Consider the following 482,575-nt stretch of genomic DNA (forward strand, 5'->3'; position numbering starts at 1 on the left):
TTCAGAACTTTCTTTATAAACATTTTTTTCGGGTTTCTATATTATTTAGATTCATCGAAACTATCGATCTATAGACTTCCCAGATGAAACACACATGTCGCACGCTTCGGAAGGTTGTTTGTGCTATAGTGCAAAAACAAAATCGGGACTTCGATGAAAGGTGCCACGCGGTGTTATTCATTGCAAGAGGAAAAAGCGATAAATAAAATGAAGAGGCCCTGAGAAAACAGATCCTCGCGGAATGTGTAGCGCATTTTACTACGTATTTGCATCATCTCAAACAATAATCACGTTGTATTATAGGAATAACAACACGTCATCAACTTGCCACCTTGTAAGTACAATAGAGTTAAAAAGAATATTTCTCGCATGACATCAATCACCGACCCGTATGGCCCTTAAATTCCACGTTTCTCTCTCTCTCCCTCTCTCTACATGTACAATAATGTATAATAATAGTAATATAATAATAATATAGCCTTTTTCGTCAAGTGAAGTTATTCATTGTAAAGAGGCGGAACATGAGATTCTAATCTTCATCTTTACGCCCGACAAAGTTTTTTAATATTAAGCTCAATTAACAGCTGTATTTCAGATATATTTGATTCGGAAAACTCAATATATCTTCATCTTTATTTATGTAGAACGAGCACTCGTTTTACATCACGCGCGATTTCCATTCTCACAAATCCGATTATCTTTAGAACCTAAATTTTAGGAATTAGTTATCGAAATACAGACATGACGTCACTTCGCAGAAATTGCTTAAAAGATGAACATTCTTGTTTATCACTGAATGTTTTCGTCAAACCTAATTCGTATATTATCATTAATTTTACGAATGGATATCGCGCTCTTCATACGGACGTGGCTAACAAATTTGTACATTAATTAGTTTTTTATTATTGTCATGGTATATATAATATTTTGTTAATAAAAATACTAAAATATTATGTATATTATATAATATATATATAATAGATTATTGCATTATGCTTTTTTGGTACCGTTATATGCGTTTGGTTTATTTGTCAACGCCTTATCGCGAATAGTTTCTTTTCGTTTCTATTTTTTTTCACCGGTATCGTTTCTTTTTTTAAAATCTAAAACCGGTTGACATACACACACTACACAATACCACGCACGCACGCACGCACGCACGCACGCACACGCACACACGCACACGCACGCACGCACGCATGAACGCACACACACACACACACACACACACACACAAGAGAGACGTTACGAACGTCTTTCATATCTCAATCACAAATTCTAACATACTACATGTCGATCATTTTCGATCTCGCATCGCTTAAACCATTTTTCAGGTTTCTCTTTTTTTCGAAGTACGAACCGATCATCAATAAAATGCCATAGCTTTATAATGTGATGTCACGCGCAGCATTTTATATATATTATAGCTTTGTGAAACGCGATTTCGCGCGGCTCTCTTAAAGTTCATGCGAGAGGAAAGTATGAAGGCGTTCTAGCGTTTTCTTATAAGACTTGGAAATCTTGAAGGAAAAATTCACAGACCAAAGAGGGAAGTTCTAAACGTAAGAAAGAGAAAAAACTGCATATATTATATCTAGATAAGCGAGCAAACTTTGGATGAGCAGGAGGAATATTTCTATTCTCTGTAGGGCTTGCAATAAGAGTAACGATGATTCATGTGCTGGCTATAGGAGCCGGAGTGAGAGAAGCGCTTGAGGCACTTGGAGCACTGGAAAGGTTTTTCGCCGCTGTGCAGCCGCTTGTGTTCAGTCAGATGATGCTTGTGCTTGAACGCTCTTGGACACTCCACGCATTTGTACGGCCTTTGCCCTAATATTTGTCAATTTTGTTAATATTCGTCCGTAACAAGTTTAAAAATGCTATAAGAAAAATCAAAATTTCTTGCGATAAACTAAAAAAAAAAAAATCAATATAATTTCTACTTATAAACTTTCCATCTCAATAATATGTATTAATAGAATCTTATATTTCTCAACCATATATTAAATATTCTTAATTAAATATTGAAAAATTATCTGTTTTCGTTAAAAATAAATTGTTTTTAAATTGGATAACTTTCGTTAAGATCGCAATAATAATAAATATAGTATACACACCGGAATGTTCATATTTATGTCTCATAAGAGAACTGTGTTTGGAGAATATTTTGTCACACCGATCGCAGGAATAAAGACCCTGCTCGGTTTCTGTTGCTATAGGGGTTGTTTCCGATTGAGGTGCAGCTTCACTTTCACTTTTCGCATTTATTTGATTTTGACTCTAATAGAGATAATGCATCAATTATATTATTTATATAAAATTTTGAGATTGATATTTGATTTTTCATTATTACCTTTGTGATTATTTCTCCATTTGTAGGTGTCCGCTTTGGTTCAATTGGATCAATAGCAGTTTCTTCATCTATGACAAGAGGCGAATCCTCGAGATCGTCGTTGTCCATGTTCGAGACTGAATTATCGTCTTTTGGTTTGCAAGGAGACGATATATTTCTGCTCGATATATCGCTTTCTTTGGTCGTTGATACAACAAGTGCTTCTTTTTTAGACAAATCCAAAGGCTGCTCGATAACAGTTTGATTTCCCAGGGCTAAAGGTACCAAGGCCGGTGGCATTTTTGATTCTCTTCGATCTCTGGCCCGAGAATTTTGAAACCAAACCTACAAAATAAATATATAGTATATATATGTTTCAAACATATGACAATTACTGATTAATCGTTAGATTTATTAAACATTGATTGTTAATAGGAAAAAATATTAAAATAATTTTAATTTAATGTAATTAATCAATGTTTTTAATCTACATACCTGTACCACACGCGTAGGGAAATTAATACAATTAGCGATCATGATGATCTCCTCCTTTTTAGGTCGCGGATTGATGGAATAGTAACCTTTCAGAATGGCCAATTGTTCATCATCTATAAGCGACCTAGCTCTAACTCTTCTACCGTTGTCGTTGTGAGTGTGGTTGCCCTCATCCTCGTCTTCTGAATCCACCTCAGAACTGTCCTCCCTCTTTCTCTTAATGGCTGATCTCGATGTCGGATGATTGACATTTTCTAATTTCGCAGCCAGACCCTCGCTTTGTGAGTCATATTGGTCCAATGTGGCCCAATCTGGACAATGTGTCATTTCACTGGACATTTCGCTATCTTGATCCTATACACACAAGTAAGATTTTAATGTTCAAGTCAATTTCATTTCAAAAGCAAAAAGAAAACATATTTTATATAACATAGATTACATTAAAAAACATAGATTACATTAGAAAATTCTATACAGATTTGTAAATTAATTTATATAATTGTGTAACTATTAAATTTATCAAATTTATTAAGAATTGATTTTCTGTCTCTTATTTTTTCATTGTTTAATTTTTAAGAATTATAAATTATTGTTATTTCAGTATACAACATTTAAATTTGTCGCAAATGTGTAGCTGTATTAAAATAAGAAAGATTTCTGCTAAATCTAATTACTTGATAATCTTCCTCTAGTTCTCGCTTCATTGTAGCCGGAGATGTAGAGAGCTTGCGCACATTCGCTTCAAGTAGCTGTTTCGTCACAGAAGTATTTACGGTCTCCAGAATTCGGCGAACAGCATCGAGACTCTGCATTGGATCCGCTGGCGCGGGGGACTCTTTACCTTCAGTGCCCTCGGTTCCTTCGGAATCCGCTGTCGATGGACTCATCACTTCCCGATGCGTCTCAAACTGTTCGGCGATCTCATCGAGTCGCTTAGAGTGCAATTGGTTCAGCAACTTGCCTATCGATGACTGTAAGATATAATTTCCGTATCCCATCATTTGAGGCAGCAAAGTCGGCACGTCATAGATACCTAAGTATTAAAAAAACAGATTTAGGATAATAGAAAATGAAGTATGTTTTATTTAACTTTCGTTTATGAATTTCACAAAACTTTTTTTAGATAAAATATCAAGGGATGTTATCATTTATCATAATTACTCGATTTTTTTAACTTATCTTGACTAAGATATTCAAAACTAGAATAGGTAAAATTTATAATCTATAATGCGCGCTTTTTAAATATAAAGTCATATTTATAAAATAAAACTTTTAAATTATAGATTGATTTATCACATATTTGTTTAACTTTAAACACCTCAAATATTTTTATAAGAAAGATTTTTGCAAAAATGTAAAATCAATTAAAAGTCAACTAAAAAATATCATTTTACTACCTATTTTTTATTTAAAGTTTAATAAAATAAAAAAAGCTTTTTAATTTCTGATTTGAACTATTTATAAATAAAATGTTATTGTTATCTCAATATTTATTCATAAAAAAATTATATCTTCTAAATTCTATTAAATTGGCAAAAAGTAAAAAAATGAAAAATTCAACGAAAGAGTGTGTAAATGTAACACACACACATACACGCACACAAGTATAATAAGATATAAAATATAAATATAAAAAGATAAATATAAAAAAAAAACATTAATCATTGACAGAATTACCTGCCGCAGCTTCCCTTTGTATTTCTTGATAATCCGAAGGTGACAATTTCGGCAAAATCGGCAAGAACGTGTTATTATTAGCTGTCAGCAAATCAACCTCGCGTCGTCCCGATAATGGCTGATGCGTTTTTTTCGGTCCCCGATCGACATTACTTATAGTATTTTGTCTTGATTTTTTTAGATTCATTATCAAACACTTCTTTGCTGTCATATGGCTCGAATATGAACCAGAATGAGAAAAACGTTTGCCGCAATTGTTGCATTGGAATGGCTTCTCACCGCTGTGAATGCGCAGGTGTTCCTGCAAGAAAAAAGTCGAATTTTAAGTTAAAAGCAAACATTATTAAGATCGTATATCTTTTTTGCGCAATAATACACAAAAAATAAGATTTACGTAAACAATAAAAATAAATATTAAATTATAAAAAATAGTTATTTTATGATATAGTTATTTAATAATAAAATTATTTAATGATAAAAAATTAATAAAATATAAGAAATAATATAATATTGAAATAAAAAAATATTAAAATAATATGCATTATAATAGATCATTGTAATAACAAAGTACCTTAAGGTGATGCTTGAACTTGAAGGCTTTCTCGCAATGGGGACACTTGAACTTTCGTAAAACGGCACTTTCGTCATGACTAATCATGTGCCTCTGTAACCGGTAGACGTTGGCAAAGGTTTTGCTACACACTTTGCAGGACTGTTAAATTATGGAAAAAATTAATTGTAATATATACATATAATTGTATAAGAAGATATAGATTTCTTAGTGAATATAGCTTTCTTTTTATTAAGCGTCAATTATTTTTTGACGCGTTGTATTGATTTCGCACATGAAAATCTTTTCGCGATGTCCATTTGTTCATTTGGAAAATGAATTCAAACTTGCTTGATAAATTGCTTATTCTTTAAATAACTTGAACCGAAAGCCCGAATAGAAAGCCTGCCATGCTTGTTATTTGTTAAGAATTATTAGAAATCCTTGAAGATGGAATAAGTGCACGATTTATTTGGATATCGCGTATGTACTTTCTTACATTTAATCTTAGAGCTCGAACTGAATTCTATCGACACGTGTTATTTTGTAATTTTGACAGTTGTTAAAATTGATTTGAAAAGAGAATAAAATGTTCAGATACTTTATATAACTAACTTCTTTAAAAGCAATTTTTAGCTCCTCTTTTCTTATTGCTTCGTTATTGTGTGTATTTGTTTATATATTTATTTATCAATGTAAATTATTCTTATATTAAAAGAAAAAAACTTATTTATAATTTAGGTTTAAAATAACTTGTCTTGAGAAAATATCGACAAATTGGTATGTTGAAATTCAAAATTTATACACAATTCAGCTCGAAATAATTTTTCATTGCAATCACAAGAAAGCATGTGATATACATTGCTGTATAAAAAAGATATATCACATAGTAATTGAAAAAGAAGGCAGATAGATCTTTAATACAAACTTTCTATAGAAAAGTATCATGATGTTAAATATATATCGAATGATTTATATAATTTTGCATATTATCAGAGTTCTCATAGCATAAGTTGCATAAAATTTCTTATCTGATACTTATTTATTTATTTTGTAAATTGCATTTGATATACTCTTTATTTATGCTGAAACTTCAATTTTGCGCGTTATCTGTTTCGAGATCTTACAAAAAAAAAAAAATAATAGTAATCAACAGAATTGACATCTCCTATTACCCTACTTAAAGATATTCCTATTCTCTTTTCCGCGAAAATAGTGTGCGAAAAGCAGACAAGCGGCGCCTTTCAGTGAAAAGCTGCGGCTCCCGCTTTTGGAGGGGTATAATCGATAAGTTCCCGCGCAGGACGCGAACAACCACCAAGCCACCGAGCAGCGAGTGTGTCCTTGACGGGTCATCGCGATCACTCACCACTTGGGAGAACTGGGCGTTGAGATCGTGCTTGTCGATGGTATAGGACGTTTTGTGCGTGTCCTCGAGATGAAGCTGCAGGACACGGACGTCCCGACATAGGATGCCGCACTGAGGGCACCTTTCGCCACTCTGCTGCTGCTGCTGCTTCGCGGATGATCCGCCCTCGCTGTCGCCGCCACCATCTCCGCGCGTTCCAACGCTACCACCACCACCTCCATCACCGGCAACATCACCACCTCCTGCGGTTGGCGCTTCACCCGCGCAACCTCCGCCCACCTTTGTATCCACGATACCTGCGTCGTCCTCGCTGCAGCCTGTAACACGCGGACACGTAGTATGATTTTTATATTTCGTCTCGGTAGCGCGCGCCATTGTAAAAAATGCACAGATGAAATAATATGCGTTAAGACCGATATTGCGAGATCTTACAATATGTATTTAATATCTTTTAGTAATTTTTTTAATTTACTTATTTTTTTATTTCAAAAAATCAGTTCTTAAATAATTATTATAAATATTTTATAAAAGTTATATATCGGAGCTATTATAAAAAGTAAAAATTCCGACAGTGATATGATCAATTAATCTTATAAAATTAATGAAATTGATTTTTTTGTATTCCTTTCTTTTAGATTTATATTAATTTGCTCTCTTTCTCTCTTTATTAAGGTCTTAAGAAGTGTAAATTATGTTGTATGGTTATATAGTACTACTATTGCATTGAACTCGTATTGAAGCGTACGAAAGGAAGCGTATTTGATAACGCGAGTTTCATAACATATTGAAGATAAAAACTGACATAGTTTTGGTAAATTCGGATATCGATGTTATAAACACAGAATATCATAATAATAAACATAGAATAATCTTTATGTATATTCATACAACGAAAACATACACGAAACACAGTTGATGTAAAGTATATTTTCGTATCAAAAATTAAGAGATTTTATATTTCAATCTTATTAATTTTAGTTATCAGATAAAAATATGATTGATCTCGTAACCATAAGTTTATATTATATTATTTATATTTTTATATTATAATGCTCAATTACGTGTCTACTGAAAAGTCCAATGTCCAACAGTTTCGTAAAAAAAAAAAAGGATTTTTTTATTTTCTAAAATAATTTAAGGATTATTTTATTTTCTAAAATAATTTACTTTATTAAATATTTAATTCATGTTATATAGCTAAATTAAATATCTAAAAATTAAATATCTAAAAATATCTTATAATAAGTTATTAATTAATAATAATTTCAATAATAATCAATTGGAGAAAATCGCATACTAATGATATTCTTCTGTGTCATAGTACGAGATATTAATGTTTCAGCTCTGCAATGGAAAGCTGTACGTTCGAGGCGAGACAGTGAAGTCGACTATCCGGGATTCTCCGAGTTGGACCGCACGTGCAAGATTGGCCGCGATCAATCAACAACGCGTATCTGGCAACGGGTATCGGTTTACACGTGCGATGCGTGCAGCTAATCTCGACTACCTTCGTCAATTACCAATATGCATGGCGGGTCATCGCATCAGTCACATAATCCCCCGCGTGATGCACGCGATGTACACGTATCTACTGAACGTATCCACGTATCTACTGAAAGAATAAAAAAAAAAGAAAGAAAAAAGAGACGCGTGCGCGATAGACACAATCGAACTACATAGATAGATAGGGCGTAACGCCAGAGAACGCGGGAGGAAGAAATATCCATGAGCACTGCCAAATGTTTCGCGGAGTCGCTATTAAATACAAGTACATCCGCAAGCATCACAATATACATTCACCGACATACACGCCCACTTCGATGATCGAGATAATGATGATGCGTCGTTTTGAAGAAGTAAACGATCAAGAAAGAAATATTTGTAATACCGATTAAGTCGTATCATATGGTTTTTTCAAGAATAGAAACGAGTACGATATCGCGAAATCAGAAGTAAGCCAGCCGATTGGAAAATTTGAAGGACATTTTAACAAGCATCTTGTTTATTTTGGATATCACAAAAAGTAGCCTTCTATATATTTCATTAAATAGATAAATTATAATACAAAATTTATATAAATATTTTTATTTAAAAATCTATTTCTCCCTATTTTATTTATAATTTATAGAATCTTAAAAAACTAAGTATGTTTTATAAAATATATGTATATGTATATATATGTAAATCTTTTAATCAAATATTAATATTGGTAATATACTACAGATCACAAGTTTAATAAAAGTTTAATAAATTAATAAAATATATAGAATGCCGTTCTTCATGTGTATGTTTCGACAAAATAAATATATATTACTGTCTACGATATTATTTCAATTGATGCATTCATCGGGCTGATTATAACATGGAAAATCCATTTAAATTACACATTTCTTTTTTATATCGTTTATTATTAACAAATCATTCAAATTGCACATTGAATAAAAATGATGAGATAAATTAGGCGACATCAATGGAAAAATCGAAAATTTTCGTTTCTTGCTACCCGCAGCTCACTCGTTTGTGTCGTATGGTTGCTTCTACTATTGTATGTGCGCGACACATGTGTCATGCGTGTAAGGTGGAAAAAGATCGACGACAACGACGATGAACGGGAGAGAAGCGTGTCGGACGAGCAGCATTGTTCGTCGTTCTCGTATGTATTATAGGTGTGTTATATGTAGATGTAGGAAGGGACAGAAAAGCGGAACGGGGTGCACGTTCGCACAGAGTGATCTGTATGGAACCCGAGAAAAAGTGGCACATGTCGGTGCCGCTCGAGCCTGGGTAACTTTTCGGGTGCGTCCATTGTCAACGAGACCGGATTTAAATGCCCCCTGACGTACAATTTCCCACCGATAATCGCACACACTCGCGCTAATCCGATACCGACGCCGCCGACACATCGCGCTGATCGCGACGCATTTAACCACTTGGCAGCCACGTCCGAATTGAATTCAATCGCAACACATTAATTTATAATTATTTAATTCGTAATTAATTCTCTACTCGTTTAAAATGTCGTGTAATGATGCGCAAATGATTAATCATAAGAATATTTGTATATATTATATACAATGAAAAAAAATTGAATTTTTTATTCTTTTAATTTTAAAACTCATTAAAAAGAGCAAGAAAGAAATTTTGCGATATTAATAAACCAAATATTTTTCGAGTACAAAATGTTAATTGTACAGGCAGAAGTATAAACTCAAATTTAATTTAGTTTTAATATTATTATTTTCCAGTGTTTAAATAAGGTTTAATCCATTACGATTAGTAATAACAATTAGTATTACGTACTAACGCTGACGGTGTTCCAAAAATTATTTTAATAAATGGTAAAGTTTTATCTCTTCTATAGATTTCCGATATAAATTTAAATATGAATTTTATAATCTATGACTTATCTTTTAGCAAATAGATAACTCATGTATCGATAAGGAATTATTCGAAAAATTCTTTGGCATTATAGCTTATCGTTTCGTTTTACATTCCAGTAAAGATATGACGTCCGGATATGTCAGATGGTTAGGCATGCGAGATCCCATACAAACGTCTGCAAATGCGCAGAATTTCTCGTAGCTATGCTTGCGATCGTGGGCGATGTGAATCTCACACCAGGCACAGCATATTAATCTCGCGCAGATAGGTAGATACGTATAGGTTGCGAGCCGGTTGCTGCGAAAACGTCGGCCGTAATGAGTCGATGCGTGCAAGTTCGTGCCCTGTTGTAATTAACATGCTGTTACGCGGTAACTTCCCGCAGTCGGAAACGACATGGGGTAACATGAACTATACAGATACATTAAGAAAATCTTCCCTATCTTATAAGCGTGTATAAAATAAACCCATACATGTTTTTCAATTAAAAACCAGGCTGCATGCAATAAGAATGATCGAAAATAGTCATAAATCTCATACCCAGAAGTTCCAGATTTACCAAAAATAATAAGTACATTATTACAAATAATAAAATGAAAATATTCTAAACTTATTTTAATAATAATATATTTTTGAAATTTATATATCGTAAAATATACGAGAATAAGATGTTATTACACTCTTTTTCATTCATTTTCATCATATTTTAATTAATTATTGTTACAAGTTGAAATAATTAAATAAGTTGAACCTAGTTATTGATTAATGTCATTCATTAGATATTTGAAATATCGTGATAATTGCGTCAAATCGTGAGTTTTGAAAATTAAAACTTAACTGTGATACTCAAAAGATAAATATGCGATATAATATTCTGATTTAGAGACTAACGAAAATATTTGAATTTTAAAGTGGCACGAAAAAAATACGGTCACCAGTCACTTTGAAGTATTAATCAAGCTACGGGACAAACGGGAAGTCAGCTGTATCTCTCCGGATCACGTCTGCTCGCTCGCGTCTTCCACGAAGACGAACTTTGCTCGCCGTGAGGCCGATAAGACGTCGAAACGGGTCAGAGCCGTGACCTTTCTTGCCTTCCTATATACGCGATTCACGAAGCTCGCCATCGTCGCTGAAACTATACCTCTTACGCGCTGTAACATTTTTTTTAATTCAAATCGAAACTTTATATCAAGCGTATCGAAATGACAGTTTTGCAATCCATTTATCTGCTTTTTTTATACAAAAATGGTAAAAAGTGTTCTTTATCGTAAACATAGAAAGCTTTTGCGTGATAACGTGTGTTTCGAATATATGATAAATTTTAATTATATTGAATATATGATAAATTTAAGTGTCTATTTAATTTTTGTTGATAGATTTTAATGTTGTATCGGATTAACGCATGTATAATAAACAATAACGTGTTTAAAACAGAAATTTACATATGAAGAAAGGAATAGTTGAACAGCGGAAAAAATAATCCTATAAATTGCAGATAAAAAATAAAGGACGAATTGTGAAGAACTCGTAGAATGTCAAACTTCGAGAGTTAAAAGTGTAACATCGCAAAAGCATCTCGATACTTATAAAAAAAAACAATAAACACTTTCTCGAATCGCGTGACGTAATATTCGATGCAATTTCGCCATCATCGCGCGCTTCTCCTGCACAGGGCAAGGGTTAACTTTGCCGCGAGCGAACGAGCGAGCGAGCAAAGACGCATCTTCCCCGGCGCGACTCTCCTCGCGGGGAAGAGACGCGCATATATAAATGACGTCAGTGGAATGTGGAAACCGAGTATAGCAAATTGCGAGCAATACCGTGCAATCTCGGATAGCGCGCCGAGAGAGCACTTACGGCGACACGATGTTGGGCGTGTGTTGTGTTGAATTTGCGTGGCATAAGAAAAAGTACGATTAATAAAGCCACCTTATGTTTCGCGTCGCAATGCAGCATCGCGAACGTGCGAAACGTCAAAATATACTTTTCTAAATTAATGTTGAATAGTAGTTCAGTATGAGAACAGATTATTAAAACAGGAGCTCTAATAAATTCTATCCCAAGAAACAATTTTCTACTATTAATACTTTTCTAATATATATTTCTTTGTTGAAATTGTGCTCACAAAAATAACATTTCTTTCATTACTTAGAGTTAAGGCTCTCTCTGTCATTAGAATAATTATGAGAAAATCATACTATTTAAATATCTTTTATTATTTAATAACAAATATACATGTACCTTTTCATTAAATTATTTAATTCGAATTAGGCAACTTAATTATTAAATTTTTATTTACCGCAATTTTATAGAGAATTTTATATAAATTTTGATGAACAAGAAAATCAAATCTTTCAATATATTTATCAATAAATTTTTACATATATTTTACTTATATTACATAATTTTATATAAAAGATACATTATAAATATTTTAAAATCTTTTCAATCATTTTTAGTTATTTCTCAATGAAAAATATCACTGAATGATATTTGCGTCACGCTAATCTTGAATGATCGTACATTATTTTTTTTTTTCTTTATTGAAACGACGCGTAACCTAATTTCGTAAAGTCTCGCAAAGGCACGCGCGGATCTATTCGTGGATGAATTTGCAAGATGACATTTCCTGGGATTATCTCCGCAGACGACAGTATCAATTGTTCCTCGAGAGTGGGTAGCTCGCGACACGCGACTTCTCGCGGAAGTCTCGGAAATTTCGCGCAGAGATGATTAAAGAAAATGGCAAACTTTAAGATAAGAAAAGAAAATATATAAAAGTAATCTTTTACAAAAGTTTTATCATTATTTAAATAACAATTTTCGAGCTCGCTAATTTTTAATCATCTTCTCTTTTCTCTCTCTCTCTCTCTCTCTCTCTCTCTCTCTCTCTCTCTATCTATCTGTCGGTTTACATACGTTGGAACAAATGTTTCTTTTGAGGTAAAGATAGCATAATTAATGTCATCGTGGAATAAATCGTGAATTATCGCGTAACTATCATACGATTCTCGTGAATAATACGGTCGTTCACATTGTCATTATTTACACGCTTGGTATTCATATCGAGATTCTTGTGCAGTCTCGGATTATTATGGAAAACCGCAATTTCCATTTTTTCATATTAACACTAATACATTTGATACATGATTCAACGCCTTTGATTCCACGTAAGCTTCCAGTTATTCGTTTAAAAGCGCGTTCCAACGCGTGATATATACATCCATATATGACATCATTAGAATTATATATTAACCGCAATAAACAGATATTTTTAGATATTTCTTTATTCGTTTGTTTTATATGTATAAATGTCTCATTTATATACGTTTACATATTGTAAATTGTTTAAGCTTTCTGTATTGTGTAATTATTCTCATACTTTATTTTTATCAATACGCTTACAATATTATTTGCACAATTAATGTTATTTTGTTCAGTCAATCTTTGTATAATAATTATCTAAATGTAATTAGAATAATTAATTCAAATTTATATATATGGTAAAATAATAATCATAATTTTTATTCAACTTTTTGGAATATCGAAGAAAAATAATCATATTATTTTTTTATAACCGATTACTTGCTGACGAGTCCCCATACCATCGGTGCCGATAAAAAAGAAATGATCGGTAGGCAGGGCCTTAAAGAGCAGAGCGGGGGATAGGCGCACGCTTACGTCATCCGACAACGTGGATTAAGCGGTAAAGGCGCGTTCGCACGGCGCCGAAGATACGGACGGGCGGACGAGATCCCTGGGTCGCGTGTGCGTCGCTGCCACGGTGCGAAGTAAACGATTTCTCGGAGAGGTCATTGAGCTTGATAGGGCGCGGGCGGCCGCCATCTTCCAGAACGTTAAAACCACTTCGACGCGCTCTCATAAACGAGCGAGCGGCGCGGCGCGGTAATCCGCGCTGTCCTACCAATCAAAATTATTGAGCAACCGCACCACGTATAAGCTGGGTCCTACGTGCGAAGACCGGTGGAAATAAAACATGCCTCAACGATCTGGCACTATCGTAACATCAATGAAGGAGGAGGCAAGATGGCGGATTGCCGAAAGGAAACCATGTATAATAGTTACGATAAATTTATGGGGAATCTCGCAATCCGTAGTCTCATTTTTAATGATAGAGTCTCTCTGACTGAATGTAAAATTTTGATTTTCTTTTTTTTTTTTTTTAATGAAGATGTTGAGGAAGATGCTCATTTCACTTTAGGTACCGCAACTTTTAAATATGCAATTTTTATAACGAAGTTTCAAATAAAAATTCTATGATCACATTTGGTTCATATTTAATGTTCAATCGAGATTAAAGAAGAATATCATTTATTTGCTTATTTTACGAAAAAATTTTGTTTTTTTCCAACCGCTTAATAATTTGGAAAGTATTGATACTTCAACACGTTAATTACCTATAATGCAGTAACATAAATATTTTGTACGATGATAATGTAAAAATATATAAGTAAACAGATCAGCTGAATTCATTGCAAAACAAGATATATTCATTACGAAAATAGGTGAAGTTAAATGATTCGATTATCGCGTGCACGAAACACATCGTCTGCGAATCGATTATCTACGATCAAAATAATTATATGTTTCTCAATTATATGTAAGAAAGAGAAATGTACATATAATAATATTGAGCTGAATGATTTTATATGTTTGAAGTCGCGTGAATCGTTTTATGTCATATGTAGGACTTTTCTCAGAAGATTCACACTGTATCCGAAAAAGAATACTTATTACAATGTCTAAATATCGATAATTTCTGCATTTATAATGATTAAACAGGTTTTCAAGAAAAGAAGGAAAAAAAATGCGCAAGGGGAATTTGTGTTACATATGTTTCTTTTCATATCGTGAAAAAATTCTTGATTTTTTTGGTATCCAAATCGAGAGAAAAAGGATTTGAATCACGATATAATAACAGTACATTAAAAAAACAAGCTAAAAAAAAGTACAAAAGATCGTAAAACACAGGTATATCCAGATTTGATGCATTCATCTCGCGCTGAAACAGATGGTGAACGTCTTCTCGCGAGAACAATGCACCTTCTCGTCCACACACATATATACACATGCTACGTAAACAGTGTCAAACTCGAACCTTTTTGGAAAAATACATCGATAAAGTAACGTTAAAAAAAAATCTGCTCGCAATGAAATTTCTCGCAAAATGTGACAACTAGTTCTAACTGATCGTTTTTTTTTTGTAATCGCTTTTGTATTTTAATTCTCTTGAATACAATTTTCATAGATACATAAATATGTGTATAAAATAAAATCTCTTTCTGACCGTGATAATAAAGCACAAAAATATAAAATTTTACTTGTATTATCGGGAATTAAATTCTATAAATTTATAAATTTAAACTATTATTTTTAATTCATATATACCTTTATTTTTAAGTATAATATAAATAATAGAATTTATTGTTATAATTAATTTTTTATAAAAACTTACTTCATTTTTCTATATTTTTTTCTTTATATCTTTTTACATCGAATTTCATTCTCTCTGTTAATTTTTCTTTTTTTAAGAAATTCCAAAATTTTTATATAGACTACAATTGTTAATACATAGAGAGGATTTATGCATAGAAAATTGTTTAAACTTAACTGCATTGGCCACAAGCTATCGAAACAACGACGCTTTTCTATGCACACGCGTAACTTTTGTTTGGCGATTGTAGCCGTAGAGACGAAAATAAAAGCCGGCGCGTATTCGAGCCAATATTAGGAATAGTTAAATATTTTCGAACGGGGCACGACTTCGTTGCTACCTGACTCGATGTGTAATCACCGGTCACACATCCGCGTCCGCGCACCATATCACACGCGCGTTCTCCGCTGCGGCATTTGCTACACGAGAAACAGTTGTTGATTTTTGGTTTTCCGCGAGTTTCGAGTTACGTGCCTCGCTGTTCTCACGAGACCAAAGCGATCGCCGATTCCGGATCGTCGACATTTCTCATTTTTCACCTTTTTGTTATCCACAAAAGCAGAATTCTAATCCTTATTAGGATAATCTTTTTAAATCTAAACGTACACTCGTACTTCCATACGTAATTATATATTATTCTTTTTAGATACTGTAAATCACATTCTTTAGAAATATTAAATTATAAAATCTCGTATTTGAATATTATTGTAAAAGATAGTGACAATGATATTTAAAAAAAGTCTTTCTATTCTCGCCCTTCACGTGAATAAAATCTCTATTAGAAGAAAGAATTTTCTTATGAAATAAAAGACAACGATGGCATTTTTTAATCAAAGTACAGTATCTTCTATAAAGAAAACCAAGTTTCTCTTGGTTACAATCGAAAGATCGTTTCATAACATTTCGTAATTTTGTTATCACTAGAGGCGAAAATTAGAGGAGTTGCTCCTTCAAGGAAAAGAATAATCCTGATGTACGAAAAAAATTCTTTCAAAATGGAATCGTACTTTCTACTTCTATATACATTCTTTTCGAAAAATCAAGAAATCAAGAATTTTATTTATTTGTAAATATCTTTTTAATGAAAATAATGTATTAAAATATTTTGCTATCGCCGTATATTTGCACAAGCAAAATTAAAGATTAATTAATTTGATTTGTTAATAATGTTGATTTAGAGCGAAGTCAACACATCGAACTTTGGAGATTCCGATTAATTTCATCAAAGCAATAATTAAAGATGTTCAATATAAATAAAAATGTAATCGTTATTTGTATGCGAGTTTCTCTCTCTTTGATAATATACATAATTCTCTAGATTGACTAACAATAAGAAGTTAACATTTCTTGCATGTATTTGTATATCATGTGAGACAAAATATATCTATACTATAGTATCAATCTACAGTAATCGTTCAATGCCAATAAGAGAATAAGAGTATTTTCTTACAATCCACAATGTAGTGATATGCGACTAATCGCGCGTTTACGAATGGCGAGCAACGCGATGAGCCGACGACCAAGGTCCAGATAAACTGACGTGACGTATAGTGACAAGAATGGTAAGATTCATTACCGACTAAATCGGCCAAGGTGGATCTTGCGCCTTCCATCTATATACGTGCGAATGCGATTGTGTACAAGGTAAAATGAATAAAGCCAATAAGTTGAACGATGTTGTGCAAATATAAGTTATAAATTAGAAAAAATATATGTACAGTAGTTGGCAAGTTGAATTCTGATCTTAATTTGAAATGCTGAGTGTGATAATCACTCAACTCGCAAGAGCAAAAAAATCAAATCGCACAAAAATCTTTGTACCAAAATTTAATGCAATTGTCTCAAATCACTTTTCTTGATATGGTAATACGTTTTCATATTGAGTTGATTTAATTATTTCACAATTTAATTATTTTTATTTTCTATAAGTAAAAATATGGAAGACATTATCAAATTGCTTAAGTTTCATTTTAATTGGCTTAATATATATTAACATTACATAAAAAAATATTGAGTTGTACAAAAATTTGATTTTTCTCAAAACAAACTTGTATACGTCAATGTTATTGTTATTGTATATATGTCAATGTTATTGTCGGTTATTTAAAACTACAAAACTGATGTATTAACTCATGTTTGTATTTTTTTGCCTCTTACTAATTGAATGATTCTTATCCTGCATTTTTGTAATTTTGCGCGAACGAAATTCGTGAAACACAGAATGGCACAAAATACAGAGATTTTTCCGCAGATAAAATCCGGGGATAATGTTACGGTATTATCGATTTTCACGAAATGCTAGACAGCGGACAGTTGACAGCGGAGTCAATCGCAGATGCTGCCCCGTCCATTAAATGCCGCCTTATATCACGCAGGCGATATAGGTCGCGCACGTGCAGCGGCACGCGTTCTGCGAATTTTCCGAGGCTCATCGAGTCGAAAACCAGATGACGAAGTCGTCCGCGATGTTTCGCGTCGTCCGCCTACGCGAAGATACATCGAATTTCTCTACAAAGTCTCCCGCGGCGCGGCGCGCGTTTAATTTCACTCATAAACTTTCTGATTCATTTCAGATTGATTGATAAAATAAAATCGTGTCACACAATGTAATTTGAACGTTATCGTTAACATGTACAGAATGTGTCACATTTATTAAACCAGCTTTTAACTATAGAATCTTTGATTGAGCTACTTTTAAAGTTACGGTAGTTTTTTTTAAGTTGAAAATACTTAAATTAAAATTTAAACACTTTTTTGGGGAATCAAGTTTGAAGAGTATTAAAGTTTCTCATGTTCCTTATTTATTTTCAAATAAACTTTAATTTTCAAGAAAGAGAGAGAGAGAGATATGTGTAATATTAAAAATTAAAATATCGCTTGCTTATATACGCGATTAATATTTTTTCTCGACATATTTTGTTAAAGAAGATTTAGTTAAAAATTTATGTAGCTCGTTTATAATTTATGCTATATAGTAAACATCTGATATCTGTATATTTTTCTTCCTAAATAGATAGTCATGCACAGTCAGTTATTCTCGTCTAATTAGACGAAAGGCATTCACATGTATGTTTCAGTATTTCGATGTATATATATTTGTCACACAGTAAAATTAATATTCTATTTCCCTATAATTTTTTAATCACTGAATCCCAAAAAATTGTTGCCGATTCATCATGTTGTTGATTGCTTTCTCAATTTGCAGCTATTTCCGATGACTAAAAAACTACACTCACAAAGCAAGACCACTCACCCTTAAACGAATTTCGGACGAGAGTCATGCTCATATTCGTGCGAGCCGGTGCCTCGGGGGTTACGTCCGGCGGCTCTTCCTCCTCCTCCTCCTCCTCCTCCTCCTCCAGTTCCGGCCTCGGCTCGTCGACGTCGCGGCCAGGTTCCGTTCTCCGGCGTGACACGTCAGCTCGGTCTTCGCCTCACGACGACAAGTTCGTTGTCCATCGGCGTTCTAAGGCACAGCGGCGCATCATCATCGCTGCAACTTCTCTTTCTCCTTTTCGTTTCTCTCGGCGTACTTTGAACCGCTGCCCTCGCGATACTTGGACGCGGACAAGATCCACCGCGTTATCGCTCTTTTACTACACGCTCATCTATCCTCCCTTCGCCACTTCAACTCTGCGATCTGTCGTGGCTCGAAATACGGATGAGTCGCTCATCTCATCGTCGCGGATGCCGATTCGGAGATGACGTAGGGCGTCACGCAATCTGATCGACGGCTACGTCGGCCACGAGGAGGAGAACGATGCACTGCGAGGCGACGATATGCGACCAATACCGGCTACGTACATTGAAGACACGTGCGTCGCGAATCACAAACAATCGCTATCAGGGTCACGTTGATTCTCGCGGAGAATTTTAGAACGCGGCCGTCTTGTCACTGTCGGCGAGATCAAGCGTATTTCGCGCTTGTTACGATGTACGTTGTGGAGACACGAAACGTAAAGGTTGCGCGAGAGAAGAGAGAACGCGCGATCCTGGGGGACGGAGAATTCCACGAGAAGCGCTTTGTTTCGCTCCGTTCTTCTTATTCGAAGATGAGGATGCACGGCCGAGAAGACGCGAGAAGATCCGTGGTCGATGGTGAACGAGATGTAGTTTTGTGCGATGATGCTTTTCTCGGAGATTCCAGGTGAGTTTCGAAACGTCAGTCTCAATAGTATGTCATTCGGTTACTTGACTATCCCTCGGATATTCTTTCTCTCCTTCGCGTCTCGTTGTCGAGACGGTGGACGGTTGAAACGCGACGATCGCGGCCAACTACGCTTTGTAAATAATCATTGCACTCCCGCGCGCGTATATCTCGCAAGATCGGGCGGACGCGTGGAAACGCCGAAAAGAGAGGGCGAGAGGGGAGAGAGAGAGAGAGGGAATGAGACAAGGCGAGTATGCGAAAGAGAGCGAGGAACGCAACAAGATAAAGGAGGAAGAAAGAGAGAAAAGGGAGAGGCAGCTCGATGCGTGCACCGGGTATATATCCACGGGAATATATCGCGCACAAAAAAAAATGCTCCTTTTTCTTAATCTTCTTGTGTCGTTTCTTCCTTCTTCTCCTCTTCCATCTCCTTCTCTTTTACCTCTTTCTCCTACTACTTCTCCACCTTCTTCACCACCTTCTCGATCAAGACTCCCGTCTTCGCACTACGGATGCGAGAGAAGAAGAGAAAAGGAAGCACTCCCGACTGGCGATCTCTCGATACGCGACAGAAGACGGACAATGAGACGGCGGGCAATTACGCGCGCGAGACGGGGCAGAGAAAAAGGGGCGGGGATGGGAGGGGGGGGGGAGAAGGACACGACGCGGATATATGATACACGATAGGAACGAGAGATAGGAGAAGCGAAAGAGTGTGAGATGTAGAGGATGGCGGTGTCAAGACATAGCGAGGTAGCCGAGAGCACACGCAGGTAACGAGGCGAGAAACGGATTCGGTGCGTTACTAGCAACCTCGCGCCGCGTAGAGAAGCCAGAAGCACCGGTAAAACACGATTCCCTAACTAACACACACGAAGACAGATCGGGGACTGCTTTGGAGTTTACTATAGGATGGGACGGATGGTGATGGCGGCCGTGTAGCTTTAGCCAGCCACCGCCCCCATGCTTCCTCTCTCTCTCTCGCTTCATCTCTCTCGAGAGTGTGCGCGCGCGCCCGCGCGCGTCGTCAGCATCGCTGCGTGTTCGCCGTCCCCTCCACTTCGAGACAAACCTCCTCCCCGATATCGAGATCGGTCTCTTCCACCTTCCCCTTCCCCTCCTTGTCCGATATACGACGATGGACACGCTGGAATCCCTCTGCTTCTCTTTCTCCCTCTTGTTTCTCTCTCTCTCTCTCTCTCTCCCCTTTTCTCCCTTTCCTCTCCTGCACGCTGCTCTTAACCCTCGTGGCTACCGGCCGATGAGATCTCTCCCCTGCATCCTCCACCTACGGTGTGCCATCTCTCCCCTCACCCGCCCCCCCCTCCCCCCTTCTGTCGCTCTTCCCAACCGCGAGCGTTCCCCGCTCTCGCTGACGGCCGTTCCTGAGGCAGCCGGCAGCGAGATGTTATCCTCGAGCGATCTGTGCGTGTGCTCTATGTATCCGTCTGTCCGTTGTGCCATGCCGTCGCCGTCGCCGTCGCCACATCCCCTACCTGCGTCGCGTTCCCCTGCGTCGCGTCGGTCGCAATCAAAGTTAGGAGCGTAATAGTCGTCGGCGTGCGCCCCGCGCTCTTTATTCCGATCGAGCGATCTGTCATCACTCGATCGTACTTTTAATCTGGCCGGAATATACTGGCGGTACTCTACGTTCTACGTTATCTTCGCACATTTGACTGACCTTCCTAAAATGTTCTGATTGATGTATAATACACAAAAGAATGTATGATACATAAAAATATGTTTACTAATAGATAAAATTTGCTCGTTATCAGAGGCATTTATAATTATAATTAAATTATAATTATAATTAAAGAACCGATTTACATCTTTCAGAATTTTTGTATAAAAGTTTTTTGAAGGATACACTGATTAATAAAACACTAGAAGATAGGAGATATTTTGAATCTCCTCGCCTAAAAGAAAAGTCGTAAATTCAATATATCGTTAAAAAAATAAACTTATATTCTACAAATTCATTAAAATTACTCTGACAAAATATACAGGATGAAGAGAATTTTGGATAAAATAATTTGCGAAAATAAATTTACGATTCCTTAATGTTCTCGGTATCGAGAGTAAAATATCCATTCTTCATTATTATTTCAATTAATATTGAACTTATTGCTGGATGAATCTCTCGCAATGATCGCAGAATCATCGTCGCGAGCGCGGATTGAAGAGAAAGTAAATTTATGAGCAAATTCCCATAGCGGTAGCTCGTTCGTGGATATCGCCAAAGCAGCTTCTTATCGCGATGCGCTCATTAAGCGGAAACCACGGTATCTTTGGCTTCGACTGACACGCGGCCGTTGTTGCTCCGCTCTTTATCTGACAAGTGAAAGGATGCGCGCGTTGTGTGGAGATGCGCGTGCCGGTGTGGCCGCTTCCTACGAAGCGCGATATATGGTCCTCTCTCTCTCTCTCTCTCTCTCTCTCTCTCTTTCTTCCGAGGGTCGGTTCCATATTGGGAGAAAATGGTGCGCTGTGTGTTGAAAGAGAGGACTTTGATACGGGCTGACCTGCGAGCTATCATAATGCGGGAATTGAACAGAAGCTGCTTTCTTTAAACCTTTTGAGATCAAAGTACCGTGAATCGAGTTGTTCGGTATTTAAAAGATTTTTAACGTATATATACGCTTAAAATAATTTTGATAACGCAGTACTATATGTTTCATATTTTTTAACAGATGAGCTCGTAGTACTACATTCTTTCATAACACTAAAGCTAAAGTTGATAAGAACAATTACGAAGTGCATTCCTCTCCTCCTGCTACTATATACTAAATTTTAGTTATCAAAGTAATATTTTATAGCGGTAAAAACAACGAATATCTCTATACAGAAAAAAATGATAATGAATACGTTCGGTAGCTAATGTTTCTTAGAGATAATTGAAATGAGCTTTCTTTAAGAAGAAGGTCAACGAATAGAGAGTTCGTAGATTAAAATAGAAGAAGTTTCCTTCTCCTCTCTTCCCTCGAGTTTTTCGAATTCTCAAAACTAAAAAAAGCCGCGCTCACGCGAAATTAAAAGATTTAAATTCATTAATTAAAATATACAAATGCAAATAATAAAGTTAAATAAAATCATAGCTTCATAGATGAATCAGAATGCTTTAATTATTAAGAGTTTGTTAAATTTGTTAAATATAATAATCTAATTAATCAATATATAAATATTAATCGAATCTCTAATCTCATCTCAATAATTTGGTGTCTGTAGCATAAATCTATTCTACTGCGTACAGATGCGTCACAGAATTCAGAATCGATTTTTCCTAAATACATGTACGATGCGCATGGCACATTTAACGAGGTTAAACGCATAACGCTAATTATGCGGTGAGAAGTGGCGCGCGATAACGTTCGTGGTTATCTACGTTTAATTTCCTTGACTTTTCACCGCTGTGATGGTCCGCACAAAGAGAGGGATTGCTTATGTCATATAATTCATAATGCAGACGCAGAGTAAATCACAGTCGCTAATAAAATTTTTGTCATTTATTTTTTTTTTAATACGAATTAATAGTAGCTATTGATCAGATAACATCCCTTTTTTTCGTGCAAACACAGGCAATAGTTATATGTATATAAATTTTATTCGAAATATTTTATATTTTATGACACTTGTTATTATTTTATTTCCTCAAGTCTCTATAGATCATAAATGATATTTTGAAAATTTAATATTATTTGTTATAATTTTTAATATCAGTTTGTACTTCAACGTCATCGAAATCTAGACTTTATCATAAGGATTTAGCATATTATTATTTATTTTTTAAGATTTTTGATTATTTCAAACTTTAAATGGAGATCTTGAAAATAATGGAATAGTTGGCTTTTAACGGTAAACAATGCATCACTAAAATAAATTTATATAATATTATGTTTTTTCTTGAATTATTAACTTTCTGAGAAAGGAATGCAAACATACTTTGCTCTATAAAGAAACCATTCGTCTTGCAGATGAAACCGAGCGTAAATAAGATAACGACGCGCATTATCGCCTGTTGTCAATAGTTGAAGTCGCTATGCCTTATTAAGGCCTTATCTGTATTGCCATTAACGTGTACGATTATAAAAAAATATACGGTTGTAATATGCAACGCAAGAGATATCTTAAATAGCATTTGCATCTTTCGGATGTCGCACTTTTCGACATTGACAATAAAATAACATGCTGAAAAAAGCATAGTCTTTTTATTTTGCATCAAATATATTCTCTATAAAATGTACACATAGAATAAGATGTTTTTTCTCTCACGCGTAAACTTTAGATCGTCTCGAGCATTCGTGCTCTTACCTCGCTCAAATCGACGTAATTGATCAATCGGTGGACCGAGTGTTTCTTATTGTTAGTCACGGGTTCTTCCAAATTCAGCGATCGGAATCAGCGTAACGATCCCATTTTCCTCTTGACGTTTCTCTCTCCTCACATCTCGCAATCCTCCTCTCCTCATCTTCTCCGAACACGTTCGCTTGCTCCGCGTCGTTATGTCGAACGTGGTGAGAACGTGGTAGCGACGCACTGTCCGCTACTATTATTAGTGTGCAGCTGCCTGCGAATTACTGAATGAAAACGGAGGACCGCCTCGAAACAATGTCCGAGAGAAAGAGAAAGAGAGAAGTGGAGTCTCTCCGCGAGAGCGTATGGTATTGTTAAACAACAATAATCGTAATCGGAGCCGAATCGCTTTCGCGCGCGATAAATGTTACAGAGAGATTAATTGGTCCCCGCTGCGTAGCTTCTTCTTTTGACAGGCCCTTTTTGTATATCATCGAATTTAAAAAATTCATTTTTATCGTGAATATAAAAAGAAAAAAAAAAAATTTTTAATAAATTCCGATCATTATATATTATCCGATAGTTTTTATTCCAATATTTTTATATTTTGGGTCAAGTATCTCGAATGGTTTTTCATAAAATTAACATGACAAGTTTATTCGTTTCGGCATGGCCCCTTAATTTTTTCCAAAATTTTTCCAAAAAGTTTTCTAATATCTTTGAAAGATACATCTAAAGGCTTATGGAACATTTCAATGTTTACTCAAGCTTTCTTTAACTGCAAACTGCGATATGCAAAGAATTGTTATCAGTTTTTTTTCATATTGATCCAGACATCGGTTTCGAAAAAAAAAGATTATCTTTTTTACTTTTTTGCACCGAAGTATAACATATATTTTTTCAAGAAAATACATTTTTTTTCTCTGATTCCGAGATGCGATTCAGAGATTTTCTCTTTCGGGCGGAGATACTTTCTGAAAATCGAGAATATTCCGGATCAAAAGTGGATAAATGGCGCAACTTAGAAGATATAGATCTTTTCATCATCTATAATAGAGTTACAAATTTTTCACATTTTTATATATACTTTTATATTTCCAACTACTTTGTATCTTTCTTCTTAATATATGCAATATCGCGCAATTACGCTCATTCTCTGCGCGCGTATGTCGATCTATACTTGCGGGGGCATCGCTTCGGGGCCAAGAGATGGCCTGCGGAAGATCAACGAGGCGCGTTGGCCGCGCGGACAAGGCTCTGAGGCAACGGCCGAACGAAAATGTATGACACTTCCTCTTGCGTATATATTTTTTTGTGTCGGTATGTTAAACGAGAGGCGTCGATCGCACGCGGTACAGAGCGATGGCGAGGCAAGCCGAGCCGAGTCAAGCAGAGAGCATCGTCTTCTATTCGGTCAGTACTGGCAATTAGAGCCAATAGCGCCTCTCCCTCCCTCCCCCCCTTCTCATTCTCCCTCCTTCCTCTCTCTTTCTCCTCGATTCGTCTCGTCTTTAATCACGCTGCTCTCGAGGTGTTGAATTTCTTGGTACGATGTTAATCTTCCCCTTTCTGTTAACGATGCCCGTCATCGTCGAGAGACGTCTTGATGAATAACACTGACTAACTGCTCGGTCGACTAAATGCACGATTTAAGCGTGATGCGATCGATAATGCTGCCGAGAGAAAAGCGATCCTATATAAATTTCCTCGTGTAATGTATCAGATGTATCTCAAAGTTTAAAGAGAATAAGAGAGAGAGGGAGAGAGAAAGAGAGAGAGAGAGAGAGAGAGAGAGAGAGAGAGAGAGAGAGAGAGAGATCAATAATAGTAGAAATTATTCTCGGAGTTGAAATAATTTAATCCGTCGCGCTCTGGGATCTTATTGTTTAGTTTAAAGCTAATTAGTTTAAAGCTAATTAAATATTACATTACGACATGCAATCTGAGCATTTCTTGCACAGTATATTACAGAATATTCAAGTGCCATATTCTTGTTTACAAGAATCAGAGTTGTTGGAGGGAAGGAAGAGGGCATATAAACATAATACATATAATTAATATAGTTGTTATGGAACTTTACGAAACATCAGCAAAAATTCATTGAAATGTAACATTTATTCTTCGTTCTTTTATAAAATTAAAAGTAGAAACACTATTATATGTAAATTATGAGCTATATTATTATTAATTATGCAAATAAAGAAGAGCTAATTAAAATTAACGTCAACATATTATTGCAATAAAACTATTAAGCAGAGATTTGCAAGTCTGATTTTCTGATTGTGATGTTGATTAAGATAACGTTAGAATAATAGTTAATATTAATATTAATAGAACTCATAATATTTTTTCTAATATTTTCTCTCTTTTTATATATATATATATATATGTGTGTGTGTGTGTGTGTGTGTGTGTGTGTGTGTGTGTGTGTGTGTGTGTGTGTGTGTGTGTGTGTGTGTGTGTGTGTGTGTGTGTGTGTGCGTGCGTGCGTGCGTGCGCGCGCATATATATATTAACATTTTTTGTATTTATCTCATATTCACCTCCGGGATATTCGCGAACGCTACAGCACTGTCCCGATCTTTGGTACGTCGCGGTCCAGACGCGATGCGGAGATCACCGAGCACACTCGAAGCGAACCGAGCTTGGTAGGAGAAGTAGGTGCGGCATGGAGTGGGGGGGAGATCTCCCTCTTCGCCGGTACACCCCGGTGTCATGCGGCAGAGGGAAATCCCCGATCGGTGCCGCGGTGGCCACTCTGTGTCCCTTTTTGTTGCCGCCCATTAGACGCCACCGCAGCGTGATTCGCAACTGTGTTTCTTTATCTTCGCCGTGTAGAGAATCGAGGCTCCGAGACTATACGAACCATTGCACGCATTTCTCTGCGTATTTCTTTTCCCTTCTTTAGCCCATTCTCATCCGGTTCTCTCTCTCTCTCTCTCTCTCTCTCTCTCTCTCTCTCTCTCTCTCTTTCAATCTCTCTCTCTCTCAATCTCTCTCTCTCTTTCTCTTCTCTTGTTTCTTTCGGTTTTTCCTCTTTTTCACGAGAGACAACAGCCGCATGAATCAACAATTGTAGATATGACAATCCCCGTGTTTTCACACGGAGATGAATCGCTCCGTGATACGCACTTCGTGGTTGAAAGTTATTCAAAGATTGAAATATATTTCCCCCATCGTGTTTATATATATATATATATATATATATATATATAAAATTCTTTAAAGTTTCAAATACATTCCTCCAAGGATGCGCACTTTGTGCGTATGTACGTGTTTACAGAATATTGTCTCTGATAATGCGCGATGTCTTTGTTGTCGGCTTCATCTTTCCATGTCCCACTCCAGCTTTCTTCTTTCTTTACCTTGCTTCATATCTTGCTACACATGTCACGTGCCTGTGGAAGTCACTAACAACAAAGAAAGATCAATGATTCACGGAACTAAATCTGAAGATTCGTGATTTTTCTTGCTTAAAGCTTCGTGCGGGAAAATATTCGTCCAAAATATCATCTCAATGTGCAGGATTCTGTAGAATAGATACAAGACACTTGTTTTTTTTTCCTATATAGAATAATAGCTTAACCCGTTCACTATTATATGTGAAACGCATATGTGACTATTCTGTGTACACACTCATGAGGCATATGTGTCTCATGGGTAAATCATAGCGTTTGGATATTAACTATTAGAAAAACAGAAAGAAAGGGAAGGAGAGAGAATGGAGAGAGAGAGAATGATATCGAAATTATTTTATATAAAGTTTGAGTCTAGGTAAAAAAATCCGTGTAAATAAATAAGCCGTTCGGCTCCGTAAATCTGGGACATCTTGTATTATATATATATATAATTTTTGCATTGTTTCATACAATTTTTAATTAACCTGCATATTGAGATATTGTTATTAAGAGAAAAATCATCCATCTCCATCTTCTTCAACCTTCGATAGCAAGATATTCTTGCTGTTCTATCGTTCTCGCGCGTCTTCTCGAGAGCGGTTCAAATTTCACCATATCTTATGACCTTTAGCCTCCCTCAGTTCCGGTCACATACACGTGAACGTAAAATTTGACATTTGATAATTTGTCCGTGGCAAATAGGCAGCGCGTATGTGTGAGATAAAGCGATTGTATACGCGGCAGGTCATTATATAGAAAAGTCCTGGCCGGATCCAACAGTAAAACCGGAGAGCAACGTATGATGTGAATGAACAAAAACCTGACCTCTTGAACAACTGTGCACCATGTGTGCACCACTTGCGCTCTCCAATTCTTGTTCTCCTTTCCTTGCGTCATCATCATCTCCTCTTTTTCTCTTTTCTATTTCTCGCAGTTTCTTTCCTCCACAGTGTTTTCATAGTCTTTCGATGGTGTTTTTATCTCACGAGTTTTTATCTCTCAAGATCAACATCACGATTGTTTATTATTCGTCACATTTATTATCACTGGTCAAACATTATCTGTAAAATATGCACACAAGAAAAGCGAATTTCTTCAATTTTTGTTTTTCTCTAATATTTTGGGGGTACATTAAGTTATATGTGCAGCATTATTTTATATCTTACTATATCTAACAATAAAAATCAGTTTTATATAAAAAACATGTGAAAACTAGCATTGGAGTATACAAGCAAAATTGTATTTCTTATTCTTCAAGATTCATAATAGAGTTGATTACACGAAAATTAAAATTAAAAATTCAAATCTTTTTTATTTTAAAATTAAATTTTTGTATTTTAAAATTAATTTTGTTTGAAAATTAAATTAGGAATGTTAAACATTTTCGTATTTTTCCACGCATTAAGAATAGAGAATAAAGCTGTACACATGTATATATAATTCAATATTAGATAAATTAGAAACAGCAAAAGATTGAAATATTTTTGCATCCCGCATACTTCTTGTAACTGATATTTCATTCGAAAAGATTAAAGAGTTTTAAAAATTGAAGTTTTTGTTCCTCATAAATGATACTTTATTATACTAAACGATAAATATAATCTTCTCAAACTCCAACGGCCGACATTAAATCATGCATAAAAAAAATCACTGTTATTATTCACTGTTATAATTTTATCACGTGAGTAATCGCGCGACAGACGAACACGTGGATCGGTCACATAGGTTTCCTGCATTCTCTTATCTGTGCCAAAGGTTTAGATTACGCGCCATACATTACTCATTACGGCCAAGCGTGTGGCTATGAAAATAAGCGGTAGTCAAAGCCAATATCTCGCACTATATGACAACACTCGAAAGACAAATAGAAATCCGAACGCCGCGCCGCGCGCGCACGCGCTCTTTCTCGATTGCAACAAATATTTGCCTTCTGACTCCGAGGCAGAGAGAAAGGAAAAAAAAAAAGAGGAAAAAAGAAGGAGAAAGAGAAGAGTACATTGTATTTAATGTTTAACATGAAGCGTGTGTGGCCATAACTTGCGAAGCTTATCTAGCGAATATACGAGAAATATCCAAGAGATACTATCATCTCTTCTCGTAGCTCTATGTACATGTTATATATGTTTATTATATATTATATATCACGTAGAGTGGTCTACATATATAATCGGAAAATTCGAAATATTTCCTAGTATATATTTCTTTAAAGCAGAAGTTATATACATATTTCTTATTATGTATGATTCTGCGCTGACGCGAAATGTGGTATAGAAAATGTTTATGTTGAAATATATAGAGGTGTATATAATTTATTCTTTGAAAATATAATCTGAGGAATGTTTAAAATGTTTGAATTGAAAAAGTTTATCATGTAAAAGTTTTTAATTTCTGATTATTGATGTGCTAAGGGAATAGCTTAGATAGGAAATATCTCATTTTCTTATTAACAATGATTCTTCTACAAGTTTGCGATTTTATAATAATTTAATATCGATTATTATACTTAATATCAAAAATTAAAAGATTTTATTAAATTTTATTGAATTCAAGATGAACAGCAGGATTACAACTGTTACATTAATATAAATAATTAATATAGATACATTAACAAAACAAATAGTTATCAACAAAAAAGCAACAAGGCATTTTATAATTTTACTTATTTCTTTTTTCTCGAGATTATCAAAATTTAAGCTCGTTCTTCAATATATTTCTAATTTTGCAAACTGAGTAGAGGTCTAATAACGCACGTTCGAGTATAAAAAAAGGTGAACAGATTGAATATATGTAATCGAGAGAGGGAAAGGGAATATGTGGAAGATCAATCGGAGCAGTTTACCTACGGGGTCTGTATGTATCACGGATCGCCATATGGGTGACAGCCCGAAGGCTCACGTTCGTTTCTAGTACCTAGGTACTCTCCACATGCGAACTGCATTCGACAAGGTACGCCATGAATGAATACGCTACGCACCCGTAACCTTCCAATCATCATCCCCCACCTTCCTGCCTCCCCCCTCCCCCCGGGGGAAAACGATTCTGCAAAAACGAGATCGCGCACGTGAGTCATCGATATATTCGCCGCGTTCTGTGACTGTCGTTCCCACGATGTATTCTCTGCGAAAGAAATAGTATCCTTTCTCGTATATAAATCAGGATTAACTTTACGTCACTCGGACAAAAAGATTGCATCACGCTGGTGGTGTATATCAAAATGGACATCTTTATGCATATAAATGGGCAGTAATCAGAGTTAGCGATAATAGTCATAAGATAATTGTATGACTTTTTATAGTATTTGATATGATAAAATTATTATAATTACGTTATATTAGAATATTACTTTCTCAATAGAATTTAAAAGAGACTTTACGAAAAGAGGGAAGAGAAAATTTCAAATGTCTTGCGAAATTAAAGGATCGACATATGCTACTCTAAAATTTACTCTGAAATCATGTAACGCCAATTACAAAGGACGCTTGAAAAGTGTCGCACATATATATATATATATATATATATATATATATATATATATATATATATATGTGTGTGTGCGAACTTATAGCTATAAATTTGTTGTGAGACGTATACGAAATGTGGACATAGGGTGCTTTATCGCAAGCGACAGGCATCGCGATCAGATCTTCCATTAATACGTGACGAAGCGCGAGCACGTGTATCGTGATAAATTTCGATTTTCTCGGCATGCGGCATTTACAGTGACTACGGTGCATTATTTGAAAGACAATCACGATGAATTTGTTGCGTAAGTAAATAATTCATCGTATAAATAGTAATAATATAACTGCTGAATATTCCATGTTTTGCATCAAATTATCAACTGTCTTATCAGAGGACAATTTTTATGTTTTGTAAACTTTTCAAATGAATATTTTTTTAATTTTTATATTATATATTTTTTATCCATATATCTCTCAATCTAGTATGAAAAAGTAATATATACAGTTAAGTAATGTATACAGTTTTAAAAATATTAATGTTAAAATGTAGTGAAAGGATTACTATATGATAATTTCAATCATTTTTGTATTGTTAAATCAATTGAAATACACTTAAATAAATTTAATTATATGCCAGATCAGCATCGATAATTATAAGATATTTCGAAAAGATATTCGTTTGCTGTATTAATGTAATTATGAGATACCTTGAAAGATCTCGCTGTGCTAATGAGATCCCTATAATTATTCCTTGAATCAATTTGATTGCCATTTCTCTGAACATTCCGCAATTTCTGCGATGCACGTTGGTGTCTCATTTCTTCTGTTGTCAATCAACAACGATTTATCATAACAGCCACAGAGTACCTTTCGGTGAGCGGAGTCATTTGACATGTTCCAGATAACGAGACGCGGCAAACACTATTATATGTATTATTGTGTGCTTAGATGCGTCATAACTGTAACAGGAATGTGAATAAAGCTAAAATTTTTTAGATTTGCTTTAAATACAAAGTCGCGTCAGGACCTTATGATTTGCGAATGTACTCTTGTTTTGAATATTTAATAGATGTAATTTAAGAATAGATTAGCGTGTGTCATCAAAATATAATTACATATACGAGGGTTGTCCGTGAAGAAATCGAACTTTACAGAAAATGTTTGAATGCGATGATGAAAGGCTTTCTGACACTTGCGTAGTATTTTTTTTTTGCAACTATCAATACCACAAGGATGATGTTATTGCTTTTAATTTATGTTTTATAGTGACTTGAATGAGATAGTATTCGGCATTCGTAGTGATTTTCTGTTTTTGGAATAGTACGTGGGGAAATCCCGTAGCGAATTTTCCTCAATCTCTTCTATTGTTCGAAAACAGTGGCCTCTCAAGGTCGATTTTAGTTTTTTGAATAAGAAAAATTCACAGAAGAGTAAGAGGGCTGGGAAACAAGGGTTGGAATATGTTTTGCGAAAAACTTATTGATAAGAAACCATACGTGTGTGGGTGTTTTGTCATGGTGCATAAATTGCTGATCCACATCTCTGGCCGCTTCTTTCTCACTTTGAAACAAAATTGACCACACACACGTTCTTCAAGAACCTTTACCTTTTCCACCTAGAAAATCATCACGAACACAACCTCATTCAAGCCACCATAAAACTAAGAACAATAGCGTCATACTCGTTGAGTGAGAGAATTGCTAAATCCAGTATCAGAAGACGAATTACCCCTTGCCATTGGATTCGGGCGTTTTTTTAAGTTCAGTTTCTTTATGAATAGCCCTCGTATATATATTGATAAAAAAAGAAATATTTTCTTAATAATTTTTAAGATATGTATTTTTATATTATTATATAAGTGTGCGAAGTTTTAATTATTATATAAGTGTGCGAAGTAGATAAATATCTTTGTAGAGTGTGGAGTGAACAGATAATGATTATGATATAATTTTTTTTTTTCAAATTTATCTATTACAAATCTAATATAATAATTATTTGTCTTTAGATAAACGGATGGAATAGTCTTTAACCCTAAAACACTCACATAGACATACAAATACGCCGGCAGTATATAAGAGATGGAATTTAAAGGGATTCGGCGGTTATGCATTCTGGGAAGGTGTGCACTGCGAAATGCAGCCGCGATGGATATTGGATGTGGATGATGGGGTAGCCGCGTTGTTCCACGCACGGGGTGAGGGGGCGGCAGCCATGGGGTAGCAAAGCTAAGCCAGTAATGCAATAACTTGAATAGAGGGGCAGGCAGGCGGAAAGAACATAACGTACCCCTCCGAGCATCCCTTTCCCCCATCTCACCCTCTTTCTCTTTTGTTCTCAAATAGTCTAACTCTCTCTTTCTATCTTTATTTTCGGAGTACAGGGGGTACATACGAATCTGCGCACGTATAACCACTGGCACGGTGCACGACGAAACGTGGCTCGAGGGTGGTTGCGGGGTTCTTCCCCCCCCCCCCTGAATGGGAAGGTACCCCACGTACAGTCGGTCACGTTAAAAGGCTTTTAGTACTCACTCGTTCGCCGTTATTGAATCTCGAATCGCTCGCTTGGGGTTGAGTAGTAACTGAAGGAATCGCTTTGTACGTTCGCTAGGTGCATTTTTTTATATTATCGCTATCAAAGTTACTATCAAATTTTTTCTAAAAAATTTAATTCTTTCATAAAGGAATCGAAAATCGGTACCGATAGGACTGATTACATTTTAGATGTTGAACCGATACACAATTTTGATATTGAAAATAATAAAAAAATATATATATCAATTACATTTTTATAAATGATTATACAATATCAAAATCTGAATTTGTTGATATTAAATCGAATTCTTATTTTAATATTCGTGAGATATTTTATAAATATGAAATCGCTTTCATCTTATAAAATATAATAATTCTCAAGTTCTTTCTATATTATCTCATAACAGTTATTCAATATCAAATATTTTTATAATTCTTACAAATTAAAATTCCGTTAATGTAACCCATTGAAAATTATATGAAGATTAATGTTTTACTATTTACTTATCAAAAGATTATATTCGCGCATCTTTAACTAATTTATTATCGACTATATAAAATCTATTAAAATTATAATGCATTATACTGATTTGCTAATTATAACATTTTTTATTAAATTAATATATTTTAAGGAAACGGGAGATCAACGGTATGCTATAATGATGAAAATTACCACGAAGAAGTCATACAGTCGTCTCACACCCGATATGAGACTTCATCGTTTACTGTAATCGTCGCACGGTATTACAAAGACTCCCTAATGAAACTTAGAATTAGTGACGCAATTGACTGTACCTGTACCACAGGAGGGTGATCCCAAGAGTTAAACCCCGCGACTCAGGAACGAAAGCGGGGGTGAGGGGATTGAGACGGGGGATGGTCGGTGCTCCCAGTCAAATACGGGGGAAAAAGACAGAACGAGCGAGTGAATGAATGGCTACCAATCTGTTCCATCCCTTTGTTGGAGCGGCTCGTGCCGCGTGTGCAAATCTATCCCCGTTTCACCCCTCTGCCTCTTTTCTCCTGATCCCCTGGTCACCCCTGCGAATCCTGCCATTGCGCACACGCCTCACACCTGAGCACAATGGGCGGCCGATTTCGTTTCTCCCCCGATGTTACCTTCTCGTGTTTAAATACATGCCGAGTCCGTACGTATTTCGTGTCTTTATTCCTTGATTTTCGCCGTTTTCCGTTTCGCGAGAAAATCACGCACGCGAATATCTCGATACATGTACATTGTGACAGTAAAATTGTCAGTGAAAATAGAGGGAGCGAATTCACCGAAATATATGCAATCATTCTGACGATAAAATTCTTAAGGATACTATAATTTGTCCAATGCCAGATTATATAATTTTGCCTTCGATTCTATTGATTTTTCGTCTTTTTATATAAATAGCTTATAATTGGAATTTAAAATGTGATATGTAGTTTTTAAAATAATTTAAAATAGAAAATTTGTATCTGTATGTAACTAATGTCTTTTAAATATTTATCACTATATTTATCATTTAATATATTTATTAAATAAAAATTAGCAATATATACTTATGTCTATTAAATAAATTTATTATAAATATATATATATATATATATATATATATATATATATATATTTTTTTTTTTCTAGACATATCTCTCTATTTTTTAACTTTTTAAATTTCTTTCTTATGAAAGGTTTTAATCACAAAGAAATATGCTTATTGTTAATATAAAAGTAATTTTTTTAAATAATTAAACATATCAAGTAATATTTTATCATACTCTCTTTTCGTAAGAATTTTAAATGAATATTTAAATGAATTAAATGAATTTCTCATTATACAAGTTATGATTTCTATGGATTCGTGAAAATTATTGCAATCCTTCATGAATAATAATAATGTAATTTATGCTGTCAAGTCTATGTTACAGAGCGATTTGAATATAAAAGAATCGGTACAGAGGATGTTGCGGCTAACGAGGAAAATAAAACAGAGCGATTTATCGCTATCAACGTGTGCAGAAACGAGTAAAGATGAGAGCATGTAAGCTGTAAATAAATTTTATATACTGCGCATATTCATATAAAATAGATATTTAATCTTCTAATGAAAAGATGCGTGATATTAATTCATTCTTCTATAAAAAAGATCTTTTTTATTTGACCTGCAATTCTACATATTGCTTGAAAACAATATGTGCGAGAGAGAGAGAGAGAGAGAGAGAGATTGAATGAAATAGCATAAATTAATAAAAAAATCTATAAAATTTTGCGGAGTAGATTTCATCGGAGCGTAACTAAAGATTTTTCTATGCGATAATTTAATCTATTAGAAGAAGAAATAAATTTGAATTTAATTGTTAAATATGAATTTAACTGTTTTAACTCTAACAGATTAATCTTCTCAGGTTTTTGAAAAGCTGATTAAACTATTATTGCATTGAACTATTTTAATTATTCTCGATCGCATAAAATTTCAACTTATTCTCTTTATTTATCATTATATTTATTTTTTCTTCTCTCTCTTTGTGTTTTTTAAAGTAAGAAAAATATTTTATGCCATTCTTTCTCCCAAAGGATTAATATCAATATATCAACGCTTATCTCAACGTATGTTTCAAACGGTCGAAATATTTTCGTACGAAATACTACAGTGACGCTTTTTGCCCATACATTTCATCTACCATATAATCGTAAACTTATCGTCAATCTTAATTTCAGTAGTGTGCTCATCTTACGATTCATAAATTTCAATACATGTGGGTCCACGTGTACCTGATCAAAGGCTATTCAGTTCAGTGGTATATCTTAATAGTTCGTAGGTGCGTACGAATGATGATCGTTAACGAACATGCGGGCACCGTGGTGGGAATTCCACTCAATTTAAGTGTAATTGTTTAATTGAGGATCTGCTCGCCGAAGTGCTCGTCGCATAAATTGGTCGTTTACCGTTCCGTTTTCTCGTCGCATATTTTCGAGAACTTTACAGCATAGCACAAAAATAATGATAAAAATTCCATATCATTTCTTTTTCTCGCAATTTTTCACTTATTTTTCATTTTTATCATAGCAAGAAGCATATTAATGAAATACTAAATAATTAATCCATTTTCTCACTTCTTTTAGTATGTATATATGTATATATATATATATATATATATATATATATATATATATATATATCCTATTTTTACCGGAAAAAATATACGTATAAATATAATAAAATTATTGTAAAAAAATAAAAACGAAGACTTTTAATTCCACAATATATATACAATATTTTATTTTAGTTCTATTATTTTTTATTTAATTCTATTATTTTTGACTATTGAACAAGAGATCAATTTTATATTCTAATATATATTGACATGCATAAAAATTTAACAGAATACTGTTTACGTGTTTACTTATAATTACTGTGTACATGTTTAGTGTTTTATATTATAAAAAATCTAAAAATAATAAAATGCATTTTTAATATCTGTTGGTTTAAAAATAAGTTGTTATTCATAAATATATTGACATAATTAATAAAAAAAAGTTAGTTACAATATATTATTTCTAATATATGTCTCGTCTACTATTCTGACTGATATAATTTTATAAAATGACTCCTAGATATCATCTCTCTGTATCTGAATATAAGTATCATGCAGGAAAAGATACGGAAAAAAATAAATTGCGATAAGACAGAAACGGCAAGAGCGAAATCTTCGCGATCGTGGAAAAACGATATTATATATATTTTAGGAGAAGAGATTGTTTCCACGATCGCTACGGGAAGGATATAGCGACCGGGGATGAAAATCGTGCCACGTGGCCCGCGGGTACTCCAGGAAGAACAAGGGGAGAACTTGGACTAGCATTACCGGCCCCGGCCCTGGCGAACGTGAGTTACCTTTACTGCGTTTGCTATTCTCCATTGTGCATGACTACGATACGGGACCGCGTAGGGGAGGCTGTGAGAGAGATCGCATGAGTCATGCGAAGGCGAGCTTCGTTCGCATTGGCGTAGTATATCTTTTCGAAGAGTAAGTCCTGTATTCCGAAATATATGACATTTCATTCACAATTTGTTTTTTTCCCTTAATATTGTTTCGTTTGTTCTTAGCACGCATGTAATATATTTAATATGCAAAATGGTTAACTAAAATAATATTTTTTCTTACGTTAATATATGAATTGAAAATTGCCTTAATTAAATATGTTTAAGATATTTTTCGCGTACGATAAAAAAAGTATTTAAGAATAAAAGATTGAGAGAATAAAAATATTAAGACACTCTTAAGTTGCATAAAATATATGATAATAATAAGAATAATCATAAGAAATACCATATTTTAAAAATTAAATGAAATTTGATAACATAATTTTATTAATTATATATTATATAGATATTAAAAATTGTGAGATATTTTTATCGAAAGATGATATAAAAATTTCATCTTATTTACATCTTTTTTAAGTATAATCTTTTTAATAATTTTTTAATATAAATAATATTTTCTATCTTTATCTATTTTTTTCTTTTTTTTTTTCTTTCGGTATTTATATAGAAAGTAATTTTTTCATAAAAGAAAGAATAGCAAAATATCTTAATTAATTTGGAGACAATTATTCCCATATAATAATATAATCATGAATATATTTATGCAAATCAGAAAAATAATTAAATGGATTAATTAATTAACTTCAAATTAACCAAGGAGAAGTGGTCTGTCTACAAAAGAAAAAAGAGATCTAAAATTAATCTTGTTAAAGAAATTTCAGCAATGCAATACATCTATATGGACACATCTACATGGAAAATGTTTAATCTTATTTTCGTGATTTATAACACGTTCCTACAATTAATCGAAATGACAGCAAATCATGACTCGAAATCATCGATCCGCGAATAATCGTGGAGAAAAATTCGCCGTGACACGTCGCGACGAATACCTACGTCATTGCGCCGGTCAATGCATCAATCCGGTCTGCATCTGTATGTATTTACGCTTGGGTGGGGAAGAGGGGGCGGATGGGGGGAAGGAGGAGGGAAACCCCTATGTGACATCATCCCCCACGCGAACACGCGCCCGCTTCGTTTCGCTGGCTGACTTCTGTCGCCTAACTCCAAAACACCCCTGGACCCTGCCACCTCCCTTTACCTTTAATCTTTATCAATCCATCCAGCCGAGTCGACGAATCGAACGCACGAACATGCACGAGACGGGACGCACGAGATGCGGACGCCACCGCGTATTATTCACGGCCGATAGCGTCTTCACCCCCTCCTCCCCCCTCGCCGCTTGATCCGTCCATATCTTTCACCGAGTTTCACCCTCTCTTCATTCTCATTTTGTTTCGCCCGTATGTACCCTTCGTACCCTTCGTATCCTAAACAGTTCGACGAATGGGAATGCACGAATCTTTAATTGCGAGACGCATATCAATTTTTTTCTTATTCTCCTTCTGCCCCAATCAAAATTTCCGCCGCCCCGTATAAACATGTTTTGATTTATATCCTATCTATTTATTAATAATGTTAATATTAGCAATGCCAGATAGAATAAATATGGCAAAAGACATCTTAAAAATATCTAAAATTTGATAAGATGTTTTTATAATTCTTTTACTGATTGGGAAATTAATAATGACAATTAAGCGTTTTTATCCTTTCTAACAGTAAATTATAGATATTTCACATTGGTCTTGTAATTTAATAGTGTTTGATCAATTATACACTACATATATATTTAAAATATTTTACATGAATAATATATTTATTACACTCACCATCTAAGAGAGTAACAAAGAACTTTTGGTTATACTTTTGGAAGAAGTAGATATTTTCTTATGATAGCTAATCTCTCCGAATTACGTTCGAACATTTACAGAGAGTTATCTATAGATGGCAGTACCAGCAGTATCATCAGTTTCATGTTTCTAACCATACATCGAACTTTCCGCTCTTCTCATTTTTGTTCATTGTTAAAAGAAGACAGTTAAACAGTGATGTTTGCTTGTATTGGAAAATTTGTGGCGCCAATCACGCTACTTTCTAATTTTACGCAATTTGTTTAATTATTTTCGAAGATGCCGGCGTTTTTGAAGCATATCGAAGTTGAGAATTTTAAATCTTACAAAGGAAAGCTCATTATTGGCCCATTGAAATCTTTTACGGCAGTTGTTGGCCCCAATGGATCTGGTAGGTTATCAATCTGTGTGTCAACAATGGGCGCATTCAGCAAACGGAACAGTTACGGAATCACGATATTGTCGGACATCTATAGATCTATTGAATCAAATCAGCGTTTTCAGAAATTTCATAATGATTGTATTTGTTAAAATTATTATATGATGTTTTAACTTATATGTATGCGTGAAATTTGACAAGATCTGTATGTTTCTTATGCATCTTTGTCACGCATTCTTATTGTATGTTACATAGGAAAATCTAATTTTATGGATGCTATAAGTTTTGTTATGGGTGAGAAAACTAGCAGCTTACGAGTTAAGAGATTCAGTGAACTCATTCATGGTGCATCTATTGGGATGCCGGTAGCGCGAAGGTATAATTTATACAACACTAATATGTTATCTAAGAAACATGGACATACATTAATCTGAATATTTCTTTAAATTGTATATATATAAAAATCCATAAACTTTTCTTGTTGAATATAGCGCCTCAGTAACAGCTGTATTTGAATTGGAAGATGGAACTGAGAAAAGTTTTATGCGTTCTGTGCAAGGTTCTTCTTCTGAGCACAGAATAAATAATACTGTAAGTTTTGTACTTAGATATATTTACATACACATAATTAACGATCTTTAAAATATTTTTTATCACAGCTTGTCAGCAGCCAAGGATATCTTAGTGAATTGGAGCAGCTTGGTATTAATGTTAAAGCAAAGAATTTTTTAGTATTCCAAGGTGCAGTTGAATCTATAGCTATGAAAAATCCAAAAGAACGCACTGCTTTGTTTGAGGAGATTAGTAATTCTGGTGCATTAAAAGCAGAATACGAAAGGTAAATTCTTCCTCCTTTGAAATATCATTATATAATATATAATTATATAAAATTATGATAATATGATTGTAAATAATAAAAGTAAAATTTTAGATTAAGAACAGAAATGTTAAAAGCTGAAGAAGAAACTCAATTTTCATATCAAAAAAAGAAAGGAATTGCTGCTGAAAGAAAAGAGGCAAAATTAGAAAAAGAGGAGGCTGAAAAATATCAACGTCTTAAGGAAGAATATGTATGTTCTCTTTAATTTTAATATAATATTTAATATATCCTACAATATAAAGAGAGATTATAAAGGTATACATTCTCTTTATATATTTATATAATTATTAACAATAACAATTTCTAATTATATACTTTCTAATTATTAACAGTAACAATCTTTGTTTTTAGGTGGAAAAACAAGTAGAATTGCAACTATTTCGACTATTCCATAATGAAAAGGGCACCGAAAATTTTGAAGTTTCTCAGAAGAAGAAGCAACATGAGATTGAGAAAATCGAGAAAAAAAAAGAGAAAGCTGAGGAGTTACTAAAAGAGAAGAAAAAGGATGCTGGTAAACTTGGAAGAGATCTTGCTAAGATAGAACAGGATATACGAGAAGTGGAAGTGGAAATTACAAAAAAGAGGCCGACTTTTATCAAAGCCAAGGAACGGGTTGCACATATGCAAAAGAAGGTGGAATCTGCTCGTAAATCTTTGGCTCAAGCGCGTATCGCAGACGAGGCTCATAAGAAAGACATACACGAACTACAGGAAGAATTACGACAAGTAGAGGAAGCTAAAGCTGCTTACGAAGCGAGTATAGCAGGCCAATCACAATTGCAAGGAAGGGATGTACAATTGGAAGATGAACAGGTACACAATATGAACTGCACGACTCTTACTATAATATTTGAAGTTTTGAAATATATTATGTAGCTATATTATTAATAAAATATTTTTTTTTTCTAAATTTGTGTATATATAATTTAAGTTTATATGATAATAAATTTTTAATTAATAAATAACATAATTTAGGTGCAAGAATATAATCGCTTAAAAGAAGAAGCTGGTAAACAATCTGCAAGATATCTTCAACTTCTTGATTCAATTAATCGCGAACAAAAGTCGGATCAAGATAGACTCGATAATGAAGGCAGAAAAAAGACTGAGATTGAGAATAAGCATAAACAAAAGGGTCATATGCGGGACGAGGCTCTTAAACGAGTAGAGAAGTTGGAGGAGCACATAAGAACGTCGGAGGCTGCGTTAGAAGATCAGAAAAAACTTAGAGCTGATTTGCAATCTGATGTAGGCACATCAAAAGATAAGATCCAGAATTTACAGCGGGAATTGGAGAGCATTTCAGAGCAACTTGGTGATGCTAAAGTTGATAAACATGAAGTATCCAGAACCAAAAAAAAGACGGAAATTGTGGAAAATTTTAAACGTCTGTTCCCAGGAGTGGTGCGTTATCTCTCTTCTCGATATCTGTAAATAGAAAAAAAATTTACATTTTTCTTTCTTTTCCAGTATGATCGTATGTATAACATGTGCGAACCAATACACAAACGATACAATGTTGCAATTACAAAAGTACTTGGCAAATACATGGAGGCTATTGTAGTTGATACTGAGAAAACGGCCAGACAATGTATCCAATATTTAAAAGAGCAGTATCTTGAGCCAGAAACATTTCTTCCACTTGATTATATCCAAGCTAAGCCACTAAAAGAACGTCTTCGGTAAATAAATTAAATAAATCTTTATTACATAGAACTTTACAACAACAAAAATAAACAATGACGAAAACACTATTTTTATATTTAGTGTTAATTTATGAATCTTGCAATGACAATTTTACTATTTTGCAGTAACATACAAGAACCTAAAAATGTGAAATTACTGTATGATGTATTGCATTTTTCTCCAAAAGATATTGATAGAGCAGTTCTTTTTGCAACTAACAATGCTCTTGTATGTGAGACACCAGAAGATGCAAATAAAGTAGCCTATGAGATGGACAAGAAAACTAGATACGATGTAAATATATATTATACATTATATTGGCTTGCAAATAAAATAATAATAATGTGAAAAATATAACATAAATGTAAACTTTTATAGTGCGTTGCATTAGACGGTACGTTTTATCAAAAAGCGGGAATAATATCTGGTGGCAGTTTGGATCTTGCAAAGAAAGCGAAAAGATGGGATGAAAAACAAATGTCTCAATTGAAGGCACAAAAGGTAATGTATCTCTTTTTTTAGAGATTATAGAGATACAAATATTTCTGCTTTTAATTTACAGGAAAAATTAACGGAAGAACTCAGGGAATCTTTGAAAAAATCGCGCAAGGAATCTGAATTGAATACAGTTGAATCTCAAATACGTGGCTTAGAGACTCGTCTAAAATACAATAAAAGCGATTTATCTGCAACAGTAAGCATTATTATATATTATAGCGTTTATTAAAAGTATACTTTTTTAAAAATTTATTGATGAAAATTTAAAAAGACTATCATTGAAATTAAAAAATATATTGATCAAATTTTTATTGTAGCAAAAACAAATTTCGGATCTTGAGGTGGAATTAGATGGTTTACAAAACGAATTAAACATGTTTGGTGTAAGTTGTGATAAATTTTATACATACATATATATATATATATATATATATATATATATATATATATATATATATACACACACACACACACATATATATATATATATATATATATATTTAATTGCATATTTGAAATAAATATATTTCAATATTTTTTTAAATTTTTTATATATAGCCTGCAATAGCTGCTATTGAAAAAACCATGGCTGAAAGGGATCAAGAAATACAAAATATTAAAGAAAAAATGAACAATGTTGAAGATGATGTATTTGCTAGTTTTTGCGAACAGATAGGAGTTTCAAATATCCGTCAATATGAAGAAAGAGAATTGAGGTATAACAAAAGGGCTATATGTCATTGAAGAATTATATTATCTTACATTTATACACTAAAATTGAATATACAATTATATTATCTTACATTTATACGCTAAAATTGAATATACATATTATTACTCTAGATCACAACAAGAAAGAGCAAAGAAACGATTGGAGTTTGATAATCAATGCAATCGTATTTATAATCAATTAGATTTTGAGAAGCAACGCGATACAGAAAGTATGTATCATTTAAATATTTTATGTAAAATATTATATATCATAAATTTATCCATTTTCACACATTAAATACATTTTTTCATCTTGTATAATCTGTATATATTAACTATGTTATTAATTTTTGTATTATTTAACACTATTTATAATGTAGGCAATGTTTTGCGATGGGAACGGGCGGTTCAAGATGCAGAAGATAAGCTTGAATCTGCAAAGCAAACAGAGCTGAATCAAAAAGCGGAAATCGATCACGACGAGCAACAAATGGAACAGTTGAAATCATCTCGTAATGCTAAGAAGATGGAGGTCGATCAGAAGGAAGATGAAATCGGTAAAGCGAGACGTGAAGTAGGAGCAATCGCGAAGGATATTCAGGCAGCTCAGAAACAACTTAACGCGATTGAAACAAAAATTGAACAGAAAAAAGCCGAACGACATGCTATTCTCATGCAATGCAAGGTTTGTTGAGCGTACTTGATATGGAATAATTATATATTATGTAACAGTATATTATTTTAAATTATTCAATGTGTATTTTTAACAATGTATATTCATATACTCAATATATACATTAATATACTCAGATGGAAGATATTGCAATACCTATGTTGCATGGAAATATGGAAGATATATCAGGTGAAACAAGTACGACAAATGGTAATGAAACCAATACTGATTCATCAATTAACACACAGCAACAATATGAACGTGAAAGGAGGATTACTATAGATTATGCACTTTTGCCGGAAAATTTGAAGGATATTGAGGAAGAAGATATCAAAAAGACAACTGATAAGTTAACGAAAATAATCAATGATTTACAAAATACAATACAGCGCATACAAGCTCCAAATATGAAGGTTTGTAAAAACTTATATATTGAATTTAATATCAATAAATATAAAAAACTTTAGAATATAGAAATATACTTCTTTTCTCTCTTATAGGCAATTCAAAAATTATACTTGGCAAAGGAGAAGCTACAAGAAACTAATGAAGAGTTTGAACAGTCTCGCAAGAAGGCAAAAAAAGCAAAAACACAATTTGAGAAAATAAAAAAAGAACGACACGATAGATTCATGGCGTGTTTTGAACATGTAGCGAACGAGATTGATCCTATTTATAAAGTTTGTAAATTAATGAATTTGTATAAAAGTATTTATAAGTAACTTTTTTTATTTATTTATAATGGTTATTTCAGAGTCTAGCAAAGAATCAATCTGCACAGGCATTCCTTGGACCAGAAAATCCTGAAGAACCTTATTTGGATGGCATTAATTATAATTGCGTGGCTCCAGGCAAACGCTTTCAACCTATGTCCAATCTATCTGGTGGAGAAAAAACAGTCGCGGCATTAGCTCTGTTATTTGCGATTCATAGGTTATATATATATATATATATATATATATATATATATATATATACATATATATACATATATACATATACATACATATATATATATATATATATATTTTTTTTGAAAATACAAAAATAAATTAGTGGTACATAATGGAACAAATAATTAATATTTATTCTTATTTGTTTATATAGCTTCCAGCCTGCACCATTTTTTGTCTTGGATGAAATCGATGCGGCTCTTGATAATACTAACATAGGAAAAGTGGCAAGTTACATTCGTGACAAAACGACTTCACTCCAAACGATCGTTATATCGTTGAAAGAAGAATTTTATTCGCACGCAGATGCGCTTATTGGGATTTGTCCAGACGTACGTATATAAATTATGCGATTTATATTATCATATATATATTTTTTTTGTCTATTGTTGATTGTAAGAATTTTACTTGCATTTCAGGTAGGCGAATGTTTGGAAAGCAAAGTGTTAACGCTCGATTTAACTACATATCCTACACACATTAATTAACTCATAAACGGTTATTAATTTAAGAAAGATTGTTGTGTTTTTCTTATATCTTTGCGATGAATGACCTTTAATTGTATTGTGGGAGAAAAATGAATATTATTATGCAAAATGCTAATTATTATTTTTGCATTTTTAGATTTATTTTAGAATTTATTTTATTTTCTTGATATTATTTTGAGATCACTGCAAAACTTTGATATCATACTTTTAATAGATTAGATAATATCTGTTTTTCAATGTAAATCAGGATAGGAGTGAAAGTAATAGCAAATGTGAGAATTATAATTTATGTTGTGATTAATGTAAATAACTTTTAAAAAACTTGATTTTAATAAAATCTTCTGAACGAAGTTCTAAATTTGTAAATAGAAGATTTATTTCGACTAGAATTTGTTCTTAGCTGAACTGGCAGTGCTAGTTCAGAACTCATCTTTCTTTTTCCAATATGGAGAGAAAAAGATAAATTCTAGTCCAGCTATCAAGAACAGATCCTTAGACATGCAATCTTGAATCTATTAATCAATATTTTTTATAGTAAATAATATGAATATAATCAAATAGCATACAGGAAAATTCTGTATAGAAATCTAACCAGTCATAAAGGAAAGAAGTGTGTGTGTATGTGCGCGCGCTCATGTGTATACAATTTTATTATTATGATTGTTATGTTGAATCCAAACTAAGTTAGCGAATATAAATAAATTATAACAAACGAATATATATCAACAAGTGTAAAAAAAAGTTGTAAAAATTATTAATTTTTTAAAATGTTTCTTTTTTAGATAATTTTTATAAAATTTGGACTCGGTTTTAGACTGATCACCGTTTTATATTTAAATAATGGCGCGATAATTATCTCGGAATACAATTTGACTTCATTTATCAATTGATAACCAATCAGAATGGTAAGTATAGAGGCGTCTTTGTTGTTCAATTGTTCAATTAAATAATTCAAATTTAGAACCGTTAGAAGATTTGGATAGACTTTAACCACTTGCAATTGTCGTTCATTTTGACCCACTGTGCTTCTCATGATCGATAAAATGCCAATTTCTTTGAAAGTTATTACGCTTTTCAATTTTAAATCATTTAAAGGTAAAATAGTAATCGATAATATTCAGCCTTTTACGGCTATTATTGGTTCAATTGGATCCGGTAAGATCTTTTACGATATTTTACAACTTTCAATATATTTGATCGAGAAAAATATTATTTTCCTATCTTTTTAATTCTTTTTTCTTATTTTTTTTTAATTTTTGCAAAATAAATAATATAATCAATCACAAATAATTAATATCATCTAAATGAAATTAAAATCTTTCAAATATATTTAAATTTAAAATTTTTCTTTATTTAATACATATATATATATATATATATATATATATATATATATATATATATATATATATATATATATAAAATAAAAGAAGCAAAAGATTATATATGTATATATATATATATATATATATATATATATATATATATATATACACATATATAATCTTTTTGCTTCTTTTATTTTTGTTTTTATATATTTCGATCAAAATATGTAAATGCTTTATATTGTATTTTAGGAAAATCAAATATTATGGATGCTATAAGTTTTGTATTAGGAGGGAAGTTAAGTGCTTTGCGTGTTAAACATCTCAATGAACTTGTACATGGAGCTTTTAATCAAAAGCCAACAGTAGAAGGGTATTAAAGATATACTTTTTTTTATCCTTTAATTTATTTTTTATCATATTTAATGTTTGATATTTATACTACAGTGCTTATGTAACAATAATAATTTTAACGGAAGAAAATCAAGAAAAAAGTTATACAAGAATGATACAAAAGAAAGGTAGTCAGTATAAAATAGATAATAAGGTAAAATCGTACATGTGTTTTTGCATAATTTTTTTTAAATTATTCTTATCTTAATATATTAATTAATTTATGACTAATCTTTACTACATAGATTGTTACCAGAGACTTTTATATGATTGAATTGAAAGAAATTGGTTTGGACATAAAAGCAGGGAATTTTTTGATATCTCAGGGCTGTATACAATATTTTGCAACAATAAATATGCCAAAAGAACTGACTGTAATGTTTGAAGAAATTAGTGGTTCTATTGTATATAAAGCAGAATATGAAAGGTATACATTTTTATTTTGATCACTTATTTCACAAATTTATTTATAAGTTTGATAAATTTACTAGATAATAGAAATTTATTACTATGTTGTTACAGATTACAACTAGAACTCTTGAAAATAAATCAGGAGATACATTTTGCATATCAAACAAAAAAAGGACAATTGAGAAGAAAGAAATCTGCTATAATAGAAAAGACAGAAGCAGAAAAATATTTACAATTGCAAAAACAATATGTATATTTCATGTTTACTTCTAATCTATATAATGGTCTTTTTAGAAGTTATTGTATGTATCTTTTCTCATTTAGTTATAAAATAATTTTTAAACATTACAGATGGAAGAAAAATTAAAATTTCAATTAACTCAGTTAATTTTCATGAAAAAGAAAATTGAATCTTTACAAAATAAGCAAAAAAATATTAAACTAAGTATAGATGAGCAATTGCAATCTAAGGAAGCTGAAATGACTTCATTAAAACATATTAAATTCAAAGTTAAATCATTATCTGATTTATTGAATGAAATTGAAGAAAATATCATAAAACTTGAAGATTATATTCGGAAAAAGAAGCAAGAATATATTAATGTTGAGAATCAAATTGAATATTGGCAAAAAAAACGTAATTACGCTTGCACATCTTTGGATGGTGCAAATAATGCATGTAAAATTCATAAGAAAACTGTCAAAGAGTTAAAAGATGAATTAAAAATATTAGAAAAATTATTAGAAGAAACATCATCGGAGAATGATATTGTAGAGTTCCACAATTCTCAGGTATTATATTATTACAATATATAAAATATTTTAAAAGTACATAAATTTTTGAATTTTTTCTTTTTTCATATTGCTACATAATACATTTCTAACTGATATAAAAACAATTTATTTAAGGTTAATCGTTATATGATTTTAAATACTGAAGTTGAAAATCGGGCAAAAGATTTTATAAATCATATAAATGATTTGATGCATGATCGACAAATGGATCAATGTAAACTTGATAATGAAAATAGAGTTAAAGAGGAATTAGTAAGCAAAGTAAAATTTGAAACAATAAGAAAAGAACAACTCAAAAAGAAAATTGATGAATTACAAAAAAATAAATCAAATTTAATAAAAAAAGATGAGGAAAGACAAAAATTAGAAAAGGAAATTAGGGAAACACAGGAGAAATCTTTAAAATTAAAAAACGATATTGCAAAGATTTCAGAGAAACTTGCCGAAGCTGATATAAATAATGACATTATTTCACAACAGAACAAGAAAGCTGAAATAATCAAAAATTTAAAAGAATTTCTTCCTGGCGTGGTATTATTTGTACCAATCAGAATTTTGATATCAGTATTATTACAATAATTATTTTTTAAAAAAATCAGTCAATGTATATATTTTACTTTTTAGTATGATTGCTTAGCTAATCTTTGCAAGCCTATTCATTCTCGTTATAATGTTGCGGTAACTAAAATTTTTGGTCGGAATATGGATGCCATTGTTGTTGATACTGAACGTACAGCAAAGCAATGCATTAATTTTTTAAAACAACACAAAATAGGCGTTGAAAAATTTTTACCACTTGACTCAATAAAAGTGAAACCTATAAACGAAAGATTACGGTAAATTAATAAGAGATAAAAGAGACATTTTATTAATATATATGTAATGATAATGTAATATATTATTTTATAGCAATAAACTACAACAGACAAATAGTAAATTATTATATGATATATTGATGTTATCATTTATAGAAATAGATAAGGCAGTTTTATATGTCACTAAAAACACTATAGTTTGCGAAACTGCTGAAGATGCAAGAAAAATGGCATTTGAAAGTGGTGGCAATTATGATGTAATAATAATCATGCTTGAAATAATCTTTTTAATTCATTGTTATATTTTTATATATATCCATACAATATTATGTTTTAGTGTGTTTCATTAGATGGATGTTCTTTTCATAGAAATGGTATTATATCTGGAGGATTGACAGCTCTTACTGCAAGAGCAAAACAATGGGAAAATATACAATCTTTATCTGTACTGAAAGAACAGAAGGTTGCAGATTTTTTACAAAATTTATAAAAAAATAGTTATGTATGTCATATAAAATTTATAAAAAAATAGTTATGTATGTCATATATGTATGATTTTAGATACAATTAAAACAAGAATTAATAAGTCTGCCTAATATTTCTCATATGCAATCTGATTTTGACATAATTAATAAAAATATAAATCAATTTACTAGTGAAATGGAAGTTATTGAGAAAGATATAAAAGACATTGTAAGTAATTTTATATGTTTGTTTATTATACTTGTATATGTTTGTATGTGTGCATAAGATGTAGAAAAATAGTTTATATCATATAGTTTTTAAAGGACATTTTATTTAAATAATAAAGTTAGTTATTTTTATAGACAGAAGAAATTAAGATAAATGAAACAAAATTAAACGATCTCCATAAGGAACTAAGTTTACAAGATGTATGTACTTTAAGTATATTTATTTTTTGAAATTTTTTATTATAAATTATAAATTATATAACAGAAAAAGATATTTTTATTATTCACATATAATTTTTAGACGGCAATATCAAAAATTCAACAGGATATGCAAATAAAAGATGAAATGATTAAAAACATAGAGAAAAATATTGATGAAATTAAAAACCATATTTTTATTGATTTTTGTAAAGAAATTAATGTGCCGAATATTACTTATTATGAGCAGAATTTATGGTACATTTAATCTTTAAATTTTATATACATATATATATATATATATATATATATATATATATATATATATATAAATTTATCTTAATTTTTTAGCACATATAAAGAGCGATTAACTAAAAAAATGGAAAATATAAACAGAAAAAATTATATTAACAATCAATTGACTTTTGAAAAAGATAGAAGTGCTGAATTTGAAGGTAAATTTGTAAATTGTATTTGTTAATGTTTTTAATCATTTTTAATTGTTACTATTTTTATAATTTTATGTGAATAGAGAAAATTTCGAGCTGGGAACACAATTTAGAGAAAGCTAATAAAGAATATGAAAAGGCATGCAAGCAAGAACAAAATATAAGAACTGCTATTGAACAGGAAGAAAAGAAATTGTTAGAATTAAAGAATGATTATAAAATTAAAGAAAAGTATTTAGAGGATTTAAACAAAGAATTGATTCAATGCAGATCACGAATTGGCGCTATCTCAGAATTATACTTAGAGACTCAAAAGGCATATATGGCTACGCAAAGTACAATAGATCAGGAAAAAGCAAAATGTGAAACTATAGTTAAAGAATGCAAGGTTAGCGAGAATCTCTAAAAGAAATATCCTCTTTAAAAGATCTGTAAAGGTTAAATATCGAACTTTTGGTCAGTGCTTTTAACAATTGTTTTGCTTTATACAATTATTTTCACAGTTAGAAGGCATTACTATTCCAATATTATCAGAGACAATACATGAGAGCAGTTCAAACTCAAATTTAAGTACAGAATCATTAATAACGAATATTGATTTCTCACAAATTTCCGAACATGTCCGTGATAGTACAGATTTACAAAATATTATTGAACAATCTAAAATAAAACTTACGGAGATTCAAAATGAATTTAAAACTTTACAAAAACCTAATCTTAAGGTAAAAAAGCTTTATACGATATATATTTGTATTTGATATAATTTCATGAATTAATCTTATATAGGAATTTTGACAATGTTTAGGCTCATAAAAAGATCGATTTGATAATACAGCAAATAAAAGATATAAATAGGAAACATGAAGAGTTACGCATAAAATCTAATAATATAGGCAAACAATTTGAGAAGATTAAAGCAAAAAGACACAAACTGTTTTCAGATTGTTTAGAATGCATTACTGCAGAAATAGATTCTATATACAAAGTCAGTATTTATAATTACACTTCTTATGATTCTATTTAAATAAAGTGTGTTTTTATATACATATTATAAATATTGTATTATTTATTTTCTAAGCAGAATTTGACTAATGACATGTCAGCTCAAGCATTTATTATATCAGAAAATCCCGAGGAACCGTACACAAGCGGTATAAATTACAGCTGCATACCGTCGTCTAAACGCATTCAACCACTACAAAATCTATCTGATGGGGAAAAATCAATTGCTAACTTAGCGCTTTTATTTGCAATTCTGCGGTATATCTTAATTTTATATTAACGGAATACTTTATTTACATAATTTTAACGATAACACCTGATAATACCCGAAATTCTAGAGAACTATATTTTGAAAAAAATAATTGCAAATATTTTTTTATTTACAGTTATAAACCAGTACCATTTTTTATTATGGATGAAGGTGATGCGGCATTAGATAATGTAAATATTAACAAGCTTATTCGCTTCATTCGATCCAAAATAAATAATATGCAAATTATTGTGATAACTTTAAACAAACGTCTGGCTTCTCGTGCCGACATACTTATAGGAGTTACCACTCAAGTAAGTTGATAATCTATGTTATTTTAACTTTATTTGTCTATTTTATTGTTAATTTTAGCCTGGGCCGAAATGCACTGAGAGCATGATATTTGCCATGCCATTGAAAAACGTTAAAAATACAAGAAATTAGATAATTTTACTATCTGTAACAAAATAATTTAAAGAGTATCTTATTGGTACATATAATTATTGCAGATTACATTTTCTTTTAAATTATTATATATGTCTCTGTAAACATGTGTGTACACATGTGTGTACACACACAATTATTTTACTTATTATTTTTTGCTTTTCTTTGAAATGCTAATGCACATATCTGGTGTCACAAATCAATGTAATACTTTTATTTTAATTTATATATTATTTATTTTATAATTATTTTAATCTGGTTTTAATAATTATTAATTAGATATTAAAAAAAGAGAGAGGAATTTTAGTAATTAATAAAAATCTTAATTTCTCTCAACAATTTTATTTTTTAAATATAGAGATTTTATGAATAAAACAACGTCATCCAGTTTTAAATAAATCTCTGTATTTAAAAGGTGCAATATAATGTAAATATACAAGATCGTGAATCATTTAAAGTTAGGTTTAATTTATGTGTTATCTATCTTTGATCTGTGGAATCCATGTGCAATGTTAATTCGTTAAGTGCAGTTTTTTAAAATAATTTTAATATTAATTTGTATTTAATGAAAATTAAATAATACATATAATAAGCATAACACATTTGTGATATTGTAATAAGAAATAAAATATCGTTTAAAGTGTTATATGAAAGATACTTTTTGTTTATTCTATACTGTAAATAAATATAATATACTTTTGCATAAAAATATTTTTTATGACAACTTCGCACGCTCATATGAAGGATTATAAGGAATATTTAGAGTAATTACTGTTATGATGCTATGCTTGCATTAATACATACGTACTTGGATCTATAATACTCATCATTGCGCATATGACGCATTCATTTTAATTATAATGATCAAAGACGAAAATGGTAACATAGATGAACTAATCAAAGTATTACATTGACTGAAACACTCTGATGTACTTATTCAGTGAAATAAAAAATATATTGAGCGTACTAATTCTTTTAATAATTATTTTAATCAATATAATTAATAATGATTAATTTAAATATATGTGTATCTACAAATTTTGAGCGATGTAAAGCATTCGGTATATTTCCGAAATTGAAAAAGAAAAGTTTTGTTTATCAAAAGATGTAAAAAAATTCTTAGTTGAAAAATCAGTTCTTTGTACATAAATTTTATATTATTATTATATTTGATATTATGATATTATTATATTTGGCATATGTACATTATAGAACATATGGTCATTTATATAGTTGTTTACATTTTCACTTAAAGAATTCACTTAAAGAATTCAATGTGTATAGATGCCGAAATTTTATAATTTAAAAGTAATCGTGAACACACACGCACAACTGTACTATAATTACTTTCATTACTTCGTCTTTCTGGATCAAATTGTTCGATACAACAAAAGACAAGAAAAATTCAGATTTTTTTACTGTTAAAGAAAGTATAATGGAATTGAGTCAAGCTACAGAGATTCATTGAGTGTATACTCTCTCAAAATACATTATAAAATTAGTTTAATATATAAATCTCACTTTCAATTGGATGTCAATGCGAATTCTGTGTCAAAATGGTGCTGATTGCATTGTCCTGATTGTTTGCATTAAACATAGTAGCAATTCTGATTTATAACTGCTAGCAACGAAGGAAGGCGACGTGGGTCAATGCAGTCTATTGCGGCTAACGCTTTGTAAAGTAAGACACACGCTCGGAGAATGCGGCCAAAATGATATTTGTCGTCTAATAAACTTATTAAGAAAACGGCAGCGTATCGAGTACTTCTGACGCTAACTAATAAAAACTACACGGAACACTAATCGCAAAGTAGGTCGTTACAATTCGTATCTTGATGAATCGGATGCATATTTGACGTAAGGATGCGTATGAGACGATCGAAGCAAAATTAGCTAAAAATCATTTTGTGTCAAAAGTTTTATAAGACTGAGTGTTTAAAAATTTATTTTTTGACTTTCTGATTTAATAAAATTAAAAAAAAATCTTAATAAGAAATAAATTAAATATATTTTATCTCTTATAGATGAAAAACATTCAAACATGATTTTATTTTTAAATAAAATATAATTCTGCTTTGTAAATTTTTAAAAGTTTGTTTTATTTCCGCATTCTGTAACATTTAGCAATACGCTTAGAAAGATTCAATAATCAATGATCAATAATTAGTGATCCATCTAAAATAATTAATTATTTATTAGAAACAAATAAAAAAAATAACACTTGTAAAGTCAAATTTATTGTACAAAAATATAAATAACAAATAATCTGTTTGTATCATTTTCTGCATCAGAATGGATATAAATTAAAATGTTATGTAATTAAATATCAAGATGCTTCGATCCGATACTACGCAAAAAATATATATTTTAAAAAAAAAAAGTGAGTATAAAAATGATGACATCGTGATGCATGTCGCATACAATTCCTTAAGGTGATGACCCTTTAAGGTGATGATCTTCATTGTGACACGTTGACGAACGAACGAATACGCGGAACAGTAATTCTATGCTGACAATACCGATACACGATTTTTCATAGACTTCCATGAATTGCTTACTATGACACTATTTAGATAATTTCAAAGATATATAAGTGTCAAGAAACATTTCAATCTTATTGTTAGAATAATAATAATTATTTCAAATTAATCTTGAGTTTCAATTAATAGTTTATTAAATAGTTTATTAATTATATATCTTTTCTGCTTTTCTCTCTATTAACATCTGAAAAACGCTTAAAATTATCATAAATATCGATTTGTATCTCTCAATAAATTTTGCTGTTGAATTGTCAAAGTGATAGATTAATAAGATTAATAAAAACATAAATAAATTTAAACAAAATAAAATTTATTTCTGTAGAATTAAATATTTTTTAAGAAAAAAGGATTGCTTTGAAATGATTATTGAATCAGACTTAACGATATAATTAAGATAAAAATATATACTTCTTCGTATTTTATTTTTTAAAATTCTACTTTTATTAGATTTTTTATCAGATGATTAAATTTTCCTTTTGTTTTTCTTTTTTTCTCTATAAAATAAGAAATATCATTCGTTAACATGAGTAATCGAGGAAGGAAATGAATAAGTATGTCAGGCTCAGGAAAAGGGAACGAGGGGGTAGTTGCAGAATAAAGCGACGGCGCCTAGTAAAACAGAGGATGATGACCTCCCCTACATCATGCAGAGCATCTGCTAAATAGATGGTACGTCGGTTACCACGAGTCTAGTCGCCCTCAGCCTCTCGATAGAGGCGAATCGGGAGATTAGAATCTGTATTTACTTCGATCTTCAGTACAGAGTCTATATTCTACCCCTGCGAATAGAGAAACGCTCCTCGATGAGGCGGCAGACTCTAGATCTGGTCACGGGGCTCCTCGTGATCCAGCTGCTGTTGCTGTCAGATCAAGTAAATACTGTGAGAAATCGGCCCAGGAAACAACGGTCCAGGTCAGAACAACCGCAATCGCAGCAACCTGTTACTGATTACAATTACGATTATTATGAGAACTATGACGATTATGAAGAAAAGAACGGTGAGTTTAAAAAATTAGATCACGCGATAATTAAAAGAAAGAAAGATTATATTACTTGAATATTAATTTATCAATCAACGTGTAATATTAATGTACGATGTAATTGACTCACATTATATTATAAGATAAAAACGGTGATTGACGTAATAATTTTCTTACAATTATTGATTTTGCAGTATTTTTTATGTCGTAGAGCTTCTTATTAAGAGATATCATGAGAAATTACGAAATTTAATCTCTGTAAATCTCAAGAGCAAACTTTTTAAGTTTTCTCGTTATGCAATATATGATAAGTACCTAAATAAAATCATTATTTTATTTATTTATTACATAATAGCAATATAATTTTATCTATAAGTTCTATATAATAATAATAAATTGAATATAAAATTTTATTTAATAAATTATAAAAAAAAGAATTTTTATAACATGTGTTATAAATAGAAAACAGGACAGTTATTTCGAAATGCCGGAAGTCTTGTGCCAAAGATCAATCTCATTAAGACATATAAAACAATTAATTGCTCGTGTTTTAATCAGAGCAATGCAATTAATATCATTCATTTCAATTTAACTTACGGCTTAAGTATCTGGTTTAGCTTCCTTGTGGATAATAAAGACGCTAAAACATATTCCGTCATTACGAATGATATTCGCACGATTATTGTTACAATAATCGTGCGAATAAGACGTTAACATTAACAGTTTTATATTTTTCTTCATTGAATAATAATAACAATATTATTTAATTGATCAGAGACCACGACAATATTGCCACCTCCTGCGATACCATCATCAAATATACGAGTTTCGGGTGAGCATGCGATTACTATATCATTTTAATGCGAACAAAATTATTATGAAAATAAAAGAAATTGATAATTATTGTCATGTATGATTGAATGTAGGATTGTCCACATCGTCGATAGAAAGTACTGCGTCTTCATATAGACCTGAAAAACCTACAGATTTGCCAACTTCGACGACAACTTTATTTGGTAAGTGACAAATTAAGTATCTTTTATTATCATTGTGTTTAGAGAAACAGAGAAATACATATGTAATGACTGATGATATATGATTGATAAATAATTAATGTTAAAAGTAATTATTCCTGATATTAAAGAATGAAAATCTGTATTAATCAAATCTATTTTTTTGTCATACCTACATATTATTTTCATATATAATCAGATATTATCTTCATATATTTGTGTATATTTTTGTATATTATAAAATTATATTTTTGGCATTAGTTGTTTGCTTTTCTTCGTGCAAATAGAGCGACAAATAGAATTAATTAAATAATAACGCTTGGAATAATAATCGAAAAAATAAACACAGCAAGAGTAAATGGATAATTAAATAAGATATTTTAATCGCATGTTTTCTGAGATTGATCGTTCACATTCTAGAGTTAGAGCAGACTAATGCTACACCCGAACAGAATCATTCAGTAAGTACAAAGTCATTAATAATTAAAAAATTAAATTGAATTTTGTGAAAAATGGTCTTTTTTCTGGTGTGTAGGTTCCGTCCGCGGAAATTTTACCGGGTGAAAGTAACATATACAGTTCTGTGGCTATACCTGGCCCACGAGTAAGTGCTTGTTCGTGAAATTAGCTAATAAATAAACAATTCTTTGGAAAATATTCACAAAAAAAACGTTTACCATAAAATAAGGGTGAACCTGGTCGACCTGGAGATGCTGGTCGTCCGGGTGATGCAGGATATCCTGGACAACCCGGAAGTCCGGGAATTCCAGGACCACCTGGTCTTCCAGGAGCTGTACCTGATGTAAGAAATGTTTTTTATTTAATTTAAAATCTTTTTATATTTTTTCTTTTATGTAACAAGAGAATTAGCGTGAGTTATTAATCAATTATTCGATATATTCTATAATTTATACATCTCTTTTACGTAGTCATTTAGTAATTTATTAATATAAAATATCGATTACATAACAGGTATCTCTATATTATCAACAATTGGCTTTGTCTCAAGCGAATCAAGATAAAGGCCCAACAGGTGCAGCTGCATCATTGTATGGACCAGAAGCATATCCTTATATTCAAGCGCAAGTAGGCCCCATAGGTCCACGAGGTCCTCCAGGTAAGTTGTAATTATTTCAATTGTTTTATCTGAATAATTATTCAATAAATGATTGTTGATCTTGTATAAATAATAATTATTTTAATATATGATTCTGTCTTATCTAAAAATGTTTTATTACTTAAAATCTTATTTATTGTATAAAAATTATATTTTCTGTATGTACTTATTTGTAGGTCCAGCTGGTGCCCCGGGTCCTCAAGGTTTCCAAGGTGCACGCGGTGAAGCTGGTGAACCGGGACTTCCAGGTTCTCCTGGAACGCCAGGTCCTCGAGGCTTACCAGGACTACCCGGAAAAGACGTAAGAGATTATAACAAAAATTCTTTATATACAAAAAATATTAAAAATGCTGTAAAATATGTAACGACAGGGTACTAGTGGAGAAGACGGTGAAACCGGTCCGCCAGGATCACCTGGTGCCGTGGGGCCACGAGGTCTTCCAGGTATGCCCGGACTTCCAGGAATAAAAGGCCATCGTGGTTTTCCGGGTCTAGATGGAGCAAAAGGTGAGCAAGGAGTTACTGGCGAAAAAGGATCTATGGGAACACCAGGACCAATGGGGCCGATAGGTCCAATGGTATGTTAATAATATTCTCGGAATGTACAAGAGCAAAGAAATTTAAAACAGAAAAATATTTTTTATAGTCATGAAATAAGTTTTTATCTTTAGTACATATTTAATGTACATATTTAATACATATACTAATACATATACTAATACATATACTAATACATATACTAATACATGTACTAAATATTTAATATATATTTAATGTTGAAGAGAGAAAGAGGAGGTGAGAGAGAGAGAAAACATATTGTTTTGCACAAATGCTATTGTTAATACAGGGTCCAGCGGGGCCGCGTGGTGAGAGAGGTAGAGAGGGTTCACCTGGCTCTCCTGGATTGAGAGGTCTTGATGGAGTTATTGGACCGCCCGGGCCACCCGTAAGCTAATTATTCAATTCACACATGAATTCGTAATTTATATCTTGAAGAGATTTATTATAACATCTATTTAAAACAAAATTATAATACTTTTTGATTTACATTGTTATTATAAATAAAGTATACAATTTGCATAATTTATTGCTTAAAATACAACATTATTATCATTTGCTTATAGGGTGCTGCGGGTAAACTTGGCTCACCAGGTTTTCCAGGCATTCCTGGGCTTAAGGGTGATCAAGGATCACCAGGACCGAAAGGAAGTCAGGGTTTACAAGGCCCGCGAGGTAAGATATACTTTTATTGTTATTCATTAAAGACAAAGTTGCATCTTTTCTTATAAACATATTCATATTTACTTTGAAGGAAAGCGATATTTGTTTTCCTGATCTCTTAATTAATATTTCCAACAAAGGTGAAAGTGGTCGTCCAGGACAGCCTGGCGAGACGGGTCCGCAGGGTGTTAAGGGTAAAGATGGGGTTCCCGGCGAGAAAGGAGAAAGCGGAGCGATAGGACCAGTTGGTTTGCCTGGACTTCCGGGTGCTTTAGGTCAACCGGGAGCATCGGGCAATCCTGGTATTCCTGGAGCCAAAGGAGCAGTTGTATGCATAATTAGCATTCCGTTTATAAATTATATGTCTTTAAACTTTATATACAATCTTGACGATATTTTTACAGGGCTTTCCTGGTGAAAGGGGTTTTAAAGGTGATTCTGGCGTGAAAGGTGACGCAGGAATGCCCGGGCCGCGGGGACTTCCCGGACCTCCTGGAAACGAAGGCAAGAGAGGCAACAGAGGAATGCGTGGACCAATTGGTGCCGCGGGACCTCCTGGAGAACGCGGTGCACCTGGAATGCGTGGGCTTCCTGGGCCGGATGGTCCTATCGGACCTCATGGTATTCCTTGTTATGTTGATTGGAACATCATTAAATACATGAAAACATTTGCATACATAAATATTATTGTTATGTAAAAATTGTCAATTAATAGTATAAGCTGAGAATAATATTTTAATTATATTTTGTCATATATCATATTTTTTGAAAAAGAATATTATACTCAGAAAAAAATTAATTTCTTGAAAATAATATAAAAAAATAGAAATCTCAGATCAGATCAAATTTTTTAAAATTATAAAGAAGATTTCAATATTCTCTATATTCAATATTTCTCAAAAATTCTGTCTTGGATTGTTTTCACATTTTTTCTTTCTATACATATACATACAAAAAAACAATGTAATAAATATAATAATTTTAAGTAATTATGATTATAAATAATTATCAGGACAACCGGGTGATCGTGGTCCAGCAGGAGCTATTGGGCCGAAAGGAGCCACTGGGGATCCTGGACGACCTGGACCGCCAGGATTACAAGTTTGTAGAAATATTTGAATATTATGGTTTGAGTAAAATGTATATAATAAATATTAAAAATTATAAATATTAAAAATTTCAGGGTTTGCGCGGTTTGATGGGTAGACCAGGAGCTCCTGGAAAACCGGGCAATCCTGGCGAACGTGGAATTCAAGGTGCAGATGGCAAACTCGGAGAACAGGGTCCGCCTGGACCGCAAGGTCTATCAGGACCATTAGGAGCGCCAGGAGAGAGAGGATATCCCGTAATTGATATTATTGGTTTCTCGTAAATTAACGCACGCAAAACTTTCTACAGAAAATACATTTTGATAAATAAATACAAAAATATAAGATATTTTTGTGCACGTATTGAGCTTTGTACAATACACACAAGTATTGCGAGTATTAAAATATTAAAATATTAAATAATAAAATTAAAATGTACAGATATTAATATTGTGTTCTAATTATATTCAATATCAAATTTTTATGTTACATCAGGGAGAACCAGGAAAAGACGGTGAGCCTGGTAATCCGGGATTACCCGGTCCAAGAGGAGATACTGGTAAAGAAGGACCTCCGGGAGTACAGGGTCCACCAGGTCCATCAGGAAACGACGGCGCGCGTGGTTCTCCGGGATCAATCGGGCCCAGAGGATTTCAAGTACGCAGCTTAGAAGTGTATTTATATTCTCATGATGCGGAATATAAGCAAAATGCAAAAAATTTAACGTGCTAATAAAATTTATGCTTATGCATAGGGTCTTCCAGGCGCCACTGGTAATCCAGGCGTTCCAGGCAAAGACGGAGAACCGGGGATACAAGGACCTCCCGGGTCGCCAGGATTAGTCGGCAACAGAGGCGAGCGAGGAATTCCAGGCGAAAGAGGACTTATGGGACTTCCAGGACCTATGGGTCCAAGAGGAGAAACTGGAGCTCAAGGCGTTGATGGTCTTACTGTAGGTTATTATCTTGCTTATTTCAATTCAGAACTAGAATATTCCGTCATTTCCATTTCTATTCATTTAATGTGATAATATTTAAGATGATTTAAAAATAAGCTTTTTAATTTAGATGCAAAATTTTATATTTAAAATAAATTTCCAAATTATTGATTAATTAATGCAGTTTTGGCTTTAAAAGTCTCATATGTTAGCTGTTAGCATATGACAGACCCAAAAAGATTCTTATATATCGTATATAATATGAATGCAATATTTACATATATTTATATTATTTATTTTATTCAGGGCTTACCAGGATCTAAAGGAGAAAAAGGAAGTTTCGGTGCACCAGGATTGTTAGGACTTCCTGGCACAAGAGGATTACCTGGAGAATCTGGTCAAAAAGGAGAAAGGGGAGCGCTCGGACAGGTTGGCCCTGAAGGTCCACCAGGTAACTCCTACATTTTTATTTATGAAAAATATATAATATGTTTTAATTAATTTGCAAAATATTAATGTCAATGTGATAATAATTCAATCAATGACAACTTATGTATTAAAAGATCATCGATATTTTTTTACTTAAATATTGCAGGACACATTGGAGAACGTGGCTTGCAGGGAGAAGTTGGACCTCCCGGTCCTCCCGGGGAACCAGCGGAACGAGGTGATCCGGGTCCACCTGGTCTTATTGGCGAGCCCGGAGCGCCTGGCAATCCAGGGGAAAGAGGTCTTCAAGGATTGCAAGGCTCACCGGGTTTTCCAGGCCAACAAGGATTAATAGGACTTCCTGGTCTAAAGGGTGATCGTGGATATCCGGGCTTAAAGGGAGAGCAAGGAAATCCGGGACTATCTGGTAATGAACAAGTAGTTCTAAACTATTTTTTAACTAATAAATTGATAAGGTTGCTCGTAAAAAATTATTGTGTGCTTGCAATAATATTGTATATTAATATATTTATTATATATGTTTTTATATATTATATATATTTTATAATATATAGATTAGAATTTTTTTACACGTAAGTATATAAATTTACATTGGATAATAGGCAGTCCGGGCGAAGCTGGACCACCCGGATCTATTGGACTTACCGGTGCTAAGGGAATTAGAGGTGAACCGGGTACACGAGGTGAACCTGGCTTGATGGGACCACCTGGTATTGCGGGACATGTCGGTCCAGCGGTAAGTCGTTAATCTTCACAAATTTTAACGAGCAAATGTCAAAAATATATGCTATATAATAATATGTAATAAATAATAGAATATTGGAGATTAATATTATATATAGAGTTATACAACTGGAAATGTTATATAGGGCCCACCAGGAAATATAGGATCATCTGGTGCTCCAGGATTGCCTGGTGCCAAGGGCAACGCAGGCGATCCTGGGCGTCCTGGAAATCCAGGTCCGATCGGTAATCCTGGTTTACCCGGAATAGATGGAAGTAAAGGCGAAAGTGGGTCTCCAGGTCCTCAAGGGCCTACCGGTCCTCAAGGATCTCAAGGTCCACCCGGCGAGAGGCTTGCCAGGCTTACCCGGCTCTCCTGGTTCTATAGGAAACAGGGGATTACGCGGGACGCCCGTAAATATGTTATATTTAAATAATATTTTTATTCTTTAGTTCTTTATTTTATATTTATCTATTTACTTGAAAATATATAAATTTTAAATATATTTTTTGCTTATATTTTAATTACTATTATTTTTTTTTTAATTTGTAAGTAATTTAATATACAAAATATTTATTACTATTGCAGGGTGAAATAGGACAACCTGGAAAACCAGGTGCAGAAGGTCCACCCGGACCTTCCGGATTAATAGGCCCTCCTGGCCCGCCTGGTCATGTGGGAGAAGCAGGACCGGAAGGACCAGTTGGAAAACCTGGACCACCGGGAATAGGTGGTCGACCTGGTGATAAGGGACCACCCGGAGTACCTGGTGCAGCAGGCCAGCCTGGTTCACCCGGATTACCAGTGATTATGACTTCTATTTTTTAGTCTATTTTTTTTTAATTAATGTATTAACGCAATAATAAAATAAAAATATATTAATATGAAATTATATCAATAAAAATTTATTTGTTTTGTCTTTAAATAGGGGCCCCCTGGATCTACAGGATCTATCGGACCTGCTGGAGAACGTGGTCCAAAAGGCGAAGCGGGACCGCAAGGAGTAGAAGGTCCACAGGTAGTGTAATACACGTTTAATTAAATTCAATTAATTTAATAATAAAACTGGAGATATTAAACTCGTTTTAATTTATGATATTAAAAGTCTTAAAAAAGTCTTAAAAAAAGTATATAAAAAATATTTTGTATAAAATAATAATGTATATATAAATCAAATTCTGCGCACATGTATTATAACATTTGTAGGGTCCACGAGGAAAACCTGGTCCACCAGGCCTCGAAGGCGCAAAGGGCGATCGCGGAGAAGAGGGGCCGAAAGGGCTAAAAGGACATCGCGGATTCAATGGTTTGCAAGGATTGCCCGGATCTCCTGGTTTACCAGGAGAAAAAGGTATACCAGGTCTGCCAGGACTCCCTGGTAAAGATGGGGAGCCAGGAATTAGAGGTAGTCCTGGACGGGAAGGCAGCCCAGGACCTATTGGGCCTGCCGGGAGTTCTGGACCAAGAGGTCCACCTGGAGAAGAAGGTCGTCATGGCTCGCCGGGTCTTCCAGGACCTCCCGGACCACCCGGTCCTCCTGGTGAAGTTGGTTTTGGTTACGATACCGCTTCTCTAGCAGCATTTATAGGTATGATTTAATTAACTGAAAAATCATAAGATATATTTGTACAAATACACTAGATTATAATTTATTGTAATTGATTTTTATATTTTATAAAAACGTCTAAAACATTTTCTAAATTTTTAAAATATTGTTTAAACTTTCTTGACATTTATTTGAGTTTTTATTTCTTATTATTTGAATTTTTATTTCTTGAATTTTTTAAGGATATTATAAACGTATTAGCGTTAAAAAGAAAAATTTTTTGTTATATTTGTTATACAGCACAAGGTCAAACTAAAGGACCAGATCCACTTGGTGATGAACCACCGAGAATATTTAATAAAGATATTACTGAAGAAGAACGAAGAGAATTGCTTATGAAAGCATATGAAAATTTAAAGTCATCGTTTCAAAAATTGATAAAGCCAGATGGTGAAAAGAATTCACCGGCCAAAACCTGTCGAGATCTATTCATTGCCTACCCGGATAAATTATCTGGTGAGTTTTGAAGATCACTATATAGTTTATACATTATAATTACTGTACTTTTCTAGTAAGTTTGCTATTTTTCCAATTTTAATATAAATGGAATATAAATTTTTATTCCATTTTTATGACAGAAATATCAAATGTAATGGCAAAATTTCTCCTAAAAAAAATTATGCTAAATAATCTTTAATTCAAATATAGCATAAATTAAATAAAATTGTTCAAATATATTATCACGAGCCCCACTTTCTGTATATATATATAGAACTATTGTATACAAAGAATATAGATATGAATTAAAATATTTAAATTAATATAAATTTATATATATATGTATTGTATAATGTAACAATAGGCGAATATTGGATTGATCCAAACGAAGGAGATGTCCGAGACGCAATTTTGGTGCATTGTGATGCTGAGAAACGTGCAACTTGTATTTTACCGAGTCCCGCACGTTCACCAGAAATTACTCACATCACTGATCAACAGGAAACCTGGCTGAGTGAGATAGATGGTGGCATGAAGGTTGCTTTACATTGTATTCTATATATTTGCTGATTTCGGCTGTTTTAATTAACGTAATGAAAGATATAAAATGCATTTATTAAAAATAAATGCTTAAAATGTTCATACATTCACAGATTACATACAAAGCGGATAACAATCAGATCAATTTCTTGCAATTGCTCTCGAAACATGCGCAACAGAATATTACGTATCACTGTAAAAACAGCGTCGCTTACTTCGATTATGAGCGAAAAACGTATAGAAAGAGCTTAAAGCTACTAGCTTGGAATGACGTTGAATTGGTACCACGTGGCAATCAACGTCTTAGGTACGAGATGATAACTGACGAGTGTAGGGTAAGTTAAATTTCATTGTATAATACTTTTAATTCTATTCACAGGTCTACCCTATATTTTTATTTTTAATAAAAAATGAGATAACTTTATAGGCAAAATTTTAAATTGTTGCTAATATTTTTAAATTTAATGATTTTATTTAATTTTTTTATTTTTATATAAACAATTGTTTATGTAATATAAATAGAAAGGATATATTGATATGGCTTATATTAAAAAATCTCTTATATTAGAACACAAAGATGTCCGTTTGAATTTAAATGTACAAATAAAATATTATACTGTTTATTATATTTTTATAAAGGCAGTTTTACATTGTGTCCTATTATATAATTTATTTATATATTCATCAATTCGTAGCTTCATCAAAACCATTGGGGTAAAACTATAATCTCATATGAGACAGAAAAACCCATAAGACTTCCCATCTTAGATGTGGCTTTGCGAGATATCGGAAAACCCGAACAAAGCTTCTCCATTGAAATCGGCGCAGCTTGTTATCAATAATACAAAGTTCAATAATACGATACGATATTACGATTGTCATCTGACTATGCCTACGAACTATTCATCATTTTCCATTGTATAATGTTAAGAAAATGTCTTCCAATGTATCTTAAAGAGATGATATGATGATATATGTTAAAATTCCATTCTTTACAATAAAATTAATAATTAAATATATTTAACTACTGCGTAGTGGCTTGTATAACTTGTGATATTGCTATTTCTTACTCAAATCCTCAAATAGCGGAAGTAATTTACAAATACTTAACAAAATTATCTATAAATGAACTATATATTACCTCTCTTATATTTTAAGAAAAATGTGAAACTTAATTGGAAAAAATTGCGATAACTAAAGACCGATATCAAACAAATTTTATCAGAGTGCTTGAATATTATACACGATTATTATCCACGACGAGCAGCAGATATCTAAGTGTATAAAGATATTCGCGTAGTAACTTCGGATTTAGTATTATATCTGTAAAATATTTTAAGTCAAAATATTATATACGTAATAATAGATAGATTTTATATTTACGCGTCATATATTATTGCCACACGTTATTGTCGCGACATACATACACATACACATACATATATACAATATATCATGCGGATATTTAAGAAAAATAAAATTGTATGTGCATAATTAAAGTTATCGATTCAATATACATATTTCAGCATAATATTGGAATATTTTGTAGCGCGCAGTGTTTTTTTGCAAAAATTTACAATGCACATACATTTTACAAAATATTGCGTAACATTTCGCATTTATTTTTCTAGTTAAATCGTAATTAATAAAACGCGCGTACCGCAAGCCATATATATCCCTTAGCTATGTCTCTGCAATAACGATATTCTTTTTCTTTTTCTACCTTCGTTTTCTATTGTCTCTTTTTAAAGTATAAACGCATAAGCTTATTTTTTATTTTCGGTACAGAAAGTATAAAAAATATAAGAAATAAGAAAAAAGAATAGATGATAAAAAATATAAAAGTTAGACTAGATAAAAAAAGATCCGTTTTATCTATAAACGCAATTATCTATGTACTTTTATATGTATAAATTGTACTTCTCGCCAAATAAATTCATTTGATCGTTGATCTCGATGCGTCTATAGCTACTGTTGACGCATGCGTAAATGGAACTTTCCTTGGTCATCAATGTCAAATATGCCGACCAGTGCTGTATTAAAACAGTGGCACATGATATGCAAAAGAGAGTGATATGATACACTATCATATAAAATTCACATACTATGCCCATGCATTAATTATATTTATAATTAATTATATCTATAATAATCAACTTTTTTTTCTTACATTACATGTTATTAATATTTATTATAATTTCAAACTATTTATTATTAAATGCTGTAACACATATATAAAAAAAAATATATTATAAAGTTATGAGCATAATAATTATTATATGTATAATATAAATAGCATTATAACTGTATTTGAAAAGTATGTAAGAAATTTTTGCACACTATGCTGTCATCTGTTGCACCGCCCTTGCCGGACGGCATCTGTGTCGAGGTATCGCGTCACTGTCGTAGTACTCACGGCAAAAGGGAGCAGTTCGGGGTACTCGAGGAATCGCGTACTACTAAACTTCGGTCAGTCGTGTTCCAACCGTTCGTGTCGTCGGTCGTTTACGTACCGAAACTTTTCGCGATTCCTACAACGAGATAGACGCTCTCATGAGAATCCGAAGCACGTTTGCGATCCATTAAATCGAATACGTGCGGAGTACACGTGTCAGTGTTTGTTGTCCCGATCGCGCCAATTCTGTCAGCGAAGTTTTGCTCCCTTTCGGTTTATCGATCTCCGAACAAGCCATTTTCGCGCGCAATTTTTTCACGTGCAAGCACAGAGAGAGAACATCTTGCACTAAAAGATTGAGGTTAGTCTCACATTTACAGTGTTCGTGTTTGAATCATTATACTGACCCGGATGAAAGCCTTTTACCATGAATGATCTCAGCGTTAGTAGCATCATTATATATTATATAGTCTATTAGGTCTAATTCTTATTATTGCCCATTAAAGTAAAGTCCAAGAAACGATTCGAGAGTTTTGAAGCAGAACTACTTTGACGAAAATTTTATAGTTATAATTTTAAATTGTAAATTGTGTAAATAATTATATAACAACAAAATTATATTCAAGAAGTACAACAAATGAAAAATAAATATTTTTTTTTTTTGTAGTTAATTCTTTATTACTTATAATTATAAAAAATTGCGCGGTTAAATCAGAATAACACTGTATGTTTGTAAAAAAAATAACTATAAAAGAAGCTTGTACGCTAGTTGAAAAAAAGTTGATGTTTTTTCTCGACATTATCTTGAATAAGTCATTTGAAGAAGTATTATAAGTAATTATTATTGTCGCTTACATAAACAAAACTGGATTTTACACAGACATTCATAAATCACACTATGTCCCGAGACAAAATTAGACAGCAACTTTGCCAAGTTTAATGAATATGTACCTGTCAAAGAATAGACACGTTGACGTATTTCGTCAGATAATCCGTAAATATTATACCGAAAATATACACATACGTTAAAAAAAAGGCGATACGCGATACGTTATCACAATTATAATCATTTCGGGCGATACGTTGCCTTGAAACAACGAAGAACAGAGACATTTATATCATATGACTTATTGTCAGATCTGAATTTATTTATTACATAGCATGTTAATCACAAGTATAAAATTTTCACAGAAAGATAAATTTTTTTCTTTAAAAGAAGAAGAAAAGGAAAAAAAGAAAAATTGAAAATATTATTTCGTCAACGAAAAATAATAAGATCGAATAACGCTATTTTAAAACTTATTATTTTCAATGCGCATTCCATGCGTTCAATTCTTGTGTTCCTCCTTCATTATTCTATTTATAGTGATTATTGTTGCGTGTAATATATTCTAGCAATCAAATTATATTATCATTGTATGAATTACACGAGCTTCTAGTTTCCACACAAGCTCAGATAGCTACATTTCAAAATATTTAACGTAACTGTAATAAAAAATTAAAAAATAATTGCAAAATTACAGTTCGAAGAATCAAACAAAATTCTGACGAAAGTCGAGAAAATATTGCGTTCCCAGAATTATATAATACTGACAACTTCTCTTATATGATTGAGATAATTGTTTTCACGAAAATATTTCGGAATGTAGACAGCTGTGCGCGCAAAAGTGATAACGTGTCATCAGCGGATTACAATTCATTTTATCGGTCGTCTATAAATATATAATTCAAGTATTTTATATGTCACATATTGAATATTTACGAATAAAATCTCTATATTCCGGAAGCATGCTTTATTAATGATTTAAGATCAAATATTCTCTCATTATTAAAATAAAAAGACCAAAAACAGTGAATGATTAATGTCGAGAAATATTTGAAAGATTTAAAGACAAGATCAAATTGATGTTTAAGAAACTTATTATTTGGTATTACCATATGACATATATTTTCTTTTTCTAATAAAAAAAATAGAAAATCAGCTTAGTTTTGTATGCCTTTCTTATCTTACGGTCAATACAATTGGCATATAAAAGATTAAAACTGAAATGGAAAAATCCAACGAGAACGCAGTATTAATGACAAGCAAGCTCTGGATAAATATCTTGAGAAAATTAATCGATCATACAAATTAATTTAAATCAGTCGATGAATGAATATATTAAATATATCATATTTTTTGTGTCACTTTCGTCAATAATAGTTAATATTGACGCAATTGATAATTTATCAATATTAATTAATATTGACATGCAATTATTTACATTTGTTGTCTTTTTTTATTTTTTTCAAATTATTCACACAAATATCTTTCGAATTATTCACACTTTATTTCATATAGACGAAGTATAGTAACACTTTTTTTATCAAATCAATAAGTTTGTAGGCAATCAATAAATTCGTTAATAGGAAATTTAATCTCTACGACAGTTACATAAAAAACGTTCTATTTCGAAAAAAAAAAAAAACCGAGAATAAAAATTTCTGCGATAATCTTTTTTTAATTATACCTCGAGAGATACCTTTGTTAAAAAATATATTCAAAACACTAGTAATCACAAGTTTCCTGGATTCGTACTTATTCTATATTTGAAGTTGACATTGTTATACTATTTAGGTTTAGTGCGCCAAAATTATGACTTGTTGCGCAAGCCCAGTCATTCTAATATCGCGACGGTAATTTAAATATAGAATTTTCGTTGTGGCGTACGTGCTGCGAGCGTGACGTGCAAATGCGGTGTATTTTTCAGGTGCCCTCGTGATCATCCCGGAGGACGCCGTGTCGAGCACGTCACACGCGTGAAACGGCTCATTGTAAAAAATAGGAGCGCCGTCACTGAGCGTCCATTGACTTCAAACTCGGCGAGGCGGCATGACGCAACGCAATCGGTGAATCGATTAAACATCGTAAAAAAAAAACAAAAAAAAAACGAGCAGTCGCGAAGTCGACTATCATCGATTGACGAAGAATCCACGCTTAGTGGTGAAGATTGAGGGAAGTCTCCCGAGAGAATTTCTTTCTTCTTCACATCGTGCTCACATACGTGCATCTCGTTCTCACGCTAATAATACGATTGCGACGATCGTGCGTGACAAACAGTCAGAATGGCTCTCTTCCGGAAGTTCAATGGTAAGTACTTGTCAGTTAACGATTATTGATCGCACGATACTGTGTCTTTCTTGATTTTTTTATTTTTGTTATATATTTTCCATTTTCACTTTTTTTCAGATATTTATTATTTCTATTATTTTTATTGTTAAGTCTTTTTAAAACATTAATTGAAACTTGTTTATAATTATAACTTGTACGCAATGATTTTATATATAATGTACACGTATATATAGGTACAAAAACATTAATAATATTTCTTATTAATAGTCGTAGCCTTATTTTCGCATGGAGATTATTTTTGTACATATTTAATATCTATGATATTTGGAATATGAATCAAATGTATATTAGTTTGAGTGTTTGCTTTTGAAATATCGATAGTTCAATGTTCAATCTTCGCCAATATATATTGGCAAGTCTTCTTTAGACTTTGGTAAACAAATTCCAAAGTCTCTGATATATATCTGTTTCAGCACAGTTAAATATAAAATATGAATAATGACAAATGATTTAACAGTATAGATATTTGAGATTTTTTATAAACACAAAAAAAAATAATTTTTTTCTAAAATATTTTTTTGAAGGAAGCTCTGTGACATAATTTCCATGAATGTCACGTCAATGACACATATTTGTATAGTTCCTTTTATTCATAGCGATAAGCATCATCTCGAAAATGATAAGTCTGCAGTATAACTGCATTATATAAATGATAAATATTATGTGCTTACATACAGATTCGTGCAAAAATCTCAGGAAGACATAAACAGCGCACGCGATATCGGTTTCATACATGCGACCTTACGGCACGTCATTCTGCTTTTCGAAGGGAAATTTAAGTTAAGCAAACATTGCGCACGGTATTACGCAGCTGCATATTTGTCGCACGCAGCGTAATTTTTTTTCGAACGAGTGACGTACAACGTTGAGCGCGTCTCAACTTCGTACAAGGTGTCCGTAATACGAGCTTCTATTTTCTGCTGTTCATTTTGCAGAAATAGACCTACGGAACAGATATTGCACGTTCAATATTCTGGCACATTTTCCGTTCGTAACTTAAAAAAAGAAAACGCGAACTAATGAAGGATTTATCGATCGCGTACAAGGTCTGCGTCTATCAGAAGCATCGATCTTAATCTTGACGACGCATTCCGAACGAACACATTCTGATTTTAAATCAGATCTTTCAATGAAGACTCTTTTTATTATTAGAGATAATATTGTGAAAAGAAACTGCTTGCCTTGTGAAAACAATATTTTTTCTCTTTTTCAGTATTACATATCTTGAAAAATAAATATTCAATTGAAACTTTCTTAAAATTAAATTTATTGAAAATGTTAAGAAAAATTTAATTTCCTGTATAAAAGTTCCTTAAAATTTTGCCTGGTTATTATTAATAAAACGAAAGATTGTAGTGGAAACTCTTGAACAGCTATATACAACAAATTACAAATTATTTGTTAATGAGGTGAATATATTTAAACGTGTATATGAAATCACTTGAGAGACACTACATCATAAAAGTGTTTGTTGCTCAAAGATATTTTCCGATATATTATCGATATATTATCACGATTGATATTCTTGATCTGCCGACATGTAATTATCATACCCGAAAAAAAAAATATTATGCAACTCAAAGAGCTTTTGATCTTGAAATATTGTTTGCTTTGATATTTTGTATAATAGTTTTACACGTGTATTTATCTATTTTTGAATTATAATTTTTTTTTAGATTGCATTTGTCATTACATCGTTGTAGTGAATAACGCAATATCGTATTATTTTTATATCAATATCATATTTAAATATTTAAATATTTCATTATCTTTGTACACAGATAGTTATTAAAAATTAAGAACACGAAAAAAAGTTGAAAGAAAATAGGAAAAAAATTGTTTAGTCTAAAAAATACATAATACAAAAATAAGAAAATCGATATATCAAGAATTTTAAAAAATTATACAAAGATATAAAAAAGAAGTAGGAAATTGTAATTTTTTAATCTTATTTCTTTTATTTATTGCTCTTTTAGTTTCTTTGAATCTTATTTATTAAAAATAACTTATTTATTTATCTCTAAATAAGATTGCATTATCTCTCGATAATATAAAAGATGGTCTTTAATTAATTTTTAATGTGATTTTAATAAATAATAAAATAATATTTTATAACGAATTTTATTAAAAATTTGTTTGCCCACCAAACTATTTATATCTTGAAAATTAAAAAGTTGTGACAAAATTGTTTGTCTATAAAATTTTTAGAGAATAGTTCTATTTATTGATATAACTTATATAACCTATTTATAATTATTTTGCAACGATTCACATCAGTGATATATTGCTTACATCAGAATATGCAGCTGGATTTAATTTCATCTCTCAATAACAGTTAACTTAAAGATCAAAGTATATTGCTTCGTGCGATATGGAAAAGATGAAAAAGCTCTATTACAAAGCGCGAAGTAATGTTGTGAAGCTATCGATCCGATTTCTTTTATCATGTTCTGTAAATTATCAGCAATCCAATAACACTACGCATAATCGTTAATACAAGAGAGAATGATTGTTCAATCAGGCAGGTATAACTTTGTAACCTTGTAGAGAATTTATAACTTGCTCTAATATTTTTCCTTGAACGAGATTCACTTGAAACATAATCAGGATTGAGTGCAAGCATTAACAAATTCTTTATTTTAAATATAATTCTAATTAATCTTACAATTTCATAGACATAATATATATATCAATAATATATTAATAATAGATGATACATATTATTTATTATTTATTATTAATATCCTATTTGTATCCTATTAAGTATTGATATTAATAAATAAAAATTATAAATAATAGCTAATAAAAAGATAATATAAAGTGACATAATATCGCAAACCGGACAATCGCAGCTGTTTTTGTAGATATTATTACATGTAACAGGATGCGAGATGTTTACAGTAAGTCATGTGTTATTCATTCTTGATTTAAAATTATTAAGACTTATATGCTGAGAGATTCAAAGGTCAGATCTCGACTTTGTATTATAATAAAGCAAGCAAGAGCTATATTTATATTCATATTATAATATTTTGAAGTATATGCACGAGTATTTCAATAAATAAATAAATATTCATAGAAAGTTTGCAGAAAAGATTTAATAATAAATTATCGGGAAAATTTAATGCTAATAATAAAAATGTTATGATAGCAATACAATTTTAAATCGATTAATTGTAAAAAAGAGAAAAAATCTCTATAAATTATTAATTTGAATAAACATGATACCGTAATATTCTTCAATATACGTATTTTGATATTATATTTAAAAGTATCATTAAAAGTGAACACTTTATTTATTAGTTATAAAAATTATTAATATAGATTAGGACTATTATTGTATCATTAAAAAATATTATATCACATTTAGCAAATTATTGCCATTTATTCCGATTGATTCTTAGCAACAGATATTCGCATGTATTACAGAGAAGATTCCTCGAAGAGGGATTCTGGGGGCGATGATGTTTCTGGCTTGCATGTTCTCTTATGTCATTCGTACCAATCTATCCATAACTATTGTTGCTATGGTAAATGTTACAAGTAAAGACGGTGGCATAGGTCCAGCGTGCACTGTAGCAGATATAAAAACCAATAAGACAGTCGTGCTCAAAGATGTAAGTTGGCGATTGCGAAATTTATGTAGAAATTTTTACAAAATTACAAATATATCTTTGTTATATTTTTTTTTAGTTTGGAGAACGTTTCGAATGGAATCAACATATTCAAGGACTGTTATTATCAGGATATTTTTATGGTGTTCTACCGGCTAGTGTACCAGCTGGACTCTTAGCCGAAAAATATGGAGGTTCTAAAGTAGTGGCGTAAGTATAATTGAAAATATATTTTCTTAAATAACCATTAATTTATTTGCGGTTGATTATTCTTGGCCTTTTTGTGACATAGATTCGCCACATTAATACCCGCAGTATTAAATCTTTTGATGCCATGGGCTGCTTCTGTTCACTACGGTTTCGTCTTTGCACTTCGTTTTGTAATGGGATTTTTCGGGGTAAGTGGTTATATCATCTGTACATCTTTTAAATATATTATGAAATTGTGTGTTATTTTAATAAAACTACATTTTCCGCATTTATTTAATATACTTATTGTTAGTTTTGTTTTGTGATTTTTATATATCTAATTTTAATCATCATAGAGTATATCCTTAGCAAATTTGAAATAAATTTTTTCTCAATATATAATTTTATCTAATTTTTTGTAGATTTCTTAATAAAGAAATATATTGTTTATGCTTCTTTTTGTATAGTATATTTTCAATCAGATATGTAAATCCTTAGTAAGAGTAATATTAATTTTTAGGGCGCCGTTTATCCTGCTCTCCATGCGATGATTGCTAGATGGGTGCCTCCTGGTGAAAAGGGCATGTTTGTGTGGACTATGCAAGGTAATTATTTTTTCTTACTTATTTATTTACTTTAATGTAAAATATTTCTGATGTAATAATATGTAATATCCACACATATTGTTTTATTTTTTTAAAAGGTGGTCCATTCGGAACCGTTGTGACATTCGCTTTATGTGGCGCGGTGATTAGTGCTTATGGATGGAAAATTGCATTTTACGTTACAAGTGGACTTATGTTAGTTTTTTATGCTTTATGGGTATACCTAATATATGATACACCGGAGTTGCATCCCGGGATCACTGAAAAAGAGAAAAAATACATAAAAGAACAAATTGGCACTAGTGTCTCGAAGCAAAAGGTTTGAGATGTATTTTTCAAATAAAATACAAAATAATGAAAAATAAAAAAAGAGGTCATAAAATATACTAATATTAATATTTTACACAGGTTCAATTACCAGTAAAAGCAGTCGCTACATCTGCGCCATTCTTAGTATTACTATGGTCTCATTTTGCAAACATGTGGGGTATATATTTCATCGCTACAAACGGGCCCAAATACACATTAGAAGTCCTTGGTTTCAACATGAAATCGGTATTGTTTTTTCTGACGAATGTATTTCGCGAAAAAAATACGTTTTGATTATAACATTATATTTTTATCTTCTTGTTACTAAAGATTTTTTATTTTATTTATAGGGTGGCGCAATAACCGGATTGCCTTACATAGCTAGATTGGGCGCCGGAGTATTATTTGCAGCAGCGGGTGATTATGTGCGAAGGAAAAATTTTTTGACTCTAGGCTGGATAAGAAAGATATTTATGCTTTTCTGTAAGTAATTTGAAACAATCTGTATTAAGAGTTGCGATGTTGTAATGTATGTGCACATGTATATATAAATAATTGTTATGCAATCAATAATTATTGCATATTATACGAACAGCTCACATAGGACCTGCAGCTTGTTTACTAGTAATGACATATGCCGGTTGCGATGCCACAATTGCGATGATAATGTTAATACTGGCGTTGGCCTTCAATGGAGCCGCATGCCAGACCAACTTACAGAATCATCAAGATTTAGCACCGAACTATGCTGGTTCTTTATACGGAATTATGAATACATTCGGTAGTTTCCCCGGATTCATCATTCCACCCATTATTGGTGCTTTGACCAATGAGAGGGTATGTTATACCTTTAAAATTATATCAAATATATATAGATTTTAAAACTTTGTTTACATGGTTTCATATTACAGAACGGAATTGAAGAATGGCGTGTAATGTTCTGGATATCGGCGGTAGTATTTACATCAGCAACGGTACTCTTTTGGATATTTGGATCGGCGGAAATTCAACCGTGGAACGATACGACTCATACTAATGTGCCTACTATTGCCGAAGAAGAAAAGCGGATAAATGAAACAACGAAAGATACGGCGATCGATACGGAAACCGAAGAAAATGAACTGAAGAAAATGTCTGTAGTGACTTAGAAAATGAAGTGAAGGTAATGTGTATCCATGTCTGTACAAAATTTATAGTCTATTGCCGAAAAGAGAGTGCATTTGAAAAAAATACAAATTTTGACTCTGTCAGAAAATGTTACTATTATGTCAGATTTTATATACCAATTACAACCAATATTTATACAACTTCCAATTGTTAAACAATTTTGGGTACAAAGAGAATTATCTCCTTGTTATAATATATATTGAAAACTTGAAATGGAAGAATTAAAATGATGTACAGAATATTTAATATAGAATATTCAATCATGTTTTAATTTAGAATGAATAGAATTTGCGCTCCCCAATTACAGATACATTACATATTGCTAGAATATCACGGCAGATCTTTTATATTTAATCCGATTTATATTTTCTTAGATGTGCGCGAAAAATTATTTTTTCACGCTCTTTTTTTTATTGCCGCGTATAAGACTGTAGGATATTTCAGAAGATAAAACGCGTTTTAGATTTTATATATTTTTCATAATTCTCATGCATTTGTATTGTCTCGAATATTTAATTATAAGTATTTATATATTTGATATTACATTTTCGTGTCACGTGTACTACTTACATTTTATAACGTCACGGTCATCAGATAACTAAAAGAGTTATAAATATGGTATTCAAAGAATGTATCGAAACATAAGAATACTCTGTAGTGCATTTTTTTATTTTGTGCCAAAGTATATGTACGTTATTCTCATTGAAAAGTTAACGAAATGTATCATCGATGAATCTAGTAATAAAGACCTTGGCATTGTCTTTGAACCAATAATAAATGGCCAAGGTTAAGTTAGATATTATAAATATTTTATGCTAAGCACATTAAATCATCACATATATATCTCATTATACACAATGAAGCTTTCTCTGCGCGAAACGATTTTATATATAACTGTGATATATATAATCGCAGTAATTTAGATGTACACACCAATCTGGATTTTAATCGCGGCCAGTGATCTGCAATTTGTTTAATATATCACTTTATTTGAACATCTCGGATAAATTGAGACATTAAATGATTACAAAATCATCACTTCCGCCATTATGCGGATAAAAGTAGCTTATTCTCTAATTTTCATTTGTGAGAGCTTCCTAGTACTTCAGAGAATAATGATTCTGGAAATTGTAAAATTGAATCATTCATATCCAAAAAAAAATTGCACTTTTGAATATGCAAAGGAAAAATACATTACGTAGATCATGAAAAATATATCTATGCATATGCGTTTGCTATAGAAAATAAAAAATAATAAATATGTTGTTCCAATATGTTTTAAAGACGATTATTGTTCAAATTGAACTATTTCGTCGTAATATTTATTATTTTGTCAATAATAATGTTACTATGCATGTAGTTATTTTAAAATCTGTGTAAAGTGTTTAGCAATAATATTGCGCACGTAACAATCTTAAAGAAAACAAAATACATGAAGATAAAACTTGTTTTTTTAAACTAATTTTAAATGAATTATGCGCATGTATAGATGTGTCATAATGTTTTTAATTGCGGACTTGTATATGTTATTTATAGACACATTTTAATATATGTTTATTAATTAAATTATAACTCACGACAGCATTTGTTTTATGAAATTCACATACTGCGAATCGTAGTAGATCATACATGTATAACAAATGATCGAATATAATTTGTGATTTCTCATATGATAATAAAGAAATTCATGTGTGTCTCTATAAATATGATTACATTTATTATTATCTATTAGCTAGATAAAGAAGCTTTTTTCTAGATGGTTTCTATATTAATAAATGGAAAAAAATGAACAAATCTTTTTATTAATTTATAATGTAATTGCACGTACATATATACTTATATATCATCTGCATATTTAAAAATAATTATATATGATTTTTAGATACTAAAACTTTTTTTTGTTATTTTAAAACTAACAAGAAAGCGCTTGATATGTACATGTGACGTTTTAACACAAAAAATTTAATCAATTGATTTTCACTATTATGTCCATCCTCGAAATTCTGATAAGGGTCGGGTAGAAACTTTAACTTTATCTACTCGTGGCCTAGCGCAAATTTGATTACTATTAATAGACCGTTTACAATGTTGATCTAGGTTCAATAACGTGCAATCTACATTGCAAGATACATGTTCTTCATTTACGTCATCATCGGGCAAATCACGTTCCCGTGTAGCTAGAAAAGCGGGGCAGGTGTCTCGAGTGCAAAACGTGCTCTTCAATATTTGCAATGCTTTTGTTGCTTGCAAATTTGGAACGCTTTCAGATTGTGATGTTTTCTTACAGTAGGACATCGGAACCGATTTCGATCTTGTGGTGCAAACACTAATTGTATTACTAGTAGAATCTACTAATATTAAAATAACATATTTTTTTTAATAATATGTAGATTATAAGAATCAATTACAAAGATAAAAAAAGAAAAAATAAGAAAACATTTTTTTGAAAAAATTTTTGCGATCTTTAAAGCAAAATATACAGGTACCTTTGAGTGACCAAGACTTTGCTAGTGTACTATCGATGATACGGGCCCATCCACTGATAGAATCTATAAACATTAACATACGATAGCAAATTATAGAGAAATATGAAGAAGAGAAGTTTTACACAATAATCAAATATCGCGTAAGATAAATAATACTATAAAATACTATATATAATACTATATAATAATAATACTATAAAATATTTCTATATGCATATTTAAATATGTAAAACATATAATAATTTATTTATTGTAAAACATTATATACATATACAATATAAAATGCGATGACGAGTAACTATAAAACTATAACTATAAAATATACTATAATTATAATATATTTTACTTATAATTAATCATTCATGAAAAGTTACTTTCGATTTAATATGTTAATGTACCTCGATTCTGGATGTCTTTCTTCGAAGTCATGAGAATATTGATACACTTCTTATCAACAACATCGCCTGTTTCTTCAGGTGTTACATTACAATTACACGGTATGGATAACTGAGCAGAGGTCAGTTTTTCAACCTTTTTTTTCATGAAATCGATCGATTGCAAATGTGGATTCTTCGCTTTTTCCGAAGCTGTCGCGACGACGTAGCACGGATTATATGCCAGCAGTATATCCTGCGTACGCAGTAATTTCTTATTTTGGAGCGGCAAATTTTGATCATTTTCCTCTTGAGCCGCTACGCACCATTGGCATATCGATTGCCTGGCACAAACTGAGCACAGAATGTCTTTAGATTCCTTGATTTTTGCAACTGCGGGAACTCCAGCGAGTCCCGTCTGAGTAGCAGCAGTCTCCGTTTCTTTCTTTAGCATAGACTCGACGATCTTTCTTCTTCTTTCGTCGAGTATTTGTTGAAGAGAAGCTATAAAGAAAAAAAATATTTTATTAGTAAATTAGAAATAATTAGTTTATAAAAGTGGTTTACCCAATTATAATTAAAAAATTGATTTCTTTGTATGTGAAAAATATTTTGTATAAATTTGCTAACGTTTTAATTGTTTTCGAACTTCTGCTAATTTAGATCCATTCAAGACTGTCTGTTGTATCAATGAATTTAGAATATTCTTGGCAACGATTTGTGCACGACGAGATATCTTGTTGCAAGTAGAAAGCAGTAGGTCCTCTATCAGTGGCAGAACCACGATCGACGCTTCGAACGGATCGACCACCACGGGTATCTTTAATTTTCGTAGCACGTCTTCTTCCTTCATATCAGGAGACTTATAACTAGCCACAGTTTGGATCAATCGATCTTTCATTGGGTACTTGAGTCTATTCGCTCCTTTTATGATTATTTCGTCCATTAGATCGTCAATTATAATTCGAGGCTCAATTCCTCTAAGACATTCCTCAAGACAACTCTGCATAAAGCTTTTTATTTCTTCATATTCGGCCAATAGTTTGCTGTTTGAATGTTTCGGCTGGCAAGTCAGTTTAGTTTGAGTTTCATTCTCGACTTGCAAGTCAGTTATAGTTTGAGTTTCATTCTCGACTTGCAAGTCAGTTATAGTTTGAGTTTCAACGTCTAATACGATACTATCGGTATTACGATTATATCGTATTACGGTTTGTGTATCTTGACACTTCTCTTCGACGAAGATCCCATCTTGGACAGAATCAGATATCCAAAATGCACGTGACAGTAAGAAATTTAGAATTTCGAGGATTATTGTTTCTTCATCTACAATATCTTCCGTAAAATCTTCTCGATTTTCGTGTGAACGGCGTAATAAATCATCTACTGCTTCATCCAGTGATGTTTCAGGATCAATCGTAATCAAAGTCTGACTTGAGTGATTGATCTTGAATACAGGCATTGGACCGGCATTCATGGTAGCTGAAAAAAATCTCAATTCTGAGATCTATCTAATAATCTATTTTTTTAAATGTTTTAGATTTATCTCTCTCATTAATCGCACATGTTTTAACAAGATATAAATGTAATCGAATAAGGATTAAAAATATTAGTTTATATATTATTATAGCGCAAATCAAAAATTATTTCTAGTACCCAACATTACATACCAATTAATTTGACAGAGAGAAGAATAAAAAATATTTTTGTAAACTTTCCTATTATATTTCTTTCCTATTATATTGTAATAGCTAATAATTAGTACAAAGTATTGGTTGCAATCAAATCTAAATACAAATTTAAGTTATATTAAATTTAACTTTCTTTCTAGATTGCTCATTTAACTAATATTTAATTTCAATAATTAGAGTTTTTTAATTTAGATAAATTGTTTAATAAACATTAAGAAAAAAGAATTTAAAAATCTTATGGACATAGTTTTTCTTTTTAGGCGTTGCTTACTTATAATATGTTCAGAATATTTTGCAGGCGGACAAGGACTACTCATGTACATCGTTTGTGATGCTTCATGTTTATATTTGATCGGTATACCAACTATGGGGACACCTTGCAGAAACGTTTGATTTTCCGCATCTTTGGTGGCTATCTCTTCTAATTCTCTAGAATTCATCAAATACTTAAGAAGAGGTTCATGGGTAATAAAATCGTCTTCGCTAAAACCCTCCTCGAAAAAATCTTTGACATTTGCTGAAATCTTGCTTGTGCTTTTGATTTCTCGAAGTTCAACATTTTTGTGCTTAAGTATAACATCCTCGACAATTTCCTTCTTTGGCATAACCGTGAATAAAGTTTGTGCCCATGATGTTGGACGATAACATTTTTCTTTTTTATCTTCTTCCATCTATGAGATGCGAACATGTCTGTGAGAGTATATATATTTTTTTCTGTCTATCTTAAGTCTTCTGTACAATATATAAAAATATTAGTTTGAATAATATATATATATATATATATATATATATATATATATATATATATATATATATATATATGGAAGATATATATGTATGGAAGAACAGATATTTTAAGCTATTGTTTATCAACTCATTAATTTAAATTACATATTTTGTAACATGGTTACACAAAATAATATAAATATAAATTAAATTAAATATAAAGTAAAATAATTATTAAAAATCAATTACTTCTGTTGAATGTAATAATTATTCGATCATATGTTTTTTGTGTCTTATACGTCTTTTGTGACCCCGCATCGATGCAAAACGTGTTGCACCGTAGTGTGATGACATTGCAAATTTCGCAGAATTATTTCATATGTTACATTATATTTTACATTGAAAATTTTTTTTGTGAAAATTGAGACATTTTGGGGGTTACGGATCGATTAAACTGACTAAACGTCACGATTCGCGATCAGATTTCTTATTTTTAAGTTTTTATATTTTACATTTTTCGACAACTTCAGTCACTTATTACATGTTATGATTTATGGTATATATTCTAGGAAAAAATAATACAGTTCACCTTTTTATATTTTTTAATTATTTTTATAATGATATAATTGTATATATATATATATATATATATATATATATATATATATATATATATATATATAAAGGCATAAAACATTTTATTAGAACATTTTTTTTTATGAGAGAAAAGAAATTTTTATTGAAAAATTAAAGAGATTTTCGAACCACTTTAAGAATGAATGTTCTTATTTCCATCGGATTTAAGAGAACATGGATCATCATATCGCCATGAACCTCCACATGTTGTATGTTCTCTTCCTTATCTAGAATAATATCGTTTGTCTCTGGTTCCCATTTCATAGGATCATTTTCGCTCAGTAACTGATTAGCGCCTAATGTAGTTTCTTTAATTGACTGAATCGAAAATGTTGAGAATAGATCCTGTCGAGATATAAGAAAAGAATTACAAATTTTTTTATTAATTTATTTTTATATGAAAAAATCCTTCTTAAACTATATGAGTTTTTAAAATGTTATTGTAATTAATATATATATATAAAATTGGTTTATTATAATATATTATATTAACTGTAATAAAAACATGCAATTAAATATAAAATTAGAAACATACCTGGATATTAATTAACACCGGTTTAGACATTTGTTGCGCTTCATCAACTTCAAAGATATGCTCCAATCTCAGCAGGATTGTATCATCTTTCCATGGCTCTAAAGTAAGAATATGCACGTTTGGTGGTAATGCCTTATTAAGACCTGAGATCTGCAAAATATGTTAATTAATAAAAATCATATCAGAATCGCATTTTTGATTATAAAGTAATTTATAATAAATCTTGGCAAAGCTTTGTTTTGAGTGAAAGAATTGTTTATTAATCCTAAAAATTATTAGTCAAGCTTTGTTACGTAAGTTGTATTTTTCATAAAGATACAAATTAGGGAGTAAGAATATACATACCAAGAATTTGGCATCAGCAAATTTTTCGACATTGCTCGAATTAATGGAAGTACCCAAGATCCAGGGATGTAGAGCCAATTTGAGAGCCAGTTCCTTCTCTTTCAATACGAATTGATCCACATTTTTCATTTTACCTCCAAAGAGATAATGCGTGCCTCTTACTACTAAACCTTCACCAAATGCAGTTTCGTTCAACGCTTCGTCTACGCCAAATGCATCATCCTTGAGAAGTCTTCGATGAAGCTAGAAATAGGTGCACTCTTGTTTAATTTCAATTACATATTTTAAAATATTTAACATGTTATATAATATGGATCCATGTAAGTTTATATAATTTGTCTACTTTAAAAATAAAGTTTTATTTAGTTTCTATATAGAGTTTATAAAGTTTATATTTAAAATCCAAAATTACATTTATTAAATAATTATATATTTTTTACGCTAATTTAGATTTTATCAATCACAAAAATTGATCAATTAATTTTGGACAAATTTACCATCAATTCAATTTCGCCGTCCTGCAAGCTACTTCCGCCCTGGGCACGATCATTCAGAACGCTTAATTTTAATTGTTTCTCCTCATCCTTGATTGCAATTTTACTAGTCACCGGATAATAATTTCCAGATATTGGTTCCTTCAAATCCAAATCCCATGTTGGCCGATAATTTTTCAAACGCTTCAACATCTCTCTTCCATTACTATCTGTATAAAATACGTTGTCTGTTTTCAAGTTGCTTGAATACCTCGTGATAATTTCTTTGCCGATCTTATCCCTAAAATGATAAAATATACAGCATTATTTAATCAATCCTTTGATACTTATTCGGGCAAAATCTATTTCTCTTTTTTGAAGAACATTTGTATAAAAATGTAATAAAGTACATACATAAAAGCTATAATTATAATATTCATTTTTTTTTTAAATGTTAGCATTTAATATTATATACATAGTATATATAATATCAAAAATTGCATAGAGAAAAAATTATAAAACTTATATAGAAAAAAATTCAAATTAACTTTTATGAGAAATCCGAAAGAGTGATTCATATTACATGAATATAAATTAAGCATAATAATAGAAACTAATAATACTTGGTAGGTATCGGGCCAATGAGCCAATCGAATTCGATGTGCTCTTCTTTTGGGTAGATCCGAACTACTTGACTGACCCATTCGTTTATCGTGTGATGAAGTTCTTCCACGATAGGACCTGTGAAAAAAAGAAAAAAGTTTTAATAATACGAAATAATATATTTAGTGTGAAAAATGCATTTTTAACGAACTGAATAAATTCTGCATGTAATACCTTTGTGAATTTTGTACGATCCGGTATATGCAAAATTTTTGGCTGATGTTTCTTTAGGTCTGAAGATGTACGCGCCGGATGATCTATTAACAAAGACCTTGTTATTACCTTCCGCTCCTTCGTAGAAATGGAAAGATTGTATGAGATTCATATCTTTCTGTTTGTTCCAGCGTACCATTACGTTACCGTTGTTGTTGATAGATATATTATATAACTGAAAATGATACGAAAAATTCTAATTATTTTCGATGTAATTCTATTATTAGTCTTATATTTTATTTCCTTAAGATTAGCTTTGCATAATCAATCAAAAAAATGATTTGATTCTGGGACCAATTAATGATTATATTATCGAATTTTTTTTTAAACTTTTTTTAAACTATTTATTTATGGTAGACATATCTATTAATTGTGTATCTATTAATATCTAATTATGTGATTATATCTATTATGTGATTATATCAGAATAATTTTTATCAGTAATCTGATATGTTTTAAATATATTATTATCATATTAACAATTGAGTAATCATTTCATTTAGCAAAACAAGTTTCGAAAATAATTTTAATGATTTTTATAAATCATTTTTATTTATTTAAATTGACATTTTGATCTACAATGTACCTCGCTGCTTATGAATTCCGATTTGGGTTGTTCTGTTAGTTCTTCCTGCGGTTTTTTAGTAACGATATAGGATCGTAGACCGAGAGCAGGAATATCTGTTGCGCGGAAAACAATTTCATTTATCGCAGTGCTCAGTCTTCCTGGGATTTTCTGTACTCTTTCGGAAATCGGAACTATCTGCGTGACTGGATGCATTCCTGTTCAATCCCACAAATGTTATGTATCATTCAAAAGTCATTAATATAATTTTTGAAATTATGCAAATATGCAAATATATATAATTCATAATTAATTATATATATATTAATATTAATATTTTTTTGGTGCATCTCTCTTTCTTTCTTAATGTACGTACCATCATTCAACGATTCAATCTCATAAGAATTTCCTGTAACAGGAAGACGAACATAAGTAGAGACAGGTCTGCTCAGAGGATTGTACACTACAACCACAAACTTGTCATTTTTCTCAGAAAATGCACACGAGCTAATGTTCAGCTCCAAACACGTGAAAATCTTGAGGGATGGTTCCGATTTGTTCGCCTTTTCTGACCATTTCCTGTTTTACGAATATTAGCAAGATTGATACATTTCTGTATGATATAATATGACAGAGAGACTTAAATAATATATATATATATATATATATATATATATATATATATATATATATATATATAATGCATCTAAAAATCTCATTCGTAATTTTTGATATTAAGAATTAAAATTAAGACAAGAATATTTCCTTTACTTACCCTATGGCCTCCGAGATTATTTCTCCTGCATCAGACATACTCTTGTATAATAAACGCGCATAATCGTTCGCGACTAATTGCTTCTCAGTGCCAGTAACGGCATCGTGATGCTGCATCACTCCCATCGCTTCACGAAAGTGTTCCAAGTGTTCATCGTGATTCTTCAAGTTTGTCAGAGCGACGAGCTGTTTGCTTGTCTAAAAACAAATAATCTATTTGTCATATCTTGTGAACGCAACCCGTAGATAGATAGAATCTGAATATTGAATTAAATTACAATTTCTGAACTCTTTTACCTGCAATAAGTTATTTCCCATACGCTCAAAATACTTCGAGGTTGGTCTCGATGAGAAGTAGCCGGTCCAATAAGAGTGAGGATCACTCGCATACGGGAAGAAATCATCGCTTTTAGTAGGCCATTGAAGATTCTTGTCATTCAAAGCCTTTAAGTAGCATGAGGGTGTCGAATAAATCACGTTGACTCTGGAACCATTACGCTGGTTTGTGTATCTGAAAAAGTTATACAAGAAATTATATTAATATTAAAATAGCGGTATAAGTCTATCTTTAATTTTAATTCTTATAAATTTTATTAAGCATTCAGTATCATGGAATGTCTATAAAATAACATTAAAAAATTGATTAAAATTAAAAGATTAATAAAAAAATGGTTTTATTCATATAATACTTTATATGAATGCAAATAAAAATGTTTTTTATTTGTTATATTTTACCATTAATTTCACTAATAATTTTAATGCCAGAGTTTTTTCAAAAGATTCCATGATATTCTCTGAAAGTTAAAATTAATAAATATTTTGTTGAAGCTTTATACACATTGACAAAAAAGTATCACAAATATCTCACCTCTCTGTGTTAATTTGTTATACGATAAATTTTTTAATTTTAGGAAAACTTTTAGAATCTTTATCAATTCCATAGATTTCAAGATTATTTATAATTTTCTAATTATAAACTATTATATATATGTCTATTGTAAACAAAATTTTAATTAAATAACAAAATTTTAATTTTAATGTTTTATTCATAAATAGTATTATTTTTTCCAATAGATAATTGAATGAACAAATTTACTTTGTTGGAATGTAATAAAATCTATGCTCGATAAGGATGTGTCAGATGATTCTAAAAAGTCGATCCTTGCAGATTAATCGCGACTTACTTAATCAGCTTGTCCAAGTTAGCGAACCACATGTCAGCCTGTTGGTAGTTAAAATCATCCCCCATGGTAAGAATAACGTGATTAGTTCTGTAGGCACGTGCTTGATTATGCGCATATGTGAGGAATAGGTCCACCTGTCAATAGCGCACAAATTTTACTTACCGTAAATTAAAAGACGACGTTTCATCGTTTGCAGGATCATATAAAAACCACTTTCCATCCTTTCGTTTCCCCTTATTAGCGATATCGTTCTTGCGAAGCAATATTTTTGAGTTTGCAAATTTTACATTTCGAAGAGACGTGTACGAATTATGCACATATAAGATTTTAATTTTTTGGCGTTAATACCTTATCAGCTTATCCAGATTCGTGAAGTACATTTCCGCGTGCTGATAAGTGAAATCTCCTCCCATCGTCAAAATGATATGATTCGAGCGGTAATAATTAGCTTGCTCAACCGCGTATCTCAGAAAATCATCGATCTGGCACAGAAACACACCGCGTAGATTATGATTCTTATACTGAATGAATGTTTTAAGTTACTTATGACTTTTTTATAGTTAACAATTACAATTTTTTAAAGTCTTTATACTATACATTGTTTTTAACTTTTGCTACTAAAAAAATCTCGTCCCCTAAATCTCCTCTCCAATTTTTTCCAAGTAAAAAATATTTGTTACTAATTGTATCATTTTTTTCGTGAATAACATTACTTAAATATTATTAGAAATTATTATTAATTTGTCGAGAATCAATTAATTAAAGCCATAAAGCAAGCGTCAGCCTTATCATTAACGCGTTTAAAGCTATTCTTTTAGTTTATCGTTAGGGATGTCGACAACTATCATGCTGGCATTATTACGTACCTTTTTGTCGATGTTGTAGTCCGGGCTATCAGGGTCATCGATCATCGGGTCGTCGGCGCATAGAACATCGAAGCAAAATCCTGGTGGTGGACTGTAAGTGTTGTACATTGCGGCCGTGAATAAATTCGCTCGCTTGCCTGAAAACAGTAGTATTTTAATTATATATTACATATATATTTTAGCATGCAAAATTTAAAATCTATTTTTTTAGCGAAAATGTTAAGAAATCATCGTTTATCTCTTTTCCAATTTTTATGCATATATTTTTGTAAACTTCAAATTAAGATTCAATTAAATAAATTTTATGCAAAATTATTTAAACAATATTTTTAAGATAATACCATAGTTTTACGCTAATTACTAAGAAAAAATACTGATATTGACATCACTTATTTACCGAAAATTTTCTTTTCAAAATTTGAGTTTTAAAATAGAGTGTTTTTGTCTTACCTAAACTCGGACTGCTCTTCCAAATGAATTCCATCGATTGTTCGCGCAGTCTTTTGCTCTTATCCTGATAATCTATGCGACCGAATAACATCCCGTCGAATCCCATCTGCGCGAAGAGAGAGGCCTGTTCTCTGGAATGACCGAACGGATCTATCTGCCATCCTATACGCGGCCTGGCACAACTTCCAAACGTGTCATTGAGTCGTCTAGAAGTCAACAATTAACAGTTATTACATAGATAATAACATACATAAGTAATAACTCTATGTAAGATCTTACACTCGGGATCTTTCTCATTCATGTCTGAAATAATCGAAAACACACACCTAAATCCCCATGTGAATTGATCAATCAACGAATGATAGTGACTGCAGGCCTCGTCGTTCATGCTCCATGCTCCTCCGATGATTTCCAATCGTCCTTCATTGATCAACATCTTGACGTCGGCCCGGACTTGTTCGTTTTGTCGTAACCACCATTTCCAGAGGAAAGAAGTCTCCACGTAAATAAATCTGCAAAAGTAAATAATATAAAATTTCTGCTTTTTTTGAAATATTTTTTATTGTATGAAAAGAAATTTGTAAGAATATCGCAAATGTTATAAGAATCTTATCATAGAAATAACAGGCCTAATAATATGATTATCTGCGTAATACTTATCTATAATTAATATGTATCGAATATTATGTAAATTTTTATCGCATCAAAATTTATACTTGCTTTGTCTATTATCAAAGACGTTAATTAAAATAATTACCTTCGGTTAGGATCAGCCAGCAAAGCCTTAATAACGCTATCAAGAATATATTGTACGCCGGCCTTTTGAATCGTAGAGCGACCTTAGAGAGAATAAAAAATTATTAACTATATTCGAAAATCTAGATAAAGATTTATATTGTCTACATTTTCTTGTTATGAATTTTATCGTTTACTCACTTCCGAAATAATACTGATCCACAGTTTTCAGCCAACCGACATCGTCGTGAGTATGTGAGACCATATGAATGTTAAGTTTAGTCGGATCTACAGCATGGCACGCCTGAGATTGATAAAAAAAATGTAAGTTTAATACATATATGTATTTGTAGTTGCTAAAAATTTTAAATATAATTAAATGCAAACTTAAATACATAAATTTTAAATACAATTTTAAATACGCTATACAAATTATATATTTTTATATCACTCAACATAGTACAATTAATGTCCTTTATTCAAGAGAAAAATTTTAGTAATCCTTCTTTTTTAAAATTTCTTGTTTTTCCGATTTGCATTCCTCATTATTCTAATTATCAATTAATTTGCACGTGAAATGTTCAAAGCTACCATTTATCGATTCAAAATTTTATTATAGCAATAATTTAATTTAATTTTGCAAAATTTGAGATAATAGATCTAATTAATTTTTAATTAATTTTTCTAGTTTAAGATATTCACATTTTCAAATTTTGTTATGAAATGACTTGGATTATTTTTGCACTTTAATTTCAATATTCCATTTTACATTGGTACTATATCATAATCGACAGAAATATATTGATAATTACATCAAAAGTATAGATTTTTAAAGATAAAATTGCTTGGAATATATAATTTTCTTTCATTTTTGTCATAATATAAACAATTATAAATATTTGTACACATTAATTAGCGATATCTCATAGTCGCACAATAGCAGACGTATTCGTTAACGCGAAATTAGCACGAATCCTTGGAAACGAAATGGCGATTCGCATTCATTACTCCGATTAACATTGTTAATTTGCTCGTACCTTGTAACCACAGTTCTCGGTGGCCGGCGGTTCTTCCGTGGCTCTTGGTATTCGCGCCGCATCAACAAAGTATTGCGCGAACAAGAGCGACAGAGGTAAAAGAGTGTACCACAACATAGCTGAAGGCTGCCGCTTCCTCCGATACGCAACGCACGTATCTAACTAATGAGATGACTGATGCTGCCGCTTTATATCGTTGACCAAGCATGCGTCATTGTGATAGTACGCTGCGCAGTGACGGATAAAAGCAGACTGATACAGACAGATGATGAGAACGTATGCAAAGGCGTAAGCATCGACGACTTCAATTATCTATTCTATTTTTTTTAAGGCACGAAAAATATTCTATTTTTTTTTAGGAATATCGCAAAATATGTCGTGCATATCATTCCTTTCTCTGGCATTTGTGTTATCATTATGATTAAGATTTATGGAAACTATAATCTATCCGAACAGCATAAAAAAAATAAATAAATAAATAAATAAAATAAAATAAAAAAAAGAAACAGAAGACATCTTAAATAAAAATGCCTAAAAAATGATAAGACATTTTTAAGACGTTTTTAGACGTGTGTCTTTTGAGAACATGTTTTATTTTCTGAGATAATGATGGTGATGTTTTTTTTCTGAGAATGTGTATGGTCGATATTCATAGTTCGTTCTTACATTTAAAATCACTTTAAATATGATCTTGGATTGTCTTAAGATTCTATATAGTCAATAAAATGACCGTAAAACATTTCCTTACTTAAAACGATCTTAAGAACGGACTATGAATACTGGCCTATGTCCCACTAATTGTTTCTTTTTAATCTCACACTGAAAAATATCTAAAACAAAATGTAATTTATCAAAAATTAATGATATTTGATTGTGATATCTTATTTATGTTTGAGAAGATAATTATCGATAGATTGAATTGTTAGCGTATTATTGTTAGATGTTTATCGTTTTAATGGTCTAATCTTGAAAGTATTGACTTGTTTTGAAATTGTTACATAGCAACAGTACTGTTTTTTTGTAAGAATGCGCATCCAGAAATAATTCTGCAAATAATATTTATATCGATAAATACACATTAATATAAGTAAATATATCAAAAGCGGATGATAAAATCTTATTATTCTTAAAAAAAAAAAACTGTTAGATGTCTATATTAATAATTGATTAATATAAGAAATTTTATATAACGATAGAGACATATTTCTATAAATAAAAATTTAAAATAATTGAAAATTAAAATTGCAGGATTAAAAGACAATTAATTATAAAATATATTGCATTCACATCTGCAGTCTCTCTATAAACTTAATTATTATATAACATTTCTGAGTGCTTATCATCGCTATCAAGATTAGAGCGAATCCTATACATTTAAAATCTAAAGGTGTGTGCAAAAATAAGGTATATATAAAAGTCGCGCACTAATTACGATGGGAATTAGGAAAACAACATATATTTATTTGCATAATATAATAAAGTAAAATGCAATAAAATATAACACTGTCAAAACATAAACAACACTAAATATCTTTGTGAGGGGTAGAAGTGGTAGAGGTATACCAAACAAAACGAAATTCCAAACATGTCGTGCGTACGTCAGCACCATTAATCACATCATAACGGCGCATATGCTATTCGCAATATATTATTTGCGTATAATTGAGGCAGATCACTGGTTTAAATTTTGGCACTGGTGATGAATGAATGCAACAATGCGAAATACACATTCCGATATTTCTCGATGTCTCGGGGGAATTAAAATTGCGATCGATTTTTGAATTCCTAAAAAAAAAACAATTTGTTTAATATATTGTTTAATTTAATAAAATTTTATTTAATTAAATTATTTAAAATATGAGAAATCTTGCTTACTTTTTTCAACTTAGTTATTTAATTATTAATAATATCAAAATATGTAGTAGGCACGATAGTATGCAAAACAAGTTACTTCAATAATTTGAATCAATTATGTTTTAAAGAGATAAAGTTTATATATCAGTATTATATTTCTTTTTTTAAAATCTTTTAATTAATTTGTTGTTGCATAATACGCAAATACATAGATACATCGTTTATATATTATCCAGATGTAGATAAAATCTGATAACATATATGAAAAAATTAATTTGTCGTAAAAGATAAATTCGCGATACGTACGTGATGTGTATTACAAAATTTAAAACGGTACGCCTAAAAATCGGAATACATAATTTCCTGTGGTTTCTCGAATTTAATAGGCCGATAAAATGTGAGTGATTGATCCCATCCACGCGGTGCCGTATTATAATTCGTCAAATTGTGAAGACTGCTCAATTTTGGTCCAGTATAATTGTTATTCTCGTACAGTTTATTTCCTGGAAATTGAGAAACACCAGATATAAATTTGTGCGGATATAAATGCCATAAAAAAATCATAATAATAGTAATCGATATAATTTTGATGAGTACAATTTTTGATATACCAAGGACGGGAAAATTTTATATCAATGTATATCAAAGTATATTTTATATCATTGCGTTCTTATTGTTAAGAATAAATATCAAAATCCATATATCTAGCAATCGAGCTCACTCTTTGAATTGTAAGAAAAAAAGGCGTTTAAAAGGCGTCAAAAATAATTTTTATTATCTTATCGTAAAAAAGATTATTATATTTTAAAAATTATTTTTGTGTGTTTTTCTATTTTTCTGAGATAGTTTTGCATCTCTTTAATAAACAACAGGGAGGTTTCATATTTCTTTACATATTTTGGCAATATATATAACTAGTCTTAATTAAAATACATTTTCTACCGAGCATTATGTGAGGATGTATGTTAAAGATCGTTTTGCATGTTTAATAGCAGTGGCAATAACATTAGGATTACAAAAGCGCATGCATGTTAACTTGCCTAATTCCGAATTAACGTCACTGATTTTGCACTCTGGCGTAGCGGTGCCTAAGAGATTATCCAAGATTGGCGTGCTACGAAGGTGTTTTTTTGTCTCGAATATACTCTCCTGCGAAGCGACCATCGAGAGCATCAGCGACTTCGCTTCGGGCGGTATCTCAGCCTCGGTGTTAACGAATCTCGCGTCGGTGCCGCTGGCATAAAGGGCTTCCAATTCCTGCGAGGCAATCGAATGACGTCGAGTATCCGAATATTCGTCCTCGAACGCGAATGAATACTCGCTGCGAGAGCAGCGATTCAACAGGGCGGACGGTGCGGAATGGCCGCAATCTATAGAGGCAACTGCGTTTGGATAATTGTTGATTTCTTCCTCGGAATCGGTATCATCTGTCGTGTATTCGCTTTCATCAGTGGAAACGTAGCCGTTGTATCGGGACTGTAGTTTCGCTGATCCTTCTCTGTAGTTCTCGCGTGCACTGAATTGACCGTTGCATTGGGGCTGCAGCTTCCTCTCGTAATTTCCACGCGGGTCATATAATCGGCCATTATATCGCGATTGTAATTGGGCAGACCTTTCGTAATTTTCGCGTGCGCTGTGTAATTCATTATGAGATAGTTTCTCGGTTCGAGATTTCGCGCCTAATTCTCTTATCTTAAACATCATTTAAATGCTCGCAATATTAAGTGAATAATGTCTATTACATTTGAAAAAAAAAAAATACATAATGTTGTATATTGCTAGAAAAACGAGCAAATCAAGTTTCTTTGAAGTTTTTAAAATACATTACGAGCGAGTTATTTGAATAATTTTCTTGACTGCAAAAAGGTGGAATGTTATATATACATGTATACATACATCGCGATAATAGATAAAATAAAAAAATAAAATAAAATTTTATAAATAAAATAAAAAAATAAAAAATCACAAATTATTAAATTATCATTTAAATTACTCGAAGAATCCTTAAATTCTCACCGTGCATATTCTTCCTCTCCATTATTATACTTGGTAGGATTTCTCGTCTCGAAAAAACGCGCTATATTATTGTCTAATGGACATTGTTGTACAATTGGAATGATCTTCGGACTGATCTGCTTGTACTGCAGAATTGGTCTACAGGTCTTCTCAAATTCTTGTATCAATTGCTTTACTGGTACAGGCGTATACTCATTTTCTTCATTATCATTCTGCATATGGCTCTGTTGCTTATTTCCAATCTTATTGTCGATCACGTTATCGTCGTACTTGTTATCGAAACGTTGTTGAATTCCCGTGTCTTTGTTATTATAGCTCTGCACGTTGCAAAAATTGGATTTCCTCAATGATTGAGAATTGTTAATGTATCTATTATTGTTATTGGCGACAGAGCGATAATTAGCGATATTAGTACGTCGATCGTTAACAGATTCGTAAGCGTTACGATGGGACTTCTCAATGATAGATGAGCGAGATTGGTCCAGAGGAAAATCGGAGTCTGTACCGACCGCAATTTCTCGCAGATAAATCTTTTTTACCTCGCTCGAGTGATCGCATCGATTAGTATTGCAGCGCGATTGATGCCTGTCTGCAATTCGCAAATTGAAAATGAAGCAGCAAAACATAGAAATTAGAAAAAGCGTTATTGTGAGATCTTGTATAAGAAGCATTTTTTGGAAGAATTAAAAAAATATTAAGTATTCGAAAAGATCACACACAAAATAATAAAAATGAGAAACATATTAATTATCAAAAATATTGCATATTTCTTGGCTTATTTTTTATATAATAATATCTTTAAAGACATGCAAAATTTCAGATTTATACATCTGTCTTTTCTTAAAAGCACTGTGATATATCCTTTGTACAGTATGAATGTTCTAGAGTTATTTTATCAAAAGACATATATATCCTTAACATTTTATTTTATTTTTGACAATATGAGACTTCAATGTATCATTTTATCGCGAAATTGAAACTGTCTATTTAATCTTTAATGGATCAGTTACAAAAAAAAATAATTGGCAGCGGAAGATATAGAGTTCATTGTTTGTTTTAAATATGCTGTTATATATATAAGATATCAAGCGCGCGCGTTTCAGGCCGATTAAATAACATCGATAACGCTTGCCAATTAGATCATCAAAGATCGTTCAACTCGAGCTTCAACTGACTGGTTCAACATTGATCTCTATTTCGGAGACGTGTCAAGTATCTTCGACATTCTAGAACACTTCCCTGTTAACATACGTCTCATATAAAAAAAAGAGGACGAATCTCTTTAAAAAATTTTCATATTTGATTAATACAAAATTATAAATTTATTAATATAATTTTGTCTTTTTGTTTAGTTTTTTCATCTCTCTTTTTATAATATAATTATTATTATATATAAATTATATTATTTTATTTATAAATATTAATTATATTCTATATTAAATTTATTTTTATTTTATATTATATATGTTCTTTTTAAAAAACTTTTTAAAAAATCAAAAATTCTTTTTAAAAAATAAAAAAGTTCAAAATAAGAAGTAAAGTAGGTAGCATATAATAAAAAAAATATCGAGATTCTTATGAAAAATATCAGGATAATTGAAAATTTTTAAATACACAATTATACAGTCTCAGAACACCTCTATCATATTCTTAGCGAAAGATATATAACATAACGTCATTCGAGAAAATAAGTGCTGACTTTATGCAGATTAATGTCAAAACGTCATGGAGTTGTAATGCTACTAAATTCTGAGTTCGAATTTTAAAAGACTTTGGTGACATTGATAATTACTCGTAATTTTAAGACGTGCATATGATAGAGAAAATTGATTCTGGCATTTGCTAGCGTGATTAAATCTGGCCAAACGAAAAAAATTATCTTTCATTTTCGCTATCATTATTCTGTTGATCTGATTATATTTATGTAAGACGCACCTGTTATTGGCGTATTCACGCTTTCGACGGAAATGTCCATTGTAAAGGGATTATAAAATGGTTTATCAATGCTCGAGATTGGCGTGTGAGGTGTCAACAATGACGGCGTCACGAATTTCGCGTTACCGTTAACTTCCTGAAACATCACAAGTATTTTTATTTCAACGTCAAATATCATTAATTGTCTGAAATTACGATGCAAGTTTTTCAACCTTTTTTATAAAAAAAAAAAAAAAAACAATCAATTTATTCATTATGAGCTTTTTTCAGTGAAAAAACTATTATATAAGTTTGATTGACAAATACACTTAGCAATTTTTCTGGATACGTTGGCGTTTTTGGTGTGACAGGCGTATTGGGTGTCTGCGGCTGTTCTTGGTCCACCACCCACTTTTCCGATCTTTTCCTACGTTTCGCAAATATCTCGGCACCTGCGAATTGTTTTGGCAACGTTATATACATAGAAATAATGTGTCATATCAGTTAGAGTTGGAAATATATTACATCTCATCTAACAAAAGATTTCATCATACACATTGTTATATTATAAATATCTAAATTAAATAAAAACTTAAATAAAAAAATTAAATACATATATATGTATATAATGTATAATGTTTTGTATCGCGTAATGTTATTAATTTTAGCTTGGGTGTCATTTAAACTGCACTTACCGCGTCCTCTTTGATTATTCAAGTCGCGAACAATGTCGAAGAGCTTTTCAGGATTTTTTGGTACTGGCGCGATATTGACTTCTTCGCCTAATGCCTGAATACCCTGAATGTCCAATACTTTTCCGCATGGATTCATCACGCATTTGAGGGGTAGTTTGTCCTATATCGAGAAAAGTTTTATTCGGTCATATGTTGTGGCGTAATTTCATCGCAAAATATTTAAAGATATAAGATACATGATATACATTATTGTACTTTTTACCTTATGAACAGTTGTGACTGATTCTTCTTCGTCCTCGAGACCTGCGAAATGATATTTGTTATCGATATATTATATTAAATTACTTAAAATAAAGAAATGAAATGAAAAAATGACATTTAATGATATATATAATATATAATTGATCTTTTACACACACACTCGTTTTTTTTATAGAATAAAATTTACAGATTAATATCAATGTAAACGATTACATTGCCGGACCTTCCAATATGTTTAAATATGTCTTCACATTTCTTAAATGTTTATTAATGATAAGATATAAGATTGATAAGAATGTGAAGTAATAATAGATTTAACTTAAATATAATGTGTCTAAAAAGATTGATATATATACAGATATCAAAAGTAAATATATTATTTATTTATTCATTAATGTTAGAGTTCATAAAATTAATTAACTTAATTATTATAAAGCAAATTTTTCTTATGAATTATTATATCAGTATAGTTTGATAATTTCACATAATACAAACATTGTATTTTTCAAGTAATGAGAATATAATAAGCATCTGTTTAATTATAAAAATAAATTATAAAATAAGTATTTTACATTGCATACCGTTTCCATCGTGAATCCACTTAACAGATCGCTTTTTTCTATTCACATACATCGTTTGTCCTTTACTCTTGACGTTTTTCACGTCGCTGAGCGAATGCGAGATCCGACGTGCGAGTTCAACTTGATCCTCGACCGTAGGATGCGTCGGTGCGTAAAAGTACGACGACGCAAACATTTTCTCTAAAAATTAATTTTTTTACTTTGTTTTTAAAATCTCAACAAACGCATTCTTTTCCTCTGGAAGGGGAAATAATATTATAATCTATAAATTCTAAATAATCTAACAAATTATATTCTATATATTATATTCTAGCATATAAATCGACTGACACTTTTGTCATCCAGAAAAGATTCCTCTTAAAATATATTCAGTATCATATATATTATTTTTATTATTAATTATATTAATTAAAAAGAGAACCTACTATTTTTTGATTGCAATAGCTCATGAGAGTCCGATGCCGGTGTAAGTAGCTTTTGTAAATTAATCGGAGTAGTCTCGCCTCCTTCCTGCAGTTAAAAAATAATAATTATCGTTCAAATTTATATCAATCAAATAGAACTCATAACATTATATAAAATATCCTAAAAAAATTATATTGTTTTTCTTCCGCTATCTTTGAATTTTCTTGCAACAATTCCATTTAATTTCCTTTTTAATAATTTAATTTAAATTTTTTAATAAAATTGTCAAGGATCAAGACAACTTCTTTAATTATATTTGATTAACAATAAAAATATTTTTAAATAAAAATTTTTAATTATCCTCTTTAAAAATCAAAATTTTATATAAAATTTAACTTAACAAAAGTCTAAGTTTAAGATTCATCCAAATATTCAATATTAACAAAAAATTACGGAAGTATAAATATCTAATCAAGTTGATTAAAGAAGTATCGACTAAAAAAAAAAACTCTCACCCAATTCACATAAATGAAAGAGCTATTATCATAAATGATAATTCTAGGATTTTTATATATAAAAAATGATATAAAATTAAACTTCAAGATTCGTTAAAAATTTAATATGCTTTCTTTTTTATAAAGCTTCAAAACCGCTGAATATTTTACCGGTTAACTTACCATGTCGAAGTGCAATATTCTCGAAGTGAGATTCTCAAGGAAGTTTCTTTTGACTGGATCGTGTCTGTCAGATGGTTTGTAACCGCGCGAGCGAATTACAACATTGTCCGCGGATACGCTACGTTGCAGATAATTCTTCTCCGACAGAGAAGCACCGCTGTACTTTACGCCGCACTTGTAATCGGCATCCTTTGTGCAGACGAGCCCGTACGACGTGTTGCTCAGAACGTTGCGCTTGGCGTTAGCGTGCCTGCGGATATTCGAAACGTTCGCAACACGATACGGATCCTCCATTTACGCAAACTATACGAGATTTCGCGATGATCGCACGAACGTGGAGAGTTAAAGCCGAACAGATATAGAGCGTTTCGTAGTTGCTATAAAAAATAGCAATATTTTTTGAAAAGATTACTTTAGACAAAAATATTATAGACATATAACTCCTATTTTCTGATTAATTAAAACCGTTACTTCGATTGCATCAATTGTAAACATTTAAAATACGTTTGTTGGATATTTTTTTAATCTTTATATTTAAATAAAGGTGAAAGGAAAAACTAAGAATGATTTACATTAAAAGTTTCTCATTTAATGCGTATTAATTTGGTGAACAGATATTTGTCTGAATTATTGAAATTTATGAACAAACTCTCTAGATAAATTATTCCATCGTAATGAATAATATTAACGTTATTTCAACAATTTATGCCAGCAATATTGACAACGGTATTACTGACAAATGATCTGAAGAATCGTGATACACACAAAAATTATTTATAAAAACAAAGAGCTTTCTTAAAAAAAAGAAAAACTTAAAATTTATTAAAACAACATTGTATTTTCATATTTTGGTGCAAAGTATAATAAATTAATATTAATTAAGAATTTATGGCTTAATATTATTAATTAATTTAAGTAAGAAAGAATATTGTATATTGCTAGTAAAATGGTAAACACCAGAATTTTCTAAATGAAATTTAATGCAGCTGTATCAATGATGCATCCAGTACTATAATCCCTCGAAAATCCATTCTACATTCTTTTAATGCCTAATTACGAGAGACGGTAATTTAAATTCAGCAGCATAAAACATATTTAGCGTACGAAAACGCGATTGAAGTTCAATCCGACCTTGGGTTTTCAAGTTTTATCCGGATAACTGACTGATCGTGCGAGACGTACGAGAGAAAAACGCGAAATTCTGCCCCGGTCGACGTGCCGTGAAACCTGGCAGAGCTTTTTCGACGACGAGAATTGGTTGCCTTCCAAGCGGCCAATTAATTCCGCGTCGCGGTATTGGCAGTGGTACAACAAGCTCTGTGTAAAAGAAACGCTAAATTTATCTGTTGTAACGTAATACGCAGTAACAGTTCGAGCGGTTATCCTCGCGATCAGCAACTGTATTATTTATTCGATGTGTCGTGTAGAAAAAAAATCGGCGAAATGTAACGCTATATTCGATAAACGAAGAGCTGATCTTGTTCCTCGATCCGGAAGAGTGCAAATTATTACATAGACTAAGCATCTATGTAATAATTATATTTAATAAGCACACAATAAAATTCTTTGTTCAATTTGACAAATTGTTAACTGTTAAATATATATATAAATATATATATATATATATATATATATATATATATATATATTTATATATATATGTTAAACGCGGATAATATACATAAGTTTTTTAGCATTGATTTATAATATTAATGATATCGATGCAAATTTTTATATTTATATAAGTATGTATTATGTATTTGTTTTCTCTCTCCTTCTTTCAATTGTGTTAATTCGGTATTAGGAAAAGTAATATGACGCGGTTCAATTCTAGCTACGCAATGGTATCGATACTTTGCTTTAAATAGATTGTTTGGTGGAAGTTTGAGAGTTTCAAACTCGGTCAAGCTGTTCGCGGCACTATAGGTTCTTTGGCAGATCGAGATTTCGAAAAAGTTTTAACAGACCTCAGAGAAAAAATAAGACTGTCATTTTCAATCATTATATACTCTTATAATTTTAATGACAAAAAAAAAATAATCATTATTTTTCAATTAATTTTTTTTCGGAATAAACATTTTCTATTCATTTCTTTAGAAATTCGAAAAAATGCTCTTTCTCTCTCTCATATTTTCTGCAATGCATCATGATTAAATTTTTTTCCATATAGTATTATCGCGATTATGTTACATTCGATATATCTTTATCAATCATGAAATAATAGCCACGTTAGTAAACATGATTGACATTTCTTATTCCACACGCTCTTGAAAAAAAAAATACTCTCTCGTACACAAAACGATAAGGAGATTAAATATAAGAAAAAAAAAGAGGAAAAAATCACTTATGACTCGATAAGAGCTTGCATTTTCTCCCTCTTTCTCACGATCCTATTTTTTCTCATTTAAATAAAGACATTGCAAACAAAGATTTTACTTATCAAACGATGATCTCCTCATCGCGACGTGCACACATACACACAGAGAGAGGGTCAATCGAGTCCCTTCTTCGCCCACACTTTGTTTTCCTTCTTTCTTCGCGATTTATTTTTTCTGTAGTTTTACGTAATGCGCGACACCTCGGCCTACACACTTCGCCGAAGGTGGTCCGCTTAAATCCACGACTAGAGCTCCCTCGCTATGAGAAACGAATCTCGCATCTTGCAAAATACTCTCTGGCACACACTGACCGTTTAAACGCGAGAGGCAGTCGACCAGGAATCGTCATCACCACCGCCACCGCTACTCTCAAGAGCCAACAGACCGATTCATTGATAGAACAGAGAAGAAAAGCGAGAAAGAAAGAGATAGAGAGAGAGAAACAAAATTTATTTTTATATCGAGCAAACTGCAGCGCGAATTGTTGCGAATTTTCCACGGATATATCTCGCACCTTCAGTAGAGAGACTTCTGCCAAAGAAAATATATTGTCGGATACATGCGGTATTGATTCATTTATCGCTCGCTTCGCCTACATACGTGAATGGATATTTTCTGGAACGGATCGAGCGATTGGCGAGAGAAGTGTCACTTCCGTAGTGGCGGAGGCTCGTGTCTTTTTCTACGTGCCTCTTTACAACTTTACACCTTTACACTGATGTTACTATCGAGAGTATACGCCTCACGACTTCTCTTCGCCGCGAAGATCCGTCCGAGATAGTCGAGCCTGTTGGCCGGGTCCGCACTTGCATGCGATGATTTACAAACACACGACCGGCACACACGGTGCTTTATAATAGCGCCCAAACCGTCGCTATACAGCGCCTTCTTGTCGACTGACTTGGGACGCCTTTCGATAAAAATAGACTATCAGAAAGCGACACCTCAAGACTTGGATCGAGCCAACAACGGTTGTCTGTTACGATTCGAACAAAACCAGATGAACATGCATAGATTATTCCATAATTATTATAATTATTATTAAAAGTAAGATATAATAGCGAGAAATAAAAAAACATTTATTGCAATGCATTTGAGAATATAAAAACGTATCATGTATTATTGTATGTATGTTCATACATATAATTGTTAACTCAAAGTGATCTTACACCTACTTCTAATCCCAATCATTTATATCTTGGACAATATCTGTGTTTTCTTTCGGCAAATCATCGTCCTCGATATTGTTGACTATCTTCCTCTTCTTTTTCAGTTTTTTCGTTTTCTTAGCTAACACTTCCGTTTCCGTTTCAGTTTCTGTTCCTTTTACTCGAAATTCAAGTTCGCTCTCTTCTTCGCTTTCTTCATCTTCTGCATTCTGCTCATCAAGCGTCCGTTTCTTTAATTTTCTCACCACAGGTACATTAAATTCATCTTCGGTCTTATTGAGAAGTTTAAGTTGTTGTGATTCGTGAAGCTTAATCCAAGAGGCATAAAATTTAGCTATTGCTGTGCCATCAGTCTTTAACCTATTTTCCCAATTTGTTATTTCCATCGTGTTTTTTAAATCAATCGTTAGTTTAGTGCGCTCATTTTCAATGTATTTTCTATTTTCTTCAATCAAAGTTAAAAGCTGTTTCATTTTCTTGCAATAAGCTGCCACATGGCATTTCTTCAGGAATGCCTTTAACTAGAAAGCAAAAAATACATTTTGATAATCTCTTGAATATCCATAATAAAAATTATATTCTTCCAACTTTTTTATCTTCTTTACATACTTGTATTATGCAGGGTATACACATATCAGGGAAATATAATTTATAACTTTCACTTGCGGCATATTGCAGTATAAGTTGATAAATGGTTTCTATAATACTATCCTTGAATCCATTCTCTATCAGTTGTGATTTCGATACCCTCAATATGCAGATAAGTGACATAGGTTTCATAGAAACTGCCTTGTGCTTTTTATTAAAATCATAAGAATCTAGAATCTAAAAAAAAAAAATTAAATATATTTAAAATTTTTACACATTTTCATAGTCTAATAACTATTATTAAAACATAATAATAGATACCTCAAGAAGGAATGGCAAGATGGGTATAAAAGTTCCTGTTTCTTTGGAGATTGTTATTAACATATTTATACAATGGAATCGCAATGGATAGTACTGCACAGTTGGACAGACTTTAATTGTTCCAATAATAATCTGTTAATAAATAAATAAATATAATTTTTGTCTGATAAACTATTAGGCTATTTTTAATATAATAATATTATTCATCTTATTATTTATTTAAATACCTGCACTAATGGATACAATAAAGATCGTAATACTGAGTTGTCTTTTAATTTTGTTATTAATTCTGTCCAAAAGTGCAAGGAATTAATATATTGCCAGTTATATACAGCTTGAAAGTTTTCCTAAAAAAGAAATAAAATTTTAAGTGTCCATAATAAAAATTACAAAATATACAATTATCACTTTTAATGATTACCTTTTTCTTTAATGTTATGGCATTCCTTAAATGAATCGCCAATTGTCTGATATATAAAAAGGCATGGCTATATGAAAGATTATGGTCAAGTAGATAGATTTCAACCAAAGAATGCCGCATAAAATTTATTTCTGGTAATGTGTTGGGTGACACAAATTTTGTATTTTGAACATATTTTATATACATGGTCTGAAAGCAAAAAACATCAATGATAGAATAAACTGTAAATATTTTTTTATAAAGCACATTTTTTTATCATCTTTTTATAACATGATGATCTCACCTTTAATAGCTTCTCAAGTGTGGATTCTTTGTGACTGGTCGCGATACGCAAAATATTTATAAAAGCTACAACACGAACAATTTCTTCTCCAGTTGACCAGAGCTTCAACAAAATCCTTAACAATGGTTTAGTCAGGGATGAGAATGATTGCGTGTAAAGTAACATTTGGCGAAGATGCTTTAGCAACACTTGGAGAATACTGGATGATGCTACACTTTGCAGTAACTATGAAAAGTATATGCTTCTTAATATGTACATATATACATAATTATATAATGTATTTATTAAAGTTATGTAGTATATAACAAATAAAAAATTAATACGTACTGTAATTAAATCTGACAAGTACAATTTTAAGATTCCTCGTATTTTTCTAAATCTTTTAGATTTATGTGCTTCCTGTGATTTTGGATCCAACTTTAAATAGCGTTTGAATGCATCAGGTAAATACATTATACACAGTTGCATCACACCATTAAATACTAAACATAATTTTTAACAAAATTAAAATCAAAATTATTTACAAGATAATAAGTGGTTTAATATGAAAATTAAAACTCACTGGCGCTTCCTTCTACTTTATAGCGTGAATTTGTATCAGATGATACTGCAACACTATTCAAAGCTGCATGAAAGACATCTACAGCACGTTTAATACTAACTATTGATCTATAAATTAAGAAAAATGCCATTACACTCTTTATCACTGCCTCAATAAAAAAAAATTAATAAGTATTTACTTGTCCGTTTGTATTTCTTGTTGCCAAGTTTTTAGTAATTGTAAAGTGATCTTCCTAGAGTCACCTTTAGCTTCCTCTGGCTGGAAATCACTATCGTCGCTAGCAATCTAAAAATACAACCATATTGTTAATAAAAATTAAATATACAGATAATTAAAATTATATCTAGAAAAAACATTCACACCTCCAAGTTTTCATCAGGTATATGTCTATTATCATTGTCACTTATTGAAGAATTATCATCATCTTCATCATCCGATATTTTAAAGTCCAAAAGATTTTTGTCATTATCTTTCAAATATTTATAAAATTCTGGATCAGTATCTTTCAGTTTCATCAATGATTTTTTGTGTTCTATAGGATCCAAATTACTTTCATCACTATCAAGTGACATTTCAGCCTGCTCATAGTTTTCATCACCTGAATAAAAGAATAATAAAGATATAAAATTTAAAACAAAGAAATCCAAATCTTTTATAAATTGTACGGCGGACGGCGTTCGAAAATATCATCCATGTGCACAAAAGTATCGTTTTTCCTTTGTTCAATTTTTAATTCAACTTTAAATAACAAAGATAAAACGACGCAATAATGATGATTCCGGCTTGGAAGGCAAGCTGGTCTGGCCAGCAGCATGCTCGAACTGGAGCAGGGACTCGTGTTCCGGCCGTACAAGAGAATAGTCATTTTAATTCTTGTGCGCATTAAGTACTGACATGCAATAAAGTGATCCTACGTGATCCATTACACATTCGTTGTATACCTAAGGTATTCGCGTTCGCCCAATACAATTATTGTTACTTTCAAAAGTATTAATAAAGCAGTCAACTAAAGACAACCAAACAAAGAAATTTCCTTAACGCCTTCTATATTTCTAATCCAGTTTCGTTTAACCACTCAAACTCCTCGACTATCCTCTTACAAAATCATACCTGTATTTTTATTTGTCTCATCATTATCACTATCGCTATCTGTATCTTCAAAACTTTGTTTAAGAAACTCTTCTGTAGTTACTTTGCTTAAATCTTTTTTGTTTTTCTTGGCAACTGTTAATTTTCTTCCTTTAGAGGATTTAAGAGACTTTTGATTTATTTTCTTCACCTTCATTTTTATAATGAACTTTTATGATTAATTTAAATCACCTAAAAATTATATAAAGAAATTATTTATATATAAATTGTAAAAAATATAAAATGCAACTAAACATATATGAATAACGAGGTTAGGATATGTATAATCTTCTCATTCTTTATCTTTTTATTTTTAAATATTAACTAATAATTATATATATATATATATATATATATATATATATATATATATATATCATCGTCAATATGATAGAAATTTTTTACTTTAATCTTTATTTTACGAAATTATTAATACGTCAATACTAAATATACTTACAAATATATAATAGAGAGAAAGTATTTTACACTTCCACGTGCTCTCATGCTTCGCAGCTGATTTTCATTCATTCCACTACATCTGCAATGGAATGAACTAATGGACAAATCGTGCGCATGCGCAAATACTATAAAATATATATTGCGTATGAGTTTCCATCAATCGATATAAAAGATAATTACTATTATTATATTAATTAATTACGTTTGCATGGCAATTTATTATACACATATATATATATATATATATATATATATATATATATACATACATATATATCGATAAAAAGTGGTAATAAATTTTTCCGATCTCTGCAAAAAGTTAATAAATATTTTATTTTATAGATATATATATGTGTGTGTGTGTTTTATGAGTAATATATATAAATATAAGTATATTAAATATATATATTTAATATACTTATTTATATATATTATTCATAAAAATAGTAACAAAATTTTAAATAGTTAATAATAATTTTTATAAGCATAAAAGACATCTAATAAAAAAGTGTCGTATACAGTATCTAAAATAAAATTAATGAATATTATTATAAAGTATTTGACTCAATGTATGTCTTGAAAATTGAGAATTAATATTATATATATATATGCAAAATAATTTTGTCGACTTTCTTTTTAAATTGTTTCGTCTGACGTATATTTCTCAAATTAACGCACGCGTCCAAATTAGTTTAAAATAAATGTGTATGATGCATATATACATAAATATAATTTTGATATTTAAAAAATTTATTTTTTATTAATTAATTTATTAATTAAATTAATTTTTGCTCATTACATTTAAAAATATAATTAATTGCAAAAAAATTAGATTTGTATTTAATTAGCAACAGTTTTCATAAAACAAAATATTTCATGAAAAGTAATTACTGCTCTTCTTATTTCTGAAATATTTTCCCTCTTATTACACACATGACAGCAATAATTAAATTACTCGTGACAAACGTGTTTTGTAAATTTTAGGTCAGCATCCGCATTTTTGTATTTTTCTCTTTCTTTTCTGTATATTCGCCAATAAATAAGAAGAGAAAGATGATCGTCGGCCAGTTAGGAATAACGGGTCGACCGCGTTCTATGAGGAAGACGAGAACCGTGGCTAAAAGTTGCGTGGGTTTATGAAAGAAATCGAAGAAGTAGGAGCCGCAAACGATCTCATTTCTCTGAAAAATCTCAGCCGCGTCGAGAGCAAACGGAAGTTAGAATCTCATTCTTTTTTGATGGAAATATGTCGCTCCTCATAATTTGGCTCAGTGCTAGCATTCTTTTACATTGTTGCGTATTCGGTGTATCAGGTGAGTCAATTTATTCGATAATTATATTACTATATATATAGAGATAAATAAATATTTTCTCTCATGTAACACTGCATATAATAAAAAAAATCTATTAATTAAATTGCATGTAAATATATAGTAATGGAATTAACTTTACATCTCAACATAATTTTTACAATTTTAACTACAAATAATAACAGTTGTATTATAATAATATTGATATACATAAATATAATGGACATAATATTGTGCATGTCATTCGCAGGTGCAAAAACAAATATTTAACATTATCCATTTGTAGTATTAATATAAATTATTTGTAAAACTATTAAAATATGTTAATAGAATTATATAATAATAAAATAATATAATAATATAAGATATAATATAATATAACAATAATAAGATATTATGATATTTTAAAAAACAACTAGATATATTAGAGACAAAACTTAAAGAAGAACTCTACTAAACATTAACACAATAAAATATAATATTTTAAACACTTTCTTATATATATACAAAAATATGTTTAATAGATATTTAAAATAAAACTGTGTGCAATTTATAAAAATCAAAAATATATGAACTGTGAAAAAAAATTTTATTTTAACAATAATATATAATACATAAATCAAAAATTGTTTCTTTAGTTTTAATCACATTATATCAATAAAAAAAAATTATTTTATTATTTAACAAAAATTATTATCTTAAATGTCAATACTTCTACAAAAATTTATATGCAAATATCTTTTTCAGATGAACACGGAAATTTGATGGGCAATCATGCATCAGATGCAACAAATACAATGAACGAGTCATTAACTCCTTTGCCAAAAAATGAGATACGACAGTATCAAGGAAATTATCATATTCCTTCATTGACACCCGGATACAGACCGCAAAAGTAAATTTATTATAAATTTTTATATATATTTGTTATAGCAACACTTTTGCATCGTGATTTATCAACAATACTTGATAGACATTATTAAATATAAGATATTTAGCATTATCAAATAATTAATATTCTCTTTTATTTTTTTTTTGTATATTATAACAATAAAATATGAAGGCTATTCTGAGATTACATAGATATTGTCAACATTGCTCAGCATCATTATAAATTGCAAACAATTATTTAAAATGATATATACTATATATAATGATCAAAGATAATGTTTTTCAAGTTGTCAGACAAAAATTTGATTAAAAATTATTAATATATTTTATATTTTAGTTCAAGAAAAATCATCAATCAATTAAACTATAAATTTCAGCTTAAATAACTGTTTCTAAGTAACAGAAACATTTTAAGGAAACAGCTAAGTAAATTTCGAACTGAAGGATAAACGATCTTCGATATTATCATATGCAACACTTTAGATTAATGTTGATAATATAATGATGAATTTGTTGATAACAGACAAAAAATGTGTTAAAAATTTATAATACTGTTATTGATTTCGCCTACATTATGTATGAATGATATTATTAATCTATGCAGAATTTTATACACAATTTTTTCTCTTTTTCTTTCTTACACATTATCATTGACATAAAAATTAATAAAAAATCGAATTATTTAATTATTATCAGTAATTATCATCACATTATAATACAATAATAAATATATATAAAGTAGAAAAATAATTAAGCAATGCGCTCTTAACTATGAGTAATACTTACATACTTTATGCTTTCGTTACAGGTGTCCTTTGTGCGACAGTTCGATTTATCCTTATTGCGGCGAAAAACTGTTGCATGACGCCTGCTGTTGCACCGATTCTAACGATCTACCTTATCAATGTAGATTAGCGGACTGCCGATTTCTGCATGCCAATAGTTGTAGGGAGCACCGATTGATCGCCAACTGTTGCTGCAGCGACGATTATCGAACTATCCTGAAAAGTCTCGCACAAGAATGATCTATTTCTACATTAGTATATTTACGTATATATTTATTACCTGTGGCAGACATTATTATTAAGAGAATAATTGACTATAATAATATTTAAAATGTACAATATATATATATATATATATATATATATATATATATATATATATATATAATTTCATGTTCCATGTCTATACTAGAAATTAGATATTTAATTATTAATAAAAAATAAAAAAGTTATAGAGAAATTAATACAATAAATAGAAGATAAAAATATAAAAAAGAATGTGTTATAATATGAGAATAATATCTACAGTCATCATGATATGAAATAAAATTGATTAAAACACTTAGAATACATTTTTTTTTTAAGTAATAATAACATTGTTAAAGAATTTATATAATATTGTTAAAGAATATTTTTATATAAGAAAAAAAATTTATTAATTTTATAAATTATAATACTTTTTAATGTCTAAAAATAACAGCATATGAAAAATGATAAACATTTATAATTGTAATTTTATTGCGGATAAGTAAAATTTGTACTAGTTTTCAATAATTCTGAAATAAGATTATTTAGGTTTTAAATTTCTAAAACTCTAGAGTCGACAGAAAGTAAGCGTTTAATCATTTTAGGCATAGATGATCATATAGCATTGACAATTCTAAAAGCACATTAATGCACTTGGACCGCAAAATTATAATCTCGGTCACCGAGAGACCCTGGGCGAAAGTGATTCGTCTTCTCCGATAGAAGGACGATGAGAAATGCATGAAAGGATAAATCGCCGTGCTTGGCTGGAATCCGTTGACCCTTCACGGGGCGGGTGGTCGCCAGTTCGCGGAGGTCAATGCGTCAAGGTCGTACACGTGTCGGGGTCCGGACCCTTGTGCGTCCCCACTTCTCGCACTTGTGATGACTACGTGAGTAAACTCGATTGCGTGGCCGAAATGCTCTCATAGTTGGTGATTGCTGTGTCTAGACACTATTAAATTTCATAAATCGAATGAGGAAAGAGAGATCTCAGAGAACTTGTATTTGTAAGATGTATTTAGCGCAAAAAAAATCTTTTTTTGTTGTCACAAACAAAATTTAGTGTTATATTAAAATCTTATGTCATATAAAAATAATTGCGTCTTTGGGATCCGTATATTTGACGAAAAAAGTCAAATAACTTTTTTATTTTTATATTTTATACATTTATGAACGTATGTGTATGGGTATGTATACATTTAGCGCTAAATCTAATTGCACGATGAACACATGTAATTCATGATAACATTGAGTGCCTTTTTTTAAAATTAAAGATAACAAATCTAAAATCACTCTTTAATAAACCTGTTATAAAAGATAATAATTTCCTTCAACAATCTCTTCTCTTCTATTATATGATATCCTCATCCGATCAATGATCTCATTGCCAAATCGCGATTGATGAGGTCACATTGACGATATCGAATGATAGTAGCTTGATCGCTCACATTTCAGTAGCATTAAACGGACAATAAATGCGTATCGGATATGCGCATTTATATCAATAAATGAATTATTATATGAATAATATGATATAACGCGATAAAACGAGACTAATAATGGGGCCAAGTCAAGGTTATACACGTGTCAACGATTCGGGTGATCTCAATAAGACTGGCACGTGCATCATTTCCGACATTACTCGGCCCAAAATTACTAATATTTATTAGAAAATTTTCTCAAAAATCACCGGACAGGATCAGATGAAGATGTGCACGTGCTTTATGAAAAAGGTAAGTTTATTTTATCTTCTCTCTCTCTCTCTCTCACACACACACACACACACACACATTAATATAATTGACTGTCCCAATTGTCTCCGATTGTCTAACTTTGCAGAAGATTAAATATCAGATTGATACGGATTGGTGTTTGAATCGAAATTTTTATCTGCCAATAAGTTTTTCCTTTAAACTAAAAATAAAAATAGATAATAGTGATTTAATTCAGAGATTACATAAAATATTCAATTTATATTAAATATTGAATTTATGAATTATTCATTAATTCATTATCCATTGCGAGTGACCATTGTCCTCTATTTGCAATCCATCTGTTCGTTACAAAGTGCAAAGTTAATCGCAAATTTCGAATGAATTATTCTTGCATTGCAATGTTTCGTTCGCAGCTGAGTCTGTCTCCTATTTTTAGGATACGATTAATGAGACGCTATATTCTCATTGAAGCACGTCATTACCAACTTCACCAGCTTCAACTTCTTTTTGTTTACAAAGCATCGTCAACAATATGTGATTCATGGTGTTCGAGGAAATAGATAATAGATGATTAAAACATATATTATAGAATATTAGAACGTGTCTTTCGATCTCGACTTTGCGTGCAAGAAAAAAAGAAAAAAAACGCGAAAAAGACAGAACACAGAAGTGTTCTTCTTTTTGCGAATTTAACAATTGCTAACATTTATAGCGCATTAAAATTAATTTCTTTTCTTGAATCTAAAATTAATATTAAATTAATTACATTTATCATTGCAAATTATAACATCATTTAAAGAATTAAATACACTAAATTGCAACGATTTTTTGAAAGCCTAGTCAATCAGAATAATAGGTAATTTTCATGTAATTATATTGCAAATTATAAATTAATATAAGATTATTACAGGTGTAATATTTTTACATAGAAAGACTTGACGTTTTTTAGTATATTATTTGATACTGAACTTCACAAATATGAAATGGACTTTCTCCAAGTGCGCTGGTCTTCCAGTTCAGTTCATGCATGCGCGGATACGCAGGAATGCAGACCTACCTGAAAAATCGTGAAAACCTCAAGGACAGGGTTTTAAACTTCCTCTTTCAGATTTTCTACGGCTCAATTCTTTTTCACTCTTCTTTCTTTTGCACGAACTGCCTCTACAAAATCAACTTTTAGAATTCTTTTTGGAATTTTGTAAAAAAATATATATGTAGTATCTAAACACTAAATAAAAAGATTTATAATATCTTTATAACATTATAAAAACAAATATATATATATATATATATATATATATGTATATATAAAATATAAAAAAATAATCATTAAAAGAGATACATCAATATCCATTCCGCAATGAACAATTAAAATAAAACACAAATTTCAAGATCGCTTTAAACAAAACTTTCTTCCCCAGTAATACATTATATTATACTAAAATGAAATTTATATATTCGAGAAATATTCAAGCGAATTGTATATCATGTATAAAATCTTCTCATATGTAATTCTATTATAAACTGCGCTTTCCATGTGTCTCAAAGAAAACAGCTTAGCTAATTAAATAAGAAAGGAGATCTTTGGCCCCGATGCACTGAGATGCACCGGTGGCGACGCAACAACGACATGATGACATAATTTCGTCTCATGCACCGTTCGCATTCGTTCAGACGTGAAACTTACCTAAACTATCCGTCGCGTGCACTACCAGACAGGTCTGGGACGGTGAAGAGCGACTGGCTTGTCGCATGAGGCACGTGAGGATCGTGACCTAATGTCAAATGAATATGATAATATGCGCAGTAATTTTTTATCGCATACAACATGTTCGCTTTTTGCTAGGTAATGATCATGCGAAGAAGCAACATGATATATATTTATAGTGTCTGGATTAACCGGAACCAAAACGGACGCTGAAGAATTCGTCCTTGCACGTTCGCCACGTGTAAGGACTTAAGAAGTAGCCACATGCGTGCGTGCAAGGGATATGTGTCTTATTAATAAATGCATTTATATTTAGAACACGCACTTTGGACTTCGTAGTATTTATTTATACATGTTATTTTGTAATGTATCAAAATTAAATTTTAAACTCATATTTAACTATTTATCCGTATCAAATAAACATAACATGATTTTTCTGTATATACCTGTATATTTCTGTATACATAATATAATTTTTCGTCTTTCCTCCGTCTGATAATATAAGAACGTAACAGAATTAATAAGTTATTTAATAATATCAAATACGATTCTTTTTTGTACATTGTACGTGTATGTGTAAAAATATTTTACTATATTAATAAGTAGTAAATTAAAAAAATAGATATATTTATTAATATTAAATATATCTAATAAACATCAAAGAATCGCAGAATAAATGTAAAATTCAATGCTAATTATATTCTATTAAATCTTTTTGTAAATCTTACAATCCACTGATGTGTGTCATGACCTATGGCCTCCTATCAACATGAAAAAGTACTGAGCACTACATTGTGAGAAAGAATAAAAAAAGAAAACAACAATTTCTGTATCCATCTATAAAAAATGGGGTTACATGACGCGATATTGTTCACAGAGAAGCAATTTCTCAAACCAAAAGCCATGAGTAAAAAAAAACGCAGTCGTGTTGCGTCGCATTAAAAAGAGCACATATGTGCAAATCTTCACAGTTCATCACAAGGTAAACTAATTTACTCGCATTACTTAATTCAGAGTGAAAAAAACTTCTGTCGAGCTGCAGATTCTTCGGACTATTCAGAGTCTATCTTTCCTCTATAGAAATATTAAAGGCGTTTTTGAGCTATAAGCAGTTGAAACTCAAGTTTGTTAGAGAGATTAAACTTCAGAAGGGATTAACACAACGTGCTTGCCGTAGATAATTATAACAGCATTATTTTAGATATATACATATAACAGTATAATTGCGCGACGTGACGGTTAGGCACAAGATTTTTACTGACTTTTTACACGAGAGTCCGTCTGAGTTAGAAGATAATATTTTCCGCGCGTGGAGATTGAAAGGATCTTTGAAACATCAACATCATAAAACATCACAATCGCCACAAGTAAATCCATAATTTATGAGACTCTTATACATAATCTAATTTATGACTCTTATACAAAACTATGAAATAATTTTATTCCGTTATATTTATCCATCTTTTAAGATATTGTAATTTCAAAGATACGTGAAGTCACAACTGATTAAATATATTTTAAGAAGTAAAAAAGTAGATATTCTAATACTTTTCGATTACGTGTTTATGATTGTACATTTTTTCCCCAACTTCATTCATATCTGATTTATTTGTTTATGAAATACAGATAATTTTTGAAAGTCTGATTTCTTTTGTAATTTCGGGAAGTTGTCTAAGTACGATGACGTATTATTATCTGTACGCAGACATGAATTATATACTCTTCAATTATGCGAAGTATTTTGTAATCGCAATTATTTATCTAATGATTCTTTTTTCAAAAATAAATAAAGAATTTGATATAATGTAGTGAGATCAAATTTCGATAGAATTTAAATACAGAAAAATTAATATCTACATTTATACTCATCGCATAGCGTAAACTTCTTTTTTGTATATTATCGGAGAGTAATCACGACAAAAAGAAGTTCAAGCAACGTGTTTTATATACTCATGATAATTAATCGATGTCAGGGCACTCCCACGTTCTGCGAAGTATCGAAGGAACGAATAGAGGTCGTACACGTGGCTCGATTGAAACATGAAAGATCCGATATGTGCAATGGTTAGCGAGATATGATGAAAAAAAATGAGATCTCTCCCTTCAAAACAACAGTTAAAAAAAAAAATTAAACTAAAGCAATAAATAAATCAACCGATTAAAGTCGGCTGTACTTGAGGAACGAATTGTAAATCGAGAATACTGTCATTTTGACATTTAAAACTGCGATTAATCACTATTTAATTGCTTATACTTATCTTTCATACATTTTTTAATTGAGAACTCATTCATCGCAATTAATGTAATATTATTCTGATATAAGCGACACGTGTGTTTAAGTTTAAGATACGTGTTAAACTATACATTTTTGATTAAGTTATGAGTTGAGGCTAAATATTATTGTCTTATGTTATAAATATTATTGTTTTATGTTATTATTATCTTATGTTATAAAAAAAATGAGTTTAATAAAATTTTTTCTTATCTTAATTGTAACGGATTGATTTCATGGATATCTTGCAGCCTATGCTCTAAATTATCGAAAACTTGGAGCAAACTACAAATTTTCAAAAAAAAAAAAATTATTGCATATTTTAATGTTGAAAGCTTCAATTACGTCGACAAATATTTTAATTTTATTTACCACGCACAGTATGCTTTTTGGATAATATTTTTTAATCATCATGATATAATAGCATGGCATACGAATATAAACACACATATTTCTTAGAAATAATTTCTGACGTGTAGACAAAAGAAGTAAACTTTAAAAAAACTTGATCTTGTCGAACCCTATAGATAAAAGAATGTATAGACAAAAGAAATAAACATTAAAAAACTTGATCTTGTCGAACCGTGCGTGCACGATAAATATAAAAGAAACAAAGAGAAAATAAGGAAAAAGTTTAGCTTGAGTATATAATTATCTCATATATGATTCATAATTAGGACATTTGTATAATCGACGTGTTTGTGCTACATTATCGCTTCACACGCGCTTCATCGATATATTGCTCTAATTGCATTGCTAAAATTTTCCAAAAGATAAGAAGACATTGTGAATACTACACACAAAATATACATTTAAATATATATATTTCAGATTAAAATAAAAGTCATTTAACAAATTAAAATTATTCCATTGGTCATTTGTCATCCGTTATTTATTTTCTTTATCGATATCCGAAAGAGAAAGAAAGAATAAAAATGAAAAGAAAAAATAGTGAGCAAATTATATTAAAATTCAAAGCGATCAATATATCGGTTCACTTCATTTTACTTTTTTAATGTGATTTTGTATCGACATACAAATAATATCATGCGGAAATTTGTTCTCCTACAATCTTTTATTCCAGATCTTCTTAATTTTTATATCTTGAATCTTAGATTTTTCGCGAGCACACATTTTCATCTTTGAAATTATATACTTTATCCCCTTCTAATTGGTTTGGATACTCAATATATGCTTTTGTAACATCTTACTTAATGTATACTTTTGTAACATCTTAAGTTATACATACTAGTAGAATTTTTTCGTCTATCTTTACAGCTCGCGTAACAATGCTCCGAAATTCCATAGAAAAAAGAAGGTAGCACAGAAAAAGCGTCAGTCTCGCGCAGAAAAATCGGAACAATGAAGATAAACGAGATGCCGAAGATATGCGAGCACGTATCGACAACAATGTTTAGCAAAAAGATATTCAACAAATATTATATTCAAATGCTAATAAACGAGTAATGTATCTCGCTGCTAAATAAATCGTGTATGTTTATGTTATCGATGTGCGCGCACAATCAATTTTTGGCTCACATAACTCTTCGCCGACTTTTCTTTTTCCTACAAAAACATAAAATATCTCCATAACACGCAATTTTCCTTAACAGATTTTTTAATAAATTTAAAATCAATTTTTTTTAAATAAATATATCTATTACTTCCGCAATTTCATCTTCAAATTCTATTTATATTTACAAATATATATCCCACACACATCCAATAAAAAAAACTTTTTTTGTTATATAATATAAAATTTGGACATTAAACGGAACAAAATATTTATAATTACATTTATAATATTTATAAAGCGTGATTGATATTTATACAAATTTAATATTTATTCAAATTTATATAAAATTTAACTCTTTATTTCTCTTTCTTTTTTTCCTCCTTTTTGCAAGTCTTATCGAATCGATATTAATCAAGTAACGATTGTTAGATATTATCTTACTGTTACTGTGCAATGTATTCTTGTTATTATTCGCAAAAAAGATCGCAATATTGATTATTTTCTGACGATATAAGTGAGGCTCTTATAATCATGATATAATAGGAATAATTATGTTTGTGAAGTCACAATTCAATATTATTTCTTCCTAGATTTCAAAGTTTTTCTGTTATAAAGAAAAAAAAATGCCAATTATATTTTAATGTATTTAAATATAGTATAAATGCACATTTAGTTTTGACATGAAAATTAACCGGCAAACAACCGGTTAGTCTTTTTTTATTTATAACTTTCTTTTATTTTATTTATCAAGTTTTTTTTTAATTTTAATAAATAAAAGACGATTGCTGCATAGAAATTCTTTAATATAGTACAGTCCAGCAAATTATAATCGTAAAAAAATTCAAGGAAAAATGAAAAATTAATATAAACTTGATAAACGGGAATTTCTTATTAGTCCAAAAAAATTAATAAGATTCATAATATTAATTATCTTTGTATATTTCTTGAATAAAATTGTATAAAATTTCTCAAGTGCATATAATAAAAAATATAATTTTATTTTATAAAAATAAATCTTGTCTAATTTTTTGAAAATTTTATTGTGAATAAACCAGTGTTGTAATGTGACAATTAGTCACATTACAACAGGCAATTATATTAAAAATTCTTAATTCCTAAATTTGTAATTTTTAACAAATAACTAATTTATAACAAATACAAAATTTTGTAAGGCATAAACAATCAGGTTAAAATTAAATAATTAACTTCAATATAGTCATGATTTAATTATTTTTAAGCAAAGATAAGCTTTTGACACTTATTTAACATTGCGAATCTAAATCAAAAAATGCACGTAATCAATCAATGATCCTGCAGAAAATTAAATAAGTAATCTAAGAAAATCATGCATGTGGCTAGTATCGTGGCAATCGTAAGATAATAATTTGTATATAAATCGATTGTTATCAATTAATGGTCAAAATTTGTGGAGGGCAAGGACAAGGGCGGTCTTGAAACAGAAGGATAAGCGGAACTTGGACGAGAGAATTCTTATATCATGCTTCGATATTATGTATATCAATTTTATCTTCTGTTCATTTACACATGCTGGCAGAACCCTTGTCGCGTTCATGCAGCACGTGGCGTGGCATCGATGACTTATACAATATGATGCTTTCCAGTGTACTTCCCGAGCGAAACGGGATGTCATCGAGAATCTCGTGGTGGGATTGCCTATTTGTTGTCTGGTGAGTTGACCCAAATGAAAGTGAATAGAGGACAACAAAGACATACTCTAGATAATTGCACGTGTCGATAAGAAAATGTCTACCGATCAAAGATTTGATTAAATGAGAATCGTTCACAGAGATGCCGCACGATGTCGAAAAACTTTCGCAAAAAATTAAAGAAAGATTAAAAAAATGTAAGTATAAGCGGTGAATACATATGAAAAGATAACAAGCTCTATATATGTATACGAAAGGCGAAATGCAAACTTGAATCTAAATAAAAGACGGCCGCATTTAGCGATAAATTCAGTCGTAATACACATACTTTATCATTATATGTGCTCCAATGTGAATTTAAAAATCGTTGTAGAAACAATTATACGCTCTTGTATTTCAATCGAAATTGAACAGACAAATGTGAATACATCAAAACCATCGTTAGGTTTTAGTTACTTATAATGCAGAAGAATCAGTGTTAGTGACTTTATTAGTAATTACTTATAACCAGACAAAAATACTTATTTTTATATCAAGTAGATAATTGAGCAACAATCGATTGCGTGAGTATAATAAGAGAAAAAAAGATTATTGTTGTTCGAATAAAAAATGCATCAAAAAAGGTAAGAAATAACTTCGGGATACAAATCCTCTCATTTAGTCTTTTCATTAACATTTAACAATAACATTTCTAAGAATACTTATTTCAAAAAAAATTTTATTATAAATTCCAAATTAATATTAATTAAATTTTTAGTATCTTTATTTATTTCACAGATTAATATTTTATCGCATATTTTTAATAAACTGATAAAGTTTGAAATCATATTATTTATTCATGACAGCGCAAAACGATGTATCATCGTAATGTTCAGCAATGGTAATTTGAAATGACGTTTCACGATAATTTTTCTGACTAGATTTTTAAAATTCTAAACGTAATGACATAAGAAGAATATAAGATCAGTAATGTCAAATAACATTGACATAAGTCGCAGATAATTTTACCTTGTTCCTTTTTTTGTAATATATATTTTTTCCAAGTATGATAATCGCGATAATTTCGCCAATGAAAATAAATGGTAGAGTTATTTGGCTATATTTATCGTGCGTAGATTGTAACGGGATTAATAAAAAATGCAACAAAATGTGTTCATACTCTAAACTCTAAACTATAGTACGCGAGATATGCCGTCTCTATTTTGTAAGTTGATAATGGATGCGATATTTGTCGCAAAAAAGCAAAAAAAACATATTATGTATTCATGGATATCACGTATTAATTACCGTTTATATATTCGCGTTTTTCTGATAACAATACAGAGAAAAAAAGGCATGCGATATACAAAGTATATAATACAGCTTTCATTGACATGACAAAAATTTGTAAGTTCTATACAAAAATTTTTCCAGTAAATCGCGATTAATAAAATTCTATTATTTGATTAATAAAATAATTTTTTTAATGTATCATATATCTCTTGTTAAATTAACAAAAAAATGTTTTACATTATTTTTGTTTTGTATATATTTATCTGACAATAAACAATATATAATACTAAAATGAATACTAATTAAAAAATATGTGTGTGTGGGAATTCATGATATTAAGATAGTAATGAATAAGATAGTAATGAAATGATTTACTTAATTAATATAATGAAAAATATGTATGGTTCTCTTATAATTTATATTGCGATGAATACGCTTTTATCCGAAAACATTCGTGATTTCGCAGAATCAATAAAATAATCGATTCAAAAGTAAAAGACATTTGTCTTTCTATCTTTTTTTTTCTATTTATCGGTGTTTCCGTAAAACATCGCTTTCAAACATAAATTCTATCGAATTGTCATCAAAATTATTTTGTTTGTATAGCATGCATAATTAATCAATGCAAAAGTATCTTTTCGAAATCAGTATAAAACCAGTTCCTCAAAACTAATTGAATTTTTTTCTGCGTATATATGCTTGATCGTCTACAAGAATTAAATTTATAAAATCATTTATGAAATCACTTAATGCTCAAATGCTCAGCTGCTGAGCAATCATAACGAATCAGAAAGAAATTAATAAAATAATAATTGACGCGCGAGAACCTTAATATTTATGTAATTTACTAAAACAAACACGCCACATATGTATGTGTCGTTAAACAATAATTTACTGGTTTATCGCAGTGATAAAGCAATTAATATAAATTTACAATAAACACACAGATTCACGGTCTATCCATTCTCCGATGTCATAATGATATCACGCGATTATCTTGATATTCGAGGCACAATGATGTAATAGCATCGCACGTGGAGAACGGCTTCCGTCTCGAATTGTAATAGCAACTGTTATTTTACTTCTGATTATCTTGTCATAAATACAGAGGATAATTAGATATGATACGATACAAACACGAATTCATATCTTATTTTTTTCTTCCTACTAAAATTATAACGCATATAAAAATCTTTTTTTTTTCCATATAAAATAAAAAAATTATATTGACCTAAATTTTGTAAGATGTAAGTACCATGCGTACACAAGTATGCAGATTAACGCAATTGTGACATGGAAGCCGCATTCACTTTCGAGTTTCGCAATTATTACGTGTCTTCGTAACTCGATGAATATGCATGTGCTAAATATACCAAACGATTTCGGGCTCATTGATAACCTTCTTATTCTCATAAGAGAGATCTTTGGAAAAAGACAGGTGTTATTTCCAAAACATTATATAAGAGATACAAAGAGATGTACAGTGCGTGATAAATATCAAATCTAATAAGAGTTTAAATAATTTTATCAATATCAGTTTTCTAATTTACACTTTTTGTATAAATAATGTAAAACCTCAAAACAAATATCTATATGACTACGTTTACTTACGTTATCCTTAAATCGGGTTTAATAATATCCATAATTCTAAAATTACCGATCACAGTCACTCCATTTTTAAAGGAATAGTCGTAATTAATAAAACTACGGATATTTATTAAGGGTGATGTGTAAATGTATAATCTATATAAAAAGAAAATGACGTCTGCAAAACATTGCAAATAATGTGTACAAACCTTGCGTTACCTTTATGTCAAAAAATTTCATTTATCATTAACATCACGCATCTGATATAAATTTATCTTTTTCAAAATAAGGCAAAAGAGTAATCGCTTAATTCTTCTCGTCACGTGGCCCACCATCTTCGATGTTTACGGCACGAAAGACGGAACGTTCTCTCCGCTAAATTCGTGACAACGAGTTTCGCGTGATGCAAATTATTACGTCGCCATTGGCGATGATGTTGGCGGGAGTCGCTTCTCTTCTTCTCTTTCCACCACGTGAAAATTCTCGTCTTGAGGTGAACCTGACTGACATGCGGGCCGTGTAGCGATAGAGAGAAGGAATGGCGCCGAGCGACGATCTCGGAGGGGTATTCGCTTCACTGTATTTCTGCGAGCCTGCTTACACACTCGCGCATACATATATAAACGTATACTGTCGGAGAGACACATGTGTGAATATATGTCCCTCAATACATACACAAACAGACACACGTCCCACGTGTTCGCCATTCTATTGGTGAAGAAGCTAGCCACTGACCGTCTGGTGTAGTACACGGGGCATTCCAGTAGTGTATATAAGGGCAGATCTTTCGTACGATCATGCATTATAACCGGAGGGACATCTGTGTGACACGATGTTGTAACGCGCGATAATATTAATCTTAGTGCATCCATTCGATTTGTTTGTGATTGAAAAATCGTCGTTTATTTTCTTAAGCTTTTGTGACGCTTCTCTGTCTCTCTTTCTCTCTTTAATGGACTTTGAGTTAGATCATCTTTCGCTTCCTCTGAGGTGTGTTGACACCTAAGATTTCATGTTTCACGCAGAATACTAATGAGCGTGATTGCACTAGGATCAGGTCTCTCGACTCGATCTCAACCGTTCGCGGCAAGTTCTTACTGCAAAAGTTAAAAGTTCGGGATTGATCTCCTCAATATAATCCTAATCTTTTCTAAAGAGATCTCGGGAAGAACGAGTGTTTAGAGTTTTCTTAAGATCTGGCGCGAAGACTTAAAAAATTTTACATCGTCCTCTTACGGTGAACAATTGAAGCCAAAATATTATATCAAGAAAGCATTGTTAGAAGACAATCGAGTGTACTGATCATCACCAGGCAACATGACTACTGCGATCCTTTTGGAAGGAGGATCTTGGATGACTATCTTTTTCTCCTTCTGCCTCCTGTTGCTCCTGTTGAATCTACTGATAGAACGAGGAAAATTTCTTTACGCCTTGAGGAAGGTACCCTATCCCACTGCGCTGCCTATTATCGGTAACGCTTATCAGCTCTTCTGTTCGCAAGAAGGTAAGTCTTTGTGATTTCGGCATAAGTACAGGAATATCGCGATGATTATCACGTATACATACATATATTTTGTGTATGCATGATAACATAACATTATAATTTTGCTAATGCATGACTACCGATAAGCCGAACGGATCATATTAACAACTTCGCTAAAAAAAAAATGTAAATGCAATATTCATTGTTATCACTTTTTCTCTGGTCACGTACACGTACATAAAAAATATTGTTACAAAAGAGCTATATAACGGAAATAATATTATTCTTCATCTAATGAGAGAGAGAAAAGAGAAGAGAATCAAAAAATATTTTGTATAAAAATTTTATGTATATACATAAAATACATAGAATACTTCGATTAAATTGTTCAAATAACACAACTTTTACATATGAAACATTTTGATGTGTAAATGTTTACATTAACTTACACTGCATGGATTATTGTCCTTTTGATATTATTGACATTATTGTAGATAATGCATTTGTAAATAATACATGCTTTGAATCTTGTGGCTCTCTTTTGGTTTCTGAGATATGCAATTTCGAAATAATAAAAAATGACGTTTTTAGAAAAAAGAATTTAATCTCAATGATCTAAATCTTGATATATGTTTTCAAGATTATGAATAACTTTCAAAAGGTTTAAGAATGTGTACTCGATCTCTACAATATATATCAACAAGAAAATAATCCTATTCAATTTAATATAAATATTTATCAATATCTTTTTTGGTATGATATATAATTAAAAACATTTTATGTAAAATAATTGGCAAAATCTGTTTTAAAATACTAAATTCTTATTCTCTTCATCATTTTGATTCAAATCTTACTAGCATACATAGCATTCATTATAATAAATATTTGTGTAAAAAGATATAAAATTAAACTAAAAATAAAATATTTTACGTTGCTGACTTATTTGATCTTTGATAATTTACGGAAATATTCAGAATATCTAAATATTTCAACATCTATAGATTCTTTCTGTATGTATAGGACAAGCGTCATTTTTTTGAAAAGCAATGAATCTCTTTTGGATATCTATATTAGAGGCTCACAGATTTAATAGCTTTGATATATATTATTATTAAGGATAGGGCTCTGAATAAAAAAGTTTTAATCAAAAAGTTTTAATTGTCATCGTTTTATAAAAAGTTATTATGTTAATATATTGTGACATCTGTATATATCATATGTATTAGCATATTAATGGTAAGATATACGTATAAGATGAGATACGTAACTTAAATTATAATTATGTTTTATAAAAAATTGTTAGATATGAGCGGAATATCGTATAAATAATTTCAAGATTAATTTCATTATATAGTACAACTATAATGAATTTAATGAATAGAACGTAATTTTCTGGCATCATATATGGTACAATTAAGAAGATAATATATATCATTTTTTTAAAAAGATAATATATTAAGAATTGATTAAAATAATATATTAATATTTTATATAATTTTTATTATTTTATTATTATAAGATTAATATAAGATAATATATTAATATATATCATAATCATTGAAATCTGCGAGATTGTCCCTAATATGCATAATTATTCTTCATTAAAATATAACTTGGTACAATGCATGTTTGTTTTTTTTTTCTTGTAAAGAATTCTTTTATTATAAATATGATCGCAATATATTTTCAAAATATTGAAAGTGAGACTACCTAGGTAAATGCAAATATTATTTTAATGATCTAATTTCAATAAGTGATGTCAATATATTCTAGTCTTTTGGAATGAAATGTTCATAAAAAGATATGAAAAAGGTATGTAAATATAGTTTTCTATTCATTTTAAACTTTTATCAATCATAAAACTAATTTACTTCTCTTTCTTTCTCTCCTTCGTGCAGCAGAAATTTCTAATCAAATTAATCAAATAAAGAAATATTGTACAGAAACAAGTACTTGTTTCTCATTCGAAATAAAAAATATCAAAAGAACACTTGAACTATACATCTACGTATATTTCACATATAAAGCAAGGTACCTAACTTGCATATTTTAACTACTTGCAAAACACTTCAATTAGAAAAAAAATAGTTATATATGTGATCTTTTTGTAATATTGATAATATTTACTATTCTGTTCATATCTAACAATTTGTTATAAAATATAATTACAAGTTATTTAAGATGTGCGAGTTAGGTATGTCATCTTATATGTAAATATGCGTAAAAATACGTCAATATGCTAATACGTGTAACATATCGTGAAATGTAGAATGCTAGAATATATTAACACAATAATTGTACTATATTTTATGTGCAAGTAATGGTAAAGTAGATAAGATCCAGGACAAAAATTCATTTCATGATCTAATGCAATCAATAAGTGCAGCTAATTATGATTAAATATAAATCATATCTCTCTTGTCATTGCGTAAAATATCCACATCATCATTTGAATTATAATTTAAAGTTTTAGTTGTTATTTAACGTGCTGACTAATTGAATGCGATAACAGTCAAGGGTAACTTGATTAAATACGGAACGTCATCGTGTATAACATTGTATATGTCGATTCTAACTTAAAAATTCTAAATTCTAAAAGTCATTTTTAATCATTGCTCTTTTTCTTCCTCTTCCTCGTTAATGAAATAAACTCTTAAATTAATTAGTAGATTGGCGAAATGATATTCAGAAATCTATGGCGAATCTATATGGCCGTTCAAGATATATTAAATGATAATCTTGACGTTGAAAAAATTCATGCAGATAATTCTGCAATATAGTACATTGCATATGTACACAATAGTACACAACATTGAGAATAGACATATATATGCCGTTGTTCGGGTTTCATGCGATTGGCGTCATGATAGAATACCTATACGGCTTCTTCTGAATAATCGATAATAATTTTCATTGATTCACGTAAGAGAAATTTTACGAGAAAATTAAAAAGGCGAGATGTGATTTTGATTATATCAAAAGTCAAATAATATTTGATTAGAGTATGATGAGAACAAATCGAAACTTTTCACAGTGACTTGAGATTATTTGGCAGAAAGAGGTTTTCATATCATTTACATAAAGTTATAAAATAATTAAAACTATTAAATCAATCGTCAAATATATTTGGATTTTCTCGATTTGCATTTCTCAGATATGTATACATTCTTGGCAATAGAAGTACCAATGGAACTCCGATAATCTGTACAGAATTTTCGTTAGAAATTCATTAAGAAAAATGCAACATAGTTAAGAGATCTTATATACAGAATAATCCATCTATTTAGCTCTAAGATTAGAAAAAAATATTTTGTTGGGAATAAAATTCTCGCGTTTAATACAATAAACACACACTTATATTATTTATGATATCCGTCATTTACAGAATAATATGTACAAGATATAACAGTTTTTGCTCGCAATAAATATTTTATTATAGAGATTTTTTACATCGCATAATAAAAGATACGCGTACTTCTTGATTTTATTTCAATTTAGGATTGCTCATGTAAAATAAAATAAATTTTTTCCATAATTAATGAGGAAGACAATCAAATATACAAATAATATATAAGTGTGATATATATATATATATATATATATATATATATATATATATATTATATCTCACCTGAATGTTTCGTTTTATTCGAATCATTATAACGATTTGATTGAATTGTAAAATGGTATTCGTTCTTTCACAGTAGTATCTGTTCTCTGAACATTTGATCTTTAAAATTCAGGAATTTATAATACATGTACATATTTATTCTGTTAAGATATTCAAATTGATGATTATAATTAAAGATAAATAACTTCGTGTGATTTTCGAGAAAATTATAAAAAAAAAGAAAAAAATAATTCGCAATCTATTTCGTTTCACTAATGATAATCATCAGCCACCCCGCACGCGTAAAGAAACGAAGTCGTGAAGAAGAGGAACACTAAAAGGAATCGGGTCAAGGTTGTTCGGACGGTCTGAGTAACAGCACGCGATTTTATATGGGATAACGGTGTTATGTACTCTTCTCTCGTTTCGGGGAGGGAATAAAAAGAGAAAGCATCTACGTAGGCAGAACAAGGTATCACATAAAAAAGATTCCCGCATTTGAGATTTTTTGCGGGCGGAGAATGATTCCGTACCAGACCTCAGCCAGGCGTCATCGTCCGCAAAGATAGAATAGAATCTGAATTTGCTTTGATGCTTCACGTGCGCTATGGCAATTAATTGAACCGACCGGCACAAAAGGCGAGACGTGCAACTAACATGCTGTTGTAATTTTGTACAAATATATATTGCTAAGAAGCTATCATTGAGCCTTATTATTTCGCAACACGAGAATAGGATAATAATATCTGAGAAAATTAACCGGACAGTTTACATAAGATTAATGAAAACATTGTTATTGAGAATTGAACTTGTTGACCTTTAGTCTCTATATGCTAACGTCTAATATAGTTATATATATATATATATATATATATATATATATATATATATATATATACAAAATAAGATATAAGAGATAAGAGAGAAAAAAGAAAGAGAGAGAGAGGAAGACTAGAAAAAAACCTTCAATAAAATAAAATAATTAAGGAATAAAAGCGCAAATAATGAAAAGATTAAAAAATATTCCGCTATTTGTTTTCCGTTTGAAAAACTTACATACAAATTCAATTCTTTAACACGCAAAAAGTTATTTTTTTTTAAACAAAATCTCAGTTTGCGGTATATTTGGTTTATTAAAGTAAATAATAACAATAAACAAAGTATAAATAAATAAAGTAAAAGTTTTATATATTTTTTTGTGTCAAAAAGAATACTGTTTCGAAGAACATCGCGCAAAACCGGTTTCTCATCTTTATTTTATGCATAATACATTTTGTGCGTTATGTCATATTGTTAGAGAATAAAAGATATTTTTAATTTGTTTTGAATCGGGAAGAACATTTAATTATTCAAGTGTTACACTATGTATGCGGAAAGCACGAATAAAATGCTCTCTTTTGTCCCCGGCAATTAGATCGTGCATATGTGACTTTCTTCTCTTCGCAACACATTCCTCAAATATCTCGAATAATTCAACACATATTTTTATGCGTCGTTTAAATTTGCGACGTATTCTTTATAGGAAAGCGGGGAAGAAGCTGGCGTATTCAGCGCTAAAATAGTCGAAGGCCCACTACTGTCCGAAGGACGCCTAGCGTCTCGTGCACGCCTGCCAAGGTCTCCGACAGCGTCTTCCGTTCTTTCCAAAGTGATGTCTCTCTTATTCTTTCTCTCTTGCTCTCTACATTTGTCATCATCCATGTGCGGTGCAAATATATATGTTGTTTATGTTCGACCGGTCAACGTCCGGTCAGTCTCTCACCGCACGTGCAGTGCAATTTCTCTCTTTCTCTTCTGCACCGTTCTTGATACACTTTCTTAATTTCCTATCTCTCTTTCTTTTTTTCTGTTTGTTTCTACATCGGCCTGTTTCTTTCAACGTGCTATTCAAAATATATAAATATATAAATAATCTCATCTTATCATTCTTTATCTCGTTGAAACAAACTACACTTGTCAAATTATCATTTTAATTGAAAAAAAATTTATATATTATAATGTGTTTAAATATAAAGAGAGAGATATGTTTTGAAAAAAAGTTTTGTTAATTATATATAAAAAAAACATGTATGTGTTATGTTATACAATGCACTATAGATTTAATTATTTTCTTTTTTAAGTTTTCTAGCTTAACTTAAATTAATGCTGTTTTTCAAAGCAATATTTATTCTTCTTTCTTTCTATTTAATTTAGAAATAGTTTGAATCATGTTATTATAATTATATCAGCTCCATCATCGCATCATATCTCTATATTCATGCTTTGTAAATACACTATATTTTGTAATTCAACTTTTTTGTTTTTTAAAAAAAATATTTGCAAATTAAATTATATATAATTTTTGCTATTCTTCCGCAGCCTTCATATTACATTGCGTCCATGTTCTGTTCGTTTATCTGTAGCAGCGGTTTTTATTCTCGCATCAGCGAGACATAGAGTGAATCTAGAGCTAAGATAACGACTCGATAATTGATCAGTCGCAAAGTTGCAGAAGGTCTACTTCTGTACGCGGGTCAGTGACCGCGAAAGTAATTGATTGTGAATAACTGATTGTGAGATTGATCCTCGTAAAAAAATCATAGATATGTAGTAACAAAAGATACATATCAAAGGCTTACTCTCGCGAAATAGAACGTTGCAAAATTATTTTCGAAAACTTTAAACTCTCTCTTATGAGTATGCATTCTCAAGAATATGCGTCTTAACAAAAGTAATTAAAGGAATCGTATACGCGGTTTTTCTCTTGCATCGAGAATAAATTTAATTCATATTAATGAGAAATAATATAAAAGTCTCGCGATCGGTATATAACGCGCGATTGCGTATATAACATATATTTTATGTAGTATAAAAGAAAGAAATAATATTCATTTACACATACAGTTGGGGACAAAAGTATCGACATTCCGTTTTAATTCCCTGTCAGGATAAATAAATGGAAGTCTTATAAAGAAATTGATAAAATAAAAATCAACTTTTTGACCTCTACTTTTAACAGAATAGAATACGACTACTTCTTAAAACTTCTTAAAAGCGATTTTACGTTTAAATTTCAATTTGTCTCTTTGTTTTGCAGAGTTCTTTCAGAAATTGAAAAAATGGGCTCACGAGTTTGGCGACATTTATTTAATTTGGGTTGGCCTGCGGCCCTTTATCTTCCTCTACAGAGTGGAGACGGTGCAACCCTTACTCAGTAGCAGCGTGCACATCGACAAAAGTCTCGAATATGAATATTTAAAGCCATGGCTTGGTACCGGCCTAGTGACCAGCACTGGTAAATGATATAATTCATTAAGATCACATTGACGGCAATAAATATTAATAATTATCATTTTATCAAAAATACGATCGGATCTATACATTAATTAATAACCTAATTTATTTAATATCTTGATTCATATTTACAAATCAAATCTTGTATTCTCAATTATTATTATTAAGTTAAATAACATAAGTATAAATATTCAATAAATAAATATGAATAATCAATGAATTGCATAAAACATTTTTACAACAATAAAAAAACGTTGCTATCAATGATTAATAATTAGATGAATTAGATTCGAAGAAAAAGTTACTGTCGGCAATTTTAAAAATAATTCATAATAAATTATATAAAAATAATTCATAATAATTATATATACATATATATATATATATATATATATATATATATAATTTATTATAAATTATTTTTAAAGCTGCCGATAGTTTGTGATCAGGTTAATGACATAGATAAGCGCACGAATACAGTTATCTATATTAATTGAGGAATTTGGTAGTTTAAATACTAATTTTAAATTGAAATTTAATTTCTAAATTAATGTTTAAAACTTTATAAAATACCAAAGTATATATAACATCAAATCTTTATATTTTATAAATCCTCAACTAGAAACGTGCAATTTTTATTTATAAATCATGCTCGACGAATATTCTTGGACATCACGTAGAAAAAATATGTTTTATCACTGGTAAACTGATAACACTGTAAGTTTTATTTTAGCAGTGTTATCAAATTTCGTACTGTTCAATGTTGCAATGTTGAATAGAATTTGCGTTCGAATCAAGCTTGGGTCAAGGAGATAAGCGGGATCAGGATCTGCCTTTTAAAGCCAATCTTATACACGATTATCGATCGGGGTCAAGTCTTTTGTCACGTTACTATCCGGTGCTTTTTGAAGATATTTGAATATCTAGAAAGTTTTATGCGGATTAAAATCTGTTCGACCTTCTAAACTTGTCTAAATCTAGCTACACACACATAGTTTTTTGCATAAATAATCAATGCTACATTAGAAATTCTATTTTTTTTTTCTTTTTTCAGGTGATAAATGGCACTTTCGCAGGAAATTGTTGACGCCGAGCTTCCACAGCGGTCTTCTCGAAACATATTTTAAAATTACGAAAGAAGAGATAAATGTTTTAATTTCCTGTCTCGAGAAAGAAGTGAACAAATGGTTCGATGTGGTACCTTACGCAAAACGTGCTGCCCTCGATATTATATGCGGTGAGTTAATATAAATGCTGTTTTGATTCGATGATTTTATAAACCTAATTTTAAAGATATTTTAATTACATATATGCAACAATTTGCAATTTACGAATAAATAATTATTTCTAATAAAAAATATCGCTTTTTCTCATATTAAATCGATATATTTTTCGTAATTTTATTATCAGATTTGTTAAAAAAAAAATATATTTTTTTTAATGTTAAACGACGCCGAATGCAATACAAGTCTGTATTTGACAAACTTTGTATATCGCGAAACTAAAGCGTATGAAGTATTTTTTATTTTGTATAAGAATGAAAGTTTGATCATCTAATTGATCTATTGTTCGTCATTCTTGATGATTTATAACATCAAAATCTGCATGATTTACGTAAATTGCAAGTTCTTTTTCTAGTCCAAATTAATAATAACAATACTTCTGTCCGAATTCGTATTATTAAGATAATACGACAATTCTTGTTTTCTCGTTTTCCATAATTCAGATTTATTTCCTCGTTCTAATCTTTTTCGCATTCTTCTTGCATCTCGATTGCTGTCAAGTAGAAATAAATTGTGTGTTATTAATAATTCTCGTAATTATATTTTAAAATGAACAAAAAGAAGATTTCTATGCATCAACGAAGTACATTATTTTTTTTTCTTAAGAAGATTTCTAAGGAAAATTTTTCTGAAAATGTGTTAAAAAATTTCCGCAACGGTTTTCAGTAGTAAATGAATAATTCTAATATTAGAATATTTAAACATTGTTCGCGGCAATATACTCAAGATGATTCGCAAAAAATTCTTTTGCGTCTCTTTTTCATTGATTTTAACATCGTAAACAAGACTTTGTACATCTGTAATTTATGTTATATGTTACAGTATGGCAAAAAATAATACATTATCAAAAATATAGAAAATCGTAAGTAAAGTGTTGCACTACCATAAAAGTCCTTGAAATAATTTCGTCATTTCCGATTTGTCTTTCCCTGACGAAGCGAATCGTTTTGCTTTGGTATTTTGATTTACTTCTTTTGATGTAAATAAATCACGTATTCTCAAATTGCACGATTGATGTATCCGCGTCTTACGTGTCAATGACTTAAAATGTCGATCTTTGTTACGATTTTTTCGCGGCTGCGATAACTCGATTATCCGCTGCGTAGCTGCAACGTCCATAGTGCTCAATTAACATTTTGTTATCCAGATTTGTTTGATTAATAAATACTTGCCGTGCTTGGCACGAAACGTATTTGCTTCTACATAGATTCGCATTATTATATTTTTATATTCATAATTTTTTTTTTGATAAATATCTTTACAATAATTATTTTTATTAAAGAAGTTTATTAAGAATTATGACTACTTAAAAAATTGCTAAATTAGAAACATATAAATTACTAACCAATCGCTTTAAGCGCACTTGGTGAGACAAAATTAATGGATTTTGTTGATGAATCATGGATCACCTTTGGACATGCAAGTTCTAATGTGCGGGACGTCGGCTTTGAAATTCCGCATTTCAAGGGCTTTTGAAAACTCTCAGTTTCTATTACGCGAGATCGAGGTTGTGCTAATTGAGTTGTCCGTTCTGTTATCTCGTAAAGCAAGGCAGATATTTTTACCTAAACAAATTTATATATAAATATAATTCTAGATGTGTATATCGCAATTGTATACGTACTTCGTATTTCTGATATTTATCGGCCTATAAATAATAAAATCTTTCCAAAGGCAAAAATACATCGAAGACAGAAAAATAATGTTATTATTCAATTAAACAATTTTATTTGCATGTATTTTACAGTTTCTTTACAATTTTATTAAAAGAATGTGACTTCAAATACTATGTAATTCAACAAAACTGAAAATGTGCTAGTATTTTTTTCAGAATGTAAGTTTCAAAAGAGAGAGATTAGATTAGAAAGAGTCACATACTTTAGCCAAATCTGTTAGAGGAACGTTAGACTTGTGACTTTGCAGAGATAATTGTGAGATTGATGATACAGAGATAACCTTCTTTTGCTTGGACTTCGAAATAGAAGTTTTAAAAATTGACAGATCATCGCCTACATCATCATCGCGTGAAGTTGAGTCTTCGTTTTTTGAAGAGGCGCTTTCTTTGCTCGTTTGATCTATCCCAAATAGTGAATCTTCATCGGGCAGATTAAACCTTGTAAATTTTGCGAGCTTGTCCGAATCCTCATGAAATATTGTAATGAAATCCGCCATTTATTCACATTTGTAAGATAAAATTCATTTAGAAAAAAATAAATGTTCGTAACAAATACACTTTTATATAAGAATTTTTCTTAATCTTATCGTAATGTTTTTATTGAATTATCTTAATTAAAATACCCGGAATTTTGAATTGCCAATAGGAAAAAAATAAATAATCGATTATCACTCTCTTTGATTGTCTATTGCTCTAAAACGCTTTCGACGAAGCGGCCTTGAAATATACAATATAATTGTTTTATGCAATTTATAATATTATTATAGTTAACTATTATTAATTGTCAGCAAAAGTACATCATACTATTGCTTTAAACATTATTGCAAAAAATAATTCAAACTTTATAATATTTTTTTAAAGCTTATAATTATTAGCCTTATACTATGCTAGTAAAAATAAAATATTAAATATAATATTATTGTTGAAGATTGTTTATCACATCATATCGTATTAAAATCATGGATAACAAAATTTATATGTTTTTTATAACGTTTTATAATTTATAACGTTTGCAATTATTTTATTGCAGAATCTGCAATGGGTTATAAAATTAATGCTCAAAGAAATTCCAAAAACGAATATGTCGAGGCTGTGGACAAGTGAGTGTTTTTTCCTTCAAATGACTTTTATATAGGTTTCTTCTCGAGTTTCATAATATTCACAATGTCAAAATCATATAACGAAGTTATGTTACAAAAAGCCCGTTTTTGATTTTTAGAATGGCATCTATTGTACAGACGCGTTTCACGAACGTGTGGATATCGTCTGATTTGATCTTCAAGTTGACCAAAATGGGAAAGGAGCACGATCACGCGCTCTCTATTATGCACAGTTTTGTTGACGAGGTAATAAAAATGTTCCAAGTTAAATGAATCCGAATAATTAAAGAGCTTTAGCCATTTTCAATAACTATATCAATTTTGCGAGAGATCTCACGGAGCAAAGTTCGAATCAAAACTACGAATATGGATGATTTAGCATAATATATCGCGATTTCCAATTTAAAATTTTACCGGGGTAGCTATTGTTTAGTTGTCATTACAATTTTATTACAATTTTTAAATCAAAATCGGGCATTATATTTTGAATTAGATTACAATTACAATTTCAAATTCAAGTAGCACATTTGTACCTAGAAAAAAAGAAAAATCTCTTTCTTTTTTAACTCAATTTGATCTCAAAACATAACTTTCCGAGCATAAATAATATATATCAAACCGGTAATAAATCGATTTTTATATTTCCGTTTTCGACACATATACGGAATGCTTCATTCGCAGGTAATCGTGAAAAGAAAAGCCGAATGGAAATTGAAACACGATGGAAATTTCAATGAACCAATGAATAAGAAACAGGCTCTACTGGATTTGCTACTCGAAATGTCACAAAACGGAACCATTCTTTCAGATGAAGATATTCGTGAAGAGGTGCATACTTTTATGTACGCCGGACACGACACGTTGGCCACCAGCATAGCTTGGACGCTTTACGCATTGGGTCGAAATCCTGAGTATCAGGTATGTATTGAATTATTACCGTGACATTTAACTCGAACAATTGTTATTAGAATTTAATAAATCTTTGATATTTACAATATTTTATTTTTGAGAGAGAGAGAAAGAATTTTTTTAATTTTAGTATATAAACTTAAAAAAATTGATATGTAATATATTTTCAGAAGAATTTAAATTAATAAATGCATGTATTTTTTTTCTCACATTTTTAACATTAACTTAACAGCATCTTCTCTTGCCTTCTTTTTAGGAAAAGATCATAGACGAATTTAACGATGTCCTGGGCACGACGGAGATTACATTAAACAATATTCACAAATTAACATGGCTGGATGCCTGCATTAAGGAGCAATGGAGGCTATATCCAGTCGTTCCGCTCATAGCGAGGCAGATCTATGAGCCGATCGACCTAAGTAAATACCCCATATTTTTCGAGAAATCAATATATCTCTCTTCGGTTTCTAACAAGATATTATTTATCTGATAATATTGCATTATTATTTAATATTTCGCAATTAATGTTATGTTTCATAGACATATATCATCAGTTGATATAAATAATAAACATAGAATATTATTTCATTAAACAACTGTCGAACAACATATTTTAAGATATAACTATTAATACTGCAAACAAAATTGAAGATTGAGTGATAGGCTGCTCTTATCTATAAGAATTATGTTTTCTCTATTTTTAGTGGGCATCGAAATCTCACCAGGCTCGACGGTTCTCGTCAACTCCTATCTGCTACATCGTGACGATCGTTACTTTCCCGATCCTGATGTTTATCGTCCGGAGCGTTTCTTGCCGGACAGTCCCAAATTACCACCTTACGTTTTCATCCCTTTCAGCGCCGGCTCACGAAATTGCATCGGCTGGAGATTTGCCACGGTAGTCATTAAAATGGCTGTCTTATCTATACTAAGAACTTTTCACGTGGAAGCCTTCGACACGGAAGATCAACTGCGCCTCATATCCGAATTAGTACTTGTCAACGCAAACGGACTTCATCTCAAAATGACACCTCGCAAGCGATGAAAAGAAACATTCTTTTCCACTTTTAAAATATACTAGAATGTTACAAGTGCACGTGCACTTATACAACACACACACACACACACACACACACACACACACACACACGCCACGCACGCACGCACGTACGCACGCACACACACACGCATGCACGCACGCACGTACGCACGCACGCACACACACGCATACATAGAGCTTATACTAATCGGTTGACGCCAAAATATTTCCTTGCTGTGACTTTCGAAACTTGTTCAATATGTAATAAGAAATTTTTTTTTCGCAAGAACAATTATAGCTTTAATAATAGCAATATGAAAAGATAAAGTCTTAGCTTTAATTTAGGAGCGAAAGTCTTTCCATCTCTCTCTGCTTTACTTTAAAAAGATTAAGAAAAGAAAAAGAAGCAAGACAATCAAAAATTGAATCTGTCGCTTATTGAACAAATATCTTCTTAATCTGTCTTCAGTAAAAATTATATATATATATATATATATATATATATATATATATGTAAAAAAATTATGTATATGTGTATGTATATACATATGTATGCACATACATGTTCATAAATTCGTATTATATACATGTATTTATATACATTCATATATACATACATGCATACATATGTACATACATACATAAACTTAAAAATTTTATACATTATAATATTATAATATTATAATATTAATTAATATAATATGAATAATTTTAATGTATTTTTAAATAATTAACTATTAATTTGAAAAAAATTATTAAAATAATATTATTCATTTTTTATATCTTCATAGTGTTTTCTTGTTATATTTCCAGAAAATCCTATTTATATAAAATGATTGATTCATATATGATTTATATATAATTTATATAAAATCTAATATAATAATATATTTATTTCTTCAAATTTTTGTGCACATGTAAAAACAATTTTTTGCTAGCAAAAATTATTTTATTATTATTCATAATTTTATACTAATCATATTCAAGCTGCATTAAATATTTTTTATAAGTGATGATGATCAATAATTAAATGATCATAATTAAAGCAAAAATTAAAAAAATATCTAAATTATAAATTATATATATGCATGCATCTTTGTATGCACATTGACAGACAGTCATATATATTCGAAGAATAAATATTTGACCCAACTTGTCCTAATCTATACATTTTAAGACACAATAAATTTATTTTATCATTGTAAATTTAAATGCGAACTATTATATATTAATTATTGTCATAAAAATATTTTAAATTGTTTGATTTTTATTATTAATATTTACCATCTGATAGATACATTTTATACATATATTTGATAATTTTTTTCAAATCCATTATCTCATAATTAAAATGACTAACAGTTTAAACTCACATGTGATGTGCAGCCGCAAAATAACACAATAATATACAGCATTGAATCTGTAAGATATAGAAATATATTTTTTTAATCTAAATTAAAGCAAGTAATAATTGCGCGCATAAAAATTTTTGTTATTAAATTTTTTTAAATAATAATAATAAATAAACAGAAAGTTATTCACCTCCTTTGCCGATGCTCTCCCGAGCCTCTTTTTCCTCACTTATTCTAACATTATCGCTCCTTCTTGGTATTCACTAGCGAAATCATTAATTAATTATAATTAAACGCGCACTTGCAAAAACAATTTATTACGATCACGCGCATACTAATTACACCCGAATACAATTAATGATCGCACGACACTTTGCACGGCACTATCGTCTTTAATGGCAGGCAATGCGCATTTGGTTATAGCGGGAAAATAACGAGGGAAAAGCGCACAAAGTTCGATCGCTCGCGATATCTCTCGAGACTAACTTCGCGCATGCGCGCCGCGAACATTTATACGCTACGCGGTCAAAAATTAAAATATGATTTTAATGCATAACGATTATTGCAAAAATATGTATGTATGTATCATGAAATGTATATCAATGATTTATATAAATTTTTATAAATTCCTATAGCCTTCGATATCTACTTTTGAATTGTTGATATTTATTATACTATATTTTTATTTGTGGTGCTCCCATTGTGCTTCCTGAAAATCTATAGTTCACGTTACTTATATTATAGGTTGCGTTCACACATAGAGCGCTTGGAAATCTTTAATATATGTAACGTGAACTATAGATTTTCAGGCGATCTATGCGCTCAATGCGTGAAACGGAACGCTCCATAGATATCCAAACGATCTATGCGCTCTATGCATGAAACGGAACGCAACCAAGGACATGTGACATGTGTGTGGGGGTTATCCTAAACCGTAGCTTTTATCATAGTATGCTAAATCGCAATGTAATCGTGCGATACATTACATTATCTACTAGCAAGTGACAATCTCTGACAATTTGCATGAACCTCGATTAGCCTGCGCTCGGGCACAGTGCGCTGATGGATTGTGTCTACCGATATTCAGTCTTTAGGTTAGCTCGCAACTTTAGAATTGTCAGTGATTGAAGAACAAGCAAAAAATATATCTCGTGCGGCACGATGCGGGCGGCTATCGCGATTTTTTGCGTTTTCCTTGGGTGCTGCACCAATGTCGTGTTCCTGGAACTGCTTGTAAAGTTAGTATCAATGATTCGACTAACTTAATGTATTACATAATACACAGTGATTAGATGTATATGTATTATATAAACACATCTATATGTATATGTGTATGTATTATGTGTTATAAGTGTATATGTATATATGCAATACAATGCAATATACACATTTTACCTGCATTTAGTAGAATCACATTTATAATTTCTTTTACTTATCAGTTACGTCTTAACGCCTGATTTAAAAATTACACGCTTATATATCTGCTGTTTTCGAACTTTGTTTGATAATACCACTGTGTGTATAAATATAGCGATCATTATTATGACAAAATCATTAGTATAAAAATAAAAAATATATTAGAACTGATGATTAAATTAATAAGTGAATTATTCATTGATTTATATTCTTTTAAAAATCTAAATGAATATATTCAGTTCAATATATATGTATATATATTTATTATCATTCCTCTTAAAATTATAGGAATTGTACATTATTTTCCAACTTGCTCCCTCTTATGCAGATTTTATAAAACTATCTTATCTATTTTTTATCTATTTTATATTCTATCTTTTCATTTCACACTAACTTACTATTCTTTCCATACATAAACTTCCTATCTCCTATACATTTTGCATCTTCTATTTCTATTATATCATATTCTGTTTTTTCTATATATCCTTAAAAAAATCTTATTTTTGTTTAAATTTTTCCTACTTTCATCTCTTCTCTATTTTTTATACTCTATTCAGGCCAGTATAAGTCCTGGTAATTCAGTATTTAATGTCTACTGATTTTTGTAATCTTAAAATTTGTTTTTTTAATAGTTCAAACTTTTATTCATTAATTTTTAGCTGAAAAAGACTCGAGTAAAGGTCGAAACTAATTCCATAACTAAGAAAAAATTTTAAGATTACCAAGAAATGCAGTGTATTTTAAGTGCCGAATTGCAACAATACTTAAAAACTTTTATTAACTTGAATATGCTCATTCAAATGTTAATTGTTTGATTTTAGGGATGATCCTGGCAGTGGAAACCTTATTACGTTTTCACAATTTTTCTTTATAGCTCTTGAAGGATTTTTATTCACATCTAAATGTGGTACTGTCAAACCAAATATAAGCATAAAGAATTACTTTATTTTAGTCACAATGTTTTTTGTTGTCAATGTTTGCAACAATTATGCTTTTGACTTCAATATTCCCATGCCATTGCACATGATATTTAGAGCTGTAAGTACTAATAAATTCAATTTGATGATACAAACTATTAATTCGTACCATATATATATAATTTACATTGCCTGATTTCAGGGTTCTCTCATAGCCAATATGATCATGGGTATTATTATTTTAAACAAAAAGTATGCATTTAGCAAATATTTATCAGTATTCATGATTACAACGGGAATAGTACTCTGCACGATTGTTAGTGGTAAAGAGATCAAGTCTTTGCAACAAAAAAATGTGGACCAAGTGCCTACAACACCATGGGATGATTTCTTTTGGTGGATTCTGGGGATATCTCTACTTACAATCGCTTTGTTCATTTCTGCTAGAATGGGTATCTACCAAGAAGAATTGTACAAACGGTATGGTAAAAATGCGCGGGAAGCTTTGTTTTACACAGTAAGTTCTTCATAATTTCTTACCATATTAAATATCAATGATGTAATTATCAATATAATATATAAAATATCTTTACAGCATTTTTTACCTCTGCCATTCTTCTTAACACTAGCCCCTAATATTTATAATCATTGGAAATTCGCGCTCGCATCCGAGCCACTGAGTTTACCTCTGATTGATGTATATATGCCATCATTAATTATATATTTAATTGGAAACGTCTTGACACAGTATCCTTTTCTAATTGCAACTATATTATGTTATGTGCAATATCATATATATGATGAATATACTATTACATCTACGAAATATTCTCCTTAATCATATTTTCAGATATATGTGTATCAGCTCCGTATTTGTATTGACTACAGAATGTACTTCTCTCACAGTTACTTTGGTAATAACGCTGCGAAAATTTCTGTCTCTGTTATTTTCAATTATCTATTTTAAAAATCCGTTTACTATATATCACTGGATTGGTACGATACTAGTTTTCATAGGTACAGTTATATTTACAGAAGTGGTACCAAAGATTATGCAAAGCTTACAAAATATATCTAAGACGAAAAAAATGGAATAGGTACATTAATATCAAAGATGAAACAAGCAAGGCATTCATTTTTTATCTCTATTGGGTATATGATAAAACTCTGAATGAGTTTATTGAAATATTTTACATAATAGTTACATTATTTTGATATATGTAGAAGATTGCATGTTTTTCAAACAAATATAATATCGGGAAGATAAAAGAAAAGTGCCGCCCAGTGTTTTCTATAAATTTATATGCTTTTTTAAAATAGTTAATAACATTCGAAATGTAATTTCTCTACTACCTCAATATTTCCATATAATTCAATGAATAAAAAGCAATTTTTAATTTCTATTACTACAAATGTACCTGATCATTTAGTGATGTTAATATAAATCAAATTATTATTAGCGCGTATCATTAATAATTTCGCAAATTTGGTTTTAACGATGCAGTTATATTTTCTGTTTTTTGTAATATATATATTTTTTACAATAAATATATTTTTCCTCTTTATCTAGCAATTTAAATTCGATGCAAGGGCACAGTAAATTTGAATAAATTTATAGTAGAATAATTTATCGATCGTATATCACTTAATTAGGCTCGTTGTTCAGAAAGTTCTCTTGGAAAATAGCTGAAAAAATAGCGAGAAAGGCTACGTAACAATTAAGATAAAAGAAGACAGAGGTTTTTATACTTGCTTCTTGGCACATTACATAGATAGTTAGTAAAAAAAAAATATCTGTTACATCTGATTAAACTAAATTTTTATTTACACTATCTATTTGTGAAAAGGGGATGATATTATAGAGTATATACAATGGCACGAGTTAACTATCCATATACGAGTCAGCTGTCTAAATACTCGTCGAAACAATGTTATACGGTTTTACGATATAAATGTACAAAAATGTAAGAAAATAAAGCTAAAATCCAAGAAAGAGTACTGCTATTATCGAATACAGCTAAGATAAGAAAAATGGATTTAGTCCATTGCGGGATGCTTAAAATACTAATTGCAAGATAAACGAACATATAATATACTCAACTCTAACTTATTACAATACATATGATAATGTTATTAATGTTGCAAAAACAATAGAAGAAATATCATCTAACAACTATTATTAAATTGGTCAATGTATATATAATTTCTGATTAATTTTTATCCTTACGATTAAAGTTTCTATAAAAAAAAAAAAAATTATAAGACGTACAACAGTGATTCACGCACTATTTATCTCATTATCAATGTAAATTTTAGTTTCAAAACTTTACTAAATTTACAATTTATCACTGAATTGTAACAATTAGCTAGATCACAGTTACCTGCTAAATAATCACTAATTTTATATTCCTTTACATTATGTGGCATACATCACAATCTTAAGCATGCTTTCATATGAGAGATTTGTATGACCACAATAAAAGATACATTTAAAATTATTTGAGATTATACTTTGTTTATAAAGTACAAATTCGAATGATATTATTCATTTCATGGAAATAATATGATACACATCAAAAGAAAAGTTATATACCCTTAAAAAAATAATTCGTTGGAAAAACTTGCAAGATTATTCTCTGATCGATGTACAAGATTAAGAATTGCGAGGATAAATCGTTCGAATAATTCTTATAATTTGCATTCTATAAATTGAATGCCATCGTGCGATAATTAATCGATTCATTCTGACATACCTCAAATAATCTTATTAAAATGGAAGGGATTCGGGTTTTTCTACAACTTTGAAGATATTAGATAATTCATCGACCAACGTCTCATATCGATAAGCTACCCGTATATCCGGTACATTGGTTCGCGTGATATCATTACCAGCAACTCCTTCTTTCGTATAGTTAGGACCCAACCAGTACTGTTTACTCTATAAAATAAAAAATAATCGGATTGCATGATACTATTCGCGCATCAAATTGTGTCGACGCGTTACACAAATTTATGCAATACAAAATTAAGAGATGTAGAATGAACTACTTAGTATATAAGTTATTATAATAATATAAAATAGGAGATAATATTTATATATACATATATGTTTATATATATATATATATATATATATATATATATATATATATATATAGCAAATCATGTATATACGGGAAGACTAAAGAATTGATATAATAACTCACTTTATGTGGGAAACCGCTCATGAGAACAGAATTGCGTGCCAGCTCGCACATGTCGCACGAACTAAGTTTCCACACTTGTGCAGCAATACTATATTCTTCCATCAGAGGTTCCTATTAATATATTATATTATTATATATATATATATATATATATATATATATATATATATATATATATATATTGAAATTTCGTGAAATATACTAAATATATATAGAAATAATAATTTTCAAATATATAAATAAAACAAAGATATATTTTAAATAATATTCATGTTATATAATTGTATATTTTCTATTTACCTTGGTAAAATGAAACTGAAGAGGATCGTCTGTGGATAAGCTTACACATAGTCCTCTAGCAAGATATTCTGGAAGCGGATTACGATGATAGTTTAGGAAAAGTGAATTGTTACTGAGGGGTGACATCGCAATGCCGATTTGCGCTAGGTAATACAAATATTGGAGAACGGGAACTTTTCTAAGCAGCAGACCGTGTGAAATATTTTCCGCCATCATATAGCCGCACACTAAATGCTGAACGGGCCCGGCTTCACCACAATGAGGTCTCAGAACGAACGTATTCAAGCCTTGCTCTCTGTAAAAGATCTCAAATCGAGGATATTTCACAAGATAATTATTTTAAACAATATATATATATATAGAAGAGTTTTATAGCAACATACGCTCTAAAATGATTGAGGACTGTCATATTCGCGTAAGTGTAATATTGATAATATCCATATGGAGGATTTTCTACGTCATCCCATTCCACAGGTTGACAAACATCTTTGTCAAAAAGAGGATTTTCCGGCTTACTTTCATCGTCTACAGAATCAAAACCTATTACCTGTCACGATAAATAAAATAGCAAATATAAAATTTGTATTTAAAAAAACAGTATAAAAAGAAAGACATAATAAACGGATTAGAAAAAGAAGAATAATATAAATAAAACATACATATTGTAAAAATTTATGTAGCTCCGGATGAGAATGGGGATCGTTGGTCACTTCGAAGAGCGGCAGAAAAATGTTGTTGATGATCTCTTGAAAGTTCGTCATAAGCTTGTTTAACTTGAAGATATCGCTATAATGTACAAAAAGCAAACGGTGAAAATTTGTCGCATAAGTTTCGCGCCTCACGTATAGACTTACTATAATCTAGGAATCTGTATAAGCCAGCGCACGTTGTCCGAGTAGACATCACTTTGAATCGCCCATTTGGCTAGCTTGTCCCATTCCTCTGGACTCTTACCGTAGATCGAAAGGCGCAGTTCTGCATTCTGATACTTGGACTCTTCAAGATCGCTTGCGACTTCTTTGATTATTCTCGCAAAGTACGTACCGTTCAGATAATTGTCCGTTTTCAAGAAAACTTCACGCAGACGGCTCTCGCCGATTGGATTGTACTTTGCGTTAAACTTGTCGAATCTGTGAAATGTATTTCTGTCCTGCGAAAAGAAGGGAAAAAGTTATGTATTTTAATATTTCTTCTTTCGAAAACTATTTTTTGATATATTTTAATGTAAATGTTGCGCAGAAAAACACTTACTGCGTGTACATCCAACATGTCGACGCTTAGGTCGTAGGTCGTCAGGTTCATAGACTGAAAAACTTCACGAAGTGTCATGGTCTCCCCATTTTTGGAACAAGTGACCACTTCATCTGCATGGTTCTTCAATGTTTTCTTGATAAATCTAAGCAGGTGCTTTTGATTCATGCATGAGGCTGCATGTATGTGAGTATCAACCTGTGAAATCGATCTTACAATAGCGCAATTCGATAGCATATTAAAGTTAACGCATAGAAAGCGGAAATAATCAACTTAAAATAGAAATTTAATATCTTGGTTGATCTTTCTTATTCAAGATACCAGTAACTAAACTTTTTTCAAACTTTGTAAATTGTAAAGTTTTCATTATCGAATTGACGTGCAAGGTTCGTTGTTTCTCTATATTAAGTTTAAACATCAATATTGAAATCATATTTCGATTAAAAATTACTTTGAAACTGTGTAATTTCATTTCTTTCTAATTTCATGACAAGATGGCGTGTTAAATATGAAATTATATATATATATATATATATATATATATATATATATATATATATATTGCAATGTTTTATTTTTAAGAGGTTACATATCTTTGACAAGTTTAAAACTGAATTCAAATCAAAGAGATTTTTATTACAAGGAAAATTGTTTTATTAAAAAAGAAAATACATATATTTCAAATTTCAATAAAAAATATCAAAAATTAATATTTCTTGGCAGCTATTTTCCCGAATGGTATTTGTAAAACCACTGTTCGAGAAAATAGCTGCCAGGATATCAATTTTTGATATTTTTTATTGAAATTTTGGGGAGATATTTTCAAAAAATTACTCTACAAGGCATACATTTTCATTTTTTAATAAAATAATTTTACCCACAATAAAAATTCGTTAATTTTGATCTAGTTCTAGGTCTGTCAAAGATATGTAATTCCTTAAGAATAGGTCCTTATAAATTATTAAATTATGATTTCGGTGCACTCGCACTCCAAACTATTCGCGTACAGACCTTTCTAATATTGTAGAAGTCTCTATGTGGCACCGCCTTCTGACTCGCTAGCTCTCTGAGCTCGTTCAACAGTACGTGTAACTGATACTTGGAAGAAAGATAACTAAGTCTTCGGTAGCAGAAGGATTTTAGGGGTCCATCAGCTATCATGGCACACAGAAGATTCATTTCTTGGACGAAGGTCGCCAAATCCGGATACGAATACGGAAGTGGCTTGCCATTGGCCAGGTCCTCGTCGTTAGCAAACATATTGAACACGCCGTTGACCGGAAAAATCTTGTAATTCTTCGCTGGTGGAAACTCGCAATCCCATGGATCGCCCCGAGACGCGGGCGCGTGTACTGGATGATCTGATGATAATCAACCGAAGTGTGCATTAGCATTATTTAGCTAGCTATTTGTTGCCGCAGCGCTGTTTATTTTATAAAAAAATCACCTCGCACAATAAAAATAGATAGAGAAAGAGAGAGAAACTCTATTATAATTAAATAACATAGTTAACATAATTCAAAACAGCGTGCAACAGGATATTCAAGGCAAGGATAATAGGCATTAGGAAGACCTGTCTGAGAGATGTCTTTGATCAGCGCGTCGATGTCCGCGTCGGACCGAGTTTCGTAGATTTCGTTCACAATTTCCAGCAGCTCTTTCCCTTAAGAAATATAGAAAACTAATATCGTATACTTCTCATTAACTCATATGCTAAGAATTTGATAACGCTAAAGTAAAACTGTGTTTTATGATGTTCCGCATAAAGAGTTGCGTGATTGCATACGCACATCACATACCGTTGCGTTGCGACGAAAAAGAAAAGAAAAATATTACACAATACATAAATAATATCTTGACTCGACCGATTTTACTGTCGGCATTTAAAGTGCTAAACAGTAGTATTAATTGCATTATAATGTTTCATGAGACGACTATCAAATATTATTTCTTCTTTTTTAGTGTCACGACGGCATGAAAAAGGAATAGGGTACCTAGGACAAGGATACAGAACATTGATTTGAATTTATCACACACATCTTTGAGATTCGTTCCTCGATTAACAATAATTACCTTTAATGGCCATTCGATCATCATGGTGGACTTCATCATCCATGGTGACTGGTCTTTTGTCGACACTACGTAAGAATCTAGACGTAATGGAGGGGAAGGTCTGCTTGGAGTTGTTCATGTATTTCTCGCGTATCGCTAATGCCTGTACCAGCATTTTTGACGCCCTTTGAAGGTCTTCCAGAGGTACCTATGTACAATTTGTAAAAAAAAAATGTTATGATATATATATTTAATAAATCTATAATTAAAATAATTACATTTTTGAATACATAAAGAAAATGCAATAAGTTTTTAAGGCAAATTTCTTATCATAATCATTTCATATGCAACAAGATCCTATCAAACGTACATATATAAAAATTCGACTATAAAATTAACAATTATGGAGACTCAAAAATAATTTCGATATATTTGATATCAAGGTCACTGAGTGGAGAAACTTGATTCTTTAGAGATTAGAACGTCTCTTATATAGAATAATCTGAAGGATAAAGGGGCAAGAGAGACAGCTAGATGACCAAAGGTTTCTCGCGTAAGTCACAGCAGTCCCAAGGTTTCAACTTCACATAAAATCTCTAAAAAAACACGTCGTGGATAATAGCATCTGTGAAATATATAAAACTAAAGTTATGTTTCGACTAACAATAAATGCCTCGCTGTAAATAATATCTCGCCTAAAATCGTTATTTCTCAGAAAATATTCTACAGATAACTCTTTTTTTCTGTATTTCAATAATTAATAAATTTAATAACTTAAGTATTCACTAAGCATGATGCAATAATGTACATTTACAAATTATGTCAATCATAATTTCAATTCTCGTAGTTTAAATGATAATTAATACAGCAATCATATCATATTCTTGAAATAAATCAGTCATAAGAAAATCCTACGCATTTATTAAAAAAATAACACACAACTAAGATTGTCAATATTCTAAGACTCACTCCGGAAGTGTCCTCGCCGGATATGGAAACTCGTTGGAAGTGAGGCACAAAGTCATTTTCTTCGATTTTGAAACTATAATCGTTGTCATCGGGAACTCCTGGATGGAGCGATGGTTCGTAATGACTGCGACGTTCCTCAAGATCCTTCGCAGCTCTGTCAAGAAAGAAGAAAAACGTTTCAAGGAATCTATTTTTTTTTTTAGATGAAATAAAATCTTGCAAATAAATTTATCTTCATATTCAAGATTATTCGCAATTACAAAATGTTAAAGTCAAGTTTCTCATTTAAATTTAAAATTAATTTTTTAAATAAATATAAAAAAAATATTATTTATTATATTTTTTTTCTTCTGGATATTAAATAAATTTCAATGTATGTGTTTATATATATCTATATATGAATAAGTCTGACATTTATGTTTTTAAAGTTTATTTATATACAAAATTAAATAAATAATAAATATACAATCCTAAAGGCTAACATTCGCTCTTTAACATTCTCTATAAATATAATTTTCATTTCAGATTTAAGAATTTTATCTCATATTGACATATACTAACAGTGTGCTGGACAGAACAATATCTAAAATTATACAAACGTCGATATATGAGAGAATTTATAACACACAGAGTTAATTTACGTTGCAACGAAGACAAATAAAGTGCAATTTCATGATTGAGAAAGAAGGATTAAATTTGACGAGGTCGTGATAGTCGCGAACTCTTGACTCCAGGGTTATCGACGAATATCATGTCGAAGCTTCTCTTTCTCTTATACATATAGAAAATTAAAAACAACTCTGTGAAAGATAATCACTCTTTAATTAATGTATCATTCGTAGCGTTCTAATATTTCTGTTTATCCGTTTATATCGACTTATTTTGCTCATATCCATAATTTTATAATGTTAAAGCTTCTTGCAAAAGGCGTAAAGCATTAAATAAGGTATAATTATTTTTAAAGTAATTTAAAATATATTATAATGAGTATTCAAGAAAAAAGAATGTCAAATTAAATTGATAAAATGATATGACATCAACATTATAAAAATTAATAATTTAATTATCTACATGGCATTTAGATTAATCGACATTTTCATTGCTATTAAATATAATTATATTTATAATAATAATTTACAATGCGTATTGCGTGATAGTAATAGCCCCCCAAAAAATTGACATAATATAAATATAGTGACATACAAAACTGTATATATTTTATTCTCCAGAATTAAAAAAATAAAAATAATCTATCACATTCTTTCATAGTCCATGCATAGCAAAGCACGAATTACCTTAGGAGAATCCTATTATCTCTCGTCCATCGTTTTGATTCGTTCGCGTCTGCGAACATGTTACGTGATCGGTGCCACGTGTTGGATTGATCGCTCCTACGCGCGAAGTGGAAATTATGCGAATTGAATAATGTAAAGTAGTTTGTGCTGCGTTATATTCTGTTCTCATTTGATCCGTGATTTTTTATGAAAGTGCGAAAACAACATTACGAAAACTCCAAGGCACAAAATAGCTTTCGCTTATCGTTTCGTAAGAAGACGAGAACGCAACGAATCACCTTCATTTCAATCTAATAGCATTTCTCGATCTTGATCACGATCGCGAGTCTGCATTATTCGATCTCCAGTTTACATGATCAGCAAATTTCCTGTATCTATCATGAGTCAGCCGATAAGTTTCTTTTACAAATGTTAATAAGATGCAATGGGAGCCACGTGGTCCTTTCCCGGCTTTTTTCACAGCCTCACGCATATATTTCACTACATTGTGCACTGCTGCAAGTATCACTAAATAATTTAATACAATCGCTTATGTTTTTATAAATATTTGTCTCGATAATCATCTCGTTTCTTGGCTTAATATATATATTTAAAATATTATATAATATATTATTATATATTATGTTATAATGTTATCGTTAAATTAAAAAAATATAGAAAACAATAATATATTTATTATTCTTTTTAAATATTATTTATATAAATATGGAAAAATGCAAATATAAAGCAAAAAATGTCAATTGCATCATGATTACAGATAATTTTTGGTATATAAATAATCTTTCAATCTTTTAAGCATATTATTATTTTATACTCTTTGTCGATGTTTTACCATTTTATATTTCGTGATCTAACTTGGTTGGTAAATAGTTACAGGATATAGTGACAGAGCAACAAAATTCTGCAGTATAATAGTATTCTATATGACACTGCGGTAACGCGTTTTTATCACATCTTTGTTCCTGTCTTCAACGCGACAAATTTTTCTAAACCCACAACTAAAAAGTTTATAAAAAAATATTAAAATTGCAGAGAATTTTAAACAATAAATATTATTTAATTTCTTGTTAATCTCTGATTTTATAATTCCTAATTATATATATAAATAATTTGCTAACTTATAAATTATAAATATAAAGTATAAGTTACTATATATATAAAATCCAAGTAATTATATATATAATCCAAGATTTATGAGAAATACAAGATAAATAAATTGCATTAATTAAAAGCCACAAATTTGGATCAAATTCTCGAAGAATTCTTTCAATTAAACTTCAGAATGTGGGACATGTCGCGTGTTGCATATTTCTCTGTCACCTGATGCTGTTGACGCGATATTTAAACGCTAGTGAGCGTCCTTCTTCAATCAGTTAATATTGAACAATCTGGTTTGATCTTATCTAAGTGTTATTCGCATAAAGATTAATGCTGTTGTAGATGCATTAAAATTATAACAAGCGAAATTCTTTAATTCACTTTATTTACATAGTTTGAACCCGTGATAATGTTATTTCATTATGATACAAATGCGTTTTTTTTTTTGCAAACTCCAAGTTCCGGCATGACTGCATTGTAGCGAAAGAATTAAGGAATTAAAGTTCCAGATTTTAAATTTATTTTAAAATTTATGGATTAAATACAGAACTTTAGTCATATGTATATAAATAAAATATACGCATATGTGTCCGGCATGAAATTTTAATTTTTTATGCAAATGGCATAAAGCGCAGCTACCTAGAATACCACTAGAATAATCATTACACGTTGCGATCAGTGATAAAAATTAATATAAATTCGATAACGTAAGATTACGACGAGTTAAAATAATTTTTATAAATTATCGGAGCAATTTAGCGTATAAGTCCATTTTTCCATACTTATAATACGCTGGATATATATTATTGCTTTCGCAATACAACATACGGTGTCGGATTTATTATGCGAACGATATTTAACTCTCCACGCACTTGCGCAACTCTCGCCGGAAATCGCGTAATACGTCGCCGAGTATACGTCTTATGTCAACGATGGTCGCACGAGCACTGAACGGGCGACCGAGAAAGGGCTGAGCACGAGCAACCCCTTTATTCTCCTTTCCCTCTCTCTTTTCATCATCCTACCCGCGTTTCACGAACTCTCTGATTGCGATATAGAGACGACTGATACATGGTTTCTGCTTACAAAACTTCTTTTACATATATCATATTTTTATATATAATATTATATCTGTATATATAATAAATATATTGTTAATTATGCATATATATATTGCATATTCTCTAGCACATATTATTATAATAATGATAAAAAATCAGCTTTTGATAATTTATTGTTGCATCGTTATCTTGAATATTATCAACAATATTGCAGAATATTGACTTTTATGGAAGATATCAAATAACATCGATAAATGGGAAACGCTTCGATATCATTGAAATATGAACATTTTCCAGTAATGGCAAGGGACAGAAATATGAGCGGGAAACTGTCCTGAATAAGCTTATTCTTTGTTTTACGGTGAAAACCAGGTGCGATCGATTTTTTAGATGAAGGTCACCTTATACAAGCTGTTTCGCAACAAGGTTTGCACGTGTCCCTTCCAACAAGTTACGAAAAACGAGAATCTTCTTTCCTTGGTAAAAGAGTTTATTAACCATCTTTCAAATCCTTTAATCGATTTTACTTGTAATACGGAACTTTTTTCTTCAAGTAATCATTAATGATTATGACACACATTCCGAATTGAATTATCGTATTACATTAAGCGCTTCGAGGCCAGATCCTGCGTTGAATTATTGATCGCAGCTTTATCGGCTGCAGTGACAGAATTCCGTTCACGACAACGATGACTTTATCGATGATCCACGATCCCGTCCCAAGGTAATTCGTGATTGCTCTCCGATTATCATGTAATTAATAAACAAAAATTTCTCGTAATTCGTGATGCGCGAATAGCCGCCGATGCGTTCCTCTCTTCATATGCAAATTTGTAATTAAATATGCGCGATGTGTTTATGAATAAAATGTATATGCCTATCAAACAATATGTTCATCACGGTTATCTACCACTCTTTTATATTTTTTCTAATATTTTTGTTTTAAACAAGGTAATAAATTAAAAAAAGATCAATTATAAGATGAGTTTTTTTAAAATTATTTAGATTACATGAATGATAAATATAGCATCATTGTTATTATATTTATAGGTTGATAATTAAACTTGCACCATGTATAACCTTACCAATATTAATTAATTGTAATTATATTAGTTTAAAACTTTGTGTATACGTGATATCTCGTTAAAAATATATTTCAAACTAAATTAAATTGCATTAAATTCAAATCATTAAATATAGAACTATATGCCTGCATATCATATTTAGGAAATATCTCTTATACAATACAAAATAACGCTCACTTCGTTATTAAAAATAATTAATTATTTCAAGAAAGCAAAAAAACACGAATGTGACAAAAATTTGAAAGGAACACTTCATTGAATAACAAAATGGAATTGCTTACACAAAATTCTCAAAATGTACATCTCGATCGGTTCAATGGAAACAAAGAGCGACAAGACTTATCAGTTTCTATCCTATCCATTTATCCTTAGTTCATATACCTATATATGACGCATTACGGCATCGGAGAGATAAAATCTAAAAATAATTCCAAACTGCTTCGCGCGACGTAGACTCGACGAACAGTGCCGAGTTTGGCCTTCTATCTACATAAAAATGTACGTTGCATATAAAATATTTCTTATTGTTTCATCACATCGCAGGAAGTAGAATAACACTAATAATAAGTGCCCATATCGGCGCTCGATTGTCGTGTTGAAAAGTGTAGTGTCTCTTTTTCTCTTTCTCTTTTTGATATATAATCCATACTATCTTTAACTACAAAACATTATGTTAAGAATAGATTTGTTATACAGTTAGAATTTGAATATTTTTCGATTTTTTTACTGTCTGATTAATAAATTCTTTTCTCATATTTACAAAGTTTGAATTTTAATTAAAAAATTACGTGAGAGAAATTCTTTGAAAAATAAAACAATTCTGAGAAAAAGTATTCTTAAAAGAATACTTTTAATGAAAAACTAATGCAATTGTTCGAGATATTTTCATCGGACGTGTTTAAAAATGTTATATCTTGCAATACTATTAATAGTATATCGTGCAAAGAATAAGTGATTCTTTAGTCGTTACTTAATTTTCCTAAAAGTCCCCTAATGGATATACGATCACCCGAGATGTACGATACGCGGTTATCACGACATTTAAACATGCTATGTTCAATCATACATCTCGAAAACGTCAGAATGTTTAAATCAATATGGTACATCATTATATATATATATATATATATATATATATATATATATATATACATATACATACAGACAGAGAGAGGAAAAATAGCTTTCATTTAAAAAATATTTGAAGCACGTTATCTCTTTAAACGCGCCTTTTTCATCTTGAAAAAGCTTATTTTTTTAGATATTTTCGAAGAATTTATACATTTATCGATAGTAGATATAGTATTTTCTTCAATTCTTATAATCTGAATGCAACTATAATTATTTATTATGGGATTATATTTCAATCAAAATGTATTAAAATCTAAATTACATTTTAAATTAAACTACGATTAAAATCTTCCAAATATTTTATATGTGTAAAATACATATAAAATATACATATTTTTTATGTATTAAATATTGTTATACGTAATTAAATCCAAAGTCTTTATTATGTTTGAACTGACCTGAATCGAATGTGATTCAAAAAGATATATATTTTAGGATTAATTACACTTACTTGACGGTCAGTTGTCGTTGAATTAGAAGCTTCTTCTCGATCTGCTCGATTGGGAATTGCGGTACTTCGTAGGGCGCTGAAATTTCATTCGGTAGCTCAGATGCAAGTCTCAAGCTACTGCCACCCCCAGTGCCAGTTCCGCCACCTTCGATGCCGAAAACTGGGCTTTCGCTACCTGCAACGAGAAATAGAATAATTTTGTTAAAGTAGAATCGATAATTCGATTTTTTTTTTATTGTAATGTATCTTCTTTTTCTATTAATGTAAATACAATAACAGACTTGCGATAAATTGTTTGAAAAATCATAAAATTTTTATTTTATTTAGAGACAAACACATATATAGCACAGAATAGATTGACGATGAGATAAAAAAATTAAAGAAAGATCACAATTTGTATAATTCGAAGGATTTACCATTGTTTACATAATCTGCAGCTTGTCCGGTTTTCTGCAACCACTCAGTAACAGAATTGCGCTTGTATACGGCAAGGATTTCATTCTCATTTCCCATTTCAAGAATTTCGATCGTTTTTTATCAACACAAATCTCTAACGTTTCTGTAAACATTTTTCAGCATTACTTTGTACTTGCATTTACACGATATCTTTATTCGGAAAGCTCGAAATGATCGATCGCCTAACTCGCCCAAAAAGATCATCACACAAAAAAGTGCAATTAATTTAATAAATGAATCATTATACTAGACTAAAAAACACGTCTTAATAAATGTTTAATTTATAAAAAATAGCAATATGTTGTGTTATTTATGTCAAAAAATTACAAATGTCAAATAATAATTGACTGTCAACTAGTTACATATACGGTTCGCAATTCACACGTTTATTAAATTTTTTAATTTAGCGTATAATTTGTAATTTCAAAGTAATATATAATTGTTTCATAGATAATTATAAATTATTATTTGCAATAATCGTTTTTTAATCACTATTCGCAATTTTTCATATGTTGATTATTTTCCTGATTGTATACATTATTTTATCACAAAAACATTTCTAAAAATATAACGATGATATCTCTGCGAGAGAAACACATCGTCGTCCTACAATATGATCAATGAATCAACGAGCTCGTTGTGTGTGACTCTCGACTGTCGACAAATCTACAAAGGCCGTGTCAGGTTATAAATAGACGCGGCATTCGAGGACTGTTGTTTTCGTTCGACAAACCGACGAGCTTTGTCGTCTTCGAACCACGAGAGCAAAGAAGTTCAAACACATTGTTATAAATAAGACGAAAACATAAATAATAAGTTATTATGGCGAAGTCGCAGGCTTTACAATCTTGCGAGAGACTTATGCGTAGCAAACGGTTGTCTACGTCAGAGTACGTGAATTGGGGTTGCGTCAGGGATTATTAAATTACACCTATACACAAATTCTATGTGTAATTTGCATGAAATTGACACGAACGTATTTTAGTCAATTATGTAAACGAACTAGTAAACAAACTAATTATTCCTTTTCATTTTCCGTAATATGCGCAAACAAAATATAAATCAATGAGGAATAAATATTTTAAAAAAGAACAGAGAAAAAAGTAATTATTGTCTTGATTTTATGCAATTAAAATTTTTATGTGTTAAAGAACTTGTGACAAAAATAAAAGACAAAACAAATATATTAAAATAAGTAATAAAAATGTATAGAATAATTAATTTATATTTTATACAGATATAAACTACGACTATTCATCGGAATGCAATCTGTTCCCTTAACCATTTTTCATTCTAAAAAAACGTTTATAGCTCTCTACAAAAGAGCATGTAAAATAAAATGACAAGTTCAATCGTTTCAACATGAATTGATAGCAAATCAAATCCTACACCGATTGCTGGCGGCCAGAATTTGTGACACGATGTCGATAGACGACTTTAATTCACTTTTCTTCCTAGTGCCGGCAACTAAAAACATAAATTCACATGATAAATAGTTAATTCGAGAAAAACATCACTTTCCCGTCTTTCCTGCAAGGTATAACGTTTTCTGCCATTTTCAATGCCGATGCGATGATTCACGTGTTTACCGAGTCATCGAATTAACTGCAAATTATAAGATTCAAGACAAAGAACGAAAATTCTATGCGACACAAAACTTACAATGCACTTGTAGAAATTTGCATAAGTTTGTTTTAAATCACGTATACGAGTCGAACATTACTATATTTGCAAAACTTTCATTAACTATAAACAATCAAGTATATCAATTTGTTTAAAAATTTAAAAATTTCGCAAAATTAAATCTTCTTACATATTATTACGATTCAATAATTGCAAAATCAGTTTTCAAAACGTAAGATAATAATAATTAGATTAATTTTTTTATTGATCAACTTTAAATTTATTTCAAACCGTATACATATCATTAAACATCAAAAAATATTCTATAAAATTTTTATTGTTAAGGAAAAATAGAAGAAAAGTTCTCTGAATGTATTAAAAAATTTAAACCTATAAAAAATACGTCTTTACATAAATATACATATAAAAAAAAATGAGTCTATGAGAAAGTATATTACAGGAACAACTCTCATAATGGGTACAAGTGATTTAAGCGACAAGATTAAATATATATGATAAACGGGCCTGTGTTCCAGTTCATTTCAATCATCGATGAATTGTCTGGGACTTTAAATAGCCGGATATTCTAATAATAACTATATATCTAGATAATGATGTAGGATTTGATTCATACTGATAGTTCTAATCGGGCAACGCCCATAATTCAATTCTCTCACTCTATCTATCCATTTCCGCGTTATCAAAATCGATATCCCCGATATTTAAATATTTTACCCGCAAAAGAGAAACGAGATCTGAATTAAATCTCGCATAGAATATTGTAAATTTGTTATTCGCTTCAGCGATATGTATATATGCGTCACATATAAATTCGCACACTGCTATATCGATTAAAAATACCGTTCATTCGCAACAAACCAACGATATATTTTATCAAAGCGTTTTCGAAAAGGCAAAGAGCCGTGCGTTGATTATTGCGAATTAATGCTCTCGTCGAGATGTTATTTACTTGGCGAGCGACTTTCGCATCGGCGATCAACATTTCAAGAGCCGGTTATATTGCGTCAATTAATTATCACTAACTCTGGTCAACTTCGTCTTCTCGCGCGATTTATAATGATGTATAGGCTTCACAGCGATACCAAATAGAAATTGACTTTATGTTTTTGTACAAAATGTAGAGCCAGTTCCTTTGTAGTAAAATTTAAAGAAATTATTGTATGCTATGACTTTTTAAATTTAAACATTAACTACAAAATTGTGTAAAAAAAAAAATTTTTTCTGAGACTTATAATAGTCTGAGAAAGATGCTTTATTACATCGTTTTATTTCTTTTGTATTGGCCTGTATTAGTAAATATTAAAATAATCTAGATATTTTATTTAGTAATTTTTAATTTAATTTTTCTGCATAAATCAAAAGCAATATCAATAATTATTCAAACAAATTATAATATATTTGTTGCAAAACAAGAGTATTATAAATGTTTTGATAAAATTAATTAAAAGTTACTCTCGCAATTAAAAGTTACTCTCAAGAAACAAAAAGTATTTCGATCATTCTCACGCCGAACGATCCAATGATTTATTACTCGCGTAAATTCCGCGATACCAGAGTTAGACAAATCAATAAGCACTCGAATTTGACAATTCCTTAAATAACATACAAAGTTACAACACAAGGCGTTTTCCGTGAGATGCTCGACAATCGTTCAATGTGCGACGTCTGTTTTATTTCCCTTCGTCGTGTTATATAAATAACTTCAATAATTTTATTTTACGAGAAAACACGGAGCGCGACGCGAGCGAGATGAGAGTTCACTCTCAAGAGTCGCGAAAGAGAAATTGCATATGTTTAGTCGACGGCGCTTCGGAGGGCACTGACCATGCCAACTGGTCGTGAGTGTCGAATAAACTGTGGTAGGACAAGACAGAAGAGAGAGAGAGAGAGAGAGAGAGAGAGAAGGGGGGGGGTACTTGGCAGCATCTTGGCAGAGTACTATCGTGTGGAATCCGTGTGCGTGTATATACGCGAGGCTCGCGCCACGCGCAATGAAACACGCGTATGTACACGCGACGCAAATAGACCCTTCGATCTTTATCAAAGAATATAATTAACGAATATAATTAACGAATTTTTTAGTTAAACAATAAAAAGAATTATAACATTTTTTTCATTTTTTGTTTTCTGAAAAGATTCAGAGACTTCTCGATACTAAAGTCATTAGATATAATTAAGAATTTAATGAATTGAAAATATTAGTGTCATGACAAATTATTTTAGAAAGCTTAAGTGGGAGAAGATTAAATCGACAATAAAATCTTATTTGGCCGATAAAAATGACACTAATTTATTAATTACTTTCATAAGTAAATTTTAATATAATCTTAATATTTATCACATGATTTCTTTTAATATCACGTGGCATAAAAAATGAAAAAATTATAATAAGTGATGTATTCGTGTCGCATAAATCTCGTTGAGATTTTCGGAATCGCACTTAAGATGCTGTTCTTGCAAATCATCGCTGTATTAATATATCCAACTTTATTCATGACGTACACATGCGAGCGAAACGATACCGAAACTTTGGCACGTTATAATGCGCGATACAAAATCGCACTTATGTCGTTTTCGCATATCATCGATGTATTAATAATCCAATTTATTCATAACTTACGCATATACGCGAAACGATATATCAAAAATTTGGCACGTTACAACGCTGTTTCGCTATTTTTGATAATACAGACGAGATATATGTTTTGCGATTTTCAATAATATATTTGCATTTGCTATCGACGGTGCATGCTTATTCCTGGATGACCCACATATCGTGGTATGACAAATATGCCCACGTGCATGCGTAAATGCGTAGGTGTCTAGTCAGCTTTCGCGCAAACGATGGAATGTTCGATGGACATTCGTGTAAAAGGTTGAGCATTGTTAACAATTGTACAGTTCATAAAGAATATATTGACCTTTTAAACTTTCTTGTAAAACGTACAACAATTTATATATTTACATACAATGTATACATAAATATATTAACAATTTTGTGAATTTTGCTCACCTAATCTATTGCTATTACTCGATATTTCCTCAGATTTCCCCATTTGTTCTTGTTTATCTTTTGCTGCTTTTTCATGATATTTACTCAAGAAAACGCGTTTAATTATCTTCGCATGCTCACTAATGAGAATGCAAAATCGCGTCGCACTTTGCATAGCGCTTGATACGTATTTTATTTTCTATTGCGACAAAATAACGTGAAAATCTTTTTAATTATGCGAAGCTGTGATTCACTTGGCAGTAGAACTGCAATAATTAATTACTCGTGCTGTCTGGCAATTTATTTACAAGAAATAATTTTTCGTATCTTTTTTTTTGTTATTTAGTGATCTTAGTTTGAGATACAATACAAAACGACATTACCTTTTCGAACAAGGCTCTCCGCGCGAATGGTCGTAATACTACGTAAGCAACAGTATGCTGTGCGTCTCAAAATTCATAACAGATGTAACATTACGAAAGACAAGGTTAAAGAAGAAATTATATATTGTATTTATAATTAATAAACAATCCAATAATTAATAAAACTAATCAATAAAATTAATCAATAAATTAATAACAAAATAATTAATCAATAAAACTGCCAATCACTTTCATATTTTTCTATCATTAATTATATAATAATTAAACACTTGAATATTAATCGGTAAGTGCATTTGTTATTAAATTTGTATTTTAATATTTATCAATTGTGTATTATATGTAATTTTGACGCTTATACATTAACAATTTCTGAAACATTTTATATGATTTGTTCGATCAAAATCAAACCCGCGAATCAGCAAAGCCAGTAATGACATTCTTGGATATTTTGAATATCTTAAATTTTAATTTATTTACACGTATTTATGATGAAAGATAGTAAAATTTCCGTAAAACGCGAACATATATTACTCGTTAACAGCAAATACAACATGTGAATTTAATAGCAAATGTAACGTGTGAATTTATCGCGTAATTTATCGGTGCCGAATGAATTGTAGCTTTGTACGTACGATCATTTAATTTTCGTATTTTTTCATCATAAAATAAATTGCGCATCAAATGTAAAATGTTGTGCAATCACATTTTACAATTAGCATTCGATCGTAATTAATCATGTTTTCCCGAATGCCATAAAAGACCAAGAGATAAATAACAGAGGGAGAAAAGATAAAAGTAATCGCGATAAAGAAAAATAAGATAAAAAATAATTCATATAACAATACTCAGTAAACAATGTTCCAATTAAACGTACAATAAAAAATATCGATGTATCTCTTTGATACTATATATCGGTTTATATTATATTTATGAAAGATACATAAATAGAGAGAGATAGATAGATAGATAGAAAAAAGAGAAAGAAAGAATTATAAAAAAGATAATTAATCTTTATACTATTCAAGAGTAAAAATGATCTGTGTATTTCAAAGTATAAAAAGTCGAGAATATAAGAATGAACAATAACGCTTTCTCGTGTACTATTTTTGATCGTGATACATCATGATACATGCACACATTTTTTTTTTGTCAGACACGGCAGCTGCTTCAATGCGGTGTGTAATATACTTAGTGATTTAATTACGGAACACTGTTTTTGTCGTGACGAACAGTTTTCGCGTGCGCCGAACACAGCGGTCGCACTAATTGATGCTCACAACCTCGATCCGCGTGAACAATATCTTGCAATTGATGACACCAACATCATGCAAATTTATTATAAATCACGATGTTTCGATGAATGTAGGAATAATTTCACCGCACATATTTTATGATCGAATAAATTATGAGGGGGCTTCTTTACAAATTAAATTTGATGTACAAATTGCACAAAAAATTGACAGTTGTATAAATTCCCTTTATGTGTAAAACTCATTTTTTTATATATATATATCATACATACACAGATATTTTTGCTGTACTATATATATCATGAGAAATAATATAGGTAAAAAAAATGTGACTCATTTGTATAAAGTAAAGCAACGAAATTAAAAGTAAATAAAACTTATTCTATAAAAACCCACGATTCTCTCTCGCTATCGCACATAGCTAGATAATGATTATCGGTCGATTTTATCACGTAATAAGATACATTCCAACTCTATAACAAATGTATACGCTACGCACGGATTAATTATAGAAAGACTTTGAAAACTCAGCGTTAAAAAATTCAGAACGTTCCTACAGCGTCAAAATTGAAACCAACGTTGCAGCGCTAGTTGTATTAATAAGTTTACCGCAAATTTAACGCTAAAAACGTGCGCTCGTTTAGATTCATGTAAAAACAAATAAAAAAAAGTTTGATAAATATTATAATAGTTTAAAACAACAATTTACAATCTTTAAAATAACAATTTAAAATCTCTTAGAACACGCATATTTTCTTTTAATAGGTAATTCAATTGTTATGTAGATCTTCTTTTAATAAAAATTTACGTGAACATAGTTCTATTTTGTATACTTAATTCTTTTTTTCAATTTGCATTTTTTTATATCCTTGGAATTAATTTTCTTGAATTTTAAATTTCCTAAATTATTCAAATTAAAAATTTGTTGAAGAATCAAATTCACACTTAAAATTCAATAAAAAATACGATATAATTTATGACAAGAAAATCGAGAAAGTAATAAATAATTATGTAAGATATATTATTTATAGAAAGATATAAACGTATAATTTTTAAAAAAATTTGTCATTATAAGTATCATTAGAAGTAAAATTTATCATTATAAGTTATCAAGTAACGCACTGTATATAAAGACAAAATAAATAAATATTTTTAACATAATTTGTTAAATCATCAAAAAAAAACCGTAGAAATTCAATTAATATTTCAAAAAAACATCTTTGATAATTATCTACCGACTTTTAATTGAAATCAACCCCCAAACAATAACGACATTATGGCGCAATCGATTCTGACAATAAGTAGGCAGTGGAAATTTCCTCAAGGCGTCGAAGAACGCGATCGAATCCTACGGTTATGTCTATTTACAATCGCGTGAATTTGCGTGATTCAATTTCTGGCAGCAGTACGGGGTTTGCACGTGCCAAGAAAAGTGGCATAGTGGTTAGACGTAGTTACGGAAAGGATCAATACCACCTCTTGGCACAGTTACTGTGGATCTCTGCGAAACTCGTTTCAATTTTTTCCATCGAGAACGCCGGCACTCGTCTGATGGGAGGCTCGTATGTTATATAAATATATCGCGGAACAAAAATAAATCGGCGTCGGTATTTTCGATACCTATTGGCACGACGTTAATGCCCAGGCCAGGAAAGATTAATCCTTGCCAAAGTTTACCGCAGTAGACGCGCATATAACATCTCTGAGTTAAAGGGTTCAGTACATGATTCAGTCCATGATTTGTGAAATTCGCTTTCAACATACAATTTGATGATATACATTGATAAAAACGTATCGTGACTTTAGGCACATACATATATATTTTTAGATATGTAATTATTTTCCCCAACATTACACCTATAGTCTTTATATATATAAATATTTCTTATATAATATTATCATAACTTTCTATATAAGAAATTCTGATTAAAGTATTTCTATGATTTCACACATAAAAAGTTTCAAAAATAAAATTAATCTCTCTTAAAAAGTTTTATAGTACTTTTTTGATTGCTAATTTAAATAAGGACTAATATTTAAATAAAGATTGTAGACGAATTAATAGGTTTTTGCATGATAAAAATTATAAATAAAAATTAGTTTTATAGTTTGTTTATATTTTATAATCTGGACAAATAAAAATTTTTGAAATTCCTAAAATAATTAATTCGATTATTTTAAATGTTATTTTAAATTGTTCAAAGAATTGTACGGCCGCATTGAAGTTGCGCAACATCAGGTATATGTCTCAGCTCTAATTGTAAGCGATACATAGAAATTACTCGAAATTTCTGAAAGAATTATGTTATCTAGAAACTAACTCTTTGTAATAATTTGGGTAAAATAATTCCATCAATGTTAAACAATGTAAACAAAATTGCATAATAATAGAAATTAATAAAATAATATTTTATGTTCATAAATCGAGAATGAAATACTATTTTAATGTTTTTAGTGAGCAGTTTTGTTTACTGTTCACAAGAATGTGTGTCTCGAATAATTTACAGTTTTAATGAAGAGCTTTAGATACGCTTTAGGAAGATATGCGGAGTGGAGCATCCGTCGGAAAATTTCGAGAAAACACAGTTATGAGTCTATCTATCTACAGAAACGTGCACATCTCATATAAACACAACAATAATCTGATAATAAATTTTTTCACAATTAAGACAAGGTAGATACAGTGGACGTTAGTTGTGTTATTGACACGATAAGAAACGCTAACGATTCAACAATGGACATAAATTCGTCATCACTGTTATTCACATACGTTATACAAACTGTACGACGAAGACATGTCGCTATCTGGGACAGTTTCATAAGAAAATGGAATTGACATAAATGCGAATTTTGCTAATTCGATTCCAACATCAAGCAGTTAGTATTGCAACAGAATCCGAGCTCTCGTACTCGCTTTTACCTTCGTAAAATTCATCCGGATCGATCAGAAAATTTGGTAGGCGCAAGGAACCAAGAAACGCCTCGTTCTCCGAAGTGGTCACACCCCTGATTGACATTTCTCTTCCGAGGTCACTCTGAATCACGCGATGTAACGTAAGCTGCACTAGGGTCGAGATGATTTAGACAGAAGATTTATTCGACCAATGAGCTTGTTTCTCCTCCTAATAATCAAAAATCTTCGAGAGGCTCTCCAAAATGCTACAAATAAATTTTCTCCGATATTCTGACTTAAAAAAAAAATTTTATCTACAAACGACAAGGAATGCGAACTGGATGCGTATAAAGTAACTTTTAATATTGCAATGTCGTCGTGCGTTTTCAGGCGTCGCGTTAAACGCACTAATCATTGTGCTCGTTTTATGCCAACACGTGCGAAGGTCACAAAAGCGAACGGAAAATAAGGTAATGCTGGAGCAATTTCGAGACGCGTAAATTCAAAAGCGCATAACATGACTATAAATTATTTAACTGGGATAATCATAAAGCACGAATATGTTTACCAATATCTGGCGATAAATAAAATATAAACAGAGTAAATATTTAATATATTTACTCAGAAAGAGACTCAATTAAAATTTCGCATTTCAATATGTATAATGCAAAAATTTAATAAATTTAATAAATAAATATAAAAAAGATTTAGAAATAATTCGTTAAGAAATTATTAAATTGAATTAGAAATTATTTTTATTTGAATTTTTTAAATTTCGATTTATCTCAATAATAATTAATCTTTTAATCGTTTAGAAGAAATTATGTTGTTCAAATAAGTTATTAACTGACTGTTAAATCATTTGTTTAAAAAAAATAAATATTTGTTATCCGCATCGCGAAATTATTTATGTTCTTACCTAATCAAGAGAGATTAAATTCCAAATTTCACGAGATCTAACAAACGGAGTCTTTGTTAACTATTTGTTGCTAGTTTTCGAATTGACTGCGATCGAGTTCTTCTCATGGAATTTTTCAAATTTCACGTACAACACTCTTAAGAATCACGATTATCGCTGACCGTCGAATTGACTGAACAATCATTACAGTATCTGTATTTTCAGACTTTTCCAAATTTCACGTATAATTCCACTTTCAGGATTTACGACTAGACATAACGCAACTCAATGAGGGATATCGCGAAACTACCATCGAATAACGGACTATTTCTACGTAGTTAATCTGCACGTTGTGTTGCCTCTATTCTGAAAGTCTTGCTTCGTACTGACGAGACGAGAGACGATCACCGACGGCACCATTGTGACGGCGGCCAAAATATTATCGGCCGTCTGTAAAGAGAAACTCTTAGGCTACTTGCCAATTTCTGAAACCTTCACTCACGTCAATCGACAGAACGTAAATCTATATTAAAATTCAATTATGACTTTTCAATATTACAAATAGTTCAGAAACGAAAATAGAAAACAAGATCTACCATGCAAATAATTTATTATTTGAATAAATAAATAATAAATTTCATAATTGTAATATTAACGATAGTGGCACAATGATAGTAATGACAATATTGAAGTATATTAGAAAATACTATCTATTAAACTATTTTTCATAATTTCTCGTTTTTATCAACCTGCACAAAATTTTTCACAATTTTCGATATTTTATTAATGATATTTATTTATTTTTCAGACTTGTAAATCTTGTATACTTGGCACTATAAGTATCAATGAATTTTAGTCCGTATAAAAGATCGGCAAGACATTTGTTTTCACGGTTGCTATATTTATATATATATATATATATATATATATATATATATATATATGTATATGTATAATTCATATCGATCTTCATTGCTTTCAGGAACTTTAATTAACTTCACCTTTCGTGCTACTAGATAAAATGCTATAAACATGCGCGAATCGTGACTAGCACAATGCATCGTTTAACGAAATGTTTTGCGCTCATTTCTTGTTTTACGATATAAGTCTATCTAAGCTAGCAATAAGATAATTGATTATCACACCGCAAAACAAGATTTTGAAAAAAAAAAAAAAACAGTATCTATTTAAAATTTTTTGCAAAGAAAAAATTGACTTCGAAGTAATCAAAGAATATTTTTGTAATCTTTATGATCATAGAATCATCGCCATTAACAAAAACAAGTTGTACAATAAATTCTCTGTTCTACAGATAAATGTGATTGACTGATTTGCGACAATCTTATAATTTCAAAATCAATCTCCGAGAAGTCACAGAATAATTTTGACGTGAGTAAACACTTATCAAAGACTAACTTATTTTAAAATTCAAATATATAACTTTAACGAATACTTCAAATATATAACTTTAATGAATAAAGATCCGTCACAGAATTTTCTTATCTTGTATCATTCTTATATATGTCTCATATGATTACGTCATATGATTATGTAATGTCTCGTTCTTATCACACTGCTAATTGATTAGAATTAGCAAGTGAGAAAAAAAAAGATAAAAAGCAAAAAAGATAAAAATCGATTTGACACTCACGATCACGATGATCCACGTTGTGACTTGGAGTTGTCGAGCTATCGGCGTCGCCTTCGCCGTCCAATTCGTAGTAGATCCTGTCTGCAGCACCGTTCACCTCCTTCACTCCATTTACAGCCATCACGTCTTCCATAATTCTATAATACATTCGTCATTTATTTATTATGCGCAAAACAGATGATTGCATTATCAGCCATAGATTTCTCAATAAGCGCTCAAAAATATATAAAATAAATAAGATAAAATATATATATATATATATATATATATATATATATATATATATATTTGTAATCACATAAAAATAAGAAATTCTAAGAAATATAAATTTAATAATTATTACTTTTTTTAATAATTATTACTTTCTTTATAACTTATAAGCTATATACAAAAATTATTAATATATTATAATCATAATAATAAATAAAATATTAATGACGTTAAATATCATTTTTAATGTAAAATCAAATTTTAGATATGATTTACGTTTATGGCACTTTTTTAATGGCACGATTTTATCAAAAACATCCCACTGTACATGTACTCTGGTTTTTATATATACTCTTATTAACATATGTTTCCTTCTCGATAAGATTGCACCTTGCGATAAAGAAATGTTAATTACAAAATAAAACTGCATTGCATAAGCTTACTTATAGCAGTAAAGTATAAGTATCTGATTCGCCAATTAAGAGCTTAATTCGCGTTCATCCAAATAGAGATTAATCGTGTTGTTACTGTAATTGACGTGGATATATTTTCGAATCGGTTAAAAAATAGCAAACATGCGAAATTTGTCTGTATGTCGTTTAACAATAAACGCATATGCAGCAAATTCACAAATATGCATAATATACTCGATTATATAGTAATGTTTGAATTTCATCATACATACATTTAACAGCATCGTTCATAATTTACATTTCAATCAGTTTACAGTAGTATCAGCTGATCATATTGAATGCGTTAACCTGACTATATATATATATATATATATTTAAAGACAATGGGAAAAAATTTTTTATTTACCTATTTGTAATAAACAAGTTTCTATTGCATTATGTAATTTCTATATATAATTTATTAAAGTATTTTAATTGCGCATCGAGAACAATATATACTTGCAAAATCGATTATTATCTTAATATCTCGTTTGATAAAATAAATTATATCGTTAACTGAGGCACTGCATATGCTTATTATTTAGTTTTATAGAAAAAACCGAATTATTTTTTATTGTATATATTTATACATTATTGTTAACATGCACTCAGCTGACAGCTGTAGAGTACCGTCACGCGAGAAAAAGATAAACATTTTAGTCTCTTTAAAATCAATGAGAAAGAGAGAGAGAAAGAGAGAGAAAGAGAGAGAGAGAGAGAGAAACAAAGAAAAGCTTATCCGAATAAATAGCTATTTCATATTGAAACTTGAAACCTACCGGTATATATAATGTACGGCGATAAACAAATGTAGATTTAAATAGACTCGTGTATATATATATAGAATAAACACGCACTTTTCTCGCTCACATGAATGAAATGTCCATCATTACGCCATTAGCGACTTTTGCGAAAGAACGAGCACATGTGGGACGTGCCAACCGATCCGATCGATACGCTAATAATTCGCCGTACGCGTGTAAATTCGAAATTGACTCGCGTTCGTTATCGACCGTCGTTACTTGTCTCGGATTCGCGAGATTATTACGTCGTTTGAATGACGTCCGTCACACTTACGTTTCACTTATTTCTATCTGCGAACGAAGGAGGATGCGTCGCGCGCGCGACTCCGGATGAACAGCTGGCTGTAACGGACGCGATGGGAGGCGAGTGGGATCGCGAGAGGTAGCGCGCGCGCGCGACAGCATGGGCGATATAGCGTTACATTCACACTGATCGTCGTCGCGTCCCGATAAATTCGAATAATTCGATTAATCTGTCGAGACGAAGCAGATGTTTTATCGCGAGATAAATGTCGCGATAATTTGATTCCGAACGCGCGAGATCCCCTATACTCGATGTATTGGAGAACCGCCCGGACTCTGTCACCAGAAAACTGTCATAAACCGCTAGCCGCACCGCGCGTAAACACTGTGCGTCACCGTGATCGTGCGCTCTGACGCATGCTGTGAGTCGCGACCTTCGATATATCGAAGTGACGTAGTACACGCGGGACTATTAATATAAATCTCTCTCTTTTATTAACTGTTCTTTTGCCTGATTATATGAATGGGATTTGATGGATTTTTTTTCCATATTTATACTTTTTTAGATTCAATATGTACTATAATGCAGAGAAAAAATTTGATACATAGTAAAACTTGAATAGAAATAATTCTACTTTGCCGCAAGATTCCTCAATCATTCATTGTTGATACATCATGAAAATCTCGTATCAATTTTTTTCGTTCTATTTATCGATATCGAATATGTCATATCTTGTCAAAACAATTAATTTTATGCAATTCCATAATTTTCAGAGAAGCGAAAAGAAAGGGAAAGAGAATAACTATAGAGTTCTCCATATCCTATAGAAGAAAGTATAATTTTTCTACCTTTCTCAGGAGCTCGGGAATTTACGGTGGGACGGATGAAGGATCTCTTCATCAGCGGCTCTTATATATATACTGCGTCTGTGATGCGCATGATATCACAAGCGTGATTGGCCAAGAAGAGCGATACAGCTGCGAAAATCGCACGAGTGGCGCAGACTCGTTTCCGTCGATTCCATGAAAATCCATACTGTGCGACTGACCGTCGCCGTCGTGCTGTGCTAATTATACGGGACAGGAGGCCGCACATGTCTTTTATATGCAAAAACTGAAAAACACTTAATAGTCTAATTAATCAGGATTTTAATCAGTTGATTGATCGTAAACTTGCACCCTTTTAATTTGAATTAAATTTTACATATTATAAAATTATGTTCTTAAAAAGAGAACAAATTTGTATATCTGTTTGATTATAATGTATATTGTATATGTATATACATATATGCTAAAAAGTATAATGAGAAAGATATATATGAATTAATTATTATTATTATAATTATACAGATATATCATCAAAATCATATTTACTAATTTATTACACATCTGTTAGCTAATAATCTCTTTTAAAATTTCTTATAAAATTTTGAATTAATTATAATTTTTTCTTATTTATACAAAAAAATTTATTCCCATGTATTTTTTAAATTTAATAGGTATCTTTAATAATAACTGATCCTCTTACAATGTAAAGCTGTAGATGTTTACAATTAGGTCCGTATTATTTTTAGAATAAATCTTTTCACGATTGTACAGGTGTGCAGTTTTCTCAGCACATACGCGTATAATTAGTTATATTCAAATATTTTGTTTTGTAATAAAGCGTCGATAAAATAATATATTTGCGATAAAATAATATATTCTTGTTTTATCACTTCCTACATAGCATGCATATCCAAAAGACGCTCAAAGGACATCCTGAAGATATCTTATCGTCCAAATTAACTTCGGTATATTCTAGACGTCTTTTGGATATGCATGCTATGTGAGTTTATTCTGCACCTACATATGTAAATATGATATTTACAATAGGTTCTAAATAGAACTTCAAGGAGATTAATTATTTTTGCCATTTGCTACAATTCGTGGGTTGTTAATTAAAGCTCTAATTAAAATACAATTCGCTATCCATATTCCAGGCATTTCTTGCGAAATAAATCTGAAATTCATATTGAAATTCAGCAAAGATATTCAAAAGCATGCCTTTCTTGAATCAGACTTGTTTCATTAACAAGATTGCGGTACTTTTTTTACCTATTTTTTTTATCTCCTTAACTTAGCATTCTATTTTCAAAACATCGTATATTTCAATTAGAAGATCGCTGTTCATATCCGCTGTACATACTTATCGTGAAATCGATGTTGAAACTCGACATAAATTTAGTCACATTCTTCTTTAATGTATTTAATTTTATTAACAGAATCTTATCATTGTAGTTTTACCTTTATCTCTTTATACAAATTTAATGTCTTTTCAGTGCGTCCTGACGCATGTGGACATTTTAATTAAAATCAAAATCACTCTCCGTATTTGAAACATTTCTTTCGATCGTTGTATCTGTGTCAGAATCCAGCAAAGATTTAATCACGTCCTTCTTCTTTGTCCCGCTAACGGCATCTACTTGCTGCGGTTTATCTTCATCTTTGCTTGATTTGTGTTCCGACTCTGGGTCTACCTGTTTCTGCGAGGTTTCTTCCGTTTCCGGTTCTTTTTCGCGATTTTCGACAATGTTATTATCAGGATTGGGCTGTTCTTCCTGTTCATATGTATTATCGTACACCTGATTAGGATCGTAAGAAACTTGTTCGGCGTAATCGTATGCCTGATTATCAGAACTGTTTTCGTAACCTTGATTAGGATCATATTGCTGATTAGGATCGTCCCCGTATCCTTGATTAGGATCGTAATTATAATCGTATACTTGATTCGGATCCTGCTCGTATTGCGCGTTAGGATCATGTTGATATTGTGGATTATTGGGATCTTCAGGATATTGTTCGTACTGACCATCCACGTACTCGACATATTCCTGTCCCTCTTGAGTGTATCCTTGCGCGGCGTACCTCTCGTACTCCTCGTTATTAACTCCTTCGTATGGCATACCTTGATCATAATGATATTGCTCATTTGAATCTTGTTCATATTGTCGCTCTTGGCTCGAATCCTCGATGTATTCTTGTTCGATATTGTATTCATTATTTTTTATTACATTCTCAGATTGTTCATCGATTTGAGATACTGTCGTCTGATCGTTATCTTGCTTCTTATCGTTATTCTCTTTTGATTCGCCAATTTCCTCATTTATGTGAGATGCGATCTTGGACTCGTCGGCTTTATGTTGACTCAAAATTTGAGTCACATCTTCAGCATTCTCGACAGAAGAATGATGTGTTTCGTGGGATTCGCTCGCATTCAATTTTTTCGATTCCATCTCCTCGTCAGGAAGCGTATCTTGCAAGTGATGCGCGTTCTCCACTTCATCATTTGCGCTGCTTTTCTCGATGGACGGTAACGAAATATGCGATTCGCTCGCAATTTCATCGACGATTCGTTTCTCCGTCTCTTTGACGTCCTTTTTCATTGCTTTGACAGTATCGGTGAAATCTAATTCTCGAACTTCCTTTTGCACACTCGCAAGATTCCACGGCGTCAATTCTTCGGCGACATCAAATAGACCATCAATATTCGATTCTTCGCCAGTAACAACATCAAACTGTTTCTTCTCTGATACGTTATTCCGATCGTCGATCTGTGATTCGTTACTCGAGGATGCAGTTGTTTTTTCGCATGTGTCGTTTTTCTTCGCACCAGATATTTCCTGATCATGCTCTCGCAATTCGACTAAATTGTCAGCATTATTCCAGCTCTCTTTCGCAATATCCGTATTTCTACGCGTTTGCTCTAATTCCGTTGAGTATGTCGCAACGTCTTCTCTAATTTCGTTCTTTGCCGAAATTCCGCGTCCTTCAGCCTCGCATTTTCCTTCGAATTGCGATGTATCGTTCGTCGTCGCGTCGCGGTGTCTAATTTCGTCCCTGACCACTTCCGCGGGTAAATTGTTGTTATCACTTTGCCCGGTTGTATTTCGCGCATCTTCCTTCAGTTCAGTCGTCCTCGATGCAAAATCGCTTGCCAATGCCAGAATCCTGTCCATCTTCTCGGATACTCGCTCCTTCCTTGCCCGATCTTCGGCCGGAAGCTCCGCAGCATCCTCCGACAGAGTGACATTCAGCAGATCACCACTAGTGTTCTGTTCATGGTCCATTTCCTCCAGACTCGTTAAACCATGTTCCCGATGGAGTTTCCGGATTTTACCGATGTATCGGTCCAATTCATTTTCCAGGATGGCCGTCGTTTTGCCATTCTCGTCGAGATTAGCGTTATATAATCCCAAAACATCAATCGGCGATCGACATGGAGTCTTAACATCATCCGTGCTCCATAATAGATGCTCGTTGCGCCTTATCAGATCATCTACATCATCGCTAGTAAGGGAATGGATGGATTCTTCGTCCTCAGGACTTGCCGTGATATAGTCCATATATCCCGGCAACGGACCGACTTGATCAACGACACTTATATTGGGATCCACTCGATATGTACTCAATTTCGCGGTCATTAAAGTGGGTCCTGCAACATCGGACGGATCATATTCTCTTATCTGCGATTGCGGACTAGATAGCATTACATTGTCACGGTGAAGCGCGGTTAAGGGATTGAATCGTCGTGAAACAGGTGCGTTTTGTGATGTCTCTTCGTATCGCGCTTTTCCAACAGGAAATTGCGTCGAGAGACCAGAGATCGTGGTTTGCAACGATTCCACCTGCTCTTTGAGGAATCGATTAATGGGAACAGCATCGGGTCGAATCTGATCCAAGGATGACGTCGGCAAAACTGGTGTTTTCGTGTGCAAAGCGCGAAAATTGTCGACATCTTGAAGATTATGAGACGCGCTCTCTTTATAATCGGAAATCGTTCGTGGATACTGATGGGTATTTGGCGAGGAAATTACTGATACTTGAGTGAGCTGTTCATTCGATCGACCGACCGGTGAGACATAAACGTGCGGTTCACGTGGAACGCGCGTCTGATGATAATCGGCGCCGAGCGGTGCACTTAGTGGCGTAGTTGGTAAGATCGGAGAATTATTTAATAAAGTACTGTTTATAGCAGTTTGATCATGCAACTTGGATGTGGAGGTAGACCTTGGTTGATTCGATTGAGTAAACAGATGCACTCGCGGTGATGAAACGCTTCTCATTTCCGCGGATGCTATATCAGGCTGCGCTAACGTGACGATTTTCGGGTACTTATCCTCATTTTGACTGACGATACCGCTGTCGCCAGTGATACTACCAGGTTGTCCACGATTGGCATAAACACGAAGCAGATAAGCTTCATATTGTTTCTGGAAAAGAATTAAGATTTTCGCTCGTTAGAAGGACAATATCTATTTACTTGCAGCTATATCTCCGTGTAATTATAAAAGTATATAAAATGTGTATAAACAGTAATAAATGTGTATAAACAGTAATAAATGTGTATAAACAGTAATAAATGTGTATAAATAGTAATAAATGTATATAAACAGTATAATATGTAAAAAATTTAAAATATTGAAATATTTTTCTCAAGATAAATTTCCAAGAAATTTTTCAGTTCATTTTATTGAAATCTAAAAATAACTCTTAGATAATGAAGAAATTAATTTCTATTTCTCTAATCAATCACTGAATCACTTAAAAAAAAAAAATAAAAAGTGTAACTTTTTGGCTATAATTTCTGTTACTTTTTAACAATTGATAAAATCATTTCCAATACAATCCAATACAATAAATTTAATATGATATTTTGTTATAATAGAAACATACAATAGTATTATAAAGTAATTTTCCTAAAATAATAATAAATCTCTAATCAAAATAATAAACACTCACTCTGAGAACATTGAGTCTGTCTTTTTTCGCACTTATCAATGCGAGCTTGTTCGTGATCTTGTCCAATGCTGCGAGAAGCTTGTGATTTCTTTCATCTCTCGCATGTTGTTCCTCTAAATACTGTATGTATCTCATGCGTAACTGATTTATACAAGCATCGTGTCTGCAAACAAAAAATCATCGAGCTATGTTGAATGATAAATTTAGACTCTATAAGCATTCTCACTTAAGAAACATCTTTTATTCTTTCATTTGTGATCTTGTAACGTAATATTCATCATGTTTTATAAACATACAGTGCTGTAAAATTAGAATTAAAAATAAATCGAAATTAGATATTATTTGTTAGTCGATATCCTTCAATTATTTATCGGTCAATTAAGAATTTAATAGGACTTTCATAAAATCGAAGAGCATTTCGTGACACCTTGATGGTAGAAGGTCGCGTCTCCGCAACTATATACATAGCTAACACATCGTCTTAAACAGAGACGCGCACTATCATAGCATGAAGTATTTTCGTGTTCTTATCCTATCTCCGCGATCGATGAAGTGCTCGGATGTCTCGACCAGACACGAATCGGGACACGTAAACAACGAGAGAACGGAATTCGCGAATGAAGATATGTCGGACGACGATGAGAATGAGATTATATGCTCGTATTATTGATCGTGACATCCCGGGTAAAACCGGGTTGCCATTGGATCGATATCGAGTATTTTGGGTAATTTCTTTACACTTTTGCTGCGCTAGATGAAACGTAGACTGATTCACTCTAACTTCTGCATTTTAGAAGAATTTACTTAACGCTTCATAAAAAAAAAAAAATTTAATGGGTTGAGTTTATTAATTATGTACAATATATCATAAAAACAAAAATTAAAGAACAATATAAAAATAATCTTGTTCTTATTCTTCGAAGATAAGATTGGTTTAAAAAACTTTAAATTGAATTAGAAGAATTATTGCTATGAATTTTTATGATACACGACATTCCATAATAGTTTTATGTCACGTGTCATATTGTGAGTGTACAAACTTCATACAGCGACTCTATTACGTACTCAAATCTTTCAACAGCACCAAAAACTCAAATTCAAGGAATTCCGAATTTTTACTTAATTAAGACTTTTGCTCACCTATCATGAGATTCTCGCACGAGCTCGTTGAATCGCTCCTCCAATCGTATTCTCTCCTCCTCGCTGAAAAATTTCAATAATATCACCATAATTATTTTCTTGCGATGCACTCACGCAGTGTGCGATTATTTCACGAGAACTTGATGTACTTGCCTCTTTCGCAGTTTCTCCTGAAGTTCAAACATCCTCTTGCAATGATCGTGGCCATTATAAAGCGATGCCATGCTACGGGCCATTCAAAAGTCAAAAAGTTTAAAGTCGATTGAACGCATCGAGAAATGATATCGATCGATTCAATAATACAAATTCAATTGCGCATGGATCAAGTCAAAAGTGACGTGATTCAAAATACAAAATCGTTATAGTCTTATGTGTTTGCATAATTTAGCGAGCCCCAAGAAAATTAATGAATCCGAATAATGCAATTTACATTTGAAACAAATGTTTCTATTTTTCTCCACTTTCCATAATTTTTAAGCACCTTAAATCAGATAAAAAAATTATGTTGATTTTTTCAAAAAGATATAAATTTTATAAAATAAAGAAAAAGGAAAGATACAAAAACATACAAATTTTTTAATTGAATTAAAAAAAATTGTGAAAGAAAATATAAAATATTTAAAATAAAAAGAAACTTGTTAATAATATACCTTAATAATATATCTTAATAATATACTTTAATATACCTTAAGCATGCGTTTAAAAAAAAATAAAAGCAGTTTTTCAAAAGAAAAAATGGAAGAAATATAAAATTTCCTCGAAATCAAGAAGAATTGTATCAGAATTGTACAAAATTTAAAATTCTGCATGACAATTTAAATATGCAACGCGTATTCCTCTGAACTCAAAAATGATTTCAAAACAATCTAGAAAGAAATCAGGCACAAAAACGCATGTATTTTAAATGTCACAAAGATACTCCAATCGCCGCGAATTAATGGCGATAGGACGACGATGTAACGAACACTCGCGATACTGTAACGCGAAATATTCGAAGATTAATTCCGATATTCGTTTCCTCGTGATAAGGAACGATTCTTCGTCATGTCGACGCAGCGAGCTACTGTCACGGTCGACCGTCGACATCGGTTCTGCCGTGGCAGGTCGAGGCTGTTTCAGCGGATAAACACGCAGGTGTTACATTCCCTACCCCCTTTTGTGCCGAGTACTTTCGACTAAGCAGCAGCGGTTATTTAATTCAGGTTTCGCGATATTACGAAATACGTAAATACACATTCTCGATGCATTTAAATCCACACAATTATCATCCTAGATTTATATGAATCGCGCGTTTCCTTCTCCATTGTAAAAATGGAATTCAGGATATACAGTTTTAAATAAAAAATTATATAATATAATAAAATAATCAAATTCGAAATGTATGAGAAAAAATAAGAAGTAGATTTAATAATATTATGTTATATATTCTTTTTTTCATAAGAGAAAAATTTTGCAGCTAATGAACGTTTTCAGTTCATTTACTAATTTTTGACATAGAACTTTTATAAACAAAAATCAAAATTTAATCCTTCCACTTCTTTTTTGATATGTGCGTAATATATATTATATATATGATCTTAAATTGAATGAAATGCGCAGATAATCTTCGTCATCACATCATTCAATATGTAGAATAGTATAAAAATATTTATACTTTTATTTTTTATATTAAATTCTTTTTCACCAGTTTCTATAGTCTATATTCCATATAATTAAAAATGTAAAGGTCAAGTTGAAGTTTTTGATATCATAACGTATATAAGTCGTAATAATTTCGCAATCAATAAAAATCATATTACCTATTAATGTAATGAAATATATATAACTAAATTTCATCGATTGAATGAAAAAGGATACGCTTAAGAATATTATCTGTGGCGCATTTCTCTCTGTGCGGTCACGTCGCGTGCCAGCCGCGAATTTTTTCCTATATATTGTGTGCGCCGACCTCCGACCTTTTAGTTGATTTATCTTGGTAAAATAACAGATACAAAAACATGTATATAATTTTGTGTATATACATATCAATACATTACATTGTATTAAGTTAAATCTATTTTTTATTATTTACTAACTACATCGAAGAATGCGTTTACGTTCCGCATCTTTCCTAAATTTTATATTCACATCCTACTCAGATAATTTCAACACAAAATGAAAAATGTTAACAATATTTTATTCTATTCTCGTGTCTTTGTGTCCTATGCGACCTTCTTGTACTTCGCACGCAAATGTTCCGTCAGTTCTGGCGTTTTTGACGTTGCCATGTAGAAAATTAGTTCTAAACTGTCACCATCGACTTTATACACTCGACGCGTCTATCGAAAAAAGAACATATTAAACATTGTGCTGTCAAACATGATTATTAATGTGCAATATTTATACAAAAATTGTACCTCCGTTAAAGTTGGAAAATGCGGTATCGATGCATCTGTCGCCAATATATTGGTGCTTTTTATATCAATGGTTTTGGTATCATTCATCAGCTCACCCTGTTCGACTGTGAATAAACCTATATTATCAATCAAACTTAGAGCAATCTTGTTGGTTCCCGGTAAGATCTGCAGGAAGCCGGTCTCTCGATGCATCGGTATCCCCATTTCCGGATGCCAACTTTGCGCAACGTAATTGAAAATCGGTTGACCTATGGACGTAATATTTATCTCATCGTAATAATTGAACGACTTGATAGTCGGATACATTCCGATTGCGGGTTCCTCCGTTATCCATACACCCTCAAGCCAGGCTAGCACATGTAATAACTCGTTCAACGGTAATATTTTCTTATTCATTTTTTACAGCTGTTAAATAATACAAATCTAATGCAGACGATAAAAATCTCAAATGTATTTAATACGTATCTACACACGTCTACTCGAGGCACGCAATTGCAGCGCTGAACTGTATACTAAGAAATCAGCGCATGAAATTTCCAGAATTTATACCTTCCTAAAATCTTTCATCTATTATAATTATATGTTAGCATGCAATGTTTTTTAACATCAAAAACTATTCAATTCTTGTCTCGCAACAGAAATTACGATTGTCGATTATAGAAAAATACATACTTCGTGTATTATGAAGTTATTATGTAATAGCAGTAAACTATATTTTTTGTGATAATTTCGCGGGATCTGAATGATGGATAATGTTGAGACTTGCAAATACATAATAGATTTGTCATGTAACATGCGCACATAGATAATATCGCTGATGCGGAGAAAATAAATGCATAAATAACGGGTGGTTGATTCGACGCGCGTTTTACCTATTATTCTAAAATTTTATTTGTTCATAGTACTTATACAGAAAGTTGCAATAGTAAATAGCGAGAACTATACAATAACAATTTAAAAATTTATCTTTACTTTACATTCTCTTGGTTCACTTTTACATACTTTGCTCGCAAATGTTCAGTCAGCACTGGGGTATTCGACGTTGCCATATAAAACACATGCTCTAAATAATTACCATTGAGTTTGAATTCTCTGCGTATCTGTGAAAAAAAAACATAAAGTTAAAAAGTATAATTTGCATGTAATTAAGATAATATATTATATAAGTTTATAATATATAAATTTTATTATATTATATAAATTATGGTATATTAAATCAAGTAAAAGTTAAGAATATTTAAACACACCTGTGTTACTTGTGGTGGTTTTGCTCCATTCATTCTTGATATATATGTACTGTTTAAGTGAATGGTATCATTAATTACTTCACCCTCTTCAATAGTTGTTAAACCAAAATTGTGTGCCAAGATAAGAAATATTTTATTAGTCTCTGGATTCATTTTCAAGAAACCTGTTGATTGAGCCATTGGTCGTTTTGGTTTCGAAATGGAGTAGCTTCGAGCAGTATAATTAAACATGGGTTGTCCTATGTATGTAAAACTTATCTCCTCATAATATTTGAAATTTTCAATAGTCGGATATTTGCCACTACCATAGTTCTCTGTTCGCCATGTTCCTTCTAGCCACGCTAATGATTCTAATGCTTTGGGTAATGGTAAATGTTCCATGTTTCCAATCTGCTTTATTTAATTTCCAGCTATATCATATAAATGTATGTAGAACAAATGATGAGCAAATCTTTTAAGCAAATTTAAATTTAAATTTTAAGAATTTTAAATCTTAATATGTGTAAAATATCCTGTAAATATAAATTATAATTGTAAGATTAGATATAACATGTCTAAAATTAAGTTTTTGATGACTGATAAGCTATATAATTCTTACCTTAAGCAAATGCATATTACATTTTCTTTATATATTATGCAGTTGATATAAAAATTTTATTTAAAATAAATATTCTCTATTCGAGTTTATATTTAGTAAAAACATGCGTTTTATTTTTTATTAAATTATAACGTTACATATATATTTTAACAGCTTGATCTGAGAAATTTTCCTATTACGTATTACTTGGTATTACTTTCTATAACCTTTATTATCATTTAACGGCGAAAAGTTTGAAATCATTTAAAAATAAGTATTGTGATTCTTCTTTCGTCCAAATAATTTTTTAAAACATTTCACAGACGAACAGTAAAATTTAATAATTTATGTTGATTCTTCAGTAATTTTATATATAATATCTTATCTCGTTTTTAATAAGAGACAATATTATTGCTAATAAAAATCGAAGAACTATTGTAACTGTTGTTATCACACACACACGTGTGTGTGATAATCATTTCAATGTCTCAAATATATTATTTAATTTTTTTCGAACTTTCTAAATTTAAACAATTAAAATAATCACCTGCACGCATATACATGTCAAGTATCATTTCGAGAAGCGCATGCGCGTGTCATTTTATGACACATGTGACGCTGATGCATTGTTCATGCTCCAATATGTTCCAAGCTCCAACATGTGATAACATATAGTGTTTTTATAGTGCACTTATAAAGTGCTCATGCACATTATGTGCATGCTTCACTAAAAATTTATCAGATTATACATCAAATGTTTTTTGCACTTCCTTTGTTTTTCATATCTTTTTTAAATTATTGAAATGAAATCATGATTAACGTGAGCGTGAGTCAACTCGTGAATCAAGTGGACAAATGCAATTTTACTTTATATGCAGAATGGAAAGATACATATTTTAAAATAATATTGTTAAGACCATGCACAGTACCACTGAGTGGAGAGGTATCTAATCTGATTAATGTTTACTCATTCAACTGTATATTACTTGTATATATAACAAATTTTTGAAAAACAAACAAGTTTCTTATTATCAAAGCAAAAATGTCACTCTTGATAGTTATCATCATAATACATATTTTCTATTGCATTTAATATATATACCTAATAATATAATTATTTTTGTGTTATAGATGGACATAGAAAAAGCCAATTACTTTCTAGATCATTTAGATGAATCTTTTGAAATATACCTGGAAAAAACCAGACTTGCATTTTCTGGTAAGAATATTGACATACAGTTCTTTCTGTATGATGATACATTTACGTGGAAACAGCAAAATATTCTTACTCGTGGAGAAATTGCAATATTTCCTCTTTCAAATATATTAACTATTTCTGACATTTTGAAACAATTATTGGAGCTTTATCAAAAATGTCAAGAAGAGATATTAACATTGGAAAAAGAGAATAAATGCCTAAATGAAAGCAATATAAAGCTAACCAAAGATATAGAAGAAATGATAAATGTAAAAGATAAAATGGAAAAGGATCTTTATACAAGATTTCTTTTACTTCTTAATACAAAGAAAAAAAGGATCAAAGAGCTTCAGAAGACTTTAGATAGCAACAAAAAAATCACAAAATCGATATATGATGAAACTACTGATGATGAAAGTGAGAAATCAGATGTAGAAAGCAAGAAAGTACATAATATTGCATCATCTAATTCAAGGAAACGCAAAATGGATTACAAAAGCGAACAAAAAACTCCACCAAAGAATAATAAGATGAATTTTAAAATAAGTACAAATTTCTCATCCAATGAAGATACAAGTCCTGAGCCTTCTACTAGCAGAAATAAGTTAACATCACAAAATATAGACATGTCTCTTACAATAAAATCAAAACATGTTAATATTTCAGAAGAAGAATCTGAAGAGGACCTATTTTCCCAATAAAAAAAATTATAGATTACATTTACATTATTCTTTTTATAATTAATCTTAGACACATTTGTTTTTCTCACTTTTCATAGAGAAAATTGATTTGAGTGCCAGTCCAGATTTTCTTATTATTCTAGATTTTCAAAAAAATCTAATAAAATCAAAGTTTCAATGTGTCTACATTATATAGTTTTTTTAAATGAAATCTTAAAATCAAAATTTTTTAATAAAAATTGAAATTTGGCCAAAAAAGAGGGAAAATGGAAATTTTTTTTTAAATTTTGACTGCTTTCAAATCCAGTGTGTCTATGGAAAGATTATACCAAATTCAATTGTATTATTAATTATATATTCTAATTGAGTATATATGTGATTTTTGTAAATATTTCGGCTATTACTTCTTAATGTAATAAATTTATATTTATATATTGATTATATTTATATATTGATGATGAAAAACATTTTATAAAATATATAATCGAATGATAAGTAATAATTTTTTTATAAAAAATAATTATATGAGACATTTAGTTGATCTCTTTTACAGAATTGTTTTATATTTAATAAAACCAAAACCACAATTGTTCAAAATATTGTATTGTTCATCATTCTCTTTAACGTTTAAATCATATAATTAATAAAATTAAATGCGACATGTGTAGATATTTTGCAAGTGGTTGAATTCAAGGATCGGGAAAGAGATCGAGGATTTTTGCAAGATACGATTTCGTGGACAAAGGCGTTAAGAAATGTAACAACGATTCAATTGTCAAAGATTGCCTATGTGTTAATGTTATCCACAATATTTTACATAAAATATATATTACAATATTATCATTAATAAATAACGAATTCAATAATGGTAATATTACTTTAGTTTATCGCGTTTCGCGCTTTAATAATCAATATGCAAATGCCTTTACATTTACATATAATTAAGTACATCATTCCATAGTAGAAATTTAAAATGTGCAATAAAAGCATCAAGCGAATTTGATATATGCGATATCACTCGACGATTTCATTACAGATATCAATCTTCTCGTCAATCTAATTGATAATTGACTTACGATTAGTATATAGTTTTTATTTTGAATAGCGTTAAATATATATGTGTGTATTTTCTCTTCTCTATAACTTTATATTATGGAAATATTTACGATTGCTTGAAATTGTAATAGGTGAATATCATACAAAGTATCGTACGCGCAATATCTCGAATGTATATGGTTAATATTCAGGTCTGCTAAAAATAATCTCAAAAGAGTTTGCAGGTAAATTTAACATATAAGATAAAAACGTATAATATAATCTTTTCAACTGCTTAATTGCTCGCAATTATAATTGAAAATGTATATCCCTCCAACGAATCTTTCCTAATATATAATACATAAAACTTATATGTTAAAAACTGTAGACTAGAACATGGCCAAATATGTGTGAACTCTTAAATCTATTTAATTTAGAGACATAAAATGTTACTGTCTCCAGTGAGACAACCATTGAGCTAACAGAACAAACTTATATGCCGAAACGATAGTGCAACATTAAATTATAACGAAGTTCCTTTAAAGAATTTAATAACAATAATTCTTAATAGCGCTATAGAATCACAAAACAATGATGGTTCGGAATGTCAAAGTGCATTGCTCGATGCCGCAAGCGAATAGATGAATAACAGGAATTTCACGTACACACGTACGCATCTAATTATCCTTTTCAGACGCGGAAGAGCCAAGGTTGGATCAGAGGTTGGTCTGAACACAGGTTTGAAAGGTAGCAGAAGTACGTTTTGATTGTATGGGTCATTGAGAAACGTCCAATTCGCAACAGGTTCTCCGGAAGGTTTCCTCTCGCGTTTGCCCTTTCAAACTCGCATTCAGACCGATGTTACTCAGCCGGGCATCTTCCGATTTATCACTGCGCCCAAATCCGGTACGATTTGTTTCTGCTCGCGATTGAACAATAGAGTTCTTGCATTTAAGAACGACAGATCCGGTAATTGATTCAGAATCTTCGCGGTCTCGGCTTGCACGGTCATCGGTCGACCATATCGATCCATGACCACGTGTTCCGTACCTTGCGTATTTTCTTTCCTACCTGATGTCTTTCTATGATAATCATGTACTTTGGAAATATTATTGCTTACCGAAAACGGCTTATTGTTGATCGGCGGAACATTTCTCAAAGTTTTATATGACTGACTGCCTTTTTGTCTCGTCCCGAAATCTTGTTCGACTTTCTTCTTCCATTCTACTGCACATGGTCCTGGCAATGGTTCTATTATCTTAGATGTCTGAGACGATTTTTGTTGTTTTAGCGAACTATTAGTAAATTCGAGTAAATTTTGCGATTTTACAAGCTGATTGCTTGGTTCTTGTGCTTCCGATGGATCTGCATAATAATAAAAAATGATTAATTACATATAATAATTAATTATATAATCAACTATGAATATTACAATACTATAAACATTCAAAACCAAGCAAATAAGCAGAAACTATGAATATTTGATATATGTAAATATATAAAAAAAAATATTTTTTATTTGAAACAAAAATTATAAATATGTCTACATGTACACATATACACAACACACATATATAGCTTTAGCACTTACAGTAATACACGGAATTCGTTGAGCAAGCTGACTGATGATAGGATTCGGAATGTGTGGAGCAATGAGGTGTTAATAGAGGATCAAATGGACACAACAAATCCAGAGGCAGAAGAGCGGATAACCCACCACCACCTGTATTGTGTTATTTTTCGCAAGATTTAAAAAACAATTCAACACACATGTCTACATATTATATCACAACACCATGTAGAATAAAAACTTGTTCAAGAAAAAATATTCTTTTTTTCTTTCGTTATATACCGTAACTATACCAATGTAGCAAAATATGTAACAGATTTAGCATCTTTTTTTCTTTTTCAATATAATACTTTTTCAATGTAATACTACTACACAATGTAACTACCACACACATATACACACGATTACAATACTTACTAGCATCTAGGGGATTTACAAGACCAGAACTATTCCAATCAAATTGGGCGGCGGGTACTTCCTAATATAATGTTACAATTATTAATAACATGTAGATTGTACTCACATGTATATCTTATGGAAATAAAGCTTCAACTTACATCTGAACAAGCCGCGCCTTGCATCCTACTGGCGTTGGATGTTGAAGGTTGCTGAGACTCAGCGGTAGCTTTAATCGGCTCCAACGGAGTAAAGCCAAGATTTGCAGCAAATCTTGGTATATTCGGATTCCATCTCGGTCCGAATAACTTTAATTTCACAAATATTATTATTTTTTAAATGTATTAAAAAATGTATTAAATATTTCCAGTATTAAAACGTCCAACATATGTATACTTACAATATTCCGGGAATCGATACCAAGAGCATTTAAAAGAACATTGTTACTACCACTATTCGCCCATTGATAAGTGAGAGCATTAGTTTCTTCCACACTTTTCACATTTTGCCAAACTTTATCCATTTCATCTATCAAAGGTTTTAACTCGACTTCATGATATTCAGGGATTATTGGAAACATATTTGTTATTATATCTTCTATTTTATTCGCTGCCTGAAATTATTTTAATAAAAATATCATAAAATATATTAAATTATATTATTTATATATAATGCAAAAGTTGCACAAAATCTAAGCAAAAGCAAAAATACACTTATTTTTCTAAGAAACTACCAACTATCTTGTATTACAAACATTCCTAACTCACATTCTTGTTTTCTATCCGACATATAGATTCTTTCAAATTAAACTGCTGTGTCTCTACTACACCCATTGATGTTTCAAAATTGCTGAAATCTCCAAAATCGTCATTGTCCTCAGGTACCTTCATTTCTTTAATGTCATCATTTAATTTCGATTCTATTGTTGCACTTGAAAAATTAGTAAAATCACCAAAATCATCGTCTTCGTTACCCGCGCTTTCAAAATCAAAATAATTGTTTTCTTGTACTTCAGTGACTACTGGCTCCATATTTCGTAAGTGGAAATCATAAAATTCGCCATCGCTAAAGTATACTACAGAATTTTCGCTTTTATATGTGGCACATTCGCTCGCAGTATTTGTAAGATTAATTTTATCCTTTAAGCAGTCAAAAGATGTATTAGTAGATGGCAGTGAATCTTCTTCAATTGAAAATTGTTGTATACAAGATGTGTCAGAAGAAAATGCGTCATGAATTTGTACTGTTTCGCATTCACTATTAGTCGAATTGTAACTACTTGTCAATTTCGATACACTGTCAAAACCTTTATGTTCCATAAATTCCGTAAAGTTGGAATTATGTAGATTACGTACGTCGTAATCATCCTCCGAAATATGCTGTCTGTTTATTTTTTCGTTACTCGAGCTTTTTTCCTCATAAGCAGAAATTTCCTCAATTGCCCCATTCATACCTGTATTTTCAATAATTTGATTCTTTGTTTCTACAACTACATATTCATTTTCTTTTGATTGTATGATACTTTCTACATCAGCTCTATTGCAAATGTTATTAAGAAAACTCTCATCACTTTTCATATTAGATTTTTGAACATAGATGTCTTCCGTATATATGGATGTACAATCTAAATTTGATTTCTCTCTTAGAGCATCATCAAAAGTAAAATCAAAATTGAAAGAATCATTTAAGGTTTTACTCGACTTGCTCGTTTCACCATTAGATATTACATCATACATCTCTATATATTTTGGTTGAATACTGTATTCGCAGTCCAGCTGACTAAAAACATCAGTACTGTCTACATTAAGATCTTGCGAGGTAACAAAATTGGAAATTGTCCTTTTATCATGAATAAAAGTAGATTTATCATTAATATGATTGACATCATTTTCGCCATATGGTGTGTAAGTGTCTCCTATTTCATCTGTTACATTACATTCTGTATCTATGGAATTAGGCTTATTATCGTAATCCATCTCTAAAACTGTCATAGTCACATCTGTCTTTTTATCACAAACAGTATCATTCCACTCACTGGAATCTTTGAACTGTTCGTAATTGTAAAAATCGTCATCCAATTGTTGCAGAATGTCCGGTGTACTCGTAGGATCTTCCAAATCCAAGCTCGTAGGTTCTATCTCATCATTTGCCTCCAAACCATTAGATGATCCCTCTTGCTCACTGACTGTCTTTATACTATCAGCTAAACTACTATTGTTGCTACTTACATCCATATCAACAAAATTTTCCTTAGCTAAAACATTCTGAGTACAAACGTGATCAATGCTATTACTAGTCTCAACGTTATGCGACTCGCCATTTCTAGGTACATCTAATACATTGTGTTTTGTAATACTAATGTTTTCGAAATTGTTTTCCAATACACTACTATTATCTGTTCTATCTGTCAATTTTATATGGCTCACATTGTCCTCCCCCTTCTCGACAATCAATAGATCATCAATGACACCACATTTCAAGGCTTTGCTTATTTTAGAGCAACTGTCTAATACTGGTGACTCGTTAATACCATTTATCCTAGGAGATACATTCTGTGATATTATTGGTGTTTGTATCGGAGTGATCAGTTTCTGCGGGGACTCTGATGAAACAGATAAGCCTATAACAATAAGTCTATATATTAGAGGATAATTATGTGCGCGATAAGTGAAAGATAACGAGTGTTGAAATTGTTAGATATTAATGTGGGTCTATTAATTTACAGATAAATACCATCTATTCCGCCAGCTGTGAAGTCTCCGAATTCATCTTCATCGGACTCTCCGAAATTGTCTAAGGGCGGAGGTGTTGAGCTGACTAAAGGCGGGAAAGCCATGGTTCTCCTTTACTTCATGGAACATCGACAACAAAAATCTTACATAACCTTTTACAAACATCGACAAAATTAAAGAACGCAATAATAAGGAAATAGCAAATGATAAACTTTCAAATTTTCACTCTAAATAACGCGCAAAATTATTAAATTACTATTACGCAATAATTTATGTAAAATCGTTCGACCGTTGCCGCGTTACTTCCAGTCACATCTTACGGACGTTGTTTACAATTACATCGTCCCCTCCTTTCCACATGCGTACGCCCGTTACATACATATGTCAAAACGCATTAAGGTTAAGTTGTACTCGAGCATATAGGGATCTCTCTCGTAATTCGAAACAGACCCGCGGAAGATTACGCGACGAAGGTTGATCGACTTACTAGCGCGAAAGATTGACGATGACGTTCTTATTCTCGGTAGTCTCAGCCACTACGTACCAGTATCAGCTCCGCAATCTCGGGAATACGATTCTACCTCACCATCATTTTGTGGGCCATCACGGCACGTATTCCGCGAGCGCAATGGGCTCGATGATTATCACAGCCAAGTGTATCAGGTCGTCTGTCCAACAGATCGTGCGCGATGATCAGATGCACGATGACGGCAGTCATAAGACTATAGATATGTAACACACACATCACCTGTTCTACGATACGCAGTCTTATGCGCATGCGCGCGCACCTGTCATTCATTCGCACGTTTTCGCGGCTCTTTAAAATATTAACTCTATTTAAAATTATGTGTATGATGTTTTTAATTCTTTCACAATTCTCTAAATATATAATTCCTTTTACACATTTGTAATCACAATACAAAATTAAACCGGAATATAATATCCACACTAACATTAAATAATAAATAGGAAATAATTTGCAACAGTGTAAAGTTATTGTATATCTTTTATAATATATGTTTATATTACATAAATTGTTTTTTAATGTTATATATCATAATACATATATCATAATACATTATATCTGACTTATACATTCCCTTTTTTATTTTATGTTGTCTTATATATTTTAGTATTTTTTTATATATTTTTTATAATCTCTTCTGTCTCTCTTTCTCTTTTTCTCTGTGTGCGTGAAATATTTTATTTATTATAAAACAGATAAATTAATAATTTGTGTGATTTTGTATCCATTATATTATAGTATAGTATGATGTTGCACAAATAGATTATTATGTACATATTTGTTATTTATCATTATAATGATTAAAACACAAGCATAATGATGAAAGCAATAATTCACATTGCATTTGAAATGTGACAAAAGTTTCAAGATGTATCCTGCTTAGAATTATGTTGAGTGCGTCTATGTTTCCTCATATCTCCTTTCTGTCTGAAGCATCTGCCGCATACGTCGCACGCGTGAGGCTTTTCCCCGGTATGTATCTTAATGTGATTATTTAAAGCTTCCGTTCTGGTGAAAGCCTTTTCACAGTAATGGCACTTGTATCTACGATCACCACGATGTATTAATCTGTGCTGATAAAATACGGACCCGGTGAGAAAAGCTTTATTACAGACATCACATTTGAACGGCCTCTCCCTCGTATGTTTCTTCCTGGTGTGATCCGCCAAATCCGGTTTTATCGTGAAACGCTGATCGCAATATTCGCAAGCGTAAGGTTTGACGCCCATGTGGAATCTCTTATGAGTCCACATGTGACTGGACTGAGTGTAGCTCTTTCCACAGATATTACAGACATACGGTCGCAGTCCATTGTGCCGCCTTTTGTGAGCATTCAACGAATTCGCCGTGGGCAGTAGATTGCCGCAAATATCACAGGGAAATTTGGAACACTGATCTCGCCCATGATCCTGTATATCTTCGCTTCTGTCGAATATATTTCCGCAAAGTTCACATACGAACTTTGCATCGCCGGACTCGGATAATCTGGCTACATAGTCATGCCTCTTTTGCTTATGTTTATACAATAGAGATAATTCCTTCATGTCTTTGTTGCAGATATCGCATAGAAAGACAACGAAAACTTTAAACAATCTTTGGTGTTCTTTCCAATGTAAGATGGCCTCTGCGAATGATTTATATGTAGTTTTACACATGTTACACATGTACGGCTTCTCGACGACGTGTCTATTTTGATGAATTTTCAGGTTGTCCATTTCGGTAAAATGACTGTTGCAGAATTCGCAATGATACAATTTCGATATCGATAACTCTTCGATTAACGTGATCTTATCCTCGTGTACTTTGCAATGAGCATCGGCATCATCGCAAGAGATAAATACTTCGCCGCATTGAACACATTTCCAGACCGTCTGATTGTTTTCAATAACGATGCAGTGACTTGCAACATGCTTATTTAATCTCGATTTTTGTGTAAAGCTCTTCGAACATTGCGAACATTTGTAAGGCTTCTCGGGTAGATGTGTTACTATGTGACGCTTCAAAGTGTAACCGTCGGAAAAACCTTTGTTACACACCTCGCAAATGTGTGGCCGATTCTTACCGTCCATGCAAATGTGCATACGGAGCGTCTCTTGATTCTCGAATAATTTTCCACATTGCAAACACGAGATGTGAATATCCTTAGAATGGTATCTCTTATAGTGATAGAATAGCTTCAATTCTTTACCAAAAGTTATTTTACAGATTTCGCAATACAACGCTTTCGCACCTCTGTGAAATTGCGTATGGAAGTTTAAACGTTCCTCGAAACTAAACGTCGTGTCACACGTAAAACACTTATATGGCTTCGTTGTGCTTTGCATATTGGGCTTGCACTTGTGATTATCTAAAGTCTCCTTGGTGTGATAGAGATTCATGCACGCGCCGCATTTCAAGTATTTTTGCCTATTTCCTAGGCATTGTAACATAATAGAACAATTTCCACTTTCCTTATCGATATTTACATTATTAAATATATTTTCTTCGTCGCTGCTTTCTAAGATTATATCGTTTTCGTATAATTCTATATCTTTCACCTGCTGGGACATGTTTTCACATGTGTTCATATAACCCTTTATACATAAGGGACAGGATTGTCGGTCAGATAAAATTTGATTTTGATAATTAAAAGCATTGAAAGATTGTCTCTCCTTTAACATTGTCAAGAGGATTTCTTCTGCTTTAATACATTGTGTGTCAAACCTGTTGTAACAATTTACTTTCTCGATACAAGTCAAACAAAGCTGTTTTGGTAATGGATCTGTCTTTCTAATCTGCAATAAAAATCATAATATACAGTACATATATTTACAAGAATTTACATAGTACACATATTTACACAATAATAATAATATATATAGTACATATTTACAAAAATTTAATGTAAGATACATGTGTATATACCTTGACACTTAAACACGTATTTATTTTATGTGCCAATTTCATTGATTCCCCGAGTTCAGAATAGATATATATTGGATTATTTGTTTGACCAGCACACAATCGACAGAAAGTAATTAAACTATCTTCTTTTTCATCTTGGACCGATAATTCTAATATTTCATTGGAAGAAAGTGGTTCTTCTTGGGACCATACAATAGAGCCATCCAAATCATCAATATCATCTTCATGATCACTTAGTGTACTAATTGATTCTGCTTTGAACATATTTTATAGCTGCAAATCATTCATAACATTCTTTATAAATAATCAATTAAAAAACAATTTTATATATTAAACATGTGCAAAAACCATATAAAATATTGTTAAAAAATTCATCTAGAAACTATGAATAAGTTTTCTATATCTTACTTACAATAAATATTTAATATAATTTCATCATTTTTATAAGTATTTAATTGATGATAAAATATCTCAAATAAAATTATAATGCACATATATTACTGTACATATATTAAATTTATTTTACACATTGTACATAGATCAGCAAAAAATATTTGAAATGTTACAATGAAAAAATGGAGCAGATTACCTTTTCCTTGAAAAGAGCACAAATATTCTTTCATGGCAAACTCAATATTTTTGTGCTACCATGATTTAACTTCTTCAATGACAAACAAATTGGCTAGGTAACTAGAAACAATTGACTATCTCTTTTTCGTTTGTCTTTTGATATTCATGTACATAAAAGAGTAGATATAAGAAAAGAATGCATATGCATGTATATATATATATATATATATATATATATATATATATATATATATAAATGTAAAAATACATCAATTATTTACATAATTAGTCTTATTGTTAGTTTTCCATTGTGCATTTCGTTATAATCAATGTAATTTTAGCAAGCATCAATGTAAAAATAGCAAGCATTTTCTTTTATTTATGTTGACTTATATTTAATTTAGTGATTAATATAATTCTATAATTCTTTTCATCCTATAATCTTCCTAATTCTCTTCATTTTTTTTTTAACACCCTGCATATGATGATAACAATGCTATTAATAAATTATGACTTTTTTACAATCATAAAAAAATTATTTATTTCAAAAGTTATTAATTAACGATAGAAGAGATTAAGAATGTAAACAAAAAATGAAGATTATATTAATTAATTATAACATATCGCAATTCATTTTTTGTTCTGCATTCACGTAAACGCTTGCAATGGCGCAATGCAGTTATTAAGTTTAATTTAGTCTTATCAATCTTTTTTTTAGTTTGCATATAATAATCTTCGGCTGTGAAGAAGTATAAGTATCCTGAAAATCATATTAATATAAATTTTATATATATATACACATATATATATATATATATATATATATATATATATATATATATATATGTTTGTAACATATCATATATATATTAATATATGTATACAACAAAAATTGCTGAATTTACATTGAGAATTTACCTTTTTCTTCTTTAATATTATATTCTTGTTTTTTATACTGTAGATACAGATTAATTTCGCCCCTCTTTTGAGCACCAGCTTTTCCCAATGATAAGATTGTATATTTGGTGATTAGTGTATTATTTATGTCACTTATCAAATTATTAATTGTGTCCAAAGTTTGTCTCCCAATAATGTATTTAGGCACTTTATTAAATTCTTCTGGACTGATAAATGATATTGTTGGGCATATTTCTGGTTCATTGAAAAGTGTTCTTTTACAGTCTTTTATTATCTCTTGTTCAATAGTATCACTGTTATATACAGCAGATATTTCAATAGCAGATAGTTGTTGCCCTATCAATTTGTGTGTTGAATTTGTAGCACTTTTTGTAGAAGTGAGTTGAGTTTGAACGTATGTTTGCTTATCAGCATTTTGGTAGCCTTGTATAAGTTCTGGTGGAACATTCTCCTTTTGATATAAAATTCTTTTGTTCAAAGTTCCAATCAGCGACAATAATTCCTATATACAAACATAAAGTTCTAACTTTTTTTCAATTTTTTAATAAGAAAAAAATTAGAAAATAAATTTAACAAACTTACTCTAGAATGTGTATTCTGTTCTTTCATTTTTTCCAAAATTGCCCTCATGTTATTAATACCATATGAGACTTGCAATACTTTGTTATATATTTCTTGAAGTTCATCTTTTATATTGTTTTTACCTATAAGAGATAAAATATGATTTTAAATTATTACTATATTGTTGAAACTATATAATATAAAATAAGTAACAGTGCAATAAGTAATGCAAAACAACGTACTTTTTATCAATATTGTAGCAGCATTAAGTTGTTGTACTCTCTTGTATTGCTTATCAACTATTTCTCCAAAGAAATATCTTCTAAGATTAACTTTATTATCCTTATCCATATTATTAGTTCACTGCACGAATAACATGAGATAATGTACTTTGTATATATATTATATGTTTTTTACGATTTGTCTTCAATCTGTTTCAGATTATTTGAGACATAAAACTTTTTTATATATCACATCGAGGTTATATTTATTGATATATATCATATATTATATCATATATTATTTTTAATGAATATTTATAAGTTATTAATATTTAAGAAACAGAACACATTAATCTGAGAAAAATATTTTTGTTGCTTATAACAATTAATAATTTCTTAAATGTGACAAGCCCATAACAAACCGTTTTAAATTTGAATTCCTGTCAGACAAAGCGGTTGAATTTATTTCCCATATTCCCACTATAAAATATTATGTTCTGAAATAGACTAATTTCACTTATTTAAGGAATGCGTTCAAAAATCTTATCCATAAAATGGAGTATTTAATTGACCAATCAGGACAAAGAAAAGTGCTTTCTAGCAGGAAAACACAGGCTATCAAATAGAGATTTTCTAAAATCCCGTAAGTTTTTCTATATGATAGCCAATCATGTGACACTTGTATCTATGCGTTCCTTTTCTTGATGGAAAATACCCTAGGTGAGCAGATGATTTCTAACGAAGTTTCTATTCTAGTATGAATATTTTTGTATGTCCTTTAAAAAAATTTAAATTGTGTGGAATAACATTTGACAATTCAGGTATTACAATATTATATATTTCCGTATAATTATCGTATATAAGAAATATAAATAAAAAAATGTGTTATTTATTAAATAATTTTTTTTTCATATAGCTGAACATAAATATATTATTAAATATCTAAGATATTCCAAAAATTGATGTTTATTCATCTTTTTTACTCCATAGAATTATTATCCATAAAAAGTCTCCATAAAAAAAATATTCCATAATTTATGATAATAATTTATGATAATTAAATTAGCAATATAAATTATAAACATTATATTTTATATTAATTTTACTACCGAGTGATTTTTCAGAAAAAAGATCCTGCAATGTGTCACGATGATTAAATTAAAAACCAAGGTCAAGGGGTGGAGTTACTTATCATTATATATCTATTAAATATTAATTTATCGATCATTTAAATAAAATCACAAGTGCATTGGCAAATTTTGAATGTATTTATGCATCCTACTCGCGTTTTCAGCAATTATATTGATACATCTATAAACCTCTCAAAAGAAAGAGGAATAATGGAAACTGTCAGAATTATTTATCAGTTATATCGCGCAAAATTGTATTTTTGTATTGTAAAGTTATGACGATGATATACAAATACTATGAATAGTGATATAAAATTAAAAATACTAATCACTGCAGAAAGCATTCTAGAAACATTATATCATTATCATATCACTATCGTATCATATGTTATCTAAAAGTGGTATACAAATAAATCAGAGTTATACAAATCCACAAGGAAATTACATTAGCACACTGAAAGAACAGATTTTTTTGACAGATCCAAATTTCTAATATAAAAATATATCCAATAAATAAAAAGAGATGTTAATTTCCTTAAATTTAAAATTTAATTATTCCTTATTGCAAACGTTTTACGACAGAAATGTAGATATGCTTTTATTATTTCTTTTCGAGTTATATGGGATTTGCATTGATGCAATTCTTTTCAGTTTCTTTTTATTTTCATATCAATATTCAACGATACCGCAAAGCATGTGGTCCGAACATATAGCAACAGAAGACGTACGTCACATTTCAACGTCGCGGTTTATTTCTCTCAGAAATCCTAATGGGACAGAAATATCATAAAATAAAGTAGAAAAGGAAAATATTTGATTTTTTTATCAACTTGTTCTTTTTTTACACTGTTTTCATTACTATTAATATAAATTTGTTAATTTATATTAACATTATAGAAATTAAATTAAACGATAGACGCACCATTTAATTTTTAGGATAAATTTATTCAAGTGCAAATTCTGTGTAATATTTTAAATTGAAAATATGTCTCGGAAAACTCGATAAACTTTTTCTTAAGATCCTCGAAACTTTTTTATTTATTTTTTTTATGTTTTGTTTTACGAAATACGCGATCTAGACATTCTGTACCTTCAGTTTCCGTGATGCTCGGCTCGATCATCTAATTGCATCTTGCCGATGCGATAATTTTGCGCTATTACACGCAATTATTACATGTGAAGTGCAAGATAAAATCCGTTTCGCGAAAACATCAATCACGAACATCCGAACCGATTGTTCCGAACGTGCGCGAATGAGCAACAAAATTACGAAAAATTATTTCGCAAACGGGGAACCCATTTACACGACATTGACGCAAACAGCCACGTCGATTAAATCAAGATATATGTACATATCTTCGCGTTTCGACATAGTGCATACAGCTGATAAGAACTGAATTCTGCCGAGGCAATGATTAATGTTGCGGGCGTCCAGCGATCATTACATACTGACATACTACATCGTGCGCTATTGTGCACGCTACGATATCCGGTGACCAGTGTAAGGGTTCGGATTCTGTCTAATTTGTTTCCTGTGCACAGCAACGACGTCGACGAAAAAATATCTCCTACGGAGAAAAATCTCGGTGTGTAATCAGTTTCAATTTAATAGTCAGATAGATTAACGTTAGGTTGCGCGATAATAACAACGTAAACATCGCGCGAAATATTCTCGTTCATACATATCTGTTTCTTTTTTATTTTTGCACTCTCTTTATTTTCCTGTCGTCTCTTTTTTTTTAACGTGTATTTATTTTATTGCAAAAGTGTGAAAAATAGTGCAAGTGGAAAGAAACAGATACTTTCATACTTTTTGATCAGTCTCATATTCGTTAGGCATCATCGATATTCTTTATTGATGTTTTATTTTGCAAACTTGGAATATATGTCGCAAATTTGACCCTAACATATTTTGGTTGATATTTGTTTATGTGCATATCTTTTGTTAGATCTCTTTAAAGTTTAAAAATAAAAAATAAGAATAAAATAATATAGTAAAAAGCCGCAGGTTTCTCTCTTGTGGATTTTTCAAAAAACATGATGTTATTATAATATGAATGATAAAAAACTTTATCGCAAATAGCACGTAATAATATTTAACAGTAATAAGAACTATAATTACAATGTAATTTCATGCATATTTACGAAAGAAATATGCAGATTGAAATGAGTTTAGTGCACACTCTATCTTCGTCGTATTGCTCGAACTTTAAAATAAAATTTAAAATATAATGTTTATGCATTATCTATATACACGCTTATATAAATATTTTATTTCTTATTTTTTTTTTTATTTTGCCTTTTTTCTATTCTGCAAGCTCAACGCATAAGTGCTCGTGTCAATGTTTTTTTTGTGCGCCATTCTGAATGTTCATGAATCTTATCTCATTAAAAGTCGCAATATCGTATATAAATAAAGATGAATATATTCATATATGTTAAACTTTAATTTATACATTCATGTATGTTGTATGAATCTGACATTTTTGATTTATAATTCTTATTTCAAATAAATGGAATATATCAATGCATAAGAAATAGAACAATGATAATTAATATGTCTCTTGATAACAATATAAAAATATATAACGAATATATTATAACGAATATATTATATATTATAAATATATAACGAAGATAACGAAAAATATAGAACGACTTGATAACTATATGAAAATATATAACAGACTTAATAAATTTTCGGATTTTATAATTCAACGGATAATATTTACATGAGCAAGATTTCGTATTCGTATCAAATGCTTTCGATTTGAATGTTATCGCGGTCATGAAATATTCGAGATAAGGAGAAAATTAATCGATCGTTACCGGTCATCTAACCGTTATGTTTGTTTAATTACTTGTGATTTCGCCAGGCATTATTTCGATATGCAATTCTGCATTTTTCGCGTGACACAAGTTTCCGCCAGTGGCCGTTTCGACAGACGGAAAAACACAACAAAACAAAAATTATAGATGGGACCTAACATACATACATGTGTTGCCACTTACATAAGAAACCACATATTACATTGTTACATAAATCATCATATTTGCGCGATTGATGATCGAGCTTTAACATTGAAATATGGATGTACTGTTCAAACACGAGCGAAAGTGAAAGGTGTTATTTTTTTCTTAATTACCTTTGACGAGCTTTTAATGATTGCTGCGAATAATTAATATATTTTATCGCTAAAATGTAATTATTATCAATCATATTATAATGCAAAAGTTTTCAAAATGATAATCATATATTATAAATAAATTTGCCACGTATAAATTATTTTTGTTAAATGGCTGCTCTAACATTACTATTTTTCCATTTATTCATTGTCATTTCTATATATTTAATTATTGTTAGAGCCTTATATATCACTTATTCGTGGATTTATAAATGCCTGTATATAATTATTAATATAAAAACAAAATTTAAAAAAGTTACATATATATATTTCAATTATATAATATTTATAATTAAAACGCGTATTAAAACCTAATTTAGACTTAATATTTTTTCACAGCATTTAAAAAATCACATACACAAAATTATACATTTAAAAAATAGTATGTTAAAAAAAAATTAATATATTTATTGCGAACGATCTATCTCCTCATGTATGATTACAATTATGGATTTAGCAAGACAAGTGCACGATAACGAATACGCAGCTTAACAGATAAACTTTATAAAAATTTATTCGTAAGAAAATTAACCTTTAAATATTAAATTTCTCGGAAATCTTACACGTCAGTTTCTTGAGATTTATCATTTGGAATTAATGTAAAAAGATATAATATTTGTTTTTCTCAATTTTTTTATATTCTTGTCTGACATTTGGAAACTAGATAAATATTTTCATAAATATATGTGTGTGTGTGTGTGTGTGTGTGTGTGTGTGTGTGTGTGTGTGTGTGTGTAAGTGAAAATTTAAGCAAATAGGATACATGATAATCAAAACTTGATGATGTATAACAAGTTTCGATTATCATGCATCCTGTTTGCTTAAGCTTTTGAAGTGGTGGACGTGTTATCTATTATAATACAAATGGTTCAAAAGTCGAAAAATTGATTACAATATTTTAAAAATACAAACATAGATTTTTCATACAAATGTCTCATTGAAATATATATATGAAGAATATATTTTGAGCGAATATAAAAATTTGTTTTTTTTTACAATCAATATAACTATTGTAGAGATGAAGTGAGAAATAGTGGCAATAAAATTTGTTAATACTTCCTAGATTAACGTTTAATCTTATTGACATATTGAACTTGGCGGTCTGTCGACGTTATGCCGCATTGTCTATATTCTATTGATATTTCTACGATATATGACACAATAATACATGATATTATAAAAATTACGGATTATAATGATATATAATGTTCATATTTAATATATAATATTAATCATAATATTAATAATATCGTAATAAAAAATATTATAAATATTTATATTTTATAACATATATAATAATTATAAAATATACAAATATTTATGTTAGATTTTCTTACCTTAAAATAAATCTCGCAAAGATAGGACAAAATAATAGCGAAAGATTGTCTCATTCAAATCGAGGAGGCTCGATTTTTACGAAAATATTTATTTAATTTCCACAGATATCAGATAACAAGAATAAATACAGAGTCGAAAAAAACAAATACTCCCATCAATTTCATATCTTCACACAATAAATTTAAAAAGCATAGCATCGTAAGAAAATATTGACTTAGCACGTTTATCATGATAAAATAATAGGTAAACGAAAAATTCTATTATAATTTAGAATTAAATTTACATATAGATTTATTTTTTGTAGAGAAATAGATTGTTAGAAAATTATTTAAACTATATATATATATATATATATATATATATATATATATATATATATATATAAAGAGAACAAAAAATGTGTATATTTACATTTAAATTATAAAGTCACAATTTATATCACACACAAATCGGATGATATATTCAACTATAACATATCGATCGTATGATCGTTATTTAATGGCCTGTAGAATAATATTAGAAAGTTTAGAAAGAAAGTTTACAGAAATAAAAAAGAAATTTATATGGAATTTAATGAAGATTAATAGTGCTACATTGCAAAGGTGAAGGTTCACAATTCCAGATAACAAAATGATATATAAGCTATGCATAAAGAAATGACTAATATTCTACAGATTTGAAAGTAAAATTTCAATAAATCTTTATGTTATTAATAACACAACTTTTATTTAATTTCACTTTTATTTAATTTTTTGTAAAGACAAATTTTCTTTTAAAACTTTACTAATAAACTGATATTTATTCATATAAATTGCATGTACAAACAAATGCACAAACAAATAATATACACTAGAAACTATTGCATCATATACGATTTATATAATTCGCATTATTATCAGAAAGAACAGTATTACAAGAATTATATCTACGCCTTGTTCTTATCATTCGTTATATTTAAAATGCCATGTTTGCAGATATTAAAATTCTTTCGTGACAACTTCTGTATATGTAATCAAACAAGTTTTCATTCAATAGCATTTTTTCATCATTCCATACACTTTACAAAAAAAGAACACCAACTTTACAATATCATTATATTTATAAAAATACATGATGCAATAAAAAATTAGCATTTTATCAAAAATTAAAGCAAAACAAAAAAATTAAACTGCTATTGCTACGTAGTTGTTAATATTTTTTATCTAAATAATATTAATACAAAATAGTTATGAAATAAAAACGGTGTGCAATTTGCAGTGTTTTATAGCAGTGGAGTAGAAAGCGATTGTATACATAATCGTTTGCGCGTTTTACAATATCTCTATTATCTATATTTTTAATTTTTATCTAAACAATTTTTCTTCGAATCATCACGAGTAATGCAATCATTTTTAATATTTTAATATATTTACAGAGAGTAATCTTCTCTCTGGATTATACATCATAATTTTATGTATGCAATAAATATGAATTGCTAAAATTGTTTCTTTGATTTTTACGCGATTATATAATACATATGGCCGAAAAGCGCAAATACAAAAAAGCAATATATAATAAAAAAATAAATAAATTTATAACAAATAAATACATATTCGTAATAAATTTTTTAAATAAATAATACATAATAATAAGTATATATAATGTGTCAAAAATATGCTCTAAATGTTTGTCTATTTGTAAAAATCTTACATATATTAATGTATAAGGAAATAATCTAATATCGTAAATTATTTAAATTATTTATAGTGATTGTTAAATGCTACAACTCAAACACGCAAAAATACCAAGATTGGTAATGTTTCAAATGTTGTCTAACAATCAGTGATGTAAAATCATATAAATTAATGAGATAAGATGCGATACACGCGTACCTCGCGATATCTTTGATATAAAACTAAGATAACCATATATTTCTTAAAGTAAAAAAAATCACAATGATATGATTTGTGTTATATTGTATAGATATAACTCTGCGTATTATACGTACCTGAACCCAAGGAATTATATATTGATATATTTTATAAATTTTTTCCATATATGTGTATTAGCTATATAAGATATATTGAATATATTTTCTATATAAGAAAAAAGAATATTAAAAATTATATGAAATTTATATATACAATAGAAATCGCGACTTACACAAGAAATTTATCGAAAATATATTCAATAATGAAACTTGCCTCTTATTTTCAAAAACAAGTATTATTAAAAATTGAATTCATATGATAAACACATTATATGATAAACACAAATTTCAAATTTATCAATGCCAGCATAAAGCTAATTAAGACATAGAAATAATTTATATGCAGAATAAAAAATGTACTCCAGTATATTCAACTATACAAAATGCTATATTTAATATATATAAAAAAAAAAAAATTAAAAATATAATAAATTTCACAACAATATAAATGCGAGAAAACAGAAATAGATGTACGTTATCGATGATTCACGTTTTAAGTAAATGTATCTATTAAAAATAAATTATTTATATTTATCTATATATACAACTATTATATTTTTAAAGTATATTATCGCTTTCTAACATATATATGGAACAAAAAGTTTCACGGTTAGTATTTTCGGAAGCTTCTAGCTAGATAGCACAGGTACAATGCCATGCAATTAGTTATCAAATAGAGAATTTTTGAAATTTTTCTATTTGACAGCCAATCTTGTGACATTGTATTTTTATTAAAATCTTTCTCAGCTTGATATTTTTCTGCAGTGTAAAATTAATTTCTAGCTTTGGTCGTTAGATGGCAGGCGCGAGTATTTTTTCATGTCACGTTGTGTTTCTATGTTGTGTTTCGTCCAAGATGCCACACGCCTAACCTCAAACATCTGTATAGACAACAAAACAATAGATAATGGATGTGTGCCCTGTATACCTGTGTATATGGATGCGTTCCGTTTCACGCATTGAGCGCATAGATCGCCTGAAAATCTATAGTTCACGTAACATATATTATAGATTTCCAAGCGATCTATGCGTGAAACGGAACGCAACTTATATCAGCTGATTGTCAAAAAAGTCACGCGATATCGCGATACGCGATGTCAATTGAATTGTTGTTGAATTGAACTTTGCTACATTTCCCTTAAATTTATCGAAATAATAAAAAGGCTCCTAAAATGGCGACGAATTATATATGGGATGCCGAAAATGCGGCACCAACATGCAATGTACGTAAATCAATATTATGATATATTCTTTTAATATGATCATTTTTCAATGCTTTGTTTTATCCGATGAATATGTTCCCGACATGATAATAAATATAATAAAATTCTCTCGACAATAATAAATGTTTTAAATGACTCCTCTTTTACACATTATAATATTATATATATTTATCACAGTTTTAATTTTAAATCATAAATGAAGAAGATAAAAAATTATTAGTAAGAAATATGTATAGATTGATAAATATAAGAAAGTAGAAAAAAAGTTTTGATACATATATATATATGTATTATATATAAGATAGTTTTGAACAACACTCTTTGAACAATATTCTTTCAGATCATTTTTATATATAAATAAGGATTTGTCATTTTTTCAGATACAAATTATACTATTTGTGGTATACTATACTATGGTTTAAAGATAGAAATTTTTCATTCAAGATTCACAAGCAAAATATTTTTTGAAATAGTTGCATGTTCAAAATTATTAAAGAATTTATGCACATTATATTGACAAATAAATTTATAAGCAGAAATATAATATGTTATATGATTTTATTAATAAAATATAATTGAATTTATTTTTAAAAAATTATTAATGTTTTTCTCTAGATCAACGAAACAACACCACTTCTGTCAGAGAGTGGTCAAGCCAGCATGTCTCAGAAGATTGGTATCTCGCAACAAACTTTGGTCTCCACTAATGGCCAAAAAGCTGAGAAATTGCCACAATATCTGGCAGGCATAGCAGCGACACTTGGTGCTCTCGCCGCTGGTATGGTACTAGGTTGGACATCGCCTGCTGGAGAAAATGGCATAAATCTGGTGCAAAACTACAACATACCTATAAGTCCAGACCAATTCTCCTGGATAGGATCGCTCACCACTCTCGGAGCAGGCGCAATGTGTATTCCCATTGGTATACTGACAGATCTGATTGGCAGAAAAACTGCTATGTTACTCATGGTGGTCCCTTTCACCATTGGTTGGCTACTTATCATCTTATCGAATTCAGTGCTCATGTTCTACTTTGGTAGATTTATTACTGGTGTCAGTAGTGGGGCCTTCTGTGTGGCTGCTCCTCTATATACGTCAGAGATAGCCGAAAGTGAGATTCGTGGTACACTTGGTTCTTATTTTCAGTTGATGCTTACTATAGGTATTCTGATCTCGTATATTCTTGGAACTGTTCTGAAAAACATGATAACATTGTCAATCATCTCGGGAATTGTGCCACTAATCTTCTTCGCAGTATTCTTCTTCATGCCCGAGACTCCAGTATACTACTTAAAGAAAGGAAATGAAGAAGCTGCCAGGAAAAGCTTGACCAGACTTCGCGGTAATCAATATGACATCGAAGTCGAATTGCAGGCGCATCGCGAGGCACTTGAAGAGGCCAATCGAAGAAGCGTGTCATTTGCTGTCATGATTAAATCACGAGCTGTCAAGAAGGGCTTCGTAATCGCTTATGGATTAATGCTCTTCCAACAAATGAGTGGTGTAAACTCCATCATTTTTTATTCTTCGGACATCTTCACCAAAGCTGGAAGCTCTCTACCGCCCGGTGAGGCATCCATCATTGTGGGAGCGGTACAAGTAATATCGGTTTTCTTGAGCACTTTAGTCGTTGATAAATTGGGCAGAAGGATATTACTATTGGCATCGATCGTGGTTATGTTTTTAATGACTCTGATTCTTGGAATTTATTTTTATTGTATCAATCACACTACTGCCTTTGATAATCTCAAGTGGTTCGCGATTATTCCACTATGCGTTTTTCTTATAATGTTTTCCTTCGGTTTTGGCCCGATTCCATGGATGATGATGCCAGAAATTTTCGCGCCAGAAGTGAAGGGAATCGCTGGAAGCAGCGCTTGCCTATTTAACTGGCTCGCAGCTTTTGTAGTCACCAAGTTTTATACACAAATGGTTGATGCTGTAGAGCCTTACGGTACTTTCTGGATATTCTCTTTGTTCTCCATTGTTGGTATTGTATTCGTTTATTTCTTGGTCCCAGAAACTAAGGGCAAAACACTGGATCAAATTCAAAGGGAATTGAATAATTGAGTTAAAGTTCCTATTAAAAATATAAATTGTAAATATATACATATATATATATATATATATATATATATATATATATATATATATACATATACATATACATATATAAATTATGTACATATACATAAGTTACTTAAGCCAAGTATATATTTTAAATTGATAATATTGTACCAAGCATGTATTGTAATATGTATGTTATTCCAAATTCTCTAAATTGCAATGTTATAATGTATAATACTGTTCAATAGCCTCATTGTTATTTCATTATATTATAGTACCATCTTAATCCTCACCTAATGCATATCATCAAAAGTGATAAAAGAGAATAAATATATACATTTTATTTTCTCAAATTTTATTAAAATCATTAGTAAATCACATCTTGAAGAAACATATAAAATCTGATAAATTTCAGCTCTGGGAAATTTTAATATGACTTATAAATATATTCATAATATAAAATATTTTCATAATATTATTATTTTAATTGATGTCCCGTTCGAGGAGTAAAGATACTATCAGTGTACTAATGATACTTGATGATTTTTGTACAATAAGACTGATTCTTTTATAAACTTTTATTTTAATTATTGTCACTATCTTTTCATTATTATTATTTAATAGAAATAAAATTATCATTATATTTACTTATTATATATTTTATTTGCCCACTGCAAATAAATTTTGTTAAACATTAAAATATTAAATTTTTTTGCATTTTTTGTTGAATTGTAAATTAACATCAAAAGCATTTCCGTTATTTTATCCTTTCAAAATCCCGTCAAAAATGTAGGAATCTGCTGTTTTTATCTTATTTTTACTTCTCTTTATCCTATCTTTTATCATTAGGCTTTATGATTTGTTTCGCATTTTCTTCCATAGATGTCTACACTTTTAAATTTTGATTGTATGATTTACTTTTATTTTATAACAATAAGAAATATAAAATATATATCAAAACTGAAAAAGTTATTCAAAGTGTTTAATCCATCATATGCAAACCTAATAAGAAAAAAATATTAAATCAATTTTGAAATATTAATTTTATGTAAATTTTTGTATAATATTCTGAATAACTATAAAATCGTTCGCTTTAGAAATTATATAACTTTCATGCATATAAATAAAATCTTTGTTTTTACAAATTAAATTATTTAAATTTACCTATATATTATATTAATATATATATGATATTATATATTAATACTATAATTAATTTTATTTTTGCTGTTTAAACAAATGTCAGAAAATGATGTCTCATGGATATTGATACAGAGGTGTCTCATAATTCGCGGATCACCTCTCGTATACATACAAAACATATTAAATTGAGTAGGAAAGTCCTCTATCGTTTTGCGATGTTCGCAATAATTATAATGAGAAATTAATTTAAAAAGACTGGCCATTTCATGCGAATATTATCGCGCGGTAAGAAAAGATGACCTGATATAGGCGGCTTTGATAATATGCTTGCTAAGACGCAAGAATCCATACGTACTGCTCGTACATAACTATTGTCATTTATAAAACGCTCCTCCCAAAACTTTATCGCGTGCCTATTTTTGGATTGTCTTTTTCTTACTCCGCGCTTATATACTCGTGCGAATTGATTGCTTTTTTAATTAATTTCTCAATAATTATTACGAAAATCGCAAAATAGTAAAGGATTTTCCTGCTCGGTTTAGCCTGCACATTACGGATGGATCAATTATTACCACACACCCTGTATATGTATATTCAGGAAAATCAATTTTTTTTTTTTTTATAAATGATATGTCGATAAATCTCAATTCTAATATATATATATATATATACATATATACGAATATCTGTATAATGAAATATACTTTTTCGCGGAAATGATGCATGCATGATTGGATATTTAGAAAAAGTAGAATTCTCGGTATCAAGTATATATACGATTTCGATAATGAAATTTAAAACATAAATATTTATACACAGTCAATCAAAGTGCATATACATATATTTCGATTGTAATACTTTGATTAAAGACTTTAATCTAGAGATAAAAGGATGAGTCATATTGTTAGAAAATCATACATCGATATTTTTTTCAAAGATATATTTATTAGTAGAGTTTATATACACAATTCACTCTTGATTTAACGCGACCACCATCTTGATATATCTCAATTATACATATATCGTCTTGCCGGTCCAGTACAAAATTGCACATCTATTTTCCGATGGTGTGACCGTGCGAATAGTGTTCTGATGAATCAAACTATATACGCGGTATATAGGAAGAAGAAGGCCGCGTCGATGCCGACAGAGAGAAACGAGTGCTCGCGTGGTCCACGGCAGCCAATCGCGTCCTCGGATTGTGGTCCGACTCGGGCGAGTGGTGGGGGAAACGACCAGCTGGCAGCGCGGAGCGGCGCGGTACCGCCGCTTTCGTGCCGTTCTGCCGTTGTCATTGCCTAGCTGCGTGATCCGTCTCGCTCTCGACCGGTGTCCGTAGTGTGTTTTCTGTGTATCGCGATATCGCCCATCCCTCATTCCACTCGCCCGCGCTTATTAATGCGTTAATACACGTGGCGTGCGATAAGGTTCCGTGATCGCGACGGTCGGAGTTCGTCTGATGCAAGAGAGAAGGGAATAAGGAGCGACACCAGAGAAAGAGAGAGAGAGAGAGAGAGGGAGAGAGATACGCGCCGCTGCAATCCTTGCCAGTTTCCGCTCCGCGATGCTCTGTATAAGCGTGCTCCACCCCGCTCTTCTTAAATTTGTCGTCTTAATTTTGTCGTAACGCATCGTACGATATCGCATCGTTTATCAGTCTTGCATTTCGCAGCGTGCATCTCTCGCGCGAAGATATAAGGAGCGGCGAACCGAAGGAGCATCATCTCTCTTGGTCTTACGATCTATCGTCTCTTTTCTCAGCGTTTTCCTTTCTTCTCTCGGTGAGAGCATTCGCTAGGTGCGCGTGCACTCGTGAGTACATCGTCAACGATCAAGACAAAACTGTCAGAATGAATTACGGGGATATGTCGAACGTTGATCCTTCCAGGTATGTAGTTTCTCTAATTCATTACTTCAATATACACGCATGTACAACGGACATATTTTTCGCTTGAACGTCAAACATACCCGTTTGATTTGTCAAGTTTCATCTGTTTTTTTTTTTTCTCTCCCCATACGAAACATGACATCCGGCATCACGCATTCCATGTTTGCGTTGAAAATATTGCATACTATCTACAGAATAGTGCGGTAGCAGATATATCAGTCTTCAATATAATTTTTATTCCTTCGTACGAGCGATTGCCCGCGCGTGTGATTATTCAATTTTGGACGATATTCAATATGGACGAGCGAGCTAATGAAATCGTGTTTGATCGTTGCAAAATAATCCCGGCCGTGTATAGTGGGTTTAATGAGACTTACACATCAGAATTTATATATGAAAAGTCACTTTGTCATTCGGTAACTCACAGAATGTGAGATTCTTCATCAAGCGCTTCATTTTGAAACAAATATGCTGTTGCTATTGTATAAGAGTCACATTATGCTTTCTCGTTAAACGAAAAATGCGCTTCGTTATACAATGCTTTTCTAAATGTATCATTAAACTCGTGTCTTTTTTATAAAATAAAAAAATTTTTCGTAAGAAAAATTATCTTAATATTTTTCCATCAGTTCCATCTTCTTAAATCCCGATCGTTGTAATATAAATTTCGCTTTTTATTTTATAAAAAAAAGATAAAGAAAAATTATCAAGTTTCTAGAGAATAAACATTTTTATTTATATTCATGATATATATATATATATATATATATATATATATATATATATATATATAGAACTTATAAAACATTAAGATTCAAGTTTAAGTCAAAATATGTATACGTTCATGATATTTTTTCAAATAACTTTGCAATTTGTACAAATCATATTGCAAAATGCAATGATAAAAATATGCTATAGTTCGCGTAAATACACGCACCGAGAAACATTAGATACACACCTATGTAACTTTATAATTATACACTCAAAATAATTAATTTAGGTTCTATTTTAGATCTTTTTTAGGTTTTCTGTTTTATTTCCGGGTTGAATGTATCGTGCATAAATGTGCGATATACGAGTATATACAACACTCTTGCGAAAATTATAAATATATTAGTTTTTAATTTATAAATATATTGTTTTTTTCTAGCAAAAAATATTATTAACGAGGCCTAATGTATATACAAACAAATTAAATACATTCCTAAATTTATCTCTCTGGAAAAAAATAATATAAAATCAGATTAAACTTGAAGTATAAATGGTTTCGCTTAACATAGCGTGACCGTATTATCTGCACATATACAAATGAGTCATCGTATATTTTCGTACTAAAAATCGATATCTTTGTACTTATCTCTTAAAATTGTTATATTTGCAATAGTAAACAAATATTTTTTTTCTTCTTAAAAACTTTTTTTGAAATGAGTTAACAAAGATTTCACATATAAATTTATGATATAAATTTATCAGTTTAGATTTTTATTTATATCGTGCAAGAGACGTTTCATTTAAATTATGTTACATTTTTAGAATATATTATTCTTTAATAATAAGTATAAAAGAAATAATATAATAAAAACAAGCTGTAATTACGTGATTATAATATATTATTATAATATATATTATGTATTATTATATATATATATATATATATATATATATATATATAATATTAAGTTGCTATCTTTTTCAAATTTAATCAATTTTGTGCGATCAAAATTTATAATTCTTATTTATATGCGAAAACGTTATAAATTGCTATACCAGATGATTATAAGAGATATGTTGCTATCAGATTTTTTATTAATTATATTATTTACATTTCTCTATCGTGTTATTTTTCGATGAGTCAACTAATTTGTAGCAAATTTTTATTCAACAATTTATTGTCTGTAATTTTTGGCCTATATACTTATTAAAAATATCATATATTATAGTATTTAAAAATATATTTGTTATGTAAGAGCGAGAGAGTAAAATGATTAAAACAAGAAATAATAGAACAGGGAAAATGAGCATTGAGTGAAAATATCAAGACTAATATATTGATTGTGTATATATGTGTGTGTATGTATTTCGCAGCTTTACTATTTAAAATGATCTGGCGGATGCAATTACGATTGCATGCGCAGCGATGAGCAAAGTAGCACTTGGAGGAGTGAATTTGGAAAGATTCGCGGCGCAATTCTATGCGAAGCACGTTCCGCCTTTCGGTCTTGGCCATCTGTAGAAAGTCTGGCATTACGTCTATGACTTTACCCGTGACACCATTGCCACTATTTCAACGCTGCTGCGAAATATTCTTGCAATATTGAAACCATAATTGAGTCTACCCGGACAAATCCAAGTCGAATAGCCGGCAAGTTATATTCCTCAATTAGATCTGATCAAACATTTAATACATAATTAGTTATTAAAAATTCTAACTTTTCCTTGATTGTAATCGTGTCGAAATCGAAGATACATGTAATTCGAGATGCTCGAAGAAATTTCTTGATACTTCGCTGCATATTAGATTGTTGCATAGAGTTGCAATTGTGAAAATTCTACGTGACTCTTTAAAAGTGAAGTACGAGTTAAAATGACATTTTATTTTCGCAACTATATATTTATATACAAGTCGCGATTAGTTTGAAGTTTCATTAGAAATATCTAGATTAAAGTATATAAAACGCCTGAAAGCTACGAAAAAAATTCATTAATCAAATATTCATCAGATAGAAATAGATCTGAATTATTAATGCGAGTCTCATATTTCTATGTGCATTGTATATGTACATGTTTAAGTTTTAATGTTGAATTATTTATTGATCATATCAATTCAGAAAGACGTGCATAATTTTTTATCATATTTTTCATGAAGAAAATAATACTTTTTTTTGCGGTGCAACGAATATTTTCTTCCAGGGATACTTTTTTTTATTTGAATTTGTATCTCCAGACTTATGATTTAATTTACAAAAGAATGGTAACATAAAAAGATATGCTGACGTAGGAATTAATTAATCTTCCGTTTTTTAATATATTAATGATATATCGTTTTTATTTATTTCCGAAAAATAATATATATATATAGAAAGTATTTTTCTGTTAATTCATTACTAATTTGGAAATAAAAGAGATTTATTATACGATATTTTTGGGCCGCGGCAATCAGCTTCGGAAAGGTCAAGTAATCGATTTCAATTTGTTTCAACGAACTTGAAGTGCCAATGTCGTAATACTATAACTCCTCCATTTGGAATGTCATTCTTCTGCTCTTTTGTCATAACATCTACGTAACAGTCGTCGTTTAAATTCAATGATGTTAAAAATGTCCTGATAAAAATTTTAGCACTTTTTAATATAATTTCAACGCTTTTAAAATTTAATCAAATAAATAATATAATAATAACAAAAAAAAAGAAAACACAATATAATTTCGAATGTACGTTTATATATATAATTTTAAGAAATTACTTTTCAAAAGATCATTTTCAAGAATTGTTCTGAGAAAGTAGCATTCAATTCTTCGTTTTTATTCTATACTCTTCTCATGATTTTCCATGAGGATTTTCCTCAGCTAATTCTTTTGACAGTTTTTTTTTTAAGAACAAATACTGTATGGATAATGATCAAAAAAGCAGATTTTATACCTCGCGTGTATACAACTGATGATGAAAATTTATTGCCGAATTATGATCGAATCATTTGCCCATGATTACGATAGATGTAAATTACGATAGGGAAAAAAATAGCGTTCTTTTTTATGCATAATATGCATAATATAATAAATAAAATCCGCTGTTTTTCTTATATTTTGCGCCTTATTCTTTATAAAGTTTGCTTCTTACACACACATACGCATATATCCATATACACACACATTTTTGCATTTATAAAATATTTTTGATATATATTCTTAAAAATATAGATCGTAAATTATGAAATTACATGAGTGGTTTTTCTGCACTGTTACTATTTCACTTATATAATAGCACTTGCATAACATAATATTTTATTTTCTTCTTTCTCTCTTTAAGCAATACAAAAATTACATGTGACTTATATATAAAATATGAGTACATTTTTCGTTTTTGTGTTTTATCAAGAAAAGAAATTAAACATAAATAAAAATTAAGGTTATATGTAAATTTAAGCTAACATTTTTACTTACAGAATTTGTGTTTGTGTGTTCTTGTAAGATTATTCAGGAATAAAGTAGATAAAACCATGAGTATTCATACATTTAATTTGGCAAAATATTCATAAAGAGTCGCAAAGATGCAATTTGTTAAGATTTATATTTCATTTGCATTTATTTAATTTTGCAAGACAATAAAACCTACATCTTGTAATTGCATTTTATATAAATATTTATTAATATTTGCATGAACATAAATTACACTAAATTACACTTTGCTTCTCTTTGTCTCAGAAATAGATTCCTTATTATAAAAAAGAAGTCTTTCTTAACAAAAAGTAATTCTTTTTTATTTTCGTGATAATCATATCTATTAAATTGAAAAAAATAAATAACAGATTATGTAAAATATATGATAATCATTGACGCACGAGAGTATTGCGACTATTCAGTCATTTCATAATTATTGCGATACGTTTCTGTATCATCAACGAGTGAAATTCGAGCACAACAAAATTGCAAAACATAACAAGATCGCTTGAGAAATGTCTATCCTATCGAAAATCGAGAGTATGAGTTGCTCACAAAGATCGATGATATATTGCGGGGATCAATGGTAATTAAATGATACTTATCACCATTGATCTTCCATTGATCGTTAGCGTGACTGACTGTCATCATGGATTGAAAACCGTTTGCAAGCCGCTTGATCGACGCGTGCCTATCACGTGAATGTAGCATGTCTTTATCATAAAAATTGGTCATGATTAATTGTTTTTAAGTATGATTTAATATAAATGTGAAAAGGTTACCCTAAGTTCGTCGTCCTGATAAAAGCGCGATGGTTTGGAGTGCTTGCCAGCGAAGCGTGTAATTGTGCAAGACGCACATAGATAGAGTTTTTCTTTTCATCTTGTATCAATAGTTGGCTGGAAAAATCCAGCGAGTGGAAAAAAGCGTGGTAAATTTCAGTTTTTATTATCCCGGACTTTAGCCAATGGAATAAACTGACAAAATTATAAAAATAATTATTTATAATATGTAACATCAAAATATTTATATAAATATTTATTATTAAAATTACTAAAAATTTTCTACACTGACAAAGTTATAAGCTTCGAGAAATATATATCTACAGATATTATTATATACGTTATTAAATATTATATATTATTAAATATTTTTAAATTTATACTTAGATAAGTTTTTATTTATACTTAGATAACGCGATAAGATATTAAAATGATATATGAGATTGATGTCTAACGATGATATTTAATGATAAAATAAAAAAAATGCTAATAATTATATACATATTCATATTTTTCAGTGTAATTAAAATTTTTTGCATTAAAATTTATTTGCTTTAAAAGAATTACGCTTTGCTCTTACGAGAAGCAAGAAAAAAAATGTGCACGTTACTGAAAAATATTCATACTTATATATTATGCTTGCTTATATATTATTACAATAACCGCTAAGATATAGAATAATCATTTGAGAATGAGAACCGCTGTAAAATAATTAGTAAATAATAGATGTTTTATGAAATTTCTTATTCACACACGCAATATATATAATCTTCACTTTTAACGATAAGCATTTACTTTTCAAATTTGTAAACATTATTGCAAAAATTATATTTGTGCGAATACAATTTTTGATCCATAAAAATTGACTTGGTGAAAGATGTTTTAGCCGTTGATTTCGCTATACAACATTGCATAATCCAACTCACGTGTTACATGTTTGGAAGCGTCGCTAATATCATTACTATAGCTGTGTAGTTAGGATTTTTGACATTGAAATCCAAGGTTGATGCTAACTTTGTGTGTGTAAAAAAAAAATATATGAAAATGCAAATTAAAATTTGTGAAATGATTTAATAACCTTTTTCGAAACTATTGAAAAAATTTTCGTGTAGAATAAAAAAAAAAAATGTTTTTTAAATATCCGAATGATTTCGAATATGGCTGAATAAATGGACATTTCGTAAACTTCCAAAATCGAATGAAACTATCGAATCACGAATTTCACAAGATCCATCGACACGTGTAAATTTTTCTTTATATTATAATTAAATATAGGATGAGAAATGATAATGGCACGTAAATGCCTGATCGCCTGGAAAATCATTAGTATACTCTCTGCATTTATCCGGTCGATTATTCACAAAGCAATCATATGCTATAATCTATCTTTTATCGTGGAAAATTACATGCGATCTTGGCCATTGTGGATCGCACACACGCGAACTTTTTCATACGGAATATTTTCATACGATTATTCGTGCGAATATATACTTAGGAGCGATTAACATTCATTATACGAACTTTCGAGATACTCAGATGAAACGAAATTACAGATAATATATTAGAACTATATATTGAGATCAATGATTCACGCATCGTGTCGTATTTTCATCTCGATGCGGGATAGAAATGAATGCGGCCTTTTCATAAAATCACTATAATTCACATTTACTATCAAACTTTTCACGTACGATACTTACATATTTTTTTATTATAATAGTGAATCTTTATCGTAATATTGTAATAAGTTCTCACTAGTTCATACTAGAGTGTGACATATTGTACAGATTGTCGATAATTTCGCACTTGTATTAGGTCGATAATAAACGATAACAACATCGTCGCGTGAGATTTACTCATGCCTGTTCGTTTCGAAGGGCATTGTATTTTAAATTAAAAATGATTTTCTATTCTTTTTTAACGTTATACAAAATGTAATTTTGTAAATCCATTCTCGTTTATTTCTAATAATCCGTTAAAAATTTTAGTGTCTTAGTGGCTCATTTTATATTAAACTAATTGTAAGTATAAAATGATAAGTCATATATAAAAGATCAACAATTATTTATTGTAAAGCTAAGGCATGACAGGGAGAGAAATGTTTTCATGAATTTTACGCCATAATATTCTTATAAAAAAAAGAATAGAAGAAAATATGTTTCTTTAATTTTTAAACACGAAATTAAAAAATTAATGCAATCTCGAAATGTGAAAAAATATTTTTTATAAATATTTATGATGTCAAACCTTCTTAAAGAAAATTATATACATTTAAATTTTTCGCAAAAAAACAAAGTTCAAATTTTGTTGAATTATTACGTAAATTATACTTTGTATTTAATGTTCAATACGTCACAGTTGTGTGATAAATTATAACTACAGCAGATAAAAGTGTTTATAGCCGGAGTTAAAGATATACCTATTGAAATATTCTGTGTTTCTAATCGTCGAGTCGCATAAAATAACAAAAATATTTTTTACGCGATATTTTTGTATTTCAAGAAGACGTATTAAAAAGAATAAATCAGTAACATTAGAGAAACCGTGCGTCAATATCAGTATACGTAAGCACATTATTATGTAAATCAATAAGTCTTTTTATTCGTATATATATTTCTTTACAAATTTTGTTTATCTCCTGCTCTGCGCGAAATGATATTAAAATAAATATTATTGATTTATAGTTATCAGAGTGTGTAAAACGCATTCACATGAATATTTTCATTCATGTAAATGCGTTTTACACACTCTGATAACTATAAATCATGATTCGATAGTTTCATTCGATTTTGGAAGTTTACGAAATGTCCATTTATTCAGCCATTTATCGGCTCTGCGAGATCCAAGACAAAAATTCTTTCTCTCTTTTTCTTCCTTCATCAGTAGGCAATAATGTTTTATACTATGTTCTCCAAATGCGTCTCCGAATATGTCTCTGAGCAGCGAAATCTTAATTTGCATGAGCGCGCATCCGAGATAAATGCATCACGCATTAAAAGTCTATAAATTCAGGCACGTGCGGAGCGAAAGAAAGAATACTTATATTTTAATATATGGACACGCTGATTCTACACGTTTAATGTAAAACTTAAACGTTTTTATCAATGCACTTGTATCGAGTGGGCGCTTTGATGTATTTATTTATTCAAAGCATGATATGTTTTGCATAGTATTTTATCTTTTTATTCCATGCGTGAGAGTTCGCATGATTCACGCAGTGCGTCACACCATCTTTTTCTTTGTGTTAATCAAATTTGTGCGTCGTCTTAATGTCAAAAACTCTTGTGTGTAATTCCATCAAAGTCAGACAGCGTAGAAAAAAAACTGTATAAAATAATCGTATAAGATTTGAAAACTTCATGATTTGCGGAAGTAGAAAATGAAATGAAATATTTTTATAGGAAGCTCTTGTTACAGCCTTGGAATAAGGTAATCAAGAATTCTTAATATATCCGATTGGGATGAGGCATATATATATACAGTAATCAATTATCTGAGACTTTTAGTATGTATCTGTATTTTTTCTCTCGAATTCTCTGCCTATATTTTTTTTCTTTTTTTCTTTATTTAATATTCACTTTTAAGAATCAAATATATATACAATAATACACAGTATATTGTATTAATTTTTTTCTAAATATAATAACAGTATATATTTCTTTTTAGAAAAAGAAAGATTTATGATAAAATATATTGAGCCTAATCAAATTTTTTTTACATGTTTCTTGTCTTCTTTTTGATATTGGTTGAGTCTGATGGTATGCTTATTATGCATCGTAAACAATTGTCATCAGGGACATCGTATATTTTGATATGAAGGGGAAATTGTTAAAAATTTTAAAAGTACTAAAGATTGATAATTATATGAGTTATCTCATATTATTTAGAAACGAATATAATATTGGTTGGTTTGATGGTGAAATAATCGGCATGCGCACTATGAGAAATTTTATGCAAGGAAAATTAATGAGAATATATTTTAAATCTTGTTAGTCCACATTTCAATTGAACGTACCATACAAGGTGTCTCTAAAGTCTGACCCAGTTCCTTGGAAACGGCTTTAAATATGGAAAAACTGTTTCAGATAAACAACGGTAGCAATATTAAGGAGACAGATGATAAATAAATATATATATATATATATATATATATATATATATATGGGGTCTTTGAGACTTTGAGTCAAGTTTTGTCTGAAATGTTTTTCCACATTTAAAACTGTTTGCGAGATTTAGGAGGCTGGGTCAGATTTTAGAGACACTCTGTATATAATTTCTTTTTTTCAAGCAAGGACAAATCTATTGTGTAATGTTATTAGCTTAATTGTTTCAGTAATTGTAAATTTTTAATAAATTAAACACACGCGACGAATAAATATGGTTGGTGACGTATTGACAAAAAATTTGAAATATTCGAAATATATTCTGTATCTATTTCAACCGCGTCTATAACACGATCAAGTTTAATTTTTTCGTTGAAATGCATGTCAGAGAAAACTTCACTTTCTGGCTAGCGAAAGCGATCGACGATATTTCCGTATCTTTATTGCTCGTGTGTAATTTTCCAGTGAAATGGTAACAACGATAATTAGATTTTTGCAAAAACGGAAATCACATATCTATTACTGTGACAAAGTTACAAGGCTTGAATAAAATGTGTGTTATATGATTAAACTTGATATTCTGAACGTATATAATTTACATATGGATGAAAAATATATTTTTGTATACATATAAACTAATATCTGCGATAACATTTCTTTTTATATATTTTCTCATTACAATAACGCGATCCAATCAACATATAGATATGCGTTTTAGAGATATGATATCTTTCCTTTTTACAAAATTATTGATGCATTTTTGCACGGAATAACTTACACAGTACATGTGTTATCGACAGCATCAACAGATATTAAATGAGATATTTGCCACAGTATCCTGTGTATCTGGTTATTACGTGCGATTTCGGTAATCTTCTTCTCTCTCGATGCACTCATACGTGATTTCAAACGTGCAAATGTTAGATATCGTCTAATGATTTCGTATTACAAAAAACGCTGCGATTATACGTACGTAACATTGTGCCCGCGATTATTATTATTATTATTAATATTTTATTTAATATATAACAACTGCATATCGGTGGGATAAAAATAAATGTCAAAGCAAATGTGTAAGGAGGGAAAAAACATATATCGGAATAAATAAAAATATTAAACTTTTATGCACGTTGAGTCCTGAGTTTTTCGTACATAAGTGAGAACTCTGAAATAAATTCATTATTTTTTCCAAAATAATAAATATTAGATTGAATTAAGTAGACAATTTTTTAGACATAATAAATTTGAAAAAAACAATATATGTATAATATATATATATATATATATATATATATATATATATATATATATAGAATGTAGAAATTATATAAAAATATTGAAATATCAATGAAAAATTAGTGTACAAATTTTTAATGAGTGATTTATTAGAAATTTATTTTAGGAAGCAAAATATATCATAAAATTTTTCGAAATTATCATGGTTAATAATTTTACGATGTATTATTGCCCATCAAGAATTAATTAATTTTATATCCTTTAAAATAATCAACAACTAATCTGATCTAATATCTAACATTTTAAAATTAATTTGTTAGTTTAAAAATGTTTGATCAGTAGTTGCAGATAAAGTGAAATCGCATTTTGCCAAAGAAACTCAAAGCAATTTTTTTCTTCTCAGTATCCTTCAATTGTGATGTAATTCCTGTCATTTCAGTTACCATCCTAACCGAACTTGGTGAAATTGACCCTTAGAAAATTTACCGATACATATAGTAACGCAAAAAGCGGATTATGGTTTACAAAGAAATGATCACATTGCATATTCTGCCGATTCATGTTTATCTAAGATACACATGAAAATTCAAATTATTCCTTTGTAAAGGATCTCTTAAAAATCTTTTAAAATTTATCAATTCTGTACACATAGTAAAGACGCAATTTAATCGTAAGCTTTTAAGTAAAATATGCTTCTCTTGTAAAGTAGAATTTTTTCTACAAATATTTAGAAAACGGTGTCGTAGAAAAGAACATTCTCGAATGTCATTGAAGTTTCTTTACGCACACATAAAATTGAACAAACAAAATGACGATCGTGTGCTTCGGTACATACATATTCAATTTTACGATTTAAATTTTTATCGTAGATATTCAATGTATTAGCGAATAATCCGGTCGCTAAATTATTTACTTTTCATTGAATATCAATTTTATGTTGATATGAACTATTAATATCAAGTCCGAAGTCTGTAGAACAATTCCACTTGAAATTTTTTCTACCGTGCCATTAGCAAATTATCGTCAAAAATATATCGTGTTCGCGGCAATGACGTATATCCTACACATTATATATATTTAAGTTAAATAGTTAAAATGTTAAAATGCAGTTAAAATGACAAAGAAATTATCAGGAAATGAAATATGTACTTTCGTGGATGTCATATCCTTTATGTTTGACGTAATCCGCTTTTTTATCCACATTTTTGTTCTCTATATTTTCACCATTTAATAATATATTGCAGTATATGCGCTTTTTTTATTAGTTTTTCTCCCTCCCTTCCTCCCTCCTTCCCCCTCTCTCTCTCTCTTTTTCTCACACATACACATCGCACTAACATTCCTAACATTATTGCTATTAAACATTCAAATATTCGACGTGTACGTAATTTTTAAACGATTATTTTATTTACCTATAAAAAAAAACTAATGACGATAAGAAAAACGATCATTAAGACTGCACATATGTCAATTGACGTCAGAACCGACACGAGTTGTAGTTTTGTACCTTCGTTTGAAAAAAAGAAACTTTTGAAGTGGGGAATCGATCGGATCGCATATAATTTCTTACGTTACTTTCGACAATCGATCAAAGGTAGCAATGAGAAAGAAAGAAAGAGAGAGAGAGAGAGAGAGAGAGAGAGAGAGAGAGAGAGAGAGAGAGAGAGAGAGATGGCTAGAGATATCAGAATAATGGAGGATCAATCCCACCATTATCATATAATACGCATTCCCATCGCGAGGTCAGAGTGTAAGAGAGCTTTGCATGACGAATGTGCGCGAATATTCATCAGCGGCCATCGTCGGTCTTTACCTTAATAACGAACGATCGCGAAGTTCCGTCTCTCTGTCGGCATCGGTCAAACCAGTTCGGTGGACTTGAGAAAATAAAACGGGCTTGTAGATCATAGGCGACTTAGCGCTCGATTGTTCCGAAATACGAGATAGTCAGTACGGAGACATTGCATCGAGCCACACACAGGATGTTGTACTCTAAGCGGTATGTATAAAAGCCATCAGATATCTCATTATCATCGCGCAAAACGATTATCGCTACGGGATTGCTTTAACAACATTCCCTGTGTACACTATCTCTTTCTTCCGCTTCGTTCTCTTCGATGTATTAGTTAGTTATGCAATGCTCGTTGCGAAACCACTCTCAACTTCGTTCCCTAATTCGTTCCCAATTTTCTCGTAAATACATATGTAATGACATAGGATATATTACGTTATATGAAGTTTTTTGTGATAGGTGCATGTGTGTTTCGTAAAGACGATTATTTCGATTAAAACGAGCGCTTAGAAATATGAAAATTTCAATTTCTTGTAATGCGCGTATCTTTAGAGGGAAATTGTGTGACGAGAAACACTTCGAAGCCCCCGAGGCTGCGGTTAGAGCGTTTACGATTTCAGCCGCGGAATTTAACATCTTCGATGCCTTGGGCGATGGCTTACTTCGAGCATGTTCCTCTTATTTTCCTAAAGAAGAGTCGTCGCATAAAAAAGAACAGGTATCTCGAAACGGTATCTCTCCAGTAGAATCTTCTCAAAAAAAGTGGCACAGACTTTTTCGCGCGTTCCTCGGAACTCGCTATACGTAATCGAGACTTTTTAAGTAAAATAGTTCTGATGTTGGAACAATCTTTTTGAATTCATGCATTGCTTTTCAAACTAAATTATTGACTTGTACATAATTATAATTGATAATGTGCATTTCTTAGAAAATCTTGCACCACTTTCTCTACAGAAAAGATGATTCGAAGATAGTTTCTGTTTCATAGAAATTAAAAATCGATTTTAATTCAAAATAGAAAAATTAAAAAATGTTTAAATTGTTTGATAAAACAATTCATAATTGATTAGAAATATTGATATTTTTTTTTCTCAAGACAATAAATAATTTCTTATACAAATTATAATAAAGTTATAAAGTTTAATAAATTTTTTTGAATTAACGCGAGAAAAAAGTTCTATTCGAACAAGAAATTGAAATTAGAAACTAAACTAAATTTTTGGTTATATTTTGTGTTATCGTTGTTGCATTTTTAAATAATTGATAAATTTATAAAATTTACTCATTTAAATTTCAAATCATCACAATATTTATTACAGTAACAAGCATGCTTATCTTACATACATGATTTTATTATATAAGAAAAATTTCTTTTGAGAACTATATTATATAAATAAATAATTATTTATATATTAGTTTAATTATCAAAAAATATACAGAAACATAAAATATTTTTATTATAGAAATAAATAATATAAAAATTGTAAAATAAATAATTAAAAAAAAATAATTAAGCTTATGATATTGAAAAAAACTTTTCAAATAACGATTTCAAGATTTGTAATATATTTTATTTTATTTAATATAATTTATATATATTTAATATTATAATCTCTTAATTGAGATCTCAGTATAATAGACGAAAAGAATTCTTGTTTATTTGTGAATTACGTCAATTCTTGATCAATCTGTACGATGTCGTAAAATAGATTTTTCTGTAATATCGAAAATTGCAATGGTCGATATTTTACTGATCTCGCGATTCAAGAGTCAGAGCTAAAGATCAACAACAGCGTGTTCCGATTTCTGTGTTAATAAGAGGACGAAAAAGAATGTCGATTTAAAGGGTGCCGTTGAACCAGGTCTGCATATACAGAAGTAGGACAGAATAGGCCTATAGTTATATAAGTAGAACACTACTACACGGGGATTATTTTTAGCGCGTCGCCTGAGACACCTCGCTTGATTTCGTTGGGCACGCATCCTTAATTAATCTAGAATCGATTTAACGCTAGAACGACCGTTATTTTTTTCCGATGAGCTTTTCATTTAAAGACTGTTAAAGGCGCGCTTATACATACGTCGAGAGTCGTGAAGAGGATTAAAAAGAACTGTGTATCATCGTATTATAAATAAAACAATTCTGTGTAACGATAAATTTAACATTGGAGAATTTTCAAATAATGTTTATTTATATGTACTCGCAGTGTAAGAGAATTTGCAATTCGAGCGAATTTCAGGAAAGAGTTAAATGACGATAAAATTATTGAATAAAAATATATATGAAATTATTGCATTTGCAAATTGATAAAATAATGCATTCTGTTGTTTATTGTTAAAAGCGAAGACAGAATTAGTTGTCAACACACGCATCTATAATATTTTGTTCCTTAGAATCTTTACACAGCAGACAATTTTTTTTTTTATACTTTGTCAGTGAATTTATAGTGGATTTCCGTTTCGTGCACGTATTTACTATGCAGGTATGAGGATTAATATAACAAAGTGATTTGATTAATTCGGCTGAGAGTACGCGCGCATGCTTGAATTATTCATGCATGGACGAACATGGACTTCGACTTTATTGCGAATTCCAATGCTCGCTAATAATGCAAAATCGCTAGTTATAATGCAGAATCGCAGAATCGTTTATCGCTGGCAAGATAAGTTTTGTTTACTTAAATAATGAAAATAATCAATTATGTATACGAAATAATGTGAACTGATCCGATTCAATAATCATATTTAAACTGTAAATATATCGGTTTGTTCAATTGGCATTTATTATCAATTTGTCGTAATATATATCAATAAGATAAGTGCTAATTACAGGCAATATCTGCAGTATTACACAATTCTGAATATGTTTATATTATTGCGAGAAAACCTGAAGAAAATTATGAAATATTATTTTCTCAAATGAACATCAATTTCAATTTGCGATAAAATGAGCATCAACTGAAAATCAACTGAGAAATAGGTTTTGTTATTTATTCATATCTTTGTAATATTCCTAAAGCGTCAAATTTTTAATTTATATAATTTATATCTAGAAAATGAAACATGTAATATACTAATTAAATTTTGACATTAATAATGGATTGTTTACGTCCATATATTCACTTAATAGGCTGTGTAGTGAATTTAAAGTGTAACTGGATGAATAATTTAAAATACTATGTATAATTATTGACGAAAGAATATTAATATTTTCCGGTGATAGATTACTACGAAGTTATGGAAATGTATGGATATTGAAGACTGAATTTCTCTTAAAATATCACATGCTTCTGCGACACTACGTGCTTTAATGACATTACATCATACTCATTCATTACGCCACAATTGTGAAGTGCATACAAATCAATCATTTAGAAATCTTTGATTTTTCGCAACGAAACGTTGAAGCAAGATGCCGATGCATTCGTTCGAGTAATTTCTTGTAATATATCTTTCGTCTATTGAATGTATGATCTCCGATCGTCGAGCAAAGATCAGTCTATTACACTTACTACAGAGTATGGTATATATTATTAATCTCAACCAGACAATCTCAATGTCAGTCACGATAATTGAAGCACTTCGCGACTTTGTGGCGAAATTCCATCGAAATTTTATCCGTGATCTTTCGACCATAAAAATCAGAATTAAAATGAATTGATCTGATTAAAATGAATTATGATTTGAATGCAAATAATGAACTTTAACTGCGAAATAACATTTTATCTTCAAATCTATCATTGAATTTATTAGTTTAAAATTGCATTTTAATGAAATTAATTAATGAATTGATTAAAATTAAATAATAAACTTTTATTTCTTATATTATCTATTTCTAAATGGAAAATCTTAATAAAATGCCACACTGCTAACAAACGTATTTTTAAAATGGCATTTTGTGATTATTTTTGCTTGTATAAATCGCAATCAATTATATATACGTCCTTTTGTCAATTAATCTATTGTACAGAACATTAAAATATAATTTTTTGCATATGGTGTAAGATTAAGATACTACGCATCTCAAATACATCTTGTTAAAGAATGATGAATAATTTTTATTGCAGAAATCTTCGAAGGATTGCCCGGCACGACGAGCCGGAGTTTAGCAATGCCAGTATTTTGAATAGCATGGAGAAATTCGTGCGCACCGTCAGCGAGATGGAGGATACCATCTTGGTGCCCAGCCGTCTGCTGGATCTAGCGGTGGGCGATGCAGGTGACACGATTTGCATGAAAGGCAAGCGCGGTTACACGGTGAAGGACACTCTGGCCAACACTGATCTATATCGTCTCTACAATATCATCAATCAAATGAAGATCGAGCTACTGTGGTCGCAGGAGCCCACGCGGGGCATCGAGGCGGATGATCAGCTAATCAAAAGCCATCCGATCGGTAGCCCGTCCGCTGAACTAAATCATTATCCAGTGGCTGTGACCGGTACCAGACTGGGTCACGTACGTTGCCCCAGCACTACCTCGATGCAGAGCGTGCAGAGCGCGTCCTCGATCGCGTCCACCTCGGATTCAGATTCTGAGGTTGGCATTGAGATCGATAGCGGGCTGGAGGGCGAGGAATGTGCTGATCTAGCGAGCATTGCCGCTCAGGACTTTAAGCGTCATCTGCGCGGTCTTCATCGTAGCATTGCCCGTATGACAGAGGCGGCGGAATATTTGACGCTACGATATCAGGCCGACGTGGGCGGACAAGTCTGATTCGCCGTCATTTGTGCGTCAATCGTCATCGCGTCAATTGGTATTATGAGCAGATACCGTCTCATCTTCGCATTATCGTCGTCAACTTTGTGGAAACTTCCACAGATTTTGATTTTATAGAACCATGATTTTATAGAAATTGGCGAAGTCTAAAGAAGCCAATTATGCAACTCCCCCGAATTTTTCCCGCCATTGAGATATTGGAATATTGATTCATTATTTTATTATGTAACTCATTGCGGGTAAAGTATGCTGGTCATGTGCTGAGATGGAAATAAGTTATATGTTCCAATAATGTAAATTAAGACAATAAATCTTCACTCATTATGTAGAATTGAGCGCAAATAAGTTATCATTTTCCAAACAAAATTGATACCACGAGATAAGATATTTATCATTCTTATGGCGTTGTGAAGAGACAACGTTTAGTTCTGTTCTGCTTTTAATAACGATTTTCACGCGACAGAGAAACCAATTGAATAAAATTAGAATAACATAAAGATCTCAGGCGAATATAATTATGTATAGCTATATAAGCCATTCTTTCTTTATTCTGCCGCACATGGAGCATACTGCAATTTTAAACACAGGGTTAGATGTATACTAGAAGGTATACATTAGAAAAGGTAACAAAAGTGAATATAAAACAAAAATATCACATATAAAACACTAAAAAAGACGCGCAATTATTTAATTTAAATTAAAATCACACTTACTCTGCATCACATTTTAAATTGCATTTTTTCGTAGAATTTTCTTTCGGTGGAGCATAGATATTGAGAATAATTTTATATTTTATGCTTTCCTTTTTTTTGTATTAAAAAAAGTAATATTAATTTAACTCGATTGATTTATTTCTTTTACAAAATAAAAAAATAGTTTATAAAAAATATATCAATTTTCTATTGAATGAAAACAATTAATATCATACAAAATAGCTAGAATATGTTATATTAATTAATAGCACATTCTACACATTACAAATTTAAAAGATAATTTCTAAAATTGATATTGATAAAATTGATTATTGCTTTAATGGACAATTTAATGTTATATGTTTATCATAATTTTCTATTGATTTGGAAATTAGTGTACACAAACAAGCATTAAATAAGCTTTAAGGATATCTTGATACGCAATCGAAGATATATAAAATATAAAAATATCGTTATAAATTTGGACACTTTTAAGAGCTACTTGTAAATTGCCAAAAACGTTGAAACACCAAAAGGTGATATATATCATTATTAGGTGTTATTCTATGGAAAAAAGACCCGAAATTTATTGTAATATAAGTCATGATCAATGGTCTATACGCGAATTACCGAATTACCTCTCAATTACTGTAAATACTACTTCGAAAGAGAACAAATGCATTTTGAAAATTGCAGCTAAGATTGTACAAACTATGAATCTTATAATCTGCACGTAATTGGAAGTTGTTATATCAGAGACATCAGATATTCCTTTTTCCTTACCGTCTTTTGTTTAGATTTTCTTTCTTTTTCTTTTCTGAGTGAATTGTCGATATTATTGAATTGTCTGATATCGCGGCGATCGACATTAACTTGTAAATATATACGTAGTGAAATATAATTATTTATTTATACGATTGTAAAGTTAATAAAACTGTTTAATTTAAGTTGCAAATTGTGAAGGTAACTAAATAATTAAATATTCGATAAGAGTTGTAAGAAAAATACTGAGATCGACACATGTTTCGAAGCCGAAAAAATTCGGGCTCTTGGAAACACATAATTTTAAAATATATATAGAGCCGGTATATAAGTGCTTTCTTAACGCGTCGATATCCAAATATAATTTTCATCTGTACAATTTTAGATTGTGTGTGTGTGTGTGTGTGTATATAATCGGATTTATATACATAATATCTGTAAAACTAAAAGTTTCTTAATGAATATCATAGGAAACGGCAAAGAAAAAATGAAAAAATGTAGCAGAAAAATATTATAATAATATTCATTTTTCTATGAAAGAAAAATTATTTGTCGAACTCTATTACACAATGGCACATACACACATAATATATAATTCTGAATAAATTATATAATTCTTAAGGTACATTTTTCTATGTTTTGATATTACTATATTTTATTTCACATTCTTGATTTATATTGAAAATCTCTACTTAAACTAAAATGGCGCAAGGAGTATCACTTTTATTTGTTCTTTTTGTATATATTTTATGTACATATACATAAGAATATGTAGAAAAGGATATAAATTATAGTTATAATAGGTACGGTGCCATATCTAAAATTTACATTTTGTTGCATTTGTAATCCGTGCAACATTATGGAAATCTTAAACGTCCAATAGAAATAATCTTGGCTAGATGATTAACTTGAACCAGTGCACATTGCGCCATACATGATTTAAAATTTTCCGAGTCAATGAATTGCTTTGTCGAATAAAAGAGAACCATTTCAAGACAAGCTTTTGAAATTGAAATTGAAATTTTTCATGATTGTGCAATTGACTAGCTGCACATAAGTGATTTATTTATTATGATTTTATATTCATTCCATGTATTGCGATTTGTATACTTTTAAGATACTGTACCTAGATCAAGGATTCTCAAACAATCATACATATCGTTATTATATATATGCTATTTAAGTAAGCCTATATGCTTATATTAAAGAAATTAAAGAATAAAAAAACGATCCTATGTAGAATCTTCTTTTGCATTTAATAGCAAGAGAGTAATATATTGAATATGTATTAACTTGCATAAAATATTAATGCTTGAGAATCCTTGAACTTGTGTAAATTATGATTACTGATGTGATCGCAATATCAATACGTGTGTCGTAATAATGTAATCATTAGAATACAAATGCTATATTGTGGTAATGATCCACTTGCATGACGTAATTATTATTAAAAAATTGGCAACATTAATTAAATATTTCTAAATAAAGAATAGTTGATACTTGGTAAAATTACATAAAAATAATGTACATGAATTCGGAATATAATCAAATTGATTTTTACTATTGTACCGCTTTGCAAAATAAAGTGTAGTTACTACTACTCACTTACTACTCATTGATCCTAAGCAATGCATGTAGAAAACCACTTTTTGATTTATTTAATATTATTGCGGAATTTTATTTTTTTTTTTTTTGTAATTTCACTTATATTATAAGACATAATATGTAATATTCTAAAAGAAATTTTTTACATTATTAAATTTATTTAATATGAATGGATAATTTTTATAGGAGAATCAAATCTGCTTATTTTGAAATCGTTGAGATCGATTTTTCTCATCTATTCTAGATCTTCAATTTCCATTCATGAAAGTTGGAAAAGATAAAATATGTGTGTAAATTCGCATAGTCACGTACTAAACACAGGAAAGAATAGGAGAGAAAAAGAAGAAAAATTCAGTTTACAGAGGGAGAGCTTCTATTCCAGAATAGAGAGATTCGATTATATTAAAAATATCACATATACATATATATTTCGCGCTTTCTTCATGCACTGATGAAACGATTAGAAAAATTGATCAAATAAGGTATAATTTTATCAAATAACGTTTAATTATTTTTACTTATATTAAAATATATACATTTATCATTTAAATATCTTCTACTTTTATTCAATGTTCATATTTGTATTAGAATTAGATGGTACGAAATATACCTTAACTTTATATTATTATAGGTATAATAATGTTGCTAGAAATGCTCAATTTTAATGAAACATACATTATAATCTAAATAGAGAATACAGACTCTGAGATATATAGTATTAAACACCCCGGTTGTGTGTAATTTGAATCTTCGAGATACTTGCAAAACATATGCGCACTTATATAATCTTATATCTATAAAAAAATAAATTAATTATTTCCACGTCATTGTTTGTTTTCTTGTACCCAAATATATACCTCTCCAAAGGAATAAATTTGATGATGTTGCGGATTGTTAATCTCAAAACGAATAAGTAAAATTAATAATATTGATAATTTTTGATATATATATATATATATATATATATATATATATATATATATATATGTATATAATTATTTATATTTATTTGTATTATATATATTTTGTTTTATTTATTTATATTTATATTAAATTATTATTTTAACACTCCATAAGTTTATACATATATACCAATGTAATTTTCTTTTATAAGTCACTGTATTTGTATTATTATCAATTATGCTTATTATGCTTCTTACTTTGGACATTATATTTCCTGTGAGAGCGTTAATGTACAGCGTATTTTTCAAACTATACAAGTATTATTAAGCCCGCAAACGCTGGCTTAATAATAGGTTGTCGATGCTTGTATCAACGTCGCGGATTTTGTGCAATTTAAAAAATCCGCGGTTCGTTAGAAAACTTTGCGCCCTCTCGCGAAGGTTGCGAGAAAGAAAAACTGTCAGCTGTCATAGGTCGTACTTGGTCATACACTTCTGCAACATACATACATATTTATATATAAATATCAAGCGAAATGAATAATAACGAGAGAAATAAAATATAAATTTAATATGTTATTATTCTAATTATATATCGCTATTGTCTCGTTACGCATACTTGACATATTGTTATATTGTTACTACATTTTGTCAGACAATAAAAAGAATGCAATATGTATGAACAAGCTGCAAGTAATTGGGCCATTAGACTGTATTCTTTGCGCGATCCAACGAATTTTCTACCTTTCTTACCGAATTTATGGAATAAGCAAGCTATTGGCTCGCGTTATCCGAACGACACGAAGGTGCGGGACACCGATGTACTCGTGGGATATCTTATTCTATTCTGGGTGATGCTGTATCTATTATATGAGAAGTGTCTTAATGTGAGCTTTTTTTATCATATTAATATTATACCGTGTATCTTTTGTTAAAGCTATATATGTATTTGATATTTATATTTGTTTATACAGTCGCTATTCAGGCGTATGCGTTTTCCATTAGTACAACGAAGCAGAATAATCAAGGCTGCTTGGAACTGTGGATTCTGTTTTGGTAGTGTATGTTACATGAAGTCATCAGCTACCCAAATCCTGAATTTTACACCCCATGAGCTAGGAATGACATATCAGGAATTGGGGCTTGCATTGCACAAGAGCTTTTACTTTCATCAAGCGGGTATCGATATATTGTGCTATGGTGCTTGGATGAAGGGCTGTGCAAACTTACTCTTTGCATCTTTCATCTTGAATCCATATCAGCAAAAGTAAATCTTTCAGTTATAATCAGTCACCATCTTCTTGACATGATATTTTTCTGCTATTTATTTCTTTACATTTTTATTTCCTACATTTTTTTCCTGCTTACTAATTTTTGTAAATAAATTTTGAAGACTTTGTAAATAAATTTTGATACTTTGACTTTTAATGTAATACGATTACATTGAAACATAACACAATTGCCTTTTTTATTAACTGTATTATTAACATTATATATGTTTTATGTCATTCCATCAAACAAACAAAAAAAATATGTATATACATATATATACATATATATAAATATATATTACAGTTATAGGTGGTGTACAGTTACAAGTACTTTTCTAATGTATAAAACTATTGACATTGTGATAATTAATGTTTGTCGGATCTTGTTATGCATTTTTCAAACTATTGGAAGATCAATTTGCAAGCTGTTATTTTTATTTCACTGCCTAACTTGGTCAGTACACATTATAATTTCTATAATATCAATTTACTATATAATAATAAACCTTATTATATATTTGTTTATATTTATTTATTATAGGATATATTTGTACTTGTATTATGTGCCTACATATATGCTTTGGTCAGAAGAAGTTGAATATGCAAGAATAGAATCTGGTTTGTGGCTTTGGTTTACAGCAGAGTGCCTAGATTCGGTGAGAGTGTCTCATGTACATTTTAAATCTCTACATTTTAGATAATGAGATTAAGATTTATTATAAATTATAAACAGATATTTATAAAAGAGAACTACATTATTAATTTAAATATGTGATTAGGTATGGTTAAGACTTATTGGACATGCAAAAGCTATACATTGGCTCGAAATTTGCCTATTTCCACCACCAACGCAAGAAGCAATTGAATTAGCAGGCATTCATAAAAGGCATAAAGAGTCTTTGAGGAAATTTAATAACAAAAAAGCAAAAAAAATTGAATTATGGCAAACCTTAGTTTGTAAGTATGCTCATTATTTTTTCATTTGAAATCTGAATTGAACTGTAATTAGATAATGTGTTGTTGCGTACAGGCGCGATGGCGATTAAAAAGAAAATTAAAAGGATTCGCCAAGCTAAAAACAATATAGATGTGTCAACAGAAGATTCTAAAAAAACAGAACTGCATACAACAAATATATTAAATGACGAGTTAACAAAGAATTAGCGAATTTATACAATTCTAAAAAACAATATTTGTGGAACTTTCACTTACGACACGAGCTTCTTTCAGAATTTATTTATACAACGAAAGAATAGTTAATATTATGATGTCTGACAACAACTGAGTTGTACGAAATTTTTTTTAGAATTATATGTAAATTGTTTTGAAATATGCATATGCCATTTTCAACAATTATTACTTTTTATTGAAAACATCTATATGTAGTTACATATAAAATTAAATTAGTAGCAGAATACAAATAAAACAAGTGCATTTTCATTCTGAAATAATGAAAAAAAAAAGATCAAAAGTATGTATAAGACTGTATAATGTAATTTTTATGTAAAAAATTAAGTTTTTTGTGTAGAAAATTCTATTAATTTACACGTTTATAATTTTAATAAGACTTAATAACTTTAGCAACAAACTGAAATAACCCAATATAGAGTTAAAGGCATTTTCTAGGGATACTTGAAAATATTGTTATATATCTCATCAATTGCTTTGTTGGTACAACTCAAAAGACTTATGCTAGTCATTATATTTATAGATGTAATACGCGATATATCTATTATCGAATGACATTTTTATCCATGATATAAATACATCTTCTTGTGGGAGCTACGATTGTACGTAAATTTTCAAAAATTATGAAATTGTACATGTAGATATGTGAATCTATATTGTTAATACAAAATTGTTATTATGCAGTTTATGTATTTATAATTGGTTATATGTTGACCAAATTGAGGCATTGTCTCTAATTCATAGTAACACATTGATTTGATCACATCAAATTCGATTATGATTCACACAGTGAACTTGATATCCATTCAAATTATCATATATTTGTTTATAATAGTAAATACGGAATATGTAATGCAAGCAGCTTGAGCAACAAAACTATGACAGCAGTTTCAATGATAATGCTAGAAATATGTATACTTAATTTACATTCGAGTATGGACTTAAAATCAATGAACGAAATCTTGTTGTGCCTATTGTTGCCTTAAAAGCAGAATATTATTAGTACTACTCTTTTTTTATGTAAATATGATGTGTCTTTTAAATACATGTAAATGGTCTTTTAATCCCAAATAATACAAATATCGTAGTTTACCATCATCGTATTAGTTTCACGCGGTCGTGAAGAATAATCACTAAAATAATTATGGCACTTTCTCTGACTGTACTTGCTTTTTTCTTTTACATAAACACAATTTTGTAATGTAATAGTTACAATTTTGAATTTAACACGAATTTGAAAAAAAACTTTTGTATATGATGAAGAAAATTATATAGGTTTGTTATTTATCGACAAAATTATTATATTTCGATTCCAAAATGATACATCACATTGCAGGGTTAATAAAACTTACAAATTACATTCATCACGTAAATTATCTATCTATAATTAATTTATTTAATCGCGCCGATATACAATCTAAAGTCTTTTTTTTCGTACTAAATTATATCGAAACGTACAAAGTATCAAACACGGCGAACTACTGTCTCATGATCCGATTACATGTGTGTTTCGCTAATAATAAATTATCGGTCACAGTACTGTTTTTTTTTCTTTTTTGGCAAGAATAACGGCAGGCCGCCGTTGTTGATGAAACGAATTGGAATTTAATGCTACTGTAGGAAGACAATAAATCATGGAAACACTATCAAATAATTCTCGCTATCGTATGTATATATTACGTATTCCGTCAAATCCGTTTAATAAATTACCAACCATATCGGCCGGTACAATGTGGTGCTGGAACAAATATAATTACGAAAATTACTCTTATTACAAACATATACATTATGAGCAATAAAAGTTGAGTCCTCTAAACTTCCCTTCTTTTAGGCCCAACCTGTTTCTCTGCGCCGTGTAATCGATGCAGATATATTTAGAATTTCACTTTTTATATATATTTACTTTTTTTTTTAATATGAGAGAACACGCACTTTCGTTCTTTGTGAAAATATGGCCCCATTGTTACAGGCTCGATGTAGTGTGTTGGGAAATGTAGTATTCCTTTTTTTATTTTCTGTGTGTTCCTGAGTCTGCAACAGGCTTCGTACAATTTCGTGCCATTTGCATCCTTTGTCTCTCGATATTTATATTCGTAAACGTATCTTTTATACGAAAACAATCTAGTACTGTATTTGGTATATTTTTTTTATTGCTCAAATTTTTCGCATTCTCAAAGTATCTTATAATGTACTATATATACTGACAAAATAAAGTAATGTTAATTAATATTATTGGGTTTATCGAAAGCATTACAAAAACGCAATTGGCACGAAATACGTACTGTTAAGATCTTTCTGAATTAATTCTACAGTATATACGTGTTTATCCTCCTTTTACCTATAATATATATTCACTTCCTTTATTAAACTTCATTATAATTCCCTAGTTGCGAAACACAGGCCGCATCTGAATCCGATGACGTTAAGATAAATTCTTCTTGTTGCTCGAATTTTACTGTTATCTTATCGTATACGCAATAAATAAAGATTGTATTTAATCTCCTAAAAGATTCATGGCGATTAACTTGGCTGGCAATAATTTTGCGCAAACATATATTACGACATATATTTAAAAATGGATCCGATTAAGCCACGCAAAAAATAAATGTATCCTTTATCAATCTGCGCAACTTGTATTTCTTTTCTATTTAATTCGAGAAATAAGAAGGTATATCTTGTGTATACATCGGATTGTGTATTACCTACACGTTATGAACTTCTTACACTGTTCACGTGCTACACGGAATCAAACGCGATCAGCGTGCAAATAGTTGAGACATATTTGTTGTCGTGATACTCCTTTCTTTATCACCCTCTATACGTTTGCGCAAAAAGTTTATTCTCCGCTGTAGCTCGAGAATTCTTACTAAGACGACAAAATCAACGCACGGATATGACTAGAATAGATATATCACTTATATCACTTATTAAGTCCCTATAATTAATTAATATATCGGTACAAGTATATCTCGCTCATAAACTAGTAATACTATTAAATAATTGAAAAGAATGCAAAGAAAAATCAACGCAATATCACTAGAATCAATCTTCAATTTCGAAGATCAAAAACCTTGAGAATTTGAGAAAAATTCTGATTCTTTTAATTTATCTACTTATATATAAATCCTCTAATTAACGAATATTCTGAATTTATAGCGGAGTAGAGATGAGAGAGAGAGAGAGGAGTATAGAACACATATTGTGCCTTAATAATAAGAATTCTCCGTTCGGCAGCGACGCAACGATATACATTCACGCAAAGGTTGAAGACTTGGCGAGGCTTCAGTCTCTTTCGGACGTTAATACGTTTCGTTAGTCGTATTTGTCGTAATAGATTGTTATGTATGTGTTCGCATATGGCTTTACGCGCGCGGCATTAACGTAATTAGTAATTATCCCTCAGAGGCTCGTGACGATGTGTGGCTTGGCAGTGGTGGAGGCGATCTCGGAGAGTCGTACATCGATGGGGATGCGATCGTCGTACAATGTCGGCGCCTGTAATATAATCCCAGCCGTGCCGACGACAACGGCTAACGTAAAGATCCAGAGGAATAATCTGTCGAGCACCATCGCGACGTATTTCCAATCCTCTTTGACCTTAGCCAAATCATCGATGACAATTAATAAAATTAGTTTAAATCAATGCGTTTTTTTGAAAGCTAATCGCAAAGCGACAAATTATTGAAATAAAATATTTCCATGTATGTCATAATTTTAGATAATATATAGTATCTAACAAAAATGTAAAATTTAAGACATAAAACGTCTCTTATATAAAAAAGATATCCAAAAAATTTATTGATTTATAAATTTTTCAAATATTGTAATTTCTTGAAATATCTTATTTTTCGGACTTTTGTATTTTGTCCAAATCTCTGCATATATTATGTCATATGTTACGGTATATATGATATATATATTAGTCTGGATATATATATATATATATATATATATATATATATATATTTATTATATATTTATTTATTATACACAAAGTGTATTCTGGGTGCATCAAAATATTGCATACTAAATACTATATGCGAGATATGTGAAATTATATAATTACTCTAGTGGAATCCTCTTCTCTCTTTGTATGATCGGCGATGAAGCGAATACCTTCTATGGCCTTGTACAGTTCTGGGCAGTGATGCCAATGGTGAAGCGTGTTGCAGAGAGCGTCGACGCTCTCCTCTGTCGGGAGCTGCGGCGGTGGTGGTGCGGCCGTTGCCGCTGGCGAACCGTGGATACGACATGTACTTCCTAAATTTACTGCTTCCAACTCCCTGAATAGAAAATACATAAGTTGCAAAACAACAGTAAATCATTATCCTGGGAGGATTTAAGAGAAAGATGTAAAATAAAGAACTCCTAAAACCTTAATAATGTATTAAATATGTATTTAAATATGCTATTGTGCAAAAATGAATTAACAATCGTCACGAAAAATTTTAAATATATCAAGATATGTGAGAATATTTTTCATTCCAGCGCTAATTTCGACATATTCTTTGTCTCTGAATTTTTTGATATATATTTTTGCGCCTCATAGACACTTGACTTCACTAATGTGTAAAAATTATCTTGTAATGAAGAATTTTATATCGTCGACATAAATATTTGTATGACCTATTTTCTTTAAAGATTGATTCACGTTTCGCGTAACACCAATTTAAATTTTATTTAAAAAAGAGATATATCCCCTTATTAGAGTAGAATGAGAAATTACTATATTTTTTTTATTTCTTTTTTTATTTCTATTTCTAGATTATGAAGGACTTAATGAAGATACGTATCATATGTAAATGAAATTGTAATCATCAAATTAAAATTATTTTCATTTTACGTCATATATAAAATGTAAATATTATTTTGCACCGAGAGTATTCTCAACGGGACGCACCGAGGATGCAGCTCGTCCCGTGAATCGACACTAGGAAAAAGCACAGAGGACTCGACCAACTCCGAGGCCGAGGACTCGACGAACAGTGATGGGTCTCGCAACTCGAGACCGTTGCATGTTCTGACCATTACGCGATGTCCATGATGCCCACCCATGCTACGCTTGTCTATCTGGTACTGCGGCCTAAAGTAGAAAAACAATATATTGTTTACCTGATACGGAGATTCATTTTCGTCTTATCAGATCCGACTCCTAAACTATGAAAGTATTATAATTGCGTCGAGATTCAAATACAATGAGTCTGTACACATAACGCATCTCTCTTATGCGTAACTTAAGTTCTTGATAATTAAATTGATCAATTATTTTGATCGTATGTGAATTGATTTTCTGTATTCATAGTTCCGAAGTCGACATTATTTTGTGAACAATTAAATAGATCTTTCGCTTGCCTTTATTATAACAGTTTTAAGCCCAAAGCTTACAGCAATGAGTTATTGCTTTATAAAATCTAGCTCACGATATTTGTGGCTATACATGCTCTTAATTTCTAGTTTGACAGAGTAGCAAATGTTTCGAGATGAGTCATATATAATATTAAATCAAAAGAAATAAATCTATTTCATACTAATGTACGACAATGATACAGCCATATGATATAGCCATATAATGCCTAATTCGGCAATATCGATAAAGCATTATGTTCAATATTGCGTGTTGTATAAGTATGTAAGAGATAAGAGGCGCGAGATTACATGTCAAAAATGTGTTACACATCATAAAATAAATTTCCTGAAGAAAGACTAGATTATAAAATATAAAATTCAATTTCATTATCTGGTATCATTAAAGAGATTTAATTCATGAACTTACATTATTTTCAAATTAATAATATTATTTTAAAAGAAATATATATATATATATATATATATATACATTCTATTGAAAAAATTATTTGAATATACAATAATACCAATTTTTGCACTTTATAATAAAATGACATGAATGACACTTGTTTCCAGCAAAATTGATATGAAAAGGTTTCGCTAGAAGTCAGGAAATTTTATTTGTATGAGAAGAGAGCGAGGAGATGCGACTAAAGATCGGCATACACAATGCAACGCGATGCACCATGGTGTTAAATGCTTGCAGGTATGGCGTGACACTAACGTCACGTGCACGGGGGAACGCTAATGAAGTGCTTTAATGCCCATTCTGGCGTGATTCCAATGACCGGGCCACAAATGCCGGAAGAATATATCTTGCCTGGAATCGTAATCGGTTCTCTGCGTTGGCGTATTATACCTGCGCATTACTAGCAACCTTGGCAGAACGTGGATGAACACGCGTCGGACCCACGGCGCCATTACGTGGGTCTGCGGTGAACGGAAGTGAACGTTGAGAACCACCACTGTTACGCATATACTGTAAGTCAAGAAAGAATACAAAAATATTAAAATGCAAAAAACATTCCAGACGTCTTTATCTCTTTCTCTCTCCGTATATTATAATAATTGTATTAATTTTGTATATAATTCATATATAGTTATACTAATTTTAAATTTAAAGCACGAAAGAGAGAGAGAGAAAAAGTTATTTTCTTATAAGACAGACAGAACAATAAAATCGTAAATGCGATACAGTCAGTAAGAAGAGCACTGAATTCTTCGATATGTATTTTATATGATTAATGGAAATGGTTACGCTAATTTGACAAATGTGGCGTATTCGATGTATAGCTTTTTATTAAAATCGTCTCCTTTAATCGCAATGACTATTGTCTATCACATACCTGAAAGTGTCGAGGATCATAGTGAAGAGGACGAATTTACCGAGGAGTGGTACCACGAGTGATGTGGGCGGGATGATTTCAGCCAGCAAGAGGAAGAACACAGTCAGTGACAATAGAATCGAGATGGACAGGCTGACCTACAAGACGGAAACAGATTTTCTCGGCACGTCATAACATAATCATGTTATCTACGGAAAATGCTGAGATTTTCTTACAGATATCTAAGTCGTGCTCTTTTATGAATATGTTTTCTGAATATTAAAAATATTTCATCAAAAAATAGAGATTATGTAATATAATAATTTAAACCTAGATTTTTGTTTAAAATTTATATTCTTCGTCTCTTAAACGCATAGCATATTCCGAGCGCTTGTATACAATTGAACATATAATTCTTCTATTATTTCCATTATTTTATTTATAACAGGAGATTTTAATGGCGATCGGTTAGAGGAAGTATTATCTCTCCATCCTTTCGCATTGATCCTGCGCACCAAACATACGAGACACATTTAAAGCTGCGTTACTCTATCTTCCTCGTATTTTCATTGCGTATTCGCCGATTGTTAAACGACTAGCAACCCGATAACCCCTTTTCTCCCTTTTCCCTGCTTGTTCAACCCTCCTGTCGCGAAGAGGATCTCTCTATACTTTCCGTCCGACAAAATGGAACAATATGTCTGAATTATATAAGCCGTTAAGCGTGAATTTTTTTGATGCTTAAGGTCGAGTGTGTCTTACAGGAAATTTAAAGAAGCAACGTTGACGGCGATAAGATCGCGATTTATATTTTTTTTAATCGAGTCAAATTTTTGTTGCGTATATAAAATTAATTTTGAACTGCGACTTCGCCGAAGCAAAATCTCCGAAGGCGTATAAACAGAAATGACGCGATAAGATCGATCGCGAATTAAATTATGTAATGCAAACTATATCGTTCTATTCTGATCTAATCCAGATAAAATGTGTGCACTTCAATGCAAAATTGATTTTTTTTCTATAACATATATCTTTTAAAAATACAATATATCGTGGCGAGAAAGATGAGAACGTGCATTAAATTATATGAGTTTTTTATTATGTTCTAATTCGACAAAATGTTCGAGTCTCAACCAATTTTTAATTATGCTTCTAAATTGAAATATCTGGAAATATTTAAAGAAAAAAATGCTAATAAGAAAAAAATGCTTACGCTATATTCATTTTTCTTTTCGATTTAATTCGAATGTAAAATATTTGACTCTCCAAATTTATTTTTTTATTACGTTCCTAAAATAAATTATTTCATTCTTGTGCTATTCCAGGAATTTTTTAATATGAAGAAAAATAAATCACACGCCGGATAAATTGTATGAAGCATAAACACAGCGCATTGTATGAAATAAAATTGAAAAGGGAAGGATTTTAAGAGTCGACTGTGAATTAATTACCTTCTCTCCACTGTCGCTTGGCAAGTAGAACACCAACACCGTGAGAAATGATATCCCCATGCACGGTATTATGAGATTAACGGTGTAGAATAGAGTCTTCCGTCTCATGGTGATGTTGAAAGTGATGTCGAGATAAGGCTCGTCGCAACATGTGTAAAACTTTTCGTTTCTGCAATTCACATATTCGCGCACTTCGCTTTAACGATCGATATTATGCATATCTCATATATTTCTCACAACCTTCGATCCGGGACCAAAGTCCAGGTATTATTAATATTAATGTTAATTATTAATGAAGTTATTATTAAAACTCTAAATTAAAAAATGACACTTGAAACATGATATGAAAGTCCAAAATTTTCTATCATTACTTATAATCTGTTAATGGAACATTTGTATCCGTACATCTGTGTACTCGAGAGCCAAAAGAAATAATATAAGAAAAGATTTGAAAAAATTATTAAACTATATATATATATAAACGTACCTTACAGCAGGGACTTCTAGTATGTCCCATTCAACGGAAGTATAAAACTCCGACAGATCGACACCGATGTCGACGACATTGCTGCCTCGCATCTCGTCGATGTGTCTAAGATCGACCTTAACAATAAATTACTAAAATTTACAATGCATTGTTGATATCGCGCTGTTTAATGTCTAATCAACCGACATTAATTGCGCCCTTTTTCTCTCACGATAAAAATTGTGTCTACGTATACTATTAACGAGAATAATGAGACGTTTGAAGCTAATATAAATCAACAATCAAGCACGTATAAAGCGTTAATGTTAAGGTGAAATAATGTAATATCGCAGAGCCACTCCGTCGAGAGATCTCTTTAAATAACATTTAATATTTAGGTCAGACAATTCGTCTGGCGACCCCTTATCGGTTCTATCGCGACGACTCGTTTATATTGCGCGATGGTCGCCATTTATACTCGCGATTGTAAAGTCTTCACGTGAGTCTCTAACAAGCGACATTTTGCTCGATAAAAAAAAAAAGATAACAAGCAATGTGATCTCTCGCTACGCGACGAGTCTATAACCGACGACGCTAATATTCTCATCATAATGCGCTACAAAAGTCACAATCGTCATTTTCAGAATATTTATGATCGCCTCAACAAGATCTCCGCGAGGTCTTTCTATTGCATCGACAAAACGAGGTCTTTGAGTTCCCGAAATTAATTGGATCGATTGCCTAAAAAGGATACGTGTGTCATGTAATAGAAAATATTTCTGAAAAATGAGGAACAAATCATTTAATTGTTTAACGTCAGATTTCGCAAAAATAATCGCAAATATTTTTCTATGTTAAAGAATTTTCTACAGATTGGACGATTGAATAAATGATCGATTTGACAAATAAAAGAATGTTTTTTTTTTTCTTTTTTTTTTATCAACAAACACTCACGGAGGGTAATCAAATTGTTCTCACCTGGAAGCCGTCGTAAGTCCACGAGCCGAATTTCATTACGCACGTCTGCTCGTCGAAAGGAAAATATTCGACGTCAATCTCGCAGGAAGACTTATAAATCGCCGGCGGTTTCCACTCGACCCTACCCGTATAGTTGAGAGTCGCCTTCGTTGCCAGCGTCACCTCGAAATTACCGTCGGCGCTGTCAAACGCATATTACATGATTCCCTCTTTAATCCACAGTTCAGTGCTTAAATGTTAAATACGAGGGGGGAAAAAAACGGCGAATACAGTCGCCGTTGGAGATGGTCTTACTTGTTGTATAAAACTATATCGGGCCTCCATATATGATCTGACGGCACGTGCAGCATCTCCACCCCACCGTACTCTTTCGGATCCCATTTCAACTTGTAATCATACCATGACTGCAAACAGAGAATCGATATTATCGCGTTGTTCTTTTACCATGTTATTTATTACTTGTTGTCATACTTTTCCTTATATCGACAACGCGAGTTGGCACTACATTTCATCGTTCTTTGCTTTGCGTTTCGCGCAGTGAACAAAATGTTTCTTTTATATTACATACATCTCTATTTAGAGATCTATTACATATATCTCTATTTATCCTGACAGAATATTTTTAATCTCGCGCGCGCAATATCTTTATAATTGTGTAAGCAAAACATTTCGAATGTGTGTGTGACTATCGACAATTACATCATTACAGATAAATTCGATTGAAAATTCTCCTTATTTAAAAATGCAAAATTATCCTGCTACATTGAATAAATACCGTAAAACTATTTTATAGCTTCTATACGATTCTATATTACGCGTAAATGTGCAGAGTAAATGCTTTCCTTTTAACCTCATCGTGATTTATTCAACAGATTTAACTATCGCATTCTACTTCATGTATTTAAATGGAAACCGACAAAGGATTATAGTATCGGGAAAATCAGGTTAAAATTACTTTACGAACACTAGACTGTGACATCGAGGCAATATTTTGCAACTTTCCTCATTCAGAGTTAAGGCTGAAACGCGGAGATTTGCATACGGTGCACCAAACTTCTTCTCTTTTGCTCGTCCTGGTCGAAAATTGTATCCCGCGTGCTTTATTAAAAAAATTTCTACACCGTTAATCAATTTAATTTTGTATATGATTAAAAGCTCGTTTAATCATGATAAGATCGAAGAATGCGTAAGATAAAAATTTAATATTATACAGTAGCTCACTACGTATTGTGGAAATTTAAGAGAAGATTTTCGTTCGTGATATTTAACATTTATAAAGAAAGCCATAAGATGTATGGGTCAAATTTTCATGACGGATTCTTGGACGCAAATTCGAAGCCAATTCTTTCTCAATGAAAAGGACGGGAAAAATCATCGCAATATTTAAAATCGTGACATTTTATATCTGTGCGCAATTACGCTCCGAATTAATATCTCGTTAAAGTCAATTTGAAAGTAATTAAAGAATGCTCTACAATTTTTTTTTATTTCCGATTTTTTAAATAAAACACTTTACAATTAATATTTCTAAATTTAAAGATGACTGATAACAATAGTTCTAAAGCTTTTTGTCTTCAATCGATAATTGCCGACTCTCCTCGACGTTACTGTTGAAAAAAAAAAAAAAGAAATAGAACAATCTGTAATGAGTGCATCGCCTGTTTATTCCGGATACCTCATGAAACTTTGATTCGAGCACATTGTGCACACACAAAGACACGATTGCTTTTATTGGCACCTTTCCCATTTGACGGAATATCCGCCGATATTGGAGTCGTAACTGGAAATGCGCTTCCTTGGGGCGTAGACACAGGATTATGCGTGTGGCATGTTGAATATTAACCCGGAGCCGAACTCTCCGAATACAGTGTGTGTATATTTGCCGGATAGAATATTACTTATGCCGTTGCTATAGAGCTTGACGTGTGCGCGAAATTTGATGGTATGTTTGAAGGTAACGCTTAGTTAAATAGCGAATGCTGCTCCATTCCGCGAAGTAACTAATTTAATATTCGTCGCAAAATGTGGCGGAATTTTCGCGATCCTCCCCCAAATATTTGTAGCTCCGACTTTTCATAAAGTCGAAGATCGAATTTAACCGTAGAGTGGATTCGTGTTTGCGACGATATTCTGTATCGATCTCGGATCCTTCGGGCAAAGCAAATTTTTTTTTTCGATGATTGTAATCGCGATGACAGTTTCAATTTAAACGTGACGCAAATTATGACGATTATGCGACATTTGTTTTTAATTTATTATAGCGAATCAATAATGTTATTACGAGTCACACATTTACAAAAGGCTATGTAACAACTATTATAAAGTTGTAAAACGTAACTACGTTTCGAGACATCGGTTGTTGTACCAAAATCGGCGGACACGTTGTTCGCAATGCGGACATTTTCTAAGGCTAAGTTGCGCCAGCACGAACCGGTTAATCGCATCGATAAATCGCAGTGAAATTAACATTTTCGTCCGCAAACTTCGCGATAACATTAATGCATGACGGATCGTAGGAGATACTCTGAACTTTCTCTTCTCTCATGGTAGCACGGAGTAACTTGTTCGAATCCTCGAAATGTATGCATGGACATCAACGATGTGCATAGGTTTACCGCGTAACACTAATATTTAGTTTGCTTTTGCGTACCTATGAGGTTTCGTTGGACGACATGTATAATGAACTGATAGAAGTCGTCAGATGCCTGATAATGAGAATTCCCGTAACAATTTGTAAAATTTAATTTTGGTTTGAATTAAAAAATTAGTTCGTCAGCTTCATGGATATAATGAAAAACTGCGCAAGTAAAAGTACCGTGTTATTTTTTTTTCTTTTTTAATTTGGATTTATTTCTTCCAATGATTACCGAACAAAAATTCGATGAGGTGAACACGAGCCGTCGACGCTCGAAATAAAGTCAGGATAAATCGAAATTTATAATAAAATTGATATGTTTCAATTTCAGCATGAATTTCAATTTATTCGGATTTTATTTCTATTACCAATCCCATTATTCATCCTATTTTATTTTATTTTTTTTTTTTGATTGTTTTTCAACTGTAGAATATAATAATTAAAAAGTCTCGATATCTGACAAGTGAAATATGGCAAAGAAAATCTAGAACAAACATACTAAAAAAATTATGTAATACATACAAATAACAGAATTAAAATAATTCCCAATGTACACTGAAATTCCAAAATACAATCCCGTGCAGTTTCTCTACGAATATTGTAATTAGAAATTTATTTATATATTATAAATATATAAAATATTTCCATTTTGTTCTTCTCTCTTGGAACTTATATAATAAGATCTTCAAAGTTATCAGACGACACCTTGTTATCGCGTTACGAGGTACATATCCTATTTTTTAATGACCTGATTCTTCTGATTTCTTCGTTGCAAGTCGTGTATTTATTACATGAATCTATTTCGCTCGATATATATCTCAGGAAAAACGATCGCATGGCGAATCTATCTATCTTATGTAATCCAGCATTTGAAAGTGGGTTGCACGGTTCACCGAAGTTATTTTCTGGCTTTTCGAGCGAAAGCTACTGTCCGATCTTCGTTTCCATGTCCATACGCACATGAAAATCCGCGCGCGTTAAAACGTGTCATCGACATAGGCCGTTGCGGATATTTATTTTCCACCTCGACGATTGATCAATGGAGTTCGAAGTTATCGATATATATAAAAAAATATAGAGTTGTCGGTACATAATAGAAAATTGCTTCATTATTTCGAGAGTTTCATATATGATTCATATATAATTATAATCATTATTCATATATGATTGCTTTTGAGATTTTTACGGAAGATCGAATATATGTATATTGAAAGTAATCCATCAATATTCAGTAATTGCTCTTCTTAATGTGAAATTTGTTATTTAAGATTTTTATGTATTTATTTTATAATTTTCTATTTTCATTTCTCATAATTCTTACATGACAATAAAATATATTACCTGTTCGACCCAAAGGTTCGTCGTCATGATTTGATTCTTCAAATTCTGTAAGGAAATAATTTTGTGAAAATACACATCGCTGTTGCGCTGAAAATACATCACATTTCGTCACAAACCAATATATCTCATGCTTATCCGAAATAATTAAAAAAATATATTACGTATATGTATACGCGTCAATGACATATCTATCATACTATAATATAATGATATTAATCACATTGTAAAGTACAAAATATGCAGCTAAAATATCATTTCTGTCTGCAAATAATAATAATAGTACTTTAAAGTATATGATATTTTATATATTAATATGTAAATATCTATATTTTATATTTAAAATTTTCTCTCATAATCCTTGTAATTTCCACCTGTTTTTCTTTGTACTTTTATACAAATTAAACAACATTGCGAGAAAATATTATTGTTTACCACATCGATGAGCTGCGAAAGCTTGAGCTTTATTTTAACGGTGAGGGCGTCTGTGACGTTGACCACTGGACGAACCAGCTTGTTGTAATTCGACAAGAGGTCGTCGTATAATCGCTTCGCGTCTGGATTTCCTGAGCATCCTAAAAATACAGAAAAAAACATGTCCTAAACTTGATTCTCGCGCTTAAAAAAATTACATAATATCAAAATTGTCTATAAAAATACATGTATATATGTATATTATTGTATAAATATGATTATAGTAACTCAACAATAATTTATTTTTATTTCAAATGCACAATTAATTTTTAATTTCATTTCTAAAATATCATTTCTAAAATTTCTAAATATATTTAACAAAAAAGAAGATATCATCATATTTGTTAATTGTCATCTCAAAGTTTTTTTTTGTTGATTTTAGTAGCGCAAAGTTTAAGGTCTAATATTGCGACGGACAGTTGGATGCCGATAAACGAAGCGAAAACATGGCTCCAAGAAGGGACGCGGAGAGAGGAAAAGCGGGAAATATTTTATACCCGGGGGCAGATATCAAAGGAAGAGAGACAGCCGTGGATGGTTTATCCACGTAACAGGACAGCTCGGTAATTCCGCTTCGTAGTTTTCCCATTATCCGAGCCCATGTGAGCGTGCCGTGTGGATTTCGCTTTGCGCATATTTAACCCTTTGCTGTACGGCAGTACATAAAGTATTGCCGTCATTATAAACACCAACACGCTGACCAAAAGCTACGAACTGGATATACGCGCTATCGTCGGAACTGTTCTCCATTCATTTGCAATTTCAAGGTAAAATATTAAGCTTCTGGATTTGCGCACAAATTGTTCGCATTAATCTCAGGAGCACAAAAGTGCGATTTGAAAGCGTATTTTACTTTCGTTTAATTACCTTCTTGCTAATTTACCGTTTACTTTGCTTGCAGAGATACTTGAGGGATCATAAATAAATGAACATTTAAAAATGCGATATAAATATCCATCTTCGATTTGTATTCAATTATATCACAAACTCCGTGATAAGATTGATCGAAATAAAAACGCAAAAATAGCTTAATTTTCTCCATGGATTACTCCATTACCTTTTATTATTCATTTATTTATAATGGTAAACACAAAGTGTACAATAAATTATAATTTATTTATATCTGTCGAGTCTGAGGACGTTTTATTATTCAACGACGAATCGGAATCGATTATAGAAATGACAAAACCATTCGTCGTTCGTTCAAGGAGGCACGGATATCTGTCGATATCTCGTCATTATGATAAAGCCATCGATAGATTCGATTTATATTATTTATTATTGCTTGCGTGCCATTCTACTGCCATTTTACAAGCTCTCCCTCGCAACGCGTGCACAATGCAACGTCGGCAGTGATTTTAATTTTGAAACCGAGCCGGAAAGCGCCGGGGGCTCTTCCGGTTCGTACGTCGGACGGCAGTCGAGAAACTGGTTTCGAGACAAGCTGGGAAACATATAACCCCGAGGCGAAGAGTTCGAACTCGCGCCTTAGAATATCGATAGTGATGTCCCGAGGATATTCCGAGTTTATCCCGTGTCTTTAATACAAATAAAATACAAATAAATTCCCTGAGATAGTAATAATTTTCCAAACGTTAATACTAGCGATACGCTAAAACTGAAGTATATGTATTAACACTGCATCTGATCGAGATCTGGATCAGATTTTAAAATTATAATTTCGATAGACTTTTATACCGCAGCGTTATTCTTCGATTCTACTTTGATAGTATTACAATTTTGCGAGAGATCTTTGATAATAATGAAGGAAATATTTCTCATTTATATAATTATAGATAGATTTAAAGCTATTTGATTTTATACACTTTTGATTAAATACATTTTAATGATACATACATGTTTAGTTTTATTTTTGAGTATTTTATAATTAAATATTCTAATTGCAAAATAATTAAGTACCAACAAATCATCTATAATTTATACAATATTATATAATTAATAAGTAATATTTATTTAAGTAATAAGATAATTCAAATTACGCGTATAATTACACAAAATGCAAAAATTGTTAAAACAGGATTTTACTTAATGCTCTATTTTTGTAATCGCATCATTTGCTGTGTTCAATTGCGCATGTTTTCCCCGATAAAAGAAAAGATGTTACGGCCGTTTGGCAAATGCACTTTGGTACAGCGCAATCTCGCATAGATGCGGGAAAAAAGAATGCTCAGAAATGCGGACCGTAAACACAGCCTATCATGGTCGCTATATATACGTCCGTACTCACTAACCGATAATGTTACGCATCTCGTAGACCACAGGCACATACATGATAATGCGAACGCATGTAACGGCGCGCGCGTTCCTGCGTATTATATAGCGACATCGGGGTTGCAAATGCACATCCTCAGGAAAACGCTTTACGAGCCTCAAATAACGGATTTCATGGTCTTCACGCACATCCATCATTATTTGCACATGCGAGAGTAATATTCTCTCATGTCTATATGTACGCGTTTTACATGATATGTATATATATATATATATATATATATATATATATATATATATATATATTTGCCGCGAAATAAAGAGCAATGATAAAAGATATTTTTGTTTAAACACAAATAAGAGATGGAAAAATGGAATTGATAATTTAAATCGTAAATTATTCAATATCCTGTATCCATTTACTATGGATATGTTATATGCTATTATAAATATATTTATTTATTAATCAATTTGCTACGGATATGTGTGTATGTGCTTGCCATAGTCATTCGTTAAAAATTCTTTCAAACAAATAATTGAAAAAAAATATAATTGAAAAAACGCATTTTTCCTTATTCTAATAAATAATATTTATTATTATTAAATAAATCATATCTATCATTAAAACAATTAAATTAAATAGATCTATGTTATATAACTAATAATTTGAAAAGGAGATGACGCAATGATCATGTTATGCAAAAGATGAAGTTTTTTTCGTCACTATTAATATTGGGAAAGAAGAGATGAAATTTTTGAATGATTAATATCGGTGAATTAATATAGATCAAAGACAAGCGATTTCCAGATTGATTATACGTACCTGATATGAGCACCAACACTATCCACATGATCCCCACCAGGCTCTTCATCATGTCATTGTGTCACGTCCACCTCATTTCTTCTCGCCTTCGTGCGCTCCAGACCCCTCAGTTTTTGCACTGCAATAAAAAAAAGAAGATGATTGACCGATGATATAAAAACGCAGATGAGGTCTTTCGGTCTTTCGATCATTTCGTTCTAGTTTATAAATTTCATATTACATTATATTGCTAACTTGAAAAAAAGATATCATTCTAAAGTATGCGTAAATATATTTTAAAAATATTTATTAATATACACTATACAAACATATATCTGTGTTGAACATATTTATGGTTGTTAAAACAATTTCTCTTTGTTTCTAAAAGCAGCATTGGCTGACTCAAATGTCGCAAATTATTGTTATATTGCTACAAAAATGGGGAACCCGCAGTTTCGATTATCGCATTTCGACAGGAGCATTAAAATTTAACGAGTCTAATTATTCGTGGTCGCAAAATGGGGTTTCTCATTTATTGCTCTATCGTAACGCTGGTCGGAGATAGTGAATGTATATAAAGTATGCGCAAAGAGCATGAATGACGTTGATTTGGGAATGAGCAGATAATTGTAGGCCGTCGCAAAAACTTACAAACGTTTTCGCATTCGCGTGCAATGTATTCAATGTGAATTAAACACGTGAGAAACTACGATATATTCAGTATGGCCAAAAGTGTGCAATCTATCGAAAAGTTCGATGATAGTTCTGCAACAGAATTCGAATATTCTAAAATTTAGATGTTATTGCAAATGCGATCGATTTTCGAAATCGAATACTAGAACTTATTTCAGATAATTATTCGAATTCCTATATACAATATATACAACGTTAATGTTGCATTAATTTTTTTTGTATCGATCTCCAATTGACTGTCAAAATAAAATTAATGATTTTTAATAAACAGATCGATCTGTTATTTCGAAGTAATCATTGCCGATCTAAACTCTTTCAAAACTTTGCCCCGCCGCGATTGCAACAACGGCACATAATTTTCTGTGTTTGCTCTTTGTGCGAAATAGATATTTGATTCATGGTTTTTACGAACGGGACTGAGTTTTACGTGCCGTTATCGGTGCCAATTTTCGTGCCAGAAAATTTATGGCAGTCGTAAGAATCGCATTACGCGATGTCGAACTCCTTCTGCATTTTGATATTTTTGCAGGTGATACGCACCGACTGACGCCAATTATTATCGCAATTCTGACATTATTCAGCTTTCTGAATTTTAATAAATCTCCTCTCGCAAATATTTTAATCTTCTGATAAAATTGATTGTGCAAAAAAAAAATCATCTACAAATCCCTTAAATTTTCTTTGCTCTTATTTTTATATTATTTTGTTTACCTTTCTCACCGCTTTCTATACATCTCAATATAATATATACATATGTTACAATTAAATATATACATATAATATACGTATAATATATATTATATTTTATAAAATTTCTTTCAAACGTCAAGCACACAATCTTGTGTTACATGCAACTCAGTATCGCTAGAATAAGAATACAGTGTCATTATAGAACTGATTCATCAACTGACAATTTCTTCCCTTACTTGCGAAAAAGATTGTGACATAATGTCGCACTGAATCAGTATAAAAGAACAATGACGATGCAAGTGCCGCCGTTCTGTCGCGCACATGACACGAACCAGCTGATTTGCTGCCCGTTCCCGCCGCTCTGCAGGACTCTTTTTCATTTATCCGCTTATATAACACACGTGTTGCAGTAATGTCGCTCGTGTACACGCACATACATATTCCCTATTCAACACAAGAGGATCTGACCGAAGAAAAACCGACTCGCACTTTAAAATGCAAAAAAGCTGCGCGCGGACAACGTTGTTTATTGGCGAAAAGAGAATCTCTCTTCTCTCTTCCTTTATCTATTTTTTTCCCCTCTTATTTAACTATTTATCTATCTTCCATCCACCGTTTATTCTTACCAGCTCAACCATATACGTATTCTTCCTGTTCTTTGTTTTTCCTCTTTACGCTTATATTCTGTTCCACTTGTTATGTCGCGATATCTTTTTGTCACTCGTGAATGGTTGCATGAGTTGCATTTCGTGACCCGTTTGTCATGAATTCGATGGAAAACAAAATCCTTCGAAAAAACGGTGCATATCATAGAGATTACAAAATCATATGCAAATACATTTCGGAGTATTTTTTTATCGAACGTATTAACGTAATTAGCTATAAGAGCGATTTTCACGTTTATACATATATTTGCAAACATTACGATATACTTTATAATTTATTTTATTATTAAACATTTTTAATATATAATCGTGGGGCATAAAAATTAAAGATTTGGGATTATTAAAGATAAGAGTGCAATCTTTACAAAAATAATTTGGAAACCAATAACTTAAAAAAAAAACATTGTTATTGTATCTGCCGTAGGAGGGGGCAAGGGGCAAAGCAAGAGGATTTTGTGGAAATCAGGAAATCCATACGTTTGGCAATCGTTCGCAAATAGCGGCGAGCGGGCTTTTCTGGCACGAGATAGATGACGGCCGGGTGAACGGCGGTCGTGTGAGTGGCAGGCACTTATTATTATCGGTTATCCGGTTCCGCGAGTGCCAATATTCTGTTATGTTCAACCCCGCGCGTCAGTCTAGCGCGGCCGGACTGGCTGGCCGGCAACACATCTCGCCACCCGGTCGCCTCTTATCCGTTCCTGCATCCATTATTCGCACGGCAGTCAACTAGCCAACCGGGGCTGCATTTTTCCACCTCCGAAAACCCGATATCGTTCGATGATAAGCGCTGTAAAGCCGCGTGCAATAAAACTGCATATTGTATACAGAGTATTCGAGGCTTAGTGAAACTCGCACCATTCCTCTCATCTGAATTCTTTTGACGATTCTTCGAGTTATTATTTTTTCTTTTTTTAGTGAATATTTCTTTTTAGAAAATATCAAAGAGATAAATTACTATTTGTCATTAATTTTCAAAATTGATATATTAAAGGGTTTGTTGTTTCCCTCACATTTATTCGTATAAAATCTTTAACTAATCCTCAAATTTAAAATTTGTTGAAGAAATTATTTTATTAAAAAGTTTGTTATAAATTGTTTATTATTAATTCTTAGAATTTAATATTTTTGTTGAAACAAAATCGATTTTTGTTGAAACGAAACGGATTTAAAAAATTGATCAAAAAATTCGCGTGTAAAAAGTAAATCAATAGAACTATAACAACATTCTCGTGCATATGTACATACAGGTTTTACAAGAGATAACAGAAACTTCGGCTTGATGTACGACGAAATGAAAACTCGACAAGCTATTAATCGAACTCGATCTACGTGTAAAATCTGAAAAGCTTTCAATGAAAACAATCCAGCAGTCGAATCTTCATCAACGCTCGAATATTGCACAGCATGGTCGACAAAGCATGCTTTGTTTTATTTAAATTATTTTCTTTCTGTGTAAATAGCTTCATTTATTGATCGCAGACATATTTGATGTGATGAAAAATTCAAAACATAAAATATTATAAAATTCCCATTGAGAAATAATTTCTTTGAAATTTTATAAAAATACTACCTTGCATCGTAAGTCAATTTTTTTAGACACTCTATACAAAAGAATATAACAGTGAGAGATGTTGCAGTGTATATTTCTTCAAATTAAAATTCGGAATACATAAGACAAACGAAAGGATCGCACCGACATACGAGATAGACTCGATTAATGCATAAAATTTAACGACGAGCACGTATTCGGATTACTGACGCGTTTCGCTTCAGAATCGTTTAGAAAGGAAACTTCGCGTTCCCATCCGAAAGTTATTTCTACAACGTGGCCTGGGGGATCGATAAACCCCGAATCCGTCCGTCGCTCTGTCCATGCCTGGCACTTTCGCGAACTTAAGAAGTGGATAATTATCTCCACTACGTACGAGCAAGAAGCTCTTTTAAACGGCTTTTCCAGAATACGTTTCCTTTCGTCGACGCAGCATGTCATCAACAAAAACTAGCTAGAAAATGAGCTTTCTCATCAATCATCGTATAGTAAGAGTGAATGAAATATAAACATATACAATGTATCAAAAAATATTAAATTAGAAATATATATCAAAATAATTTCCAGTTTAATATTTGGATATTTTTTAAAAATATTTCATTATACGTTAAAATTTGACATATTAAAATTAAATTAACCGGAAATATATAATCAGAGATAGATCAGTTTTTCCAATTTTAAGTCAACGAAAATACAATAATATCTTTTCATATGTATATCGACTTATTGAATTACATTTGAATTATATTTATCACATGCTTGTGTTCTTAAATAAAAACTTATCGTTTTTCGACTCATCGTCAATTCTTACTTGACAATTCTTGATAAATCTATTTAACGGAAATTATAAATATACATATAACGCGCAATTGTTGTCGGTGACACGCGCCAACATTATTTTATTCATCAGTCTTATTAATACTTTATTATTAAGAAACAGTATCTTCAATCCCCGCAATTAACTTTCATGAATTAACGGCGCCCTATGACAAACTACCGACGCAACTTCATTAATAAAGGTTTTAATTATATTAATTATTTTATTAACGTTTATTAAACCGCGCATAATGTGCATATAAATGCGCTATTAATTATGATGGGTACCTTAAGATGCCTCTTAAGGTTTACATCAAATTTAAGGATACTTACAAATGTATTTTTGAGAAATTTGAAATCAAAATTTTCGCCTAGATAAACGATCATAAAATATATCTCAATAGATTGTATGTGTCCGTTGACATCGAGGAATCTCATCTTTTAACAAATAATATCATGCATATTAAATTAGTTTAAAAAAGTTATATATGTTATTAATGTACGTTATTAAAATATAATAAATATAATATATACATTTCGATCTCTGGCTTGGAATTTAGTCAACCAGATACAATTTCGATAAACCGAATATTCTCTCGCATTAATTAATCTAAGTATTATTAGAATGATAGCGCGCACTTATTCGATTCTCATGCATAAAAATCACGCTCGCGGGAATTATTGGACATTCGGCAGGCTGGAATTTTACGGACTGTCCTACGCGTCACGCGGGAATAACGTAAAACACGATGTTCTCTTTCTCCCCAATCCTGAGGGAGAGAGTATAAATTCGACATGTGAGATCGCGTATATGCGATTCTCGGATCGTTTTACAAATGGTCTAATAAAACGAGAGCGGACCAGTCGAGAGAATTGATAATTAATCTGTCTGTCGCAATCGCCGGCAAAATTCTCTCGCGGTGCGATCGATCGAAATTGCAAGAACCTATAATAATATAGACAATGTAGTGAGGTTTCGGATGCGCTATATGTCGCGCGTTTTTAATAAAAATGTAACGGTGTATCATAAAAGAATTACGATCCATGCGAGATGAGTACAAACGAGCGGCCCCTTTCACGAGACCCCGACCACTTCGCAAAAACTTTCTCCGCAACGAGCCCGCCTCTGGAATATCCTATATTTTTCTTGCCCGAACGTACGCGCATAGAGATATATTAATGACAAAGAATGAATGCTCGAATAACTTCGAATAACATACGCAAAGGTTTTTACAAATAACATAAAACATTATAATGATCGTCTGCAGGAAATATGCATTAATGTTTAACTTAATAACGTCAGAAGACTTTAACAAAGGAACTAATTAAATAAAATAATCCCTGAATGTATTTACTCAAATCAAAGTAAATAGATAATAATTTTGACACACAAGTTATCGTATTAATGATTAATATAAACGTCAATTCATTCACTCGATGTTAAGGTCGATGTCAGGAAGATTTCAGTTAACATTGATTTTTCCGAAATGATTCGTCACCTTATTATCCGCAATAGTGATTCATTTATTGAAGGACAGATGATTTATTATATGGCGCTTATTTATCAATGTCTCGCGATAAAAGAGGCAGTTGATCAAATCGATTAACGCGAATGGAGAATTCAAACTCTGTAAACAAACTGCCGTCGTGCTCGCCAAATGTATGAATATTCGCGTTAAATTATTCTCCTGCAAATGACTTCAATCGAATTTTCGATTTTACTTGATTGTCGTTGGGGCGATCGGCTGAACATTCGAATAATACGAAGTGCAATTTTTAGAACAACGCGCCCCAATACTTTTCAAGAGGATAACGATCGTTCCTCCAGGCGCGATGTAACTTCAAATGATCGATACTTCGCTGCATTAATTGAACCTGCTTCACGGAAATAATGAAAGAACTTGTTCTTTCTAGCGCAATTTATTCGCTGTGGATGTAAAATTCAACGCCGCGAATTATTGGCATGGATATGCATATTATAAATGCATCCTCGAAAAAAGGCGATTGACCTCACTTAACCGATATTGAATTTTCTAAAATCAAACAACGTGATTATTCAAATTGCAGAGTAATATTTTCCTTGGCAAGTTTTTGATTAAACTTTTAAAAAAGTTGTGATATTAGAGAAGAGAATATAATATCTTTAATATTAAAATATTATTATTTACTCAAACTTAGCATGCAATCAAAATAGCTGATGATAATTATGAATAATGAATAAATTATATAAAAATAATTAGGAAAAAAATAATTAAAAAGTAATTAAAAAATAATTAAAAATATAATCCTGTAAATAGTAATTAAAAAAATCATATTGAGATAATTATAAGTAATAAAATTCATGCTTATGATTCAACTTTCTATTTTTCTATGGAAACTTGATACATAGATTTATATTATCTATGGGACCTAATGTCTTTCGAGAGATAGGAGAACCAAAATATACATTAAACGATAAAATTTCGTATTTAGATCACGACAATATTGCGTATGTAGATAATTACTAAAATTCCAGCGGGAAAACGGATGTTGGTGAAATTCCTGGCATTCACCGTGTCTCATGGGACGTCTTTAATATTATATTGTGCCAGGAACTTCCGCCAACATGGTGAAAGATATTTTCCAAAGTTTCGATCTGATATTTCCCTCCAATAGCTAATGAACTATGTGTATATTAAATAATTTAATCCCGAATTTAATTACGATAAAAGATAGTAATTATCATAACCGAATTATTTTTAATTTAGAAATTATGAGTTGGATTGTTTATTAAAATTAAAAATCCATATTTGTAAGTTTCTTCTCACATTTAGTTTTTAGCATATTAACACTTAGGATATTTTACTCAGGAAGAGCGAATGCTTCAGAAAATTAAGCTGCATTAATTAAACGTGCCTTTGTGGGACTTTAATCTGCTCAATAGGGCACGTAATGTGTAACACATTAGATCAACGAACTTGTCGTGGTCGCCGGAAGGCGGAAATTCCTAAGCTATGCCGTCTACTAGATACGTCTTACTTCTCATCGAACAATCCCAGAAATGCTTCACGGCATTCCAGAAATTCCAAGAAGAGTGAGAGAAACGGAGAATGGTACTTGCGAATCTCGTTAAAGCTGGAAAAGCTACTAAAAGATATGTCACCAAAACAAATTTTACACGTTAAATTTTGTATAAAATAGGGATATTATCAGATCAGATTATAAATAAATATGATGAGGGAAATTTAATAAGAAAAAAAAAATCTTTATTAACATAATATAGTATCGAGCTCAGAAGCGTTTAAAATAAATTACTTTTACGTGACGAAAGGTTGAAATTCCATATTCATAATGCGTTATTAACCTAAAAGCTAAATATTTTATTACACCCGCGTCACGGGTGCAGTAATAGCATTTATGTTTAGACAAAAAATTTAATGCAACAAGTGATATATAATACTTTGTGAGTATATTTTATACCTTCAATAAATACAATACATATAATCCTCGTAATTTCTCTTCCAAACCATTTTTCCTTTTTTCCTTGCTCGATTTCGAGGAGGATTTTTATTTTCTTGTGCAAAGTCTCCATAGAAATTTATCAATCTAAAATACGATTCCATTTGAAATTTGGGATTGATTACGTTAATAGATTATTGCGAATCCCGTTATCAGCGAGAACGATTATTATGCAATCGTGCGATTTGACTAACAATTCTGACGCTGCATATACGAAACAGCTGACAAACGGATCTCGATATAGGCACATTGAGGGTCTCTTATTCTCGCGAATAATCGAATATCGGTCCAGAGATTCGGGACGCTCGCGCGCGCCAATGGACGCGATGGTAAAAGACGTTGGAGATTCTGTGGGAATCTTGGCATGCAGCGCAGCCCCTATCTCCGTGCAATCGGTATCACTCGGCAAAATCAATTCGGCTGCACCTCGGCTCATAGAAAATGAAATATCCCGAACCGTGCGCGACGCATATCTCTCGATTCGCTCGCTTCGCGTTGAAACTTTCATTGGCCTTTAGATAGCTGTATGTGGTGGATTCAATCCTGAATTCATCGTCCGCGTACAATGTAGACATATAGATATAAGAAATATGAAGGTGATAGATCGCCATTTTATGCGCTGGGGATGTAGAGGATACCGAGTGAAAAGAATAAAAAAATAATTATTCATAGATATAAGTAATGCGTTACAAAATAACTCTGGATATATATATATATATATATATATATATATATATATATATATATATATATATATTGAATTGAATTGAATTGTATAACAATAAATGTGATTTAGTACAAGATAAATATAATCCAGAAATTATTTATAATAATTCATAATTTATTTATTAATAATACATTCATCTATACTTCCTTTAAATTTTTCTTCTAAAATTTCACATTTCGCGCGCAAGAGTGAGAAGTAGCGATACTACTTTCTTATACAACTGCACGATGTGATACGGAAATTCTAGAGTATTGAAGTTTACGGAGTGTAATGCAACGATCGCTTTGTGTATTGCAGTACAGCTATAGTAACACGGGAACGTATTCAAAAGACGCCTAACACGCACAATGCGTCGGTCGATGATGCATGTCAATGCATCACAATATATATGTGTGCGTTCAACGATGTAGAAACTTACTCAACTGCAACGACAGCGATAAAACAATCGTGTATCGATAAAAGAAGTCGATGACGAAAATATGCGCGAAACGAACGAGAGAATTTCGACATTTCTATTATTATTTTTATTGGCCACAATGTATGTGCGCTTGTATTTGCAGTTCATAATATTGCATTTTGGAAAAAAAATAAATGTTACGATTTGAAGGAATCCTTGTGAGAGAACACGCTATAAAAAATAAAATAAATTATAAAAATAGATTTTAATTTATAGCTTCACACTCAATGAATTTAACAATGAAATAAAATCTTGTTTGTTAACTTTTAACTCATAAAGTTACAGTGACCACACCCACTTTGAATGCATTATGTATGAAGAAGACGTTGAGTATGATAGAGAATTCAAACATAAAATGTTCTTTTTTTTTTTAAATTAAATTTAATAAAGTAAAATATAACTTACTCCCGAAATAAAACCAGTATTTATATTTTATTTTAGCGATTTCAATATAATAAAAAAATATATAACAATGTCGTAATGACACACGTAAATTAATGCATAAATTGAACCCGCAACTAAGAATAAATCGTAATTTTATAAAAATTATTTTTTCTAAATTGACACATTGTAACTTTGCGTTCTAAAGCTTACACAGCAATAGAATTGGATGTTTCTACGACTTTATAGTAAAGCTTGTAGAAAGAGAGTGCACTGGAAGAGGAGACGAAAAAAGAGACGAACTCGTACCGACTTTTCTATTCCGGCGTGTTAAACGCTTTCTTTCGGAAAAACGTTTAGCTGGTTCGGCGACTAATGAAGACGGACTGCGGCGATTGAGAGTTAATAAAATCAAGATACGGTGCAAGAGAGAAAACGAAAGAAGCACATTGCCAAGGATATATAGAAAACAAAGCGCGGACGTTTGTAATCTCTCGATCGGAGCTGTAAAAGGGCCGAGAGGTGAAGGAACAAGGACAGTATAGGGTGGATAGGTAGGTAGAAGGGGGATGGGGTGGAGAAAAAGGGAGAGAGGTCGTCTCGCAAGTAGGTCGGCATCTCACGGCTCGATATCGCGTCGAACCGCTCTTTTGTGTCTTCCGTTAAATTGGGTTACGGGAGTGCTGTCTTCTCGGGGAAAAAAAGTGCCCTTCGTGTTCATGATTACAAAGGGGACATTCCTATAATCGTTGAGCGTATCCGCGCAGGATGACTGATGGCATCTCGGATTACCAATGGGATCTCTCTCTAACAATGTGACACGTTGGCAAATAGCATATCTCATTTTAATAAGACGAGTGTGACATTTCGAAAAGTCTATTATTTAGAAAAAGAAAGTTGCCGAACTAGATCTGTAATATTGCAATTAACAATTTTACATATTGTGTAGTTTTACAGTATAAATTTCACTCATCAAACTCTGTCGGAATGGAAAGTGAAATTGAATGAAAATACGTGAAAAGATTTCAATTTTCTAAAAACTATTTTTTTTTTTATTTATTTTATAGTTATAAAATGAGATTCCTGATAGATTAAAATTTCTTGAATTTCTATGCTTTTGAGCTTATTTTTTCATCAACGTTGAAAGCAATATTTTCTTAAAATTCCTGAAAAAATTTCTTAGATGTACGTGAATAAATACAAGAGACACTTTAAACACATATTTTTAATTTGTCTATTTAATTGCAAACAAAATTTCTTTCTGAGAGATCTTTATAAAAGTTTTGTGAACTGTTTACTGAGAAAATACTGCTACTATAGTGAATTCTTTTTGGCGTAATAGATACTTATCTCGATATTAATAAATAGATGTGTTTTAAAGTATGCGAAAGGTAGCGACCGTGAATCGTAATGCAAAGAGAGAGCAAATAGCTTTCCTCGAACTTCAGATTTGTCTGCGAGTGCAATCTTGGCAGACGCAGAGCAACAATGCCGGAGAATCTGTGGCACTCGAAACTGCCGGCTGCCACGTCGGAAGATTCGCTCTGCATTTGCGACGATCTGGCGATTCTCGACGACGCGTTGCGATATGCATTCATCTAGCAAGGGTATGCGGTTAGAAGGCTTGAATAAGGAAGAAGCGCAAATCTGATTCGCATATGCGTATGATATAACGTTTCAAATTCACGTCTCATCTTTCGATTATAATCATATGTGTCAAAGCACGTGTAAAATAAAAAATAAGAATAACTTAATGTATTTTCGAATCGTTATTACATGTTTCTTCTTTTTTTTAGCAGAGTATTTAAAAAAAGAACAGAAGTGTAAAGATTATCGCTATAACACATGACATATATGCTCATTTTATTGATAGAAAGATGTGAAGTGTCAAGAAAGTATTCTCTTTATTTTAAAAGAATCTTTCGAGGAAAAAGAGAGATGAAAGAAATTCTTTTTTGAATTGTTCTTAAAGGAACGTTACGTCAAGGGTGTTGAATGAATCAAATCACCAGATGAGAGAACCATATAAGAAAAAACGATAAAATGCCGGAAGCTGACAACTTGAAGTTTCTAAACCATGATGGTGCTTACGTCGCACGTCATTTGGAGTTGTAGTTCCTCTCACGCAAACAGAAGTTTGGTACTTTTACTAGAAGCTTTGTGATACTCGACAGCCGCACGGAATGAAAACGGGAAGAAAAGAGAAGAATAAGAAAAAGAATCTCGGATCTCAGCCGAGATCTCATACCTACAACGTGTTTTGATTCTTCGCTATCGCGCAACATTTTTAGTAAAAATGGATTTGAAACATTTCAAAATCTAATTTCTTATCGCTTATAAAAGGTGAATTATGTGTGTATGTGTGTGTAAACAAAATCTTTAATTTATCATATTCACTTATTATTAATCTTTAATTTATTTCACTATATGCATACACAATAAAATTACCCCAAAAATTTATACATTTTCAATATATGTATAATTATATTATATAATTTCTGAACTTACACATTTTTATGTTAATATTTAAAAGTCATGAGCGTTCCTGCGTATAATTTTATAAATTCTTTTCCTATATCTTGACTTTTTAATTAGTTAATAATTATAAATATTTTTACGTTCATGTATTTTTTGCTGTCAAGGCAAGCCGTAAAATGACCGCATAGATCTTTGGGCTTTCTTGTCAAAACTTTACTTGTAATCGCCAAACCATCGAATCGGCCAACAATCCTATATCGCGATAATAATAACATATATATGCATTATAAAATTCCTATCGAGAATTCGTGCCACGAAATTGGTCGCTTCACCTCTGGTCGTGGCCAACCGCGAGACTCGAAGCGACTCGCATTCGATCGATAGGTCGTTGCATTCCGTGTGCAGGCGTTCGTTTCGCGGCCGATGCAATTGCGCATATACAAGCGTCCTAATCGGCAGTTCGTGCAGCTCGATTCTCGGCCACGAATGATTGCACGAAATCAAGGCACGGGACTAATTTGCGACTTCAGTACGCGCGATAATCCGACAACTCAAAGCAGAACCCGACAATCCCCTTAATAATAATTAAATGCCATTTTCGTGGTCGATCGGATTATTTTCGATTGCCGGAGAAATACGTGAATACATGCCAGTCTGTTTTCGCTGAAATATCGGTATTGCGTGAACAGAAGCATTAAAGCAATGCTTAAAAAAGGGGAAAAAAAGACCCACTCCATAAAAGAAGCTGCTGCTAAAATACAGTGGATTCGAGGGATATGTATATATATATATATATTTTTTTTTTTCCTTTATATCTTTTATATAATATAGATATTATTTTATTATAATATATTAAAATAATTATTATAACTAAAATATAATAAAATAGATTATAATTAAAGTTTTTATTATATTGTGTAAGAATATAAAAGAAAAATATCACTTGAATCTCCTGAAACTACCTTAGATGTCTTAGACGTCCAGTTTCTTCGAGAAGAATGAAATTCTTTTTTCGTTGGCATTATTTTAACGCTTACTCTACACGCGATATCGATATTTTTGTAAAGCTGAAATGTATTACAGCAAATGTATTTTTTTTTCACAGTTGTTGAAATATAAAAAAATATAATATAAAAAATTAATATTCTTAATTATATTGTATACGCTGTATATGTTAATAAAAAGGAAATAGATACTCCCTTTTTTTCTTCCACAAATTTCTTTTCTCTCTATACTGATTAATAATTGATTATCTTTAATAGTAAAATAGACAATAAACTAAGCAATTTAATCTCTTTCTAAAATATAAGATAATTATTTACATTTATTGGAAAATAATATCATATAATTTACCTAACTCATTTACTTTAATATAATTAAAAATTAAAATATATTATAATATCTTAAATTATGTGCAAGTACGACAATCACTTATTTATGCCTGAGAAAAAAATTTCAAATAAATGCATTCGATGATTATTAGTTTTCATGTATAAGTCATGTACGAAACGTAAGGCCATCAATTCTATGAGGATCACTTCATTCCTCTACTTTCAAGCCGCATCGCATACCACGACGTCCAACTGTTCGATTGAAAATCCCAATATGTCGACCCTCATCGACACCACCGACATATTCTAAGGCTTTCCTTTGTCATTCCGATGTGTTCTAGAATTCGAAGGACCCCCTCGCCCATGCACACGCATACCTCAGTGACCCAATAAGATGAACGGATTAATGGAAAAGATTCAACGATTAACCATTTCAAATTAAAAAGACAAAAATTAAGAATTTTCTGTTGTATTTATAAATTCTAAAACATTTCGAATTTAATATAATGTCAAATTAATTTGTGGAATTTTGCCGAAAAAGAGCGGTATTGAAATAAGGTCAAAATTTGCCTGTTAAGACGAAATCTATAAAATTGATTTATCTCTATTTTTAGACTTACTGAACTCGAAGCTTTGTCGAAAAATTGTCCAAAGTCCTGGGAATTTTGTAAAAATGCAGTTTTTCTACAGAAAAGCCTCGTTTTGTAGCAAATATTTTTTAATGAATAAATGGTAATTGTGAACAGGCAATGTGTCACGGTCACAGTATTAATATTAGTTTGTCAGTTAGACACAATTTTTTTTGTTTAACACTTATATGGTTTCATTTCGATTAATCTATTCTCTCAAAGCACAGCTAGACTACATATATCATTTTATTCTCATTGCATGAGCGTAGAGCATTTTGCTTATTAAATCTTCTTATATTTGTATATGTATATTTAAATATACCTACTTATTTTGCCTTAACTATATCCTCGCAGTAAAAAAAAAAAAATATGTATGCAAGAATAAATAATGGAAAAAAAGCAGCGTGCAATAAAAATATGAAAGCGTAAAAATATAAAATTTCGGCAAAAATTAGCGATTGTAGCACCCCCATCTCATTTATCTCTTTTTCTCACAAAAATATCAATAAAAAAAGACTTCTATTGTTCACACAGTTACCATTTGTTCATTAAAAATATTTGTTGCAAAACAAGGTTTTCTTGTAAAAAAAAAAAAAAAAAGACTACATTTTCACAAAGTTCCCTGGATTTTGGACAATTTTAAGCTATATATTTCAGTTTAGCAGGCCGAAAAATATAAAGATAGACCGATTATATATATTTCTCTTACAGGCAAATTTTAATCCTATTTGAACGTTTTTTTCGATCTAAAAAGATCCTTTCTCATACTTTCTCATCGTGGATAATTTGTGTATAAAAAGTCATGAAAATTTATAATAAATTATAAATATTAAAAAATTTAGAAAACTATCACTTATCTCGGTGTCTCGAGTCCACTTTACACAACACTTAAATGTTACTCCGTTATTTGTAAAATTCGCAATGAATGGAGAATAAAAGCTTTAATTGTCTAGGAACATCCCTTGCGCATCCTGTGAATATCGCGCGATCCGCTTAGGAATATCCGACGGAAATTTATTTTAGCGCGTCAGCATTAACGGGCGCATCCTACATGCAACAGGTGATTACATGCGTTCGGCAAATATCGTCCAATTAAACGTCACCGTATACCAGCGGCTTTCGACACGATGACATAATTTTGATGACGCAGTGTGATTTCAAACGCTTCCGGTAAGCAAGGATAACACGTGTTAAGCGAGATAATCGAAAGCTTCTACTTGATGTGGAAACAATCGCGTGAAATATCGATATTAAAATTATTATTTTTTAAATTCTTTATTATTTATAATTTTATTATAAAAAAAAATATAATAATATAAAAAAAATAATATAAAAATAATAATAATATTCAAGTTAATATGCCAAAATATAACAATTATATTAAATAGATTAATAATCTATAATTTATATAAATCGTGTTAATTTGTTTTAATTATTACTCATATAGGTGCGAAAAGTTTATTAGCCTATTTAATTCGATGATTTAATTAAGGATGAAATTTTACGGAGGAAAATGAAATACGATTGTATAAATCTTATAATGGTTTCCAAAGCAATTTGGATTGTACATCGACGGTAATTTATTCCAATTTTCATATACTCGTATTCTCTTGAAAATAAATTTGAAGCGCATATATAGAGAGACCACTGTTCTGTAAATTTGATCTTCCATCTTACATTTAACTTTTAGATTTTAATTCAGAGTCCAACCTAGATTCAAATACGATTCAAATGACATTTATAAAAGTCGCGCAGAGCGTTTCAATCGAAAAATGCTGCATTAACAAAACGAAATCGAGATAACCCGCCTCATCGATGAAATTTTCATGATGCACATTGATTGGCAATCATATAACTTTCATATTATGATGATAGTAAAAAATTTTTAATATTATTAGCTCCACCAAAATTACAAACAGTTACAACCGTAGAATAAAAAATAATATAAATTCATTCTTTTTGATAACGTTATATTACTTTCAATGAAAATTATCAATATGCAAAAATAATATTATTCATATGGGAAAGTACAAATATTTTGTTAATATAATAGAAAGATCAAATATAAAATTAATTAATTAATTTTATCATTATAAAATTCTAGTTTTTAGCTAATAATACTATAAATCTCTTATAAAAAATTATATTTTTGTATTTTTTTTTTTTTTTATAAAACGAGCTAGCGCTCTTTTACAAGACATTAAAAACGTGAACTGTTTCGCGTCTAATTCTCTTCGAAGATAACTATAAGTAGATAAACACTACCACTAGGCAACCTTGCGCAGAATGCAGGAGTGTGAGTCGGAGTTACGCGTGCCCGAGCTGTTAAGGTAAGCATGAAGGGAAGTATTTCTTAATTAGTGACAGCGTCTCTCGAACGGGGCTATCTCGAGGTCTTGAGTTGAGCCGCTCCCTCGAAGCCGTGCCCCTCACGGCTCGCTCGTAGATCACGATTTGCCCTAAGTGCCCTAAGTTCTATGTCGACGTCGGTGCCGATAAATGATCGTAAACGGCTCGTGATATAAACTAGTGCCAACGGCGCAAATTGACGGGTAGCTCAAGAGCTTCTATTGTTCGTATTTATACTTAAACAACGCGCAGCCATGTTAATGATAGATTTATTATTAAAAAAGGTATATATATATTAAAAAGTATCTAAAATATTTTTCGTTATAATTATTCAAATCTGCATATATATATATATATATATATATATATATATATATAATTATATACAATTATTGCGTGATATTTACATTCTTTCTCATGTGCATGTTCCTAAAAAAGGCATAACTATTTTCTTAATTTTTATCAGTAAACTTTCGGCACATATAATGTAAGCAAAGATTAGCAGAGAAAATATATAACAAACATTCAGATAAAAATAATGTGTGCGCTATTGGAGCGATTACATTAGTGACGTGACTGAAATGTAAAATTCTTCTCGATATGAAAGTCTGTCTTTATTTTTATTAAAGTCAAAGCTTCCCATGCCAGTCTCTGCATTTCTAAATACTTTCATTATTTGGATCACGCAAAAATACGCGGACAAAAATATTTTCATGAATATTATTTCATCCGGTCTCTCACTCTCGACACAGCTTCTACCGCAAATGTTTGCATTCGTTGCATTTTAATGTCACCGTGAATCTCGATCTAAACGGCGAGATTGAGGCCGCTGATATCGACCGCAATTTTTGCTCGAATGTAAATACTGTATATTTAGATGTATGAGAAAGCGTGAAAATATTGGTCGATTACATATGCATTGTATAAAATATCTTGTTTTGACAAGCTTAAAGCAACAATTTTTCCTTGTTAGTAAAAGTTTGTATATGAAAGACTATTCTCTTTTTTTATTGAAGAAAAAAATGATATGATTCAACATGTTTAATCTGCGATAACATACAAATTATTTAATAATAGATACGATTAACAAACGTAGAGATATTTCTAGTCAAAAAAATTCTTTCTTTTGAAAAAAAAAAAAAAAGAATATAAGCACATGATTATTTCTTCGATATCCTACAGTGCAGAAAAAAAATGAATTTTGCGTAAATAATCGTGTTTCTATCGTCAGAATAAACACAGAAATTTGTTTCGTGTATTTAAATTATTTAAAATATCAAAATTGTAAAATTCATTGAAAGTACACTGATTTCAGCGCTCAATACAAATGCTCTTTGATAATGGTCAGAATAAATGTTATATGTGATTTTTCAATTTTGCGCTTTTCAACATCATTTCACCGCAGGTCAGCCTGTTTATTGGATTTATTTTCGCAGGATACGCTTGGACGATTACATGCCAATTTTGCATATTTCCATTGTCACAGACTGTAAGAAAAAAAGAAAAAGGACATTATGTGACAATGAGAAAGAGAAAAAAAACAATTTTGTTCTCATTGCGAACCGATGTACGATCAATAGCAAATAGTACTTTCTGAGACATATGATTTGTCTTACAAATAATTAAATTGATTCAGCGATATATTAACGATGCAATATAACAAGTACTCATTTAATTTCTACTTATTATTTTCTTTTTTTTTTACTTAGCACATTTATATATAATTCGTCATCAAATTACAAACGATAAATAAACAATTATGAAAATAAATAATAATTATTATTATTTTTTTATAATTTGAGAGATTAGTAAAATTTTTAATACAATATATACATCTGAGGAAAAAAATTACTTCATGCTTCTAATTCATATTTATTGAAAGAATTTATTTTTAAATATATTATTGTGATAAATATTTTTCCATTATATCCACTCAATCAATATATTCGATCGCACTACATATTAGAGATACGTACGAGACGAAGAGCCATCTGCCTCCGTGGCGCAATCGGCTAGCGCGTTCGGCTGTTAACCGAAAGGTTGGTGGTTCGAGCCCACCCGGGGGCGATATTCTTTTGTACCATAGCATTATAAATCGTGTAATAACAATGCTGTTCGTCAAGAAAATCAATTCATGTAACTGCAGGTATGTACAAGACAACATTATGCCCTCGAATAAGGTTAAAAGCGCCGATTTTTTTTTTTGTTAATAGCCGAACTATCAACGCTAATCGATGGCGACATGGAGGCTCATAAAAAAAAAAAAAATATTTTAATGTTGTTATTTCTAAAAGAAGAAATTTATTTTTAACAAAATATTTATATTTATTTTCGGTAAGTTTAGCAAGCGGAGAAAAAGTCGCGAAATGTTATACTATTACTGTTTGTAAAACATTTACAGTTGGAAGAGATCGATATATGTATGTATGATAGAGATATCATCCTTTCGTCGTTAGTACTTTGTCAAAATATTTCACTAAAAATGCAATGATTCAGCGTAGTCAACATATCGGAAGAGCTCATGAAATATTTACGCGAGCGGATCGAAACTTGCAAAACCTATCTAGTCGCGTCTTAATCGCGCGAGCACGTGCACACAAAATACACATCTTATTCACACACACACACACACACACACAACATTCACATATATACATTTCTCACAAGCATGTTTATAAGGAATGCGATATAGATTGTGCTGTATCAATATTTCATCTATTCATCGCTAGATGTCGCAAAGAGACTGAGTTAAACTCGTAAGAAAGAATCACTCAGCAATACTATATAAAGGAACTAAAGAGGTTCAAAAATCGGTCATCAGTAAGGATATTACTGATCAAAACAGCAAGTGATGAATAGCTGGAGATGATTCATGATTAAACTCCACCCTGGCACCGTGGAATCGCAACTGCGGTTGTCAGGAATTCTGATGCTGCCCTGATGACTCATTCTTTTTTCGATTAAAGTAACTTGCAAGGATAAAGTTGATAATACACTCTGATTTCATGATAAGAAAAAACAATATAATTTTGTTTTTTATCTTACAATAATTAATATATTTTATTTATTCTTCATTGTTATATTTGAAATGTATATTCAAAGAAGTAATTTGTCAAACTAAATATTTGTAAAAAAAAAAACTGAGAAAAAAATTACATAAAAATATTTTGTTAAATCTAAAAAAAAAAAGTTTAGACAATTTTTATATTCTTTTTCTATTTTTTTGGTTCTAATATATAATAATGTTTTAATATAAATATATCAAAATAAATAGAAAATTAATAACTAAATTAAATAAAAAGTATGTATGTCAAATATGTGTCAATAATTGTATTGCAATATTAAACGTACAATTATTAATTAAACCTTTTAAATCTTCAAACAATTAATTAATTAAACAATTAATTAAAATTGCGGCAAGTCAATGTATTAAAAATTTTTAGAAATATATTTAGCAAATTTATCAAACGACAGTCGTCATATTATATTCATTAAGTGTATTTATGTCAACTTTTATAAGGTATCTAATTTTTCTCGTCTCGAGAGAACTATGTCCGATAGTAAAATTACCGTAAACTAATGCAATGCACGCAGTTGCATGGCAGTCGGTTAACCAAAACTCATTAGAGGCCGGCATCGCGTGCGTCACGTGTCCGGAACACGCGACATGTTCGACGGTTTCACGGAGCGGAAAACGGGATAGAAACTAGAGACAATGCGGCAAAAGTTCACGTGTTCCTCGTTGACAAACAAAAGTTAGAGAACTCGAGCAAGAAGACTCCTTAATATCCGTAAAAAGAAATTTACATCGTACGGATAGTCGCCAGACTGTTGCATGTGAAACGCTGATAACATGATATCAAGTGCAGTCGAATTTTATATTCACCGAAAGTTACATATCCAAATATTGGAATTTTGAGCAGTCACGCTTTACGTGACATTCTTGTAAACACAACATCTGTATTTTAATACGGGATTTGCTTTTATTTTTCTATGCAATTCTATAATCCGATTGAAAAAGCTTGAGTTATAAATAAAAAAAAAAAAATAAAAACTTGAAATAAAAATGAAACATGACAATAAATTTAATTAATTTATAAATAATAATTTATACTTATAATGTTTCTTTTTTTTCCAGTTAGTTTGGCTTTTTTCAGTTTTTTACAAGCGGAATCATTTTCTTTTTGTGAATATATTTTTTGGACGAAAAGAATCTCTTTTATCGTGTTTCTGTCGAGTTGCAGCAAAAAGCCTAGCATTTTACAATCGAATCGACTGCCTATTAATGTGAACTTCCGATCGTTCGATAAACTTCATTTTGGGATTCGGCGCGTTTGATCTGACGCGAGTCAAAAGACTGGGGTGACAAAGAGAATAACGAGTCGGTAAAGAGACACAAAGGAAACGAACGAGGAAACTAATTACTTATGAAGTCGAATCCATATCAAGCAAATGCGAGCGATAAAAAAAACAAATATCAATGAATATCAATAAGAAGAATTATTTAATTAACAATTTTATAAACAGTAATTTTATTAAAAACACAAAAAAATTAATATAAGTTTTAATAAAGAAATGAATTGATAAGAACGATCGTGAAACACAAGTGCAAGCCTCGTAATGGAACGGAGATTAATGTGAAAAGAAAAACAAGAAAGAAAATAAGAGGTCGTATCAAATCTGAAAACTTATTATATGCGTAGACGAAAAATGGCGAAGTAGGAAGTATTAAAAAAAGAGAAAATACAGAGAGCTTGTAATTCTATACTCGTTTCTCCTGTTCCCTCGGGACTATAATTCTCCGCTTTCACGAAAATCTCACCTCGAAGCGTCGCTCGAGAGAAAGTTTAGTTAACTCCCAGCAATCTTCCCTTTGTTCACAATACTTGCGAACACCGTTTTCGTTTCATCTGTCTCTCTCATCCGGCTCCGAGAGGGTCGGTGTTGCGTTTATCGGATGTTTCGGAAAAAAAAAGGTACACAAGAGAGAAGAGAGAGCGGCATGCGAGCACTTCGAAAGTGTTCGATTTCAGAGATAAACCGTTTGGTTTATGTATTACCACGCAAATACTGCCAATGTTCTCTTTCTCTCTGCCGAATAGTCGGGCTTTCAGCCACTTTTCAACCCTTTTGCCGAACCGAATCCCTTCCTCTCTCTCTCTCTCTCGGATACCATACTTAAATCATCGGCACAGCTTCTTTAGCCGCGGCTGAAGCTTACTGATAGGCTTCTCGAACCAGGCTCGATTACTCCGGTCTTCTTTGTCACGGTAATGACTTTCTACCCTCTTCTTCTTTTCCTTCTTCGGCACTCACATACGTATGGCGTCTCCACCCATACTGATCTTTCTTCCTCCAGGAATTTTTTAGCATCAACTTTGTAAGTAACCCAATTCCTTCGTCATGGACGACGGATCTCCACTTCGCGACTTTGCGCGCCCTCATTTTATCGATCTCATGTTTCCCCTCGTTCATTGTTGTTATGTCAAGCGATTGCATGGATTCGATTAAAGATTGAGTAAATGATCGACGACGATTGAGCTTTTAAGAGAAAACAAATTTTTTCAAGAAATTTATCGTGAACTTCAATTTTATCAAAGACCAAACGAAATTATTTGCAACTATAGTTTAATAATTTTAATATATTTTCTACATTACAATGATTTACACAGCATCCAAAAATATTCTAATCAATAAATAAGTTCGCGTAAATCCGTGCTTACATGTTTATACATACGAAATTAATTTTTGATTAATAAATAAATAGAATGGGTATTTAATTAAAGATAAAAAAATAAGATTAGTGATATGTATTTCCAAGTATTCCCGGTTGCTCTAGACTCTCTCGATAACAAGAAATTTATTTAAGCTCGCCGGTAATATTATTTATACTTAAAATGGTTATATTTTATATTATTAAAACCGTTTTTATAGGTGCGAGTTTTCGCTGTATTTTTTTTTTTTTTTTAAACCCCTATAGAAGTATAACATGATTTGGAAGAGAGAAAGGGGGAGAGCGCTACATTACAGGAGTAAGCGTTACGTGAGATTCTAAAAGGGTAGGGCGGTATTCTTGAAAGAGAGACGCTACGAACGAAAGCTACGACGCGCTGACAAATTGAGTTTTAGACCCCGCCGACCCCCTGTGTCCTTCCATTCCGATGGATTTTTCCCACGGGTCAATGGAACGGCTTCCTCTATGGGATATCACGTACGCCCTTTTGCCTTTCGCAAGACGACCGATGGTCACTTTTCCCAGCATCGCTCAGTAAGTCATAGTGTTAAATGGAACATGATGAAACGTAATGACTACCTTCCATCTCTGACTCGTATAAGGTAATATCATAAAAATAGAATAAATGAATAGCCCGACTTGTTCAATAATTCATCCGCGACTTATCGTAAATTATGAAGATATGTAATGACGGCGATATTTAAAGAAAAATAGATTTTGCAAGCATAAAATTTTATATTCTTTTAATTAATTAGTTTCTGCAAAACATGTATGAAGGTGTAACTTGAAAATATGAGTTAAAGTTGGAAGCAGAAAGTAAAAATTAAAATTGTGATTAATATATTTTCTATTTAAACCTCATATAATTTTCTGCGAAAAAATATTAATAATACTAACAATAAATGGGGAAACTAAAATAAGAGCCATGGCGCGGTTACTGCCACTTACAATTACTATCGTTAGATCTCTGAGCCTTGCTGAGCACTGCTGTTATTATTAAAAATATTAAACTTGTATCATTTTTGTAAACTGATATTGTTAATAATTAATTATTTATATTTTCCACAATTTTTATTTTCGAATTTTTGATTAATATGCGTGCTCTACAAAAAAGAATCTGATAATTAAATCAATTCTATTGTCGCCATTAATTCGTTACGGCAAAAATATGTTCAATTTTTCTCGAGATAAGTCGAGGGGACTAATAAAATCTCCAGTGCGAGCATCATAAAACTGAGATCTATGGTCCCGATCTGAAAGAGTCACGCCCCGTTAGCGATTACGACCAAAGTCATTTTATCTTGTTCTATACAGCCGACTAGATGGCAGTCATCAAGACGTACAAGTTCATCCCCGTAGCGTGATAACAAGATCAACTTTCGGCCGCTATGCCAGATAGTTGGAGTGATACATGGATCATTAGAAGGTCGGGTCGCTCGTTATCGTCGTCGGTTATCATCGGCTCGCTCTGATAATCCAGCAGCTCTGTGCAACCTATGCGCTCGTCGCAATGGAGCGTACAGAAATTTCGCCAAGATGAGTTATCGAGAAGATGGGTTTGCCTAGTGGTATCATATATAGGATTCGCTCTTCGTCTGAAATATCCCCTTACAAGTGAACTCGTGCACAAGCTCTCATTTACAGATCCCGACTCTCCCAGCTATTGTTAAATGTTTCATATACCAGCATAAAATTTACCGAGATCTCTCATCCTATTCGAGGAAGTAAATATTAATTTCAAGCTTGCCCTACAAAGTATTGTCATCGTCATATTATAGTATATATTGCTAAAAAATTTGTAATTTTTTGTTTACAATTAAAGCAAGCTGTTTTATATATGTTTAAATTATTAACATAATTCTTTCATTTTTTACTTGTATGTGGCCAAAAATGTTAGGAGATGATTTCATCTCCCAGTAAAAAATAAACTGGAGAAAGGCGATAACAAGAGCAGGTTTGTGGTTTTTTAATAATTATTCTTTTAAAATTATAAAGAAAGTTTCTTTCATTTATCAATTGTGATCAAGTTTTACTGAATGTCGAAACTTTGGTGATGCTTCTGGTTCGTTGAAAAACTCTCCGAAACCTCATTATGACGAAGAAATGTTCTCGATACGGAGATTAATTACTCTCAAGACGTGCAAAAATTTCTTGAAAGTTTTTATATTGAGATCAGATCACAAGATCATCAACATTTTTTTTAAATATTTGTGAAATGCAATTACATCTTACTCATTTGATTTCAAATGGCCTTGTTTCCTTGCATCTCTAATTTAAATTTCCACTATAAATTATAATATTATATATTAACAAAATATATATATATATATATATATATATATATATATATAAATTAATATTAAAATTAATTAAGTGCATAAAGATTGCAACAGCTGGCAATCTTCGATACGTTCCTTAATGAAGAATTCCAAATCGATCGAAGAATCTCTCATTGAAATTAATAAGGCAGAATATTTTGGACACCCCATTCACTCCGTGTATAGCGGCAAACTGTTATTCGTGAAAAGTCAATTGCGATTTACATGCATAATTTATCGAACGGTACTTCGCAGCTGTGCTTTTTCAGCGGAAACAGCTCTCAAAACTCTCCGAGAAAAGTGAAAAGTGCCTCCCCCCCCCCTCCACCTCTCTCTGTCTGTCTCTCTCTCTCTCTCTCTCCCCATCTTCTCCTTTTCGTTATAAAAGATTTTTTTCTCCGTCAGGAGAGAAATGGAGAACGAGCCGGTCGAGTAGACAAAGTGTACGATGTTGCCAGCCGCTGCATTTTCGCGCAACTTTCGCAGCGCTATTTCGTTTGACTAAACTTCAACGGGATTTTCATAAAGCCCAGCGTAGGGCTGAGAACAACGATGATTCGCGAATGGCAAGGATAAAGCCGGAGCAGCGAAATGGAAGGGAAACTTTGCTATCCGCGTCGTGAAAACTCACGGTATGAGTTATCTCTTTCTTCTCTCGGCCTCGGTCGTGATTCTCTTCAAGAATCGCAAAAATCTTCGAAACTATGATCAATTTTATAAAGTTCGTGTATCGTTATGGTTAAAAAAGAAATAAAGTAAGTCTAACATTTCTTTTAAAATTGAAATATGCGATCGAACAATGACTTAAGCACACAAATCGCATTAAATATAAATTTAAAAGAAAAAAAGACTTTAATGTTTAAGAAGAGATCTAAATGACTCTGCATCGGCTCCCCGAAACGGGCAATATATATCTACATTTCATTCCCAAATGTCTTTTATAACACAGTCTAAAAGATGTAACTTAATATTGCGACCCGACAATACATTGCTTTTTATTCCTGCGAATAACATTGAATCAAGATGTAAGTAGAAGTGCTTTTGCAGACGTGCGAAAATTACAAGATTCAAGTGGATTATTCAAATTTACTTCCTTGAATAAGATAATTTTCCAGGAGCGGCGTAAGGGTGATAAGGGAAAGCGGGAAAACACGAATTTTTCAGTTCCGGTCTTCGATAGTTTTCTCAGTTTCCTCTCTTCAGTTATTTAGACGTTTTCTCGTTATTCGACGCAATAGTAGGATAAATAACGCGAATAGGAAAGAGATCGAGAGTAAAAAAGGAATTTCGGATAATAATGTGAATAGCACCTGCGATCCGTGGGATCTAGGCGTTATTCATCTACGTCGGGGACAACTCGTTCAGCATATCAATCGTCCCTTCGATCGTGACGAATGGCACAACGAGTCGAAAAATATGGCCTCTTTATCATTCACTCTCCTTACCTCTCTTTTTCTTTTCTTTCTCCTTTCCCTTCTTTTTCTCTCCTGCGATAGATAAATAGACAAACGATGCCATCATTGAACGCTGATTACTAAAACGAGCCATTTCGAAGTATCGTATCCCTAAACGCGAAAAGATGTTACGACTATGAAAAAAATTGAAAAAATAAACTGCGCGATCAAAAGGTCTTTTGAAATATCTGATAAAATTTAACAAAAAAAAAAAAAAAAAAAAAAAAAATAGTGTTTAAAAAAAATTTAATTTAACGATTTGATTTTGAAAAAAAAAAAAAAATGTTTAAGTAGATATCTAAATCACTAAAAAAATCTATTTTCTTTCTGGAGGATTAATTACAAAAATATCAAAGTTGATTCGAAATTTGTGATCAAAACTAGAAGAAAGGTATCCGATAAAATTATTATTTCTAAAAATAATCTTCAAATTTATATATCCAATTTACCAAAGAATATAAAAGTGAGGAGAAAGGAGAAAAAAAACTAGAAAAAGATAAGAATATCTTTCGCATATGCATCTACATGTATACAAGTTTCAACATCAATTAGCATTATGTACTCTGCGCATTGCACTGTTTTCATTACATTTCCTCAATTATCTCAAGTGGTTAATCGGTTGTCGTCAATACAGTTAGCGTCGTGTATAGAGATAATCGATTCGCTCGAAAAGCATACCATGTTCGAGTTATCGTTCTCGTGACGATTCTGTTTCGGTTTCCAATTTTCTTTCTGCCGTGTCGAATCTGGAGCACGCTCTTCTTTCGATCGTTCATAAAGTTTCAATAAAATTCATCCAGGAACGAATGGCTAAACGAACGAATGGCTCTTCCTCTTCCGCGCTCTCTACCTCTTCCTCATCATCCCGAAACAAATTACCTCTGTGTAGGCGTTCGAACTACCAAAAGCTATTACGCGGCGGTGGAAATTTCCGACGAAATGTAGATCTAAACTGCTCGATTTCGCAGATATGAGGGACACAGTCAGCCAACCAACCATCCATTAGATCGTCGCTTTAACTCGCACGTTTAACGAAGCGGTACGAGTCTCGTCTTTGCAATGAAAATATTTTGAATCACCACGAGCAATACAAAGTTTCGAAAAACCGGGACAATCAAGAAAATAAATAATTGTCATAAGAATGATTTTATAATATTGCTGTTTGTATGTTTCAGAGATAGAATATCAAATTTTTCTAGTAATTCTACACCGATATTGCATATATATATATATTATTAGAAACTCTACAATGCTGGATTTAATTATTAATTTTTAAAAGAAATTTAATTATCAATTACCTTTTGATAATAATTAAAATTAAATAATCAAATATTATTGAATGTCAAATATAGAAGAATCTTTAAAAAATAAAAGGTAATTTTAATTTTAAATATTATGTATTTGGAGCACTTAATAAAAAAAAAAAAACACATTATATTTCAAATTACCATAGCCATAAAATTAAAACAATTTTAATATTTTAAATATCAAATGTGATCATATTATCATATATACATTTTATTATTTAAAATTTAAATAACAGGAAAAAGGTTATCGAAAACTAGCACATTTAATTTTTTGCTGACTCATTATCTATTGTGGATGTAGCCAGGTTAGATCTTTTATCTTTTTGTAATCATACTTGAACGAGAAAGTCCTACTTATTGTAGTCAAACTAAAAGAAGATTAAAAACTTGATAAATCCTAGAGCTAATATTTCTTTTTTTCAATAATATAAAAGAAATCTGTGTATTACGTGTTGAATAAAATATTTTCTAAAAAATTAAAAAAATTTTTTTTTTTTTTTACTATTATGTTTACTGATACTTTACATGATACTTTGATAAATGTGATTTATAATCTTATTCATCTCTCTATCTTATCAAAAAAACCCGAGATAATGCGGTCTATCTTTTGATTCAGACCCCGATATTTTGTTTAAAAATCGGAAGCACGTATAATGGCAAGTGTTAGATCAGATGACATAAAAAGCTCTCACGTTCATGAGAATTCTCGAAGGAGCGAAAGCTTATATAAGCATTGTTCTTTCTGACGTCTCTCGCGTGTCCAGAGATTACGACACGATTTCGAACGTAACTAATTTGTCGCAGCTCCCCGGAATCTCCGCAGTAGCGGAGATGTCTTCGAGATCTTCAAAACTACCACGTGTCGCATCAGCATCAGTGACATAAACGCTCAAATACGCACATAAACAAATTGTAGCATCCTTTAGCTTTTTCTTTGATGACGTCGATCTCGATTACATCGATGAATTATTGATATTTTCTTTTTCTTCTTTTTTTCTATTTTTTGATCTTATTTCCTCTCTCTATCTCTCTCTCTCTCTCTCCCTTGTACAATATCTCCGAGATGACGTTAGTTGCGCCATTGCGCTGTAGAATGATAAGTAGAGGCGCAGGTGGACGACATTAAATATTAATAATCATCTGCCGCAGAGATATGAATCTTTAACGCGATTTATCCCGTTTTACGATTTATCTCCGAGACTCACCTGAGTTTAAATTAAAAACAAACTGTGCTTTGTTTTCCTAGGATTCATGTGAGATTTATAATATATGTATATTTATCTTTTATTCGAAACATTATTTTCTCCAATTGTTTATTCCTATCAAAATTAAAAAACTTATTTCCGGATTGTTTCAAATTTATAAAACTTGCATAAAACTTTTTATAAAGCTTTACAATACGTAATCCCCACAGAAAAATATGGAAATATTTATATACATTCTGTAATTTATATTTTTAAAGAATACGGATCTGATCTCCATGAAGAAAGAAATGATAAACTTATTTAAAATTAGAAGAAATAGCATTCTTCTGTAAATTTATACTTTTTATATCACGATGCAAGTATTTAAGTATATATATATATATATATATATATATATATATATATATATTTAATAACGAAGACTGTAACTGCAGTTCTCTGACGTCTGACACATGATCGGATATCGCGTGCTATGATCTATAGAGATACGAGACGTACGTATACGCACACATACATATAAAAAGTGGTTGCTGTAGCCTATTTTATGTATTATCACTCTCATGCCGTAGATCGCAGCTCTTTCGTCGTCCCCTTTTCATCGCGCCATCCGCAGATTCAGGTCAGCCCCGGTCATTGCTTTTGCAACAGTATACACATCTCATCCCCCGCGGCCTCTAACTCTTCCACTATTCGACTATCCCTTCGTGCAAACTCTTGCCCGTTAAACTATTTCCAATATTTGTATATATATATATATATATATATATATATATATATATATATATATATATCTACGCATGTATATAAATAAATATATTTTTTAAAGATTTACTAAAATATTTTTGAGAAGAATATTTTTATTATGATTTATATATATATGAAAATCATAATAAAAATATTCTTCTCAAAAATATTTGAATAAATCTTAAAAAAATATATTTATTTATATACATGCATAGATAATATTTTTTTATTATAAAATTGTTTCATAATGAAAAACTTCTATCTCAACTTTTAATCGTAATAGTTAACAAATCGAATAGTAGAAAGTTTAAAATTCTTAGGCGAACATTACATATAATTTTGAAAAATTTCAGTATTGACATCTTTAATCTTACTAGATTTATGAGAATTGTCAACAAAGAACGAGGCATGATTGACAGTTGGCTAGGCGGCATCCTCGTTATTCCGTAGTTATTATCAATTATTATTCTTCCGCCTGACGTGCACGACATTCAATTTTACGAGTCATTAGTCGCAGGGTTTTCCAAGCGGCCGCATATTCTGCTCTCGCAGTTTCCGATTTAGCGCTCCTTGGAATTCCGAAGAAACGCACATACAATCGACGATATGACGAGAAAAGATTGTACAGATTCAAACCGATCATTAGCTATTACGATCGCTTACAATATTTATGCTTTCTTTAATATATATAATTTCAAGTTGATTTTTTGTTAAAGAAAATATCGAGAGGTTCATCCCCCCGTTATTTTTAGTCCTCTCTCAAGTTTTTGTTCCTTGATATTTTTTTCAGTTTTAATATCTTTTCAACTAATCCCTAAATCTGCTAAAGTAAAATCTACCACTTGAAATTACATGAAAAGATTTTACCACCTGTTCACATATTTCTAAAATTTGATTCTTTCATTTGTAAAACTTCTCATTTTCAATCACTTATCCGAGTTAAAAATCCCTTTCTTGTGGAGAAGTATATTTTAAATTTGTTACGGAATTCGTAAGTAAAAAGTATAGCCAATCTTAATAATTTACATATTCTCTCTAAAACGACGACTTAATTTGAAAAACGGATCATTTCAAAAAGCTTATCTTAATTGCCCGTTAAACCTGTGTAAAACAACAATTTGAGAGTTTTTGAGAGACTTCTGATATTGGATCGCAATTTCACATTTCAATCAATGATGAATTAATTACGGCTCTCTGGAATTAATACACGCGTCACACTCATGCACAGTAACTAGACGGCCGTGTTCGCAAAACAAAACAGTTTCGCGTCGCGTCGCCGGTATTGTTTACCAACTGAAAGGTAGAATTGTTATGATATATTAATTGGTGCTGTTGATACCGATTATTGCTGCAACTTGGCTTATTACAGTCGTCGATGTAATGTTGTTATGCTCACGATTTCTAATCTTTATACCGTAAAATTCGTTGTTCTTACGTGCAAATTAGCGTACTTTTATCTACCGTAAACAAATTCTCTGTATTTAAATTTAAACTCGATAACCATAAATCTGATTCTAACGCATAAAAATAATCTTTTGAGTTTTGTTATTCGTTACTGTATATGATTATTACGTTTATATTCTTATTATTATTATTAATTGGATCTAATAAGAGATTAATTTTGCACGAATATTTTGTCTCTATTTATAAGTATAATGAATTTTTTAAGAAGATTCGTTCATAAAAGAATTTTCTTGCTTGCGTAAACGTGAAACGTAAAAGCTTGTCACTTTTATTGTTACTGGATAATCAGATTTATCAGTCAAACAGCACAAAAAAAATTAACCGCTGCAAGCTTACCGTAGATAGTTGCCTTGGGAGCGTCTGGATGAATCTCTATTAAACGGTTCCCTGTAAAAAGATGGATCATATTATTATTTATTATATATGTATATGTTATTATAATTATTGTATTATTCTATTTTTCATATCTTTTTTTCTCTATTTAATTAATTTAATTTAATTAATTCTCTATTAAATTATCTCATTATAATACCTCATAGGAGAGACAAAATAAGAACAAAAAAAAATGTATAATAAAATATTTAATGTTCTATTAGACGATTTAGAAACATATTTAATTTGTTTTAAATTTGTAAAAGTTTTGTAAAACATGCCGTACTTAAATTTAAGCGACACTTATGTAATAGTATATCTGCAATCTATAATGTTTAAAAAAAATACTCTTCAACTATCAGTTTCTTAGTCTTGCTACAGTTAAAATTCCCGAATGACAAATGCAAATTAAATGGAAAATAAGATCGTCACGCTAGTGGACTTTCAAAAAAATACAGACATCATTCGTATAAACTCTTTGGCGCGATAGTTGAAGTGTTAATAAAGTGATAAAATGTGAAGGAATGTATCACACATGAAACTAATGGTCGGTAAAATTGCGACGGTAACACCGTCACGAACATTGCCGAGTTATTCGTTGGCGTGTTTCCGACGAAGCATAAATCATAACAGGACGTTCATCCGCGAAGACGATTGCCAGGCGGTTTTGCGTCAATTATTCTTGCAGCAACTGCGACGCGCGTCGCGCTTAAGAACGGTTATTAAACTTTTCCTTCGTCGCTTCGTCGTTATCACCACGCGTTCCATATTTTTCGCCGTCAGCCACTATCAACAATGAGAGATGGCAGAAACGAACAAATATATATTTCACGGAAATCGATTCTTTTTATGTCAAGTATGTACAACATTTACGATGAGATATTATATAAAATTTTGATGCATATATCTAATAAGAAAATTTCCCTACATTTCTATAGAGATAAAAAAATGGAAGGTGTTATATTACAAGAGATTTCTATGGAAATTTTAAAACAGATTATGTATATATATTGCAGGTTTTTTATAAAATCAACCATTTTATAAAGTATCGAATCTTCTAAACTGGCTTTTTGTAAAAAGGCTAAAACTACAAAGAGTTTACAATATATATAAGTATATAAATATATATATGAAATATTAAATCACATTAGCAAACATTTAATGAGAGTCATAAATCGCACGCAACAAGATTGTCGGCGAAAAAGAAGAGAGAATAAGAGGAATATCAAATCAACAGCAAAATCTTGCAGCCATCCCATGTATATATATATATATATATATATATATATATATATATATATATATATATGTATACATGTATATAGCGTATAAAGCTACGTATAAGGTCAATATTTTTCATTTGCCTTTATATTACCATCAAAACTGTGTTCCAAGGGGAGAACGCCAATCTCCGTGAGCATACTTCACAAATGTAAAGTTGAGACGCAACTGGGTATAAAAACAAGAAACAAGAGATATACAAGATTTCAAGCTTCTTGAGTAACACGTTTTCAGTAACTTCTTCTAAAGGAAAAAAAAAAAAAACAAAAAAATCTCACCAATCATAAAAGAGATTTTGTAAGAAAGAAATAGGCGAGAAAACGTATCGCGTCAATTGCATGCGAACTAATTAAAGATAAAAATAATTTTCACAATATCCTTAGGCGATACAATACACGCAAATGTAGCGAGTCATAAAATATAGAGAGTTAAACGACGTTAAACCCGTATCTGTCACAATGACCGATATGAAACGATATCGAACGAGTTTACGGATATCTACAACCACGTGTCGTACGATACCGACGACAGTCACTGACATAAAAGCCACCGAAAAATCTCTCCGTCACGTATCCTGCTGCGGCTCGATATTGAAAGGCTAACGCGGACCATAAAAAATCCTCGATGCTCCTTTGACTCGTGGTGGGTTTATGGGGCTGCGTGGCAGCCGGGATCGGTTAAATATTAAATATCGACCGTCGGTTGCTCGTCGCGCACACATTAATAAATTTCAAATTATATATCGACGTACGCGAGGAAGTTCGCCAACTTCCGTAGGACGTTCATCATTGATAAGTGTTTTAGAATCTCGTTAATAATGAAGAGGCCGATAGAAATTGAGAACGATCTCATCTATCGCTACCGTAGCAATTTTGCGATCGCGAATATTTCTTAACTTTATATTATGTTACCTGAACAATCATAATAACAGCGGCCCTTTAAACGTTATACGTTAGAAATGAAAGCTCGAGGGTTAATATTAAATTCCTCTTGGTAGAATACATGTACCTACCTATTGTAGTTATATGTAGCTATTATATCTTATGCTTATATGATTATGTATATAATTATAGGATAACAATTTATTTTATTAAATTATATAATAATAATATTAAATTATGTAATAACAAAATATATAAAGAATATCAACTACAGAAGAATAGATGAATTTTATAATAATTTTTTATAATAATTTTTTTCTGATAATTTTTGAATTCACAAAAATGCGATATTTCTCTCACTTTATTTATATCTATCCGATTTATCTGTACTCTTTCATCATATTAATTTGTAGAAAAACAATATTAAATTTGTCACGAAAAATAAAATTATTCTCTCGTCCCATTTCGCGCGCAACCTTGTTATCATGCTTCTAGCGCTCGCTATGTTAGAACAATCGTTGTAGGTAAACTGTAGACGAAACTTGACAAGAGGAGACAAAAGGATGTCTATCGTACTTTTCTTCGAAAACTTCGAGCTCCTGGATACTTCTCTCCTGGGTCTTGAAGTATCTACGAGCTCCCTAACAATTTCAGACTCTCCATTAACCAAAACTGAATTACCTAAACAAAATTTTCGTTGAAATCTCTAGAGTATTCGCTCCAGGAGATGGTATTCAAAATACGTGAACTGTCTTTGTTGCGATATGTCTATGTATTCGATAGTTGTGTGCGTATCTTTTTAAAATAATATTATTAATTCAGCATATATGTATGTGTGTGTGTGTGTGTGTTTTTTTTATATATGCGTACTAATGTACTAAACAATTTTTTCTCCATGATTGAATAAACGGTTAAAATTACACTAATTAGCTATGTTTTTATTCCATTGTGCATGAATTTATACAATGTGTGCATGTCACATGCATATTTCATTTACTGGAAAAATATGTATTTTTTCGAAAAAAGTTAATTGTATTATTAAAATTTCTTAGAAAATAGAATAAAATAAATTGTGGATTTTTTTTTAATATGCAAATTCTCGTGTATATATATATACAAAAGAAGAGAGAAATTGAAATCAGCGTAAAGCCAAAGTAATTCCAGTTTTTAATATTAGCAGAATCGCAACATCTGACAACATTCGGAATATCCGCCAATGTATTGCATATGATTATCCGTTATTGTAATTCAAAATAACAAGAAAGATAAGAATTTATTGACACGAAAAAATCGCATTATGTTTTCGTTATCAGTATACATTTGATTGATTTGATTGACAAAATATTTCTTCTAGATTAAATAAGTTATTGCAAAAATATATACAATTGTCTATTATTCCGTAAAATTTTCTATTCTATCTTTTTCAAATTGCTTCGATATTTATGGCGTTTTCTCTATCGAATTTCTCACCAATTTCCCATCATCTCCAATTTATCTCCGTATTCGCGTAGTATCCGTGTAAATAGCGGTAATGTTAATCTCCGGTTAATGCTACGAGACTCCGGCGCTGGAAGATCGAACAGGAATTTATCGATTCCTCCGTTCAAGTCTACTCAAATAATAACAAAGCGGAAATTCGGCCTTTAAACTATCCCGTCGCAACGAGAGCGGAACATGTGAAACGGGAGCGAGGAAAATAGAAACGACGGCAAATAGACAGGGAGAGAGGAGAAGGTGGAGATAGAGATATGTGTATATATGCATGTGTATATATGTATAGAAAGAAAGGGAGAGAGAGCCGGTTATCACACAGGTAATTTATTGCGACCTTTCAGACAGTTCGCTAATGCACCTGAAGGTACAAAGTACTTGACCAGCTTTCTATACACGCGCTGTACATTGTTCAAATTCTAAGCGTACCGGAACGTAACAAAAGAGTCTATATTTTACAATCACATGTCATAGCTTAATATTTTATAAAATATATAATTTTTTATAGAGCATATACGTAATATGTTACCAAAAGAGATTCACTAATAAATAACAATATAATATTTTATAAATAAATTATAAAATAATGTTAATGAGATTAAATATTATGTATATATATATATATATATATATATATATTTTTTTTTTTTTTTTAAACTAATAAATGCATATCGCTTTACGAAATGTTTTAATAGTAGCGTATTATGTGGCTATAAATGGAAGTATTTGCTAATAATACTTTACTGGCTCCTTTAATTCCTCTCGATGTAACTCGATTGCAGAGATTGTTACTTTATTATTACGAGGCAATCTAATATGCTGTGTTTATTCCACTGTTTACGTTTATGAGCGGTATAGCTTCTACATATGATAAGGTGATTAAAAAATACAGTAATGTAAATCTGACAGATATTCTATACGGAATCAGAAGAATTTTAAGAACTGTGGATCACCGTTCTTTTTTTTTTGCAAATTTTACAAACATATTTGATCTTTTTAACATGCTATTGAATATAAAAATCAAATCTTGTAGATTTCTTTGGGCGATCAGAAGCTTTGTAAATTTTCAAAATAATTTTTATTCCTCTACTGGTCGCGTTCTAACAACTCAATTTAATATTCGCAAATGAGGCCACCGTGAATTTTTCGCAAATACTGATCGACTCTCGATGGAATGAAAAAGCTTCTTGATGAATATTATTATCGGATAACGGGATGTCACCTCTAATGGTGACACTTTGCTCCTCATCAGACGACCATCGCCACTTTCGGAGACTGCAAACCGATAAGCAGCACGTGAAAATTCTTGCTCGAGCTATTGGCTTTTATCGAGGAAGCTCGACTACATATTCAATGCTCTTATCGGTCGCCGGTGTGTCTGCTTGCCAAGGATGAACACAAGACTTTTGTACCGGTAAAGAAACATAAAATATACGCATAATATTCTCCATTCGTATCAAAAGAAAAATCGAAATATCTTCACGGTACAAAATAAAGATGAAAAAAACTGCAGCACAACTTGAGCTGATATTTCGAATCATTAGGTGCTAAACGAACATCTTTTAGTCTCGCTCAATGAAATTTTCTGATGCTGTATATAAAAGAATGGGAATGAGGTAAACTTCAACGATATCTTTCCGCCAGCCTTTGTGCCTCTGAAATTGCACAACATTCTTTGGCAGCTCACCGAATAATATTGTACACGCGCTTCTCACTATCCACGCTAGAAATGAAAAGAAGAAAAAAAAAAAAATACATTTTGTTCCGAACAAAAGCACTTTTTCATTGAAAAAAAAAAAAAAAAAAGATTTATTCAAAGCGAAAGCTGTAGAGCGAGGCAATTAACAATACACCTCGAGCGACATTAAAGAAGCAATGCTTTATTCGACAAGCTAATAAGAACGTAAAACAATGCTTTATCCGAAAGCGACGAAAAGAATTAACATAAAATTAAATAGGAAGAGAATACAATTTACATCAAAGAATTATATCCAAGAGTGGAAAATCTTCACCTAAGTGGATTTAATTTCATGTATAAAAGTTTAATTTTTGCTATGCGTACAAAATAGATAAACCAAAATAAATTTTAAATAATGTAATTCTGTGACATTATAAATTCTCAATTTTTGAAATTACAAAATTCCAGTTAATAAAAACTTTTACGGAATGAAATTCTTGCATTTCCGAATTTCGATTCTAATTTTCCAGTTTAATTATATTCCATATTAATATCGTTTTTGCGGTTTTGAGGTTAAATCGAACATATCTGCATATGACGGGATAAATAAGCGACGCAACGTTGATAAGAGGAGCGGTGATGGGAGTTTTAATTATTTTATGCGATATATTCAGTATTTTCCTGAAATGCTGCTACTAATTCTAAAGCTAACGATAAAACATTTTATGACCGACATCTCGCGCAAATGAAATCCCCACAAGACGGCATTAAACACGAGCCATATATGCATATAATGTTGCTGTGCTCGAGATGATAAGCATTGAGCAAGATTTTTTTTTTTTTAATTTCATTTTATTAATTTTAAAAAGAAAAAAACAATATTGAAAGTATTTCTGTTCTGTTCCTATTCCTTAGGTATATTAATGCTATTAACATGAAATATTAAAATGCAAGAAATAAAGAATCATTTACAAACAATGTAAATAATTGCAAGCATTTTTTTGAATAACGAGAGAGAGAGAGAGAGATAGAAAGATAAATATAAAATATAACATATCATAACGTATCATAGCCATAAGATACATAGATGCTTACACGTGTGTTTGCTTATAGATTTAAATGTACCACCATAAAAATTCGTGATTTACAGCCGAGATTTTATAGAAGATTAAATCACACAATTCTTTTGCGTTGGTAACTATTAAAGCTTTATGGAGATTAAAGATTTCTCTCTCTCTCTCTCTCTCTCTCTTTCCTTCTTTTTCGTGCGAAAACGATGAAATCCGTTCTTAGCGCATAAACTTCTTGCTTTACGCTCGGTAAATAATAGCCGCGTGTGATTGGTTTGCCGCTCACGTGCTGCAAATCGTAATCTCGAATTCCCACGACGACGATCGCAGACGAAATTATCTATGTCACGTTGTCAGGCCGATTTAATGCGCCAAATTAGTTGGCCATTAAATCGTCGTCAATTTACACTGTCCTCGCGTGATTGTTTCCCTCAATAATTACAATAAGTGTCATAATATGTATACTATTTTTTTTAAAATATATCAAAATTAGATATTATATACAATATATTTTAGACGACAGTATTTTTTACTGATAAGCTCTTGAACAAATGTGAGCGGATTTTGCCTCGTTATTATTTATTACGCGATATTAAATATTGTTTTTGTCTCATGTCAAAAAAAAAATATAATTCTGAAAGATTGAAAGAATTCATCATAAAAATTTAAATTGAGGATATCCTTTTAATTTACAATTTCAATCTCTCTAATTTCTTTGATTTAGAATGAGCCGAATGAGATGTGGATTTTAAAAAAATATTCACATTGCAAGTGCGAAACAAACATCCAATTTTTACAAATTTACCATGTGTGTGAAAAAAATGTATAATCTGTTTGCTATTTTTCTTCGCTTGGTATTGAGCATAAAAAAAGTGCTCTAATACCAGAAATGCCCATTCCGAGCGTATATGTAAATTGAGCACTCGACCGCGTGCGGGACGTTAATTGGAAGCGTGGCGGAAAAAAACGATCGTACCCGCGCGACAAACAAAACGAAAGAAGTCAAGTGCTCTTACAACGCGTCCCGCAAGGAAATTCGATTTAAATGGTGATTCGTTAATCGAGTCCCGGATTGAGATAAGCCAGTAATTCTCTTTGCAACATATTTTTATTATATATATATATATATATATATATTTCATATTCTATATGATATGAGTTCCACGACAAAACAGCAAATTCATGTTTCATTTAATAAATAATTACAAAAATAAGAAAGGATTAAAGATAAAATAAATCACGCTAACTTATAATAGCTTAATGTTGTCTTAACATAATTTAACGTAATCGATAAAAATAAAGAGAGAAAAGAGAAGAAATGAAAAGTGGAAGGCACTGAATCGCTGTTAATTTAATCATCATTCTGTAATATAATTAATTATATTGCGCAAGCAATATTTGTCACGATGTTTTTATTCATACGAGACGTATCGGTTAGTAACTGCATATATCATTCTATTACATTCATTTTAATATTGATTATTAACATCGGTGAGTGGGAGTAATATTGAATAAATATGAATTTGACTTCTGAGATATTTATAAGTTTTTATATACATAGATATCTATATAGGTATCAAGTAATACAGACTTAATAATGAGAGATAATTTTGTTATGCAAAAATGAATTAAAAGTGAAGCAGTTAATGATTTTAAATAAATTAGCGTTTCATGATACTAAATCATTTCATACACATATTGTATTTATCTTTTGAAAACTTTAGATTAATAGATAGATTAATTCGTGTGTTTGCGTAACAACAGTCTAATTAAAATTGTATTTTTTTCAATGATAAATATAATATTTTCGTGACATAAAATTATTTATGGTGATTATGATTATGATTTATGTATTATTGTGACGACACGAAACAAATAAAATTAAAAACCATGCACTCGTGATTGTTATCCTTTACTATATTAATAATATTTCAATTGTTGCAATTAAACGCGATATCATTCTTGTTCTTTGAACAATGCAATCAATATTAAAATTTATTAAGATTATATAATTCAATATCAATTTGTTAATAATAATTATTATTGTTAAAATAATGAAGTTTAATTCAACGCAAATCAAGTGCAATTTATCAAGATTATTTTCTACAAACGGGATTCTCGGCGTTTCATCGATGTTTTTACAGAACGCGTGTTTACCCCCCACCCGTGAAAAAAAAAGAGCGAAAAAGAAAGACGAGGAGTACAAGAGAAAAAGGGACAGACAGAGAATAAAGAGGAACGACGAAAACACGAGGGGTTGCGAAAACTGCCAACTAGGTTACTCGTGACAACCCTCGATAAGACACGAATCGAATTGAAGGGGTTAAGCCCTTAAAATTTTCCTCCCCGAAACACGCGCATTTTCCACACATCCTTTCCATCCGTTTCGCGTTTTCGCGGAATAACGAATGATCTATGACAGGAACACGACTGACCGAAGGAATATGATTAACTTACCCCCGGTGTAAGATACGTCAGACAATAACAACAATTGGACAATAGCAGACGAGACAATCACCAGCACCGGCACTAGCACCACCACCACCCACGCCGACGACGTCGATGATGACGATGCCGACGACGACGACGAAGACGATAACAGGGCGGGATTATAACTTTGCGCGAGCCGAGGACGTTTCCGTGGAGCAGCCGCGAGACGCCGCGACGACGCACACGCGTGAAAAGCGGGCGCGACGTATCGTGGACGAGATGCGCGCGTGCTCCTCCTTTCTCTCTCTCTCTCTCTCTCTCTCTCTCTCTTTCTTTCTCGTCGGTCCCGACGATTCGAGATCCGTAGGACACACCAGGATCGTGTATCAGAACGGAGTACCCGTACGATGACAGCGATTTTGCTTTCCACGGTTGGGTCTTTGCGTCTCGAGGGCCGAGCGCCGCGACGCGCACGTCGACGACGGCGACGACGACGACGGCGAGGAGCGCACGACGAGTAGATGAGAACGACTCTTTCTCGTTATCATCCCACCGACACCGCCCTCGCGCCTCCACGCCACACACGGGGTGCGACGGCAACGCGCCGTCGCGATGCCGCCTCGCGAATACGCAAGCGCGCCTCCGCATGTGGATGTATCTGTATCCTTTGCGCGGGTTAGGTCCACTTTTCGGACTATGATAACAAACGATAGGGTGCGTCCTCACCCTTGCCTTAGATAAAGGACAGTTACCTTATTTGAGTCGTTGGGCGGAATAACGCTGCGCGCGCGATTTTTTTTTTTAGAGTTTCTTTGAGTTTTTCTGAATTTTATTTACCACTATGAGTTTTATTTATCACTAATAAACATTGTTATTTAGGAAAAACATAACCCGAATTTTGAATAATTTGTTTTTGTAAAGAATGCAATTGCCTCTGATCTCTTTACAATTAGAGAAATCATATGTGAACTTGAAATTAATGACATGACTTGAAATTTATAATTAATAAAAATGTAATTATAATTGAATTAATAATAATAAAGTGTTTCCATAAAAACAGGGAGGTTAAAAAAATCGAGAGAAATTTATTTATTTATTTTTTTTTCATATTCTATTAAAGTGAATAATTGAAACAGGGAATTAGTTTAATAGCATTTGAATTCATTTCTCTTCTCTATGTACTAATATCTCTTACACTTTGTGCGATAATCTTTTTTTTAAATCCTTCAATAAAATAAAATGAAGCGATATCATTAAATTTCTATCTCCTTCCTCCACAATACGAGATAAAAGAGAATTTCCTGTAACATATCTTAATTATTAAAAAAATTTAAATTATTTAAATATTTTTAAAAAGAATTGTAATGAGTAAAAAAAACAAATAATATGTTAACTTACATCTTCTTTTTCTATATTTTTTTTTTACTTCAACAATTAGAAATTTTCTTTAATTCCACTTTTCAGTCCATATGTATTAACATCGAAAAATATATAAAAATTCTCTCAAAATTTTTCTCGTTTGTTACATAAATCTTGGATTAATTGTATCGTGAAAATGAAATTTTCACTTTCACTTTAAACGAGATGCTTTCGCAGAATATGAATGTCCGATAATCAAATCTTTAGAGAAAAATTGAAAAAAGAAAAAACTCGATGTTTATTTTACAGTCTTTCATATTAGCTATGTTTCCAGTATTAATTGATAAATAGACTTTATAAGAGATTTATCATAAATTGCAAACCAATCGTGTCGGGAAATTAGTGGTAAATATATTTGATTAGCAAAATTCCGAAAGTATCAATTATATGTTGCAACATATCGATTCTTGCGAGATTTTTACAATTATCGATGAAAGTATTACACAGAGAAATATATTTTTTTTAGTTCATAAAATTAAAAAAAAAAGTTTTTTTTATGTGTGCATATGTTAGACACCATGTATGAAATGAATTCGCGATTTAAAACTTAATTTATTTAAAACAATTATATTGGATAGGCAACTTTTTGTTTTTATATATCACCATATATGTATATTACACAACACACATATCACACATTTCACATATTTAATAAATTTGATTTAATCTTTTATTTGTATAATTTTTAAATTTCTCAAGAATTTATTTCTAATTTCAAAGTCTAATAGAAACGTGATTTGCCTAATTATTGAAACAATTCATTGAACAATTAATTAAAAAAATATCAAAAAAAGTAAAATGAAAATACATACAAATACAATATATACACGCACACATATAGATTCGAAATTCTTCAAGTTTTATTATAGGCCGCGACATCGTCACCTTGTTTTCACAAATTCACGATCCTTTACATTAAAAGAGGGGACAAGCTCAAGGGGTCACATAAGAACTCTCTTTCCAGACAATGCAGATTCAATTAATGCTCCCGACATGAGAAACTTTTCTAATCAAACTGGTAGCGCGCCCTTTTTTGCCCGTAGAATTTTTTTTTCGACGAATGCCGAGGCCAGGATCTTCATGTGATCGGATAGCAATTATGTCAGTATCAATTTTACAGTTTTCGACTTTCGTCCACTTTGCTTTACTCGTTGGAGTGGAATAATTGATGAAGGGTCAATAGCGTGACGTCTCTTCTCTTTAAACAGATCAGACAGAACGATCGAATTTCTCTCGCGTTTATCGAATTTCTCTAGTTTCCTTTTCCCAATGTGAATTTTGTCGCAAAAACACAGATAAGATTTAACATAAAATTCAATGTATTGAATCGTGTTTATTTATAAATCTTTCTTTGCAGTTATATGATGTATTTGACAATTTATGATCTTTTGCGTTTTATTTTTTACAGATTATATATTTGTACACTATGTATTATTTATTTTATTGTACATATTATTTTTATTATACTTGTAATCAAAAGATTAGAGCGTTAAATAGAAGAGAATCGTGTGAAATGTCTTTCGTATTATCAAGAAATAATATTTACGAATAAAAAAGATATGATACTTAAAATCGATAATTCTAGGCAAGCATCCTACGGCATGTTACAGCAAAACTGTACGACTATACGGTACATTTCCTTGGTTTCATGTAAGCCAAGATGTACTTGGTTTCCTTCGCGTTCGCATTAGATGTGTACACCTTTAAAAGCTGAGACTTCTTCAAAAGAGTTTCTCTTTAAACTTTTCCAGAAATGTGAAAAGCAAAATCGCGAATTTCGAAGAACGTGTCTGAGAATAACGAGTACACATGCGAATGCGTTAAATCGCAACTTTCCAGGCTTTTCCTCACGCGATTTTCCTTCTTCGACGATTTCATTTTTCGTTTAACAAAATTTTGAACATTTTAAACTCAACAAAGTTAATTTGAAAAAGTTATATTTCAAAAGCGTCGACGGAGCTCATTGAGTCAGAAATCGTCCTCTTTTGACAAGAGATATTTCCTCGGCAAATGCTACCTTTTCATTAGGGGTAAGCGCTGCTCTTTGCGTGAAGCTCTGTTCCTTTTTTTTTTTTTCTCTCACGCCAACTATCGCTTTAATGTCCATGGTCGCTGGGTTCGTTTCCACGGCAGCCCGCGGCGATGGATCAAACTGTTTAACTCGCTCGAAAGGTTTGTGGAGTTACAGAGTTTTGGTCGGTTCTTTTTTCGCAATACAGTCACATGTCGAGATCGATGTCGTCTGCGATGTGATGTGCTAATTAACTCGCGGAAAAATGTCTGCTTATTTGTCGAACGATCTGTCTATACATTACGGTAATATACGGTAATATTATCTATTTTCAATATTGTACTATATGCATATGTTCATCAACTATATGTATGTACAAAAGCAAATTGCTATAAAATATGTATTTCTTACTATCATATAAAGCGATATAATTGCATTGTTTCAAAAATGAGAACATAATATTAGCAATTCTTAATTATTATTAAATTAAATCAAAAGAGAAATACAGTATTATATCATTAAAAGCACATAACATATATTAATTTATTTTAATTTCCGATACTAAAGTTATTATGGAAAGTCACAATTTGAAAAGTCAAATAAAATCCTATTTAATATGTAAAATATTAATCGCGTCTTTAAACGTTCGTTCCAAGTGCTTCTGCTCTGCAGCTGTTTCTCCGAAAGAATGATTTATATTTCGATTCTGCGCTGTTGATATTGCTCAGAATTTACGGAAGTATTGGGTAAATGGAGAAAATGATATTGAAATCGTGGTAAATGCACATACGGAGACGTGATAAATTGATTCATTAGATAGATGCAGACTGACATGTGATATATTTACCAGTCGGATACGTTTAACGGTGAATATGCCGACGTTTGACATAAAACATATATACATGTGCATGTGTTATATATGCGCCACGTGAAAACGTATAAACTTTATTTCGCCATGCGGAACAACTTTACAACGTGAAATATTTGATCTTGTTGTTTTCATAGTTTTGGCAAAGCAATTTTAAAGTTATTCTTACATACTTTATAGTTTCATTTTCCATACGTGTGTGCAAGTTTATGCAAGTGTGTGCAAGAAAAATAGCAGCGCAACGTTTGTGACAACCAATAAATGACAAATTTAATTCGCAAAAATTAAAAAAAGAAAAAAAATGGAAGCGTCGATGGAAGTGGAAAGTTCCGTAAAATTTTCACCAGCGGAACGCGAGGCTGTTCTGGAGATCTTAGAGGAATGCGCGGACTCATTAGTCATTTATTATTATACTCTGAGACAACAACTGGAGATGAGAAGTGATACTTCTAATTTTTATCCCGATACTGAGTACGTCGAATGGATATAATACAAAAAAAAAAAACCAATATTATGACGGTCTCTCTTTGTATATCTATTTGCAGAATTTCGGAAATGTCAATTTTACAGGTCATTTATCGGAAACGTCGCGGAGATGACGAATTCACGGAGGGAAGTTGTGTGTGAAAAACTTCAACAAGAGAGGTTGTTCATTTAGCCTGTCGACACCGTCTAAAAGTATAAAACCGACAATGGCGGATAGCCACTGATGGTTTTATACTTGATAAGGATCACATATCTATCGTGTGTTCCACACAATAGATCATTCTCGAGCAAAAAGTGCTTCGAGATGAATTATATAATTAGCAAATTAATATGCGTAATAATTTGCGGAGAAATATAAATATAAATAAATCCGTTTCTTTTTTTATTTATATCATACCCAATTTCGCGTAACATTTTAATCGTATGAACATGATAGCGCAATTATTTGTCGTCTTGCATTTGCCGTCTCATATTTACAATATTTTTTTTTAATTTTGATAAAAATTTTGATTAATTATATTTATTTATGTTTAATTCGTTCTCTCTCTCTCTCTCTCTCTCTCTCTCTCTCTCTCTCTCTCTATAATAAGAGTATATAAAATATGTACAGATATTAGATCTCCAAAATATATTACGCTGTTTGAGAAAACTTTCAACTTATTATAATCCACTATTGCCAATAAATCATGTAAATGTAACTATGAGTAATATCCGTATATATCGGTATTAGGAGATATATATCAATGTTAAATTACAGTTTGTACGTGAGCGATATAATACAAAAATTGAAGCGAGAAATTAGCGAGCGCGGAACTATCGAGGTACTAAGCAAGGAAATAGAGAAAATCACATGGCAGGAGGAACAGGAGCGCTTTGTATCGGAAGAGAATGAAAGAAAGCAGACTATCTTAGCGGAGTTACGAAAAACGATTGTCGATAAGAAAACGTCGAACGAGAAGGAGGAAGAAAGTTTAACAAAGAAGCTCACTTTAACACGGGTATAAATACAATATTTCGCACAAGACAAGAAAAGTTTGTATACTAAAAAAACAATAACGATACCAAAATACAATAATGATAAATTATCAAGTTTTACTATTTAAGAAAGAAGAAGAAGCTACATATTAAAAAATCAGCTACGTCAAAAGAAAGAGAGAGAGAGAGAGAGGGATTAATAAATCCAATACATTTAGAGAATTCACGAATTTGACATTGCGCATACATATAAAATACTTTCAGCCTTTGAAAATAAAAAATTAATTTGTGAGTTGAAATAAAGATTTGCTCTATATTTTTTATTTTTGTGTCACTACAAAATTTTTAAAATACTCAGTAGTCACTATAAAAGGAATTAGTTTAATATAAAATAATATTTATAATTTTGAGATTAAATCATATTCTATAATTCTTTACTTTAACTAAAAAATTAATAATTAATAATAATATTATATTTTAAAAAACTAAAAGTGTTTTGCGCAATATCAAATTAATGAATCTTAAAATTTATTAGATTTATTAACTTTATTAACTTTTGACTTAGCTGATCCATTCAGTTTCTCCTTAACTGCTATTTATTATGTGTATAAGTGAGATCACGCTGAACAAAATTGTGGGCAAAATGTTTAGGACGAGAAGCTGAAACTAAAATTAATTAAGGATGTAGAGATGAGATATGTCCGAGCTTGGGAAACAGCACGTCGAGAGCAAAACGTACTGCGCTACAAGTTAAAGATAGACGAACTGGAGAAGACTTTAAATAATTATTACATACAAGAGAAAAACGAAAATTGCGTGAATAAAGAATTGACACGTTATCTGACATGGCGTATAGCGGTAAGCGCAAACTTTTTCCGATCTTTTCCTCTTAAAATACATATTAGAAAAGTTTTAGATAGATTGTATACTCAAATATTTAAGTCTTAAAAGGGTTCATCGTTAAAATTAAGGCAGATGTTTGAGCCAGTAAATTCTTTAGCAAGAAAGCTGAAAATGTTGCGGAAAAAGATTTTTCTGAAGATTCGAGCGTTTTACGATACCTTTTAGCGAGTATGTTAACAGAAATTTAGTGTTTTTGCTGAACGTTAAGCAATTTAATCGAAATAAGTTTCATCGAGAAAATTTCAACTGTCCTTACGTAGCATCCTTACGTAGATAACAAAAATATTTACTTTGAATTTATACAGTTCATCGAGAAACGAATCGAGCAATGGCAGGAGAGATATGATCGAGAGAAGAAAATATATGAGAAAGAGATTCATAAAGTACGCAATGAGATAGAAGACGCTAGGAAATACTTGGAGCAGCTCACAACGGAGGTAATGATTAGAAAACTACGACTACGGTACGAGAAATATTTTCATTTCATTCCCGGGCAGAAACGGTGCAGAAGTGTAATTCAATTTGTATTTCGTCGCTCGTTATTTTGGCCACCTTCGCCATAAATCTTAATTGCCGAATAAGAAGAATTTTTCGATCAGACAACAAGCACAATCACGATCTTATTTTGTATTCTCTGTATGACTGCTTAATTTACTGCATCACGTTTCTCGTTATAAGCCTATCGGCAATCGAGCTCAGATAACTTGGTTCGGCCGAGTTTAAAGGGCATGCTAAAGTTTTGTCGGGTGATCGATAATTCACGTCAGGTTGAGACTCAGAATGTCTCGATGATCATTATTAATAGCCGGTATTTGCTCAGAATCCTAAGCCCCTCAGAGCCTTTCATATATGATACATTTCGTATACATTTAAGCTAGGATTTACCCGTTGACCAAAAGTCTACATATATATATATATATATATACATATTAATTATTTAATTATCTCAGATTTTTTTTATATACAGCATGGAAGACAGAATATTTTTTTTTACTGCAACTGAGAGAGAAAGCTGAATTATGAAAAAAATTTTACTTCACATTTTTAACTTGCTTTTAAAAAGAGGAATTATATTTCAATACAAACTCTTTATAATTTTTAATAATATATTAATAAATTAATAATTCTTGTAATAGATTAAAAAGAATTTTTTTTAATCATGGATTGTATAAATTTCACAAATATTAATTATTAATAAAAAAAACTAACAGATATTATTCATACGCGGCAATTAATATATTATTTTACATTTTCTTCTTTTCGTTCTTCTTTTACATTTAAGTTCATTAAATCCAAGTAACATTTTATAATAATATTTGTTTCTATCAATAATGCATCAATAATATCCCATTTTCTAAAAAAATTTGCTATTTATTCCTTGCTTTTGATTACACATACATATATTGTACAACATTCATCCCCCTTATATTGTTTATGAGGGGATATAACCGTCGTATAGAAGAAAAGCTTCATATATTCTATGCTTACTTCTCCGAAGAAGGACACAAGGAGTTTAATAAAATATGTCAGTAAACTCGCACTGAAACACGGTGTTTGTTACAGTACTGCAGCAATCAGGAATTTATCGACACATATCTCGCGGAGCAGGAGGCACTCCGAAGGCAAAAGGAACACGAGGATCACGTGCAACGTTGCACAATCAGGATCCAAGCTTGGTGGCGGGGCGTCATGGTGCGCCGGAAGTTGGGGCCGTATCGACCCGAGGAGAAAAAGAAGAAGCGGCCTGTTAAGACGAAGAAAGTAACTTCCCTCCAGCTGAGTTAACTCTCAAACGTACCGCGTTGACTTTAATTTATTTAATCTGGGTATACTATCCTGAGTATACTAACCCAAACCGGGCATACTATTAATCGACGAAACTAAGCAAGGTCACGGATGATGAACCGATTTAACATATCGCGTATGTGCGTGCGTGTTGGGTAGTTTTTATCTTGAAATTTTAAGATAAATAATTTTTAGTATCGAACATTGATGGAACACATCGTAAGAAACTTATTAAGATTATTTTCATTTGTTCAGCAAACTCATCGAGTTTCCGGGAGGGAAAGTGCGATTTCTTGTAAGTTATTTTTGTTTTTTGTAGAGAAAAAAAAATATTGATTCTACTGATCGAAACTAGAATATAGCATAACAAAAAAGCAATATATTTTTAGCTTATTTTTTTCCCGATTCATATATTGCTATACGATCTCTTGTGCGAAATCGATGTAAGTACAAACAAACGTATCACCGTGTCTACTGCATAGTTATTGGAAAGCACGAAATTCAACATTTGTATCGGACATTGCTAAAAAAAAAAGAGAAAAAAAGAGAAAAAAAGAAAAATTGAGCGAATAGCGAAATACCGAGACGGCATTGCGTTACGATAGTGAAGCGCAAATCCGTGAATCATCAAATGCCAATTCGGTTTCGTGCCCTTCTCTTCTCGTGACGTAACACACACACGTACGTACGTACGTAGGCCTATATCTCGCCGCGCGGGGTCAAGTATTGTTCACGCAAGAATCTCATTTCCCGTGCAGCACTTCCTGAATCCCGCAGCGCGTTTCTGAAACGCCGCATGAAACGCAAGGCGTAATAATCGACTACTTATATACGGCACGAACGCGAACGCGGGGCATGCACGCATCTAATACGCGTAAGGCATACTTGACACTTGAAGGCATGCTTTCTTTTTCACTAGTATGTTTCAAAGGCTAAAAATCAACAGTTAGAGAGAAAAAATTGTGTATGTGTATGCTATCCTAATAATATTTTTATATTAAGTACACACACACTAATGTTATATTGAATTTGTTCACTGATGAAAAAAAGTTGATTTGACTAAATGTGTTCAACTGATTATTATTTCTTTAATTGAAATATTTAAGTATTTAAGTTAAATACGACATATTAAATTTAACATGACGTATTTGACTTAAATACTTAAATATTTCAATTAAAAAAAATAATAATCGGTTGAACACATTTAGTCAAATCAACAACTTTTTTTTCTCAATGTTTGTCCCTTTATTTTATTACAATTTAACTAATACGTTGACAAAATATGTTGGTTACTAAAGCGAGCTTTTAAATAATTCGTATTCGTATTTGTATCATAGCTTATCCGAAATCTGTCTGCTAGTTGTTAAAAACATGTTGATTACATGACTCTATAATATTTTTATGAGAAGATTAACAGATGATAAAACATAGTACTCTCTAGAGCTGTAAAGTTTGAGTATTTCAATTGGAACAGCGTGCTGATTGGCGACGAAAAAGGTAAACTGAAGTTTAGGAGTGTTCTAACATACATGATGCTTCTTCATTAATGCATACTATATTAGTAACCATAGTTACTATACTAATAAAATAGCGTGTAAAACATATTTAAAAATATGTCATTGCATCTCAATTCCCTACAGCCCTACAATATACATGAGCATGTTGAATTATTATAATAGCGTTTAATCCCGATGTAACATATTCATAATTTTGATTACTTTTCTTTTTTAATTATGCTTTCGATCGTTAGTAAATTTTAATTAACCGCTCGTAGTAAATCCATCACAATACTCGCGATCGATAATTTAGTGAAAAATAAAAAATGTACAATTGCAGGTTTTGAAATTGATAAGATATTTATATTGCAAGAATCTAATCAAAATATGTATAGATTTGAAAATCTTTATTCTCGAAGAAATTAAAAAATGTGTCGATTGAAAAGCATTCAAAATTATTTCACATCAAGTCAGTTATTTTCTTTTTTCACGAAGCGAAAAAAGAAAATAACTTTCTTTTAGCGAGGAGAATCATCGTTTTTCAACAATTCGATTTTCCGAACGATCTTAAATAAAACATAACACAAAAGCCGATCGATCTTTGCCCTTCGACATAGTTTTGCACCATATGCGCGGACAGTTTTATTTTTACGGCACGATTTACTCGGGAAGTCTCAGAGAAAGAAAGACAGAGGGGAATTTTAATCCGGAAAGTTTTTCAAAATTTAAGACGACAAGGTGTATGAAGCGAAAGCGGTAAGCGATCGTTGTTTCCCTCGTCGCCGGGAAAAGCTCGACATCGCGCGACACCGTCGTGCATTTTCCCTCGTGAGAAATTCACGAGGTCACCAATCTACACACACACACACACACACACACACACACATACACTCTCCCAACTACTCTCGTAAAACGAAAGCATGCAAGCTCGCTCAACGCGATCGTGCGGCCAGCCACCTCCTTAGATTACGATATAAGGAATGGTTAACGCGATATGGCGGTGCACGCACGTGATAGCGCGCCCCGTTATATATGTATATGCAATTGCTTCTCACTCTCTGACCCAGCTTTCGCTCGCACACATCGATAAGATGCGCTGAAAGCTGAGGCTGCTCGTGAATCCGGAGGCCTTTGCGAAATTCTGAGACTATACGATGCTTTATCTCCGAATTTCCGCGTATCAGAGAATTACGTACGGATTATCTCATTATATGTTAGCATTGTACGCTCGTAATACATAATATTCGCCTCAATTTGGCGGATATATACGTATGTATATGTTATGTGCACGAATTGAAAACGTAATTTCGCCGAATTCAATTTCCAATATTACAAAATACACGCAAGGGAATTAATTTTGTGTATTTATAACAACGCTATATGAAATCACTGAAATATTATAACAGTTTTAGTTTATATATTCAATTTATATAGAAAAGATAGGAAAAAAAGAATAAACAATTTAAATGTTATATATGCGCATACAAAACAATGCATCATTGTAATAAAGCAGCAAATTGTTGACAATGAGTTTTGAATATCCACTAAATCAGATACTACTCGTGTCAGATATTGAGACAATCACCTCGAATGGATGAGAGACTCCGCTTATCAGTGATTGGCAGAACACATCGAGTGAATCGGACTTTGATAATCAGGTGGAAATATTGAGCTCTGGATGTATTTGCTTGATTGGAGCATATCGAAGCATTGCATTAAGCAAATAGAGATCGGCTTAAGGTGAGACATTGACGGAACTTTGCTTTTAAATCGAAAGCTAAATCGAGTTGTTTATATTTGCATTATTGTCAAAAATTTCTAGGAATATTTAAATTAATTTTCACATATAATATATATATATATATATATATATATATATATATATATATAAAGTCTAAATATTTATCGCATAAAGAAAAGAAATTATATTGAAAAATATTTATTTATCGAAAACTTCATTTCTTTCTTATAATTTAGTAAAATAAAAATTGTATATACATATATTAACATTCTATAATTTGATAAAAATTTCAAATAAATCGATTAAAATCTATCGATTTCATAGACAATTTGTACCGATATCTCGATTTAAAAACTTGCTATTTTCTAATTATTTAATTCAAATTACGCGTTTTGCTATCGAATCGTTACCGATACAGCTCATTTGAGTGATAAATTTACTCACCAGAGATGAATTCATTGCTTCCGGCGTATTTAGTTGGCCTGGGCCTAGGTCTGGACATCTCCGACTGCTCTCTTTAACACGACGTTCGACATCGAACTACGCACTCACTCGCGTTAATTGCACAGACCAATTGCACATGCTAATTACCGCTATATGACAGCAATCGACCATCTTGTTACACGCGCGCGACTCCCTTTTATGTAAATAACGCGGAACACGGAGAGGGAGCAAGTCGCGCTTGACTCTTTGTAACCCCGATCCCCGACGTCACAATACGTCGTTACATGCACGTTTGACAATTTCCCAAGTTCCGAATTATGCAGCGAACTTCACACTTCACACGTCGAATCACTGCCGTTCCCCGATGCGAAATACAGCGACATCGCAGGAAAAACCGTTAATTATTACGACGTATCTTAGTACGAACGTCCATTCGTATCACGCACTCTGATTACGCGTACAGTGCTTTTCGAGTAGTCCGAAAAATGTTTATTAGCGTTTTCGAATGAACGGATTTTAATCCAATCCGGATCGCTCAATCACTATTTTACTATAAATTTAAGTCTTTTAGTGACAGAGACGGCGCAATGATGTCATTAATCGCTCTTAGAGAGATTGAAACCTGCTACATTCGAAAACGCTGATATTCGTCAACGGCATGTTGACGAATGTCGCCGATTCAAATAACGCAATTAATGTATCTACGTACAACGAATATCGAAGGACGCTATCAATTGCGATTGCCTTCGCTAATAGCACGTGCAGCGATCGTATTTCGTTTCGACACTCCGACACTTATATTAGTGGATGAAATACACTACCCGAAGGAGAAACGATACGGTGACCGACTGTAACGTAACTGACGCGATACGTCTTGAAGTACGCACGAAGCGACAACATGAGACAAAACAGACGAGAATCAAAACCATAAACATATAATAGTATATATAGATATAGATAGAGTATAGCACAGAGACGTAATATATATTGTTTCTCTCTCTCTCTCTCTCTCTGTTTCTTTTTTTCCTTTGTTTTTCTCTATTTAAAATATGTCAACAGAATTTTTTGTTGTAAATCATAAAAATAGTAAATCACCTCTAGAATGTTTCAAAATAAGAGGCACATACTTCTTAAAAGTATACATTTAAAAATATACTTCTAAAAAATATACATTATGTAAAATAGGAAAATATAATTTTGCAAAATGCAAAAATCTTAATTATATATTATTAGATATATTCTTTTTCGATTTTATTTATCTCGTTCGAAAAACTTTCAGGAAAAAAACATTTTTATTATTTTTCGATCCTTTCACGGCCGAATATGCGAACTAATGTCGAGGAAATAATTGAATTAACGCGTGGTACCGCGATAATGTCAATTACGGTAATGAGCCGCAGCCGCACACAATCGATATCTGTACACACTCATCGTGTATATGTGCGACTTACACCATGCTCACGACGAATATGTTCTCTTCTATAACAGTTGCATCGTTTCTCATCTCATCGTCCGAGTTTGTGTTGTAGTATTATATAAAGATTCATTATTGTTGCACCTTGCTACTCTGTTATCTTCACGATTCTGGGTCAGTTGCGAGACAGGAAAAGGCTAAATTGAATATCGAATCATGACGGATGAAAACAAAGAAAATAAGAAAAAGAAAAGAAAGACAGAGAGAGAGAGAGAGAGAGAGAAAGAATCACTAATGCTGCCAAATATTTCATCTCGATATGATTCTGCATTCAAGGATGATCATATTCTCTTTTCATGGTCCCTTTCTCTCGATTCTCTCGAATTATAAAATAATGTGTTCCATCTAGATGTACGCTTTATAAGACGAAGATATTTTAGTAATGAAACATTCGTCTAAAAAATGAATCGAGACAAGAATTCTTTTTTTCTATTGTTCCATATACAAACGCGTTGTGTGTCTTCATGCTTCTAAAATATATAAGTAAGTTTATGATTTCCTAGTTCTCTCTTTACAGAACCCAAGATAAATAATTTTCTGATTTTCTAATTTTCTGCACCGAAAGAAAAAAGCTATATCCGACATCGCTACATCTCTCTCGCGCATCGCATTAGAGCGCCTTCTAGTATATGTAGAGTTCAGTGTGGAAGAGGATATGTATATATATTTCGTGACATTGTCGTATACATGGGAAATGTTTTTACCGTCTGAGCCGGACGATGCTAGGAATGGCGCCAATGCGCCGCCATTTTCACGAAACTTTACCGTGACCATAAAGACTGTGTCGAGGAAGAATTCCAGCGGACATCGAGCCCTCGACTCGGAGGATCGTCGGAAAAATCGCGAAAAAGGCGAGAAATAATGCGCCGATCGTAAGTACGATCCCTTTTCGATCCATCGCGATCGGCTAGTTTTTTTTTGGGCACGAAATCGCAGGGCCTATGGCATGGGACTTCCGTTCGATGAAACAGGAACAGGAAGTTCCTCGCGACCCCGAGACGGCGAAATAAAAACATCCTGTAGCGATGCGAAGATTTCGAGAAATAAACATATCACGCGACGCACAACGTGACGCGAATCAAATGCGCCGTATCTTATGTGTTTTTCCTCGATCGAACTCGTTATTTTTATGGCCCATTTTCGGATTTCGGTGACCCAAGGTCGAATGGCAGTAACTAACATCCGAAAATGAGTCGCTCTCACAACTGCCTTCGATCATCCGGGAGAACTCACAGTGATCGTTATTATCATGGATAATTTTATTTCAGAATTCATTTGCACGAAGGGGACTGATCTTGACGCGCAAGAATGCAATCTATGCAAGAGAGCATATGTGCTAACGATATCGAAAGTCTGGATACGGATACTGTCATACCAGTAAGTGTCCCTCTTCAATATTTGTTAAAAGTGTATAAAGTGCATACTCTATTTTAATAATTTTATAAAGCTATTGTTAATATCTGATAATAATCTGCAATTGTCATTAGGTTGAACTATTTGATTGCAATGTTTCTTCTCATTCGAGAACTCAAGATGCTTCCACGATGGTGGAACTCGGAAAACAGCTTTTACATAACGCAAAAAATGGAGACACTGAGACTGTTCGTGAGCTCATGTGTAGGGGCGCACCATTTACTACAGATTGGGTACATGCAACATTTATGTAATATTTTTTAATTTGTAAATTTAATTTGTAAAAATATAAATATGATCTATATTCTTGTCTTTTAGCTTGGTACAAGTGCCCTTCACCTAGCTGCACAAAATAATCATATAGAGACTGCTGAAGTTTTGCTTAGAGCAGGAATATCGAGGGATGCTAGAACAAAGGTTGATAGAACTCCATTACATATGGCAGCATATGAAGGCCATCATCAGATGGTACAATTGTTGCTTAATTATGGAGCAGATGTTGATAGCAGAGACATGGTACACAATAATAAAATGTGGATTACAAATTTATTGATTTTTTGTTACATAATACGAGCATTTCTTTCAGCTGAAAATGACTCCACTACATTGGGCGGTAGAACATGAGCATGTAGATGTAATGCATATTTTATTAGATCATGGAGCTGATACGAATGCAACTAGTAAATTCCATAAAACTCCAATCAGTCTTGCATTAGAGCATGATAGATTAGACTTAGTGGATATACTGCAACAGCAAAGAGAAATAATAGGTATCCAAGCTCATCAACAGAGCCAAGCCAATTCTGCTGAATTAGAAGTAGCTACTCATAATTTAGTACAATTAGAGGCTGAAAACAATACACATAGCAGAAGTTCGATAATGCAGGAAGAGGAACAGTACAAGTTTGAAATAAAGCAACAACATAAACGCAAACATTCTCAAGGTAATGCTGTCTTAACACATTTTTCCACTAATTTTAGTAATTTTGGTTTTATTTTATGTATTAATTTGTAATTTTTATTGCAAATAGAGAAAAAGCAAAAAATGATCTTTCACCAAATTTCCATATCACCAAACAACACGGATGGCGAACAAGATAAAGAAACTGAGGATATTGAAATGATTGATACAAATACTGTTACGAATAGTAAAAAACATAAAGATATTATGTCAATAGGAAATATTGGTAAACATTTTAGATTATTAGAAGCACATGGAATCACAATGATACCTATGGATGATGAATCATCTATTGTAGAAAATGCAATGGAAAGTGGGAGAACAGTAGTGTTAACAGGTTTGTCTTTTATAAATATATTAAAAAGAAATTTGTCAGTGCGTACTATTTCTGTTAATAATACATGTTTACAGAAGCTGGAAAACTTGCTTTAAATTTGACGAAAGGTTTGCCAATTAAGCGCCTTCAAGTTGCTTCAAGAAAAGGGGCAGCGAGAAAAGTTATAGCAATTAGAACAGACCAAATCCAATCCAAAATCTTAAGTTCAAATTCTAATACAGCTCTTACACGGGGTCCAAACATTTTGAAAAGATCTGCTGTAGATAACAAAACAGCTAAGTTATTTGTTACAACAATTCCTAATACTACAACAGTACCTACTGTTACTGAAATCAAGAACTCACTTTCATTGAAAGAGGTAAAATTATTTATTTATTTTAAATATAAAATAATAATATGCAAATGCACACATAATGTTTTTACATTGCAGAAAATTGCGAGTTTACCAACTAAGATCACGGAACCAACAATTTTACAATTGAATAATGATATAGAAGAAATAATTGAAGAAGATCCAGAAAATAATGAGCCAATAACAGATATAGCGATATTAAGCAAGCAATTAGCAGAAGCGCGAAGACAAGCTGCTGAATATCGTAAACAATTGCAAGAGAAAGAGAAAGAAGCAGAAATATATAAACAACAACTCAAGAATATCACAGCGCAAATAGCATCTAAGTGATTTTGTACAGGTATAGATTTGACATTCAGTTTCATGATTCGCAAATCAGATTTGTTTCTTTATACCATAAAAATTTTGGAGCTTTGTTATTTATAATAAATTTTATCATGTTGTGAGAGTTCAGAAATAATTATAATACAAATTTTTTTTTTATGTATTTTGCTTCCTTAAATACAAAATAACAGTCTGCCATTTTCATTACTAACACAATCTTATAATGAATAGTTTTAGGAAACCGAATATTTCTCACATAAAATGTTAATGTCTGTTTTATATTTTATTAAATATGAGTCAGATACAATTAACTGTTTGATATATAAATGTATAATAATATATAACTAAATTATTTTGCTTTCCACATATGTTATCCAGTTTATCAATCTAATCAGTTCTGCAGACAGATTATATGCATTTTGGATTCAATCATATAAAAATTCTAAATAAAAAAATAAATGACTAAATATTAAATGATAATCCTGGATTACGGATTCAAAGTAAAATTTATAAAATGATTTTTTGATCAGATTTAGTCTTATCAGATTGAGTTACTTGGATCATTTATTTATTTTAAAAAAAGAAATATTTCTTATATTTTTCTGTGTTTATAACTCAACTTAATACATATCCTAAACTTATTTATAAAAAAAATATAGCTCTTCTTTCTTTTTTGTAATAAATGTATATATACATTTATTTTTATATGAAAAGAATGAGAGAAAATTAAAAATTGTTATTTTTTCTTAATGATTCATAACTCATTACTATATATAAAATGATATAATGTTGAACCATAAGCTCTACTTAAATAAGTATGTTGATTGTGTTTAGTCGCTGTCTAACATTCATCCTATATATAGTCATTTTTGTGTGTAATATCAGTTATTAAGTAATAATAAAGAATGTGCGCGCAATTCAGCACAAAGATTAGTGCTGTTAATAGTTATAAACCATTATCTATTTTATACATATTGTACTTTTATAAATACACAAATTATGCTTCTATGAACATTGTTACGAATTGATTATCACAAATATTGAGATTATTAAAATATAAAATGTTTTTGAAATTATTAAATATGAAGTCTATGTAAATTTTTTCTGGATAATTAATATTATTAAAGTTGTAGATATTGTTGAGACATCCACATCATAAAATTGCTTGTGCTTTTAAATAAAACGCATAGTGTGGAAAGCAAATCAATTCGGCAAATAGTTTCAAGGATATAACATAAAAAAACATGGTTAAAATCATTTTACATAGTCGATTACATAGTACATTGCTTCATATATATTTTTCAATAGGAGAAACGCTTGCATTCCAGATATTTTCTCAACAGCTGATTGGTTTTCAATTATAAATCAACAGCTATTGTGGAAAAAAAAAATATGAATAAAAAAATTTTTTTAATATTAACACTAGTTTAATGCCAATATTAAATTTTTAGATGCTAGAGTATTCGACCAATGTAATTTAATTTAAAGATATCTCGAACGAAATGTGAAACGATAAGATAGTGTACAGCAGGGGGATGTGCAGGAAAGTAGTTAACCTCAGGTACAAAAAAAAACGTATTGTATGAAGCACTAGGGCAGAAAGTTGTGGGATGCAACGGTCTATATTTAGGATATAATTTTTTTTTTTTTAAGTAAGATTTTTCTATAGCATACACAGTGTACATTGTATATACAATATAAATATAACTTTATATATAAAACTAATAAAAGTTGTTAATTATGAGCAAAGATTTCATTCAAGAATAAAGACTGTTTTCTATGTAATGAAGATATTTCATATCAGTACTGTGTGCGTCGAAATGTGTTGATAATAGAAAAAAAAACTAGTATAAATAATACATATAAATTATGTATAAAGAAACAAGGATCTATATATACCACTTGTTGAATATTCCTATATTTCCCGCGAATTAAATATTTTCGTCGCGATATCGTGTTTGACAAAAGTTTTGCATTTTTAAAATTATTTAATAATTGTTTTGATTCTTGCTTAATCTCTCGATCAAAAGTAGATTATACTGCATACTAATAGAGATTATACTAATAGTCTAAGAGATTTTATATTGTTGCACTTATGTAAATCTTTTTCTTTTATAAATTTTCGACCTCTTATCTATCTACATATTTCAATATAAAGATTTTTATTGAAAAAAAATTATTTATATATATTTATAAAAATTATTTATATACATATACATTTATTCATATCTGATGTACTGTACGTTAAAACAGAACACCGCTTATATATACATATGTGATATTTTCACAGTATCCGGGGCATAATTGGCATGGCAATAGATTCGTCGTATCCCAATACGACACTTTTCCTTTCTCCGTCTCCCTCTCTTTTGAAAGGGCTATGAAAGTTTCGCTATAATTGTAAGTGTATAGAAAGTACTGGGAGGTGGATAATATCTCTCAAGTTCAGATCCCAATGTCGTAGTTATGCGAAAATGATCTCTATGTTAATTCTTACTAAAATATAGGAGACGATTAATGCAAGGTCAATTTTTCCACGACTGCAATATACGGAAAGTTTCAATTCGATCAAACTGTTTTAATCCGACACGTTGCGAACTACGTATTTTCCGTGATCATTCTCTCGTCTCGACTTCGCGATCGATCGAATCGTCGCGCCCATGGGCGTTCTCGGATAATTCTCAGGGGTGGGCTACGCGCGCCAATCGATAAATAACTTAATCCGTTGACACACCTAGACATTCTCGCGTGTAGTTCCTTCTGGAAGCTGAGTCCCGAAAAAAAAGGGATGGCAAATTTTTTCATTATACTTTCGCGACATCGTCCGTGAATTCAATTCTTTTTCAAGCCCATTCGATTTCCGCGAGACGGATGTTCGGACGCCTCCTTTCGACGCCGATCGATCGCAAAACTCGACCCATTGGCAACGCCACTGCACGTTCTCGCTTCAAAATAGTGTCCCTTTAAGCGGAGTATATCCTGTCCTCGAAATGTACGAATCGAACGTGAGCGTATAAGAGAGCTTTTTTCATTGGGATTAAAAATCAATGTAATTTCGCCGAGATAGACTTTCTCGATAACTACAAATGCGCAGAAGAATGTATGCTGATTACGGTCTAAAAGTCTTATACTGGAGCTTGCCACAGCAAAAAAAATACATAGATATAATTTCCTATATCATAGCGAAATATCGAATAAAATCCATCGGATTACGTGATGCTCCGGTTTGTAACTAATTTACGTTCTCGGAGCATATCTTTGAAAGTTGATGTCACACGAGTACATGTAACATGAACGATGGAGAACAAATATATCGCAAGCAACTGTACATTATAGGAGGAGATCAGGCTTGGTTGCTTGTGGAAGTCGCGATCATCTCGGGAGTTAAATTTGAAAGAAGCGTGCGCTCTTACAAGAGCGATCAAGCCTCCTCCCGCGTCCTTCCCCTTTTTGTCGGCAGGCATGTTCGCGAAGTGGACCTTGAGTGCCCCGTGATCAATCCTAAATACGTTGCTTATATATGTATATTCACGTTTCAATGATTATCGTTTTCGATTTATATAGGAAGACATTTGTAAGAGAGCGTGTCTCGATCACTCAAAAAGCAACGATACAACTTAAGCATAACTCCATCATGTTGGATCATGCGCAAGGGCGCCTAGAGATCTTAATGTCGCCCTGTGTCACGGTGCTCATGCTCTTCATGCGACGCTCGTCGCGAACTGCGCAGATACGTCATCGAGCGAGAACGTCGTTCGGTGGAGCAAACGTGAGGGACTGATACATTTTACAATTACTTGATTTTAGTCTACGAGCCCTTTTTCCCGCTCTTTCCGAATAATTTTCCTTTTCGATAGCAGCATGTGAGCACGTGACGACAAAAACGATGCGCCAATACTCGTCGGCCTCGTGCGTGATTAGGAAGATAATAATCACAGAAAGAGAGAGAGAGAGAGAGAGAGAGAGGAGGAGGAGGAGGGGGAGAGGGGCAGAGAATGTATATGTGAGAGATATACGTCGTGGACGCGGCTTAAAGACCGTCAGGTACAATCACAGGACCGATCAAACCGATTGAGATCCCCTATGTCATATTTTACTAATATACTCTCCATCTAACAATAAACAATACACCCGTTATGTATATCCTCGAATTAATTGTTCGTGTCTACATTTTTTCACAATAAATTTAAATCTAAATGTATTTCTAAATTTTGATCTTATGATTATTGAAACACACAAATATATTCTTGAAAATACTCGAAAGTTTTCCGCACATCTCAATACAATAAAATAAAAATATTATTTGTTGTAGAAATATTTGATTTTTCTTTTTTTTTTAAATTCTATTAAATAGATTTTCCTACATTGCACATACTAGCGATATATGCAAACAATATTAATTTCAAAAGATTTATGTTGACAATGTGAAGAATGCACATCAGGAGATGTTATGCAATTAGGAGATGATTTTTCACGAGACTTTAGCAATAATAATAAACTATTTTTCACAAGCTTTGCTGCATAACAATTGATATAAACAATTATTCTCTGAATAAAATAATTCCATATAAGATGCAAAAAAAAAAAGATTGAATAATTTTAATCGAATGTCAAAGTTTAACAAGATAAAGTTGACATTATTTTATTGACACAACTGCGCCTGCGACACACGATCCTGTTCCCATATTGTACCACGCTCCGTCGTCTAAGTTGAGAACCCCTCTCCGAATGTTTCCAATCCCGAAGAGAGGCGATGTCCAGTGCTCCGTGTTGTGCGCGACAAGGAAGGGGGATGCGTTTCGCCGTCGTCGTGGTGGTCGTTACTGCGCCGCTCGTGTGCACCGGTGACTCGGCGATCGCGGCGTCACGCGCGTACGTCCATCTAGGACTCTAGGACGCGAGGTCTGCAAAAATCGGAGCGGAGATTCATTCCGTGCTTCCATTCAGTGCGCGACATCCGTTTCGAAGAGCGTGGATTATACGCTCTGTACTCTGTATTTTTCTGTCTAATAACGTCGCCGTAGTCGTCGCGACGTCGTACGTGCGTGCGTGCGTGCGTGCGCACGCCCGCGCGCGCTCTCGGCATCGACGGAGCGAAACGTCGTCGTGTGTGTGTGTGTGTATTGTGCGCGAGAGAAAGCGAGATAGTGTGAAACGGAAGGAGTTTCAGAGAAGAGAAGGGTGGAGGGGGAGAAGGAGAGAGAAGGAAGAAAACAACGCGCATTAGTTCTAACGCGCGATGTGTCTGCGTGCGTGATTCGTGAAAAAGTTGCGAGAGCAAAGCAGAGGAGAGACAAGAGCGACAGATACAAGTGCGATATTAAAGTGTACGAGGGTAAAAGTGTGTGAGAGAGTGAAAGAAAGAGAGGCGGCGACGCCGCTTCTTTTCACTTGTCTGCTTTTGAGAGGGCGGAGGAATAAGCACCTCCGTCTCTCTCTTCCTATTCCTCCTGTGAACGTGTGTGCGTGTGTTGTGCTCTTCCCCTCCCTCGTTGGCGCGCGAGTGGCAGGTAGAGGCGCGCGAAGACACCAAGGGCGCGCACAACGCACAACGACGAGATAGAGGAAGACGAAAGCGGCGAGGAAGTGGTAAGCGTCGGCGTCGAGACGCCCGGCGACTGATTACCTGGTGACAATTGAACGCGTGAAATATTTCACGTAGCACGCTGCTCGTTAACGTTATCGGCCACTGTTGATCGGTACCCGCTGAGTGTAGTGGAAAATGGGATGCGCGGCAAGCCATCGGCAAGCCGCTTAGCGTAGTAGTGTGTATCGCCTGTTTGACGGCGGTGGCGACGGCGGTGGTGGTGGAGGTGGTGGCGGTGGCGGTGGCGGCGACGGGGCCCAACGGCGAGAAGCGGTCGGAAAAATGGCGTCCGATAACGAAGCCTCTTGCGCGAGTGACCCAAATTTCGCGGTGATCTGCTCGTTCCTTGGATGCTTCGGCAAATCCTGCGGCATCATTTACCCGGACATCGCGCGACTCCAAGAGATGCTCGAGAACACGCAGGAAGGTGGGTCTTTACCGCGATCTTTCTCTTTACGCTTGTGTGTATGTGCTCTCGCGCGGGAGGGAGGGACGGTAGACACGGACGTGTATATACGCTCTAGACAGTGTGTGAGAGAGAGTGAGAAAGAAAGAGAGAGAGAGAGAGAGGAATAGAATATATGTGAGAAGGTGCGAGAGAGGGAACGACAGCGACCCGCCCCCGCAAAAGGCCAGTCGTCTAAGCGCCGTACCATTAGTTTCCTTCGTACGACTCCGCTCCGACTGCGAGCCTCGTTCTTTCTTTCGTTTGTCGATTCGTTCCGGCAAACGAGTCGCACCTCTCACCTCTCTCTCTCTCTCTCTCTCTCTCTCTCACTTCGAACGCGCGATGACGAACGAGGACGGTGGACACGGGACAGGGGACATGGGTCCGCTGCTTTTTGTTTTGGTGCGCGATATAGATGAAGGTGATCGTGAAACATTCTTTCCATTCGCGTTTAGCGCCGATGGCGTAACGACATGTTTCCTAGGATAAGCATTGGCAATGACAGATAAACGCTAGATAGATTTTACATTGTTGTTATTCTGCCGCGTGCTGCCACCTTCCTTGTTGTCAACTTGTCGGTTACACGTGATTACATACATGTTACAAGCGACGCCGGCTTACTCCAATTTCGGAGAAATGTCATTGATCGTGTAATATGAGTCTCGTATACGACGACCGTGAATCCGCAAATAAAAAACTTACTCTATGAAAACAAAACAGTTCTATTTTATGTTTTTGTCACACATTAACTTGTAGTTTCATTCATTCAAGTTTAGCATTAACCTTGAACTGCTTTTCTGTAATATTTGAAATTAAATTTATCAGATATTATTTTAATTTCTATGTAAGTGTCATTGTTACAATTATTTGCATTTGAAAAATAAAATGTTAAATAAATATTACACTTTCTGGGAAAGTTTTGACATAAATCATTTATTATTATACTAGGTCAATATAGAATTTCTCGATTAAAAATTTTCTAAAATTTTCTTTGTATTTATTTGATAGTGATTCTTACAAATTTATTATTATATACTTTTTTTAGTGTCAAGAGAGTTAATAGATCTGCACATCAAGTTGTTACGTAAAACACGTAAAACTGTATCGCCAGAAAAATGGGAACGGGCACTAGTCAAGTTTTGTCACACGTACTCTAATCAAGATGGATGGGAACTTGAACGCTTTGGTTACAAAAAGGCTCGCATTGCTGTTAAACTGCGTTTACTTAAAGTATAAGTCATATAATTATATTTTTTTATCTATAAGATTAAAAGAATAATCCATTTTTTTATGCGCAAGTCATTTTTATATTCTAGGTACTATTGGAAACGCAATTTGACTTAAATCAAAAATTTAAGAATGAAGTGAATAAATTGGCAGCTGATGAATTACGTGTGGAACCATTAGGAAGGGACAAAAGTGGATTAGCATATTGGTGTCAGCTGGACGAGGAATGCAACATAAGAGTTTATAGGGAAGATTTAGACGAGGAGAATTGGGAACTAGTAGCTAAGTAAGTTTTTCTCACACACTAAATTAGAGGCAATAATATAATTTTGTAATATTATTTTTTTTATTATTGAATCTATCAATAGTGCATATTATATATTCTTTGTACTAGGGATCGAGAGGGTGTTGTTAATCTCATAAACACCTTATCGAATGGCGAAGCTGGAGCTATACCAATTAACGAAGATAGCAACAGTTTAGAAATCTCTGAAAAACCTATAATAGACACTGGTCAAGTAACGACATCACCAAGTCTGGAAGACGAAGTTGTGCAAGAGAATGGTATTCACGCAAATGAGATGAATGATAAACAGCTACCGAACGGCAGACGTGACGAGTTTGAAGATGAACATGAACATGATCAGGATCAAGATCAAGATGATGATAATGAAGTTGAAAATGACGAGGAAGAAGATATTGATGCAGAAGAGGAGGATGTAACAAATGATGAAAGTTCCAAGCAGATTACAGAGGAAGACGATTCTCAAGAAATGGTACAAACTTCGAGCATAGAATCAAGATGTATGAACACTTCATCTATATTATCAGTGTCTAATTTGAAAACGCTAAATATGAAGATGGATGTAATATCAGAAGATGTAAGCCGCAGAGAGGCTACCGACGAAATGTCTGATTCTTTAGTATCGGAGAGCAAACCCGCGATTATACATAAACAGACTGTACTTTCACAGACAGTAACAGATATCGTGAAATCTGAAGTTGAAGAATCAGCACCGTTAAAATCGATTGAAACGCCTGTTATTACTTCATCTCCATTGAAACTGGTAAATATTTCGGAGTTGAAGCAAACACCGGAAGAAAAATTGCCATGTCCAACGACACCTGTCACTGCACTGTTAAACGCGACGAGAAAATACGGTGCCTCCGACGAGATGACAGATCCTGTTATGAAATCACTCGAGAAATTATCTGGCAAAAGTAGTGTACTTTTTTCTTCCACGGATTCTGTTTCCATGGCACACAGCAAACTATCTGTCAAGCCAATAGATCAATTGGCTGCTAATCTCGTGAGGATACAGTCAGAAAAACTAGAGAAGCCAAGCGGACCAAAATCGTTGGAAAAAATAGCGGAATCTTTAGCAAGATCTGGCGGTATATTGGGAAATACCATGAATGGAGAGGACGACAGATTGCCGCAAGATTTTTGCTCAAGAAATCAATCTGAAAAATCGGCAACTCTCAGGGGTCACAGAGGTATAGACTTGTCGACATCACCGCGTGGCTGGGAGAGCATAAGCGAGCAGAACAGACCCATGGATTTTTCCGGAATCGATCTTTCTAGTCGAAAATTGGGGAAGACGATGGAACTGCCTTCCCCGGGTTATCGGACACAGGACTTCCAGCATCGAGAAATGGACCTGAGCACAAAGAAGCTGAACAAACCGGAAGTATCGAATTTGCCATACGATGCACGTAGCGTGATGATGCGCAACCATGCGATGGTGGCTGATCTGAGCAAGCGGCAAATGCCGTTCACCGCGTACGAGATGTCATCGACGCCGTATCACAATACAGCTAGATTACCCGTCAAGGACGAGCATAGATTACCGAGCTATACGATACTTCCCGATCCTAGCAAGATTACTTCCTTAAGGATGAACACTGTACCACTGAAACGTCCCTTAGAAGGTGATGATGTGCAGCAAGACATGTTGAAAAGGATAAGAGCGGACGTAATTCCAATTAGAGGCTCCATAGATAAGAGACCGATGATGAGCGGCAATTGGAGGGATGAGGTGAGCGAGGCTATTGAGGAACCTATGATGATGGTTCAAGGCGAAGGATCTGGTAGTGATTGTGACGCGGTGAATCCTGTTGTCGGAGAGGCTGTGGAGGAACCGACAATTTTTTTTTATGGTGAGGGTTCCGGCGCGGAATGTGAGACAGGTAATCCCGGTGACGACACGTCCACTGACAATAAAGAAAGCAACGAATCAAAAACTGAACCTGATTCAGCTACCGCGACATTATCGCAGAATAAGGTTTTAACCGAGAACGAGGTGTCTACGGGCTCGATAGTGTCAAACAAAACCCCTGTAAAATTAAATAGAAATTATGCGCAATCTAATTTAAGTATAAATGATAATTGTCAAATAGTAGATTCTATGCAAGAGAAGCCAAAGTTGAAGCACATATTGGGCGTCCAAATAATACCTAAAAGTACAACCGGTCCCGTCAAAAGGTTATCTAGGTGGGACGTGGGAAAACCGGAGGAGAAAACAGAATGTGACAGTAGTATCATATCACACGTGGAAGAAGACATATCACTGAAGGAAAATACAAATGATTACAAACATGACAATGCAGAGCAAAAACTATCGAATATGGATACAGAATCGCCAATTAAAATCGAAGATTCTGTTGATGTAAATCAGGATATCAAAATAGATGACAACAATTTTATAAACACAAAAAGTGAAACTACCATCGAAGACAGTGTTAAATTGCAAGAGTCTGATATAAATTTAAAGAGTACGAGTACAATGGAACAGGAAGATGATTCTAAACTTCAAGAATCCGTGCAGTGTGATTCTTCTATATCGTCGTGTCAACTGGATATCTCACAGACACCCGAACAACGTACAAATTCTGAACTATCTATAATAGATTCAGTCAATGTACAAAACGATTCGAATAGCGTGGTTTCATGCGAGCCGGATACTCCCGAAATAACAGATAACGAATGCAAACCCATAATCGCAAATTCTCCACCGAGATTTTTTTTTGGTCCCAATTGTATCTCTTATACCTCGAAAACCGACAAATTAGAATCGGAGCAAAGCTTGATTACATCTGCGCACGATAAAACTGATACTGTGCAATATGAATGTGTGTCTTCATCGAAACCAGTGGATGATACCGTTTATCCATACAAAGATACGGAAGATTTTGAGTTGGCGCAAACAAACAACAATTTGCTAAAAACGGGTCTGTATACTTCGGATTCTGACAGTATTCCATGTGGAAACAATAATGAAGACATGAAAAAAATTGAAGCACCAAGCAATACGTGGGATCAACAAACAACTTCAACATTTAATAGCTCAATAGAACCAAGCGATGTATCCGAGTGTGATGCCCCTAATTCATCTGTTGTGCAAGTTTCAATAGAAGCGAATAAAGAACTGAGTATACAAGAATCTGTTTGTACCAGCAAAGAAATAGAAGAAGATAATTTTTCAAAAATTGATATAAGTGTATCAGAGGCAGTAACAGAAAATGAAAGTATTAATGATATAAGTATGACTAAAAAAGATCCAATTAAAATCAGTTTGATCAGTGAATCCAGCGTAGTTGAACCAGTAGAATGTGGAATTGTTGAGCCACCACAATGTGATCAATCTACTGATTCTGAAAAACTTGAAAACATAGAACAAACTCAAAAAAGTGTTCCTTTTGAAATATCGGACAATATTACATCACAATTGTCAAGTAATAGAGAGGATAAAAATGAAAAACCAATTGATGACTGTAAAATTGAAGAGAACAATCATCAGTCTGTTAATTCAAACAGCATCAAGGAAGATGAAGGGAAAACTGTAACCCCGCATTCATCGCTTCTTACTCAAGATTCACAAGAAAAATTGTTTGATTTTAAGGAATTAATTAACAATTCGAACATCTTATTGAATTCCACGAATACAGCCACATTATCCGAGGATTATCAGGAAACAGACAGTCTTCAAAAGAACGATCTTGATTCTGCTGGGGAGAATTGCGACAAACAGAGTGACAAGAATGACAATTTTTCTGAAATCGACGGTCAGGAAGATCATTCGACTGATACGGATAACGAGAAGATGAAAGGTCTGGTCGGTTCTGACGCTGATTCATTGTGCGTCAATTACGATAAGAACAGCGAAAGAACTGATGCATTGTCGGACATAGGAATGCAGGATGATGGATCCGGTGATTCCGAAGAAATTAAAGAGAAAGAACTGAACGATGTGCAAGTTAACAATACTGTGTTTGATATGGATTCTGTGATCGTTTCGGAGTCTACTCTTGAAGAGAATAATAAACACGCTTTAGTTCCTACCATAAGCAATTCGGATGATGTGTCTGCGCCGGATTCTTCATCTCAACAAAGTGAATCTGAGCAAATAGACAATAAAAAAGTTGAAAATACGTTATCTGTCACTGATAAACCTTCTACATTTAATTTATCAGAAATAATACCTGAAGCAAACATTTTTGAACTTCCCAGAGCGAATATTGTCGAAACTACAAAAGAAACAAACTTTTCTAACATAGTTCAGACTACAAGCGAATACGTCGACGATGTTTATGAGAACCCCAGTTCTTGCATCGATCAAGATTCTAACGAAGAGATGGTTATAGATGATCGTGTATCTGAATCTAATGAATCATTTAAAGAAACTGAGGAAGTTATAACAAATGATGAACAACCAGAGGATACAAAGCCAGAAGTAATAATGGATTCCAAAAAAGAAGCTTTTGCTATAGCAAACATTGAACGAGAATCTTTTCAGACTGCAACAGAAACTGAAATCTCAGAAAAAGAGAAATCTGAAGCCGATGTAGAAAGCAAAAATAATAAAGAATTTATCGAAGATGAGAGCAAAACTTATAATACTGATAAACGAGATACGACAGTAGTAGAAGATATTTACGATCTTAGTAAAAGTAAAGAAATTGTTGAAAGCACAGAAAAATCAGAGATAAATACGACAACTGAACTTGTAACTACTGAATTATCAGATGTACATTTAACAAAATCAGATGTTTCTCAAGAATCACAACAGGAGGTAATGAATGAGAATAAACAGTCGCTGGTTGCAAATTACGATAGTAATTCCAATGATGGTAGCGATAATGTTTTTGATCCGGATATGATGCAAAATGATTCTAAAGATGATATTACCATTTCGATAGAACAAAAAATTAGTGAAAACCTGCACGAAAAATCATCTGTCAAAAAAGATGACATCAACAACATAAATTTAGTCTTTGATGTACCTCAAGAGAAATTATCTGAGCAGCAAACAGAGGAATTTTCACAAACGAAAATTAATGAGGAATTAAATGAAGATGTTACGATCGTTAATAAGCAGACAAAAGTTATTTGCAACATTGATAATAATATTGAAAATTGTTTAAATGACGAATCGACAATGCCTTTAAATAAGGATGAATTTCAAGAAAAAACAGACATTCATGATATTTTTATTACTGAGAATTCCAAGAAATTGGAAGTGTCAGATCTGACGAAGATAGCAGCTCCAGTCATGGCTGAAGAAATAACTGAACCTATTCTAAACAAGAATTTTGAGATGCCTATTAGTCATAGTGAGAAAAGTAAAGAACATTTTAATAATTTGATCGATAATATGAAAATCGTGCAAGATTCTCAAAATGCTGTTGAAGTGGAAAAGGGAGATTGCATAACACTCGAAAATGTGTGTAACTTTAGCGAAAACGACGGGAATAAATGTGCAAAATCTTCATTTGTCCAAGAAAGTTTAGAAATTAACGTTGTGGATAATCAAGTAACCAGTATATTTGATGTAAAGGAACAACATGTGAGAGACATTGACGAAAAACTGAATATTAGTTTGGATACGGAAAATATTGTAAGATTGAAAAATGTAAATGAACACATTGCTGAAGAACTGCCTATTCCATGTAAAAGATTTAAAGAAGATCTAGCGGACTATGTTAAAGACAATAAATGGGATGTAAAATTACAAGAAGAATGTTTAACTAAACCATCCGTTGAAGAGGTGAGTTTACCACCGATTCAAACAGGATCGAATATTGTGCCAGCAAAATTGGATAATGCTTTAGCTGCGGATAAATCGTATCTTGAAGATGCGAAATTAGAAGGCAGCGTATCTTCGGACGCCTTATATTATCCAAATTCAATGTCTATGAAGATGGAAAATGTTAATAACTTGGATAGTAGTCAAAATGAGCCTTTTAGTATAAATTTGAATGTAAATAAAAGTACAGAGAATTTCAGTGCGCCTTTAAATACGAAAGATGAATCGATGATATTTTTTGCTCAAGAGACCATCTCGGAAGTTAGTGCTGTAAAATCTGATATCAAGAAAGAAGCCAGCAAGAGATTGATTGATACCTCAGACACGGAAGATGTTCCTCCGCTAAAATCTAAGCCACCATATTTAGAAATCGATGATAAGACTTTGGAAAATTTAGTAAATACCGAGGTACAAGCGCTTAAGAATTTAGATACATTGAACGAAGTTGAAAAATTAAGACCACAAATCAAAGATGAAGCGAAAACATCAGCGATTTCCACGACGCAATTGTTTCAAAACAATTTTGATATGATTAACGATCCCACGGCTGTTGCAGCGATAGAAGATTCTAAGATCGGTTTAGAAGTAGCAGAAAGAAAAGAATCATCTTTGGAAATCCAGAATGTTGAGATGAAAACTTTATCCGCAGCTTCTGACAGCGATGATTCGACAGGTATGGACAACGAGGGTATTTTTAACGTGCCCTCAGAGGAAGCTGATCCTTTAGCATGTACCAATGATGATGTTTTGAAGAATATTACCGAGGATAATGCTTTGAAGAATATTACTGAAGATGACACTTTGAAAAATATTACTGAGGATGATGATGTTTCTAAGATAAGTATCCGTATAAAACCGGCATCCGAAATGATTTACGAGGGATGGAAATTAGACAGCACTATGGAAACACCAAAGATTTCGCGAAAACGGCGAAACAGCGCTCACGAATCAAATTCCGAGGACGGGGCTACAAAACAAGAAGATGAAGAAATGATGGGGGGCAAAAGAATGAAGCTACGCGCAAAGCGTATGCCCGATAAAGAATTACGAAAATCCATTGAAGAAAGTCGCGAAGTAGTGGTGAGCTCCGAAGACGAGGCTGCAAAATGTGATCCCGATAACGTACCGGAACATGTGGCTAAAGATGGCAGTGATGATCCGACTATTATGCAATCGATGCCGATTGACAAAAAGATCAGGGGTCGTCCTAGAGGTAAACGGAGGCGTGGTTTTCGAGGAGGACGTTCCAATCGGCCGAAACTTGCGGAATTTCAGGGCGATCAGACGTCAGAAATATCATCCGGTGCTCATCCTGATGGGGCTTCTAATGATGCTTTGACTGCAACGCAAAAAAGACGAAAGAAACGTAAGTATATTCTTATATACATCTTAAAAACATATACTATATAACAATAACTCATTGAATATAATAAAATGTTAGTGTAAAGATTACTAAAATTAAAAAAATGTTTTTACAGGAAAAATGGTTCTCGGTTTAGAAATAGGTAGAGATATTTCACTAGAAACAGAAACACCAGGAGTGGAACAGGATGAGACGCCTGTCAGGCAATCAAGAAGAATAGCACAGTTGAAAATTAAAGAACAAGCAGATAGACGCAGAATCGAGGAGGAAACTATGCGCGAGTTGGAAGAGAAAAAAGAATCTGAAAAGAAAAAGAGAAAAAAGCAGAAAGTAAGTTATTAGATTAAATAAATGGAAATTATATAGCTATAGATTGCACAAATAATTGTTTATCTCATGTAGCCGGAAAGTGAAGAGGATTATATAAAAGAGGTTATCATAAAAGAAATTGAAAAGGAGAAGAAATCTAAAAAGAAACGTCGAAAGAGAAAAAAGAAAAAGATGTTAGCCAAATTCAACGAAGCAAATCCATGGCAGAGCTCATCCGGATCTAGTAGTGACGATGAAAATGAAAATGAAGACGAAGAAGAGGAAGATGAAGATATCGAGAGCGAGGGATCTTTACTATTTAAAAGTGATCACGAGTTTTCTCCGGAAAGTGATCTCGAAAAAGACCAAGAGTCTGAGCCGTTAAGACGTGCTAGAACTGCACAGAAGGGTAAGTTTATTGTTAAAAAATAATGTAATAATATTTATAGTTGATCAATTCCATTGCATTTATTTGTCATTAGCAGCCCAAAATGATGTTGAAGAAGCTGAGGATGAGTATGCCTGTCAGAAATGTGGCAAAGCTGATCATCCTGAATGGATTCTTTTGTGTGATTCTTGCGATAAAGGCTGGCATTGCTCATGTCTCAGGCCAGCTCTTATGCTTATACCTGAAGGCGACTGGTTTTGTCCACCATGTCAGCATGTAAGTTTGTTTTGAGAATTAATTTGTTAATTACTTTTAATTATTCTAAGAATTAATTATTTGCACATGAATAAAATACATAAATGTTGCATATGCATCAATATTTTTCCTAATTCCGCATACTTATTTTGCAAAAAATTATGTTTTAATTATTTTTAAGACTCTCCTGGTGACTAAGCTACAGGAAACATTGAAAACACTCGATCAGTTAACAAAGAGACATGAGAATGAAGTACTACGGAAGAAGCGATTGGCTTTTGTTGGCATAAGTCTAGATAATGTGCTTCATAAAGGCGAAACGCAACGCGTGTCGAAAGGATCGAAAGCATCCAGTCAGGAATCGGATAATGGTAAATTTTAATGTAGTGATTGATTTAAGTTATTTTAAGTGTAATTAAAGCTATATATATAATATATATTTGTTATTTAATAATTGTGTTATTATTATATAATATATGCCGATTTAATTTGTTTTTATAGAATCTTCGGACTCGTCCTCGTCGGCATCTAGTTCAGAAACATCGAGCAGTGAAGAAAGCGAACCAGTTTATCAATTACGTGAACGTCGATGCGCCAATACCTACAAATTTAACGAGTATGATGATATGATTAATGCCGCGATTCAGGATGAAGTTGAAGCAGTTCAAGGCGCTGGTAATCAGGGAAGAGGTAAAGATATTGCAACGATAGTCAATGCGGAGAAGGAAGAGGCTCAGGTAAATGATTAAACAACAAATATATATGTATAATATATGATGTACAAATGTGATAGTATTATTACATATATAATGTCTGTTTTTTGTAGGCCGAAGCATTAAAGATGACGCAATTAGAAGAGGATAAGGATGATATAGAATCAAAACCGGAAAAAGAAAGTGACGAGGAATATAAGATCGAAAATGAAGATATGATTGATGAAATAGAAGAAAAGCAAAATACGGTTGCTAGGAAATTGTTAGCACGTAAGAAACATCGAAAATTAAATAGCCTTGATATAAGTAGCGAAGATGATCCAGATAGTGATGAAGATTTCAAGGGTACGAGTTCCGAAGAAGAGGAAGACTTTGATGATCATATCACGTCATCTGATGACAGTAGTTTTGATGTAAAGCGACGTGGTAGAAAAGGCGACTCGCGACCTGTTAGAAGATCTACCAGAGCTCGTATGACTAGGGCTTATGATGAAGATTTTAGTGAGTTTTAACACACTATTTATATATTTTTTAATATCTTAATTCTCTACACATATTTTTTCAATATAGCATTTTTTAAGTATAAATTTTTTATTTATGATATATATATATATATATATATATATATATATATATATATATCTGATTCAATTGACAAAACTTTCGATTTATATTCAATTTAAATATTTATAGCATTCTCTGTAATAAAATATTCTAATTGTAAATAAAATTTAAAAATAAATTATTTAAATAAATGTGTTTTTTTAGTCAATGACGATAGCGAGGAGAGTGATCGGCCAAAAAGAAAGAAATCGCGATCGATATGGGGAGATTCGGATAGCGAGGATAGTGATAATTCGTGGAGGCAGAGAAAGAAAAAGTAAAAATAAAGATAAAAATTAAAAATATATAATATAATACATTACAGATTATGAATATTTAAAATTATTTTTTATTGCAGAAGCAGAACAATACCAACATCCAGGATTAGAACGATACCCAAGACAAAGGGCAAAAAAAGGAAAAAGAGAAAACGTATAATAGAATCCGATAATCAGAGCGAGAACGATGAAGAAGATGAGTCGAAAATTGAAGAACAATGTGAACCTAACTTGCAAGACGTAAATACTACTGGACTGACTGAGGTCATGGACATTAATAAAGAAGAGAATTTTGAAAATGACACTGGCGAAAATAATGTCGAGATGAAAGATATTAAATTACAAGAAATAGCCTCTGATGTTCCAATTCCCCAAATTTCACAGCCACCAGAGATAGTGCCGATTCAAAAAATCAAAAAGGTAAGTATTTTTAAATTACTAAACTTTTGACATGAAGAATATCATAATATATTCTGCTTTGATCATAATATGAAATTGTCTGCTGCTTTTTATGACAATATGTATCATAATATGGCTTTTTTTCTCTATCTTTCTCTCTTCTCTTTTTTTGCCGCATATACAGTTAATATATTTTCAATAAATGATATTTTATCTCATTTTTTATGTTACTATACTCTATAATATAATAATTTTTAGTATTGTACTTTTAAGTATTTAAATATTAAATATTTTTCTACTATTTAATGTACTGTTTTTTAGATTCTTACAAAAGGTATTAACTTATGAACTGTATATGCCATATCCTTCTTACTTATATCTAATATATAGGGTAGAAGAATTATATACTATTTATAATTTTTCATCATTTTAAGATGATTTTTCCTCAGTAAAAATATCGAGGTATCAATAATTTCCGTGTTATAAGGGATTCAAAAAGAAAGATTTTTTTGCAAATTAAACTTTATAGAGAATTAAAACTACATTCTTTAGTTAATTTTAAATAGAGTTTATTTTAATAGGGAGAAAAAATTTTAATTTAAAACTTAGGTACAAAAATATATAATGGGAAAAATTGGAAATTTGCAAATGAGCTCTGTTGACATTTTTGCTGAGGAGAAATCATCTCCAAAGCATCTTAAGAATCTGTTATTAGCAGATGGTGTGGTAACTCTGAGACATTCTGTATAATAAACTTTTTAAACATGATGCTATCAACCTATGTTTTTTTGTTTTTTTTATTTTTTTCTTATTTGTTTTGTCACTGCAATATACAAATTGATGCCGAATATATACATATAGATATATATTAATAGACGAGTGTTTATACGACCAAACTGGCAATTTATTGTTTGATTGTTCTATCACGACGTTTCGACCATATGGTTTTGGTCCATATCAAGTGAACTAAAATAACGGGTCAAGGAACATTTTAATAATATAAAAATGCACGCAAGTAATCTTTCCGTAATCAGCAAACACAAATTAGAATTTGATCATGACTTCGATTGGTCAGCGCCTGATATTCTGCATACTGAAAAACATGTAAGAAAGAGAGAAATAGCTGAAATGTGTTTTATTAAAAAATTTGACAACACTATTAACTCTCAAAAAGACACAAAAAATTTAAACAACATATACGATAGGTTAATAAAGATCATTTAGTCATTCTCAGTATCCCAAACATAGTGGTTGACACAATGTCAGTTTGACATTTCGATTTTTCTCTTTCTACTTTTTAACTATAATGGAGGTACATAATTCCGTTTATTTCATTTGTAACGTGATTATCATTATTTATAATATTGTTATTTTAGTTCATTTGATAAGAACCAAAACCATATGGTCGAAACGTCGTGATAGAACAATCAAACAATAAATTGCCAGTTTGGTCGTATAAACACTCGTCTATTAATTTATCTACTGGCGACATTTTAAAATTAAACATAAGAATATATATATATATATTTTTTAGGATATGCTATCTAAACCGAAAAAAGCCCCAACTATTCGACGAAAGGTATATATTTACTACGTATATGTTTACTTTGTACCTTAATTTAATGATAATTGTATGAGTTTTTACATACAAGTAAAGAAATAATAATATCAAATTTTATTTTTTACAGATTATTTATGGTGGACTTCCAGATGAAAATAGACGAGAAGAGGAAGAAATATTAAGTAGGAGGACTCGAGGACGGAAGATCAATTATCGAGAGGAAATAGCATCAGATAGTGAAGAGGTGAGACATTTTAATTTAACAAAGTTGTCATGTATATTAAAAAAGAGAAGAGACATTTTAATTTAACAAAGTTGTCACGTATATTAAAATTTTGATTATTTTACAGGAACTGAAGAAGGCGCTGATGATGAGGAAGACCGGCGAGAGTGAAGATGAATTTGTTGTAAACGAGGCTGACGATATAAATGATGATGGGGAGAAGGATTCAGATTCAGGTAATGTAACGTCTCTATGTCTCATTTATATATCAAAAGATATTCATAGTACAGCGGAAAGCGCTACACACAATTTCTCTACTTGAAGAAAATCGTGCATTTATTAATTACATTTATATAAATATATAAATAATGATCGTTAGGTTAGGTCAATCTTTTTGGTCAACTTTTCCAGGAGATGTTTATATTCCCAAGAAAGATGCTCTAAAATTCAAGAACAAATCGTTGAAGACGAAGAAATCGCGTAACGGCAAGAGTCTTGCAATGAAGCGAAAATCGTTGTCGGACGATATGCCGAAGCAAAGAAAGAAACCTGGACCAAAACCGGGAAGCAAAAACAGAGCGCGTAAACAAAAGTTAAAGGATGATGTAGATGGAGACATGATTGGCGCAGTCATGGACAACCCTATCGATATAGCGTCTAAAATGGATGAGAATCTTCCGGACAATATCGGACTGACGGGTACAACCATGTCAGTAGCGAGCTCTTTTACTGGGGATGTTCCCGAGGGTTCGTTGACGAGTCTTGGTGCTGGGGAGTTAGCTGACTTGGATGAGGAGCAGCTCGAGCAGATGATGTTGGATGAAGAATACGGACGACGGCAATTGGAGCTCGCGGCCATTGAAATAGCGAAAAAGAAGAAGAAAGAGGAACGAGAAGCTAAGAAGTTGGAGAAGGCGCGTTTGAAGGCTTTGGAGATACTGGCAGCAGAAAGACAGAGATCCCAACGCACCCGAGGGGATGGATGGCGAGGCTCCTAAGAAGAAAAAACGCGGACGTCGCAGCAAAGCTGAAATAATTGCTGAGCAAATGCGTAGGGACAGTGCGTCGAATCTAGGCATTGCACCGACGGCAGCTATTGGCAGTATTGGCACGCCGGATAGCGCGAGTAATATGCAATCTCACAACGTGAATCCTGCTACTTTATCTACAAGTTTGACTCCGGAAACCGACAGAAGCGTCGAAGGTCATATGTCTCTTATGACTGGGCCGGATGGACAGCTCTTTAATCCAGATGGTACGCCGATGAAGCCGAAACGACGCGGTCGTGGCAAAGGCAAGAAGACGCTTGCATTAGAGGCAGCCAGAGCTGCGGAGGCAGCGGCTAAAGCCGCAGCCGAAGTCGGCTTGATCGCTGGTATGGGCACCGACTCGAACCCGGAGATGAAACAGAGTGATATTCCGAATATTCTTCCTACACCAGGTAGCAGTACATCCGGTTCAGCGCCCTCCACACCGCCGGCGAGTGCCGTCCCGACACCAGGTCCACCGTCGACACAGTCGTCGAACTCGCAGTCGGTTTATCCAGCGCTACCTTCCGGTCAACAGTCTTCCGTCATTACAAGGATGCTTCAGTCTCAACCAGTATCTAACAGTCCGCAGTCCTTTACCGCAGCAGCGGCCGCAATGGGTCACAAATACTTTGGCGGGCCTAATGTCGGTGGACAAATCATGGGCGGTCCGCGAACGGGATATGAAATGCAGCCGCGCGCCAGGATTCCATCTCCGTATAGACAGGCAGGTCAATCATCTATGCCGCCGCATTTTGCCGCGGTTAGATCGGGTACTCCGCCGATGCGTATGCGAGTATCCGGACCGCAAATGTATCATACGTCTCATCATCCAATGGATCCATCGCCGTCGGGTGGTGGACCGATCTCGATCAATAATCGAGATCGTAGTTCACCTTTAACCGGCGGCCCGGCGATGATTCCACCATCGGCCAGCAGTCCATTGGCCAAGGGCGGCCCGACGCCACCGCCCCCGCCGTATGTACGGGGCGGACCACCGATGGCCAGGTTTGCCGAGAATCCCATGGGGCCCAGGCATCAAATGCCACCGTTTACTAACGCTTCGCCGGTTAATCACAATCTGCAACAACCTTCCCCACCCCCTAATCGGCCACCTGGTAACTTTTCACCGTATCATCCACCTCCGCCTCCCAATTACCATTACGGTGCCTATCCACCACCTCCACCGATGTCTACGGCGGATGATGCAGCCGCTTACCAGGGCTCGCCGTATCCCTCAGAGCACTTCTCCTCACCGGCAGACAACCAACCTCCGATCCAGGGGCCTCCACCACCTCAGGGACCGCCGCCACCGCAGCAGTCTCATCCAGGCGATCCCAATGCCGCTAACAAGCAGTATGATGAAGAGGGCACCGGCGAATTTGGCGGGCTGGTATCTTATTTCAGTAGCCAGAGAGAGGACGATCTTGATTCGTAGCATGAATGAGAGCTTGGCCAACCCTGAATTATTAGGTAGGGAGAGCGTGCCCAGATAAAACCGCAACGTTTGCCGCAGAGGAAAAAGCGATAAACGCAACGCAAACGCGAATATGATATCCTGGAAGATTCGACTTTTCGAGGATGCTAGCGCGAAACGCGGATGCTAGAGCTGGAGTCTTCCTCTTCGACTCCTCTAAAGCAAACAGTTGTCCTGTGTACTTTTTGTACTTCTTACGGAAAAATGTCGTCAATGGCAAATACGAGGTTGGCCAAGTATAGATTGAACGGAGAGATAAATCAGAGCGATGGGGCGGAGCCTATTTTCTAAGAGTTGTAAGTTTTTCTGTAATTAGCTTTTAGTTCGATTGGATTTATATACAATGATGTGCGATTGTGCGAGAGATCTAAGATAATGGAGATACAACGGTCGTCTTATCCAGGAGATGACGAAACAAAAGATCTGACCAGAACTATTTTTCATCATTATTTATTACTATAATCCGCCAGTAGAATTTTGCGAGTAAAGTTATTCCCGAAAAGTTTTAAAGCGAAAATAGAGAGTATCCGCGCTCCGCGTGATACTAGTATCCTTCCGCGAAGCGAAACGTGAAAAATTAATCTTTAATAATGATGAAAAAGGAAAATTAAAAAATTGAACTGGCTAAAACGACGTACTGTTGTTAACATGTACATATGTAAATAATATATAAGTCATTTAGATTATATATGTATTATATATATAAACATACACAGAGAGAGAGAGAAAGAGAGAGAGAGAGACAGAGAAACGCAGTCATGCAGAATATACTATAAAAATGAATTAGTGCGGAAAGGGCACAAATGTAATATTTAAATTTAATTCAAGAGAATGACATTTGAGTATAATAAATTAACAAAAGATTGTGAAGACTATTACTATAATTATTTATAAAGAAAAAGATTAAGAATTTATGATATAGACAGTATATTGTATTTTACAAATTTTACTTCATATAATTCTGAGAAACCATTAAATATAGTTATATTGGAGAGCAGGAGGCTGCTTTAAATATTTTCTTTGCGAAAAGCAAAGAAAAAGGGACTTTGACAAAAAAAAATTAGCGTAATTGGTATATCACTGCATATATGTGGAAGCAGTGCAATTATTTATATATCTGAAATGATTTATGTTTTTAATTTGTATATTTTTTCTATATATTTCTATATAATTTTTCGATTTATTCAGGCATGTGCAAGTTCTTTTAATTGAAAATTTGCGCAGAATATATCGCGCTGATATTCTCAAGAAGAAAAAGAAACAGATTTATATATATATATATATATATATATATATATATATATATATATATATATTTATTATATATAGCAAATTATATTATGATAAATTATATTATGATGTAAACAACATATACGCAGATTATATAGAAATGTATTATTATGTGATTATGCCTGAGATAATGATTCTGGCTTAAAATCCATCTGAGTATTTGCGCTTATAGTGCACGATATGTTGAAGGCACTATCTTGCGTAGGGTTTCTATCTAGAATTCCTTTCTGTACTTTCAAAATTGTCGGTATATCCATATTCTTTTTTAATATTTCAAATGTTTTAAAATGATCATGTTTTACTATAATCATCCAATTATATCGTTTAATATGATTATTTCGTTTAATGTGAAAATTACGAGTTCTTGCAAGAATAGGATTGTGTCAATTCGAAAAATTCGAATTAATCGAAATTTATTAAATATTTGTCTTTGATATGGATATTAACCAATGATAAGATTCTAAGTCCAGGAAGGAAATCATAATAGACGAGGACAAGAGTCGTTATTCGAACAGATATTGTTGAAAGCATTTCTTTCTTATGATCTTATGGTGATGATCGTGACAGCCTCCTGCTCTTTGAAGTTAAGACGAGGCCGCTAGTGGCCGTAACGTGTGTGATGCGATGGAAAAAAAGAAAATCATGTATCTGTTTAGTTATCACACGTACGTGCATACCTAATATAAATAGAAGCTATATGAATAAACAAGAAAAGGATATTACATTATCTTAGAATTAGCTTGCTTGGGAGAGTTTCCTTTATTATGTTGAACGTTTTATGACCGAATCAAACGGTTATATACACGTATGAAGGAGAATACATTCATCTACACAAATTACATGCCGCATGTGTAATAGAAGGGTTTACTATCACTAATTTTATTATTTTTACATCTATTACGATGTATATCGATTGTGCGCAATTGATGTACACAGTTACTTCGTCTTCTTCTTTAGACACAGTAAGTCTTAAGAGCCGCCAATTCTTAGATTACGCATCGAGGAACTAGATGTATCATGATAGCGATTATACTGCTTCCTTTTTCTTTAGCGTGCAATCGGCGGGACGATTGTCCCGCGATCTCATTTATATTGACATTGATTTGTATAAAAATAGGCTGTTTTATTGCCGCCGACATCGCATCGGAAGTAGCATATGAAATCCTTGTTTCGACGAATCTGTACGTCGATAGAATGATCAATGTCATTTATTAAATCAAAGTTATTTAGAAATATTTAAAGAAATTCAATGCAAAATTTAATGGCTGCTTTTCTGAAAAGATTGAGAGAAAATGAAATCTTTATTAAATTTGCGCAATTTTTTTTTTTTAATGAAAGAGTTTTATAAATCATGTACATTTTGAATTGTTCTTTGTATTTTGAAATGATATTTTTTAGTATTTTAAAATACCGGTGAATATCGCTAATATCGAGTTACTAAATATTTACAAATATTGGAACATTTGTCATTTCAATTCAGAGGTATTAAACACAATTTTTGCGTATGACATTGCATTTAGTGAAGTAATTTTTAATATCTTTGAATATATATATTTAAAAAATATATATATTTAAAAAAGAAAATGTAAATATATACACGCGCACACGTATTTGCGATACGATGGTTGTTAGAATTATGGGAAAGTTGAATAATTTTTGGACGCAATACGGGCATGGATTTTTTCAATTTGTACGTCTGGGATTTTTTCTAAGCATTTATGTGTGTTTTTCTTCTCATTGTCCCTATGAGTCCTTCCTCGAGGCGTATATATTTGCGGAGTGGCTCATTAAGACAATAGTAAACGTGGTGCAGTTTAGCTTTTCTTTTGATAAGGGTCTAGACTAAACGCAATTATTATATTACATGTTGTAGCCTAAATAAAAGATTTTGTAATAAAATTCAATATATTGAAATAATATATCATCGCGCGCGTGAATTTTTTTTACGTTTCTCCCTCTCTATGCCACTTTTTCTCTTTTTAATTAAAAAATTGAAAATATCCTCGGAAATGTAAAAGTTTAACAGAAGTAACTATAATATATGCAAAACATTCGCTTCCTTTTTTCTGATTTTGATAGTAAGTATTATATATTTATTTATTATTTAATAAATACAATATATATAAGTTTCTTGAAATCAATCTGCGCGCGATAGTATAGAAAGAAATTATAAACCTAGAAAAAAACAATACCATAAAAAAATGTAAACTTGAAAGTAACATTAAGATTAAAAAATATAACAAAAAGTTCAATTAGTTAATAACATTAACTAATCAAAACATAATTATTCTATACTCAGATAAAAAAATTAATATAAATCCACTACACTATACGAAATCCAGAAACTAACTTTGATTCTTCTTTAATAATATCCATACGCTTATGCGATTTAATTCAGCGCTAAAATTCTAATAAAAAAATTAAAAATAAATATATAAAATTATTATATATTAAAAGTACACTTGAAATTTTAAAAAATTACAAAATATCTTTCTCTTATTTTGTTACCATCATAAAATAAGTTCATTTTGTTATTATGTACATCATATTATAATAATGCAAAAATATGTATAGACTGTATAGATTATTTTATTATTAATAGAAATAATTAGTAATAGGATTTTAATATGTTATATTTCAAATTTTGCGCGCTTATCACTGTACTGTATATTCCGTTGATAAAACAGTATTCCTTTAATTTTTAAAAAAACGGCACTTTCTGATCAATTGCTCTTCTTCTATTGCAGATTGACAATTTTCTTTTTTTAAATCTTTGTTTTTACGCAATAAGATATTTTCGATTGAATGTATTATCATAATAATCTAAATGTGACTTTACCCTAGTGAGGACTGGTAAGGACTGAGGACGCTAGTGATAGTGCACAGAGCTGACAGAGCAACACAGAGTTTTTTACGTTGCACAAACCAGTGCAAATTTCCATAAACTCACGAAATTATCTTCAATAAGATTTTATTTATAAGTTGTCTATAATTCTTTATATACATCTCTTAATAGATTAAAATATATTTATATTGCCATAAAAGCAATTGTTCATGTATTAAATTAATAATCAAAAGAATGTTTATTGCTTTTTATTAACATGGAAGTTGCTAATAACATTGAAACCATCGATGAGAGGTAAATGTATACATTCTTTAATTCTCTAATTTCTCAGAAACAGAATTTATATCTGTTACAAGTTTGTTTCTTCTGTTATAAAAAAATCTCCCTTTTAATCTTGACAAGACAATATTTGTATTACAGTACGGATGAAAATACAATGAACGACGAAGCTATTGGTGTTGTTTTGGAAGAGGCAGAAATAGTGGATTGTGATGCTGAAGTAGAAGCTGACGATGACAACGTACAGTATCATCTGTATGCGATAAACAGAGGTGACAATACAGTGGCATATAAAGTTATGCAAGTCAGCAACAATCATAGAGAGAACAATGAGGTTTCGATAGCCACTCCTGTAAACAATACTGTACAGGTTTTGGCCTCTCCGTTAAATGGACAATTCTATGTACTCAGCAATGGCAATGATGTTGTAACGTCGGAGTCTGCAAGAGCAGTCACACCACGTGTAACCAAACTGCAGATAGAAGGGTCTCAGAATATTATCACAAATGTAAAAAAAGTAAATTGTTTTATATTATTGTATGACATTATAATATTATTACTTTTCTATTTTAAAAATTAAAGTTGCATTATATTTATAGAGGGATGAAAGACGAAGAGTAACACACAATGAAGTTGAAAGACGTAGAAGGGATAAAATTAACAATTGGATTTCTAAATTAGGGAAGCTCTTGGCAGATTGTGAGCAAAATGTCAATAAAGAAGGAGATGCAAAAGCGAATTTTGAACCACAAGTATGATATTTGCAAATTTTTAAATTAATGTGTCAATAATTTGATAAAAATAAGTTTTCTATTATTTTTTATAATGATGATTATAATTTATTTATAGAGCAAAGGAGGTATACTAGCTCGAGCTTGTGAGTACATTACAGAATTAAGAGAAACTCAAGAAAAACTATCGCAGAGTATGGATGAAAATGCACAATTGATAGAAGAAGCTAAGACTCTTCGACAAGTTGTAAGTCAATTGAGAGATGAAAATTCAAAATTAAAAATCCAAATTTCAAAGCAGGGCAATACATTTATACTTGGTACTTAGATTAGAATTAACATTGAACAGAGCAAAATCGTTTTATTAGTGTTATCTTTTGTCAGTATAAATATATCTTTTTTTTATCACATTATACAAAAAAATAATAAGAAAGAAAACATGAATAAAGTGTAATAGTTACAAAATGTTTATTTACATATATATGTGTAGCTCAGGATATATATATATATATATATATATATATATATATATATATACCTATGTGTATATATTATATATATACACACACACACACCCACACACACACACACATATTTATAATTCCAAAATAATGACAATCATCATATAACATTCTACTGTACATATCATAAACAATAATTATTTATAATATGAACAATTTATCTCGCAATGACAATTCATCAGCGAAATCATTAAATTAGAGAGATATACAAATATACAAAACGATATCAGTTGAATCAACAATTAACTATACGCGAACGTCAGATATATTGCTTAATGGTAGAGTTCACTTAATTGCTACAAAAAATGTGTTAAAGTTGTTTTTTCTAATGAATAGATCTATGTTATTTACATTTGCAAAATACATTTATATATATATATATATATATATATATATATATATATATATATATATACAGAAAACAGAGCAATACATATGATATCTCTGTGCCTTTTTTTCTTAAATCATTAGTGTAGATAGAGATCTCGCTACAAAAAACTGAACTTCGCTTTTCTTTTGTCGTCAGAGTATGTATGTTTTATGGTTATCGATATTAAATCTCAGGGAAAATATATACGTTTATATAAACGCGTTATGTGTACATAACAGCTTAAATTATCATAATAGTAACGCTTAGTACAATACTTATTGCTTCAAAGCGCATTTCCTTAAGTTTTGTGCAGATTCTGCTTGACGATTTTCAAAAGTAACAGTTTCTAACGGGGATAGATAGTACCCTCCAAAATATAAATTAATCAATCAGTGTAAGATATGTAATTCACTTGCCAATATATAGGAGTTTATGAGTGCGAGGTACGAATTTTCACGTATTTCGATTACTTGTCTGTCGTGAAATCGCAAGTATAATTCTCTATTGAATGTGAAAAGTTATGTTTAATCGTGCATTATTCGATATTGCGCCCGAAGACAACACAAACGTCATTGAAAAATGCTTGTAAAACAATTTAAAAGACGTTTCTTGAACATCCAAGAAATGTTTTTTATAGACTTTCATGTTGTTCGGGATATCCTGACTACATATCCTTTCTATAACGAGTTAATCTGTTTCTTATACTTACATTGGCCGTTATTAAAGCAGTCCAAGTGTATAATAGCAATACTTATAAGAAAATCACATTCAAGAACCAATAAGTAGTCTTTCCTATAAAAATAACTCTGAAATGAGTTGGGTCCAGCAACAAATTGCGTCTCTCCTAAATCTAAACATCAACAGGCTAATGATCTCTCTGTACAGTAGGAATCTTGATCCATTTTATCATTATATTGTCCTCGTCGTATATAGTAATTATGCGTTGTCTCGAAAAACAAATAAAAATATATCTTTCAGTATGTTATACAAAACGTAATATCTCTTCTCGCCCAGAACCGTGTCACACAGTCGCTCACACAAACGTCAAAAAGACAAAATATTGCGTTTTAGTCTTTCGAAATAGAGAAAATCTGGAATACTGATCTCCTTTTCTATTAAAGATCAGGCCAAATAATTCTAACGAACGAAGACGTATTTCTTTAAACTTATTGGCAGTGTTAGAAACTTTCAGGATCCGCGATTAAATTGTTGAAATTGGTAGATCGAACATTTTGCCAAGAGACTGCATACATATATGCATATCATTATAACACAGAAAGTCTTCTATTGGGCTAACTGATTCTCTTTTCTGTACAAATAGAAAAACTTGAAAGATCTTCTCTCGATCATCATTTTTTCCCTCTTTTCTTTTTTTTTTTTTTTAGAAGTTTGTCGCTTCGTGTCGCAGTCGAATAAGGAGGCGTGAATATTGTGAATATTTAATCTATCGCATTTTTTATATCTGTATAATACTGCTGCTATGTTATTTTGCGAAAACAAAATTTTTTCTCTTTTTTTTCGCTCTTGTTTCATCTTTTCATCTTTCTTTTCTATTTACTCGCTGATCATAACTTCGTACAAACTACTGATGAGTATTATAATTATAATGCGAAATAACGAACATTAGTTAGGCAGTAAGTTACCTTGTATAGCTCACTGGAGATTTCTTCTAAGAAATACATCTACGTTTTCGTTGAGAGAAAAGTGATGTGCGGAATCGGCCAATCAAAATTGCGAAATTAATCAATACGGATTTCCTGATTGAACTTGCTAACACATGCGCAAAATTGAACATGATATTACAAATGATGAGTTTTCTCGTTGCATCTCTCTTACATAAAATTAATCGACAACAATCTCTTGAAATAATCAAATGATTTTAACAAAGTTTATGTGACGAATTCAACTTAAAAATTTCTTAATCGATCCCGTCGCATTTCTCTCTCAAGATTACAACCGGTTTCCTTCTGAAGAAACATCTCGGTCGTCAGTCTTTCGATTATAATAAAAAATACAGCCATTTGATACGTACCATCCATAGCCGTTCGATCCAAAAAACGATTGCGCGTGTAACAATACATATCTATTATGGTTCATCGGCGTTTATCATCAATTCGCGATGTAAAGAGTGACTAGTACTTTCTCTTTAGTACCTTAAAAGCCCGCTATTGACTATATATTCACTATTTACTTCTCTAGTTCTCTAATCTATCCGCGTGTCTACTATTATTAACGATAGTTTCTAGTGTCAAGCATCTACAAAATCGATTAAACATTTCTCTCTTGGCTTATAACAAATTTCTTTCTTCAGGGAAACGTCTTTCTGGATAGTGGTTCTCGAACTGAAGATTGACAACGTCACATCGAGAACAAAATCATATCAAAGATGATCGAACATTAGTTTCAAACCTGACACAGTTAGGGAACCACTAATTCAAAGCGTCACAAAGACATTCCTGATTCAGATTATAGACATAATGCGAATCATTAATGAGCGATTTCATTAATTTATCGTATATGCATCTGCAAATATCTAATTTGAATAATGATACTATTTGTTTGATAGAGAAGCAGGATTGGGAAGTAACACAACAAGTTATTTGTAATGCCATTACCGTTATAGTTTTTCTATTTATTCTTTTTGGTAATGGTGTTACAAATTTTATTTATAATGGGAAAAGTAACTTCGTTATATTTTTTTGTAACAAGTAACGAATTTAACAGTTATTTTTATTGTTACTTTTTTCGAATTTATTTGGTACAATTTTCATATAAAAAAATATAAGAGTGTTGAAACGCAGCATTACATAAAAACTACTAGAAGTTCTTTTTTGGTATCTTGTTTCGTTCTACTTTTGTAAAGCATAAAAGTAGCATGTATAAAATAATGTTTGAAAATTTTTAGTGTTTAATTTGATCTTGTTTTTAAAAAGAATTGTATGTAAAACTTGTAATATATATATATATATATATATATATATATATATATATATATATAAAATAACTAATAAGAAAATTGTAAAGACTTGTTATTTTTTGAGTAACGGTAAGGAGTTATTTTATAGAATTACTTTTTAAAATTGGTAACGAGTAACGATAACGAATTACTTTATAGAAAAAAGAACGGCAACGGTAACGAGTTACTTTTATAAAATAACTTTCCCAATCCTTAGAAAAGTACCTGCTTTCGTGAGAGAGGCAGTGAATGAAAGGTCATTGAAGTTTTTCGTGCTTTTGGATCGTCATGCGCCTCTCTACAGGCTATGATCATGGAATCGATGGCTTTTCTTACTTGGGAAGAAAAGGTATATTTTGTAGGACAAAATTTTCACTTTTGAATTATCTAAATACCTTCGTACCGTACATTTGACGAGACGCTGTTCGTCCTCGGTACTACGAAATTCTAGCGATCAAAACATGGATCGTTCATCGATCCATGGAGAATAGTATGATTCAATCTATTGCGAAATGAACAATATTACTCTAATTAAAGTATAGATTGATAATGAAGATCTTTTTGAACGACTGCTCGAAAAAGCTTCTAAACAAATATTAAGAGATATTTCATGCCAGAATTCTGATAGGATGATACAGCGTCGTTAGTCGCAGTTTTACAAGTCAATATACGGTACGAAGGTAGGCCTGTCTCAAGATGGTTGAAGCCGCGTGCTTTTTTTGCTGCTACCGAACGTGAACCAGGTGCCGACCTTCCTTCCTAGCGAGTTGGTGGTGCCTTGTCCGATCATAGTTGGCATTTCATACGTTGATTCTCTCTTATACGTTTTATCTGCAATATTATCAATTTCATATCAAAAATCAAAATAAATTAAACAAATTAAAATTAAATTAGCTCTAATATAAAGCGACGCAATAGTTTAGGATCAGATTTTCTTTGAATTCTCTATGAATTAGCTGAGTAGACGCGATAAGTATACATATGCACTTAGCAAGCTTACTGCGAGGTTTGATCGGCGGCCTATTTTGTTGTCTATTAGCAGCTAGTCTGGCGAGCTGTCTGGCCGCCGCTGGAAATTCTAATCCGTCGTTTCTGTCCTGGGCTACTAATCTTCGTTCTTCAGCCATTGCTGTCAGCCACCGTCGTTTCTCTTCCGCTGTGCGGCAACAAAAAAGCAACCACTTGTCCCGGACACAACTATATATTTTCAAACAGTGTCTCACTGTTACTCCTGATTGAAGATCTACGAATAAAATTGATCGTTGATTTTTATTTTCATTATGAGTTGCAATATCATATTAACAATTCTTATATCTCTTAATTATTTGATAACATCATTTGCTATAATATAAAAAAGAATTTTCTAAAACTAATATTAATTAGCTTTCATTTTTATTATGTAAAAAACATTTTTCAATAGTTAAAGTTAAATGTCATTTTAATATTTCGTCACCTTTTCCATCGGGTACATCGATGACTTCACTGGTGTCGAGATAGATGCGACCTTTGTAGACATAAGTATTGCGCTTAAGAATGTCTTTCTTGCAATAAACCAATTGATGATCAAAGAGGAACAGCGTGATATTGTTCGTCCACATGCCGGTCTTCACTCTCATCACCTCACCTTGATAAATCAGTTGCGACGAAACTTCTATGAGATCCTCACCCTGCGATCGATTATCATCGATATTAAATGTATATTTTGATAATTGCTTTAACAAGAGATTCGCACTTATTAACGTTACCGAGATGATCCGAAACGCAGGCGAATTTCAAAGATAGTTTTATCTCTACAATCTCGAGGAGTAACGCACCTCCCAACCTTCTACGCGCATTTGCCATGCGGCCAATTTCTCCAAACTCTCCATCCGCCTTTTTCTCTCGTTGATGAGTACTGCAACGCCTCTCATCGCTTCCAAGGCCTCCTGAATCTTGTGATAATCTGGATGATCGGTTTTCGTATACTTCAGTAGCTCCGCCAATTGAAGAGGGTATTTGCATATTCGTTGGACGGGTGTCAATAGATAACCGTCCAAGGGGATCTCTATGAGGCCCCGCATCAGCCGACAGGCTTCGAAGAATTTGCTATAACGATTGTGCTGGTAGAGCTCCTGTAGCGTTGCTGTCGCCATCGGATGACTGTTGCAGTATTCGGAATACATGCGAAAACCCGCTCTCTAAAAGAATCATAACAACACGTTTGGTCTTATTTTTTAAATTTATCTAAATGCTCGAGAATTTGAAATGCAATTCAAACAGGCTTTTGTCAGTTTTCAAGAAAGTCAAAATGCACGAATTTAAAAATTAGTCACTTAAAAAATATTAGTCTCACCGTTAAGTACAGAATTATTAGTGAAGAAAAAGAAAAAAGTAAATTCAATAATGCTACTAACATGATTGAGAAAGCATTCGCCGACGCAGCTTTTGTGCGGCGCGTTCCAGTCGATACAAGCCTCGAGATCTTTCAGAAACTCAGACTGAAAGTCCAAGAGCTCCTCGAGGTTGATGAAGATCGTTTCAATCTGCTCTTCGGTAAACATGTCCGTGCGCCTGCGACATTCCGCGATATAGCCTTCGGCTACATCACGCAGGACCTTGACGAAGTCACGCTCGGTCTGGACGAGTTCGCGAACCACGCTGGTTCTCACTTGCTCGTTTGACAGTAAGGAAACGCTCGTACGTCTTCTCAGCTGAGTGCCTGAGGATCCCCCTGAGGCTATCGCAGCCAAACAATCTTCTACCGTATCCTCTTGACTCACTCGCAGCTGCGGACATATTTATTTTAGTTAAATTCTTAATTATTATACTATTTAATCAATCATAAATAAAATATTAAATTAATGTAAAAGGCAGAGAGATAAATAATATATATATATATATATATATATATATATATATATAATTAATTTAAAATCAAACAAATTCTCATTTAAATATATTCACCCTGACAAAAGCGGCCGGAAACCACCCATGTTCTCCTCTGCAACTGCCCCACCACCAATCTTTGTCTAACGTGTCAAGAACGTCGATAACATCTCCAGCGCGAAAAGCTAATTCTTCCGGCTCCATCGCCACGTGGTCCCAAACAGCTTCGGCCAAGATGACAATTTCCTCGTCCATTGTCTGCTCGAATGATTTCTTCTTATCCGTCAAGGAAGCGATCGAGGATTCGGAGTCGGACATCATCTCGTCGTCGGATGTGCCGGCTCTTCCATCCTGCTCGTCCTCGGATAGCACATTGCCACCGGGTAATCTCGCGCCTACTTTTTTAAAAGTAGAAAATTTCATTGTAGTATCCAAGATAAAAAATATATATATATATATATATATATATATATATATATATATATATATATAAATCTATTAATCTTATTGTTAATACGAAGTACACAAAATGTCTCAATTAAATGTTGATCCGATTTTCGAACTTAAATACAAGTAAAAAAAATAATAATTAATTGATACACGGCTATGCTACGTTTTTGAGAGACATACATATTCCAAAATTCTTTCCCTAAAATAACAGATGTCAAAGATTTGATTTTCAGAGAAATTTTCCTGCTTTTAATTATTTTACAAAAATTTTAACAGCAGCAATCGATGAATGATTGATATGCAGTGCAGAAAATATCCTGTAACATAAGCGATATTCTGCTGGACTTTTGCTTGTCAGCATCCCTCTGGAAGTTATTGCGACAACAAGCATGTGATCTCCGGCCAAAAACCGTCCACCGTGCAGGCGTGAGCGGGAAAAGAATGAAACAATTTTCATGAGATTTCTTGAGAAATGGTATAATCGAGTTCGCCAGAGTACCTTCTAAAAATTCAATTAATCGCGAATACGCGAATTGATCGCACCCATGAGAGACGACGCTTCTCTCGAAAGCGAGAATACAGAGTGGTTCTTACGAGGTTCTCTCCGGCAAACTCGTTCTTTATTATTCGTAAAACAGAAGCATTTCCACATGAAGCAAGGACACGGAAATCATTAGTATGATAATAGATAATACATGGATATTCCTATTTCTTACTCTCGCAATTCTTTCTTTTTTTTTTACGAGGGTGCATTCGACGGCAACACAGTGTGAATGTCTGAACAATGTCTTTACGGGGGAATGCATGCTCTGAATACTCTTCAAGGTGGTGTCTAGAGAGAAATCAGAGATTTCTGTAGTACACTGTGCACTAGACGTCATTATAAAAGGTTTTCTACTAGCGTATAAAATCTGTCTACCCAGCAAATGTGTTTTAACATTGATCTAATGATCATCGCACGAAATTGCTTTTTGCGAGACAAAAGAATATAAAAAATTAATAAAGATTATTTTGTATTTATTTTTTATAATTAATTAAAATTTTCGTTCTATTTTATTTTTTTACGTTACACACATTACATTATGTTGATTAAATTTATATGTGTGTATATATATATATATATATATATATATATATATATATATATATATGTGTGTGTGTGTGTGTGTGTGTGTGTGTGTATGTTGATGATCTAAAAATTTGCGGGATTAATTTACAAGTAGACAAATATTTTGCGAGTATATGACAACTGCTGATTCAAAACGCAAGAAACGTGCGACCTAGTGTTCTTCAGACGCGATAAGAGAACGGTTTACGCATGTGCTTGGTAGGCAAAACAAGAGGAACATGATCTACGTTAAATAGTTCAAAGTCTATCTTTGAATTAAGAGAATATTACAGTGATATGAATGCACACACTCACCTGCAGTTTTGGTGCGCATTAGCGGCGAGAGCTGATTGATTCCCAGTGGCTGGCTAAGCGAGCGTCTCAGATTTGTCCGAGAACTCCTCCCTTTCGCGTTACTGGAGCGTAGGAAAAAAAAAGAGAAAATATTAATTCGATATTAATTCGCTTCTATTACCGCGTTAACGTGCGGCGTCGTACGAAAGGGTCAACAAAAGCGTGTATTCAGGTATTAAGCATATCGGTACAACATTCAGCAATTACAGTAAATTACAGTAGGTAGGTATAATATGTATATAGATATATATGTATATATATATATAGTACAACATGACAGGGTATATATACGTATGTTACGCGTGGCAGATCAACTTTTTACTGGAGGAAAGATTAAGAGAGAAGGTGGTTTGTTATAATACCCATCTACCTACCACTAGTCTCCCTCGATTTACTGGAAAGGTTCGAGAACAAAGAGTTTCAGTTTTCCCAAGTTGTCAGTTACTTTTCAGGGGTTTGTTGGTTCGAGATGTGAATTACGATATAAGTGTCGCGTTTGTGAGAGGAAGTCAGAATTGTTATTGATTCAAAAATAAAAAAAGCAGCGAGCGCGTCAGGCTAGAGAAGGTTCGGCCGTGCGGCTAAAGAGAGCGAAGTTAATAAGCGTTTGATATGTCTCTATTATTTTTTTTTTCTCTTATTGCCTCTTTATTGCGACACTGCTAGCTTTTGCAGTGATAGCTCATGTTTGCCTCGATTCTGGAAACCCAAAGAAACGTTGTACAGATTTTTTATAGATAACACAAATTTGAAAAAAAATTAATATATATAGCTTTAAAAAATCATAAAAAAAATTCTTAAAGTTTTGTTAATAGGATTTGATTAATTGTTCAATCTTTCATTAGTGAAAATTGCCTCGAGAGTATTTCAAAGTATTTATATTTCCTTATTAAAAGTTTTTGAATGAAATACTAACAAAAATATATCTCCAAACGCAACGATTATCTGGGTTTCCCGCAGCCGTCATAAGTGGCCGTAACTAGTTCGCAGATGGCGATGGTTTAATGAGGCGTACGCGATAAGGATTGCTTGAACATTAAACGCATTTGTCGTAATTGAACGCACCTTCTGAGCGTAACGATATCATGGGAAGAGTGCCTCGGGCTGAGCCTGGGCGGCCTCGTCTTGATCGGTGACGGAGTCGACAGCATCCTACGATAATTGTGAACGTATCCCGATCTGGTGTCCCATTGAAGCAGCCTCTGACCTCCTAAATCGCTGTTCGTACGACGCACATGATTGTGTCGCGAAGCGCGACTTTGCAGATCCGCCTGGAACAATCACGCGGATTTTTAGAGATTGCGAGCCGCGCATTCAATGCGTCGGTTGATTAATTTTTGCGCCCCGAAAATGGAATGCGCGGATTAAGCAAGTTTCTTCTTCTTTCTGCAATATTTGACGAATATAACAGCATATTCATACATTATCAGCAAAGTACAAAATAATAAGAAATTGTTCTCCTAAAAGTTTCGTATAATTTCACGTGCCAATATATCAAGCGCATTTTTATTTAATTCTTATTCAATAGCATGAGCCTTTCTCTCTTTTTGTGTTGGATTAATAAAATTATTTTTTCTAAAATCAATTTTTAATTTTGTTAAAATAATTTATATTTTTAATTTACATTTAAATTTTATGTGATTCTTTAGTTGTATAATTAATTACAAATATTATTCTTCTCTCAAGTTCAATAATATTGTAAGAATGGATTTTTGTGCATAACGCGATTGATTAATAACACACAAAGCAATATTTAAATGTGCAAATAATGAAGTAAATTGCTCAGATCAAATACAACGACATCAGGAATTAAATCGACTGCGTGAGTTGCTCTATATCAACTAATGATGAGCGCGTTTCCTTCTCTGGTATCTTGGCGTTTGTGATATAAAAACGGCTATCGCAGAACACGGCGTGAGCGAATCTCTGTGCGAACGTGGTCAAACTATATACAAAGGTGACTAATGCTGTCGTACAGAGGAAACAGTTACAATCATAAATCCGATAAACGCCGCGTAATTATTATGTTTCTATTAATAACTAATGTAAATTGTATTCAAGAGAAACGAGACTCAAAATATAAAAAAAAAAAAATACTTTTCCATCACAATCGACGAGATTAATAAAAAAAAAAAAGAACTAATCGTGTCGAGCTAGAGCATTTTCTCGTGTGTGATTATTGCTGTTATAAACTTTTAAATCGTGTTAGCTTGAGATAAGGAAAAGAACAAATTTTACCTTGAACTTGTCAATCAGTATCTGGTTGATGAGCTCGGACTGGGGCCGCGATTTATCGGCGACTCGCCTGCGAAGGGCTGGTGGGCTGTCGGTGTCGTCGGGAACATCGTCCGTATCGTGAGATTCGGAGCTGTCACCACCCCCCATCATTCCACCGCCACTGCCACCAGTCAATGCTCCACCAGATACCATCTACATCATTTGCGAAACGTGTGCGAAACGTGTTATATTTATTCCCTTCGTAAGCATTTTCTTCGTTAAGTCAAACAGCACGAGAGATTAATCGTTTAAATTGTTGAAAAAATATTTAAAGGATATTTTAAAGGGAGAGATTAAGATATCTTTATAAATGTTTAAGATTTATTTTGCACGCCAAAAATCATTTAAAAATCACTCAAATGTTCTGATGTCATCGAATGTTTCTTTTCGAGCTTTTGCGTTATTTAAAGAAAGGGATGAAATTGTGTCTCTCTTCTCACCTCGATTTGTATACCGCTGTCTCCACTGTTGCATTTTGCATTTCGGGCGGCCTTGTTACCTTTTTTCCTCTCTTTGCTACTCCTCCAGACGAGTGGGCCGAATCTAAACATATTCAGTTAAATTTTAAGCTTCTTTCCTTAAGACGAATGTTATTAGAGTATAGAGAGTATATTTTTCGTATTGTTGCATCAAACATGAATAATTCAATTCGATAATTTATGCTCATATAATCAAAGTTAAATAAAATCAATTTAATTTTATTGAATACTCGGTTGATGTTTATGGAAAATAAAGAATTTTCTTTCCACAATATCGGATATCGCTTCACAAAAAATCGAGTTATTAATATTTCAATCTGTTATTTAATTAATCATTAAAATTAAGATTGGCAGAGATAATTTTATAGTACTTTTTTTTTTTTTAGATAAGAATTATACAAAAGTATGAAATGAACATTTCGCGAAAAAGTCTCACTAGAATTAATATGAATATGATTCTGTTGTTTTTCTTTATGATAATCTTGCATTAAACTGTATGAGACCAGCTCTTTCTATGCTTCAAGCACGAATGAAAAATTTCGTTCACCTGCCGGAAATTACGTGCGCTTGTCTAACAACGCGATATCCTTAGAATCTAAATTTAAAATCATGCCCCAGATATTAAAGAGAGCGAGGGACGCGATACGAACCGGAATTTCTGGTCATTGCTAGAGTCGTCTTTGTGCTGGTTGCTTTGCTCGGAGGAGGTTACAGTAGGTGTCTCCGTGCCCTCCTCCTCGTCCAAGGGCCCCGAGCCGTCATTGTCCTCCGCGGGGCATTCCTCGTTGCTCTCCTTACTGCCCTTCTTGTGAAACCTCAACGAGAAGCTCTTACGGAATTTCTGCAACACGCTCTCTTGCTGGCTCTGCGCACGATGCGCAGTATTCTGACTTGCGCCGGTGGGCACATTGGTGACATTCAGAACAGAAGACGGCTCTTGTAGTCTGGTATGGCTGACCAGAGGAATCGTAGCCTCGGCCAAGGGATGCTCGGTTGTCACGTGGCCTCTTCTCGTCCCATCGTCCTCTTCGTCGCCGGACCACTGTCGGCTGCAAGCAGAATTTTCGATATCTTCGTTTTATTCATTTTTCAACAAAGTAAGTGAAATGAGAAGAGAATCAGCGGGAGTTCAGTTTTCACAGCAAGAAATTTCCAATCTTTCATATCTGGAATTAATTGTGAAATTATCGAGTTTATTCCCGTTCTTGTCTAACTTTGTTGATTCGTTTTAATCCTCATGAGAGTCAGCGGGAATTAAAAAAGAAAACAAATTTCTTATATATAATGAATTATATATAATGAACTAGAGGAATGCTGAACGTTTGAAATTAAAGCGGATTTAAACTGTATCCGATAAATTATAGACTCGGTTCTGAAACGTGTCACGTAAAGTTGAAATATCTTTCACGTTCAGCGTACAGAAAAAGTATAAAAAGCGATCAAAGGACGCAAATTTTTACATTGTATGAGAAACATTCGATTTTGATTTAAATGTCCAATTTTGTAAAAATAAATTCCCTCGATCCATCTCATTTTATGTACTTTTTTGTAGAGCTTTATTTGAGACCGACCGATGGTCCCCGGGAAAAATTGATAGAAGACAGCTTCGCGAACCACCTCCCATGTTCTTGCGTCGCGAGATAAAGCGAGTCGCATAAAAATTCAACGTCGTTTCTCACTGCGCGCAAGACACGATGAAGATGCGGGATCGATAAATCACGAACGTGCACGGTCGAAAGTGCAACGAGAATGCGTGCGTTGTGACCGTGGTTGACAAAGTGACTATCCGAAACCGAGCAGCGGAAGCGCATCGTTGGCGTATGCGAAAGAGGAAACCAGCCAAAATATTTCGCAAACATTTTACGAATGAAGTTGCGTTAGCGTCTCTTTTTCGCGAAATTACCAGCGCGGCAATTTTATTTCCTGCGATGTCGGGACATTGTCTTCCGCGCCAACAAGTGTACAAATTACATCGCCCTAGCACTAAATGTATAAATATATTTTTCGTAATACGATCATCCTCCCGTGGTGCAGTATTTCGGTGCAATTAATATAGAATTATGCGCGAATATATTTGTTTATAATAGGCCGCGAAGAAATATTTAATGGTGTTAATTGCACACCTCGCGATTGTTACGAGGAAAGTTGTTGCATTTTCTACGAGGAAAGTATTTTCATTATATTAACTATTATTGTGTAGGTATTTTAATAATCTACGCTAGATGCGTAATTGCTATTAATATCGCAACGATAATGAAATACTGTGTTAATGAATTATTATATACAACATCTTATAAATTCTGCCTAATTACAATGATATCTAAAGAAAATTTAATTTGTTCTATTTAACGAAAAAAATCTGTTGTTGAAATGAAAATTAAAAATTCCAAGAAATTTCGTATATACAGTGTCCCAATTTTTTAAGAGATCCTTTTAAACTTTTTTTAGCGAAGATGTCAAGAAAAATTATATATTCACACATTTAATTTTTTCAACTTTTAAAATATATTATATATATTTTTTAATTTCTAAATTAAAATTTAAAATCTACTCTTAAAATTATCTAAAAAATGTAATTTTCCTGCTATAGTTTGTGATTGGCCGAAAATCTCTTACATATTTAATTTGTGAAGATGTAAATTATTTAAAAGTTACAAGTGCCTCGAAACTTTTATCGATAAATATTTAACATCTTAAATCTTTACAAAAATTTAAAGTGGCAGGTACATCATGTCTCATAATTCTGCGATGTGTTTAATAATAAGTTGAGATGATTGAATATTTCCAAATTATACAAACGAAAGTCTTGCGACGATCTAAATATAACTTTTTAGAGAAGCAATTGTGTGTGTCACAATGGACGGACGTGTAATCATCTGAGTCAGTTTAATCGGAATCACGCACCACATCATGAAGGATATTTGTCACAGACGAGTGCTTTCCTCTCGTGCCAATCCTTTATCCTTCCTTGTCTACGAGCGTAATCCCCCGCACGTAAAGCCGCATCCTGCACTCACCGTTGTCACTTTCTATTGCATCGCAGTCACGACTCGTGTCACATTATCGTGAAAGCCACTTTGATATAAACCAAATCTTAAAACATTCTTAAAATTTAATGAATTTCAATAACAAAGACGTACGTGTGATTGAATCTTTTGCGAAAACGGAGAATACAGCGGAGCAATCTCAACAATAATATAAATTTCAAAAAATCAACGTGATAATGTCTCGAAACAGAAAAAATATCTTTTCGTGCCAGAAATAATGACACTAAATAGAAATAAAAATCATCTGACAGTGTACGATTTTGCGCGAGATGTAGTCACTCAATGAAAACACTTTAGAAAAAAAAAAAAAAAAAAAACATCTGGCAACTGCTTGACAGCGAGACATATGCGGGAAGCAGTGCAGTGGCCAACGTTCCACCGGCAACTGACATGAGCTCTCGATGTACAAGGGATCCACGACCGTGTGTGTGCAGGCATACACGATTCGTGAGCTCTTCTAGGAACAGATTTTGGAGAGCCGATCGCATCGGGTCGCATCAGGTATAAAGCGAGGGATGCACGACCTCTTATATCCCACGCCTTCCACCCTCTCTCCTCTCTCTCTCTCTCTCTCTCTCTCTCTCTCTCCTCTCTTTCTCCTTTTTCTTTTTTTCTCTTCTTCTTTCTTTCAGCGGCGTTCACAAAAGGTACCATTTATCCATGTAGCGACAGAGGACCTACCTTTCGTCCTTTTCTTAATCGGCAGGACACCAACGGAGCGTTCGGAAAACGCAGCGTTTGATGTCTATACAGATATAAGAACCTTCAAATTGTGTGGGGTCTCTGAGAAAATTGGGAAAATTGATTCTGCACTAAATATACTGACATTTTGACACATAGTTCTAATTCTGATATAATCGACGTTGCCTAAAGAAACAATTTCACAATGGATGGGAAAATATATTGTTCATGAAATTGATTAAATGTGTCAACAGTTTATAATTTTTATAACAGTTTATATTCTTTGCCATTTCTATTTTCATTTATAATTTTTATTAAAAAAAATTAAAAACAAGTTATGTATATTTAAAAAATAATACGTTATTGAATAATTTCTTAAATTCTTCGGAATACTTGATCATTTTCTCGAGTCTGTAAAATGTACTGTTAAATTCGCTTAGAAATATTTGTTTAATCTTTTACACGTCATACCATTTCATTTCTCTGACACGAAAGAGAAACATTTAATATTAATATACTGAAATAAATTGAAGTAGTTGTACATGTCTCGAGTGTAGTTTATTACACAGAATTACAACGTCGGGAGTAACGCGGAATTAATCAATTTCGGCACGATGACGGAAAATTACGAGAATTGCGAGGAAGTATCTCTTGAATTTATTCCTCATCAAAGTGGGCAAACTCTTCTTAGCGGCGAAGTAAAAGAGGCGATTCTTCACCGAGAGGAAAGAAGTGGCTGGATAAAAAGCCAAGAAAGGGCATTTTTTAAGGGCAGTTTCATAATTAGAGTGTTCTATGGTTACGCATTTGTGCGGACCCGTATAAAGATGTCAATGCACCCCAGGTAGGTCATCCGAAATAACGTGCACTCTTCCCTCGGTAAACATCTCTCTTTCTGCGACAGGCACATATACATACACGACGAGAAGATCGGCAGATTGCGGTAAAAAACGCGAAAAACGCGGCACTCTTTCTGGATCACAGACAACCTTTGACGCGGTCTACCTTTGTCCCCTATCAGCAGGACGTTTTTTAATCATTTTTCGTTCTGAGGGGAATCTTTTTCCGACAGTCACTTCTGGGAGGTTTCGTTTTTTTCTCTAGGCAAATACACCTTCGTGGCGATAATAAAAGAAATGTAATCGCGCGAACAATCGACGTGATAAAATTGCAAAACGTTTTGTATTTTCAATTTACTCCGAAGAAACGCTTTCAATGTACATCTTTTAATTATCTTGCTGTGACGTCATCTCGTTTTAATTTATAGACCTTGCCATGCGCAACGTTTTTAATATTTTGATACATTTCTGGACTTCAACGTGTTTTGTTTCTTTTTTTTTTCCAATTTGCAGTTTCAGTTCGTTATTGCAATTTCGACACTTTTGTGGGTGAGATTGACATCCAATAAACGATTTTGGAGCATGTCCTTTTCACGACAAGCGAATAAAATGGTGTCATCGATTTTTTTGCTGCTTGGACGATCTTTAATAGACTTTCGCTACTTCTTCTCGTCAAATATTTGGCAAGATGTTTCTGAAGGTAGACTTCAAGTTTACTCGCCTGATCCTTTTTATGAAAATAAAGGCGTAAATCACGCAGGAAAGGTCAACTAAAATCATTCAAATTCCGTGTGATATAGTATAAATATTTGCATGAAATATAAATTATATTTGCAGGTTATTAAAATCTTCATATATAAGTAAAATAACTATTAACAAATAAAACGCCCAATTTACATATACTTAAGTCATTTAGCCAATTGAATTTTAATATATCATGATTAGTATAATTTGTTGTTGATTGTATTAAAATGTCGAAATTAATGATAATAAATTGTGCCGAATTAATGATAATAAATTGTTTGTTTTTTTTCTATATATGCAGCATAATACTTAAACAGAAAAAATAAATCATTACTGTACTGAATTCGCAAAGCAGATAAAATTATTAATTTATTTCACTAGATAATATAATATCAAGTATTTGATTTCTAGAAAGAAAGAGAGAAAAAAAAGTTTCAATGCATATTAAAAGCCTTAATGAGTACACAGATCGTTATCCCAACAACTTTGAAGAACTCCTCGATATTTCCAGTACGCTCTCTCCTACAATAAATTATTTCATTTCTTTCACGAACTTTTTCAATTTCTTATTCATATATAATTCAACTCGCGTATTTGCACATACACACACATACAGAGGAAATTTTTAGGGCGAATGCATTAACAGCTTTGGCAAGTATATCATTATCGTCATCGTCACGTATCCGGAATCCACAGTCAACTGTTCCTGTTCAATGCGAGGGTTGATTATTTATGATATTGCTTGTAGGTTTAATTTCAGCAGAATCGTACAATATGTTAAGCGCGAACAAAGTGGATAGATTTCATAAGCCGGCTACGAACACAGAAGTTTATTTATGGACAAGAGCAAAGGCGGAAACATATCGGCAGAATAACTGCAACATATCATCGTGTCAAGGAAGATTGGAATGAAAATTCTCACCGTTCTCACTTTTGTTGTGACCACCCTTCGTGTCGCTCTTTTTGAACTCTTTTTGAGAAAACACGGTTTCCCAAGAGGACACAAGGTGGAAGGTTACCACCCACGCAACACTTTTACGTGCATATTTTTCCGCGTCAAAAGGATTCTATGTATAATGTAGGCTGAGATGATTTTTTTTCTAATCGGTGTAGTGTTTGCGGTGAAATTATAATAAATATATTAAAAATTTACGATAATATGCAAACCGATATATTTTCAAAAATTGGACTCTTTAATGTGTGAATATTAATTTATATCAAAAATAAAGTATTTTGTTCTATCATTTAACTTACAAAAAAATGCATTCGAATTATAGATTTCATAGAATAATATTGCGATAAATAATTCATGAATATTAACGCTAAGTCAGTTTATAATAGGTACACACTTACCTATCATGGTTTCTATCTAGGAGTGCCGGGGTGCTGGACGCTTTGATCCGCCGTTGAGCTTTGTTGAGACCGGGGATTCGCCTCCTCTCTCTTCCGGCATGGCCACTCGTTCTGTAATCGTGCAAAGGCTGCAACAAGATATTAACAAATCGAATAGCAAATTGATGAAGTATTAGATGATCATTTAGATAATTTCCGAACAATATAATTCATTTGTCGATAAGATATTTGCCTGTTCCACCTTTCCCTTGTCTGTATCAATAGACTGACAAGGAAGTCATATTCATTTTCAGATGCAAAATGAGGTGCGCGCAAGAAGCATGCTTATAGGAATATACTGTGATGATAACTGATAATCCGAGAAAGCTGCGTGTATATCTTTCCCACGATTCGACTAGGCATGCACTAGAATGTGCTTGATCATTCATCCTTTTATATTAATATTGATATCGAGGATGCTTTGATCGGGTTACTCAATATTCAATATTGCTAAATTTCGCTACTTATGGCTTATCAGGTAATTGGTTTTATTTAAGATCGGCGATTCGTTTTATCATTATATCGATTTTTTTAACGCTGTTTAATCTTCAAGGTTAATAAATTGGAAATATAACAGAATTTTAATTTATTTGTAATTTTTTTATTAAGGAAATAAAGAATGATTATTTATAGAAATGCAAGCGATAGTAAATCATATAAAATAGTTAATAATAAATTTATTTGATAAATTGAATGTATGGTATTTTTGCCAAAAAAGCTCTCTAAAACAATTTCACCTTTATTTACATATTAAATGTGTAAGTGTATACGAATAGCAATTAATAACAGTTATAATAATTGTTCCAATAGTTCTTTTCGGGTCTTTTTGTAATTTATTGATCTATTCATATTATCGGCTCAATGCTCGTTGCAAATTATACTTTATTCACTCTATAATTAACGAAAAGCATTGGTTTCGTGTTGGTTTCTGTACAGCCTTTTATGTGTGCTCTCATTTTAGATGGAAAATAAAAGGGATGCAAACGCTATCATACCACCAAGCTTGATTATATCTCTGCAGCTGTCTTGCCATTCTGTGCGCGACGTTTTATTAATTAAGATTCCCATGTGGCGAGAAAGCGACGCATAATAATATATAAGATATATATATATATATTTTAATTATTGCAAGCCGCGGAAATACAAATTTATTCATTGAGAAAAAATGTTGTTGATTTAATTAAATGTGTTCAATTAATTATTATTTTTTTAATTGAAATATTTAAGTATTTAAGTCAAATACGTCATGTTAAATTTAATATGTCGTATTTAACTTAAATACTTAAATATTTCAATTAAAGAAATAATAATCAATTGAACATATTTAGTCAAATCAACAACTTTTTTTCTCAGTGTATATATATATATATATATATATGAATAAGATAATAAAGAGCTTTAACAATGCTCGATCCAAATTTCCATAATTCGGTTTAAATTAATAGAATGCATGTCAATATATATATATGCATATATATATATATATATATATATATATATATATATATATATATATATATATATATGAATAAATTTGTATTTCCGCAGCTTGCAATAATTGACATGCATTCTTTAATTTAAACCGAATTATGGAAATTTGGATCGAGCATTGTTAAAGCTCTTTATTTCAAATGGAAATTTCGTTTAATATTTACATACTCCCAAAAATTCAAAAATATGTCTTCAATTATGATTTTGGTCTGCTTCTTGCTATGTGAAAGTCCTGTTAATTTTATCAAGGAATCTGTTCATGAGAGAGAAATTATTTTCCAAGATTTTTCGCGAATTCTAGATAAATGTCGTAAGTTCGTTCAATAATCAAGGCTCGCGATCGCTTTTGTTCGTACGAATATTTCGCGCATGTCATTGGTAAAAGTGTGTAAAGCGCATAGCGAGACTTCTCGCTTCGAAACGTCCGTTTCCGTTCGGTTACGCTAACGCACACCGTAAACGGATAGCGTCAGTATGACACGACACATCGGACGTTAACGAATTGACGCACACTGTCGTCACTGTGGATGATACATGCAGGTTGTTGGCAGCCAGCCGCGATATACTACAGTCGCGTGCAGCGTGCAGCGCAGAGAATGCATCTCTACGCATGCATTCACAACCGAGACGTCATCCGCAACGCAACCCATTATTCATGATGTCGCCAATCGATGATCACTTCCGCGTAATTATCGATTGGGAGACCGTGATAAGCTCGAATATATTCGTCCCATATTTAAATTATAACTTCGTCGGATAATGTATCATAGCTTCCTGACGCGACGTCGGAAATATCGGATTTTAAGGAAAGCTAGCCGTAGTGCATGACGAATGAATCGCATTAGCGTAATATATATCAACCCGTAATTCCGGGAAAACAGGTAGATGGGTTCTCTGTAACGCCATAATCGAATATATCAAGTGCACCAAGTTGTTACCATCAAGAACAGTCTCTTTAAGAATATGTTACGAAAAGAAAAAAATTACAAATTCCGCCGATAAAGAACAGGTAGACGAGCTCTTACATAATCTCGTAATCGGATATATCAAATGCATCAAACTATTACTGTCAACAACAGTCTTTTTGAAAATATATCACGAAAAGGAAAAAAATTACAAATTCAGATTTAATCGGTGAAAAATGGAGATGTACGTTGAAGTTGAAGATTAATGGTTTCTTAATATATTATTATTGACAGAATTGAAAATTTTTGTATATGTCTTCGAAAATCTTTCTCTCGTCATTTTTTATAAGCGCATGTAAAAAAATTAAAATTAACAAAATTAGACATCACGTTACTTCGCGGTTTACGCATGTATCGTGAATGTCGCCGAAGCCCGGAAGATTAATGGCACCGCTTGTGGTCGGCTTAATTAAACCCAGGAATGTGTGTCTCACGCGTGACTAACTAAACCATCGTATGACAGTAAGTTTGCAGGTTTACGTGGATATGCTAGAAATAGTCATTCTATGATTTATCATATTGTTGTGCAAGCAGTTCTTATAGTATTTCATTGGACACAAAACATATATATCAATTTCATCCTAGGAATCAGTTACATTAATTTCTCGGAGAAGACAAAACATGAAAATTCGTTTTATTACCAATTACTTTCCAGGGACTTTCAAACAAGTAGAAAACAATATTATATAAAGTTTTTTAGATTGATCTCCTCAAGTTCTTAAAAAATAGATTAAATCTTTATTTTTTAATGTATGTTTAATAGTATTTGAGTACTGAAACTTTCAGCAATATTCTTGAAAGATAAGTATGAGAAGAAAATAATTCTTTCATTAAACGCAAATGAATAATTTATCAAATAATATCAGTTTTTATTGTCACAATCAATAATAATATTGTTATTGATTCAACTGATCTCTCTGATATAGATAGCGTGCAAAGTCATTGTTATTAGACGCAGAAAAAAATATCACCCTTGCGAGATTAAAGTACTTACAGAAACTGGAGCTGTGTGAGACGTGGCCGCTTCCTGCACGCGATGGAGTCTGCTGGGGCTGGGGCTGGATCGCTGGGAATCTTGCCCGCGATGCCAAGATCCCGATTTATTGCTGCTGCAATATATGAACAAAGAAATTCACTTCTTACACTGCAATTACAATTTATTTAAAAAAAAAATATTTATTAAAAATTAGCAGTAACGATGTTTAAATATAATCAAGATTCTTATATGAATGACATTCGAGAAATCCTTATTTTTGCGATTGTTGCAATCAGATCTACGACGAGCTTGCAAGAATTAACGGTTAAAATATCGCGAATCTTCATCTCTGCGTTGCTAATGTAATTAACGTTATTTGATATGTCCAGAGCTGATATGAGTAAGAGAAGTTCAAAGACTTATTCATCAGTATGCGAATTGCTTACGTTTGCAGTAAGATTGTATAGTGTCGTTATCTCAATTAATTCACAGACATACACGCATACTCGCATGGAAGTAGTATCGTGTGTTATCGATATCAAATTGCAGTATGTCTGATAGGCACGATGCGCCATACGGGTGATTAATCAATAATCACGCCAGCGTGATATGTCGCTTGAATCTTAATTAATGGGGACGGAGAAGCAAGGTAGAACTGAGCACAGATGTAACGTACGTACGTTTTCAGAGTTACATATCGTTATCTTAGTAGGTCACATCCGCGAGCAAGCGCTGTTGGACAGGTTTCGCGTAATAAAATTGCATTAAATTAATTCACGTACTTGTTTTAATTGCGCGGAAAAATGATTTTCCGCTTCGCAATTCGTGCATACGCGTGTCATAAAATTATATTTGTAATCCGATATTTTACAATATTATACGTGCATATGTCGCTGTGAAAATTTCAGTTTTATCGAACCAAAACATGATCATTATGTACATAATGTGTTCTGAAATCACATAGAATGGGAGTGTGTGCACATGTGATCTTTTAATTATGCAAAAATCATAATTGACGCGACATTTTTTTCGTCGAAAAGAAATCTGTTTTTAAATTATATCGAAATGATAATTTCGATCTGATATATTTAAAATATTTTTAAAAAATTCGGGCAGTTCTGAATATTTACATTACAAAGAAATTATTATTATATAACAAATTTATTTTATAATAGATTTTGCGTTATTTTTATTAAACATTATTATTTGAAAAAAAAAACGTTAATATGAACAATAGGTATTTCTTCTATCAAATTGTTTATTGTATTTATATGTGTATCATATTACATGTAATCTCTCATATCGCAACCTATTGATGAATAAACGCGCGGGAGTGAAACGAAAGTATTATATAATTAATAAATGCGTTTTCCTTCGTCGACGGGGACGATTTGATCGCCATTGATTGCGGCTTTCACGAATGGACGAGAAAAACATTTTCGTAATAAATTACGGTGAAGCACCATGGCTTATCGTTCTGACGCGATAATGGGTGTGATGTTGTAAATTATGGGGTCAAGGGTCGTCAGGTACGATTTGTACCAATGTTCGTTTCGTCGATAACCCCCTTTACAAAGATGGCGATTAATCGTCGCGATTGTCGAGCCGCGAGACAATAATCTAAGATTACGTATAACACGTGGTATATATATATACCACGACGTGGATTCGGCTTTCTATACAAATCTGGCGATGGGTACGTACGCAGAATGCGTAGGCAAATGCAATTTCTCTAATATTTTCTCCTACGATACTCATTCTCATTACGCACATATATCCAACTCTCTGTTTTTCTCCTAAAGGTCTAAACAAATCATAAGCTTTTGCGATCATTTTGATAAATAAAAAGCAAAAAGAAGCATTTGTGCTTGATCTTTTTGGCATGAGATCCTACTGACTATATCGAAGAGGAGAAAATCGATCCGTGAGAGAATCAACGATTTCAGATCGGAAAAAGCGTGAGAGATGGAACTTGAAATCGCTCGGGTTCGCATTCTCACGCAACGTTTCGTTATTCGTGTATAAACACATTCTCGTAAGTCATATTAGAAAATCTACAACGACAGGTATGACATACCGATCGTCAAAGTCTCGGTGAAAGGCGATAATAAACGCATAGCTCGAACGAACGAGTGCACTCGAGTCGTTCCCGTTGTCGAGAAGAAAAGAAGAAAAGCCCTCCCCTCGAGAAGAAGAAAGTCCCCGTGAGATGACGATGGCGGAATAGCGACCGCAAAAGCCGACTGTGCCGGCGGGTCACGATGTGCTTACACCTGAGAGTTCATCGATTTATTCTACTTTTTATATGTCTTCTATGTCGAGCAAATGCGCGAAACCAGCGCGAAATTGTCTTTCCTCGCGCGCGATGGGAGCGGTCGGCTATCTAAGGAACGGATGAAATTTATTTAACTCTTTCGTAGATGAGCGACATGTAATTCTTATCCTTTTGCGAGAGATTAATTTTCGATGTTGATTCTATTTGCTGTCATGTTAACTTTTTCTATTCTTGGCTGCTGTCAGAAAAGAGATGTACGAGAATTCTCGTTAAAGTCTCCAATATTCATAATTAATTTAGAATTTAATTTATAATTAATATATTGAATTTATAATTAAATATATTGAATTTTTAATTATTTATTATAAATTTTATAATTTCTATATTATATTAAATATATTATAATTATTTATAATTAATTTATTTTCAAATATAATATTTGAAATTTAAAAAAATGAAATATTTATCATAATTTTCTTAAGAGATTTATTTCTCTACAGATAAATATAAATTAATTGATTAGCTGTGTGCACTTTTATCTTGGAATTTGTCACACAAAAGTATATATAAAAATATACAATTTGAACAAGATATCTGTATTTGTATCATGAACCTTGATGTAGGTAGTTGGATAAGTGCAAGACTATTATGAAATGTAGAACATTAAAGTTTAATGGATGATTACAAAAACTGTCTCACGGGATCTAATATTTACCGTCTGTTCCATGGAAACTACGTCACCTGCTGCATGACACGTTCGAAGGATATTGGCACATCGTGCCTGGTATACGTAAGCGAATACTTGCCTCACGCGATACATAATCGCGACCAGGTGCACCGGATCCTTTCCGATCGTGGAAATTCGTTATTTTCATGTGAAAAGCGCAAACATCACTAGCAAGGTTAAGTAATTTTATATCTGAGTTGTATGCATTAGCATGTAGATATTATACAAAGATTGCATCTTTCGAAAATTGAGAAACAAAAATATACTATTTCATTGAAAACTTTTACCTGTTTTTCGTTGCATTTTCTTAAAAAAAAAAAAAAAACATTCAATAATTTAATTTGTTTAGATTAAATCTCTAAAATTATATATCTCTCTTTCTCTGTTCTTTTTATTTCAAGTTTTAAATTTAATATTTTATAAATGTTTTGTTATCTCTCTCTTGTGATTGTATTTATGATATTTAGCTTATCTGATAATTCTTTGAGATATTATATTAAATGAATTTATCTCTATGCTTTCTTATTCAAAGAGACAAACATAAAATTTTATGGACTTTACAAATCCAGAGGATCCTAAAATTATTAGATAATTCTATTAATCAGCTTGTTTGGTTAATTTCTTCTGAATGAGAGAATAACAATAAATAATTATTTTTAAATAACATTGTAAAAGAGAGGATAATTTTTTTACAAGTTTTCTGATAAATATGTATTTTAATTATTTTTCATATACATTATTTATCTTTTCCATATATTATATAATCTATATTTCAATAATATAAAATATATTTATTGAAAAAGAAATAATCTATATGTATTTTAATATAAATTAATATAAATTAATATAAATAAAACGTTTATTAATTTTCAGACGCTACGGCTATACAAATACTATTCAAAATCTGCTTTATTCCATTATATAATGCAGACGTTATATAATTTTATATACTTTTTATACATACTAGATTATATTAATTTTATGGAGATAGAGATAGATTCAATTCTCTTAATCTGTGTTTCTCTCTATCACTTAAATATGAAAGCGCAGACTCGCCGGTTCGCCCGAGGCGGCCAAAATACCTCTATCGGCCCTTGTGCGTGGGTGTGTTCGCTGGTGAGCAACAACCGGTCATAAAATCTTACAGCGGTTTCACGGTGCAGCTTCTCTCCTCGGCTCCAGCTGCGTCTTATGAATGTACCTGTGTGTGATTTTTTTGCCTCTCGCTTGGTGCGTACGCTTAAGAGGCGCGCAAGATGCGCGCTGCTGCTACACCGCGCCCTGTAGCGCACAGATTCACGGATGGATGCACGATTTTTTTTGCCCTTTCAGCAAGCACACAACCGCGTGCGCATTAAATTGATATAAGATCCGCGTAAGTCCTCCGAATGATCATCTTATCGCGCAATGATCGATAACGATCGTAACGCCCAGCGCGCGTCCATAATAATTCGCGTGACATATTGCTTCGTTTCATGCAACATGTTTCCGCCGGGGCTATACCGTTACATATCCATACACATAATGCAATTATATAGCTTAATAAAATAAAACTTAATAACGTAATCACGTATAATAAATTTAAATACTTAATAAATATTATATGCTTAACATTTCTCTTCAAGGTGATTTATCTGGAATGTATTATTCATAAAGCAGCAAATAATAATATTAATATATTAACAAAAAATATAAATTATACATTATAATTATATAATTATAAATTATAGAATGAAACGTCTCCGCGTAAGAATTTAAAAGATTTAATGGTAATTAAGTAGTTGAGAATTTAAGAATTTATTATATAATTATAAAAAGATGGTACCTACAATTAAAAAATTTTTACGATTATTTAATTAATCACTGGATATATATATATATATATATATATATATATATATATATGTTATTTGTTTTATTTGCCAGATGAATAAACAGTAATCGTAGAAATTGGTTGCATTACAAGATGGATTATCGAATCGCTAAGAGCGACATTCGGAATGCCGGTTTCTCTTTTTCTCGCATTTTCAAGGATTAAAGGACTTTCGCAACTCACGCGAACGTTAAAATAGGATTGCGGCATTTATCGATTCGTTGTTAATAGCATATGTGCCCGTACGTTACCGCGGCCGCTTGTCGACGCTCGCTAAATCTCTTTCAGGCTATTACGATTTATATATGTTAATGGCAATCTCAATACTGACGGCTTTTCTTTTTCATTGTGAGTTTTGCATTTGCGTATCGCGTCACCATCAATTACGTCTGTGTATAATCAGCAAAATTGCATAAAACTTGTAATGAGAGTTATCTCTCGACAAGCGTTATAAACATTTAGAATAATATGTAACGTTATAAATTTTACATACATTTCTATTTCAAAATGCGGTGTTTACGAAATGCGATGCTTACAAATTTATAATGCAACTCGTATAAAAAAAATAAAAGATACCAATAACTGCGTAATATCGTAATATAATATGTCCTATAAAGTATTTATATCTATTGAAATGATCTTTTTTTATTTGCATCATAAATCCTCGACACAGATCGCGACGCTCGTAAATCGAATGTTGTACCCTCGATTTATCCCGACGAACGCTCGACAATAAAAGGAGATTTTGTAGACTATAAAAAATCGATTCTAGAGTCCGCGCTTCGTTAAATGCTATGTATGTACGTTAAACATGCATCGCGGATTCGCGTGTTGCTGCGCGAGAAAATTTCTAGTTTCCATTTTCGTGTTCGCCGGGCTTATGTGAAAATACGAGCCAACCATTGTTACACACAATTTAATCAAATATAAAATAAGTACATGAATCATGAATTGTAGCAAATATTACAGCTAGTGAGATTATTCACTGGTAATTCTTCTATTTTGATATTATTTTATTTTCAGCATCCTTAACGTTAAAATTATTAATTTTAATAATTTCAATGACCTTTTCATGTAAATTCAATAGTATTTTAAATTGAAATTTTAATTAACAACTTATAAAATATGACAAAAATAATATTTTTATTTAACAAAAAAATCAAATTATCTGATAATAAAAGAATTCTGTTGTCAACATAGTTAAATAATTTATGATTATAGATTTTTTTTATATATAAATGCATCTTATCGATGTTTCCGCAATCTTCAAATTTTTCTAAAAGTCTCTAATATATATATATATATATATATATATATATGGGACCATAGTCAATGTGACCGTTCGTCGTAAAATATCTCGTCCCGAGAATCACCTGCAAGACGGGAAGAAGACCGCCCGAAGGGACAAAACGACGACGATGGTGGTCGGCAGAATATAAAGCTGGCTTTGCATTCGCAATACATTCGCGACGACTTTGTAGATAGATATATCTATTGATATACGATCCCGCCTTTTATCGATGGACTCTTCTTTATGTATCTTGTCTTCTTTTCTTTATCTTGTCCCCCGCTTAGCATCGCCGCTGAGATAAATCATAACTTTAAAGTGATGGATCGAGATTGCACATTGCATGGGAATGCACAATAATGCAGTTGACAAGAGACTATTTGAATTTTTGGACATTTGTAACACTGTGTTGTGATATTAACAATTCGTAAAAATTTGTGTATACAAAACTTGAAATTGTACAAAAAACGAGGAAAGAGAAAAGCTTTCGGTAAAATTAAGCTTCATCATTATAAACAAGTAACAAAAAATCTCTATTTTTCTCGGACAGATTAATTTAATCAGATATTAATTTGCGACTTAATTAATCCTGGGATTTAATTAAGAAATTCCGGGAGAAAAAAATAAAGCTTTGGCGGCAAGAATGCGTCAAAAAGAAACATTGTGCCGTACGTATTCATGAAATGTACAATTCAATTCACGTTTAAATTAATGCAGATTTTGATTTACGTCGCGGGGAAAGTATCGTCCGCGTAAATCGAGAATTAAGCGGACGCAGAATCTTCGTCGGCGGCGAGCTTTCAGCGTATTCTCGCGCGCATGGCGGATACCGTATTCCGGCCGTAGATAGGATGCGTGTCCTGTGAATGTGCGTCTCGCGTGAAAGCCGATACGGCCCCACGCGATGCGTGTGACCCTCGCTACACGCCTATTGAATTTCAATTTGCGATACCGCTGTCTAATTAATACGATCTTCTCTTATATATATATATATATATATATATATATATATATATATATATATATTTACGCTCTCTCGCACGTTTATCCCTCGCTTCTCGCCTTTTCGAACCAGTCGCGGCAAATCTATTAATTTGTTCCCACGGAACTGGCACATCGTTATTTGTGATACGTTCGACAAATGCATCCGCCTGCGCACGATGTGCATTTGCTGCGACCTAGATCCCCCAATGTGTCCAATATGATAAAGTATTAATAAAACAGATTTAAGTATCAGATTAATTCATATTTTAAAAGAATTTTGTAAGAAAGTAAAGAAAAAACATAGTTTATTATTTTAATTAATTATGTCAATTGATTAAGTTCATTTTCGATAATCTTTTCTGTCATCTTATGTATGACAATTTTTCTATTTTATCTGTCAATGTGAGATGTTTATCTCTCTCTGATAGGTAAAAATAAATTTTTAAAAATTTTGCGCGCTCTAATTTTCTATATATGAAAATCAATTTTTAGAAATCACTACAAGTTTGAAGTACTCGCGGAAAGATCGTCAGATCTAAGTTGATCCTTTGTCTTCTCTTTACTATCACATACTTCAGTGATTCTCGTTGAACGTTATCGAATAATCCTCTCGCAAAGTGACTTACGCATAGCAAATCCCAAGTTAATTCATATGTTAGAACAAGGGGAGCTTCAGTTAAACCGGCTTCACTGAAAATCTGTGAGACTTATCGAATTGCATGTATCCATCGAGTTTGGTGTATCTCATGTGTCCAGCTTCCCAGGGACCAACTTTCGCGGTTTCCTCAAACTTTATAATGGTTTTACCGAATGAAATCTCCGCGCTAAGCGGATTAATAGTACGGATTCGTGGGCCGGATCATGCTTGCTCGAAGTTGGTTATTCTATGGTACAATAAGAATCAGAAAATGTGTATGTGTGTGAGGGTGTGTTTCACATAAGATGTAATGATTTTGGGAGGCAAACTATATCTCTGAAACACCGGCAGATATTAGAGTAAGATTTCTCGAGAAACTGAGAGTAAACATTTCTCTCTCTTATAATTTTTAATGTTTAATTTTTAATGTTTAATGTTTAATATTTAATGTTTAATGTTTAATGTTTAATGTTTAATGTTTAATGACACATATTTTTTGAGAAATATTGTAGAATAAATTTTGTTCCTTACGTTTATTTTTTTATGAGTTGTATATCGAAAAGAAATATATCAAAGAGATAAGCATTCTGTGTGTAAAAAAAAGAAGGTTTATTTCCATACGACATGATTTAAGACTTTTTTATTATTCATATATTTTCACAAAATCAATAACGGGTTGTCCTTACGGAAAACAATCGAAGAGATATTCGGGTCATGCGCGTTACGTGAAATATATTGGTTTAAGCATTGGCGTAACTGGATCTACATAAAAATGATATGTTAGTAAAGTATACTGTGTTTGCGACAGACAGCGCGTGTATCAAAACGCATACCGAGACACGTGCAGTAATTATGCGAACGCGACGCTTTATTGTCGCGCAGAAGGTGAAAGCATAAAATTTCAAAGCCTTGCACAGAGGATTACCTTCTTTTTTTTTTAAATTCCCTCTCGGCATTTTATCATCAACTTATTTTTACTTGAGTATTCAAAGAGATATTCCTTCATAACTGTGTTCAGAAAACTGTGCATCGCACTTTTCAGTTTTTGTATTTTATTTTCTAGATATTTAATATTAAGAAGAATTTTCTTAATTCTATAGTGACGTCACGATATATTTACAAACACATTTCTTTTTCGGGAAAATTCATGGCGAGATCTTTGTTCCAGCATCGTGCAATGTTATTATATAAGAACGATTTTTCATTCAAGATTCCAAAGTTATATAAGAAATTTGAATTCCCGAAGAAAAGTTAATGCTTTATGGTTGACCGCAGATAGTAACGATGTCATTTCTTATGCGAGTTCATTGTCTTGAGAATGAAGAAGGAGAAGGCAACGAAGAAGGGAAGAAAGAAAGAAGGTGGAAAAGCGAGAGATCGAACGAATAATAAAGAGAATGTCGGAAAGGAAAAGAAGTGAATGACCGAGTGAATTCTAGTGTCACCGCTTGGAATGGCAATGTGCATAAAGCAAGGTGGTTCTTCTAAGATCGCGTTCACATGGGACAAGACCAACGAAGAATCGAAGAGTACAAAGAGAGCGTCTTAAGTGTTGTCGTGATCTCTCGGTATTCCTATTCTTTTTTACTTCCGTAGAGAATAACATTTGCGAGGTCAATTCGCGAATCAAGTAATTAATTTTAGATTGACAGTTCCTAAAGATTTGAAAGAATTAATTAAAAAGATTGCTTGTTAGAACGTTTTTTTAAGATTAAATATTGGATTTTAACTTGTCGAATAATCAGATTAACATCGATTATAATTAAATCCGCATATAATCTGCAATATAATATATATATATATATATATATATATATATATATATATATAGTATATATATATCGACAATTAATTTCTTTCTCTGTAAAACGAAATCTTAGAATTAAAATTTACTATCACATTCTCATCTTTTGGAAGCTGATAATCAGCATTGAAATGGCCCCCACAGAAATTCAATAAGAGAATAATATAAATGCTGTACAATGGCAACTCTCGTGAATGGAATAATGCTGGCGGTTACATGACAAAGAAATTCTTATTTAACAAGCTTCGTCTTGGAGCGGAAAGGAAATATGAAACGCCGGTTTAAATGCACGAGAGACGTGAGCTCGTCTACAATTTATCAGAACGACACGGCACTTTTCGCTGAATACAAACGAGTACGTAGCCGATGGTGGCACGCGCCACGCCGCCGGAAACCTGTCGCGACGTCAATGATCATCTCCGACACGGCTTATCTCTTGTCGATTCAGAATGCAGTATCCTGCGAGACACGACCCACCAGAAAATGTCTTTCAACCGATTCATCAAAAGAAAATTCATTTGTCGCATACAACTGATTTGCCAGTTCTCACACAAATTTCATTACTTCACAAAAAAATATTAACGGTAATTATTATTAATTTAAATATTTTAATGTATTAGAGAAAAAAGATCGTTAGAGTATTGTTAGAATATTAGAACATAATAAGTAATATACATATAATCATAATAAGTAATATATACGCTATTAAAAGTGAATATAACGCGTGATATGAATATGTTATGGAATTATATTTGCTAAAATTCATATTGCTAAAACTAATTGTGTGTGATAAGATATTTTTTAATTTATTGTTGTTTTCTAAAATGACTCTAAAGTGTGCGATCGTATCCTATAAAAACTATGGGAAGAATCACGCGAAGCGCAAGCGATTTAATTATACTCAATTTCGGAGCGACTTTTCTCTCTACCTACGGTGTTTATCCCAGGGATAATCGCATAATAACAATACCGCGCATAATAACAATACTCAGACTGCGATCGTCCATCTTCGTCATCATGGATCGGTTTTACCCACGTCCAAATCGCGAGAATCATCCTCTCAGAGCCCTTTTAGCGCAATTACCTTCATTTTCTGTAACAAGAGTCCGCACCTTTTCGTATACGCCAATATTACTTTATTATACGAATATATGCATAATTAACGCAACAGCCGCTAATATAAAAGCTCGCCTCTAATAGATGGGGATGATAATAGCAGCATCGACCGAATAAGCGAAAGTTCTCATGCGTATTCTCTCACAATCAGATGTGGGTGCGGCATGCATATGCACATCCGCATATACCTGGCCAGCAGCTGCCAATCGAACGTGCACGCGCGCGCATCACATCTGGACCGGTTCTTGCCGCGATTACATCCGGCGAGGATGTCGTATCCCCCTCGAGAGATACGAAGAGGGCTGGTGCCCTGGACGCACTATTTCTGTGCATCGGCGCGTCGCACGCTTCCGAGTCTCTAAGGCACGAGCGTGACAAAAATCAGTGGACAGACAATTTACAGAAGCCACTTTTCACGTTTTCTCTATCTTTCTTCTTAGAGTTTGAAAATTTTCGCATATTTCTGTTCTCAAATATGTATTTAAGAAAAAATTTCTAAGTTTTTTTTTTTATCATCTAAAATTATTACAATTTTGGTAGTAAAATTGTTACAGGTTTTGCTGTAATTTGATTGCTTTAAAAGATTAGCGAAGAAGGTATAACACGTCGTCATGACAAATATTTGAAAAATTCGATGGAAGGCAAATATGATTGACTTCTCTCACGCATGTCGGCATGACATTCTTCCCGCCTGTGGCAACTACCTCTGTTTTGCAAAACGACGGCAGCTGGTATGCAACAAAATGCAATCTGAACCGGTTTTGGCAATGCATCTGGACGAACATGGCCGCAGAAGAAGGACTTTTACGGTTTTCAAAAAGAAACCATGGCAACTATGATTAATTAAGGCATGTAGATAATAATGTAATAAAGTAATTAATAATTTAGTAAAATGTATAACATAATTTCTCTTAAATATATATATATATATATATATATATATATATATATATTTTTTTTTTTTCTACATAAATTTTAAACCATCACAAATGCGAACATTTTGCATTTCAATTACAAATAATTACAAATAATTAAAAATTCGAACAGAATTACAGCTTTTATATATATATATATATATATATATATATATATATATATATATATATATAGAAAAAATCTTTTACAAAACTTTTAAAGCGCGATAAAGTATATTGCACGTGAATTCTGCTTGCGTTTATTCTTTCTCTACTTTAGTTTTCTATCCCTTTTCTAGATCCATTCTGTAATATATTGAAACGGAAACACCAACATGTCCGGCAGCTGTCGCGTGGCCGCAGCAAAAGCACATCTGCCAGTCGGTGCTTACTCCTGCCAGTTCCTTCCCCTGGCTTGCCCTTAAGAATCTCCGTTCTTTTACCTTTTTCTTGTCATTATTTTGCAGAGCGCGGCACTCCGATCGATTCTCGTCCCTTAAACTCGTCTGATCTCTCGATGGCGACCATCTGCCGGCTCTCTGTAAAAGGGTTCCGTCCAATTCTCAGCAAATGAATAAGGACGTGTGTGAGTGCCCTTTCAGAGATTTATCTTTATCAAACTTCATATATTTTGAAAAAAATTTAAATGTCACCTTGGCGATATCAATCCTTTTGATCAGACTCGATATTCGTGCGTTTATCCAAATTGTAATTTTCAATAGTATCACGATGACCGTTTGAAAATGAATAATAGAAGGTCAACCGTCTAGCATTTCGCAGCGTTTATCATTACTGAAGCATAACTCCCTATTTTGATATCGCAATATGTATTCATTCAACTATTATATGTCAGGAAGTATTACAAACTTCGCTAAAAAATATTTAAAAAAAACTTTTTTCAAGATATTAATTTTTAATACAATAAAGATGCATATATATAGTGAGTCACTAAAGATGTTATACTTTTGAACGTGAATGAGATATGAAATCCTTATTTTAAAATTATTAATTTCATACGTTAATTGCAATGCAAAGTTCCATTTTTTCATTACATGCCCGCTCTGATAGCAAACAACAATCGCTGGAAAATAAAAATTTCATATCTCGTTGAGTTTCAGAAATATTAGCCTCTAACACCTTCAGTGATTCACCATATATATACATATATGTGTATATAAATCAAACTCGATATGCTTATCGTAAAAGTTATGCTAATCCGTATTTGCGATTATTGAGAGAAGCGTCATCACATGAGATACTCCTTAATAGAATATTCGATCTATATGGCTTACGACAACTTACATAATTCACGCAGCAAGTGGAGCAGCAATGGAAATCGATACTGAACGGCCGCCATAACGGTCAAGGAGGGTCGGCAACCTTGTCAGGAAGTAGCAGTCAATATTATCAATTCAATATCGATAATAAAGCAAACGATGTAATATAGAATTGTAAAAAGTGATATTTCATGGTATCATATTCTTGAAGGACATTTTCTATTTATAAATTCAAGTTAATATGGGCATATGTTTTTTTTTATGTTTGCCAATTTTCACATTTTCTGTATCCCGTTTTATTGAAATAACAAGATTGTTAAATATTTGATTTAATTTAAATTCGTAATTTTCTTCAACGTCCAAATTTTCTCGGTTTCTAAAATGTTGAAATTTTTTGTAGATTATTTTTGCATGATTATTTTAAATTTTAAATTTCTCTTTCCCTCTCCCTCTCTCTCTTTCTGTCTGTCTGTTTAAATCTTCGGTTATATCAAGATTTTCCGAATATTTCATGCTTCGGTGCTTATTCGATGATCAGCCGCATTAATCTTTACATATCATGCGAAACGTCCCACGCATGTTCGCGTGCGTTGAAATAACCATCAGCTTTAGTAGCGAGAGAGTGCGTTGACTGCCGCGGTACGAATCGCATTTGCATAGTTAATTCGTCGTAAGAGGGAAATGGCACCGTCCTCGTTATCAGAAAGCGCGATGCACGATACGTTACATGCGGATCTTGATTTGAGGCTTGCTTTGTTATATCTTGCCGTTATAGCGCTTATATCCGCATAAAATCATTACTTATCCTAACTCGCAACAATGATAATTCATTGAAGGAGAATTTTGCGCGGATACGAATAAATTTGTAATGGCAAATTAAATACGCTCGCATTGAATATCATCGCGTGGTTCTCGTAGTCGGCTGTTCAATATCCGTAGCGGAAACTTGGCGAGTCATACCAATTAACTGATAATGTTAGTGGCGGCTGTTCTCTCTACTATTGTACGCCCTCTCGAGGAAAATTCGGAGCTCGTAAACTACCTCGCCACTTTTCCAGATGCTTGCTTTCTTTGCGAATTCAAACGGCCAATTATTTGCGTAATGGCCTTTCGCAGTTAAGCTTAATTGAAAGCGACGCCATCGTATAATTCTCGCACAATATCTCGTGCTCCTTTCGACTACTAACATTTAAATCCATATACTAGAATTATAAGGGATTTTATTCAACACAAAAAAGGAAAATGAAATATCTATGTTGTCATAATTTTTTTTATCTTATATTTATAATTTTATTTTAATTGCTTCAAAAAAAATTTTCATTATATTGTAGCAATAAGATATCTGATAACAGCATAATAGGAAACATCTGCGAATTGAACAATTTTCTAGATGTATGCGAAAGGTGCAACGTGTGTCTGCCGCGTATTCATTATGTGCACTTTCCCGGGCGTGCGCGCGAAATTATAGGTCGTCATAATCTCGTAGGTACAATGATGCGTTGCCGCGGGTGATGCGATTATCCTGTCGATACAGCTGCAGCTGAATCCCATAGAATTACACGCTTGTTTTTGCGCGATTACCTCTCGATGCATTAATTACGCGGCGTTTCCACGTCCGCCTTATATAGTATTTGGATGTAACGTATGTAAATGCTCGTAAGCTCCTCTGTATTAATCCTCTAGTATTATAGTAAGACGACGAAAGATATCTAGCACTTGTTGCGTTTTTAAAATAAAAAATGTCGTTTTATCATGAAATAAATTATGGAAATTGCGAAATTTCTGTTTTCTAATAAATAACAAATTAGGTTAAATCGTGCACAAATGCTTCGCAGAAGGCTTAAATGATGAAAAATCTAGGTTTACAATTTAATTAAAATTATTGCTAAATAAAAATATCATAAAGTTAATTATAAATATTATAAATATATTGTAAATATATTATAAATATATTAATAAAAATATATTATAAATTGCGCTGGAGAAGAAATGATATAGATGAAATAGATATAAAATTTAAAATTAACGATACACAAGATTTTGTGCATATATTGATACAGCAGCATTGATGTATAGAATCGAATAAACAGAGTGAGCGAGTTAGCGAGTGCATCGAAATTTCGCGAGATGAAAGGAGATTCAAAAGGCGAGAGAAGATTGGGCGCAGCAATTCCAGAATTTCAACTGAGACAATTTGAATCAATTGGTCCGTAATTGCGGTTGGATTGTTCGATTTCGCTGTCGGCGATTCTATTTGAGTCAGAATTCTAACGATTACAACTCCGAAGAAATTGCAAAATTCTACAAGAATCGACGCTCAATGATCTATTAAGTCTCTATGTCAAGATATTATATTATATTTTTTTTCTCATACAAATACCCGTTAATCAGATTATTTTTTTAATGCGTTAAAAAAGTTAGAAAGTTAGAAAAAGAATGTGAAGAACGTAATGCGCACAATATCAGTCTCTCTTTATACTTAATTAGAGAACGTAAAAAAGTTTTAATATAATAATAATAATAATGAGTTAAGAGCAATTGTGCTTGTGCACAGAACAACGTGTAAACGTGTATTTAATGCGAGAACAATTTACAATCAGTGTAATTTGTTGAGACATTGTTTTTTGATATTATTTAGATATATGATGAAAGTAGTAGTAGCAAAATGTGAAGAGATATGATATTGTCAATTATACCGTTAACTAACGGTTTACATTGCACAAATATGATTTCAATTACAGAGTTTCTCTCGAATAGTTTAAGCATCTTAGTCATGTACGCGCCGCGAATGGACGACTATATCGATTTCACCGGATCTAATAAGGTCATCTTATCATCGCGTAAAAAAATGACGCCGTGGCAGCATATGAGTGAGATAATTTTCTATTTAATAAACAAAAGAAAGGCAGTATGTGAGTGAGATAAATTTCTATTTAATAAACAAAAGAAAGAGAGAGAGAGAGAGGGAGGGGGGATTTTTATGTATATTTTATGCTGAACTTATATAACTTGCATCACTTTATATTATCATTCCAATAAGTAATGATTATTTCTAAATGATAATTGATGTCGATTTTACTTTGACAAGAATTGTATCAAATAGCAAATAACATGCGGATGAAATTTATAAAACATACCAGTTTGAAATTCCGGAAAATCAATATTTGCAAGTTAGTTGCAGTCATGTAGACGCACGATAAGACTGGCACAAACTCATTAACTCTGTCGCCAAGCGGTATTAGACGCACGTTATTAAGTGCCCGCTACAATTAGTGTAATTACTTTCCGGCTGTTGCGTTATCGGAACGAGTACACACCCGCGTGTCCTGCAAGAAGCCTCTCTCGTGCTACTTCGGAAAATATCCTTACATAACGAAATGGAATCGACATCAAAATTGATTGAGTTGTTCTTTCTGGCAGAAATAATTGGCTACGCTTCTCAAGCGTATACCCGTTTGACAAACAAAAGATTGATTTACGGAGAGGCACAATATCGAGTACTGCTCATTTTCTCAGAATTATGACAGAATATTTATTGAAATATGACATCAGGCAAATAAAGGATTTCATTTATAATAATAAATATAAAAACGGTGAATCAAGTTTAAAGAAAAAATTATATTTGAAAAGAATTGATAAATTATTTTGAAACTTTTGTGATTGAAAATCAAAGAAAGCTCATTTCGCGTTTCAATTCGTCAATTATTCCGTGCAATGACACGTGCACGGGAGGAAGCGTGAAAAAGAGAGGCATAAGACAAAGGTACATACACACACACACAAACACACAATGCGTGTTAATCTATAAGACGAGGGGCGCCGCATTATCGCGTTAAAGTACAGTTAATATTTCGTAACGTCAGGTGGTTAACGAACGCCATTCACTCGTCGGGGCTCGGCTCTCCGACACGGGGGAGCATCGTTCATATCGCGTCGAATGCAGTCGAGCACATTGCAGCAATCGTGCAGTTTGTCGGAACTGTCCAACTCTGCCGGCCGGGAGAGCGAGCAACAGCAAGATTAATCTCTGTTCGGACCAAACGCGGGGATAATCGGGAGAGAGAGAGATGATATTAAAACCGCCAAGCGACAGAATAAGCTTATATCTCCATATAAGGGTACCCGGATTGTGAAAGGTATTATGCGAATATAATATTTTCCTGTCGCTCTTATATAAGCCCAAAACGTTTAAACGCCTTAATAAAAGCCCTGAAAATACGGACATCCACTGGATATTTCTACTCATTGTAAAGCTACTATTTATTCCTATATGCAAAAAGCATTTTATGTGAAAATTATTCTGAAACGTAAATGATGATTAAATTAAATGCTTTTAATATTTTAATTATATATTTTATTAATTAAACTGCAAAAATTTAATTTCGATTAATTATTGTGTAATATATGTATATTATAATCATTAATTAATATATTTTATAATCAGATGTAAAATATGATATATATCATAATCATATGAATTTATTAAATAAATTGTGTATTTAAAGCACTAAAATTATGTTCAGATCAATAAGAAATATTTAAAATTTTTAATTAAATTTTTTAGATTATTCTTATTAAAAAATTGTTGGAAAATTATCTGTGCATAAATTATATATGCTTCTTAAAAATTTCCTAAATTAGATTATATGTATATTAATTTTACGTACATTAATATTATATGGCAATATTATAATTATAATATATTATTTTAATATATTACAATACGTCTCTTTATATCATCTAATTAATTTAGTTTAATTTATAAATATATAACGTATAATTTTTTTATATTTTATATAAAGATTTTCTACATTTTTTCATACAGCTTTCTTGTCTGGTAAAGATTTATCTGTTAACCGTATTTGTCACTCACAACACACTTATTGAGAAATTTCGTAATCTGAAGAATCGTCAATGCGTGATTCTCGCGCTCAAACGGATGAAAGATCAGCTAGGAGGCAGAGAAAGGTACTTGCGTGGCGAATTGAATGTGACAAAAATTGTGGCGGGACATCGTCGACGAGACCTCGGCGGAATTTACTGACGCCCACACAGCTTTGTGTACCCACGTGTCGACAGAAACGTAAACGGACCGATCGGTTACAAAATGTAATATCTCTACACAAGGTATCACGGTGTAAATATTAGATCCGCATCCATGTAATCGTGCGGCTGCGATAGGTGCATTAATTAATGGAAGTAATTGCCACGAATGCTACCGGAAACTATGAAGATCCACAACTATACGCATACACGTTTAATTTACGCGAATCTGTATTAATTAGCTTACTTCGTTCGCACGGCGATTTCGTGTGAATGAACTGCTCACGAAGCGATAGAACGAGGTCGATTCAAAGGTTAGTAGCGCTACGATAATTACCTTCTTGTCAGTTACATTGTAGCTCACATTGCGATTGTCGAAACCTACTTCGATTAGTCGTAAGATTTCATGGACTTAAGAAAAGAAGACTTTAATCTATAGAAATCTAATAATTGTCTTTTCGTAGGCAGAAGAGTTTTTAGATATGAAAAGAAATTATGTTTTATTTCTTATAATTGCAAATTATATTGTTTCCATCAAGAGGGGAAAGTGTAACGGCTAAAAAAAGGCTATTTTGAAAATATTTTTTTTCTGCTAAATAATTGTTTTTTTCAAATGATGTTATTAATATCACAAAATACATAATTTGAACTACTTTTTGTGAAATTTTCGTTAAAAAATATTAATATTTATAGCTACAATAGCCAGTATTGCGAGACTCCTTAAAAAGAACAGGCGCATAGCGAGGCAACAAAAGCTCTAAAACAAGAAAGCAAGTATATTCTTAAAATATGAGACAATAGTTTCAGTTGCACGTATGAAATTTTCGATTAAAAAATTTGTTTTTTTATAATGTTAAAAAATAGAAGTCAATGTCTCACTGATTTTGAAACCTTTTTCTTCAAAAGTCTGCCGTTTTCTAACAAATAATTTTTTTTTTTAATTTATACCTGCAACTGAAGCTATTGTCTTATATTTTAAGAAAATATTTGTTTCTTTTTTTTTTGTTCAGAGTTTCCATTGACTCGCTATACGTTTGCTTTATTGGTTTCCCCCCTTGAGTAGCTACAATCATCTTTTTTAATTCAAAAATTAAATTTATTGAAAAAAATCCGATGACAGTGTGAGAGAAACGTTGGGCAAAAGTTGCAAGTAACTTGGACTACTCTTGCTGTCGCTAATGTTAGCGCGAGTATCCTGGGACACACCCTTTTACTATGTGGAAAAGATGCACGGCGATCGTAATTACGAACGTAAAACAATGCAATTACGCGTTCTAATTGCGGAACGGCGCGTTCTTCCGTTGCACGCCTCAAATGCGATTGCTAAGGAAGACTTATGGTGGTAATCTTAAGCATCAGAGAGAGGAATACCAGAGCATCGTTAATCTTAACGATATCGTTAAGGCCGATATCGTCCTTGGCGTTCACGAAGAAGAAGATGCGATCCTAAGTTCTATCTTCGTGAAATCGTTGTCGTGTTCGCGAAGCGTATAAACGCGATCGGTTTATACCGTTTGTTCCATTTGTGCGAAATGAGCGTGGCTGGATAGAGAGAAATGAATTGAATTTCGCAGAAAAGAGGCAACTGCGGATAAATGAAAATTCATTTCGCAAAATTAAAGTTAAGTGTCTTCTTTACCGAAATGCGATTTAGGGATTCGAAAATGTTAAATCACGTTTTTAGATTAATACTTCTTTCAAATTAAAAATAAGACGCATGAAATCGAAAGATTTTTTTAAAAGAGATTCTGTACATATGTGTGTGTTTTTTTTACTAATTAATTCAACAGCATTGAGGAATTTTAATCGATTTTTTATAGAATTGTCGATGCATGCAAAGAGAAGAGAATTGACGCGCGAATTTTTTTGATCACCCTTTATCTGAGGCATATTTCGTTCTCCCTCGGCAACATTCTGGAGCTCTCTGAAAGGGACGAACACGTAATATCGGATTTGTTAGCATGGCGTTAATTGCCAAACGAGGGACAATATAGAGAAAGAGAGAAGTCCGCTGTAACTGATGCCGATTGCAAACGGTCGAATTCACGAATCTGCAATCTACGCGGACGGAAATTTCCGTACGGTACAGTAAACTCGGTTGAATTCTCGTCATTGTGCTTCGTTAGTGAAGCAATCAACATGATTTTTATGCCTATTCTGCGAACAAATTCGTTCTCGTCTGATTTAAGAGACTGATCACTATCTCTTTTGATCCTTTATACATTTTTGCAAATTAATAAGTACAATCAATACTAACGATTAAATATTAATTTTTTGGGGGGAATTTTAGAAAATTTGATGTTATAATCTTGAGAAAAAAAGAGTTGGATTGTTGAAAATTCCGGCGGGAACTTTATCGAAAATTGGATCCACGCGGTAGTCGCGTTGGGACTCTTTTCATGGTAGAAAAGAAAGCAAAAAAAAAAAAAAAATGAAAAAAAGCACACCGAGATACGCACGCAATGTGCCAAAAATAAGAAATTTCACGTTATTTTTGCGGCTTCTAGTAACGATGTTATCCATAGCTTGGGATAATACAATGATTGAGTGATAATGTGTGGATGCTTTGACAATACGCCTTTGCGGATGAGCAATCACAAGTCCATGCGCACGTTGCGAAAGAAACTCGGTTAGCTTTTTACGAGTCGCATTAAAAATTCTTTTTTAAATAAAAGAGAACTTGCCATTCCCCCCTTCACGTCTCATTTGTCATTGCAGGGCTTGATCGTTATTTATAAATATTTTCCGATTAATGTAAACATTTCGTGTGCCTTGTACGTGAACATTCGTTTCTTCTAAATCAAAATTGAGATTGCAATAACAGTTTTTTGAGACAGCGTAAACGATTTTTAGAAGCAAAATATTAAGGATAAATGACAATATTACTATATGACCTATTTTATAAACGTGTCACTAATATCAATTACAACTTCATTAAAAGATATGAAATTTTTCGCGCCATATATATATATAACTGTGTAGAACTAGTCTCACAGTAATAAGTTCTTCGCTGCTAATAATAATTCTTCGTCGTATTGCGTACATGTCAATGACTATGAATACAGATAAGCGCAAGGTGCACATCGAGTATTTCTATATTTTGCATGTAAATTGCTGGCGCAAATATCGTCATGGTAGTACATAGTTGTTAGCGCAACGAGGTGCTTATTAAATTTCCGTCATAAATCTTTATTAAGTTTCCCGGAAACTTGCGCGACGATAATTTCCTTCTGTGTGTCAATGTTCGAGAAAGAGAAAGAGAGAGAGAGAGAGAGAGAGAGAGAGAGAGAGAGAGAGAGAGAAAGGAAGTGCGGAGAGCCAGCCGCGTCTCAGTAAAGTAGTTGAGGATGACAAAGTTCTTTAACAATTGCCCGATATATCGAGAGAGGAGTCCGGTAGAAAGAGAGAAGGGGTAACAAGAACCACCCGGACTTTGAGGGCTCTCACGAAATCTTGGCAAAGCTTCTATTGCGGATACACTCCATTATGCTGCGAGACGCGCATACAACTCGGTCACAATTCCTCCTGATTTAACTCTACTGTCTTCCCTTATTTACCCCTTTAATTACATTCGAATAACAATTACCAGCAGTAATTAGCGGAAGTGAAAGGAAATTGCCGTTCAGTTGATCTCCCTTTGCTTTTCTTCATTTTCCATCTTCCATACGAAAACATGTATAATAAAAAGATTATATAGATTTTAATTTAATCTTAGATTTTATCTAAAAAATTATTACTATTTTTAATAAGAAATTATACAATTAAATAAGAAATTAATAAGAAATTATACAAGTTGATTCTTGTACGATTGTTTTTAGTGTGTTCAGTTCAATGTTTCGAAATCTTGGATTGAAATTTTTTATAATTTACGATCTCATATATTTTTGTACTTAATATGTATAACTACTACTAAATATATAATAATATATATTTAAGATCTTTGTACTTAATCGGATAACAAAAGAATTAAACTTTATTCATAAAATTCCAATTGCTAATACTTCAATTTTATATATAAAAATTTTCCAAAAATTTATTTTGTATCTTCAGTATGATCTCACGACATTTTATCAAATCACGAGTTGTCTCTTGTGTTATCGGCATATCTGCGTTATATCAGGACGACCGGATATACATGTCTAGTAATCAGTGGTGTGCGTATGTCGTGCGTGACGATGGCAAGCGACAGTGAATGGTTGCCAACCACCATGGGAAGGATGTGGTGAGCCTCGCCAGTTTCGAGTTTCGTGCGAAGGTGAAACTTCGGGTCGCATACGCATACCCGCACACACACACATAGCCAGCATATATACACATATATACACGTGCATAAAATTAACGTGCGGAACAACAAGACGTACGCTTCTTCCGTTGCTTTTCTTTAGGTATACCTAGCGTCGCAGAACGCTATTTGAATCCAAATCGTTTATGAGAATTTTAAATCTTTACTATATCTAGAAAATTCAACTGTCGATAAATCAATTTTCGTTTATTAACAAAAAGAATCCGCCAAATGCATTATTCAGATATGAAAACGAATGCAGTGGGAGCGAATTACGTGTCGCGAATCCTACAGAATCGATATTGACGTACTTCCAATGGTAACATTGAATGCGCAGAAAAATTTCAGAGAGAAAATTTCCTGACATGTAGAACAAAATATATTTTGCTACAGATTTATAGCAAAATGAGAAGAAATATAAAAAAAGAATTATATTAAAAAAAAAGTGTTACTTATATCCATGATCTATCGAGCCATCAAATATTATGTCTTTAAATCCTTATTAGATTTTTTATAAGAAAAAATCCTTATTTTTTTATATAAGAAAATTATATATAAAGAAAATTTAGAAATGTTATTTTTTTCGGAAACATTATCCCTTGTATCATTTTTTTCGCTCGCAAAAAATCCAATTTGGTGCGTGGATTGAGGCTTGATATGAAGAGATTTGACAAATTCTGAAGCTTATCGAACGCGGCAATGCCGCGGAAGGTAAGTTGAAGTTTCGAGTTGACTATCTCGTAAATACTTGGGATTCGACATCTGGAAATAATGCGGCGGGAAAAATTGTCATATAATATCTGGTTCGGATCGAAAATGCTCGATATAATAAAATGTAGCTATCCAAAAGGCCGGCTTGTGTTGTCTGTTGTCTATGTCGCAACAAAAGCGAGAAGGAAGAAATGACTATCAGCGCCGAGAAAAACTGGTCCTGGAAGAACCTGCTTCAGACACATGAGAACCCGTGTATTCGAGAGAAGATCAAGGCGTCTCAGAGACGCGAAAAAGTCGATGGTGAGATCGATTTTGATCATACGCTGTAATCGCTATTCCATTAAACAAGATTAAATAATCTTCCTTGATAATGAAGATCAGCTGTTCGAATAAATAAATTTTTCATTCATTTAAATTTATTATTTCTTTTATAAGGATTGTTTTTTTTTGTCATGTTTGTATCATAAAATAACAATAACTATATATATATATATAATTTTAAAACATGCATATGTTATGCATTATATCTAGATTATTTCTTGTAGTAAAGTTTTTCTAAATTTTTTTCAGAAACGGATATATGTGAAATATGTTGTATAAATATTTGTATAAATATTTGTACATATTTATAACCTTGTTAAATATGTAAAATTAGTTTCGAATATCTCTTTAGATAAATATTTTAATAACAAAACTACTAGAAATAGTTTAAAGCGTACGTGGGCGTTCAAGTCGAGTGCTTGCGATCGCTGCGCAATTCGCGTGTATTTTTATCTCGATCGATACCACTTCGTTCGACGTTAGAAACACGAAATACTCGTCCGGTGCGATATTAAATCGCCGCCTTTTACCTCGCTCTGATTATGAAAAATTTTATTACAATTGATAAAGGTAGCTGAGGCTTGCTCGTGCATTATGTCCCGTATACGCTTCCATTTACAAAGTTATCTCATGACACACGAGGCACGATTTTTTTTCCTTGTCTACGAGAAGTAAGTATGTAAACCACGCGCGTGCATAATTATATAACACGATGTATTCGTTTTAAAAACAGTTATCTGGAAAAAAAAGCGTAACACGACGATAGCATTTATGGCGCCGAACTTACGTGACTTGGAATGGACGTATATTTGCAAAAACAACACGTCCGCAGCCCGCTGTAAAACTGCGCTGCAATTGCTATCAATTTATTAATTCGCAATCGAACTTCTACTACGCGTGTTGCGAGATTTTTTAATGGATCTCTTGTTAAATTAATATTGGACGCCCAGTAACTTTTGCACGTTTACTGCTCGATGAATTTCAACGCATGCGTATATATTAATAGGTGTTTAATCGGTAATCCAGCATACGGAAAATTGAAGTTCTATTTGTATTTTGTTGCTTCGATTTACTCGTGATATAGCACGAGAATTTGGTGATTATTATACGTATGTATGTATCAGGCACATATACATATATATATATATAATATCTCGTGAGTTTCGAGAACTCTGGTTAGTAAGCATAAATTCGATATAATTTCTGCAAACTGATAGAAACTTGCTTGTAAATGTTATAATTAATGCATAAATTAAATATATGTTTTCAAATTGGATATTAAATAGTTATAATAAATAATAGTCTTTTACAAATAATCTCTTACAATATTTATTCCGTGGGGAAAATTTAAATTTAGATTAGTCAAAATATTTATCATTAAAGTTAATGCGAAATGTTAAACAGCTGTGGCAAATAATGATCTGTCTAACAAAAACCGAATTCAAATTAATTATAATTTTATTATTAAAATGAACATTGTAAAGTTTGTGAAGATCATTCTAGATATTCATTTTCTCAATTTCATATCTCGAAATATTAAAATACGAATGCATCAACCATCTCAATATATCTAACGATAAAAAAGCAGAAGCATCTACTGATAACAAAAGAAAAAAATGTATATCGAAAAAAGAAAAATAGCAGAATATAATAACATGCGTATAATATTTCGACGGATATTAAATTAAAAATTTTTATCCGATCGAATAGAGATATTCTCGGTAAAATAGATATGAAAGAAAATGAGTAGAAGAAATACTTTGATTCATGTAATGGATATTGTTAACTACATGTAAATATTATATATATATATATATATATTGTTTTTTTTAAATCTTATAAAAATGCACATGTAACGTTTAAGAGATTATAATTTTATAAGCGTTATTTATAATTCTTCAATGTGGAAAATTCAACCGTTTCTTAATGAAAAATAACTATGAAAGGAAGAATACACAAAGTACCTTTTGTCTCCGACAAGTTCGTTATCAAAGACTTTGTTAAATTAAATTAAATATTTTTACTTGCACGTAATTAGAAAATAAACAACATCTTCTCTGTTATTAATCAAAATAAGTGGTATAGATGATCTTACTTGTCGATTTTAGCCCGCGCCATGTTTTCCCAACTGCGAACTGGGTTAGCGAGTCTTGTGAAAGAAGATTCGGTCGGCAAGTAGGCGGAACAGTGCCAGCTGTGTCTCCAAAACGTACTTCCGCTCACCCTTTCTCGATTCTTCAACGGCACTATACCTTTCTCACTCATTTCACTGTCCACGACGAGGCCTATTTCATACACTGTGTTCACACATTGATTTGTCCCATCGGCCTCGTGGAACACGTGGAGTACACAAGAATTTTACATTTTGTATGTGTATCTTATATAACACAATACTAATATTACTCCCCCGTGGCTTTACTTTGTCTTCAACAAGATTTCGCTTGTTTTACACAATCAAGGAGATAAAATGTCGTTTTATCTGGTAATAAAATAATTAGTTCAATAACGTGATCCAAAGGATTATATAAGCGATTTCAAGTGACACTCGTGTATATAATTTAAATTTCAAATAGTCAGCTGATAACAAAATAATACCCTTGAGAATCAGATAGAATCATAAAGAGTGGACAGAATGAATGAGTTTTCGTAACAGATAAAAATTTTGTGTGTGAGGGATTGGCGAAATTCTCGCGAATTGTAATCGATATAAATATTTCGCGATCGGAGGCACTCCAATAATAATTAAGGACAGTTAAATTGAGAGAGCTTTTGCTTTGAAGAAGAATCGACAACAAAGTAATCTGTGGAATTCTCAGCCGGCGCCCAATGGTGAATATTACTTCGCTTAAATGAATCTGAATGAAGCTATTATCTGAGTGTTTGTTTCATTTTTCCAATATTTTCGTTCGGCGATTTATATGTAAAAAAGCAAGGCTGTTAACAGAAAAGATAAATTCGAGAATATCTTGTAAATATTATCAAATAATGCGGATATACATATTTTTAAAGAAAAAAATCATTTATGATAAAAGAAAAACATGTTACTATATATATTCGAAAAATATTTTTCTCCAAATTTTTGAAAGATTTTATGCAGTCGATGTTAGTGCTCAAGTCAGAGTATTGAGGTAATTGCTGAGATAAGGGAAAAGTGCATGGTATCTAAATTACTTCCATCAGAGAAATCGCCGAGGTAACCTTGCAGGTAGGCAACAAGAAAGACTCTGCGGCCATGTCTCGCTTAATTAAGCCAATAATTTATCTCACGCGATAAATAACGGGAAGCACCAAGCGGTGTCGCGAGGATCCAGAATCCGCGTTTCCTCCCGCGCCGCATCTGACTAGCACGACCCGAGAGGAAGAAGAGGAACTCTTCGAGTTCGCGTGAGCGGAAGATCCAGCGGCGAGATCCGCGGATCTTGACGAAGGTGAGCAGGTTTCCTGCGAGAATTCTCCGTTGTATTCCCCCAGGGGATGATTAATCGCGGTCGTTTAGAAATTTTATTGGCTCGGTTACGTTACGAGTTATCGTTGTTTTCCACGAGTGACTTCCGGCCTGGCAGGACTTGCTTTTGTATTCATTTAATATGCCGTTTCATTATACCGCGAATGAATTACTAACGTTTTGCTCCAAAATTGCTTCTCTATTCTTGATTATATCGAGAAATAATTTAGGAATAAAACATTGATATTACTTTTCAATAAAATAATATTTCTCTATATAATCAAGAAATGTCAAAAATTTAATTGTCATCTTTTTTGTGTCATTCAAAAATTTTTTATTCTCCAGATTGTTTTAGAATAATACTTCATGATTGTTTGTTATAATAATTAAAAAAAATTATCATTTATTTATCTAAGCAATATTTTTCGAAGAATGCTAATAATTTACAATTAAATATAAATATAGATGATCTATATCATAATAATAAATAAATAAATACTATATAATAATAAATAAAATATCGATCGTATATAAATTTCTCTCTGAATTTCTCTACTTCAAAAATTTATTCTAGAAACAAAAGGAATTGTCTCGAGAAATAAAAATTTAATAAAACAACATTCTCACATATAAATTTTTCTCCGAATTTCTACTCCAAAAATTTATTCCAGAAAGAAGATACTCGAGAGTACAGGCGAACGAAGAATTGGGTAGTGTACCTGGCGGATTCTCGAATCGAACTGGACCGAAGGTGAGCGAGTCTTCTGCGAGAATCTCGCGTGGTGCCTGCCACCGATCGACCCACTCCACTCAATGGATCATACAAAAGTATTTTCGATTATTCAAGGTCGACGTGTGTACAGGCGCGTACGCGTCTATGATGGTGAACCCTTGCTCAATCTTTCCGTGATCATCGTTCACGAAAAAACTCAAATAATAAATTAAAAATATTTTTCGACTGATGAAAATGTCATTAGCAGAACGTGATATCGGTTCGGAGATAAATTTAAAATTTATCTCGGCTTTTCCTCTTTTTCTTTTATGCCGAAGCTACACGGGGCGCAGAATGTCTGTTCTAAATCCGGTGACCTCGCTGCAATTAACGAAGGTGGGTGCGATATAATTTTGCGTGGGTCTCAACGAGGCCGGAAATGTCGGTGGACGAGAGAAAAACTGGCGCGCGCACGCGCTAAATGACGCTCTCGGCCTTTATATATATCGTGCTACAAATTAAATTTGCATTACGCGGTGTAATTTGTGAAATGCTTTATTTGTAGCCAGATAGTTTTAATATATATCGCAACGCTCCTGTGCAATAATTTGACGAATCTCTCCCTTTTTTGTATGCCAAAAATATCTGCGATATTTTTATATTATTTAATACGTCGTGGCTGCATAGAAGAGAGAATGTGAGAAGAAATAATTAATACAGTTTGCATTAAAAATATCGAGAAATTATAAGAGTATCCTTTCGAGATAACACGATTTCGCGGGAGATTCATTCACCGTTAAAGATCGACGTAATGTTGTGGAAGTTATTTTTTAACAAGATATACCAGAAAATTCATCATCCGATTTCATAGACGATTGACCGCGTTTACGCACAAATCTGTCATCGACACTCAATCGATTTACGACCGCCGATCCGGATTTGCGCGCTGACACGCGGCGCTCGAAAATGCGCGGACGTGAACGGTAAACAAAATGCGCGAACGCGAATGCGCAGACGAATGTGTCAAAAGTATCGACGGCGAGATATACAACGATCTAACGACAACAACGATAACGACGGCGGCAATCTACCGACGACAATCTAACGACAACGACAACGACAATGACAACGACGACGACGAGGACAGCATGTGCTATCAGCACGGCGGCACGCGGCGTACTGCCTTCGTCGATTGCAGCGCTCTGCTAAGCCGGTGACGTGCCGCGCGTCCCGCGATGCGCCGCGCGTTGCACCTTCGGAATGATCGAGCCGGTTCGCCGACCGCCCGCTGCTGCTGCTGCTGCTGCTTGCTCCCTTCTTCCTCTTCGAGACGAAGGGGAGAAAAGAAAGGTACCCGAGGAGCGGTCAGACGGAGAGCATGCTCTTGGCTATCCCGCTCTTTTGATCGCGCGAGACGGAGTTTGCGCTGCCCGCGAATCGACTCGCGCCGCAAGATGTGCCCTTAAAGGGCGCCCGGGCTGGGTTCGACCCGGTGCCCTTTATTTTCAGCGCACCAAGCGGATCACGCCCGATACAATTTGATCAATTTAATACGCGAATGGCGACGCGCGGCTAGATAGAGTATAATTGTGGCTCTTCTACAGAGGCGACGGCCATCGATTAGTCACGTGGGATGCTCGATAATGGACCGACAGGTTTATGAATCACGACGCGCGAGATCAACACGAGAGAATTGCGTTCGCATTCCTTTGTCGCGCGATATATTATATATACGCTTGAGTCGCTCGAAACTATATTTTCTGCCAGATTTCGTTGTGTTGTATCAATGAAGAAAATCAGCATAAATATTGAAAACGATTCGATGATTATAAAAATTATAGAAGAAATAATAATAAAGATTAAATGTGCTCGAAAAAAGTATTTATTCTTTTTTATATCACGATGCCTGCGGCGTAAACAATCTGATAGTCGAGTTTCGAATGGAAATCTCATGACGACCGATACGCGTGATGAGATTAAACTGGAAAATTCAATTTGTTACGTTTCACACCTGTTTCAGCTCTCAGCTCGTCACAGTATAGAAATCGATCGTTAAAGTGACACATGGCTAAGGATTTTGAATGATCTTAAAATGTTACATTTTAATAAAATGTTATAAATTTTATACGATACAATTTTTATTTGTGTGCGCTCGTTACGCGCCATAGGATATCGATCTGTCAGTGAAATAATATACCGATTTCTAAATACCTGTACTTGGATACTCACTGAACTATATAAAAAATAGTTAACAAAAAATATACAGTTGACCTAAATGCAAATTATAAATATAAAGCGATCATATCACTCTCAAGCGAGCGGGTGAGAGAAATATTAAAAATAACTGTAAATAAGAATAATAAAATAAATGTAAATAAGAATAGAAAATATAAATCACGCGATTTAGCTTTGTGGAAAGATTCCATTTCACAAATGTATATTTATATTAGTTGCATATCGCAACGCAACGAGTGCAGATTTGAATGTCCGTGTCCGATGATCAAAGCCGCACAACGATCGCTTTATCGCTAATATTGGCTGGCTGGTATCCGCAGGTATGCATGCGTGGGCGTTGTCAAATGGATTTCACGCGCTGCCAGTGTTTCTCAATTTGCTACTCGATGACTATACTAATTGTAATTGTAGGGGAACTTTTAATTTCTAATAAAAAAATTTTATTTTGTTAATAGCATTTTTTAACTCTTTTTCTTTTCAGTTGCCCGGTAACAATACGAATCTGTCTAATTTAAACCTAATAAAGTGTAAATTTGTCGTAAAGATATCAAATAATTTTAGAAATTAAGCTCAATACAGAATTAACTATTAGAGTTAATTGAATAATTGTTGAAACTTAAACTCTTCTAGCATGAAATATATAATAAATAAATATAATATTTTATTTATTAAAATATTCACGAAGATATTTAAAGACCCAAAATGATAATATGCTTATCGTAAGAATTTTCATATTAAAAGTTCGAAATAAGAAGCAAATAAAAAATTGTAAAACGAACGATAAGTCTATTCACTTCCGGCGGTAGCGAATTTTCGATAAGAAAATTTTCCTCTTTTCCGTTATTGCGTTATAGTTTGACGGCGGTGGAGCGTTTGATACGATAACTTTCTCGTTTAATATTAATGATGGTGTAAAACTCTTACTCCGTTACTCCACTGCGGTTTAATTGCATTTTCCGCGAAGGCGCTCGAAGGCACATACGATTATCGAGATTGTATGACAGAAAGAATCCTTCTGTCCGAGCTGACGGATATTTTCTCGCGATTGCTTTCCAAAGAGATTATCTCCAGGCACATTTACCGGGTGCTTGAGCGAATTCGTCAAATCGCATTGTCAGACCCTTTTGTGCTCGATGAACCCGTCGAATAGCACCATAAAACCATTTCTGTTTTTCTCACATATAAATTCAATGTTCGAAAAAGCTTCCTCTCCTTGATTCTCCTCGAAAGGAATCTGTTTCGTTTCACCAAAGTTACATCGTACAAAATTGATCCTTCAAAAGCTACGAGAATAGAGAACGTTTCAAGTGAATTTGGATTTAAGATAAGAAGAGCTCGCTCTCCTACATTTCAATTTGCATCCCGTGAAGGAATCGTTTCACGCGTATTTACTCTCTATGTTTCATAGTCTGAAAACAATTTACGCGATTGCTCATACAGGAAACTAAGCAGGAATCTAAGCATATATAGTAAAGGTAAGCGAGTAGGATTAAAGATCCTCTTATCGAGCGAATTTATACTCTTTTATAAACTCGTGGCAAAAATAGCAATTTAATATAAGAGTAACCGCATGCTGCAACGATTAACAAAGTCAGTCGAAACAAGCGCAAGTATGTTAATGAACAAGCATTTAATTTAAAACGCGATTACACTGCGTAATCTCATTTACTCGCCATGCTATATACACAGTCTTACAATTATTTGTCTCTGTCTTTGTTTATCCTTGTTAAACAGAAGGCGTAACTTGTGGGACGATGTGCTAAACGTCCTGGGCGGCCTGTGTTTAACAATTCAGGGAATTCGGATAAGAGGGAACGTGGGTGTACGAGGGGGTGGAAAACGCTTCATCCCTTTCGATTCGGTTCGATCGTGTATTGGACTGGGTGAAACACCGGGGACGAGCAGTAGCTTTAACTAATTGATGACCACTGCGGAATTCAACGCACATCTACACGAATATACAAACTTTCGGCCGATGCATAATCCACGCGAGGCGTCACACTCACCGCTTTAATTCTGATAACATATTTGGCAGCCAGCATAGAATAACGCAAAAATTTTCCAAACTATAAAGATAAATTCGCGCGTGACGATCATCGGAATGTTGAGTATTTTATCTGTCACGAAATTTGTAATACACAAAATTTTAGTGCATTGTGCAATCAGAATATCTAAAAAAAAACAACGAATTCCAAGACGGCGTATATAACTCTTCATGAAATTGCAAAGAGAAACATGCAGAATAATTTATAAAATTTATATCATCTTTCGGAGATCTAAAATTTCTGAATTAATTCGAAATATGTTTTTTCTACTTCTTTTTTTTTATCAAAGTTTTAAAATGCCGACAGTTGTCAAAATATAGTGATTTCTGTTGCATTAATACACTTATTATTTCGTAATGAGTTTTCTAATCTTTAGTTTACAATTATTTAATGTTAGAGAGAAAATGTATAAAATCAAAATTCCTCACATGGCATTTTTCATAGTCTCAGTTTACGACGTCGAGAATGATAAGCTAATGGGTTAACGCGTTCAATGAAAAGTATAATTGCACTTATTGCCGCATAGCTTATGAATTCGCTCAAATGTCGCTGAGAATTCTTACTATTATTCCGTCTCATTATGCGTCGAGTTGACACATAAAAGTTTTACGGACATATTCGTGAAATGAGCATAAATCTAGTTTAGGGTTAGCTGTTATATATGAGCACCTCCCCTTGAAATCCGCTTAAAGTTCTGTCCAATGGAGAAAAATCCGCTTAAAAGAGAAAAAAATTGCCCTTACTTTGTAACACTGTGTCTAGTTTTTTGTTAAACCTGTGTCTTATTTAATATATTTAATCTTTGTTAAATTAAAAACATTATTCTATTAATATTGCAATAACTTATCGCATTTGAAATGAATCTATGCGTCACTTGATATATTCAATTTTTTTCTGATTTTTTACCGAAAATAAAAAATACGATCGCGATATGTAAGCAATTTTTTATTCAATGTGATTCTTAATTTTAACGGCTCTTATATGAGACGCAATGCAAATGAAGTTCTGCGAATGTTCTGCGAAATTAAAAGGAAAACATGTCTCGATTCGTTACAGGGAAATAAAGAACGGAAACGTCGCGATAAACATTGTGTACATTGTTCCGTTGCAACAAAAAATATCGACAAGCATCGCTCGAACACTTTTCTTGGACGTCATTCGCAGGAAGAGGGTAACAAAAAAAAGAAGCAGACTTCCGCAAGCGAAACATCGACAAATGGACGAGGACGTTCGGTAAAGTTCTCGGCGAGTGTAATACGTGCGAGCCGATGAATAATTGAGGCAACGGGACGCGAGCAGAAGCGAGAGCACGAGCCGAGACTCTCTCGCGACCGAAGATTGCCGCTCGTGCGCACATCCGTCATTTCGCCGTAACGAATGTGCCGCGCGAGCAGCGGAATTAATTGCGACGAATAATTCGTCCTATTTTTGTGCGCGCGTCGCTTTGAGCGATGAACTTTTTTATCTCGCCTCTTGGCAACAACGATAACAATAATGCTCCTCGCGAGCGCGTTCGAAATGCATCGAGCTACGCGCGATTCCCGCAATGTGTAATTTATCGGGAACGTGATTGCGAAAATAATGAGCTACGCGCGTCCACGCCATTTCTTCCGTCGTATTTCGCTTCGGAAATCACGCGATGATGAGAAACGAACGGTAAGAGATGCCCGAGCGTTCAAGGGAGAGCATTAATGATTTTCATCCTGGAGGCTGATAACTCCTAGCCCTCCGTTCCGGACTCCAATGACGGTGTCGGTGTTTTCGAAGCGCAATAATTACGCAGTTGCAATTAGTTCGACCGTTCTTCGCGGTTGAAACATCCGAGTGTTGGTTTCGCTCTATCGTATGTCAAGATACGAAAGAAACGTTGCTTGAGCCTAATTGCGCTCGCGGGGCAGATGATGGTGGAATAATGGCGTTTTGTCCGTGTTTTCGCACTTTCGAAATTCCTCACTCGTCGTTCGGACGATTCGCTGCGAGATAAAAGGTTTGACGAATCAAAATTTCGCACAGTTGTGCCGCATTCGTTCACCGTTACGAAAGTTGCACACACGCGATAATCTCTCTCCAGAATGTTAATTTGAACGAGCTATAAATGACGACAAAAAAATAGCCAAGACAAATTTCTATTCTATTTAGAATATTTATAATAATAATTCTGTTTGCTATGTAAAGAGATAGAGAATTCTGTGCGTGTGCATGTTTCGGATTCTATTGCAAATTTTAAATAAGCAAAAGTAAATTTTATTATGTGTTAAATTGAACGTTTGTCTCGTTACATTTTAACAATTGTCAGAACTAAAATCGTAAAATCTATTGTATATATACAAGATGTCTATATTCCTTATGTAAACATTTTTAATTAAATGATCTTATTATGGATACATTGCGTATGTGTGCGTGTTGTGTGTTGCGTATGTGTGATACATTTATTATTATTCGTAATAAAACGATTTAACAAATTTTAGATATTATAATTGCAGTTATATAAAAAGATAATTCTCTGTAAAAATAATTAAAATAAAAATATTACCTATTAAAATTATTTAAATAATCAAATTTTAATAATTTAAATAGATATTATTAAAAAAATATAATAATTAATTTTAATAGATTTTTCTGAGGCATATCGACACAAACAACAGTATCTGTCAGTATCTGTCAGTATTAAAGCAAAGTACGTTGACCACGCATAATTTAATGCTCTTTGCATATAGCGAAAACGTCAGAGGCTAAAGCGCGCTTATCCGATTCAACGGAGATGCAAAGGAAATTTATTAAAACTTGATTCACTTAATGACACTTATCGTCGCATCTTCTCGTGATACATAGTATCGTAAACAAAATCGATTGTTGTTATCGCAGATGTAATGCGATCAAATAATTCGTATTTGAAACACAACTCCCGATCTAACAGATTGTTTTCGTCGAAGTATCGTTACTATCGATTATCAATGCGCAGACCACAAAAGAGTTAAAAAATATCGCAAATATCATAATTTAAAAAACCTTTTGTTTTTCCCTTGAAGATAATATTTGCTGCATTCGAATAATAAAAGAAAAATAATTAATTTTAATTCCAAGTCATTTTAAATTTTGCAGTGACTTTTTTCTTAGAGAAATTAACGTATAATTATTGTGACAATTATGCAAAATATTTTCAATTAATATTATGAGATAAATATTAATAAAATGATAAGAAATATTTCTTTTCTCTCTCTCTCTTCTCTCTTTTGATATAAAAGATGATATTTACAAACTTAATGCTCGCCTTTGAAGTGATTAATGCAAAAATCGCACTACAAATATCAAACTGACGAGTTGAAATCGCCGTTTGACTTTGACACGAAACACGCGGTTTGCGCTTTCAAGTGTATCAAGTATAATGCCGTCCCAATTACGTGTGTGAATGGACACGTGCGATTGCGAAATCGATACTCGTTCAGATTCAGCGGTATGAACCAAAGAAAATTAGCGGCAATAGGAAGTAGGGATGCGGGCGATGAAGTTCCCAATATAACGTGAATGGCGATATTGAAGAGCGCGAGCGCCATCCATCATTTCAAGCGCTTTTAATACGACAGTTTGCAATTTGCGTTTCATATATAACATTTCGCGTAGATTGCACTACCTATATATTCAAAAAGTGGAACAATGAATTTTATAGCCGCACGAGTCCGGCTGTATTAGCTTTGAAAAAATCAATTAAAGTTGATCAATCGATTTCTTCTGTTTTTTTTTTTTTTTTTTTTTTTTTTTTTTTAACAATCATACTTCGGAGACCACTTTTTTCCAGTGATAAAATCTCGCTCAATATTTTATATATTCGTGTCCCCAAAAGTAATTTAACTTGAGTATCTCGTATGAAATAAATTTTGCTGAATTGATGGCTCTGTCGTCACTAAAATATTCGCAATTTCTTTCGACAAATTGCAAAGGAGCGATATGTTACCTTACGAAGACAAGATGCGATAATCGTAAATTTACAAAATACGCGGGCATTACGATTATCTAGAAGGCGTTAATTCCCGATGAACAATTAGACGGTAATTCTCGTCTCTAATCGGAATCGATCGATGCCTTGAGATTCGACCGACCACCTGTCGCGCAAATTATGACCCTTACAAGATTAATACTTCGAGCGTGGTGTGAACGACGTCAATATATGGCGCGAGCTTTGTAACCGAGGAGTCATCGTCTTCTTCGCCTACATACGAGATTTTCGTAGGTGTCGTTTTTGGAAGTCGCTAGAGCCGCAAATAAGCTTTACTCGACTGTAAGATGCTGCTGCCGTTTCATCGTGATTAATGGTGAATTTATCAAATAACGGGAGTGCAAAAAGACAATAAATACAGAAAATTCTTTCAAACTTCTATTATTGCCGAATTAAAAAGAATTCAACATTTTACTTATAATTGTAATGAAAGTAATTAAAAAGAAACCTCGAAATAAATATATAAAGTATCTCTGATGTATTTTTAATATATCTTATAAAATATAAAAAAAGGGAATACATTTTATTAAGAGTTTTAATTGCGCCTTTTGTGAAATTTTCATTATTTATGACTCGTGAAATCGTTGGTATTTGCTTTTTCGTCAAAAAAAATTCTCTTAAAGCGAATAAGAAAGGCGGAAAACGAGTGAAAACGACTAAGAGAAGTTCTCGAGGCGGAGCCGATAGACCCTAAAGAGAGAGATGCTACATCGAGTGATGACACTTTTATGGCGTAGCGAAATGTGTTATCTCTCACACGATAGATAATACTCCATAAATATTTAATAAATGTCAGTTATAGCGCGTATTGATGTGGAGATTTGATGGCATAGATAAAGATCGATATGTTTCCTTGCCGACAGTATAGTTTATACGATTTATAGTCGCTACTTTTATTAAGGGATATTTATCGTGAGTACTATGATTTATATCACGTACCGTAGCTACTCTAAAGTTAATAAATAAAAATAGTAATCTAAATATATTACTATTTATCAAAATGAACAATCTGTCGCGCGGATTGCGATATCGCGAACTATTAATATTTTTTAATATATTATGACATGTTAAATGTGCGAATAATATTAAATATATGTGTGTATGTATAAATATAATAAAATAAAATAATACAAAATAATATAAAATAGTAAAAAATGTTTTACAAATTTGGCTTAGATACGATGAAGAGTCTGAAGGTCTGTTATTTTTTCTAGAATTATTTAATCCTTCGATAAAGATTAAAAGTGAAGGCTTTAGCGATTTCAACTTACTTAATTTGAGAAATATTCCATTTCTGAGAAAATTATCGCGGAACTGACACACATCGTCTCGCGATCCTTTACGGATGTCCAACGTGACTTTTACATCAACGAACTCAAGGGCGTGCGATTTGCGCTACAACAAGAAGCTCCGCGGAGAAGCGGATCAAAAGTTTTCATCTTTCACGGTTAAAAATAAGAAGGGAGTTATGCGTCGCGAAACTTTGCGCTTACTGGATTAAGTATCGTGTTCAGAAACGTTCGGGAACTCGGCGCACATAATGTCGAGTTTGGAAGTTTGATGCTGGGCGAACCGACCGACCAGACAGGAGAGTTCTGCGAAAGACGATCAATGTTTACAACAATTTACGTTCCATCTCATATCAGAATTGAATGTTCGCGAATCTAAGTTTTAAATCACACAGAATTAAAAATTTTCAAGAAAATTATTAATTAATATATCTAATTCGTTGTATTAGTCTCAATTTTTTGCAACATCTTCGAAAGACTAAAAATAAATACATGCTCCGTGTTGCGCGTGATTTTTGACAGTTGATCGAGAATCGCGATCATTATTTCTGTCACCTTATGTTGCGGGCACACGTGGGCCGTGTGTGGGCGAGTTTACACGCATGCTTAACCGGTTCGTCGAACGATGCGATTACGTCGCATTACGCGTGCATTTCCAAAAGCAAATAAAGAAAGATCCTCGCGAGATTTATTATGAATGCGACATTTTTGTTACGACGATGAAGAAACTACAGTGTTGCACATATTCACTGCTGTCAGGCAGATGATTAGGTAAGATTTGAGAAATGACTCTGTCCTACAACGCAAAAAAAATCTTTCTTTAAAAAATCTTTTCAATATACAAAGAGAATTATGTCGTGGGAAAATTGCAAATAAATCAATTAGTCTTTCCGAGTCAACACGGCATTCGCATTCGTGATTGAAATCGAAAATTGACAGACAATGCCAGCTACGGCAAGTTTCAAGAGTGTACACCAGGATCTATCTATCATGCATTTGCACGAATGAACGAAGCTGGCTAACAGGATGATGCAAAACACGACGACGGTAATAGCGCGAGAATTAACGCGAATACGCGAATGCAATGCGTTCAGGAGAGAATCAAACATCTCAACTTCCGCCGGGTGCATGTATTTATGCTGTATATCACGGACATGCGATCGCGCTATTAGTAAAGCTGTTACGTTTCAATTCTTCGTCATTTGTGATCGAGTGATTAGCGAGTGGAAAATGATTCCTGTCAAGAAAAAAAATGCTTTCAGATTATCGCTAAAACTATACGTAGAAGAGATGTCAGGAACGCGTTGCGTTCAAGAATCTTCACATCTTGACAGTTTAATCGAAAAGTTTGCACGTATCGTTTATGAAAGCGCAGAGCTGATTTTACAACAAACGCAGCCTCGCGCAGAGCTGTCATCCCTGAATGTCTTTTAGCACGTAATTATGACGTCATAATATAATGTCAAATGTATATAGTGTCAGCTGCAATATTTTGCAACACTGCTTCTTTAGCTCTTTTTGAATAATCTCTCTCCTTCAATCGTTTTTATTTTAATTATATTTTGATAGGTTCGCGTAAAAATTTGTAAACAAATATATTTACGAATTCAATATTGAATATATCTATGTTATTTGCAAATGTTTGCCGATGAGAAATTCACTATTAAAAAAATATTATTCAACGCTAATACATATATATTTGATCATTTCTATTTCTTTATATCAAAATCTTATTTTATGAAAATCTTTTTATGACATATCAAGTCTAATATTTTATTTAATCTGATCTATCTATAATGTTCAACTTTTTATACTTTATTTTGAAATATTATTGAAAAAAAAATTAAATTTTAATATTTATAGAAATCAATACATTCAAAATAAATCTGTAGCTGCATTTTTATCAGTATCATATCGCATATCTAATAAATGTTATAACCTACAGTACGCTATAATATCGATTTCAAGTAGCTTGCTAATAAATGCGTGCGCAATTGCGCAACATTCGCATCTAAGGCTTAAATCTAATCCCAAGGCTGGCAAGGGTAAGCCGTCTTCTGGTACTCGCGTATGCAGAGCACGTATAATGGAATACCCGACAGGATTTCGATCCAGGAGAGCCAATTACCAGTGCAATCGACCTCGCGCGCGGCATGGTAGCCCGGCAACCCAATAAACTGCACCGCAAGATTTAAACGAACGCGGCCGCGTACTAATATTTAAGGCGAATCAATTCGCCGACCACTTGCCTCGAAATTGCCTCCGTCAGTTCGTTCGATCAGGCGAGACGTGGCTATCACGATTCACCATTTCTATCTTCTCTCTCGTTTCTCTATCCGCGAACAAGTTGATGAGAAATATGCGAGAGGTATACTCAGTCACAAATACTCACCCGTCCGCCGTGTTGTGCGCCAGGAAGGACTTTGGCAGCGACAAGGATCGTTGATGAGGGTCCAGGATGATGTCATCCGTGAGCGAATCCTCGCCCCGAGTCGGCGCGCTACCGGGTCTGGAGAGCGTACCGTCCTTCGGTGGCTCTATCAGCGTCTTCAGCGAACCGATCACGGCGTCCTCCATCGGTGTAGATGCGCCGGAGCTCTTCGCGTTCCGCGGACTCTTCGTCACCGTGCGATCCGACGTGGTGATCCAGATATCACTGCTCGAGGACGACGAGGTATTGGTCGATGACGAGACGATCGGGCCACTGCTCGGTGATCTGCTGACAACGTTCATTCCTTGGATAGGCGACACTCTCCTATCTTTATTCTCGGCGCCCTCGAAAGATCCTGGGAAATCGGGCTTTCGATACACTCGATGGTGCATTTGACTTCTCTTTTCTACTCCGGAACCTATTTTATTTACAAAAAATGTTATTAATATAATAAATTGTTCCTTCTTTATTAAGTTAAAATTTAAATAAACGCTGTTTTATTGAATAAAAAATAAAATGTTTATTGATTTATAAGAAAAATTATATTTTCGCAGGAATTATTTAATTCAGTGCAATCTCTCTTTTTTTTATAATTAGACATATTTGTTACAAACCATTGCCATTAATTCCCTCCAGTGGTGACCATCTATTAGTCTGCTTGAGCATACTCTTGGATCTCTCTTGATACTTGCCCTGCTGATTGCTTCTGCTTTTTCTCAAATTGTCTCTTTCGCGAAGCTCCCGATCATCCATCCGCTCCAGGGAAGCCGGCGACGAGCTGGCGCTACCTCGATGGCTACCGGTGTCAGTAGAGAGTCTTTGATGTGACGGATAGCTCTGCGATAGCTTCATGAAGACCGGCGGTGGTGCCTGATTTGGCGAATATAGAGTTTCTCTTTGAGAGCAATGAGGCCAGAAATCACACGTGCTGCTGTTGCAGCGTAATTTCGTATCTGGACTAAAGTCTTGATTGACAGACGGTGCGCTCGTATTCGGCGTTGTAGCGCCTCTCTGTAACGTTCGTGGTCGCCGGGATTGTTGTTGTTGTTGTTGCTGCTGCTGTTGTTGTTGCGACTGCTGTGGCTGCTGCTGTGGCTGCGGAGAATTGAATACTTTCGACGATTGATGTTGTTGCTGCTGCTGTTGCTTGGAAGATATGATGTAGACGTCGTAAGTGTTGGAAGTGCCTCGCCTTTGTTCTTGATTCTCGTCACGACGTTCGTAGCGGTTCGACAAGCTGCTTCTTGGCACGACGCGACTTCGGGTGCCGTATAGATATTCGGTTACTACTTCCGGTTCGCGAAGAAGATTTTCGTTTATGGTGTCATCGGTAGACTGAGCTTTTCCTAAAGAATTTGGAAAAAATGATCGAGTACGAGATTGAGATTAATGGATTTGATCCATTTTAGTTCGATATCGCGTTCTTAGCACAAATATTTCTTAGTTCAATTTTTTTATTCACATTAAGTTTTATATAACAAATATCTGATATGTTCTATTTTTAATTTTTATATTAGTTTTTATATTAGTCGTTAAAAAAAAAAAAAAGAAAAGATGTAATTTAATGTATATTTTACAAGACTTTTCTATATTAAAAATATGTATATAGATGAGAAAATATACATAAAATTGATATTACAAAAGACAGGAATAATTCATCATTGACATTTTCCGAACACGATTATTCTTTCATGAAAGCAGTTTTATAAAATATGCTTATGAACATTATGCATAGCATTATAAAATATTCGATACACGTGCGCAGTATCAAAAATTAATATGTAGAATATTTCAGAGGAAGTACTCACTATTCTGAAGAACGTGGCGTTTGGGCCTCTCGTTTACTCGATCATTCACGATTTTCACGACGACCCTGTGAGCCTCGTTTGATTCTCGAGAATGATCCCTCTGCGATCCAGCCGTTCCCGGTGACCTTTTCTCGGGCAACTGGAGACTTCTGGATCTTCTGACTCGGGACTGATGAGAATCAGGTGACATCTGATTGGTCCTGGCACTCTGATGCTGTCGCGAAGCATTATTGCGTCTGAAGGGATTAGGCGTGGGTGACCGTCCTTGTCGCTCTTCACTGCTGGAGGAGGAAGAAGACGACGAAGAGGATGAATTGAACATCTGTTTCCCTGACTCGGAGGATCCTGGTGATCTTCTCAGTCCCTGTTGACTTCTATGGATTCTCCTGGATATAACGCTGCTTTTTATTTTCGAATAATATCGCGAAAGATTTTCGATGTATAATATTAAACAACAAATTATAATATTAAATTAATATTTTTCTGCTGTTTTATAATATATATAATAATAATTTAAAAAAAAATCAATATTAAAAAATATGTGAAAATAATTGTTCATTGTGTGGATGAAAAAAATCTCGAAATAAGATTTTTACAATGTTTACTATTTTTTTTTTTTTTTGTTCAAATTCTACTTCTGAATTTTATCAATTTTCATATGCCTATCCTTGCCTGTTGGGCGAAATTCGTTCACCATTGGCGCGAATTGACTCTGTGGATGAATTCAGTGCAAGAACTGATGACGATACCAGACTGAGATTTAAGGATGAGCTGGGGTTTTCATCTTCGTCACCATCCTCATATCTAGTATAAAAAAAATCAATATTTTTCTGATAAACATTTAAAAATTTTTTTCAATTTTAATAAAAATTTCCTTATACGTAGATATGTCGATTTACAGATATGTATATATTCATAGATATATATATTATTGACTTATATAAAAATAAATGTTTTATGTGTTTTAATTCTGTAATACAAAATTACTCTATCAAACATTTTTAATCCACATAAAGCGCGGTCATTTTTAATCATTAATTTTTAATATTAAATTGGGTAATTAATGACAAAGACATTAATTACAATTAAAATTTTTACTCATACCCTTCGACGGAAGAATCCGTATTCTCTGCTAGGCTGGGCATGATGGATTTGGTGACGCAGCTGTCGAGACTCCTGAATCCCATCGATGACGACGACGAACTGGATGACTCGAGATATCTCTGCGCAAACTGCGACCTTCTGGAGGACGATTGATCTTCCAAAGATTTGGCTTGTGCCATACGATATTGTTGCTGCTGCTGTTGCTGTTGTTGATGGCTAGAGTTCTGTCTCTTCGACCTGGAAGCCGCCGAACCGGGATTTTTCCTAGATCCGGACGATAGGGAACTCCAGTTTACTTGGTGAGGTGGCGGGGACGGAGGCGGACTGATGATGTCGCTGTCGACGATGGCGTTCGATCGGGGCAAAAAGGGCGCCTTGCTGCCGTAATTGCTACGCCCGCCAGAGGAGTGCCTGGAGGAGGACGATTTTCTGCCGGTGACGGCATCTTGAAAAGCCGGTGGCGGCGAAATAATCGGCGTGATCGATGGTGGCGAGAATGATTCAGGGATGCTGTGCGGAGACGTGCAAGTGCTGGTTGTGATGGAGTCGAAATCCTGGCTGTGCAGTGCGAGGAAGTCTGGTCTTTGCGAATCTAATCCTCTGGTAAAGTCTTGCGGACACTTGCCCGGCTCGCTGTTACAGTGATAGTCCGCTAGCTTGACCGCGCGTCGTGATAATGATAGGGTGCCAGCGGTCACCAGGTTGCTTTCGTAGTTTGCACGACGATTCTCGTCGAGGGACCTCTGTTGCACCTGCACCCAGCCGGAACGACCCAGGTAAACGCCATCGACCTCGCGATCGCACCATCGCACGGGTGACAGCTCGCGGCTGCAGTCGCCACTGATAAACAACTCGCCGGACGTGCCACTATTACCCGAGAGAAAAGTGTTCGTGGCCTCACGTCGGCGAGAACTGGATGATATTACCTATATAGGTAAGCATTTTTGTCGCTAATGCATTTTCCAAATGTTATTTTAATTTCCATTTATTACGTTACATTTATTTATTTATCTATTTAATTACGTTATACATGTATATATTTATACGCAAGAATAACATAAGAACAGAATTTGAGTAAAAAGTAAAAAAGTAAAAAAATAGCATTCTGAATTATATTAGAAAATTCATCTGGAAAGATGATATTATTTATAATTTCTCTCATTATTTTTTTTATATATATTTCAACAATTAACAATTCTATATTTATTATAGCTATTATAGCGTTATATCACTTAAGTTTAAATAACGTGATAATTATGGTAGAGTCAGTTTAATCTAAAAAAAAACCATTTTTTAAAAATTCATATTAAAAGATTAAACAGAGAAAGCGAATGAGAATGTACGACACACTATTATTTTCCATTATCCTTTTTGTAACAATGAGAATACAAAATAATTATGGGATAAATCATATAAAGCCATTTTCGTAAATATTAATTATCGCTAATCGTGATTTAAGCGTTTTATTAATCTTTTTTTTTTAGGAGGACAGAATAAGGATAAAAAGAATCAGCTAAACTTTAAAGCTAACTTTTAATATTAATTATACGTCGCAACTGTAATTAATATTACGACGATCAGCTATGTTATTATCCTCTTGAATTTCCGCGGATAAGTTCGATCTTTATCTTAGATTACTCAAATAGACTGACAGAGACATCAATTTACGTCTAATATAGGATTCTGCTTACCTGACCATGACTGTCTTGTCGATGCTGCTTAAGGCTTGACGTCGACGTGGTCGACGTGGATGTATCGTGACGTTTCAAGGATGGTATCGAGCTACCACGGTTGTAGGATCCCCGTATGTTCCCGCCGGATTTGCCTCTGCTGCCTGCTGTCTGACTCTTGTTGCTGCCGACACTGTACGAGGAGCCTTGAGAGCCGACTTCCCAAGGGTCCGCTGACGCGTTGCGAAGATGGAGGATCGATACATTCGGGCCCCTGCAACCAAAGTTTTCCTCCCTTCGAATTCGGGGCTCAAGATATGCCAAGAATATAATATAATACAATTGTAATATAATTATTTTATCGACGCACAAAGCAACGCTTATCTTTGAAATAAAGTTTCTTTAATTTTAATTTAGTTTAATACATATTCAATTTTTTAATTAAATAAATTTTATAAAAATTTATAGTTCTTCGCATTCGTATAATGTATGACTCATTGTTAAGATCAATGGAGTTGTAATCATACAAGAGTACTTTTACACGGTTGCATGAACTCGTACCCTGTTTTTATACTTCTTTGATTTGCTATCATCAAATCTAGAATTTCGCTTTACTTCGTTGCAAAAGGAAATCGACTCGCGATGCACTTTTAGTATCTCCGGGGATTTTACGCGACAGTCGGTACAGGAAGTCTCTCGCCTCCGTCGACGTTTTGAAGTAAGATGGATGCGTTCGTTTTTGCTTATGTACACGCCTCCTCACTCACTTCTTCCCCACGCGGTATCTTCATTCGTTTCTCTCTTCCATTCGACAATATCTGTATCATACCTGACGGTCGATGAATATTTATAAAGCAAGATTGTATGTACATCAAGAAGTATACGAGAGAGAAAAAGAAAGACGCAGAAGGAGGAAAAGAGAGCAGAATTGCATTCAGATTGCATTGCATACATCTATGCATTGGCTAAAAATGCACGGTGAACGGTCAACGATATACAAACAGTTTTTCTCAGATGAGATCTTTTTGCAAACAAAAATGCATCCCGCGTAGGTATATCTTTTCCATTTTCCTATTCTTTTTTTTTTTTTTTGTTTCTGTCGCTCTTCTTATTCCGCATACTTCTTGTCGTATGGTAAAAGTTCCATCACGGACCACCATCATGTGAAAATATTACATTTCACGCTATGAGGGAACTAAATTTTTTTCCACAAAAATATTAAGATTAATAAGAAAGGCATTTGCGATTATGGAGGTCGCCGTATTTTCTCTATAAGATAAAGCCGGGGAATAATTGGCAGACTGAATATAATTGATCTTCTTGCCACACACTCTGACTAAAGTTCGCCGTTCAAAAGATTCACCGTCATTCGCGATTAATGCGCGATCAAAGAAATCTCACAGGAGACGAGAGGAAAATGTTCGCGAAATTGAAATTCTCCGAAGAAGAATTCGAGCCGCGTCTCAAAGTCTCATCAATGCTGTCATATTTAGATGCTATTTTGATCTGCCGGATAAATTGAAAATTAGCTGTTCGACAGTACTTTGAGACCTTTTACTCGACGAAATCATTGAAGAAGACGTGCAATTTTCCGAGAGTTTGAACTTACAATTTAACGGCGCATACTAAAAAAATTATTTATGAAAAATACAGAATTTTTCATTGAATTTATATAAGAAGTGCAAAGCTCGGCATAATTTATGAAACCGTTAATTAATTTAGCCTAAACGTCCATATGGTGAAACTAGGTGACAAAGCGTATTTCGGGTATATTACTCGCTGCGAATAACCTTTAGTCGATATCGTTCCATATATGACTGACGAAACGCGCCAAACAAGTCGGGCGGTCGCTATCGCGAATGAGACGAGAATATCTGTCCTCGATTAATCATATTTACCTCTTAATCGACATTGCTTCTTTATTCGTGATGTTTTAAATAGAATCGTTCTTTAAATAGAACGATCTATCAGTCCAAATAGGGGATAAGATGTCTGCCTCCGTCTTTGTTAATCCACAGGCTGCGGATTTATATCTCTCACTTTTATATCTATCTGTTATATTTTTCATCCGTTAAAACTAATTTGCACACAATCACAAATTCGTTAAATTTATGTGCAAGTAAATAATAAACGTAGACAAATATTTTGTGGATCAAATGAGCTTCTTTCAGCGTATGTTAAATTTTTTTTTTTTTTATTGTGTAAAAACGTTTTCGAGGATCTCTAGTTATCCTCGCAAATTAATGGGTAGGTCATCGACCTTGAGAATAATTTAGCGTTTGCCCAATGAATTTTAAATTCCTTCCAGATTCAAGCAGATTATGTTTGACAATGAGCAATCCGAGTGCATAAAGCGCGAGAAGAGAATGATCCTCGGTCCGTTGGGCCTCATGAAATTTACATCATATGTAAACACTAGCATCTAAACAGAATCTAGGAGGAAAACTCAAATACACAGAATGACGATTGTAGAGCGTTTGTTGTAATATGACACGGACGCTAATCCCGCGAAATCAGATTTCGTCCTGGATGTCTTTTTCAGCGACACAAGTGAAGACACTATATTGTTGTAACACACACATTTTACTAAACGACAATAATCATTTAACAAAATTTTCCCACATGCACATAAACGCACACTTCACGATTTTTCTAAGTTCTCTAATCTTATAATTTTTAATAACAAATTATTAAAAGCACTGCGCGATAGCCAGTAGTCGTGAAATTTGTACTCATAAAACAACAAGACAGCTCCAGTCGCAGTAAGCACGAAAAACAAATTAAAAACGCGCGACATTACCTGTCGATACGCGAGATGGAATTGGCGATCTCGCTTGTATCTGTGGCCGGATTGACTCTTCGCGGTGGCAGAGCGGGAGGCACGGTTTGACCGGGAGCCTGACTCGAGGACGAGGTCGAAACGGGCCCTCCAACGCCCACGTTACTCCCACGTATTCCATCCTCAGCCGAATGCTGCCTCGAGGACTGCGAGTTCTGTGACAACCAGCGGCGTCCAGTGGTTCGTGTCACCACCGTGGGTCCGCCAGGCCCCGGCTGATGACCTACCACGCTCCCACTGTCCAGCGACGTACTCTGTAACAAAAAAATCCAAGGCCATTCTTCGTGGGCACGCGAGAGAAAATCTGCGTGTGGGACGTAACTTAACAAATTATTCAGACAGGAGACTGGGAGGTATTATATTTCCTGTATACAGAATTCATTGAAATGATATTTTGAATTTCCGTAATTTTATTGATAACGCTGCGATTTCAATCATCAAGACATTTTCTGAAAAAATTATCAAAACGCAAATCTCTGAAATATAATCCTATTACCTCACGACGATAGCAAAGTTTCTCTTTTCTTCCCGTCTGTTTTTGGATTCCATTATTAATCGCGACTCGTTAGCCATTATCGCCAGCAACGATCGTTATGAAATTGTGTCAATCGAGGAAGACCGCGTTAAGGTACCATTATCGTTACATCGGATCGCGGACTAAACTCGCGTGTCCGTATAAATGCTTGAGCGACTGTTTCTACTTCCAAATACGGTCGAAGCATGTATGAGCGACTGGCAGACTGACGCAACTCCGCTGTCGATGAAAGTATTTTTATCCTCGTCCTGTGACCAAGAAGAGAACTCGTCCGTCGGTTAATCTGTCGATGAGCCGCAAGTCCCGTCTAACGTGCGTGTCATTTTATTGACTTTTATTACTCTGCGCGAGCCAACATTCTATTGACGCGCCGTCCGATTCTCGAACAGCTGTCTGTCAATTTATTTACAATGTCACAATCGATCGAATATTTCAGATAATAAAAAATTTACCTAAAAAAATATGTAAAATTTTTTTTTTTAAACTGGAAATTTTTATTATTCTCTTGCAACTGCGTTAGCATAAAATCAGGTTAAAAGATTAAAATAATTGCGAAATGCTGAATTGATTGTTGAGCCAATGTTTTTTGTTCGTGGCAATAACATGTTTGATCAGCAGATTCTATCATTTCTTTTCACATTCGTAAGAGTTATGCTACAGAAAAATACTGTGCCTCGAGAAGCTACGAAAGGCAGACATTCTATTTGGAAACGTGTCATTTATTGTCAACAAGTATACATAAAAGGTAATAAAATTCATAAACGGCCTAAGAATTTCTCTATTTATATGTATCTAGTCTATCTGCTTTTATCAACAATTTGTTCCCGATGTACTAAAAAGAAAAAGACGATTTTTATTTATAACACAATTAAATATCGACAATAAGCGCAACGTCGATTGATAAAAAAATTAATTAATTCATTTAATAAAAATTAATTAATTAATTTAATAAAAATTTAATCGGATTTTGCATACATTTACGTGATTTTTTCTGGACGTAACGGACGAATCCTGCGAAGATCCTCTTGCGTAGTGTCGAGCAAAGACCTCGGCGAGCCTGGATCTTCCCGAACTTGTAGCATTCGATTTGGCTTTATTTGGCGGCGAGCCATCGGCGACGCCCGCTAAATTCGGATTGCTGCTTTTGCGCTCCGGAAACACTAAATGCTCGATGTTCGGCGTGTATCCAGGATCGCTCCTGACGATATCCTGGAGTGTCACGCGGCTGGGTCCGCCATTACTGCAATAACCCATACATAGTGCCAAGTTTCATCAATTGATTGTGATAGTCAATGACGATGTACTGACTACTTAAAAGGAATATAAATATCTATTTATAGAGAATTGAATTTTCAACCAAAACTTTTTAATTAATTTCAACAAATTCTTCGGATGAATTTTAATCATTAATTAATAACATGTTATTTTTTCTTATAAAATTGTGCCGTCGCGCAGTCACTTAAATATAGCCATTAATTTCTTGTTCAGAAGATAAATCTTTAAAAAGAATTTCTGTTTTATTAAAATTGTTTTACTATTACTTTAATATTTATGTGAAAATTACATATCTAAATTATTTTTCCAATTACTGATTGATACGAATATTTTTTTGACAATTTTGCAAAATGTGAATTGACCTGGATCCGAAATGCGACTGTCTTTGTCCGCGTCTCTTCCCGCTGCCACGGCCAGGCTTGATGTTCGTCGCCTCGGCCAATTGTAGCAAACGATTGCGATGCTGCCGTAACAGCGGGTCTTCCCGACGATTCATTCTATCCTGTGCACTTGGAATCCTGCATTCTGGAATCATTCAGAAAAAGCAAAAAGTTAATTCTCATTAAAAGATTATTTGTTATTGCTCTCTCTGATATCTTTACGCAACTTATGCAGTTATACTTTTCACACAATTCATATAAACAATGATACTTTTACCATTGTTATTTTTAATACTTTCTAGAATAAAATAAAATATTGTTTTAAAGTTTAGTAACAGAAAAAGATATAATAAAGCATCGTAAAAATTTACTGAAAGATTTAAAAAGAAATTAATGTTTATTTGTAGAATTTTTATCGGTGTGGATAGAAATGCCTAACATTTGCAAAAAAATAAATTAACCTAAATATTTATAACAACTTTTAAAGTAATAATTTAGTGAAATATATCTTGCTTACAACCTATTATAAAATTCATGAGAGAGTAAAATTAGCGTTTTTAATAACTCTTTTCGCGAGAATCGTTTGAGAGCAGAGAAAAAATGTATGCTACGGACACACTATATTTGCGCCGCTTTTCTCACTCGTTTTCTCTTTTATCTCGTTTGATGTGACGAACGTAAAGAGAAAATTGATATATGGAAAAGGGATAAGAAAAATGATGTCCTTCTCTGGCGCAGGAACATCAGTTTGCTAGCTATTGTTTCAGCACATCCGGTCGCCTTTAAAAATGCTTTCCTCTCGCCTCTCGAATGAGATAGTCCCTTATCGTATATGTAAAACGTTATATTTTATATTTCTCTGCGAAAACAATAGTTTCCTCTTGTATTATTATTATTATTATTTCAGTCCATCGTATAAATATGTATAATATTAAACATGATTAAAATTTGTGTATCTATGCGTTCAACATTCCATAAAAAAATCTTTTAATTAAAGATGAAAAGAGCGGAAAATGTAGAAAAAACATCATTTCTAAAGCTTCATTAAAATTATGCGCTCTTTGCTTTTGACGTTTTGAAAAAGTAAAAACGCACACTCCAGTTTAGTTTAATCATAATCTTTAGGATTTTTTTTGAAGAGATTACACACATATATATTTGATTATACGCGATTATTCCATTTGACTTAATCTTCGCATTTAGTAGCTTTATTATGATAAATGGCAGTTCAGTGTAACAGATGCCGTAAATATTAATCATCAAAGATGATAAAACTGATGAGCATTCTTCTCTTTTCGCATGATAACCGGCAGTGATGTATTTTTTTTACAATATCGAGCCTGACAGTGGCACTATAATCATCGCTATTACAATATTAGCTATCGAGGAAAGTTCGGTGATACTGTTGCAAATAGTTGACACAATAGTCGCACAACCAATGTGTATAAAAAAATTTAACACATATTAAAAAATGATGAAATTAGCCAGTGAGAATATTTCATGTGAATATTCCGAACGTTTGTTAAATATTTTAATTCCCATTGCATCAATCAACGTTTCAAATAGATAAAAAAAGAGAAAAACAAGTAGACCAAGATTCTAAAAATAAAATTGTGATGAATATACAGGATGTTCCTAGATTTTCTTTCAATCAAAGATACTTGCAAGTAAGACAAGATCATAGAATCTTAAAATTCATCTACCTTCGCCGCAGTTTGCGTTCGAGCGAAAGTATCTGCAGCCGACAATTTTTTCACCGAATCGAGCCGACTTGATGCTGATGCGCTTTAAGCGACCATTTTACTTCCCATTACAAATCGTTTTCCGATTCCATTAAGAGTCACCGCTCTCTTTTGCAGCTTCTAGATACGTTGACACGTAATCTGTATTTCAGTTCAGTCGGGCTCAATGAAAACCTCGTTTCCCGCCTCTTCAGACAAGAACCTCTTCCATGAGCCCATTCGCGACAACTCCATTTACTGAAATTTCACAACGATTTTTCCTATCTAAGCTCCGTTGCATCGCAAAATGCCAGGATAAGAATAGAGTCGAAGATTTTAAAAACCGATCGAGCATTATGCGAAAAAGATTCAAGCATATATAACGTTTTCTCTTTTTTTTTTTTTAGATAGATTAAATGTTTTGGGAAACTATAATTATTTCTTTTCGCCTAATGTATTTTGAGAACGCGTTAAACGAAATATTTTCCTTTACAAAAGTACGACACAGGATACAAAGGAGAAAAAACGTAATTTTTGAAATCGGAGATCACGTTGGTGCGTCGTATTTTGTTCTGCAGATTCTGTTCGAGGAATCGCGGTGATACGAAATGTAATTTGTTGCCCATAAAAGTATCGTTCGCTTAGAGTTATCGTCGTCGGCGGCAGGTAGGGAGGAAAAAAGACGCAGAAAACGTGGAAGCAGCGCCAAATCAAAGAGTAAATCGCGCACAGTTGCTCGTCTACGAGGGATGATCGGATTTGCGTGCATTTGAACAACGAATTGCGAGACGTGCCATGGTAACCCGTTCCATAAATTGCGAGTTCTGATTGGGATTTACGAGTGGAGGGTGCAAGCACGCGGGTACGTTGCGGTCCTCTTTAATACGAGAACCACGAAGTGCAGCATGAGTTCTCCAATCGAAATTTATGGCTGGGTACCTCGCGAAAGAAAACAGGAAAAATGAGGAAATAAATCTCACTAGCAGAAAGGGATTCTATTGCGGATTTGTATGCTTTGGGATAATATGTGAATGTTTCGATATTTTTTTAATTTTTTTCTTTATATTAATATATTTTATATACGATTTACTAATATAAATTTTTTTTTATATTTATATAAATATTATATAAATTTTATATTATATTTATATTATATATAATACACATAGAGTCAATCTTAGAGCTGTATGATACTTTCTTATAAACATGTTGCAATTAAAAACTGTTATTGACATATGGATTAATCTTTGATAACAGATAATGAAATATATCCTTGCTTTTTGGAATAATTACAAACAGATATTACTTTGATGAAACTTTAACGAAATCCTAAATTTGCAAATCTATATTTGTAAATCAATTATTTGTAAATTCGACACAATTGCGCAGAAATTCATCCAAGCTGAAATGAAATAGAACGATAGAAATCGTTTTGAATATTCCGCGTAATATTAGCATTGAAAAGGCAGAAATTGCAACACGTAGAAAGAAAGATTAATATGTGATGAGATTTAGGGAAGGGAAGTTCCTGGTATAATATAGACAACACTCTACATAGCTTAAATTTTATCATCTTGTGTCCCACCATCGAATAGAGTCACGTACTGCGATAACATGAGTCCAGATTTGCCGGAAATATGTTCCAGGATCATTGCCAACTTGTACGAAATGATGTGAATCGTTGACAAAAAAATTGTAATAAAAAAAGGAGGAAAGGAAAATTTATGAACGATTTATCATATGAATGTTGTGTACCCATTATTAATTATTAGAATAAAATTACAAATTAAAATAAAATTAAAATAAAAAGTAGTAAAATAAATAAATAAAAAATAAAATACTATGGAAAAGCGATTATAACAAAATGTATAAAATATATATATATATATATATATATATATATATATATATATTATATGAAAACATAAATTTATATTTAAAATAAAAATATTAAATTTTTAAACTTAAGAGAATAAAGTTTTAATTTCCTGTTCCAATTTTTCTAAATGTGTAATTGATAAAATTGAATTCACCGAATAAAATCTTATATCCGTCGTAAAAACCGAGACTATTCATTGGTATAGCAGGATATCTGTCTGCAGGCGTTGCAAAGAGTCACGATGTATTAAAGAAGACCCGCCATATCTCCGCATGTGGAATTTTATAAAAAATATCATAAAATCTAAATTTTTTTATTCTAGACGACAACCAATGTTTATATTTATTATTTTGATATTATTTGACAATATTATATTATTGGATTTCTTCCTAATCTCCATATATATATATATATATATATATATATATATATATATATATAATTTCGGAACTTTAATTTATAATCCTAGCTGGTATAGAAAATCAACAAACCGAAAGCAGGACGCGTTAATTAAAAATAAACAATCAGCCACATCTAGTAAATGGATTAATATTGTCCAGTTATATAGTAAGAACTTAAATAAATCTTAATAGAAATCATAAATATAATAAACGACGCGTATTTAAATATTTTTTTTTGTATTCTGTTAAATATATAGATGATGATTAAAGATGATATAGATGATGATTATGATTTGTTTAAAAAAGATTTCTTTAAATAATACCTATTAATTAATAAACCATTGTATCATGCAAAAAAGCTCGTTGCTATATGAAAATTTATCACGTTTTCTTCACAAGTTCGATCAGATGAAATAAATCAATTCGACGCGTAACATAAAAATAATACACGCAATTTATGACGATCGATAAAATATCAATGAAATGGCGAATGCATATTCTTAGATTAACTTAAACTTAAACATTATGATAATTGCAGACGCATTCCACGGAATTGAACAAAGGAATAAATTATATTCCTTTGAATAAGTTTTATTTTGTATATAAATACTTATTTATATTTCTTTCAAAGAATTCTAAGAGATGTAGAATTCTAGCAATACACTTCCAAATAATTTCAATAAAACGGTTTCTATTTTGCAAGTTTTTTGTGACACCATCTATACAACAAATGAAAGTTTTTAGACGCATTCTCATAATATTTAAATGACAATTTACGAATATGCAATGCATACTATATACGATTACCCGCAAAATTTATCTCAGGAGTACCATATATATAAATGGATAAATACAATGACAGCGATGTTAAGTCAGACCGTAACTATGTATATTTAAAGAGAAAGAAAAAAAAAGAGAGAAAAAGAAAAAGAATGGCATGTTAATAAGAACATGATAAATCACTTAAAATCTCTTCAAGCTCGGCTAGCATCGGATTTTTAGAATTTTTGAAAAGCTTTTTTCAAGAACTGACGCTATTCCTTGGCGGCAAAAATTCGAAGCTACTCGTCGTATATAATACTTGACTTTTTGTCGACTAACATAAAACTGATTTAAAATACTAGTTTAAAATACTAGTTTGTTATTTTTGTAGAAGATTGATTCGCGCGCGTGTTATTGTTTTCTGCTTTTTATCTTTATTAATCCTTAAGTCTTTGTTATTCTTTATTTTAGTAGTTTTATTAATTATTGAAAAAAGTATTGATAACACTTATATGTGAAAAAAAGAAAAAGAGATAGATGAGACGAGAGATAGACAGACAGGCTATAATAAATTTGTGATTACATAATGAGACTATATTAATAAATCTATATATTACAGTAATTATTAATAATATTTCTTTTAATAACTTACATAATCAATAAATAGTAGTGAATATTTATAGTAGTTATACCAATTATATAAATATTAAAATAATTGTGTTATGGAGTAGCAAAATAATTGCTGATGCATTTATGGCAACAATTTAAAAAATATCAATCACAAGTTACACTAATTAAATTATGTTTGCGGTTACCATATTTCTGCAATCTGTAATCCTTTTTACGATTCAATCGGCAAAGACGTAGTATTTATCTATTTGCAAATATATGCGCATCGCGAATTCGCTAATATTAATCGCTATCATTGTGATCCTTTCTCGATAATCTTAATCAAGCGATTAATGGCGTAATGGAACTTGTCTCACTTGTTCGAACATGATAATAAATTAAAGTTGGTTACGCAATTTCACAAGTGATTTCCCCATGGAATATACGGATGTAAGACTAAGGGAATATATATATCTATTTTATATTTATTATATTTTATTTTTGAGATGCAAGAAAAAATGCAAATATTTTTGTGATAATGCCGGCTGCAACTTTTTGAGTTTAGATATATTTACAAACGCATAATAATCTACCTGCAAAAAATTGTGGGTGTCGTAATTTATTTTTTATTGATAATCGAAATGTATTTCAAAACGAAGTTAATTCAATAAAAAACCTTTTTTTACATAAGTATTATTTAACATAATAAAGTCTTTATTCAATCTTAATTTTAAATCTATCTTCTTTTTTAATTAGTTGTGAAGTCTCAGTTCTAATTCAGAAAGATGGCAGATGGAGAAAGTAATAAAGATTAGTCCTCCTTTTATTATAAAAATTATTCGATTTCATCACTGAAGCTAAGCACACATTTTACGGATTTCTTACTACTCTTGAAAATAGAAAAGATTGGAAGAGAAAAAGATCACCTTCTCTTTACAGAATAACAAAGTAAAGCGTAAAGTAACACGTCGATCGCAATGAGAGTAGGAAGTGACAACTTCGATTTGAATGCGTCAGAGGTGTGTATACGAACTCGTGAAACAAATCCGCAGTTTCTGGAGAGCTCGACGGTTTAGTTAAAATGATATGGAGAATTGCTGTGCGCAATTCTAGACTAGTTTCGAGAACAAGCTCGATAAGGATGGCTGCGTCTCGTCACTTTTAATTCAAACTCATGTATTTAACGAACCATGACGTTTACTGTTAATGCATCCAAAATGATAATATATTAACAGACATAATAGCAAGTGAACACTTGACTTATGAAACGATATTACTCCCCCGTTAATGCAATGATAATATATTGCGATATTGTTAATCGTAAACCGCGTTGATATAAGCTTATACAGGATTTATCGAATAAATGCAGATAACAGACGCAGTTGAATATGGCCATAATTGAAGAGATTATTTACTTAAATCTATTTTTACAATAATGGAATTATAATTTACAGAACTGTGAAAACAATATTGATTTATTGATTTATTGATTTATAAAGACACAATTTTTATCAGATATTGAAAAAGCGGCTTAAAAATAATTTCTTAAATTCTTTAACAAACACTGTATCAGAATATTAATTATAAGAATATTAGTTATAAAGACATTGTAATATTACTTATCAGTTTGTCGAAAATTAAGGAGGTTCATTATCAGAAGGTTGTAATAAATTAATTATTTAATTATGTATATATATTTCCAGAAAATACAAGCCTTCTTTTTACGCGACGCAAATATATATATCTCACGTAAATATACATCATTTTATTTGCATAATTTATGATAAATAATAAAAGTGTGAGCGTGCAAAACGCACGTCTGAAGATCGCAGATATCTCTTATTGTTAGTCGTGCGTCTTCCTAAAAGTACGCGTAAGTCTACCGTGCAGTCTTCGCATAAGATATCAGTTTCTCGCAGGTGTTGTCGAAAACTCCTTTCTCGGCAAACTAACTCGCGGTATTTCCCAAAGTTCGTCCGAGCAAGATAGCGTGTCCCCTATTACAAGAGAGTGTTTAATAGTATTCGTCTCGCGCTCGGTTATAAATTGCTGTCTCTCTCTCTCTCTCTCTCTCTCTCTCTCTCTCTCCCTCTTAATCTCTCTTTTGTATTGATCGTGACCGCATCGCGCAAACATGTCTCAATTCGTACGTATTGATTGCTCGAAACCATTTCTCTAAAGAACATCAATTTGATTACAAGTTATTAGTACTGATTTAAACAATTGTATGATTATTTATCCAATTTTTCCATTTGATCGAATAAATCCGATAAATCCAGATTCTAATTCTTGTCATAATATTAATTAATATCTAAGAGCAGAAAGAATATTGCATACTTTATTGCAAGCGCCGTTTGATAAGCTCGCGTGACAACTAGAGTTCTGCAATAAGGAAGCAATAATTGAAACTATGCTTCTTCTGAGTTAAATGCTTTTGAGCACGCTAAGAATATTTCTGGAAGATAATCACAAGCTATTAATTATTTTTATCCACAATTTTGCGATTTTTATCTCAAGATCAAACGATGTACGAAGATTTTGTTTCACATAAAATCTTATCATATATTATAAAAAGAGATTTCACACTTATTACAATTATAATTATAAATGGATACAATAAATTCTAAATTTTATTATAAATATTTATATGTATATCACATAATTATTTAATCCTTTCTAAAAATAATTTGCTCATATTACTTAAATTTTTAATTAATGGCGCACACGCAATGCAAAGAAAGTTGTAAGTTGATTCCGCAAATGAAATACGAACGGTTTCTTTTTGGATGAAAAAAAGGTAACGCACTTGAACATGACTTTCTGTGAAGATTTTTAATGGAAATTTTTGACTAACGATATCCCTTCTACTCTTTTTCTACAAACTCTTTTTTTAAAAACACAATTACACACTAATGAACCGTAACATTATTTGCAATCATAAATTATAGAAAAAAATATTAATATTATATTTAAACTTTCATTTCTTTAAGTACGTAAAACTTGATAAAATGAGCGAAATTTACGATTAAACGATTTATGCGAGCTGCAATGCCTTTATCTATTGCGTGGAAAGGCAAATTCGATTCGCATGAGCAAACTGGCGTATATACGCAAAATACCAGGCGTTATATAACAGCAACATTATTTCGATATAAACGAGCATGCATGAGAAACGCAAACAAAAAGAAATGACGCGCTCGAATTTATCGGCGCGACGCATAAACGACTGTTGCAGTGCATGGGCTTTTATTCGCCCTCAATGGGCGAAAAGTGTCCTTATCAAACGCGTGTCAACAGCATGTTCCACGTGAAATCCGTCCGCGTGCCGCATCGCCTGCTCGCGTGAATCCCGCAACTTTGTCGTGACGTACATAGTTGGTAAAAACATTTCCGTAGCTAAAAGGCGACACGGTAACATGAAAATTATTGGCTGCATTATACCTGAATATATGTTATTATCCCGGTAATTTTATGAGAAGTTTATATCATAGATATGTCTTTTTTATGCAAACATTCTTTTTTATTCGTTCTTTGTAAAGGAGCGGCCACAAAAAAGCAAGAAATAGGAAAATCTACATTTTTTGTATGGAAACGGTAACTTTCCACTTGTTTTCTCCACACAATCTCGTTCCTTTCATTTTTGCGGGAAATAAATGGGATTGACGGAAAATGTGAACGCTGTCGTACGCACATTGTTGCAGCTCAACGTAAACCAAAAACAATTCGTAACTGTAATGAGATTGGCCACCATCGTCCACCATATTGCCTGCACATATACATAAGCGTCGCAGCAATGCGTTTCAACACAGAAGCTCTCTCATAGAACCGTACCGCGATGAAATACTATTAGCCTGATTGGAAGTACCAGCTGAAAATATTTGCCGGCATGCGCGCGTGATGATCAAACAAGCCCCTTCGTTAACAACGTATTATGGTCGCAGAAACCGTTAAACGGAAACAGAATACTCGAAACTGCAGAAATTAAATCTTATTCCATAAATAAGCGTCAGTAAAAATTTATAAAATGGATTATCATAGATAGCAATGCTGAATATTTCACACGATTGAACGTCCGCAGTGTGGCACGATTATTTTTTCGTATTTTAAATTAATTGTTATATTTTTCATTACGCAATTATTTTATAATTCATATATAATAATTAAAAAAAAATATCAAATTATATAAAATTTATGCAATATATCTAAAATATTTTTATAATTTATTTAGAGAAGTAACATTTTTATATATTTATTTATATATATTATTATATAATATATATTTCTGATTTTAAAGAATTTATTGTAATTTATTTTATCTAAAAATCACAAAAAAATTAAAATAAAAGAAAAACAGAATTCCATTTATAATTTTTACTATTAATATATGTTACGTAAGAAAAAAACAAAATTATAATAAAATTATTGTTCAAACCAATTTTATTTATAGATTTCAATCTCTACTTTACGCTAATAAAAAGCTTGATTTTTATTTGCAACATATGTATTTTAAATATTTTCAATATTTTATACATAAAACGCACACATATATGATATGTGTAGTGTCAAAATAGCAAATTAAAAATTATTATATATATATTTTATCATTATATATATTATAATACATAATTTAATTTTAAAAATTAAATTTAAATAGAACACGATTGAAGAAATAATCAGTCAAAGTAGAATCTACTGATATGATGCCATGAAAAAAGCGCTTATAAGCTCAAAAAAATTATCATTGAGATTCTGTCCCAAAAAAATTCTAAAGACTTCTAGAGTTTCAAAGTTGAAAAGTATAAAAAGAAAAGAGAAGGATGGGAAAAGTGATGACACAAAATGAGGGGGAATCGCACAAGGGAACGTACTTCAATAACTGCATAAAGTGATGCAACGAGCGACTTCAACGAAACGTAACGCGTGTTACGGGAATCGATACTAGTAGACAAGAAAAGCTTATTGTAGTGTATGTGTGTGTGTGTGTGAATACATATAAACATATATCTGTGTGTATATCCTATAAAAAATTTGACGAAACTTCGATCCGGTGAATCGCTCGGACGTATAATGAAATTTTCTTCAATTTGATGCCACTTTTGTAACAATGTCTTTCTAAAGATGAAAATAAATCTCCTGTTTAATGCAGCCATCAGGTCGTTGTTCTCAAGAAATCGACAGAGTTTTCCGCGAGGAAGCGACAACGGAAACAAACGTTTCCCCTAATTGCCCGTGAGCTGAGAAAAGAGGAAAAAAATGCTATACGAGACATGTTACAGAAAAAAGTGCAACGAGGTCAACTGATGCCGAGCTTCTTCTCGACGGTTTTCTCTCTCTCAAATGCCCACAAAAAAAAGCTTAACAAGAAAAACGAGGATAAGTGTGCTTACGGTAGGAAAAACAAAAAGAACTGATTTAATTTTTCCTATCTTGTTTTCTACTTGGACTGAGATTGTGATGGTAAACATAATAAATTATCAAGACTCTGTTTGCCTCTTACGTGTGACATATTGCTCACACATTAAGTATTGCAATGAGAACAGCAGTGTATCGATATATTATGTATGAAGATATATTATCTTCAAGCTCCATTGCAGTTATTTCGTAGTGTTTAGCACAGAAGAGTTTTATTAATTATTATTATTATTAATTAAATGTAATTGTATAAAATTGAAGATCATGAAAGGATTGCAAGACAAACTTTTCTCTTGTTTGAGAAATTAAATTAATAATAAATTTAAAAAGTAGTCCTCACACATATCCGATATCAGAGTCATCCCAAAAGAATTTTCGTCTCTAAATAAGATCCGATTCGACTAACTATACAAGACAAAAACAAAGAGCGCACGTTTATGAGCAATCATTCATTTCTTACCTGGCAATTCCGGTGTTCCTCCCACACCTGTCGTTCACGAAATTCACTTTCGTCCATTCTTCAGAAGCGCGCTAGAGATCCGCAATTAAAGAAATTGATATTCTTGCAATTCCATCAACTACACAATATCTTAGAGCTTCCATCTGGCGTGATTCTCTGAGCGATCGCGATCAAAATTATTCTCGCGTGTTTTCTCGATGGGATTTGCAATGCACTTCATTTTCTGTAGCAAATCTGTAGCCCGCAGGCACTTTCCGCGCGAAAAAGCCGTTTATTCCTCGGTATCTTCTCTTTTCACTTAATTAGTTTCCATTTTACCGAGAAATGCGTTGTTCTGTGTATTACAGAAATAAATAAAATTGTTTATTCGATGGCAACTCCATTTGTTGTTTATTTTATCAAAACATATTTTTTTACACTCGCTCACTTTTGTTTCTCTTCTTCACAGAAAAGTTTGTTTATAAGTTTTTTCTTTTCTAATAAAAAAGTTTATTGCACACTCGTGTCGAGAGATCATTCTTTCTTAAGGTCCCTTTCTTCAAGAAGAATGATAACTTCTGAAAAATTTACGTAAAATAGTACTCGTGTATATTGAGTGATTGTAAAAAATCCTATATTGTAATTATTTATATTCTCTAGAAAAAAATTTATTTTTATTATATCAAATTTTTAATTTATGTAGTTATTTAAGATTATCAAGAGACACACACACACACACACACACACACACGTTATTAATAATTCATATTTATATTTTTTACATACTGCTATAATAAAATATGCCCATAAATATATTCAATTGTTTGCAAGAAATATATAGTTGCATGAATCTATTTTTATTACATCAGATTTTCAGTACATATACCTATCAAAGTATTCATTATTTTTAATGATATAGTTGTGCTTCTTGCATATTATGAATATCTTAGGATAAAAAATCCATCAAACCAGCATTACGCAAATTTCTCATGTTTTTCATATAAATCTGCACTCGAGAACCCTTTAATTATTTTTTTTTTTTTTGATTTTTTGACAAATTTGACCTTTTTCTCTGTTCCGTTTACATCGAAGGTTTCGCCTTTTTTAACATATGACAGCATTGGAGATTACATGTGGACTAGGTCCTCTCTTCATTGCGAAAGACAGAGAAATAAAAAGCTAGTCTTTATTGGCCCGTCGAGACACGCTAGTCGCTTCAACAAGATATCACGAGAGGCCATTTAGGCGGCGCGGATTTAACTTTGTTCTTATTTCTCAAACCTCCCCGATTCTTTCTCTCATTCTATCGTCTTTCTAGCGCATAAATTTCCTTATGTGTATAAACAAAAAAATGTGTATAATCTCTTTATATGTTTTAAATAGACCGTTTATGATTTTATAATAATGACGTATTTAATTGCTAATAATTGGATCGCACTTAAATTAAAACTAAAGTATTAGATGCAAATCTGTCCAAATAATCTGATTGCAATTACGAATTCCATTTAAATTAACAATCGTGAATGGATTGATGTGTAAGCTTACTTGAGAAACTAAATTTTCCAATTATTTTTATTATTTTCCGAAATAATTACTCTCTCTTATTTATTTAATTGATATAAATCACACGTTTATCTAATTTATTAGAACTTCTTCAATTTTTTATATTTTTTTTTAATGAAAAATCTATTTATATTTGGATAATAGCAAACTAGGAATTTATGGGTCACAATGGCATTCTCCGTGCAACGAACCTCATGAGAAATTTAGAGTTTGCAGCGGATGCCATTGAACATGCTCGGGAACATCGTAACGTTTTCAGTGTGCTGTCAGTTTGTAATTTATCCCGATATCCGCCATATCGTTTCATCAGACACTACTGTTTCCCGATAACAAAATATCGACCTGCGACAAGGAAACGGCTCTGCGACCTAAGAAGAAGCTCCTATATTACGATGGCACTTTCATGTGCCATCGAAAGACTTACGATCTTTTAAAGTCGTCATAAAAATATCCCTTTGATCTCATTTCCTCCGGAATACGTATTGCAAAAACCATTTTTATTTCTCACGACGTGCTTTGCGAAAGTTGTATCTTCAATCTGAAAGACGATCATTTTCCTCAAAAAGACGACAATTTCAGTGAAAAAGTTTTGAAAGAGAGAAGAAAGCGATGTGGATGGAATTTTTGTGATATCGATGAACAAATCCTGCGCGTGATCGACATTTTCGCGACAAAAATTATATGATACAATGACAACAAAATTTCTAGGACGCAGTTGGTATGTTTCCGCTCTCCTTTCTCTCATTGAAAAGTATCGACCAATTTTTATTTTCACGAAATTGCCACAAAGCAATCGAAAGGGTTTAGCCAATGGTTGAGATAACCATAGAAAAGGATGCACTTCGAATTCAGCAGTAATGAAATTTATCGCTGCAACGTGATCGGAAGTGACAATCCGCGAAAATACGGGCCTTCAAATAATTTCAGAAATTATCCAATTGCGAGTTCTATGAAATTTCTAATTTACAATTTTATTATCTGCGATTATATTATCTGCATTAGAGCATGTCGCGTAAAGAAATACTGTGAACAATATATGTAATTTAATCTCTAATTATAAGTTTTAAATAGATTATTCTTTAAACGCGTGATACTTTAAAAAATTATTTACTTCGTTTATAATTCTGTATTTACTAAGGTTTGATTATACATGATTTTAAATATTTGATTCGCACATCGCGTTTCGCGACCTATCTCTTAATTACAAATATTCTTCTTTTATTCGATTGTTATTATATATTGTTATTTCATAACACTGTTATTTTAGTAAATATGATAATTAAACATACAAATGAAAAATTAAAATTTAATCGCGTGACCTCGCCTACGTATGCATGCACCAAAGTGAACAAATGACAAGTTCCGTACGGTAATTAGTTCATGTAAAGAGATATGAAATGTGAAAGAAACATAAGTCAGAAATGCAAAATTTGTGTTTGTAGGTCAACTTAGCGGAGAAATTATGAAGATAATTCGAAAATTGCAATACGAAATAATATCGTGAGCAAAGATTAACAACTAACAGATTTACATTAAATGGAAAAAGCTACAATCTTTAAATAAATCACAATAAACTTATATCGTTAGATATTTCCTATATTCCAATTTAACACTCAATTAATTTTAATAATCAATGCCTAAAGATACATTTGCTAAACGTCAAATATATGAATTGTCAGAATTCTCTTAAAAATAAAATAAAAGAGCTATAGCAAATATTAAACGACAAATATATCCGACAGGAACAAATGGATAGAAAAATAAACGTTGCATCGCAATGTGTTGTGAAATTCGCCTTTGTGTAAAACGTCTTCGCGAAAAATATTTCCCATTTGCATCCGTGGTATGCGCGTTATCGAAATTCGATGATTCGAGGACGTTTGAACGCAGAGAAAACAGATAAACTAGCCAGACAGATGCGGAAGCTTGAGGTCAACGTCCTCGAAAAGGCGCGTATCGCAGGGTCGTATCGGAGATTCGCGGCTTACATCTCATCAGAGGAAACTCGAATACATAAAAAACACAAAAGATCAGACTCAAGCGCCGTCGTTTTAAAACAGTTTTTTCGCCATCGGCGAAAGGCAAAAACATCGCCGTCGTTTAGAAAAAAACTCACGATATCTATACAAACAAATTGTGAGACAAACTGCAAATAAATTCTCCGTGCGACGATAATTATATGTACGGATGCAGGTGAATCGTTAACGCGAGCATGTTTTTTGCGTTTCATAGAAAAAATTCACAGATAATTTATGTATGAAACTTCGTTCTACGCAAAAGAGAAAAAATGGATTTGCTTTTGCAAAGAATTAAATATATTTACGCATAATTTCATCTGTTATATAATCTCTCATCACCAATGTCAAAAGATACTCCAATGGAGAATGCGCAAATAAAGAAAATAAAATCCCATGGCAAATAGAGTCGCAAATACTCCAGATTATCTCGGCGAATATCCTGCAGAAAATGTGTATAACAGACTCGCTCTCAATTCGCACAAATCCTCTTCACCTTACGACGCACGTCGCCCGTATTTTGCAATGGAGCTCCTTGAGGTCCACCGAGGAATTCATCGGGCACTCGTTCTGCAGCTAGTAACGCGATGCATGTCGCAGGTTCGCCGAAAGGAGCGTCCTTGGATTCGAGGTCGTCGACCCGGCTAAAAATTACGACTCGAGGCTCATCCTCGCGGGTTTCTTCGTCCCGGGAAACGACAAAGAGACAAAGAAGGTGGCCAACGTGCCGGCGACGCGCACGCACGCACGCACGCACGCACACATAAACGCATATACCCACATTGCACACACTTTTTCTGTAAATACGGTACGTGCGATCGGTCGTCCGTTCTCGTACACACGAGCTTAAGAATGTTTGTGCGATCGGTTGAAATTATTCAAACGAATCAAGAATATGATGACATCTTTTAAGAGGGCGCCAGTCAGAAAGAGGTGAATTGGCGAACATAGGTTTAACTGCGTGGGGTGATCTTTTGGGGTGCCGGTCCCGACGTTGACTGCGCCATCGGGCAGACTCCATCGCGCTACCCGACATCGGCGGCGGCGACGACGACGACGGCGACGCCGCCGCTGCCGGCGAGCGTCGGCTATCGATTTTTCCGCGCAGCCTCCGCGACCGGAACACGCCGGTGCATATCTCTGCTCTAGCTAGGCCTGTCGACGGCTTGCCTGTCCTGCGCGATCCCGGTTTTGTCTCCTTTACCACAAACATTTGATCGCATTAATGCTTGCTAGAAGTTTGTTCGTGTTATCTTTGATAAGCCCGGAGATGATTATGACAATGAAATTAACTGAGAGATCCAAGACTGTAGAGATTGTATTTGATCGTGGTTCGAAGATATATTTCTGATCTTCCGTATTTTCAGAAATAGAAATGTGCTTTTTTTGGAGAAGAAGCCACATTAATAACACATACATTATTTAAATATTATACAATAAATGATGTAAAATCAAAATACACCAATCAAAAATATACGATTTTGATTAATTAAATTTTGAAGAATGCAAGATTACAAAGTATGTTGACAAATAACTTATGTTGACATATAATCTTATTGATTTATTTCTGTTTCACTTCTGGAATTCATTGCTGCGTTTTTCTCTTTTCCTGTTTATATAAATCATTAATAATTAAATAAGATGCGCTAATGAGTTTGCTAATGGATGATGATGATCAATGAATTAATCCTTAAACGGATCTCTTAAATAATCTACATGCTAATAACAATTTTTTATTAATTATAAAACATTATAATATAAATTCTCATAAATGTAACATATACGTGTGATATTTGATAATGATCATACGATACATATATATGTATAACGTAATTAATATTACGTTGACATATTTCATAATTACATAGCAACATATATCAAGTGTAAGTCGCTTTTCGCAATTACGATCTTGTTCATTAACTTTATGTCGGTTTCTTATACATATGTGTTTAATAACATTATTATTATATAATTATTGGCGATAATTCATGATGACTACATGTCCTCACCATATTTAATTAATTCAATCTTAACGCTATTTAATGTAATTATATATATATATATATATATATATATATATACCTTATTAAAATACTAATTAAAATATGTTCATTTTTCATAAACCTTGACACGTATATAAATAACGCAAATTAATTGCTTGCTTGTGTTGCTCTTTGCGATAAATTAATTTTTTTCACGATAAAAATAAAATTAATTTACACCTTGTAACTAGCATGATAATTATTATTCGTAAAATACTTCTTAAAAGATATTCCTATTATATGGAAATTTAATAATCAGTTTATTACGAAAGGAAAATCTGCTAGCGTGACGCATCTGATATCAGCTAGTATTATATTCTCAGCACGTCTAAAGTTCTTATAATATTACGAAGAACGATATGTGTATATATATTTCGTTATATAAAAAAGCATAACATGCTGTAAAAAACATTTCAAACATTTTACATATATATTACGTGTTTTTATCGAATTAAGATGCGAAAAACTCGCGGAAAAAGTTATGGTAGATTGAATTCGCTCGCTAAAAAGCAATGCGCAAGCGATCGATCATTTCAATGCGGTCTCCTGATGAGAGGCTGAGATTAAATATCCATTGTGCCGCCGCTATGTGTCTGGATAACATCCACCAAATCATTGGACAGTCCAGATAGTTTGGAACGGTTCTAATTACAAACATAGTTGGCCGCAAGGGGAGGCAATAAAGTCCCGAGGGTGAATGAAAACTTTACCGATTATCGTATCTGCTTGCTCAACGTATCGAGTAGGAAAATTCAGACATTGCCAAACCACTGAAGGCGCCATATGTTTATTTTAATTATATTTGACAATAGTAGAAGGCAAGTGAGAGAGACACAGGAGATGCAGTGTAATATTATCTAATGATATCATACGTCTTCCAATTAATTGCCTCTATTTTCAGCCAAGTTCAATATGTTTACTTAATCATTTGGCTTCTCATTAAAAAAAATTTATTGTTACAATAAAGTCTATCAAATTTATTAAATCAATCTTTCTCAAGATACAAGATTCATTATTCCATTATATAAGAGCAAAAGATCTTATTTTTAAGATTGCATTTTAAAAATACGTTCGTCGTTGCGCGCGCTATTTGTATTAAAATCAACTAAATATTCAATTAAGTTAAAATTTGATTAGAAGAAAGAATAAAATAAAATAGGGATTAAATCAAGATAGACCAAGGCAATAGCTACGAAAAAATGGACGAAAGCGAAACCAAGGCGGAAATAAACGAGACGTATTTTCTTGATGAGTCTACTTACAACCAGTAGTGGCACTCGATCTGCGGTCGGACAATAAGGGAAGTTAGCTTACGCCAGCGCTTTGTCTACGGCCGATGAGTGATCTTCGAAATCGAGATGAAAAAGATGTCAGGTGGATCTACCGGATGCCCTAGCTACATGCGGGGATGCGAGAAATATATACGCCGACCTCAAGAAGCATGAAATGACAATAAGAGTGACAAAGGATCTCATTAACGCTGCTTGGAAATATTTCATGCGCGAGGAAATTTGATCTCGATATGGATATATCACGATTACATTCAGAAACGATTCGATATAGAAAGTAGGACAACACGATAAATTCGTCACGTTATAAAAAATGTACAACAATATATTATTTTATTAAATTTTTTATTTTTATTTAATTTTTATCGTAAATCGTCGGTAATCATTGTTATTAACGGTCAACTAACAATCAATTTAAAGTAATTATATTGTATTTTTTTTTTATAACAACTTTGTGTAGAAATATTGGAAAGCAGATATTGGACTCAATTTGTATAAATATAATAGTTCGATAAATAAATTGATACAAAATATATCAATGCCGTAATAAGACGCGATTGATGAGGATATTTCTTTAAATGAGAGTCATTTAGGAAGAACAAGAGGACAAAGACGCACGTTTTTATATATATATTCAAAAAAGAAAATGGACAATAACCTTGAACCAAACTTTTTTAAGAGGTAAGTGATGATGAAATATATCTCCGATCGTATAGAATAGAATTCGAGTGAGCGCGTTTCAAGTATCACACGTGGAAGGTCCTTTTGACTGAAATGATGAAAGAGACATTCTGCGCGGGATACTGAAGAAATGGAGGGTAAATTCAGAAAGCTGTAAATCTCGTGAAAATTCCGCACCGAGGCAATATGACCAAAAAAAAAAAAAATCATAAAACGAGTCATCAACGTAAGATACAGGATGTTGTCGAAATAATGTGTACATAAAGATACGTCTTCTTCTGCGATTATAATAATAGGATAGAAAAAAGAAAGTAATTTAATATTCGTATTCAGCACTAAACGATATATTACTTTTTCTACGTTTTTTTGTTTTTCTCATGTCAATTTGTAATTTAATTAATAAGCTTTCTGACGTAGAGAGATCAAGCGAAACAAAGATGGTTGTCAAAATAAGAAGTGAGATAAAAAAAAATGAACAGCAGGCTGAAATATGTCAAAGTGCAACGGGCTGTACTAGAAAATAACGGAATATGGATTGATATTCTCTCGCAATTTCCGTCAGTATTTCATCATCCTTTGATATAATTCGCAGGAATTAAATGCTTTTAAATAAGCGTGAACAACTGCATACAGTTACGACGCAACGATATGTGAATTGATTATTAATTATCTTTTAAAACAATTTTATTTATAATATCAATTTATCTTTCGCATAAAATTAAATGCGTACTGCCAGTTCGTTTTTATAATCACAGTTGATTGTTTAGTTTAGTGGTAATCTTTTTGCGCAATCGTTATAATGCTCGTTTATATGCAGACGAACGAATGTACATGTCGCCAATTTGGAGTTTGGAGTTTCCTTAATTCTCGCAACGAACTCACATCGTACTCGTAATGTCGCGCATCTCGCCCAAGGATTTTCGCGAGAGTATCCCCAGCACCGGCGCAGCCGAGTTTATGGAGATTAACCGACGAGAATTGCGATTCGCGGCTCTCGTCGACCAGCCATCACGCGAAAATCCGTTGTCTTAATCCACCTTGTTATTACGATGAATCGTGCAAAAATACATAAATCTTTAAATTGTGCCCTTGTGCTGAGTATTAATTGACCTTACTATAAATTAAAAATATCAAAATATGAGATTAACAAATATTTTTTCTCAAAATTTTACTTTACCATAATTTATTCTATAATTTCCAACATTTTTGTAATCATACTAGAAAAATGTTTTAAGAGATTACCTTCACATTCATTTATTAGAAATATGTATTTACTTTACGTTGCCACAAATTCGATTAAAGTTACCTGGCACAAAAACAGCCGGATCATATCGTCAACATCAAAGAGAAATTTTATCAGTTTTGATTTCAAGATTTCCAATTATAGCTCGACGTACTTAAATACAGCTCGTGGTTAATTTCCACGAAAACTTCGCTCGACATGCTTTCCTCTCGATGTTGGAAGAAAGTGAATGAAAATGAAGAGTAATTAACTTGAAGAGAGGAACAGGTTTCGGATATAAAAATATCCTGGAGCCTTAATTACGTAACAATATTTTGATTATAAACCCAATGATATATGATAGTTAATCATTTATATTTCGCGAGGCGAGATAAAAGATGCATTTTCAGCATAGCACATGCGAAAATTGTTAATCTGTCCTCTTCGATTCGTGTACGACGAACTTCACAGACGCCATTATCGAGATGCCTTGGAGACTCACGAAGCCTTCGGACGTCGAATTTACTGTCTCTCGCGCGAGCAAGCGTGGTTTCATCAATTTTTGATCGATCGCTTTTCGCCCCGACTTGCGCCACATCGAAGATGGATAAGAGCAACATCAAGAAGCGATCCACCACCTTCACTTTGAACTCGTACTAAATTTTTCGTGTCAACTCTCTCGTCTCTGTGTCCTTTTTTTGCACCCGTCTGTTCTGCTCGCTCTTTTAACGGTGATTGCTCAAAAAGCCGTGATAAATGTCAGTGTAATTTAATAAACGATATGCCGATATAAAAACGGGATCGCACGTGACGATAGAAACAATGTCATTGCGCATTATTATTTTGTCAAAATATATTATGTTAATGTAATATAATAGTATTACCGTCTCGAACTATCGTTTCATGCCATGTTTAAAATCTATTTAAAATGATCTATAATTCAAAATAGAATTCTATTTTTATAATTCTTCGTCGGTGAGAGATATATATTACAAGAAAAAAAAAAGAAAAGAGATCCCATGCTGATGCACTTATCTCTTGCGGTCTATTCGTTTTATCGGTAAGAGCAAAACGGATGATCTTTCTACTGGTGATCAATGTTACTCGTACTATTGATTCTCTGACAATAATGCATCACAAAACACGCGAGCCTTTTTAGAAATAATCAGCCATTACAGTAGCTTAAAAATTCTGTACTAATTAAAATTCTCTTTAACAATGCATGTAACTGATAAATTTGTAGCTACGCTACTTATAAATTCATGGCGTATTCATGTTTCACGTTTTATCAGTTACATGCATTGTTAAAATAAAAGAACATTTGAGTGCATCAGCCACACTATTTGCACACATGTTTTTTATGTGTTATCGATCAAATTTGATTTTGGTACTTTTATATAATCTGAATGTAAGCCAAAATAACAAGCAAAGTGAAATCGCTGATTTCAACATTTCAATCAAAGTAAATAGAGTATAATTTAGTAAGTTTCACATTAGTATTAACCGGATGGAAAAAGCTTACTCAGATGGTTACAGCGATAATCGATGATGTTTTATGCTCATTTATATCCTAAGTATTATGAAGGTGAGTGTATAAGAAGAAAGGGAATCCTATTATATGACTATAAGAAAGAGAAACTCGGCAGATATGTAATAGGAAAATCGATACAAATACTGCTGCAATTATTGGAAAATTTACTTTCCGAATAAAGATTACGATGGATTAATTTGCGAAATGAATAAGTCGTCGATTATGGAAAATATTCAACATCATGAAAAATTTTAATGAGTTATTGATTCTGATATATAAGAGAGAAAAGAAGTGAAAATATATAATTTTAAATAAAAAAAAAATTTGTATATAATATATTAACATATATTAATTAATTGCCATTTGTTGCACACAGCATAGAGTAATTGAAATATTCATTAATGTGCTTTGGTTAAATGAATATATTGTAAATTCCTTTATATGTAGATGTTAGAATTCCCTGCCAAATATTTCTCCAATTTGTATCTGTATATTTTATATAAGGTAAAAAACTTTGAATACCAAAAAAATCGGTGGAATCCATAGGATGTTACATGGTTAATTTCATGAATATCTTGTAATTATTTTGTATAAAATAATTTTTTATATCTCTTAATTTTTGAGTTATGTTTATTGTGATTGTTTTTATTAAGCTTGTTTCTTTCTTTTTATTAAAATATATATATATATATATATATATATATATATATATATATATTTTATACAAAATAATTACAAGATATTTATACAAAACGATTACGAGATATGTATGTATATATATATGTATACATATATATATGTATGTATTTGTGCATGTGTGTGTTTGTATGTATGTGTGTATGTATTTGTGCATGCGCACGTGTCTGTATCTTATTTAAAAAAAAAAAAAAATTACAATAAAAAAAAATAAGTTCACAATAATTTGATAATAAGAAAAATAAACTGAAACAATAACGGTAAACTAAAGTGAAAAGATTGGCAAATAATAATTTATTATATTACAAAATATTTAATTTCATTAAAGAATATTTTATATTAAATTATATTATTATATTAAATATGAACGTTTCCGATCATTTTTTTGGTACCTCTTTAACATAGTAAATTCTAATGATATTAATAAATTGAATATAATAACAATCGAGAAGATTTATTAATGAAATAATCATAAATAATATGAAGAAAATTTGCGCTCTAATTACTGTGATTCAGCTCTTATTAATTTTCTCATTTAGCATAATAATTTACCACAAAAAGAGATATCTAGTTTGTGATTTAATTAGCTGTTATAAAAAGAATTTAAATATTAATTTGTATCAAATTATTCAGCGAAACTTACAGGCATATTTCGAAAAAAAATTTATTCATAAGTGCCTAAGATTAAGCATAGTTCCTACGCGCTGTATAATCTTGACATTTGATACTAAATATATACTGCTTGTATTCGTGCAAAGTTCAGTATTAAAACAGAGTTTGAGAACTACACATGTTTTGAAAGTGTGCAATTTTTTGTATAAGTTCCAAAAAGTGCTTTGTTGCTTTACGCGAACAACGGAGTTTATTATGTACGTATGTGTGGGTGAATATCCATTTTTACAAAATTTCATTGATTACTTCAACTTTAATTCCTTTAAGACCAGTTGACATTGGCAGATCATATGTCCTAATTTATTTGTTTAATTCGCACGATTAAACAATATAAATGAGTATGATCAAATATCATTAATATTGACATTAATATAATTGATATTATAATGTTGAAAATTAGTTTTAATATAAATAATAACCGTTGCAAAACGGAGACAGAATTAGCGTGATTCAGAGGATAGAATTAATTCAATTTAAACAGATGTAACGAAAATATACAATCGGATTTTTTTAGTTATCTTTTATTATACACAATATGTGAAAAACGTAATTAGCAAGTATTGTGAAACATTTGATAAAGCTTTGCCAAATAATCGAAGAATTATTTTATCTCTTATATGTATATATTTTTTTTTTACTTTTTTCTTAAATTATATTTAGTTTGTTGAACAAAATAATATGAAATATTCGATATTTTATATCGAATATTTAATTATATTTCCCAATTATATTTCTCATTATGATCTCGTATAATTTAATAAATACATCAAGCCCATCGCCATATTAACCACTAGGCCATTGACATTTCTCTTCTATAAATTTTTTCCCGTTAATCCTTCTCTAATGTCCGTGTATAGTTCGAGCTGTGATACACACTATTTGTTCGTAAAAGTCTTTATTAAAAGAAACAGACCTCGATTTGATGAATTTATCCTGAGTCTGAAAAAAACTGCATGACACAACGTAGAATATATCGAGATGCATTATTTAAAACTATAGGAGCTCTTACAAGCGTATTCCGAAGCTAAATGAATATTTGGTCCAACGATTACCTTATGGCAGAGGGTATGCCTCGCTGGTCGCGCGATCCCGTTCCTCGTTTACAAAAGAAATTCAATTTAATCTTGAAACGAGACCGAATATGCGCGCGTGGCAATTAATGGAATCTAGTTCACTTGTGCTAACATGTTCAACTAGTTTTAAACTAATTGCATGTATTTGTAGAATAATTACCAAACATGTTTGATAAAGAATAAGAAAACAAGAAAAGAGCATATAATCGTGAAAAAGATAGAAAAGGAAGCAATACGTAAAAAATATTTCATATTTTTTCATTGTCTTTTCTATATCAATATAAAGAATAAATAATCGACTGCGATAATCATTTTTCAATTGAGTTGGAAAAAGATCGCGTTTTTCTTTGTTTCAAACTTTCCGACTATTGATAAAAGGGTTAAAAGTCGTGACTTGTGATGCTTTTTAATTCATTTCTAATTCATCCTTTAACATTTCCTACTAAGCGCACGTAATATATCTTTTTTTTACGATTTTCCAGAGATAATTATGAAGACAGTTATAATAATAAAAAATTTCCACAAAAAACCAATAATGTGTTCTTAAATACTAAAACAAAGCTAGTCGACTGTCTTTGATGATCAAAGATTATTAAATAAAATGAATAAATACATGTGTTGACTTACTCGTAAAATTTATGCAGTACTATAACGCAATAGCATAGTTTTATTTGCAACTACTTTGCATTCAAAGCACAATTGTGTTTCATTTTATACTTAATATATTTATGTATTTAAGTTATGTATAAGAACTTGACGTGTGCTGCTGCGTCAATTAAAGCCAACGATTATCATGAATAATATTATTAAAATAAAAAAATAAAAAACCAATTAGTTATTTTATTAATTGGTTAAGATATAATATAATATATAAAAATTGTTGCTTAATACATGCATACATATATACACGTCGTGTCAATAAGATTTTGATTGCAATAACAAAAAAGTTATTATTAATAACCAGATATTTTATTAACTTTTTAAAATATAATACAATACATAAAAATTATATTTTATAGCAGTTAGTGTGTATGATACATATAGAATACACGTGATAAATAAAATTATATTATTGCATCAATGTATGATATATTGTATAGATTGTATGATTGAGTCAGTGCATCTATTTATTGTGTTATATCTATTAACCTTTTATGTCTTGCCGTTTTATCTTTAATATTTCATCTCAATGATGTTAAACTAGCTTTATTTAATAACATGTTATATATTATTTATATTTAATAATATATTATTATCTTTACTTAAAAAAATTGATTGCCATATTTGCCTCTTCATAGTTATCCTTACAAGATTATAAGAAAAAAAAAGTTGCTAAATAACGGGCACCATAAAACGCGTATGAATAGAGCATATATAGCTATATAAGGGTTACTAATTCATTTTTGTGTGAAAAATATATTTTTGTAAAACTTTGTCATATATAACTTTATACTAACTTGGTATTAAATGCTCTAAAATTTTGCTGTATTTTAAAAAGTATAAAATTTTTAAAAAAGTTCAATGCATTATAAAATATATTAAAAATCATAGAACTCTCATCTATTATTATTATTATTTATTTATAACTATTAATTAAATTATTTTTCATGTTTCTTATCATTTCAATAAAAGTGTTATATGTATATCTTAAAGTTTCTGATTATTGTTTATTTATTATGTAATAAAATAAGCTTACCTTGAAATTTTTTTATTAGTTATCATTGGCTTGCAAACAGCATATAAACAATGGCATTTTTATGCAAAAAAGTGATCTTATCCTCTTTCATCTTCCAGACACGTGAGAAAAAGAACACCTGCAATACAATTCACACAAATAAACTTTATTAAATTTTACAAATCTATCATAATAAAACAGTATTTACAAATTTTCGCTTCTTAAAATGATAAAAAGATTCTCTCATTTATCTATCTGTAAAGATAAAAAACTAAGATTTATATTTCGTTAGCCAACATAATGATCTGCATATTTTATGCTATTATACTGAAAAAAAAGTTGTTTATTTGATTAAATATGTTTATTCAATTATTATTTTTTTAATTAAAATAATAAAGTCAGATAAGTCGTATTTAAATAATAATCAAATAATTGCATTTAGTCAAGTTAACAGTGTTTTTCTATACACACATTTATTCAATTACCAATAAAATATGTTTTAAATTTTATATCAAAATTCGATACGTAAATTTTTTGGTGCTTTAAAATGGAACGAACTTATCTGATCCCAAATTCATAAAAAAAAAAATTTATAGTATTGTATACATAAGAATCATCTTTCCATAAAGAGATAATTGTACAAAAGTGTTGGATTTACATTATTTGTCACTGTGTGCTTATTCCAAAATTTATGTTATTATCACTGCTTCTTAACGTAATGTTTGTATAGAATTTATCTTAGAGTTTATCTTAGAGTACATTTTTCTTTCCGCCATAATACTAATAATAAAAATTTTTAATTATATATCTACTTTTAACATTGCACTTTTGTAGAATTATCTTATCATAAAGATGAGTCTTATATATGAATCTTCAATTAAAGCTTCAATTAATCTAAAGCACATATTATAAATGTAATTATAGATATATCAAACACTAATTCGTTATCACTGTTATATTTAGAAATACGATGACTATGTTTTTTTTGAAAAATATAGTAAAATTAAATAAAGCACTTATGCAAATAAAAGCAAATTATAATATCGCAATCTAATCATATAAGACATGTAGATAGGATGTACACTACATCCTACATACAATATAGAAAATTTTTTTAATAATAGAAAATAATAAGTTAATAATTAAAAGATAAAAAGAGCTCAAATGATAAATTCCAAAATGAATAACAAAATAATAAAATCATAGCCAATTAGAGTCCGGATACGGTACTTAGGACATAAACAATAATGAGTGTAATACTTTAAGAATAAATTAACAATGCGTTACGATGGATCAATAATATTGTAATGCATTAATGTATTGCTAAAAGAAAATAAATTTAAAAGTATAAATCAATCCATAATTTATGATTAAAATAATAAATAAAAATTTTGTTTGTTTTATTTAAAAAATGCGCAATTTATTTTTTACAATATGCTTTAAATTTTGTCTTATAGGAAAATAAAATTATTATTAAAATAATTATGCATGTATATTATTTTCTTACATTTTACACTTAAAATTTAATATATAAAGCAATATATAAATAATACGATCATATCGATCTTAGATTATTACGAAAAAGAAATATCAATACTCTTACGCTTTTCTTTTCGGATTTCATTATCATTGAAATTGCTATATATATTAGATCAATATGATGCACGATGTGTTACATTCAATTAAACTGTTTACAATACATGTACAGTAAAAATCAATACAAGTGAGAAATAGACAGTTCTTCGTATAATAATAAGTAAAAAAATTTTTAATATAAAATTTTTGTGAGATATTATTTTTGAAAAAATTAATTAAAAAATTTGGAAATTAATCTACATATATACTCTCTCGATTATTTTTTTTGCATATAATCTGTTTTAAAATTTTCTGTTTCTGAAATTTATGTCTGGTACTATACAAACTATTGTACAAACATGGTACTGATATGAGCGATTCTTTAAAATGATTTAAAATGGTTTTTGTTTCGTATCAAGTGTGTATAAATTCGTGAAAGCTGCGATCGTTTTGTTTCAGTCAGGATGTGGCGCTTGATCATTCTCATTGCTGTTTCAGTGACAGGTAGATAATAGATTGTACTTTGTATTTCAATTGCATTTCAATAATAGATTGTTATATTTTGCGTCTGAGAGTAATTCTTTATAAAGACATATCATAATTAAAATAATATAAGTACAGTTATTAACTTTATTATTATATACATGATTTTATAAACCTTCGAATGTTTTCTCACAAAATAAATATTTTTGGAACATGTTTTAAAATGTAAAATATGAAATATAAAATATGTAAAGTAAATAGCAAAATTTTCGGTTTTAACAATTTTGAAACAATATTTAAAATCGTATATTTATGTTCAATTTCAAAAATCCATTTACATGTAAAAAAAAATAAAGTGCAGCACATATCTCATTGAAATACATGCGTATACGTAATAATAATAGCGAAGTAATTAATGAACTATATTTTTTAATAAATGTAGTTACGTTATCAATTAACTGTGTCAAACGTCGATCGACGACGAGTGGAGATGATGGACATTATTGCGTTTGCAACGCAGAACAATGCGATGAAGCTCCGGACGCGATCAAATCGTCCAATCTTGCCAAATATACCTTGATAACTTCAAGTAAAAATGGTTTACGATTTCGTGTTTCAAACGGCATATTTAAAAATGTTAATCCTAATCAAGGTGAGTATTTAATTTCCTCTATAAAAGACAAATTAATTTTTTGAGATGTACTAAAAATACTAAAAAGAATTATATGTGTGAACAGATGATTACAAATCTCAAACAAATGAATCTCAAATATATCGACAATTATTAAAAACACTTACAACCACAGTGAAAATATTTCGCAAAAGTCTTAAGAAAATCTTAATAAATCCATCTAAATCGGAAAAGATTATTGTAAATCAGACGCAGACGTATCAAGAAATATTTGGGTTTGGAGGAGCAGTGACCGATGCAGCGGCCATGAATATTTTTAATCTGACACAAAAGGCGGCTGACAATTTATTAAAGTATAATAAATTATAAATTACTTGAATTCTATAAAACTTTTGTTAATTTAATACTTGTACGATCGATACGTGAAAAAACTCTAAAAAGTATTGATGATTTTTATCAAAAGATAATTCTATATTTTATCTGCTTTTAAAATTGTAGAAGCTACTTTGGATCAAATGGTATCAATTACAATTTTATCAGAACGCCAATGGGTGGCACGGATTTCTCAACGAGACCTTATACCTACGCGATGACAGAAAATGACACTTCACTTTCTCATTTCGATTTGCAAGTGGAAGATTATGATTATAAGGTTTATTCATTTAATAATTAATTTTTCGTTAGTTATTTTATTTTACAAAACCAGCAATCTATTTTTTTATAAATTTGTAAAAAAAAAATTCTCATATTCTTACTTCTAAAATTAACCAAATAAATGATGACATATTTGCAAAGTATAAAATGTACACGTTTCATTAAATATTTCAACTGTTAAGATACCGGTGTTAAAACGAGCTCAAGAATTAAAAAAAAATAAAATCAAGTTGTTAACTACACCATGGACTGCCAGCCCTTGGATGAAAACGAAAAACAGTTGGAATTTTGATGGTAAATTACGCCCAGAATATCGACAATTGTGGGCGGATTATTTTGTGAAGTAAGATATGTTATAATAGTCTATTAATTTTTTATTTATAATAACTGATCAGGATATTTATTTTTACAATGTACAATATATATATATATATATATATATATATATATATATACATATTTGGAGAATAGATTTATATAAATAAATTTATTTAAAAGTCGCATACATACAAAGTTTAAAGTATATCATTATAAATAATTATTTTACTCTTGTATATATAGATATTTTGAAGCTTATCGTAATAATAGCTTGGAATTCTGGGGTCTGTCACCTCAGAATGAGCCAGTCAATTACATCTATGTTGACTCATCTTGGAATTTTAACGCAATGCCATGGACTCCTGAGGAAGAGCGTGACTGGATTATCGAGTACTTGTCACCAACTCTAAAAAAAAAGGGTTTCGAACACATCAAGATCTTTGTAATGGAAGAAAACAGACTGTCAATTCCCGATTGGCCGAAAAAAGTATTTCAAGATAAAAGAGCAAGAGATATCGTTTCTGGAATCGCGCTTCATTTTTACCTCGATAACATAATCGGCCCACATAACTTAAATAAAATAAAACAACTCTTTCCAGAAAAGTCAATAATATATACAGAAGCTTGCATTGGAGTTTTTGAAGGTTGGTAAAGATGAATTTTTATTTTCACATTATAAATTTACTACATTTCGAAAGATTCTTCTATTGATAGTTTAAACGAAAATAATTTTGAATAAATCAAAAATATTTGGCATCGTGTAATTTGTCATATTTTCTAATTTTCACTTTACGATATTCGATAGTTGTTAGGAAAAAAAAAAAAAAAAAATTAGTAAAGAATCCTTAGAGTTGATTTAGTTCCATAAGAATATGTTCTTGCAATAGTGCACCTTTGTTAATATTTGGCACTTTGGCATTTTTAAGTTGTTATTGTAATTTTATAAATATGCCATCTGTAAGCTTATAAGGTTTAAATATTTTTAAAACAATTTTTTAGTTGAATAAAATTTATGTTTTGTGATATTAAAAGAAAACAGAGAAATTTTACATCAATAGAGATTCATTTATATATTAAAGCATTAAAGGCTTAAAGTTTTATAGAGCAAATACTAAATCACAGTCATCGCTTGTCACATATTATATAATTCAATAGGCTATTTACAGAATACACGGCTATTTACAGATCAAAAGGTAATCCTAGGGTCATGGAGGCGTGGTGAGATATATGCGAAAAATATTATCGAAAACATGTCGAACTGGGTATCCGCTTGGATCGATTGGAACATAGCTTTAGATGTGACTGGTGGACCAAATTGGGTCAAAAATTTCGTTGATTCGCCCATAATAGTCAACAGCACCGCTGACGAATTCTACAAGCAACCAATGTTCTACGTTCTTGGACATTTTTCAAAGTGAGACTAATTCTTCCTTTATGTTTAAATTGTGTTGTACGTGTATATATATATATATATATATATATATATATATATATATATACACACACACACAAATATATGTAGTGACGTACTTATAACATCAGTAACATATTAAAACGACATGAATTCGTGGTACAGTTAGAGTTAATGTTTTTTTCATAGCGGTGTTTTAGCGATTTATATAATTTTCAATTAAACTTTCCTTGATTAGATACGTTCCACCTAATAGTGTGAGGATCGGTACAACAATGGAAAACATGATAGGAATTGAAAATATTGCATTCTCTACGCCCGACGGTGGCGTCGTATTAATAATCTTAAATCTGTAAGTTTCTTTTTGCATATTTTAACATTCAAATGACAATTGGCGTGTTATATATCTTAATATTTTGTATGTGAGAAGATTTTCGTGCTTACTAAATTTTTGTTTTCTTTAGAAACGAACAGAAAAAAACAATTTTGATCGAAGATCCGAAGAAAGGGACAACAAAGATAAATGTTCCCCCAAGGTCCATTAATACGATGAAATATTGGTAGATAGCAAGAATATTAATTCGTCATAATGTTTGTCCGATAGATAGATAGATATATATATATATATATATATATATGTGCGCGCAGAGCGGAGATTTTATCACACATTTGAAATTATTTTAGGTCTGTAAATTTTACTATAAAATATTTTTTAGAGTAGATGCTTTTCTTTAAAAGGCTACAGAAAGTATAATTAAAAAATAAATTTTGAAATACAATTGCTAAACTACTATCTCTTCATATAATACATTTGCTGCAATTATACAATACTATAAAAAATGATTGTTCTGTTTAAAAATTCTGTTTCAACTATAACTTCTATGCTTTGAATATTTGTATACACATTACACATTTTTAATCCGTTGGTTTGTAATTGATTAGTCGAAACTTCCATATAACTCGGATAATTCTCGTCGAGAATTAGAACTCTCATCGAGAATTCTTACTTTTCCTAGACAAGAATTTACCGAATGCATTTGATGAACGTAATGGAAACGGGATTTCTCAAATGCAATTCAATCTCGCTGAATGTTTAAAAGATCTTCCGCGTTTAATCCGCTGAGCTGACTAATGATTTTAATATGAACAAAAATAATTTAAACTTTAAGGATATAATTCTCTCTAACAATTGTAGTACAATCCTTAATATAAAACTCAATTATTTTTATATATTATCTTAAACTTCATATATTAAATGTTTCAATATAATTAATTAATTTATATAACATAAATATAATTTTATAAGATATAAATAGATCATAATTTTATTTATCAAAAATATGGAATTAAATATAAAAAAATTAGATTCGTTATATTATCTTCAAGATGTTTAAGTAAAATATTAACGCATTCTGTACTATTGTCACATAGAATGAAGAAAAGTAAAAAAAAAAAAATTAAATAAAAAGAAAATTGAGCTAATTAGAATTGTAGTCGATGTGTGCTTTATTTGAACGAAATAAAGATGACACAATAAATCGAAATATCTTGCTTTTCTCTCTTTCCCATAATACAATTATTACAGATATTTACACATCTACAATTGCGTTATATTCTTCTTTTCCTTATGCTCTTCTTCATACATTAACTTCGTATAATTCCTCATTTATATAATTCTTATCGCAATTCTTATAGCAAGAAATTCCCATCAGCAGCGTACTTCTGCGTCATCCCAATATTTTTTGAGATCCTAGAAATTGATTTGATAATAAAGCCAGTGCGAAAATGTTCTTATCGAATGTGTCAGCAAGTCTAAAAAATCCGACGTCATACGTGAATTTAGGGTGAAGAATATTCGCGAAGGCAGAGCGCGGACAGTAAAATAAAGCCTGGCTGAATGTTTATCGATGTATTCGAAGGACATTCTCAGTACTTCCGCGCGCACATTATATAGGTCACTAGTCCAAGGTCCCGCCAAAACTATGCCCCGGAATATCGCGGCAACTCGTGTACCACATCAGGTAATGCGCTGCGGGCACTTCCTGTGTGACCCATATATCCCATTACGACATTGCTCTCTCCTCATATTTACGTCCAGATTCTGACAGGAACAGGTGTTTTTAAATGTTTCCAAAACTAGGTAAAACTATAATATTTTATATATTATATATTAGTTACATGCATTTTGTAATATTTCGTGTATAAAAGGTTTTTATACCGTGATGAATTTTTTTGATTATAAATTGTTTTTTTATTTCTTTATAAGTATCCTTCGATTGCTTTCTATGATAGAAGCTGTCTCAATATAAGCATATAATATAGAAATACATTTCCCTAAAAAAGGAACATAACAGATGATGACTGCTTGTTTTTAATACGTTAATCATAAAATGTTTTCTAATTCTCTTTGATTATTTAAGATAAAAGATTATACTAGACTAGAGTTTTATATTAAAACAAAACAAAAAATTTTTTATCGCAAGAAAATTAAAAATAATAAAGATTAGGCAAGAATTTGAAAAAGAAATCACGAAATATGAAAAATATTTCGGAAAATGGTATAGTGTGTGTGTGATAAAAGAAAGAGAGAGAGAGAGAGAGAGAGAGAAAAGAATTGAGAAAGAGAAAAGAGAGACAAGGATGTAGATGGAGGTGAAGGTGAAATTTAACACGAAAAGCGTACGCTGGCTGCTGGAAACGACTCGATGTAGTCTATCGATCGTAGACTAATCTGCAATGGTTTCTAGAGAGAAAAAGAGAGAAGGAACTTATTCCCGAACGTACCTCTTCACGCTCGACGACATCTGTCAATAAGTTATTCAATTCTCGACGCTATTGGATTTCTCTCTCCTTGTGAGATGAATCCTCAGTTGCGATTTAACCATATCTTCGTGATGAACTTATTTTTCATTCGTCTTTCGACGAATGTAGACATCCCGGTTTCTGAACGAACAGTTCCGCGAGTTCAATTCTCTCGAAGAAGACGAAATGGCAGATAATACGAGATATTGTTTAAACGCAATAATATATACAAATAAATTAATCTTGGAAGAGATGTGTTCGGTGAACGTAATAAAACCCGCAAGTCTGTACGCTCGTGATAAGAAGCTCGCGTCTGATTTGCAGCCCATTCATTATTAATACCATGTATGCAATAGAAACTTCTCTCTCTTTATCTCGCTGTTCTACGTTACTTGCAGCGAGAAGACTGCACTTGAGGCGAAAGATTTAAAATTCATAAATATCCTTAAGAATGGATGGAGGGTTCCTGGATATCTAATGGTATCATTTCGCGCATCGATCATCGCTGTTTTCCTCAAGCAATGGTTATTCCTCCCTTCTTCCCTCTCCTCCCTCTCAATAAAAAATCTCTATAATGAACTTTTTAAATCACATTTTTTTTTGTAAATTATTTAAAAAAAAGGTTTTCCAATATTTTATATTCTTATCATTAACGTTTATATACAGTTTATATAAGTTTTTTCCGCACCAAGGTTGCATATATTGAATGATGCATTCGAGTTATGCGCGAAAAAATATAGGATTACAGATTATTATGCGACAGCACGTGCTTCTCGTGCGCGACATAAAATGACCGATTATGCATCGATGACCCGACAAACGCAGCTGTGGCGTATGTTTCTTATTTCGTGATTGGAATTAACGGAAACAAAGAAATTAAAAACTGGATTTAGCTAACTGACAGACGAATTAACTACAATTCCGTTGCTATAATTTTATCGGTTTTTTCAAACTCCTCTTGCATAAGAACAGCGTATCTCAAGATTCGCGAGATCGCTGATATCTCGTTTTTTTTTTCTTTTTTTTTTTTTTTTCACCGATAGAGCACATTTGCATTCCACGCTTGTGGAAACGTAACTATATTTCTGTCACGTGTGAATAGTTTTAATAAGACTAGATATATCCGGTATTTCTGTTTTCCTCTTTCGCGCTTCCTCCTTTTTTTCCCCTCTCACTTTACCGCATCTGTCGATATATCTATCATTCAAGGTCATCATTGGTGCGAAGCTATAGAGCAAACGCGCAATCGAATAATCGATACCAGAACGAGAGAAGGTGTGCAGTTACAAAAAATGTAAGCATTAATGATACATCGTCGACGCATATTTAATAAAAACAAGTACATATCTAACTACCACTTGTCACGTAAATAAAGCTTGAATCAAAATCTGTCGAACACACTGATGAAACTCAACGATATTCAATCCTTAAAAACGATACTCATAGATGACAATATATATCTTGTTCAATTTAGCAAATCAAATTTTATAAGGAAAATTAACTTCCTTTATGCTTGAATTTCCTTCTGCCTTATATGGCGCGAATAATATTTGATATCACCTGTATATCATTTCTCATCATTAGAGTCTTAGCATATGATTATCATAAAATAACGTATTGTAATTTATACAATCTTCTCATTGTCAGACTCATCAGATTGTACATGTGTCAAAAGATTAATTTCTAATTTTGAACATATCACATACATTATACATGTTAAACATTTATACCGCAACGCGCTTGCAGTATCACATTTATTTGTGTGTATTGTTCAGTTTTATAAAAATAAAAATTTTAGAAAAAAAACTAAATGGGCAAAATATAATTTACATATGTATAATTTAAAAAATATTTCAAATAATTATTATTTAACAAGTAAGTAATGTATATGCTACAAAGATTTAATATCTTTAAATATGTTAAAATAACCTTTGCAAAGATAGTTATCTCAAAACCGGAATATTTGATACATACATATGTACATATATTTATATACATTCGTTTCAGTATATCATATCATTATTATCTAAAAGTTTTAAATTTTTAACAATGTTTTTTCCTCTCTCAAACATAAAATAATATCGTGTATGCACGTAAAATATTGTGTATCAAATCAATTAATTTATATTTAAAGTTTTTTTTGATAATGTTGCAAAATTACGTTTTATTTTTTTATTTTATTTTTTATTTCTATTGTTTTGTGCAAAACTTGTGAATTTGAATCAAAGACTATTTATATAAGACTTGTTATATAAGTTTTGTAAATAAAGAAATAAGACACGTAATGCATGTTATATGTTATTATGTATCTGAAATCTAAAATCATATATGCGATATTGAAGCGCGTTTACAATATTTATTAGCAAAATAGAATTAATCGTAAAGTTCGTGGAACCGCACGCGCGCGATTGTAGATATGATATTCCAAACAGTTGTGCAAATTATTGATTACATCAATCTTGTTTTGTTTATAATTTTTTTTAGTTTTATTTTTTTTTTTACTTTATTTTGTAATTAATTTGACTTTTTTGTTGTATTTTAATTACTATTAATTATTATATTATATTATTATTATTATCGCTAGCTAATAAAAAATTTTTTCTTCTTATTATTATTGTTATAAAAATGTAAAATATTAGCTATTTTAATACATGTTTTAATGTTGACTATCAAAAAATTAAATTTCACATTTAAATTAAAATCATATTGCAATGCAAAAAATTACGCATTCGTATAAACGAGTTTAATCGCAGTTATGCGCAAACATAGTAAATGATTAATTGCAATTAGAAATATGACTAATGTATTTTTCATTTTCTAATTTATATGTCTACATTAACAAAAAATGTACATTTACATGTAGATCACAAACCATTTTCTATATAAACATTATAAATATGTTTTTTTTTGTTTTTATATCGATAGAGTAACGTGCTTTGTCGCCGACAAGTAAAGTTTCTTAACTTTATATGTATCCAAATATACATACATATGTGTGTGTGTGTGTGTGCGCGTGTGCGCGTGTGTGCGCGTGTGTGCGCGTGTGCGCGCGTGTGCGCGCGTGTGCGCGCGCGTGCGCGTGTGTGTGTGTGTGTGTGTGTATAGATTAATAATTAATTTAACCAACTCATGTTTAAATATTCAAATTAATTTCAAAATCTTTGACTAATTGATGAACAATCATATTGTAATCATATTTGATATTAATTTATATTGTCACATGAAAAGTTACTAATGAATAATCAAGCTAACTTTGAGATTAAAACTCCAATAAAAGAAAATCAATAACGGGCGAGCTTTTACTAAAGCAAATAAATAACAATGACATTTATTACTAATATAATAGTAGATCTACATATATATTCATTTGAAATATTGTTTTAATTTCTATTCGCAAATGATATATACATATTATAATATATATACATATATATATATATATATATATATATATATATATATATTATAAATATGTATATTATAAAATATTTTATATAAATAACAAGTGTAAATTATAAAAAAAATATTTTAAAAAATCATGTAAAATATATTCAATAATAAAATTTTATACTAATAAGTGTAATATTTGATAAATTTCCTTTTCTTTGCGTTTTTTCTCTGTAATATCATTATCTCTATACACACTTATATAAGATTTCGTTATATTTATGAAACTTGGAATAGTCAATTTTTGTCCATGTAAGAATTTCTTTACGATTATGCTTATGTGTGTTGTAAAATTTGGCATAATATTTTAACTGTTGTAATCAATTAACAATTGAAGTTTTAGAAAAAAATTGCTACTGTTAATCGATGAATCCTCGATAATGATGAAATCCATTATTAGTTAATTTTTTTAAATCGTAGGTAATCGTTATATAAGTAGCTACAATTATTACATTTTACGCTATATAATTAAAGTAGATATATAAGTAGAATATAGAAGATTAAATATTAAATAATTCATGTTGTTATAGCAAAATGAAGGTCGCGCGAAAGGCGTTTTATTGGCGTAATTTACACACGGATATACATAATACATACGGATATATAACAATATTTGATCTCATTTACTTGATCTTACGCTAAAATAGCATTGACCTCACATGTGAAAAACTATGTACTATGCTTTTTTTTTTATTTTGTAATAAATCTAATATATATGCATATATTTTGTAATAGATCTAATATATCGATCAAATGACAAAATATGTAATTGCAATAGAAGAAAAAAGAGAAAAAAAAAGAATTTTATGAATAATTAATTTGTTGTAAAAAAATAGCATATACATGTGTATAATACACGCGGAATTATTCAAATATGATGCATTAGAGCATAGAATTTCATCAGGTTGTAAGAAGTCATCAACCGTGACAGAAAAAGTACTTCATGGATACACATTTATAACAAAAAGTTTAATAAGTAGATATTCTTAAAATACTTTAATATACCGGAAAATTCTTAGGAAGAAATTTCACGTTTTGCGTTAAAAATTAAAATGCAATCTTTTTTTCATGTAAAAATATATATTAGTAAATATATATGACATAATCGTGTAATAGCTTATTTTTTTCCAGCATCGTTCCAGTTATTAATTATACATGCTTTTGCGTCATCATGATCGAGCCCACTGTGGTCGTCACGATTATGAAATCATCATACATGTACTAGACATGTATCATACATATTCCTCGCAAGATCGTTAATTATAATGTGATTGGTTATCACCAATGGCATTTATAACTATGGTAGGTTACAATATATAATAAAAAAGTTTAATTTTTTAAATATTTTTCGAAGCGTTCAATCAGTTTTTTTCCCCAGAGAATTTGCTACTAAAAAAACAGTAGTTCTGCAATACCCTGTGTACACAATGACGATTCACTTTTTTATACACGTTAAGTAAATAATTATTTCAAAAATGCCGATATATTTTACTGTTCTGCGCATCGTTGCAAACGTTAACGCGTGTAAATATGTGCAATCGTGGTTTATTGTTTTCCTAATTATACTTTATATAAATGATCATTTGAACATGTCGTTTTACCATCTCGCAAATTAATTCCGTTGCAAATGTTAATCAGGAATTTATACGATGTCGAAATAGATCCCCGATTACGCATTTTATTTTTACTTTGAAAGGCTCTCAGGTTTCCCTGCATTCCGTGAATTGAATCACGGAAGGAAAATCCGTTATATGTGCGGTGAAATCAAGTACGAATGATTCTGCGAAATTTACATAAAAAACGTGGCACAAGTTGACAAAGTCTTACTCGATGTCTCATGTCAGTCATCTACTATCATCAATGAATCATTAGATTCTCTTGAATTCTCATGAACTGTCGTGAATGAGAATAAATGAATCGCATTGATTCCAACGGAAAACGGATAAAATTCCTAAAAATTTATTTGAGCTCAAGATATAATAATTAAACCTTAGAAACTAAGAAAGAAATCCCACTTTTAAAACAATTTTAAAACAAATAATGTCTTTTAATGCTTTAATTGCACTGTAACAATCTGAAATATTCTATAGTAGAATAAATATTAAAATATAAGCACGCGCGATGTTGTAGTCAAAAGAATAGACTGGATAGCCTTGGGATTTTAATAATATATGTATTTTCAAATCGATTTGACGCATGTCTGCATCTGGTACGACATATCAATATAATATGCTGATATATCACAGGAATGTCGATATTTGACATATATAAGAAAAATATAAGAAATACTTTAATGAAGAAATGTGATATTATCTATAAAATACGGGGAATATGTATAAAAATATATGTATCCAGAAAAAGATTATTAGTCTTATTAAAAAAAAAAATCAAATGAAAAGCTCAGAAAATTAAATTTAATATACTTAATATAATAATATCATTATTTATTTATTTTATTTATTATTATATTATTTTTCTATTATATGAGACCATGTGGCTGTTATCAAATTTTTTAAAGTATTTAATAAAATAATTTGAAAAAAGATAATTTTTTATTTTTTACTTTTAGATCTTATAAAACTGGTTAGTTGAAAGTTAGCTATAAAGTTGAAACTTTATAAAAGAAAAATCAGGCCACATAAAAACCACATATTTAATTAAAAAATAAACTTCTACTTATATATGTATCAATTTAAAAATAACATTTCTTTCACTCACATATTAAAAAAAAAAATCAGATAAATATCTGCAATACTTTATTGCACAAAAAGCACCTATCTTAAAATCTATCAAACATGATAAATCTCACTTTATCATTCACACAACGACGTGATAATAATTCTAAATATTTGCATACTTTATAAATAAAACATTGCATAGTAGAGAATGTGAACGTATAATCTAAAATTGTCAGAGAATTTCTTACGTAATTCACGTCATTTGCGGTTTTCTGTGGGTTTTTACTATTTGATTAGGTGTCCTTCAAGGAAGATGACGATCGAAATAAAGAAAAAGGATCAAGCGTCATTAAGAGAATTTGCTAATAAAATAAGATAATAAAACAAAAGATTTAATAAAGTTCAAATGATAAAAATCAAATTTTGCCATATTTATTATTTTATCGTATTTATTTTTTTATTTAATTTTTGATTATCCACCTCGACTTTATTGAAAAAGACCCAAAATTGATCGAAACGTTTGAATGTATAATACATCTTGAATATATATTTAATAAAATAAAATAATAATTTACGTTCTAAGTACCACGTTTGGACTCCAATTAGTCTTCCTATTTATTAATTGAGTGCTAATAAAAATAATCGGAACTGTGAGCCTGTTTGTTCCTTATCCCACTCCTACTCGCAGATGCTAGCTGAGAGAGGAGAGAGTAGAAATATAAACAATCTGCAGATTGTGCCGTGAAACCGTTGATTCCGAACGCGTCCGTCGTTCAGATCGTATTAATTGTGTTCGTACGAATCAAAAGTGTTTCGGGAAGACATCGCGAATATGTTTTTGATACATTCAACGATTTTCGCCTTCTTTTTTATTAACTTCGTTTCATCGGCCGATCTTGATGTGGAACTGCAATTACTTCACGTGGTAAAGGATTATTTAATTTTTCATAGATACGCAAAATCGTAAAATCAATAGAAATCGCATTTTTAAAAGATGTGTGAATACAACGAAGTGAGTGAATTTTATTATCTTCGAGAACTTTATTTTTCTTGCAATAAAAAGTAGATGTTTTTGCAATAAAAAATAGGCGATATTATTTTTCTTTCAAAAATATGAAATAAATATTATTTCTAAATTGTTTCAAGTCAATAAGAGGCAGGTATATACTTTTGACGCGTGAGTTATGCAGATGTAAGTTTGATGTCGAGAAAAGTTTTTGAGAGAAATTAAGAAGTTACGAGAAAACGATCCCTCGTATGAGAGACAAGTAACAGAACATTTGCATTATCGTGACAGTTTGTGAGATGACAGTAATGATAATAGATGACGACAATATAATTTACATAAGTACGTTCTGTTTCGAAGATATTTCGCCATGGTGACAAAGTGCCCCATCGAGAATTTCAAAATTACCCTAATGATCCGCATCGAGAACACTCTTACTATCCAATAGGAAACGGCGATTTGACCAATGTGAGTAAAAATTATAGCGATTAAAATGAAATATCGTATTGTTTAATTACGTGATTAATTTACCTATATCAGCAATTATATAATTTGATCATTCAGGAACCATATATGTGTATTATAGTATATATTCTTGTTTTGTGCCATGTTTTCGAATTGCTTTAAAAAAAAAACATGTTTTAAAAGTAGATTAAATCACACGCTGTCGTAAAGCTTATAACAAAGTAGTTATCTATTTTATGATCTTCGTCTTATATAACGTGAATATAAGCATTTGGCATTTACCGTCATCAAGTCTCACACATTACGATATTTTTCACAAAATAAAAAAACAAAAGTAATTATCTGACTTCGATTGAATAATAATTGCTATTTTAAACTGAAAGAAAAGGGGATAAATATTTTGATCTCTAAAAAAATTCGTGTAATCTTCTGATATCCATCTCTCGAAGACTTGTCTAACTAATGTCTTTTCTCGTGTAATTAGCAAGGCAAGATGCGGGAGTACAAAATCGGAACAATGCTGCGCGGAAGATACGATCAATATTTCGGTCCGGATTATTGGCCGGCCAAGATCTATGCCCGATCTACGGATGTCCCGCGAACACAGCTGTCTCTCCAGTTGGTCCTAGCAGGATTATTCCCGCCCTCCGAGAGACAAACCTGGAATCCACACTTGCCCTGGATTCCAACGTGGACGTTCTTCGTGCCGTACAAGACTGACAATCTCTTGTTTCCGCATTACTGCCATCGGTGAGTGATTTTACGAAAATTTAAGCGCAGGAACATTATAACGAAATAAGTGATTTTGCCAATCTTCTTTATAGTTTCTGTATTTTTTTCTACGTCTACGAACAAATATATTTATTTTATTATCTTTATATTTTATATATTTATTCATTTTTTATCTACAATGCAAAATGAGAAAAATCTGGAATAAAAAAAAAATATTTAAATATTTTATCATTCTTATATGCTTACGTAACTCTCTCTAGTAATATTTCAATTAACAAACATAGTTATTTTCCCTTTTGCTAATTTTTAGATACAGGGAAGAATATCAACGATTCCTTCAATTGGACAGTACAAAAAACATAATTAAAAAATACAAGAACGTAATGGATTATTTGACCGATCACTCAGGTAAATTGATTAACAGTACGGAAGCAGTTACTCATATGTATAATTTACTCAAAGAAGAGGTGAGCAATTATTTTTCCACAGTGTAATAAATCCTTTAAAAAATATATTCATCTTAATTTTTGTCATACGATTATTTTCAGACTGCACAAAATTTGACACTACCAAAATGGACTCAGAATATTTATCCTAATCCGATGGAAGAGATAATAGAATTGGACTTCAAACTTCGATCGTATACAAAGACTTTGAAGAAATTAAATGGAGGTTGGTACAATTATTTAAAAAAATGTCTCTAAAATGTGCTAGCAAACTTTGATAACATATTTTATTTACCCGGAGAAAAAAGATCAACTGTATAATATATATAATACAGTGAAAATAATAAAATAATAGTAATTTCCAATAATTTCTTTAAAGCTAAAGAAAATAATATTCTTTTAAGATCAAAGTTCTATGAATTTCTTAAGCATTCTGGCAAAACTTTATCACAGGTAGAAAGCATTTAAAACTTAAAAAGAATGCGTTCCTTGACTTACAATTATGCCTTCTCTCATGTTTAAAATGAATAAAATACGTTGCTAGTATGATAATTGACTCTGACAATATCTTTTATATATAATATCTTTTATATATAATTGACACACTTTTTTTTTCATTATTTAAAACAAAACTCTAGATTTGTATTATAATTCTTCATGTACTACTATGTATATTATAGTATATTATATAGTATATTATACATAGGTATATTACTTCGCAAAATGGTGGATGATATCCAAGAACGAAGAGCAAAAAAAATGCCACATGACAGAAAAGCTTTTTTATTTGGCTGTCACGAAGTCAATATAGCTGCCGTTGCTTATGCTTTGGGAACAAACGAACCAGCAGTCCCTACTTATGGTTCTACAATTATTCTAGAAACTCTCCAGGACAAGAAGGGAATTTACTACGTCCGGGTATGTTACATGACACTTTTCTTATCAATGAAATGAACCCAGAGATTAAATTGATCTATGCTAAATTTGCACAGAACTATCGAGATAACAAATCTATCCTTTAAAGTATAGTTAATAAGAGAATAATCGATTATTATATCTTTATCATACACATATATTATTTTCTTGTTATAACATTTTAGATAATAATCCAAAATGAAAGATTTACTTTTCATTGCTACGTTTTCATAGATCTTACTGTGGACTGGCGTTACGGAACAGCTGATTATACAGACGATTCCAGGTTGCACGGAATTGTGTCCCTTCGAGAAATTTCTCGATATTGTAAAGGATGTTTTACCGAATGACGACGAATACTATTGTCGACGGAGTGATAAAACGACGAAGGATCTTATACCACATTATCAATCATCAGCGACACATATAGCCGGCGACAGATTTTGCCGATACATCTTTTTCGTCGTTCTATTCGCGTTTGCGTCGAAATCCGTACAATAGTGATTCAATGCGAATATAGTCTAGATATTTATTTTCCTTTTTTCGCGAGGAACGTGACCTTAACCAGGGAAATAGTTGTGAAAATAATCGACTCGGCTCGCATCCTGACCGATACTTGTATCGGAAATACTTCATCGAACTATGAGAGTACTCGGAAGGCCCAGCGATGTTGCGGTTATACATTTCGCTGCGTATGTTGCGGTTAACGCGTTGATATATTTTACCGCACGTGTCGTTACATTGTCATGTTACACACGCGAACTGTGTACATATGTAAATAGCTGTATCGGTATATTGATTTTATTGTAGTCGATATCGTAATCACTTCAAAACGAACATTCATAAGCACGTATTATCTGGAACGTGGGATTTTTAAAGCCTTTGTCGGATTTAATCATTCATTCATGTTCGTAAGTAAATGTTGGTAAAAGTCACCTACGACATCCTCCACTAATGTGACATTCCCCACTGCCATCTAAATATCTCGTTATTGATATTCGTTAATGTTAATATATTGTATAATATTGTATATTATTTTATGACTTTATGTAAAGCTCAATGAAAATCAGATATTAACAAACCGAAAAATTGATGAAGAATTATGGTATGTATTTTTTGCCATTACTATTTTTACATGTACATATAGATACATTTGACAGTATTACGCAATAAAAATTAGTCTTTTACATATTAAATACATAAATAATTTTTTTTATGTGAAACCGATAATAGAAAATAATGCAGTAACCTGGAAATGTAAAAAATAAACGTCAGTTTGACAGCCATTTTAATGTCACAGATATCGTAATCAGATTAAGTTCTCTATTTGGCGAATGCTAAATTGGAGCAAATTTGATTTCAAAACGAACAGACTGACTTTTCTATTCTCGTCGAGATGAAGAGTTGAAGAATCTGAACGCGATCGAATAGCAGTTTCCAATATAGTCATGAGATAGAAATGGATACGATTTCGATCGACATATTCGTCACTTTGATTTGGAGAATCATTAAAATTGTAAAAGAGGAAAATGGAGATCTATAATATCTCTGTTTGCATATAATGCGCGATAAAATATTTACAATTCAATAAAATATTTGAGAAACACTGCTCCTGTGCGATTCGCGCGCGATCCTTCGTTGTCGTTTTCCGTTCTGCATGGAATCACGGAATCAAGCATCTCGACGTAGATACGCGCAACCAAGAGGGGTCCCTGCACTTTCGTTACGGTGATTCACCTTGCGTGGCGAAACTACGAATGCGTGTGCATCTAAGATGCATCCGTTAAGTGCATTTCGTACAAAGTGCGTTATTTACATAACGACGGTTCTTGACGATATACTGTCACAATAAGATATCATGATATTACAAATGAGAGAATGATACCACAAAATATACTTATTTTATATACTCTTCTATTATCAATGAGATTAGTACATCCGACGCGGTCAAGAATTAAAACGGTAGAAAAAATTAATAAAGCGACTTCTCTATCCTCTCTCTCTCTCTCTTCTATTCGACCCAATTTGAAATAGCGAGCTATTATTCGAATTAGCATGAATAATGGCATCGTTATAAATGCAAACTCTATAAATTATGCTCGATAAAATATATTTGGTTAACCTGTTTTTTTTTTCTATTAGTGTGAGTGTTTTTTTATTTCTGTGATACGGTACGTATTTTTTATTAAATATCAATTTTAATCCCGCGCGATATATTGATTTGTTTCTAATAAAGAATTCACCGACGGAGTAATTCTAAATTGTAAGAGAAACGGTTTCGGTACGATATCCATAATTTTCCAACTCCGATATAGTCCAGGGTGCTTTGTACTATTCGATACGGGCTATAAATAACTGCTATACTAATTTATACGAAATTGTACGTGTACACAGTGTGCAAGTACGTGGCGCTTACTTTAAATAATTAACAATGTTGAATCAAAGCCGAAATCTAAACGGATCATTAACGCGATTAATAACTTATACTTGTTTGTCAAAATATAAGTACTACTACTTTAGACAGTCTACTGTAGACGAAAGATTTTTCTCGTTAGAAAAAATATAATAATCTTGTTATGATAATTCTTTATAAAAATATAGTACGCAAAAATACTAAAATTTTTTTCATAATATTAAAAAAATCAATAAACAGAAATTTTGTAATGTGCATTATTTATGAATAGTGATTGTACGTTTGAGAACATCTGTACCTTATCATGAAAGATGGCAAATTACAAACGTATAAAGGTGAAGGTGTGGGAACACATACCACCGATGAGTGGTAGCTAATATTCTCTCAAGGCAAGGGTTTCTCAATAGACATATGATTGTTTAAGTGGCAGGCACAGATAAGGCGCCGGCGAAGGAACATCGTGAGGAATTTCTAGTTTGCATTATGCAAATTCCATCGTCGCATATATGTTAATCGTTCTTTAAATATTTTTGATATTTCGTTGATTAACCAGCAAGTATGTCGCGAGATTTTGCCTCACAAATAAAAGCAAGATAGAATATAAATATAGTTACATAAATTATATAAAAAGTACAGATATAAAATTCATAAAAATATTAATATTCTAACAGTAATTTTGTTATTTGTTACGTATGACGATAATAAATATTAGAAAGTAATAAGCAAGTGTAAACAATTAATATTCTATCTAATTTAATAATTATTGACTATTCACATACACACATACTCATAATAAATAGCTGATTATAAATATTAGTAATTATAATAACATAATTAAATTTTTCAATATTAATATTTTTCTTGAATGGAATAATCTATTTTTACACGATTTACCTTTCCGCTTTCTCTTTATTTTTTTGTTTAAAAATATTTTATTTAGAATATTCTTATGCAAAATGCATCAAGAAAGAGCTTGCTATGAGTCCGTCACCTATTTCTTATAGGTGCTTTCTTCGGCGCAACGTATTTTACAAATAAAAGATGTAATGCATTCCTCTGTGTGTGTGTGTGTATGTGTGTGTGTGTGTGTGTGGTGGTGTGTGTGTGTGTGTGTGTGTGTGTGTGTGTGTGTGGTGTGTGTGTGTGTGTGTGTGTGTGTGTGTGTGTGTGTGTGTGTGTGTATGCTGCAAGCATATGTAGCTACTGTAATATCCTTTCTTGTCATTGCCGAAGGTCGAGGATAAAGCTTGAGATTCGCGCATGTGTTCATGAAATGCAATATCTTTGGTTGTATAAAAATCCTGCTTTAACATTTCGGTCTATCTTCACCAACGTTCGATATATGCAGCAAGACAATAAATGAAATAGAAAGTAGCGTGTGCGTATCTTTGTGTTCTAAGGAAAAAAAAACATAAACTCCGGAGCCAAATAAGATTAGATTGCCGGAAAAATTCGACAAAGTGGGAATAGAAAGGCGATAATAATCATGATTCTTATGAAGAATTACAAAGAATGAGCATTGTATGCATATTTTACGCAAGACGTGCGCACGACCCCGAGCGATTAAACCATCGCAGCTTCTCTGACCATGTACTTCAAGTTGCACGTATGCGTATTTTCTTACGTGCGTAACTCACCTGCGTGACGACTACATCATTTGAGTCTCGAGAAATGCTGCGTTTTACCGAGCAATAAAATATTCTTTAAACGAGTAAGCAAGATTGAATTATTTGACAGAGAATTATTGACAGGGACTATCATTTTAGTCGAATTTTTATTTTACATTCTGAAATTTCTTTTAATTAATCATTTTTCTATTCTGTGCATATTATCTCATGCAATAATATATCGAAATTCCGACGAAATGTCTTTTATCTCGCAAAATAACTAATGGCGGAATCGAGTCTGCGGTATGTGAGCAAGTGCATTATCAACAGCGACTGCGTTAAACCGGCAAATGCGTTTTGTATGTTTCGGCATGATTGTATCCTATGTCGTGTCATCGAATCGCAGTGATATTCTCCGCGATAAATTCCGAAAAATATTGGAAAGCCTTTACAAATTGAGGGAAAAAGAGAGGAAGACAAAATCTTTTAATCAACAACGTTTTGATAAAATCATAATCTTATATAGTACAAGCTATAGAAACTTTAAGTGAAGTCATAATGCGTAATAAATAAAAATAATATACATTGTATGACGAAAGTAATTTTTAAATAATAACAGTACTATAAATTTGTTTTTATACAATATGCATATATGCAAATTATTATCATTATCAAGCATTTTATAACTTTTGTAAAGCGTTTGATTATATCTCATAAATTATACGATGTAATACTAGCGATAATTGCACGTGAAATGGAACGTGTGACGACATAGTCAGTGATGCTCATTATCGAGATAAATACCTGACGTAATGTAATCAATTTCCGAGAGTGCTGATGGGAACCGCGTAGCGGCTATCGAATAGTTTTCGGAGTTACGAGACTAATTACTCTTACCTAAGATGAGCTCGAATGATAGACGAATGATAACACGAGTATTCATCCATGTACACTGTGCGCGCAACTTGTTAATCACTGATTATCGTTAAGAGAAAGAGCTTATAATACCGTGAACATATAAATATACAAATATAAGTTACCTTCTTACAATTCTAATTATAAAAAATACAATATTAATGAATTACTTATATTATTATTTCTTCTGGTAATAATTATATTTTTTAAAAAAGAAAAAGAAAAGAAAAAAATGATTTGATTTCCTCATATTGTTCGATGTTAAAAATTATGACATATGCATGCTGTTTACTAAATGGCTGGCGTCCATTCGTCAAAGTTTCAATCAAATTGGAAAATCGCGAGAGACGTGACTTTACGCCGGCGACGTGCGTCAGGTTGCGCAAACGTGACTCGCATTTAATCGTACGCGCCTGTCGTTTTATATAACGCGCGCCGAGATGCACATGGACGCGTCAACTTCGAAGACGTTATAAATAAACATCAGAAAAGATTGCAATAATGCGAGCATTCTTGGTCGGTGCGGCATAGATGATTTAATAAAAAAGCAAGGACTTACCGGCGACGAGTCCAAAGGTTGATGTTGTGCGCGAAGTTGCGTGCATCGGTTGCGATTCGAAGTTATCCTTGGGGTGCATTGCACTTTGAAAATCCAATCCTATGCTGGTAATACTCAAGCCGCTGCATCGGCACGCATTTGGATTTGTTGCACACGTATCGGTGTAAATCGTTTTCACCACTAATGCACTTGCGAATTTAAAGCGCGAACTTCGTTCCGCTCGCTCGGCGGCGTGCTCGCACTCGCAAAGATGATAAAGTGTCGCAAAATGCACTTGGCGGATTGTATGACAGATAGCGAGTGACGCATGTTGCCAGGTTGAGTTCGCTGTCACGCCTCGGGCCTTCACGGCGGTGCAACATCGTAGGCAGGTGCCAGGTAAGGAACTAGGAATCCAGGTGCCCTTGCTGCCGGCAACGTCATTACGCGGCCGCGACTCACTTTCGCAATTTGCGCGGCGCGCTTCAGAGATGTGCGCAAGCGCGCGCCACTCTATAGGATGTCAAGTAAAGAACGGGCTGGAAATTTAATTGCGTGTACCTAGAAAAAAAGAGAAAAAAACAGTTAAATCTTATAATATCGAAGATAGAACTAGACTCGACAGAGTTCGAACAATAAACATTATAATAAAAAAATAGAGAAATATAAAAGAAATTTGAATTGTGTTGAACCGAACTCCATTGCAATTAGGATACATTTCATGTTTAAATAAGAAATTTGTGCTTTAAGCAAGTTTCAAGCACAAATTTATTGTATAATATTATTCTCTATGTATGCATGTTCTGTAACGATAAGATCTTTTATCCAAAATATTTTATGTAAAATATTTCACAAAGAAATTGAAAACATATTCGAATAAACTTTAAGCATTACAATATAGTACAATCTTTCGTTTATCGTCGAGTATTGATTAAAACATTTCTTGCATTTTCTTTTAGGCAAATACTGTTTACAATGTTTACATTCATACCTTGAATTATTTTACCTTTTTATTGTCTTGGAATTTTGATATTCGTCAGTGCGGATTCCGGCGTCGTTCCTCGCGCATCGATGCCATAGATGTATAACAATATAATAGAATGAAACGCAACACCACAGTACAATATGCTATTTCCATTAAACTGAACATTATAAAGATTAACATATTCGATAGAAAATTTGAAAGAACGTAAAGAGTGCGCCACTGTCCGCATGCACTTTCGCTCGCGCATGACCACAGCCAACTTCGTGCGACAGCAGCGGCGGCGGCACGTCAGTGAGTGGCGTCTGATCACCGCTAATTATCAATGGCGTGATGACGCGACGCCGTACTATAAATGGCGGGCAAAGAAACAGCTGTTTATGTCACCGCTGGCTCGACATCTAGCGGACCGCGGGCGCGATCGGGCACGCGACGGCGACGATGTCGACGTAGAGTACATCGTGGCGAGGAGACGCGTAGACGAGGAATAAGAAGGAGAATCGAGACGGTAGTGCTCGCTGGTGAATCGTCCAGGAGGAACATGGCCGCCGGCTGCTGTGGCGCGAAGAAGCAGAGGCTGGGCGGCAGCGGCGTAGCGCCGAGCCTGTCATCGTGCGACGGCACTGTCATACGGCACGGCGCGCCTCATCCGAGGAAGCCGACGACGATCGCCCAACCGGAAATGGGCTTCTTCTGCTTCGACGTACTCTATTGCCAATTGCATCAATTGGATCCGCCGAAGGCGCCCAACTTCAGCAACGAGGCCTTGTGAGTAGCTTTCGCGATGCATCTCTCTATTCTCTATCTCTCTGTCTCCCTCTCTATCCATCTTATCTCACGGATCGCATCAGCTGTTGTCTCTGTTTATCCTCGATGACGCGCTGCACATCGTGTCGCGTTTTATTCGCATTACGAAGATTTTTGCGATTTTTAAGATTAAATTTCGATGCTTACAGTTACAGAAAGAAAGGGCATAATCTCTTTACATCAATTATATATAATAATCAGATTTTTGTATGCATTTTTTATATATGTGTTGTATTTCGAACTCGTCAGTTTTTTATTTTTGATATTTAATATCTATCGAAAAATTACTCGTCAAGTCGCTTTAATTTGATTCTCGCATGTAGATTATCTCGGGGCACGATATTATCTCGGCGCGTTTCGATTTCTCGTATTCTTCTATAGCATTATGCCAAGTATGCTATGTAGGCCAACGAGGGTGCATTGTTGTTACTATGTCCACAGAAGCATTAATAAGAATTGCTTTATTATACACATTTCTCTATTAATTTCACTAAAAAAAATTTACGGCGGAAAATGAATTCGAAAACTGCTATTGTTCTTGTTATATTTATTTTTACAATATTTATATATTTTATCAAACACAAAAAAAATGTTTTTCTTGTACATTAATCATATGATAAAATCTGAATTTTTATGAAATACAGTGGAACCGATATAATCTAACTGTATTTTACTTCGTCCTTTTCATCCAATGTTTGTTGTTTGATAAGAAATAGTGTTTAAAAACATAAAATTTTTAATATGGGTACGTCTTTTCAGCCCATTGTTTGTGACATGGACAATAGGAAAAGATATGAGATTACGGGGTTGTATCGGTACTTTTAATGCGATGCATTTACACGCTGGTCTACGCGAATATGCTGCAACTAGGTGAGACAATGCTTCTCACATTAATATATATAACATAATTAGTAAAAATATATACGAGAGAGATGTATAATATAAGATATCTCGAAATATATACAAAAGACGTAGAGTATATATCAGAATTTAGCATATTTTTTATGCAGATAACTGTAATATTTAACATAGTAAGATAATGACCACGCTTTTTATCTTTATATATGTTTTATCTTTGTTTTAAAGCGCATTCAAAGACTCTCGATTTAATCCCATATCTCAAGACGAGCTGCCACGTTTGCACGTAAGCGTGTCGATTTTGCGGCACTTTGAGGACGGAATTGATTATTTAGATTGGCAAGTGGGCGTGCATGGAATTCGCATAGAGTTTCACAATGAGAAGGGTAATAAGCGAACGGCTACTTATTTGCCTAATGTAGCTATGGAGCAAGGTGCGTATCCGATCCGATAATGTAGAAAAGAACAAGTTTTTGAAATTTCCAAGATTTTATCTTTAAAAAAATTACGTTCAATCCGATATTCAGGATGGGACCAGATACAAACAATAGATTCTTTGCTACACAAGGGTGGCTTCAAAGGTCTAGTCACACCTGATATCCGTCGTAGCCTGAAATTGACTCGTTATCAGAGTGAAGAAGTCACCGTAAGCTATCAAGATTACATGACACATTGTCACAATCGAAGATGCTAGCAGATCGCCTGGGGTCCTAGCCAAGGGCCCCCGCTTCAACGATACACTGAAGCTCGCTATAACAACGCCCATACAGTCAATTCGTCACATTCGCAAAATGATAACATTCGATATAATTCCTTCGCATCCGGTCGGCAGCAGTCGCAGATCGTGACACAGCCTAATCGTTCGACGTTTATACATCCGTTACCCCTGCCCCCAATTTCCCCAGTTATAGTACCGATACGCAATAATCCACCCTTCTGGTGGGATAACGCAGGTCCGTCCTATCCGCCTGCGCCACTTTATCCTCGACCACCATATCGTTTTTCGACGCAGGAAAACACGGAACGTGGGGTACGTAAACGAAAATGACACTGGAAGCGGTTGTTCCTCGCAATTTTCCACTGTTTAAAGTGGTGCGTATTTTTGTGTCTCAGTATACACAGCCTCCCGTTTATGATACCGCATGCTCCGTCATGAGGATAATAACTTCATATATGATGGCACCGCCTAATTATTGATTGTTGTGTTGATGTTTGAATTATGAGTAATCGCGATATTTATCACACACATATATATAGTGTTTGATATTTACAATTTGATTAAAAATTGAATTTATATACACACACATTGTTTCAAATATTTTTAAATGTTATATTAAAATCATTCTTAAAATTCGTCGATTTTGGAAATTTATTGATAAGTAAACAACAAAAATGCTTATTTATATCTATTGATTAATTTTATTTTTTCATAAATATATATATTTTTTTTCAATTTTTTTTTATAAAGCAATTCACGCTATCAGCATATTATAAAGAATCTGTGTATGTACTTGTTGTACTTGCATTTGTTTCGATATAATACTTTACGAATATAAGAATGATAATGAGCACTATGTATAGGACAGTGAGTATGCTTAAAATTCACTGCCTGCTTCACAAGATTTAATGTACAAATTGAGATATTGGAATTATTCCATTTTTGTATAATATGTAAAACATAAAATATTCTTAGACATATATCAAGTGAAAATTGAAGAAAAATTTAAAGTTTTTGATAGAAATGTAGTTTCTCTCTGTTTTAATATATCTCTCGCTAAAATATATATTTTATTCGAATTACAGAGCGTGAAATTTTTTACAGCGCGCGATAGAAAGATTTTCGCCTTATTATAAATATATCAACTATATATTTAATTACATAAAACAATAAATTTGATAAAAAAAGCGACATCAATCATCTGTAATTGATGATTTAATTAGTCAAATTTTAAAAGAAGCAAATATATATAATATAGTAGAAAATATGTATAAATAAATATTAAAAATATTAAATATAAGTTAGATATAAGTAAAAATATAAAGATCTCATTGTGAGTTTAAGATTAAATGTTTCTTCGATTGATAAATAATAATTTCGTAACAATTACACTAACTACAATATCTTACGCTGTGCGTCTATTAATATATATATATATATATATATATATATATATATATATATATATATTTCGTAAATTAATCGCATCTTATAATATTATATGATATAAACAAAATATTTGTTTATATAAATTAGTAATATATTTTTCGGCATGAAAATTTTACTTTTCTCTTGAACTGCCAGTTATTTTCAATAGCGGGCTTTAAACACTGCCAATTTTTATTCGCGCTTTATTGTATCTTTTATACTATAATGAACTTTGTTAAAAATAAATGAAAATTATTGTAGCTTTGTTATATTACGTGCACGCCATTCGCGTTATTATTTTTATTATATAGTCTTTGCATCGATAATAATTAGCGAGTTTCTGAAAAAGATCTTGCCTTCTGAGTCTCGGCATAAACGTCCAATTAACTGCCATGCATACTTCACTCATGTATGCGCTCATTAGGCCTATGGGACTCTATATGTGTAATGGATGTTACGATTTATGCATATGTGAATGATGCACTTTTATAATTAAAAACGAAAAACTTTCCAACTAATATTGTAATTATATTTTGCGATATGTACTAGTTATCATATACACTAGTTAAATCATATTCATGTTTCTAGAATTTGATCTGTAAAATACAATAAAAATGCACTTACAAAGCAAATTACTGATGTTATTACAATTAAATGTTGATACAATTAAATAGCGCATTAAGTATTAATTGAGTTTTGTCATTATTATGTCATATATAAATTTATTGAATGAATTATTTTGTATTTTATAAAGTATTTTTTGTAAAACTCATAGAAATCTATATAAGTACATGCACATACATATTTTGCGATTGCATAGGATAAACACACATATGTGTATACAATTTATCTTAATCTTTTTCTCAATAATCAAATTAATAAAATTTAGTGCAAAGTTACACGAAGAAAAATAATAATTTTTGAAGCATAGCCTATACTTTTGCAAATTAATATTTATTATTATATTTGATATCATCTTTCTCTGATATTATTATAATATTAATATAATATCAAATAAGGAGAACATATGCCTGATTGCATATTAATAATGCGGCGAAAAAGCCATTATAGATCGTTCTTTATTCATTTATAAGTTGAATATTAGCAACTTAAATTAAAAAGCCACAAATATATATAAAATTCGGTGAGATTTGATATTAAGATATTGTAGACAACTTTTACTGTAATAAAAAGAATAAAATAAAATTTTATATTATAAAAATTAAAATTATTGTAAAATTAATTTTTCCTGCATTGTTTCTTCTGTTTTTTAAAAAAAAGCTTCAAAATATGTACCTGTTTTATGCTATGCATGGAAAACGCTATTTTATTTCATTCAAATACAGAAAAAGTATAAAAAAAGCTATACAGCATACATAAATCATATATATAAATCACGCATACATACATATATATATGTACATATATTTATCTATATGTATTTCCTAATCATGCAAAAGAACAGCTGCGAGATGGCGCCGCAGTATCACGCGCGCGAGTGGATGCAACACGCAAAACTAAACCGGCGTCGCGACGCACAGCCGGACTGATCGTGACGCTTCGTAGATGTGTATATCGGTGGCAATCGCGGTGTTACATCGCACGCGTGTTTCGTACGCGAGCGTAAGAGCGCGTATGCGTTATCCTCGAGATTATACGGGCAGTGATAGTTTTCCATTGCGGACGATTGACGGGATCTTTCTCCAGCGGCCATCCGATTGCCGTACGGGCGTCGACATGTTGCCGTGTTCCGGCCGAGTTTTCGAGCCACACATCATGTCCGTGCATCCGTTTCTCATTGCCCGAGAAGTTGTGAATCCAAAGAAATTGCACGTCTCGTCGCTCGTTGTTAACGATGCGATATTTATGCGATCTTTGTTCGTTTACGCCGACTTACGTTATGTTGCCGTCTACGACGTAGTTGGATGCCGTTCTTGCACCCTCGTAAAAACGGCCGAGGGTGCGTGACGAATTCGAATGCTCGTCGAAAGACACAATCTTTTATAGTTGCCGCGGTAAGTAAATTGTGGAGAAATGGAAAATCATACAGAAGGGCGCTCACTGACATTCGTTGCTTTCACTCGCTACGCTGATTTTCGTCTCGTAAAAACTCGTAATAAAAGACTCGCTAGATTTGACCATGAATATACTATCAATTCATGCATCTTTCATCAAACTAACTTTAAAATTTGATCTCTATATTGTAATTTACGAATGATAAATTTGGAGAGAGAGAAAAAAAGTATATGAATCATGTAATATATAGAGTTAAAAATTTCATTTTTTTTTTAATTTAGCCAAATAATTGTTATTTAACGTTTAAAAAATATCAAACTTACGCAACAATTTGATTTATAAGTAACGACAAGTGACATTGTTTTAAAATTAATTTGATTTGAGATAATAGAGATAACACTCAGTAATCATTGAATCATATTTTCCTAAAAGAAAACAAAAAGAAACAACGCGCATTGCATTATTTATTCAGAATTTCAATAATTGCCTCTGTCATATTTATCAACAGATAAATTGAGAAATTTACATACACTCGATGTCATACTTTTGCGTGGTACTTTTACATTACGCGCATATTATGTAATTAATACATGATATTCGTACACATTCTTTATTGATAGTTCTAATCTGTACTTCTCCAACTTGATGAAGTGACATTACGAACGACTAATGAAATTTGCATACAGAATACATTTTGCATAAAAAACGACACATCATCAACAAAATCTTTTTTTGAAATACTTAATAAAAGTTCGTTATACCATATCGTTTTTTTAGCGCGCAAAACGCGTCGCATACTATGTGCCGCATAATCATAAAAATCATAAAAAATATTGAGAAATACATGTAAAGACTCGATTCGTAAGCGAATGGACGTTGTTTTGATGTCGTCGTTTGTATTGACAGAAGGACGGAAAGGAAAGGACGGCGAGACGAAATGGCGGGCGATGAAACAGCTGTTTTGACGCGTGTCGCGTCATCTGGCGGGGCGCGCGCGCAGCATGGCACGCTAGATGACGGCGGTGGCGGTGGCCGCGACGGGCGGCGAGACGAGACGAGGACAAGACGAGAGTGAGACGCGTACGCGGGTCGTAGACCGTTCGGGTCCGCAGTTCGCGTCCGCAATTCGAGTCCGTAATTCGAGTCCGTGTAGTAATCGACAACAACGACGGCTAATTGTAAGAGAGAAATATGGCTGCCGGCTGTTGCGGTACGAAAAAGCAAAAGCTGAACAACAACTCCGCGGGTGCACCGTGCAATGGCACAACGGTACTGTCGAACGGTACGCGTATACGTAATACGCCGATCGTACAACCCGAGATGGGCTTCTACTGCTTCGATGTCCTTTACTGCCAACTGCACCAACTTGACCCACCAAAACCGCCCAACTTCAGCAACGAAGCATTGTGAGTGAAAAAAATCATGTTGGGCTAGTCTCACCTAGCATCTCCCTGTAAGGCTAGTCTTTAACTTCGTAACGATGATGATGTTATCGTTACATATCATTACATAGCTAAAATGTATCGGAAAATAGCTGCGCAACGGCGCATAACGATAGAGGATTTGTCGTTAAAAGTTTAAGTTACGAATAGGGGTACTGTTTTTCTTTATCCCTGTCCTGACTATGTGTGGTGTGTGCGTTGCGCCAATTGTATCTCTCTCTCGCGTTCGTGGCTTCCCCGTGCGCGTCTTTCCCGTCCCACCATTCCATTCTCTCCTCTGCCAAGGCGCCTTTTTTCTTTCGTTGCTGTTCTTTTTCTCCCGCCACCCACGCCAACGCGCTTCTTTGTTGAAATCGCTCTCGCTTTTATGTTTTCAACCGCTGTCATTGCATTGGGTGAAGAGGAAGAGGAAGGGAGGCTATGAGTACATTTGCAGGCTCTTCTTCGTCTTTTATAAGATGCGCGTCTTGTGTTTTCGACATCTTCCGCTCTGAACTATCAACCTAGTACCGAGGTTATACAGAATGCATTGTTTAGCTTCATTTATCTATATGTAAACGGAGCTTTCTGCCTTTGTTGTTACACATCCTAGTTTTCTCTTCGATTTATAATAAATAAGAAAATCGATTCCCGTATCGTGCTTTTTTGTTCTTTTTTATTTTATTTTGCTCTTGAATTTAAGAAATATAATTATTGATTATTAATATAATATATTTTATGTATAATTATACACATTTGTATTATATTATAATTATTTACATGTGAAAATAATAATAAGCATTGTAGATTAAAAAAACTAGTTATTAGCATTTTATACAGCTCTTATAAGACAAATGCATCGATGTCTATTTTGTGCTCTGTAATTATTCTATTATAATACATTCTTTTCTATATCTTTTCAGTCCTTTGTTTGTAACATGGACTATTGGCAAAGATATGCGACTACGTGGCTGTATTGGTACATTTAATGCCATGCACTTACATGCAGGACTTAAAGAATATGCTACTACTAGGTAATATATCTTTTTATGTTTTAATTTGATTAGATTATAATTATGAAATGCATTTTTAAATAATTAATTATATTTTATAGTGCTTTTAAAGATTCGCGATTTAATCCTATAACTCGAGAGGAACTTCCACGCTTACATGTAAGCGTTTCTATCCTGCGGCATTTTGAAGATGGTGCAGATTACTTAGATTGGGAGATAGGAGTCCATGGGATTCGCATAGAGTTCCATAATGAAAAGGGCAATAAGAGAACTGCTACTTACTTACCTGATGTTGCAACTGAACAAGGTAAATATGCACCTATTATGTTATGAATTGTTACTAAATTGATCTATTGATCATACTTTTTACAATCTACTAGATTAATATATGTTTTTTTTTTATGTAGGTTGGGACCAGATTCAAACAATAGATTCGTTATTACATAAAGGTGGTTACAAAGGCTTAGTTACACCAGATATTAGACGCAGTGTGAAATTGACTCGATACCAGAGTGAGAAGATTACTGTAAGCTATCAAGATTACATGACACATTGGCATAACCGAAGATGCTAGCAGATGGCTTGGGGTCCTATTCAAGGGCCCCTACCTTGCCAAACTGCTGGCACGTTTTGTTACAAAAATACTGTTGACACAGTTAATGCATCATACCCACAATACAGTACTACTCAATACAACTCCTTCATGACCAATCAACAACATACATTAGTTATGGTTCAGCCGAATCATCCCACATTCATACACACACTTCCGATGCCACCGATTCCTTCAGTTGTGGTACCTATGCAGAATTATCCACCATTTTAATGGAATTGTGTATTGCATCCTTCAGTGCACTATATTGTTATTCTTTCATAAACTTTTGTAACGCAAAAAAAAAAAAAGAATAAATCAAATGAAATGCATAAAATAATAACACTGAAGGCGGCTATTATGTACAATTTTCTATTGCTTGAATTAGTGCTTATTTTATTTTTATTGTTCAATAGCATTAATTCTATTCTATCTTTCACGATTTTTCTGGCCCTTCTTGTACGATAATATTCCTTAGGTAACAAAAATGTACAATTTTGAGTATGGTGGCAATGTTCTTCCAAAATAATATTTTCTATAAGCATAAATAATATTGGCTAGGTATTCATATAAGATAGATTCTTGTTCTCGTATTGTACAATTTTATGATTGTTAAATTGGAAATAATAAAAATAATCTATTTGCATATACAATAATGCAAGTTCAGTTTACTGTTCAATGCTTATCATTTGATACTGTAATACTAATCAATATAATACTATGTAAATAGTAATTAGCTTTGCCATCATGCTAGAACATTTGACAGTCATTAATATATGAGAAACAAGTGACACAAAGAATTTCATAATCTATATACAATACTATTTATGTAATTAAAACTGACTATATTAATACATCCACAATTGATAAATTCATGCACAAATTCATCATTTGATCACTTGTTTACAATGCTCGTGTCATTAAAAGCAGATTTAAAGTGTCAGACTAGATAGTTACGAACAATACAATATTTCGATTTTCTTAAAAATTGCCAAGTGTATATATATATATAGTAATTTCATCAGACTTTCTTTAAAAGTTCTCTAATTTCTGTAAAACAATACAAATGTATCACGTCATTTAAAATTTAAAAGAAATTATTTACTTTCTTCAAGATGTAATTGTTAATTATACATAACATTTGATACAATAACACTTAACGTCTATACATAATTTCTTTGCATCAATGGTATAAATAGATTTTTTATTGAATTATTATATGTTGTCTTATACTAATTTATTTTTATCTATATTTGTGTGGACTTTGTTTTTTTTTTTTTTTTGATTTAATAATCAGTTTGTGTTATTTTTGAAATATAAAAGTGATATTAAATGTTGTATAAACTTTTAATGTTGTATATTTATACCATTCTTACAATGAAGTTTAAAGGCGTTTAAATTAGTATGTTAGTTTAGAGTAGGCCAAAGTTTCATTACAGCAAAGGTTTTTTTTATATTAATAACGCTAATTAAATTATGAATAACAACTTTTAACTATAATAAATTAACTAGATTTAATATTTCAATACATATTTTTAATGAAATTTAATTTGAAAAAAAAGTTATATACTGTTTATGTTTTATAACTGTTTCTGTATCATTAAATGAATATATTTGATGATTTATAGCATCAAACCTCTAATGTGAAGAAACAATGGCCTACATTATACTGATAAACAAAAAAATATTAAATATAAATATAAAATATAGATTTAAGACATACATTAATGAAAATGACGATCTCTTTGTGATGTTGATTGCTATATAAATCATGGTGACGATTCATGTTCATTATGATAACATCAGGTAAAATCTTTTTCCAATGCTTCAAAATAATAAAATAATACTAAAACGAACAAAAGACAATTATATATAATTATAGATGTATAATTGGTTTAAAGATAGATAATGTGTATTTGAAGAAAAAATAGCATGGAAAAAGATGTACTGGATTTCATATATCTGTGTACCATAAATGCATGGTACATTTAATAGCATTATCACATATAAATAGGAGTTCAGGAATATTTTATATTAAACTATCATGCTTCGTAGATTCCACAGCTATGCGATAGCTGGTTTCATTCACTGCCAACATAATCATTGTTGTAGATATTATACAAATCCTATTCTCAAAAGAATAAACAAATCAGGTTGTTGTACTTTGGTTGAATTGATGCATTAGCATCTGGTGTGTTATCTTTTATATATATTCTTATTGCATACACATATAGTTCCTGGGATCTCCTTGCTACTTGGGCCCTGTGTAACGTCCAACAAACTGCCAGTAATATACTTAATTCTAGAATAGTTGGCAAAATCAAAATTGCTCTTATCTGTACCCAAATTGACTTCAAAAACCTAATCACATAAAAATCGTTTCCTGATTAAAACGTTTAGAAAACATAAAAATATATATAAAATGTAGGTGCTACTATGCTATTTTCTTGAATACAAGCTGAGAGAAATAGGAATTCAAGAAGTTTGCAAATTTAATAACAAAATTCAAGTAGTTTGTTTAACATGATAGAAGATTAAGTAATTAGATTTAAATCAGAATTTTCATCTATTATATATTTTAGAAATCTATGGAATACACGTCTCAGGATTTCCAAGATAAAATCTACATCAGTAAATGAGAATATCGAATTTTCAATCTTGAGCTTATAAATAAATTGATGTATTATATTTAATAATATGAGTTGATATATATATATATATATATATATATATATATATATATATATATATATTCATTTGATTTAAAATGTCGTAAACTTATATATCAATTAAATAAAAAAATCAACATTTGGAAAATATTTGTCTCAAATCAGAAAAATTGTATATAAATATTTAAAACAGCGACATTTTAAACAGTTTAAAAGCGTTTATTAATGTAATAAATCATATGGTGCCTAGATACTGGATTAATTAAAAAAAAAAGTATTGTATAACTATAGGAGACTCTTGTAATAAAAACAAGAGCATACACATCGGTGTGAATTATAAATAGATATCTTATAACATTATGTCAGTGATGAAATAAAAATACATTTTTATATTCTACAAATCATTACGATCTTTTTGTCCTCATAGTAACATTAAACTATAAATCTAATAAAATAATTAATTTAAATAAAGTAAGGATAATAATGGTTAATGAGACTTATTTTTAAAATGCAATAAAATCAATAATCACCAAAAAGAGAGAATGATTCTTTAATTTTATATGTATATATGTATATTTTATTATAATTACGACAAAATATTATACAGAAAATTCACAAATCATTTGATGCATGTTTCCAATCTCTTTCTTTTTCTATGAAATTTTGCACATCCAGTACATAAAGAAAAGATTTAATTTGTGAATGTGTTATAAAACCAGCTAAAAGTGCATGAAGAGTAAAAATTGTTGCAAGTATGGGTATCATTGGTTGATAAGCTGATGAAATAACTCTAAACATTCCTTTCAAATCAGTTATGTGTGGTATGTTATGTAATCCACTGTTAGCAGCAATCTATGAAAAACAAATATATATAACAATAGCATAATAATAAATAAAAATAAAAAAATTTCATATGAAGAGATTAGCACCATAAAAGCAATAAAGCAAAGTTTATACTTACAGAAAAATTTGCGAATGGTACTAATATCAGTGGAAAGAATAAACCAGTACAAGTTTGCAACAAAATAGATCTAGATTCCAAACATAGAGGGCAAGGAACTTCTAATAACAACAGTTTATTCAGGACAAACTAAAACATATTATATTTTGTATTATTATTTTTCTGTTATCGCATGAAGTTACTGAATATTTGTGCTTATTCAACTTTTATTCGCAGAATGTACCTGCGAGTAAAGAAGTGAGGTTGCAATAGTTGGACCTGCCACAAGACCAGTTATTGTTGGAAGCAAACCATAATTTCGCAACTTTAATTTCCTTCTAAACCGTTGATTAATGTAAACACCGGTAAGTGCCGCTGCTCCAGACAGAATAGGGCGTCCGAATATTAACGACCATCTAAAATAAAGTATCGTTTTATGTATACACCGTGAGAGAAATTTATAACTTCTGACGCAATATGAATGTAATAAACAATTATCCAAGGCAAGTGCTTGGTCCATTTTTTTTACTTTTTTTTTATCGAAAATTGTGATAATCTTAGAAATAGAAGATAAATAATAGTAAGAGGTTATGTACACATCGCTTTGCGGTTCCCAGTTTCTAATGAGTTCTGCTTGATGGGCTAAAGCCTCGAATTTTGACAATATTACGGCACCTTTCGGTATTTCATGACGGATGCGTTGTTGCTGTGCCGCTTCCATTTTTTCCGATTTTTTAAATCACGATCACGACGAAAAATACTAATATTCGCGCGGCAGCAGCCGCGTGGATATAAACATATATATTACTATATATGTATGTGGGTATGTGCATACAACAGAATGAGACGCACGGCTTAAAGTTATGCAATAAGACAAAACTCATTCGCTTTCAATTGAATTTTTTATACTTAGCTCCTTTCCTCTTTCCCGCTCCAAAGTATGTTTATATATTCTATTCTGAATATAGAAGGTGCAAAAAAAAAAGTAAGATTAAAAAACAGAAATCTAATTTTCTAATCCAGTAACGTAACAATGTGATGGTAGATTCTTTTTGTTTCTTTCAAAATTTTTTTATTTCTCAGAGTTCTTTATTTCTTGGATAAAATCTCGGAAAAGAAATTGTATACAGAAAAACTTTGTTAACTTTGATTCTCTGGGGGGACAAACTTCAATTGAAACTCTCTTCGCACATTTTACAAAGTTAAATATTTTCTCGCTGAAATATATATATTATATTAAAAACGTACTCGATAAACAATCTTATTATCATATACATGTATACATATATATTATATCATTATTTTTTAATTATGATCAATAATATTTATACTTTCTGTAATAATTTAACAAATCTCTATTATATATATATTATTTTTATTATTCACTAAATAATTATTTTATTATTCTATAATATACTGTTTTAATATTTTGTTTAATAATATTAGAGAATTTTATATATAAAATAAATTTATTGTAATTATATATTCATATCAATTTTTGATTATTTTTATCAAATGATAATAACAGACATTATTAAATAAATAATTTAACATATTATTACATTTTGTCACAAGATGACAGCAGTTAGGTACTTGATTAGTAGCGCCACGCTTAGTGAACATTTGAAATTAATTATCAAGTATAAAATGTAACATTGTACATGGCCGCGAAAGAAAGAACCTATCTAATATCGAACAAGCGTTGCATAGCGACATTTATATTTATTTAGATTCACATTACGTGTTACTCGAATATTTCGCATAGAAAAGGTAAGACTTACGTAACGATATCAAGCATTATATATTGAAAACGATTTTGTTACTTTAATAATACGCTTGCGTTATATTTCTCGCGCGTTGGGTATATATATATCAAAAATTACTACATTCAGACATTTATAGATCTTGCTCCTCGCTCTTATATTATGTAACTTACAACGTAGTTTGCTGTATTGACTGTATAAAAAAAATAATATGCATATATAAATTTTTATATTTTATTAAAACTCTTATGTATAGATATATTGCTCGTTTTTATATTTCTACAAGCACCTTTAATAGTTTGTCGCGTTATATCAATTGTCAACTTTAAATTATATTTTTCGTTGCCTTGCAAATTAACAAATCTAATGAAATTTAACGCGCATTAAATTCAAACGCTGAAATCAAATAATTTCATGAGCATATAAATGTAATAAAATGTCGCTTCGCAACGCTTGTTCGAATCGCAAACAGGGTGCGCAAAAGCGCCGCGACTCGAGACGGTAAAAGTCGATGTGTGATGATCAGATAGTGCTGGGGACGGGGAACAATCAAATATCGACAGTGCACGAGGGGGTTGTTCGCGCGGTAGAGTAGCGCGTGACGGACGGGCGCGCGAGCTTACGAACGGTGACGTCACGTGGCGGCCGACGGACCAATCCGATTCGTGCGTTCCACTCCTGCCAGCCAGCCGGTTTTCCGGCTGCTAGACCAAGCGGGACGCCATATTGCCCGTGGCCGAGTGGTGGCGGCGGCCGCCTGTGTGTGTTTATATCGTCGTGACGCGGTTTTTCCACACGTTTCGCACGGGCTCGCCGCGTCGGATTCTCGCGAGTGACATTTTGAGCGGTGCGCGTGTCCGCGGACACCGTGTGTGAAACGCGTCGTCGTTTATCGTGACAACAACAGTGTGCGCGACGTATCGTTGTGCGATTCTTCCGCGGTAGCTCAGGCGCCCGAGTGACAGATCGCAGCGGATAGTCGTGCTTCGTCGTCGTTTTCGTGCCGCTGTTTTCGTTACTGTTTTTTCTCTCCCTCTCTCTCTCTCTCTCTCTCTTTCACCCTCAGTCACCGTATTGGACCGTTCCAGAGTACCGCTAGCTCCGCACCTGAAAGTGTCGTTTTTTCGTCGTTCATCCCCCTGTGTGAAGCTCTCTATCAGAAGGATGCCAGTGCGTAAACAAGGTGGTAAGCTCGTACATGTCTTACGAATGTCAACTGGGCTGACAGACGAATCATCCGTCTGTCTGTCATTCGAGAGCAAGATCGTGGGAATGTGAGTCGTGCGGAGAGGGGTGGCTGTGGCTTGTATGGGTCACTCGGTCAACTGTCATTCGGTCTGACAGATCGCGTGCATATTCCCTAATCCTTCTTCCTTAATCGGAATGTAGTTTGCTTCGAATCACGTCGCATGAGAATTTATGAACTCGGAATGATTGCTCGAGCGATTGTCGCGTATGCGTTAATATAAGTGATCAGGTGTTTCAAGTCTACCGATCGTTTTTTAGCAACTGCGCGCTACTCGCGACCTTGAGTTCGCGTACCATACTAATTCGGACGCTCGAAAGTGACATTCGAGTTTCTCGATGTCTTGATGATCGCACAAAACTCGTCGGAGCATTGGCCACGTGTAATGAACTCGCGACCCTTTTTCGGAGCAGAACGAGTGGTTAAAGAGGATAGCTCTGCGCGCGGTCTTTTAATTTTCTCGTTATCTTTTACACGACTACACGATAAATTCAAACGATACAGAAGTCGCACATACATATAAATATCATAAAATAAAGTATGTTATGGTGAATATACTATGCGTCGCATATTAGCCGCTTCGATAGGCATTACTATGGCCAAACTGCGTGTCCGCATGAATGCGGAAATTGTGCGACGTCGAATCTTGAACTACGTATCATGTTGCAACCGGAATCGACTAGTGTGTCATGCATAATTGAAATGAAATTGAACGTAATCTAAATGTTTTAACGTTGCTTTTGTGAAAATGTTATTATTAAAAATGTATCTTTTGCTCGCATTAAATATATAGTTACATATGATTTACATGTAATATTTCCGTATCAATACGAACACACAATATTTCTTTAATATTATAGATTTAATATAAATTATTTTCCTTTTATACATTAATATTACATCTACATAAAAATTATAAATTTGTTACTTGATATTTGTTTTTTTTTTTATTTAAAAATATCGTGAAAAAATAATAGTCTCTGTCGTAATGCAACAACGTTTTAAATTAAATAGGATTTATTATAATATTAGACATTTCTCTTACTTCGAAATTACATAAGCTTCGGGGAAGGATTAAGATTGTTCTCTCTCGCACTGTTCGATTCTCGCACGTGGACCATGAAGACGATATCGGAAGCGAGCACTCATCTTCTCATACGCAATTTTCTTCGATGTAGGCCAGTCTGCTGGTGTGTTGCAATAATCGCGCCGCCGTCGCGGCGTAAGCCAGTGTTTGAACAGGGGCCAAGAAAACGCAATAATTTCGGCTCTAGGCAAGGCTCTTTTGCCACGGTTATGCGACGAGTAACTCACGGCCATGGGCTCGGTCACCACTAGCGTACCGACGATTTTGCTCTCGAAATCTGCACCGCACTCTTGGTCGTCTCGCTTTTAAGTGACGGCGTATTTCAAGTGAACGTTCTCTTAAGCTAACCTTGCTCTATAATAATAGCAAGATACTTCAAATTTCGTCGTCATCTTGAAATTTAGAATTTAGAATTTGCTTTATTATACACAATGTAAGATAATAGTCATTGCATCATTTTATATACATATGATAAATCTTGCACTAGATGTGCGATTTCAATTATGAAATTTGACTATACGATTATATATTTTTGCGCGTAAATAATTTTTTTATTTTTAAGAAATTTTGCTGATTCAAATGATAAATATATTTAAAATATATGTATTTCTCTCTTTCGTTTATTTTGTTTTGAAATTAAGTTTGAATAATTTTCGTTGACTAAAAAACATGGCAAAAATATCTTTTAGATTTTTTAAAATTTTTATTATCGAATTTTAATAATTTTCAATATTAAAAACAGATTATTTTATTTTTATAGTATTTCATATTTAATTTCTCCAAACATAATTCACTTTAACCGTTTAATTAGAATTTTGTAGTAATAATATGTATGGGTGTTTGTTTAAAATCGCGTTGCGCCGCGTGACGGCGCATAAAGTTTAAGTGTAATTTAAACTTGTCGTTTGGTTCAAATTTAACTTCTCCCTTAAATTGCGAGAACAGACGATCGCGAAATCTCGAAAGTTGCCCGAATATATTTAACATTGAATCAATCTTTAATTACGCTATCGTCGACGAATCGATCGTACTACAATGGGAATGGGTTTCTTTAAGTAGATTTCTCGAGAAATCGGAAGTGAAACTTTAGAATTCTCTCGAAGACGATTGTACTAAAAATGAAAAATTACTTTTTTAATATTTTAATATTTTAAAATTAGAAAATAAAGTTTATACTTTTAATGATATTTTAATATGTTTGTTAAATTAATAATCATTGTCATTGCCAAAATATAAGAATAGCATAAATAATCGAAATTTTGGGATATCATGGATAGTATATAGTTTATGATGTTATGTGGAATTGTGTGGATGTGAGATCATATGTAATACTAAAATGCCACGTGTTTGTGAGCGTGGTGCAGCAGCGCGTCAAATAGTCTCGTGCGAAAAATCGATATCTCGGGGTTGAAATTTTCAGCTCCTACTTTGCAGCGTCTTTTACAAACGTGTAAATTATATCATTGAAGTTTAAAAATTCCTATGAAAAAGCATTTCTGTAGCGATTAGCACATTAGAAAATACGTTGGGTAGAGAATAACGATTGCATGCACGTGCGGCGCGGAAACGAGGTAGAGGTAAAGGTAACGTATTGATTCTTTTCAGCTATGAACTTCTGCGTATGTAGGCCACGGTGGATGTATCCAGAAGGGCATTCGGGCGTAAATAGCGTTAACGCTAAAATAGATACATTCATTTCTAAAACGATCATATAAGACAAGTCGGAGATATTTTTTTTTTTCTATAAAAGATTCCAATTATTAACGTGGAAAAAATTAACAAAACGTTTAAAATGTAAAAATATTTTACGTTTACAATTATATGTTATTTGAAAATATACGTCATATTTGTACGCATATCTTCTCTTCTATCTAAAATTTTATATTGTTCTTATGTTTTTGCTAGTTATAATCATGGACTATTTTGTAAAAATTTACTGTTTTGTATCTTCGACTTACTTGGTTAAATGTCACGGTGCGCTTCTAATTTGTAAGACGAAACATGCAGCAAGGTCGTAGCAACGATAGTTTTAAATTTCTGCAGCGTATACACTTTTGTAGACGAACTCACGAAGACATGGAGAGATAGAAATACAGGGAGTCGTGGATGGTTTATGGCGCGGTAGTTCGCTTAGCTTGACAACCTACGGTCTTATATGTTCGCTCACACATATGTGTACAGCGCAAATATTCACGTACAGTATACTATTGCACGTGATCTTTCTCACCCCTTTATCTTAATTGGATATCGTATTTTGTTTCATACTTTATCACAGAAATATATGTTGAAAATCTTTACAAAGGTATTAAATTGTAAAACTTGATTTGTCTTATCATGATAACAGTTATATATTTAATTAATCGTATTAAAATTACGTCATATCATTATCATTCATTTTATGATAGAATTAGTAGATTCAAAATTAGTTCGATAAAAATTTAAATATTACATATTCACGTATTATATATATATATATTTGAAATTAAAAGCTGGATATATATTGCCTGCATAGAATTTTTTAAATCTAATTATTGTGAGTAAAAGATATGCTATTATAAAAATATATATTCTTTCTTGAAAATATAAATATACGCTTTCAATAAACTCTTGCGGAAACTCATAAAATGATTTCGAGCGAATGAAATTCGAATTCGATCGATGTCTGAAATATCTCTCATCAGTTCTCGTAAGCAGAGACCCGTGGACGTTTTATGTACAAGCTCTTTGTTCTCACACAATATAATACTTTACCTTGTACATGCATAGCAAATACACGCTCGAGTATGATAGAAGACGCGGCAATGAAGGACGAAAGAGGAGATGACATGCCTGATAATGAGAGCAATGAATGGGAAGTGGGGCAAGAGCTTATATGCTCTTCCCAGAGCAGAGATGTGTGTTTGCTGCGCGCCTGCGTTTCACACAGAAGCTTCGATATTTACTTATGTACATTACATGCAAGTAGATGATGTGGGTACATCGACAGTCTGGTTTGTCTCTAGCTATTGGCCGTCGTATTTTATAGCGGCCTCTGGGAAAAAGTTTCTTACTTTCGGTTTGAATATTTCTGCGCAAAGTCTTCAAACTGTGCAATCGAATGCTTTCGTTATAGTTGTCGTTTGCTACGATAACATTACGCGAAATGTAATAGATATAGTTGTATGATAGAAAAAAATATACATATTATTTATTCAAAATAATTATATATATATATTAAATAAATATTCATGTTTTTACCATAATTCATAACATCCTCAAATTTTTGGAGAGAATATTTTATTTATATTTAATAGACATTGTTTACACTTTACTTTCGTGATTATTATTATTTTTTTTTTTTATTAATTGAATTTTTTCCTCAACATTTTATATTTTGAGATATTTTTGGAGAAAGTTACGCGTATATGGTAACAAAAATTAATAATCCGAGAAAATAATATTTTAGAAACATTACTTCAGGAAAAAAAGGTATCAGCAGAAAATATTATCAAGATATATTGTCGAGATAAAATAAAATTTATTTTGAAATTTATTCTCCACACTATCGAATAATAAAATACGGCCGATCATTGGAAAATTTTTCAAATTAAATATGAATTATTAATATACCTTATGTCTCCCTGTAAAACTTTCAATGCTTCAAATTCTTTCTATTTTTATCGTACGATGGTAGTATAATTCGGCAAGCTTTATCATAAAACATTATTGCAAAGTTCTGTTGTCGCAAACAACAGCTCCTATACCATCTATAGGCTGGCACTCACATTATATTCAGCGCGACAACACCCGTCACCATTGTTTCCGGCGATTGTCGTTCGAGAGTAGTTTTATTCTTAACCCATCGAAGAAAATAGACATTTCAGCGAGATTCCTAGTAAGCGATAAATTAAACACGTGTCTTGTTATAGCCTTCTTAGTATCTGCCTCATTCATTTTCGAGATGTAAACTTCGGTCATAGAAAAATAGAGATGGCATGAAATTCTGCATATATAAATTATACGCCATTAACTACAAAAACCAAATGTTAGGGCTTAATATCGAAAAAAATTTTTTGAATTTATTTACAAAATAACGCACTTTTTTTTACATGCTTTAACTTAACAAATTTATTTAAATATACTTTTTAATTTTTTTTTACACCAAGTATTTAGTGTTACAAAATTTGAATTTTTTTCTTCAAGATTGTGTATTATTTAATGAAAAAATAATCTTGCTGTTATATATTTAAATATATTTTTATATAAATATATATATAATTATATTTATATATTTAAAAATTGATTAGGCTCACTTTGATCCCGTGTGCAAAAAACGAGAGAAGAAACTTTAGAGAAAGGTGTGTGCACTCGAAAAGTTAAAATACTTTATGATAAACTCTGGTTGATGATCGATGGTTTTGATCATAATGTTATAAATAATATAATTTTATTTAAGGCTATAATTATCGCGCGCGCGGTTTGGTGTTTAAATAAATTTTAATCATTCTCAATTGAAATCTAATTAAGAAGTTTTTGAAACTATCTGCTTGTAATGCATCGACTTCTCATAATAATCTGAGGGATTAAAATAAATGCGAAGTCGATGTCTCGAGGAAGAAAGGGTAAGGCGCGTTAAATTGAATCTCTCCTACCTTTCTGGCAGCTTTAGCAATACACCTATTCGCAAATGCACCTGTACGGCCGTGCAAGTTTCGCCAAAACAATTCGCCGCAGCTTCCGGCTGCGCTGCGTGCGAAGTTTGCAAATATTTCATCGCATTGGTTTCTACCGTCAGGCTATCGTGCATCGGGGTTAACCGACCTCGTTAATGTTCGTTTAAGCTAGCAAGTATGCGCGTTGTTCCACTTTTCATAACTTCCTGTCCCTTTCCACTTTGTTTTCTGCGCACGTTTGCTTACTGGCGATATTAATCTCTACTGGATTTAGCGCGATTAGACGTGGCTGATTTAATTCCAACCTTCGATTTGTATGCAAATTAGATAACAATTAGTCCGATAATACAGAATAATATATGACGTCTCTTACGAAAAACAAAATCATGATGCGAAATTTAATACTCTCATATATGTATAATAGTGCTCCATGATTTATTATCTATATTTGATTATTAATCACATTGTGTACTTTAAAAGGAAATATTTAGTGAGTATTAGTTTTGATTTATGGATCGGCATTTTATGTTGAGGAAAGATGGATAGTAATAACTTATATATATCTATGCAATTTATATATCATGATGACAAATTGTATTATTATGTAAAATTTGGAAAAAAATAAGGGGTCGCGTCGAAAGAAAAGTGCTCCCAAAGTCGACGTATGTGAAAAGATCGACAAACTGAATACGAAGCTGAAAGGCATTGCTGGAATGTTGGCCGAAAAACTTTTTCATGTTTCGGCATTAGCGTATAGTGCTCTTGGCAAGACTTTCTTTGATCAAACCGCAAAATGACTAAAGAAAAAAGTCGTTGATCGAAAATGCAGACTTTCTTTCGGCTTTGAGAATGAGAAAATCGACGCTTTTGTATATTCTGATGTGTGTTTCAGAGCAGATTAACAACAACAAAATGTGAACAATTGTTTAAGATACAAATTTGTAATTTTCTCGTTTATAGTTACGATTTTTTAATATATATATATATATATATATATATATATATATATTTTATATTGATTTTTATTTATTTTCTTTCTTTTAATATATGTATATGTAAAGAAAACGTGGAAGGTAATAGTAATTTTATTGTCACAAATGTCATGCGAGGAATATTTGCCTCTTCTTTCGAGCTGCTCTGTAACGTGCTCAAGGCATATCAAGATCAATTTGATCGTTTCCTTTAGGGAACTGAACGGTGAATGTGCGAAGCGATGTGCGAGAATTCGATCGCTAATGGATGGTGCATTTGCGAAAGGGATTCGTATCGATTAATATCAAGATGAAGCGTAGCGAAATCAATAGAATTATTCGCGTCGCGTGCATTACTTGTGACGTGCTTCGATGGTGAACTTAATTGTGCACGGAGGAATAATGTACGCCGGTACACGTGCGCACGAATTTATCCTGATTCGCATTGGATGGCGAGCGATTAACATATATTGTGCGCAACGGAAGGATAATTTTCGATTGTGCTTTGATATTGATAACCCCCCATTATTTGTCTATATTATGCATACGTGCTCGAAATCAAAACGTATGACATTCTGAATATACTGGAAATTATATATATCTTTTGTTTGAATTCATAAATTATTATTAGTCATGTGACACATTGTATGCATCATTATAATTGATTTAAATAAAACATTGTTTACAGTAGATCCTATTATGCTCGTTACATAACAGATACCTTTTCATCGCGATGTTGGTTCGGTTAGTCGCTCCAATTATTATTAGCCGATATCGCTACCGGGTTATACTGGTTTCGATATATTTAGCATCGAATGTTAGTCGTGGCTGCCAATTAGTATCGATAGTTTGCGACTCGAGATCGCGGTCCATTGAACGCGTTGCTGCCACGTGGTATATGCACGTCCATACGATCCGCGTCACTCATTTTTTGCACTCACTAACTATTTTCATGTATCTATGATATTGCTATGCTAAATCTTAAGTAAGATTGTCATTTATTTTACTTTGTAGAATATTTATCGTTAGAAAGATATAATAAGAAGACAAAAGGAAACATTTTCATCTTCTAATGCTATTGATATATAGATATATTATCTTGATTTTATTTTTATGAGATACTTTTTTTTTAATAACCACGCTTCCTATAATTACAGTATCATTAAATAAAGTGATGTTTTAACAAATGATCGGATTAGTGAGGTATTCAAATAACATGTTCAACAAAATAAATATTGTAAATAATATTTAAAAATATTTTTATTGATAAAGGAATATATATATATATATATATATATATATATATATATAAATTTTTGTAACGAAATCCGTATTTGTACACATGTTAAAATAATTAAAACAATATTATCAATGTTATCATAATAATGATGAGAGCATGGTAATGTTTATATATTTGTGTACATACGCGTGTATTAATATTTTTAAATAATTTTTACGCAGACATCGAATTTCCGTTATACATCACACACATTGGCAAACGCGCGTCATTAAGTTACATATACGTAAATACGTACGCTTACGCACACACATATATATATGGATTCTTCTAATGTAGGGCACAACCGACAAAACTAAATTTAGGATAAGATGCAGCAGTCGAATCTCGAAGCGTGCTCACGCTTGTCGTTAGCGCGACGATTATCGGTGCGATTTTTTGTTATTTGCGCATATCCCTTGTCATTAACCGCGAAAATTCTTTGATCTGTCTATGAAGATTCACCTCGGCGAGTATGAAAAGACAGCGACTCATTTTCGCCAACGGTCGCGACTTGAAAATTAGTGAGATCCGCGTTCGTATAATCTTCAAGTGTAATGTGTCATCGAACATCACGTGTTATAAGCAAGATAAATAAATACGAACCGGCTTGGCGGATTGCCGAGATGCACTATTGTTATCGCTATTATATATTTCGGGAAAATACATGTAGATATATTTAATTTTTTAGTGGCTCTCTTTTAGCATTTGTATATGCGTGTGAATATAGCTTTCCGAATTTAAAATATTACATCCTATATGTATGGACATTCTTCACAGAGTAATTTGTCAAATTTGCTACTATCTGTTACGGTCGATGATCTCGACGATTTTTCGATCTGGCTCGAGTTTCTCATAATTTCTCACATACAATTGTGAACATTTTTTAAAATTATTTCTCTATTGAGCGATGAATTGTTTGGTCGCGCTTGGTTTAGTTTAAAGAGCGCTTTATATTTAATCTCGTGTATTGTACAACGTAAAAATTTTCGACGATAAATGATGAATTAATCTTTTAATTCCAAAAAAGCACGTATTTAATTCACATAGAGTACGATATTTGCGACATGTGGGCGCCGATGATATCTGTCATATGGGTCGTTATGTATATAATGCAACGGAAAATAATGGGTAATCCGGAGACATCGAGGAACTTGGGTAAATTATTTTAGATTATATTCTATGTTTTATTGTGTGAATCCTACTCCAAAGTCAAGTCTTTATTTGCTCTTTCTTTTTCTCCCGCTATAATTCTAATATAAATATAAGAAAAATTTAATTAATTGCACTTAATAGACGATTGTGCAAGAAATAAATAAAATTATAAAATAAAAGAAGTACATAATTGCGCCGATTAGAAATTTTAAATAAACTTAATTTATTAAAAATTTCTACTTTGGATTAATTTATTTTTATGCAGTGCTATTCAATCTAACCGCCAAATTATCACACTGATAATTGATTACGAGCAGCTAAATGAATGCGTGCGTGCTTGGTACGGCGAACGTGAAACGCCTCTTCTGCGATGATAATGAAATAGTCGTATGCCACGTGTGGAACTCGTTGACCGTTTCGCAACAGAGATTTACGAGCAGTCCTATCATACAATATGCAGAATTCGGCTGCAGTACGAGCATGCGGCGGAGGTCGTTATGCAACTTCTGTCTCAATATCTATGCTTGCATGTAATTTGCATGATTTAGATGCAAGGTCACGTTAAGCTTCCTGGAATTCGATATGCAATTTTGAATGTTGTATTAGCGGATTAATTGAAAGCTGGATGTACGCGGGAATGCGCGTTAATTGTTTCTCGCCTTCGATACGATACATACATCGAAAATTTATCTCGTTTAATATCTTTCATTAACGTATATTAAGGGAAATGAGATTTTACTGGCAAAAAAATCATATGTTTACTTCGTGTATCGTCTGAAATCTGCTGTTACTACTTTATCAATGCCACATTCGAGAGAGAAGAGAAAAAGAGAGAGAAAGAGACAGAGAGAAGTGTCATTTTATATTATTTTACACGCATCTCGAATGAATCTAAGTCAATGTTACGTAAAATAACATTTGGCAATGTTTCAGATTGGTCAGTTTAATATACATTTTCGTCGAAGGTGAAGAAAATTTCGTACAATAGATTCAACAATTTTAGAATTAAGTGGAATTTTGTAGATTTATATTATTGAGTTTGTCGGATTTTCAAAACAGTCTCTCTTGTTCAAGTTTTTATAGGAGAAATTTTGTAAATAAAAATTTACTGAATAAATTCGGCAATTCACAGATATTTTTTTTTATATGAAAAATCACGAAATGATTATATCATGTTATAAATTTTTTAATTAATTAATTTGTTATTTAATGTTAAGACCTTCATGTCCTTTTTTCCTTGAAGTTTGATTTATCGTAATCCCTTTAATTTTACATCAGCCTCTTGCGAATATTTCAAAAGACTTATTAATTCCGAAATGGAAATCAGGAAAACCAAGAGTAGACGAAGTTTAGATAATGAAGGTGGAAGCGACGAGCGACGTAACCTTCGTTAATTGAATAACGCTGTGCTCCCGCATACCTAGAAAAGTACCTTAGACGTGTTACTCTCTCTCTCTCTCTTTCTCCTCTGTTTCCTTGCTCATCTTCATTACCTTCCCGTTTCTTGTTCTCATCTTGGATTTCTTCTCTTCCGTTTCTCTCGTCTTCGTAACGTAACGAGACGACGAATTGTCGGTACGTCTGCTTAACGGAATACGAATGTGCTCTTGCTCGTCGAGAAATAATTTTCATACGGTGTTAAGTCGATTTGCGGTTGAATATGGCTTGCCGAAGTATGGCAGAATGTTAATTAAAAGCAACGAAGTATACATCCTATTTATTATTTTGATGTTGTTGAATTTCCATAATTGAGCGATGTTATGCAAAAATTATTTAATATAGAAGTTAAAAAGACACAATTATACACACAACTAAGTGATATAATTTTCGGCTACATAATTCTCTGCATTTAGACTCAAGCTGTTGAAAATTATAATACTTGACGAGTTGTTTATTTTTGCGCAACATTGTTCATTGAGAATAAACAAAGAGCGATAATTATGCGATTCCAGATAGGATTTTGCGAGCAATTTGATATGTGCCGGGTCAGATGATACTCGGAGTTCACGTGCTCATCACAAGTCTACGAGAGACAGATCGAACAGCTGACGCCTTCGCGCAGCCTGTCTCGTCTCGTCGCGTCGCGTCGCCTACCTTGCCGTCTGTCTCCGAAATTTGCCACGGGGGTTACCCAGGCATGACGTAGATGCACGCTATTCTGGTCAGCTCGTGACGTCGTTCTCGGGATATCCAGAAATAAACCCAAGTTGTAAGATGCTGGCTTCGTAGCCTCTCTGTTTCTTCGATTATCTTCCATTTCTTTCTTCTTGGTTCTCCGAACGAGATACTATTTAACGATTATTGTGTTACGCACGAATACACCAAGAATCCATGGAAAATTTTAAATTTGCGTCAATGAACAAATGATGCAACCTGATGCAAAGAGTTTCGAAACATATTTTATGGAAAATAATCGAAATTAGGTCACAAATTTAAAATTCTTTTCAATATTACATCTTTTTCGATTTTTATACCATATTGATGCATACCGATCTTACGAAATTATCTTTCCAACTGATCCAGAGATTGTGTGAGAAATTTCGTAACGACGAGCGTCATGACAAAAAATATCTCTGGATCGATCTTGCCTTACGACGTTTTCAAGGCCTTTTATTCCCGCTGTTGTAAAATCGCATTATACTCCCCAATAGCGGACGGGCGTTGCCGATCGATTTACCCGATTGAGTAAGGGGAAAAAAGCTGTAGCGCGATAAATCTTGATCGTCTATTTTCTTTCAACTACTCTCATGTAGTCGTTTTTCTCTTAATGCCGTGGTTAGTAGTTCGAGATCCAATTGAACATACTTTTACTTTCCCTTTCGTTTTATTTATTACGTTAATTTTTTCTTGTAACTTTTAAATGATATATTTTTGAGATCGTTTAATTTTGTTTGCTTAAGATAAATTATAATAATGCATAGAGCTTGACAATATCTTTTGGAGAAGAAATTAGAAAAATATAAAATGTATTAAAGAAAATTTTCTTCCAATATCACTGAAAAAGATATTACCAGCCAAAAGAATTAAGTAAATGAAGAGCTTTTCTTCAGGCGATTGTTTGAGTGCGTACTAGATCCGAAGAACGACTATGAGCACAAATAAGAAAAATTTAATTAGCGTTCTGCTATTCTGCTTTTCTCTCCTCTTGGATAATGAAGTAACGCAGCCAGCCAGCTGGCCACTTGCGAGTACCGGAAGAACGGGTGCAGGTAGGGTCGGAAAATGGTTGGAAGAATAGTGGTCGTTCGTACACACTGCGACTTTGCTTTATTTTCCTTTTTCCTTAAAGTGGATCTCGCTCCCGAGAACGACGAACGCTTTTTCGCGGCTGGCTGCATCAAGCCAGCTTCTTCTTTCTCTTCTTTACCTTTCTTGCGCTCTGATCCTGCCTTTTCTTGCGCCTTTTCTCTTCTTCTTCCCTTTATTGCGTTTTATGTCTCCCTATCTCTGAGATACCTGACATAAATATATTTCCGTACGGCAAATGGCATCTTTAAACTTCGCGACCCGCATTCCATGCGCATTTATCCTTCATACAAACGCGAACGAGTTTCTTATCCGTTAAAATATTTTTTTATATATTTTTGTAACAATTATAAGTGCATCAATAAGCTAAAAGTAGGTGGCATCGAGTTTAATTTTTTATCTTTTTTTCAAATTTTGTAACAGAAAAAATATAACACATTAAGCACGCTCAATTAATTTACAATTAATTTGATAATGGTATCTATGTTTATACATATATTAAAAATTTTTATAAATTATTTTTTTTTTGAACTGCAGGATAAAATGCGCTATTGATAAATAAAAAGATTTATATCCGCATATTTCTATTTTTTTTTAAATATTGGATTGATCAAAATTTTTTTTTTTTTTTTATATGACCCTTAAACTAATAAAACAAAAAAAATGCAAACTTTTTGGTTAATCCAATAGATTGAATTTTCTTTTCAAACATGGATATCGTATTTTGATTGTATTTTCTGGAATGATTCTGGAACGAGGCGAGTTTTTTTTTATAAAGTTGCGGCTTATATAATATCAATTTATAACGACTTATTTGATGATAGCAAGTCGCCTGATGGCATCGTGGCTTGCACGATTTTTATTATCATAATCAGTTTTTAAAGACTGTACAATTTTATCCTCTTTATTTCGAGATTATAACATATTTTTCACATAAATGTTTCTTGTAATGAACAGTTGATGCAACGAATTCCTCGATTTTGTTTCATATAATCTGACCTATGACATAAAATTTTACTTGAGTTTTTTTTATTACACCAAAAGCTTAATTTTAATATTTAAAACATTTTTTTACTTCTTTTTTTTTTTAAACTAGACTTGGAATTATAACTACAAAATTTAATGAATTCTTGATTACAATTAATTATAACTTTCATCTAACACTGACTTACAATTAGTTTTATCCATCGACTTTTTTCAAATAAGATTACTTGTCCGTATATTTCATACTAACTCTAAGTAAAAAGTTTCTAAAAAAATATCATGTGGAGTTCAAGAATTAATGAATTCATTATGAAATGGGCAATTGACATAGAGATCCACATTTTATAGTCCCATAAATGTGGAAATGTAGATCAAGGTCAATCAATTTCTCTCTCTCTCTCTCTCTCTCTCTCTCTCTCTCTCTCTGTCTTTGCACATACCATTAATTTTTTTGCGATATTACACAGATGATTATTATCATCTCTTTCGTGACTTTATGTGCATAAAATTTGATATTAGATTTTATAGGCACGTACATAAACGTACACTAACTTGATTTTACATTTTGAATACAACGCACACATTTATATTATATCATAGATTGTTTGCGCGCGATATATTGCTTTAGCTTTATATTATGAAAATTCTTTTATTATAAACATCTTCCTCATATAATGTCGGAAAAAATTATATTTCTTTAAAAAGATAAAAATATGTAAAATTGACGACAGTTTTCTTAGAATTACGAGTAACAAGTAAAAAGGCGATTAATCAATCTTTTTTTTTGGTCTTCATGAGAAAATCGAGAAAGAAGAAGACGATTACGTAGCACCAGGATATAATATCGTTTCTCTGTGACGTCATCGTTTAATGGGGTAGCTACGTAACCTCAGAGAACGTGAAACTAGGCCAGAGGTGCAAGCACGGGGGCATTGAGTCTACAGTTACACGTTATCTTATTTTATGTGCTTATTTGATAAAAACTTATTCTTAAAGAGATTAAAAACTCTTTATCTCTTAAAATTTTCTCTTCTCTTTGAAAATTACTTAATTGATATTATAAAAATGTTTGATATAGCATTAAAATTATAATTTATTAAGCGATATGTTGAACAAATATTTTATTCTTGTTGTGTGCAGGTGAGTCCAACCACTTTGTCGACTACCAGGAAACTCCTGTAACTATAGGATTCACGCATCGTCCAGCTCGAAAGAATGCAGGTATGATAAACATATCTCACTTGAAAGATATCATTTATCCCGTATAAAATTTATGTTAATCGCTACTTACAATTAGTTTTAAACAGCCACTTCCATTGTCCATTTTTCTATGTTTTGATATACACGTAAATAATAGTACATAAATGATACTTGTATTATTTAGCCGAAACAAATCATAAGACACGTTTAAATTCGCCAAATTTTATGGTGTTTTCGCAATTTTACGATCACTTCATACTTTATCGCGGCAAAATTGCTCACGGGAAAAGTCGAATCACAAATTTTGAAGATAAAACTAAAGTAATAAATAACTAAGTAATAGTAAAACTAAAATATAATAATTATAATAAATTGCATTTTTTGCTCTTTAATTGTGCTTTATGCTTATCAAGATAAACATGTTTGTAATGCTCGCGATGATCCAGCTATATTATTTTTCAATTTGACATTATAAAGTGCTTGCACACTATCGAAAAGATGCGGCTGTTACACAAGCAATAGCACCATTAAATTTGAGTGCAACTGTATTGTATGACTCCGTTTTTTTTTGTTCTTGTGCCTATATTCATATTACATCCGCGCATAAAATTTTACATCTCGTGCAAACAACTTTAATAAAAGTATTATAAGATTTTTTTTTTTTGATTCTATTTATTTATTAAGATGTAAAATATTTTTAGATCTTTTATAAGAAAATTCTATTATGAAATATTAATAGAGAGATTATTTTTATATTCTGTATTATTTATGTGGAAATAAAATGTAGGGCAAAAGTGACGTTCGTTTTTCGTGTCATTATTATTGTTCAAATGTAGTGTCATATTTTGCGTTTTTTAGCCAAAATGAGATCTGTCTTTGGTTATTCTTTGATGTACTTCCACGGAACAGAGTCAGAGATACATATTGTATGGCAGCTGCATCTGAGATACCCGTTGAGATTTTGCTTCGTCGGAGAACAACGGCAACGTTGTCTTTCTTATGATGGGACGGAGGGTAACTCGAATGGTTATTGAAAGAAATAAGGTCGCCGAAAGAAAATTGCAGACTGTCACGTGAACCATTTCTCATGCTTTGATTCTTTGTCGAGGCTCCTTGCAACACGAATCTAGCAATAAGAATGTACCGAGAACTGAATCTTTCGATTTGACGAAGAATGTTGATTTACATCTGTCATTATTCGTTTAAAAAATTATGTTATAAAGATAAAAATTTAGATAAGAAAAATAAGTTTGTTACATATTTTCATCGTGTTTCTTTCTCTTTTCTAAGATAATTGAAATTTTAACTACTTGCCGAATACCATTTAAATATAATACGTGTCTGTGCATTTGGTGCCTCCTGAGTAATTTTATCATCTTAAACTTAAACTTGTACGCTTCTGATTGAGGTAATTAATTCTTGCGGAGCTAAGCTATGGCGATAGAGTACGCGCAGAAAGGCGTATCGTTAAGTGCGTTAAATACGAAAGGTAGCGTTCATAGCGAACCGCAATTGCTGCTTCTCCGACGAGCGATTTTCATGAATATTCATTTCCGCATCTTCTTATGAACGTCGTAAACACGGTTAGCGCTCTTACGCGAAATGCGATTTTATACTTTTGTTTCCACAGTAATGTGTTTCTTTAATTAACACAATTCAGCTATCTTTAGTTAGAGGAAAAATAATGTCTCTCGTATAGCATAATATATTTTACATAATAGACGTCTATTTTAATTATCATTATAATTGTTTATTAGAAACTTATTCATTGTTAAGCTTGATAAATATTTATCAAGAATAACTTTATTTGCCTTATCTATTGTGATAATAGATGTTAATGGCTGAAATGGATAAATGAGCAGAGAAGTTAGTAGACTGTTATAATAATTTCAAGCGTCTCTCGGTTGTCATGTCAATGTACCTTTCTTGGTTGGGGTTCTGTGATGTACTCTCTAACACTAATGCTTCCATCATCTTTGCTCGTTGACCTCCTTCCTCTCTCGTCAAGGATACTGCTCCGAATTTAATTATGTCGTAATCAATTTATTCTATAGTTCTCATTGAAAAATTGATGTAATTATCGGTCCCAGTTCCATTCACAATAATATTTGCGGAATATTAATTTACCGTTATATAATTGCATTTCTACAGCTGCATTTATACAAATTGTATTACGTGTTTAACATAAAGTGAATACATCGGAGTGGTAAATTCGGTAAAATAAAATTGGTTAAAAAAAATAACAATAATATACTTATTGATAAAAATAGAACTTAGTGTGTGAATAAAATGTGCAAAATTTTTAATTTCAATTTTAATTATCTTTTCTTTTATTTGTATAGACTGCTTTCTATTGTACTAATCTTGCTTGGTCACAGAAATACTATTTTATACATGGCAGTTATATATCCTCCGGTACGCGTGATTCTTATTATAATCCTATGGGACTAGCGACGCGAAATATGCGGGTAGAGCGCGGCGTCGGGCGGATCATCGTCGTCGTCCGTCGTATTACATCGAAACGATGCAGCTGCAGTTGCAACGTCGCTCGGACTGCAATCGTGCCGCAGTGCGGCCTCCTGGACCGGATTACCTGTCAGCAGGGTGTAAATGGCACCGGCTGCTATTGCACGTAAATCATAGGCAGTCGTGCCGCCAAACGTGCGCTTCGTTTTTCCGCAAGGGCGGGAATTGAAAATGCGGAAGCCAGCCTTGGGGCATTTCGAAATACGCTTGCGGATTGCAACATCGGATATGATATCGCGCGCATCTTTCTTTTATCGCTTACATAGAGTAACAGTGTGCGCGTGTGTGGGCAACTATTTTCATCCGTCATATTTTTCCATGGAATGAACACATGGGGAGAGCCGGATTCCATTCATGATCTATCTAGTGTATTATCGTTGTTTGACTCGCGTGTTATTTCATTTTTCATCCGCTATTGATGCATCTTTGAGCATCCTTGCGAGCATATTCGTGCCGCTTATCAAGCAGACTAAAGCCCTTTGCTGTATCAACAGTTAGGGTCGGGTAAGCCCGGATTAGCGAGTCTCTTTCTTCGTTGCTGCGCTTCCCTAGATTATAGTCTCGTACTCATGATGTAGACGAAGAAAGAAAATTTACTTAACATAAAGTTGGCGCTAAACTAACATCGCGGCAACCGACTAAACAGGAATTTCATTGAATTAATCTCCGACGTTTTCTCGTCTGCATTAAAATTTATCCGTCATAAATACTCGCAATCTGGAAAGTTCAGCGATGATTACGTATCGCCGAAGGAATTAACGAGAGGAAAGGGAAATTTAAGATCGTTTATAGCGCGCGTGACGTAACTCGAGTCATTTACTTGGAAACAATTTGCGGATTCTTCGAAGCAGTTTCTAGATCCGCGTGACGAGATCGATATATCGGTGCGAGGAGGGTACAATCCGATGTAGCACTATGGCTGCGACCTGAAACGCTGAGAAATCCGCTTTGCTTCCGCAGCACTTTCCTGCCGTCGCTTTTTTCGTACTTCGCGTACCTTATTTAGCTGCCACGGGAAAAACTGGATTGCACGGGAGATTGGCGCGGTTTACGCTAGC

General features: G+C 32.1%; 34 protein-coding genes, 1 long non-coding RNA gene and 1 other non-coding gene across 79 annotated transcripts; 21 read left to right on the top strand and 15 right to left on the bottom strand.

Annotated features, from left to right (window-relative positions):
- Positions 1-1,152: 1,152 nt before the first annotated feature.
- LOC126856446 (zinc finger E-box-binding homeobox protein zag-1) lies at positions 1,153-20,042 on the bottom strand. Of its 2 annotated transcripts, none has more exons than XM_050604948.1 (9): positions 18,516-20,042; positions 6,424-6,740; positions 5,076-5,216; positions 4,505-4,805; positions 3,502-3,860; positions 2,828-3,181; positions 2,354-2,677; positions 2,118-2,280; positions 1,153-1,830 (listed from the first exon to the last, which is right to left on the bottom strand). In XM_050604948.1, exons 1-9 carry the CDS (start codon positions 18,547-18,549, stop codon positions 1,637-1,639), a joined length of 2,187 nt encoding a protein of 728 aa, XP_050460905.1. In that variant the 5' UTR covers positions 18,550-20,042; the 3' UTR covers positions 1,153-1,636. The 2 variants fall into 2 exon arrangements, with proteins under 2 accessions (XP_050460905.1, XP_050460915.1); XM_050604958.1 differs by lacking the exon at positions 18,516-20,042 and adding an exon at positions 7,721-8,369.
- LOC126856593 (uncharacterized) lies at positions 19,270-36,049 on the top strand. The gene is made up of 3 exons (XR_007688375.1): positions 19,270-19,409; positions 35,010-35,122; positions 35,800-36,049. It is a non-coding gene; the product is annotated as an uncharacterized LOC126856593 (long non-coding RNA).
- Positions 36,050-39,061: 3,012 nt separating this feature from the next.
- LOC126856343 (structural maintenance of chromosomes protein 1A) lies at positions 39,062-45,498 on the top strand. Its single transcript, XM_050604772.1, has 20 exons — positions 39,062-39,268; positions 39,512-39,632; positions 39,748-39,847; positions 39,916-40,094; positions 40,188-40,326; positions 40,488-40,952; positions 41,115-41,543; positions 41,610-41,821; positions 41,951-42,119; positions 42,204-42,326; positions 42,388-42,519; positions 42,641-42,706; positions 42,882-43,039; positions 43,167-43,264; positions 43,415-43,719; positions 43,845-44,120; positions 44,208-44,387; positions 44,462-44,640; positions 44,815-44,992; positions 45,080-45,498. Exons 1-20 carry the CDS (start codon positions 39,157-39,159, stop codon positions 45,146-45,148), a joined length of 3,690 nt encoding a protein of 1,229 aa, XP_050460729.1. The 5' UTR covers positions 39,062-39,156; the 3' UTR covers positions 45,149-45,498.
- A 666-nt stretch (positions 45,499-46,164) lies between these two features.
- Positions 46,165-52,786, top strand: LOC126856363 (structural maintenance of chromosomes protein 1A-like). 2 transcript variants are annotated; one of them, XM_050604816.1, is made up of 20 exons: positions 46,165-46,303; positions 46,726-46,846; positions 46,921-47,020; positions 47,112-47,293; positions 47,389-47,527; positions 47,629-48,069; positions 48,187-48,603; positions 48,697-48,908; positions 48,982-49,144; positions 49,225-49,350; positions 49,449-49,580; positions 49,715-49,780; positions 49,881-50,035; positions 50,129-50,232; positions 50,310-50,614; positions 50,730-50,948; positions 51,032-51,211; positions 51,308-51,486; positions 51,615-51,792; positions 51,851-52,786. In XM_050604816.1, exons 1-20 carry the CDS (start codon positions 46,180-46,182, stop codon positions 51,920-51,922), a joined length of 3,615 nt encoding a protein of 1,204 aa, XP_050460773.1. In that variant the 5' UTR covers positions 46,165-46,179; the 3' UTR covers positions 51,923-52,786. The 2 variants fall into 2 exon arrangements, with proteins under 2 accessions (XP_050460773.1, XP_050460763.1); XM_050604806.1 differs by lacking the exons at positions 48,187-48,603; positions 48,697-48,908; positions 48,982-49,144.
- A 2,309-nt stretch (positions 52,787-55,095) lies between these two features.
- Positions 55,096-66,459, top strand: LOC126856323 (collagen alpha-1(I) chain-like). Its single transcript, XM_050604742.1, is given in 29 exon segments — positions 55,096-55,461; positions 56,219-56,275; positions 56,370-56,459; positions 56,877-56,917; positions 56,992-57,060; positions 57,145-57,258; positions 57,429-57,573; positions 57,750-57,874; positions 57,945-58,151; positions 58,421-58,519; positions 58,698-58,806; positions 58,935-59,122; positions 59,199-59,415; positions 59,807-59,895; positions 59,978-60,139; positions 60,378-60,539; positions 60,637-60,834; positions 61,126-61,270; positions 61,415-61,675; positions 61,872-62,005; positions 62,139-62,338; positions 62,340-62,406; positions 62,582-62,797; positions 62,922-63,011; positions 63,200-63,581; positions 63,840-64,055; positions 64,402-64,574; positions 64,691-64,912; positions 65,273-66,459. Coding segments are annotated over 29 exon segments (4,521 nt in total). The 5' UTR covers positions 55,096-55,265; the 3' UTR covers positions 65,420-66,459.
- Positions 66,460-66,996: 537 nt separating this feature from the next.
- LOC126856499 (sialin-like) lies at positions 66,997-77,732 on the top strand. Its single transcript, XM_050605047.1, has 11 exons — positions 66,997-67,333; positions 69,723-70,102; positions 73,574-73,761; positions 73,838-73,968; positions 74,051-74,156; positions 74,468-74,552; positions 74,651-74,871; positions 74,961-75,107; positions 75,212-75,344; positions 75,457-75,698; positions 75,773-77,732. Exons 2-11 carry the CDS (start codon positions 70,078-70,080, stop codon positions 76,007-76,009), a joined length of 1,515 nt encoding a protein of 504 aa, XP_050461004.1. The 5' UTR covers positions 66,997-67,333; positions 69,723-70,077; the 3' UTR covers positions 76,010-77,732.
- A 107-nt stretch (positions 77,733-77,839) lies between these two features.
- Positions 77,840-81,348, bottom strand: LOC126856580 (uncharacterized). The gene is made up of 5 exons (XM_050605218.1): positions 80,848-81,348; positions 79,519-80,367; positions 78,913-79,392; positions 78,515-78,577; positions 77,840-78,379 (listed from the first exon to the last, which is right to left on the bottom strand). Exons 1-5 carry the CDS (start codon positions 81,245-81,247, stop codon positions 78,012-78,014), a joined length of 2,160 nt encoding a protein of 719 aa, XP_050461175.1. The 5' UTR covers positions 81,248-81,348; the 3' UTR covers positions 77,840-78,011.
- Positions 81,349-82,011: 663 nt separating this feature from the next.
- Positions 82,012-89,980, bottom strand: LOC126856352 (lysosomal alpha-mannosidase). 2 transcript variants are annotated; one of them, XM_050604793.1, is made up of 17 exons: positions 89,779-89,980; positions 88,943-89,045; positions 88,764-88,845; positions 88,333-88,518; positions 88,007-88,212; positions 87,557-87,693; positions 86,691-86,824; positions 85,804-86,017; positions 85,508-85,704; positions 85,109-85,311; positions 84,754-84,950; positions 84,129-84,342; positions 83,915-84,032; positions 83,316-83,592; positions 82,819-83,061; positions 82,474-82,623; positions 82,012-82,283 (listed from the first exon to the last, which is right to left on the bottom strand). In XM_050604793.1, exons 1-17 carry the CDS (start codon positions 89,893-89,895, stop codon positions 82,050-82,052), a joined length of 3,012 nt encoding a protein of 1,003 aa, XP_050460750.1. In that variant the 5' UTR covers positions 89,896-89,980; the 3' UTR covers positions 82,012-82,049. The 2 variants fall into 2 exon arrangements, with proteins under 2 accessions (XP_050460750.1, XP_050460742.1); XM_050604785.1 differs by lacking the exon at positions 86,691-86,824 and adding an exon at positions 87,039-87,172 and having other exon boundaries at positions 89,779-89,977.
- A 1,238-nt stretch (positions 89,981-91,218) lies between these two features.
- LOC126856426 (uncharacterized) lies at positions 91,219-101,098 on the bottom strand. Of its 5 annotated transcripts, XM_050604933.1 has the most exons (12): positions 100,618-100,706; positions 98,182-98,431; positions 97,525-97,609; positions 97,100-97,279; positions 96,520-96,560; positions 96,258-96,417; positions 95,890-96,014; positions 95,584-95,719; positions 93,649-94,237; positions 92,673-93,265; positions 91,939-92,135; positions 91,219-91,563 (listed from the first exon to the last, which is right to left on the bottom strand). In XM_050604933.1, the coding sequence occupies exons 1-11, from the start codon at positions 100,638-100,640 to the stop codon at positions 91,972-91,974; spliced, it is 2,346 nt and encodes a 781-aa protein (XP_050460890.1). In that variant the 5' UTR covers positions 100,641-100,706; the 3' UTR covers positions 91,219-91,563; positions 91,939-91,971. The 5 variants fall into 5 exon arrangements, with proteins under 5 accessions (XP_050460890.1, XP_050460861.1, XP_050460881.1 ...); XM_050604904.1 differs by lacking the exons at positions 91,219-91,563; positions 100,618-100,706 and adding an exon at positions 100,871-101,098 and having other exon boundaries at positions 92,108-93,265; XM_050604924.1 differs by lacking the exons at positions 91,219-91,563; positions 100,618-100,706 and adding an exon at positions 100,760-100,870 and having other exon boundaries at positions 92,108-93,265.
- A 516-nt stretch (positions 101,099-101,614) lies between these two features.
- LOC126856451 (nucleolar complex protein 2 homolog) lies at positions 101,615-108,581 on the bottom strand. Its single transcript, XM_050604973.1, has 13 exons — positions 108,478-108,581; positions 105,489-105,615; positions 105,014-105,223; positions 104,266-104,501; positions 104,082-104,188; positions 103,904-104,010; positions 103,669-103,823; positions 103,342-103,566; positions 103,059-103,247; positions 102,865-102,984; positions 102,638-102,769; positions 102,338-102,553; positions 101,615-102,249 (listed from the first exon to the last, which is right to left on the bottom strand). The coding sequence occupies exons 3-13, from the start codon at positions 105,186-105,188 to the stop codon at positions 101,737-101,739; spliced, it is 2,175 nt and encodes a 724-aa protein (XP_050460930.1). The 5' UTR covers positions 105,189-105,223; positions 105,489-105,615; positions 108,478-108,581; the 3' UTR covers positions 101,615-101,736.
- On the top strand, positions 103,555-108,785 carry LOC126856562 (uncharacterized). Its single transcript, XM_050605179.1, has 5 exons — positions 103,555-103,575; positions 103,728-103,784; positions 106,535-106,803; positions 107,548-107,695; positions 108,500-108,785. Exons 3-5 carry the CDS (start codon positions 106,737-106,739, stop codon positions 108,714-108,716), a joined length of 432 nt encoding a protein of 143 aa, XP_050461136.1. The 5' UTR covers positions 103,555-103,575; positions 103,728-103,784; positions 106,535-106,736; the 3' UTR covers positions 108,717-108,785.
- An 11,862-nt stretch (positions 108,786-120,647) lies between these two features.
- LOC126856508 (cytochrome P450 4c3-like) lies at positions 120,648-134,840 on the top strand. Its single transcript, XM_050605060.1, has 8 exons — positions 120,648-121,966; positions 128,632-128,829; positions 129,883-130,065; positions 132,817-132,886; positions 133,006-133,132; positions 133,568-133,804; positions 134,052-134,214; positions 134,500-134,840. Exons 1-8 carry the CDS (start codon positions 121,780-121,782, stop codon positions 134,838-134,840), a joined length of 1,506 nt encoding a protein of 501 aa, XP_050461017.1. The 5' UTR covers positions 120,648-121,779.
- A 2,139-nt stretch (positions 134,841-136,979) lies between these two features.
- LOC126856554 (UDP-xylose and UDP-N-acetylglucosamine transporter) lies at positions 136,980-140,296 on the top strand. The gene is made up of 5 exons (XM_050605151.1): positions 136,980-137,424; positions 138,424-138,640; positions 138,722-139,036; positions 139,115-139,266; positions 139,370-140,296. Exons 1-5 carry the CDS (start codon positions 137,348-137,350, stop codon positions 139,614-139,616), a joined length of 1,008 nt encoding a protein of 335 aa, XP_050461108.1. The 5' UTR covers positions 136,980-137,347; the 3' UTR covers positions 139,617-140,296.
- On the bottom strand, positions 140,244-166,637 carry LOC126856380 (AMP deaminase 2). 7 transcript variants are annotated; one of them, XM_050604865.1, is made up of 15 exons: positions 166,325-166,637; positions 164,586-164,722; positions 162,064-162,265; positions 152,419-152,593; positions 147,593-147,688; positions 146,298-146,451; positions 145,350-145,536; positions 144,288-144,637; positions 143,277-143,474; positions 142,880-143,175; positions 142,685-142,811; positions 142,409-142,572; positions 142,026-142,320; positions 141,726-141,836; positions 140,244-141,457 (listed from the first exon to the last, which is right to left on the bottom strand). In XM_050604865.1, exons 3-15 carry the CDS (start codon positions 162,158-162,160, stop codon positions 141,287-141,289), a joined length of 2,421 nt encoding a protein of 806 aa, XP_050460822.1. In that variant the 5' UTR covers positions 162,161-162,265; positions 164,586-164,722; positions 166,325-166,637; the 3' UTR covers positions 140,244-141,286. The 7 variants fall into 7 exon arrangements, with proteins under 7 accessions (XP_050460822.1, XP_050460843.1, XP_050460798.1 ...); XM_050604886.1 differs by having other exon boundaries at positions 162,064-162,280; XM_050604841.1 differs by lacking the exon at positions 162,064-162,265.
- Positions 166,638-167,773: 1,136 nt separating this feature from the next.
- LOC126859175 (uncharacterized) lies at positions 167,774-174,448 on the bottom strand. Of its 5 annotated transcripts, none has more exons than XM_050610210.1 (5): positions 174,134-174,448; positions 173,368-173,695; positions 173,215-173,277; positions 172,075-172,237; positions 167,774-171,545 (listed from the first exon to the last, which is right to left on the bottom strand). In XM_050610210.1, the coding sequence occupies exons 2-5, from the start codon at positions 173,448-173,450 to the stop codon at positions 168,639-168,641; spliced, it is 3,216 nt and encodes a 1,071-aa protein (XP_050466167.1). In that variant the 5' UTR covers positions 173,451-173,695; positions 174,134-174,448; the 3' UTR covers positions 167,774-168,638. The 5 variants fall into 5 exon arrangements, with proteins under 5 accessions (XP_050466167.1, XP_050466166.1, XP_050466168.1 ...); XM_050610209.1 differs by having other exon boundaries at positions 173,901-174,448; XM_050610211.1 differs by having other exon boundaries at positions 173,215-173,273; positions 173,364-173,695; positions 173,901-174,448.
- Positions 174,449-175,251: 803 nt separating this feature from the next.
- Positions 175,252-176,347, bottom strand: LOC126858108 (peroxynitrite isomerase THAP4-like). The gene is made up of 2 exons (XM_050608161.1): positions 175,611-176,347; positions 175,252-175,532 (listed from the first exon to the last, which is right to left on the bottom strand). Exons 1-2 carry the CDS (start codon positions 176,004-176,006, stop codon positions 175,416-175,418), a joined length of 513 nt encoding a protein of 170 aa, XP_050464118.1. The 5' UTR covers positions 176,007-176,347; the 3' UTR covers positions 175,252-175,415.
- A 129-nt stretch (positions 176,348-176,476) lies between these two features.
- LOC126858092 (peroxynitrite isomerase THAP4-like) lies at positions 176,477-178,114 on the bottom strand. 3 transcript variants are annotated; one of them, XM_050608145.1, is made up of 3 exons: positions 177,982-178,114; positions 176,858-177,267; positions 176,477-176,710 (listed from the first exon to the last, which is right to left on the bottom strand). In XM_050608145.1, exons 2-3 carry the CDS (start codon positions 177,236-177,238, stop codon positions 176,579-176,581), a joined length of 513 nt encoding a protein of 170 aa, XP_050464102.1. In that variant the 5' UTR covers positions 177,239-177,267; positions 177,982-178,114; the 3' UTR covers positions 176,477-176,578. The 3 variants fall into 3 exon arrangements, with proteins under 3 accessions (XP_050464102.1, XP_050464110.1, XP_050464092.1); XM_050608153.1 differs by lacking the exon at positions 177,982-178,114 and adding an exon at positions 177,456-177,975; XM_050608135.1 differs by lacking the exon at positions 177,982-178,114 and adding an exon at positions 177,456-177,975 and having other exon boundaries at positions 176,858-177,369.
- Positions 178,115-178,232: 118 nt separating this feature from the next.
- Positions 178,233-179,751, top strand: LOC126858032 (DNA repair protein XRCC4-like). The gene is made up of 2 exons (XM_050608043.1): positions 178,233-178,377; positions 178,566-179,751. The coding sequence occupies exons 1-2, from the start codon at positions 178,246-178,248 to the stop codon at positions 179,331-179,333; spliced, it is 900 nt and encodes a 299-aa protein (XP_050464000.1). The 5' UTR covers positions 178,233-178,245; the 3' UTR covers positions 179,334-179,751.
- Positions 179,752-180,079: 328 nt separating this feature from the next.
- Positions 180,080-185,801, bottom strand: LOC126857935 (aftiphilin). 3 transcript variants are annotated; one of them, XM_050607861.1, is made up of 8 exons: positions 185,590-185,801; positions 185,047-185,156; positions 183,081-184,933; positions 182,714-182,926; positions 182,475-182,621; positions 182,335-182,395; positions 181,939-182,070; positions 180,080-181,712 (listed from the first exon to the last, which is right to left on the bottom strand). In XM_050607861.1, exons 2-8 carry the CDS (start codon positions 185,147-185,149, stop codon positions 181,213-181,215), a joined length of 3,009 nt encoding a protein of 1,002 aa, XP_050463818.1. In that variant the 5' UTR covers positions 185,150-185,156; positions 185,590-185,801; the 3' UTR covers positions 180,080-181,212. The 3 variants fall into 3 exon arrangements, with proteins under 3 accessions (XP_050463818.1, XP_050463810.1, XP_050463828.1); XM_050607853.1 differs by having other exon boundaries at positions 185,047-185,161; positions 185,590-185,799; XM_050607871.1 differs by lacking the exon at positions 181,939-182,070 and having other exon boundaries at positions 185,047-185,161; positions 185,590-185,797.
- Positions 185,802-186,033: 232 nt separating this feature from the next.
- Positions 186,034-189,214, bottom strand: LOC126857948 (zinc finger protein 271-like). The gene is made up of 3 exons (XM_050607885.1): positions 189,065-189,214; positions 188,476-188,748; positions 186,034-188,345 (listed from the first exon to the last, which is right to left on the bottom strand). The coding sequence occupies exons 2-3, from the start codon at positions 188,737-188,739 to the stop codon at positions 186,435-186,437; spliced, it is 2,175 nt and encodes a 724-aa protein (XP_050463842.1). The 5' UTR covers positions 188,740-188,748; positions 189,065-189,214; the 3' UTR covers positions 186,034-186,434.
- A 130-nt stretch (positions 189,215-189,344) lies between these two features.
- Positions 189,345-191,379, bottom strand: LOC126858058 (spindle and kinetochore-associated protein 1-like). Of its 2 annotated transcripts, XM_050608078.1 has the most exons (5): positions 191,168-191,379; positions 190,767-190,955; positions 190,546-190,667; positions 189,964-190,465; positions 189,345-189,805 (listed from the first exon to the last, which is right to left on the bottom strand). In XM_050608078.1, the coding sequence occupies exons 2-5, from the start codon at positions 190,873-190,875 to the stop codon at positions 189,651-189,653; spliced, it is 888 nt and encodes a 295-aa protein (XP_050464035.1). In that variant the 5' UTR covers positions 190,876-190,955; positions 191,168-191,379; the 3' UTR covers positions 189,345-189,650. The 2 variants fall into 2 exon arrangements, with proteins under 2 accessions (XP_050464035.1, XP_050464026.1); XM_050608069.1 differs by having other exon boundaries at positions 190,767-191,379.
- Positions 191,380-193,296: 1,917 nt separating this feature from the next.
- On the top strand, positions 193,297-202,554 carry LOC126858002 (facilitated trehalose transporter Tret1). Of its 2 annotated transcripts, none has more exons than XM_050608009.1 (2): positions 193,297-193,461; positions 200,206-202,554. In XM_050608009.1, the coding sequence occupies exon 2, from the start codon at positions 200,251-200,253 to the stop codon at positions 201,658-201,660; it is 1,410 nt and encodes a 469-aa protein (XP_050463966.1). In that variant the 5' UTR covers positions 193,297-193,461; positions 200,206-200,250; the 3' UTR covers positions 201,661-202,554. The 2 variants fall into 2 exon arrangements, with proteins under 2 accessions (XP_050463966.1, XP_050463958.1); XM_050608001.1 differs by lacking the exon at positions 193,297-193,461 and adding an exon at positions 199,277-199,590.
- Positions 202,555-203,813: 1,259 nt separating this feature from the next.
- LOC126858079 (uncharacterized) lies at positions 203,814-225,362 on the top strand. 2 transcript variants are annotated; one of them, XM_050608112.1, is made up of 2 exons: positions 203,814-204,688; positions 220,825-225,362. In XM_050608112.1, exons 1-2 carry the CDS (start codon positions 204,651-204,653, stop codon positions 221,471-221,473), a joined length of 687 nt encoding a protein of 228 aa, XP_050464069.1. In that variant the 5' UTR covers positions 203,814-204,650; the 3' UTR covers positions 221,474-225,362. The 2 variants fall into 2 exon arrangements, with proteins under 2 accessions (XP_050464069.1, XP_050464078.1); XM_050608121.1 differs by lacking the exon at positions 203,814-204,688 and adding an exon at positions 216,748-216,964.
- Positions 225,363-225,640: 278 nt separating this feature from the next.
- Positions 225,641-228,976, top strand: LOC126858023 (uncharacterized). The gene is made up of 6 exons (XM_050608034.1): positions 225,641-226,324; positions 226,412-226,704; positions 227,013-227,162; positions 227,250-227,364; positions 227,488-227,665; positions 227,739-228,976. The coding sequence occupies exons 1-6, from the start codon at positions 226,112-226,114 to the stop codon at positions 227,870-227,872; spliced, it is 1,083 nt and encodes a 360-aa protein (XP_050463991.1). The 5' UTR covers positions 225,641-226,111; the 3' UTR covers positions 227,873-228,976.
- A 196-nt stretch (positions 228,977-229,172) lies between these two features.
- Positions 229,173-297,636, bottom strand: LOC126857955 (acetylcholine receptor subunit alpha-like). 9 transcript variants are annotated; one of them, XR_007688572.1, is made up of 15 exons: positions 296,767-297,636; positions 275,772-275,822; positions 244,965-245,082; positions 241,871-242,010; positions 241,439-241,483; positions 237,757-237,866; positions 237,463-237,643; positions 236,506-236,621; positions 236,019-236,187; positions 234,589-234,725; positions 234,063-234,221; positions 232,797-232,979; positions 231,963-232,179; positions 230,179-231,493; positions 229,173-229,927 (listed from the first exon to the last, which is right to left on the bottom strand). XR_007688572.1 is itself a non-coding variant. In XM_050607925.1 (14 exons), the coding sequence occupies exons 3-14, from the start codon at positions 245,014-245,016 to the stop codon at positions 231,296-231,298; spliced, it is 1,668 nt and encodes a 555-aa protein (XP_050463882.1). In that variant the 5' UTR covers positions 245,017-245,082; positions 275,772-275,822; positions 296,767-297,636; the 3' UTR covers positions 229,173-231,295. The 9 variants fall into 9 exon arrangements, 5 of the variants coding, with proteins under 5 accessions (XP_050463882.1, XP_050463854.1, XP_050463878.1 ...); XR_007688570.1 differs by having other exon boundaries at positions 229,173-230,096; XR_007688573.1 differs by having other exon boundaries at positions 229,173-229,634; positions 229,829-231,493.
- Positions 263,203-263,276, top strand: Trnan-guu (transfer RNA asparagine (anticodon GUU)). The gene has a single exon. It is a non-coding gene; the product is annotated as a tRNA-Asn (tRNA).
- LOC126856882 (dynein regulatory complex protein 9) lies at positions 285,160-293,085 on the top strand. Its single transcript, XM_050605812.1, is given in 9 exon segments — positions 285,160-285,217; positions 285,220-285,313; positions 289,231-289,407; positions 289,482-289,518; positions 289,520-289,581; positions 290,180-290,420; positions 291,049-291,255; positions 291,606-291,737; positions 292,864-293,085. Coding segments are annotated over 9 exon segments (1,230 nt in total).
- Positions 297,637-298,967: 1,331 nt separating the features above from the next.
- On the top strand, positions 298,968-303,407 carry LOC126857998 (ankyrin-2). Its single transcript, XM_050607987.1, has 8 exons — positions 298,968-299,112; positions 299,509-299,617; positions 299,728-299,886; positions 299,972-300,169; positions 300,240-300,597; positions 300,685-300,951; positions 301,026-301,309; positions 301,382-303,407. Exons 2-8 carry the CDS (start codon positions 299,549-299,551, stop codon positions 301,631-301,633), a joined length of 1,587 nt encoding a protein of 528 aa, XP_050463944.1. The 5' UTR covers positions 298,968-299,112; positions 299,509-299,548; the 3' UTR covers positions 301,634-303,407.
- A 4,011-nt stretch (positions 303,408-307,418) lies between these two features.
- On the top strand, positions 307,419-326,781 carry LOC126857900 (uncharacterized). The gene is given in 17 exon segments (XM_050607787.1): positions 307,419-307,641; positions 308,708-308,892; positions 308,979-309,175; positions 309,284-316,341; positions 316,454-316,668; positions 316,741-317,056; positions 317,133-317,311; positions 317,472-317,661; positions 317,792-318,027; positions 318,117-318,504; positions 318,772-318,883; positions 318,965-319,304; positions 320,818-320,862; positions 320,972-321,088; positions 321,195-321,303; positions 321,479-322,019; positions 322,021-326,781. Coding segments are annotated over 17 exon segments (11,886 nt in total). The 5' UTR covers positions 307,419-307,496; the 3' UTR covers positions 323,534-326,781.
- Positions 326,782-327,574: 793 nt separating this feature from the next.
- LOC126858069 (upstream stimulatory factor 1-like) lies at positions 327,575-332,594 on the top strand. Of its 2 annotated transcripts, none has more exons than XM_050608091.1 (4): positions 327,575-328,001; positions 328,128-328,503; positions 328,586-328,738; positions 328,836-332,594. In XM_050608091.1, the coding sequence occupies exons 1-4, from the start codon at positions 327,964-327,966 to the stop codon at positions 329,043-329,045; spliced, it is 777 nt and encodes a 258-aa protein (XP_050464048.1). In that variant the 5' UTR covers positions 327,575-327,963; the 3' UTR covers positions 329,046-332,594. The 2 variants fall into 2 exon arrangements, with proteins under 2 accessions (XP_050464048.1, XP_050464058.1); XM_050608101.1 differs by having other exon boundaries at positions 328,128-328,494.
- LOC126857908 (filaggrin) lies at positions 330,724-448,311 on the bottom strand. 6 transcript variants are annotated; one of them, XM_050607830.1, is made up of 23 exons: positions 447,989-448,311; positions 399,232-399,394; positions 398,570-398,834; positions 397,021-397,313; positions 394,242-394,494; positions 392,551-393,302; positions 392,119-392,250; positions 391,447-391,832; positions 390,253-390,984; positions 389,600-390,056; positions 350,251-350,365; positions 346,762-346,889; positions 340,748-341,146; positions 340,059-340,161; positions 339,580-339,771; positions 338,407-338,612; positions 337,303-337,403; positions 335,508-335,827; positions 334,958-335,329; positions 334,379-334,741; positions 334,018-334,231; positions 333,565-333,807; positions 330,724-333,395 (listed from the first exon to the last, which is right to left on the bottom strand). In XM_050607830.1, exons 1-23 carry the CDS (start codon positions 448,065-448,067, stop codon positions 333,256-333,258), a joined length of 6,408 nt encoding a protein of 2,135 aa, XP_050463787.1. In that variant the 5' UTR covers positions 448,068-448,311; the 3' UTR covers positions 330,724-333,255. The 6 variants fall into 6 exon arrangements, with proteins under 6 accessions (XP_050463787.1, XP_050463763.1, XP_050463755.1 ...); XM_050607806.1 differs by having other exon boundaries at positions 335,508-335,824; positions 392,551-393,476; XM_050607798.1 differs by having other exon boundaries at positions 392,551-393,476.
- On the top strand, positions 398,294-430,603 carry LOC126857986 (lysosomal acid glucosylceramidase-like). Of its 3 annotated transcripts, none has more exons than XM_050607973.1 (10): positions 398,294-398,339; positions 426,966-427,010; positions 427,432-427,641; positions 427,727-427,973; positions 428,119-428,272; positions 428,457-428,617; positions 428,836-429,236; positions 429,778-430,006; positions 430,242-430,355; positions 430,468-430,603. In XM_050607973.1, the coding sequence occupies exons 2-10, from the start codon at positions 426,971-426,973 to the stop codon at positions 430,565-430,567; spliced, it is 1,656 nt and encodes a 551-aa protein (XP_050463930.1). In that variant the 5' UTR covers positions 398,294-398,339; positions 426,966-426,970; the 3' UTR covers positions 430,568-430,603. The 3 variants fall into 3 exon arrangements, with proteins under 3 accessions (XP_050463930.1, XP_050463921.1, XP_050463909.1); XM_050607964.1 differs by lacking the exon at positions 398,294-398,339 and adding an exon at positions 422,287-422,380; XM_050607952.1 differs by lacking the exon at positions 398,294-398,339 and adding an exon at positions 422,295-422,380 and having other exon boundaries at positions 426,970-427,010.
- Positions 439,679-443,594, top strand: LOC126858014 (venom acid phosphatase Acph-1-like). Its single transcript, XM_050608022.1, has 7 exons — positions 439,679-439,855; positions 440,297-440,404; positions 440,886-441,151; positions 441,444-441,600; positions 441,682-441,805; positions 442,286-442,497; positions 442,729-443,594. Exons 1-7 carry the CDS (start codon positions 439,763-439,765, stop codon positions 442,993-442,995), a joined length of 1,227 nt encoding a protein of 408 aa, XP_050463979.1. The 5' UTR covers positions 439,679-439,762; the 3' UTR covers positions 442,996-443,594.
- A 947-nt stretch (positions 448,312-449,258) lies between the features above and the next one.
- LOC126858044 (uncharacterized protein CG5902-like) lies at positions 449,259-452,709 on the top strand. Of its 2 annotated transcripts, XM_050608049.1 has the most exons (4): positions 449,259-449,717; positions 450,516-450,626; positions 450,843-451,048; positions 451,142-452,709. In XM_050608049.1, the coding sequence occupies exons 1-4, from the start codon at positions 449,305-449,307 to the stop codon at positions 451,306-451,308; spliced, it is 897 nt and encodes a 298-aa protein (XP_050464006.1). In that variant the 5' UTR covers positions 449,259-449,304; the 3' UTR covers positions 451,309-452,709. The 2 variants fall into 2 exon arrangements, with proteins under 2 accessions (XP_050464006.1, XP_050464012.1); XM_050608055.1 differs by lacking the exon at positions 450,516-450,626.
- A 1,552-nt stretch (positions 452,710-454,261) lies between these two features.
- Positions 454,262-459,964, top strand: LOC126859049 (nuclear protein AMMECR1-like). 3 transcript variants are annotated; one of them, XM_050609958.1, is made up of 5 exons: positions 454,262-454,786; positions 455,695-456,182; positions 457,121-457,231; positions 457,312-457,517; positions 457,618-459,964. In XM_050609958.1, exons 2-5 carry the CDS (start codon positions 455,968-455,970, stop codon positions 457,782-457,784), a joined length of 699 nt encoding a protein of 232 aa, XP_050465915.1. In that variant the 5' UTR covers positions 454,262-454,786; positions 455,695-455,967; the 3' UTR covers positions 457,785-459,964. The 3 variants fall into 3 exon arrangements, with proteins under 3 accessions (XP_050465915.1, XP_050465913.1, XP_050465914.1); XM_050609956.1 differs by having other exon boundaries at positions 454,262-454,775; positions 455,683-456,182; XM_050609957.1 differs by lacking the exon at positions 454,262-454,786 and having other exon boundaries at positions 455,318-456,182.
- Positions 459,965-461,017: 1,053 nt separating this feature from the next.
- Positions 461,018-462,342, bottom strand: LOC126859050 (uncharacterized). The gene is made up of 4 exons (XM_050609959.1): positions 462,008-462,342; positions 461,656-461,827; positions 461,433-461,561; positions 461,018-461,323 (listed from the first exon to the last, which is right to left on the bottom strand). Exons 1-4 carry the CDS (start codon positions 462,130-462,132, stop codon positions 461,084-461,086), a joined length of 666 nt encoding a protein of 221 aa, XP_050465916.1. The 5' UTR covers positions 462,133-462,342; the 3' UTR covers positions 461,018-461,083.
- Positions 462,343-482,575: the final 20,233 nt, after the last annotated feature.

The sequence above is a fragment of the Cataglyphis hispanica genome, chromosome 2 (assembly GCF_021464435.1).
Source record: "Cataglyphis hispanica isolate Lineage 1 chromosome 2, ULB_Chis1_1.0, whole genome shotgun sequence".
NCBI lineage: Eukaryota > Metazoa > Arthropoda > Insecta > Hymenoptera > Formicidae > Cataglyphis > Cataglyphis hispanica.

Coding starts and splice junctions, on each gene's coding strand:
- LOC126856446 (XM_050604948.1), bottom strand. CDS start 18,549: ATGAGCATGACTCTCGTCCGAAATTCGTTTAAGG. Junction 3,861..4,504: donor ACAAAGGGAAGCTGCGGCAG/GTAATTCTGTCA, acceptor TTTAATACTTAG/GTATCTATGACGTGCCGACT. Junction 1,831..2,117: donor ACATAAATATGAACATTCCG/GTGTGTATACTA, acceptor GACAAATATTAG/GGCAAAGGCCGTACAAATGC.
- LOC126856343 (XM_050604772.1), top strand. CDS start 39,157: ATGCCGGCGTTTTTGAAGCATATCGAAGTTGAGAATTTTAAATCTTAC. Junction 40,953..41,114: donor TACAATTGGAAGATGAACAG/GTACACAATATG, acceptor AACATAATTTAG/GTGCAAGAATATAATCGCTT. Junction 44,388..44,461: donor AGATTGATCCTATTTATAAA/GTTTGTAAATTA, acceptor TGGTTATTTCAG/AGTCTAGCAAAGAATCAATC.
- LOC126856363 (XM_050604816.1), top strand. CDS start 46,180: ATGATCGATAAAATGCCAATTTCTTTGAAAGTTATTACGCTTTTCAAT. Junction 50,949..51,031: donor TACAAAAACCTAATCTTAAG/GTAAAAAAGCTT, acceptor GACAATGTTTAG/GCTCATAAAAAGATCGATTT. Junction 51,487..51,614: donor CTTTTATTTGCAATTCTGCG/GTATATCTTAAT, acceptor TTTTATTTACAG/TTATAAACCAGTACCATTTT.
- LOC126856499 (XM_050605047.1), top strand. CDS start 70,078: ATGGCTCTCTTCCGGAAGTTCAATG. Junction 70,103..73,573: donor TCTCTTCCGGAAGTTCAATG/GTAAGTACTTGT, acceptor CATGTATTACAG/AGAAGATTCCTCGAAGAGGG. Junction 74,553..74,650: donor GTTTGTGTGGACTATGCAAG/GTAATTATTTTT, acceptor TTTTTTTAAAAG/GTGGTCCATTCGGAACCGTT.
- LOC126856580 (XM_050605218.1), bottom strand. CDS start 81,247: ATGGAAGAAGATAAAAAAGAAAAATGTTATCGTCCAACATCATGGGCA. Junction 80,368..80,847: donor ATATTCTGAACATATTATAA/GTAAGCAACGCC, acceptor GATTTTTTTCAG/CTACCATGAATGCCGGTCCA. Junction 78,380..78,514: donor AAAGTCTTGGTCACTCAAAG/GTACCTGTATAT, acceptor TTTTAATATTAG/TAGATTCTACTAGTAATACA.
- LOC126856352 (XM_050604793.1), bottom strand. CDS start 89,895: ATGTTGTGGTACACTCTTTTACCTCTGTCGCTCTTGTTCGCGCAATAC. Junction 89,046..89,778: donor CCGAGAACTGTGGTTACAAG/GTACGAGCAAAT, acceptor TATCAATCTCAG/GCGTGCCATGCTGTAGATCC. Junction 85,705..85,803: donor TGGGAAATAACTTATTGCAG/GTAAAAGAGTTC, acceptor ATTTGTTTTTAG/ACAAGCAAACAGCTCGTCGC.
- LOC126856426 (XM_050604933.1), bottom strand. CDS start 100,640: ATGAGGAGATCATCGTTTGATAA. Junction 97,280..97,524: donor GCTATTGCAATCAAAAAATA/GTAGGTTCTCTT, acceptor ATTAATTTTTAG/AGAAAATGTTTGCGTCGTCG. Junction 96,418..96,519: donor CAGTCACAACTGTTCATAAG/GTAAAAAGTACA, acceptor TTCTCGATATAG/GACAAACTACCCCTCAAATG.
- LOC126856451 (XM_050604973.1), bottom strand. CDS start 105,188: ATGAAGGTGAAGAAAATAAATCAAAAGTCTCTTAAATCCTCTAAAGGA. Junction 103,824..103,903: donor TAAAGTAGAAGGAAGCGCCA/GTGAGTTTTAAT, acceptor AATTATGTTTAG/TATTTAATGGTGTGATGCAA. Junction 102,554..102,637: donor TCTTGCCATTCCTTCTTGAG/GTATCTATTATT, acceptor TTTTTTTTTTAG/ATTCTAGATTCTTATGATTT.
- LOC126856562 (XM_050605179.1), top strand. CDS start 106,737: ATGTCGCTCCTCATAATTTGGCTCAGTGCTAGCATTCTTTTACATTGT. Junction 106,804..107,547: donor TTGCGTATTCGGTGTATCAG/GTGAGTCAATTT, acceptor TATCTTTTTCAG/ATGAACACGGAAATTTGATG. Junction 107,696..108,499: donor CCCGGATACAGACCGCAAAA/GTAAATTTATTA, acceptor CTTTCGTTACAG/GTGTCCTTTGTGCGACAGTT.
- LOC126856508 (XM_050605060.1), top strand. CDS start 121,780: ATGACTACTGCGATCCTTTTGGAAGGAGGATCTTGGATGACTATCTTT. Junction 121,967..128,631: donor GCTCTTCTGTTCGCAAGAAG/GTAAGTCTTTGT, acceptor TTTGTTTTGCAG/AGTTCTTTCAGAAATTGAAA. Junction 133,805..134,051: donor GTCGAAATCCTGAGTATCAG/GTATGTATTGAA, acceptor CCTTCTTTTTAG/GAAAAGATCATAGACGAATT.
- LOC126856554 (XM_050605151.1), top strand. CDS start 137,348: ATGCGGGCGGCTATCGCGATTTTTTGCGTTTTCCTTGGGTGCTGCACC. Junction 138,641..138,721: donor TGCACATGATATTTAGAGCT/GTAAGTACTAAT, acceptor GCCTGATTTCAG/GGTTCTCTCATAGCCAATAT. Junction 139,037..139,114: donor GGGAAGCTTTGTTTTACACA/GTAAGTTCTTCA, acceptor ATATCTTTACAG/CATTTTTTACCTCTGCCATT.
- LOC126856380 (XM_050604841.1), bottom strand. CDS start 166,455: ATGCTGTCGCGCGCGCGCGCTACCTCTCGCGATCCCACTCGCCTCCCA. Junction 142,573..142,684: donor TACATAAATTTTTACAATAT/GTATGTTTTATT, acceptor TTATCGTGACAG/GTAATAGGTTTTGATTCTGT. Junction 141,458..141,725: donor TGAGCGGTTTCCCACATAAA/GTGAGTTATTAT, acceptor TTTATTTTATAG/AGTAAACAGTACTGGTTGGG.
- LOC126859175 (XM_050610210.1), bottom strand. CDS start 173,450: ATGGCCCGTAGCATGGCATCGCTTTATAATGGCCACGATCATTGCAAG. Junction 173,278..173,367: donor CAGGAGAAACTGCGAAAGAG/GCAAGTACATCA, acceptor GAAATTTTTCAG/CGAGGAGGAGAGAATACGAT. Junction 171,546..172,074: donor ACAGACTCAATGTTCTCAGA/GTGAGTGTTTAT, acceptor ATTCTTTTCCAG/AAACAATATGAAGCTTATCT.
- LOC126858108 (XM_050608161.1), bottom strand. CDS start 176,006: ATGAATAAGAAAATATTACCGTTGAACGAGTTATTACATGTGCTAGCC. Junction 175,533..175,610: donor ATTTTCCAACTTTAACGGAG/GTACAATTTTTG, acceptor TTTTTTCGATAG/ACGCGTCGAGTGTATAAAGT.
- LOC126858092 (XM_050608145.1), bottom strand. CDS start 177,238: ATGGAACATTTACCATTACCCAAAGCATTAGAATCATTAGCGTGGCTA. Junction 176,711..176,857: donor AACCACCACAAGTAACACAG/GTGTGTTTAAAT, acceptor TTTTTTTCACAG/ATACGCAGAGAATTCAAACT.
- LOC126858032 (XM_050608043.1), top strand. CDS start 178,246: ATGATTAACGTGAGCGTGAGTCAACTCGTGAATCAAGTGGACAAATGC. Junction 178,378..178,565: donor CAGTACCACTGAGTGGAGAG/GTATCTAATCTG, acceptor TTTGTGTTATAG/ATGGACATAGAAAAAGCCAA.
- LOC126857935 (XM_050607861.1), bottom strand. CDS start 185,149: ATGGCTTTCCCGCCTTTAGTCAGCTCAACACCTCCGCCCTTAGACAAT. Junction 182,396..182,474: donor AAGGCGCGGCTTGTTCAGAT/GTAAGTTGAAGC, acceptor ACATTATATTAG/GAAGTACCCGCCGCCCAATT. Junction 181,713..181,938: donor AACGAATTCCGTGTATTACT/GTAAGTGCTAAA, acceptor ATTATTATGCAG/ATCCATCGGAAGCACAAGAA.
- LOC126857948 (XM_050607885.1), bottom strand. CDS start 188,739: ATGTTCAAAGCAGAATCAATTAGTACACTAAGTGATCATGAAGATGAT. Junction 188,346..188,475: donor ATACGTGTTTAAGTGTCAAG/GTATATACACAT, acceptor TTTTTATTGCAG/ATTAGAAAGACAGATCCATT.
- LOC126858058 (XM_050608078.1), bottom strand. CDS start 190,875: ATGGATAAGGATAATAAAGTTAATCTTAGAAGATATTTCTTTGGAGAA. Junction 190,668..190,766: donor TGCTACAATATTGATAAAAA/GTACGTTGTTTT, acceptor TATCTCTTATAG/GTAAAAACAATATAAAAGAT. Junction 190,466..190,545: donor AACAGAATACACATTCTAGA/GTAAGTTTGTTA, acceptor GTTTGTATATAG/GAATTATTGTCGCTGATTGG.
- LOC126858002 (XM_050608001.1), top strand. CDS start 199,540: ATGGCGACGAATTATATATGGGATGCCGAAAATGCGGCACCAACATGC. Junction 199,591..200,205: donor ATGCGGCACCAACATGCAAT/GTACGTAAATCA, acceptor GTTTTTCTCTAG/ATCAACGAAACAACACCACT.
- LOC126858079 (XM_050608112.1), top strand. CDS start 204,651: ATGAATTACGGGGATATGTCGAACGTTGATCCTTCCAG. Junction 204,689..220,824: donor TCGAACGTTGATCCTTCCAG/GTATGTAGTTTC, acceptor TTTTTATTGCAG/AAATCTTCGAAGGATTGCCC.
- LOC126858023 (XM_050608034.1), top strand. CDS start 226,112: ATGTATGAACAAGCTGCAAGTAATTGGGCCATTAGACTGTATTCTTTG. Junction 226,325..226,411: donor TATATGAGAAGTGTCTTAAT/GTGAGCTTTTTT, acceptor TTGTTTATACAG/TCGCTATTCAGGCGTATGCG. Junction 227,666..227,738: donor ATTATGGCAAACCTTAGTTT/GTAAGTATGCTC, acceptor TGTTGCGTACAG/GCGCGATGGCGATTAAAAAG.
- LOC126857955 (XM_050607897.1), bottom strand. CDS start 245,016: ATGATGAAGAGCCTGGTGGGGATCATGTGGATAGTGTTGGTGCTCATA. Junction 234,222..234,588: donor ATGATCCTCGACACTTTCAG/GTATGTGATAGA, acceptor CTTGACTTACAG/TATATGCGTAACAGTGGTGG. Junction 231,494..231,962: donor GAGAAGAGGATTCCACTAGA/GTAATTATATAA, acceptor GATTTGGCTAAG/GTCAAAGAGGATTGGAAATA.
- LOC126857998 (XM_050607987.1), top strand. CDS start 299,549: ATGCAATCTATGCAAGAGAGCATATGTGCTAACGATATCGAAAGTCTG. Junction 300,598..300,684: donor TAAACGCAAACATTCTCAAG/GTAATGCTGTCT, acceptor TATTGCAAATAG/AGAAAAAGCAAAAAATGATC. Junction 301,310..301,381: donor ACTCACTTTCATTGAAAGAG/GTAAAATTATTT, acceptor TTTACATTGCAG/AAAATTGCGAGTTTACCAAC.
- LOC126858069 (XM_050608091.1), top strand. CDS start 327,964: ATGGAAGTTGCTAATAACATTGAAACCATCGATGAGAG. Junction 328,002..328,127: donor ATTGAAACCATCGATGAGAG/GTAAATGTATAC, acceptor TTTGTATTACAG/TACGGATGAAAATACAATGA. Junction 328,504..328,585: donor TTATCACAAATGTAAAAAAA/GTAAATTGTTTT, acceptor TTATATTTATAG/AGGGATGAAAGACGAAGAGT.
- LOC126857986 (XM_050607952.1), top strand. Junction 427,974..428,118: donor GCGGCTGACAATTTATTAAA/GTATAATAAATT, acceptor TTAAAATTGTAG/AAGCTACTTTGGATCAAATG. Junction 430,007..430,241: donor GTTCTTGGACATTTTTCAAA/GTGAGACTAATT, acceptor TTCCTTGATTAG/ATACGTTCCACCTAATAGTG.
- LOC126858014 (XM_050608022.1), top strand. CDS start 439,763: ATGTTTTTGATACATTCAACGATTTTCGCCTTCTTTTTTATTAACTTC. Junction 439,856..440,296: donor AACTGCAATTACTTCACGTG/GTAAAGGATTAT, acceptor TCTGTTTCGAAG/ATATTTCGCCATGGTGACAA. Junction 441,601..441,681: donor ATAATTTACTCAAAGAAGAG/GTGAGCAATTAT, acceptor GATTATTTTCAG/ACTGCACAAAATTTGACACT.
- LOC126857908 (XM_050607798.1), bottom strand. CDS start 448,067: ATGCACCCCAAGGATAACTTCGAATCGCAACCGATGCACGCAACTTCG. Junction 394,495..397,020: donor TCCATCTCGCGTATCGACAG/GTAATGTCGCGC, acceptor CTTTGGTTGCAG/GGGCCCGAATGTATCGATCC. Junction 390,985..391,446: donor ACGCCACGTTCTTCAGAATA/GTGAGTACTTCC, acceptor CAAATTCTTTAG/GAAAAGCTCAGTCTACCGAT.
- LOC126858044 (XM_050608049.1), top strand. CDS start 449,305: ATGGCGGGCAAAGAAACAGCTGTTTATGTCACCGCTGGCTCGACATCT. Junction 449,718..450,515: donor AACTTCAGCAACGAGGCCTT/GTGAGTAGCTTT, acceptor ACGTCTTTTCAG/CCCATTGTTTGTGACATGGA. Junction 451,049..451,141: donor TAATGTAGCTATGGAGCAAG/GTGCGTATCCGA, acceptor TCCGATATTCAG/GATGGGACCAGATACAAACA.
- LOC126859049 (XM_050609958.1), top strand. CDS start 455,968: ATGGCTGCCGGCTGTTGCGGTACGAAAAAGCAAAAGCTGAACAACAAC. Junction 457,232..457,311: donor AAAGAATATGCTACTACTAG/GTAATATATCTT, acceptor TATATTTTATAG/TGCTTTTAAAGATTCGCGAT. Junction 457,518..457,617: donor TGATGTTGCAACTGAACAAG/GTAAATATGCAC, acceptor TTTTTTATGTAG/GTTGGGACCAGATTCAAACA.
- LOC126859050 (XM_050609959.1), bottom strand. CDS start 462,132: ATGGAAGCGGCACAGCAACAACGCATCCGTCATGAAATACCGAAAGGT. Junction 461,828..462,007: donor TGGGAACCGCAAAGCGATGT/GTACATAACCTC, acceptor ACTTTATTTTAG/ATGGTCGTTAATATTCGGAC. Junction 461,324..461,432: donor TACCATTCGCAAATTTTTCT/GTAAGTATAAAC, acceptor TGTTTTTCATAG/ATTGCTGCTAACAGTGGATT.